Below are 568,778 nucleotides of genomic sequence, written 5' to 3'. Positions count from 1 at the left end.
TGTATGCCTTCTATGTCAACATATAATTAAATGAGTATTCCAACGCAAAGAAAAAACATTTCGCCAAGCTGTCCATAAAAATAATGAACAGAATTACAGTATGTTTATCTCTCCCATCCCCCACCTTTGCCATTCCAACAGTGCTGGAGTCCCTACTGCCCCTCTTCCTGCCCCTGTCTCAACCCGCTAGGAAGTGGCGGGGATTGCCACTCAGCCAATCACTGACCTAGGCAGGTCATTGCTGCAGCCATTGATTAGCTGAGTGATATCTATAGCCATTTTCCAAGTCGAGCCGCCATCTGGAAGTCGATAGCAGCAGGGGCTTCAAAACGACAGGTGTTGGAGATGGGCTAAGGAAGTATACATTTTATTTTTATTTTTAAAACTTCATGCAGCCCGTGGAAACAGTTTTTCTTTGATTGGAGCACCACTTTAAGGCTAGGTCTACACGACGACATTTTAAGGCTAGGTCTACACAACGACAGATAGGGCGCAACATTTGTCGCGCGACATTTTGTTGCACCAATGTCGCGCGACAATTTTTATAATGGCAGTCTATGGTGTCGCACTGCAACATGCAACATGCTGCGACTGCGACGCAACAGTCGCAGAAAAATCCATCTCAAATGGATTTTCTGCGACTGTTGCGTTGCAGTCGCAGCATGTTGCATGTTGCAGTGCGACACCATAGACTGCCATTATAAAAATTGTCGCGCGACATTGGTGCAACAAAATGTTGCGCGACAAATGTCGTCGTGTAGACCTAGCCTTAGTCTACTAACTAGCATACACAAATGATTAGATTTCGTTTTTCAGTTAACTGATTGTTATAACCCTTAAGAAAGCAATTTACTAAAAGTCACTCATTTTCCATGCTGTTTTCTTTACATGATGTCCTTATTCTGTTTTGACCTCTTTCGTTTTAAGATTTGGATAAGAAAAAAAATCATGAAGAAACCAAATGGAAGGTCACAATTAACATTCATTGCTGTCGGTGGGTTGAGTTTAAAGAATAAGCTCGCTGAACAATGAATGCAATTGTGTCCCCTTTTTATACAGGACTTATGGTTTCTGATATGGATTATGGATTCAAACACCTGGACCCATATAGCTCAGACCTACACACCTCATTTGTTTCGCGGTGGCTCTCTCGTACAGTGGTTCCCTTGAACTTCAAAATAGTAAAACCAGAAACCACGCTTCAAAAGTTGCAGAACATAAGGTCTAGTAGCCGAATAAATCATCACAGTGGTCAGAGTGTGAATGTTGCTTTTTAGAACAGATGTAATAATAAACAGATGTAATAAATGTAATAAATATATTTTGCACTGTGTGAGTTATTTTCCTTTCATTTATCTACATTTAGATCTTAATTTCAGAGACTCGTTTATTTGAAGGGTTATTTTCATGATTTGATTTTATGGTAGTTTGGATAGGATAATACTTGGAAAAATCCGCAGCACTCCTCCGTTTTGATAGAAAATTCCAGTGACTTTATTTAATAAAGCAGCATACAATTGCGACGTTTCGACTATAATAAGTCTTTATCAAGCAGTGCAGTGATGGACAATGTCATCCTTATATAACCCTAAGTGCAATATGATAGGTGCCTCCCCCCTAGAGGAGTGTGTTCACTCAATTGCCCACAATACAAGACATCCCTTAGACAATATGTCTCAACACACTATACATACTCACACAGGTGACGGTCCATGTGTTCACAGGGTGCCTCCCACCTGCCATGAGGATTCGCCTGGCATGCTCCTACCATGTTTACAGAGACGCCCCAGTTTGGCGTACCGCTAGTTCTATTGCGCATGTGTCAACCGTCATGGGGACATAATAGAATCACATGACCAGAGCAATCCACCATTTAGAATTCAGTATTCTTGTGACCTAAGCTGTTGCTAGGAAGAAGCTAGGAAGATAGGATCACATGACCGGAGTAATCCACCATTTAGAATTCAGTATTCTTGTGACCTAAGCTGTTGCTATGGAGATCCTAAGAAGCTAGGAAGATTATCCACTAGGAATCCACCACGTCATTTTAACCTAGTGACGCAAGCTGTTGCCATGTCATATGCCATTTTTAAAAGGAAATTATTTCCAATATCTATATAATCCATTCTCTACTGGTTAGATTCCATATAAAAAGATATAAGGTAGAATCCTGACAAGCAAGGGACCTCTGGGTATACTTAATATATGACCCAAACTGAAAAGAATGGCGTGGCATTAAACAAGCAGGAAGTGCTCAAACCCACATGCAGTTGTGCATATATATAGGGGAGCAAATCCCGCACTTGTGGCCCGTTGCTAATGACGATCCCCAGCAAAAATGCATACAGTGGAGGATGCCCGCAGCGAACCACAAGTACCACAATAGACATCCTACATAGCAATTATGTGGATGTGATAATCAATATAGCAATATAACAAAATAATAGCAAAGACAGGTGCACTCTGCGGTCTTACTAAACCCTCAAACTGATTTTAAGTTGAGAGATTAGTCAACATATCCTACGGTGTAGGACATGTCTAAGCCCGGGCACCGCGCCAAGGTTTCTCAAGTAGCTCGGGGACCTAACACTCACCTACCCAGTGGCGTAGGGATCGCCTTAGCAACCATAGCAGTGGCTATGGGGCCCTACGCCACTAAGGGCCCGTCCGTGCCGACTTCTGTTGATTTTTTTATTTTATTTTTTATTTCCACACACACTACACACAGGCAGCCAGGTCCGAGCCGCGGACCGCCCGCCCACTACACTAGACTAGTGTAGTGGGCGGGACGCGGGCGGTCCGAGGCTGATTGTAAAAACTCAAATCCGATGGTATATTCTAACCCCCAGGCGTTCCCATGGTGACAGGGACGCTTGCCTGGGGGTTAGAATATACCGGGCCCCGCCGCTCACAGTAGTATATTTATAAACTAATCAGTAACTACTTTAACTTTAATAATTGCTCATTGCTGAGCTCTTTACTTGGATTATTTGGATATCTTACTCTGTAGGCTCCTCCGGTAATAGCAGGCAGTGCGGGGGGCGGCGCTCACTCACTGACGTCACTCGCCTGCTCCTCCCACTAGGCGGCGCAGGCACGTGACGTCAGTGAGTGAGCGCCGCCCCCCGCACTGCCTGCTGTTACCGGAGCTAAGACAGAGTAAGATATCCAAATAATCCAAGTAAAGATCTCAGCAATGAGCAATGATTAAAGTTAAAGTAGTTACTGATTAGTTTATAAATATACTGCTGTGAGCGTCGGGGAGGGGGATCTGTGGATGGCACTGTTTAGGGGGGGATCTGTGCACTGGAAACTGTGAAGCCATAATGTTAGACAGAGATTTCACCAGACATATTAATACCTTCTATAGTGCAATATTCCACAAAACAGTGAGGTAGGCCGTACTGGTGAGGTGTCTCCAAGTTGCTTGTCAGGGAAATTTCATTGATGTGATAATGCGCTGCACAGGCCTTTCTCTTGGTGACCCCAAGCTCTAGTTTAGCATCAGCATTGACTCCTTTTGTGCTTATTTACCATCATACTGGTGTCAGGAAACAAATAAAAGATACATTGAGATACAATTTAGGCTACTTTCACACTTGCGTTCGGGGTTCCGCTTGTGAGCTCCGTTTGAAGGCTCTCACAAGCGGCCCCGAACAGATCCGTACAGCCCCAATGCATTCTGAGTGAATGCGGATCCGCTCAGAATGCATCAGTTTGGCACCGTTTGGCCTCCGTTCCGCTCAGCAGGCGGACAGCCGAACGCAGCTTGCAACGTTTTTGTGTCCGCCTGGTCGTGCGGAGCCAAACGGATCCGTCCAGACTTACAATGTAAGTCAATGGGGACGGATCCGTTTGACGTTGACACAATATGGTGCAATTTCAAACGGATCCGTCCCCCATTGACTTTCAATGTAAAGTCAGGAGTCCCCTATTAATATACCATCAGATCAGAGTTTTCTCCAATCCGATGGTATATTTTAACTTGAAGCGCCCCCATCACCATGGGAACGCCTCTATGTTAGAATATACCATCGGATTTGAGTTAGATCGTGAAACTCAGATCCGACAGTATATTCTAACACAGAGGCGTTCCCATGGTGATGGGGATGCTTCAAGTTAGAATATACTGAGAACTGTGTACATGCCTGCCCCCTGCTGCCTGGCAGGTGCTGCCAGGCAGCAGGGGGCAGACCCCCCCACTCCCCCCCCTGTATTTAACTCATTGGTGGCCAGTGCGGCCCCCCTCCCTCCCTCCCCAGTATTAAATGTGACCAGTGCGGCCCCCCTCCCTCTATATTCATTGGTGGCCAGTGCGGCCCCCCCTCCCTCCCCAGTATTAAATGTGACCAGTGCGGCCCCCCTCCCTCTATATTCATTGGTAGCCAGTGTGGATTCCCAGTATTAAATGTGACCAGTGTGGCCTCCCCTCTTCCCCCCCCTAATTAAAATCACCCCCCCCCCCCCCCATCATTGGTGGCAGCGGAGAGTACCGATCGGAGTCCCAGTTTAATCGCTGGGGCTCCGATCGGTAACCATGGCAACCAGGACGCTACTGCAGTCCTGGTTGCCATGGTTACTTAGCAATTTTTAGAAGCATTATATTTACCTGAGAGCTGTGATGTCTGTGACCGACCGGGTGCTCCTCCTACTGGTAAGTGACAGGTCTGTGCTATAAGCAATGAGCTGCACAGACCTTTCACTTACCAGTAGGAGGAGCTCCCGGCCGGTCACAGACATCGCAGGTAAGTATAATGCTTCTATTTATTGCTAAGTAACCGCACTGGCCACCAATGAATATAGAGGGAGGGGGGCCGCACTGGTCACATTTAATACTGGGGAGGGAGGGAGGGGGGGCCGCACTGGCCACCAATGGATATAGAGGGAGGGGGGGCCGCACTGGTCACATTTAATACAGGGGAGGGAGAGGGTCTGCCCCCTCCTGCCTGGCAGCACCTGATCTCTTACAGGGGGCTATGATTCGCACAATAATTGTGCGGATCACAGCCCCCTGTAAGAGATCGGGTGCTGCCAGGCAGCAGGGGGCAGTCATGTACACAGTTCTTTTAGTATATTCTAACTTGAGAAAAGTTATAATAACACAATAGTGGATAGCTCACCTCCTCTCCAAGCAGGAGCTGGTGCTCTAGCCTAAAAACTGATCACCCAATCAGTAAATGAATAATAGAATAAGGAAATGGAAGGCTGGCACTCAAATATGTGGTTCAATCGAATTGATTTATTAGGACACTATAACGTAGTTAAAACACAATAAAATAAAGTCACATGTAATAAAATTCAATAAAAATGAGATACAATGTGGATAAATGTGCACAATAACCGCAGAATGACAGTGCCGTCTATACCACTATGGGAGACGGTCAGGATGTCTTTTGAATAAAGGTAAGTGTTTCTCTCTAATTGAAGAAAACACACACTATATTAAATAGTTGTCCTCCTTGGGATGTATTCACCAGTAGGGACAATCGATAGTCCGAAGTTGGTACAGTGATCGTGTACTGGTTCCACGGAGAAGGTGTGTGATTCCAATATACGTTAACACACAACACTGTTGTTATAAAGCTGCAGGTGGGGAGTGGGATATTAAGGTATAGCCGTTTTTCTTACCCTCCTGGGTGGGAGATTCCGCTCTCTGACCACCTCTCCACGCTGTGCAGCCGTCCTCTCTCACTGTTTGGCGTCCTCGCTCGAGACTTCCGTACCATGTGATGGTTGTCTTGCGGGATTTGTCCGTTGGTGAGTTCAAGGTAATCGCTCCTTGAGACGATTTCAAACTAATATTCAAATGGAGCGCTCCAATATTTGAGAGGTCTGCAAACCTTCCTGGTGGTTCCGGATCCTTCTTTATGGGGGTGAACTATACCAGACGCGTTTCGGGGACGTCTCTCCCCTTCCTCAGTGGCTCTTCCCCCATTTGAGATACCCTTTCCTTTTATAATGCGTTCGGCATGAACCAAGTCCCGGATTCGGATTGATTATGGCTCCTTGCGGCATCAATGCGTTTTTGGTGAGGTTTTTTTTAAATACATATGCGTTTTTTCTGTATTGTATCATACTTATTGCAATAAAGCTATGTGATAAATTAAATCTTTCTACGGCACTGCTTTTGTGCAAAAAAACATAAAAATATTTAAAAGTGTATCTAAAATGTGTATATCAATATACCTCACTCTGTTTCCTAGGCAATCTTATAATCACACATATTATTACTCAAAATTACAATCAAATTGGATATACAATATATTAAAATATGTTAAATATACTGAATGGCGACATTGTTCCCAGACTGCTCAACAAACAATTTGCTATCCTATGATCTAATTTTCACTTATTCTTTTCAATTCGTTGATGAGATAATGGGTATATGGGCCTCTCTCCAAGGGGGGGTCACAGCGCCGATAAACGGCCAGACATGTGATCCCCCATTAGATGAGAGGCACAAAACCAAGAATCTAGAGGAAACCAAAGATTTCAAGTTCCGCGTTTAGGCCCGCTGGAATCAAACTGCCAAAATCATAAATGCGTCGGGATTCCGCCCGGGACATTCTCTCTATATGCTTCCCCCCTCTCCAATGTATGTCTATTTTCTCCAAGGCCATAAATATCAGTCCCTTGGGATCTTGGTTGTGGACTTCTTTGAAGTGCTTTGAAAGTGAGTGTTTCAAATAGCCTTTTTTGATATTTGACACATGTTCGGATATCCTCACTTTCAAAATCCTCTTGGTTCTACCAATGTACTGCCTAGAACAAGGACACTGGACAAGATATATCATGCTGGTCGAATTGCAAGTCAAAAAATGTTTAATCTCCCATGAAAAATTATTTTGGGTCGAATCTATCTTTTTGATATTTCTTGGGGCTTTTGTTACTTTACAGCCGGCGCATTGTCCGCATCTGTAGAAGCCCTTTAGGTACATCCAGTTGGCGATTTTTGGGGATTTTTTTAGATTATCTTTCACTGATGGTGCTATTTTTATTCCTAGGTTTGGTGCCCTTGTGAAAGTGATCTGGGGCCTCACTGGGATAAGTGTACCCAAAATCTTATCCTGCGATAGATGGTGCCAGTGTCTATTAATTATCTCTTTAATTCCTCTATATTGTGCAGTGTATGGGAGTATTATTCGAAATTGTAGATCTTGTTGTATTTTCTGGGGGGGTTTGTCTGTAAATAGAGAACTTCTGGGTAGTTTCCTCACATTTTCCAGTGCATCGTCTAATATCGCACTTGGGTATTGTTTGGTAATAAAATTCTTCCTCATCGTCAGTGCTTCTATTTCGAATTGGGAATCTTCGGTACAGTTCCGTTTTAATCTCCGGAATTGTCCGAACGGGACATTGAGTAGCCATTTCGGCAAATGACAACTAGAATGTAGAATAAAAGAATTTCTAGCTGACGATTTTTGATATGTTTTACATATATATTTCTTGTCCCTCTTGTTTATTGACAAATCTAGGAACTCTGTCGCCTCCAAACCAATATTGGCAGTAAATATTAAATTAAAATCATTATCATTCAGTGCAGCTATAAACAGACGTAAAGCTTCTTCTTTTCCCTTCCAAATTAAAATCACGTCGTCTATATAACGTTGCCAGAGCACCAGGCTTCCCCCCGGTACGGATCAATTGCAGCCTGTTCCCATTGGGCTAGGAACAGATTTGCGTAACTGGGGGCACACCTGGTGCCCATGGCAGTCCCTCTAGTCTGTAGATAAAAATTATTTTCAAAGTAAAAATAATTGTGATGTAAAATGTGCCTAATACCTTCCAATATAAACTCTACTTGGACCAACTCCATTGTACTGTCTTTCTCTAATTGTGTTCTAATGGCAGCTATCCCTTGTTCGTGGTTTATTACTGTATAGAGTGACTGGATATCAAGAGTTGTCATGATCCAGTCTGGATATTCTAACTTGAAGTGTCCAAATCACCATGGGAAAGCCTCTGTGTTAGAATATACTGTCGGATCTGAGTTTTCACGAAGTGAAAAATCAGATCTGTAAAAACCAGTTATGCAGACGGATCCGTTCTGAACGGATGCAATCGTTTGCATTATAGGAGCGGATCCGCTCCAAACGCAAGTGTGAAAGCAGCCTTAAAGAGTTATCCAGGATCACAAAAATTTGGTTGCTTTCTTCTGAAAATGATACACCAGTCTACAGGTTGTGTGTGATATTGCAGCTCAGGACTGTTCACTTTAAGGGATCTGAGCTTCAAAGCTAGAGAAGGACAAGAGCAGTACTGTGTCCGGAAGCTGACATTTTATTGCTCCAATACAACCCTTGCGTAATAATGTTTCCCAAGTGGCAAGTCCTATTATAATGTAAGTGGATGTTACGCAACATCCAAGGGCATAAACAGACCTCATGGGAGCCCCATAGCAAAGCCTAAGGCCTCTTTCACACGGGCGTTGCGGGAAAATGTGCGGGTGCGTTACGGGAACACCCACGATTTTTCCGCGCGAGTGCAAAACATTGTAATGCGTTTTGCACGCGCGTGAGAAAAATTGCGCGTGTTCGGTACCCAAACCCGAACTTCTTCACAGAAGTTCGGGCTTGTGATCGGTGTTCTGTAAATAGTATTATTTTCCCTTATAACATGGTTATAAGGGAAAATAATAGCATTCTGAATACAGAATGCATAGTAAAACATCGCTGGAGGGGTTAAAAAAAATAAATACGTTTTTTAACTCACCTTAGTCCACTTGTTCGCGGCCCGGCATCTCCTTCTGGCTTCATCTGATCTCTGTGCAGCAACAGGACCTGTGGTGACGTCATTCCGGTCATCACATGGTACGTCACATGATCTTTTACCATGGTGATTCACCATGGTAAAAGATCATGTGACGTACCATGTGATGACCGGAGTGATGTCATCAAAGGTCCTTGACCTATAATTAATGCTCACCACAGGTCCTATTCAGTAAAGGGGACAGAAGGAGATGCCGACATCGCGATCAAGTGGATTAAGGTGCGTTAAATGATTTATTTATTTATTTTTAACCCCTCCAGCGCTGTTTTACTTTGCATTCTGTATTCAGAATGCTATTATTTTGCCTTATAACCATGTTATAAGGGAAAATAATAATGATTGGGTCTCCATCCCGATCGTCTCCTAGCAACCATGCGTGAAAATCGCACCGCATCCGCACTTGCACTTGCAATTTTTTACGCAACCCCATTAACTTCTATGGGGCTTGCGTTACGTGAAAAACGCACAAAGAGGAGCATGCTGCGATTTTCACGCAACGCACAAGTGATGCGTGAAAATCACTGCTCATGTGAACAACCCCATAGAAATGAATGGGTCAGGATTCCGTGCGGATGCAATGCGTTCACCTCCCGCAACGCATCCGCGCGGAAAACTCGCTCGTGTGAAAGGGGCCTAAAGGGTTTTTTTTCAGATATTTTAACTGATGACCTATCCTTTATCCTAGCACCGTGGCTTTCCCGCAGCTTTGTCTAGGCTATGTGATCTTACGTCCATCAGTCACATGGCCTAGGAGAAGCTCAGCCCCACTGAGGTGAATAAGGCTGAGCTGTAATACCAAGCCCAGTCACTGTACAATGTACGACACTGTGCCTGGTGAGCTTAGAGAAGGCCACAGTCCTTCTGTACCGCGAGCACCACTGCTTTCTCAAACTCGGACCCCTACAAATCAATTACTGATGACCAGAGAATAGGTCATCAGTTAATGTATATTGGAAAACCCCTTTAATATGCCTCCCGGTGAGATTTCTGAAAAAGTTTAACAATTTTATATTAAGTGGTGGAATTGAAAAAAATTATGTTTTTTCTTACCCACTTTACCTGACTTGTACATCAGAAAAGTAGAAAATGTGCTTCATACAGATCTAGTCAGCGTTATTTTGACAAAAGCTATGACAGGATGGTCACTTTTATGCGATTTGTTGTATTACTTTAATATGCTTGTGTTAGATTAACGTGTTAAGCCATTCAAAGCAATGGTGGCTACATCGGTAAATATAGTGCTCATTGTGAATGCTATATTTCTCAATATATTTACACCAGACAACTAGTATGAATTCATTGATTAATCTACCCCATACAGCCCTAAATAATATATTAAATAATATATTACAAAACTAGTTGCCTTCGGCCACCACTAGGGGGGGCGCAGTGCATAGGAATGTATACAGTTATCACTGCACTCAATGTACAGTTTGTATGCACTGGGCTCCTACCAGTGGCAGCTGCAGGAAAATTCTATGAATCTACTGTATGTCTGGAATAGAAGCAGTTCAAAGCTGGACCCCCTTTCCCCTATCAGCTAGCAGCCTTGTGATCTGCCACTGACAGTATCACATCATCATACATGACACAATATGAATGCAGTGATGGAGCCTGGCCAAGCTTAGCTGTTGGATATGTTATGAGGAGCCTAATACTATGTACCTGGCAAACGACAGTATTGTTGTTTACAGTCTGTATGAATGCGCACTCAGTCCGTCGGCCGGCGCATGCGCACTGCGATGCCCATTCCTTGTACTGCATCACAGTAATTAATGCGCATGAGCCAGCTAGCGGCGCGAAGCCGGCGCATGCGCATTAATTACTGTGATGCAGGCGCGGGATGTCGGCGAAACAAGAAGTAGATGGGCGGTCAGAAGGAAAGGATGGGCGGGCAGAGGGAAAGAATGGGTGGGGGGAAGCGACGATAAGGCTGAGCTAGCTGGGCACCTACTAGGGTAACGCCGCCCCTGGGCACTTGCGAGCCCTCATTTGCATATGCTACTAAGTTGTTTTTTGCCGGTTTTATAAGTCCAGGATTGCTCATAAAGGTAACGTTTTTATTAACTGTAAGGCTGCTAGAGAGCTATGGGAAGGGTTAAAAAGGTGAAACTTTGATGACAGACTGCCTTTAAAAGAAAATAATAAAGTATTTATTAATAACTGGCTAAAACTGGAAAGATTCTGTGTATCACTTTCATGACTTTCAGGCACCAGACTGGGCTGATGTAGTCAAGGATAAGTATTGACCCGCTTTATCTAAAACAGTCTGGACTAGATCCTAATCCTGCTAGCACGTTGATACTAATAACCCGCAGGAAAAGGAATGAGGACACTGTCCGGCGTTCATGCGGCCGCGCACGGCCGTCATAGTGCCGGAGCCTTAACACGCAATAGTGTGGGGCATTTTTCCCTTTACAGGTTACCTAATAGAGAGACCTTTGCTCCTGATGACACGGGGCATAACATGTCACGTAGAAACGCGTTGAGCCGTTGATCTCTGTTCAGGACACGGTTCTATAGGCAGGGTGCATGTATGTTTAAGGCAGCTCAATAGCTGGTCCGAATACAAGTGAGAATGCGGTCTTAAACCTAGTCCCAGTGCGGTTACACATGATTGGGGGTGCAGATTGAGGCAGCTTAGCGTGCACTCGAACGTGTAGCTGTTATTGAGGGGCTGCATGCTGTATGGATGTCCTGGTGCTGTGTGTGAATTACACCACATATAGCAGACTGTGAGATCTCATGTCGATATAGATTAAGACTCTAAACAGGCCATCCACCTCTAATACATTACAAGCTGCTAGACTGTACAGAGATAGGTAGGACTGCAATTAAGCGCAGGATACTAATAACCCGCAGGAAAAGGAATGAGGACACTGTCCATGTGTTAAGGGTAGGCACAGGTGCGCTTAATTGCAGTCCTACCTATCTCTGTACAGTCTAGCAGCTTGTAATGTATTAGAGGTGGATGGCCTGTTTAGAGTCTTAATCTATATCGACATGAGATCTCACAGTCTGCTATATGTGGTGTAATTCACACACAGCACCAGGACATCCATACAGCATGCAGCCCCTCAATAACAGCTACACGTTCGAGTGCACGCTAAGCTGCCTCAATCTGCACCCCCAATCATGTGTAACCGCACTGGGACTAGGTTTAAGACCGCATTCTCACTTGTATTCGGACCAGCTATTGAGCTGCCTTAAACATACATGCACCCTGCCTATAGAACCGTGTCCTGAACAGAGATCAACGGCTCAACGCGTTTCTACGTGACATGTTATGCCCCGTGTCATCAGGAGCAAAGGTCTCTCTATTAGGTAACCTGTAAAGGGAAAAATGCACAGTGCTAGCAGGATTAGGATCTAGTCCGGACTGTTTTAGATGGAGCGGGTCAATACTTATCCTTGACTACATCAGCCCAGTCTGGTGCCTGAAAGTCACGAAAGTGATACACAGAATCTTTCCCGTTTTAACCAGTTATTAATAAATACTTTATTCTTTTCTTTTAAATACGTTCTTCAGGGAGTGTGATATGTATATTCTTAAATGAACGTACACCCTAGTATCTTTACCATGTGAGATACTTAGTTTTGAGTATTGTCACACTGAAAAGGTAGAATAAGTTGAAAAATATTGTTGAGGGTGACTGTCATTCCTCTTGCCTGTAAAGGAAATCTTTTAGCAGCTTTGATCATGCAAAAATGCTGACTGCACTAAGTAGGGACCAGGGAGGGCAGTACAAACATACCTTTTGTGAAGCTTTTATAATCAGTAGTAGTGAGAATATGAACTTTTATTCTGTCAGATTCTGCTCCTGCAAGTGCCCTGGAGGTGGAGCTTCATTGTTAAGTGCTCTCTGCTTTCTCCATCAAGCTTCCTCACAGTCTCTCCCCTCTGCTCTCAGACCCAGCTGCAGCCTTCTTCTCGATGGATGCTATAGCTGTGACTCAGAAGGGAGAGACTGTGAAGCAGCTCCATGCACACACAGCAGAGAGGAGTTCACAGTCGAGCTCTGCCTTCTGGGCACTTGCAGGAGCAGAATCGGGCAAAATAACAGTTCATATTAACACTATTCCTGATAATAAAAGCTCCACAAAATATATGTTTGTCCTACTCTCCCCAGACCCTAATTGGTGCTGTCAGCAGTTTCACATGGTCTGAAATGCTGACAATGCTTTAATGTACAGACAACCGTAGAGGCTTGTTCTGGTGGCTACATTATCATGCTGATGTCATGATCCTGTGGTTGTTATGATCTTCAGTTTCCTCATAAACATAAAAACATTTTACGAAAATGTAAACTCTGAGACAATTCACAAAAACTGAGATTAATCGCTAATGTAAAGAAATTTCTGGGACATTGTCCATTTTCATTGCCTGTTTTGATAACAGTTTAGTGGACTCCAATGAGCTACAGAAGCAATATCAATACTGTGATGGTTGTTACTAGTTACTTCTGGGTAATACAGCCTGTGTTAAAATTTGAAATTTTCTCATGCTTTCTGTAAAAAAAAAAAAAAAAAACGCTTTGAATTGAGGTACATACAAAATAATAAAAATGTATCTGATTTTAAAAAAAGAATTCAGGTCCATGGAACTCTAGTATGGACCTATAGAGTCTATGAGCATGTAATACGGAAAGATGTGAATAAGATTGTAACAGGTAGGGGGCATCGACCCACTGTGCCAACTATTCAGTTTGGCTTTGGGCTAAACCTAAGGGTGTTGTCCTGGTGGTCCCCTGGTATTCACCTTTTAACCCCTATTCATGGATCTGGAATTAGTCCCATTGTAAATGGCAGCTGACCCTTGGAGGTTAGAGACACCAGTGCAAAGCACCAAAGAAACAGACAATACTCATGGTCAGGAGACAGGCTGGGATCAGGGCGGGAAAAGTTTGTGCATATACCTAAGACAAGTCCAAGGTCAGGGCAGGCAGTTGAGGGTCAAAGTAGGTAAACAGGTAGAGTTTGTTCACGGGTAGACAGACAGAAAATCAGCACCTTCACTAGGACTAGCAAACATTAGAATACTTAAAGCTCAGGAAAAGGGATGGAACCAACCACACGAGCGAGTTTTCTGCGTGGGGCAATGCGTGTCGTGAACACATAGCACCCACACTGAATCCTGACCCATTCATTTCAATAGGTCTGTGTACATGAACGTTTTTTTCACGCATCAGTTCTGTGTTGTGTGAAAAATGCAGCATGTTCTATATTCTGCCTTTTTCACGCAGCCCTGGCTCCATAGAAGTGAATAGGGCTTCAGTGAAAACGCATTGCATCCGAAAGCAAGTGCGGACAAAACTGACTGAACTTGCTTGCAAAATGGTGCGAGTTTCACTGAACGGATCCGGACCTAATCCATCACGCTCGTGCGAAAGAGGCCTAAATTGGAGACCTGATCAACACCTTGACCGAGTGCAAGAAAGAAAAATTAACTCTAGCAGTAACACAGAGAAGTTCACTGATCACTAGCCCCAATACATACCATGTGAGGGGAGCAACCACCACATCCGCCAGGGATCAGGGATAGTGGAGCAGCAGCAGACACAGGCTGACAGTGTAACAAAGGTATGCCTTGTATAGCTTGTAATTTTTAATATAATATCTGTGCTCATTCTGAGCTTTGAAGTCCAGGAGGCGGTCCTATCAGTGATTGACAGCTATCTCTGTGTACACAGTTATAGAAGGAAGGCTGTCAATCACTGAGACGACCACCTCCTGGACTTCAAAGCTCAGAATGAGCACAGATATCATATTAAAAGTTACAAGTTTTACTGAATATTCTCTTATAAAACCATATATGTCATATATGTGCTCAGCTCCTCCTGCTCTATAACATGCCGCCATGTTCAATGTGACAGGTTCCCTTTAACTCAGCAATCACCTTTTTGTTTCACTACTTCCACCTCTTCTAATATTAAAGAGGTATTCCCATCATAATGATCACTGTTAAATCTGTTAATGATTTGACAGTGATCATTTTTGTAATTATATTTGATTAACCAATTCCCACCATTTAGGAGAAAATTCATCCCCACTTACCTCATTGTTGTCATTCGGTCTCCCCTGGTTACGGCCACCGCTCTTATCCAGAATCCCGATGGCCGCGCTTGCGCAGAAGACTCCTTCTTTTCTCCCGCTCGCTGTCCTGAAAGCCCACGCTGCCGCGCATGCGCAATGGTGACTTCTTCCTGGCCAGAATAGTACAGAGTCGCGAACGCGCACACCGGCTCTGTACTATACTGGCCAGGAATAAGTCACCATGGCCCGGCGGCCCAGCCATGAGAAGACTTCAATCAAGATGAAGCCCGCCCCCAGCCAGAATCCAGGAAGTGAACAGCGCGCTGGCAGCAGGTAAGTATGAAAATGCGAAGTGGGAATACCCCTTTAATTGCTAATGTACTAACAGAAAGCTAAAGTATAAAGCGCTAAATTTAAAAAATAAAGTCTTCTTGTGTAAAATATTCTCCAATTTTTCTATGCACACAACACATCATAGCATCATCACACAGATAACAGCCTGTGCTTGACGTGATACGGAGAAAAAAATCCCCTGTAGAGAAAGAGTCCTGGCTTGTCCCCATTTTTTCATTGAATAGGAAAATTAATTTATGTAAAGTACATAGTGGATGGAAAGCTCCAGACTGCATGGAAATGAGTTGTCAGGATTTAATCTCATAAAGAAGAAATGGGACGGATTATAAGCTTTAGTGCTGCAACAGTGTGTCCCACTTAGTAAAATACATTTGCAAGAGATCTAAAGGACAGGAACATCGAGAAAAAGTACAGAGGCAATGACCTGAATGCACTTATTTGTATGATAGGTTGCCATGGTCAGCAACTCCTTGGAGCAGTGTAGTCTAAACAATTGTTTTTTAAGTGTTTACTACAATCTTTCATGTACTGTTTACACTGGGTATTTTTGAGGTTACCCAGTCCAGGTGCTGCTTATTGCAAGGAAAACACGGCAGTTAGTGGTTAAGAAGCCTGACAAGTACAACACATGGTTCAGCCAGCTTCTGACTCATATGTTAGGCCATATTAAGGCAACATTTTCCTGGAAATTCACAAAGATCAGTTAGTAGTACCCATGAAAAGTGGTGGAAGGACAACTAGTGAACTGATGACAGAGACAATTTTCCTTAATGTACCTAGGGAGGGAGTGAAGACTAGCCCATCAGGCTCGATCCCACAGAAGAGCTAATGTAGCACAAATTGTTAAAAAACTTTTTCAACAATTTGTGCTACATTAGCTCTTCTGTGGGATCGAGCCTGATGGGCTAGTCTTCACTCCCTCCCTAGGTCCATCAATATCAAATTCCTCAGGACAGGTCATCAATATCAGATTGGTGGGGGTTCAACTCCCGGCACCCTCGCTCATCAGCTGTTCAAAGAAGCTGCTGCACTCACGGAGCTCTGGTGAGCACTGCAACCTTGTCAATGCTTACCAAGCACTGTGTCGTACATTGTATAGTGGCTGTGCTTGGTATTGCAGCTCAGCTCCATTCACTTGAGTGGGACTCAGCTGCACCTAGGCCACTTGACCACTGTATGCTGACTAGTGATGGACGAATATCAGCCGGGATGGTTCGCGAACGCGATCAAATGTTAGTGAACCGCAAGTTCGCGGTGGGGCCCATTCACTTTAATGGCAGGCGAACCTGAAAAACTTTCAGCTTATATTTGCAGCCACCAAATACTTAGTAAAAGTGTACAAATAGTCCCACAACATGGACAGTGACATATTATAGGGGGATTAATGACAAAACTTCCAACAAAAAAATATGTATCTTAATCAGGGGACATTTTTATGCTTCTTAAAGGGAAATTCTATGAAATGCGGCCTGTTGGAACCTAGAAAATTTTTATTTTAGACCACAGGAGTACAGGCCTTAAAAATTAGGCATTCACCTGACATAAAAGAAATTCTGATTATGTGGCTCGAGGTACATTATGCGGTCAATGGATACAAATTTTACTGTAGGCCACTGGACTACAGGCCCCAAACATTAGGCATTCACATGACAGAAAAGATCAAGTGATTATGTGGCCGGAGGTATATTACACGATCAATGGATATCAATTTTACTGCAGGCCAGTACAAATACAGGTCAAATACATATGTTTAAAAGAACTCAAAATATTAAATTGGATTAAAAACATGGCTAACGACATCCCCCCTCTTGAAAAAAACCCTAATGATAGTTGAAACACGTGGTCGTCACAGGTGTTGAATTCCTCCGAGGCCCAAAACATTAGGCATTCAACGGACAGAAAAGGCCTTTTATGCAGCTGTATTTACCTAAGACAGGGACCAATTTGTTCTGGGTGGTGGCGGATATTTGTGGGCTGGCATGAGGAAATTCAATTAAATGTTGTCGTTGCAGGTGTTGAATTCCTCTGAGATCTATGCCTCATTAATTTTTCGTGAGCTAGGCGAGTGTGCTTATCGGTCACGATTCCCCCTGCTGCGCTGAACGTCCTTTCGGACAGGACACTGGACGAGGGGCAAGCCAACAGTTCCATGGCAAATTGTGCCAGCTCTGGCCACAGGTCAAGCCTGCACACCCAGTAGACCAGGGGTTCCTTGCTTCTCAGAGCGTCCACATCGGCCGTTAACCCGATGTAGTCGGACACCTGTCGGTCTAGGCGTTCTGTGATGCTGGGTCCGGAGGGCAGCTGTCGATGGGTTTGCTGAAAGAATGATCTCATATCAGAAGTGACCAACATATCTTCAAACCGCCATCTTCTTGCATGCGCTGTTGGATTAGTACCCGCAACTGTTTCTCTGTGAGTGGAAATTCCTCTGCCAGCGCCCACAAAATCAGAATGCAGCATTTCTCGAAGCAAGGCCTGGAAGTGCAGCATTCTGACAGCCCTCTGTGATGGTGGTAAAGTCCGCCATTTTATGTTTGTACTGGGAGTCTAAGTACGTTGCCACCCAGTACAAGCCTATATGCTTTTTATACAGGGATCCCTCTTCAAACACTGGAGCATTAAGGCCCCCATTTGCACTAAACTAGAAGCGGTGGAGTGGCCTGGCTCCTGCTCATCGTCCAGGATATTGTTGTCCTCGTTCTCCTCCCACCAGCCACAAACAACACCAGGGATCCCAGAAACGTTTAAAGCATGCTCTTCTTGCTCCTCCTGCACCCCGACACCATCCTCCTCTGACTCCTCTTCAGACTCCTGTTGACTTGTCTCAGATGGAGTAGCCCCCCAGGGAAATCATCCAGCATTGCTACTTCCTCATCTTCCTGCTCATGCTCCTCGACGGCTTGATCAATGACACGAAGTAATGCATGCTCCAGAAAGAAGGCGTAAGGTACAATGTCACTGATGGTGCCCTGGATGCAACTGACCAGTTTGGTGATCTCATCAAATGGCCACAGAAGTCTGCATACGTCGCACATGAGCAGCCACTGGGACAGCAAAAAAAAAACAACTCTCCAGAACCTGTCCTGCCACAGAGTTCGTACAGGTAGTCGTTAACTGCACGTTTCTGCTGGAGCAGCCTATCAAGCATATACAAGGTGGAGTTCCAGCATGCCGGACAGTCACAAATCAGACGTCTGATGGGCAGGTGGTGTCGCCACTGAACGTCAGCAAGGCGAGCCATGGCCGTGTAAGATCTTCTAAAATGGCCAGAGATTTTCCTGGTCTGCCGCAAGACATCCTGGACCCCGGGGTATTTGGCAACGAATCGCTGCACGACTAAGTTCAGGACGTGTGCCATGCACGGCACGTGTGTCATTTTGCCCTGTTTCAGCGCGCTCAGCAGATCGGCACCATTGTCGCACACCGCTTTACCAACTGTCAAATTCAGCGTGGTTAGCCACTGATCAGTCTGTGACCGCAAAGCTGAAAGGAGTGCAGAATCGGTGTGGCTCTTGGCTTCCAGGCACAACAGCCGCAGCACAGCATGGCAACGTCTCACCTGGCACGTCGAATTGGTTCTAAGGGGCGCAGCAGAAGAGGCGGTAGCAGTGGAAAAGGAGGAGTCAGCCGAGGAGGAGACGGAGGATGGAGTAGGAGGAGGAGATGAAGAGGCAGGCCTGCATGAAATCCGTGGCGGTAACACCAAATCCACACGGGTGCCATGGGTTGCATGCTTGACGGCCATAATAAGGTTCACCCAGTGGGCAGTAAAAGTTATGTACCTTCCCTGCGCGTGTTTGCTAGACCACGTGTCTGTGGTCAGATGTATCTTGGCACCGACACTGTGTGCCAGAGATATATTCATTTGCCGCTGAACGTGGCCATATAGCTCTGGGATGCCCTTCTGGGAGAAATATTTCCTTCTGGGTACCTTTCATTGCAGTTTGCCAATGGCCACAAATTTTCTAAAAGCTTCCGAGTCCACCAATTTATATGGCAGTAGGTGGCGGGTTAGCAGTTCCGACAAGCAGGCGGTCTGCCGTTGGGCAAGAGGGTTATCTGGTATCATCATCTTTTTTTGCTCAAACATTTGGGTCACGGAAGCCTGCCTTTTGCCAGATGAACATGACGATGGAACGGTGTAAGGTGGAGTGGAGGACAAATGGGAGGAGAGATGAGAAGGGGAAGGAGAAGAGGCAGATCGTGGAGCACCAGGAGTGTGTCTTTGTGGGTTCTGACGGTGTTGCTCCCACTGGGCTCGGTGATGGGAGGCCAGGTGCCTACTTAAGGCGGTCGTCCCTAGGTGAGTGTAGGGCTTACCGCGACTTATTCGTTGACAGCACAGGCTGCAGATGGCAACACTATTGTCATCAGCGGACACGTTAGAAAAAGTCCACACTGCGGAGCCATGTGCCGGCGTCCTGGGTGCACCAGATGTGACCATGCATGGTGGATGGCTCGTTCCAGATACATTAGCAGTCTGCTTTTTGCCTCCTGTCCACTGTAAGTTCTGCCTGCTTCTCCTCCTTCTCCTTCCTATCTGCTGCTCCGTCTCACCCTCTGAACTCCCCTCCTCTTCCTCTATTGTGGGCACCCACGTGACGTTCATAGACACGTCATCATCGTCACCTTCACCACCACTGACATTAGAGATCTTGGAGTAGGCAGCAACAGTGGGGACCACCCTCCTTGGTCTGATCTGGGTAATGTCGTCAAACTGCTGGGTGGCGACCGTTCCAATATCCGCTTCCTGATCCGATGCCAAGAATTGCTGCACATCAGTAAGGTCTTGTAATAGATGGGAAAATAATTCCTATGACTCGAGCGGAGGGGATATGGTGGTGGTGGTGGTGGTGTCTTTGGGGGTGCACACAGCAGAGAGTGAAAAGGGTGCAGATAGAGAGGATGAGGAGGGTGCAGAGGGGGTGGCTGAGTGAGCCACTCAACCAAGTCTGGTGCATCCTTTGACATAATCGCATGCACCTTCTGCAACTTGCCACTTAGTCTCCGGCCTGGTGCACCTGCCCGACCCCTACCACCCCTGCGGAATGGCCTGCCTCTTCCTCTGCCTGTCATTTTCAAAATGACCCTGTGACAAAAGTCCCTATAGAAGAGCAGTATTTGTGGAAAAAGGTATATCACACCCCTGCTTCAATCACTTTTTTTGGGGGGCAACTGGCATATCACACCAGTAGAAATTATTTGTTCCAATGTCGTTTGTCACTATCTGTAGCTGAGCTAATGCAGCTAAACCGCAAACAAATGCTGCACTACCCAACTGCACTATATAGAAAGTATATAATTGGTATATAACACCCCTGCTTCAATCAGTTTTTTGGGGGGGGAACTGGTATATCACACCAGTAGAAATTATTTGTTCCTATAGCGTTTGTCCCTCTGTATAGCTGCAGTATTGCAGCAGAACCACACATATCTCCTGCACAATACAAATGCACTATAATATGCTTTCTATGTTAGAAAGTACACTGCTCAAAAAAATAAAGGGAACACTTAAACAACACAATGTAACTTAAAGTCAATCACACTTCTGTGAAATCAAACTGTCCACTTAGAAAGCAACACTGAGTGACAATCAAGTTCACATGCTGTTGTGCAAATGGGATAGACAACAGGTGGAAATTATAGGCAATTAGCAAGACACCCCCAATAAAGGAGTGGTTCTGCAGGTGGTGACCACAGATCACTTCTCAGTTCCTATGCTTCCTGGCTGATGTTTTGGTCACTTTTGAATGCTGGCGGTGCTTTCACTCTAGTGGTAGCATGAGACGGAGTCTACAACCCACACAAGTGGCTCAGGTAGTGCAGCTTATCCAGGATGGCACATCAATGCGAGCTGTGGCAAGAAGGTTTGCTGTGTCTGTCAGCGTAGTGTCCAAAGTATGGAGGCGCTACCAGGAGACAGGCCAGTACATCAGGAGACGTGGAGGAGGCCGTAGGAGGGCAACAACCCAGCAGCAGGACCGCTACCTCTGCCTTTGTGCAAGGAGGAACAGGAGGAGCACTGCCAGAGCCCTGCAAAATGACCTCCAGCAGGCCACAAATGTGCATGTGTCTGCTCAAACGGTCAGAAACAGACTCCATGAGGGTGATATAAGGGCCCAACGTCCACAGGTGGGGGTTGTGCTTACAGCCCAACACCGTGCAGGACGTTTGGCATTTGCCAGAGAACACCAAGATTGGCAAATTCGCCACTGGCGCCCTGTGCTCTTCACAGATGAAAGCAGGTTCACACTGAGCACATGTGACAGACGTGACAGAGTCTGGAAACGCCGTGGAGAACGTTCTGCTGCCTGCAACATCCTCCAGCATGACCAGTTTGGCATTGGGTCAGTAATGGTGTGGGGTGGCATTTCTTTGGAGGGCCGCACAGCCCTCCATGTGCTCGCCAGAGGTAGCCTGACTGCCATTAGGTACCGAGATGAGATTCTCAGACCCCTTGTGAGACCATATGCTGGTGCGGTTGGCCCTGGGTTCCTCCTAATGCAAGACAATGCTAGACCTCATGTGGCTGGAGTGTGTCAGCAGTTCCTGCAAGATGAAGGCATTGATGAAATGGACTGGCCCGCCTGTTCCCCAGACCTGAATCCAATTGAGCACATCTGGGACATCATGTCTCGCTCTATCCACCAACGTCACGTTGCACCACAGACTGTCCAGGAGTTGGCAGATGCTTTAGTCCAGGTCTGGGAGGAGATCCGTCAGGAGACCGTCGCCACCTCATCAGGAGCATGCACAGGCGTTGTAGGGAGGTCATACAGGCACGTGGAGGCCACACACACTACTGAGCCTCATTTTGACTTGTTTTAAGGACATTACATCAAAGTTGGATCAGCCTGTAGTGTGTTTTTCCACTTTAATTGTGAGTGTGACTCCAAATCCAGACCTCCATGGGTTGAAAAATTTGATTTCCATTTTTTTTATTTTTGTGTGATTTTGTTGTCAGCACATTCAACTATGTAAAGAACAAAGTATTTCAGAAGAATATTTAATTAACTCAGATCTAGGATGTGTTATTTTTGTGTTCCCTTTATTTTTTTGAGCAGTGTATATTATAGGTATATTACACCCCTCAGTAAGTCACACCTATCGATAGCACACCTATACCAGTCCTTAAATGGACTTTTGTGGCCCTATTAGCTAGCGTTTAGTGTCCCTAACAGTCTGTCCCTGCTCCACACAGCAACCTCCCCCTACACTGGCAAAAGACTGAATGTAAAATGGTGTCCAGATCAGGTTTATTTATAAGGTAGGGGGTATGTCCATGTGCTGAAACATCTCAATTGGCAGTCCTGTACCACCTGATGGATGTGTCATGGGTCAATATTCTTCACAATGTAAAATGTAAAAGAATATGGCACCGGTGCACATCGCCCTATGTTCGCCCGTTTCGGCAAAACGCGAACGAGCAAAGTTTGCCATGGAACAACCGCCGGGCGAACCGCAAGGCCATCTCTAATGCTGACCTCATGGGCCTAGGAAGAGGGCTAAGCACAGAGCGCCACAACCGGCACCAAAGAGGTATTATATAGTGTGGGTTCGGCATGCATGAGGATTCTGCATCCCCTGAATATAATTGAGGCCATTTAGCACCATAAGAGGCATAATATAATGTGATCTCGGCATGCATGTGGAACCTGCATTCCCTGAATGTAATGGAGGTCAGTATGGCAACAGTTAATGTGGTATTTAGTGTTAGGTTCCCGTCTTACTGAGATCGCCTTGACGTTTGGCAGACGGGACCAAATAATTTTGTACAAAATGATTTGCCATGCATCTCAAATTTATTAGCGTAGCATTTGCATCAGAATACTTTCTATTATTTTGGCATTATTGTATTTTATTTGGTGTGCAGAGTGCTGTTGCATTGCAAATTTTTTTGCCTTTGTGCCTTCAGCCATGGCAACGTGCACCTGTGCACTGGATGTGCTGACTGACCCCCAATTTTTCTTTGCAGTTTGTATTGGAGGTGTGGATGACTCTGTTGGTCGTGCACTCCTGATTAACCTCTCTGCCCTTTAGGCTGATTTTAATTAATATAGCTATAAAGCTGTAGCGTACTCACCCTGTATGTATTGGAGGTCATTTGGCACCAGGTAAGGTGGAATACAGAGTGGGCTCAGCATGCTAGTGGAACCTGCATTCCTTGAACAAAATGGAGGCCAGCACCAAAGAGGTATTATATAGTGTGGGTTTGGCATGCATGAGGAGCCTGCATCCCCTGAATACTGGGGAGGGAGGGAGGGAGGGAGGGGGGGGCCGCACTGGCCACCAATGAATTTAATACTGTGGAGGGAGGGGGGGCCGCACTGGCCTCCAATGAATTTAATACTGGGGATGGTGGAAGGGGGGCCCGCACATAAAGGGAATCAAGAAGGTAAAAGAGGAGAGAATATTTAAAAGAAGAAAAACTGCTACAAGAGGACATAGTTTTAAATTAGAGGGGCAAAGGTTTAAAAGTAATATCAGGAAGTATTACTTTACTGAGAGAGTAGTGGATGCATGGAATAGCCTTCCTGCAGAAGTGGTAGCTGCAAATACAGTGAAGGAGTTTAAGCATGCATGGGATAGGCATAAGGCCATCCTTCATATAAGATAGGGCCAGGGGCTATTCATAGTATTCAGTATATTGGGCAGACTAGATGGGCCAAATGGTTCTTATCTGCCGACTGATTCTATGTTTCTATGTGGAACCTGCATTCCCTGAATGTAATGGAGGCCAGTATGGCACCAGTTAATGTGGTATTTAGTGTTAGGTTCCCGTCTTACTGAGATCCCCTTGACGTTTGGCAGAAGGTCCCAAATAATTTTGCACAAAATGATTTGCCAAGCATCTCAAATTTATTAGCGTAGCATTTGCACCAGAATACTTTCTATTATTTGGGCATTATTGTACTTTATTTAGTTTGCAGAGTCCTGTTGCATTGTATATTTTTTTGTGCTTTCAGCCATGTCAACGCGCACCTGTGCACTGGATGTGCTGACTGACCCCCAATTTTTCTTTGCCACAACCTCTTCGACCAGATGATCAGCAGGGGTCCCAGGAGTCGGACCCGGCCAATCTGACATTGATGATCTATCCTGAGGATAGGCTATTAATATCAAATTCCTGGAGAACCCTTTTAATGCTGGCTATAATAGAAGGGTATTAGAACACACATTGCATTGCAGTTTGCTGTATAATGGGCTGCATAGTGTAGACCAGTGAAAGTGCAAATGCCGAACCCTGTCCACCACTGAAAGCACCTACAATGAGTATGTCAGCATCAGAACTGAACAATGAAGCAATGGTAGAAGGCGACATAATCTGATCAATCATGTTTTCTTTTATATCTGTATATAGCCAAGTGTGGATTCATCACGTACCTCGGGTCTTGGCATTGTTGTAGACCAAGCAAACCCCTTATAGCAGTGATGTCCAACCTGCAGCCCTCCAGCGGTTGCAAAACTACAACTCCCAGCATGCCTGGATAGCTTACAGCTATCAGCCTATAGCAGGGCATGGTGGGAGTTGTAGTTTCACAACAGCTGGAGGGCCACAGGTTGGGCATCACTGCCTTATAGCAATAGCATTCATTTCCTAATGTCAGTGGTCTCTTTCTGCAGTGGCCTCATTCTTCAGGAATGGTGTGACAACTATGACAGAGGGTTCGAGGTGTTGACTTGGCCTCAAAAATCACAAGATCTCAGTCAAATAAAACATCTGTGGCATGCGCTGCAAAATGAGTCCAATCCATGAAAGCCCTACCTCACAACTTACAGGATTTAAAGGAGTTGTCCGGGAAAAATTAGTTTTTATCTAATGCCCAAAGCCTGACCCCTGAAACAAAAAAATCATAATTACCTTCTCTCCTTCACCCCGGTCCTCTGTGATCCCTCCACTGTGTCCATGTTCTAGTCCCTGTAGAGTTTACATGCTCTGCTGCAGCCAATGACTGGCTTCAGCGGTGATGTGCTGCTTTCACCGTTGAAGCAAGTAATTAACCGCAGTGAATCATGTAATCATGCCCATGCGGTGCCAGAAGTAAACATATTGGGGATCGGAACTTGGACAGAACGAGACAGTGCGGAGGACCAGAGTAGTGAGGAGCGGATAAATATTAATTTTCAGTTTTAAGTTTCAGTAAGCAGGCTGTGGTCATTAGATACAAAGTAAATGAAAACCCCTTTAAATGATCTACTGGTAAAGTTTTTGTGCCAGATACCACAAAACACCTTCAGAGGTCTGTGGAGTTCATGCCTTGACGAAGGGCTGTTTTCATTCAAGGAGTAAGACCTTCATACTGTAGTATGAGGCAGTGTTTTTTAAATATTAAAGCTGATATATACAGTATATATATATATATATATATATATATATATATGTGTGTGTACAGAAGCTTTGGAGATTTGTTTGCACAGTCACACCCAATGGTCACTCTTCCACTGTGTACTATGACATCAGCTCATGTGTTATCCACCTACTGTATTATGAATGATGCAGTTTTTATATTCTTGTATTGTGGTTCTTTGCCATTAGTTAAATAAGCTGACACAACTACAGTATATCTAATATCCCTGTTCATTGTTATCCCAGTCCAATGCAGAGCTATCACCAGTTACAATCTCTGCACTGCATTTCCAATAACTGTGTTATCACCTCACTATGCTCATCCTGCCTGTACTGTGATATCGCTGTCCCTATCATTGTCCCTATGCTGTGGCACCACACTGTTTATTGTCCCTGGACTGTTACATGATTGCTTCTATACCATACAAATGCACATACAAATATAAGACTGAGTTTCTGTATTGTCCTGGAGCTTCCTTCTGTTCCTTCTATGATTTGGTTTGATAATACTGATATAAAAGGCAGTTTTAACTCACGGGCAAAATCACAGGGAATATTCATGAAGCTACGCTGTGTTCAGAGCGTCATGGGCGTCCGTCACCTCTGGCACATCACACTCTTCAACACATATTGCAAATATATTAAACACACATTTTTTTTTTTTTTTTTTTTTTTTTTTTTATTCCTTTCCCCTGCCTTAGTACCTAGCCACTGCCTGAGCAAGGGAAGCCTGTACCTGGACTGCAGTACCAGTATGGGCCTGTAGGTGTCGCCCACTAACAAGCCAGGAGCTGCTGGAGCGCAGCAAGTCAGTGAGCTGCGCTGTGGAGCCGACGGCCGGCGTGATCCGACGCTGCTCCGCCACAGGTGAGGGGTGCCCGCCTGGGGGACACTGTACGTGGGAGCGGGGGCGCTTGGCGCCGGGCCTGGAGCGGATCTGGGTGCCTGTATGGGGGTGCCTAGAGCGGGAGTGTGTAAGTAACCATGATTATATACATAGAGACAAAACGAGAGATGTCACTGGGGATGCCGGAAGCGATCGCGAGCAGTCGCCAGCGCGGCTGGGGACCGGCGGCACGCTCGGCAGCCCCACATGTTTATACATCGCAAGACGGGTGTGCAGCCACCCTGCCTACCTAATCACCGTAGCGACGAGCCCGACGCAACCGATCACCCGATCCTCCAGTGACGCACACACTTCTCTGGCACCAACCCACAAGCCGATTTGAAAGTGTTCAAACCGACAAGTGGGGGCAGGAGGGCCAGGTTTAAATAGTGAACGCCCCGCCTCCCCTCACACAAATCCGGCACTCTCAATTGCCTACCACGTGTACTGCAAATTAACAAGAACCAACAGTATAAGGGTCCATTCACACATCCGTAGAACGAATCCGGACCCATTTATTCTCTATTCTATGGGGCCGGAAGAGATGCGGACAGCACACAGTGTGCTGTCTGCATCCGCATTTCCGGAGCGCGCCCCCAATTTTTCCAGAGCGCGCCCCCAATTTTTCCAATCCGTGGCTCCCGAAAAAATAGAATATGTTCCATTCTTGTCCGCAATAGGCAGTTCTATGAGGGGTCCCGGCCGAGTGTATTGCGGATCCGCAATACATCACAGACGTGTGGATGGACCCTAAGGCCTTTTGCACACAAACGTTTTTTTTCTTCCGTTTCCATTACGTTTTTTGCGTTCCGTATACGGACTGTATACGGAACCATTAATTTTAATGGATCCGCAAAAAAAATGGAAGGTACTCAATATGCCTTCCGTTTCCGCATTTCCGTATTTCCGTATTTCCGTTTCCGTTCAAAGATAGAACATGTCCTATCATTGTCCGCATAAGGCCTCTTTCACACGACCGCATGGCTTTTTCAGTGTTTTGCGGTCCGTTTTTCACTGATCCATTGCTCCGTTTTGGGGTTTTTTCGTTGTGTTTCCGTTACTGTTCCGTTTTTTCCGTTCCGTTTTTCCGTATGGCATATACAGTATACAGTAATTACATAGAAAAAATTGGGCTGGACATACAATTTTCAATAGATGGTTCCACAGAAACTGAACGGATACGGAAGACATACGGATGCAATAAAAAGTCACCCTTAGCTTCACCCACTTTATCTATTATCTACATTAGTAAAGTGGAACAAGTGCTTCATATGGCAATCATAATTCTGAGCCAGGCCCGCTTTTGCCATGAGGTGAGATGAGAATCTAGCCTCAGGTGACTTACCCCCCCCCCCCTTCCAATTTTTAACTGCAAATAACTGATTAATTTCTGAGCCAACCTACATGTTTTGACACCTTAGATCTTTCGTTTGCGTCATTAGATGATGGTATAATATTTTTTTTTAATATTTAAGGGGGAAAAAATGAAAAATATGAAAAAAGTTATATTTTTCCTTTCTTATCAATTTATGTTATATTTTTCCTTTCACTATTTACCGTATGTATTTTATCTACTGGTTGGGCCCGCCGCTAGAGTTGCCACCCGTACGGGAATGACCCGGACAGTCCGGGTTTGCAATCCTGTGGCCGGGTCAAGCCTTTCTCAGACCCGGGCACAGGATCAGCTGTGAATGATGGCAGCGGCGGCTGGGCACAGGGAGATGAGCTCTTCCATTGTGGAAGCGCTCATCTCCATAGTCATCTGTATCGCCATCCTCAGGACAGCGATACAGACGGCTGTGCTGCGGCAGGGGAGGGAGAGGCGTCTCCCTTCCCTGTTCCTCTGATAGGCTGCGGGCCTTGTGCCTGCAGCCTATCAGAGGCCGGTGCAGGCGGCGCGATGACGTCATCACGCCGCCTGAGCCGTACAGAGAAGAGAGGCACCTGAAATTGGCACATATGGGGGAAGGGGTGGAAAGAGGCACCTTATACTGGCACATATTGGGGAGGCACTTGAAACTGCCACATATGGGGGGGAAGGGGGGAAAGATCAACTTCTGTCGGCTGCAGAGGAGGGAGGGTGACTTTCTTCCTGCAGATCACACTCAGACAGCACAGTGCTGCTGTCTTAGAATGCGCTGTTCAAAAGGACACGCCCCCGCTCCAGTAAAGGCCACTGTTAAGGGGGAGGGTTCCTGTGGAGGTCACTGTTAAAGGGGAAGGCTGCTGTAAAGGTCAAAGTTAAGGGGGTGGGCTGCTGTGGAGGTCCAATTTTAAGGGACGGGGCACTGTGGGGGGGTCAGTGTTAAGGGGTTGGGGGCTGTGGAGGTCACTGTTTTGGGGGCGGGGTGCTGTAGATGTCACTGTTATAATGGATAGTGTTGATATCTTTTAACGACACACACAAAGGATTAAATATACCCAAGCGAAGCCCCGTCCTTCAGCTAGTACAAAATAAAGCTAAAATGAATACCTAGATTTTTTTAAATAAAAAATATGAATATATTTATATATTTTACACACACAAATTCCACTATACTATTACTAAAATTTATTTAAATATAAAAATATATATAAATATATATATAGAGATGAAAAACGGACAGCACTCTAGGTAAAAAGCAATGGTGTTTATTCACCCATGTGGAAGGCCTTCCACATGGGTGAATAAACACCATTGCTTTTTACCTGGAGTGCTGTCCGTTTTTCATCTCTATCCATACGGGGTAAGCAGCTACATCCCTGGACCTAGCACCCATCATTGCTTGTTGTTCCATGCCGCCATCATTTTCCTTTTTTTAAATATATATATATATATATATATATATATATATATATATATATAGTATGTATAATATATATATGGTATATATCTAATATATAAAGCTGAGTGTATGTATGTGTGTATGTCTGCTAAAGGAATCCGCACTGTCGCATTTACAATAATGGCATTTGGCACACAGGTACATCAGGTGTCCTTGGAAGGTTTTAGACGAGGTCTCAGCTCTCTAGGACGTACCGTTCCTGAGATATTCCCAAAAAATGCATTAGCCAATAGAAGCTTGGTCACATGACCCTTATCAGCCAACAGAAGCTCGCTGGTCCTCCAGCTTCCACATACAGTTTTACTCCAGGTTTCCATAACAACCCAGCCATTTATTTTCACTGCTGTAGGCGAGCTTTAAATGAAATCTGTCACCAGTATAATTGCTGTTGAAGTAAAGGCATGGCCTAATAGCACTTAGTACCTTATTTCAAGACGTGCCTTTGTTCCAGCAATAGATGTTTTTATCCTCTGAAAATCCAGTTTTTTCTGGTATGCAAATGAGCCAGTAAGAAGGAGCCCAGACACACCCCCTGCCACAATGTGTCCACCCTCAATAGATGAACTTAAAACCCCGCCTCCAGGTCCCGCTAAGCCACGCCCCCACTTATTAGCCAACAGGGATTGAAAAAATTAAGTTAAAAATAAACTTCTGTCAGCTGCAGAGGTGGGAGGGGGGGTAACTTTCTCCCTGCAGCTCACATTCAGACAGCACAGTGCTGATGTCTTAGACTGAGCTGTTCAAAAGGACATTCCCCCAATCCAGTTAGGCCATGCCCCTCCCACTCCTCAGCTGACAGGGATTGAGAAAATAAGGTCAAAAATTTACTTCTGTCAGCTGCAGGGGTGAGAGGGATGGTGACTTTCTTCCTGCAGCTCACACTCAGACAGCACAGTGCTGCTTTATGAGAGTGAGCTGTTCAAAAGGACATCCTTGTATCCATCCAGGCCCTACGCCAGATGGAGGACAGGGAGTCTGAAAGCCGGACTGTCCGGCCTAAAACTGGACCTCTGGCCATCCTAGGAGCAAGCTGCTGTGGAGGTCACAGTTAAGGGGATGGTCCGCTATGGAGGTTAGTGTTAAGGGGCAGATTGCTGTAAAGGCCACTGTTAAAGGGGCGGGCCCTTGTGGAGGTCACTGTCAAGGGGGTGGTATGCTGTGAAAGTCAGTGTTAAAGGGGAAGCTGTAAAGGTCAAAGTTAAGAGGGTGGGCTGCTGTGGAGGTCCAATTTTAAGGGACGGGGCACTGTGGGGGGAGTCAGTGTTAAGGGGTGGGGGGCTGTGGAGGTCACTGTTTTGGGGGCGGGGTGCTGTAGATGTCACTGTTATAGTGGATAGTGTTGATAAATTTTAACGACACACACAAACATTAAATGAAAGAGATTAAATATACCCGAGCCAAGCCAGGTCCTTCAGCTAGTATATTATATGTATAGATATATATTGGATATAATATATTAAAAAATATATATATATTTATTTATTTTTAACTTTTTATTTATTTTTCAAGTGAATTAACCCCTTTCTGCTGTAGTCAGGACAGAAAGGGGTAAATTCACTGCCTGCAGGCTCACGGTTAATTTTACATCCAGCAGGGGGCCCTCTTACATCAGCTTTTACATTGTACACTGCGATAGATCCTTGTAAATAATCTATATTGACAAAACGAGTCCACATCGTACCCATAGAGTATGATGAATCTTTATTGTAATACATGATTAAAAATATTGAACAAAATCACATGATGCAGGGATAGGTGAAAGAACACCATCCATGAACCACACACAATAGATGGGGATCGTACAAAGATACATATAATAACTGGAACACATTTACTAAGCAAACAACGTAGTTTGTCTAATCACTGAATGTAAGCAGTAACTAAAGAAATTATGCCCAGTATCAAGTTAAGATTGTAAAAACATTTATAACTCATCCATAAATATGTGTGGTCAGGAATGGCGATACCCCGACGTGCATTTCTGCGTGCCTTCGTCCGGGGGCGCCGCAAGGATCCCATGCAGTAAGACCGCTTTAACTGGTCCCGCCCGGTACTTGTCACTGTGACCGAAGCTGTCTAATGACAGCACGGTCACAGCAATCTGCAGCGCCACAGGGCGCAGGCAGATCACATTATTACCCTGTCCTTTTATACGTTTACAGATAAGAGCCTACCGCCACAACGTATAAAGTCGTTCAGCGGTAGGCAAGAGGTTAACAAACACTGGCCGTGGCCTCCTCCTCCTCTGTACTGCTCCCTGCCTCTATGCTCCAGGGGCGGCAGCCGGCAGGGCAGGCTAATAGTTTATACTCGCTCTGTGGATCTGTTCTGACCACAATGTTTATCAATGTATATACGCCAGACAATTGGCATTGATAAATCCTGCTTCTCTTCTTTTACAAAGCGCACCACTAGGGATGATCAGTGCACAGGAATGTATGCAGATACGATTGACTGAAATGGAAGCTGTAATCATCTGTTTGCATTGAGCTCCCCCTAGTGGTGGCTGTGTGAAAATGCAAATCCATTTTCCATTGGAAAGAGAAAAAGAAGTTCAGTTCTGGTCCCCCCTTCCCTGGCTCCCTTAGCAGTCACATGGTCTGCCTGTATTAAAGGTACATCACTGATGTAAAGAGTCAGGTTCTGGGCTAATGGTTGTCCCTTAAACTAAAGAAGCAGGATGCACACAACTGACAACCAGCCTATGAACCATAAAACTTAATAACAGGTGCATAAAAATAATACCAGATGTAGCAAAAACACATTGAAATACATGATGAGCACCTAGCCTACATTATGCATAGAGGTATTTGCATAAACAGCATTAGTGTATGAAATTTAAAGTTTTCAGCTGTATAAGCAAGAATATATAAACATAATGCTACATATGGAACATATAGTGCAAGCTTAACATCACTCAAATCCTATATAATGCTGTCACACAACCCAAATAATACCACCAGAGACCCATTAGTAATAGAAAGAGATCATATGATGAGTACAAAACAACATCCACATGACACAGCTATACATTGGTAAATAATACAATTTTGTAGTGAGAGGACAGTATTTCCATTCATTGCTTAAAGGGATATTCTGGTTACTAAATATTATCCTTTAGCTACTGGATAGGACAGAATACGGGATAACTGACTTTTGGGGTTCCAACCAAAGACACCCCCACTAATCCCGACAATGGGTATCCTGTATCCCTGTCCTCTATGAGTGGCAGGTCGAGAATGTGCCCTGTTGCTCCATTCATTCTCTATGGGAGATAGCCATGTATAGTGCTCTGCTATTTCTGGCATCCCAAAAGAGAATGAATGGAGTGATAGGGCACATTCTTGACCTGCCACTCCATCAGGACCGGAGTATAGGATCCCCTTTCTTAGGATTAGTGGGGAGTCCTAACCAAAATACCCCTTTAAAGAGAATCTGTCAGCATTATCAACCCTAATAAACCATGTTGCCTGGTAGGGTTGACGATTGTCACGGGGCACCGGCGGGATTGCCGTCCAGTTGTCTCCTGTCATTAGGACTTGCGAGGCAAGTAGGCAGGGCCAGGGGTGAGGGTGGAGCACAGTGGTCACTTCCCTGCCCCCTGTGTGTGGTGTGTATGCGACCGTTACAGAATAACAAGCCCTACCAAACCACTGTATCATGAATCCTCTGGTGACCCTGACAGATCACGTTTCTAATCTGACGCAGATGGTGCAGGAGCTAGGGGAAAAACTCTGTACCTTTGAGTTAGGACAAGGCTCTTCCACTCCTCGCGCCTCCAGTCTGCATATGGAGCCGCAGATTAAGCTTCCAGAACCCTTTTCTGGAGACTGGAGGAAGTTTTATTCTTTTAAGGAGAATTGCACATTTTATTTCAGATTGCGCCCCTTGTCCTCCGGCTCTGAGAGTTAACGCATGGGCATTGTCATTTCCCGATTACAGGGTGATCCCAAGGAGTGGGTATTCTCTTTACTGGCTGACGCCAGTTGTTTAGCATCTGTAGAGGTTTTTTTCAGGCACTGGGTACCCTGTATGATGAACTGGACAGGGCCCTGGTACCCGACACCGCTCTTAAGGCACTGGTTCAGGGCGATCAACCCCCGGAGGAGTATTGCACCCAATTTAGGAGGTGGTGTGTTCCCTCAGGTTGGAATGAACCAGTCCTTAAGAGTCAGTTCAGGTCAGGTCTGTCTGATAACCTGAAAGACCTTCTAGTGAGTTATCAGCTTCCAGAGACACTAGAGGAGACGATGACCCTAGCTGTTCGACTCGACCGATGGGTTAGAGAGAGACGACAGGAACGACAGTTCTTTTCTCAGGTGGTGGTCCAGCCGGAGGTCTGACCCAGGAACGGAGCTGAGGTCTCTTCTGAAGAACCCATGCAGATCGGCATGACCCGAGGGGATCAGCGCGACAGACATGGAGTTTGTTTTTACTGCGGAGATCTTGACAATTGGATAAACCAGTGTCCTAATTCAAATTTCTCCGTCAAATTTTCCAGGCAAGGCAACCTAAAGACAAGTTACACCCTGATATTACAAAAAGTAAGCTTTTAGTACCTATAATGATATCTCTGGGTGTAAACAAGTGGTCGGGTAAGGCCTTTATTGACTCTGGCTCAACGGCCAGCTTTATTGATTGGGAGTATGCAATAAGACTGGGTATTCCAATTTTTGTTCTACCTACGCCTATCCACATCATGGCTATCGACTCCACTCCCTTGGTGGGTGGTACAGTGAGGTCGTGTGCCTCAGAGATTTCTTTAACTGTGGGGGTGTGTCACTCTGAGAAATTCTCCCTGTTAGTCCTGGAGAACTTACCGGTTGAAGTGGTACTAGGGATGCCTTGGCTCCAATTACACAACCCCACTATAGATTGAACCAGAGGGGAGTTGGTGAGATGGGGACCTAAGTGCGACTCATGCTTGTCTGTAGTACAGGTTGGGGTCTCAGTAGAATCCGATATATTACCCGCAGTCATTAAGGAATATACAGATGTGTTCTCATCATCGACCCTGGAGGCTCTACCACCCCATAGACCTTATGATTGCGCCATAGAATTAGTAGAGGGTGCCAGGTTTCCTAAGGGGTGTATTTTAATATTTCTAAGCCCGAACGCAACGCCATGGAGGATTATATTAGAGAGAGTCTCATTAGGGGGCACATTAGACCCTCTGTCTCTCCGATGGAGGCAGTTTTTTTTTTTTTGTTAAGAAGAAGGATGGTGGTCTCAGACCGTGTATCGATTACCGGAAATTAAATAAAATTACTATCCGGAATAGATACTCCCTCCCATTGATTCCTGATTTGTTTAACCAGGTACTAGGAGCGGCCTGGTTTTCTAAGATTGACCTAAAAGGGGCATATAACTTAATCCGAATCAAGGAGGGAGACAAATGGAAGACAGCGTTCAATACTCCGGCTGGGCACTTTGAATATCTGGTTATGCCTTTTGGACTCAGCAATGCCCCAGCTGTGTTCCAAAACTTTATGAACAATATTCTCAGGGAGTTCTTGGGTAAATTTGTCATTGTCTACCTTGATGACATTTTGAGGGAGAATCAGTTGTCCGCTAAACAAGAGAAATGTTTTTTTGGGGTACAGGAGATACTATTTTTAGGTCATGTTCTGACTCCTCGCGCCTTCAAAATGGATCCTAGTAAGGTATTAGCAATTAAGGGATGGGTAAGACCATCATCCTTAAAGGCCTTACAACGTTTCCTAGGGTTTGCCAATTACTACCGTAAATTCATAAATAATCTTTCGGTAATTGCTAGACCGTTGACCGATCTCACTAAGAGAGGGGCGGATTTGGAGGATTGGTCTACTGAGGCCTTAACTTCATTTGAAACCCTAAAGAAGGCATTCAGTAGCGCTCCCATTCTGATTCAGCCAGATCAGGAGAAACCTTTTATTGTAGAGGTAGATGCGTCCGAGGACGGGGCAGGGGCGGTCCTCTCACAAGGTCCCGCTAGCCTTACTAACCTAAGGCCTTGTGCCTTCTTTTCCAGAAATTTTTCCCCCACCGAGAGAAACGATGACATAGGGAATCGTGAATTGCTGGCCATTAAATGAGCGTTTGAAGAGTGGAGGCATTTTCTTGAGGGGGCAAAACATTGTGTCACTGTTGTCACTGATCATAAGAACCTAATGTTTCTCGAGTCTGCTAAGAGGTTAAATCCCCATCAAGCCAGATGGGCATTGTTTTTTACACATTTTGATTTCTCTATCACTTAGTGAAGTAGAAATGTGAAGGCTGATGCATTGTCTCGGAGCTTCTGTGCGTTTCAGCCTACGGATGCACCACCTGAACCCATCCTACCAGCTAATATCTTTGTAGCAGCCTTGACCCAGGATATCACGACTCTCATTAAGTCTGAAAAACATCTGGCCCTGGCACCCACCCCAACAGATAAGTTTTTTGTTCCCGTACAGTTTCGTCTCTGACTGTTGGGTGATTGTCATGATTCCTTGAAGAGATGAATAGGAATAAAGTTGCGGCACTCACCGAAATGTATCAAAGGTGTCTTTTATTGTGGCTTCCTCAGCGGGTAGCAGAAAGGATCCGGGGCGGACACATAGTTGCAAGCAGCGACGGCCGTTTCGCGCGCTAAGACGCGCTTCCTCAGGCCACTGATTACGTCATTGCGCATACATGCGCTTTATACGAAGTGGGTAGGGGGACGGCCGACGCCGTCAGCAAGTATCTCACTCCCACGGATGTGACGTGATAAGAATACATGCAAAACAACAGGTAAGATTACAATCCAATGGTTAATTGAGCCAAAAACAAAACAAGTATAGAAAACATACAGAGGAAGGACGGATATTGAAGTGTACATATAAGGCAAGCGGCAAAATTACATCTCTATATCGGGATTAAGATGGAATAGCTGGCCTGGGCTACGGTAATGAATTAGAATTCCTTGATATGGACCAAGGTCCACGATATGTATATAAGGCCTCATTAAATAGGCAAAATGTTATTTGGAAAAGGCAGAGGGAAAGGATCTGCTTCTACATGGGAAAGACAAGTCGCAAAAAAACCCTTTCCAAACATGAGCGCATGGAGTTTCACAAAAATACAGACATGTCATTTCTATCATTCATTCCTACCGCATGCATGGCCTCCGTGCGCATAATCCACCTTGCCTCCCTCTGCAGGAGCAGGCGATGCCGGTCACCACCCCGAGGGATGGGGCGGACATGCTCTATGCCCGCAAAGGAGAGGCAACGCGGATGCGCGTCGTGGGCCGTGCGAACATGTTCAATGAGGCGTGGACTGCCTCTGCCTGATCGAATAGAACCAATATGTTCGCGAATGCGCTCAAAAAGGGGGCGAATTGTCTTTCCAATGTAGAAGCGTCTACAAGGACAGAAGACCACATATACTACATAGGACGTACGGCAATTAATAAAGTCCCGTACTGTGTGCGATACACTGCCTATTTGTAGATACCTAGAGCAGACATTTAGTGCGCAGAAGGAACAATGGCCACATCTAAAATTGCCCGTCGGTTTTTTCAACCAAATTTCATCTCTAGGTGAAGAAAAGACGCTTCTGACTAACTTGTCTTTAATTGTGGGGCACCTTTTAAATGCGACCAATGGTCTGTTTTCAGTGAAGCTGTTGAGAGTGGGGTCTCCCTTGAGAAGGTCCCAGTTTCGATTGATGGTCTGCCGGACCATTTCAGCGACCGGACTATATTGAAAAGTAAAAGCAAAACGTGAGGGTTTAATACTGTTGCTCTGTTCAGTGAGCAAGGAATTGCGGTCAAGTGCAGACGCTTTTGATAAAGCTGCGGAGACTTCTCGCGGTGGATAGCCCCTACTAATGAGTCTAGCTCTAAGTTCTCCAGCTTGGCGAAGAAAACCTTCGTCCGTGTCATTAATTCTTCGCAGACGGACGAACTGCCCGTATGGAACTGCGCGTATGACTGAAGCTGGGTGGAAGCTGGTCTGGTGGAGGAGCGAGTTTGTCGCTGTCGGCTTACGGTAGCCACAAGTGTGTATCGCTCCATCTTTTACCGTAACATGTACATCTAGAAAATCCAAAACCTCACCACCAAAATTGATGGTGAACTTCATGTTCATGCGATTGCATGCGTTAAGGTGGTCGACAAATGCACGACACGACTCCTCGCTCCCCGACCAGACCAGAAAAATATCGTCCACATATCTTAAGAATAGGCTGATGTGGCTCACATAGGGGTTATCCACCGCGAAAATGTAGGCCTCCTCAAATACCGCCAGGTACAGGTTGGCGAATGTGCACGAGACAGGCGTGCCCATAGCCGTGCCTAGTACCTGGCGGTACCACTGTCCATCAAATTGGAAGACATTGTTTGACAAAACAAGGTCTAATGCCTTGTGGACAAAGTCAATGAAAACCGCACTCTTATTGCTTCTACTCAGGACTGTGTCAACAGCCCTCAACCCAAGGTCATGGGGTATTCTAGTATAAAGGCTCTCGACATCCAAGGACACGAGACTGAATTCCTCCCGCCACTCCAAGACACGGAGTGCCCGGAGGAAGTCTCCCGTGTCCTTGAGATATGTCGGAGTGCTCCTTAGTAATGGTCTAAGGAGCCAATCAATATAGCCGGATAGAGGTTCCAGCGCTGAACCGATGCCTGCCACGATGGGACGTCCCGGAGGTCGGGTGAGGGATTTATGGATTTTTGGTACGAAATACCAAGTGGGGATTTTTGGGAAGGCTGGCACGAGTTTGTCCCTAAAATTTTTAGGTAAAAACCCGTTATGTATGTGCTGATCAATAAACCGGCAGAGTTTGGAAGATATTTCGGGTATCGGATTCCCCCTTAGCTTCTTATAGACTGTACTGTCTCCCAGCTGTCTATTGGCCTCCTCCATGTAATACTCCCTCGACATCAGGACCACGTTCCCTCCCTTGTCGGCCGGCTTAATCACCATATTTTTCTGCTTCCCTAACCACAATAAAGCATGAGATTCTTCCACCGTAAGGTTGGAAGGTGCTGCTGGATACACCAGCGCACGTATTTCTTTCAAAACTTGCTTGTGGAACAGGTCAATTGGTGAGCCGGCCGGCATGGGAGGAAGGAAGGTGGACCTGATGCCCCCTGTATATCTACTGAAATGTTCTACTCCCTCTGTGGATTCATCAGGTTCAGTGCTGGAAAGGAAATGGATGCAGGAAATTTCTTCATCACTGAATTTACCAGACAGATGAAAATCAGTGATGGTCATTGTGGCAGGAACCTCCCCCTGTAAGGGGTCGAGGACCTGAGAGGCAGTTTCAGAGAATAATCTCTTGAGGTATAGCTTGCGGATAGACAAAAACAGATCTATCTCAAAGTCAACCAGGTTGAACTGTCCAGGTAGGCTGTATCCCAGCCCCCGATTGAGGAGTGGGATACAGCCCTGGGGCAGTTCAGAGCCTGTGAGATTGAGAACCACATTTTCGGGGGGTGCTTGTATATAGAGTTCGTCAGGAACTACTGTCGCCAGGAGACCTGACGTCTTCTCCTTGTCGATTTTCTGGTTCCTCTTGCTTGCTGTTCCACGTCTACCACGCCCCCTTCTCGTGCCTTTTCTAAAGGGGTTGTCATATCTTCAGTTGGATTGGCTCCGTTCCCCTCGGAGGCACTTGATTCCGAATCAGTAGCCCAGAAATTATGGCGTCCTCTCCGTGGGGCTCGTTTGGGGCGGTTTCGCTTTTTACCCCAGTCAAAGACACGATCAGCCTCATAATCATTTTTATCTCTGATAAATTTGTCCCTCTTTCGATCTTTAATGTCCGCCTGTGTGGCAAGTAATTTTTTATTTAGCCTTTTCTCAAATCCATGGAATTGCGACTCCATGAGTCGTTTTTGTAACTCCTCCTTAGCCTTAGTTAATTCCTCTATGACATTGGTGTACTCTTGCTGGTCCCGTGTCAATACCAATTCCATAATCTCTAAAGAGAATCTCTGGTGTGCCGCTTTCCATTCCCCTGTGAATAGGGGATCATCCTCATACTGCACGATCTCTTTGAAGAGGCGTAGGCCTCTAGGAACACGCCCACTTTCCTTGTAGGACTTCAATGACTCAATAGTCCAGAATAATCTGACTTCTTTATCAGCCAGTTGAAATATTTTTGCTTCCAAACTTTTAGTACTGGAAGTCTGCACATAATCCTATTGATTGCAGGTAACAAAAAATGTGTCCGCCCCTTGACGACCCTGAATTAAACTGCATGTGGTTTCAGGTGCGGTTTCTATGTCAGAAGTAGTGGCTTCAGTGTTCGATATAGCGTGCTCTGCCATCATGATACAGGTAATGTTGAATGCAGGGAGACGTAGATTATAATCAGGCGGCACTGCATACACTGATCACGCCGTATTTAGACCGGGCCACATGCAGTGGAAAACACTTCTCAACGTGGTGCTCAGCAGAAAATAATTTATAGTAGACAAATGGCAACTTGAAGAGAGGAATAGGAATAAAGTTGCGGCACTCACCGAAATGTATCAAAGGTGTCTTTTATTGTGGCTTCCTCAGCGGGTAGCAGAAAGGATCCGGGGCGGACACATAGTTGCAAGCAGCGACGGCCGTTTCGCGCGCTAAGACGCGCTTCCTCAGGCCACTGATTACGTCATTGCGCATACATGCGCTTTATACGAAGTGGGTAGGGGGACGGCCGACGCCGTCAGCAAGTATCTCACTCCCACGGATGTGACGTGATAAGAATACATGCAAAACAACAGGTAAGATTACAATCCAATGGTTAATTGAGCCAAAAACAAAACAAGTATAGAAAACATACAGAGGAAGGACGGATATTGAAGTGTACATATAAGGCAAGCGGCAAAATTACATCTCTATATCGGGATTAAGATGGAATAGCTGGCCTGGGCTACGGTAATGAATTAGAATTCCTTGATATGGACCAAGGTCCACGATGTGTATATAAGGCCTCATTAAATAGGCAAAATGTTATTTGGAAAAGGCAGAGGGAAAGGATCTGCTTCTACATGGGAAAGACAAGTCGCAAAAAAACCCTTTCCAAACATGAGCGCATTGTCATGATTCTGCCCTTTGTGGACATCCTGGTATTGAGGGCACTAAGGAGCTGGTTTCTAGGTCATATTGGTGGCCTACTCTAATTAGGAATGTCAAGTCCTATGTGTCGCCCTGCAAGGTTTGTGCTAGGTCTAAAACCCCTAGGACTCGCCCTGCTGGTCACCTATGACCCCTACCCATTCCCAGCAGACCCTGGTCCCATATATCGATGGACTTTATCACTGACCTGCCGCCTGCGGAGGGTGAGACTGTGGTTTGGGTAGTGGTCGATAGGTTTAGCAAAATGGTTCATTTTATTCTCCTGTCTAAACTCCTGATGTCACTACCAGAGCTTTGAGACGTTCTCACAGCTCTGTTTCTCCACCCCTGTGATGATGTCACTACTAGAGCTTGGAGGAGTTCCCTCTGCTCTGTTTCTCCGCCCCTGTGTTGAGGTCTTTACTTCCTCCTAGCTGTCCCTCCTGTGTTTGATTTTTCTGCCTTTAAATCACCCCTCCTCCTTTGTAGGGTGTGGATTATACTTTTCATTTGAGCTGTATCTCTCGCTTGAGTATCTTCACTTGTGTGTTATCTTTCTATGGACCTGAGTTCTGCTGAAGCAAGTACTTCGGATAGTGTCTGCTGACTTTGGATCTGTCTTCACTGCTGCTGCAGCTCCTTCAGTTAAGTGTGCAGACATTGTGTGTTTCTGTTTGTTTTCTGACTGGATCCGAGGCGACCCCGGTTCCGTCCATATTCTGAGCAGGGCATCGGTGGCCGTGCCCCTTCCACTATTGTAGGGGTTACAGTGGTCATCAGCCTTAGGTACGCGGGCATGTCTCGATCCACCATTTGGATCTGGACATGTGCTTAGCAGCATAGGGAGAGCTTTTAGGGTCTGACAGGGGTAACCCTTTATCCTCCCTAGTTTGGGTCCGGTCAGTAGCTTATTCACTGTGTATGCTCTTGTTACTCACATACAGACGTGACACCTGAATGCTAAAACCCTGGCGTCTATATTTGTGAAGCAGATTGTACGTTTACATGGTATTCTGGAGAATATTGTATCTGACAGGGGTGTGCAGTTTGTGTCTAAGTTTTGGAGGGATTTCTGTCAGAAATTGCAGATTTGATTGTCTTTTTCGTCCGCCTATCACCCGGAAAGTAATGGGCAGACTGATTGCCTCAGTCAGTTGGTGGAACAATTCCTTAGGTCATATGTTGCTGATGACCAGCAATTATGGGTTAAATACCTTCCGTTGGCTGAATTTGCTCTGAATAACCGTGTTAATTCTTCTACTGGTGTCTCCCCGTTCTTTTGTAACTATGGTTTCCATCCTCGTTTTGTCACGCCTTGCCCTGTGAATGTGCGGAGGTCTGTCAGACTGGCTGCACATGTCTGACTTCTCTGTTTTGGTTTGGGTTTCAGCTAGATCCACCTTCCCTCAGGTGTACTGGGTTTGATTGTTAGTGAGGCTATTTATCCCCCCCCCCCCCCCACTGGCCTGTGCGGGTTATAGTTCTTTCCTGTGAGATCTGGATGTGTGGTGGATCGTCTGCTCCAGCTCTGCTCAAGATCAGTCCTCTCCGTTATTTCCATTTGTGTCTTTTATCTAGGCCTCTATGGAGACGCTTGCTTTCTCCGGGTTTGAAGAAGCAGGTTGCCTCTTCCCTTTTCCCTACAGCTTAGGGTTTGCCCAGGGTGTATAGGTTTAGACACAAGGGCATGTGCATATCCACCATTAGGTATCCTGTGTTTGGTTATTTCCCCGCTTACGTACCTATTGTGACATTATAACCCGCCAAAAAACTGTCATTTCCCTGCTGTTTGCGAAATGGAGGCTATGGATGGCTTTGGTTGATCGCATACAGGGATTATCGCTGGAGGTTGCTGACCTCCGCAGTTCTGTTGCACGGTGTCAGAATGCTCTGGCGTCTGGCGCCATTGGAGGAAATCAGGTCTGCTAAGAGCCTAAAGTCGCTCTCCGTGATAGGTTCTCAGGGGGTGGTGATGACTTTATTCGGTTCAGGGAGTCCTGCAGGTTGTATTTTCATCTGCAGCCGATTTCATCTGGTGACGAGAATCAAAGAGTGGGGATCATTATATCTCTGCTCAAAGGGGACGCGCAGTCCTGGGCTTTTTCTCTGGTAACCGGTTCACCATCCCTCCGGTCGGTGGATGAATTTTTCAGAGCCTTGGACTTGATTTATGATGACCCATACCGGGTTTCTATGGCTGAATCTAAGTTATGCAGTTTGTTACAGGGAGAACGTACTGCGGAGTCGTATTGTGCAGAATTTAGAAGATGGGTGTAATGGATCTCCTGGCACCCTGACTGGGTACCTCCGTTGATGCTGCTCCCAGTGCCTCCCGAGGACTCCAAGTACTCCGCTCTGCACCAAAACCACCACAGGAGCCAGGAACAGCTCTTACAAGAGCTAGTAGTTATGCCAGGGGAGTATAGCAAATCTTCAGCGTATAGCAATCCCCCAGTGTCGATCAGTTACCCAAACACCTGTCTCAACATGGTAAAGGGTAAAACAGGAACTCTTTATTGAGGGCTACCCGCCCGTATTTATGCAGGTCCCCATCTGGTGGACACTCCCCTAGGGGACCAGATGGAAGACTGCGACACAGGACAGATATGCAGCAATTCAGGATACACAGACACAATACATCCCCACAATGCATCATGGTTTCCTCCTCTCTGCCCTGGAGACACCCGAGGAGTAATTCAATTATCTCTCAGGACAAAGGGAAATCGCCAATACACATGTGGGGACAACAGGACAGAAATCACCATTTAAACATACAATGTCACAACCCTTACAGTAAACACAGACATTTAACATATCCCCAGATAGCTCAAGTCTGAGTGCATATTATTAGGTGAATGGCACTCAGACTACACGAATACAATAAAATTAGCTATCTGGGTACCTTCACATAACATACACTACAATTCCAAAAACAGATGGTTCTGTCACACACCTCAAAACCTCACATATCCCCATAATGTATACATCCATGGATAGCTCTGATCTGGGTAAACAACATATCCAAAAATCACCCAGATCCGAGCAGGGGTTCCCAAATTCCATGGAAGTCACATTTGGCCGACCGCAAGCATGGCTTTCCTGCCCAAAACAGTTCCACAGATTTAAGCTGTGCGGCCGGTCTGTCTTCTCCTTTAAAGTTAGTATGGGCCATAATCCTGAGGCATGAGGCTGGCAAACAGGCCCCTCCAAAACCCAGTGGCGAGGTTGGTTTTGCCACAATGGGCAACTGACTCGGGGTGGAATGATCCTGCACTCCGGAGTCAGTTTTGTCAGGGGCTATCTGAGAGGTTGAAAGATGCCCTTGCTTTTCATGAGCATCCCGATTCATTGGAGACGGCCATGTCTTTGGCAGTGCGGCTTGATAGACGTCTTAGAGAGAGGTATAAGATTCCTCTCGACCGTCTGAAAGTGGATCGACCCAACTATTCCCCGGGGAAATATGACATTTGAATCTGGGGCAGGAGAGGAGCCTATGCAGTTGGGCCAGGTTTCCTTTTGCTCAGGTGATAGGGATTTTAGGAAGCTGAATAAGCTATGTTACTTCTGTGGAAAATAAGGCCATTTTGTTTGTGCGTGTCCTTTTGTTAAACTTCAAAGCAGAGGTATTCACATAAAGAGAAAAAAAAACTTCCCTGACTCTTGGTAGTGTGAATGGGGAGTCTGAGCAAGCAAATATGCATTCTCCATGCAATACCCGTTTCCTCCTGCCTGCCATAGTGGCGCTAGACTCAGGAAATTTTAATTTTGAGGTATTTGTTGACAGTGGTGCGGGGGTAAACCTTATTGATTTTCAGTTCCTCCAAAATCTTGGTTTTAGAACTAGCACATTAGATAAAGAGATACCAGTGTTTGCTATTGATTCCTCCCCTCTCTCACAAAAGAGTCTTAGTCATATCGTTCATGACATTTAGTTAAGGGTGGGTGATTCACATGTTGAGTCCATTTCTTGTTTTGTTATGAAGGGCTTGGCTTCTCCGATGGTTCTAGGTTTACCGTGGTTGATAAAGCATAACCTTACTATTGACTGGAAAACAAGACAAATCAGTAGCTGGAGTGAATTTTGTACGGACAACTGTCTTTGTGCTTCTATCTCAGGGGTGTCAACTACAGTCCTACCTCAGTTTCTCTCTGCATTTGCGGATGTATTCTCGGAGGTGGTGCACTGGAAGGGCTATGGACCCGAGGAAAGGTCTTGGCGACCAGCTAGGGAGGTTCATGCCCCTAGACTGGTTAGAAAATTCCATGCAGCACATCCTGAGAAGCTATCGCCTGAAGTCTTGGGTCTGGTGGCCCCGCATAAGGGGAGGGGTAATGTCACGAGGCACCGGCAATGCGCTCGCTCTCCGCAGTGCCGACGGCGTCCTTCCTCTGTGCAGGAGCGAGGACGCAAGCAGCGTCTGCCCTTTAACACTAGGCGATAGGGGGCGGGACGGTCTCCTCAGCGTGGCCGGCGTCCTCGGTTCCCCCAGCAACCAGGATAAGCTTGAGTACCGAGCTAGGCACTCGGTGCTCATCCCTATGCAGCAGGGTGAGTCATGTGACGCTGGCCACGTCACATGACCCCTGCTAGTCAGTATTTAAACAGGCAGCCTGCTGGCCACAGGTTGCCTGTTATTTCGGTTCTACCTGCGATTTTGTCTTACCTTCTGCTGAATTCCTGACGATCCTCTGCCTGTTCCTTGTGTACTTTTGCTGCTCTCCTGGTATTCTGACCCCGGCTTCCTCCTGACGATCCTCTGCTGACTCCTTTGGTACTTCACCACTCTCCTGGTATTTATGACCCCAGCTTCTCCTGACTATTCTCTGCTTGCTCCATTTGTACGTCATTGCTCTCCTGGTATTGACTCGGTCCGTTCACGTTCTGTTGTTTGTCTGGTCTGTCCTCCCTGCACTTATTCCAAGCTAGGGATTGCCATGCAGTTGTCCCCTGTCATTAGGACTTGCGAGGCAAGTAGTCAGGGCCAGGGGTGAGGGTGGAGCGCAGTGGTCACTTCCCTCCCCCCTGTGTGTGGTGTGTACGCGACCGTTACAATGATGCTAAGTAAAATGATATATGTCTTTCTTCGTTCCATTGAATAATTGCTATGATAGATAATCTATTTATATAAGGAAGGACATATGTATTTATGTATGTATGTTTCGCGATCACTCAAAAATGCGACAATCGATTACAATGAAACTTGGTAGACACATCCCTTGCTACCTGTCACAGCTCTCTAGCACGTACCGTTCCTGAGATATTCCCAAAAAATGCAAATATGGCACATCACATGACCTACATTAGCCAATAGAAGCCTGCAGGTCTTTCTCCTTATATCCAAACTGCCATACACACGGTCACATGTCCCTTATCAGCCAATAGAAGCTCGCAGGTCCTTAGCCTCCACATACACACAGTTTTATGCCAGGTTTCCATAACAACCCAGCCATTTTTCTTCACTGCTGCAGGTCAGCTTTAAAGGGGCAGGGAGCTGTGGATGACACTGTTAAGGTAGCGGAGTGCTGTGGAGGTGACAGCTCTGGGGGCAGGTAGGGTGGCTATTCAGGCCACCCTCAAAAGACAGACTTAAAAACCCCACCCCAGGTCCCACTAACCTACGCCCCCAATCCGGTTAGGCCACTTCCACTCCGCAGCCAACAGGGATTGAAAAAATGAAGGTAAAAGTCAACTTCTGTCAGCTGCAGGGGTGGGAGGGACGGTGATTTTCAAAAGGACATCCCTGCGTGAGATATTCCCAAAAAATGCATTAGCCAATAGAAGCCTTATCAGCCAATAGAAGCTCGCAGGCCCTGACCATTAAGGCCACCCTCAAAAGACGGACTTAAAAACCCTGCCCCCAGGTCCTGCTAAGCCACGCCTCCTCCCACTTCGCAGCCGACGGGGATTGAAAAAATAAAGGTAAAAATCCACTTCTGTCAGCTGCAGGGGATGGAGGGAGGGTGACTTTCTCCCTGCAGTTCATGCTCAGACAGCACAGTGCTGCTGTCTGAGAGTGAGCTGTTCAAAAGAACATCCCTGTGTCCGTCCAGGCCCTGCGCTGGACAGAGGACAGGGAGTCTGAAAGCTGGACTGTCCAGTCTAAAACCAGACCTCTGGCCACCCTAGGGGCAAGCTGCTGTGGAGGTCACAGTTAAGGGGACGGTCCGCTATGGAGGTCAGTGTTAAAGGGCAGATTGCTGTAGAGGCCACTATTTAGGGGATGGGTGTTGTGGAAATTACTGTTAAGGAGATGGGGTACTGTGGAGGTCACTAATGAAGGGGTGGCCGCTGTGGATGTCACTGTTAAAGGGGGAGGCTGCTGTGGAGGTCACTGTAAAGAGGGCGGGATGCTGTGGAGGTCACTGTTAAAGGGGCGGTCTGCTGTGGAGGTCACTGATAAGGGGGCGGGCACTGCGGAGGTCTCTGTTAAGGGGACAGGGAACTGTGGAGGTCACAGTTAAGGGGATGGTCTGCTATAGAGGTCAGTGTTAAAGGGTTTCTATCACTTCGTATGACATAATTAGCTGTCAGACACTAGCGATCCGCTAGTGTCTGCTCTGGCCAACCATCCTAATATAACAGCTTTTGGGGCAGCCGTTTTGCAAAAAAAATAACTTTTATAAATATGCTAATGAGCCTCTAGGTGCTATGTGGGCGTCATTAGCACCTAGAGGCTCCGTCTACCTTCATACACAGCCACCGCCCAGCGCGTCCCTCCAGCCTGCCCATCTCCTGCTGAATGCGATCCTCCGTGTGATGCAGCGGACGAATTCTCGCGCATGCGGCGCATGCGCAGTGAATGTCTGACCGCTTCATTGCTCAGACATCTCCACTGCGCCTGTTCCTTGGAGCACTATGACGTCATCGGCGCAGGCGCAGTGGAGATGTCTGAGCAGGGAAGCGGTCAGACATTCACTGCGCATGCGCCGAATACAGCCGCGCACGGCGCATGCGCGAGAATTCGTCCGCTGCGTCACACGGAGGATCGCATTCAGCAGAAGATGGGCGGGCTGGAGGGACACGCTGGGCGGTGGCTGTGTATGAAGGTAGACGGAGCCTCTAGGTGCTAATGACGCCCACATAGCACCTAGAGGCTCATTAGCATATTTATAAAAGTTATTTTTTTTGCAAAACGGCTGCCCCAAAAGCTGTTATATTAGGATGGTTGGCCAGAGCAGACACTAGCGGATCGCTAGTGTCTGAGAGCTAATTATGTCATACGAAGTGATAGAAACCCTTTAAGGGGGGGTCATTGTTAAGGGGTGGCGGACTGTGGAGTTCACTGCTAAAGGGGCGGGGTGCTGTAGAGGTCACTGTTAAGAGGGATACTGTCGATATCTTTTAATGACATACGCAAACATTAAATGAAATTTATGAAATATCCCCGTGCAAATCCGGGTCTTTCTGCTAGTCTATATTTATAAAGAAGAACGTATATACACTCACCTAAAGAATTATTAGGAACACCATACTAACGGTGTTGGACCCCCTTTTTGCCTTCAAAACTGCCTTAATTCTACGTGGCATTGATTCAACAAGGTGCTGATAGCATTCTTTAGAAATGTTGGTCCATATTGATAGGATAGCATCTTGCAGTTGATGGAGATTTGAGGGATGCACATCCAGGGCACGAAGCTCCCGTTCCACCACATCCCAAAGATGCTCTATTGGGTTGAGATCTGGTGACTGTGGGGGCCATTTTAGTACAGTGAACTCATTGTCATGGTCAAGAAAACAATTTGAAATGATTCGAGCTTTGTGACATGGTGCATTATCCTGCTTGAAGTAGCCATCTGAGGATGGATACATGTTCTCATTCTGTTTACGCCAAATTCAGAATCTACCATTTCAATGTCTCAACAGAAATCGAGACTCATCAGACCAGGCAACATTTTTCCAGTCTTCAACAGTCCAATTTTGGTGAGCTTGTGCAAATTGTAGCCTCTTTTTCCTATTTGTAGTGGAGATGAGTGGTACCCGGTGGGGTCTTCTGCTGTTGTAGCCCATCCGCCTCAAGGTTGTGCGTGTTGTGGCTTCACAAATGCTTTGCTGCATACCTCGGTTGTAACTAATGGCTATTTCCGTCAACGTTGCTCTTCTATCAGCTTGAATCAGTCGGCCCATTCTCCTCTGACCTCTAGCATCCACAAGGCATTTTCGCCCACAGGACTGCCGCATACTGGATGTTTTTCCCTTTTCACACCATTCTTTGTAAACCCTAGAAATGTTTGTGCGAGAAAATCCCAGTAACTGAGCAGGTCACAGCTCTCTAGGACATACCGTTCCTGAGATATTCCCAAAAAATTACCTGCATTGGCCAATACAAGCCTGCAAGTCTTTCTCTTCATATCCCAACTGCCATACACACGGTCACATGTCCCTTATCAGCCAATAGAAGCTCACAGGCCCTTAGTCTCCACATACACACAGTTTTACTCCAGGTTTCAATAACAACCCAGCCATTTTTCTTCACTGCTTTAGGTCAGCTTTAGGCTAGGGCTACACGAACGACATGTGTTGCGCGAAAATAAGTCGCACAACTACACTGCTACATGTGTCGCGCAACATTGATGTCGCACCAATGTCGCGCGACAATTTTTATAATGATAGTCTATGGTGTTGCACTGCGACATGTGACATGCTACGACTGTGACTCGACAGTCGCAGAAAAATCCATCTTGGATGAATTTTTTGCATCTGTCGTGTCACAGTCGAAGCATGTCACATGTCGCAGTGCGACACTATAGCCTATCATTATAAAAATTGTTGAGACAAAATGTCGCGCGACACATGATGTCGTGTAGTCCTAGCATTAAAGGAGCAGGGTGCTGTGGAGGTCACTGTTAAAGGAGTGGGAACTATGGAGGTCACTGTTAGGGGCAGGGACCACTATTAAAGGGGGCAACTGCTGTGGAGGTCACTGTTAAGGCAGCAGGGTACTGTGAGGTCACTGTTTAGGCAGCAGGCCCATGAGGAGGTCACTGTCAAGGGAGTGGGGTGCTGTGAATCTCACTGTTAAAGGGGCGGGCTGCTGTGAAGGTCAAAGTTAAGGGGATGGGCTGCTGTGGAGGTCCCATTTTAAAGTGGCGGGGCACTGTGGGGGGGTCATTGTTAAGGGGTGGCGGACTGTGGAGTTCACTGCTAAAGGGGCGGGGTGCTGTAGAGGTCACTGTTATGGGGGATACTGTAGATATCTTTTAACACAAACACACAAACATTAAATGAAATAGATGAAAAATACCCATGCGAAGCCAGGTCCTTCTGCTACTTTTTCATATTTATAGAAATGACCTATTTTGAGCACCAAGGGTCTGCCCATAGCGCTAGGAGAACCAGTAGCATAACACCTCTGTGCTCTGTGTACTCCCCTCTTCCCATTGATTGACAAGTATTCTTGCGCCAGTGCCGACTCGGCTTAGGGACTTGGCACCTGTGCAGTGCATTTGATGAGCTCAGAAAGCAGCATTTATCAGATCTACTGACTACTGAGTAGTCACTAAGTTACCCAAGTTACGGAAGCAGCATCTGATAAACTGCGCAAGCACCAAGTCTTTAAGCCAACTCAGTGCGAGGACATACTGTAGGGAAGACGATATGTCTAGCCCTGTCAATCAAAGAGGAGGAAGGAGTACACAGGGGAGTTAAGCTAGCGGTGCTCTTTGTGCTATGGCCAGACCCTTGGTGCTCGAAATGGGTCATTTGCATAACTATAAACATCGTATATCTCGACAACTATACAACCTTCTTCTGATCCGTCAAAAGAGCAGAAAAAGAAAGAAAAAAAATGGATCCTGTAAAAATTAGGGACTTTTTTTTTCATCTAAAATAATGAAGCTCAAACGGGTGACAAATGTGCATAACTGATGCTCAGGATTAGACTAGATCCAAAGTCGCATCACTCAAAACTTCGGTTTAATGCTGTACAGAGATCCATACAGCCATTTTAAAATTTGGATCCGAACGCGGCTTTGGTTCCGAGGTACCAGTCGGAACTGAAGCCGAGTTCGGATCCAAGTTTTAAAATGGTTTTTCAGTGTAAAAATCAAATACCAAAATTATTCACCGAAGTCTCGTGAGACTTCGGGAATAACTGACTTTGCCTCTTCCGAGGCCGTACATTTTAATGCTGTACGGAGACAGATCTCTGTACAGTGTTAAACCAAAGTTTTGAGCGAACCGTCTTCGGAGCTAGGATCCAAAGCTCGCTTTGCTCATCCTTAATCTGGATCAATTATTTTTACAGGATCTGTTTTTTTCTTTATGTTTTTGTTCTTATGACGTATCAGAAGTATGGAAAAATAAACGGTGATCTGAACTCCTGTTATATAATGGTTAAATAATGTATGTCATCATCATCATAAGCAAAAATAAGCCATAAAGTGCATAAATAAGCTCAGTATATTACAGTATCGTAATGATAAGTCAACTTAGTCTCAAAGTCAGTGAGTACTACAGATGTAACAATCAATAACTTATTTACCCCCCTTGACTTCTTTCGTGTTTTGGTGCCTCACAACCTGGAATTAACATGGATTGTTTGAGGATTTGCATCATTTAATTTACAGAACATGCCCACAACTTTGAAGATGTTTTTTTTTTTATTGTGAAGCAAACAACAAATAGGACAAACTAACAGAAAAAGTCAATGTGCATAACTATTCACCCCCCTAAAGTCAATACTTTGTAGAGCCACCTTTTGCGGCAATCACAGCTCCAAGTCGCTTTGGATAAGTCTCTATGAGCTTGCCACATCTTACCACTGGGATTTTTGCCCATTCCTCTTTGCAAACTGCTCCAGCTCCTTCAAGTTGGATGGTTTATGCTTGTGAACAGCAATCTTTAAGTCTGACCACAGAATTTCTATTGGATTGAGATCTGGGCTTTCACTAGGCCATTCCAACACATTTACATGTTTCCCTTTAAACCACTCAAGTGTTGCTTTAGCAGTGTGTTTGGTCATTGTCCTGCTGGAAGGTGAATCTCTGTCCTAGCCTCAAATCATGCACAGAGTGGTGCAGGTTTTGCTCAAGAATATACCTGTATTTAGCACCATCCATCTTTCCCTCAACTCTAACCAGTTTCCCAGTCCCAACTGCTGAAAAAAATCCGCACACCATGATGCTGCCACCACCATGTTTCACTGTGGGGATGGTGTTCTTTGGGTGATGTGATGTGTTGGGTTTGCGCCAGACATTTTCTTTAATGGCTGAAAAGTTCAATTTTAGTCTCATCAGACCAGAGCACTTTCCTCCATACATTTTCGGAGTCTCCCACATGCCTTTTTCGCAAACTCACAATGTGCCTTATTGTTTTTTGCTGGAAGTAATGGCTTTCTTCTGGCCACTCTGCCATAAAGCTCAACTCTATGCAGTGTACGGCTTATTGTCATCCTATGTACAGATACTTTAGTTTCTGCTGTGGAAATCTGCAACAAATCCAGGGTTACCTTAGGTCTCTGAGCTGCCTCTCGGATTAATGCCCTCCTTGCCTGGTCCGTGAGTCTTGGTAGGTGGCCGTCTCTTGGCAGGTTTGCTGTTGTGCCATTTTCTCTCCATTTGGGTTATGATAGATTTGTTGGTGCTCCTGGGGATCATCAAAGATTTGGATTTTTTTTAGAACCTAACCCTGAGTTGTACTTCTCAACAACATTGTCCCTTACTTGTTTGGAGAGTTCCTTGGTCTTCATGGCAGTGTTTGGTTAGTGATGCCTCTTGCTTATCTGTTTCAAGCTCTGGGGCCTTTCAAAAAAGGTGTGTATATGTAATGACAGATCATATGACACTTAGATTGCACATGGGTGGACATAATTTCACTAATTATGTGACTTCTGAAGGTAATTGGTTGCACCAGAGCTTTTTATGGGCTTCCTAACAAAGGGGGTGAATACATACGCACAGGCCAATTTTCTGTTTTCTCTATTTCTAAACAATAGTTTTATTTATATATTTTTCTCATTTCACTTCACCAACTTAGACTATTGTGTTCTGATCAATCACATAGAATTCAGATTAACAAAACATTGAACTTAAGGCTGTAATGTAACAAAACACTAAAATTTAAGGGGGTGAATACTTTTGCAAGGCACTGTATATATTAGAGCTGTTTCCTTCAAAGCTATGTGCCAAGGTATAGCCCTGACCTCAGAGAAGACCATCAAAATCGCGAACAGTTGGCATCTATTGGAGAATAGCATGTTGAACTACAATAGCTAAACAGATCTTATTCATAAAGCTATACAAGAAAACAGAAGCAATTCCTTAAACAATTGCATCAATATGGCTTAAATTAAACAGCATTTAACAACGTAGACATATCCTAGTCTTCTTTATAAATGAGACAAAAGGAAGGGGATTATATTCAGTGGTCTCTTCTAGTGCTGCCAGAGTCCTCACAGGAAGCGCTATACAATGGAGTGACAACATCTGATTTATAATTTCAGGTTAAACGTCATTGTAATGCATGCTGAGTGTTCTCTCGGCGCTCACATGCAGGTCTAATTAGCTATAATTAGTCAGCTGCTGTTAATTATATGCTTCAGCATAGTTAATGAGGATATTTGAATGAATCCTCTTTTCATTAGGAATGAGACTGCCATCTACAGGTCATTGTGCAGAAGACAAATCAGTGTCCTATGCATGAAACAGAATACCAAAAAACTATTTAGACATGGATGCAATCAGCTTCCCTGTGTAATCACAGCTTTAATGAGGTTGCAGTTTGCTTAGTGATTATTTTAAGCATCTCCTAGAACGGGTGCAAAAACTTCAGCGCAGAAAATGTTGAAATAATTTTGACATTGCGCTTTGTCACTTGGGTTAGGTTGTCAGCACATGTTCATGTTTTGAGCAGGTTTTCTAGAAGATCAACCATAACTGCAACATTCCACCATTCTAGGCTTTATGGCAGAGTGCCAGAAGGAAGCATCTCCTCGATGAAAGTTTGAAAAAAAAAACACTTAAAGGACTTGCGAGTAACAAGATTCTGTGGTCGGATGAAACCAAGATTGAACATTTTGGCCTCAACTCTAAGCGTCATGTTTGCAGAAAACCAGGCTCTGCTCAATACCAGGGACCAGGTAAACCTACAGTGAAAGAAAGAAGTCCTTTGTTTCGCTGTAGGTTTACCTGTTTCCAGTGAGTTGGCATTTTTTGAGGGGTTATTATAGGTTGCTCTACACTGCGTTTCCGCATTCTTATAGCAATGCTGTAACCTAAATATTTTTATTTTATTTCAATACCAGGGAGGCATGGTGGTGGCAGCATCATGTTGTGTGAAGGGGGGGGGGGGGGGGCTCCGCGGTTGGGACAGGGAGACTGGTCATGGTTCAGTGAAATCTGAATGGGACAAAGTACAGAGATGTTCTTAATGAAAACCTGGTCCAGAGTGCCGTGGACATCAAACTGGACAGAAGGTTCACCTTCCAACAAGACAGTGACCGCAAGCGCATAGCCAAGACAACACGGGAGTGGCTGAGAATGTCCTTAAGTGGCCCAGCCAGAGCTCTAACTTGAACCCCATGGAATATCTCTGTAGAAACCTGAAAATAGCTGACCACCAATGGCCCAATCCAAACTTGTGGCACCATATCCAAGAAGACTGGAGACTGTAATCACTGCCATAGGTACTTCAACTAATTACTGAGTAAAGGGTCTGAATACTTATGTCAATGCAATATTTTTCCTTCAATAAATTAGCAAAGATTTTGAACATGCTGTTTTCAGTTTCTCATTATGGGGTGTTGAGTGCAGAATGATGGGGAAAAATGTGAACTTTTAAAAACAAAATTAGCACAAGGCCTCAACATAACAAAATGTGAATATAGTTAAAGGGTCTGAAGACTTTCTGAATGCATTATATGTAAATAAAGCCTGCTCAATCCATAAAGGAAAGTTGTGTGTCATTCTAATATACTTTGTTCTTTAATTCCTTACCAATTTCAAAATATACGTGAGCTGTCAGTGAACGGAAATAATATTATTAACGCTCAGAGATTGGAAATATGTCTCAATCATGTCCAGGTAAAACAGGTGCATGGTTCATAGAGATTAGCGAATTTCCTAAAATTCAATTAGAATCTATTTCGTCCAAGGCAGCTGTGTGATTCAATTTGGGTCTGAATCTATTCTATCCCAATCAAACATGCTTTTGCAATACTTCAAACCTGGAGGAATCTGCAATTCTTATTTTATTGTATATAGTTTTGTAATGTTATGTATTATTGTATGTTACTTGTCCACATGTACCAGTAAAGAAGTGGTTGGCAAAGGTTGTCAGGAACAGGGCTAACCATGATGTTCTGAACCTCTTAGTAGAAGTGGGCTGGTCCTGACTAGCTAGAGACAGGAGAGGAAGCAAACGGCAGTGCTCCTGCTCCTAGGAATGATTTTCCATAGAGATCAACTTTCTTCAATGCTCAAGTAAATCCTTGTGAAATCATACAGCAGAGTGACCAGCAGAGATCTGCATTAAAGACACTGCCGTGAGGTGATGGACTATGGCCAAGACACCCATCACCCAGAATACTACTTGGCCAGTACTAAATAGTGCTAAACTTTAGCCAACCAAATTGCTTTCATATTCCTTACTGGTGCCAGAGAATTGCACTTGGAAATTGCTGCTATTGAATGTACCTAAAGTTATACTTTGCACTTGTTATACTCTGCACAAATGCACAGTGAAGTGAGGCATATTGTCCACGGCTTTATTGTCGTAAAGTACATGTGCCTAATGCTTTTAGAGATTATTCCTGGACTCACTTCCTGGTAAGCCTGTAATAAACTTGTGCTTATACACATCCGCCAAATGGAGGGGGCACCACTCTAGTTGGGCAAGAATGATCAACAGCCTGAACCAATAATGAGACAGGAGGTGTGTTTCAGACTGCTCAGACTCTCTGTAGACACTGTAGCTAAACTGTAGTCACAGATTTCACAGTTTTCCCCTAATAGTACGGTACTAAAAAGAAGACAATAAATAGCAGTTAAGCATCACCTTTAAATATTATCTTACACATTATTTTAGGCTCTTTTAGAGGAACCTGCCATAGATTTGGGGCCACTGCAAGGCAGAGTAAATGAAGATTTAACTTATCGGGAGATGAGTCCAGGAATAATCTCCAACAGCATGAGGCACATGTGCATTACGCTGATGAAGCTGTGGACAATACGCCTCACTTCACTGCACATCTGTCTGAAATTAGGCTTAGGGTAGGACCACAGAGTTAGGTTTCTTGATTCAGTTTTGGAAGACAAAATCAGGAGTGGATCATAAAAGGAGAGAAAGTATAAAGGACAGATGCGACTTCTCCTCTTGTTTGAATTCACTCCAGGTTTTGGCTTCCAAAACTGCATCAGGAAACCTGACTGTGTGGCCGTACCTTTATTGTCCTCAGACCGTTGCAGGTCATAGAAAAGTGCTGAGGGCAGGGTGGATTTTGCCTGCTAATTGTCTATGGTTTTCCCATGAGATACTGTTGCTGCACCACTGCTCATCTGTCTTGTGTCCATGCACTGAATATGTATGCTCGGCTGAGTGACTAAAGTAAAGTAAAAAAAAAAAAAAGGTTAGTTAAGCCAAAGTTCTGAAATGACAACAGGTCCCATCAAAATGGAGACCATGAGGACTAAAAATGGTCAAACCCATCCAAAACTGCCAATCATATAATAATTATGCTCAGCTTTCTTGGGCGCAGAAAAGGTAACCAAATCATCTGGGCTTCAGTAATTATTTGAATATCATCTGTAAGCAGCAATAATAGCATACATTTCTAGTTCAATGGGCTCAATAGGGGTTAATAGCTTTGGCTGATGTCTTATGTGAACTGCTTTGATCATTCCCAACTTCTTTTCTCTGGCCATATTCCACCAGTAAACTTGTTTAAAACGTCTCAGTGGATGCCCTTCCAACCAAAGGAAATTCTGAAAGATGACAGAATGGAATAATCCTGCCGGATCTGCGCGTTTGGATGAGAGAAAATAAACTATGACTGTGTTAAGAAATCATGACTGATATTTTTATAATATATGGTTTTTGGCTGCAGATGTTGCAAAGATCTGAAGTCTTGTTCCCAAAAATACAACTTTGCCAAGTAAAGTTCTCCAGAGAAGCATAATTCACAAGAAACAAATTGGAAATGACTTTGCTTGAGCTGTAAGACACATTCGAAACAGACTTTTAACAATGTGGCCCAGTTTTTGTGATTCTAAAATGAATTATGGTCCCAGACTTCAATGATTAATCAGTGGACTTCTCCCACTGCCAATATTTCACAGTAGCTTAAATAACTGTTTAACCCACAAGCCTTGTGTATCCTTGTTAACCAGCCCAGCAGGAGAATTGAATTAAAGCGATGCTTGTTTCATCTAAAATTCAGGTGAAACTTTTTAATACACCATAAAATATATAAATATAAAGTACAAAGCACTGCTTTTTTATGTAGAAGGCTGAATTTGAGATGCAAAAAATGTTCCCTGCACATCACACGTCAAACTTATTTTATTTCATTGGCAAAGAAATATGAAGTAATGTTATCCTTAGAACTTGCTAGCTACATGTTCACTTACATCAGGTTATTTGAAACCATGCAGTGTTTTCTCATATGTAAAATTATTCCTTGATATGGGTCTTATCTCATGCACAGAAATTTTTGACAAAAACATAGGGAGTTATTTATCATGAGAAGAATTTTTAAAGTCAGTTTTGCAGGACTTGTGTTGCCATAATTTGCACCAAATATATCAAATGTTGCAGAATGGGGTTAACTGATTATGACCCCCTACGCCAGAAACTGGCCTAAAAAATGCTCCCTTATAATGTGTGGCAGTACAAAAATACCCCCTTATGTGTGCTAATACAAATAAATGCTCTCTTATAATGTGTGCCAGTCCAAAAATACCCCCTTATGTGTGCTAATACAAAAAATGCCCCCCCTATAATGTGTGCCAGTCCAAAAATACCCCCTTATGTGTGCTAATACAAAAAATGCTCCCTTATAATGTGTGCCAGTCCAAAATACCCCCTTATGTGTGCTAATACAAAAAATGCTCCCTTATAATGTGTGCCAGTCCAAAAATACCCCCTTATGTGTGCTAATACAAAAAATGCTCCCTTATACAAAAAAGTACAAAAAAAAAACTTTAAGTGCTCCTTGTAGAACAAATGTCCCCATAGTGGTCACCTTAGAATGTGTGCCAGTACAAAAATGCTCCCTTATAATGTGCGCTAAGTACAAAAAATACCCCCTTATGTGACAGTACAAAAATGCTCCATTATAACTATAGATGAGTGAATCGAAGATGACAAAGTGGAATTCGATCCGAATTTCAGAAAAAATTTGTGGAAACGAATCACATTTTTTCTAAAATGGCTGCTGCACATGTTACAAAGTGAAAGTAAAAAGCCCGGGAATGAGGAAGCACAATGCCATGCAGACAGCCAATCAGCAGATAACCCCTGTGATGTCACAGCCTTATAAATAGCCTCCTCATGCCCTGTCTCTGCCATTTTACAGTGAACTTAGTGCAGGGAGAGACGTTAGAGGCACTAGGGACAGTGTTTAGAAAAGACTTAAAAAAAAAAAAAAAAGATTGAGCAGTTCAGGGAAATATTATTCATAGTGTAGGGAAAGGATACGGATGTATTATCCACACTTTAGGGAGAGAGCAGGGACCAATAGGAGAGTGCAAAGCCTGGGTAATAGGAGCGATTCTATTACACCTTGCTGCACTAATTGGGGTTACTAAAAGTGATCTAGAGATTTTAGGTTGTTTTAAACAGTAATTGCAGTAATTCTAGCATCTGTTACTGGGTTCTAAGTGCTGTCTGATACAACCAGTTTTGTGGTGTATTTAGTTCATATCTAACTATTTGCATTCATCTTTGCTTCTGTACTGAAAGTGTTGTCTGATAAAACCAGTTTTGGGGTGTGTTAATTTCATATATAAAAAAAAGTATGTCCATTCATCCTTGCTTTTGGGGTGAATATGCAGTCTGATACAAACAGTTTTGGGGTGTGTTTATTTTAAATATATAAAAGTACTTGTTCCTGGGGTGAAGTTGCAGCCCCTGATACAAACAGTTTTGGGTTGTGTTTATTTCATATGTCAAAGTACTTCCATTCATCTTTGCTTTTGGGGTGAATTTGTCTGATACAATCAGTTTTGAAGTGTATTTAGTTTATACATAAGTACTTGGGGTCTGGCATGCTGCATGGGTGAAGAAAGCACGCTACTCGGGCTTAAGAAAAAAGAGGTGATCACACTATAAAGGCTGAGAACAGATAACCCGAAGAGGGTTAACCGCTGAGGCCACCGTTCGCCGAAGCAGAACACTTCTCTACACGCTTTTAGGGTGCTCAAATTCTTGTACACTTAAAGAGGACCTTTCATTGGTGTGTAGTAAAGGAGATAAATATCTGTACCTGCGGGGTACCCTCCGCTGTGCTGCCACCCTGCCTGTTTTTTTAAAATAGAGCTCCTGTGCCCCGTTATGGCCCCCCGCAAATTTTGCGCTCAGTATGCAAATACTGAGCATCTGAGCAATGGGGAGGAGATGCAGTCTTTCTCTGTGGGCGTCTCCTTCTCCCCTGGCTGTAGCGCTGTCCAATCGCAGCGCAGAGCATCACAGCCAGGGAGGGTGGCAGCACAGCGGGGGGTACTCCGCAGGTACAGATATTTATCTCCCTTACTACAAACCAATGAAAGGTCCTCTTTAATTTGATGCATCAATCGGTAATTGCGGAGTTGGTGTGAAATAGCTGCCTGATACTACACACTTTAGGGTGAGTTCACAAGTTATTTGATCAGTTACTACTATAATTTTTTGTGAGCCAAAACCAGTAGTGAAGCCTTCTCAGAGATAAGGTGTAATGGAAAGATCTGTGCCTGTTCTGTGTTTTTGACCCAAATCTGGTTTGATACTACACATTTTAGGGTGTTCAAATTCTTTTACACTTAATTTGATGCTTCAATCAGTAGTTGCGGAGTTGGTGCGAAATTGCGGCCTGATACTATTGCTTTTTTACCCTTGCAGTTAATGTTACAGTACAGTATGTCCGACAGACAGGTGAGGAGGAGAGATCCACTGCTTCCTCCGGTAGGCGGGGAAGTGGCGATTATGATAGTCGCATGAGAGCTGGTGTTGTGAGCGGTCAGCCACTCTGTGACTGGGCCACTGTGTTGATTCCTCATGCGATTCCTCATGCAATTCCCACCCTCACCACTCTGTGACTGGGCCATTGTATTGGCGACTCATGCGATTCCTACCCTCACAACTCTGTGACTGGGCCACTGTGTTGACTCCTCTGCTGGTGTCACCTCACCACTCAGACATGGGGGCACTACTTGTTTCAGCGTGTAACAGAACAGGTTCTGTGGAAATCTTTGTGGAATCAGCTGACGACGGTGTATAAGGAGTGCGTTTCTTCTTCATGCTAACATTGACCTGTAAGGCTGAGTTCACACTTGAGTTATTTGGTCAGTTTTAGCCCCGTAACTGACCAAATAAGTGAAGTGTGAAGTGATTCTAAGAGTAATGCCTGTCATCTGCGTGTCATATGGACTCACAGTACTGTTTCACTACTAAAGCGGACTCCACCACTACACCACTACACAGTTTCTCTGCAGCTAGGAAATAGCTGTTTTTTAACGCGATTCGTCACAAATAAATTCAGATCGAATCAAATATTTATGGGAAATTCAGCAAACCACCCGAATCGAATTTTTGAGAAATCCGTTCATCTCTAATTATAATTTGTGTACAAAAAACGACCCCCTTTTGGTGCCCCCAGTAGAATGGATTTCCCCATAGTGACCCCCTTATGTGTGCCATTACAAAAATGTTCCATTTTACAGCAGCAATGTCCCCATAGTGCTTTCTCCAGTTGCAAAATAATTACCTCCACCCCATTGTGGCCCAAAAGCGTGCTGCCAAATAAAAATACTAAACTCAAATACTTACAGTACCTCCATGCTGCTGTCAGCGATGCAGTACAAGACACAGACCTATTCTAGTCTGTGCCCCGAGCTCTATGCAGCGCGGCTCAGGCAGCGCGATAATGATGACACCGGCCTCTGATGGGCTACAGGAACTAGGACTAAAGCCTATTAGAGGAAACGGTGGGCCAGGGAGACATCGCTCCCTTGCCCCATCGCGGCATTCAACTGTATTGCTGTCCTGAGTACAGCGATGCAGTTGCATATGTAGAGATGAGCGTTTCCACAATGGAAGCACTCATTGCCCATGGCTCTTCTACTGCCCTCCTCTTACCTCTACCTGGTGCTGCCTGAGGCAATCGCCTCACATCGCCTCATTGGCGGTGCACCCCTGCGCATGTCACATACTCAGGCCCATCAAAGAGGCCACCAGATTTGTCAGTAGGAACAAATGCAGCATCAATAATGTCATCCTGAAATTCACTCTGATGCTACTAGAGATGGTGGGAGAACAGATTATGCATCTTGCTGGCTGTCCTGTAGCTGTTGGGGACCCAGATGGAAAAAGTCTCATGGAGGTGGAAGCGGAGGATACGGATGAGGAGCAACCACTACAGGAGGAGAAGTTACTTGTGCAGGGTGCAAGGCAGATGATGACAATGACACTGGCCATGATGACAAATCATCTCAGTTGGGGCTGGAGTCTGAAAGAACTAGGGGGGAAACTTATCAAACTGGTGTAAGGTAGAACTGGCTTCTACCTTTCATTTTGGACAGCTCCTTTGGGGGATGAAAGATGGATTCTGATTGGTTGCTATGGGCAACTAAGCCAGTTCTACTTTACACCAGTTGATAAATGACCCCCATAGGTCCTTGGGCACACTGGCAAGCATAACAAGTTGTACGTTTGCTTGCTTACATACTTACAGGTGTATCATTCACATGCAGCAATCTGATGACTACTGGATAGCCATGCTTTTAGAACCGCTCTATCGAAGCAGCATACACTGTGTATGCAGTTTGCTGCCGTTTTTGGTGAGCAGACTCCTGCCATCTACACTGCCCAGGTCTGTCAATCAAAGTGGAGAGGGTGCTGCAGTTGCAGACAGAGCAGAACCTCTAGGTGTAACGGCAACACCCCTATTGCTCCTAGAGGCTCATTTGCATATTAAGACATAATTTTTCTTAGCAATGTCACATATGGCACATATGAGCATGAGACCAACACAGATGTCTTCAGCTGCCAAGTGCACATGCAACAGGTCAGCCAGTGTCATAGGGACAAATCTGCTAACAGAAGCAATGTCTCTGGGTGTCTGTGTAGCAGCTTGGATTTAATTTTTTTTTCTGTATCTTAAGTAAAGTTTTAGGATTTTATTCCTGAGTGCTGGATGCCTTCCACTTTTGCAACTGTGTTTGTCTCTGCCTCGGGCTCTGTTAGGAAAATTTACTCTCTTGCCTAACGGTGTGTCCCTGACACATGATTTCAGTGGCCAGCTTGAATTAAGTCTTACCGGTACCGGGAGAATGAACTAGATTGACCAGATGAACACATGTCTATTTCCAATCCATTCTGGTTTATTCACAGCTGGCAAACAGTTTTAATAGAGGGGGTTGAGCTTCCTTGACATCCAATCATATGTTAGCATTAGTATTTGACCAATAGTATGGTCACACATAAGCTCTGCATTAACATAATAGATGACTCCTAGTAACAGCATTTGACCAATCAGGTATATACACATAGGCTAGCATACAGTTGAGCCAGATGGCCTTTTATGGTAGGAAGGCTGTTCAAACTTTCAACATGTATGGATTTCCTGAAACAGTTTAAGGAAGTGTCTCACATTCCATAGGGGGAAGGGGTATTTTGTAGTACACTAACCAAATGTAATACACGTGGCTAAATGAGACAAAATGGAGTCACATATATCCCATCAAATCCCCTCTTAGAACCTTATATATATATATATATATATATATATATATATACTATATGGTTCTTTCTCTGCTCTTCCTTGGTTTGCTTATAAGCCTTTAGGTATTCCATGTACCCTTCAGCAGTATAATCCTCAGGCTTTGTTGAGGTTGTGTTTGCCTCTTCTACCTCTACCGGAGTATAGAGGGATGTTGAGTGTACCCCTCTTTCGGCCACCTTTTGACATATGGCTAGAAGGGAGGGCACACACGGCAGAGACCCACTATTGCAGCGACCACGGCAAATGCCACTCCTACAACATATCTTATTTGACCAAAGTCAGGTATCCAGCCAAAAAGCCAGTCCCACCAACCTTGGTCAACATCTTGTTTTATATGTTTTATCATCTCTTCTAATTGGCCTATTTTATCTTTTATTCCACGGGAGTGATCTGATAAATTGAAACAACACATCCCTGCGAACGCTGAGCATCCTACACCATGTTGGAGCAATAAATAATCAATAGTTGCCCTATTCTGCAAGATAGCCTTTTTATATGATTGTATATCCAGCAGCATATCTTGCAGAATTGCACTAGTGATATTTATCTGTTTTACCATAAAACAGGCAAGTTTTGATATTGTCCTGTGGTTATATACGGCCAAACCTGGTACTCCTATCAAAGATACCCCTAAACTCATATATTCTGATCTAGAGAGGAGATTCACATTATAGTCACAATTTTCTGGTAACTGTAGGGAAGTGTCTCTCGTGTGTCGTGTCTGCATTGCTGGGAATAGTGGTATCATTGCTAATGTCAACCTAGCTATTGTACAGGGTCCCTCTGTAATATTGGCCGGTATATATGTGTGACTAGTATTCCCACAGGCCAATACCCATCCTGTTGGTAGAGGTACATGTTTGTCTAGGGATGGTACTGTTTTAGTAATATTACATTGCATATTTTTTCCTGATATTATCTTTTTACAACTACCTAAATCTCTATCACAAATATTTGGTTTAGTCTTGTTATGCATTTTTGCTTGTATGCAGGGAGGCAATAGTGTCTCATCACAGGTGAAGTTATAACATATTCCTGCTGCTGTGACAAGACCTGTAATTATTTCTATCATATTACTCTGCAGAGTCTCATATGTAGGACAGTCATAACAAGCATGATAAGGATTTACATATCCATATTTAACATCATGATCCTCCAAATCTGTGTCATTCCATTGGGAACGTAGGAGCTCCGTCCATACATCTACTGGGGTGGGGACTGCTACCAGACATGTCTCCAAAATGTTAGATGCCGATAAAGTGGTTTGGAGACAAAAGTCAGTTAAGTTCAGAGTTTTGGCCAGGTACAGCCATAAGTTCTCCTTTATCTTGCATAGACTGTCTTCCCCTCTGCATTCTGTTTCCAAGTATATCTGTCTGTCCCACAGCCATGGGACAGTAAGTAGGAGACACAAAATTGCAATTATTAAGGCACTGCATCTCAGCCATCTCGAGGAATTTCCCGACTGCGTCATCTCGTTGGGGGTCAAGGCTGTCTGCCTCCGTTAGTACCCCTTCTGTATCTTTTTCGAGGTCAAGGCTGTCTGCCTCCGTTAGTACCTCTGGGCCTCGTTGGAGGTCAGGGCTGTCTGCCCCCGTTAGTACCTCTCTTTTCTTCACCAACTTAATCCTTGTGGCGTGGATCCACGTGGGCGATTGTTCAGTGAGGACTGCTGTTCTGGTGATCACGACTACCTCGGTGGGTTGTCCGTAGGTGAAGCTTCCTGGTTCCTTTCCCTTCTTTAAGATCTTGATCATCACCTGGTCGCCTATCCGGAATGGACGGGTTGATTCCTGTGAAAGAGAAGGAGACTTACAAGCCACTTTTTCTTCAGTTTTACTGAGGACTTTGATCAGATTAGTACTTCTCTCTGATCAGGTCCAAGTCCCCTTCCTGCACCACCAGGGGGCGTCTTGCCCATGGTGTGGGGAAAGGCCTACCCATGAGTATCTCAATGCTGTTTATGTCCTATTCTGTGGAAATGTGCTACTTAAGATGAAAGCACTGTATTGGGGGAATGCATAACTTCCCCTCTTTGCAGACTAATTCTAATCCTGTCTTAGGATTTTTCTGCAATACTGGATAACACCAGTCTTGCTGTTCCTGTTCAGTGGCATACCACTGAAGATCAGTAAGCATTTGCAACATCTCAGGGGTTGGAGGTGCCAAACATGGCATCTCCCAATGGTTATACAAACCTGTGAGGTTGCTTTTGGCCACTCATTTCGCCATCTTAACTGCCAGCGCATTGCCCTGTGAGACATGTTCCTTACCATCTGCTGCCGTAAATCCTCTCCTCTGCCAGATCATACCATGGTCCCACACTACCCCATGTGTGTACCTACTCTCAGTATGAATGGTGACAGGTCTATCAGCATGTAGAATACATGTCCTAGTGAGTGCAATAAGCTCAGCTGCCTGCTGTGTTGAGTGCGGATGTCCTTGAGTAGGCCTACAACATCATGAGTGGTGTGCAAAATGGTGTAATGTCACATTGTGAAAGAATTTGCCGACTCTACCATCATAGCACAGGCTGCAAGAGAACGCAGACATGCCGGCATCCCTTGAACAGAGGTGGGCATTACCTTTGAGAAAAACACACAAGGACGCAACTTGCCTCCGTTTTCTTGTGTCAGTACACCCGCCATGGTTTTACAATTTTGGCGTGCAAACATGTGGAAGGGCATATTATAGTCAGGGAGGCCCAGCCCTGGGCTCGACATGAATAAACATTTCAAATAATCAAATGCATTGTTCATTTCAGAAAACCATTTAATCAAATCTGGATTTCCATCCAGAGTGGCTTGCCTCAAAACATTGTCAATAGTGGGAGCAATCAGTAATCCATTGTCTACCGTTTATCATACCAAGGAAAGATAACATTTCTTTCTTGGTGTGCGGGGCGACCAAACCCGCAATAGACTGGACTCTTTCTGTGCTGATTCTCCGTTCACCTTTTGTGAGGACAAAGCCCAAGTATTCAACCTGCATTTTACACCATTGCATTTGCTTAAGTGTCACTTTGTGACCACATCCTGACAACCATTATAACAGTGATAAACCATCCTGAATGCTGGCCTCCGCTGACATGCTACACAGTAATAAATCATCGACATATTGCAGCAGCACAGAACCTTGGGGGGATGTACCATGACTCTAACATCGCTCGGAGGACTATGCTGTACACTACAGGTGAATCAGCATATCCCTGGGGCATTTCTGCACCAGGTCAGTTGGCGTCTGTCAAAGGAAAAAGGAAAAAGTAGTCTGGTTATCTTATCAACTGGGATAGAAAAGAAAGCATTTTTCAGATCTATCACACTGAACCAAACAGCGTCTGCTGGAATGGCAGATAATAATTAAGTGACATCAGGTACAACAGGGGCTATAGGCACAATGATGTTGTTGATGGCCCTTAAATCCTGTACAAAGCGGGTAGTACCATCTGCCTTTGTCACTGGATTCACGGGCGTGCTGTAGGGTGAAATCACCTCTGCCAGGATTCCCTTTTGTAGGAATTCCTTTATCATTGGCCTAAGCCCATCAAGTTTCTCTTTTTACAGCAGGTATTGTTTCTGGAACACTGAGATGACACCTGGTTTCACAGTAGCTGTGTAATGTGTGCAATCTATGAATCCTGTGTCATATTCATTTGAGGACCATAATGCAGGGTTAATGTTATTCTGGGTGGTCCTGTATGTTTGCAAGAATCAGTGGCACTGGTGTAGAGACTGGAATGAGACCTGAGTGTACTCTTATGTCCTGATTCTTTGCCGATACCTGCAAGTCAAGCTTAATGAACAAATCTCTCCCTAATAGGCTGACTGGGCAATCTAGTATAATGCTAAATACATGACATGATGTATTCCCTGTCCATGGTTTCTACTGGTAAGGAATCTGTTCTGTATGTCCTTGTCAGTACCCCATTTATTCCCATAGAGGGCTCACATTTCCTTCCTGACACTCTGAGTCACCTAAGTCCGCCCCTTTCAGTCGGACGCTTTGGTCTGTCTTCTGTTCTGCCATTAGTATCTTAGCTGTCCATACGAGCAGAGCTCTGATGTTAAGCACAACACTGAACATGTAACATGTAACTGCAAACATTGAAACAAACAGATCTGACAATACAGACATGAACACACAAAGGGCCCATAAAAACTTTTCATTGAAATAAAAATGTACAGCTTGATCAATGCTGTTGGTACCAATAAAAAAACAAAAAACTTCCAAGAAAATAAAATAAAATTCTTAATGCGCATATTTAAAAACAAATACCGTATTCCATACGCATTCATATACATTTTCATGTACTCATCTTCACAAACCAGCTCATAACCACGCCCTTACACATAGAATATGAATTGCACACACACAGCTCTGCTACGTACATACAACTCAGAGCCACACCCATTCACATTCCACTGAATCATGTATCTTTCACCCAATCACACAATCTCTTTGTTACATTCCAAAATTTGCAGCACAGACAAACACAGCTTTCCGGGAAGCAGATATTCATACCACACCCAGAATTGCTGATGGTCTGTCACTCTAAAACAATGTACATGTTAATCATACAGTCATTTTGTTAAAATTAACAAATCATCTTATATGCCATGTAGTTTTTTTGTTTAGTGTTACACACATCGCCCCCCACCGTACACAACCATGCCTTCTACTTCCTCTTGTCTTGCGTCTCCCATTTCAGGAGTGTTCAAACAGGGGAAGTAAAGCAATACATCAAGACGTTCAGCTGTACCACATGTTCCTCAAACTTTTACTCACATCTGAATAAGGACTTATTGGGTGCAACCTTAGATTGATACGAGTGGACACTTCCAATTAGCATCATCACTGCAGGCACATTTTAAACCATCGGAACATACAATTGGGAAAGATCTAATCCAATACTGGAGCCCTGTCTGGAATATCTTATAGATAACACAGGTTAGTATCTTCACATTCTGCTGATGCATTCACCAATTAGCAGCCCCCCTCCCCCCTCAACCCCCATATGAAATTCCTGAGCAGAGGAGGGGGGTGAGATGGGAGGGGGCTCTCTCTGAAAACACATCTCAGACAGAACAAGAAGTTCTTGTAGGACTACAAGTGACATTTTGGAATGTGGTGGGGGGGAGGGATGCCTCATGGCAACCTTTGTTCTCTCTATAGGATTCAAAATCCTCCATCTTGAAATAAGAAATGCTGCTCATTTCATTTCTCTAATTTCAATTATCAATACACTTATGCATTAACTATCCATCTTTTAGTGCTCTAATCTCTAATTCTAGGACTATAAATCGTCACTATTTAAACACACACAGATCATTAGGGCAACAAAACTTAACCAGTTCATTTCTGAACGTTTAACACAAGCCCTTTCTAATTGCAAACACTGAGACACTTTTTCCCTTGCCATGAATTAACTTCCTGACTCTGCTGTGTCTTGTCACTCACCCTAACCCCCCTTCACAATCACAGGAGTTCTGATGTAACTGATTTTCATCCCTGTTGCCAGCCGGGCATAACATTCTGTTTCACATTTTATTCTACTTGTACTGCGTGTAGTATAACTAGTATGCGGTGTGCCAATATTTAGACCGCGCTCCATTATGTTTCCAAATGTTGGCATGGGGGGTCGGTATTTTTCTTCTAGTTTTAATGGTATAACCACTGTTACAGCATCTTCCTCAATCTGAGTCAGAACTGGATACAGAGGTGCCGTGGGGGTGGATTTATTATAGGGTGGAGGGGGTTTCTGACTTCTCTTCTTTGTACCTACCTCCTGTTCTATTTCATGTAGAGACCTATCATTTTTGGGACTTTTTAGATTCTTATTCTTCTTGCTATTACCTGCATCATACCAGTGGGGGGCTATTTCCAGCCATTGTTCTGCACTCCTGGACATGTAATCCATGTCCCAGGAAGGATCCGCATCGAAATGCGGCCAGGCTGTTTTATCACCTAGACATAGTCCTTTGACCATATCCATATGATAAATACTATTATCACCGTCCCTGGGGAATGGATCTGCAACATCCATTACCTCAGTCCAGCCTGCTAGATTATCTACCCACGGGTTGATCAGGTAATAGTTTGTTGGACTAACACGGGCTACATAGATTTTACAAGTTTCTCCTGGTTCTGGTTTAGGGAATTTAGTTTTAGACCCTTGTCCTCCCATGTTAGTATTTATAGTTCAAAGAATAAGTGAGACAATCACTGTCAGGACTGGCTGTACTGCACTGAAATAGCGCCGACAAGACCTGTCAACTGATCAGCTGATTCGTATCTTAATGTCTCTCTATACTCTTTGGACCCCTATCGACTATTGTTGTCTCGGACTGCCACTTGCGTTCAAATTTTCCGGGTCAACAGATCACTCTTAGCCGAAAAACTGGGGCGTCTTGCAGTCCTCCACAACACAAACAATTTTACACATTAACAGTAGTTAACCCAAAATACATCAATTTGATAATAACAGTGGGATGCGACCGTACACTTACCAACCGATCAGTATCTCACACAAACAGATAATCTTATTACTTCTAAAATACTTATACTATATATATATATATATAAGAGTTAATTCAAGCTTGTATCCTTCTGTTCCCGGAACAGATTATTCTTATATATAGTGCACTATCTAACGATACGGACCCAAATGAGCCTCTTACAATCAACATTTTATACCTAACGATATGGACTCAATGATATGAGCCGCTTAAAATCAACATTTGCGTGTCCCAGACATCGCATCACTGAAATCATAAATAGATGGTTCGACTTACTTGAATGGGATTTTTGGTCATTGCTCCCAGGTCCAAGGCGGACAAGAATTGATGTCTTTCACGGTAGACCTGAAGAGTTGACCCTCCCAATCCCGGACTGAGACCCCAGATCTGTTAGGGAAATTTACTCTCTTGCCTAACGGTGTGTCCCTGACACATGATTTCAGTGGCCAGCTTGAATTAAGTCTTACCGGTACCGGGAGAATGAACTAGATTGACCAGATGAACACATGTCTATTTCCAATCCATTCTGGTTTATTCACAGCTGGCAAACAGTTTTAATAGAGGGGGTTGAGCTTCCTTGACATCCAATCATATGTTAGCATTAGTATTTGACCAATAGTATGGTCACACATAAGCTCTGCATTAACATAATAGATGACTCCTAGTAACAGCATTTGACCAATCAGGTATATACACATAGGCTAGCATACAGTTGAGCCAGATGGCCTTTTATGGTAGGAAGGCTGTTCAAACTTTCAACATGTATGGATTTCCTGAAACAGTTTAAGGAAGTGTCTCACATTCCATAGGGGGAAGGGGTATTTTGTAGTACACTAACCAAATGTAATACACGTGGCTAAATGAGACAAAATGGAGTCACATATATCCCATCAGGCTCCCTCCTGCATCTCACTTTTCCTCCCCTACTTTTATGGGCAGCATAGAAACAGCACCACTCCTCTACGTCTAGGGACATCATGTAAACCTGATTCCTCAGTGAGTCCACCTTGTCTCTCAAAAAGGCTTTTTAGCTATGAGCTGAGGGTGAATGATCAGATTTAGTGTTGAGCGAATTGAAGTATCCCAAGTGGACTTTGATCCGAATTTCAGGAAAAATTTGATTGGTCACGAAGCCGAATTTCCTTCCGCTTCGTGGTAACAAATGCATTTTTCCTAAAACGGTGGCTGAAAAAAAATACTCATCTCATCCACTTGCTCGCGGAGAGGCCATCCACTACCATCTTATTAAAGAAAACCTGCCTAAGGACCTGCGGTGAGCGTGATGATGCTGAGAGTGCGCGGTGACATCATCAGTAATGACGCAAGTTGTTTGGTAGGTTTTCTTCAATTAAGACGTGACTGGACGGTACGCAAGTGGATGAGGTGAGTGTTATTATTCTTTTTTAACCCCTGAAAGGCTGAATGTGAGTCACAGATGCTGCGATCAGCATTGAACGCAGCATCTGAGGGGTGAAATGTCAGGGGGCGGCGCTATCGGTGGTCCCTGTCATTGCATCCACGTAATACAATGCAAAGTGTTTTGTGACAAAGTAATTCATAACGAATCAAATTTTTATTGTTGAAGTTTGGTGAAGCTGCCGAATAGATTTTTTTCTCTCATCTCTAATCAGATTAGAAGGTGGTGGTGAGGGGAAGTGGCCTATAAGTGGAGAAAGAACAGGTATTAAAAAGGTTCTTATATTCTCTAGTACTACTCATGTATAAAAAAAAAAAAATGCTTAAGGCTTTATGTACATAGCCATATTACGGATTCATGTAGTACAAACTGTACCTCCATATACCTGGTTTTATACAATCCATGTCATATGTAGATATTCTCTCCTAGAAGAAAAAGTGCTATACAAGAATATAGTATGTTATAGAGATACCATACAGCTGCACATTAAGGGGGTCATTTATTATACTGAAATGCACCTAAAGTAGGCATAGTTCAGGCGCAGATGGCAGCACAACAGTTAGTTGCGCCACTATCTGCGACTTCGCCCCGCTCTAAAATTGTGGGCGTGGTGCGGGCGGAGAAGGGGACGGGCCGGCGTAGAAAAGGTCCTAATGTAAGACAGCTCGGAAGCTGTCTTACATTTAGAACTGGCGCTGATTGTGCCGAAGCTATGGAGAGGCCGGAGCCTCTTCATAACTTCTGCGGATCCTCTGCGAGCTATGGGGCTCTATTAAGACCCCTAAGTGCCTAGAGGTCTATAATATGGGGCCACAGGGGCTCTGTGTGCAGCCATACAGTCTATGCATGTGCCCGAAGGCAGATACCTGGTTTGTTTTGTTAGGTTTGCTTTTCTAATACTTAATAATCTAGGAGCACACTTCTGTATTCAATTATTTTTCTGTCTACTCTTACCATTAATGCAATGTAAAACATTAAGAAATCAAATGATCTATAAGTATGCTGAACTTAAAGATGGACACTGCCACACACAGCCAAAGTCTTCAGCACATCTAGAATTATATCCTAGTGTTATATGTAGTATGGTACACAGCCAAGATTATCCTGCACTGACAGACGCCACTTTCTTGCTTGTGAAGACCTGATATTTGGTGTAGCTGTGTCTCTCCCCTGATGGTGAGGTGTGGAATGCTGTGCTGTGTATACTTCACAGAAGAGATCTCTGTGATGGGTAGAAGATTGAGGAAACCACAGGCATGATGCTGCTGTCGTCAAGAACAACCTCTGCACTGCACTCTTGCCTTTCTTCAGATCCTAGATATCATCGGAAGAACCTATTTATCTTCCTTAATATATGTATGCCTCCAGAACCACACAAAGTGCTTTACACATTCAGTTGTCTTAATTTTATCCAAACCAGAATTCCTCTTTCCAGCCAGCCCCAAGATTATTTCAGATATGTCAACGATTTCCCAAGGATGCTGAGGTCATATGGCAATGTCCCAATGATAATGTTATAATATCCTGCTTTTTCATGAATAACTGCTTATTCATTGGGGTGTTTTTAGTGCAAATTGACCAACAAAACTTAAATTCTGTAAAAAATATTCAATCCAGGACATAACTACAAATAAAATGCCTAAAATAAAATGTGATTTACAGAAGACCTACAGTGTGGACCAATAGTTAAGCAGTTGCAACAACCCGTGGGGAGAGAGCTGGGAGGAGGGGAGTGGTAGTTGCGACACTGGTAGGAGTGATGATGGTTCACAGTGGCTATCCTCATTACAGTGCTTACTGAGGCTGTGCAGTGATTTCATGGTGCACCCTTTCTACCTTCAGAGAAGCTGGACCCTTAGGGTCTCCTTTCTAGTGGTTGTTGGGGTACCCTTGATGGTGGATATTTGGCAGGGTGCAAGGCAGCATAACAGATGATGGTGGAGTCAATGACCAGCAAAAAAAGGAGGGGTTAGTCAGCACCTCCCAGTGCGCAGGTGCACGCCGCCATGGCAAAGACCTAGAGGAAAAAAGGAGACAATGCAGCAGCACTCTGCAAATCAGACAAAGTACAACAATGCTTACAAAAATTATGGTGCTAATACTACGCTTATTTATAAAAGCGAGATGCTTGGTCAATGCATTTTGTACAAAATCATCTAAGCCCGTATGCCAAACGTCAAGGCGATCTCTGTTACACGGGTCCTAACACTAAATACTACCTGTTATGCGCCATAATGACCGCCATAAAATTCAGGGAGTGTTGGACCCACATGCATGTTGGATCCACTCTGCCTTTTTCCATTTTTTGTGCCAAAATGGCCTCCATTACAAGGGATGCAGGTACCAACATGCATGCTGAGCCCACTCCATACCCTTCCTGGTGCTAGACAGCTTCCAATGAATGCAGTGAGAGCAGGCCACAGCTTTATACTGAAAATAATTAAAATCAGCCTATGGGGCAGACAGGCTAATCAGGAGTGCACGACTCGCTGGAGTGCCACATCTCCACCATTGTAAATCTGCAAAAAAAGGAGGGGTTAGTCAGCACCTCCCAGTTAATTTATTTAGTTTAATTATTTTCAGTATAAAGCTGTGGCCTGCTCTCACTGCATTCATTGGAAGCTGTCTAGCACCAGGAAGGGTATGGAGTGGGCTCAGCATGCATGTTGGTACCTGCATCCCTTGTAATGGAGGCCATTTTGGCACAAAAAATGGAAAAAGGCAGAGTGGATCCAACATGCATGTGGGTCCAACACTCCCTGAATTTTATGGCGGTCATTATGGCGCATAACAGGTAGTATTTAGTGTTAGGACCCGTGTAACAGAGATCGCCTTGACGTTTGGCATACGGGCTTAGATGATTTTGTACAAAATGCATTGACCAAGCATCTCGCTTTTATAAATAAGCGTAGTATTAGCACCATCATTTTTGTAAGCATTGTTGTACTTTGTCTGATTTGCAGAGTGCTGCTGCATTGTCTCCTTTTTTCCTTGGAGTCAATGACCAGGCATGTTTGGTTGCAAAAAATAAAGTCTTTCTTTACTGAATAGAGAATGGAGGGTAGTAGTTTATTGAGCAGCAAAAAGCACAGTTCTGAAGTATGTTAAAGAGTAAGCTTCTCCCAACAGCTGTGTATAGGCAGTGGCAATGATGGTAGTACTCCTCCCTGAGTCTCACTATAAGTTCACTTTGCAATCTTTTCTGAATAACCACAGGCATGCAAGTCCATTCTCATTAACTCTTTCTGCGGTCCCTAGTTGCAAGGTACAGATCTTACATCAGATGGCCAGTCCATCTCAAAATATGGTAATGGATGAAGGCAATTTACCCTTTCCACAAGCAGTAAAGTCTTAAGCCTGTGGTACCTTACTGTCTGAATCCAGTATATGGCCTTGTTGGCTTTAAACCAAGGTGTTCTCTGGCAGCTTGTCAGTCTCAGGAATGGTGTTTACTGGATGTGGCTTCTCTTCGGCTAATACACACAAATGTTGCCTCTACCTTTGCTCAGCTAAGACTCTGAGTAGCCAGGGGGTTAGACTATCCCATCACCCTAGAAACTAGGCTAAGGCCTCTTTCACACTTGCGTTGTTGGGATCCGGCATGCACTTCCGTTGCCAGAGGTGCCTGCCGGATCCGGAAAAACGCAAGTGTACTGAAAGCATTTGAAGACGGAACCGTCTTCCAAATGCTTTCAGTGTTACTATGGCACCCAGGACGCTATTAAAGTCCTGGATGCCATAGTAGGTGCGGGGAGCGGTGGAGCGGTATACTTACAGTCCGTGCGGCTCCCGGGGCGCTCCAGAATGACGTCAGAGCGCCCCATGCGCATGGATGACGTGATCCATGCGATCACGTGATCCATGCGCTTGGGGCGCCCTGACGTCACTCTGGAGCGCCCGGGGAGCCGCACGGAAGGTAAGTACACTGCTCCCCCGCTCCCCGCTACACTTTACCATGGCTGCCAGGACTTTAGCGTCCCGGCAGCCATGGTAACCACTCTGAAAAAGCTAAATGTCGGCTCCGGCAATGCGCCGAAACGACGTTTAGCTTAAGGCCGGATCCGGATCAATGCCTTCCAATGGGCATTAATTCCGGATCCGGCCTTGCGGCAAGTGTTCCGGATTTTTGGCCGGAGCAAAAAGCGCAGCATGCTGCGGTATTTTCTCCGGCCAACAAACGTTCCGTACCGGAACTGAAGACATCCTGATGCATCCTGAACGGATTTCTCTCCATTCAGAATGCATTAGGATAATCCTGATCAGGATTCTTCCGGCATAGAGCCCCGACGACGGAACTCTATGCCGGAAGACAATAACGCAGGTGTGAAAGAGCCCTAAGACTGCCAGTGTTTAATTGGTCATTGTCCATACACAACAATTTGGAATACACAGTACATAAAGAAATGTGTTTTTAACATTGTCACAACATTTAACTTTTGGAAAACAATTAGCTTTAAGCAGTGATCTGTTTGATGACTACATTGTCAACCATTCAGCAGTTATTATGTGGAAATCCGGAAATAAAGAGCATGGACTTAGATATGTGTTATTTGTAATCACAGGAAATGGATCATACATGGCATCCTTAATAGGACATGTATTGCAGACCTTTAGCCACTGCTGATTGGGAAATATTTTCATAATTACTATATACTGACTAATCTGACCATATCACAAAATGTAATAAACACTAAGACAATTTCACTGAAGGCATCTTTCATGTGCATATTTGGCCCATATCACCCCAGATAAGCGGTTGTCTCATCATGACTGAAGAAGAGGACACAGCCAGTCAGTCCAGAGTCTAGTGTATACACTGCAGTCAGTATATAGTCTAGTGTATACACTGCAGTCAGTCCAGAGTCTAGTGTATACACTGCAGTCAGTCCAGAGTCTATTGTATACACTGCAGTTAGTCCAGAGTCTAGTGTATACACTGCAGTCAGTATATAGTCTAGTGTATACACTGCAGTCAGTCCAGAGTCTAGTGTATACACTGCAGTCAGTATATAGTCTAGTGTATACACTGCAGTCAGTATATAGTCTAGTGTATACACTGCAGTCAGTCCAGAGTCTATTGTATACATTGCAGTCAGTCTATAGTCTAGTGTATATACTGCAGTCAGTCCAGAGTCTAGTGTATACACTGCAGTCAGTATATAGTCTAGTGTATACACTGCAGTCAGTCCAGAGTCTAGTATATACACTGCAGACAGTCCATAGTCTAGTGTATACATTGCAGTCAGTCTATAGCCTAGTGTATACACTGCAGTCAGTCCAGAGTCTATTGTATACACTGCAGTCAGTCCATAGTCTAGTGTATACACTGCAGACAGTCCAGAGTCTAGTGTATACACTGCAGTCAGTCTATAGCCTAGTGTATACACTGCAGTCAGTCCAGAGTCTATTGTATACACTGCAGTCAGTCTATAGTCTAGTGTATACACTGCAGACAGTCTATAGCCTAGTGTATACACTGCAGTCAGTCTATAGTCTAGTGTATACACTGCAGTCAGTCTATAGCCTAGTGTATACACTGCAGTCAGTCCAGAGTCTATTGTATACACTGCAGTCAGTATATAGTCTAGTGTATACACTGCAGACAGTCCAGAGTCTAGTGTATACACTGCAGTCAGTCTATAGTCTAGTGTATACACTGCAGACAGTCCAGAGTCTAGTGTATACACTGCAGTCAGTCTATAGTCTAGTGTATACACTGCAGTCAGTATATAGTCTAGAGTATACACTGCAATCAGTCTATAGTCTAGTATATACATTGCAGTCAGTCTATAGTCTAGTGTATACACTGCAGTCAGTCTATAGTCTAGTGTATACACTGCAGTCAGTCCATAGTCTATTGTATACACCGCAGTCAGTCTATAGTCTAGTGTATACACTGCAGTCAGTCTATAGTCTAGTGTATACATTGCCGTCAGTCTATAGTCTAGTGTATACACTGCAGTCAGTCTATAGTCTAGTGTATACATTGCCGTCAGTCTATAGTCTAGTGTATACACTGCAGTCAGTCTATAGTCTAGTGTATACACTGCAGTCAGTATACAGTCTAGTGTATACACTGCAGTCAGTATATAGTCTAGTGTATACATTGCCGTCAGTCTATAGTCTAGTGTATACACTGCAGTCAGTATATAGTCTAGTGTATACACTGCAGTCAGTCTATAGTCTAGTGTATACACTGCAGTCAGTCCATAGTCTAGTGTATACACTGCAGTCAGTCTATAGTCTAGTGTATACATTGCCGTCAGTCTATAGTCTAGTGTATACACTGCAGTCAGTATATAGTCTAGTGCAGGGGTGTCAAACTCAAATTCATCGGGGGCCGCAAAAGCAGTTTGGTCACCCTCAAAGGGCCGGAAAACTTACAGTTACTTGGCTTGGCCCTTGGGGATCTCGGACGCCACTTCCACACTTTGGCCGGGGGCTCGGTGGAGCTGATGAGGTGTTTTATCCTAATGAGAAAGATTTCATAATAAGTATTTGGAGAAGGTGCAGAGGGATAGCAGAGCAGGGAGAGGCTGGTGCTGCTACTAGGGGGTCATACCATGGGGGAGTAATAAAGCCCACCATAATGCCCCCCCCCCCCCCAGTGCCAGTAATAATAGCCCCCTATGCCAATAATAGCAGCCCCCCTGTGCCAGTAATAGCAGCCCCCAGTAATAGCAGCCCCCAGTAATAGCAGCCCCCAGTAATAACAGCCCCCAGTAATAACAGCCCCCGGTAATAAGAGCCCCTCTGTGCCAGTAATAACAGCCCCCAGTAATAAGAGCCCCTCTGTGTCAGTAATAACAGCCCCCAGTAATAACAGCCCCTCTGTGCCAGTAATAACAGCCCCCAGTAATAAGAGCCCCTCTGTGTCAGTAATAACAGCCCCCAGTAATAACAGCCCCTCTGTGTCAGTAATAACAGCCCCCAGTAATAAGAGCCCCTCTGTGCCAGTAATAACAGCCCCCAGTAATAAAAGCCCCTCTGTGTCAGTAATAACAGCCCCCAGTAATAAGAGCCCCTCTGTGCCAGTAATAACAGCCCCCAGTAATAAGAGCCCATCTGTGTCAGTAATAACAGCCCCCAGTAATAACAGCCCCTCTGTGCCAGTAATAACAGCCCCCAGTAATAAGAGCCCCTCTGTGTCAGTAATAACAGCCCCCAGTAATAACAGCCCCTCTGTGCCAGTAATAACAGCCCCCAGTAATAAGAGCCCCTCTGTGCCAGTAATAACCGCCCCCAGTAATAACAGCCCCTCTGTGCCAGTAATAACAGCCCCCAGTAATAAGAGCCCCTCTGTGCCAGTAATAACAGCCCCCTTTGCCAGTAATAACAGCCCCCTTTGCCAGTAATAACAGCCCCCCCTTTGCCAGTAATAACAGCCCCTGCCAGTAATAACAGCCCCCCCTTTGCCAGTAATAACAAACAGCCCCCCATTGCCAGTAATAACAGCCCCCGCCAGTAAAAGTATTGTACATAATAAAAGAAAATAAAAAAAAAACACATACTTACCTCCATGTCAGTGATGCGATGCAGGCCTCTTCTGGCCTGTGTCCCACGCTGTATGGCTCAGGCAGCGCGATGACGTCATCGCGCCGCCTGCGCCGGCCTCTGATAGGCTGCAGGCACTAGGCCGGCAGCCTATCAGAGGAAGGGAAAGGGACACGCCTCTCCCTCCCCTACCGCAGCACAGGCAGGCATCTGTATCGCTGTCCTGAGGACGGCGATGCAGATGACTGGAGATGAGCGCTTCCACAATGGAAGCGCTCATCTCCCTGTGCCCAGCCGCCGCTGCCAGCTCGCTCGCTGCGCGGGCTACATGACGAGGTCTGGCGGGCCGGATTCGGCCCGCGGGTCTTGTGTTTGACACCCGTGGTCTAGTGTATACACTGCAGTCAGTTTATGGATTAGTGTATACACTGCAGTCAGTCTATAGTCTAGTGTATACACTGCAGTCAGTCTATAGTCTAGTGTATACACTGCAGTCAGTCTATAGTCTAGTGTATACATTGCAATCAGTCTATAGTCTAGAAGAGTATACACTGCAGTCAGTCTATAGTCTAGTGTATACACTGCAGTCAATCTATAGCCTAGTCTACAGTATACTTTGCAGTCAGTCTATAGTCTAGTGTATACACTGCAGTCCGTATATAGTCTAGAGTATACACTGCAGTCAGTCTATAGTCTAGTGTATACACTGCAGTCAGTCTATAGTCTAGTGTATACACTTCAGTCAGTCTATAGTCTAGTGTATACACTGCAGTCAGTATATAGTCTAGTGTATACACTGCAGTCAGTCTATAGTCTAGTGTATACACTGCAGTCAGTCTATAGTCTAGTGTATACACTGCAGTCCGTCTATAGTCTAGTGTATACACTGCAGTCAGTCTATAGTCTAGTGTATACACTGCAATCAGTCCATAATCTAGTGTATACACTGCAGTCAGTCTATAGTCTAGTGTATACACTGCAGTCAGTTTATGGCCTAGTCTGTATACACTGCAGTCAGTCTATAGTCTAGTGTATACACTGCAATCAGTCCATAATCTAGTGTATACACTGCAGTCAGTCTAAAGTCTAGTGTATACATTGCAGTCAGTTTATGGCCTAGTCTGTATACACTGCAGTCAGTCTATAGTCTAGTGTATACACTGCAGTCAGTTTATGGCCTAGTCTGTATACACTGCAGTCAGTCTATAGTCTAGTGTATACACTGCAGTCAGTCTATAGTCTACTGTATACACTGCAATCAGTCCATAATCTAGTGTATACACTGCAATCAGTCCATAATCTAGTGTATACACTGCAGTCAGTCCATAGTATAGTGTATACACTGCAGTCAGTCCATAGTCTAGTGTATACACTGCAGTCAGTCCATAGTCTAGTGTATACACTGCAGTCAGTTTATGGCCTAGTGTATACACTACAGTCAGTCTATAGTCTAGTGTATACACTGCAGTCAGTTAGTCCACATTCTAGTGTATACTCTGTGGTCAGTCTACAGTCTAATACATACTCCGTTGTCAGTCAGTCTATAGTCTGGTGTATACTCTGTGGTCAGTCAGTCTATAGTCTACTCTAGTGTATACTCTGTGGTCAGTCTATAGTCTAGTGTATACTCTGTGGTCAGTCAGTCTGTAGTCTAGTGTATGCACCGTGTTCAGTGCATACTCTAGTGTAAATGCTGTGGTCAGTAAGGATTCTGTGTAGTTGGAGAGCACAATGTGGCAGGGAAGTAGACACAGGGGAGCTGAAAGTGCCATATATAACGGGTGGTGCATTATTTGTCAGGGTCTCTGTGTGTGAGGGGTAGACATGATATTGCGTGAGTAGGGGACATGAAGTGTCCAGTCTCTGGGTGGATGGGACAGAAGGAACAGAAAGTGATATTGGGAAACACAGACTGCCAAGGGATCTATGGGGGGGAGGGGGCAAAGGGAAGACACCACTGGGGAGGGTTCGGAGGATAAGGGGTAAACAGTGGATGAAAAAGGCTCTTGAGGGGAGTACTGGGGCACATAGAAAAACATTATCCCACTGAATCTGCTGCCTCTATTTAAAGTGGTTGTCCCATGAAAAATATTCTACAATTTTCAAACCAACACCTGGATCTGAATACTTTTGTAATTTCATGTAATTTTGCATAGCCACTGAGTTATTCAATAACATGTATCTGTATAGCGCCACCTGCTGTCTTATTTCTTCAACTGCCTCCTGAGCTGTGATAGGGAGAGCTGAGACACGCCCCCTGAGCTGTGATAGGGCGAGCTGAGACACGCCCCCTGTGCTGCAGCAGAAAAGACACTCCCCTTGATATAAATCTAGCAGAGCAATGAATGTGGAGATCTCTGGATCCATGTGAGGTAGAGGGCTGGTTCTAGCTTTGTTAGAAAGAGATTGTCATGTACTATATGATGTCTCGTTTTCATTTCTTACATTAGTCATGGGATAATATCTTTAACACAGACTAGCAGCAGCTTCAGAGGAATCCTGATTCCCCCCCTTTCCCATAGTCATCACCAAATAAGAAACATGAAGGAGCTCCTTATGAAGCCATTTCTCATTGTAGGGAAGGATAGCCTGCTATACACTTCCCCTTCTTGCATCTCTTCTCTCTTGCTAGCAGGACATCAGTGGAGCTCAGCTCCTATGAAACTTCTGTGACAGTAGGAGGCAGCATCACTGTGCAGTGCTGCCACCTAATGGTCACAGCATTTATCGCTCTATATTAGGCCAGAGAATTACACATCTCTGAGGCTATGTTGTGCCTCTTTTTTTTCTGGCCTCATACGGCACTAGGAGTGAGCAGACTGCAGGTACAGCAGCTGATCACTCTTAATTGATTCTTAGTTGAGCTTCCACTGTGATATCAGGTCTGCAGGTTCAGGATGATGCCCCTTCTGAACCTGCCTATATAGTGGTGGAGACTCCGGGGTGAGAGCCCCCAGTGCACTCCAGCCCTGCATATAAGCATAATGCAGCACCCAGTAAAATTGGATAGCCTCTTTGAAGCAGCCTGTCTGTGATTGGAAAAATATGTGATGTACAAAAATATGTGATGAAGATTGGGTGTTGGAGTGATTCATATTAATAATAAATTGGAGTTCTGCATCTTTAAATGCTATAACGCTAAAAAGAAAGGCTGCCAGCCTGTCTGAGGCAGCCTAAGTTACACAGTAACACACAGACTGTGTCTAAAACCAATCTCTGTCAATTAAATTTAAAATCTAACTAGCTACTGTCTTCTCTTCACTGTGAAATAACCCCTCTTACTCTAAACTAGCTGTATTCTGTGTTTTAAGATCTAACTAATCTAACTAATGTGCCATTCCACCCAATGTACAAGCCTGGAAAAATATGGCAGATCCTGGTTGGGATCTGATATAGCGCCCATAACATATTCATTGACATCTCAAATATAGTTCCTCATGATTGGCTGATGCTGATTGCAGGGCTCTGTACTAAGGATGAAAGAACTGGTTCTACCAGTTCGTGATTTGGTTTAAATTTTTAAAAATGTTCGGATTCACGCTAAACCAAATTTTTGGTGGTTTGTTTTGGGCGAACCAACGAGAGAGAGATAGAAATAGTACCCACCCAGAGGTTCCCCCTATGGCCTTGTAACTAGAAAAGTTGTTCTCATCTGTTATACTCTGATAAAAAGCTTTTATCCTGAAAAAGTTGGTTGCAGATGTGAGGCTGGCTTAGCTATTTTTCTATCTTTGCTACTTAAAGTGAACCTGTCATCAACTTTATGCTGACCTCACTGAGGGCAGCATAAAATAGCGACAGAAATGCTGATTTCAGCAGTGTGTCACTCATGAGCTAAAAGTGGTTGCCAACAATCAGCATCATAAACATTGCAGCACAGGCCTTGAAAAGGGTCAAATCTACTTGACAAGAGTCAGAGTTATTCATAATCTCCTGCACTCTCACCCATCTGCTGATGACTGGCAGTTCTCTCGTAGACAGAAAGAGACAAAACTAGTTAGAAGACTGTCAGTCATCAGCAGGTGGGCAGGGGAACAGGAATTTATGAATAACTATGACTCTTCTCAGGTGGCTGTGACTCTTTTCCAGGCCCAGTCTGCAATGATTGTAATGTTGGTTCTCGGCAACCACTTACTTTTAACTTTTATATAAAGGTCCGCTGAAATCAACTCACCTGTCTATACTTTATGCTGCCGTTCGTATGGACAGCATAAAGTTGATGACAGGTTCCTTTTAAACATGTGTAAAGGTATGTCTGCCAATCCTCTGTGAGCTTCTGCTGTCCCAATTCACCTCAATGAGACAGCTCTTTCCTATTCACCTGAGGATACATCATCAGTATAGCAAAATCAGACAACACCTTCAGTGATTCTATTTTACTATTTTGGATCAACTTCAGATGAACCAGAGAGACCTCCAAAGTAGCATTCAACTGAAAGTGAGACAAGAAAACACCCTACAAAGCTTGCAACTTTCTCAACAAAACATGCAAGCTAGTTCTCTTTTTAGAAGGGCAAGAGAACCATAATGTCTCAAGAGAAATTTGCCTTACTTGGTTGACTGGTACCCTCTTTGGGGTGCTATTTATACTTAGGAGACAAAAAATATGCATGAGTATTGTATGCCAGGTGACAATACTCTTTGTTTCTAGGAAGAAGATATGCAAATTACTTACCTTAATTCTTCTTGCATTAGATAGCATATCCTGTCTTTCTTTTTTTTTTTCAGGCAAGCTAATTTGCATACTTTTGACTTTCTGAAAAATATATTACAATTAGGTTTTTTTCCCCCTAAAACAGCTGATTTAAGACATGCAATATACTCTTCCTAGAAAACAAGAGTAGAGTTGTCTGGCATACAATACTCATGCATATTTTGTTGTCTCCCTAATAATAAAAAGCATCCCAAAGAATACAAGGCAAGTCAACCTGGTTGTCTCATGTCCTTCTACAAAAAGAGCTTGCATGTTTCAGTAGGAGAGGTGTAAGCTTTGTGGGGTGTTGTAATTCTCGTCTCACTTTCAGTTGAATGTTACTTTGGAAGTCTCTTTGCTTCATCTAACGTTGATCCAAAATAGAATTGCTAAAAGTGTTGTCTGTGTTTGCTATACTGATGATGTATCCTCAGGTGAATAAGAAGCAGCCATCCCATTGAGATTAATTTAGACAGCAGGAACCCCTCTGGTGACTGTAAGGGTTTTGCAACTTTTAGGGAAAGTTGCAAACTGTGTTTTTGGTTGAGACCTCACTACTTGGTACTGAGGCACAGAGAGTCGATATCATGTCTCTGTTATAAGGCGTCTCTCAGGAGTGGGCATTTGCACTTCCGCCTAATTCCCCAGAGCTGTATTCTGTAGACCGTTTTTTTTACTGCCCTCGGTCTGATTTGTCTGCTCACATCGTCCTGGGATTACGCTGGTTGAGAGTACATAGTCCTGTCTTTATTTGGAGTACTGGGGAATTAGAGGAATTAAATAGTATCACTGTCAGGAACCAGTGTACTCTTCCCCTTATCCCTGATCTTCTTAATTAAATTGTTGGGGCTTAGTGGTTTTCTAAGATTGACCTCAAAGGAGCCTACAACTTCATTAGAATCCAGAAGGGGGATGAATGGAAGACGCCATTCAATAACTCTGAGGAGCATTTTGAATACCTTGTAATTCCCTTTGGGCTGTATAATGCCCCAGCAGTGTTCAGAAACCTCATTGGGTTTCATTGTTGTTGTCTATCTTGATAATATTTTAATATTTTTTTCTGATTAGGCCTTACATGTTGTGCATATAAGAAAGGTTTTACAAAAACTGAGAGAAAACCTTTTGCTAAATTTTGTAAATGTGTCTTTGGTGTTAGAGAAGTTTCTTTCCTTCGTTATTTACTGACGCCTCAAAACTTTTATATGGACCCCGCCAAGGTGCAACCCACTTCCCTCAAGGCACTACAGAGATTCCTGGGAGTTGCAAATTATTATAGAAAATGTATTAGAAATGTTTCAATCGTTGCCAAACCGTTGACAGATTTAACCAGGAAGGGGGTGGATCTAAGGCTACTTTCACACTAGCGTTTTTGCTGGATCCGGCAGGGTTCAGCAAAAACACTTCTGTTACTGATAATACAACCATCAGCATCCGTTATGAACAGATCCAGTTGTATTATCTTTAACATAGCCAAGATGGAACCGTCATGAACTCCATTGAAAGTCATTGGGGGACGGATCCATTTTCTATTGTGTCAGATTGTGTCAGAGAAAACAGATCCCTCCCCATTGACTTGCATTGTGGGTCAAGACGGATCCGTCTTGCTCCGCATTCCAGGATGGAAAGCAAATCGCAGCATGCTGCGGTTTGCTCTCTGGCATGAGAAAGGAACGGAATGCATTTTGGAGCATTCCGTTCTGTTTAGTTACGTTTTGTCCTCATTGACAATAAATGGGGACAAAACGGAAGTGTTTTTTTCCGGTATTGAGACCCTATGACGGATCTCAATACCGGAAAATGTTAACGCTAGTGTGAAAGTAGCCTAATCACTGGTCCTCTGATGTGTTGTCTGCTTTTGAAACCCTGAAAGAGAGTTTCATTTGTGCTCCTGTACTCTTCTAGCCAGATGTCACCAAGCAATTCATTGTTAAAGTGGATGCTTCAGAGGTTGGAGTGGGTGCTGTATTGTCGCAGAGGTCATCTTCTCTGACTAATTTGCAGCCATGTGTATTCTTTTCTAGAAAATTGTCCTCCTCATAGAAGAATTATGACATTGGCTATTGGGAACTGCTGGCTATAAAATGGGCCTTCGAGGAATGGTGGCATTTTTTAGAAGGAGCCCGACACCAGATCATTATACTTATGGATCGCAAGAACCTGGTGTACCTTGACACTGCTATGCGCTTGAACCCCAGAGAAGCACATTGAGCCTTGTTCTTCACCTGGCTTAATTTTATTGTGACGTATTGACCTGGGTCTGGTGATGAGAAAGTCGATGCTTTTGGGACCTGTGAGTCTATTGATGCTAAACCTGTTAGCATTCTTCCTCCTGGTATTGTCATTGCTACCGTTAATCCTATTCTTGACTCTGAAATTCAATGTTGTCAGGATTTAGCTTCCAGTAATCTTCCTTTTGGTAAATTGCTTGCGCCTCCAATTCTTCATCTTAAAGTTTTGGAGGAGTCTCATTACTCGGTACTGGCAGCTCATCCGGGTGTTGCTGGGACTAAACATCTGGTCTCCTGAGCTTATTTGTGGCCTTCTTGGTCGCGAGATGTGGTTGCCTTTGTCTCGGTATGTGACTTTTGTGCAACGGCCAAGGTACCCAGAAGACATCCTTCAGGTCTACTTTGTCCTTTACCTATTCCACAGAGACCCTGGTCTCCATGGACTTTAAAACAGATCTTCCCCCAGCTCAGGGGAGGACTCTTATCTGGGTAGTCATTGACAGATAATGATTCTCCAAGATATGTCATCTGGTTCTGCTAAAGAAGTTTCCTGATGCTAAGACAATGGCAATTGTTTTTATTGATAATATTCTCAAATTGCATGGGATACCTGAGTCCATTGTCTCTGAGTACAGTTTCTCTCTAGATTCTGAAGAGCGTTTAGCTGAAGGTTGGGATTCAAACTGTGCTTTTCTTCAACTCTCCATCCTGAGACTAATGGACAAACTGAAAGGGTCAACCAGGTTTTGCAGTAGTTTTTGAGGTGCTTTGTATCTAATTGTCAAAATAAATGGAAAAATTATTTGTCGCTAGCTGAGTTTGCTATGAACAACCACGTCAGCTCCTCTAGTGGTTACTCGCCTTTCTATTGCAATTATGGGTTTAATCTGAATTTTTTCAGTGTTTGAGTTTAGTTCTGTGAGTCCCGCAGTGAATGCTATCATGAATGGTCTGTGCACAAAAAGACTAAAGCATCCTGTGTGAACAAGCCAGCAGGATACGTTCCTTGGGTCTGACTTTTGTTCTAAGGGAACTTGTATGGCTTATGGAAGATAAGGAACCCTATGAAATATTTTGCACTGGGGCCCAGGAGCAAGTTCTACTTCTAGTACAAAATGTCATTCACAAAATATTATCTAACTTACTATAAAGCCACATTCTGTTTCACAAAATGTAGTTAGCCAGCACCATCTAAGAAAATGACTGCTCCTATCTTGACCATACCATCTTACCATTTGTCTAAAATATAATCAGTATAGCAGTAAAAGCCCTTTTACACAAGCTGAGGATTGGGGTAATTATGGGGAACTAACATTCATAAGAATGTCCATTCTGATAATTACACTGTGTAAATGTACTGCTAATCACATGGCACATAAAATCATTGCCTGCTGGTAGTACATCACCCAGTGCATACATAGATGTGCTACCAGCACTCAACGAATCCGTATGGGGGGAGGGTGCACGAACAATTGCATTAGTGATCATTTTCCCTCATACAGGACTGATGATTGCTAAATGTAATCAGCAACTATCAAGCAAATATCAAAAACTGTTTGTTCCCAATAATTTTCCTTAAAGCGGTGTGCCCACTGGCCTTAGTAGTGATGTGTAGAGCAGTGGAGAATTTAAAGGGTGTGAATATATTTGTTATTTTTGTCCATAAGATGAGCAAATGTATAAAAAATTCGATTCTGCCGGTTCGCCGAATTTTTGGAAAAAATTTGGTTTGACCAGAATTTAATTACGGCGAATCGCGCTAAAAATGGTTATTTCCTGGCTGCAGAGAGCCTTTATAGTAGTGTAAAACACAGTGTTTTGCAGTAACACACAAAGGGAGTTTGCTGTGGTAGTGAAATAATGCTGTCAGTCAGTATGACATGCAGATGACAGGTGTCGCTCTTAGAATCACTGCACACTTCACTTATTTGGGCAGTCACGGGGACAAAACTGACCAAATAACTCAAGTATGAACTCAGCCTTACAGGTCGATGTTAGCGCAAAGAAGAAGCACACTCCTTTTACACCGTTGTCAGCTGATTCCACGTAGATGTCTACAGAACCTGTTCTATTAAATGCTTATACAAGTAGAGCCCCCCGACAGAGTGGAGAGGGTGTCAGCAGTGAGTTTGTGTTGACGTCACTAATTATTTTGCTTTTCCTCTGATCCGTCAGAACAATGACCCCTAAAAAACGGATCCTGTCTGTGGAGCATCCGCCTTCACTCGGTCAGCATTTGGTCAGTAATCCATCAGTATTGCTAATGCCCAAAAAAACAGTCGTGGATCCAAAACAGAGATGACCAAGTCAACCATTCAAGAACCGCTGGGTTGCTGGTCAAGACACGACCGCTAGATGACTCCGGGAGCTCAGGCCTCTAGCTGCGAGTCCTGCTGCCATGCCCCCTTACTCTGCTGCGACCTGTGCCTGCCCCAGAAACATTTAGGCCTCTATCACTCCTCTGTGCAGGGCCTAGCACTTCTCTGTCTGACATACTGTTAGATCAGATAAATAAATAAAAAGTAAATTAAAACCCCCCCAAAAATGTCTGTAATTTTCTCACGTCACCACACAACGGCTAATAAGCCCCTTTTTTTCCACTAAAACACGCCAAAAAGGGCTGTAATTTTCTCACTTCACCACACAACGGCAAATACTTTTTTTGTGCCACTAATACATGACAAAAAGGGCTTTAGAACATATAACTGCACCGCTGAACGGCAAATATATTTGTATTTTGCCACTAATACACGACAAAAAGTAATTTTCGCACTTCACCACACAATGGCCACTTATACAAGCCGAAAAATGTTTTAGAACATATAACTGTACCGCACGAGGGCAAATAAGACGTATAAATATTTCCTTGTAATAAACCCTGTTAATGCCTGTATCAAACAGCACTTGCACCCCAATAACAAGAACGGTTTGCTGGAATTACAGAGCTGTATAATAGCAATTTGGGTGCCCAGTCAGTGCAGCAAGGTGTAATAGGAATGTTCCTATTACCCAGGCTGTAACCTCCCCTACTGATTCCTCCCTATCCTTTCCCTACACCTTGAATAATCTTTGCCTGAACTAGTAAATCGTTTTTTCCTGAAATTCGGATCGAATTCCACTTCATCAACTTCGATTCGCTCATCTCTAGTCAAAAGCTTTTTTCTAAAGCTAGAAAAACTCTTTTAAAGCAAAGCTCTAAAATACTGTGCGTTACTGACCTTTTCCTGATCTTGAGTAATGTTATGTTTGCTTCACCTCATGTCCAATGTCATATGCAAGCATTTCCTGTTTGCTGTTAGAAGCCATGATCTTACACATTTAAATGTAAGAAATCTTACTATTATCGACCCATTGATTTGTAATAGGTTAAGTACAGTATGTTCCTAATTTACTAACTGCATATTCACAACCGCTTTATACATGTACGCACTATATTCTTTTTATTGCTTTTTGCACAAATTGTTGTTATAATGCTACTCGATAAAATATAAAATTTTGCAGATGTAATGATTTTTGTTAAATACTACAGTCCTATAGCGCCTTCTTGTGGCTTTTGGACTAAATAGTTATAACATTTAAATTCTAGAGAACACACAAAAAGGCACAGGGGTTCTTGTTCGGAACTGGATGATATAGTAATACGGATCAGATTTATCCAATTCAATATTCAGTCTACTACTAATTAAATTGTTATGGTGAAACATGTTAGGGAGAGTTTTTAGTTCAAATAGCCTAAGGCTAGTAGATTCCTGTTTCTGGTCTGATTTAAAACGTAACATTTATTTCATTTTTATTAAGAATGGTATAGAACGGGAAGAAAGAAAAGAAAATTTGGTTAAAAATAAAGCGCTGCTGGGCTCTGCGGCTAGGGATATTGAATTGCTTTGCCAATAGACACTACCTCCATATATGTATCTATTAGTCTCAAGGGATTGATTGTTTTTCAGCTCTCAGCTTTCTGACTATTTGTCCTGTAAGCTTGAGATCTTTAATCTATATCCCTATATAATATAATTGGAGGAGCGCTATTGTCTATTGTTATTTGCCTGCCCCTAAATTCACTGGTGTTTGCCTCTAATAATTACACCCTGCCGCTTGTGTACTGCGTACTAAGTGTCTGCAGCACACTGAGACGCGGTCACTGAGTCACAGCCTCACTTAGCCTAAAACCTAAATTGCAGCTCCCCTGACATGTTTCACCACTACTGTGGAGTCTTCAGGGGAAATGGAGCTACTATCAACACGTGCGCCATTTGAATCAATGTTTTTAACAACTATAGGCGGGTCTTTTCTCATCTGATCATGTGACAGTGATGCAATCTGACCAATAAACCTCAGTCTACGTTGGTTCGTCAATCTTACGTGTCACCAATACCTTTAGAGCATGTGCGCCTGCGCAAGAACTTTTAACTTTGTATCAACATATTGACAGCTTCTGCGCATGTCCTGTAAGCAGGGTCTCTCCATCTAAACTTACCTCCCGATTCATCTCCGAGAGTCTAAGTGGGAGCGCATGCGTTAGAACTTAGAAGAGGACTCGTTCACGGAAGGAGCCCCACAGCGAATGCCCTCCGACTCAGTTTCCAGCTCAAACATCAAGGAGAGGGCGCATGCGCAAGAACTTGAAAAAGGAAATTTTTAAACATTTCTTACAGCGCATGTCCTCTAAACTTTCTCTACCATTCAAAGATATTTATCTTCCTGCGCATATCCCAATTTTTGATATAGAAGATAAGTAGATGTGCTTTTTAATAGAGAATAGAGGCTAATGCGCTCAATCTTTAAATCAATCCTTTTCTCCAAAGTATATCTTAAAATTAGCGCTACGCATATATGTTAACATGGTCATCGGTAGGCTTAAGGACTCATATCCACTATATATATCAGTATATCCACTGATTTGGTTTCAATTCTACAGTAATGTTCATTAGTCTCACAGTGTTCAGTCTGCGGGTGGAAAATTGGTAAATTTTTATTTTTTATATGTTCTATGACTAAAGCTGACTGTGGTTAAATATTGGTCTTTTTCTTCCTTTTGCACTATTACTTTTTTCTGTATTGTATTGATGTTATAATCTAGTATTCTAGGTTTTCTTCTATGATTTATGTATCCTTTTAGTTTTTAGATAAATGCCGTGAAGGAGAAACCTTCATTCAATCCATATGGACTCATAGTACCTAATCTATGGATCCAGCGAGCTTCACTTTGTAGGAGTTTTCTTGTCTAGATTCCCCCCTCTTGGTCCCATGGATATTTTTTCAATGCCCCAGAAGCGTAAAACGGAGCTCTTATAACCATGTATATATTTAATATGCCTAGCTATAGGGGTATCTTTATCAGTTTCAATTGTACTCAGGTGGCCTGAGATACGACGTCTCAATTCTTGTATAGTTTTCCCTATATATAATTTGGGACATGGATAGGAGGCTATGTATATGACTCCCTGTGTTCTGCAAGTAATAAGTTGTCTAATTTCATATTCTTTTTTATCCCCAGGATTGATGAACTTCTTTATGCGGGGAATATACTTACAGAAGGAGCAATCTCCACAGGGTGATGAGCCCCGGTACCTCTCCCTTATTTCTCCAGTGCGAGTTTTCTCCTCCGCTAGATGAACCAATTGGTCCTTTAAATTTGGGCCTCTCCTGTATGTTACAGATGGATTTGGGGTAAGTACCATACCTAGGTCTCTATCAGATTGTATTATATGCCAATATTTCCTGAGGATACGATATATCTCTCTATTATATCCATCATATGTCCCTATGCATCTGATGACTTCACAGTTTTTTGGTGCTGTTATCTTTAGTAGATCTTCTCTATCCACCTTCTTGGCTCTATTGTATGCATTTTTTAGGGTTCTAGTTGGATACCCTCTCTTTCTAAACCTTTGGATTAGTTGTTCACTTTCTTTGCTAAAGGAGGTCTCATTGGGGCAGTTACGGCGTGCCCTCAGGTACTGGCCTGTCGGAATTCCCCTTTTCAGGGGAGACGGATGCCAGCTATTCTAATGTAGATAGCTGTTTTTTGCAGTAGGTTTTCTGTGAACATCTGTGACCAAGTGTCCATCTTCTGCTTTCTTTATTTTAAGGTCAAGGAACACTATCTCCTTATCCTGAATTTCGTAAGTATATTTCATTCCTATGTTATTGTTATGAAACTATGAATTAACACATGTGGAATTATATACATAACAAACAAGTGTGAAACAACTGAAAATATGTAATATTCTAGGTTCTTCAAAGTAGCCACCTTTTGCTTTGATTACTGCTTTGCACACTCTTGGCATTCTCTTGATGAGCTTCAAGAGGTAGTCCCCTGAAATGGTCTTCCAACAGTCTTGAAGGAGTTCCCAGAGATGCTTAGCACTTGTTAGCCCTTTTGCCTTCACTCTGCGGTCCAGCTCACCCCAAACCATCTCGATTGGGTTCAGGTCCGGTGACTGTGGAGGCCAGGTCATCTGGCGCAGCACCCCATCACTCTCCTTCATGGTCAAATAGCCCTTACTTTCAAAGTTTTCCCAATTTTTCGGCTGACTGACTGACCTTCATTTCTTAAAGTAATGATGGCCACTCGTTTTTCTTTACTTAGCTGCTTTTTTCTTGCCATAATACAAATTCTAACAGTCTATTCAGTAGGACTATCAGCTGTGTATCCACCTGACTTCTCCTCCACGCAACTGATGGTCCCAACCCCATTTATAAGGCAAGAAATCCCACTTATTAAACCTGACAGGGCACACCTGTGAAGTGAAAACCATTTCAGGGGACTACCTCTTGAAGCTCATCAAGAGAATGCCAAGAGTGTGCAAAGCAGTAATCAAAGCAAAAGGTGGCTACTTTGAAGAACCTAGAATATGACATATTTTCAGTTGTTTCACACTTGTTTGTTATGTATATAATTCCACATGTGTTAATTCATAGTTTTGATGCCTTCAGTGTGAATCTACAATTTTCATAGTCATGAAAATAAAGAAAACTCTTTGAATGAGAAGGTGTGTCCAAACTTTTGGTCTGTACTGTATATGGAGGTAGTGTCTATTGGCAAAGCAATTCAATATCCCTAGCCGCAGAGCCCAGCAGCACTTTATTTTTAACCAATTTCTTTCTTCCCGTTCTATACCATTTTTGATTATGTCATTCAGAAATGTGCATAAAACCATTTTAAATGTAATTTTCCTTCTAATGTTCCAGGTTGACCAGCAGGTGGCAGCATCATTAGTGGAGATAGTTTTAATGTTATGGCCGTTCAGAGTGGAACGATCCTGTTCTGTTCTGCCCCCCTGCTGAAGAGAAGTGGAGGTTTCCACATCCTGCAGCAAGGAAGGAAAAAAACTGTTAGAACCAGTTCTAGCCCTCCCTGCATAGGGAAGACAGCAAGGATCAAGTCTCATGCAGAGATTTGATCAAATTCCCAGTCTTAGCTCTGCAGCTCAGCTGGATGACACAAAGCAGAAAGTTACAGACAACTCCAGTTCCAGGAAGAAACCATACCCTGAGAAGATAACTGTGAGTAAAATCCAGAGACCCTAGGAGAAGCCATTCCTCCTCAGCTAGTCAGTCCCCATACAGCAGAAGATAGAGAGTGCAGAAGCCAAATTCCTGCCACAGTATAGAGCTAATAAGCAGACGTCCTTTCCTGAAAGCTCCAGGTTGATAGAGCAGAAGATAAATTCCTGCCAACCATTGCCAATACCTGCTGGGACCTAAGACAAAAGCTGTATCTTTCTTGGATGAAAGTTACAATCAGTAAAGACTAGAGATGTCGCGAACATAAAATTTTCCGTTCGCGAACGGCGAACGCAAATTTATGCAAATGTTCGCGAACGGGCGAACCGCCATAGACTTCAATAGGCAGGCGAATTTTAAAACCCACAGGTACTCTTTCTAGCCACAGTAGTGATGGAAAAGTTGTTTCAAGGGGACTAACACGGGTCCCAGATAGGTGACAACAATGAGCACCCTGGGATGCCTGCTGTGGTTGGTCTTCCTCCTCCTCAAAGCCACATTCCTCCTCTGACTCCTCTTCCTCATACTCCTCTTGCAGCGTAGCCGCAGGTCCGGCAAGCGATGATGACAAGGCTGTTTCTGGTGGTGATGGTGACCACAACTCTTCCTCTTCACGCTCATCTACAGCCTGATCCAGCACTCTTCGCAGGGCACGCTCCAGGAAGAAAACAAATGGGATGAGGTCGCTGATGGTGCCTTCTGTGCGACTGACTAGGTTTGTCACCTCCTCAAAAGGATGAGCCTACAGGCATTGCGCATGAGCGTCCAGTAACGTGGCAAAAAAATTCCTAGCTCCGCAGAGGCTGTCCTAGCACCCCGGTCATACAAATACTCTTTGACGGCTTTTTCTTGTTGGAGCAGGCGGTCAAACATTAGGAGTGTTGAATTCCAACATGTCGGGCTGTCGCAAATCAAGCGCCTCACTGGCATGTTGTTTCGGCGCTGAATGTCTGAAAAGTGCGCCATGGCCGTGTAGGAACGCCTGAAATGGCCACACACCTTCCTGGCCTGCTTGAGGACGTCCTGTAAGCCTGGGTACTTAGACACAAAGCGTTGTACGATGAGATTCAACACATGTGCCATGCACGGCACATGTGACAACTTGGCCAAATTCAATGCCGCCAACAAATTGCTTCCATTATCACACACCACTTTGCCGCTCTCCAGTTAGTGCGGGGTCAGCCACTGATCCACCTGTGCGTTCAGGGCGGACAGGAGTGCTGGTCCGGTGTGGCTCTCTGCTTTTCAGGCAAGTCAACCCCAAGACAGCGTGACACTGTCGTATCCGGGATGTGGATTCAGTTGATGTGCAGCCAGACGCCGCAGCAGAAGAGGACTCAGCCGAGGAGGTTATCAAAGAGGATGGAGTAGGAGGAGTAGAGGAGGTGGCAGTAGGCCTGCCTGCAAGTCGTGGCGGTGTCACGAACTCCGCTGCAAAGCCACGCATTCCATGCTTGGCAGCCGTCAGCAGGTTGATCCAATGCGCAGTGTACGTGATATACCTGCCCTGACCGTGCTTTGCAGACCAGGTATCAGTGGTCAGATGGACCCTTGCCCGAACACTGTATGCCAGAGATGCCATGACTTCCTTTTCAATCACTGAGTAGAGGTTTGGGATTGCCTTTTTTGAAAAAAAAAATCGTCCGGGTACCTTCCACTGTGGTGTCCCAATAGCGACAAATTTTTTGAAGGCCTCAGACTCCACCAGCTGGTATGGTAAAAGCTGGCGGGCTAAGAGTTCCGTCAAGCCAGCTGTCAGACGCCGGGCAAGGGGGTGACTCTGTGACATTAGCTTCTTATGCTCAAACATTTCCTTGACAGACACCTGACCTTGACAGACACCTGTGGGCAGATGAGATAGAACTGCTGAAGGTGAGAGGCGGAGTGGCGGGTGGTTGAGAGGGGGCAAGGAGGACAGCAGTGGTTGACGTGGCTGAAGATGCTGGACCAGGAGGAGGATGGTGGCTTTGAGTTTGTGTGCTGCTTGTACTCATGTGTTGATTCCATAGGCGTTTGTGATGTGCGATCATGTGCCTTCGCAAAGCAGTTGTACCGAGGTGGGTGTTGGACTTCCCACGACTCAGTTTCTTTTGGCACAGGTTGCAAATGGCATTGCTGTTATCAGAGGCAGACACACAAAAAAAATGCCACACTGCTGAGCTTTGCAATGATGGCATTCTGGTGGTGGCAACAGCATGCGTTGATGCTGTCTGACTGTGCCACTAGCTCCTTGCGACGACCTTCCCCTGCTTCCAACTCGTTTCCTCCTTCTCTCTGTCTCCCCTTCTGAACTTTTCCCCTCTTCTTCTTCTCTTCGAGCAGGCACCCACGTGGCATCCACGGACACATCGTCATCATCAACCACTTCACTTGTATCTGACACCTCAGCAAAGGAAGCAGCAGCGGGTACAACATCATCATCATCATCACATTGTACGTCCATGTGTGTAATGCTGCCTGACTGAGACATATCCCTGTTATCTACATCCTCTGGCAATAATGGTTGCGCATCACTAATTTCATCCAACTGATGTGTAAATAACTCCTCTGAGGGATCCATTGAAGCGGCTGTGGTGGCTGTGGTGGTAGTGGTGGTGGTGGCGGCGTGTGGGAGAGGGGTAACTTGAGAGCAGGTGACCAAAGCTGAGCTGGAGGAGGATGGTGCGTCAAGGTTCTTAGCGGAAGCTGTTGAAGATTGGGTGTCCTGTGTAAGCCAGTCAACTATTTTCTCCGAATTTTTGGGGTTTAGGGTACGTGGCCTCTGAACACTGGGCATTATTCCAGGGCCAGTGGAAATCACAGCACCATGACCACGACGGCCCCTGCGGGGTGGCCTGCCTCTGCTTGTAATTTTTTTTTTAGATAAGTGGTACTATGCGTGCAAGGTACTGTGCCACCCTATATAAGTGGTGGGCAGTGGGCACAGTACAGTCTGTGTGGGCCAGACACACACTGGCTTGCAACTGGGATTATATCACAGAAAAATATTAAATTGAATTTTTTTTATCTGCAAGGTATTTGTGAGTAATTGACACCCTGTAATAGTATGAGTGGTGGGCTAGCCAGTGGCCACAGTACAGTCTGTGGGCCAGACACACACTGGCTTGCAACTGGGATTATATCACAGAAAAATATTAAATATAATTATTTTTTATCTGCAAGGTATTTGTGAGTGAGTGACACCCTGTAACGGTATGAGTGGTGGGCTAGCCAGTGGCCACAGTACAGTCTGTGGGCCAGACACACACTGGCTTGCAACTGGGATTATATCACAGAAAAATATTAAATTGATTTTTTTTTATCTGCAAGGTATTTGTGAGTGAGTGACACCCTGTAACGGTATGAGTGGTGGGCTAGCCAGTGGCCACAGTACAGTCTGTGTGGGCCAGACACACACTGGCTTGCAACTGGGATTATATCACATAAAAATATAAAATTGATTTTTTTTTTATCTGCAAGGTATTTTTGAGTGAGTGACACCCTGTAACGGTATGAATGGTGGGCTAGCCAGTGGCCACAGTACAGTCTGTGGGCCAGACACACACTGGCTTGCAACTGGGATTATATCACAGAAAAATATTAAATTGAATTTTTTTTATCTGCAAGGTATTTGTGAGTGAGTGACACCCTGTAACGGTATAAGTGGTGGGCTAGCCAGTGGCCACAGTACAGTCTGTGGGCCAGACACACACTGGCTTGCAACTGGGATTATACCACAGAAAATTATTAAATTGATTTTTTTTTATCTGCAAGGTATTTGTGAGTGAGTGACACCCTGTAACGGTATGAGTGGTGGGCTAGCCAGTGGCCACAGTACAGTCTGTGGGTCAGACACACACTGGCTTGCAACTGGGACTATATGACAGAAAAATATTAAATTATTTTTTTTTATCTGCAAGGTATTTGTGAGTGAGTGACACCCTGTAACGGTATGAGTGGTGGGCTAGCCAGTGGCCACAGTACAGTCTGTGTGGGCCAGACACACACTGGCTTGCAACTGGGATTATATCACAGAAAAATATTAAATAGAATTTTTTTTATCTGCAAGGTATTTGTAAATGAGTCACATCCTGTTGCGGTATGAGTGGTGGGCTAGCCAGTGGCCACAGTACAGTCTGTGGGCCAGACACACACTAAGATCTGGGGAGTTTCGGCCATGGACCCAAAATGTCAACTTAGTTATCACTTTTGCCTTATGGCACGGTGCTCCATCGTGCTGGAAAATGCATTGTTCTTCACCAAACAGTTTTTGGATTGTTGGAAGAAGTTGCTGTTGGAGGGTGTTTTGGTACCATTCTTTATTCATGGCTGTGGTTTGGGGCAAAATTGTGAGTGAGCCCACTCCCTTGGATGAGAAGCAACCCCACACGTGAATGGTCTCAGGATGCTTTACTGTTGGCATGACACAGGACTGATGGGAGCGCTCACCTTTTCTTCTCCGGACAAGCCTTTTTCCAGATGCCCCAAACAATCGGAAAGAGGCTTCATCTCAGAATATGACTTTGCCCCAGTCCTCAATAGTCCATTCACCATACTTTCTACAGAAGATCAATCTGTCCCTGATGTTTTTTTTGGAGAGAAGTGGCTTCTTTGCTGCCCTTCTTGACACCAGGCCATCTTCCAAAAGTTTTCACTGTGCGTGCAGATCCGCTCACACCTGCCTGCTGCCATTCCTGAGCAAGCTCTGCACTGGTGGCACTCCGATCCCGCAGCTGAATCCTCTTTAGGAGACGATCCTGGCGCTTGCTGGACTTTCTTGGACGCCCTGAAGCCTTCTTAACAAGAATTGAACCTCTTTCCTTGAAGTTCTTGATGATCCTATAAATTGTTGATTGAGGTGCAATCTTAGTAGCCACAATATCCTTGCCTGTGAAGCCATTTTTATGCAACGCAATGATGGCTGCCTGCGTTTCTTTGCAGGTCACCATGGTTAACAATGGAAGAACAATGATTTCAAGCATCACCCTCCATTTAACATGTCAAGTCTGCCATTTTAACCCAATCAGCCTGACATAATGATCTCCAGCCTTGTGCTCGTCAACATTCTCACCTGAGTTAACAAGACGATTACTGAAATGATCTCAGCAGGTCCTTTAATGACAGCAATGAAATGCAGTGGAAAGTTTTTTTTGGGATTAAGTTAATTTTCATGGCAAAGAAGGACTATGCAATTCATCTGATCACTCTTCATAACATTCTGTAGTATATGCAAATTATAAAAACTTAAGCAGCAACTTTTCCAATTTCCAATATTTATGTAATTCTCAAAACTTTTGGCCACGACTGTAGGTGGCATCTCCCTTTTGAAGGCGCATACCAGGGATTAGGCTGGGAAGGGGGCACCTGTGAATGGGGTCATATATTGGCCAGCATAATATAAACCCATATATATATATATATATATATATATATATACACACACATACCTGGGGCATAAATGGGCAGATTTTTACAGGGGCACATATGCGTATCCATACCTATATACACATATAAACCCATCTATTGGGCCCACATACAGGGGACCCATATGTATATAATGAGCCCCACTGGCCATACAAGGGCAAATATATATATATATATATATATATATATATATATATATATATGTTTATTCACCCATATGGTGGCAATTTAAAGCCACCATAGTTTGGGTTGAGAAATCACCTTGTAACCCGAATTCAGCTGTAAATTTGTTGAAAATGGTAAGTGCCCTACTGTAGGTTATAGTAGTGTTTGGCGATAGTGCTTGGTGCGTGAGAGTCCTAGCATGGTGCATGAGTGTGTTCAATCCAAGATTAATTCGTGAAAATTCGGCGTTCTGGATGGTTGATGATGGGCTGACTGGAGTGCCTGGAAAAACACCTGAAATTGAGATCGAGACAGAGCGTCAGCAGCCGTGTTGTGAATGCCCGGGATGTGAAGGCAAATTAAGTGAAACTGGACGGTTGCTGCCAACCAGGTCAGCTTGCGAATCAGCCGCATGATGGTAAGAGAGGAAAAGCGCCCTTTGTTAAAGATGACGAGTTGTCGGAATAACATTTTACTGCCTTGCCGAACCAGAGGTGACCCCAAGTGTATGCGGCCGCCACAATGGGGTAAATCTCAAACAGAGCTGAAGTTTCTCTAAACCCCGGCAAGGCATCCGTCTCCGCTGGCCAGTGACCCCTAAACCAGTGATTGCCAAATATAGCTGCAAAACCCGTGTTGGCTGCAGCGTCAGTGTAGATGCAGGGAGAGGAATCGGAGAAAGGGGGAATAAACATGGAGATGTCGTTCCATTGGGTCAAAAACTTCCCCCACATGAGTAGGTCAGCTTTGGCGTGCTGGTCCAACGCGATTGGGCAGGCGTCTGGAACCCCGTGAAGCAGACAGAGGAGCCTGGACACAAAGGATCTACCCTGCGGAACGTTGCGCATCGCGAAATTCAGGGACCCCAATAAGGACTGAAGTTCTTTCCTGGTGCATACATCATTCCGCAGGAACATATCTATATCCCCTCTCAGGCGGACCAGTTTCTCAGGGGGAAGGCTGGCGCGGACGGTACCAGAGTCCAGCTCTATCCCCAAGAAAGTGAGTTTAGTGGTGGGGCCAATGGATTTAGCGGGAGACAAGGGTACCCCGAGGGTGGCGAAAAGTGCAGAGGTGCTGAGGATATCTGTGGGTGTGTGTGTGCTAGGTTCTATGATGAGGAAGTCATCCAAGTAGTGAATGACAGCGTGACACCTAATAATGTTCAGGAGCAGCCAGCATAGAGTTTCCGTGAAAATATCAAACAGTTTAGGGCTGCTTCTGGACCCAAAAGTGAGTCGCGTGGAAAAATAGTATCTGTCTCGCCATTTAACCCCGTGCAAGTGATGGGTGCATGGGCAGTAATTTGAATGCAATGGTAATGTCTGTTTTACTAAGCCAAGCGTTGCTACCAGTTGAAATGATGGTTTGTATAGTGTCGTCTATTTTTACGTATTGTAGTGAGAATTCGTCTGCAGGAATGAGTGCGTTGATGCTAGGGACAAAAGAAGAGTGCGGTGCCGATAAATCAATAATCATACGCTTTTTATTTGAATATTTGTGTACAGCTATACCAATACGGTATAGGTGAAGGGGCCGATCATGAAACCTTGTGCTACTTCTGTGGAGAGGAGAACGTCCGTGGCCTCCGGGTCTAGGCAGGCTGATAGGAGATTGGGGCATTCCAGTATCCCTGAGGGAATGGCCACGAGACCCGTGAGAAAGCCCTGGGTAAAACCTGTTATCAAATACTCCACCAGATGTTTACTTGGATGATTTTTTAAATAAAAAACCAGGTTGTCGATATTAACGTCGGTTAGTTATTTGTTAGGGGATAACCTGGCCGGGCACATGGTCTTAGTGTGAGCCCTGAAACAGATAGAGCAGATGTACAACAATCTACAAGCGCTGAAGCTGCAGGAGCCTGCATTGAAGTTGTTGCACACCTGAGCCTTCCCTAAAAAGGAGATGGGCCTCCCCAGTTTATCCCGCTGTCCGCCTTCCTGTTTAAGGTGAGGAGTGGAAGAGGATTGAGGGGTGGGGGTGGATGGGTCGGCCATAGAAGGGCACAAATCGGCCAAGTGGGTAGAGGAATTGCAAATGGCGCAGGACGGGGGCCTCAGACCAGCGAAATGGCGACAGAATAGTTCTGTATCCATTTGACACCAGTTAATTCTAACATTAAACTGTTTCAAATGTGTCGCCGCTTTCGCTGATATCGATTTATGGTAATCATAAAAAGATGAGCCCCCGTACTTGACGCCCAAATCCACAACTTTATGGAGATAGAGGTCCAGTTCCTCTCTCCTGTGGGGATATACAGAGCAGATGACATCACGGTATATCCCGAAGGCTAACACGAAATTGGGAATCGACAATTTCTTGTTGAGCCTTGGGTCTCTGGTTTTAAGAACCACCGAGATATCGCCGAAATTGTAAGCCCTGTTCTCCAGTACGTCTTGGGAGGCGATGAGTAATGACTCCAGACACACGTCCTTCCCATCTAAGATTTCTTTCCTAATGGAGTCTGGGATGGAGTGAGCTGGTGACACGAAAGGTGACGTGACTGGAGCAGGAGCTGGAGGGGGAAGTGTGGGGATGGGTGCTGGTGCCGTAGGTACCGCCGGGCTGAAGGATCAGGAAGGTTACCTGGGGAGGCTATGGCACTTTCCACCTTGCTTAACCTGCTGTTCAAGGTCTGTAGGTTGGCCAGGATTGCCGCAAGGGTGTCCTGGGTGGCAACGCCGGCGCCAAAAGGTTGACCTTGAGAGCTTGTGCCTGGCCTAGGCTCAGGGGCTTGGTTGGTTAACAGTCTGTATAATTCCGCCTTTCTGGCCATAGCAGGAAAGGGGATGCCCCTAAGCCTAATTTCGGTCGTAATTTTGGGTATAGTCCATGCTCTCAAAGACGTAGGGGTAGAAGGGGAGAGAGATACTCCTGGAGATACTGGTCTGATAGGAGTGGATATTATATCCTCATCAGGTACCTCATTCATGGGAGACGTATCTTGCGACATTCTAGAAAATGAATTAATGAGTTGGATTTAGTAGGGGCGTCTGAGAGAAATAAATAAATTCAAGGGGTGGGGGAGGGGGGGATTGCTCCTGTGAACTGGACTGTAAGGTTAATGCCGAAGCGAAAAACTTAACTTAGACTAGTGACGGATGAGACCCTGCTAATGCCAAGTGGCGGTGAGAGGCTCTATCTATGATTTGGGCAAGGTGAACTACGTTGCCACAGATGTGGTGTCGGGATGCTGGCCTCTCGATGACGGTTAAAAGGTTCAAAAACGTGTGGCCGTGAGAAGTGAGGCCCTGACTATGGCCCTATAGAAGAGCGAATGAGGCGTCTAACTATGATTTGGGCGTTGGGCCGTACCTCCGTGTTGAGGTGAAAAATGGTTAGTAAATGCCTCGGTGAGCTAGGTCTGACACCCAGACCTTGTGAGCCAGTTCACGTACCATCTAAGGGATAATTGGCGAATTTTTATGTAATGGTAGGATACTAACCTTGATGGTGATTATACCCGGGGATTTGATCTTTGGGTATATGGAAGACAGGCCCAGCAGTAGTTGATATCGCCGAAGAAGCCTAGGGGGTTTTGAAACAGGTGTGGATCTGTGAGCATGGTGTATGAGCGCATGATGAATTACTGGGGGCATAATTGAGTGATACGTGAGCGTGGTAAATGACAATGAGGGCTGACTGAGGCCTTGAAACAGAGCTGAAGAAAATAAAAAACTGAAGTGTGAAACAAAACTATACCTGGATATAAGGGACGAGAACCAGAGTCTAGCGATTTATTTTAGGAGAAGTAAAGCTTGTTTGATGTTTTAATGATAGAAGAGACCTAAGGGTTTAAGACAGATGTAAATCTGAGCGAGCGTGACGTATGGGCGTACTATGTGAAGAAGTGAAGTGAAGAGTGGGATAAATGAACTATACCTGGATTATGAACAAGAATCAGGGTTTTGACACATGAGAAAGAGCAAACCGGTTGGTTGGTGCTATTGTAGAAAGAGAACCTGGATTTTATTTTATTTTTTTAATTACACAGTACGATCTGTGGAGAAAAAAGAAAGCTTATTTTACAGGGCTGAGCTTAATTTTGTATGTAAAGGCATAGTATAGTATTGTGCGAATAGTTATTGCGTGGTAACTTCCAAATAAGTGTGCTACTAGCTGCTGCTATAGTTAGGTGCCGGGGAAATACATAAAGTGGAATAAGACAGAAAATACACCTTAGAGCCACTAGGTGGCGCTGACAGGCCAAACTGGTTATGTGCTTTGATACAAAGACCGGAGTGAATGAAAGTTTGTGGAAGGTAGGTCTGCAATGCAGAACTTGGCTTTCCCACGTGCGGCATGGTTAGAACAGCATGATAACCCTCCCCCCCCCCCCCCCCAGGCAGGTGCACGGAAATCGCCTGGATGCTGACGTGAGGGGGACCACGGGTGGTCCCCTGTGAATTGCCGACATGTGCGCTGCGGTCCCTTGATGAGACCACCGTGCGGTGTGGTGGGGACCGGGAGTAGCGCAGTGACTCACGATTAGGCTGGAGAGCCAAGACCGGACCGTCGAAACACGCCGTGCCGCCCAAACGTCGGACGCCCGAACCGGAAGTGACGTGGACCTGTAGACACATGCGAACTGGAAGTGCTTGAACACTTGAACTCGACGGCAGAGGTGAGTAGGGGCTGGGTGTTTAAGTAGGGGACTAACTCCTCCCACAAATTCAGGCCTAATGGCCTTTCTACATATATATAAAAGTCAAAATACGGGCAGCACTCCATGAGATAAAAAAATAGAAAAAACTTTATTTACCCAGACAGGACATGCAACGTTTCGGCTCTATCCTGGAGCCTTCCTCAAGCTGAAACGTCGCATGTCCTGTCTGGGTAAATAAAGTTTTTTCTATTTTTTTATCTCATGGAGTGCTGCCCGTTTTTTTACTTTTATACATTGGGTTTGCTTAATCCCAACTGGGCCAGCTGCACCCGCTTGTCTTCTCAATAGACGGTGCTGCCATTTTTTTTCTTATTTATATACACTGCTCAAAAAAATAAAGGGAACACAAAAATAACACATCCTAGATCTGAATTAATTAAATATTCTTCTGAAATACTTTGTTCTTTACATAGTTGAATGTGCTGACAACAAAATCACACAAAAAAAAAAAAATGGAAATCAAATTTTTTAACCCATGGAGGTCTGGATTTGGAGTCACCCTCAAAATTAAAGTGGAAAAACACAGTACAGGCTGATCCAACTTTGATGTAATGTCCTTAAAACAAGTCAAAATGAGGCTCAGTAGTGTGTGTGGCCTCCACGTGCCTGTATCACCTCCCTACAACGCTTGTGCATGCTCCTGATGAGGTGGCGGACGGTCTCCTGAGGGATCTCCTCCCAGACCTTGACTAAAGCATCTGCCAACTCCTGAACAGTCTGTGGTGCAAGTGACGTTGGTGGATAGAGCGAGACGTGATGTCCCAGATGTGCTCAATTGGATTCAGGTCTGGGGAACGGGCGGGCCAGTCCATAGCATCAATGCCTTCGTCTTGCAGGAACTGCTGACACACTCCAGACACATGAGGTATAGCATTGTCTTGCATTAGGAGGAACCCAGGGCCAACCGCACCAGCATATGGTCTCACAAGGGGTCTGAGGATCTCATCTCGGTACCTAATGGCAGTCAGGCTACCTCTGGCGAGCACATGGAGGGCTGTGCGGCCCTCCAAAGAAATGCCATCCCACACCATTACTGACCTAATGCCAAACCGGTCATGCTGGAGGATGTTGCAGGCAGCAGAACGTTCTCCACGGTGTCTCCAGACTCTGTCACGTCTGTCACGTGTGCTCAGTGTGAACCTGCTTTCATCTGTGAAGAGCACAGGGCGCCAGTGGCGAATTTGCCAATCTTGGTGTTTTCTGGCAAATGCCAAATGTCCTGCACGGTGTTGGGCTGTAAGCACAACCCCTACCTGTGGACGTCGGGCCCTCATATCACCCTCATGGAGTCTGTTTCTGACCGTCTGAGCAGACACATGCACATTTGTGGCCTGCTGGAGGTCATTTTGCAGGGCTCTGGCAGTGCTCCTCCTGTTCCTCCTTGCACAAAGACGGAGGTAGCGGTCCTGCTGCTGGGTTGTTGCCCTCCTACGGCCTCCTCCATGTCTCCTGATCTACAGGCCTGTCTCCTGGTAGCGCCTCCATGCTCTGGACACTACGCTGACAGACACAGCAAACCTTTTTGCCACAGCTCGCATTGATGTGCCATCCTGGATAAGCTGCACTACCTGAGCCACTTGTGTGGGTTGTAGACTCCGTCTCATGCTACCACTAGAGTGAAAGCACCGGCAGCATTCAAAAGTGACCAAAACATCAGCCAGGAAGCATAGAAAATGAGAATGGGTCAGGTCACCACCTGCAGAACCACTCCTTTATTGGGGGTGTCTTGCTAATTGCCTATAATTTCCACCTGTTGTCTATCCCATTTGCACAACAGCATGTGAAATTGATTGTCACTCAGTGTTGCTTCCTAAGTGGACAGTTTGATTTCACAGAAGTGTGATTGACTTGGAGTTACATTGTGTTGTTTAAGTGTTCCCTTTATTTTTTTGAGCAGTGTATATATATATATATATATATATATATATATATATATATATTGTGGTGATGTGAACGCTAAAGTGAATAAGGATCCTGGAAGAGGGGTATATCTCACCCAGGTTCCTCAAATAGGTAAAATAAGTAAAGTTCCAGAGTGGTGCTGGCATTAGCAAGGCATAGTTGCTGGAGCTATTTTGTTTAGTATTTAAGGGCTGGATTTTACTTGGATTGGGAGCTAGGTTGGTAGTGGGATCTCCCAATCCACCCCTCCCATTCCAGGGAAGGTTTTCCCTAGCAATCACCTGGGATCATTACTGGGGAGTAATAGCCCATCCCATACTGTCAGTTGGGGGCGTGGTTACAGAGGCCACGTGAGGCTCTGGGTGTGTGGTTTCAGCCGGGCTAGGCTGAGAAACCACGAGGCTCGGACAGAGCCTGGACTGACCGTGTTACAGCCTGGGGGGCTGGTATATGCTTGGCTGAGGAAGCCGGACCTGATGCTGTATCTGAACAGCACTGTATAGGTGAGTCAGGGATTGGATCATATGCTTAGTTAGAGCTCAGCCGGGCAGGTGTTTGTTTTGTATTATTTATGTTTGGCCCTGTAACCCGGCTGTTTGTGGAGATAATTGTGAGAGTGACCCCCGAAAGAGAGCTTATCCTATATATACTGTAGAGATACATTTTCAAAATTTCACTTTTTTGGCAGATTTTCCATTTTAATAATTTTTTTTCTAGTTACAAAGAAAGGGTTAACAGCCAAACCAAACTCAATATTTATGGCCCTGATTCTGTAGTTTAGAGAAACACCCCATATGTGGTTGTAAACCGCTGTACGGGCACACGGCAGGGCGCAGAAGGAAAGGAATGCCATACGGTTTTTGGAAGGCAGGTTTTGCTGGACTGTTTTTTTTACACCATGTCCCATTTGAAAGTCCCCCTGATGCACCCCTAGAGTAGAAACTCCATAAAAGTGACCCCATCTAAGAAACTACACCCCTTAAGGTCTTTAAAACTGATTTTACAAACATCTTTAACCCTTTAGGTGTTCCACAATAATTAATGGAATATAGAGATACAATTTCAAAATTTCACTTTTTTGGCAGATTTTCCATTTTAATAATATTTTTCCAGTTACAAAGCAATGGTTAACAGCCAAACCAAACTCAATATTTATGGCCCTGATTCTGTAGTTTACAGAAACACCCCATATGTGGTCATTAACCGCTGTGCGGGCACACGGCAGGGCGCAGAAGGAAAGGAATGCCATACGGTTTTTGGAAGGCAGGTTTTGCTGGACTGTTTTTTTTTACACCATGTCCCATTTGAAGTCCCCCTGATGCACCCCTAGAGTAGAAACTCCATAAAAGTGACCCCATCTAAGAAACTACACCCCTCAAGAAATTCAAAACAGTTTTTACAAAAGTTGTTAACCCTTTAGGTGTTCCACAAGAATTAATGGAAAATAGAGATACAATTTCAAAATTTCACTTTTTTGGCAGATTTTCAATTTTAATAATTTTTTTTCCAGTTACAAAGCAAGGGTTAACAGCCAAACCAAACTCAATATTTATGGCCCTGATTCTGTAGTTTACAGAAACACCCCATATGTGGTCATTAACCGCTGTGCGGGCACACGGCAGGGCGCAGAAGGAAAGGAATGCCATACGGTTTTTGGAAGGCAGGTTTTGCTGGACTGTTTTTTTTTACACCATGTCCCATTTGAAGTCCCCCTGATGCACCCCTAGAGTAGAAACTCCATAAAAGTGAACCAATCTAAGAAACTACACCCCTTAAAGTATTCAAAACTGATTTTACAAACGTCTTTAACCCTTTAGGTGTTCCACAAGAATTAATGGAATATAGAGATATAATTTCACTTTTTTGGCTGATTTTCCATTTTAATAATTTTTTTCCAGTTACAAAGCAAGGGTTAACAGCCAAACCAAACTCAATATTTATGGCCCTGATTCTGTAGTTTACAGAAACACCCCATATGTGGTCATTAACCGCTGTGCGGGCACACGGCAGGGCGCAGAAGGAAAGGAATGCCATATGGTTTTTGGAAGGCACATTTTGCTGGACTGTTTTTTTTGACACCCTGTCCCATTTGAAGCCCACCTGATGCACCCCTAGAGTAGAAACTCCATAAAAGTGACCCCATCTAAGAAACTACACCCCTCAAGAAATTTAAAACTGATTTTACAAACGTCGTTAACCCTTTAGGTGTTCCACAAGAATTAATGGAAAATAGAGATACAATTTCAAAATGTTACTTTTTTGGCAGATTTTCCATTTTAATAAAAAAATATTCAAGTTACAAATCAAGGGTTAACAGCCAAACCAAACTCAATATTTATGGCCCTGATTCTGTAGTTTACAGAAACACCCCATATGTGGTCATTAACCGCTGTGCGGGCACACGGCAGGGCGCAGAAGGAAAGGAATGCCATATGGTTTTTGGAAGGCACATTTTGCTGGACTGTTTTTTTTTACACCATGTCCCATTTGAAGCCCACCTGATGCACCCCTAGAGTAGAATTCCATAAAAGTGACCCCATCTAAGAAACTACACCCCTCAAGAAATTTAAAACTGATTTTACAAACGTCGTTAACCCTTTAGGTGTTCCACAAGAATGAATGGAAAATAGAGATACAATTTCAAAATGTAACTTTTTTGGCAGATTTTCCATTTTAATAATTTTTTTCCAGTTACAAAGCAAGGGTTAACCGCCAAACCAAACTCAATATTTATGGCTCTGATTCTGTAGTTTACAGAAACACCCCATATGTGGTCATTAACCGCTGTACGTGCACACGGCAGGGCGCAGAAGGAAAGATATGCCATACGGTTTTTGGAAGGCAGGTTTTGCTGGACTGTTTTTTTTGACACCATGTCCAATTTGAAGCCCCCCTGATGCACCCCTAGAATAGAAACTCCATAAAAGTGACCACATCTAAGAAAGTATACCCCTCAAGGTATTCAAAACAGATTTTACAAACTTTGTTAACCCTTTAGGTGTTCCACAAGAATTAATGGAAAATAGAGATACAATTTCAAAATGTAACTTTTTTGGCAGATTTTTCATTTTAATAATTTTTTTCCAGTTACAAAGCAAGGGTTAACAGCTAAACCAAACTCAATATTTATGGCCCTGATTCTGTAGTTTACAGAAACACCCCATATGTGGTCGTAAACCGCTGTACGGGCACACGGCAGGGCGCAGAAGGAAAGGAATGCCATACGGTTTTTGGAAGGCAGGTTTTGCTGGACTGGTTTTTTTGACACCATGTCTCATTTGAAGCCCCCCTGATGCACCACTAGAGTATAAACTCCATAAAAGTGACCACATCTAAGAAACTACACCCCTTAAGGTAATCAAAACTGATTTTACAAACGTCTTTAACCCTTTAGGTGTTCCACAAGAATTAATGGAATATAGAGATACAATTTCAAAATTTCACTTTTTTGGCAGATTTTCCATTTTTAATAATTTTTTTCCAGTTACAAAACAAGGGTTAACAGCCAAACCAAGCTCAATATTTATGGCCCTGATTCTGTAGTTTACAGCAACACCCCATATGTGGTCCTAAACCACTGTACGGGCACATAGCAGGGCGCAGAAGGAAAGGAATGCCATACGGTTTTTGGAAGGCAGATTTTGCTGGACTGTTTTTGTTGACACCATGTCCCATTTGAAGCCCCCCTGATGCACCCCTAGAGTAGAAACTCCATAAAAGTGACCCCATCTAAGAAACTACACCCCACAAGGTATACAAAACAGATTTTACAAAGGTCGTTTACCCTTTAGGTGTTCCACAAGAGTTATTGGCAAATGGAGATGAAGTTTTAGAATTTCAATATTTTGGCAAATTTTCCATTTTAATCCATTTTTCCCAGTAACAAAGCAAGGGTTAACAGCCAAACAAAACTCAATATTTATGGCCCTCATTCCGTAGTTTACAGAAACACCCCATATGTGATCGTAAACTTCTGTACGGAACACGGCAGGGCGCAGAAGGAAAGGAATGCCATACGGTTTTTGGAAGGCAGATGCTGCTGGACAGTTTTTTTTGACACCATGTCCCATTTAGAGCCCCCCTGATGCGCCCCTAGAGTAGAAATTCCAAAAAAGTGACCCCATTTTAGAAACTACGGGATAGGGTGGCAGTATTGTTGGTACTAGTTTACGGTACATATGATTTTTGGTTGCTCTATATTACACTTTTTGTGAGGCAAGGTAACAAGAAATAGCTGTTTTGGCACCGTTTTTATTTTTAGTTATTTACAACATTCATCTTACAGGATAGATCATGTGATATTTTTATAGACCAGGTTTTCACTGATGCGGAGATACCTAAAATGTATACTTTTTTTTATTTATGTAAGTTTTACACAATGATTTCTTTTTTGAAACAAAAAAAATCATGTTTTAGTGTTTCCATAGTCTGAGAGCCATAATTTTTTCAGTTTTTGGGGCGATTACCTTGGGTAGGGAAAGATTTTAGCGAGATGAGATGACGGTTTTATTGGCACTATTTTGGGGTGCGTGTGACTTTTTGATCGCTTGCTATTACACTTTTTGTAATTTAAGGTGACAAAAAATTGTTTATTTAGCACAGTTTTTATTTTTTACGGTGTTCATCTGAGGGGTTAGGTCATGTGATATTTTTATAGAGCCGGTCGGTACGGACGCGGTGATACCTAATATATATACTTTTATTTTACTTATGTAAGTATTACACAATAATATCATTTTTTTTAAAAATCATGTTTTAGTGTCTCCATATTCTGAGCCATAGTTTTTTTTTTTTTTTTGGGCGATTGTCTCAGGTAGGGGCTCATTTTTTGCGGGATGAGGTGACGGTTAGATTGGTTCTACTTTGGTGGGCAAACGCCTTTTTAATCTTAATCTAATCTTTAAAAGCTTGCTGTTGTACTTTTTGTGATGTAAGGTAACAAAAAAATTGTTTATTTAGCACAGTTTTTATTTTTTTATTTTTACGGTGTTAATCTCAGGGGTTAGGTCATGTGATATGTTTATAGAGACGGTCGATACGGACGCGGCGATACCTAATATGAATACTTTTTTTTTTCCCCTATTTTTTACCTTTTTTTTTTTTACTTTATTTTGGAAAAATTACGTTTTCGTTTATTTTTACTTGAAACTTTTAATTTTTTGAACTTTTTTTTTTTTACTTTATTTTTTGTCCTACTTTGGGACTTGAACTTTTGGGGGTCTAATCCTTTACAATGCATTCAAATACTTCTGAAAAAAGAAAACGAATTCCAGCTCTTCACAATAAAAGGCTTCTTTATTCCACTTCTTTAAAAACAGACATCAAAAGCAGAGTAGTATGCTGTGACGCGTTTCGGGCTGTTATATCTTAGCCCTTCATCAAGACGTGGTCTTGATGAAGGGCTAAGATATAACAGCCCGAAACGCGTCACAGCATACTACTCTGCTTTTGATGTCTGTTTTTAAAGAAGTGGAATAAAGAAGCCTTTTATTGTGAAGAGCTGGAATTCGTTTTCTTTTTTCATTTTGCTCCAGACTGAGTCCAGGTCTGTACATCCGTGCTCTGCTTAGTGTGAAGTGAGAGCTGCAGCAATCTCTACATTCAAATACTTCTGTATTGGAATGCATTGGCTGTATGAGTAATACTGTGTGTATTACTCATACAGCTTCCGGCCTGTGAGATCCAGGGGGCTGGATCTCACAGGCTCGTCACCTTCCATGCCATCGGGTCCCCCCTACAGCCGCATAGGGACCCGATGGCACCGCCAATCGCCGCCGCAAACCGCAGGTAAAGCCGCAAACCGCAGGTCTGAATTGACCTGCGGTTTGCGGCGATAGCCGACACGGGGGGGGTTCACGGGACCCCCCGCGCATTTAGCCAAGGTGCCTGCTCAATGATTTGAGCAGGCACCGGGTGCCGATCACCGCCCTGTGTCCTTAAGTACCAGGACACCAGGGCGTACCGGTACGCCCTGTGTCCTGAAGAGGTTAAATATTTCTTTGCCCAAAATTGCTGTATTTTAAATGGCTGTATTTGAAATGCCTGATTCAAACCCCTGTATGTAGGGGGGTATCTCACAGAGTCTGAACCAGTGTAGGCCTGAAGTAAATATATCTTTGCACAAAATAGCTGTATTTCAAATAAATGTATTTCTAATGCCTGATTCAAACCCCTGTATGTAGAGGGGGTATCTCACAGGGCCTGAAGAAGTATAGGCATGAAGTAAATATTTTTTGCCCAAAATGGCTGTATTTTAAATGGCCGTATTTCAAATGCCTGATTCAAACCCCTGTATGTAGAGGGGGTACTCACACGGTCTGAACCAGTGTAGGCCTGAAGTAAATATATCTTTGCACAAAATCGCTGTATTTCAAATGCCTGATTCAAACCCCTGTATGTAGGGGGTATCTCACATGGTCTGAACCAGTGTAGGCCTGAAGTAAATATTTCTTTGCCCAAAATAGCTATATTTTAAATGGCAGTATTTCAAATGCCTGATTCAAACCCCTGTATGTAGGCGGGTATCTCACACGATCTGAACCAGTGTAGGCCTGAAGTAAATATATTTTTGCCCAAAATATCTGTATTTCAAATGGCCCTATTTCAAATGCCTGAATCAAACCCCTGTATGTAGAGAGAGAATCTCACAGGGACTGAACCAGTGTAGGCCTGAAGTAAATATATCTTTGCTCAAAATGGCTATATTTAAAAATGGCTGTATTTCAAATCCCTGATTCAAACCCCTGTATGTAGAGAGGGTATCTCACACGGTCTGAACTAGTGTAGGCCTAAAGTAAATATATCTATGCACAAAATGGCTGTATTTCAAATGGCTGTATTTCAAATGAATGATTCAAACCCCTGTATGTAGAGGGGGTATCTCACACGGTCTGAACCAGTGTAGGCCTGAAGTAAATATATCTTTGCACAAAATGGCTGTATTTCAAATGGCTGTATTTGAAATGCCTGATTCAAACCCCGGTATGTAGAGGGAGTATCTCACACGGTCTGAACCAGTGTAGGCCTGAAGAAAATATATATTTGCACAAAATGGCTGTATTTCAAATAAATGTATTTCTAATGCCTGATTCCAACCCCTGTATGTAGGGGGGTATCTTACACTGTCTGACCCACTGTAGGCCTGAAGTAAATATTTCTTTGCCCAAAATGGCTGTATTTTAAATGGCTGTATTTCAAATGCCTGATTCAAACCCCTGTATGTAGGGGGGTATCTCACACGGTCTCAACCAGTGTAGGCCTGAAGTAAATATTTCTTTGCCCAAAAACGGCTGTATTTTAAATGGCTGTATTTCAAATGCCTGATTCAAACCCCTGTATGTAGAGGGGGTATCTCACAGGGACTGAACCATTGTAGGCCTAAAGTAAATATATTTTTGCACAAAATGGCTGTATTTCAAATGGCTGTATTTCAAATGCCTGATTGAAACCCCTGTATGTAGAGGTGGTATCTCACACGGTCTGAACCACTGTAGGCCTGAAGTAAATATTTCTTTGCCCAAAATGGCTGTATTTTAAATAGCTGTATTTCAAATGCCTGATTCAAACCCCTTTATGTAGAGGGGGTATCTCACAGGGCCTGAACCACTGTAGGCTTGAAGTAAATATATCTTTGCACAAAATTGCTGTATTTCAAATGGCTGTATTTCTAATGCCTGATTCAAACCCCTGTATGTAGGGGGTATATAACACGGTCTGAAACACTGTAGGCCTGAAGTAAATATTTATTTGCCCAAAATGGCTGTATTTTAAATGGCTGTATTTCAAATGCCTGATTCAAACCCCAGTATTTAGAGGGGGTATCTCACACGGTCTGAACCAGTGTAGGCCTAAAGTAAATATATCTTTGCCCAAAATGGCTATATTTCAAATCGCTGTATTTCAAATCCCTGATTCAAACCCCTATATGTAGAGAAAGTATCTAATACGGTCTGAACCAGTGTAGGCTTGAAGTAAATATATCTTTGCACAAAATGGCTGTATTTCAGAAGGCTATATTTCTAATGTCTGATTCAAACCCCTGTATGTAGGGGGGTATCTCACACGGTCTGAACCACTGTAGGCCTGAAGTAAATATTTCTTTGCCCAAAATGGCTGTATTTTAAATGGCTGTATTTCAAATGCCTGATTCAAACCCCTGTATGTAGGGGGTATCTCACACGGTCTGAACCACTGTAGGCCAGAAGTAAATGTATCTTTGCACAAAATGGCTGTATTTCAAAGGACTGATTCAAACCCCTGTATGTAGGGGGGTATCTTACAGGGCCTGAACCAGTGTAGGCCTAGAGTAAATATTTCTTTGCCCAAAATGGCTGTATTTTAAATGGCTGTATTTCAAATGCCTGATTCAAACCCCTGTATGTAGAGGGGGTACTCACACGGTCTGAACCAGTGTAGGCCTGGAGTAAATATATCTTTGCACAAAATGGCTGTATTTCAAATGGCAGTATGTCAAATGCCTGATTCAAACCCCTGTATGTAGAGGGGGTACTCACACGGTCTAAACCAGTGTAGGCCTGAAGTAAATATATCTTTGCACAAAATGGCTGTATTTTAAATGCCTGATTCAAACCCCTGTATGTAGGGGGGTATCTCACACGGTCTGAACCAGTGTAAGCCTGAAGTAAATATATCTTTGCACAAAATGGCTGTATTTCAAATGCCTCATTCAAACCCCTGTATGTAGAGGGGGTATCTCACACGATCTGAACCAGTGTAGGCCTGAAGTAAATATATCTTTGCACAAAATGGCTGTATTTCAAATGCCTGATTCAAACCCCTGTATGTAGGGGGTATCTCACATGGTCTGAACCAGTGTAGGCCTGAAGTAAATATTTCTTTGCCCAAAATGGCTATATTTTAAATGGCTGTATTTCAAATGCCTGATTCAAACCCCTGTATGTAGGCGGGTATCTCACACGATCTGAACCAGTGTAGGCCTGAAGTAAATATATTTTTGCCCAAAATGGCTGTATTTCAAATGGCCCTATTTCAAATGCCTGAATCAAACCCCTGTATGTAGAGAGAGAATCTCACAGGGACTGAACCAGTGTAGGCCTGAAGTAAATATATCTTTGCTCAAAATGGCTATATTTAAAAATGGCTGTATTTCAAATCCCTGATTCAAACCCCGGTATGTAGAGAGGGTATCTCACTCTGTCTGAACTAGTGTAGGCCTAAAGTAAATATATCTATGCACAAAATGGCTGTATTTCAAATGGCTGTATTTCAAATGAATGATTCAAACCCCTGTATGTAGAGGGGGTATCTCACACGGTCTGAACCAGTGTAGGCCTGAAGTAAATATAGCTTTGCACAAAATGGCTGTATTTCAAATGGCTGTATTTTAAATGCCTGATTCAAACCCCTGTATGTAGGGGGGTATCTCACACGGTCTGAACCAGTGTAAGCCTGAAGTAAATATATCTTTTCACAAAATGGCTGTATTTCAAATGCCTCATTCAAACCCCTGTATGTAGAGGGGGTATCTCACACGGTATGAACCAGTGTATGCCTTAAGTAAATATATCTTTGCCCAAAATGGCCGTATTTCAAATGGCTGTATTTCAGATGCCTGATTCAAACCCCTGTATATAGGGGGGTATCTCACATGGTCCGAAACAGTGTAGGCTGAAGTAAATATTTCTTTGCTCAAAATGGCTGTATTTCAAATGGCTATAATTCAAATGCATGATTCAAACCCCTGTATGTAGGGGGGTATCTCACACGGTCTGAACCAGTGTTGACCTGAAGTAAATATATCTTTGCACAAAATGGCTGTATTTCAAATGGCAGTATGTCAAATGCCTGATTCAAACCCCTGTATGTAGAGGGGGTACTCACACGGTCTGAACCAGTGTAGGCCTGAAGTAAATATATCTTTGCACAAAATGGCTGTATTTTAAATGCCTGATTCAAACCCCTGTATGTAGGGGGGTATCTCACACGGTCTGAACCAGTGTAGGCCTGAAGTAAATATATCTTTGTCCAAAATGCCTGTATTTCTAATGCCTAATTCAAACCCCTGTATGTAGGGGGGAATCTCATACGATCTGAACCACTGTAGGCCTGAAGTAAATATATTTTTGCCCAAAATGGCTGTATTTCAAATGGCCCTATTTCAAATGCCTGAATCAAACCCCTGTATGTAGAGAGAGAATCTCACAGGGACTGAACCAGTGTAGGCCTGAAGTAAATATATCTTTGCTCAAAATGGCTATATTTAAAAATGGCTGTATTTCAAATCCCTGATTCAAACCCCGGTATGTAGAGAGGGTATCTCACTCTGTCTGAACTAGTGTAGGCCTAAAGTAAATATATCTATGCACAAAATGGCTGTATTTCAAATGGCTGTATTTCAAATGAATGATTCAAACCCCTGTATGTAGAGGGGGTATCTCACACGGTCTGAACCAGTGTAGGCCTGAAGTAAATATAGCTTTGCACAAAATGGCTGTATTTCAAATGGCTGTATTTTAAATGCCTGATTCAAACCCCTGTATGTAGGGGGGTATCTCACACGGTCTGAACCAGTGTAAGCCTGAAGTAAATATATCTTTTCACAAAATGGCTGTATTTCAAATGCCTCATTCAAACCCCTGTATGTAGAGGGGGTATCTCACACGGTATGAACCAGTGTATGCCTTAAGTAAATATATCTTTGCCCAAAATGGCCGTATTTCAAATGGCTGTATTTCAGATGCCTGATTCAAACCCCTGTATATAGGGGGGTATCTCACATGGTCCGAAACAGTGTAGGCTGAAGTAAATATTTCTTTGCTCAAAATGGCTGTATTTCAAATGGCTATAATTCAAATGCATGATTCAAACCCCTGTATGTAGGGGGGTATCTCACACGGTCTGAACCAGTGTTGACCTGAAGTAAATATATCTTTGCACAAAATGGCTGTATTTCAAATGGCAGTATGTCAAATGCCTGATTCAAACCCCTGTATGTAGAGGGGGTACTCACACGGTCTGAACCAGTGTAGGCCTGAAGTAAATATATCTTTGCACAAAATGGCTGTATTTTAAATGCCTGATTCAAACCCCTGTATGTAGGGGGGTATCTCACACGGTCTGAACCAGTGTAGGCCTGAAGTAAATATATCTTTGTCCAAAATGCCTGTATTTCTAATGCCTAATTCAAACCCCTGTATGTAGGGGGGAATCTCATACGATCTGAACCACTGTAGGCCTGAAGCAAATATTTATTTGCCCAAAATGGCTGTATTTTAAATGGCTGTGTTTCAAATGCCTGATTCAAACCCTTGTATGTAGGGTGGTATCTCACACGGTCTGAACCACTGTAGGCCTGAAGTAAATATATCATTGCACAAAATGGCTGTATTTCAAATGGCTGTATTTCAAATGCCTGATTGAAACCCCTGTATGAAGGGGGGTATCTCACAGGGCCTGAACCAGTGTAAGCCTGAAGTAAATATTTATTTGCCCAAAATGGCTGTATTTTAAATGGCTGTATTTCAAATGCCTGATTCAAACCCCTGTATGTAGGGGGTATCTCACACGGTCTAAACCATTGTAGGCCTGAAGTAAATATATCTTTGCACAAAATGGCTGTATTTCAAATGGCTGTATTTCAAATGCCTTATTCAAACCCTTGTATGTAGAGGGGGTATTCACACTGTCTGAACCAGTGTAAGCCTGAAGTAAATATATCTTTGCACAAAATGGCTGTATTTCAAATGCCTCATTCAAACCCCTGTATGTAGAGGGGGTATCTCACACGGTATGAACCAGTGTAGGCCTTAAGTAAATATATCTTTGCACAAAATGGCTGTATTTCAAATGGCTGTATTTCAAATGCCTGATTCAAACTCCTGTATGTAGAGGGGGTATCTCACATGGTCTAAACCAGTGTAGGCCTGAAGTAAATATATCTTTGCCCAAAATGGCTGTATTTCAAATGGCTGTATTTCAGATGCCTGATTCAAACCCCTGTATATAGGGGGGTATCTCACATGGTCCGAAACAGTGTAGGCTGAAGTAAATATATCTTTGCCCAAAATGGCTGTATTTTAAATGGCTGTATTTCAAATGCCTGATTCAAACCCCTGTATGTAGGGGGGTATCTCACACGGTCTGAACCACTGTAGGCCTGAAGTAAATATATCTTTGCACAAAATGGCTGTATTTCAAATGCCTGATTCAAACCCCTGTATGTAGGGGGGTATCTCACAGGGCCTGAACTAGTGTAGGCCTAAAGTAAATATTTCTTTGCCCAAAATGGCTGTATTTTAAATGGCTGTATTTCAAATTCCTGATTCAAACCCCTGTATGTAGAGGGGGTACTCACACGGTCTGTACTAGTGTAGGCCTAAAGTAAATATATCTTTGCGCAAAATCGCTGTATTTCAAATGCCTAATTCAAACCTTTGTATATAGTGGGGTATCTTACACGGTTCGAACCAGTTTAGGCCTGAAGTAAATGTTTATTTTCCCAAAATGGCTGTATTTCAAATGGCTGTATTTCAAATGGCTGTATTTCAAATGCCTGATTCAAACCCCTGTATGTAGAGGGGTTATCTCACATGTTCTGAACCAGTGTAGGCCTGAAGGAAATATATCTTTGCACAAAATAGCTGTATTTCAAATGGCTGTATTTCAAATGCCTGATTCAAACCCCTGTATGTAGAGGGAGTATCTCACACGGCCTGAACCAGTTTAGCCCTAAAGTAAATATATCTTTGCTCAAAATGGCAGTATTTCAAATGGCTGTATTTCAAATCCCTGATTTAAACCCCTGTATGTAGAGAAAGTATCTCACACGGTCTGAACCAGTGTAGTCCTGAAGTAAATATATCTTTGCACAAAATGGCTGTATTTCAATTGGCTGTATTTCTAATGCCTGATTCAAACCCCTGTATTTAGAGGGGGTAACTCACATGATCTGAACCAATGTAGGCCTGAAGTAAATATATCTTTGCACAAAATGGCTGTATTTCAAATGGCTGCATTTCAAATCCCTGAATCAAACCCCTGTATGTAGGGGGAGTATCTCACAGGGCCTGAACCAGTTGTGGCAATGTGAACATTGAGGTGTTGTTTCCCCAGGTTCTAGTCCGGGATTTGAGGCATGCTCATGTCCAGGGATCCTATTTAATCCTGCTACTGGATCTTGGGTGTGTCTCACTCTGGAGAGTCTGTGTGCAGCAGAGGCCTGGGAATGCTCTGTCTGTGTGGTCTCAGCTGGGCAAGGCTGAGGGACCACGAGGCTGGGAGATAGCCTGGAGTTGGGGGGACTACTGAGCCCCAATCCCCCACAAGAAACAGTGAACTAGAGACAGTGGGCATACTGTGCTCTGTACAGCCAGGAGGCTGTGGGACATTGGCTGACAAAGCCGCACGAGTTCACAGGGTGTGAACTGTGACCTAGGTGAGTCAGGAAACTCTGTGTTAGTTAGAACCTAGCCGGGCAAGTGTTTGTTATTTTATGTGGATGTCACATGTGTTAGGTGAAGCTGCGACTTCATGATGACCTATATTGGTTGGAGTGTAAAATACATGCACTGTTTGGACCTGAAACCTGGTGTCCTAAAGTCGTATCTGTGAGAATGACCCCCGAATAAGAGGCGATCCCTTACAATTTGGTGTCGGATGCGGGCAGGTGTCCCTACTGATAAGTAAAAGTGCTGGAATCCTGTTAGTTTGCAGGAGCAGCGGCTGCTGGAAAACTGCTGGTGTTAATCTGGACATTTTTTTTTTTCTGTGGTGCACAGGATTTAAAGGGCCAGAAGCCAGTGAGAAAGACTGACCTGTTTGGAAGGACTGTCAGTTGCTATGGGGTGGATGGAGGATTTCACCAAGCAGCTTATGCGGGCCAATCTGAAGGCTAGCCAAAGGCAAATGATGTGGCAACAGGAGCAGGAAAAGCTCATGTGCGGGTTGGAGAAACAAAGAGACATCCTAACCCAAGGCGTTTCCCATGGTAACCGCTGTACAGAGGAACTGGGCAGTGACCTCATGACTAGGAGCCAAGACCTGCAGGTTCTCGGGATGCGGTTGGATGCAGAGGTGGTGTATGCCGTTGCCAAGGGCAACCGACGGGAAGAGAGTGAGATAGAGAGCAGTGCGGCTCTAAAGAGTTCAAGTGTTTTCTGCCAAGGTGTACAGAGTCCTAGAGAGGATGTGCGAAGATGCCGTAATGCTGTTGCTAAGAGCAACCAACCACGACAGCATGCAGCTGTCCGGCAACAGAGAGAGTGCTGCTGGAGATGTCGCCAAGTGGGAAGGTGTGCACCTGGTTTTCCTATGACCAGGAATCCAAGATGGGAGGTTCCCAACATCCTGCTTAAAGAGACTCTGGGTAGAACCCCCACAGGGTGTCCAAAAGAGAATGGTGGTACTCCTACATCTGCTGCTGCAGCAGAGCAAAGTGGGGAGCAGCTGGAACAGGAGGCCAAAGAGCGGGGCGCTTCCATTACGTTTGTGCGCAAAACCAAGAACAAACTGCAGCGAGAATTGGATGATCTGATGGTGGACCTGGACCACCAGAGGCAAATTATGTCTCATATAGAGAAATACGGCTCGGCCCGATATGCCGAAGAACGTGACCGAGCTGAGGCTGATGCTCGGGAGAAGGAGACCAAGGCCCTCTCCTTGGCTAGAGCCCTTGAAGATGCGCTTGAGGAGCGAGGTGAATGTGAGAGGCTGAATAAGCAACCCAGAGCAGAGATGGAGGATCTCATGAGCTCAAACGATGACGTCGGGAAGAACGTCTATGAGTTGGAGAAGACTAAGCTTGATGGGTTAGCGGCTAAAGGGTGGTATAAAACTGACCAGCCGGATCTCCAACAAAAGGAGGAGGTGGGGGACATTGGCTGACAAAGCCGCACGAGTTCACAGGGTGTGAACTGTGACCTAGGTGAGTCAGGAAACTCTGTGTTAGTTAGAGCCTAGCCGGGCAAGTGTTTGTTATTTTATGTGCATGTCACATGCGTTAGGTGAAGCTGCGACTTCATGATGACCTATATTGGTTGGAGTGTAAAATAAATGCACTGTTTGGACCTGAAACCTGGTGTCCTAAAGTCGTATCTGTGAGAATGACCTCCGAATAAGAGGCGATCCCTTACACAGTGTAGGCCTGAAGTAAATATATCTTTGCCCAAAATGGCTGTATTTCAAATGGCTGTATTTCAAATGCCTGATTCAATCCCCTGTATGTAGAGGGGGTATCTCACATGGTCTGAACCAGTGTAGGCCTGAAGTATATATATCTTTGCACAAAATGGCTGTATTTCAAATGGCTGTATTTCAAATCCCTGAATCAAACCCCTGTATGTAGAGGGAGTATCTCACAGGGCCTGAACCAGTGTAGGCCTGAAGTAAATATATCTTTGCACAAAATGGCTGTATTTCAAATGGCTGTATTTCTAATGCCTGATTCAAACCCCTTTATGTAGAGGGGGTATCTCACACGGTCTAAACCAGTGTAGGCCTAAAGTAAATATGTAAGAAACAGTCATGTAATGTCTCTACGTTTCATTATCCTGGTAAACTGTGTTAAAATTTAATGTAAAATGCCTGCAGTATTCGTTTGGTCAGTAGATGGCAGCATAGGACCAATTTGCATTGGAGTTTACCATAGAGAAAGTGTATTACTGTGATACTGGTTCTTTAAGGCAGCAGCTAAGTGTTGAAGTGACACGCCCCTTATGATGTCAGCCTGCCTCAGTGTGAGAAGGAAGAGAGACTTGAACTGCAGCTGCCGCCATATTGGCAAGATAGAAAACAAGTTCTGTGTTGTGTAAAAGACGTGTGTGGAGATACTAAAGGACTTCCCTGTGTGGCCAAGCTGTGTGAACTTCGGTCTAGAGACGGATGGAGTACAAAGAAACCGTGCATTTACTGAAGCCAAGTTAAAAAGGACTGTGTGCAGCAACTAACCTGTGGAGTCGACATTGGGCTGAGTGGATTGCCCCAAACAGTAAAGAGACTCACAGTGCTGTCGAGGTACCGGACAGTAACTGTAAAATTCTGGATTATATTCAACTGGTTTTCCGGCCTGCTGAGGAGGACTTCTTTGTTGCAGATCCTGCGCTGGTTAAAGGAAAAGGACGACATCGGGCCCCACCGTGCACTTCCACAAACTGTAAGCGGTCCACTTGGACCACTGGGATAAGGGGGTGCGCACCCGCTTAAAAGTTAGGGTCAGTTAGGGACAGTTTCTGAGACTATTATTTCTTAGTGTCCACACTGCGAATACGGACACAGCAAAGGTGAAAATTGTTGCAGTGTTTAACTTGTATTGTTTATACTGTTTTGAATATTTTGCTTGTCTTTACCTCTGTACCTTTACTGTTAACCTGCTTTTATTAATTTATAGTAAATGCAATTTTCTTAATCTTGACTTCTGCGTACGCACTCTTTTCTGGTGGCGTAGTCAAATCACCTGCCTTGCTCTCGGTTCACAAATATATCTTTGCACAAAATGTCTGTATTTCAAATGGCTGTATTTCAAATGCCTGATTCAAACCCCTGTATAGAGAGGGGGTATCTCACAAGGCCTGAACCAGTGTAGGCCTGAAGTAAATATTTTTTGCCCAAAATGGCTGTATTTTAAATGGCTGTATTTCAAATGCCTGATTCAAACCCCTGTATGTAGGGGGGTACTCACATGGTCTGAACCAGTGTAGGCCTGAAGTAAATATATCTTTTCGAAAAATGGCTGTATTTCAAATGCCTGATTCAAACCCCTGTATGTAGGGGGGTATCTCACACGGTCCGAACCAGTGTAGGCCTGAAGTGAATATTTATTTGCCCAAAATGGTTGTACTTTAAATGGCTGTATTTCAAATCCCTGAATCAAACCCCTGTATGTAGAGGGAGTATCTCACAGGGCCTGAACCAGTGTAGGCCTGAAGCAAATATATCTTTGCACAAAATGGCTGTATTTCAAATGGCTGTATTTCAAATGGCTGTATTTCAAATCCCTGATTCAAACCCCTGTATGTAGGGGGGTATCTTACACGGTCTAAACCACTGTAGGCCTGAAGTAAAAATTTCTTTGCCCAAAATGGCTGTATTTAAATGGCTGTATTTAAAATCCCTGAATCAAACCCCTGTATGTAGAGGGGGTATCTTCCACGGTCTGAACCAGTGTAGGCCTGAAGTAAATATATCTTTGCACAAAATGGCTGTATTTCAAATGGCTGTATTTCAAATGGCTGTATTTCAAATCCCTGATTCAAACCCCTGTATGTAGGGGGGTATCTTACACGGTCTGAACCACTGTAGGCCTGAAGTAAAAATTTCTTTGCCGAAAATGGCTGTATTTTAAATAGCTGTATTTCAAATGCATGATTCAAACCCCTGTATGTAGGGGAATATATCACACGGTCTGAACCAGTGTAGGCCTGAAGTAAATATATCTTTGCCAAAAATTGCTGTATTTCAAATGGTTGTATTTCAAATGCCTGATTCAAACCCCTGTATGTAGAGTGAGTATTTCACATGGTCTGAACCAGTGTAGGCCTGAAGTATATATATCTTTGCACAAAATGGCTGTATTTCAAATGGCTGTATTTCAAATCCCTGAATCAAACCCCTGTATGTAGAGGGAGTATCTAACTGGGCCTGAACCAGTGTAGGCCTGAAGTAAATATATCTTTGCACAAAATGGCTGTATTTCAAATGGATGCACTTCAAATCCCTGATTCAAACCCCTGTATGTAGAGAGGGTATCTCACACGGTCTGAACCAGTGTAGGCCTGAAGTAAATATATCTTTGCACAAAATGGCTGTATTTCAAATGCCTCATTTAAACCCCTGTATGTAGGGGGGTATCTCACACGGTCTGAGCCACTGTAGGCCTGAAGTAATAATATCTTTGCACAAAATGGCTGTATTTCAAAAGGCTGTAATTCAAACCCCTGTATGTAGGGAGGAATCTCACACGGTCTGAACCATTGTAGGCCTGAAGTAAATATATCTTTGCACAAAATGGCTGTATTTCAAATAAATGTATTTCTAATGCCTGATTCAAACCCCTGTATGTAGGGGGTATATAACATGGTCTGAACCACTGTAGGCCTGAAGTAAATATTGATTTGCCCAAAATGGCTGTATTTTGAATGGCTTTATTTCAAATGCCTGATTCAAACCCCAGTATTTAGAGGGGGAATCTCACACGGTCTGAACCAGTGTAGGCCTAAAGTAAATATATCTTTGCCCAAAATGGCTATATTTCAAATCGCTGTATTTCAAATCCCTGATTCAAACCCCTATATGTAGAGAAAGTATCTCATACGGTCTGAACCAGTGTAGGCTTGAAGTAAATATATCTTTGCACAAAATGGCTGTATTTCAGAAGGCTGTATTTCTAATGCCTGATTCAAACCCTTGTATGTAGGGGGGTATCTCACACGGTCTGAACCACTGTAGGCCTGAAGTAAATATTTCTTTGCCCAAAATGGCTGTATTTTAAATGGCTGTATTTCAAATGCCTGATTCAAACCCTTGTATGTAGAGGGGGTATTCACACTGTCTGAACCAGTGTAAGCCTGAAGTAAATATATCTTTGCACAAAATGGCTGTATTTCAAATGCCTCATTCAAACCCCTGTATGTAGAGAGGGTATCTCACACGGTATGAACCAGTGTAGGCCTTAAGTAAATATATCTTTGCACAAAATAGCTGTATTTCAAATGGCTGTATTTCAAATGCCTGATTCAAACTCCTGTATGTAGAGGGGGTATCTCACATGGTCTAAACCAGTGTAGGCCTGAAGTAAATATATCTTTGCCCAAAATGGCCGTATTTCAAATGGCTGTATTTCAGATGCCTGATTCAAACCCCTGTATATAGGGGGGTATCTCACATGGTCTGAAACAGTGTAGGCTAAAGTAAATATATCTTTGCTCAAAATGGCTGTATTTTAAATGGCTATAATTCAAATGCATGATTCAAACCCCTGTATGTAGGGGGGTATCTCACACGGTCTGAACCAGTGTTGACCTGAAGTAAATATATCTTTGCACAAAATGGCTGTATTTCAAATGGCAGTATGTCAAATGCCTGATTCAAACCCCTGTATGTAGAGGGGGTACTCACACGGTCTGAACCAGTGTAGGCCTGAAGTAAATATATCTTTGCACAAAATGGCTGTATTTTAAATGCCTGATTCAAACCCCTGTATGTAGGGGGGTATCTCACACGGTCTGAACCAGTGTAGGCCTGAAGTAAATATATCTTTGTCCAAAATGCCTGTATTTCTAATGCCTAATTCAAACCCCTGTATGTAGGGGGGAATCTCATACGATCTGAACCACTGTAGGCCTGAAGCAAATATTTATTTGCCCAAAATGGCTGTATTTTAAATGGCTGTGTTTCAAATGCCTGATTCAAACCCTTGTATGTAGGGTGGTATCTCACACGGTCTGAACCACTATAGGCCTGAAGTAAATATATCATTGCACAAAATGGCTGTATTTCAAATGGCTGTATTTCAAATGCCTGATTGAAACCCCTGTATGTAGGGGGGTATCTCACAGGGCCTGAACCAGTGTAAGCCTGAAGTAAATATTTATTTGCCCAAAATGGCTCTATTTTAAATGGCTGTATTTCAAATGCCTGATTCAAACCCCTGTATATAGGGGGGTATCTCACATGGTCCGAAACAGTGTAGGCTGAAGTAAATATATCTTTGCTCAAAATGGCTGTATTTCAAATGGCTATAATTCAAATGCATGATTCAAACCCCTGTATGTAGGGGGGTATCTCACACGGTCTGAACCAGTGTTGACCTGAAGTAAATATATCTTTGCACAAAATGGCTGTATTTCAAATGGCAGTATGTCAAATGCCTGATTCAAACCCCTGTATGTAGAGGGGGTACTCACACGGTCTGAACCAGTGTAGGCCTGAAGTAAATATATCTTTGCACAAAATGGCTGTATTTTAAATGCCTGATTCAAACCCCTGTATGTAGGGGGGTATCTCACACGGTCTGAACCAGTGTAGGCCTGAAGTAAATATATCTTTGTCCAAAATGCCTGTATTTCTAATGCCTAATTCAAACCCCTGTATATAGGGGGGAATCTCATACGATCTGAACCACTGTAGGCCTGAAGCAAATATTTATTTGCCCAAAATGGCTGTATTTTAAATGGCTGTGTTTCAAATGCCTGATTCAAACCCTTGTATGTAGGGTGGTATCTCACACGGTCTGAACCACTGTAGGCCTGAAGTAAATATATCATTGCACAAAATGGCTGTATTTCAAATGGCTGTATTTCAAATGCCTGATTAAAACCCCTGTATTTAGGGGGGTATCTCACAGGGCCTGAACCAGTGTAAGCCTGAAGTAAATATTTATTTGCCCAAAATGGCTGTATTTTAAATGGCTGTATTTCAAATGCCTGATTCAAACCCCTGTATGTAGGGGGTATCTCAAACGGTCTAAACCATTGTAGGCCTGAAGTAAATATATCTTTGCACAAAATGGCTGTATTTCAAATGGCTGTATTTCAAATGCCTGATTCAAACCCTTGTATGTAGAGGGGGTATTCACACTGTCTGAACCAGTGTAAGCCTGAAGTAAATATATCTTTGCACAAAATGGCTGTATTTCAAATGCCTCATTCAAACCCTGTATGTAGAGGGGGTATCTCACACGGTATGAACCAGTGTAGGCCTTAAGTAAATATATCTTTGCACAAAATGGCTGTATTTCAAATGGCTGTATTTCAAATGCCTGATTCAAACTCCTGTATGTAGAGGGGGTATCTCACATGGTCTAAACCAGTGTAGGCCTGAAGTAAATATATCTTTGCCCAAAATGGCTGTATTTCAAATGGCTGTATTTCAGATGCCTGATTCAAACCCCTGTATATAGGGGGGTATCTCACATGGTCCAAAACAGTGTAGGCTGAAGTAAATATATCTTTGCTCAAAATGGCTGTATTTCAAATGGCTATAATTCAAATGCATGATTCAAATCCCTGTATGTAGGGGGGTATCTCACACGGTCTGAACCACTGTAGGCCTGAAGTAAATATATCTTTGCACAAAATGGCTGTATTTCAAATGCCTGATTCAATCCCCTGTATTTAGGGGGGTATCTCACAGGGCCTGAACTAGTGTAGGCCTAAAGTAAATATTTCTTTGCCCAAAATGGCTGTATTTTAAATGGCTGTATTTCAAATGCCTGATTCAAACCCCTGTACGTAGAGGGGGTACTCACACGGTCTGTACTAGTGTAGGCCTAAAGTAAATATATTTTTGCGCAAAATCGCTGTATTTCAAATGCCTGATTCAAACCCCTGTATATAGTGGGGTATCTTACACGGTTCGAACCAGTTTAGGCCTGAAGTAAATGTTTCTTTTCCCAAAATGGCAGTATTTCAAATGGCTGTACTTCAAATCCCTGATTCAAACCCCTGTATGTAGAGAAAGTATCTCACACGGTCTGAACCAGTGTAGTCCTGAAGTAAATATATCTTTGCACAAAATGGCTGTATTTCAAATGGCTGTATTTCTAATGCCTGATTCAAACCCCTGTATTTAGAGGGGGTAACTCACATGATCTGAACCAATGTAGGCCTGAAGTAAATATATCTTTGCACAAAATGGCTGTATTTCAAATGGCTGCATTTCAAATCCCTGAATCAAACCCCTGTATGTAGGGGGAGTATCTCACAGGGCCTGAACCAGTTGTGGCAATGTGAACATTGAGGTGTTGTTTCCCCAGGTTCTAGTCCGGGATTTGAGGCATGCTCATGTCCAGGGATCCTATTTAATCCTGCTACTGGATCTTGGGTGTGTCTCACTCTGGAGAGTCTGTGTGCAGCAGAGGCCTGGGAATGCTCTGTCTGTGTGGTCTCAGCTGGGCAAGGCTGAGGGACCACGAGGCTGGGAGATAGCCTGGAGTTGGGGGGACTACTGAGCCCCAATCCCCCACAAGAAACAGTGAACTAGAGACAGTGGGCATACTGTGCTCTGTACAGCCAGGAGGCTGTGGGACATTGGCTGACAAAGCCGCACGAGTTCACAGGGTGTGAACTGTGACCTAGGTGAGTCAGGAAACTCTGTGTTAGTTAGAACCTAGCTGGGCAAGTGTTTGTTATTTTATGTGGATGTCACATGTGTTAGGTGAAGCTGCGACTTCATGATGACCTATATTGGTTGGAGTGTAAAATACATGCACTGTTTGGACCTGAAACCTGGTGTCCTAAAGTCGTATCTGTGAGAATGACCCCCGAATAAGAGGCGATCCCTTACAATTTGGTGTCGGATGCGGGCAGGTGTCCCTGCTGATAAGTAAAAGTGCTGGAATCCTGTTAGTTTGCAGGAGCAGCGGCTGCTGGAAAACTGCTGGTGTTAATCTGGACATTTTTTTTTTTCTGTGGTGCACAGGATTTAAAGGGCCAGAAGCCAGTGAGAAAGACTGACCTGTTTGGAAGGACTGTCAGTTGCTATGGGGTGGATGGAGGATTTCACCAAGTAGCTTATGCGGGCCAATCTGAAGGCTAGCCAAAGGCAAATGATGTGGCAACAGGAGCAGGAAAAGCTCATGTGCGGGTTGGACAAAGAGAAATCCTAACCCAAGGCGTTTCCCATGGTAACCGCTGTACAGAGGAACTGGGCAGTGACCTCATGACTAGGAGCCAAGACCTGCAGGTTCTCGGGATGCGGTTGGATGCAGAGGTGGTGTATGCCGTTGCCAAGGGCAACCGACGGGAAGAGAGTGAGATAGAGAGCAGTGCGGCTCTAAAGAGTTCAAGTGTTTTCTGCCAAGGTGTACAGAGTCCTAGAGAGGATGTGCGAAGATGCCGTAATGCTGTTGCTAAGAGCAACCAACCACGACAGCATGCAGCTGTCCGGCAACAGAGAGAGTGCTGCTGGAGATGTCGCCAAGTGGGAAGGTGTGCACCTGGTTTTCCTATGACCAGGAATCCAAGATGGGAGGTTCCCAACATCCTGCTTAAAGAGACTCTGGGTAGAACCCCCACAGGGTGTCCAAAAGAGAATGGTGGTACTCCTACATCTGCTGCTGCAGCAGAGCAAAGTGGGGAGCAGCTGGAACAGGAGGCCAAAGAGCGGGGCGCTTCCATTACGTTTGTGCGCAAAACCAAGAACAAACTGCAGCGAGAATTGGATGATCTGATGGTGGACCTGGACCACCAGAGGCAAATTATGTCTCATATAGAGAAATACGGCTCGGCCCGATATGCCGAAGAACGTGACCGAGCTGAGGCTGATGCTCGGGAGAAGGAGACCAAGGCCCTCTCCTTGGCTAGAGCCCTTGAAGACGCGCTTGAGGAGCGAGGTGAATGTGAGAGGCTGAATAAGCAACCCAGAGCAGAGATGGAGGATCTCATGAGCTCAAACGATGACGTCGAGAAGAACGTCTATGAGTTGGATAAGACTAAGCTTGATGGGTTAGCGGCTAAAGGGTGGTATAAAACTGACCAGCCGGATCTCCATGATGACCTATATTGGTTGGAGTGTAAAATAAATGCACTGTTTGGACCTGAAACCTGGTGTCCTAAAGTCGTATCTGTGAGAATGACCTCCGAATAAGAGGCGATCCCTTACACAGTGTAGGCCTGAAGTAAATATATCTTTGCCCAAAATGGCTGTATTTCAAATGGCTGTATTTCAAATGCCTGATTCAATCCCCTGTATGTAGAGGGGGTATCTCACATGGTCTGAACCAGTGTAGGCCTGAAGTATATATATCTTTGCACAAAATGGCTGTATTTCAAATGGCTGTATTTCAAATGCCTGATTCAAACCCCTGTATGTAGAGACGGTATCTCACACGGTCTGAACCAGTGTGGGCCTGAAGTAAATATATCTTTGCACAAAATGGCTGTATTTCAAATGCCTGATTCAAACCCCTGTATGTAGAGGGGGTATCTCACACGGTCTGAACCAGTGTAGGCCTGAAGTATATATATCTTTGCACAAAATGGCTGTATTTCAAATGGCTGTATTTCAAATCCCTGAATCAAACCCCTGTATGTAGAGGGAGTATCTCACAGGGCCTGAACCAGTGTAGGCCTGAAGTAAATATATCTTTGCACAAAATGGCTGTATTTCAAATGGCTGTATTTCTAATGCCTGATTCAAACCCCTTTATGTAGAGGGGGTATCTCACACGGTCTAAACCAGTGTATGCCTAAAGTAAATATGTAAGAAACAGTCATGTAATGTCTCTACGTTTCATTATCCTGGTAAACTGTGTTAAAATTTAATGTAAAATGCCTGCAGTATTCGTTTGGTCAGTAGATGGCAGCATAGGACCAATTTGCATTGGAGTTTACCATAGAGAAAGTGTATTACTGTGATACTGGTTCTTTAAGGCAGCAGCTAAGTGTTGAAGTGACACGCCCCTTATGATGTCAGCCTGCCTCAGTGTGAGAAGGAAGAGAGACTTGAACTGCAGCTGCCGCCATATTGGCAAGATAGAAAACAAGTTCTGTGTTGTGTAAAAGACGTGTGTGGAGATACTAAAGGACTTCCCTGTGTGGCCAAGCTGTGTGAACTTCGGTCTAGAGACGGATGGAGTACAAAGAAACCGTGCATTTACTGAAGCCAAGTTAAAAAGGACTGTGTGCAGCAGCTAACCTGTGGAGTCGACATTGGGCTGAGTGGATTGCCCCAAACAGTAAAGAGACTCACAGTGCTGTCGAGGTACCGGACAGTAACTGTAAAATTCTGGATTATATTCAACTGGTTTTCCGGCCTGCTGAGGAGGACTTCTTTGTTGCAGATCCTGCACTGGTTAAAGGAAAAGGACGACATCGGGCCCCACCGTGCACTTCCACAAACTGTAAGCGGTCCACTTGGACCACTGGGATAAGGGGGTGCGCACCCGCTTAAAAGTTAGGGTCAGTTAGGGACAGTTTCTGAGACTATTATTTCTTAGTGTCCACACTGCGAATACGGACACAGCAAAGGTGAAAATTGTTGCAGTGTTTAACTTGTATTGTTTATACTGTTTTGAATATTTTGCTTGTCTTTACCTCTGTACCTTTACTGTTAACCTGCTTTTATTAATTTATAGTAAATGCAATTTTCTTAATCTTGACTTCTGCGTACGCACTCTTTTCTGGTGGTGTAGTCAAATCACCTGCCTTGCTCTCGGTTCACAAATATATCTTTGCACAAAATGTCTGTATTTCAAATGGCTGTATTTCAAATGCCTGATTCAAACCCCTGTATAGAGAGGGGGTATCTCACAAGGCCTGAACCAGTGTAGGCCTGAAGTAAATATTTTTTGCCCAAAATGGCTGTATTTTAAATGGCTGTATTTCAAATGCCTGATTTAAACCCCTGTATGTAGGGGGGTACTCACATGGTCTGAACCAGTGTAGGCCTGAAGTAAATATATCTTTTCGAAAAATGGCTGTATTTCAAATGCCTGATTCAAACCCCTGTATGTAGGGGGGTATCTCACACGGTCCGAACCAGTGTAGGCCTGAAGTGAATATTTATTTGCCCAAAATGGTTGTACTTTAAATGGCTGTATTTCAAATCCCTGAATCAAACCCCTGTATGTAGAGGGAGTATCTCACAGGGCCTGAACCAGTGTAGGCCTGAAGCAAATATATCTTTGCACAAAATGGCTGTATTTCAAATGGCTGTATTTCAAATGGCTGTATTTCAAATCCCTGATTCAAACCCCTGTATGTAGGGGGTATCTTACACGGTCTGAACCACTGTAGGCCTGAAGTAAAAAATTCTTTGCCCAAAATGGCTGTATTTTAAATGGCTGTATTTCAAATCCCTGAATCAAACCCCTGTATGTAGAGGGGGTATCTTCCACGGTCTGAACCAGTGTAGGCCTGAAGTAAATATATCTTTGCACAAAATGGCTGTATTTCAAATGGCTGTATTTCAAATGGCTGTATTTCAAATCCCTGATTCAAACCCCTGTATGTAGGGGGGTATCTTACACGGTCTGAACCACTGTAGGCCTGAAGTAAAAATTTCTTTGCCGAAACTGGCTGTATTTTAAATAGCTGTATTTCAAATGCATGATTCAAACCCCTGTATGTAGGGGAATATATCACACGGTCTGAACCAGTTTAGGCCTAAAGTAAATATATCTTTGCCAAAAATTGCTGTATTTCAAATGGTTGTATTTCAAATGCCTGATTCAAACCCCTGTATGTAGAGTGAGTATTTCACATGGTCTGAACCAGTGTAGGCCTGAAGTATATATATCTTTGCACAAAATGGCTGTATTTCAAATGGCTGTATTTCAAATCCCTGAATCAAACCCCTGTATGTAGAGGGAGTATCTAACTGGGCCTGAACCAGTGTAGGCCTGAAGTAAATATATCTTTGCACAAAATGGCTGTATTTCAAATGGATGCACTTCAAATCCCTGATTCAAACCCCTGTATGTAGAGAGGGTATCTCACACGGTCTGAACCAGTGTAGGCCTGAAGTAAATATATCTTTGCACAAAATGGCTGTATTTCAAATGCCTCATTTAAACCCCTGTATGTAGGGGGGTATCTCACACGGTCTCAGCCACTGTAGGCCTGAAGTAATAATATCTTTGCACAAAATGGCTGTATTTCAAATGGCTGTAATTCAAACCCCTGTATGTAGGGAGGAATCTCACACGGTCTGAACCATTGTAGGCCTGAAGTAAATATATCTTTGCACAAAATGGCTGTATTTCAAATGCCTCATTCAAACCCCTGTATGTAGAGGGGGTATGTCACAGGGCCTGAACCAGTGAAGGCCTGAAGTAAATATTTTTAGCCCAAAATGGCTGTATTTTAAATGGCTGTATTTCAAATGCCTGATTCAAACCCCTGTATGTAGAGGGAGTATCTCACACGGTCTTAACCACTTCAGCCCCCTTAGCTTAAACACCCTTAATGACCAGGCCATTTTTTACACTTCTGACCTACACTACTTTCACCGTTTATTGCTCGGTCATGCAACTTACCACCCAAATTAATTTTACCTTCTTTTCTTCTCACTAATAGAGCTTTCATTTGGTGGCATTTCATTGCTGCTGACATTTTTACTTTTTTTGTTATTAATCAAAATTGCAAAAAAATGACATTTTTCACTTTCAGTTGTAAAATTTTGCCAAAAAAACGACATCCGTATATAAATTTTTCTCAAAATTTATTGTTCTACATGTCTTTGATAGAAAAAAAATGGTTTGGGTAAAAAAAAAAATGGTTTGGCTTAGGCTACTTTCACACTTGCATTCAGGTGTCCGCTCGTGTGCTCCGTTTGAAGGGGCTCACAAGCGGCCCTGAACGCAGCCGTCCGGCCCTAATGCATTCTCAGTGGAGGCGGATCCACTGAGAATGCATCCGTCTGCCAGCCTTCAGCCTCCGCTCCGCTCAGTGAGCGGACACCTGAACGCTGCTTGCAGCGTTCGGGTGTCCGCCTGGCCGTGCGGAGGCGAGCGGATCCGTCCAGACTTACAATGTAAGTCAATGGGGACGGATCCGTTTGAAGATGACACTATATGGCTCAATCTTTAAGCGGATCCGCCCCCATTGACTTTCAATGTAAAGTCTGGACGGATCCGCTCAGGCTACTTTCACACTTAGAAATTTTTCTAAGTTATAATGCAGACGGATCCGTTCTGAACGGATGCAAACGTCTGCATTATAGGAGCAGATCCGTCTGGAAAGAAGACACCCCAAGGTATTTCGTGATGGGCATAGTGAGTTCATGGAAGTTTTTATTTTTTGTCACAAGTTAGTAGAATATGAGACTTTGTAAGAAAAAAAAAAAAAAAAATCATCATTTTCCGCTAACTTGTGACAAAAAATAACAAAAAATATAGGAACTCGCCATGCCCCTCACGGTATACCTTGGGGTGTATTCTTTCCAAAATGGGGTCACTTGTGGGGTAGTTATACTGCCCTGGCATTCTAGGGGCCCTAATGTGTGGAAAGTAGTTTGAAATCAAAATCTGTAAAAAAATGGCCGGTGAAATCCGAAAGGTGCTCTTTGGAATGTGGGCCCCTTTGCCCACCAAGGCTGCAAAAAAGTGTCACACATGTGGTATTGCCGTACTCAGGAGAAGTTGGGCAATGTGTTTTGGGGTGTCATTTTACATATACCCATGCTGGGTGAGAGAAATATCTTGGCAAAGGACAACTTTTCCCATTTTTTTATACAAAGTTGGCATTTAACCAAGATATTTATCTCACCCAGCATGGGTATATGTAAAATGACACCCCAAAACACATTTCCCAACTTCTTCTGAGTACGGCAATACCACATGTGTGACACTTTTTTGCAGCCTAGATGCGCAAAGGGGCCCACATTCCTTTTAGGATGGCATTTTTAGACATTTGGATCCCAGACTTCTTCTCACGCTTTAGGGCCCCTAAAATGCCAGGGCAGTATAAATACCCCACATGTGACCCCATTTTGGAAAGAAGACACCCCAAGGTATTCAATGATGGGCATAGCGAGTTCATAGAATTTTAATTTTTTTGCCACAAGTTAGCGGAAATAGATTTTTTTTTTTCTCTCACAAAGTCTCCCTTTCCGCTAACTTGGGACAAAAATTTCAATCTTTCATGGACTCAATATGCCCCTCGGCGAATACTTTGGGGTGTCTTCTTTCCAAAATGGGGTCATTTGTGGGGTGTTTGTACTGCCCTGGCATTTGAGGGTCTCCGCAATCATTACATGTATGGCCAGCATTAGGAGTTTCTGCTATTCTCCTTATATTGAGCATACGGGTAATGAAATTATTTTTTTTTTCGTTCAGCCTCTGGGCTGAAAGAAAAAATGAACGGCACAGATTTCTTCATTCGCATCGATCAATGTGGATGAAAAAATCTCTGCCAAAAAAAAAAAAAGGAGGGGAAAGGCGTCTGCCAGGACATAGGAGCTCCGCCCAACATCCATACCCACTTAGCTCGTATGCCCTGGCAAACCAGATTTCTCCATTCACATCAATCGATGTGGATAAATAAATCATTGCCGGGATTTTTTTTTTTATATATACAAAGTGTTTGCCAAAGCATATGAAAACCGCCACCTCCTCAGCTCATATGCCTCGGCAAACGTATCTTTTACTGCAGAGGAGAAATCTCGTCTTGCAGCGCCGCATACACCGACTTTTGTGTAATCTGACAGCAGCACAATGCTTCTGTCCGAATGCACATCAGTGCTGCAGCTGGTTCATCGGTTGGTCCACCTGGAAGGTAAAAAAAACAAAACAAAAAAGAAAAAACCAGGCCGCAACGCAATAAATTTATTAACTTTATAATAACTTTTGAACAGAACATAGAAACTTTATATAACTGTTTGAACTGAACGTTAACTTTTTTGCTTACTGGTGTTTTTTTTTTTTTTTTTTGTTTTTTACCTTTATAGGACAAACCTCTCCTTCCCCATGGGACAATGTGCAAAGCGCAAATCGCCCAAAGATGTGGCGAAGTACATTATGCACTTTAAAAGGAGAGGTTTGCAGCAGCTGTGAGTAAAAGGGCCCTAATAGCCCTGTGTGCCTGTCCTGTGAGATGCAATCCCTATGCTAAGTGTACCTGTGTGTGGTACTTGTGTGTGGTACTTCCGGAAACACTCCCCTAAGCATAGGGCAGGGTGGTCAGGGCAGTCAGGACAGAAATAGCGGGTGTCACGCCTTATTCCACTCCTGCTACAGACACAACATTTTTTTCGGGGTGACGGTTGGGTTGAGGTACCAGCAACGACATTGGGGAAATGTCGCTCGTGTAGACGGCTCACTACACTGGTGGTTGGGGCCACGGAACCTCCTGGATACAGGAGGTTCTCGATGATCTCTTCCTGAAATTTGAGGAAGGATCCTGTTCTCCCAGCCTTACTGTAGAGAACAAAACTATTATATGCAGCCAATTGAATCAAATATACAGACACCTTCTTATACCAGCGTCTGGTGCGTCGGGAAACTAAATAGGGAGCCAACATCTGGTCATTGAAGTCCACCCCTCCCATGAGCGCATTATAGTCGTGGACTGAGAGGGGATTTTCAATGACACGGGTTGCCCGTTCAATTTGTATTGTCGTGTCTGCGTGAATGGAGGAGAGCATGTAAACGTCACGCTTGTCTCTCCATTTCACCGCCAGCAGTTCTTCGTTACACAAGGCCGCCCTCTCCCCCCTTGCAAGACGGGTGGTAACGAGCCGTTGGGGGAAGCCCCGGCGACTAGGTCGCACGGTGCCACAGCAGCCAATCTGTTCTAGGAAATTTCCACATAAAGATGGTACCCCTTGCCAAATAAGGGTGACACCAAGTCCCAGACTGTCTTCCCACTGCTCCCCAGGTAGTCAGGGCAACCGACCGGCTCCAGGGTCTGATCTTTTCCCTCATAGATCCAAAATTTGTGGGTATAGCCTGTGGCCCTTTCACAGAGCTTATACAATTTGACCCCATAGCGGGCGCGCTTGCTTAGGATGTATTGTTTGAAGCCAAGGCGCCCGGTAAAATGTATTAGGGACTCGTCTACGCAGATGATTTGAAGTGGTCTATGAGGGGCCGAATTTTGTGGAGCCGGTCAAAAGCTGGGTGGCATCTGGGACGGGAGGTGCTGTTGTCGCTAAAGTGCAGGAAACGCAGGATGGTCTCAAAACGTGTCCTGGACATAGCAGCAGAGAACATGGGCATGTGATGAATCGGGTTCGTGGACCAATATGACCGCAATTCATGCTTTTTGGTAAGACCCATGTTCAGGAGAAGGCCCAGAAAAATTTTAATTTCGGAAACTTGGACTGGTTTCCACCGGAAAGGCTGGGCATAAAAGCTTCCCGGGTTGGCGGATATAAATTGAGTGGCATACCGATTTGTTTCTGCCACGACTAAGTCCAAGAGCTCCGCAGTCAAGAACAGCTCAAAAAATCCCAGGGCCGAACCGATCTGAGCTGTCTCAACCCGAACTCCAGACTGGGCGGTGAAAGGGGGAACTACAGGTGCGGCTGAAGTTGGTGACTGCCAATCAGGATTTGCCAGCACCTCAGGGACTCTAGGGGCTCTACGGGCCTGTCTTTGCGGTGGCTGCGACGGGGTAACTATTGCACGTGCCACCGTACCAGCTTCAACTGCCCTTCTGGTGCTCGCCACTTCACCAGGTTGTACGGCAGTGCTGGTACTAGGCCCAGGATGGGCTGCGCTGATGGTGTATGCCTCACCACGTAATCCGACAGCGCCAGCCCCACTCTGCTGCCCTAGAAACGGATCCTGCACAACCTGTGGTCTAGCGACACGGGGCCGGGTACGCCTGGTGCTGTCAGGGACCTCAACCTCCTCGTCCGAACTTTGGGTCAGACTGCCACTGCTCTCTACAGGTTCATATTCTGACCCGCTAGATTCATCAGATGAGGGTTCCCATTCCTCATCCGACTGGGTCAGAATCCTGTAGGCCTCTTCAGAAGAATACCCCCTGTTTGACATTTGGACTACTAAATTTAGGGGTATTCCCTGAGACTACCCAAGAAAAAAAGCAAGCCTGTCTTACAAATGGGAGGCTAGCGAAGTATCGGAGGCCGCTGTGATTGATAAAAAATATCAAAACAGATTTCTTTTATCGCCGCAGAGCTTGTAAAGTGATTGTGCAGTGATCAAAAAAAATAATTTTTTTGTCACTGCGGTGGGGCGGGCGTGGGTGAACGCTCGTGTGGGCGACCGATCAGGCCTGATCGGGCAAACACTGCATTTTGGGTGGAGGGCGAGCTAAGGTGACACTAATACTATTGCGCATGCGCGGGCCGGCTCTGACCGAAATCTCGCGTCTCGCGAGAGGATGCGTATATGCGTTCAGGAGGAATGAATCAACCGCCTCCAGGACGCGTCGCTGCTTTCGGCGGTCCATAGGCGGTTAACCAGTGTAGGCCTGAAGTAAATATATCTTTGCTCAAAATGGCTGTATTTCAAATGGCTGTATTTCAAATACCTGAATCAAACCCATGTATGTATAGGGAGTATATCACAGGGCCTGAACCACTGAAGGCCTGAAGTAAATATATCTTTGCTCAAAATGGCTGTATTTCAAATGGCTGTATTTCAAATCCCTGATTCAGACCCCTGTATGTAGAGAGGGTATCTCACACGGTCTGAACCAGTGTAGGCCTGAAGTAAATATATCTTTGCACAAAATGGCTGTATTTCAAATGGCTGTATTTCAAATCCCAGAATCAAACCCCTGTATGTAGAGGGAGTATCTCACAGAGCCTGAACCAGTGTAGGCCTGAAGTAAATATATCTTTGCCTGATTCAAACCCCTGTATGTAGGGGGGTATCTCACAGGGTCTGAACCAGTGTAGGCCTAAAGTAAATATATATTTTTGCAAAATGGCTGTATTTCAAATGCCTGATTCAAACCCCTGTATGTAGGGGGGTATCTCACACGGTCCGAACCAGTGTAGGCCTGAAGCAAATATTTCTTTGCCCAAAATGGCTGTATTTTAAATGGCTGTATTTCAAATGCCTGATTCAAACCCCTGTATATAGGGGGGTATCTCACACGGTCTGAACCAGTGTAGGCCTGAAGTAAATATATCTTTGCCTGATTCAAACCCCTGTATGTAGGGGGGTATCTCACACGGTCTGAACCAGTGTAGGCCTAAAGTAAATATATCTTTTCGCAAAATGACTGTATTTCAAATGCCTGATTCAAAACCCTGTATGTAGGGGAGTATCTCACACGGTCCGAACCAGTGTAGGCCTGAAGCAAATATTTCTTTGCCCAAAATGGCTTTATTTTAAATAGCTATATTTCAAATGCCTGATTCAAACCCCTGTATATAGGGGGGTATCTCACACGGTCTGAACCAGTGTAAGCCTGAAGTAAATATATCTTTGCACAAAATGGCTGTATTTCAAATGCCTGATTCAAAACCCTGTATGTAGAGATAGTTTCTCACACGGTCTGAACCAGTGTAGGCCTGAAGTAAATATATCTATGCACAAAATGGCTGTATTTCAAATGGTTGTATTTAAAATGCCTGATTCAAGCTCCTGTATGTAGATGGGGTATCTCACACGATCTGAACCAGTGTAGGCCTGAAGTAAATATATCTTTGCACAAAATGGCTATATTTCTAATGCCTGATTTAAACCCCTGTATGTAGGGGGGTATCTTACACGGTCTGAACCACTGTAGGCCTGAAGTAAATATTTCTTTGCCCAAAATGGCTGTATTTTAAATGGCTGTATTTCAAATGCCTGATTCAAACCCCTGTATATAGGGGGGTATCTCACACGGTCTGAACCAGTGTAGGCCTGAAGTAAATATATCTTTGCCTGATTCAAACCCCTGTATGTAGGGGGGTATCTCACACGGTCTGAACCAGTGTAGGCCTAAAGTAAATATATCTTTTCGCAAAATGACTGTATTTCAAATGCCTGATTCAAAACCCTGTATGTAGGGGGGTATCTCACACGGTCCGAACCAGTGTAGGCCTGAAGCAAATATTTCTTTGCCCAAAATGGCTATATTTTAAATAGAAGAAAATGCAAAAAATGCTCCAGCGTCTGGTAAGTATATCATGAGTAGGAGTCAGTGATTGTTATTCACCCTGTCTCTTTAAAAATACAATTAGGCTCTGCACACAGAATATTCCCAAAATCAGGGTCTATATCTGTTTCTGTTTAGATCTTCTTAGTGCGGCAATAAGACTGATCCAGGGTGAATTCAAGATCACAAACAACTGGATATTGTGAAAGTCCCGGTCTTTATTGTCACCAAGAATCCAGGTGAATACAGCAATTAAACAACACTGGTGATCCCCCGGTTCCCAAGATCTACGCGTTTCGAACTGTCGTGTTCTTACTCATGATCCTAAGTGTCTCCCATGTTCCAAGCTAAAATACTATCCACCCGCCACCATCACCACCTAGTAAGGGAGGAGTATGGTGGAACAGGGCGGGCAGCAAAATCAGCCGGGTCCATGCGAGACACCTGTGTAAGCCCAATCACATGTTGCATAGTTTAAATCCCAATAGTGCTCCATACAAACTTTATAAAATAAATAGAAAAAGTATACATAAACAAACATCTTTCAATGTACATATATAATTAACATAAAATCCTCTGTAATTCATCTCCCCACACATATCCAAGGCGACACTCCTGTTTCATACACATTATATAGCAGTAAGTATGATGACAGAAATGGTGATGGACGAAAAAACTAATAAAGTTCAAAGAAGCGGAGCAAATTTCATCGTATTATATTCCTTATTTTCTTGTTTGTGTCATATTTTCTTATAACTCCGTATGTCCATTTGTTGATTTCATTATCCATCTGGTGTGTCAGTGTGGAATAATTGCATATCTCCATCACACTTGGAAATCGCATGGTATGAACTGGGACTAAACTCTATGCTAGAAAAAACCCATCGGACAAAATGCATTCAATAGTTGATTATATAACATAGCCACAATGTACCATACACATAAAGACAATTGTCTGGTAAGTATATCATGAGTAGGAGTCAGTGATTGTTATTCACCCTGTCTCTTTAAAAATACAATTAGGCTCTGCACACAGAATATTCCCAAAATCAGGGTCTATATCTGTTTCTGTTTAGATCTTCTTAGTGCGGCAATAAGACTGATCCAGGGTGAATTCAAGATCACAAACAACTGACCGATTTTATTCCCATATATATGGCACACAAATTGCTATATGTTTGTCCATGCCATACATATATACTGTCATAAAGGTTGTTATAGTATATAGGTTATTATCTTATTAGTCAAGGTGTTCATATACATAAGAGATCCGTATATGAAATGCAATATATATATTATTCATCATCCCATCATATCACTGCTAAAAATGAACAAAGATTATTTGTGATACCTAACACCTGAGCGCAAATGTAAATGCCTAAAAGCGCATATGCGTTTATACTGTGCTATATAACACTCACACATCGCAGGGATCAGCCTGCGGCATACAGGTGTTCCACAGTCATCATCCCTGTGTTCTAATACACGAGGGTGTACAAGATCTATGTCCTACCCACTGTATAATTAGTGTGTGTGAACATCATATATCGCACATGCGTTTTTGACTCAGACTTTGGTATCTCTTATTTCATAAGATCATGTCAGTGGGGAAAGAAAGACATGATCTTATGAAATAGGAGATACCAAAGTCTGAGTCAAAAACGCATGTGCGATATATGATGTTCACACTCACTAATTATTCAGTGGGTAGGACATAGATCTTGTACACCCTCGTGTATTAGAACACAGAGATGATGACTGTGGAACACCTGTATGCCGCAGGCTGATCCCTGCGATGTGTGAGTGTTATATAGCACAGTATAAACGCATATGCGCTTTTAGGCATTTACATTTGCCGCTCAGGTGTTAGGTATCACAAATAATCTTTGTTCATTTTTAGCAGTGATATGATGGGATGATGAATAATATATATATTGCATTTCATATACGGATCTCTTATGTATATGAACACCTTGACTAATAAGATAATAACCTATATGCTATAACAACCTTTATGACAGTATATATGTATGGCATGGACAAACATATAGCAATTTGTGTGCCATATATATGGGAATAAAATCGGTCAGTTGTTTGTGATCTTGAATTCACCCTGGATCAGTCTTATTGCCGCACTAAGAAGATCTAAACAGAAACAGATATAGACCCTGATTTTGGGAATATTCTGTGTGCAGAGCCTAATTGTATTTTTAAAGAGACAGGGTGAATAACAATCACTGACTCCTACTCATGATATACTTACCAGACAATTGTCTTTATGTGTATGGTACATTGTGGCTATGTTATATAATCAACTACTGAATGCATTTTGTCTGATGGGTTTTTTCTAGCATAGAGTTTAGTCCCAGTTCATACCATGCGATTTCCAAGTGTGATGGAGATATGCAATTATTCCACACTGACACACCAGATGGATAATGAAATCAACAAATGGACATACGGAGTTATAAGAAAATATGACACAAACAAGAAAATAAGGAATATAATACGATGAAATTTGCTCCGCTTCTTTGAACTTTATTAGTTTTTTCGTCCATCACCATTTCTGTCATCATACTTACTGCTATATAATGTGTATGAAACAGGAGTGTCGCCTTGGATATGTGTGGGGAGATGAATTACAGAGGATTTTATGTTAATTATATATGTACATTGAAAGATGTTTGTTTATGTATACTTTTTCTATGTATTTTATAAAGTTTGTATGGAGCACTATTGGGATTTAAACTATGCAACATGTGATTGGGCTTACACAGATGTCTCGCATGGACCCGGCTGATTTTGCTGCCCGCCCTGTTCCACCATACTCCTCCCTTACTAGGCGGTGATGGTGGCGGGTGGATAGTATTTTAGCTTGGAACATGGGAGACACTTAGGATCATGAGTAAGAACACGACAGTTCGAAACGCGTAGATCTTGGGAACCGGGGGATCACCAGTGTTGTTTAATTGCTGTATTCACCTGGATTCTTGGTGACAATAAAGACCGGGACTTTCACAATATCCATCGTGGTGCTGGAGCATTTTTTGCATTTTCTTCTATCTTCAACTGGGACTGGCTTGAGTCCGCTCCGCGCACCGCTGTGCAGGACGTCGAGGTGAGCTGGCTATAACCTTCTCTATACTACATTGTTCAAGCGCTCGTGCTCACTGAGTCCTGATTATTTCATCAGTACTATTGTATGTGGATTATACATTTCCCGGACACAGCGTCAACACTGGCCCTCGGTATCCCTAGCCAACCATGGCTTTTGCTGCATGTTCTGACCGCAAACTTAAAGCGGATCAAGTTTTTTCAGCACATGATTTCACATCAACTGATGAGAGCAGTGTTAATTCCCAGCTACAGGAATTGGAGAGACTTTTAACACATGAGACCAAAATTTGGTGGGACCACACAACCCTGATAAAATATGTGGAAAAAGCGATGATACCACGGGGTCTGAGATTAAAGAAGGTCCCAACCACGGTCTTTTCTGACTCATTTGTCTCAAGCTGGAACAAAATACTAAGCACTTGCTCACTACAACTGATGTCTCTAATTATTGAGCATGAGGGTGAAAAGCTTGTCAGTATACACACAGAGATTGATATATGTAAAGATGCTCTGAACAAATGTAAATCATCAGAAGATTTTTCCAAAAGAGAAGAGGAAATTATGAAGTCTATTAAAATCATGGAGGAAAGTATAATGGATATGAAACATCGTAAATTCCAAAGGGACCTCCATGACTACAAAAATAATCAAGTGTATGAGTGGGGTAGGAGAGATAACCCGTACAGTACACCTAAATCTATTCTAAAAAAGAAATACAACAATAAAAAATATGCAAGGAATAAAAAAGCTAATAAACAGGACTTTTCACGTAGAGTGAGCTTTAGCAACTCTGAATTAGAAACCTCAGAATCTTGCGAATCAGCGGGGGAAGAAATGTATGAGGATCCATGTATCCAGAACTCACAGCAAGTGAAACCCTCTTATTACCAAAGAAATAGAAACAACAAGGACAAATCGGGACAGTCAAAAAACGATATAGAAGGGGGGGCCGCAAGCACAAAAAGACCCCACCAGATGTCTACCCGCTTGCAGAACAAATGAATGTGGGACATGGTAATAACGTACAAATTTTAGATGTTGTGAATTTGTCTAGCCAGGAATTAACTGTTGAACAGATTGATGTACTTTCTCTAGGCCTAAATTTCGTACCGAGTACTAACTTTGACCCTTTTACAACTATTTTACAGGTCAACAAATTTGTTAGGAATCTCACACTGAGGAGATGTTTTCATGATTCCCCCTTGCCACAAGGAGATCCGATTATTAATGGACATGGATCCAGTCATGACAATCTTTTCTGTGATCTGTCATTTAAAGAACAGCAGTCTCTTTTATGCCTTACGGATCTCCAGACAGACAATGGGAAATCTTGTGAACAAATTATACATCATGACTTTGTGACCCCTAACAGTAATTATTATCCAATTAAATTTCGTACAAATAGTATGGATATATTTCAAGAGGCAGTCGAAGGTGAATTACTCAAGGTACAGGGTATGACCTTTTCAGCTGGAGAATGTAATTTAAATACTATACAGAAAACTGCGCTGAAGGAATTAGAAGATAAAAAAGATCTTATTTTCAAAATGGCGGACAAAGGAGGGTCTGTGGTGGTGCTTGACAAAGCATGTTATCATTCCCAAATGCTTGAAGTGTTGTCTGATACCACCACCTATAGTATCCTCAAGGGTAACCCTCTTGTAATCTACAAACAGAAATTGTCCCTCATTTTGAATAAGGGTCTAGAGAAGGGCCATATGACACAAAAACAGGTAGACTTCTTAAATGTACAATATCCCATAACCCCCATAATCCACGCTCTCCCAAAAATACATAAGGGGATTAATCCCCCTCCTCTACGACCTATAATATCAGGTATTGGATCTCTAAATGAGAAATTGGGTGAATGGCTGGATTCAGTGCTACAGCCCTTAGTGAAAAGGCTACCAGGATACATCAAGGATACCACCGATGTGTTACGATATATGCATAACTGTACGTGGTCAAGTCAATATACATGGGTCACGCTGGATGTTGTGGCACTGTATCCCTCCATTCCCCACTCATTTGCTCTTCTTGCATTGGAATATAATCTGCACAAGTACAGTAGCTTCTCAAATATGTTCATTGATTATGTGTTGGAGATCACTGCTTATCTCCTAACACACAATTATTTCATATTTGACAAAACTTTTTATGTCCAGACCTCAGGGGTCTCGATGGGGGCCAAATTTTCCCCATCTTTAGCTAACCTATCGATGGCCTTTTGGGAAGAAAAGTATATATATTCAGTGGATAATCCCTTCTCTGGTTTCCTTGTCTGGTATGGCAGATACATCGACGATTTGCTCCTTATTTGGAGTGGGGATGTATCTGCCATACCAGATTTCACTGGTTATTTGAACCAGAACCAATATAATCTGAGATTCACCTGCTCTCATCACTCTGAAAATATCAGCTTTTTAGATCTGAAACTGATTGGGAAATCAGGCCAGATAGTGATGACTGAGACATACCGCAAGGATATATCTGGCAACACTATTCTAAAGGCAAACAGTCACCACCCATTACATACAATAAAAAGCATCCCAGTTGGTGAATTTATAAGAGCAAAAAGAAATTGTAGCACAGATGCAGCTTTTCATGGGGAATGTGCAAATATCTGGGGTTGCCTAACAAAGCGAGGTTACCCACAATGGATGCTACATAGGGGCTTTAAAATAGCAAAAAATAGGTCCAGAATAGATCTATTGGGGCTCAAAACCAATGGCAAAAAAAGATCGCCTATCAGGAATAATTGTCCTCTAGAAGATAAGAAAAACACTGGTTCCAATAATAGATGTACTTTATTGGAAAAGGTTCAAACTAATAAGCCCATACCGACATTGGTTTTGACTTATAGTGGACAATTTCCTGAAATCAAGAAGATCATTCAAAAATGTATTCCCATCTTATATGAAGATAAAATCCTGAGAGAAGCCCTACAGGATGGATGCCGTGTGGTATCAAGGAGACCTAATACTTTAGGTAAGACGCTTTCACCCTCTATGTATAGTCCAACTCAGGCCAAGGATCCACCTACGTGGTTAAAATACACGGGTTTCTCAAAATGTGGGGGGCCCAGATGTAAAACATGCAAATTTACCACAAATACCAAAGAATTTTTCAATTCATCTCACTCAGAGAGTTTCCCCATCAAAAGCTATATTAACTGTGGTACAACCGGAGTTATCTACATTATTACATGCACATTATGTGATCTAATATATGTTGGTTGTACAAGCAGAAAATTCAAGGACAGACTGCGAGAACACCTGAACTATATTTGTAATCCATTAGCAACAGGTGTATCGAATGCAGCCAACCATTTCATAAATGTGCATGGACGTAATGTGGATACCTTTAGTACATTTGCCTTTGAACGTGTCACATTGCCAAAAAGGGGTGGAAATTTAAAACAAAAAATTCTTCTCAGAGAAGCGTTCTGGATCTGGAGATTGAGCACCAGATACCCTTTAGGGCTCAATCTCAAAAAGGAACTGATGTATTTGTATTAGAATTGACCTGCAGCATTTGTCTGGTTTTGCTATATGTTTTTATATTTAACATATATATTTATATGTTTATTTTAATCTCTAGTTCTTTTTTCCTCCTCTTTTGTCCGTCTTTCTTTCCCCACTGACATGATCTTATGAAATAGGAGATACCAAAGTCTGAGTCAAAAACGCATGTGCAATATATGATGTTCACACTCACTAATTATACAGTGGGTAGGACATAGATCTTGTACACCCTCGTGTATTAGAACACAGGGATGATGACTGTGGAACACCTGTATGCCGCAGGCTGATCCCTGCGATGTGTGAGTGTTATATAGCACAGTATAAACGCATATGCGCTTTTAGGCATTTACATTTGCCGCTCAGGTGTTAGGTATCACAAATAATCTTTGTTCATTTTTAGCAGTGATATGATGGGATGATGAATAATATATATATTGCATTTCATATACGGATCTCTTATGTATATGAACACCTTGACTAATAAGATAATAACCTATATACTATAACAACCTTTATGACAGTATATATGTATGGCATGGACAAACATATAGCAATTTGTGTGCCATATATATGGGAATAAAATCGGTCAGTTGTTTGTGATCTTGAATTCACCCTGGATCAGTCTTATTGCCGCACTAAGAAGATCTAAACAGAAACAGATATAGACCCTGATTTTGGGAATATTCTGTGTGCAGAGCCTAATTGTATTTTTAAAGAGACAGGGTGAATAACAATCACTGACTCCTACTCATGATATACTTACCAGACAATTGTCTTTATGTGTATGGTATATTGTGGCTATGTTATATAACCAACTATTGAATGCATTTTGTCCGATGGGTTTTTTCTAGCATAGAGTTTAGTCCCAGTTCATACCATGCGATTTCCAAGTGTGATGGAGATATGCAATTATTCCACACTGACACACCAGATGGATAATGAAATCAACAAATGGACATACGGAGTTATAAGAAAATATGACACAAACAAGAAAATAAGGAATATAATACGATGAAATTTGCTCCGCTTCTTTGAACTTTATTAGTTTTTTCGTCCATCACCATTTCTGTCATCATACTTACTGCTATATAATGTGTATGAAACAGGAGTGTCGCCTTGGATATGTGTGGGGAGATGAATTACAGAGGATTTTATGTTAATTATATAAGTACATTGAAAGATGTTTGTTTATGTATACTTTTTCTATTTATTTTATAAAGTTTGTATGGAGCACTATTGGGATTTAAACTATGCAACATGTGATTGGGCTTACACAGGTGTCTCGCATGGACCCGGCTGATTTTGCTGCCCGCCCTGTTCCACCATACTCCTCCCTTACTAGGCGGTGATGGTGGCGGGTGGATAGTATTTTAGCTTGGAACATGGGAGACACTTAGGATCATGAGTAAGAACACGACAGTTCGAAACGCGTAGATCTTGGGAACCGGGGGATCACCAGTGTTGTTTAATTGCTGTATTCACCTGGATTCTTGGTGACAATAAAGACCGGGACTTTCACAATATCCATCGTGGTGCTGGAGCATTTTTTGCATTTTCTTCTATCTTCAACTGGGACTGGCTTGAGTCCGCTCCGCACACCGCTGTGCAGGACGTCGAGGTGAGCTGGCTATAACCTTCTCTATACAATATTTTAAATAGCTATATTTCAAATGCCTGATTCAAACCCCTGTATATAGGGGGGTATCTCACACGGTCTGAACCAGTGTAGGCCTAAAGTAAATATATCTTTGCACAAAATGGCTGTATTTCAAATGGCTGTATTTCAAATGCCTGATTCAAACCCCTGTATGTAGAGGTAGTTTCTCACAAGGTCTGAACCAGTGTAGGCCTGAAGTAAATATATCTTTGCACAAAATGGCTGTATTTCAAATGGTTGTATTTAAAATGCCTGATTCAAGCTCCTGTATGTAGATGGGGTATCTTACACGGTCTGAACCACTGTAGGCCTGAAGTAAATATTTCTTTGCCCAAAATGGCTGTATTTTAAATGGCTGTATTTCAAATGCCTGATTCAAACCCCTGTATGTATTGGGTTTCTCACAGGGTCTGAACCAGTGTAGGCCTGAAGTAAATATATCTTTGCCCAAAATGGCTGTATTTCAAATGGCTGTGTTTAAAATGCCAGATTCAAACCCCTGTATGTAGAGGGGGTATCTCACATGGTCTGAACCAGTGTAGGCCTGAAGTGTATATATATCTTTGCACAAAATGGCTGTATTTTAAATGTCTGTATTTCAAATGCCTGATTAAAACCCCTGTATGTAGAGGAGGTATCTCACACGGTCTGAACCAGTGTAGGCCTGAAGTAAATATATCTTTGCACAAAATGGCTGTATTTTAAATGGCTGTATTTCAAATGCCTGATTCAAACCCCTGTATGTATTGGGTTTCTCACAGGGTCTGAACCAGTGTAGGCCTGAAGTAAATATATCTTTGCCCAAAATGGCTGTATTTCAAATGGCTGTGTTTAAAATGCCAGATTCAAACCCCTGTATGTAGAGGGGGTATCTCACATGGTCTGAACCAGTGTAGGCCTGAAGTGTATATATATCTTTGCACAAAATGGCTGTATTTTAAATGTCTGTATTTCAAATGCCTGATTAAAACCCCTGTATGTAGAGGAGGTATCTCACACGGTCTGAACCACTGTAGGCCTGAAGTAAATATTTCTTTGCCCAAAATGGCTGTATTTTAAATGGCTGTATTTCAGATGCCTGATTCAAACCCCTGTATGTATTGGGTTTCTCACAGGGTCTGAACCAGTGTAGGCCTGAAGTAAATATATCTTTGCCCAAAATGGCTGTATTTCAAATGGCTGTGTTTAAAATGCCAGATTCAAACCCCTGTATGTAGAGGGGGTATCTCACATGGTCTGAACCAGTGTAGGCCTGAAGTGTATATATATCTTTGCACAAAATGGCTGTATTTTAAATGTCTGTATTTCAAATGCCTGATTAAAACCCCTGTATGTAGAGGAGGTATCTCACACGGTCTGAACCAGTGTAGGCCTGAAGTAAATATATCTTTGCACAAAATGGCTGTATTTCTAATGCCTAATTCAAACCCCTGTATGTAGGGGGGTATCTTACACGGTCTGAACCACTGTAGGCCTGAATTAAATATTTCTTTGCCCAAAATGGCTGTATTTTAAATGTCTGTATTTCAAATACCAGATTCAAACACCTTTATGTAGAGAGGGTATCTCGCACGGTCTGTACCATTGTAGGCCTGAAGTAAATATATCTTTGCACAAAATGGCTGTATTTCAAATGGCTGTATTTCAAATGCCTGATTCAAACCCCTGTATGTAGAGGGGGTATCTCACACGGTCTGAACCAGTGTAGGCCTGAAGTATATATATCTTTGCACAAAATGGCTGTATTTCAAATGACTGTATTTCTAATGCCTGATTCAAACCGCTGTATGTAGGGGGGAATCTCACACGGTCTGAACCACTGTAGGCCTGAAGTAAATTTTTCTTTGCCCAAAATGGCTGTATTTTAAATAGCTGTATTTCAAATGCCTGATTCAAACCACTGTATGTAGGGGGGTATCTCAAACGGTCTGAACCACTGTAGGCCTGAAGTAAATATATCTTTGCACAAAATGGCTGTATTTTAAATGGCTGTATTTCAAATGCCTGATTCAAACCCCTGTATGTAGGGGGGTATCTCACAGAGCCTGAACCAGTGTAGGCCTGAAGTAAATATTTCTTTGCCCAAAATGGCTGTATTTTAAATGGCTGTATTTCAAATGCCTGATTCAAACTCCTATATGTAGAGGGGTATCTCACACGGTCTGAACCATTGTAGGCCTGAAGTAAATATATCTTTGCACAAAATGGCTATATTTCAAATGGCTTTATTTCTAATGCCTGATTCAAACCCCTGTATGTAGGGGGGAATCTCACACGGTCTGAACCACTGTAGGCCTGAAGTAAATATATCTTTGCACAAAATGGCTGTATTTCAAATGGCTGTATTTTGAAATGCCTGATTCAAACCACTGTATGTAGAGGGGGTATCTCACACGATCTGAACCAGTATAGGCCTGAAGAAAATATATCTTTATTCAAAATGGCTGTATTTGAAATGGCTGTATTTCAAATCCCTGATTCAAACCCCTGTATGTAGAGGGGTTATCAGGGCCGGTGCAAGGATTTTTGCCGCCCTAGGCAAGATAAAAATTGCCGCCCCCCCCCCCCCCCCCTTATCAGCTGTCTCTTTTTGCAGAACGGAATTGCGGACCCATACATTTCTATGGGGCCGCAAAACGTGCGGCCCCGATCCAGAATTGCGGACCCGGATCTGCAATTCCGATCCTGAAAAAAATAGAACATGTCCTATTTTTGTCCGCAATAGTGCCGGCAATGTGCGGTCCGCAAAGTGCGGACCGCACATTGCCGCTGTCCGTGTTTTGTGGATCCGCAAAACACACACGGATGTGTGAATGGACCCTAAATGTGAGGTAAATTAGTCTCCAATGTAGTATTAATAACTAAACAATTAAATAATAAACATATTGCATTGTCTACTTACCACAAGGACAATAAGATGATCTGGTCTCTGGCTGCAGTCTGGCTCTTGGTCTGGCTCTGGGGACTCCCTTGTCACTCTCTCCTCCCCCCCTCCCTCCCTTGTCACTCTCATTATTCCACCCCCCCCCCATTTGTCACTCTCATTTCCCCACCCCCCTTCCTTGTCACTCTCATTACCCCACCCCCCCTCCCTTGTCACTCTCATTATCCCCCCCTCTCTCTTGTCACTCACATTATTCCACCCCCCCTCCTTGTCACTCTCATTATTCCATCCCCCCCCTTTGTCACTCTCATTATTCCACCCCCCTCCCTTGTCACTCTCATTACCCCACCCCCCTCCTTTGTCACTCTCATTATTCCCCCCCTCTCCCTTGTCACTCTCATTATTCCACCCCCCCTTGTCACTCATTATTCCACCCCCCCCCTTTGTCACTCTCATTATTCCACCCCCCTCCCTTGTCACTCTCATTACCCCACCCCTCTCCTTTGTCACTCTCATTTTTTCCACCCCCCCTCCCCCTTGTCACTCTCATTATTTTCACCCCCCTCCCCCCTTGTCACTCTTATTATTTTCACCCCCCCCTCCCCCCTTGTCACTCTTATTATTTCCACCCCCCCTCCCCCCTTGTCACTCTCATTTCCTCCCACCTCTAATGTAGCGTGGCCGAGCACTGTTCGATCCGCGGTACAGGAGCATTTGTTTCCTGTACCCGGCCGGACTGACAGGAAGTGCACACTAAGTGAGCACTTCCTGTCAGTCCGGCCGGGTACAGGAAACAAAAGCTCCTGTACCGCGGACCGAACAGAGCTCGGCCACGCTACATTAACAACAGCACACAGCAGGCGCAGGCAGGATTCTTTAGAGCGGCAAGCACTCAGCCTCAGCCGCTCAGGCAGCGCAGCATGAGGGGCGCCGCCGGCCGCCTGACTTTATATAAGCAACTTTTTTTTTTTTTTTTACCGCAATGGGCGCCAGGCGCCCCCTGCTAAATGGCGCCCTAGGCGACTGCCTAATTCGCCTTACTGGTGGCGCCGGCCCTGGGGGTTATCTCACACGGTCTGAACCAGTGTAGGCCTGAAGTAAATATATCTTTGCACAAATAGGCTGTATTTCAAATGGCTGTATTTCAAATGCCTGATTCAAACCCCTGTATGTAGAGGGGGTATCTCACACGGTCTGAACCAGTGTAGGCCTGAAGTAAATATATCTTTGCACAAAATGGCTGTATTTTAAATGGCTGTATTTCTAATGCCTGATTTAAACCCCTGTATGTAGGGGGGTATCTCACACGGTCTGAACCACTGTAGGCCTGAAGTAAATATTCATTTGCCCAAAATGGCTGTATTTATTTATTTATTTTTTCTTGATCATTTTTATTAGCCATATATTAAAAAGCACAGAACTGGTAAGAAAAACTCCTTACAATTTCATACAATTCTGAAACAAATTCCAAAGCATCCAGAACTGCTTACATACAAAACACATATTTTCTAGCATATTTTTTTCTCCCCCCTTAGAGAATAATCTTTTCTTTTTCCGTCCGCTCTCCAGGCCCAGTCCAATCCCCTCCAAATTCACCAACCATCTCTTCCATATTTCAGTAAACAGCTTGTTTTTTTTCTCGGTGACTTTGGTTAGTTTCTCACTGAACAAATCCGACTTCACAGAATTCTCCCAAAACTTTAGAGAGGGGGGCTTTTTTGTATCCAAAATTTAACAATGCATCTTACCGCTAGGAACAGGAGTTTAGAGGCTATTACTCGGTATGAGACAGACCTAAAGCCAGACATGTCTCCAAGGACACATATTTCAAACTCTTCCGATTTGGTTAACTTATGTAACTCCAAAATCACTTTTCTCTAAAATCTCGAAATATAACTACAGGTCCAAAGGAGATGCACATCATCAGATCCCTTCTCCGCACACTTCAGGCAACTAAAGGATTTATTTTTATAGAACTTCTCTAGTTTTGCTGGAATGTAATATAGTCTATGTACTACAAAAAAATGTATTAATTGGTGTGCTCGATTTTTTTGATACTTGAAACGGACTAGCTATAATTTCCGACCAGTTATACTGTCTACCGGGGGAAATAGTAGCCTCCCACTTTTTAATATCCTTGTGCACATTTAATTTTGCATAAGTACAGTTTGATAGTATTTTATAGAATATTGAAATCCTTTTTTTCCCTTCGCACATACCCATAATGCTAGTCAATTGAGGAGGTAATGTCTGAAGATCCTCTTTACCCTTCAGGCACATTTTCAGAGCATGTTGTAATTGATAATAATAAAAAACAAAATTAAGAAATATCATACACCTTTCTAAGCTCCTGAAAAGAAATCATCATATTGTTGTTCCATATCTGACCCAGTTTATAAATCCCTCTCTTACTCCATACTGAGATGTCTAACCCGGCCAGGTCTTTTATCATGGGGTTATTCCATATTAATGTATCCTTATGTAGGTCTGGAGCTTTCCACATCCTTTTCAAAGAAATCCAAGTTTTATACATCAATAACATAGTTGGAGATTTATCTATCCATTTTTGAAGATGAAATCCTGCATCTAGAAGCAGGCATATATCCACCTCTCTCAACCTGGAGGGATAGGTAAGCAGGATAGAGCGGAATATTTGGGAATTCCCCCAATCTAAACAGTTCTTCAGTTGGCCCGCCAAGCTATATAACCTGAGATCCGGAATTGACAAACCTCCTTGCTTCTGGGGATATCTCAGCTTTTGAAGTCGCATTCTCGGTTTACGACCTCTCCAGATCAGGCCGGACAGCAAACCCTCAAGTATCTTGAAAATTTTATCTGGGATTGCCACCGGAGCATTCCATAGGATGTAATTTATAAGAGGTAATAAGCACATTCTAATCAAAGCTATCCGTCCTGACATGGAGAGCGGCAATTTTTTCCATATCCTAACTTTCTCTTTAATTTTCTTTATCATAGGAGTTACATTCTGATTGATGAATTCTCCTGGTAGTGCAGACACCACTATCCCCAAAAATTTCACTCCTCCTTGCTGAATTTTTAACTGGGCGGGAACAAAATTGCCTAGAGGGTCTATGGGGATACATGCAGACTTATCCCAGTTTATTTTCAGACCAGCTATGAGTCTATAGTTTTCAAAGACCTCCAAAATTCTTGCTAGAGATCCGTGGGAACCCACAAACAACATCAGGTCATCCGCATATAGCGCAATCTTTTCTTCATGCAAACCAAATTTAAACCCAATTATGTCTTTATCCTGTCTTATTAAAGATGCTAAAGGTTCCAAAGCGATTGTGCAGCACGCCGACCTGCAGGGTATTGCGGAGTGAGGTCACGTTTATGGGCAATCGAGGGTTACTCACTGTATTGGAGAACCCTGGGCAGGCATGCGGCAGTGAAGGAGAGGTAGACACAAGTTCCTCTGGGGCACACTCGGTATGTAGGGACCAGGCCTGATGGTGTGTGAGGTGCCCTGGATGTTGCAGGTATTTTGAGTGCCTGGGGCAAGGTCCCTTTTGGAATTCGTGACGCCAGTGCCTGTAACGGTGGCACACCGATTTATAGTAGTAATAAGTGAGGTACACAGGTGGTATAGTGAACCAAACGTTGCTTTACTTAAACAGTCCAACTTTGTACATCAAGATGGTAATGCAGTCCCTTATATCACAAGCTTCACAAGCAGGCTTATTTCACAAGATGGCAGGTATTAATCATGCAAGATACTCAGAGGGTAAATCCATAACACACTCAGAATCAGGTTGTACCTTTCCTCAGAAATAGTGTACACTGTTCTTTTAGAACTCCTGTCTGGTTTCTTATCCCAAGGCCCGGATGCCTAAATGCTGGCTTAAATCCTTGGTAAATATATATCTTCCTCCCGTATTAATTCTTGCTTTGCTTTACAGTTCCTCTGCCTATTAGTTTACTTATCTTGGCTGGAAATATCCTTACTTGGCTTGAAGGTAACTGCAGGTTTCTCCCAGGAGGTCCTGTCCTACTGGGGTGTCTCAACTGAGCTAATCCTAGCCTCAGGAGCTTCAGGAAGACGAAGTAACTCCTCTAGTCCCCTGGAATGAACTAACTCCTCCCTGTCTGGGCCTACCTATATATAACCAGGGCTCTCTGGCTCCCTCTAACGTCTGGGAGGCTAAACTGCACCCTGACAGGCCTGACACCCAGTTAACACAGGGAAATGCATACACATGACATTAAATGTAATAAGGCACATTAACCCTTGTGTAGTGCCCACCTTTACCTAGTGGGACACTACATACCACCACGCTATAACGTTGCCCGTCCTCGGCGCAACATGGAGGGGCCCTGCCCGGCTGGATACTGCAGCCTGAAAGACAAAATAGAGAACAGGCATGCACAGCAATTATCACAGCAACAATATAAAGATTAACAAACAGTGTAACTGAAAGGAATGGTGAAAAGGGGCGTCGTCCTTGGAGGCTCAAAGGATCACATGAGTCCGTACCCAGGCTTGCAAAAGGGTTAAACAGGGGTTTCCCGTGAGGGGCTACCTGGGCCCATGATGTAGTCCCCAAACCTCACAGGTGGGTGTCCCTTGGTAGAACGAGTGGACCTCCTTAGTGGCAGGGATTCTTCCTGCCTGGACTCAGGAAGTTCAGGGGAGCTCACCGCCTCTGGAACTACTTCAGGAGCTCACTGGGGTAAGATGTGCTGAGACGGAGGACTAACAGGAACGGAAGCAGGAACCAGTAAATTCAACCAAGGCATGAGGGCCCAGTGGAGCGGCTCTTTATCATGGATCAAGTTCTCCACAGCCTGCATAGGGTCCATAGGTGGAGCCGGCAACTCTTCCTCAGAAGGCTCAGGCTCCATCCCCTCTGCCGCTGGTTCTCCTTCTATACAGGGCTTGAGGCGGTTCCTGTGAACGACTTGGGGACCTTTTCCTTCTCTGGAGACCTGGTAAATGTGGGCTGCAGCATTGGGTATGGCAGTAATAATGTAGGGAATCCTTTCCCATTTGCTGTCCAACTTGCTGGTCCGGTGGTTGTTTTTCAACCATACCTTGTCTCCAAGAGCCAGGGGTCCCGCATGGGCAGTCTGGTCATAGTCTTTTTGCTGGCGTTCCCGGACATTTTCCATGCGTTCTTGCACGATCTCCTTGGCATTAAGAAGACGCCTCTGGTGCTCCACTACCCAATCAGTCCTGGGCAGTGGGTTGATCACATCCGGCACTTGTACCCCCAGGGAGTGATCCGCAGGTTATCTCCCTTGTCGCCCAAACATCAGATAGAACGGGGTGTAACCGGTGGAACAATGGATGGTGTTGTTATAAGTGTACATAAGTTGTGGCAACAGAGTAGGCCAATCACCCCTCGTATCAGGGGGTACTGCTCTCAGCATTTCAATGAAAGTCTTATTCATTTTTTCACAGAGTCCGTTACCTTGCGGATGATAGGCGGTGGTCCGGACTTTCTGGCAGTTGTGCAGCAGGCATATCTCATGGAACAGCTGTGACTCAAACGCAGACCCTTGGTCGGTGAGGATCCTTTCTGGGCAGCCGTAGGGCAACAGGAAATGCTTCCAGAACGCCTCCGCTGTGGTCTTGGCTGTCAGGTCTTTCACAGGCACTGCTACGACAAACTTGGTGAAGTGATCAATTATAGTCATGGCATACGTATACCCAGAGCGACTCGGCTCCAACTTCACATGATCAATAGCGACAAGTTCTAAAGGAGCTGTACTTACAATAGGATGGAGAGGCACCCTCTGGTCATGGCGTTCAGTCCGCCCCACAGCACAGGCAGTGCATTCTCGGCACCATGTCTCGATATCTTCTCTCATCCCAATCCAATAGAACCTTCTCCGTATGGTGGCCTCAGTATTTTGCACACCGAAGTGTCCGGACTGGTTGTGGTACATGTCCAGTACCAGGCTGGCATCCCGACGTGGCAGGAGAATTTGGTAAACTCTATCACAGGACACTGGATCCAGACTCCTTCTGAGCAACAGGCCTCTTTGAAGGAATAGTTGGTGGCGATGTCTCCACAGTCTCACTAGTTCTGGGTCTGCACTCTTGCTGCGGATTCTCTCAGGGATTTTCCCACTGGTAAGGAAGTCGAGCAGTTCACCGAGGACTCTACTTTCGGACTAGAGCTTAATCCATCTTTCTTGATCGCCTCTGGACTCAGGATCATCTGATGAGGGAGGATCAGCAGCAGGGAGATTTTCAGTACGGATATTATCCTGCTGGGCAAATTTATTGTAGAACGCTGGCATTTCCACTTCTTCCCAGGCATCTTTTAGCTCATCTGGGGCCTCTGTAGTGAGAAGCCGCGACAGAGCATCGGCATTATCGTTGGAGCGGCCTGCCCGGTACTTCACAGTAAAGTCATAGTTGGCAAGGCGGGAGGCCCATCTTTGCTCCAGTGCCCCTATTTTGGCTGTATTCAGATGTGCCAGGGGATTATTGTCCGTGAAGGCAACAAATGGTGTGGCAGCGAGATAGTCTTTAAACTTTTCGGTCACAGCCCACACTAAGGCAAGAAACTCCAGCTTGAAAGAACTGTAATTCTGGTCATTCTTTTCAGCTCCCTTCAGGGATCTGCTGGCGTAGGCAATTACCTTTTCTTTGTTATCTTGCACAGGCCTCTTTTACTGGCATCTGTGTAGAGGAGGAATGGCTTCTGATAATCTGGGTAACCCAGAACAGGGGGTTCAGTCAACTTCTTCTTTAGGAGTTGAAAGGCAATTTCTCGTTCTTGGTTCCATTCAACAGGAATAGGAGTTTTCAGGCTCTTCTTTGGATGCCCCCTCAAAAGTTCCTGGATGGGATCCGCAATTTGTGCGAAATGCGGGATGAAACGCCTGTAGTACCCTGCAAAACTGAGAAAGCTTCTCACCTCTTTCACGGTCGTCGGAGTAGGCCAGTTGCGGACAGCAGCAAGTTTATGAGGATCAGGCTGTACTCCTTCGGCACTGACAACGTGCCCAAGGTATTTGACCGCTGGTTTCAGCAGGTGGCACTTGGATGGCTTGATTTTGAGGCCATATTTAGCAAGAAATTGAAACACCTCACCCAGGTGCTTTAAATGGTCCTCATACGTCTTGGAGTATACAATGACGTCATCCAGATATAAGAGTACAGTCTCAAAATTCCTATGGCCTAAACAACGTTCCATCAGCCTCTGGAACGTTCCTGGAGCATTACACAGTCCAAACGGCATATAATTGAATTCAAACAGGCCCATAGGTGTAGTGAAAGCAGTCTTTTCTCGATCCTCTGGGGCCATGGGTACTTGCCAGTACCCACTGGTTAAGTCCAAGGTGGAGAAATAGGCTGATGACCCCAGGGCAGTCAAGGACTCTTCAATGCGTGGCAATAGATATGCATCTTTGAGGGTGATTTGATTAATTTTTCTGTAATCCACGCAGAACCTTATGCTGACATCTTTTTTCCGGACAAGTACTAGGGGCGCAGCCCAGGGACTATGACTGTCCCGGATTATGTTAGAGTCTTTCATCTCTTGTATAATCTCTTTCACAGACTGATAGGTAGTAGGTGGTATGGGTCTGTGCCTCTCCTTAATAGGAGGATGAGAGCCGGTGGGTATGGTGTGTTTGATTACACTGACCTCTCCGTAGTCCGTGGAGTGCTTGCTGAAAGCCTGGTGGTGCTCCTTCACCAGCTTCAGGACTCCCTCTATCTGCTCCTTTGGGGTGGATTCGTCCCCCACATGTAGTTCTTCCCACCAGGATGTTGAAGGGGTGCTGCTGCTCTGTGTGGTCTGGAACGCCTCTGTGGCAGGCAGACGGATCACATCCTGGAAAGACACCTGGAAAAGCTGAGCAACGGGGCAGTGTTTAAGGAGAGTAACGGGATGATCACCAAAGTTAATTAAGCGGACAGGCACTTTACCTTGAGACACGGTCACCAGGCTCTTGGCTGTCCGTACGAAGGGATGATTTTCAAAGGGAATAGGTTCCATTAGGGCTTGATAGTCCTGGCCCTGGATCCCTAACACCGCACGGCACCACAGGATGATCTGGGAATTTGGAGGCAGAGTTACCGGCCGGTTTTCCCGGATCCGGACAGTGCAAATTTCTCCTTTCTTGTTGGCGAACCTTTGTTGAGCACACAGCACACTAATAGTCTTTTGAATAACTCTTCTGGAAGCAGGTGAGGCTGAAGATATAGTTTGATTTAATGCGTCAAGCACTTCAGAGTAACAATTTTTTAGAACGTTAGTCCCTAATATCACAGGGTGTCCTCCTTTTATCTCCTGCTTGTACCACAATCACGCCTTGCTGTGGCAGGGTGGCTTCTCCCACCTGAAGGGTAGGTTCCCAATACCCATGCACTTTCACTGGCTTACCGTTGCTGGCAATGATATCTAGCCAGGACTCTGGTGGCTGGGTGAGGAGACTTGGATCCCAGAACTTGTCAAAGGCAGGCCGTTGAATGGTGGTGACCTGTGACCCAGTGTCCAACAGGGCTTCAAAGGGTATCCCGTTGATACATATATTGACTTTTGGACGGGATCCTACATACTTAGGCATCCACCTTTGGACCTACTGTTCTACCTCCCGAGGGGCGGTCCTCTGCCTCAGGGGTTGCCCGTTTAATTGCCAGCACATTGATTCAGTATGTCCATATTTCTTGCAGTGGTGGCAGTCAGGCTGTTTTCTACTTCTGGGCCGGTACCTCGGTCGCCCATCAGGCTCTTTTGGGTATACGTCTCCATATGCAGGTGGGATCCTTGGAGGAAAAGGAACTTCATCTTCTAGTAACAATGGTCTCTCCCACTCCTCTATTTTCTTGCACACCTTCTCTAGACTTAGAGTAAGATGGTTCACTTGCTCCATGAGGGCTGCCACTACATCTGTGACTGGAGCTTGGGTGGCCTGACTGACCCCTGCAGACCCCACATTCACAGTCTTGGGCTGACAAGCCTGGGGTTCATAGGAGGCTGCTGGCCCTGGAGCAGGGTTCTGGCCTAATATACTGATGGCCAATTCCTTAAAGTCCAGAAATGCACAGTGGGGGTGTTGAGCTGACAACATGCGTAGCTGGCCCTTTAAATGCTCAGTACTTATGCCCGCAATGAATTGCTCTCTAAGAGTCCGGTCCTGGTCCTCAGCTTCTTTAGGATCCACTTGGACTACAGCTCTCAGTGTCTCTTGTAAGGACAGGGCAAAATCGCGGAGCGACTCTCCAGGCTGCTGCTTTCTGCTGAAGAAATGCATTTTAACTTCTGACACCGTTCTGGCCTCAAATGTGGTGCCCAAGCGATCAAAGATCTGTTCCAGGCTACTTTTCTCAGAGCGGGGCCACGACATGACTTCCCTGCGGGCGGCCCCTTCCAACTGAGCTAGGAGGATCTCCATTTGTTGTTCAGCAGTTATGGGATAAAGCCGGAACAAGGCCAGTATCTGCTCCCTAAAGTCCTTTAACTTATGGGCTTCCCCTGAATAACGTGGGAACCAGGGGGCCCCAAAATAGTACGGCATAGTTAGCGGCATCAGGCTTGGCGGTGCCGCGGCGGCAGGGGCCCTAGGGTTGGCTGGGGATACTTCAGAAGGCACGACCGGGGCCACCTGTCCGATTTCCTCAGGTGTAGACATGGCGTTGCTAGGTGGGTATGGCCCTTTAAATGTAGCGGAGCGGACCGGAGCGGCAATGGTAATAACTTTCCTTTTTTTTTCACAGAAAAGTCTTTAGTTACCAACGGGGGTCCCTCCGGTGCCCTGGCAGGGGTCGGGAAGATTCCGGTAAGATGATCGGGGGAGCCGGCAAAAGTTTTAAGTCTGTACTTACTCCGGTGGTGCTCGCTCCAGGTCTCGCGAGATGCGTGGCTACGGGCGTTGAGCGTCCTGCGTACAGCGTCAGCAGGTGGGCGCGGCCTCTCGTAGCTCCGGGACTCAGGTAGGCGGCACCTTTTCTTCCAGACAGGGCGGCATTCTTCTTCCTTGCTGGCCGGGCGATGACTCAGCCTGGTTCTTTTCGCGCCAAAGTCCTCTTTTTCGCACCAAACGGTTCACCAGGCTCGCTTGCAATCCACCTCAGGTTTAAGTGGCAAAATCACTGTCTATTCACTGACAGCAAGCGGTGGCTCAAATAAGCGGCAAACAGTCCAGAAAATATTATCTTCACACCGCTAATTATGACAGTTCTTTGGCCCAGCACTTTTTAATAAAACAATAGGGCTTAGTCACTTTAAGGCAATTTTCAGCACACAGTTTTATATCCGCAATGGCGCAGGAATGTTCGTTATCCTGTTTGTGACGCCAATTTATGCAGCACGCCAGACCTGCAGGGTATTGCGGAGTGAGGTCACGGTTATGGGCAATCGAGGGTTACTCACTGTATTGGAGAACCCTGGGCAGGCATGCGGCAGTGAAGGAGAGGTAGACACAAGTTCCTCTGGGGCACACTCGGTATGTAGGGACCAGGCCTGATGGTGTGTGAGGTGCCCTGGATGTTGCAGGTATTTTGAGTGCCTGGGGCAAGGTCCCTTTTGGAATTCGTGACGCCAGTGCCTGTAACGGTGGCACACCGATTTATAGTAGTAATAAGTGAGGTACACAGGTGGTATAGTGAACCAAACGTTGCTTTACTTAAACAGTCCAACTTTGTACATCAAGATGGTAATGCAGTCCCTTATATCACAAGCTTCACAAGCAGGCTTATTTCACAAGATGGCAGGTATTAATCATGCAAGATACTCAGAGGGTAAATCCATAACACACTCAGAATCAGGTTGTACCTTTCCTCAGAAATAGTGTACACTGTTCTTTTAGAACTCCTGTCTGGTTTCTTATCCCAAGGCCCGGATGCCTAAATGCTGGCTTAAATCCTTGGTAAATATATATCTTCCTCCCGTATTAATTCTTGCTTTGCTTTACAGTTCCTCTGCCTATTAGTTTACTTATCTTGGCTGGAAATATCCTTACTTGGCTTGAAGGTAACTGCAGGTTTCTCCCAGGAGGTCCTGTCCTACTGGGGTGTCTCAATTGAGCTAATCCTAGCCTCAGGAGCTTCAGGAAGACAAAGTAACTCCTCTAGTCCCCTGGAATGAACTAACTCCTCCCTGTCTGGGCCTACCTATATATAACCAGGGCTCTCTGGCTCCCTCTAACGTCTGGGAGGCTAAACTGCACCCTGACAGGCCTGACACCCAGTTAACACAGGGAAATGCATAGACATGACATTAAATGTAATAAGGCACATTAACCCTTGTGTAGTGCCCACCTTTACCTAGTGGGACACTACATACCACCACGCTATAACGTTGCCCGTCCTCGGCGCAACATGGAGGGGCCCTGCCCGGCTGGATACTGCAGCCTGAAAGACAAAATAGAGAACAGGCATGCACAGCAATTATCACAGCAACAATATAAAGATTAACAAACAGTGTAACTGAAAGGAATGGTGAAAAGGGGCGTCGTCCTTGGAGGCTCAAAGGATCACATGAGTCCGTACCCAGGCTTGCAAAAGGGTTAAACAGGGGTTTCCCGTGAGGGGCTACCTGGGCCCATGATGTAGTCCCCAAACCTCACAGGTGGGTGTCCCTTGGTAGAACGAGTGGACCTCCTTAGTGGCAGGGATTCTTCCTGCCTGGACTCAGGAAGGTCAGGGGAGCTCACCGCCTCTGGAACTACTTCAGGAGCTCTCTGGGGTAAGATGTCCTGAGACGGAGGACTAACAGGAACGGGAGCAGGAACCAGTAAATTCAACCAAGGCATGAGGGCCCAGTGGAGCGGCTCTTTATCATGGATCAAGTTCTCCACAGTCTGCATAGGGTCCATAGTTGGAGCCGGCAACTCTTCCTCAGAAGGCTCAGGCTCCATCTCCTCTGCCGCTGGTTCTCCTTCTATACAGGGCTTGAGGCGGTTCCTGTGAACGACTTGGGGACCTTTTCCTTCTCTGGAGACCTGGTAAATGTGGGCTGCAGCATTGGGTATGGCAGTAATAATGTAGGGAATCCTTTCCCATTTGCTGTCCAACTTGCTGGTCCGGTGGTTGTTTTTCAACCATACCTTGTCTCCAAGAGCCAGGGGTCCCGCATGGGCAGTCTGGTCATAGTCTTTTTGCTGGCGTTCCCGGACATTTTCCATGCGTTCTTGCACGATCTCCTTGGCATTAAGAAGACGCCTCTGGTGCTCCACTACCCAATCAGTCCTGGGCAGTGGGTTGATCACATCCGGCACTTGTACCCCCAGGGAGTGATCCGCAGGTTATCTCCCTTGTCGCCCAAACATCAGATAGAACGGGGTGTAACCGGTGGAACAATGGATGGTGTTGTTATAAGTGTACATAAGTTGTGGCAACAGAGTAGGCCAATCACCCCTCGTATCAGGGGGTACTGCTCTCAGCATTTCAATGAAAGTCTTATTCATTTTTTCACAGAGTCCGTTACCTTGCGGATGATAGGCGGTGGTCCGGACTTTCTGGCAGTTGTGCAGCAGGCATATCTCATGGAACAGCTGTGACTCAAACGCAGACCCTTGGTCGGTGAGGATCCTTTCTGGGCAGCCGTAGGGCAACAGGAAATGCTTCCAGAACGCCTCCGCTGTGGTCTTGGCTGTCAGGTCTTTCACAGGCACTGCTACGACAAACTTGGTGAAGTGATCAATTATAGTCATGGCATACGTATACCCAGAGCGACTCGGCTCCAACTTCACATGATCAATAGCGACAAGTTCTAAAGGAGCTGTACTTACAATAGGATGGAGAGGCACCCTCTGGTCATGGCGTTCAGTCCGCCCCACAGCACAGGCAGTGCATTCTCGGCACCATGTCTCGATATCTTCTCTCATCCCAATCCAATAGAACCTTCTCCGTATGGTGGCCTCAGTATTTTGCACACCGAAGTGTCCGGACTGGTTGTGGTACATGTCCAGTACCAGGCTGGCATCCCGACGTGGCAGGAGAATTTGGTAAACTCTATCACAGGACACTGGATCCAGACTCCTTCTGAGCAACAGGCCTCTTTGAAGGAATAGTTGGTGGCGATGTCTCCACAGTCTCACTAGTTCTGGGTCTGCACTCTTGCTGCGGATTCTCTCAGGGATTTTCCCACTGGTAAGGAAGTCGAGCAGTTCACCGAGGACTCTACTTTCGGACTAGAGCTTAATCCATCTTTCTGGATCGCCTCTGGACTCAGGATCATCTGATGAGGGAGGATCAGCAGCAGGGAGATTTTCAGTACGGATATTATCCTGCTGGGCAAATTTATTGTAGAACGCGGGCATTTCCACTTCTTCCCAGGCATCTTTTAGCTCATCTGGGGCCTCTGTAGTGAGAAGCCGCGACAGAGCATCGGCATTATCGTTGGAGCGGCCTGCCCGGTACTTCACAGTAAAGTCATAGTTGGCAAGGCGGGAGGCCCATCTTTGCTCCAGTGCCCCTATTTTGGCTGTATTCAGATGTGCCAGGGGATTATTGTCCGTGAAGGCAACAAATGGTGTGGCAGCGAGATAGTCTTTAAACTTTTCGGTCACAGCCCACACTAAGGCAAGAAACTCCAGCTTGAAAGAACTGTAATTCTGGTCATTCTTTTCAGCTCCCTTCAGGGATCTGCTGGCGTAGGCAATTACCTTTTCTTTGTTATCTTGCACAGGCCTCTTTTACTGGCATCTGTGTAGAGGAGGAATGGCTTCTGATAATCTGGGTAACCCAGAACAGGGGGTTCAGTCAACTTCTTCTTTAGGAGTTGAAAGGCAATTTCTCGTTCTTGGTTCCATTCAACAGGAATAGGAGTTTTCAGGCTCTTCTTTGGATGCCCCCTCAAAAGTTCCTGGATGGGATCCGCAATTTGTGCGAAATGCGGGATGAAACGCCTGTAGTACCCTGCAAAACTGAGAAAGCTTCTCACCTCTTTCACGGTCGTCGGAGTAGGCCAGTTGCGGACAGCAGCAAGTTTATCAGGATCAGGCTGTACTCCTTCGGCACTGACAACGTGCCCAAGGTATTTGACCGCTGGTTTCAGCAGGTGGCACTTGGATGGCTTGATTTTGAGGCCATATTTAGCAAGAAATTGAAACACCTCACCCAGGTGCTTTAAATGGTCCTCATACGTCTTGGAGTATACAATGACGTCATCCAGATATAAGAGTACAGTCTCAAAATTCCTATGGCCTAAACAACGTTCCATCAGCCTCTGGAACGTTCCTGGAGCATTACACAGTCCAAACGGCATATAATTGAATTCAAACAGGCCCATAGGTGTAGTGAAAGCAGTCTTTTCTCGATCCTCTGGGGCCATGGGTACTTGCCAGTACCCACTGGTTAAGTCCAAGGTGGAGAAATAGGCTGATGACCCCAGGGCAGTCAAGGACTCTTCAATGCGTGGCAATAGATATGCATCTTTGAGGGTGATTTGATTAATTTTTCTGTAATCCACGCAGAACCTTATGCTGGCATCTTTTTTCCGGACAAGTACTAGGGGCGCAGCCCAGGGACTATGACTGTCCCGGATTATGTTAGAGTCTTTCATCTCTTGTATCATCTCTTTCACAGACTGATAGGTAGTAGGTGGTATGGGTCTGTGCCTCTCCTTAATAGGAGGATGAGAGCCGGTGGGTATGGTGTGTTTGATTACACTGACCTCTCCGTAGTCCGTGGAGTGCTTGCTGAAAGCCTGGTGGTGCTCCTTCACCAGCTTCAGGACTCCCTCTATCTGCTCCTTTGGGGTGGATTCGTCCCCCACATGTAGTTCTTCCCACCAGGATGTTGAAGGGGTGCTGCTGCTCTGTGTGGTCTGGAACGCCTCTGTGGCAGGCAGACGGATCACATCCTGGAAAGACACCTGGAAAAGCTGAGCAACGGGGCAGTGTTTAAGGAGAGTAACGGGATGATCACCAAAGTTAATTAAGCGGACAGGCACTTTACCTTGAGACACGGTCACCAGGCTCTTGGCTGTCCGTACGAAGGGATGATTTTCAAAGGGAATAGGTTCCATTAGGGCTTGATAGTCCTGGCCCTGGATCCCTAACACCGCACGGCACCACAGGATGATCTGGGAATTTGGAGGCAGAGTTACCGGCCGGTTTTCCCGGATCCGGACAGTGCAAATTTCTCCTTTCTTGTTGGCGAACCTTTGTTGAGCACACAGCACACTAATAGTCTTTTGAATAACTCTTCTGGAAGCAGGTGAGGCTGAAGATATAGTTTGATTTAATGCGTCAAGCACTTCAGAGTAACAATTTTTTAGAACGTTAGTCCCTAATATCACAGGGTGTCCTCCTTTTATCTCCTGCTTGTACCACAATCACGCCTTGCTGTGGCAGGGTGGCTTCTCCCACCTGAAGGGTAGGTTCCCAATACCCATGCACTTTCACTGGCTTACCGTTGCTGGCAATGATATCTAGCCAGGACTCTGGTGGCTGGGTGAGGAGACTTGGATCCCAGAACTTGTCAAAGGCAGGCCGTTGAATAGTGGTGACCTGTGACCCAGTGTCCAACAGGGCTTCAAAGGGTATCCCGTTGATACATATATTGACTTTTGGACGGGATCCTACATACTTAGGCATCCACCTTTGGACCTACTGTTCTACCTCCCGAGGGGCGGTCCTCTGCCTCAGGGGTTGCCCGTTTAATTGCCAGCACATTGATTCAGTATGTCCATATTTCTTGCAGTGGTGGCAGACAGGCTGTTTTCTACTTCTGGGCCGGTACCTCGGTCGCCCATCAGGCTCTTTTGGGTATACGTCTCCATATGCAGGTGGGATACTTGGAGGAAAAGGAACTTCATCTTCTAGTAACAATGGTCTCTCCCACTCCTCTATTTTCTTGCACACCTTCTCTAGACTTAGAGTAAGATGGTTCACTTGCTCCATGAGGGCTGCCACTACATCTGTGACTGGAGCTTGGGTGGCCTGACTGACCCCTGCAGACCCCACATTCACAGTCTTGGGCTGACAAGCCTGGGGTTCATAGGAGGCTGCTGGCCCTGGAGCAGGGTTCTGGCCTAATATACTGATGGCCAATTCCTTAAAGTCCAGAAATGCACAGTGGGGGTGTTGAGCTGACAACATGCGTAGCTGGCCCTTTAAATGCTCAGTACTTATGCCCGCAATGAATTGCTCTCTAAGAGTCCGGTCCTGGTCCTCAGCTTCTTTAGGATCCACTTGGACTACAGCTCTCAGTGTCTCTTGTAAGGACAGGGCAAAATCGCGGAGCGACTCTCCAGGCTGCTGCTTTCTGCTGAAGAAACGCATTTTAACTTCTGACACCGTTCTGGCCTCAAATGTGGTGCCCAAGCGATCAAAGATCTGTTCCAGGCTACTTTTCTCAGAGCGGGGCCACGACATGACTTCCCTGCGGGCGGCCCCTTCCAACTGAGCTAGGAGGATCTCCATTTGTTGTTCAGCAGTTATGGGATAAAGCCGGAACAAGGCCAGTATCTGCTCCCTAAAGTCCTTTAACTTATGGGCTTCCCCTGAATAACATGGGAACCAGGGGGCCCCAAAATAGTACGGCATAGTTAGCGGCATCAGGCTTGGCGGTGCCGCGGCGGCAGGGGCCCTAGGGTCGGCTGGGGATACTTCAGAAGGCACGACCGGGGCCACCTGTCCAATTTCCTCAGGTGTAGACATGGCGTTGCTAGGTGGGTATGGCCCTTTAAATGTAGCGGAGCGGACCGGAGCGGCAATGGTAATAACTTTCTTTTTTTTTTCACAGAAAAGTCTTTAGTTACCAACGGGGGTCCCTCCGGTGCCCTGGCAGGGGTCGGGAAGATTCCGGTAAGATGATCGGGGGAGCCGGCAAAAGTTTTAGGTCTGTACTTACTCCGGTGGTGCTCGCTCCAGGTCTCGCGAGATGCGTGGCTACGGGCGTTGAGCGTCCTGCGTACAGCGTCAGCAGGTGGGCGCGGCCTCTCGTAGCTCCGGGACTCAGGTAGGCGGCACCTTTTCTTCCAGACAGGGCGGCATTCCTCTTCCTTGCTGGCCGGGCGATGACTCAGCCTGGTTCTTTTCGCGCCAAAGTCCTCTTTTTCGCGCCAAACGGTTCACCAGGCTCGCTTGCAATCCACCTCAGGTTTAAGTGGCAAAATCACTGTCTATTCACTGACAGCAAGCGGTGGCTCAAATAAGCGGCAAACAGTCCAGAAAATATTATCTTCACACCGCTAATTATGACAGTTCTTTGGCCCAGCACTTTTTAATAAAACAATAGGGCTTAGTCACTTTAAGGCAATTTTCAGCACACAGTTTTATATCCGCAATGGCGCAGGAATGTTCGTTATCCTGTTTGTGACGCCAATTTATGCAGCACGCAAGACCTGCAGGGTATTGCGGAGTGAGGTCACGGTTATGGGCAATCGAGGGTTACTCACTGTATTGGAGAACCCTGGGCAGGCATGCGGCAGTGAAGGAGAGGTAGACACAAGTTCCTCTGGGGCACACTCGGTATGTAGGGACCAGGCCTGATGGTGTGTGAGGTGCCCTGGATGTTGCAGGTATTTTGAGTGCCTGGGGCAAGGTCCCTTTTGGAATTCGTGACGCCAGTGCCTGTAACGGTGGCACACCGATTTATAGTAGTAATAAGTGAGGTACACAGGTGGTATAGTGAACCAAACCTTGCTTTACTTAAACAGTCCAACTTTGTACATCAAGATGGTAATGCAGTCCCTTATATCACAAGCTTCACAAGCAGGCTTATTTCACAAGATGGCAGGTATTAATCATGCAAGATACTCAGAGGGTAAATCCATAACACACTCAGAATCAGGCTGTACCTTTCCTCAGAAATAGTGTACACTGTTCTTTTAGAACTCCTGTCTGGTTTCTTATCCCAAGGCCCGGATGCCTAAATGCTGGCTTAAATCCTTGGTAAATATATATCTTCCTCCCGTATTAATTCTTGCTTTGCTTTACAGTTCCTCTGCCTATTAGTTTACTTATCTTGGCTGGAAATATCCTTACTTGGCTTGAAGGTAACTGCAGGTTTCTCCCAGGAGGTCCTGTCCTTCTACTGGGGTGTCTCAACTGAGCTAATCCTAGCCTCAGGAGCTTCAGGAAGACAAAGTAATTCCTCTAGTCCCCTGGAATGAACTAAATCCTCCCTGTCTGGGCCTTCCTATATATAACCAGGGCTCTCTGGCTCCCTCTAACGTCTGGGAGGCTAAACTGCACCCTGACAGGCCTGACACCCAGTTAACACAGGGAAATGCATACACATGACATTAAATGTAATAAGGCACATTAACCCTTGTGTAGTGCCCACCTTTACCTAGTGGGACACTACAATTGCAAATAACAGAGAGGACAAGTGGCATCCTTGCCGTACCTCCCTCTGAATCCGAAATGGCTCGGAAACCAGACCATTAAGGGCTACTCTAGCTCTTATATCAGAATATAACAACTTAATCCACTGAATAAAAGTCCCACAGTTATCTGATTCAGGAAACCTTTAACATCTTTTAACTCTCCCGAAAATTCAGTTTTATACATATCTTCGAAAAAGTCTTTAGCAATTAAAGCCTTGTCTATGTCATCACTAAATACCTGACCCTGCTGATTTTTTAAACCGAAAATAAAGTTTTGAGGTTTTTGGGCCTTAAAGGGGTTGGCCACTTTGTTAGCACTTATTACAACTGTAAAGAAAGTAGGGAGATATTACACTTACTAATATATCTTCTTAAGCAGATCTGCCTGGTTTTCCTGCTATTGGCAGCCATGCCCCCTCCTGTCCTGCTCTCACAGCTGCCTGTCTGGTCCATAGCTGCACGTGCCATGGAGGAGCAAACCCGTCCATGCCTGTAGGAGTGTGCTGCTCCCTGGGTCCTAAAGCACCCTGCTTGTATCAGATGTGCTTTCCTCCTGTGAGGAAAGCTTAGGCTACTTTCACACCTGCGTTCGGGTGTCCGCTCGTGAGCTCCGTTTGAAGGCTCTCACGAGCGGCCCCGAACGCTGCCGTCCAGCCCTAATGCATTCTCAGTGGAGGCGGATCCGCTGAGAATGCATCAGTCTGCCAGCGTTCAGCCTCCGCTCCGCTCAGCGAGCGGACACCTAAACGCTGCTTGCAGCGTTCGGGTGTCCGCCTGGCCGTGCGGAGGCGAGCGGATCCGTCCAGACTTACAATGTAAGTCAATGGGGACGGATCCGCTTGAAGATGACACCATATGGCTCAATCTTCAAGCGGATCCGTCCCCATTGACTTTCAATGTAAAGTCTGAACGGATCCGCTCAGGCTACTTTCACACTTAGAAATTTTTCTAAGTTATAATGCAGACGGATCCGTTCTGAACGGATGCAAACGTCTGCATTATAGGAGCGGATCCGTCTGAGCAGACACCAGACAGACCCGCTCTGAACGCTAGTGTGAAAGTAGCCTTAGCAGGAAGATTCAAGCAGAAATAAAGAAACTTTTGCAGGAGAAAGGGAGACTGTGAGGAGAAGCTGTGATGGCTGATGGAAGCTGATTGTCTGTAGACTCCATCCACTCTGCCTCCTGTACTGAGAGGCTACTGCTGTATGTGAGGATGTAGCAGAGCCAGGAAGGTGCTGTGGAACACAAACTGTGAGAAATCCCAGTGTCTGTCCTGTTTATGGCCCCTCTGCTCTGTGATCTTATCACAGACATGTTTATTACAGCCAGACCAAGAGTTTAACCCCTTCTGAGCTGTCAATATGGCTGAGGTCAGTAATATCAGCAGCAGTCACTGGTCTCATCTGTAAATGTGTGCCCTCTCCTTCCTGCACACTGTATGTGATATGTGACCCCCCCCCCCCTCCATACATTGATATGTGACCCCACCACTGTATACTGTATATAGAGATGTGTGACCCTCTGTATACAGTGATATGTGACCCCCACCACCACCATTGTACACTGTATGTAGAGATGTGTCACCCTGTGTATACTGTATGCAGTGATATGTGACCCCCACCCCCACCACTGTATATTGTATATAGAGATGTGTCACCCTGTGTATACTGTATGCAGTGATATGTGACCCCCACCCCCACCACTGTATATTGTATATAGAGATGTGTCACCCTGTGTATACTGTATGCAGTGATATGTGACCCCCACCACCACCATCATTGTACACTGTATATAGAGATAGTGACCCTCTGTGTACTGTATACAGTGATATGTGACTCCCATCGCCACCACTGTATACTGTATATAGATGTGTGACCCTCTGTATACTGCATGCAGTGATATGTGACCCCCGCCACCACCATTGTACACTGTATGTAGAGATATGTGACCTTCTGTATACTGTATGCAGTGATATGTGACCCCACCACCCCCATCATTGTACACTGTATATAGTGATGTGTGACCACCTGCACAGGAGGATCTCATTATTATCATAATACACAGTGTACAGGGAAGGGGGTGTCTCTATATACAGTGTGCAGGTAGGACACATACAACTATATACTGTTTATAAGGTACCAGTGTACACTGGTAATGTGTGACCCCCTTTATACTGTATATACAGATGTGTGACCCCCCTGTACACTGTATACAGAGATGTCGGACTACAATCATTTCTCTTTTTCCCCAGGTGAAGGGTAATCATATACTCATAGATGATTTCTAGGCTGTCAGCTGGGAGCAAGTATGTGAGCAGATCAATTTGTACTTCTGGCTTCATTTGAGTCAGAAAACTGGCGAAAATGAACATAAATTTGTTGAGGCGACTGGTCACGCCCCCTCCTGGCCATTGTCATGCCCCCCCCTTTTTTATTTTAAAGGCACAGTTGAAAAGTCGCAAACACATAGTTTGCAACTTTTTAACACCACATTTCAGAAACAAGGCAAATGATAAATCTCCCCTTCTATTCATCCTGTTCATGGCTTACATCCAGTGGCACAACTAGAAATTACTAGGCCCTACAGCAGGTTTATGAACAGGGTAACTCCCCCAACAACAAATGTGTGATACATGGTAGTGACTGCGTGGGACGGGTAGTGACCTCTCTTTATTGCTGGGACTGGGGTGTTCTTCCTATTACTATGTCTGCAGTTATTCACTGGTGACTGAGATATTTATAATGTCGGAGGGGCTCTTGTCTCCATGGGAACACAGGTGGGTGGGGATGTCATGTGACTGCTCCTCTGAAGATACTTGCTGCAGTGCATGCTGGGATTTTTACTTTCACTTTACAGCTGCTCCGCCCACACAGGCTGTCTGAGGAGCTCCTCCAGGGAAGTGCGCCATGGGGAACAGGTTAGAAAAAGGACATATAGCCAGTACATTTCACATGATATAAATACTTCATGGTTTTGGCTATTGTCTGGGGCTTTTTGGATTTTTGATACTTAGGGTGGCCAACCCCTTTAACCTCTTAAGGACATAGGGCGTACAGGTACGCCCTTGTGCCCTGGTACTTAAGGACACAGGGCGTACATGTACGCCCTGTGTATTTTCGATCACTGCCGTGCGGCTGGCAGTGATCGGAACCCGGTGCCTGCTCAAATCATTGAGCAGGCACCTAGGCTAAATGCGCGGGGGGGTCCCGTGACCCCCCCATGTCGGCGATCGCGGCAAACCGCAGGTCAATTCAGACCTGCGGTTTGCTGCGATTTCTGAAGTTTCTGGTCCCCGCAGTCCCTGACCGCAGGGATCAGAAACTTTATATGCCAAAGGGGGAGGGTTGCGGGCGGTGTGGGCGGTGCGGGAGGCGGGCGGTGCGGCAGGCGGGATCGCGATCCCCCGCCCGCCTCCCCTTGTATAATCGTTGGTGTCTAGTGGGGATACCAGGGTGCCAGCACATTGCTGGCACCCTGGTATAAACGGCTGACATCTGCGATGCGATGTCAGCCGTTTAACCCTTTCCATACAGCGGTCCGTACGGACCGCTGTATGGAAAAGGTTAACAGCGCAGGGAGCTCCCTCCCTCTCCCATCGGGGGGCTGCTGTGCCTTTGCAGCCCCCCGATGGGGAGGGAGAGAGCCCCCAGAGAGCCCCCCGAGAGATCCCCTCCTTACCCTTCCCCGTCTGCGAAGTTCTGAGCAGTACTGAGCAGACGGGGAAGGTTCCCATGGCAACAGGACGCCTCTCAGGTCCTGCTGTCCATGGTGCTGAACAGATCTGTGCTGAATGGCATAGATCTGTTCAGTGTAAGTAAAATACAGTACAGAACAATATATATTGTACTGTACTGTATTATTCAGACATCAGACCCACTGGATCTTCAAGAACCAAGTGGGTCTGGGTCAAAAAAAAGTGAATAAAAGTGAAAAAAAAGTAAAAATCAAAAAACACATTTATCACTGATAAAAAATGAAAAAAATAAAATTCCCTACACATGTTTGGTATCGCCGCGTCCGTAACGACCTGATCTATAAAACGGTCATGTTACTTTACCCGAACGGTGAACACCATAAAAATAAAAAATAAAAAACTATGATGAAATTGAAATTTTGCCCACCTTACTTCCCAAAAAAGGTAATAAAAGTGATCAAAAAAGTCGCATGTACGCCAAAATTGTAACAATCAAACCGTCATCTCATCCCGCAAAAATCATACCCTACCCAAGATAATCGCCCAAAAACTGAAAAAACTATGGCTCTTAGACTATGGAAACACTAAAACATGATTTTTTTTGTTTCAAAAATGAAATCATTGTGTAAAACTTACATAAATAAAAAAAAGTATACATATTAGGTATCGCCGCGTCCGTATCGCCCGGCTCTATAAAAATATCATATGATCTAACCCCTCAGATGACCACCGTAAAAAAATAAAAATAAAAACGGTGTAAAAAAAGCCATTTTTTGTCATCTTACGTCACAAAAAGTGTAATAGCAAGCAATCAAAAAGTCATATGCACCCCAAAATAGATGCCAATCAAACCGTCATCTCATCCCGCAAAAAATGAGACCCTACTTAAGATAATCGCCCAAAAACTGAAAAAACTATGGCTCTTAGACTATGGAGACACTAAAACATTTTTTTGGTTTTAAAAATGAAATCATTGTGTAAAACTTACATAAATAAAAAAAATTGTATACATATTAGGTATCTCCGCGTCCGTGACAACCTGCTCTATAAAATTACCACATGATCTAACCTGTCAGATGAATGTTGTAAATAACAAAAAAAAAAACGGTGCCAAAAAAGCTATTTCTTGTTACCTTGCCGCACAAAAAGTGTAATATAGAGCAACCAAAAATCATATGTACCCTAAACTAGTACCAACAAAACTGCCACCCTATCCCGTAGTTTCTAAAATGGGGTCACTTTTTTGGAGTTTCTACTCTAGGGGTGCATCAGGGGGGCTTCAAATGGGACATGGTGTCAAAAAAAACCAGTCCAGCAAAATATGCCTTCCAAAAACCATATGGTGTTCCTTTCCTTCTGCGCCCTGCCATGTGCCCGTACAGCTGTTTACGACCACATATGGGGTGTTTCTGTAAACTACAGAATTAGGGCCATAAATAATGAGTTTTGTTTGGCTGTTAACCCTTGCTTTGTAACTGGAAAAAAAATATTAAAATGGAAAATCTGCCAAAAAAGTGAAATTTTGAAATTGTATCTCTATTTTCCATTAAATCTTGTGCAACACCTAAAGGGTTAACAAAGTTTGTAAAATCAGTTTTGAATACCTTGAGGGGTGTAGTTTCTTAGATGGGGTCACTTTTATGGAGTTTATAATCTAGGGGTGCATCAGGGGGGCTTCAAATGGGACATGGTGCCAAAAAAACAGTCCAGCAAAATCAGCCCTCCAAAAACCAAACGGCGCACCTTTCACTCTACGCCCCGCTGTGTGCCCGTACAGTAGTTTACGGCCACATATGGGGTGTTTCTGTAAACAGCAGAGTCAGGGCAATAAAGATACAGTCTTGTTTGGCTGTTAACCCTTGCTTTGTTAGTGGAAAAAATGGGTTAAAATGGAAAATTAGGCAAAAAAATGAAATTCTCAAATTTCATCGCCATTTGCCAATAACTCTTGTGCAACACCTAAAGGGTTAACGACGTATGTAAAATCAGTTTTGAATACCTTGAGGGGTGTAGTTTCTTAGATGGGGTCACTTTTAGGGAGTTTCTCCTCTAGGGGTGCATCAGGGGGCTTCAAACGGGACATGGTGTAAATAAACCAGTCCATAAAAATCAGCCTTCCAAAAACCAAACGGCGCACCTTTCACTCTACGCCCCGCTGTGTGGCCGTACAGTAGTTTACAGCCACATATTGGGTGTTTCTGTAAATGGCAGAGTCAGGGCAATAAAGATACAGTCTTGTTTGGCTGTTAACCCTTGGTTTGTTAGTGGAAAAAATGGGTTAAAATGAAAAATTAGACAAAAAAAATGAAATTCTCAAATTTCCTCCCTATTTGCCAATAACTCTTGTGCAACACCTAAAGGGTTAACAACGTATGCAAAATCAGTTTTGAATACCTTGAGGGGTGTAGTTTCTTAGATGGGGTCATTTTTGGGTGGTTTCTATAATGTAAGCCTCGCAAAGTGACTTGAGACCTGAACTGGTCCCTAGAAATTGAGTTTTTGTAAATTTCGGAAAAATTTCAAGATTTGCTTCTAAACTTCTAAGCCTTATAACATCCCCAAAAAATAAAATATCATTCCCAAAACAATTCAAACATGAAGTAGACATATGGGGAATGTAAAGTCATCACAATTTTTGGGGGTATTACTATGTATTACAGAAGTAGAGAAACTGAAACTTTGAAATTTGCTAATTTTTTTCAAATTTTTGTTAAATTAGGTATTTTTTGGTGCAAAAAAAATTTTTTTTTTGACTCCATTTTACCAGTGTCATGAAGTACAATATGTGACGAAAAAACAATCTCAGAACGGCCTGGATAAGTCAAACCGTTTTAAAGTTATCAGCACTTAAAGGGACTCTGGTCAGATTTTCAAAAAATGGCCTGGTCCTAAGGTGTAAAAAGGCTGTGTCCTTAAGGGGTTAATCAGGTCGGCTAACCTTATACCAGGGAGAAGGCCTTGTACATAGTTGGAGCTTACATGATTTAATTTTTGTCTCTCTGCTTTTAGGAGATACACATCTTCTAGTTTATTTTGGTGTTGCAACCAACTCTCATATAGATCTAATTTGGGGTCTCTGATAAAATCTTGTTCTTTAGTGGAGACTATTTCCTCCAGTTCTCTGATATATTTATCACGGCTCTTTGTTTGCCTAACTATATGCTTTAAGAGTAACCCTCTAAGGAATGCCTTACCCGTATCCCAAACAATGTCCACAGGGGCAGATCCCTTATTTCTTACAAAAAACTCCTCCATATCCTCCTGAATTTTCTCCTGTGCTCCTTTAACATCCAAAACCTTTAAATTTATTTTCCACCTATTTGTGTTTCCTAAAACCCCCTCCCCCAAATCTACTAATAAAGGACAGTGATCAGATACCCCTCTCTGGGAGTATTTAACATTCTTAATATAATGAAGTGCTCCTTCATTAACTAGTGCTAAATCTATACGTGAAAATACCCTATGTGTTTTTGAGAAACATGAAAAACTCCTTTTCAGCGGATAAAGACGTCTCCAAATATCGAGCCATCCAAATTCTAAAATATACTTATATATAATTTTTGATCCTATGAGCCCCTTTTTAGGTTCCCTACTCTACATCTATCCAGGGTTTCATCCAAAACTGAGTTAAAGTCACAAACAATCAAAAGTGCCCTATTACTTCGACTCATCACGAGTTCGTCAATTTTTAACAAAACAATAGGAGAAAAAGGAGGAGGGATATATACCGCCGCAAGAAGCCATAGTTTATTATTCCAGAGAAAATCTAAAACAACAAAACGTCCTTCAGAATTAATTATCGCCTCATTTATCTGTATATTTATAGATCTGTGGATCAGAACACTGACCCCTCTGGATTATGAGGAGAAAGTCGAATGAAACGCATATTGGACCCATGGTTTTTCAATGGAGGTGCAATTTTCCTTTAATAAATGTGTCTCTTGGAGACAAATGATAGTAGGGAGTGATCTATTTAATAAGTTAAAAACCGCTAGCCTCTTCCTTCCTAGGCCTCTAATGTTCCATGAGAGTATACGCATATCGATTCAGCACTTATTACTATATGTAAGAACCCATAGCGCACCACATTCCTGTCTCCCCGACCCATATGAGAGAGGGAGAGAGGGAAAAGGGCAAGGCAAGGGCAGAGAGAAGGCGGTGAGATGGACGAAAAAAAACAAAAAAAAAACCCTACTTGCCCCAGAAGAAATAAACACTTCTAGTACTCTAACCACGCATTGTACTCCCCCCAATTTCAGAATGTAAATAAAACGTAAGTATTCTTCGCTACCCAATCCCTAGCTTCTTTTGGGGAATCACAAAACCTTCCCATACAATACGTAATTTAGCAGGAAACATTATAGAGTATTTTATTCCCTTCTGACGGAGAATCTTTTTAATCTCCATGAAACTACTACGTTCCTTCATCGTCTCTCTAGCGTAATCCGGAAAGATCATAACTACTGAACCATTAAAGTCCAAGTTTCCCTTTTTCCTAATTCTGCGCATAATTTCATCTTTGTCTTTGGACATCAGCACATTTATCAACAGAACTCTAGGTCTCTCCCTGGGGGAGGTGGTCTAGAGGGAACTCTATGAGCCCGCTAAACAAAGTCGTTACAACCAGAAATATCTTGACCTAGTTTATCTCTGTGCCAGTTTTGGACAAAGCTAATTGAATCTTGACCCTCTGCACCCTCAGGCAGACCTACACATCGTAAATTAAGCCTCCTTGATCTATTCTCTATATCAACAAGTTTCTTCCTTATTTCCTTGTTTTCCATTATTAACTCCTTATTCTGCAAAGTGTCCTCAACTTGTGTAAACCTTTCCTCAACTTCCTCCATCTTCTCCTTATACTTCTGGACATTAGCTCGAAGCAACCCCACTGACTCCTTCAGACCACCCATTTGCATGGAAAGATCTAAAATTGCGGAATTAATTTTTTTTATCTCTGAAAAGATATCACTTAAGCTAGGTGGTTGCTCCTGCTTGGTCTGATAGTTTTGAGATTCTGATGGCTTAACTCCCAACTCTGCCTCACCCGAGATAGATAGATCAACAGCCGTTTCACCCAAGGCTCCCAACCCAACCAGCTCCTCACTATGAAATGGGAGACTGGATTTCTACTTTTGCGTATTGTGATACTGTGATAAGTTTTTGGGGGAGCTGGTCTGCCTCGTTATGCCAGTTATTAAAAGCTGTCTAGATTTCTCCCCCTTCGTAGACGAGGGAGAAACAGATATTGGGTGAGTATTTGCCAACTTCCCCTTCCTAGTAGCTCCCTGTTTGGCCATCACGATACAAATTTACCAAACAACACGCCTGTATAAGAAGGATGACCAATACAGAATAACAAAACCAATCCCAGTTTCTGAACAAACACACTGGGATTTAGCAATAAAAACACATTCAGTATTTAAAGTATATCAAGAGGAATTATGGCCCTTTCTCTGCAGACAGGGGACCCTAAAAGCTACTCGAGTCGGGCCTCTCCATTACACCCCTATCCTAAAACCAACAGCAGAGAAGCCCGAGTCGACCAGCTCGAACACAGAACCGCCTGGAAGGATATCCAAAAGGAGTTATAGTGGTTATCCCCAGGGAGAAGGCCTGAGTTTATACAGAGCCAATTCCTCTGTTTATCCCACTACCTTTAGGGCCGCAGTCCCGTAATACTCTAATATATGTCAAATATAAAGAGTCCATAAATCCATCTTATACAGTAAGAGCAATAAAATAAAAAAAACATCCAAAGGATTAAGGAGATGGCAGCTCTTCTGGACAGTACAACAGTGATTCCTTTAGGGCGATGACTCCAGTACAGAGACCGTTAGTCAGAGAATACACCCTTTTATATCCCTAATAGCAAAGGGAAATACCTAGACTTCTATGTCCTGTACACGCGGGATATCCTCCAAATGTCTCGAATACAAAAGAGAGACCACCGACTCGGGTTTGGGCAAAGAGTCCGACCCTCCAAACTTTTTATTTTTTTCCCTTTATCTTTTTAGTGGTCTAGCTGGTCAATATCACCCCGAGCATAGTAGCAGAGTCACAAAGGTAGTGGCAAGGTCACAAAAGTAAATAAATACTGGAGAAACAGCGCTCCTTGATACCACACACAGCACTAAATGGCTTACGGATCTCGCCCAACCCGCTGGTACCAGCTGTCCTCTGGTAAGGAAAAGGAGCTTGAACTGGGGGCCTCTCGTGGAACTGGAGACTCCAGCTGCCGACCCAGAGAAACCTGCAGCAGCCGCGACACCTCTCTATCCCGGAGCTGAAAGCCCCGTCAGATCCAGCCAACCGCAGCACCCTCGGAACACATAGACGCCACCGGAAGATCGACAAGGGGGCCAAACGTCTCCTCAGCCACAGCTGACCTCACCGGCGCACACACCAGCGTCCGCCTACATGCTCCGCCCCGGTCTTAATCTCGGTCTGAACCACTGTAGGCCGGAAGTAAATATATCTTTGCACAAAATGGCTGTATTTCAAATGGCTGTATTTCTAATGCCTGATTCAAACCCCTGTATGTAGGGGGGTATCTCACACGGTCTGAACCAGTGTAGGCCTGAAGTAAATATATCTTTGCACAAAATGGCTGTATTTCAAATGGCTGTATTTCTAATGCCTGATTCAAACCTCTGTATGTAGGGGGGTATCTCACACGGTCTGAACCAGTGTAGGTCTGAATTCAATATTGGTGCACCAAATGGCGGTATTTAAAATCTCTGAATGTAACCCAAATGTATTAAGGGTATATCTCACAATGACATCTGCATCAAAGGCTGCCAACTAAATTTTTTGTGCCCAAATGAGTGTTTGTTTAACAACTGAATTTGACAGCAGTATATAAGCCTCTAATTTCACACATGCTGATGCTGCAAGGCCTGAAAATAGTTCAATCATATTTTTTGTCAAAAAAATGTGTTTTTCAAACCCCAGAAAATGATGGGTGTATTTTTACCTTAAATTGCACACTGACTAATACAGATGTTGTAGATTGCCAAAATTGTGTTTTTTTGGTAACAGAAATATGAAAGATGTATATATTACACTTGAATTTAATACTTGCAGATCTGGAAAATACAGTTTTTTGAAGAAAAAAAAGTGTGTTTTTCAAACCCCAGAAAATGATGGGTGTATTTCTACCTTAAATTGCACACTGACTAATACAGATGTTGTAGATTGCCAAAAAAGAGTTTTTTTGGTAACAGAATATGAAAGCTGTATATATTAAACTTGAATTTAACACTTGCAGATCTGGAAAATACTGTTTTTTTTGACTAATTGACTAATCCAGATGTTGTAGTTTTCCCTAAAAAAATTGTGATTTGCAATGTCCCAAAAGCTCAGATGCAGTGCTGGTGCACTGAGCATGCATAAAATGGCCGCCGCCGCTGCCACCCACCTCACTAACAGTGTTATTTTTTTTTTGGTCAATGGCCTAAGGGCAGAGTAAAACGATTGTGTCCTGCACCCACACAACTATTTCTAGGTAGATCGCTGAGTTAGATTCTCTCCTATTCTCTCCCTGAAATCACAAGTCCAGCAGCATCCTCTCCCTACACTTGTAACAGCAGAGGGACGTGCAGCGCTACGTGACCCAAGCTTATATAGAGCCTGGGTCACATGCTGCTCTGGCCAATCACAGCCATGCCATTAGTAGGCATGGCTGTGATGGCCTTTTGGGGCAAGTAGTATGACGCTTGTTGATTGGCTGCTGTGCAGCCTTTCAGAAAGCGCCGAACCCGAACTTTTTCGGAAATGTTCGGGTTCGGGGGTCCAAAAATCCTAAAGTTCGGTACGAACTCAAACTTTGCATTTCGGGTTCTCTCAACTCTAGTTATTTGGTCAGTTTTGACCCCATAACTGCCCAAATAAGTGAAGTGTGCAGTGATTCTAAGAGTGATGCCTGTCAATATTGTTTCACTACCATAGCAGACTCCCTATGCGTGTTTCTGCAAGGCACAGTGTTCTTCACCACTATACAGGCTCTCTGCAGCCAGGAAATACATCAAATAAATTTGAATCAAATATTTTTGGAAAATTTGGCGAACCGACCAAATCGATTTAAATTTGCTCATCTCAAGAAATAAATAAGGACACTTTTTGGCTAGTTTCACATGAACATTAGAGCTCTCCAGCAGGTTGTTTCTGCAGCTCTAACAGAAGTGCACTGCACGCAACGGTCTTTGTGTGGCCAAATCCCAGCATATTTGCCTGGTAGCGGCGAGATCACCACCGTATCCTGTTATGGTCAATGGGGGCCAACAGGCATGTAGTAACATCTGGCTATGCCGGACCCAGAGAGCTCCGGCAGGCTGTTCTCAGCCAGAACAGCCTGACGGAAAACTCTAATGGTGATATGAAATAGGCCATAGAAACTTGGCATTTGCACTTGGATTAATCAATGCTTTTGACTGTAATGCGCATATACTGTAGATGACAAGTCAGCCACTGCTCTTTGTATATGACTGTGGCACGTTCTGCCTGTTTAGTAAAAAACATAATCACCACACAATATCATATGCACCATTTATTTATTTTTATTCCTCTTGCTTCCATAAATTGTATAAATCCATCTTAAATAATTAATAGTCTTTTCACAGAATAAGTAAATATTCTCAAATCCTCTTTTTCAATATTAAAACATTTAATCAGAAATTTTATATCACAACACAAATCAGTTTATGTAAGTTAGGTTTCCATTCAGAACCCTGTTTTTTCACCGAATGAAAAAAGTCCTGCATGCAGGACTTTTTCATCTGGTCTTTTTAATAGAATCTGTGAACGGAGCCTCCAAAGCAGATGTGACCTCCCGCTTAGACATATAGGGGGTCACTTATCATTTAAGGTTGTTTTTATGTCAGTTTTAAAGGGGTTGTCCCACAAAGAATATTCAACAGTTTTCAAACCAGCACCTGGATCTGAATACTTTTTTAATTGATGTAATTAAAAATGTTGCATAGCCACTGAGTTATTCAATAAAAAATGTATCTGTATTGCGCCACCTGCTGTTTGTTTTTTTCCTGCTCACTGAGATTGCCGCACATGCTCAGTTTCATAACTGCCTCCTGAGCTGTTATAGGGAGAGCATGGACACGCCTCCTTAGCTGCAGCAGCACAGACACTCCCCTTGAGCTTTCAGCTTGATATAAATCTAGCAGAGCAATGAATGGCACAATCTCTGGATCCATATGAGGTACAGGGCTGGTTCTAGCTTTGTTAGAAAGCGATTTTCATGTGTTGTTATATTATCTCTGATTTTAATTTTTTACATTAGTCATGGGATAAACCCTTTAAGTCTGACTTTGCTTTGTGTGCCTGCACCAAATATATGAACTGGTGCACCTTAATAATATATTGTATGTGGCATGAGTGTAATGTGGTTTACACTTTTATGTGTAAAAGTAGACCAGGGGGTTGCGACTTTTTTTGCAACTTTTGCAAAAGTTGCACATAGTAAATGAGCCATAATCCAAGTCTAATCTCACTCTTAAAAAGACCAGTGTGAAAAGAGTCGAGGATCACAAAATGTTGGAAAAATGTTCCAGTTGCTATGGAAATGTCACAGTTGCAATGACTTAAGATATTTTTACTCCACAAAGCTGATATATCTTATTTCATTAATGACCCCCACAAGGTTCGTGTTCTACTGGAAACCGGCAAAGATCAACCTTTATCCTAACAGCAGTATCATCATGGTACTTACTAATCCGTTCTCTTAACTCTCAATTTACGTGCCCATAATGTTTTAAAATTTTCACAGTAGATTAGGATTATGTGTAGGTATACATAAAACCCAGCATGTAATCTGTAAACTTAAACCAATCAAAAACCCCCAGAGTTATTTGAGTGGCCAAACCTTTTCCTGCTCCTAATTATGACCTGAAAAATATACAGTACAGACCAAAAGTTTGGACACACCTTCTCATTCAGAGTTTTCTTTATTTTTATGACTATGAAGGCATCAAAACTATGAATTAACACATGTGGAATTATATACATAACAAACAAGTGTGAAACAACTGAAAATATGTCATATTCTAAGTTCTTCAAAGTAGCCACCTTTTGCTTTGATTACTGCTTTGCACACTCTTGGCATTCTCTTCCCAGAGATGCTTAGCACTTGTTGGCCCTTTTGCCTTCACTCTGCGGTCCAGCTCACCCCAAACCATCTCGATTGGGTTCAGGTCCGGTGACTGTGGAGGCCAGGTCATCTGGTGCAGCACCCCATCACTCTCCTTCATGGTCAAATAGCCCTTACTTTCAAAGTTTTCCCAATTTTTCAGCTGACTGACTGACCTTCATTTCTTAAAGTATTGATGGCCACTCGTTTTTCTTTACTTAGCTGCTTTTTTCTTGCCATAATACAAATTCTAACAGTCTATTCAGTAGGACTATCAGCTGTGTATCCACCTGACTTCTCCTCAACGCAACTGATGGTCCCAACCCGATTTATAAGGCAAGAAATCCCACTTATTAAACCTGACAGGGCACACCTGTGAAGTGAAAACCATTTCACGGGACTACCTCTTGAAGCTCATCAAGAGAATGCCAAGAGTGTGCAAAGCAGTAATCAAAGCAAAAGGTGGCTACTTTGAAGAACCTAGAATATGACATATTTTCAGTTGTTTCACACTTGTTTGTTATGTATATAATTCCACATGTGTTAAAGAAGACCTTTCACCAGAATAAAGTATGTAAACTGACTATACAGATGTGTAGAGCGGCGCCCAGGGATCCCCCTGCACTTACTATTATCCTCGGGTGCCGCTCCGTTCTCCAGTTATAGCCTCCGGTATAGTCATAGTTAGGCTCCACCCAGGGGAACCTGCCGGCGTCTCTTTCTCCTATGCTGTAGCGCTGGCCAATCGCAGCGCTCAGCTCATAGCCAGGCTATGAGCTGAGCGCTGCGATTGGCCAGCGCTACAGCATAGGAGAAGGAGACCGCGGCAGGTTCCCCTGGGTGGAGCCTAACTATGACTATACCGGAGGCTATAACCGGAGAACAGAGTGGCGCCCGGGGATAAGAGTAAGTGCAGGGGGATCCCTTGGCGCCGCTCTACACGTCTGTATAGTCAGTATACATACTTTATTCTGGTGAAAGGTCCTCTTTAATTAATAGTTTTGATGCCTTCAGTGTGAATCTACAATTTTCATAGTCATGAAAATAAAGAAAACTCTTTGAATGAGAAGGTGTGTCCAAACTTTTGGTCTGTACTGTATGTACCAATATGCATCTAGTTGTAATTGGCACACATACATGATTTGATGTAATTTGGACATTAAAATGCCTTTATTTGGATGATTTTGTACTGATGTGCAAATGACATACATGAAAACATACATGATTGGATGTTGGTTTGTGTCTTCTACAGGTTTGGACAGAAACCTTCAAGGGGTTTTCTAGGATTTTTATATTGATGACCTATCCTGAGGATAGGCCATTAATAACAGATTGGCATGGGTCCTACATCCTGCAACCCGACGATCAGCTGTTTTCAAGTAGCCCCAGTGTTAGAAATAGGTGTTGGAAATAAATAGCTTCAGAGGGGAATTTGCCATATACCCCACAGGGAAATTCCCCAATGGGCAGATGCACAGGAGACTGCCCGAGCCCTCCTCATGGTTGACAGCTGGGTACTGTACATAATGATCTGATGCTCTCAGCATTAATTCATGCTAGGAGCATCAGGTACTTATAAAACTGGCCAGAAGCCCCAGGTGCCCTCATGAATTTAACTATGCCGTTGAATACTGTTGAATACTGCGGTGAGGGTGGCAGTATTTTGTGCTGCATTATGCTATTTGGTTCTGCTGGGGCTGTATTTTGTACTGCACGGCTCTGTTTATTCTGGGCTTAGGAGTCCGGTGGGCGGTGCCCCTAGTGATCGACAACCTGCCCTGTATTAGTGTGCTTATAGATACTGCTATCAGTCACTGAATGTAACCACCACCACTGGACACTTAGGGCCCGAATGTACAGAAGTTTCAATGAATAAATGACAAATTATACTGAATCTTTTCCCACAGTAGATGCTGGCAAGTCAGTGCTTCTTGAAGGTGATAGGACCCCTTTAATATTTCTCACCCTTTTGTTCTGATATCTCTGCTATATTATAAAAACCTGTTTGTACTAAAAACATAGATAGAGTTCAAAGATTAGACTGCAATACAGAGTGTAGATCAAAACTCCAGGCATTTGCATTTCTAAGTAATTGAAGAATTTCTATGGAGAATATTTTTTAACGGCAAGACAGGTAGGTGAACGTTTTCAATCATATTTTATTCAACCCATTTATTATTAAACCACTAGCCTACAGACTAAAGCAATAATTTATATAATTATAACTCTGCCTGATCACTTTGGCAGTGCTTTGTAAATATTTATGTTCATCTACTATGACATGTACAGAGATATACAGTAGGTTTGTTACTTATATGGATTATTTTTTTTGTATGTAGGCAAAGGTTCTGATGAAAGTTGAACGGTAAATTACTGAAAACGTTCATCAACCTTAGGCTACATTCACATGAACGTGGTGTTTTGCAGATCCGCAAAACGCGGATCCGCAAAACACAGATATCGGCCCATGTGTGGTCCGCAAATTGCCGTCACTCTCATAGAAAATGCCAATTGCGGACAAGAATAGGACATGTTCTATTTATTTTTTTTGCGGGACCGCGGCACGGAACTAAGGATGCGGACACCACACAGTGTGCTGTCTGCATCTTTTGCGGCCCCATAGAAATGAATGGGCCAGCACCCGTTCCGCAATTTTGCAGACTTATTCATATGGTCGTGTGAATGTAGCCTTACAGTTGAGCATTTTTCTCAATAAATAAAATATCAAAATCTGTAATTAAGAATTCAGAAGAGTGTGATCTACACAGAATAATGGGTTCAGAACCTACAGCCAGCACCTTCTCACAAGACCCACATGTGCTGTGATTGATCTCTCAATTGTGTTATACCTTTGAACAGTTATGTACAGATATTCCATAGCTCTATATAGACTTTTCATTTTATTGGGCAATCAACATGGTGGCGTTCTGACAATGTCTTCGATTACTTACACTGAATTCAGCATTGATTATAGACTATGGGAGCTGAATAGTTTTGAAAGGGCAGCACCACTAAGTTATTTAATAAAATGTATCAGTATAGCGCCACATTTTCATCCTTCAACTGCCGCCTGAACTGGACACACCGCTGAGCTACCAGCTTGCTATAAATCAAGCAAAGCAACTGGAACAATGAATGGGGAGATCTCTGGACCAGTATGAGGTACAGGGCTGGTTGTAGCTTTGTTAAAAAGAGATTGTCATGTACTATATAATGTATGATTTTTATTTTTTATATTTATCATGTGATAACCCCTTTAAGTTTACAAAATGATTGCTGAACATGAAAAAATACACCTACAGAAGAAAGGTAAGCTAATGAGCGTTTTAACAGATAATAACAGCTTGCACCGTTTAAGCTTTTGTCTGCTTGAAATGTATGTGTAGCTTTACTGCATTACTGATTATAGAATTATACATGTAAACAAATACTAATTTATAGGACAGATGTTAATGCAGTGCTTCACACAATGTGCATAGCAAGTATACAATGCACACTGGCTTAGGTGTACAATGTAAAGTACCAGTTTTGTTCATGAGATAGACGCTCGGTTGACTTAAAAGACCCAAACGGCATAACATATCTACTATCCACGGTCTTCTATATGTTCACAGCTCGTCATTCATCTATTCTCAGTGATACTTCTGTGAACACTTCTGCACTGGGTCCGTTGGAGACTGTTTCCGCCTCTTTGGCCTTCGGTGGAGTGTCCTCTGTTAAGCTGGCTGTGACTCCCTGTTGTTCTTCTGGGAATTTGCTCTTCGTTTCATTTGGGGTCTCCATTTTTTCTTCCTGATGAATGGTTATCTTGACCTGACCGTTTTGGACAGGTACAGTGCTGGACAAGGTATTATAAAGAAACTCATACTGCTCCTAAAATAATATAAAATAATGCATTTTAGCATTTAAGAACCTGTAAGATTCCTTATTTCCCCCAGAGACAATGGGCATCATGTGTCTGGCAGCTGCCTTTACCTAGATTTACATGTGCTTTTAGAGACAAATGTGTATTTCAATGTTGAAATCTAATTACCTTTATCTCATGCTTAGTGACATAATAAAAGCATTTATCCTATCAGTATTTTTCTTAACTGTAGTAGGGGGGAGAATGCCTGCAGAAAATGCATGCCTACGCAGAGAGAACATCTAAACTCCATAATTTTCTTGCCTGGATTTAAAGGGTGTGCACAATTTTGCAACCAATTCTTGCTCACCTTCCATGTTGATGTTAGCAAGTAGTAGATGATAGATAAATGGGAGAACGGCTGCAGGATTAAACTATACATTGTGTTTCTAGCCTGTTACCAAGGAAACATGCAAGTCTTTATTTGTGCTCCATACACAAAATGGTATGTTTTTAATCAGTTCTGAATTCTTCATTTTACTTTGGCCAAATTTTCAGTATCCTATTAAAGGTATTTGGTCCATTCCATCATATAGCATCTAAACAAGCAATAACCAGGGTCATTTGTGAATGTCATATATTAACTTAGACAACACGGGTGGAAGATGATTTAAAAATGGTTTTGCTTGTTTGAACTAGTAGTTCACACATCCCTGTGCTAAAGAGAACATAGATGCAGGTGATAATTTTATCTATCATACAACTTCCAGAAGACCACTACTCTCATATACTTACAAAAGAAGACACCATTCCTGACCGCTGGCGACGCAAGTGTTTCACTGTCTGGAAGACATCAATGACTTCTTCAACCTTAGCACTTTCTAGAAGATTCCAGAGGGCACAGAATGTCCCAGTTCGCTGGGATCCATCACTTTGAAATAAAATATCAAGCAAGGACATGAATATAGATTATTTTTTTCACCATAGTACTTGGTAAATACATGTATCAAATGTGAAAGTGCTAATGTTTAAATCCATCAGAATTTTCTATATTTCAGCATATATTTGACCTAAAATCAGATTTTCACACGACTCCTAAAAGTAGATAAGGATAAGATTCAAAGATTTGGTCATGTATTTATTGAAGAATATCACCTGTCTGCGAGTGACAAAAGTATGTGAACCTTTTGTATTAGCAGATCATTTGGAGAAAGGAGAAATTACAGTCAGGTGTTTAGGTGTGAGTGACCTGTTTTATTTAAAAACAGGGATCTACAGAGTCAGATTTTTCACAACACATGTTTGTGGAAGTGTTTTTTCACATGAACAAATTAGATTTCTAAGGACCTCTGAAGAAAAGTTGTTGATGATCATCAGGCTGAAAAAGATTGCAAAACAATATTTAAAAAGTTTGAACTCCACTAATCAACCCAGACAGATTGTGGGAGATTTATTAAAAGTGGTGTAAAGGTAAACTGGCTTAGTTGCCCATGGCAACCAGATTGATCCTTTCATGTACCAAACGAAGGTGCGATCTGGTTGGTTACTTTGAGCAGCTAAGCAAGATCGTATTTGCACCAGTTTTTCTAAATCTGTGCAAATGGAGGAATTAAAGATCATTATTACCCTCCATAGGAGTGTAATACAAAGTTCATCCCAAGAGCAAAGCATGTAAGATTACAAAGGAACCCATGAGATTACAAAGGAACCCCAGGTAAACTCTTAGCAACTAAAGGCCTTTATCAGATTAGATAATGATAATGTTCATGAGTCCACCATCAGAAGGAAACTGAACAGTTTTGTCCATGGCAAGATTGCAAGGAGAAAGCCTCTGCAGTCCAAAAAGAACCTTGCTGCCCATCTGCAGTTTGCTTATGATCACATGAACAAGCCAAAAGGCTGTTAGTACAATGATTTGTGGAAGGAGACCAATATAGAACTTTTTGGTTTAAAAGAGCAGCGTTATGTTTGGAATAAAGAAAACGCTGCATTCAAGCATAAAATCCTTATTCCATCTGTGAAACACAGCGGTGGTAGTATCATGGTTTCAGCCTGTTTTGCTGCATCTGGGACAGGAAAGATTACCATTATTGATGAAACAATTCATTCTGAATTATACCTGCTAGTTCTAAAATAAAATGTCAGGACATCTGTCCGTGAGCTAAATCTCAAGAGAATGTGAGTCATGCAGCAAGGTGATGACCCTACACGCACAGGATAGAGGATAGCTATTAGATCAGTCAGGGTCCTACTGCTGGGACCCCCACAGATTCACAGAATGGGGACCCTGTAACAAGTGGTGGCCCCATTCTTTTCTATGGAAGTTACAGAGATAGCTGAGTGTTGTGCTCAGCTATCCCTGGAACTTCCATAGAAATGAATGGAGCGGCAAGGCACATGCCGACCAGGCCACCCCTGTGGCCTCCACATCCTCTTGATCAATGGGAGTCCCAATGGTAGGACCCCCAACGATCAAATAGTTATCCCCTATCCTGTGGCTAGGGGATAACATCACACAACCAGAATAATCCTTCGGTTTCACAAAGCTAATAGATTTATATTCTGAAACACCATCCATTATTTAAGACAGCCACCATATTTTCATAATGATTAGACCTGTCATAAGCCTAAGCTTATAACAAAATGTCTTTACAATGTATGTGCATCTTTAAAGAACATTCTACAGTTTGCACAAAAAAAATGGATCCATGTGAAAAATAGTAACTTTGTAAATAAAATATACTGCATTACGAATATCTCACAAACCCTGCTTCTATAATAATCCAGAGCTGCATTCACAACAAGTCTGCAGTTTTTCAGAACTGAAATCTTCCAACATCCCTTATTGACCCAAAGGTTGTGATCTGCAAGTATAGTCTTCATATCATATAGTAAAAGCTAATTATCCCTTAGTGGCATACAGATTATAACAACCAGCAGAATTATTTTTTTCTGCACCACTTGTCATCTTGCTGCTGAGGGTTCCTAGGGAACAAGTGTCCTGTGAAACTCCTTAGTTTGTCATCCCCTTCACATGAGTCCTGATTACACCATCTTACTGTCTTTTAGCGAATAGGCTAAAGAGTAATTGTGCTTTCAAAAAACTTTTGATACTTCATAGTGAGTGACATATATAAGATTTTGATCGGTGGGGCTCCGAGCATTGACCCCCTGACAACTGCTTAAACAAAGAGACAGAAGTGTAGACAGCACTGTTTCTCTTTGCTTCTAAAGACAGACTAGAGACAGATTCATATACCCTCTCTTGAGCCTATCTTCAGCGGCAAGGAGAGGCAGTGCTGTGTCTGAGCACTTCTAACTCCTTTTTTATTAATCGGCAGCGGTCTTAACCGTCGGACTCCCACCAGTCAAAAATTTTCATTTGTCACTATTCCATATGAAAAGTTTTTGAAAGTACATTACACTTTAAAGGGGTTGTTTCAGGTAAATAAGAAGTTGTGTTGCAGATAATGTCAGCGGCAGTGAGGACCAGAGTATAGCGGTAAAAACGGCAGGGGAGAAAAGGGGTAATTATTGCTTCTTTTGGTATTTATGGACTTTGTCTGTGAAAGTTCTCATTCATCCAGGTGATGGTACAGTATATCAGTAGCAATAAGTCAGAGCAAGTGGACGTGTTGTACAACGGTCCAATTGCTCTGACTTATTACTACTGAATTTATATATTTATAAATTTTATCATTATTATAGATGTTTTCACAGTTGAAGAATGACATATGTCAGTGGGGTGAGAGGGAGGGTTAGTGGTAAATCTTAGTCCTTTGTTTCTACTGTACCTATTAATTCAGAGGAATGAGAAAAAATCCATGAGGCATGAACAAAATCACTGATAAGGCAAAAAGAATACTATATATTATACTATAAATTTCCGTAAGTGTAATTATATTCTAAAAAAGCATGTAGACCTTTTTTGAAGCCATCACATATTTCTGCGGTGAAGTATTTTGTGTCCCTTCTTAGAAGTGTCTATGGTCTGTGGGAGTCTGACCACTTAGAAGAAGAGGTATTAGCACTCAGGAGATGCATAAAAAATTCCCATGCACAGGTGATGGGAGCTAGTGGGGCATGGTACCTCCATTGCTGTGACCAGTGTTATCTACAGTAAACCACCTTTAATTGTTTATTTTAATGCAATATTTAAAGTATAACACTAGCACCTGACACTTTTGTGGACCTGAAATTACCTGCAATGAACAAGGAGAGGAACTGATCTGTCACGGCTTCTCTGTTCCTCTAGTCTCTTGGATGTAAGGTTTTTTCGGACCTTCTCAATCATCTTCAGCAGATCCTTGGTTTCTTTGGGCAAAACATCCTCCCATTGGTTATAATGGAACTGAGAGACCTTTTTGATATCTTTCCTCTAAAGCATAGAAGAAATTATATATATATTATTAATAATGTCATATATGTAGTAAAATTATGTGATGTAACATATCTCAAGATAAACTTGATATTGAAACTTAACATTAATGTGGTGGCTTATCTCCCATGAGAACAAAGGATAGGACATGTTGAAATCCAGGTTGCCTAATCTTACTCCCCCTCAATATCTGGCGTCAGGGGAGGGTTGGGACACCCTCAAATATACACATCAGATGGTTGTTTGTCATGTTTGGCCAACATTCATCTAACTGCATGACCATTCTTTGAATTCTAGCATTCAAGCATTACATTTTTTTGGGGGGGTTATTAATACTGCTGGACGAGACGGCAGATTTTTTTTAATTTGGGGCATATGGTATAATTTATGTGGCGAAACTTGTTAAGCATGTTAGACGCTTTTCATAGTCTCTTTAAGAATAGCCAGTACTTCCGCTAAGTTTGAGAGACAGAAAGAAATGATAGAAGCAATGTTCGGAATATTCCCCAAATCACTACAATTTGTAAGGGTACCATATCTGCATTTTAATGTACACAAATTATTTGTAAAGTAAAGGCAATATACTGTTGCTGATATGTGGGATCATGTGGTCAGGGCTGAGGGGGTTTATATTTTGGGCTAAACAAATTGAGAGACTTCACAAATAAACAGGGATTGTACATGCCTCAAAGGATGGGCAGATGGACATCTCTTTATCCCAATTGAATATCCACATATGGTAAGGTGAATTTAGTGAACCCCCGTTGTTAGCTCATTGTCCAATCATCAAAATCACATTTGTTTGATAAGTTGCTGGGTGGCTCTAAAAACCCAAGCCCAGAGAATATAAAACCATATTTTGGACAGTAAAGTTAGATTCACATTCTAGGGGCTAGACCTGCTATTTCTGAAATGTGTATCCTTTGTTTCCCAACCCTCTAAGAGAAGAAAGATCCTAAGGATTGTAAGTGTTAGGGCTTCCCTTTTCATAACTGTTTTTGCTTATTTTGTATGTCATAATATTTTTTGTAAGCATTGCTGCACCTTTTAAATAAGTTTAATCCTTGTATGTTTTAAAGAACTGTGTTTAACCCTTTGCCTGCTAGAGAGCAGTGCATGTTTTTGAAGACTCACCATCCATTTTTGATGAGTGGTGCCAGTGTGTACATGGGGAACATAACTGGGTTGAGTTGTGATGTATGCTCAGTATACAGTCTGAGATGCAGGTAAATGCAAGACTGAGGGAGTGGAAATAGATTAACCACTTACAAACCCCCATATTACATGCTGGGACAGTGTGTACATCACATATATCAAATAACAAGAGCTAAGTAATCCAAATGGTCTTACTTTAGTATGTCTGATCTCAAAAGAGCGTTTAGTGTAACTACCACATGGATTTTCTTCTGTTAGCTCTACCTCAAGGTCATCATATGTCTTGCTCTTTTCTTTCCAATATGGCACACATTCCTCCTCCTGTATAAACACAGATATCATCACTATATCCATATACTGCATTTGTGTCTCATACATTTTAAATAGTTGATGCCTCATTTTTCACTTACTTAAAAAAATACATTCCTTTCACAGTAAATCTCAATATATATATACAGTCGTGGCCAAAAGTTTTGAGAATTACAGAAATATTGGAAATTGTAAAAGTTTCTGCTTAAGTTTTTATAATAGCAATTTGCATATACTCCAGAATGTTATGAAGAGTGATCAGATGAATTGCATAGTCCTTCTTTGCCATGAAAATTAATCCCAAAAAAAAACTTTCCACAGCATTTCATTGCTGTCATTAAAGGACCTGCTGAGATCATTTCAGTAATCGTCTTGTTAACTCAGGTGAGAATGTTGACGAGCACAAGGCTGGAGATCATTATGTCAGGCTGATTGGGTTAAAATGGCAGACTTGACATGTTAAAAGGAGGGTGATGCTTGAAATCATTGTTCTTCCATTGTTAACCATGGTGACCTGCAAAGAAACGTGTGCAGCCATCATTGCGTTGCATAAAAATGGCTTCACAGGCAAGGATATTGTGGCTACTAAGATTGCACCTCAATCAACAATTTATAGGATCATCAAGAACTTCAAGGAAAGAGGTTCAATTCTTGTTAAGAAGGCTTCAGGGCGTCCAAGAAAGTCCAGCAAGCACCAGGATCGTCTCCTAAAGAGGATTCAGCTGCGGGATCGGAGTGCCACCAGTGCAGAGCTTGCTCAGGAACGGCAGCAGGCAGGTGTGAGCGCATCTGCACGCACAGTGAGGCGAAGACTTTTGGAAGATGGCCTGGTGTCAAGAAGGGCAGCAAAGAAGCCACTTCTCTCCAAAAAAAACATCAGGGGCAGATTGATCTTCTGCAGAAAATATGGTGAATAGACTGGGGCAAAGTCATATTCTCCGATGAAGCCTCTTTCCGATTGTTTGGGGCATCTGGAAAAAGGCTTGTCCGGTGAAAAGGTGAGCGCTACCATCAGTCCTGTGTCATGCCAACAGTAAAGCATCCTGAGACCATTCATGTGTGGGGTTGCTTCTCATCCAAGGGAGTGGGCTCACTCACAATTTTGCCCAAAAACACAGCCATGAATAAAGAATGGTACCAAAACACCCTCCAACAGCAACTTCTTCCAACAATCCAACAACAGTTTGGTGAAGAACAATGCATTTTCCAGCACGATGGAGCACCGTGCCATAAGGCAAAAGTGATAACTAAGTGGCTCGGGGACCAAAACGTTGACATTTTGGGTCCATGGCCTGGAAACTCCCCAGATCTTAATCCCATTGAAAACTTGTGGTCAATCCTCAAGAGGCGGGTGGACAAACAAAAACCCACTAATTCTGACAAACTCCAAGAAGTGATTATGAAAGAATGGGTTGCTATCAGTCAGGAATTGGCCCAGAAGTTGATTGAGAGCATGCCCAGTCGAATTGCAGAGGTCCTGAAAAAGAAGGGCCAACACTGCAAATACTGACTCTTTGCATAAATGTCATGTAATTGTCGATAAAAGCCTTTGAAACGTATGAAGTGCGTGTAATTATATTTCACTACATCACAGAAACAACTGAAACAAAGATCTAAAAGCAGTTTAGCAGCAAACTTTGTGAAAACTAATATTTGTGTCATTCTCAAAACTTTTGGCCACGACTGTACACATCACACACAAACTCACATTGTTCTCTTGGTTTAATCCAGAAAGCATAACAATTGCTTTGATTTTTTTCTGGTAGATCATTTGCCAAACTTCTGAAATTGTGGTCTTTAGAGGTGCTTGAGCTGCTATAATTGAGTATGTTCCCCAATATCCCTAAAAAGAAAGAAATGCATAATTTAATTTTACAAACTGTAGTTCAAAGAAATATTTATAGTGTTGAACAAATCGAAGTTCACAAAGTGGACTTCAATCTGAATTTCAGGAAAAATTTGATTTGCAGTAAAGCGGAATTTCCTAGTGCTTTGTGGTAACGAATCGATTTTCCCTCAAATGGCAGTAAAAAAAAAAACAATCATACTTACCTCATCCATTTGAGTGCGAATAGGCCACTGCAGCTATCTTGCTTGAAGATCCCGCGCAAATTCTCATGCGTAGTGATGTATGACGTCCCCACGCCACCCAACAAAATTACGTCATCACGCGTCACACAAGATTTAGCGCATGATCTTCAGGCAAGATGGCCGTGGATGAGGTAAGTATGATTGAAATTTTTAAAGATTTGGATCTTAGATGTCGCGACCAGCGCTGAACGTGGCATCTGAGAAGTTCAATCACGGAGGGTGGCGCAATCGCCATTCCCTGTCATTTCACCCACTATTAAGTAATTCAACATGAAGCTAATTTTTAGGTAAAATTCAGCGAACCCAGATCAGAAAAACATGCCTCTTTCAGTATGGTCATCTGAAACCTAGATAAGAAAAATTAGATATCTTGCCCTGGTCTTGATATCCAAGGCATCCACATCACAATAAACTGCGACAAACAGCCTTGGTCATCCTTTTGGTCAATGTGGGCTATTGTAAGGACATTTAGTGCCTATGGCTAACTCCCTGGAAACATATATGTAATATAATATTTTCATCATATGTAAGTTTAAACCAGAGAATCAATTTGCTCCTTAGGTGTCCTTTGCAATGGTGGTAAGAATGGTGAACAACAATGTAGAGTTGGCAGGATATGAGAGTAGGTGCATGCTTACTTGGACATGATAAATTCATATGCCCCCCCCCCCCCCCCAATCCATCCCCCAAGTACAGTGGATTTGCACCTTGCAGTGTATTATATTATTCTTTTTGATGCTGGACAATTGTTAAGGCGGTACTGGCTCTTCATAAAGAAATCAGCTGTCTATATAGATTTAGTAGCAATCCTCCATTGGCAATTAACATACAAAAAGGTATCTCCCAGAAAAAGTGCTCTGTCTCTCTAGTCCCACCTTTTGGATGTGGCTCCCTATGAGCCAAATCCGACTTTTTAATAAGCTTTGGAACATGACAAAAGAAAACTATCTAAGCCAAGTATCATCCAAAAGATCTTAGTGGCAGGGCTGAAGGTTATCCAAGTGTTAATCCTTTTGGCCATTTTAGTAATAATACAGTCCTGATCAAAAGTTTAAGACCACTTGAAAAATGGCAAAAAAATCATATTTTACATTGTTGGATCTTAACCCCTTAAGGACATAGGACGTACCGGTACGCCCTTTTTCCCGAGTCCTTAAGGACACAGGACGTACCGGTACGTCCTGACTTAAAATCGGCATTCCGGCGCCGCGGGGGTTAATCGGAACGGGATGCCGTCTGAAATCATTCAGCCGGCATCCTGTAACAATGCAGGGGGGGGTCATTTGACCCCCCGTATCGACGATCGCAGAAAACCGCAGGTCAATTCAGACCTGCGGTTTTTTCCTGCGTTTCCGGTCCATTCGGGTGTCCTGTGACCCGATGAACCGGAAAAAGACTGCGATCGGTGGCGTAATTATACACCACCTATCGCAGTCCGAGGATTTGGAGAGGCGGTGCTGGCCCTGGTGCTGAACGCCGCTGTCCAGGGTGCTGATTGGAGCAGGGGAGAGAGGCGCGAGATTCAAACTTCCTGCGCTCCTCTCTCCCCTCCTCTTCCTGTCCAGCACCCTGACCGTGCAGCACCGTTCGGCACCAGCTCCTGCGTCCCCCTAATCGCCATCCATCACCCTCCTGCACCCATCGCCACCCAGGTAGGTTAGGGTCAGTGAGGGAGAGGCACCGTTAGGCAGGGAAAGAAGGGAAAAGTTAGAAAAAAAAAAAGTTCTTTTATTTCAAAACTTTTTTTGATCCATCAGACCCCAGACCCCCCCCTGCCACTTGCGCCCCCCCACCAGCCCCGCACCACCCCCACCCCCACCAGCCCCCCCACCAGCCCCCCTTCCCCTCACCACCACTTTTTTTTTTTTTTTTTCTGCCAGCGCTGACTGGCCGGCACTTTTTAGCGTCCGTCCACTGTTAGCGCATCGCCCACCCCACCACCGCACCACCCCACCGACCGCTGATCAGCGTTGTACCGCTGATCAGCAAGTTTGAACTTTTTTTTTCCTAACACTTGCCCTTTCTTTTTTTGCCTTTTTTAGTACGTGAACACCCGTTGCCCCCACACACACGCACATATAATAAAGGTTTCCACACACGCACACATACACGCACACACACCCATGGCCCGCCGGATGTTCTCGGCCGAGGAGGCATACGCCCAGATTGCCTCCGACTCTGAGAGCCCCAGTGAGGATGAGGATGACCCCACGTTCCTTTTGTCATCCGCATCCTCCTCATCATCATCGGATGACGATGAGCCACCAAGGCGGCGGAGACGCCGCCAGGCGGAGCCAGGGGCCCCACATGCTAGGGATCCTGTGGCCCACCCTAGTACGAGCCGCCCTGGGGTTCGTACTGGTTTCCCGGCCCACCAAATAAGTCCACCGGAGCCCCCTGCCGATAAACTTAGTTGGTGTCCCCCAGTGGACTTTGAGCCTGAGATTCCGGATTTTGCTGGCAATCCTGGAATCCAGATTCCCACAGTGGGGTTTACTGAAATTGACTATTTTAGTTTTTTTTTCAGTAACCCACTGGTGAATCTGATGGTGGAGCAGACGAATCTGTACGCCCAACAGTTCGTCGCTCAAAACCCAGGCTCATTTTTGGCTAGACCCGGTGGCTGGACGCCGGTCAGTGCAGCCGAGATGAGGACATTTTGGGGCCTCGTGCTGCATATGGGTCTAGTCCAAAAACCCAGTGTCAGGCAATACTGGAGTGGGGACGTCCTATACCAGACCCCACTGTACAGTATGGTCATGACACGCTCCCGGTTTGAGGCCGTCCGGAAATGTCTGCATTATTCCAATAATGCAGCATGTCCACCCCGAGGTGATCCTGCCTATGACCGGCTGTATAAGATACGGCCGATCATCGATCACTTTGGGGCCAAATTCATGGAGGCCTACGTACCTGGAAGGGAGGTCGCGGTTGATGAGTCTCTCGTTGCGTTCAAGGGGAGACTCAGTTTCCGCCAATACATTCCCACAAAGCGGGCGAGGTATGGCGTGAAGCTATACAAAATTTGTGAGAGTACCTCAGGGTACACCTACAAATTTCGTGTGTACGAGGGGCGAGATTCCCGTATTCAACCCCCAGAATGTCCCCCCACTCTGGGTGTTACCGGGAAACTCGTGTGGGACCTTATGTACCCACTGCTGGATAACGGTTACCACTTGTACGTGGACAACTTTTATACCAGTATCCCCTTGTTCAGGTCCCTTGCCGCCAGATCCACGTTCGCTTGTGGGACCGTGCGGAAAAATCAACGCGGCCTCCCTGCCTACCCCCTCCAGGTACCTATCCCCAGGGGTGAGACCTGTGCCCTTACCAGTGGAAACCTGTTGCTGGTCAGGTATAAGGACAAGAGGGATGTCCTTATGCTGTCCACAATCCACAGTAACAGCACCACCCCAGTCCCTGTGCGAGGTACCGCGGCAACGGTCCTCAAGCCCGATTGTATCGTCGACTACAATCGGTATATGGGAGGAGTTGATCTCTCTGATCAAGTCCTCAAGCCATATAACGCCATGCGCAAAACCCGGGCATGGTACAAAAAAAGTTGCGGTCTACTTGGTGCAGGTTGCCATGTACAACTCTTTTGTACTATCCCGAAGCGCTGGCAGCACAGGGACATTCCTCCAATTCTATGAGGCAGTCCTCAAGGCCCTGATCTTTTCGGACCGGGAAAGAGCAGGCCGGAGTACCTCGGGAATTGGAGGCGCCCGGATCGTCCCTGGCCAACACTTTCCAGGTGTGGTCCCCCATACTGGAAAGAAGGGACGAACCCAAAAAAAGTGCAGAGTGTGTCACAAGAGGGGGATACGGAAGGACACCACCACTCAGTGTGACACGTGCCCCGATCATCCGGGCCTCTGCATTATCGATTGCTTCAGGGAGTATCACACTTCCATGGAGTACTAAATTTTTATAATCCCCATCAGTCCAATAGAGAACATAAAAAACTATGGCTCTCAGACTTTGGAGACACGGAAACATTTTTTTTTTCCCCAAAAAATATTAGTTTTAGTGCAGGCATCCTCAAACTGCGGCCCTCCAGATGTTGTAAAACTATAACTCCCAGCATGCCCAGACAACCTACAGCCATCAGCAGGGCATGGTGGGAATTGTAGTTTTACAACATCTGGAGGGCCGCAGTTTTTAGGATGCCTGCTTAGTGTCTCCAAAGTCTTAGAGCCATACATATTGGGAATCGTCGCGTGCGTAAAAGTCGTCGCTATAAAAATAACTTTTGCCCAAACGCCTCGGATGAACGGTGTTAAAAATATAAAATAAAAACGGTGCCAAAACACCCATTTTTGGGCAAAATTTCCATTTGAATCCTTTTTGCCGGTAATAAAGCTAGGGTTAACAGCCAAACAAAACTCAATATTTATGGCCCTGATTCTGTAGTTTGCAGAAACAGCCCATATGTGGTCGTAAATGGCTATATAGCCGCACGGCAGGGCATAGAACGAAGGGAACTCCATATGGTTTCTGGAAGGCAGATTTTGATGGACAGTTTTTTTTTTGACACCATGTCCCATTAGAAGCCCCCCCTGATGTAGCCTAGACTAGAAACTCCAAAAAAGTGACCCCATCTAAGAAACTACACCCCTCAAGGTATTCAAAAGTTACTTTACAAACTATGTTAACCCTTTAGGTGTTCCACAAAACTAAATAGCGAATGTAGAAACAATTTTAGAATTAAATTTTTTTGTTACATTGCCTCAAAAAGAGTAATATAGAGCAACCAAAAATCTAATTTACCCCTAAAATAGTCCCAAAACAACAACCACCTTATCCCGTAGTTTCCTAGATGGGGTCACTTTTATGGAGTTTCTACTCTAGGGGTGCATCAGGGGGCTTGAAAGGGTACATGGTGTCAATAAACCAGTCCAGCAAAATCTGCCTTCCAAAAACCATATGACATTGCCCTTCTGCTATGTCCTGCCGTTTAGCCAAACAGTAGTTTACGACCACATATGGGGTGTTTTTGCAAACTACAGAATCAGGGCAACCCATTTTGAGTGTTGTTTGGCAGTTAACCCTTGTTTTACTCCTGGAAAAAATTGATTATATTGGAAAATTTTCCAAAAAATAGAAATTTCAAAATTGTTTCTCCATCTGCCATTAACTCTTGTGGAACACCTAAAGGGTTAACAAAGTTTGTAAACCCAGTTTTGAATACCTTGAGGGGTGTACTTTCTTAGATAGAGTCACTTTTTTGAAATTTCTATTCTAGGGGTGCAACAGGGGGCTTCAAATGGGACATGGTATAAACAAAACCAGTCCTGCCAAATCTGCCTTCCAAAACCCATATGGCGTTCCCCTCCTTCTATGTGCTACCGTTCGCCCTAACAGTAGTTTACGACCACATATGGGGTGTTTTTGCAAACTACAGAATCAGGGCAACCCATTTTGAGTGTTGTTTGGCAGTTAACCCTTGTTTTACTCCTGGAAAAAATTGATTATATTGGAAAATTTTCCAAAAAATAGAAATTTCAAAATTGTTTCTCCATCTGCCATTAACTCTTGTGGAACACCTAAAGGGTTAACAAAGTTTGTAAACCCAGTTTTGAATACCTTGAGGGGTGTACTTTCTTAGATGGAGTCACTTTTTTGAAATTTCTATTCTAGGGGTGCAACAGGGGGCTTCAAATGGGACATGGTATAAACAAAACCAGTCCTGCCAAATCTGCCTTCCAAAACCCATATGGCGTTCCCCTCCTTCTATGTGCTACCGTTCGGCCAAACAGTAGTTTACGACCACATATGGGGTGTTTTTGCAAACTACAGAATCAGGGCAACCCATTTTGAGTGTTGTTTGGCAGTTAACCCTTGTTTTACTCCTGGAAAAAATTTATTATATTGGAAACTTTTCCAAAAAATAGAAATTTCAAAATTGTTTCTCCATCTGCCATTAACTCTTGTGGAACACCTAAAGGGTTAACAAAGTTTGTAAACCCAGTTTTGAATACCTTGAGGGGTGTACTTTCTTAGATGGAGTCCCTTTTTTGAAATTTCTATTCTAGGGGTGCAACAGGGGGCTTCAAATGGGACATGGTATAAACAAAACCAGTCCTGCCAAATCTGCCTTCCAAAAACCATATGGCGTTCCCCTCCTTCTATGTGCTATCGTTCGGCCAAACAGTAGTTTACGACCACATATGGGGTGTTTTTGCAAACTACAGAATCAGGGCAACCCATTTTGAGTGTTGTTTGGCAGTTAACCCTTGTTTTACTCCTGGAAAAAATTGATTATATTGGAAACTTTTCCAAAAAATAGAAATTTCAAAATTGTTTCTCCATCTGCCATTAACTCTTGTGGAACACCTAAAGGGTTAACAAAGTTTGTAAACCCAGTTTTGAATACCTTGAGGGGTGTACTTTCTTAGATGGAGTCACTTTTTTGAAATTTCTATTCTAGGGGTGCAACAGGGGGCTTCAAATGGGACATGGTATAAACAAAACCAGTCCTGCCAAATCTGCCTTCCAAAACCCATATGGCGTTCCCCTCCTTCTATGTGCTACCGTTCGCCCAAACAGTAGTTTACGACCACATATGGGGTGTTTTTGCAAACTACAGAATCAGGGCAACCCATTTTGAGTGTTGTTTGGCAGTTAACCCTTGTTTTACTCCTGGAAAAAATTGATTATATTGGAAAATTTTCCAAAAAATAGAAATTTCAAAATTGTTTCTCCATCTGCCATTAACTCTTGTGGAACACCTAAAGGGTTAACAAAGTTTGTAAACCCAGTTTTGAATACCTTGAGGGGTGTACTTTCTTAGATAGAGTCACTTTTTTGAAATTTCTATTCTAGGGGTGCAACAGGGGGCTTCAAATGGGACATGGTATAAACAAAACCAGTCCTGCCAAATCTGCCTTCCAAAACCCATATGGCGTTCCCCTCCTTCTATGTGCTACCGTTCGGCCAAACAGTAGTTTACGACCACATATGGCGTGTTTTTGCAAACTACAGAATCAGGGCAACCCATTTTGAGTGTTGTTTGGCAGTTAACCCTTGTTTTACTCCTGGAAAAAATTTATTATATTGGAAACTTTTCCAAAAAATAGAAATTTCAAAATTGTTTCTCCATCTGCCATTAACTCTTGTGGAACACCTAAAGGGTTAACAAAGTTTGTAAACCCAGTTTTGAATACCTTGAGGGGTGTACTTTCTTAGATAGAGTCACTTTTTTGAAATTTCTATTCTAGGGGTGCAACAGGGGGCTTCAAATGGGACATGGTATAAACAAAACCAGTCCTGCCAAATCTGCCTTCCAAAACCCATATGGCGTTCCCCTCCTTCTATGTGCTACCGTTCGCCCAAACAGTAGTTTACGACCACATATGGGGTGTTTTTGCAAACTACAGAATCAGGGCAACCCATTTTGAGTGTTGTTTGGCAGTTAACCCTTGTTTTACTCCTGGAAAAAATTGATTATATTGGAAAATTTTCCAAAAAATAGAAATTTCAAAATTGTTTCTCCATCTGCCATTAACTCTTGTGGAACACCTAAAGGGTTAACAAAGTTTGTAAACCCAGTTTTGAATACCTTGAGGGGTGTACTTTCTTAGATGGAGTCACTTTTTTTAAATTTCTATTCTAGGGGTGCAACAGGGGGCTTCAAATGGGACATGGTATAAACAAAACCAGTCCTGCCAAATCTGCCTTCCAAAACCCATATGGCGTTCCCCTCCTTCTATGTGCTACCGTTCGGCCAAACAGTAGTTTACGACCACATATGGGGTGTTTTTGCAAACTACAGAATCAGGGAAACCCATTTTGAGTGTTGTTTGGCAGTTAACCCTTGTTTTACTCCTGGAAAAAATTGATTATATTGGAAACTTTTCCAAAAAATAGAAATTTCAAAATTGTTTCTCCATCTGCCATTAACTCTTGTGGAACACCTAAAGGGTTAACAAAGTTTGTAAACCCAGTTTTGAATACCTTGAGGGGTGTACTTTCTTAGATGGAGTCCCTTTTTTGAAATTTCTATTCTAGGGGTGCAACAGGGGGCTTCAAATGGGACATGGTATAAACAAAACCAGTCCTGCCAAATCTGCCTTCCAAAACCCATATGGCGTTCCCCTCCTTCTATGTGCTACCGTTCGGCCAAACAGTAGTTTACGACCACATATGGGGTGTTTTTGCAAACTACAGAATCAGGGCAACCCATTTTGAGTGTTGTTTGGCAGTTAACCCTTGTTTTACTCCTGGAAAAAATTTATTATATTGGAAACTTTTCCAAAAAATAGAAATTTCAAAATTGTTTCTCCATCTGCCATTAACTCTTGTGGAACACCTAAAGGGTTAACAAAGTTTGTAAACCCAGTTTTGAATACCTTGAGGGGTGTACTTTCTTAGATGGAGTCACTTTTTTGAAATTTCTATTCTAGGGGTGCAACAGGGGGCTTCAAATGGGACATGGTATAAACAAAACCAGTCCTGCCAAATCTGCCTTCCAAAACCCATATGGTGTTCCCCTCCTTCTATGTGCTACCGTTCGGCCAAACAGTAGTTTACGACCACATATGGGGTGTTTTTGCAAACTACAGAATCAGGGCAACCCATTTTGAGTGTTGTTTGGCAGTTAACCCTTGTTTTACTCCTGGAAAAAATTGATTATATCGGAAAATTTTCCAAAAAATAGAAATTTCAAAATTGTTTCTCCATCTGCCATTAACTCTTGTGGAAGACCTAAAGGGTTAATAAAGTTTGAAAAAACAGTTTTGAATACCTTGATGGGTGTAGTTTCTAGAATGGGGTCATTTTTGGGAGGTTTCTATTATCTAAGCCTCACAAAGTGACTTCAAACCTGAACTGGTCCATAAAAAGTGGGATTTTGAAGATTTCTGAAAATTTCAAAATTTGCTTCTAAACTTCTAAGCCTTGTAACATCCCCAAAAAATAAAATATCATTCCCAAAATGCTACAAACATAAAGTAGACATATGGGGAATGTAAAATCATCACAATTTTTGGGGGTATTACTATGTATTACAGAAGTAGAGAAACTGAAAGTTTGAAATTTGCTAATTTTTCAAAATTTTTGCTAAAATTTTTATTTTTTAATGCAAAAAAATTAATTTTTTTGACCCAATTTTAGCAGTGACATGAAGTAAAATATGTGACGAAAAAACAATCTCAGAACGGCCTGGGTAAGTCAAAGCGTTTTAAAGTTATGAGCACTTAAAGTGACACTGGTCAGATTTCCAAAAAATGGCCTGGTCCTTAAGGTGAAAATGAGCCCGGTCCTTAAGGGGTTAACAAGGTTCCAAGTAGAGCTTCAACATGCAACAAGAAGAAATGGGAGTGAGACAAAACATTTTTTGAGCATTAAATTAATTGAAAATAACGATTAAACTGAAACAGGCTGTTTTTCAGCTGATCCAAAGTTTAGGACCACATGCCTTTAAAAGGCCAAATATGTGCAAAGATGTGCATTCATTGTCATTTTCTGTCAGGTAGTCACACGTTGTGATGGCAAAGGCAAAAAAACTCTCCCTTTTTGAACGTGGTTGGGTTGTTGAACTGCATAAGCAGGGTCTCTCACAGCGCGCCATCGCTGCTGAGGTTGGACGCAGTAAGACAGTCATTTGGAATTTCTTAAATGATCCTGAGGGTTATGGAACAAAAAAGTCAAGTGGAAGACCCAAAAAAATTTCATCAGCACTGAGCAGGAGGATCCAATTGGCTGTCCGTCAAGACACTGGACGATCCTCGACCCAAATTAAGGCCCTTACTGGTGCTGACTGCAGCCCCATAACCATCAGACAGCATCTGAGACTGAAGGGCTTCAAAAACAAAAAACATCTTCAAAGACCTCGTCTCTTTAAACGCCACAGAACTGCTTGTTTGGACTTTGCAAGAGAGCACCAAACATGGGACATTCAAAGGTGGAAGAAAGTTTTATTCTCTGATGAGATTTTTTTTTACCTTGATGGTCCTGATGGTTTCCAATGTTACTGGCATGACAAGCAAATCCCACCTGAGATGTTTTCTACGCGCCACAGTGCAGGGGGCGCCATAATGGTCTGGGGTGCTTTTTCCTTCAGTGGAACAATGGAGCTTAATGAAGTACAGATGCGTCAAACGGCCGCTGGCTATGTCCAGATGTTGCAGAGAGCATTCCTCATGACTGAGGGGCCTAGTCTGTGTGGTAACGACTGGGTTTTTCAACAGGACAACGCTACAGTACACAATGCCCGCAGAACAAGGTGCTTCTTCCAGGAGAATAACATCACTCTTTTGGCCCATCCTGCGTGTTCCCTTGATCTAAATCCAATTGAGAACCTTTGGGGATGGATGGCAAGGGAAGTTTACAAAAATGGACAACAGTTCCAGACGGTAGATGGTCTTCGTGCGGCCGTCTTCACCACTTGGAGAAATGTTCCCACTCACCTCATGGAAACGCTTGCATCAAGCATGCCGAAACAAATTTTTGAAGTGATAAACAATAACGGCGGAGCTACTCAATTCTGAGTTCATGTTTGGAAGTTGGAATTCTGTTTTGGGGGTTTCGTTTTTTTTTGGAGGTGTGGTCCTAAACTTTTGATCAGCTGAAAAACAGCCTGTTTCAGTTTATTCGTTGTTTTCATTAAATTGAATGCTCAAAAAATGTTTAGTCTCACTCCCATTTCTTCTTGTTGCATGTTGAAGCTCTACTTGGAACCTTGTTAAGATCCAGCCATGCTAAATATGATTTTTTGCCATTTTTTAAGTGGTCTTAAACTTTTGATCAAGACTGTATATGACTAAGATATATAAAACGTTGAGGCAGAGATTACTAGTAGTATGTGGCACAAGACATAACAAGAATATGAATATTAGAGAGCATACTGTTATGTAAGATGCATTGATATAGAAGGTATCCTCAGAGTCACTGTCCTCATCTGAAGATAGCTCGGAGTTCTCATTGTGCTCTTTTTCTGGTTCATCATTCACCTTGACCTGGACACGGTTAAATTCATCTAGGAAGGAAAATTAATAGCCTTTATCGGTCAATTTAAAGTATTTTTTATTAAATGTTGTATTTAGATATGTTTTTTTTAACTATGAGACTTAAAAACCCAGCACCAATTTTTACAGAACTCCTAGGATATTGAAATATGTAGCGCCTGTAGGTAGGAACAGACACGGACAGTCAGCCCTGACCTAGAACCCAGCCTGCTTTCCCTTCCTACGTACAAGCCCTAGGTAGCAAGACCATAACTGGCTGACAGCCCATGCGCTACTTACATGCAGAGACAGTCAAACACCATGAGACAAAACAACACAAAAACATGATCGTATATAATTGGGTCAGAACCAGATGGACAACTTAGTACCAAATGAAAGACAGAGAGTGGTCAGAAGATAATTCAATAAGCACAGGAACACAGATAGTGAGTCAGAGACTATCATTTGTACTATGTATGGCCAGAAATGGGTTTAAATAGAGCACCAAGTTCCAGGATCAGAACTTGATAGGTCATGACTCAGCGTTCAATCAGTGAGAAACACTAACACATAGGAATAGAGCTGCTGAGCAATCAGCCCAATGCTGTGATGGCTAACCTCTGGCACTCCAGCTGTGGTAAAACTACAACCCCCAAGATGCACACTTGCTTGGCTGTTCTCAGAACTCCATAGAAATTAATGAAGCATGCTGGAAGTCATAGTTTTACCACAGCTGGAGTGCCAGAGGTTAGCTATCACTGGCCCAATGCTAATCTCCTCCAGCACTTGCTTGCTGTGGAGCGAAACAGAGCATGACATCCTGTTGCTAAGGATGTTGTCATGTCACCAGGGGGTATGGCTTAGCAACACATCTGTCCCGGCCACGCCAAAGCCAGAGATCGTGCTGCTGGAGCCTGGACAGATGAGTATGTGACAAAATATTTCTAGGCCATTACAGTAGATCATCATTTAGTACTACAGAGTAGTGTTGATCGAGCACCAAAGTGCTCGGGTCGAGCACCTCCGGATGCTCGGGTGCTTTTCCGAGCACACGAGCACAATGGAAGTCAATGGAAAAACCCAAGCATTAAACCAGGCGCCCCTGCTCTGAAGAGGGGAGGGTGTCTGGTTCATAGGAAAAGGTCAGAAATTGATGGAAACACCACCGCAATGGTTCAGGAACAGCATGGGGAGAATGTCTGGATGCATCTTGGAATCCCAGGTCGCTGCTGGGAACGATGTTGTCCGAGTAGTACGCCACTTTTACAGACTGACACTAATACGCACAAAACCGAAGATAAAATCAATTTTAGAGGAAAGATTGTTAGGAAACATTCTTTCCTGTATATTTACTTGTATATAAAGTGCAAGTGCTGCCAAAAATTACAAGGAAGAGGCACTCCGATACAACCTGTATATCACATAATGGAGGGCCTTTTTCACATTGTGGTACAATTGTTCAGGTAGTGGGACTCCTACACTCATAAAGCCTATGCACTAAGTGAAAGGGCTTCCAAAAAATACAAGGAACCCATAAGGAACACATAAAGGAGTGCATCATACACCCTTGAAAAATTATGATTGATGGCCTGCTGGTGACCCTCAAAAACATTATATGCGAGGGCCTGCAGGTGAGCTGACCCTTTAAAAGATTGTAGGTGAGAGCCTGCTGGTGAGCTGACCCTCTAAAAGATTGTAGGTGAGAGCCTGCTAATGAGCTGACCCTCTAAAACATTATATGCGAGGGCCTGCAGGTGAGCTGACCCTTTAAAAGATTGTAGGTGAGAGCCTGCTGGTGAGTTGACCCTCTAAAATATTGTAGGTGAGGGCCTGCTGGTGAGCTGACCCTCTAAAACATTATATTTGAGGGTCTGCAGGTGAGATGACTCTCTAAAAGATTACCTGCGAGGACCTGCAGGTGAGCTGACCCTGTAAAACATTATGGTTGAGAGCCTGCTGGGGAGCTGACCCTCAAAAACATTATATGCGAGGGCCTGCTGGTGAGCTGATCCTCTAAAAGATTGTAGGTGAGGGCCTGCTGGTGAGCTGAACCTCTAAAAGATTGTAGGTGAGGGCCTGCTGGTGAGCTGATCCTCTAAAAGATTGTAGGTGAGGGCCTGCTGGTGAGCTGATCCTCTAAAAGATTGTAGGTGAGGGCCTGCTGGTGAGCTGACCCTTTAAAACATTATATGCAAGGGCCTGCAGGTGCGCTGACCCTCTACAACATTAGGAGCGAGGGCAGACTAATGAGCATGTTGATATGATGGAAGAGGAGGAGGATGAGAAAAGAAGGATTGAACCATATACCCTTTTTTGTGGTGGAAGGGCTGCATGGGAATACAGTGTATTCAGTACATTATAAAAAACACATTTAAATTGCCTTTATGTTCAGCCGCTTTTCTCTGGTGGAGTAGAGAAGTCAGGGGCAATCCAGGCCTTGTTCCTTTTGATAAGAGTCAACCTGTCAACATTTTCAGTTGACAGGCGGATGAGCTTATCAGTTATGCCCCCAGCAGCGCTAAATGCCCACTCTGACAAAATGCTGGCGGCAGGGCAGGCCAGCACCTCCAAGACGTAGAGCGCCAGTTCGTGCCACGTGTCCAGCTTGGACTCCCAGTAGTTGTAAGGCACAGAGGGATCATTGAGGATGCTGACACAGTCTGCTATGTACTCCTTCACATGTTCCAAAATTTTCCCTCCTTGTGACACTAGGCCGTGCATGAGGGTGAGGGTGCTGGCGGGGTGTGATAAAACTGTCCCAGGCTTTGGAGAGTTTTGCCATGCCTCTGTTGGAACTGCTGTGTGTTCCTCTCATCTCCCCTCCTCGGTTGTCCAAGGAACTACGTACTCTGCCGCCAGCGTTGTCAGATGGAAATTTTTGGAGCAATTTTTCCACAAGGACCTTCTGGTACTGCACCATTTTGCTTGTACTCTCCACCACAGGAATGAGAGATGAGAAGTTCTCTTTGTTGCGGGGGTCGAGAAGGGTGAACAACCAGTAATCGGTGTTGTCCAAAATGCGTAAAACCCGTGGGTCATGGGAAAGGCAGCCTAACATAAAGTCAGCCATATGTGCCAGAGTCCCAACAGGCAAGACTTCGCTGTTGTCATCAGGAGGATGACTCTCAATCTCCTCATCCTCTTCCTCCTCTTCTGCCCAGATGGTGAACAGATGGAATAAAACTTCCATGGGTACTACCCTCTGTAGCGGAGGCAACCGTCTCCTGCTCCTCCTCCTCATCATCATCATCCAATTTGCGCTGAGAAGACGAACTGAGGGTGATCTGGCTATCACCCTGTGTAAGGTCTTCCCCGATTTCCACCTCTTTCACATGCATCAGCCTTAATTGTGAGCAGCGAGCATTTGAGTAGACACAGAAGTGGGATGGTGAAGCTGATAATAATGTTATCCCCGCTCACCATCTGTGTTGATTCCTCAAAGTTTCCTAAAACTTCACAGAGGTCAGACATTCATGCCCACTCCTCGCTTGTGAAGAACGGAAGCTGAATGGAAAGGCGACGACCATGTTGCAGCTGGTATTCCACTACTGGCATCTGCTACTCACAAAGCCTGGCCAACATGTGGAACGTCGAGTTCCAGCGCGTGCTCACATCACACAACAGTCGGTGAGCTGGCAATTGCAATCGCTGCTGCAGTGTTGACAGACTGGCGGAAGCTGTCAATGATTTGCGGAAATGGGCACACACGCGGCGCATCTTCACCTGTAGCTCAGGCAAATTGGGGTAGGTTTTGAGAAACCGCTGAACCACTAAGTTGCAGATGTGGGCTAGGCATGGGATGTGTGTGTGCTTCCTGAGCTCCAAAGCCGCCACCAAGTTACGGCCATTATCACAAACAACCATGCCTGGTTCTAGGTTGAGTGGCGAGAGCCACAGCTCAGTCTGGTCTCTTATCCCCTGTCACAGCTCTGCGGCGGCGTGCTATTTGTTACCTAAGCAGATCAGCTTAAACACGGCCTGTTGACGCTTCCCCACTGCAGTGCTACACTGCTTCCAGCTACTGACTGATGGCTGACTGGTGCTGCAAGAGGATAATTTTGAGGTGGAAGTGGAGGAGGAGGAGAAGTGGGGGTTGGAGCCACTAACGTAGGTGGTGGCGGAAACCCTAATGGAATTAGGGCCCGAAATTATTGCCGTTGGTAGCACCTGTGCCATCCCAGGGTATGACTCGCTCCCGGCCTCCACAATGTTCACCCAGTGTGCCATCAGGGAAATGTAGCGTCCCTGGCTGAAAGCACTTGTCCATGTGTCAGTGGTTAAGTGGACCTTCCCAGTAACTGCGTTGGTCAGGGCACGGGTGATGTTACGGGACACATGCTGGTGTAAGGCGGGCATGGCACACCGTGAAAAATTGTGGCGGCTGGGGACGACCGCCGACATCAGGCTGTGGAAGGCCTCAGTGTCCACAAGCCTAAATGGCAACATTTCCAGGGCCAGTAATTTGGAAAGTTGCGCATTCAGTGCTATTGCCTGTGGGTGGCTGGGTATTTGCGCTTGCATTCAAATGCCTGGGGTAAGGACATTTGTACACTGCGCTGGGACACGGAAGTGGATGTGGTCGCTGATGGTGCTTGCAAAGGTCCAGGTACAGGGCGGGAGGCATCCGGGGCTGCGCCTTCGACAGGGAATTGGCCAGCAAGTAACACAGGGGAAGAGGAGGCAGTGGTCTGAACCGCAGACACATATTGTTGACCCAGGCGTTCAGCCCACCTATTATGGTGCTTTGATGCCATGTGGCGGATCATGCTGGTGGTGGTGAGGTTGCTAGTGTTCACGACCCTGCTCATTTTTGTATGGCACAGGTTGAAAATAATAATTCTTTTGTCATCCTCACTTTCCTCAAAAAAGCGCAAGACTGCAGAACACCTACCACTTGGAAAGGGAGATTGCGCAAGGGAGTGCTTCAGGGAACAGTTGCGGGCCTGTTTGGTGTGGCCCGCCTTCTCCCTTTTGCCACCCCACTGCCTCGTATAGTCTGTTGCGGTGCTGCGAATCCCTCCCCCTCTGTACTGCTGTCTTCGCTCAGCTTGCCACCTTCCCAGGTTGGGTCAGTGACTTCATCGTCCACCACCTCCTCTTCCACCACCTCCTCTTCCACTTCCTCACTCTGCTCATCCTCCTGACTTGTTGACCTAACAACAACCTCAGTTATTGACAACTGTGTCTCATCCTCATCATCAACCTCTTAAGACACTAATTGCCGTTCCCCACCATCATCTTCTTGTGACTGTGGATGCTCAAGAGTTTGGGAATCAGGGCACAAGATCTCATGTCCCTCTTCAAGCGGGCTTGTCGAGAGGACCAAATGAAGGAATGGTGCTGAAAAGAGCTCCTCGGAATATCCGCGTGTGGGATCACTTGTTTGGCAAGACTCTCCATGGTGGGAGGAAGGAGGATCAGGGTGAGGATTGTGTTGACCAGACTCTTGGCTACTGAGACTGGAATTGGTGGAAGACTGGGTGGTGCTTAACCGACTGGAAGCATTATCTGCTACAATACAACCGACCGCCTGGTCGCACTGGTCTGACTTCGAAAGCGTTGTCCTGCGCCACCCAGTGTCACGATACTAGTGGAATACTGCTGGAATCCAATGGCAGGGACAAGGCCTGTACACAGGAAACACTGGAGTCTTGACTAGAAGGTTGCAGGACAGAGCTATACACATACTGTACAAATCTGTTTTTAACATATAATGTAGGTCTAATGTATACGTTAAAGCTGCATACATAGTACAGAGCCTTGGGCATTCTGTGTGTCTACATATGGGGCCTCTCTACGACAATATTACTGAGATATTCTCCCCTAGAAGCAAAAGCAATGATTATGCTTCTGTTGAATTCAAGCAGTATTGCACAAGGCCGTGTTACGTTTCTGTACAACCCCTAAATTGTACGTAATATGGTCCAGATACTAATGTATGTGATACATACAGTCAGGTCCATAAATATTGGGACATCAACACATATCTAACATTTTTGGCTCTATACACCACCACAATGGATTTGAAATGAAACGAACAAGATGTGCTTTAACTGCAGACTGCTTTAATTTGAGGGTATTTACATCAAAATCAGGTGAACGGTGTAGGAATTACAACAGTTTGCATATGTGCTTCCCACTTGTTAAGGGACCAAAAGTAATGGGACAATTGGCTTCTCAGCTGTTCCATGGTCAGGTGTGTGTTATTCCCTCATTATCCCAATTACAATGAGCAGATAAAAGGTCCAGAGTTCATTTCAAGTGTGCTATTTGCATGTGGAATCTGTTGCTGTCAACTCTCAAGATGAGATCCAAAGAGCTGTCACTATCAGTGAAGCAACATAGTAACATAGTAACATAGTACATAAGGCCGAAAAAAGACATCCGTCCATCCAGTTCGGCCTGCTATCCTGCTAGTTGATCCAGAGGAAGGCAAAAAAAAAACTGTGAGGCCAATTTTCCTCACTTTAGGGGAATAAAAAATTCCTTCCCGACTCCAATCAGGCAATCAGAATATCTCCCTGGATCAACGACCCCTCTCTAGTAGCCATAGCCTGTAATATTATTACACTCCAGAAATACGTCCAGGCCCCTCTTGAATTCCTTTATTGTACTCACCATCACCACCTCCTCAGGCAGAGAGTTCCATAGTCTCACTGCTCTTACCGTAAAGAATCGTTTTCTATGTTTGTGTACAAACCTTCTTTCCTCCAGACGCAGAGGATGTCCCCTCGTCACAGTCACAGTCCTGGGAATAAATAGATGATGGGATAGATCTCTGTACTGACCCCTGATATATTTATACATAGTAATTAGATCTCCCCTCAGTCGTCTTTTTTCTAACGTAAATAACCCTAATTTTGATAATCTTTCAGGGTACTGTAGTTGCCCCATTTCAGTTATTACTTTAGTTGCCCTCCTCTGGACCCTCTCCAGCTCTGCTATGTCTGCCTTGTTCACTGGAGCCCAGAACTGTACACAGTACTCCATGTGTGGTCTGACTAATGATTTGTAAAGTAGTAGGACTATGTTCTCATCACGGGCATCTATGCCCCTTCTGATGCAACCCATTATCTTGTTGGCCTTGGCAGCAGCTGCCTGACACTGGTTTTTGCAGCTTAGTTTGCTGTTTATTAAAATTCCTAGATCCTTTTCCATGTCAGTGTTACAGAGTGTTTTACCATTTAGTATGTACGGGTGACTTGCATTATTCCTTCCCATGTGCATAACTTTACATTTGTCAGTGTTAAACCTCATCCGCCACTTATCTGCCCAAGCCCGCAATCTATCCAGATCCCTCTGTAGCAGTATACTGTCCTCTTCAGTGTTAATTACTTTACACAGTTTAGTGTCATCTGCGAAAATTTATATTTTACTATGCAAGCCTTCTATAAGATCATTAATAAATATATTGAAGAGAATAGGGCCCAATACTGACCCCTGAGGTACTCCACTAGTGACAGTGACCCAATCTGAGTGTGTACCGTTAATAACCACCCTCTGTTTTCTATCATTGAGCCAGTTACTTACCCACTTACAGACGTTTTCTCCCAGTCCGAGCATTCTCATTTTATATACTAACCTTTTATGTGGTACAGTGTCAAATGCTTTGGAGAAGTCCAGATACACGACATCCATTGATTCGCCGCTGTCAAGTCTAGAACTTACCTCCTCATAGAAACTGATTAAATTAGTTTGACATGACAGATCCCTCACGAAGCCATGCTGATAGGGCGTTATTTGCTTATTTCCGTTAAGATGCTCTAAGATAGCATCTCTCAGAAAACCTTCAAACAGTTTACCCACAACAGATGTTAAACTTACCGGCCTATAGTTTCCAGGCTCTGTTTTTGGACCCTTTTTGAATATTGGCACCACATTTGCCATGCGCCAATCCTGTGGGACATTCCCTGTCAGTATAGAGTCCGCAAATATCAGAAATAAGGGTCTGGCTATGACATTACTTAATTCCCTTAGGATACGGGGGTGTATGCCATCCGGTCCTGGCGATTTTGTCTATTTTGATCTTTTTAAGTCGCTGTTGTACTTCTTCCTGGGTCAGACAGGACACTTTTAATGGGGAATTTATTTCAACATTCAGCTTTTCATCTGACAGTTTATTTTCCTCAGTGAATACATTGGAGAAAAAAATATTTAACAGCTTTGCTTTCTCCTCGTCGCTCTCTGCGAATCCCCCCTCATTACTTTAAAGGACCGACACCTTCAGATTTATACTTTTTAACATTTATATAATTGAAGAACATTTTAGGGTTAGTTTTACTCTATTTTGCAATTAATCTCTCGGTCTCTAGTTTAGCCGCTTTTATTTGTTTTTTACATGTTCTATTTTTTTCCTTATAGTTTTTCAGTGCTTCCGTGCTACCCTCCTGTTTTAGTGTTTACAGTTCTATTTATCCACATTGGTTTCTTTTTGTTCCTTAACCTTTTATTCCCATACGGTATGTACCTCTCACAATGAGCTTTTAGGATGCTTTTAAAGATATCCCATTTTGTGGCTGTATTTTTATTTTTGAGGACTTTATCCCCTTTAGTTAGGCCTATGGCCTCTCTTAGTTGGCTAAATTTAGCTTTTTTGAAGTTTGGTATTTTTGTTCCTCCCTGTAGAAACGCTCTTTTGAATGATAATTGGAAGGTTATTACTTTATGGTCACTATTTCCCAGGTGTCCCCCAACCTGCACGTCTGTTGTTCTGTCAGGTCTATTGGTTAATACTAAGTCCAGTATGGCCGTCCCTCTAGTCGGGTCCTGAACCAGTTGGGAGAGGTAATTGTCTTTAGTTATTGCCAAGAATCTGTTTCCTTTATGAGATATACAAGTTTCAGTTTCCCAGTCTATATCTGGGTAGTTGAAGTCCCCCATAATAACCACCTCATTATGATTTGCCGCCTTGTCTATCTCGTTTAGTAGTAGATTTTCTGTGGACTGTGGTATATTAGGCGATTTATAGTAAACTCCTATTAGTAATTTATTGTTGTTTTTAGCTCCATGTATCTCTACCCACAGTGACTCCACATGTTCATGTCCCTCACTTATATCTTCAAGGAGTGTGGGCTTTAGACAGGACTTTACATAAAGGCAGACCCCTCCCCCTCTCCGGTTTTGACGATCCTTTCTAAACAGACTGTAACCTTGTACATTAACCGCCCAGTCATAGCTATCATCCAGCCATGTCTCAGTTATTCCAGTCATAGTCCTCCTCACACATCACCAATTCCAGTTCACCAGTTTTATTAGTCAGACTTCTGGCATTAGTATACATACATTTGAGAGGTTTATGTATATTTTTCACCCTACACCTTTCCTTCTGAACTGTTCTAGTCCCTCCTTCCATTCCTCCCCCAGTCCCACTACCTTGCCCCCGGTCTCTATCTGCACTATCTTCCCCTTCTATAGTGTAATTACCCTCCCCCCCAGTCCCTAGTTTAAACACTCGTCCAACCTTCTAGCCATCTTCTTCCCCAACACAGCTGCCCTTTCCCCATTGAGGTGCAGCCCGTCCCTACGATAGAGCCTGTAGCCGATAGAGAAGTCGGCCCAGTTCTCCAGGAACCCAAACCCCTCCTTCCTACACCAGTTCTTGAGCCACTTGTTAATTTCCCTAATCTCCCGCTGCCTTTCTTGTGTGGCCCGTGGTACAGGTAGTATTTCGGAAAATACTACCTTTGAGGTCCTTGCCCTAAGCTTTTGATCTAAATCCCTGAAATCATTTTTAAGGACTCTCCACCTACCCCTAACTTTGTCATTGGTTCCGATATGGACCATGACCGCTGGATCTTCTCCAGCCCCTCCCAGTAATCTGTCAACCCGATCCGCGATGTGTCAAACTCTAGCGCCAGGAAGACAGCACACTGTTCGGCGATCACGGTCTTTGTGACAGATTTCCCTATCTGTTCCCCTAATAATTGAGTCTCCCACTACCAGCACCTGTCTGGCCTGCCCTGCTCTCCTGGTCCCCTGCTTACCGAAGCTGACATTCCCCTGACTGGCAGAGGAAGTGTCCGGCTGCGGCAGTGCCGTCCCTGGACTGATATCCCCCTCATCTGCCAAACGTGCAAACTTGTTGGGGTGTGTCAGATCAGGGCTAGCCTCCCTGGCACTCTTCCCTCTACCCCGCTTTCTAACTGTTACCCAGCTAGCTACCTCACTTTCCTCAGCCTCCTCTCTGTCACTCTCCCCCTCATCTACCCCAAAGAGTGCTTGCTCGGTGAGAATCAAACTCTTTTGCAAATTGTCAATGCCTCTCAGTGTTGCAACTTGCCCATTTAGAGACTCGATTAGCGATTCCAAACGGGTAATTTGCTCACATCTTGAACAAAGATATACACCCTTGAACGGCTGTTCCAGGACTGCATACATCATGCAAGATGTGCACTGGACTGCGTTGTCAATTGTGCAACACATACTAAATGGGGATTACACCACAAAAGACAAAAGCAAGCCATCATTAGGCTGAAAAAACAAAACAAACCCATCAGAGAGATAGCAAAAACATTAGGCATGGCAAAAACAACTGTTTGGAATATTCTTAAAAAGAAGGAACGCATCGGTGAGCTTAGCAACACCAAAAGACCCGGAAGACCACGGAAAACAACTGTGGTGGATGACCAAAGAATTTTTTCCCTGGTGAAGAAAACACCCTTCACAACAGTTGGCCAGATCAAGAACACTCTCCAGGAGGTAGGTGTATGTGTGTCAAAGTCAACAATCAAGAGAAGACTTCACCAGAGTGAATACAGAGAGTTCACCACAAGATGTAAACAATTGGTGAGCCTCAAAAACAGGAAAGCCAGATTAGAGTTTGCCAAACGACATCTAAAAAAGCCTTCAGAGTTCTGGAACAACATCCTATGGACAGGTGAGACCAAGATCAACTTGTACCAGAGTGATGGGAAGAGAAGAGTATGGAGAAGGAAAGGAACTGCTCATGATCCTAAGCATACCACCTCTTCACTGAAGCATGGTCGTGGTAGTGTCATGGCGTGGGCATGTATGGCTGCCAATAGAACTGGTTCTCTTGTATTTATTGATGATGTGACTGCTGACAAAAGCAGCAGGATGAATTCTGAAGTGTTTTGGCAATATTATCTGCTCCTATTCAGCCAAATGCTTCAGTACTCATTGGACAGTGCTTCACAGTGCAGATGGACAATGACCCAAAGCATACTGCAAAAGCAACCAAAGAATTTTTAAAGGAAAGAAGTGGAATGTTATGCAATGGCCAAGTCAATCACCTGTCCTGAATCTGATTCAGCATGCATTTCACTCGCTGAAGACAAAACTGAAGGGAAAATGCCCCAAGAACAAGCAGGAACTGAAGACAGTTGCAGTAGAGGCCTGGCAGAGCATCACCAGGGATGAAACCCAGCGTCTGTTGATGTCTATGCGTTCCAGACTTCAGGCTGCAATTGACTGCAAAGGATTTGCAACCAAGTATTAAAAAGTGAAAGTTTAATTAATGATTAGTATTCTGTCCCATTACTTTTGGTCCCTTAACAAGTGGGAGGCACATATGCAAACTGTTGTAATTCCTACACCGTTCACCTGATTTGGATGTAAGTACCCTCAAATTAAAGCTCACAGTCTGCAGTTAAAGCACATCTTGTTTGTTTCAATTCAAATCCATTGTGGTGGTGTATAGAGCCAAAGATTTTAGAATTGTGTTGATGTTCCAATATTTATAGACCTGACTGTATGTGCTTCCATATGCCTTTATTTTATATAGAGGCATATTGAGGTCTTCTGCCATGGCCCTAGGGGAAAATATCTATGTACATAAAGCCGTGCCATATTTGCATCTAGGCACTGAAGGTCCAGTGCCTATGGCAGCTCCTTTTGGTGGGCAGTACCAGCTGATACTAACAAAAGCTATTTATTTATTCTTTGCAATCCCACACTGCTGGACTTTCCAATTAAACCAGCGTCTTTCTTGAGGGGGGAGTACACTAATGAATGACATCAGAGAAAGAGAGAGACTAAAGAGAGATACCAGAGGCATGTAATTTGGCACATTCCTGGGGAAGAAGGGGTTGGCTTGGAGGGGTTCCACAGGCCACATGGCTTCTGAAATTTATTTTCATACTCGGTTGGTCACAATAAGTGTTTGGGCAATTTAGGGAATTCACCTATCGGTCATTGAAATTAGGTGTTGCGTGCTTTGCCTCTGACTGTGTTGGATCAGTTCTATATTTAAGTGTATAGCAAAACACACTGCTGACTTCATTCACTCCTGTATAGTGGTAATATTGATCAGTGCCATTGACTAAATGGGAGTGTCTATTCCATATCAGTGCCTAGAACAGTATGCTACAGACCCACATACAGCAGACAAAGAAGCCTGCACAGCAGCACACAAAGGCAGTGTAGGTCTGTCCAACCTCCATGCAATGCCATACAACCTTGGAACACATAGCTCTGCAGTGCATATGAGCCCTTTAGCTGTGGGTCTAGAGAAGCCTCTACATTAAATATACAGTTTAATACTTGGATATGTTATGTATATCTGTATTGCTTTTTAGTTAAGTTTAGGATATTTGTGAATGTCGTCTGTATAACCTTTAACAGCTTAGCATTTATTGCTTGCGGAATCATATATCCATGTGTGTATGTCTATTATTATATATGATATCTTACATGGAACCACTGTGGAGTTGCGGTTCTTGTCTTTATTATCCGGGTGGTTTCCTGTTGTCTGTGGTCTCCAGTTTTTATATGAAGGTAATCTCTAAAAATAGATTTTTTATAATTGTTAATTGATCATTTTTTAAAACATTTGTCATGGGATACAATTCATGGTGGTTTCACAAAATGGAGCATTTGTCAGTAGGTTCAACCTATTAAGACAGACATAGTGTCTGGTAGGCTTCTCTCCAGCCCTTACCAAGCTTAAGGAGAAACCTGCCAATCAGTGTTTGGACAGCAGAGAGAGATTGGAAGGTGCTTGTGTACCATGCATATCATTGGACTCCTTGCTGGCCGAATACTACACTGCTTAGATAGAATAGAAATCAGCGTGCCTGTCACTACACTCAGAGAGGGTTCCCATGAAACTTTTCTTTCCCCCTTTACCTGAAATTCACAGTTCAGCTGTGATGGTTCAGAAGGAAGCTCATTCTTCTTCATGTTGTTGAGCAAATGTGGTAACTCAGCTGCATTGATTTCTGTCTCCCCAAACTGGTTGTATTCCACCAAAGACTTGTGTATGAAGATGTACTGGGACTGTAAGAATATAAAAGTATGTTCAAACGCATTAGACACAATTACATTTAAAAGCCTTTGAATCAGCAATTTTTTTTATAAAAACAGATATGATGGTAAATTTAAATGTAATATTATATTATTATTGCTTTAATATTATATCATTTTTATTCACCTCCACTTGAACCATCAAACAGCGTTGCCGTCTCAACTGTACCACGTAGCCGTAGACATCCACCCTGTTCTCTGCCTCCAGTCCTTCCAACATGGCATCAATGCTAATATAGGTTCCTGTACGTCCAACACCAGCACTGAAAACAGAAGGTCATAATTGTGCATTATAGATACTGCAATCTAGAGCAAACTATTAATGGGGTTGGCCACTTTATGGCAATGTGTATATATGATGGCTGTATGGAATTTACTAATGGAGTCTCTTAGGGTTCCCAGTTATGTGCCAAACCTGGCACTTCCATTGTATTTGTTATTTTGCTCCAATAAAGGAGCAGAACAGCAGAAATAAATAGCGCTAATGTGAATTGACAGTAAATGGTACCACTGAAAAATACAACTAAAGAATGTCCACCAAAAAAAGCCCCAATACAGCTAGATCACTGGAAAAATGAAAACGTTATAGCTTTTTGAATACGTGGTGCAAACCAGGTGCCCATATTCAAAAAAGGATCAAGGTCCTCCACAGGTAATTATAGACCTATAGGCTTGGAAAGTATAGTTTGTAATTGGATTGAAAACTGGCTGAAGGACCGTGTCCAGAGAGTTGTGGTCAATAATTCCTATTCAGAATGGTCCCAGGTTATAAGTGGTGTACCCCAAGGATCAGTGCTGGGCCCTTTATTATTTAATTTATTTATTAATGATATTGAGGAGGGGATTTATAGCACCATATCTATTGGACGTTCCCGCGACAGGTGGCAGTAGATCAGTGAGACTGGCAACACTTGGTTTGATCTGACAGGTTTTCCCAGTGGAACAATAGGCATCTATGTTGTTTCTGGTAATGGCCACACCCCTTTCCTCAGGTGTTGCTAATGTGGTCATTTAACCTTCATTATTTATTGTTGCTTGTCCCGTAATGCTGTGCGGTTTATAGCTTCAGTTTCAGTTGTGGAGAGCTGGTGTGTGGATCTCGGCAGAGTTCCTGGTGCTTCCATAGCCCTTTAAAGTTAAGTTTTTCTTTTCCCTTTTGTATTTTGTTTGGGTTCTGTGTGTTGCATTTCCCTATTGTTTGTATTAGGCCTGTAGGTGACTCCTGTTCATCCTTCCTTTTGGAGGAACAGGTAGTCTCGTCCCTGCCATTAGTACCAAAGTCTAGATAGGATTCTAGGTATTCCTGCGCATGAACACACCTACCTCTGAGGTCTGTTCATACTGGTAGACAGTCAGGATTTTGGTTAGGGTTTTACTAGGAGGTGTCCATCTTCCTTCCCTAGTTCTCAGGCCTGATTCCCTGTTCCCCCCTTCCCTCTTATGCTCGGTGTGGTGTTTCCCTCCCACACCGAAGCGGGACAGAAATCCTGTGAGCTTAAGCATTAGTAGCACACACCTCTTCCGTGTTCTAAAATTATGGAATTACATAAAGTCACACTACGTACCATAATACTGTATATGACACAAGTTTATCTTGTTCAGGAGTGTATAAACATGTTAAAATCCTTGAGAAAGTGATGGTGAACGTTCGTTGGGGCTGCTAGGTGCCTGTATGTTGGTGGGTGTATCATGAGTATGCATTATACAGCATGTACTGTATCCCGAATGTCTGTTTTTGTACTATATCACTCGTACACAATTTACACCAACTTACACTACATGCTAACTGTTGTACTATACAGTGCTGCGATTATCATGGGTATCTGTCTATCTTTTATGTGCTTCTAATAATTTTGTTTAGTAATAAATTAGGAATGAAATGAATTTGTACTTATATATGCTATGTTGCACAGTGTGATTTTCTTTGGTTTCTCGTATTTTCAATTTGATACTCACACTTGCTTTATACAGTATGTTGTTGCCATTCAGCCTAGTACTGTTGGGATGACTTGTTCTAATATATTGTTAAAAGGTGTAAAATATTAGAATTACTGTACCTGCAATGAACAATTATCGGACCGCTGAAAAAATTGCTCAAAGCATTGACCCTCCGACGTAATTTTAGCAAGAGGTTGGGATCATCAGGTACACCATGATCTGGCCAAACAGTGAACTGGATGTGAGTTATGTCACGCTCTGACTTTTCACGCCGCTATATTGTGGATGAAAAGAATATTGGTAAGCATATTTCATGTTTATCAAGGAAGACTATGAAAAACACATCATTTGTAGAAATCCTAATCTTCCCATTGTAGATTTATATCTAGACGAATATAGTTACAAAACAGCTAGCAGAAGTATTCAATGTATGTATGTCATGTACATATTTCAAATGTACACATCAGGTGGGAGTTGGCTTGACATAAGGATGTCAACAGACCTCGTGAAAATCATCAGAATCATGTCAAAAATCCCATGTCTAGTTCTGCTAGTGTGAAGCTAGTGTGAAACAAAAAAAACAAGAGTCCATGGAGGCTGCCAATGATGAAGAAAAGGGTCCAGCCCTGCAGACAGGGCCTGGGTGACAATGTGGCTGCTCTGCAAAATTTCTGAGAAACTTCAAATTCTCTAGATATTAATGGGTTGTTCCAGCATTAAATGCTATTTTATATAATTCAGCATAGAAAACCATCATTTTCTGAACTATAAGACATACTTGACTATAAGACACAGTTTAAACTACAGAAAATTAGAAAAAATATTTTCCAATAATCAAGGCCACTAACTTTGGGGTCTAGCCTAGAAGGGGTAATATTTTTGGTCAGCTTCTGTTAACCTTACTGTGTCATCTTTAGACCATTGAAACAAACGGCAATGGCACATGTGGTCACCTCACCAAATGTTCCTATTCAAGTAAATGTTTCTCCTGGCATTGCTCTGCACAACTTGTAACTGGTAAGCTTCCTCTGCTAGTTTATATATTTTTTTTACTCTCCATGATCATGACTAGAGATGAGCGAATCGAATCCCACGCAGTGGAATTGGATCCGAATTTGAGGATAAATTCGATTCGCTTACAAGCCGAATTTTCTTGTGCTTCGTGTCAGCGAATCGATTTAACCTGAAATAGTATAAAAAACAAAAAAATTCAAACTTACCTCCTCCATTTGCTCGCGGCGGCCGCCAGCCTCCATCTTGCCTGAAGATCTCGGCCAAAATCCTGTGTGGCGCGAGATTACATCATCACGTCGGCCGGTGTGATGACATCATACGTTACCACGACAGCTGGAGTGATGACGTAATCTCTGGCCGCACAGAATTTCGGCCGAGATCTTCAAGCAAGATAGCGGTGGCTGGCCTGTCATGAGCAAATTGAAGAGGTAATTTTGATTTATTTATTTTTTATTGTTAATTTTACACGCAGATACTGCGATCATGTATGAATGCGGCATCTGAGGGGTACAATGATAGGGGCGGCGCTATCGCAGCTCCCTGTTATTGCACCTGCTACTTACAAAAAAAGTAATTCGCCACAAAGCAAATTTTTTTTTAAAATTCTGCGAATCAGCCGAATCGAACTATTAAGAAATTCGCTCATCTCTAATCATGACATTATACTAGTATAAGTACACAGCTCTGTGGTACGCACATTATACACACACAGCAGTGCAGTACACATATATACACACAAAAGGCTCTGCTGCATGTGCAAGTGCATACAAACACACACACAGCCATGCTGCATACACAGCTGACAAATACAGTGGATATAAAAAGTCTACACACCCTTCTTAAAATGTCCGGTTTCTGTGATATACAAAAATCACGAGACATCATGAGACAAAGATAAATCATTTCAGAACTTTTTCCACCTTTAATGTGACCTATAAACTGTACAACTCAATTTAAACTGAAATCTTTTAGGTAGAGGGAAGAAACAATATAAAAATAAAATAATATGGTTGCATAAGTGTGCACACCCTTAAACTAATACTTTGTTGAAGCACCTTTTGATTTTATTACATACCCTTTTTGGATATGAGTCTATCAGCATGGCACATTTTGACTTGGCAAGATTTGCCCACTCTTCTTTGCAAAAACACTCCAAATCTGTTAGATTGCGAGGGCATCTCCTGTGCACAGCCTTCTTCAGATCACCCTACAGATTTTCAATCAGATTCAGGTCTGGGCTCTGGCTGGGCCATTCCAAAACTTTCCTCTTTTTCTGGTGAAGCCATTCCTTTGTTGATATGGATGTATGCTTTGGGTCGTTCTCATGCTGAAAGATGAAGTTCCTCTTCATGTTCAGCTTTCTAGCAGAAGCCTGAAGGTTTTGTGCCAATATTGACAGGTATTTGAAACTGTTCATAATTCCCTCTAGCTTAATACCAGCTGAAGAAAAACAGCCCCAAAGCATGATGCTGCCACCACCATGCTTCACTGTGGGTATGGTGTTCTTTTGGTGATGTGCAGTGTTGTTTTTGGGCCAAACATATCTTTTGGAATTATGGCCAAAAGTTCAACCTTGGTTTCATCAGACCCTAACACCTTTTCCCACATGCTTTTGGGAGACTTCAGATGTGTTTTTGCAAAATGTAGCCTGGCTTGGATGTTTTTCTTCGTAATAAAAGGCTTTCGTCTTGCCACTCTACCCCATAGCCCAGATGAAGAATACGGGAGATTGTTAACACATGTACCACACAGCCAGTACTTGCCAGATATTCCTGCAGCTCCTTTAATGTTGCTGTAGGCCTCTTGGTAGCCTCCCAGACCAGTTTTCTTCTCCTCTTTTCATCAATTTTGGAGGGAGGTCCAGCTCTTGGTAATGTCACTGTTGTGCCATATTTTCTCCACTTGATGATGACTGTCTTCACTGTGTTCCATGGTATATCTAATGCCTTGGAAATTCTTTTGTACCCTTCTCCTGACTGATACCTTTTAACAATGAGATCCCTCTGATGCTTTGGAAGGTCTCTGTGGACCATGGCTTTTGCTGTGGGATGCGACTAAGAAAATTTCAGGAAAGACCAACTAGAGCAGCTGAACTTTATTTGGGGTTAATTAGGCTGACGCCTATTTAACATGATTGTGAATGTGATTTCTTAATTCTGACAGTTACAGTTAAGACAGTTACATCCCCAGTTATAAGAGGGTGTGCACACTTATGGAACCACATTATTATTATTTTATAAGATTATAGTTTGTTTTTTAAATGAGTTGTACAGTTTATAGGTCACATTAAAGGTGGAAAAAGTTCTGAAATGATTAATCTTTGTCTAATTTTTTTACATCACAGAAACCTGACATTTTAACAGGGGTATGTAGACTTTTTATATCCACTGTACATGCACAGCTCTGCTGCGTACAGACCTTTCTCTCTCACACACACATAAACTATTATTTTTAATAATAAATCATATTTCTGTATACTTACAACCACACTAATCATCATTCTGGTCTGGCCCCTCCCACTTATCAAATGTCCTCAAGCTACAGTTCCTCAGAGCTTTCATCTCCTTCACTGCAGCATGGAGACCTTCAGGATGGAGATGACTGTGTTTCTCAGAGTCCTCCCTATGATCTCCTACCTTCCTCTCCTGCCTGCACTGATCACACAAATTGTTCTTGGGCAGGGAGAGAGAGAAGAAAGAGCGATAGAGCAGGATGCAGCCATAGCGAAATGGCGTATTGACTTAGGGTAAAGTTGTAGGCAAGGAAAGGGTTAAATAATTTAAAGAAAAGAGATATAGGTAGTGATTGGTGGAGCAGAGGGTGGGGCAGTGCAGGTTGGCGGGCAGTATTTTAGGGAGTTAGTTAATTGACCGGGAGATAGGTTGTAAGTTCCCGCCCTTAATTTGTATTGTTTCTACTGGGGAGTGGTGGGTTGTCGTAGCGGTAGGCAGGTAGAAGGGGGATTCTGGGACGTTGCATGACTCTTTGGGACGTGCATCTTACGAGGTTTGGTGAGTTGAAAGATGGGGGCTCCTGTTTGGGCTAGAAGGCTTACAGGGGCATGATGTTTGTTTGGTGCCCTTGGGTCGGTGAGTGAGGCCAAGGGTAAGGTTAAACTTCAACTGGAAGATTAATATGATGGGCTTGCCTTTCAGGATCCCTCATTATCAAGGGGTTAAGTTGGAACGTTGTTCAGATACATGCAAGTTATGTAAAGAAAATGTTATGATGGTTAATCTGTTAATAAATGGGCCGCTACGGACTTTTACACCAAAATAAGGTCTCCGTGTGTTTGTTAATGGGAAAAGGGGTGAGGTGGTAAATGGCCGTACTAATCTTCCATCCTAGTAAGTCAGTGTGTAGATGCAGACCTCTCTCACTGACTGGACAATGTGCTGTATGAGCGCTCTGCTGCATCATTAAGGAAACAGTCAATCTAATACGGAGCGTGCCCCAGCTGGCACTGCTACTGAATTGAAAGTCGGCGATAGAAGTGCAGGTGACATCATTCTCGGCTTTGGTGTCCTGACAAAGGTAGACGCTTTTGGGTAAATGCACACGTTCAGGATTTATGTGTGGAGTATCCGCACTGAAATCTGCAGGTGTTCGCAGGGAAATCCATGCAAACAATCCATATCAATTGGTGCAGATTTGCATACGGATTTGATGTGGATTTAATGTGCATTTTCTGCATAAGGATTTTACTCTCCCCTTTGAAGTGAATGGAGAAAATCCAGTCAAGAAAAATAAAATGAATTGGCATGCTGCGGATTTAAAAAAATCCGCACCGCAGGTCCAGATCCGCACAGAAAAAATCTGCATTGTGTACATAAGAATTTCAAATTCCCATAGAACACATTCTGAATGACCTACGGTGCAGATTTTCTGCATGCGAATCTGCGTGGAAAATCCACATGCAATCCTAATTGTGTGCATTTAGGTTTAATCTACCAAAACGCGTTGGTGTTTTTGGTCCTAGCAGCTGACCGTATTAGATTCAGCCCTACCTTCAGTCGACTATAGAAACCTCCACTGGTGGATTGGGAAGTGTCCTGTCTGCGAGCTCAGTGTGGAAAAGAATGGAGAATCAGATCAGAGCCATTCGACATCCTTGCTCAGGTATCGGACCTGTATCTCTGCTAGATTACTATTCACACCTAGCAATACAGTTACCTTGATACATTGAAGCTTGTTGTGGAAACGAGGTTTCTTTTTGTCTAGCCAGCGGTGGCACTTTATAGTACTAGTGCACACCCTATTTTAATCACTTTTGTAATTTACTTTGTTACAAAAATGCTCCATTTGAGGGATGTTCTCATAACTTGACTATAATAGTGCCCCCTGGTGTTTAACCTGTATAGCAATGTGTACATTCACCTATTGAGGTGCTCGCACATGTTCAGTTTTAGGGCTGTTTCACACGAGCGGATGCCGTGCGTGACATCCGCTCCGTGAATGACAGCCAAGACCCGATGCAGACTGCAGAAGCACGGAGCATTAACATGATTGATAATGCTCCGTGCCTCTCTGTGATCTCTTTACTACGAAATCACAGTGAGATAAAGTTGTCACTGATTTCGTAGTAAAGAGATCACAGAGAGGCATGGAGCATTATCAATCATGTTAATGCTCCGTGCCTCTGCAGTCTGCATCGGGTCTTGGCTGTCATTCACGGAGCGGATGTCACGCACGGCATCCGCTCGTGTGAAACAGCCCTTATCCTTTCACTGCCACTAGTTGTATCTATTGTTATAAATAGCTGTGACAGTTACAGGGAGAGAGCTGCAGCAGAAAGGACACATCCCCTGATAAAGGACATATTCCCTGAGTTGCCAGTCTGAAATAAATCTAGCAGAGCAATTGGAGCAATGAATGGAGGATCTCTGAATCCATGCGATGTACAGGACTGGCTCTAGATTTTCATGTACTATGATGTCTGATTTTAATTTTTTTAATTAGTCATGGCATAAAACCTTTACAACAGACGAATGTGAGTGAATATGTACAACATAACATATTACTATAAACTGGTACTCATTTGGGGAGATTTTTTTAGAACTGGTAAAAAAGGAAAACTGGCTTAGTTTCCTATAGCAACCAATCAGATTCCTCCTTTCATTTTTCAGTGCTCTTTTGGAAAATTAAAGATGGAATCTGAGTGTTTGCTAGGGGCAACTAAGCCAGTTTTCCATCACACCATATTCGATAAATCTCCTCTATTGGAAAAGGTGAAGTAACTTACATTAGTGATGTGCAATTTACGAGTGATGTAATCAGGAAAGAATTTCTCCTCCGTGATCTTTACAGTGACATCTCCAAAATCCTCTGTGCCTTCGTCATTTGATGGCCAGTACTGAGCACATTTGTTCTGAAAAATCATAATTACAGTATTTTCTATGATGTCTTTCAAATGTATGATATTAATGCATCTCACAAAACTCCTAAACGAGATACACAACAGAGTTACATACAACATAATGGAGTAGAGAGGAGGAGGCAGATTATGTGAAGACGGGGAAACAAATTATCAGTGGATTGTAGATGGAATGTCCTTTAGGTGCTCCTGAGATCTGAGTCTTTCCTGACCACTAGATCCCTGTGTATATGATTACAGTCACTAGATCCCTGTGTATATGATTACAGCTACTAGATCTCTGTGTAGATCCCTGTATATAAGATTACAGTCACTAGATCTCTGTAGATCCAGGGGTGTATCTATCACGAGGCAAACAAGGCATTTGCCTAGGGCGGCACTTGCCAATGGGGCGGCAAAATGCCTTGTTTGCTTAGTGATAGCTACACAATATGCTAAATATTTTTTTTGCCCCTGGTCCGATCCGATCCTTCACTATGCGAGCGGCATCGCCGGCGCCGCATAGTGAAGGAGTTGAAAGACTTACTTCCTCCTCCTCCTGACTTCCTCCCAACCTCCCCTGCCTTTTGCGTCCGCGTGTTGCCGTCGAGACGTCACACGGAGGTGGAGTCACAGGCAGGCAATGCTAGGGTGAGCCTTATCTCCTCCAAGTGCAGGACGGATCCTGCACACGGTCAACGTGAACACTGAGGCCAGGCCCCGGCCACCAATGCACTGATCCCTGAGCCTGCTGTCTTCAAAAACTGTAAGTACTTAAAGGGCTTCTGTCACCCCATTAAACCGTTTTTTTTTTTTCTTTACTAATAATCCCTATAGTGCGATCTCCTCATACATAAGCTAATTAATGATTTTCGTTCAGTAGAATTTTCTAAAAATCGATTTTTGAAATATGCTAATTACCTTGCTACCAGCAAGTAGGGCGGCTACTTGCTGGTAGCAGCCGCATCCTCCGATGGTAATGACGCCCCCTCCGCATGCTGATTGACAGGGCCAGGGAAGGGAATCGTTCTCTGCTGGCGCTGTTAGAATTTGAAATCTCGCGCCTGCGCCGTACCTGTCTTCAATCGGCGCAGGCGCACTGAGAGGCGGCCGCTCGCTCGACCTCTCCATCGTCAATGCGCCTGCGTCGATGACGTCATCAATGCAGGCGCATTGAGGATGGAGCGGTCGAGCGAGCGGCCGCCTCTCAGTGCGCCTGCGCCGATTGAAGACAGGTACGGCGCAGGCGCGAGATTTCAAATTCTAACAGCGCCAGCAGAGAACGATTCCCTTCCCTGGCCCTGTCAATCAGCATGCGGAGGGGGCGTCATTACGAACGGAGGATGCGGCTGCTACCAGCAAGGTAATTAGCATATTTCAAAAATCGATTTTTAGCAAATTCTACTGAACGTAATCATTAATTAGCTTATGTATGATGAGATCGCACTATAGGGATTATTACTAAAGAAAAGAAAAAAACGGTTTAATGGGGTGACAGAAGCCCTTTAAATTACAGTAATTCACAAAAAATCAATTACTTAGTTGTTTTATGGGGTAAGGGGGTTGGGACCCGTTGGGTGGTTAGAGGGGGGAGAATTAGGGAGGGGTTAATACTGTACTATCTCTAGCTGCACATTGTTTTTTAAAAAAAAAAAAAGTAATCTGTAAAATACATTTGTGTTAGAAGTTGTGCTTTTTTAATTTTTAGAATAATGATACAGCCATTTTATTTTTTGTATTTGTGCTAATTTTCTGTGCTGTTGGAGGGGGGGTGAGGGGCAGTATTACACAATCTTTATATATTTTTTTATACATATACAGATTGTGTAATACTGCCCCTCACCCCCCTCCAACCAACACAGAAATTAGCACAAATGTATTAAATAAAATGGCTGCCTGTATCATTCTAAAAATTAAAAAAGGGCAACTTCTGACACACATACTTTGTATTTTACAGATTTTTATATATTTTTTATACATCTGCAAAATACTAAATATTTGTGTCAAACTAGGAATGTGCATAGTTTTTTTAACAGAAAAGGGTGGGGCCTAAAGAGGAAAAGATGGGATTTACAGAGAAAGGGGTTTGACATTGACAGGAAGGGGTGGGGAAAATTTATATTAGGGGGTTGCCCGAGTTTAGACTCGCCTAGATACAAAACCAAGATACACCACTGTGTAGATCCCTGTGTATATGATTACAGTCACTAGATCCCTGTGTATATGATTACAGTCACTAGATCTCTTTATAGATCCCTGTGTATATGATTACAGCCACTAGACCCCTGTGTACAGTATATCATTACAGTCAGTAGATCCCCATGTATATTGTTACAGTCACTAGATCCCTGTGTGTATGATTACAGTCACTAGATTCCTGTGTATATGATTATAGTCACTAGATCCTTGTTTATATTATTACAGTCACTAGATCCATGTATAGATCCCTGTGTATATTATTGCAGCTGCTAGATATCTGTGTATATGATTACAGCCACTGGATCCCTGTGTATTTGATTAAGCTACTAGATCCCTGTGTATATAATTGCAGTCACTAGATCCCTGTGTAGATCCCTGTGTATATTATCACAGTCACTAGAGTTCTGTGTATATGATTACAGTCACTATATCCCTATGTAGATCCCTGTGCATATGATCACAGTTACTAGATCCCTGTGTCTATTATTAGAGTCACTAGATCCTGTGCAGATCCCTGTGTATATGATTACAGTCACTAGATCCCTGTGTATATAATTACAGTCACTAGATCCCTGTTTATATGATTACAGTCACTAGATCCTTGTGTAGTTCCTTGTGTGTATGATTACAGCTACTAGATTCCCGTGTATATGATTACAGTCACTAGATATCTGAGTAGATCCCTGTGTATATGATTACAGCAACTAGAACACTGTGTATATGATTACAGTTACTAGATCCCTGTGTATACGTATGATTTCAGTCACTAGATCCCTATGTATATGATTGCAGTAACTAGATCCCTGTGTAGATCTCTGTGTATATGATTACAGTAACTAGATCCCTGTGTAAATGATTCATGTACTTGTGGGTATTTTGGCACAGGCTGCTTGCCACAAAAAAATGGCAGTTTCTGAATGCTGACACATTCTTTAACATATGGGCAATATTTCTAATAAAAAAATGGCTGGCTCACATGAACATATATCTATTTAATAAGATACAATAACATAAAGTTTAAAAAATACAAATTCATTTTTTTTTATTGCATTGACAGGCGGAGCTCACGCATGCAACATTAAGACAATGAATTAGTGATCCTTTGTCCACACTTTAGATGATAAGTCCACTCCTATTGTTTGGTATACAGTACAGACCAAAAGTTTGGACACACCTCCTCATTCAAAGAGTTTTCATTTTTTTCTATGACTATGAAGGCATCAAAACTATGAATTAACACATGTGGAAATATATACATAACAAACAAGTGTGAAACAACTGAAAAAATGTCATATTCTAGGGTCTTCAAAGTAGCCACCTTTTGCTTTGATTACTGCTTTGCACACTCTTGGCATTCTCTTGATGAGCTTCAAGAGGTAGTCCCCTGAAATGGTCTTCCAACAGTATTGAAGGAATTCCCAGAGATGTTTAGCACTTGTTGGCCCTTTTGCCTTCACTCTGCGGTCCAGCTTACCCCAAACCATCTCGATTGGGTTCAGGTCCGATGACTGTGGAGGCCAGGTCATCTGGCGCAGCACCCCATCACTCTCCTTCATGGTCAAATAGCCCTTACTTTCAAAGTTTTCCCAATTTTTCAGCTGACTGACTGACCTTCATTTCTTAAAGTAATGATGGCCACTCGTTTTTCTTTACTTATCTGCTTTTTTCTTGCCATAATACAAATTCTAACAGTCTATTCAGTAGGACTATCAGCTGTGTATCCACCTGACTTCTCTTCAACGCAACTGATGGTCCCAACCCCATTTATAAGGCAAGAAATCCCACTTATTAAACCTGACAGGGCACACCTGTGAAGTGAAAACCATTTCAGGGGACTACCTCTTGAAGCTCATCAAGAGAATGCCAAGAGTGTGCAAAGCAGTAATCAAAGCAAAAGGTGGCTACTTTGAAGAACCTAGAATATGACATATTTTCAGTTGTTTCACACTTGTTTGTTATGTATATAATTCCACATGTGTTAAATCATAGTTTTGATGCCTTCAGTGTGAATCTACAATTTTCATAGTCATGAAAATAAAGAAAACTCTTTGAATGAGAAGGTGTGTCCAAACTTTTGGTCTGTACTGTACGTTGATATCAATATCTCATTAATCACAAGCCATTATATATTTCAAAGGCTCTTTCTAGTGTATACAAGATAGTTCTGCAGTTCACTGAATCGGCCAAATGTGTTTTTAGTCACCGTGACAGAGTGGTATCAATGTTAATTAACATGCCTTGCCGTGTTATATACTTTACGGTTCAGTGATTATGCGAATATTCAGCTGTACCGGCAGGGATATCTTCGCGCATGCGCTTTGCAACCTTAACCATGTCGGACTTCAGAGATCTTTCAGCGTTCCGTTCTTACGCTTACGGTATACAAGGAGGGTTTTTCAAATGTGTAGGATCACTGTTCTTATCCTCGCCAAACGCGTTTCGGAAGTATTGTTCCTTCCGCAGTGGCAAAAAGAGTATGATTGAGTTGGGACCTCCATCTTATATAAACCTTTTCAGGTCTAAACCAAAACATGGACCAGACTGCGATAGTTGGTATATTGTATACACACCTTGCATTATTTTCAGACAAATGGTTAAATACTAGTCTAAAGTAGAATTCACTTTTCCTTTGTCACCCTATATTTAAATACACTAATTTATATTAATTGCTTTATACTTCATATATACTTCATGTATACTTTTATAAATTTATAATTTTTTTTAAGACATATTAGACATCCTTATGTGCTAAGGAACCTCATTCATAAACCATAATAATCCTCTTAATAATAATGCATTATAGATAAATAAGAACAATGAAAGATAAAATAAAATGGAAATAAAGAATAAAAAATAAATAATGAAAATATAATGCTGTATATGATAGTCACAATTTCCCTGTAGATCTTCTCATGTTTACTGTTTAAAGGGTGGCAGGAGGGATGCGGAGCACGTCAATGCACTGGTGTACAGCCTGGCATCGACCTGCTGTGCATACCCCCCCGCCGCCCCTCTAGATAAATCCAAAGAATTACAGTTCTGCATTGAGACAAAAGGACATCAAGGATCCAAATTCAAAAATCATCCTTGATTCACTTCTGGACATTTTAGCTATAAAGTCTCCTCCTCTCCAATCTTTTTAAATAGACTGTATGGCTGTAAACTTTAACCCCATTGGATTACTGTCATGATGTTTTTTTAAATGATCTGATAATGAATGTTTTTCATGCCCTTTTCTGATGTTGTTTATATGTTTTGCAATTCAGATTTGTAATGCTCTTCCTGTATGTCCAATGTATTGTTTTGAACAAGGACATTCAATTGCATAAATTACAGCTTTTGTATTACATGTCAGTATTTCGTTCATTTCCCAACCTTAAATTATTAACTGAGGATTTAATCGCTGTTGTTTTTTTATTCACTTCTGTTGCCTTGCAATTAATGCTTATCCCACATCTATAAAGCCCCTTCAAAGACATCCATGAGGTACTAATTGTGTTCCTTTGTTTTTTCTTAATGTTTGGGGCAACCTGTAACCCTCTGGTGAATACAATCAGAGGTTTACTTGGTTAGGTAGAACCTAAGATTTTATCTTCCTTTAATTGGTGCCAATGCCTATAAATTATATTTCTTATCTTTTTGTAGTCCATATTAAAGAAGTACAAAGCACAATTTTTGGAGAGAAAATGCCCTCTAGAAGCACTAGAACAATCATTAGATAAATTTAGGAAGATGGACAGGGCATCTTTCTTTCTAGATAAACCATGTAGACCAACAAATACAGAGACATCAAAATTAGTCCTATTATTTAATATGGACTACAAAAAGATAAGAAATATAATTTATAGGCATTGGTATCTATTAATAGAAGATAAAATCTTAGGTTCTACTTTACCAATTCAACCTCCGATTGTATTCACCAGAGGGTTACAGGTTGCCCAAAACATTAAGAAAAAACAAAGGAACACAATTAGTACCCCATAGATGTCTTTGAAGGCGGTTTTATAGATGTGGGATATGCATTGGTCTTAGTGACCAAGATTTTTTATTATTTTTTATATATATATATATATATATTTTTTTTTTTTTTCCATTGATGCAGAAGTAAAGGGCTTATTTTTTGCAGGACAAGTTGTGGTTTTTTAATAGAACCATATTGCACACATAACTGATTAACTTGTATTAATCATTTCTAGGAAATACTGCCACTGGGTTTTTATGTTATCAATTTTGCGACATTCTTTTTGTCATAAATAACATGATACATTTATTCTCTGGGTCAGTACGATACCAAATATGTAAAGAAAAAAGTAAAACGTTTTTCCCTCAGCACATCCCAAAACCCATAACACATGAAGCTGTGTGAGGGTTTGATTTTTGTGGGATTACTTATAGTTTTCATTGATATTATTATGGGGTACATAACACAGTTTTTTATTCCATTAAAAAAAAAACTGCAAAAAATCTGTTTCACGTTTATTCTAACTAGCAGGGTTTTGCTGCAATGATCTTTATGATACATAAATGCTAAACCTTTTAAAATATGTCTCTAATCACTTCCACATTTTGGCTGCCACGTGGCATTATTCGTGTTGAAACATCATTATATTGGACCTGACATAGTTATAGATATAGCTCAAGTTGTCTTAAGCCACTTTAATGTTTCAGATCCCATTGTGTGTGGTTTTGGGCTGAAGGTCCTTGCAGGACAAAGCAGAAACAAAGTGGCGTGGAGCGGTAAAGTACACATTTTCTCATTCCCATACAGGCTGCAATTAACCACTGAGGAAGGAGCAGGAATACACTCCGAAACGCGTCTGGTATTAAGGAGCAGTGAGGATACAACAAGCCGGGATAACCAAGAATCGCAGCGGTTTAATAGATTGATTGCCAACTATTTTTAAAAAAGCTGCACTATCCTCGGACACAGCAAAGTTGAAAGAGGCTTTCCCATATAACCAAAATCTGGGTTAAACCCAAGGGATACTCAGTGTCTGCTTACTATAAACGTTCACTGCTATATATATTGTGTACATTTCAATATATACTTATGTATTATGTACTGAGCTTACACTCAACATCCTATATATCCAGTTATACCCAGCTTCATTTCTTAAATGTACCCAGCCGACCTATATGTACTCAGCCTATTTTGTATGAACACAGCGTGTCCAACTGACACTTGTATACACTCAACATCCTATATATCCAGTTATACCCAGCTTCATTTCTTAAATGTACCCAGCCTACCTACATGTACTCAGCTTATCTATATGTACTCAGCCTATTTGTATGAACTTAGCGTGTCCAATTGACACTTAAATACAATACCTTGTATATCAAGTTTGAATTGACGTCCATATACACTATCTACTTGTGGCTATATAACAGATTCTTTTACCATCAATAAATATTATTTTATTACAACCCAAGATATCCACCATCTCAAGTTTATACCAAATGCGAGTGTGCCATCACACCTTCATACATTGAATTTTCTTTACTACGCGGTTCTCTGGGTGTACCGGTGATGGAGCACCTCTATCCATATTACCTAACTGGTGAGCCACTGAATAACTATATTGCCAATTTTTTATGAACAAATTGGAAAACCATAATGAATAATAATGATAAAGATTATAAGTGATACATGTCTACAGCTCAGCTCAATATACTGATAAGAACTCATTATCAGCATTTAGACCCCTTTCAGACGAGCGAGGTTCTCGCTGCAGACCCGCAGCACAGCACCTGTCTTGAACTTCCAGTACTGCTGGAGTCGCAAAGCATTATATTTATTTATGATGCTATGTAACCCTTAAAGTTATGGAATGTATTGGATAAAATTGACATAATGCTGTCAGTGTTATCCAATACATTCCAGAACTCTAAAGGTTGCATAGCATCATAAATCTAAATAATGCTATGTGACTCCGGAAGTGCTGGAAGTTCAGGACAGGTGCTGTACTGCAAATCCGCAGCAAGAACCTCGCTCGTCTGAAAGGGGCCTTACTGTGAGCTTTAAAATGATGATAATTAACACTAAAATAATCTAATCAAGTACCACCAGCCTCCAAAAAATCACGGATATATCTATTTTTTTTCACGGACACAGGAAAGAATTTGCCTATTTTTATGGACTGTGCAGAATTTTCCAGATGGTTGGCAACCCTTGCCATCTGACAGGTATTCACTAATCACTAGTTTAATCACTAGTTTCCACTTACCCGGTTCCCTTCTTCACAGCGAGTGACCATCACGATGATAGTTGACTTCTGCTCCCAGATCATCCTCCAGAAGTCATTCATAGTTTCCTCTTTGGGGCCTGTGAAATATCCCACAATTAGAGGGGTTTTCTAGGATTTTCATATTGATGGCCTATCCTCAGAATAGCTAATCAATATCAGATCGGCGAGGGTCTGACTCACAACACCCCCATTGATATGCTGTACAAAGAATCCATGGGGCTCCATGATAGCTTAGGCCTCTTCCTAGACCATTAGACATCACATTCATCGGTCACATGGCCTAGGTGCAACTCAGCCCCATTCAAACATACCAAGCACAGCCACTATCCCATGGATGGTGCTGTTCTTAGTAAGGAAGGAGGAGCCTCAGTAAGCGCAGTGGCTTCCTCAAACAGCTGATGATCAGGGGTGCCAGGAGTCCGACCACCGCCGATCTGATATCGATAATGGAAATCCCTTTGAAGATAAAGAAAAGCTTATGTACATAAGCTGAGATAAGAACACCTTTTTTGACATGGGGGTTACCTTGGGCAGCAATGTATTTTCTTGGTTCTTTAAATCCCTGCATAAAAATGGAACCAATGAGATAAAACAGTATATTGTTAGTACATGGTAAATACATTATTTGCAATGTGTTGGTCTATAATAGAAGACATCAGTGTCTGTCATTAATTTACTGCATAGCTCCATATACAACATTGATTCTAAGTTTAAAATTGATAGCTGAATAGCCAGTGAAGATACATCTTTAAAGTAGATCACACAACGGATAAATTATACTCAAGTTTAATCTGACCAAGCCTTTATCCTTACATTAATGTAGCTGGCATTAATGTAGTCTGATCCTGGTACTCCATGTATCTCAGATAAGACCACTCTGTTACCATCATCTGTAAAAGGAATTAATAACCAGTCAGTTCCATAATGTTATAAGTACAGTGTATAAAAAGCTGTACTTACAAGGTAAAATATCAATGTAGCGGTTTTTAGGTTGGTTGCAGGGTTTTCTGGCTTCTTTGATAGGGAATTTGCTAAAGACACGTGGAATGCTCTGAAAATAAAGCAAAATGGAAACTACAACTTCAGTTTTTTGTTTGCTTTTCTAGGTAAATCTGTATGATCAGTGCAAAACAATAGAGGAAGGCCTCATGCACACGACCGTTGTGTGCATCCGTGTCCGTTGTTCCGTTTTCCGTGATTTTCTGCGGACCCATTGACTTTCAATGGGTCCGTTGAAAACTCGGAAAATGCACCGTTGTTTATCCACGTCCGTGATCCGTGTTTCCTGTCCGTCAAAAAAATATGACCTGTCGGACAACGGTTTACGGACCCATTCAAGTCAATGGGTCTGTGAAAAAACACGGATGCACACAAGATTGTCATCCGCGTCCGTGATCCGTGTCCGTGGCTACTTTCACACAGACGGATCCGCAGATCCGTCTGCAGAAAAGCTTTTTCAGATCTGAGTTTTCACTTAGTGAAAACTCAGATCCGACAGTATATTCTAACACAGAGACGTTCCCATAGTGATGGGGACGCTTCAAGTTAGATTATACTACGAACTGTGTACATGACTGCCCCCTGCTGCCTGGCTGCACCCGATCTCTTACAGGGGGCTGTGATCAGCACAATTAACCCCATCAGGTGCCGCACCTGAGGGGTTAATTGTGCGTATCATAGCCCCCTGTAAGAGATCAGGTGCTGCCAGGCAGGAGGGGGCAGACCCCCCTCCCTCCCCAGTTTTAAATTCATTGGTGGCAAGTGCGGCCCCCCCTCCCTCCCCTGTATTTAATTCATTGGTGGTCAGTGCGGCCCCACCTCCCTCCCTCCATTGTATTTAATTCATTGCGGCCTCCCCTCTCCCCCCTCCTAATTAAACCCCCCCCCATCATTGGTGGCAGCGGAGAGTTCCGATTGGAGTCCCAGTTTAATCGCTGGGACTCCGATCGGTAACCATGGCAACCAGGACGCTACTGCAGTCCTGGCTGCCATGGTTACTTAGCAATTTTAGAAGCATTATACTTACCTGCGATGTTCTATCTGGTTCGCATTCACTCAGATTGATCTCCCGCCCCAGTTAACCAAATAGCTCCCTAGTGGACAGTGGGCCAATAGGAGTAAGTTCCTACTATGTTTTCACAGTTGTTCATTCGTTTGTCACGACAAGGGTCTTTTCTTAGCGAAATGCAATGCCTCTGGCTCTTGTTTTTCTCCCATCTGTTTCAATTTCGCGGTTGGTTAATGTCTCGTTCATGCAAGTGGTTCGGATCACTAATGTCTATGCATTTTCCATTAGGTCTGGCTCACGTTTTAATTACTTATCGTCACTGTAAGGTCATCCAGGTCAGTCTCTTGGCTTCAGGGGGCCTCATAGCTTCGGGGGCCCGATGACCGTTCTTCATGTTGTTCGTTAGGGGTACAATATGGTGTAGGCTGGTTAGCGTCCTAGGTTTATTGTCTGAGAGGGTCATGGTTATGCAAGTCCCCAAGTCATACTGGAGCTGCATAAGTGGTTTATAAATAAATAAAAAAAATAAAAAATAAAAATCCGCCATTAGAGTCTCTCACGCATGGCTTCTCCGTTTTAGTGTCACATATGACTCCGCCTTTAGAGTCTCTCACGCATGGCTTAGCCATTAGAGTCTCTCATGCATGGCTTAGCCATTAGAGTCTCTCACGCATGGCTTAGCCATTAGAGTCTCTCACGCATGGCTTAGCCATTAGAGTCTCTCACGCATGGCTTAGCCATTAGAGTCTCTCACGCATGGCTTAGCCATTAGAGTCTCTCACGCATGGCTTAGCCATTAGAGTCTCTCACGCATGGCTTAGCCATTAGAGTCTCTCACGCATGGCTTAGCCATTAGAGTCTCTCACGCATGGCTTAGCCATTAGAGTCTCTCACGCATGGCTTTGCCATTAGAGTCTCTCACGCATGGCTTAGCCATTAAAGTCTCTCACGCATGGCTTAGCCATTAGAGTCTCTCACGCATGGCTTAGCCATTAGAGTCTCTCACACATGGCTTAGCCATTAGAGTCTCTCACTCATGGCTTAGTCATTAGAGTCTCTCACGCATGGCTTAGCCATTAGAGTCTCTCACGCATGGCTTAGCCATTATAGTCTCTCACGCATGGCTTAGCCATTAGAGTCTCTCACGCATGGCTTAGCCATTAGAGTCTCTCACGCATGGCTTAGCCATTAGAGTCTCTCACGCATGGCTTAGCCATTAGAGTCTCTCACGCATGGCTTAGCCATTAGAGTCTCTCACGCATGGCTTAGCCATTAGAGTCTCTCACGCATGGCTTAGCCATTAGAGTCTCTCACGCATGGCTTAGCCATTAGAGTCTCTCACGCATGGCTTAGCCATTAGAGTCTCTCACGCATGGCTTCTCTGTTTTAGTTTTACACATATGACTCCGCCATTAGTCTCTCGCGCACGGCTTCCCCCCTTTTAGTGTTACACATATGAATCCGCTATTAGAGTCTCTCACGCATGGCTTCTCCGTTTTAGTGTTACACATATGACTCCGCCATTAGTCTCTCACGAACGGCTTCTCCGTTTTAGTGTTACACATATGACTCCGCCATTAGTCTCTCACGCATGGCTTCTCCGTTTTAGTTTTACACATATGACTCCGCCATTAGTCTCTCACGCATGGCTTCTCCCTTTCAGTGTTACACATGTCTCTGCCATTAGAGTCTCTCACGCATGGCTCCGCCATTAGAGTCTCTCATGTATGGCTTCTCCGTTTAAATTTTACACACAACGCCATTCGAGGCCGGCTGCGTGGTCCCACAACAAGTAAGTTCCATGTCTTTTTCTGCCTTCAGACCCACTCGCATGGCTCGGTTATCTGTGGCTCGCAATACAATTTTCTTGTGGTGGCTCGCACGTGGGACTTGTGCCATTAGAGTCTCACTCAAGTTATTGTTTTCCCTGACTTTTATTTTCTAGGTTGTTGGGTTTTCATTGTTTTCTTTATAAGCAGTCATCCCAAGCCTGCCTTTGCGGACATCATCTTCTCCCAGGCATGCTTACTTCATCTACAAACTCGGGCTGAGGGTGTTGGTGTCCGGCCTAAGTCCTGGGTATCGGTCCATCTTCCAGTAGGAGGTACAGTAATAAGGCGCAGTTTACGAAGTCTGTCATGTCTTCTGACACGACAAGTCCTATCACGACTACAGGCGCAGCATACACAGTTTATCACGACCTTAAGCATTTTCTGTCACAACTGCAGGTATTGTGTACGTTCTGTCCTTATTACAGGCAACATTAGCTCGTTAATCGAAATAGCCATGTATTCCTGTGGATGGTTCCCCAGGCCTGGTGGGTTTACACATTTCACTTAATTTACTACTACAGTAAGACGGCAGACACCATGTTCTGACTTTTGGGCCCTTAATAGGAAGTGTGGCCTGGGGAATAAGTAGAGGTAAAGTATTTTGCCACCAGGAACAGTTGGTGCCCGATCAGGGCCCTTGGCGGATGGTTGGAATTCATCTAGGCCCTTCCAACAGATTCACCATTGTTTGTTTCAGTCTGCAGCTCTCAGGATTCAGTCCTTCTCGTAATATGGTCATATGTTAGTCAACATAGGAGTAAATCGTTTCTGGTTACCGGCCACTCTTTCAATTGCATCAGCATTAACCATCTCCAAGAACGATGTGGCGGTACACATGACAAAGAGGTAAGGTAGATGGAAGTCACTGTGATATATACGGTATATTCCGCACCTCCATCGTGAAAGGTCTTTTCCGTTCAAAATCGGGTGTCGTAACGGTATGTATATATTTACTCTAAACAAGGTCTGCTCTTTTTGGCCCCTTTAGGCTGCCCTACCACGGCAGTCATGGCATAATTCTACTGCTTGTTGTAGATAGGGGTTAGATAGGTTAGGTTCACCACCTTTCTGATAGCCTATCCGACCACAAGTATTAAGAAAATATATTGCTGCATTTGTGGGAGGGGAGGCTGATTACAAGGCAATTACACGCACCTGTGGGCCCAGGCTGGCTGATTACTAAGCTGATTATACGCACCTGTGGGCCCAGGCTGGCTGATTACTAGGCTATTTATAGGCACCTGTGGGCCCAGGCTGACGATGATTTAGCTGATTTCACCAACCCACCCACACCTTCTTACAGTCACTTCACATTAGGGTGGCCCCCTTTAGGCTGCCCTACCACGGCAGTCATGGCATAATTCTACTGCTTGTTGTAGATAGGGGTTAGATAGGTTAGGTTCACCACCTTTCTGATAGCCTATCCGACCACAAATATATATATATATATATGGTTCTCACCTCTGGGGCAGCTAAAGAATTGCAGTCCTCTGACCCATCCAGGAAGCTGCTTACCAATTCATCCAGGCTCAAATTAAATTAAGGCCTGCTTCACATATATCAGTTGTGCCCGGCCAGTTGTTTTAGGTTAGGATCCAGACACAACTCATATACTGTATGTGTAGTGCACTTTGGTTCACAGATTTTACTGATAATGCTGGACATCAAAAGTAGCATGCAGCATTTTTGTGCCTGGCGTTATTTGACATCTGGCTCCATAAGTGATTCACCAGATGACTGAGAACCGTCCCATAAAAAAACTATGGGGTCAGTTTTGGCTTAAGTTCCTCTCCAGCGTTTTCTTCACCACACCGGATGGGAACTGAGCCGGGTGGCCCTATGTGAAGCTGGCCTTAGGACTTTTGCAACCAGCAGACCACAGTCAGCTCCATTGTTTCCATAATTCTGGCCATCTCTGCATTCAAATGCAGCCTAGACAGGGTCACGAGAACTATTTTCAAGATAAGTCACATATTGTATTTCATGACAGTGGTAAAATTTAGTAAAAAAATTTCATTTTTAATAATAAAAAAATACCAAATTTACAAAATAATTTGAAAAATTTGCAAATTTCAATTTCTCTATTTTTATAAAGTAATACCTCCAAAAATAGTTATTACTTTACATTCCCCATATGTCTACTTCATGTTTATGTTTGGATAATTTTGTGAAAGTAATTTTATTTTTTGGAAACATTAGAAGGCTTAGAAGTTTAGAAGCAAATCTTGAAATTTTACAGAAAATTTACAAAACCCACTTTTTAAGCACTTTTCAGGTCTAAAGTCACTTTGTGAGGCTTACATAATAGAAACCACCCAAAAATGACCCCATTCTAAAAACTACACCCCTCAAGGTATTCAAAACTGATTTTACAAACTTTGGTAACCCTTTAGGTGTTCCACAAGAGTTAATGGAATATGGAGATGAAAAAGTGACCCCATTTTGGAAACTACGCGATAAGGTGGCAGTTTTGTTGGTATTATTTTAACGTACATATGATTTTTGGTTGCTCTACATTACACTTTTTGTGAGGCAAGGTAACAAAAAATAGCTGTTTTGGCACCTTTTTTTATTTTTTGCTATTTACAATGTTCATCTGACAGGTTCAATTATGTGATATTTTGTTACAGCAGGTTCTTACGGACATGGCGATACCTAATATCTATACTTTTTTATTTATTTAAGTTTTACACAATAATATCATTTTTGAAACAAAACAAAATCATGTTTTAGTGTCTCCATAGTCTCAGAGTCATAGTTTTTTAATTTTTTCGGCAATTGTCTTAGGTAGGATCTCATTTTTTGCGGGATGAGATGACGGTTTGATTGGCTCTATTTTGGGATGCATATGACTTTTTGATCGCTTGCTTTTACACTTTTTGTGTGATGTAAGGTGGCAAAAAATGGCTTTTTTGTGGCACAGTTTCTATATATATTTTTTTTTTACGGTGTTCATCTGAGGGGTTGGGTAATGTGATATTTTTATTGGTTGTTACGGACGCGGCGACACCTAATATGTCTACTTTTTATTTATATCACTTTAACACAATAATAGCATTTTTAAAACAAAAAATGATGTTTTAATGTCTCCATGTTCTGAGAGCTATAGTTTTTTTTATTTTTTGAGCAATTTTCTTATGTAGGGGCTCATTTTTTGCGGAATGAAGTGACAGTTTAATTAGTACCATTTTGTGGGATATTTTTGATCACTTGGCATTGCACTTTTTGTGATGTAAGGTGACAAAAATAGCTTTTTTTTACACAGTTTTTATTTTTAATTTTTTATGGTGTCTATCGGACGGGGTGGATCATGTGATATAGTTAGCTGGCTGTCACAGACACGGCGATACCAAATATGTCTATTTTTTTTTTTTTTTTTCTATTTTAAATCTTTTTTTTTTACGTGTGAAACCTTTTTTTTATTTTTTTATAAAACACTATTTTTTTATTTAGTTTTTATTTTACACTTTGTGTCCCCCACAAGACCTCTGGGGGACATTTGACTTCATTTATTTTCACTATTGATTTCTCCTGTGACTAAGGCTGATATAGTAGCCCCAGTTACAGGGGAAATACACCCCCCAGAGAGGCTGTACAGCGCAATACAGGGCTGATCGAGGTCTGTAGAAGACCCAACAGCTCCTGCACTCTCCCGGCCCCGCAGTCATATGACCACTGGGCCGGGACAGTAAGCGCATCTGTGAGCGCTGTGTATGTAGCGATCTAGAAGGCCAGGACACCTGGGAACTGTCCTTGCCTTCTCTCTGGGTTGCCCTGCTGTCACTGACAGCGGGCAACCGTTTGGCAACTGCACGATTAGCGTGCAGCTGCGATCCCTGAATGGACGTTCCAGAAGATCCATTCAGAGTAAGGCCTCATGCACACGACCGTTGTGTGTTTGCGGTCCGCAAACTGCGGATCCGCAAAACACGGATGGCGTCCGGGTGCGTTTCCGGAATTTGCGGAACGGCACGGACAGCCTTTAATATAACTGCCTATTCTTGTCCGCAAAGTGCGGACAAAAATAGGACATGTTATATTTTTTTTGCGAACCACTGAACGGAGCAACGGACGGATGTGGACAGCACACGGAGTGTTGTCCACATCTTTTGCGGCCCCATTGAAGCGAATGGGTCCGCATCCGAGCCGCCATAACTGCGGCTCGGATGCGGACCAAAACAACGGCCGTGTGCATGAGGCCTTAAACATCCACCCATAGGACGTTTATATCCTATGGGCGGATGTGAGGTGGTTAACATAGCTAACCTCACCCACTTTCCCACCCATATTTCAAAACTGGAGTGAGTGGTGTGAAAAATGCAAAAGGTCGCAAAATTTTAGCCCAAGTAAGCCCAAAAAGTTGCAAAAGCCTTATTTTGTAACTTTTTGAAGCCAGAATTCTGGAGTGAAGGCATGATAAATGAGGGCCATCATTTTAAAATATCCGTCCGTATATGAGTATGTAATATGCATTTTTTCATGCAGGACACTGCAGAATAAATACTCTGCTCTCAAATCGAATGTAAAATATCTGAAATAAATTTCCAGTATATAAAATTATACATTTTAATGTACCTGGAATTCATCAAGAAATAGTCGTCCCTCATCTGCATTTTTTCTTTTGTATGTTTCAAGCAGTTGTTCCACTGGGATGGGCTCAATGTTCAAAAGCTGTTTCTCATCATCTTCAAAAAACAAAACAAAACAAAGGTTAAGGTTTAACATCCACACTGCATTTCAATTTCAGCTACAGATTTTTTCCACAGTGTGGGAAAGATATTTTGTAAAATCTCAGTATTAGGCCTCATTCACACGACCGTTGTTTTATTCCGTGTCCGTTCCGTTTTTTGTGATTTTCTGCGGACCCATTGACTTTCAATGGGTCAGTTGAAAACTCGGCTAATGCACCGTTTGTCATCCGCATCCGTGATCCGTGGTTCCAGTCTGTCAAAAAAATATAACCTGTCCTATTTTTTTCACAGAAAACGGTCGCGGACCCATTCAAGTCAATGGGACCGTGAAAAAACGCGGAGGCACACAAGATTGTCATCCGCGTCCGCATCCGTTTTTTTCCTATCATTCGCATGGCAAACTTGACTTAGACATTTTTTTACTTTCCTTCATGTCTCGTGATCCTCCAAAAATAAAGGAAGACACACGGAAACAAAAACGGAAATGGATCACGGAACAACGGAACCCCATTTTGCGGAACGGAACACAACAACGGTCGTGTGCATGAGGCCTTAGGCATTCCTAATGCTAAGCACTTTCTCGCCCACTATTTGTGAGAGTGTGATCCAGAGGGAATGGTGGCTGCCTGAGCAAACGCATAGTGTCGCTCAGGTAGATGGCATCCAGGCACCTGCCAATGAACCTCCCACACTACCGTCCAATTCACAAGGACTAAAAATGCCCAGTATCTCAGGTGTGAACTGGAGCCTCTCTGAAGCGCTAACCTAAACAGCTGTGATATACATGCTAGGGTAGTTAGATTCCTATCTAGAAATGCCTGAGAAAAGTAGCTGGTTGCTGAATGCCATATGCTACAACAGATAGCCCGGATTTGGGACATTTATACCGGAGGTGCAACTGACATATTATAGTGCATGTAGTAATGCACTCTTTTCAGACTCGGCCCTTATTTGGTCTCACAGCTAGTGTCCCCGTTATTATTTTGTATTTTTTCAATATTCATTTTTGCACCATTTTTCTCATTATGTTCCATATTGTGAGTACTATTTATTACCATCTAGGATCTGATTGCCAATTTGACGCCACCTAATGGTGTCTATGGGTGTGGTGATCGGACTCAGTGAACGTGGAGTTACAGCTGATGAGCGCTTGACTGGCTGTCAGCTCCTTTACTACTGGCTTTATATTTACTGCGACTATATCCCCTTACCTCGTATCCTCCTGTGAGTGATCAGTGACAGCACAAGACCCATGAGGTGGAAGGCAGACATGGCAAGATTTGCCCGCCCCCTCCCCCTCCATCCCGTCTAGGAGGCCGGTCTGATTTTCTCCACCCCTAATGGAGAGGGATTTGTTCTTTATAGTTCAGATGTGCCGGCGGCCATGTACAGCCACACAAGCGCCGGAGGCTCGAACGAACAGTGTGGAGGGGTCAGCATTACAATTATAAGATTTTAGCTCCTTAAAGGGGTATTCCCATCTTCCCTTTTCATACTTACCTTCCTTGAACGCGACATTCACTTCCTGGATTGTTCTCCCGGCTGGGCCGCGCTTGCGCAGAAGACTGAAGATTTTCTCCCGGCCGGGCCGCGCAATGTCCTGAACGAGCACGCCGCCGCGCATACGCTATGGTGACATTCCTGGCCTGTATAGTACAGAGCCGGCGTGCGCGTTCACGGCTCTGTACTATACTGGCTGCGCGGCAGCGTGCGCGTTCAGGACATTGCGCGGCCCGGCCAGGAGAAAATCTTCAATCTTCTGCGCAAGCGCGGCCCGGCGGGATTCAACAGGAGAGGTGGCCATAGTCAGGGGAGACCAAAGACAACGATCAGGTAAGAGGGACTTATTTTCTCTAAAAGGGTGGAAATTGGGTAATTAAATGTATTTACAAAAATGATCACTGTCAAATCATTAACAGATTTAACAGTGATCATTGGGATGGGAATACCCCTTTAATAGCTCTTGATGATATTGGCAACAAAGAGAAATGCATCGAGCATCAATTTTTAGAGGGAGCATGATTGTTAGAACTCTTAGGCTGCGTTCACACGGGCGAGATTTCCGCGTGGGTGCAATGCGGTAGGTGAAGCAAGCAAGTGCGGATGCGGTGCGATTTTCACGCACGGTTGCTAGGAGACGATCGTGATGGAGACCCGATCATTATTATTTTCCCTTATAACATGGTTATAAGGGAAAATAATAGCATTCTGAATACAGAATGCATAGTAAACTAGCGCTGGAGGGGTTAAAAATAAATAAATATGTAACTCACCTTAGTCCACTTGATCGCGTAGCCCGGCATCTCCTTCTGTCTCCTTTGCTGAACAGGAACTGTGGTGAGCATTAATTACAGGTAAAGGACCTTTGGTGACGTCACTCCGGTCATCACATGATCCATCACATGATCTTTTACCATGGTGATGGATCATGTGATGACCGGAGTGACGTCACCAAAGGTCCTTTACCTGTAATTAATGCTCACCACAGGTCCTGTTCAGCAAAGGAGACAGAAGGAGATGCCGGGCTACGCGATCAAGTGGACTAAGGTGAGTTAAATTTTATTTATTTTTTTTAACCCCTCCAGCGCTAGTTTACTATGCATTCTGTATTCAGAATGCTATTATTTTACATTATAACTATGTTATAAGGGGAAATAATACAATCTACAGAACACTGATCCCAAGCCCGAACTTCTGTGAAGAAGTTCGGGTTTGGGTACCAAACATGCGCGATTTTTCTCACGCGAGTGCAAAACGCATTACAATGTTTTGCACTCGCGCGGAGTGTTCCCGCAACGCACCCGCACATTTTCCTGCAACGCCCGTGTGAACCCAGCCTAAGGGTGAATTCCATCTAAAGTGCAGGCTATCTGTTGTAGCATAGGGCATCTTGCCAGCAACCAGCTACTTTTCTCAGGCATTTCTAGATATGAATCTAATTACCCTAGCAGGTATATCACAGCTGTTTAGGTAAGCACTTCAGAGAGGCTCCAGTTCACACCTAAGATACTGGGCATTTTTAGCCCTTGTGAATTGGGGGGGTTCATTGGCAGGTGCCTGCACCCCATCTACCTGAACGATACTGAGTTCAGGCAGCCACCATTCCCTCTGGATCACACTCTCACATATAGTATATAGAGGTGATGAACCCACTCACCTAGCCCTTGTGAGAGTACGATATAAAACAAGTGCATAGCTGTTTATCTCTGCTGCAATCACACCAATTGATGCGCTTTTCCTACCTCTGCAGGATGTTTTAATATAACAAATAATAAATATTTTTTGTTTTCTTTTAGGGTTTCCCCTTGGCAGTGATTCCAGATCCTAGACACACACACACACACATTAATGAACCTGGGCCACAGTGTTTTGGTGCAGTTTTTGGACTTCATAGTCTGTTATTTTGGAATGTGACACTGGAACCAACACAAACCTTGCTTCTACAAAGATAGATTTTCCTTGTTGATTTCTCCCAAACTCATGAAAAGTTCCCAAGTTCTACTTAAAACAGCTACCTTACGGGGGTTGTCCAATGCTTTCTAATGGTCTGTTCCAAGGATAGGTCATAAGCATCTGATCAGTGGGGATCCAACACCTGGGACCCCTGCTGATCAGCTGTCTGAGAAGGCCCCAGTGCTACAGTGAGTGCCATGGTCTTCTCTCAGCATACCCGAGGCCATCGGTCACGTGGCCTAGGCGCAGCTCAGCCCCATTCAGTGGAAAGGTCATCAGTCACAAAGTTATTATCTTATGACAATACTGGAAGGTCAGAATTGTCACTGGAATAGTGTGTGCATCTCCATCCATACCCATATGTAAAGCAACAGTTCTTGTGTGGAAATGAAAGGGTCTTTTTAAATGTTACTCTAATGACCCATCTATTAGACAGATCATAAAAGTATGATAGATGGTGCTGGGGGAACCAACATTATGGAGATCACTCAACATCAGATTTCAGTCTAGAGGGCAGTATCCATACAATGTCCGTAAAGGCCCTTTTACAAAGCCCGATTGTCAGGCAGATTATTGGGGACGAATGTTCCTATGAACGGTTGTTCCTAATAATCTGTCAGTGTATAGCTGTTGCTGATCATCCAATTAACAAGCAAAAAGATCATTCATTGGGTGAAATAATGGCTCATAGGGACACCTTAATCACTGTTTGTGGGCTGCAGATCATGCTGAGTAAAAATACTTTGCTGCCCAGAAATAGAGACTCTGTATTAATACAAGCAATCTCGGTAGTGATCGCTCATCTCTAGAGAGTGGAGGTGATCGCTGCATGTAAATACACTTCGGTCCTCCACTGATGAGCAGGCATTTGACAGGAAGGAATACTTCCTTATCTACAATCGTCTTCTCCATCGGGCTGTGTAAACCAGCCTAAACAGAAAAAGCATTGGATAAGTCTCTCAGGCTCAGTGAGACACAGGGGTGCACCACCAATGAGGCCAGGTGAGGCGATCGCCTCAGGCAACACCAGGTAGGGCAAGAGGTGGACAGCAGAAGGGCCATGGGCAAAGAGCGCTTTCATTGTGGCAAAGGGGTTAGGTTAAGAAATTGGCATACAGTTTCAGTTTTTGCAGCAGAAAGGCTAGGTCCACCCGTGCTGCTTCAAAAACAATCTCACTCATATGTATGGAAGGGACCTTTCTGCAACAAAACTGCCACGTACGAATGTACCCATACTGGAAGCTTGTCATTCCATTAGTGAGAATTCAGCAAAGGTTTAGGATACTAAAGAACACAACATAATGTGAATGATCCTCCATTAAATAGCTAGAAATTATGAAACCAGTTACCTTGTTCAATTAGAGGTAAGTTATCCATAACCCTGCTGAAATAAACAAGAATATTAGTTAACATAGTCACAGTTCATAATATGTAAATGTATAAAAAGATAAAAAGAAGCATGTCAGATTACTAGGGGTATAAATAGGGCCAATTTATTTTATAGCAAATAAAAGAGGGTTTCCATATTTATGGAAGTTTATCTATCTATCTGTCTATAGAGAAAAAGAGATAGAGAATCTATATCTATAATATTCGTTTTTATTCTGTAAATACAGATTTATTACAAAGATTTTTTAGAGAGATATATTTTCCACATACAGTATACAGTATATCGCGGCCCGGCATCTCCTTCTGTCCCCTTTACTGAATAGGACCTGTGGTGAGCATTAATTATAGGTCAAGGACCTTTGATGACGTCACTCCGGTCATCACATGGTACGTCACATGATCTTTTGCAAATATATGACGAATATTCTACAAAATATTTGTGAAATATTGCGAATTCGAATATAGCCCCTGCTGCTCATCACTAACCCCTAGGCCTAAAATATGTTAAGACTTCCTGTCTTTTTAGATTAGCAACATGGGCCATAGACACACTGGATAGAAGGGGAACCCCAGAGTTTGCTAGGCATTCTCACTTACCTGTGCAGAGGTCAGGAGAGAGTAGTATTCTAAATGGTGAATTGTGTGTTATCTATACAGAGGTGTTATTTGTCACTGTAATTCTGCCTGTGGTGATAAGAATAATGGCTACTGAAAAGTTACCTGTACAGAACAGGAAATCATGACCTATTATTAGACCTAGTGGCCAGTGTGAAAATTGCAGGATTATATTAAAAAAAATGTACCGTAAGTATGGACAGTGGCATGGGAATATTTAAAAAACATCACCAAAAATTCTAAATGAAATATGTTTCACATAAAAATGTGATTTCAACAATAGATCATTTTTAGATGACACATTCCCTTTAAATGCTAATTTGGGTGTACTAAAACCTATGCATAATGTTAATGAAAAAAATAAAAATGATGACCCCAAAGGCCAAAATTACAAGCAGAAAAATATGCTGCACCCTGAAGGCCAAAAGTGTGTCCCTAATTAATTGTTCTACGGTGACAATAGGCACACAACACAGCTATGGATTCCCATATTACCCTATTCTGTGTATAAAGAGGACGTCACCTCTCCTGATTTAGTCTGTTTAGTAACTCTCTGTATTTCCCATTATATAACAATTCTGGAACGTCTTTGAACTCCGCATTGTACCGTTCCTCGTTCATTCCTCCTAGAAATTTATGAATAACTTGACAAGGGGGTGTATCCATTCCAGAAAGAGGTGTAAGACCACACGCAGCACTTACTGGATGATGTCAAACTGCATAAAGACACATCCTAACTGATAACTCGCAGGTCTCATTTCTAGGAGGAATTGCAGAAGAACAGTACAATGCAAGGTGATAAGAAAAGATGTTACAAAATTATGTAGTGGGTTAGAGTAACACATGACTGCTGGATCAGACTCCATATTGCATTGTATTAATCTCTGATGCATGATTGTTTAGTATCTGCAACTGCTATGGAATAACATGAAAAGAGTTCAAAGACTCATAAAGGGGAGGGGAGCAATGATTTAGTGTAGCCCAGGGAGTCTTTCTGACACATAGGGGGAAAATTATCAAACTGGTGTAAAATTGAATTGGCTTAGTTGCCCATAGCAACCAATTAGATTTGACCTTTCATTTCCAAAGAAGTTGACCAAAATAAAAGGTGGAATCCTATTGGTTGCTATGATCAACTAAGCCAGTTCTACTTTACACCAGTTTGATAAATCTCCCCCCATAATATTTAGACTGGTATATGGCAGATAGAGGGCCTGAGTACAGATTTTACATTCAAGTCTAAGTCTCTGATTATAAAGTATATGATAAATTATAACAAGTTTCTACATTACCGTGAAGATCTTTTTTGCAGATTGTAGATTTTATACATGACAAAGATTAGGGCCAGGCACGTGATGGTTATAAAAAATGCCAAAAATCCAATGAGAGCCCTATCATTATCTGAAAAACACAAGTACATTTGGCGAGATGCTGTTAACAGTAATATATTGTACATTGATGGGTATATAGTACACCTATACCGGGATACATTGTCAGTAGATGATTTCTAAACATATTCAGAGAAGTACCTACTGCTATACTGCCACAGTGGATGCCACTGCACCTGTGGACTCAAGGGGCCCAGCACCAGCCATCTATTGCTCCAGTTGATAATCGCCAGTATCATTTACCGTTCCTCACTACCGTTCCATTACTATCTATGTGTGGTGGTTCACACAATGTCCTGTCGCGCTCTTTAGGCTCCTTTCACATGAGCGAGTTTTCCACGGGGGTACAATGCGTGACATGAACGCGTAGCACCCGCACTGAATCCTGACTCATTCATTTCAATGGGTCTGTGTACATGAGCTTTTTTCTTCACGCATCAGTTCTGCGTTGCGTAAAAAACGCAACATGTTCTATATTCTGCGTTTTTCACCCAGCCCTGGCCCCATAGAGGAGAATGGGGCTTCAGTGAAAAACGCATTGCATCCAGAAGCAAGTGCGGATGCAATGCGTTTTTTACTGATGGTTTCTAGTAGATGTTGTTTGTAAACCTTCAGTTTTTTCTCACGCGTGTGAAAAACGCATCAAAACGTATTGCACCTGCACATAAAAAACTGAACAACTGAACGGAATTGCAGACAAAACTGACACCAAAACGTGTGGCCATTGTAAGTACCCCAGCCCATGCAGCAGGGGGTGTGGAATCCAAGGAATCCAAACCAAGTGTTCAGGGTGAGAACCCACAGGTGGCAGTATGAACCGCACATGTACTTACTGGGAGTCTGGTAGAAATCAATTGAAGATCAGGGATCCCTAAAGATCTGGCACCAGTATGTCCCATCATACTGGATTCTTCAAGGAGACCCCACATCAAAGCCAGAATAAAAGATCAAGATACTAAAATCATGCTTGACACTGGTGCGGAAATTTCCATTACCAACGTCAAATATGATTTACACCCGAACAGCCCTCAGTGTGTGGTGATCGGATTTGATGACCAACAAGAGGGGTGAAGGCCCACAGAATTGAAGAAGTAATCGCCCAGATTGCCAGATACATGACCCTCAGGATCCCAATGTGGTATTACCCCGGCTCCGACAACATCATCGGAACCGACGTAATGACCCAAAATAGGTGGATCATAGATCTGGCAAACTGCATTGTGTGGAAGGGCCCCAGACAATACAAGGTGTTTGTCATTCAACGGCAGTGTCTGGGACCACCATTGCAAACAATAGAAAATTTGGCTGACATGCTCGAGCACAGATGGCTGGAGGTCTCACACAATTCAGACCTCGAGCCCATTGTGTACGAGCATCCCGATCTGTGGGCCCAGAGCAAAAATGACTGTGGCAGACTGATTGGAGTTCAGGTGGACATACAAGGATCCGACCCTCCACCTCAACGCCAATACCGCTTTCTGCCAGAAGCCACCTAGTCAATTATGGACACCGTCCAGGAATTGAAGACGAGGGGTTTGGTTATAGAGGGAAATTCAAAATGCAACAATGCCATCTGACTTGTAAAGAAGAAAGACACCAATGCATGGAGGCTCACCATAGACCTCCAGGTCCTTAATACGTACACCCCAATGTCTGCTCCAGTGGTGGCACAGACTCCCGACATCATGACCAGAATAAGTGGCAAAAGTCACATATTCTTGACCATAGATGTTGCCAATGGGTTCTTTTCCATTGAACTTACGGAGAATTACAGGTACAAATTTGTCTTTACGGTGGGGAACAAACAGTACATGTTTTGTGTACTCCCCCAGAGGTTCCACAGCAGTCCCACGTATTGTCACCAGGCATTAGCAGCCGTACTGAGCATGTTTTCTTGGCCGGAATGTCTTCTGCAATACGTAGACGACTTGTTCTTACATACAGAAGCCATGGAAGAACACTTGGTTCTTTTGAGAGAGTTGTTGGGACTCCTGGCCAGAGCTGGAAGTTAAGTCCCCACAAGGCAAATTTGGCCAAAGCAGAGGTGACTTTCCTTGGGGCCAAGATTTATTTTGGAGCCAAAGGAATCGTGGCAGCCCAAGTAGAAGCCATGGTAAAAATTACCTAAGTCTGGTACTTTACAGGATTTGAGAAAATTCCTGGGAGTAGCCAACTTCATGAAGTAGTTCATAGAAGATTTTGCTGCCAAAGCAAAACCTCTCTATGAACTCCTCCGAGCAGGGCCGGTTCTAGGTGAAATGGGGCCCTGGGACGGAAAACAATAAGGGCCCCCCCATGACACTTGCTGACTTTAACGTCCCGTATTGTAAACAAATGCAAGTGGCAAAGCAACATTTTTCCAGTCCAACTGACTCCAAACAGAACCACGGCGGGCTAGTACACTGGCACGGGTGAGATGGTGCCTGGGATGGATCCGATCCAGTTTAATCAACCAACCAGTTACTGGTAGGTTGGTTGATTAAACTGGATCGGATCCATCCCAGGCACCATCTCACCCATCCCAGTGCCAGTATACTAGCCCGACCTGGTTCTGTTTGGACAGTTGGACTGGAGAAATGTGCATTTGGGGGGTGTGAGGGGGCCAGTTACTGGTAGGTTGGTTGATTAAACTGGGTCGGATCCATCCCAGGCACCATCTCACCCGTCCCAGTGCCAGTATACTAGCCCGCCCTGGTTCTGTTTGGACAGTTGGACTGGAGAAATGTGCATTTGTGGGAAGGGGGGGGGGGCCGGGCAGTTACTGGTAGTACCAGTAACCGCCCCCCCCAAATGCACATTTCTCCAGTCCAACTGACTCCAAACACAAACAGAACCAGGGCCGCAGGGCGGGCTAGTAGTACACTGGGACGGCCCGGACGGGTGAGATGGTGCCGGACTAAGTAAGTCAGTGAGTGGGAAACACTGGGAATGGATGGATGGATCATGGATCCGATCCAGTTTAATTAACAACAAAATAATATAACCAATGAATTATGAACCTACCAGTCATTGGAAGTTTGGAACTTGGCTGGGGGCTGGCTGCCTTCTGACTGTGAGCCTTCTCTGGTGCTGCTGGCAGAGTCAGACTGGGCTCTGTCTGGGCTGTGGCTGGCTGGCTGCCAAATGCCAATGGCGCTTGCTTGCTTTGCTTGCTCCTTGCCTCAATGCCTCCTTAAGTTCAATCCAAGTTCTCTGCTCTGGGCGGGGGGGTGGAGCCTGTGGCAACATACGTCAGCCAGACGCTAGACGTGCCTGCCTGTGCCGTGCATGCCGCTGCTCCAGTCTCGAATCTCTTAAAGAGACAAGCAGCGGCAGCGCAGGCACAGTCAGCGGCCGCCGGTGCCCCGGCTGGGGGCCCCTCCACTTGACTCCAGACTCCAGCCCAGTTACTTTTAATTACATTACTGCGGTGCGGCGCTGGGGGCCCCTAAGGAGTTGGGGGCCCCTAAGGAGTTGGGGGCCCGGGGGCAATTGCCCCCCTTGCCTCTATGGTAGCGCCGGCCCTGCCTCCGAGGAGAAAAGCCCTCACTCAAAGGTTGGTTTGATGCTCAGTAAGAGTCCTTTTCTACCTTGAAAAGGGACTTCTCCTCTGCCCCTGTATTGGCCACTCCTCATCCAGAAGGGGAAATGGCTATACAGGCGCATGCAGGGATGGAGTCTATCTCAGCGAACCTTCTACAGCAGATAGTGTACGAGACAAGACCGCTGGGATACTTCTCCAGGCTACTTTTGTCCGTTGAACGAAGGTTCGATGAGTGTGCCAAACAACTGGCAGCCATACATTATGCTGTCAAAACCACCAAGCATATTGTAGGCTTCAAGCCTCTCACTTTGCAGATTCCACATTCTCCTTTGGCCCTCTTGCTCAACAGAGATTCGGGAGGTGGATTATGGATCTCAGTGGGCAGAATCTGAAGGTGAACCACAAAGCCAAGCATGTTCTGTCTCAGTTACTGAACATGACTGGAACCGAACATGACTGTGGACAACTAACGCAAATTAACTCACCACAAATGTTCAGGACCGACAGACAACCAAAAGACAGAGTCATCTTTGTTGACGGCTCTCGATTTTATATGAATGGGACATATGTGACGGGTTTTGCCGTGCTGGATGAGACCACAGGTACCCAGAGTCTCATCAGGTTGCTAGGTCACATGTCGGCACAGCAGGCAGAACTGGAGGCTGTCAAGAAAGCTTTGCTTCTTCAACCCCAAGGCAAACTAACTATACTGTACAGTATATAGCAACAGTTCATATGTAGTTCGCTCCCTCACCCTGCACCTGGACACGATGAGGATTTGTTGACAGCCAGAACAAAACTCTGGCCCATGTGTCAGTCCTAAAAGAATTGTGGAAATGGGGCATGGCACACCTGGCGAAAGGCAGCCATCATTAAAATTCCTGCTCATCAGAAAGGGGAAAAGCCCTTGATGCTAGACAACAACAAGGTGGATGAATTGGCCAAACTAGCAGCAGTGTCTGGGACACTTCTAGAACCAGAACCTGAGCCGCTACCAGCTTACCGGATTGCAGTAAGACGAACCAATCTGAAAGATGGCCCTGTGTCAATTGAATTCTAATCACACACATCACATCACCACAGCATCTCTGGATAATGCAACAAGGGATCCTGTGTTATGATACCAGTACGCAGCAACTTCCTCTTCCCATGGTCCCGCAGCATCTGCTAGCAGAACCGACTAATTTAAAACACCAACTGTTTGGAAATCTTGGCCGGGATAAACTCCTGTCTCTCAAGGACAAATTATACTGGCCAGGAATGTCCAATACGGTGGAGGAAGTTACCCAACAGTGCCTGGTATGCGATCAGGTTAACCCAAGGGCGTCAGCCCTGAAGCCGGTGTTGCAGACAGTTCCTCTTGCAGATGATCCATGGTCCACAATCCAAATTGATTACATGGTGGTAGTGGATGTCTTCTCTAAATGGGTAGAAGCCATCCACACGGTCAACAATTCAGCTGCAACTACTGCCTGTGTTCTTTGGGAACAGGTTCTGTCATGATGGGGTATCCCCAGAGTGATAGAGTCAGACAGAGGAACCCATTTCACGGGTAAGGTAATGAAAGCGCTTTGTGGTCTCTTAGACATAAAGCAAAGGTTTCATGTGCCTTACCACCCTCAGTCTGTGGGCATCGTTGGGCGGATAAACCGGACAATTAAAACATGGCTTTCCAAAGAACTGCTCGAGAAAGGTTCCTTGTGGGTAACCTCTCTTCCAGCTGTGCTAATGGGTATCCGAGCTACCGAGGCATCCAGTACCAGTATCACACCATTTGAACTCATGACCAGACACAAAATGCCCCTATGCCTGCCTAATGAGCCTCTAGTGTCGGAGCCCGCAAAGAATACCATTGCTAGATACATGTTCCTCCAACAGGTTCAATAGAACCTGAAGGAGTTACTGCCTCATGCTGCTATACGGTTGCACAAACCGTACCTACAGGGGGAGACACCGATGCCCTCTGTAGGAGATTTTGTAATGGTGAAAATGTTCCGTTGAACTGGTCCTTCGGATGCAAACTGGGAAGGACCCTATCAGGTCCTTGAAGTGATGGGTGACACTATGCTGAAGGTACAAAGGCCGATGACAACTAAGAAAAAATCACATAGGCGACAGGAAGTTTTTTGGATCCACATTGACCAGGCCAAGGCCACCCGAGCCTCCCCAACTCAATAACATGTACTCGCTTAGAGTTGGGTGAGGGGGGGGGTTGGTGGGTCGATGGTGGATCCCTGGTGCTGACATTAATATATTAATATACATTAATACTTAACAGATCATAGGATGGAGACTCGCCATGGAGCCAAATAGCCAGAAAAGATATAGGGATCCTCTGAACAGGGCACATCTCTAGCTTGTGACACTGGTCGTAAGCATGATGACAGCAGGCTCAGCCTCTTCGGGGGAGGGTCTGGGAACTAATTACGGTATGGTTAACATATCACTTAGTAAACCCAGTCTTTTAATGGTAGAATGTTTGGGTGGCAAAATCCTGGAACCATACGATAACTTCACCTTTACACCAGAACAGTGGTATCTGTATGGTTTCCAGAGGGAGGGTTTTGGCAAAGGTATAATTCAACATTATACCCCAGTGCAGAATGTGTCTGCCATACAACATGACTTACATGCCCTCTGCCTCAAGGAATTTAGACATTTTCAAGACTCAGACCTAACACCTATTAAATCTTTAAGATGGGTGTCTAGGGACCCTCACTTGCACCCTTATAAGCAAGTGGAAGCCAACACTACCACGGTGTTATGTACGAAAGAAGAAGTTCTGAGTCCTGAAGATGTCACCGGGGCAGAGTATAGTGGCTGGTATATCCTCAAAGCTACCTTGATGAGGAAGGATAGCCATGATGGTTTGAGAGTAAGGACATATTCTAATAGACCAGTACCTGTAAAAGGCACCCTAAAACTTTATTGCATGTTGAGGGATTCCCAGATGATTATCACAAGGGAATCCAGTTATGGTCAGGGACATGTGTCCACAGAATTAAGAACCAGTGTAATTATGTTAAAATTGAACTGCAGTAACTCTGGTCAGGCCCTATGGAATGACAAGAGTGGTCCTGTAAAACTGGAAGGCTTGCATCGAGCAACAGTTTTAAGGTACGGAATGATGCCAAAGACCTAAGGTATACTCAGGTAGAGGGATCTCCATCCATACGGTCTTTCATGATCACTATCATGAGAGACAACTATGTACTGGAGGTGACGGGGTACTATTTCGTCACCTATGCCCACTGGGAACAGGATACCCATACCCCTACAGTTTATTTATGGATGGACGGTACCCATATGACCGAGGAATACCGGAATAGGTATGTGTCTTCCGATTGCAAAGACCCCAGAGGCAGGAATATTAACTTTGACATAAATATAGATGGCTTGTTTAAATGGCCTTTTTGAGAGGCAGTGGATGAAGGGTGCTGGACATTTACACAGTGGGTCTATCTGTCCAAATCCAAACCCGTAGGAAAACTAGTGCTACAGGCTGGAGAGAGTGATCAATGGTATCAGTTCAGAGGTAGAGGGCAAGTGTCGGTAACGGTGGTGAGGATTTCCTATGAAACGGAAGGTCTCCAACCTGTGAAACCGCAATTGGACTCTTGCAATGCCTCTATCCATCAATTGGCAGATCCTATAACTCCTCAACTGTCATCCCCATGGAAGGTCATCACAGGAACAAAATGTGTCCTATACACCTGGAGAATTTCTGTGGATGACTTCAGAGTAGACCATTGGGATCACAGATGTGAGGAGTTTGTGATAAACCAAATTGATATGATAAGAGGTTGGATAGAGATGGGGCAAGAGGTAAGAAAAGACAATCCTCGACACAGGAAATACAGGAGAAGAGATCTGGTTGCCAAGGGACTAGGCAGAGGTGCATTGGAAGTGGGCGCTCTGAACACTATGGATATGGAAGTCCTGAGAAGTAAACTTGGGGATGTTGTGCGACACCCCAGGGAAGGATTCAAAACCCAGAATGAAGTAAACCACATCATAGAGGGTTTACAGCATTCGCACATAGATGCCAATGCCTCTCTATCTTCTGCTCTGCGAGAGAAGTTTAGAAGGTTAGTTTTGGGTCTAATGGAGGAGCAGGACAGAGCTCGGCTTGCCCTGGCATGTATGCAAGTCCAAATTGAACTCTTGGACAACCTTAAACATATCATCCTTGTACAACGGCAACTACCCCTTCAACCTTTGTCAACGGGTAAGTCCCCTGATCTCACCTTTTGCGGCCAATCACACCAACTGGTGGGTGGTTCAGTGGAACGGATGTCGGAATATTACTTGTACCGCGTCATCCTTGGCACCTGTATAAGGCAATCTTAGACAGTGCCATTAACCTGGGAATTGTTATGAATAACCAGACGGTACTTCATCCAAAGCTCCCCTAGATAAGGCCATCTGTTTGACACAGAGGATATTGGAGGAAAGAGAATGCTATCCTCTGTCAAGGTAGTCAGGATCGGGTGCTTAGACACCAGTGTTGGAACACCAAGGGTTCCTGTGAGATGAAGGCCTGCCTAATACCCTCCCATCTGAAATACTTGGGACAGGGGTATTGGTGTTGGTACCAAGGGCAAAATATGTCATATACAATTTATGGAATTAACTGCACCGAGAGAGGAAAACTCCTCCCAGGAGCATATTGCACCCTTAGTCCTGTCCTAAGTTTAGATGTCGCCGAACAACAGGGAAGAACACCGAACACCCCAGGGAAGAGACTCGACATCTGCCTGGACACTCCCGTGAGACTTCAGACGATTCCCCTGGGATTTTGCAAAGAACTCAAGCATCTCTTGCTAGACTTCAGCAAAGAAGACGGGATACTTGAGAATCTTCGAGAGACTGAGAATCGGGCCACTATTCAACTAACACATGACAAGACCAAGATAACTGCAATTGCTACCGCTTTAGAAAAAGACTCCAAGGTTTCCTGGTGGGAGAGTCTATTTGGCTGCAGTCCAAAGGCTACATAATTTTTCAACTTGTTAATACATCCGGTGATGTTTCTTCTGGTTCTGGTTATCATCATGTACATAGGACTGGGCTAGATTTCCCGGAGGGTTAAGGGAATTGCAGACCAATTACACCAGAACCAGACAGAACTTCACAAAGCTAACTGGTGGGGGAGGAGTGACAACATGGGTTTTGTGTAAATGGGGACAAGAGTAAGATACTCTAGGGACAGGCCCCCTCATTCTCTAAGATATTTTCCATCTCAACCCTAGGAATGCTGGAGTTCGTAAGGGATGGACTGTGGGTTTGAGGTGGCAAATAAATCCTAACACAACACAACAGATTTGTGTGTATATACTGTATATTCCCCTGGGACGTGCACCCGAACCTTTCCTTTTTAGCCAGTGCCGCCATTTTTTCTTAACTATTTTTGGCTTATTGGCTGAGCACGGCGCATATATATTTTTTCGCATATCTCATTGTCTGTTTTTTTCATCATGTCTACATTTGAACCTGCTTCACCTAGTGGTTGTGTATACACAACTGAAGATGCTGAGCGCATCCTGCGCGACATAGGAGGAGATGCCACCTTCCTCAACACCCCCTCTACGAAGGAGTTAAAACGGAAGTTTGAAAACATCTCTAAACGCATAGTATCCCTTCGCCTACACATGATGACGCTGGGGGAATATCACAGAACGCGAAAGATCCCCAGAGGGATGCGTACCAACATTCAACTGAATCTTTTCTATAGCAATCCCATGTTTTGCAAGAAGTTTGAAGCTCTGTCTAATCGATATTGGACTTTATTTTGCTCAACATTGAGTATTTGCAACATGAACTGTCAATTTTACATTGTGAAATATGTGACATAGAAGCCAATTTGCAGTCTCTTTTACCCCCTGAGGACTTTACCAAATATATGGACGATACATCCGCTCAAATGAAGCATTTCCAGTTGGAATCGGAGGAGAATAAAAGGGTCAAGTGGTGTAGAGACACTGAGGATTACAAAAAGGGTAACGTCTACAATTGGCAGACCGAGAGACAGCACAACATGCAACAGAGGGACATTAGGAAAAGGAGATAGACAGCTCAGGCATCTCCAAATGATGAACAGTCTTTTTTAGACAAAGCTCCACAGATGCCGGAGAGACGCGGCGACGCATCAGGAGAGGTGGTCGCAGACACAGAAGGGCCCGGCAGATTACGCAGCAACAAGAATCGACCCACGGTAACCAAGCTGAATGCAGGGAGGAGAAAATGACCGTTGTCAACTTATCATCCAAGGAATTGACTCCCGGTCAAGTGAGTGTCCTATCCAAGGGATTTTCATTCTGTCCCAGTTCACGTGTGAACTGGTTTGAACTGGAATCTAATTTATTTTCTTTTTTTCGCCGCATTAAACTTAAAATATGGTTTCATAAAAAGGATGGAGCTGCGAGACCTCAGACTAGTGATTTCACTCTGGGATCCCTCAATCTATTCCAAAAGAGCAATTTTGTACTAATTATCAATGAACCTGCAGTGGAAGCTTATATCAGTGCTGTCCGACGGGGGATATCTGAGCTCAGGTCTTCCTCCCAGGAAGATCTGGACTTCAGACACCCTAATCTGACTACCACTGAAATTGAGGCCCTTGAATCACTTAGATCCGACCCCACCCTCACTTTGAAACCGGCTAATAAGGGGGGTGCGGTCGTGGTAATGGATACCAACAAATATGTACATGAGATTATGCGACAACTAGGAGATCCACAAGTATACAGGGTCCTAGACTCTGACCCCAAGTTTATGATAGCTAATATTATCCGTAGATGCCTGAGGGAAGCTATGGCCGCTGGCATCATCGATGGGGGTCCTTCTGAGTTTCTTGAGGTAGTACATCCAGTCACTCCCGTGATTTATGTGCTGCCCAAGATTCACAAGACCCTCATCGATCCCCCGGGACGCACCATCGTCTCAGGCACTGATTCGATCTTCAGCGGCTTAGCTATCTTTCTTGATAAAGTTCTATGAGATTTCTCAACCGGGGGGTCCTCCTACATACAAGACACATCCGATTTCCTCGTCAAGCTTCAGGACATTGATTTGTCGCAGGTATCTTCAGTGTTACTCGCATCATTCGATGTGACTTCACTGTACACATCTATAGTACATGAAAGGGGTATCCAGGCCGTTGAGAAAATGTTGATGACAACATCATATACTCCTCATGCTTCTGAGTTTATAATTGATTTGCTCAAGATTGTGCTCCAGTACAACTATTTTCTTTTTAAAGATGTATTTTATTTGCAACAACGTGGTGTGGCCATGGGGTCTCACGTGGCCCCCACGTATGCAAATATCTTCATGCGGTGTTATGAGGAGGATGTCGTCTATTTATCCCACAACTTCAGACATGTGCTGGGGTGGTGGAGATACATCGACGACATCTTCCTCATATGGACAGGCTCTGAGACTGATTTGGCCGATTTCCATGGCTTTCTAAATAGCCATGATCCGAATCTGCAATTCACCCTCGTTTATTCCAAAACTGAGATCCAGTTTTTGGATACTAAAGTGGTGTTAAATGAAGGTGTGCTGCATACTGAGCTATACACAAAACCTACCGACACTAATACTTTCCTGTGTTATAATAGCTCCCACCCCAGGAGAATGATCCAGTCATTGCCGTTCTCCCAGTTCCTCAGGGTTAAAAGCGTTGTGTCAGAGGAGAACAAATTGGATGCGACCCTGGATTCCATGGCCATTAAATTTCAGGATAGGGGTTGCCCCAAACGGCTGTTGAAGGAACACATGGACAGGGCTCGTAGTCTGGACAAGGTTGAATTACTGTCGAAACGGAAAACTGTCCAAAACTCGGACAGAATTCCGTTTGTTTCAGTGTATAGTGAACTCAGCCCTTCAATAAATAGGATCCTCAGGAAACACTGGGATCTGCTAGGCTCATGCTTCAAAGAGATTCCAGAGTTTCAATGTCCACCATTGCTCTCTTACCGTCAATCTAGAGATTTGCGGGATCAGTTGGTTAAAGCCGATATTGGCTCTAAGGGGTCTTTGAGACGCAATCCGGCCTGGGCTGTTTTCCCTGTTTGAATTGCGTCAACTGCAAATATATCCGCAAAGGGAAGAGTTTTATACACCCCAGCACTGGTGTATCTTTCGGCATTTTATTCCATTTAACCTGTGACTCCAGTTACGTCATTTATGTGTTATCTTGCCCGTGTAATTTGCTTTACGTAGGCGAGACGACGACTGAGTTAAAGAGCCTCCTAAATAATCATCGCTTGAGCATCCGAAAAAAACGGTTGGATTTACCGGTATCCAAGCACTTTACTGAAGCTAAACACAAAGAAGGTGATCTGAGGTGTTGGATCCTCGATCACATACCTCAACCCAGACGAGGTGGCGATAGGTCCAGGGTACTTAAGCGTAGGGAACTCAGCTGGATCCATAAGTTGGACAGCCTGAAACCCAATGGTTTAAACGTAGAGTACAATTTCGGTGATGATCTGTGAGGGTTGGTTTGCCTCCTTAGTCAGACTGGATGCATCTCAGTGATTTGTGTATACACTAAGAGAGTTGTACAGCTCAATTTTTTCTTGCTTTAACTTTTTCTTCTTTTCATAGATCACTTATATTCAGCACCAGGTGGGATGGAACGTATGGATGAAGTGGACGCAGTATCCCATCCAGGAGGGGGTCATTCTAATATACTATTTGCATTTTGCGTATATTTATTTTTGCATTTTTTCACATCTGACCTTGATTGGCTTGGCGAGCACCGTGGGACTGGTCTAATTTGACATAACAGCCTTGATGGTGTAGTGTCTCAATACAACATAATAATCTATTTGCACTCTGTGGCATCTATGCACCTACAAGAGGAGATCCCTCTTTGGTATGACGGCGTACCCTTGGAAAAAACCCCTGTACAAACTGCAGTTTCCGTGGTTGCGGTGGGCTTCTGCCAGGGTTGGGTATGTGGACACCCTGGTTTCAGGGGAGTTCACTGCCTCTCTAAGTTGCAACACCCGATTCAGTAGTAGGTTGGATGCGATACACGGAGTGACATGGTCTATGGGCAGTTTTTCAAGATGGCGCTCTGAGAAAGGATTTTCACTGGGCATGCGCCGGGAGAAACACACCGAGGCTGAACAGAGTGACGCCAGGGTGACGTATAAGCGTTGACCTGGTCCGATGACGCTCGGCGTTCCCCTTTCGTCATCAGTCCCTGATTGGTGCTGCGCTACGCCTGCGCAATGAGATGCATACAACGCCGAACAGCGCCATTGAATGAGCCTCCCTGCTGATCGGGTATGTCAGCGACATCACTTCTCTGCTCCTCCCCCTGTATGACACATGATCGATGTATTGTGTTTTTTTATTTTCACCATGTTCACAAATATATGACATGCATGTCCATGTCTCCTGCTTTATGATATGCACTTTTATTATTATCAGTGTTTGTCACTGTATTTTTTCACTATATTATTGCCACATTTTGTAACACACCCACTGGGTGGAGTGTGATCACATGACCTGTATGTTGATTGATTCACCTATATAATTGCCATCATTTGAATTGTATCTTTGCTTGAAAAAGGCTCATGTTTGGAGCCGAAACGTTGCACCACCTGGGTGAATAAAGGTTTCACTTGCTTTTATCTACCGGAGTGCCGCTCTTTTTCTGGATATATATATATATATATATCTAGTAAGACGTATATATACACTCACCTAAAGAATTATTAGGAACACCATACTAATACGGTGTTGGACCCCCTTTTGCCTTCAGAACTGCCTTAATTCTACGTGGCATTGATTCAACAAGGTGCTGATAGCATTATTTAGAAATGTTGGCCCATATTGATAGGATATCATCTTGCAGTTGAGGGAGATTTGAGGGATGAGCATCCAGGGCACGAAGCTCCTGTTCCTCCACATCCCAAAGATGCTCTATTGGGTTGAGATCTGGTGACTGTGGGGGCCATTTTAGTACAGTGAACTCATTGTCATGTTCAAGAAACCAATTTGAAATGATTCGAGCTTTGTGACATGGTGCATTATCCTGCTGGAAGTAGCCATCAGAGGATGGATACATGTTCTCATTCTGTTTACGCCAAATTCGGACTCTACCATTTGAATGTCTCAACAGAAATCGAGACTCATCAGACCAGGCAACATTTTTCCAGTCTTCAACAGTCCAATTTTGGTTAGCTCGTGCAAATTGTAGCCTCTTTTTCCTATTTGTAGTGGAGATGAGTGGTATCCGGTGGGGTCTTCTGCTGTTGTAGCCCATCCGCCTCAAGGTTGTGCGTGTTGTGGCTTCACAAATGCTTTGCTGCATACCTCGGTTGTAACGAGTGGTTATTTCAGTCAACATTGCTCTTCTATCAGCTTGAATCAGTCGGCCCATTCTCCTCTGACCTCTAGCATCCACAAGGCATTTTTGCCCACAGGACTGCCGCATACTGGATGTTTTTCCCTTTTCACACCATTCTTTGTAAACCCTAGAAATGGTTGTGCGTGAAAATCCCAGTAACTGAGCAGATTGTGAAATACTCAGACCGGCCCGTCTGGCACCAACAACCATGCCACACTCAAAATTGCTTAAATCACCTTTCTTTCCCATTCTGACATTCAGTTTGGAGTTCAGGAGATTGTCTTGACCAGGACCACACCCCTAAATGCATTGAAGCAACTGCCATGTGATTGGTTGACTAGATAATTGCATTAATGAGAAATAGAACAGTGGTTCCTAATAATTCTTTAGGTGAGTGTATATATATATATATATATATACAGTACAGACCAAAAGTTTGGACACACCTTCTCATTCAAAGAGTTTTCTTTATTTTCATGACTATGAAAATTGTAGATTCACACTGAAGGCATCAAAACTATGAATTAACACATGTGGAATTATGTACATAACAAACAAGTGTGAAACAACTGAAAATATGTCATATTCTAGGTTCTTCAAAATAGCCACCTTTTGCTTTGATTACTGCTTTGCACACTATTAGCATTCTCTTGATGAGCTTCAAGAGGTAGTCCCCTGAAATGGTTTTCACTTCACAGGTGTGCCCTGTCAGGTTTAATAAGTGGGATTTCTTGCCTTATAAATGGGGTTGGGACCATCAGTTGCGTTGAGGAGAAGTCGGGTGGATACACAGCTGATAGTCCTACTGAATAGACTGTTAGAATTGGTATTATGGCAAGAAAAAAGCAGCTAACTAAAGAAAAATGAGTGGCCATCATTACTTTAAGAAATGAAGGTCAGTCAGTCAGCCGAAAAATTGGGAAAACTTTGAAAGTAAGGGCTATTTGACCATGAAGGAGAGTGATGGGGTGCTGCGCCAGATGACCTGGCCTCCACAGTCACCGGACCTGAACCCAATCGAGATGGATGGTTTGGGGTGAGCTGGACCGCAGAGTGAAGGTAAAAGGGCCAACAAGTGCTAAGCATCTGGGAACTCCTTCAAGACTGTTGGAAGACCATTTCAGGGGACTACCTCTTGAAGCTCATCAAGAGAATGCCAAGAGTGTGCAAAGCAGTAATCAAAGCAAAAGGTGGCTACTTTGAAGAACCTAGAATATGACATATTTTCAGTTGTTTCACACTTGTTTGTTATGTATATAATTCCACATGTGTTAATTCATAGTTTTGATGCCATCATAGTCATAAAAATAAAGAAAACTCTTTGAATGAGAAGGTGTGTCCAAACTTTTGGTCTGTACTGTATATATATATATATATATATATATATATATATATATAGCAAAGAATGTCCGCAGCACTCCTTGAAAGATAAAATGTGCTCTTTTATTCACACATATCAAGTGACAACGTTTCGGTTCTCTCGCAGAACCTTTCTCAAGTCACTTGATATGTGTGAATAAAGCGTTGTCACTTGATATGTGTGAATAAAAGAGCACATTTTATCTTTCAAGGAGTGCTACGGACTTTCTTTGCTGTCTTCCGTCCTGAATCGAGGGACCACCGCGGGCACCCTATATTCTATATAGCCTTAAAGGGAGTGCTGCCAGATTTTTTCTATGGATATATATATATATATATATATTCAATATCCCCAGTATGCCCCCCAGTCCTTGTATTTGTGTATATATAGATATGCCCCAATGGTGATATATATATATATATATATATATATATACACACACACACACACCCTCATATGCTGCCAGTGAATGTCCCCCAATCTTGGGTGCCCCCCCCCCCCCCTGCTGCTGAATCCTCCTGCAGGCGCATGCCAGCCCAAATAACCAAACAAATGTGTCCAGTTGTGGGCACATCAAAAGACAGGATCAAAGAGATCCTCTGCCTTTTGCTAAACACCTCTGGCATGGCCGGAGATGTTTGGCATAACAAGGACAGGGGAACAAAGGGATCCTATGTCCTTGCATGCCGAGTACCTACGGCGCTGTAATTACAGGATCAGAGGTACGCAGCCACTTCAAAGGCAGGAGGATCAAAGTGATCCTCCGCCTGGAAGTGCCGGGATGCGCGGGCTGGTGCAGTGGCGTCATATCACTGCGCAAGCCCACGTGGACTTCCCTGCAGCACGGGCTGCTCAGGAGTGCGCTCTGCCAGAAGCAAGAATGATCCCCTGGAAAATGAGTATAAGCGGAATCATCCCCTGGAAAACAAGCATTAACCCCTGGAGACGAGCATTAACCCCTCATCTGGCTGGCTGAGTAGCATTCAGTGTCCATGCATTACCCTGTACCCCTGCATTAAACCCTGAACCCTTGTATTGCTCTTATATTTCACTGCCACCAATCATATATTACCCCTGCATTACCCTGTCCCTGCATTTACCCCTGCAGTGCCCTTATCACTGCATTTAACCCCTGCATTGCCTTGTTTCCTGGATAGCCCTAAACCCCTGTATCCCACAGCGATATATACCCCAGGACCCCTGTATTGCCCTGTAACCCTTGTATTGTGTTACCCCTTTTAGAGACAGAACTGTGCGGTCATACACATAGGATTTGGATTCATTTTGAAATCTGAATTTATTTCAGGACTGAACTGGGGTCTTAATTTATTTTGGGGTTTGACTTCTGCTATGAATAATTTTGGGGTCTGGTATGAGGTCTAAAGTAATTCTGGTTGCTGATCTAAATTTATTTAGGGACCTGGGTTCTGAAATAATTTACAGTAAATGTGTGGACAAGGGGCAGAAATAATGTCTTGTGTATAGTTCACAACACCGTTTAGCTTCCCGTTCTTCTGATCCGTCAGAAGAAAGAGAAAACAAAAAAAACAGGATCCTGTAAAAAAAAGCATCCTATTGCATCAGTTGTCATCTGTTGAGCCATTTCCATCTGAGATCCGTTTTTTTTAAGAAAAAGATTTTAAAAAAAATTCTACATTTTTTTTCTGTTAATTTTACTGTATTATTACTCTGAGATGCCGTGATCATGTATCGCTATCGCAGCTCCCTGTCATTGCATCCTCTACTTACGAAAAAATGCACATGACAAAGTAAATTTTGGGGAAAATTCGGCGAAGTGGCCAAATCGAATTTTCCAAAATTAATTTTGGTATCTGGTCTTGGGTCTGAATTGATTTTGTGGTCGGGTCTGAAGGCTGAAGTCTCAGATATGGCATATCTCTGGGCACAGATAATGCAACGCAAAAGAAATACAAACAGGTGTTTTGTTTTTTGGTGTGCTGCGAGATCTTACATGGATTCCTCATATGGTGCAGGAGAATAATAAAATGCATGAGTGAACATACAGTATAAGGCCTCATGCACACGACCGTATTTTTTTGCGGTCCGCAAAAACGGGTTCCGTTTTGCCGTGATCCGTGACTGTTTTTTCGTCCGTGGGTCTTCCTTGATTTTTGGAGGATCCACGGACATGAAAAAAATGTCGTTTTGGTGTCCGCCTGGCCGTGCGGAGCCAAACGTATCCGTCCTGAATTACAATGCAAGTCAATGGGGACGGATCCGTTTGACGTTGACACAATATGGTGCAATTTCAAACGGATCCGTCCCCCATTGACTTTCAATGTAAAGTCAGCAGTTAATATACCATAGGATCGGAGTTTTCTCCAATCCGATGGTATATTTTAACTTGAAGCGTCCCCATCACCATGGGAACGCCTCTATGTTAGAATATACCGTCGGATTTGAGTTACATCGTGAAACTCAAATCCGACAGTATATTCTAACACAGAGGCGTTCCCATGGTGATGGGGATGCTTCAGGTTAGAATATACTAAAAGAACTGTGTACATGACTGCCCCCTGCTGCCTGGCAGGTGCTGCCGGGCAGCAGGGGGCAGCCCCCCCCCTGTAGTTAACACATTGGTGGCCAGTGCGGCCTGCCCCCCCTCCCTCCCCTGTAGTTAACTCATTGGTGGCCAGTGGGCCCCCCTCCCTCCCCTGTAGTTAACTCATTGGTGGCCAGTGCGGCCGGCCCCCCTCCCTCCCCTGTAGTTAACTCGTTGGTGGCCAGTGGGCCCCCCCTCCCTCCCCTGTAGTTAATTCGTTGGTGGCCAGTGGGCCTTCTCCCCTCCCTCCCCCTCCTAATTAAAATCTCCCCCCTATTATTGGTGGCAGCAGAGTGTACCGATCAGAGTCCCAGTTTAATCGCTGGGGCTCCGATCGGTAACCATGGCAACCAGGACGCTACTGCAGTCCCGGTTGCCATGGTTAACTAGCAATTTGTAGAACCATTATACTTACCTGTGAGCTGCGATGTCTGCGTCCGGCCGGGAGCTCCTCCTACTGGTAAGTGACAGGTCATGTCACTTACCAGTAGGAGGAGCTCCCGGCCGGACGCAGACATCGCAGCTCACAGGTAAGTATAATGGAGGGAGGGGGGGGCCCACTGGCCACCAACGAGTTAACTACAGGGGAGGGAGGGGGGCCGGCCGCACTGGCCACCAATGAGTTAACTACAGGGGAGGGAGGGGGGCCCACTGGCCACCAATGAGTTAACTACAGGGGAGGGAGGGGGGGGGGCCGGCCGCACTGGCCACCAATGTGTTAACTACAGGGGGGGGGAACTGCCCCCTGCTGCCTGGCAGCACCTGCCAGGCAGCAGGGGGCAGTCATGTACACAGTTCTTTTAGTATATTCTAACCTGAAGCGTCCCCATCACCATGGGAACGCCTCTGTGTTAGAATATACTGTCGGTTCCGAGTTTTCACGAAGCGAAAACTCAGCTATGAAAAAGCTTTTATGCAGACGGATCTTCGGATCCGTCTGTATAAAAACTAACCTACGGCCACGGATCACGGACACGGATGCCAATCTTGTGTGCATCCGTGTTCTTTCACGGACCCATTGACTTGAACCGTTGTCCATCAAAAAAATAGGACAGGTCATATTTTTTTGACGGACAGGATACACGGATCACGGTCTCGGCTGCAAAACGGTGCATTTTCCGATTTTTCCACGGACCCATTGAAAGTCAATGGGTCCGCGAAAAAAAACTGAAAACGGCACAACGGCCACGGATGCACACAACGGTCGTGTGCATGAGGCCTAAAGAGCACTAACTATTAGTGTTAAGTGTGAATATTCGTATTACGTGAATATTGTCACTTCGAGAATTCGCTAATATTTAGAATATAGTGCTATATATTCGTAATGACAAATATTTTTATTTGTATTTTTTTTTTTTTTTTTTAACAGGTGATCATCCCTCCCTTTTTTTAGCCTGTGGGCCATTGAGAAGTCTTTGTCACAGATTAGCAACCTCCCTAGCAACCAATAGAAAAGTTGCCTACCCCTTACTATATAAGAACCTCCCCAGCAGTTATTTTCTGAAGTTTATTGCAGTTATAAAAGAGACAGCCATGTCATTGCTGTGCTCTGTGCTTTGTTGTATTACATTAGACAGTTAACTTATATATATAATACAGATAGTTAGGGGGAGATAGTCAGTGTAGGTTAGATGGTGATATAGTGTAGCAGTGTGATGGTTCTGCTGTCCATACATATATGCTACAGACATAATGCTGTGATGTCACAAGTTGCACGTAATGCAAAAAAAATGCGCATCATTAATTGCCAAAAATTCACAAGCGCAAATATATTGGAGCACTCTATCTGCATATAAAGCTATTTTAATGTTCTGCCGTGCCAACCATTTTCTCTTCTCAGGAATCTTATACCAGCTTGAAAAATGTAGCATATGTGACCCACACCGGTATTTTGCGCGCATTATGCGAATAATACATCGCAGATTTTCGCAATCAAGAATATAATCTCGAATTCTTGAATTCGCGAATATATGACGAATATTCTACAAAATATTTGCGAAATATCGCAAATTAGAATATTGCCTCTGCCGCTCATCACTACTAACTATTAAAAAATTTTAAATTCAGGAATCTCAGTGAAACGTATTTGCTGAGATGTTGCTTGTTTGTCGGCTGATCAGATTTTCTACTCCAGCATCTGGCACCATCTCTGTATTTATGGACGGGGATGTCCTGGCCAACTTACTGTAAATTGTATGGGCTAAAGACAATTGTAGTAATTCCTTACAAAGTTTTGTTAAAGGGTTTCTGTCAGCAGGAAAATGGGTATTAACCTGGCTGACATTAGTGATGTGCTAATGTCAGATGAACATAACTATATTAGTGCCATCTTACTGCGTGCCGTCGTTATTGAAATAACTTTTATGATATGCAAATGAGCCTCTAGGTGCAAGGGGGGGGTTGATCCTGCTCCTAGAGGCTCTGTTCTTCCACTTTTGGCCACGCCCTGCTACACTTGATTGACAGGGCCAGGCACTGTTGGTCTCCGCTTGCCGGCCCTGTCTCCTGTGGAAATCTCGCGTCTGCGCTGTCTGGTTCAGTATTCGGCACAGGCACAGTAAGTGAAGCCGGCAGCCGGCGAGCGTCCTTCACTTACTGTGCCTGCGCCTAATACTGAACGGGATGGCGCAGGCGGGAGATTTCCACAGGAGACAGGGCCAGCAAGCGGAGACCAACGGTGCCTGGCACTGTCAATCAAGTGTAGCAGGGCGTGGCCAGAGGTGGGAGAACGGAGCCTCTAGGAGCAGGAGCAACGCCCCCTGCACCTAGAGACTAATTTGCATATTATAAAAGTTATTTTTTCTCAATAACGGCGGCAGGCAGTGAGATGGCACTAATATAGTTATGTTCAGCTGACATTAGCACATCGCTAATGTCCACCAGCTTAATACCCATTTTCCTGCTGACAGAAACCATTTAAGCCAATGTAAAGACCAGATTCACGAGAGCTAATTAAACTGCTTTAATATGAGTCATCACTTGTTATGGCTCCACATGGACCATGTAAAAAGAACATTAGTGTGATCATGGAATATTGACCATTCAATTTACTTACATTTAGTTTTTACACTTCCTGTGTACGGGTCTCCTTTATATATAGTATTATCATAATAGATCTGCAAAGGAAATACAAAGTTATGTTAGAAGACAATCTCAAATAGCCGATTTTACACCTGATGTGCTTACATGGGAAAATATTGTACAGGAGTAGAGAAGATGCCAATCTCCTGTATTGTTTCTTAGACAACTCAAAGGGAACCTGTGAGAATTGACCTATAGAGCTATTTACATGTTCCTACTGTTCATGTACCTATCATTCAGAAACTGGTTTTGTTTGGGATTAAATAAAATGCATTTCTGTTAAAAAATCATCTGACGTCACGTTAAAAAATGTACCTGAAGTCATCAACTGGTAGCTCCTGGAGTCAATGGGGCGTTGCACTGGATGAGGCGAGTTACAGAGTCACCCCCCGCTATCCCACCCATCTTGCTCTCATAAACCTCCACTTGGCAGCAACAGTACAAAACCTTGCGCAGGCGCAGAAGACCTCCTTGCACTTCTGCGATCCTGATATGCCCAGTGAGGGGATGGTTTTACACCTTGGCTTCAAGCAGTCACTGCCCATGCAATGAACTTACCAGGACTGATTCGCTGCGAAGCAGAATTTCCTTGTGCTTTGTAGTAACAAATCTATTTTTCTTGAAATGGCGGTTAAAAAGAAATACATACTCACCTCATCCATTTGTGCGCGAAGAGGCTGTCATGGTCACCTTGATTGCAAAAACCGCACAAAATTTCCTGCACTAGGTGACATATGACGTCACCATGCCCGGCCAGCATGATGACGTTATCACGTATCTGCGTAAGATTTCACTCAGTGTCTTCTATCAAAATGGCAGCGACGCAAGCAAATGTATAAGGTGAGTATTTATTATTTTTTTTACCCTGATTAACCCCTAAAAGACTTAAATTGAATCAGAGATGAATGCGGCATCTGAGCGGTTTAATGACGGGGGACAGCGAGATCACTGTTCCCTGCCATTGCGCCCGCTACATACAACGGAATGCACTTTATGACTACCTTCTGGGATTCGCGTCCCTACCTATCCCTTGGTTGAACTTGATGGACGCTTGTCTTTTTTCAACCGTATTAACTATGTAACTATGTAACGAACTAATTAATTGCGAATAGAATTTCTTTGTGAAATTCTTTGTGAAATTTTTGATAGCGATGACATGTTAATGGTGTAACCCATACCTGTCATTTCAGATGAATTTTCTGAATTAGGCTACTTTCACATCTGCATTTTTGCTGGATCTGTCAGGGGATCAGCAATAACACGTCCGGTATATAATACAACTGTCTGCATCCATTCAGCACTGGGGTGAGTTAGAAAACTATCAGCAGTATCTCTGTCCCACTCAAGCAACTCCTCCTCCCCCTCCATAGACTTTTAGGGGAGCATCTGTAACCTGGTCTCTCAGTGAGTTGATGATCAATTTTTCCCGCAAGATGGATTTTAGTTGTGAATTAAGGGTGAATAATCAGTTCAAGGACGCAGTAGGGAGGAGATTAGGAGAAGCCTATTTAATTAATGCAATTTCCCAGAAATCCCTTTTAAATACAGCAGGAAATCATTTTTAAGTCCTTAATTCTGGCACAAATTGGACCTAATAACCGATATAATCAAATATATAGGGTTATTGAAAAGTAATTGAAAAGTATAAAACATTTACTAGTAGGGTTATAGAAGGTCCAGGAAGAGAGATAAAAGCTAGTTATACAATGATATACTGGTTATTGCTCAGTTTTCTGCTTCTGCTATTACCAAGTGTGGAAAAGTGGGTAGGGCTAAGCAACAAATTTACTATCAATTAAGCCAGAAAATGGCATACGCTTTAAGGCCTATTGCACACGGACGTTTTTTTTTCCCGTTTACTGGCCGTTTTTTGCGTTCCGTATACGGTCCGTATACGGAACCATTCATTTCAATGGTTCCGCAAAAAAAACGGAATGTACTCCGTATGCATTCCGTTTCCGTATTTCCGTTTTTCCGTTCCGTTTTAACATAGAACATGTCCTATTATTGCCCGCAAATCACAGTCCATGGCTCCATTCAAGTCAATGGGTCCGCAAAAAAACGGAACACATACGGAAATGCATCCGTATGTCTTCCGTTTCCGTTCCGTTTTTTGCTGAACCATCTATTGAAAATGTTATGCCCAGCCCAATTTTATCTATGTAATTACTGTATACTGTATATGCCATACGGAAAAACGGAACGGAAAAACGGAACAGAAACGGAAACACAACGGAAACAAAAAACGGAACAACGGATCCGTGAAAAACGGATCGCAAAACACTGAAAAAGCCATACGGTCGTGTGCAATAGGCATAAGGCAAATCTGTTGCTCCAGCAGTCCAGCTCATAGGATAGTCTAATGATTATTCCTCCCACCCATATCTTGTATAACAAAAAAGACTTGTGGCCTTTGGGTTCCTTTTCTCTTCTGGTATTTTCTAAAGTGGAGAGGAAGCCTTGTGCAGGTTCACAATACTCAAAGAGAAGCATGGGGAAACCGTATACGGACCTTTATCCATCATTGGTCCCATAGGAACTACCTTGTCTTCTACTAGGGTATGTACCTTTTCCATCCAGGCTAATGAATACCTTACGTAAACCAGCCTAAGGATTTTTGCTCATGTGTGCTTTTCATAAGAAGAATACAATGCCCTATTAATGCATGCAGTTCTTTGATGTACCAAGCCACTATTATTTTCTGCTTTTCTCCAACAGTGATTGGAATTTTTTTTACAGAAAAATATATAAAGTGAGTAGAGCTTATAAGCGCAACTCATTTATGAAATATGATTCTACCTATAAAAGTGTACAATACTAGGTCCTACCTGGTCCTATCCAATGGGGGGGGGGGGGGGGGGGGAGTAGAATTCTGCTCACCATTTATATTGTGCTCTGGAATTAATAAATCTTCCCAATGTGTATTAACATGTACAAATGACCTCTCATAGGACATGACAAATCTTTATTCACATTTTCAATAATAAAATGTATTCTTCTTACCTCAAACGGGTATGTTTTCAGATAGTTTAGATTTTCAATAATAAACTGACATTGTTTTTTTTTTATTTCTTCTTCATTTATTTTAAGTATATATTGTCCTTCAGGTCCATTACGACGAACTTCAGGTCCTTTACAATCAATTCTGATTTTGTTATGCTGTCCCGCAACACGTGCGTCCACAGAAATAATTTTGCTTGGTTCTGAAAGATAAACATGAAATGAGAGATTTTTAGAAACACCGAATCAACTTATCAAGTGGTACAACAAGGACAGAGAGAGAAAAATTGTTTCATTTCGGCTCAGATCATCAAGGGTATGTTCACACATTGCAGAAAGACTGCAGATGTTATGTGGCAGAAATTGGTGTCAGGTTTATTTGTGCGGATTTTGTTGCAGAAATGCTCTTTGCAAAGAGTGAAACCCGCATGAAAATCCATGGAATAAATTGATATGATGCAGATTTAGGCCTCATGCACACGACCGTTGTGTGCATCCGTGGCCGTTGTTCCGTTTTCCGTGATTTTCTGCGGACCCATTGAGTTTCAATGGGTTCATTGAAAACTCGGAAAATGCACCGTTGTTCATCCGCGGCCGTGATCCATGTTTCCTGTCCGTCAAAAAAATAGGACCTGTCCTATTTTTTTGACGGACAATGGTTTACAGACCCATTCAAGTCAATGGGTCCATGAAAAAACACGGATGCATACAAGATTGGCATCCGCGTCCGTGATCCGTGGCCATTGGCAACTTTCACACAGACGGATCGCAGATCCCAATCTTTTACAGGGGGCTGTGATCCGCACAATTAACCCCTCAGGTGCCGCACCTAAAGGGTTAATTGTGTGTATCATAGCCCCCTGTAAGAGATCAGGTTCTGCCAGGCAGGAGAGGGCAGATCCCCTCCCTCCCCAATATTATATTCATTGGTGGCCAGTGCGGCCTCCCCTCTCCCCCCCCCCCCCAGTTAAAATCACGTTTCGAATTCCCCATCATTGGTGGCCAGTGCGGCCTCACATCTCCCCCCCTTGTTAATATCACGTTCCGAATCCCTCATCATTGGTGGCCAGTGCGGCCTCACATCTCCCCCCCTAGTTAAAATCACGTTCCCCCATCATTGGTGGCCAGTGCGGCCTCACCTCTCCCCCCCTAGTTAAAATCACCCCCCCATCATTGGTGGCCAGTGCGGCCTTACCTCTCCCCCCCTAGTTAAAATCACGTTCCCCCATCATTGGTGGCAGTGGAGAGTTCCGATCGGAGTCCCAGTTTAATCGCTGGGGCTCCGATCGGTAACCATGGCAGCTCACAGACATCGCAGCTCGCAGGTAAGTATAATGCTTCTAAAAATTGCTAAGTAACCATGGCAACCAGGACTGCAGTAGCGTCCTGGTTGCCATGGTTACCGATCGGAGCCCCAGCGATTAAACTGGGACTCCGATCGGAACTCTCCACTGCCACCAATGATGGGGGAACGTGATTTTAACTAGGGGGGGGGATGTGAGGCCGCACTGGCCACCAATGATGGGGGATTCGGAACGTGATTTTAACTGGGTGGGAGAGGTGAGACCGCACTGGCCACCAATGAATATAATATTGGGGAGGGAGGGGGTCTGCCCCCTCCTGCCTGGTAGCACCTGATCTCTTACAGGGGGCTATGATACGCACAATTAACCCTTTAGGTGCGGCACCTGAGGGGTTAATTGTGTGGATCACAGCCCCCTGTAAAAGATCGGGTGCTGCCAGGCAGCAGGGTGCAGTCATTTACACAGTTCGTAGGATATTCTAACTTGAAGCGTCCCCATCACTATGGGAACGCCTCTGTGTTAGAATATACTGTCGGATATGAGTTTTCACGAAGTGAAAACTCATATCTGAAAAAGCTTTTATGCAGACGGATCTGCGATCCGTCTGTGTGAAAGTTGCCAACGGCCACGGATCACGGACGCGGATGCCAATCTTGTATGCATCCGTGTTTTTTCATGGACCCATTGACTTGAATGGGTCTGTGAACCGTTGTCCGTCAAAAAAATAGGACAGGTCATATTTTTTTGACGGACAGGAAACACGGATCACGGCCGCGGATGAACAACAGTGCATTTTCCGAGTTTTCAGCGAACCCATTGAATCTCAAATCCGATGGTATATTCTAACATATCGCAATCTCGCTAAGATGTATTAATGGATCTGCATCAGATATGGCAGTGGTCGGCAAGCCGCGGCTCGCGAGCCACATGCGGCTCTTTACACACTTTAATGCGGCTCTTCTGCAGGGCTCCAGATGCCATTAGCGACTAGACCCGCCGCCGCAGCTCTGCTCAATACAGCGGCGGGCACAGGAGATGATCGTTCTCAGCAGCGCAGGAGGAGTCTCTCCCTCCCCCCTGTGCTGCTGCTGTCCCCGCCGCTGCCAATAAGAAGAGGCAGGAGGAGGAGGGGAGGGGCTGTGGCCACTGCGCCACCAATGAAGAAAACTGACCTGTTAATACAAATACAGGAGGCGGGTGCCGGAATCAAATAGCCGGCACCCGACCTCTGTGACAGGGAGCTGCGATCCGCTGCAGTTGAGTTAACCCTTCAGGTGCGGTACCTGAGGGGTTAACTGCCGCTGATCGCAGCTCCCTGTCACAAAGGTCGGGTGCCGGCTATTTGATTCCGGCACCCGCCTCCTGTATTTGTATAAGAAACGTTGGTGGCACAGTGCCCCCCCCCCCCCAGTATAATAAACGTTGGTGGCACAGTGCCCCCCCCCCCCAGTATAATAAACGTTGGTGGCACAGTGCGCCACCCCCCCCCCCCCCAGTATAATAAACGTTGGTGGCACAGTGCGCCCCCCCCCCCCCCAGTATAATAAACGTTGGTGGCACAGTGCGCCCCCCCTCCCCCAGTATAATAAACGTTGGTGGCACAGTGGGAAGTGCCAATGAGGGTTAAAAATAATAAAAGAAAATTAACTCACCTCCTCCAGTTGATCAGGTAGCTGCCGGTCTCCTGTTCTTACTTCTTTCTAGTTTCTTCAGGACCTGTGGTGACGTCACTGAGCTCATCACATGGCCCATTACCATGGTGATGGATCATGTGATGAGCACAGTGATGTCACCACAGGTCCTGCGTCCTGAAGAAACTAGAAAGAAGTAAGAACAGGAGACGATCAATTGGAGGAGGTGAGTTAATTATTTTTTTATTTTTTAACCCTCATTGGCACTGCCCACTGCGCCACCAATGTTTATTATATTGAGGGGGGGCGCACTGCGCCACCAATGTTTATTATATTGGGGTGATGGGGGGGGCGCACTGCGCCACCAATGTTTATTATACTGGGGTGTTGGGGGGGCGCACTGCGCCACCAATGTTTATTATATTGGGGTGATGGGGGGGCGCACTGCGCCACCAATGTTTATTATACTGGGGTGATGGGGGGGGCGCACTGCGCCACCAATGTTTATTATATTGAGGGGGGGCGCACTGCGCCACCAATGTTTATTATATTGGGGTGATGGGGGGGCGCACTGCGCCACCAATGTTTATTATATTGAGGGGGGGCGCACTGCGCCACCAATGTTTATTATATTGAGGGGGGCGCACTGCACCACCAATGTTTATTATATTGGGGTGATGGGGGGGCGCACTGCGCCACCAATGTTTATTATATTGACCTTGTACTAAGCATTCTGTATTCAGAATGCTATTATTTTCCCTTATAACCATGTTATAAGGGAAAATAATACAGTGAATAGACTTTCATCCTAGGAACCATGCGTGAAAATCGCACTTGCTTGCGATTTTCACACAGCCCCATTAACTTCTATGGGGCCTGCGTTGCGCGAAAAACGCACAACAGAGCATGCTGCGATTTTCACGCAACGCACAAGTGATGTGTGAAAATCACCGCTCATGTGCACAGCCCCATAGAAGTGAATGGGTCCGGATTTAGTGCGGGTGCATTCCGGTATTTTGAATGCCGGATCCAGCACTAATACATTCCTATGGGGAAAAATGCCGGAGCCGGCATTCAGGCAAATCTTCATTTTTTTTCGCCGGAGATAAAACCGTAGCATGCTACGGTTTTATCTTTTGCCTGATCAGTCAAAATGACTGAACTGAAGACATCCTGATGCATCCTGAACGGATTACTCTCCATTCAGAATGCATGGGGATAAAACTGATCAGTTATTTTCCGGTATAGAGCCCCTGTGACGGAACTCAGTGCCGGAAATGAAAAACGCTAATGTGAAAGTACTTTAAAATATTAAGTTTAAATCCCCCCTTTCCCAATTTTACATATAAAATATATAAACAATAAATAAATAAACATATTACATAGCCTTTTTAGTCACCTTGTCACCCCAAAAAATAGCATAGGACTGTTCTATTATGGGCCGAATGTTTCATAAAATGCGAAATGCACACAGCTTTTTTTGTTGTTTTTTTTTTTTTTGCACGGTATTGAGTATCACAATACTTTTTTATGGTGACGAAAGCGAATCAAAATTTTGGTTTCAAAACAACCCTACGCCGATCTGATCGGCGTAGCGTTGTCACGATACCAAAATTTTGATTCAGTTTCGATTTGGCAACTAAAAATTTGATTTGGCTCCTAAATTTTTCAGTTCAGGAGCCAATGGCTACTTTTTTTTTTAGTCTGGAGCACTGTTCTGTGTGCCCGGCGCCCGCTCCCCTCCCTCCTCTCGGGGGCGGCAGCCTGCGGCTGTCCTGCCTACATGTGTGCCGTGCGGCGCTCAGGCCAAAGGAGGCGTCACTGACTGTCAGTGGGGCCGCGGCGGAGGGAGGCGAGGAGGCGGAGCTGCTCTGTCTGCTATGACCTGTAAAAGCTGCCCCTCCAGGCTGGCAGCAGAAGAACACAGTCACAGAGTAACACTGAGGCACGACTTGTTGGAACTTGGCCGACCCTGCTGGACTCTAGTCTGGACTCTGGAGAAGACACCTTAAGGCAGAGCCAGCTGAGATTGGAGCCAGGACCAGACCGACCCCACTCCAGCCAGACCCCAGTGATATATCAGGTACCGACTTCAACATTGTCCCTCATCATGTCACCCCCCCGATGGTGCAGACTCCAACATTGTCCCCCATTAGGGAGCATAATGGATGGGGGCTGACGGCTGTCATGGGGGGCATGATGGCTGACATGGGAGTAATGATGGATGGGTGCTGACGGCTGACATGGGCATGATGGATGGGGTGCTGACGGCTGACATGGGCATGATGGATGGGGTGCTGACATGGGGGGCTGACGGCTGACATAAGGTCATGATGGCTGACATGGGGGGCATGATGGATGGGGGCTGACGGCTGACATGGACATGATGGATGGAGTGCTGACATGGGGGGCTGATGGCTGACGGCTGACATGGGGTGCTGACGGCTGACATAGGGGCATGACGGCTGACATGGGGGGCATGATGGATGGGGGCTGACAGCTGACATGGGCATGATGGATGGGGTGCTGACGGCTGACATGGGGGGCATGATGGCTGACATGGGGGGCTGATGGCTGACATGGGGGGTAATGATGGATGGGGGCTGACATGGGCATGATGGGGTGCTGACGGCTGACATGGGCATGATGGATGGGGTGCTGACGGCTGACATGGGCATGATGGATGGGGTGCTGACGGCTGACATGGGCATGATGGATGGGGTGCTGACGGCTGACATGGGCATGATAGATGGGGTGCTGACATGGGGGGCTGACGGCTGACATAGGGGCATGACGGCTGACATGGGGGCATGATGGATGGGGGCTGACATGGGCATGATGGATGGGGTGCTGACTGCTGATATAGGGGGCTGATCTGAGGTATGATTAACATTGGGGGTCTGATTGGTGGTCTGACCTGAGGTATAATGGAAAATATTGTTTCTGATTATACTCCTCTAAAACCTATGTGCATCTTATAGGGCGAAAAGTACAGTCCTCAAACCAGATCGAAGATATCAGGACCACACAGAGGAGAAGCCAGCTGCTGCAGACAGAACCAGGACCAGGTGAGCTGCGGGCGGGGGGAGGGGGGGGGTCACCGAGATGTAGCTTCGCTTGTGTTGCCAAAAAATCCTTGCACAGGCTCTGGTCACGTCCACGTGACAGGGCCGGTGCAAAGAGTCCCACAGTACCCGACCTATGTGGATACTTGCATGCACAATATTCTCAATAAAAACTTATTGAAACTAAAAACAGTGTACCATCCTATGTATTTTCGGTTTTAAAAATGTGGCTCTCAAAATAAATTTCAATCGTGGTTTTGGCGAGATTTGGCTCAGTTGAAAAAAAAGGTTGCCCACCACTGAGATATGGCATCATGCAATTTAGCATTCACATTAACTTTCTAGTGCTCATCATTATGAGTACAGAGGCATGGGAGCACCTAGCCTTTCTGCTGCCTGAGATGAAAACTGAAACGCCCCTCCCCCTACCCATGCTAATTTCTTAACCTAACCCATTTGCGACAATGAAAGCACTCATTGCCCATGGCTCTTCTGCTGTCCTCCCTCTTGCCCCTTCCTGATGCTGCCTGAGGCAATTGCCTCACCTGGCCTCATGGGTGGTGCACCCCTGTACAGAGGCAATACATATCAACTTGGCACTTTAATACATTAAATACAGTTGCATAAAACTTTAAAAGCCACAAAAGCCATCGTAAAAGTAGTATAAATTAGATGCAACTATGTATCTAATGCTTTGAGTGTAAAATGAACCTTTATTATATCTATATATCAATTACAACTGTGTTTCCTGTGATCATAATTTCATCAAAAAGAAAATAGTACTTTCCATGTGGAAGCCAACTACAGCCTTTTAGGGTTTTTAGCAATATCCTAAGCATTTCCCTGCATGCACATGGCCATATATGTATCAGTCAGCAAAAAAATTCATGTAAATATCTAAACTAAATGAATTATTCGTTTTTTTGCCCAATTTTAAAACTGTGCAGAACTCCAGAAACTCATTGCGTGTGATAACTATTCCCACAACCTCAATTTTACTACATTTTGTTTAAAATGCAAGTTTGCCATAGATGGAGAAAAAAAATCCAAATTCATGTTACTGTCATACAAAACACCCCCCACGAGCTAAGTGAACTTGCAATTTAACAGTTACATTCAATTTCTAACCCCAATCTATGTGTAACTGCACTTAATTCCAACATTCTTCACCATGACCTAGTTATGGAGGTCCAGAAATCTAAAATATGTATGAGGAGTTGTTTGGCACGACCCAAAGGGCCCATTTACATGGGTTGATTTTCAGACCACTTTTCAGGAATGGATGTTTGTACAAGCGCTTATTCTTGATAATTGGCCTCTGTCAATGTGCCACCAATCACCTGACACGTGATTGGTGGCTCACTTAAAGATGCAGTACTTTAACATCATTATGACTACCACTGTCATCTGTATAGTAAAGAAATGGCTATAAAATATAAACTATTCCTCCCCAGGCATTTTATAAAAACAATGCCATGTCATTATTAGGTCCAGCCATATGTGTCTTAATATATCTTAAAAGAAGTCATAACTTTTTTTAGCTTATTGCGTTTTTTTTGTTTTGTTTTGTTTTCATGTATGATTTAGTCCAGTGTACGTTCAGTGTAGCTCAGTTTAAGGCCAGTTTCACACTGGCGTTAAGCTTTTTCGGCAGGCTGTTCCGGCCATATTTGCCATGCTGCGGCCAGTCCCCATTATAGTGATTGGGGCTGGGCGGTCTTCCAGCAGCACATGTGTGCAAATGGTAGTACGGATCTGGCAGGCTGTTCCCCTGCCAGAACATGCTGTTGGGAAAGCTTAAAGGGCTTCTGTCACCCCACTAAACCTTTTTTTTTTTTTTTTGCTTACTTATAATCCCCACACTGCGATTTATGCCTACATAATCAAATTAATAATTTTGGTCCTGTAGATTTTGTTTAAAACATCCTTTTAAAATATGCAAATTACCTTGCTACCAGCAAGTAGGGCAGCTACTTGCTGGTAGCAGCCGCATCCTCTAATCCTAAAGACGCCCCCTCCGCATTGTGATTGACAGGGCCAGCGGACCGGATCTTTCTCTGCTGGCTTTGCCTGTTAGCATTCAAAATCTGGCGCCTGCGCAGCGGCCGTACCTGTCTTCAATCGGCGCAGGCAGATGTGACGTCATCGGCGCAGGCGCATTGAGGATGGAGCGGCCGAGCAAGCGGCCGCCTCTCAGTGCGCCTGCGCCGATTGAAGACAGATACGGCCGCAGCGCAGGCGCCAGATTTTGAATGCTAACAGGCAAAGCCAGCAGAGAACGATTCCGTTCCCTGGCCCTGTCAATCACAATGCGGAGGGGGCGTCTTTAGGATCGGAGGATGCGGCTGCTACCAGCAAGTAGCCGCCCTACTTGCTGGTAGCAAGGTAATTTGCATATTTTAAAAGCATGTTTTAAACAAAATCTACAGGACCAAAATGATTAATTTGAATATGTAGGCATAAATCGCAGTGTGGGGATTATAAGTAAGCAAAAAAAAATAAAAAAGGTTTAGTGGGGTGACAGAAGCCCTTTAACGCCAGTGTGAAACTTGCCTAAGAGCTCATTTGCATACCATCTTCTTAGTTTAGTGTATAAACAGTAAATATTAAAGAAGTTGCCAAGATGTCCTATTTTAGCCAGACCCTTCTGGTAGGACCTGTGAATAGAGCTATACTTACTCCCTGCCACTCCATTCTGGTACCTTCACCAGACTTCCAGTCCCTGCCTGTCAGCTTCTTGTACAGCCAATGACAGAACTCAGGAGTGATGTTTCCCCAAGTGGCATGTGACCAAGCAGTGACTTAGGCACACGTCACTGCTGAGGCCAATTATTGGCAGTAACATGAGCCTGTCCATGCAGTAAGTTTATAGTAGGGACTGTAAGTCTGGTAAAGACAGCTAGGGAGTTGAAGTGGCAAGGTGAAGATAATTATATTTTACTTCACAGCTCCTGCTGAGAGGGACATTTAAAAAAAATTGACAATTTCTTTAAAGGGGTTCTGCAGTTTGCTTTAACTGATGATCTATCCCGGGACCCCCGCCGATCAGCTGTTTGAGAAGGCAGCGGCACTCCAACAGCCAGGCAGCCTTCTCACTGTTTACCGCTGGCCCAGTGACATCACGACTAGTATCAACTGGCCTGGGCGGGGCTAAGCTCCATTCAAGTGAACAGATCTTAGCCCCGCCCAGGCCAGTTCATACTAGTCGTGACGTCACTGGGCCAGCGGTAAACAGTGAGAAGGCTTCGGCGCTGCAGGAGCGCCGCTGCCTTCTCAAACAGCTGATCGTCGGGCGTCCTGGGTGTCAGACCTCTGCCAATCAGATGCTGATGATCTATCCAAAGGATAGATCATCAGTTAAAACAAACTGCAGAACCCCTTTAAGCTATTTAGCTCGCCCTACTGGTAACTGAAGACACAATTTTATTTTTAAAGGGAATTCTGAAATATTAGGGTAGGTGTCATCAAGATCTAAATGGTGGGGGTCAGATCCTAGCAGCTATAAACCAAGAAAAGTGCTGTACATTGTATTGCGGCTGTGCTTGGTACCGCAGCTCATTTCCATTTACTTGAATGGGACTGAGCTGAGCAAAAGCCGTGTGACCAAGGATGTGACATCCAGCTCCATAGCCGTTTCAAACATTGGTGAAGGTGACGGTAGTCAGTCTCCTATAGATCAGATACTGATGGTTAGTGTTGGGCGTGAATATCGGCACTTCGAGAATTTGCGAATATTTAGAATATAGTGATATATATTCGTATTTTCGAATATTCTAGATTTTTTTTTCATCTGAACCCATGATCCCTCCCTGCTTCTTGCTTGTGGGCCAATGAGAAGGCTGCAATGTCTTTGTCTGAGCTTAGCAACATCCCTGCAACCAATAGGAAAGTTGCCTGCCCCTTACTATATAAGAACCTCCCCAGCAGCCATTTTCTGTAGTTTTATGGAGTTCTGAGAGAGAGAGCAGTGTCATTGCTGTGCTCTGTGCTTCGCTGTGTCATTACATTAGATAGATAGTTAGTTTATATATATTATACAGATAGTTAGTGGGAGATAGTCAGTGTAGGTTAGATTGTGATATAGTGTAGTGATATAGCTGCTGTCCATACATACATGCTACAGACATAGTGCTGTGATGTCACAAATTCACAACAATACTTAGTGCACCAATCAGTGATATGTAGTCAGACCTGCTAAAATGTGAAGTAGTACGTATTGCACAAAAATATGCGCATCATTAATTGCTAATTTGCGCAATCACGATTATATTGGAGCACTCTATCTGCATATAAAGCTATTGTAATGTTCTGCCGTGCCAACCATTTTCTCCAGTCTCAGGAAACTTTTAGCAGCTTAAAAAAAAAGTAGCAATAGTGACCCACGCCTGTATTGCGCGCGCATTACGCGAATATAACATTGCTGTTTTTCGCAATCAAGAAAATAATCTTGAATTCGCGAATATATGACGAATATTATACAAAATATTTGCGAAATATCGGGAATTTGAATATTGCCCCTGCTGCTCATCACTACTGATGATTAAAGATGAGTAAAGTTTTGAAAAATTTCATTCGCCGAAGTTCACCAAGAAATTCAATTTGTTATGAATTAATTTGTCATGTATCACTATAAATCAGGTATACCCAGGCCACTCTGCCATAGGATATTGCCACACAGAGGTGGTGCTGCGGACTGGTTGGGGCCATGCTGGAGTGAAGAACCACGCGGCCAATTAGTCCACAGCTGCCTTTCTTTAAGTAATGAAGACCGCACTATATAGTCCTTCTTCATTGTTAATGGCCACGCGGCACCTTTAAATAGGGGCTGTTGCTGGTATGGGGTTTGGCTGGTTAGGTGGGGGGACAATATGCAAATTATTGCTGTTCTTGCATGCAATCTCCTGCAGGTTATTGGATACTAAACACAGAATATTAATCAGGTCTGGCATACCCACTTCTCCAACCCCCGCGCTCTCCTGCCCTACAGGTGGGAGCACTTCTTCTGCCATCTGCTTTTCCTTCTTTTCGACATCATCTAATATCGATGAGACTATGTCATCAGGAACATCCAGCTCCTCATCTCTCTGCATCTTGTGGACTTTTCTAGGACATGGAGACTTTGAAAGATGATTTGGAAGAAGTAAAGCCAGCAATAGATGAGGATGCTCATCATTAAGACCTGGCCCTCCTAAGGGGTGCAGACTGGATGGTATTGGTTGGCATGCTGACACGTGAATAATAAAGGCTTCCTTCTTATTAGTATTGAATTATATTTACGGCTGATGTAAGAATAATTAAAGGTAGGAATAAATAAATAAAACTGATGCAGAATAAGTCTCCCTGCGCTCTCCCTGCACTCTCCCTTCCCAATATTCTTCTATCATGTTCAGCAACACTGTCCCTAGCTTATGAGCATATGCCACATCTCTCCCTATGCTCAACTCACAGAACAATGGCAGAGACCACGCGGGATGAGGGTTTTATAGGGATGGCTATCTGTGGATTGGCTGGCTGCATGGCATTATGGGTGCTCTCGCGTTCCCGGGCTTCTTACTTTCACTTTGTAACACGTGCAGCCACCATTTTAGGAAAACCTGATTAGTTACCATGAAGTGTGAAGAAATCTGGATTTGTTGCAAATCAAAGTTTTCCTAAACTTCGGATTGAATTCCACCTAGAATGCTTAGTTTCGCTCAACACTAGAGATGATCTATCCTGAGGATTGGTCATCAATATTGAAATCCTTAGAATTCCCTTTTAACTTTCTATCTGTGCAGGAAATGAGCAGCTTTGTCTTAGAAAAATAGAACTGTAACCATTATAAAGGTATAGTATATTGTGGGGGACTATTTAGAATAAAAAAAAGGTGTTTTAAGGAATGAAATTTAAAGGGGTCTGTCAACTACTCTTAGTACATTTTAGACCGTTTAGATCGTGTTATAGAATGTTTGCTCCCCATTAAAATAGTACCTCTCTTGTGTCTGTCCCATGTAGAGATCCTGAAAAAAGTACTTTATAAAGTTATGCAAGTTAGCTGTTGCAAGTGCCCAGGGGCGGAGTTACGGCCACAAGTGACCAGGCCCTCAGCTATGTGCCCAGATAACCGCTCCCGTTGCAGTCTTTTGGCCCGCCCTCCTCTCCTACTTCAACCTCCTCCTCTGGCTTGGAGATCCCGCGTGAGCGCCGCCCACCGCTGGGCCTGCTCGTGTGCACTGCTTTGCCCACTATGGGCAGAGGAACTGATCTTAACAGTCTGCATATGCAGGCCTGGCCGGCACTTGTACGAGATCTTTAAGCCAGTGGAGGAGGACAGCAAGGGGAGCGGTTATCTGGGCACATAGCTGAGGGGCCTGGGTATTTGCGGCGGTAACTCTGCCCCTGGGCACTTGTGACAACTAATTTGCATAACTTTATGAAGTGCTTTTTTAAGGATCTCTACGTGGAACAGACACAAGAGAGCTACTATTTTAATGGGGGCAAACATTTTATAATGCGATCTGAGCAGTCTAAAATGCTCAGAGTAGGTGACAGACTCCCTTTAAGCACTCTACTACTGTACTGCACTTCTGCTTGTACTGTATATTCATTTTCAGTAGCCAAACAAAAAAGAACATGTGAATAAGTATACATAATGCAGGTCAGAGACATTGTTCCTTTTGATAAATTCAGTCTTGCCTTACATGTACTGTAATTATAAAAAACAAATGCACTATATAACTTTGAACACAAAAAGAAAAGCGGAGACTTACTTCCTGCTTCTGTCATACAGTTTTTTTCAGAAGGTTCACCAAATAAAAGAACATTTGATGCATCTTTATTGTATGCTGTCACCTTGAAAATATAGATGGTGAAAGGCTCTAGTTCTGTAAACAGTTTCTGGAGATCCGTGTCTAAAATATTTAGAAAAAAAATGATTATTGTAAAAATGACAAACAGCAAAAAAATTACACATCACAACAACTTGAAGGTTAACAGCTACAATTACCAATTAATTACCACTGGTCAAAATAGAGGTTTTCTGAGATTATCATAAGGACAGGTCATCAGTATCTGATCAGTGGGGGTCTGACACCCAGCTGTCAGCTGTTTGAGAAGACAGCAGAGCTCACAGCAGTGCTGCAGCCTTCCCTTTCTGCTTTTCCTAGGCCAAGTGACGACGGTATAAAAATCCTGGAAAACCCTTTTAAATATTTAAAAGGGCTTTCCTGGGTTACTATAGTTTTTAACAGGTATTCTCATGTAGTTGTTGGGCTCTCCTGTTTTTTTTTACCATGTAATGAAATCCCTCTGGCTTGTTTACATCTTGTATGTAGCACTTCCTTATGTTGTATCCAACCAAACCCATAATGCACTTCTCCTTCCTCTGCCACAGCTCCGGCACCGCCCCTAACAACACCCAGCTGATTACATAGGCACTCCCCTATCACTGCCCCTGTTGCTGCATGGACATGGTCATGTGACCACAGCCCAGAACAGGAAATAGGAGCAATAAAGGTAAAAGAAAGACATTAGAAAATGACAGCTTCCTTTATAAATGATTATATTAAAGGATGTTGACGCAAACTGGAAACTCCCTTTAAGGCCTCATGCACACGACCGTATGGCTTTTTCAGTGTTTTGCGGGCTGTTTTTAACGTAACCATTTTTCCGTTTTTTGTTTCCGTTGTATTTCTGTTCCGTTTTTCCAAATGGTATATACAGTATGCAGCAATTACATAGAAAAAATTAGGCTGGGCATGAAATTTCCAGTAGATGGTTCCGCAAAAATGGAACTGATACGGAAGACATACGGATGCATTTCCGTATGTGGTTTGTTTTTTTTGCGGACCCATTGACTTGAATGGAGCCAAGCACCGTGATTTGCGGACAATAATAGGACATGTTCTATCTTTTCACGGTACGGAAATATGGAAACGGAATGCACACAGAGACACTTCTTTTTTTTTTTGCTGAACCATTGAAATGAATGGTTAGTATATGTACCGCATACTGAACTAAAAAAACGGCCAGTATACTGAACGCAAAATACTGTCGTGTGCATGAGCCCTAAGGCTGCCCAAACACTGAGCTGCCTGCTGTGAGATGTAGCATGTGGGTTAATTGTCAGACTGCACCTGTCTTTCCTGCCCCTGTACAGATGCAGCCCTACAATTAGTACTAATCCATATGCAGCTCCGAATGCCTGTCCTCATCGCATACGGGTTTGCTAACAGCTGAAAAGGTAAAAAAAAAAAAAAGTAAAAATATAAAAGAGTTGTGTTCATAAATAACATAACTATCAATTTGCTAAACTCAGGTCCAGTTTGAAAATCACCTGCCAGTACATGGGGCAGACTGCCCCCATCTACCTGCATTGTGTATCCCAGTGTGTGAGAGGCCCAGCTCATCATGAGTTGGTGAATGGACAAGTGCTAGGGTGCATGGGCTTCTGGGCGATTATGGTCTTGTGAGAGGGTCACACATTGGTAGACGTAGCATTTAGGAAACTGCTGCGTTTTTAGAGACTGTGGGACTTTTTTTTTAAAGGGGTTCTGTGTGATCTCTTGTGTGTGTTAATGTTAGCAGAAGGGGCTAAGTCACTGACTGATGGAGAAATTAGAGAAGGAGTCAGGACTAAATAAAGGAAGGTGCAGACACCAATTAGAGCTAGGTTAGCAGTGAGATGGACCTGCTTGCAGACGAGCGTGTGCGGATTTGGTCCGGATGTGTTGCGAATGCGTTCAGTGAAAGTGCGCAATTTCGCAAATAAAGTCATTCAGTTTTGTCTGCGATCGCGTTCAGTTATTCTGTTTTTATCGCGCGGGTGCAATGCTATTTAATGCGTTTTGCACGCGCGTGATAAAAAAACTGAAGGTTTACAAACAACATCTCTTAGCAACCATTCGTGAAAAACGCATCGCATCCGCACTTGCTTGCGGATCAGATGCGATTTTCACACAGCTCCGTTCATTTCTATGAGGCCTGCGTTGTGTGAAAAAAGCAGAATATAGAACATGCTGCGATTTTCACGGAACGCACAAGTGATGCGTGAAAACCAACGCTCATTTACACAGCCCCATTGAAATGAATGGGTCCGGATTCCGTGCGGGCGCAATGAGTTCGCATCACGCATTGCACCCGCATGGAATACTCGCCTGTCTGCAAGGGGCCTAAGGCTGCTGGAACACAGCAATGTTCTGACATGCGTTCAGGATGCAGTTTTTTATTGCAGCTAGCTGAAATTAATTTAATAGTTTCCACTATGGAGAACACTAGGGTTTAATGAGGATCCTAAACTGGCTAAATTGAAAACTGCATCCTGAATGCCTGTCACATTTTCGCGTTTTACAGCGCGTTCGAACGCGCTGAAAAATGCCCGACGCATAAACAAGTTCTTAAGCTTCTTTGGGGCGTTTTGTCGCGCGTTTGCGGCCATAGGACACTGCTGTCAATCACAAAAACGCGCGTAATACGCGCGTTGACTATGGACAAAAACGCGCACAAAAACGTGCGACAAAAACGTGCGTTAAACGCGCATATCAAATACGCTCAGGTCTGAACCCAGTGTTAGGGCTCCTTCACACGCGTATGTCCCTTGCAGGAATCTCGCTCCGTGTGGGAGAGAGATTGTGCGGTCTGGACTACAGAAGCGCACGGCGTTATTATGATTAATACTGCTATGTGCCTCTGTCTGACCTTTCTGTAACGAAATCATACTGACATAAAGCTGTCGGTATGATTCCGTTACAGAAAGGGGCATTAATGGAGACATTAATATTACTGGGGGCACTAATACGGGCATTATTAATTCTGGGGGGCACTAATGGAGGCAAGGCTATTACTGGGGTCACTAATGGGGGGCATTATCAATTCTGGGGGCACTAGTGGAGGCATTAATATGACTGGGGGCACTATTAATACTGGGAGCCACATTATGACATAGCCACCCAGTGTTAAGCCACACCCAACAAGCACACCCCTTATGGGGTGTGGCTTAACTTGGCTGGTATCTCTTGTTGGGAAAGGTGGCAACCCTACGCACAGGCCATACATTTTAATACTCTACGGAGACAGCACTAAAATCAAAGCTTTTGAGCAAAACAACTTAGGATCAATGATCCGAAGCTCAGTTCGCTCAAGAGTAGTGAGCACATATAGTGGTAGAAGATAATTAGACATGAAGGCAAGTCTCCTGAGCAGATCAGACTGAGTGCGAGCTGGAAGAAGCTGCAGATTGCTGTGCTTAGCTAGATAGCAGTGGCGGAAAGTGACGCCAGCAAAAGAGGCGCACTGTGTTAGGGCCTAAGGCGAAAACACAGCTAAGCACCACAGAGGGGTTGAGGCTGGAGATAAGGGGTTGAAAGAAGCAAGGCACTGTGGCCCGTATCATCGCAGTCAGACCTGCGAAGCTGTGGTGATAACTGCAGATGCAACCATTATCATTGGTGTCAGTCTGATACAGAGCGAGCTGGGTGCAGTGCAAGACAGAGGAAGAGTGGCTTGTTACCTCTTAAAGTGATTATATTTGCCTATTGCCACTTAAAGGAATCAGTCATCAGTTTGATCATGCAAAACTGCTGATATCACTAGCTAGTGGCAGAGTAAGGCCACGTTCACATTTGTGTCACAGCTCTCCGGCAGGCTGTTTTGGCACAGAATACAGGGAATCCGCCAGACAGAAACTGTTGCGTGCAGTGGTTTTTGTCAGGCCGAATCCCGGCATATTTGCAGGGTAGAGGTCGGAGCTCCGCCGGACACCATTGTAGTCAATGAGGCCGAAGGGCATTCCGGTATCATCCCTCAGTGCTGGATCCAGAGAACTCCAGCAGGCTTTTTCCTGCCGGAAAAGCCCACCAGAGAGCTGTGTGTGCTACAAATGTGAAACTAGCCTAAGGCGGGAAAGCTTTTATTCTCTGCAGCAGTGTGAATATGAACTTTTAGTCTGCCAGACAGTGCTCCTGGAAGTGCCCTGGAGGCAGTGCTTTACTGTAAAGTGCACTCTTATTGGCAGCCGTGGCGTCTCCCGTTTTGATACCACAGCTGGCAATCAGAACTGAGGGGAGGGCTGTAAAGCAGGTCAACGCAGACACCACTTCACCGTGAAGCACTGCCACCAGGGCCGTTAGACAGAAATGGCACATTCGTTATTTTCATTGTTCTGCTCCTATAATGGGACAGAAAACAGAAGTAATACGTGGAAATGTGAACATAGTATAATATGTTACCATGAAATACATATTTGTCAGAAGGTGAGATTTGTGCCATCAATATCTTATCTTAGATTGTGTACATAAAAGCATCCTGGAAATTTTACCTGAGGTATACACTGAACTGTGATCCTTCCCTGTAAGACAGAAAAGTACAAAACTAATTATTTAAATTTGTCACTATAAATGAAGTCTCCCCATTCCCCACTGAATAATTCATGTAAACTGTGCTCTCACCATTCCCTGTAAGACAGAAAAACACATACATTTTTTTTTTTTAAGTGGCTACAAATGGAGTCTTGCCATTCCCTATTGTATAACTGATATACCATAGATCAAAACATGCAAATAATTAGTGAATCAAGTCTTATCATGCCACAAGCAAAGGAAAATTTCACAATTTTGATCATGGAAGACTGCTGCCAGCATTAGGTAGGGGCTGGGGAAGGCAATAAAACATTTTTGCAAAACTTCTGTTATCTGCAGCAGTGTGAGCATAAACTCTTATTCTGCCAGGCACTGCTCCTGCAAGTGCCCTGAAGGTGGTGCTTTACTGCAAAGTGCTCTTAGTGCAGTACCCCAGAACAGGGGGTATGTGCAAATGGTTTGTTATTTAATGTTGTATAATGTTATTTCATGCTATATTATGTATACCAAGCATAGCAGGATATGCTTGGCAGGGCCAGTGTTAACCATCCTGGCTTATGCCTCAGAGGAGTTAAAGGGTTTCTGTCATCAGCGATGTGCTAATGTCAGCAGAACATAACTGTATGATTTCTAACTCCCTGCCTGCCACTGTTCCCTCAAAATAAAGACTTTTATAATATGCTAATGAGCCTCTAGGTGCTAGTGGGGCGTTGCTGCAGCACCTAGAGGCTCCGTCTTTTCACGACCATGTCCAGTTGATTGACATCCTAGTTCTCCTCTGTGCCCGTAAAATCCGGCGCCTGCGCCATCCCGTTTAGTATTCGGCGCAGGCACAGTGAGTGAAGCTGGCAGCAGGAGAGCGTCCTTCACTTAATACTAAACAGGACCGCGCAGGTGCAGGATTTACGGGGCACTGAGGAGAATGTTCTGCTGACATTATCACATCGCTAATGTCAGCCAGATACATAACGATTTTTCTGATGACAGAAACCCTTTAAGGAATAGGCTAGCCCCATCCCTAACTTGGACAGTTCTGAGTTAGAGTTCGTGGAGAAAGGAAGCTGTTGCCTGAGGCTTCAGAGACTAATAGCTCTCTGCAAGTTCTACAAAAAAAAGAAGAGAAAGAGAGGAATATAAAGGAGAACGTAGAATCCGTATGGCCAAGCATAGGAGTCAGCAAGGTAACCGACCACTACAGCTATTCAGACGTTGCTCCAGACATGTCCTGGCCAGATGTGCCTTCAAAACCCTGTATCCCACAGTGGGCACTACAGCCATTATTGTCAAGGTACTTTTGCCAGCCATAGATTCTACTGAGAGAGACTTTGGCAGGATAGTGTACAAAGAGGTCCATAACTCCCAGCTTTGCCAGCCTCCATACCTCGCTATTTGGAGAAAACCCTTGCACTGTAAACAGATGGAACTGCGCTTCATTGTTGTTGGAAATATTACAACTCCCAATTTGCACTTAAGTAAAAGAGAAGTTTGTTCTGCTAACTCTGGTCTGGTTTAATGACTCGTACAACAAATGCTGGCCATTGCACTGCTGATGCCCTGTCTTGCTTCCATACAAGCACCTAACATCACAAGCTACCATCAAGCAGGAGCCCTAGAATAAGGGTGTGTCCTGAGGGAAGAAAGAGAGCTCCCTCCTTTCACTGCATGGGTCTAGGGAGCAATGGTGTCAAGAAAGTCACGGTGATTGATTGTAAAATCCGAGCCACTACCACTCCCATCCTTTGCTCTGGCTCTGCCTGACTTCCCTCAGCATTTATTTATTTATTTATTTATTTATTTATACATTTTTTTTCTTTCTTTATAAATAGACTTTTATTGAATTCTTATTTCATGTATACAAATACAAATATTCAGGCAATCATTTTTCCTCTTTTCTTTTCCTTTTTTTATACTTTTCCCGGTATCAGCCTCTGCATATTACCATATCCCTCCAACCCACCCTGATGCTTAGTCCACTCCTGGGAGAAACAGTTGTGCTCCTGCTCCCCAGTTAGTTGTAAGTAAAAGGAACTCAGATCTCTATTTCCCATTGCATGTTCATTTTTTAGATCTTGATAGGTGATTATATCTCCCTCTTTCCATATCTGACCCAGTTTGAGGAGTCCATGTTTCAACCAGATTTTTTGTTCAATTGATTTTAATTCTCTTAATTGAGTATTATTCCATAGCAAGGTATCCGAATGTATTCCCTTCAGAAACCACAGTTCTTTTACCATTTTCCAAGACTTGGTCCACAGCTCAAATAGGGGTATTTTATTGGCTTGTTGTTGTGACAGAATGTCAGTTTCTACTAGTTGAAAAATACTACAATTTTCCAGACTTTTATTAATCCCTGTTATCATGATCTTATATCTATATGATTTACTCCACATTATCATATTTTTAATCTGTCCTGAAATAAAATACAGTTCTAGATCCGGAACTGAAAATCCGCCCTCTTTCTCATGAATATACAGTATCTGTGCTCTTATTCTCGGTTTTTTACCTCGCCTTATCAAGGCTTTTATTAGAGTGGCTATTGTTTTAAAGATTCTTTTAGGAATTATTATCGGTGCATTCCAGAAGATATAATTCAAAGAGGGTAATACACACATTTTAACTAATGAAATGCGCCCTGCCAGCGAGATATGTATCTTTTACCAAACCTCTATTTTCTTCCGCATCTCACGTATATTAGGGAGCACATTCAACTGCATATAGTCCCTCGGGTTAGATGTTATCTGGATACCTAAGTACTTAACCGGTTCTTGCTTCTCTTTAATTTCCAGTGCTCCCGGTATAAAACGACTCAGAGGATCAATCGAAATGCAAGCCGATTTTGGACCAGTTTATATATAGTCCAGCGAAATCGCCATATTCTTCAAATACCTGCAAGATCTTCGTAAGTGAACTATGGGATCCCACAAACAACGTAATATTATCTGCATATAATGCAATTTTGTCCTCATGGGCCCCAAACCTAAAACAAACAATTTCTTTATCCTGCCTGATCAAGTCAGCTAAAGGTTTCATAACTATGGCGAATAACAGGGGGGACAGGGGACAACCCTGTCTAACCCCCCTGCTGATGTGCATTTTATCTGAGTATTCACCATTTAATATTACCCTTGCGGAGACTTCAGTGTATAATAACTTAACCCAAGATACAAAATTATCTCCAAATCCCATTCTCTTCAATGTAGCGAATAGGAAAGGCCATTCTATCGTATCAAAGGTTTTTGAGGCATCTATAGTTATTATCATACGTTCACCACAATTCTTAGGTTCTAACTGGGTATTCATATACACTGCGTGCAGAATTATTAGGCAAATTAGTATTTTCACCACATCATCCTCTTTATGCATGTTGTCTTACTCCAAGCTGTATAGGCTCGAAAGCCTACTACCAATTAAGCATATTAGGTGATGTGCATCTCTGTAATGAGAAGGGGTGTGGTCTAATGACATCAACACCCTATATTAGGTGTGCATAATTATTAGGCAACTTCCTTTCCTTTGGCAAAATGGGTCAAAAGAAGGACTTGACAGGCTCAGAAAAGTCAAAAATAGTGAGATATCTTGCAGAGGGATGCAGCACTCTTAAAATTGCAAAGCTTCTGAAGCGTGATCATCGAACAATCAAGCGTTTCATTCAAAATAGTCAACAGGGTCGCAAGAAGCGTGTGGAAAAACCAAGGCGCAAAATAACTGCCCATGAACTGAGAAAAGTCAAGCGTGCAGCTGCCAAGATGCCACTTGCCACCAGTTTGGCCATATTTCAGAGCTGCAACATCACTGGAGTGCCCAAAAGCACAAGGTGTGCAATACTCAGAGACATGGCCAAGGTAAGAAAGGCTGAAAGACGACCACCACTGAACAAGACACAAAAGCTGAAACGTTAAGACTGGGCCAAGAAATATCTCAAGACTGATTTTTCTAAGGTTTTATGGACTGATGAAATGAGAGTGAGTCTTGATGGGCCAGATGGATGAGCCCGTGGCTGGATTGGTAAAGGGCAGAGAGCTCCAGTCCGACTCAGACGCCATCAAGGTGGAGGTGGAGTACTGGTTTGGGCTGGTATCATCAAAGATGAGCTTGTGGGGCCTTTTCGGGTTGAGGATGGAGTCAAGCTCAACTCCCAGTCCTACTGCCAGTTTCTGGAAGACACCTTCTTCAAGCATTGGTACAGGAAGAAGTCTGCATCCTTCAAGAAAAACATGATTTTCATGCAGGACAATGCTCCATCACACGCGTCCAAGTACTCCACAGCGTGGCTGGCAAGAAAGGGTATAAAAGAAGAAAATCTAATGACATGGCCTCCTTGTTCACCTGATCTGAACCCCATTGAGAACCTGTGGTCCATCATCAAATGTGAGATTTACAAGGAGGGAAAACAGTACACCTCTCTGAACAGTGTCTGGGAGGCTGTGGTTGCTGCTGCACGCAATGTTGATGGTGAACAGATCAAAACACTGACAGAATCCATGGATGGCAGGCTTTTGAGTGTCCTTGCAAAGAAAGGTGGCTATATTGGTCACTGATTTGTTTTTGTTTTGTTTTTGAATGTCAGAAATGTATATTTGTGAATGTTGAGATGTTATATTGGTTTCACTGGTAAAAATAAATAATTGAAATGGGTATATATTTGTTTTTTGTTAAGTTGCCTAATAATTATGCACAGTAATAGTCACCTGCACACACAGATATCCCCCTAAAATAGCTAAAACTAAAAACAAACTAAAAACTACTTCCAAAAATATTCAGCTTTGATATTAATGAGTTTTTTGGGTTCATTGAGAACATGGTTGTTGTTCAATAATAAAATTAATCCTCAAAAATACAACTTGCCTAATAATTCTGCACTCCCTGTAGTATCTAATTATATTATCAGTTGTTGTTTTACCTGACATTAAGCCCGACTGATCCTTATGGATGATCCCCGGGAGTACTCTCCCAAGTCTATTTGCTTGAATCCTTGCCAATATCTTATTGTCAGTGTTGATTAATGATATGGGGCGGTATGTTTCCGGGAACACTGGATCCTTCCCTGGTTTTAAAATAAGTGTTATCAAGGCTTCTCTTACAGAGTCTGGGAGTTTTCCTAATGCCCTCGAAACAGTCCACATTGTAAGCATTTTCGGAATGAATACTTCTTTATTATGGGCATAAATTTCAAACGGAATGCCATCTATTCCTGGGGTCTTATTCTTGGCAATCTTTGACAATGTTGCCTCCACTTCTTTTTTGATCATCAGTTAGCATAGTAATAGCAATTTTCCCTAAAAATGGTTGTAATTCCATTGAGCTCTTATTTATCTTACTGCCATATATATCTTCAAAATAATCCTTAAGAAGGTCTATTTTGGCCGTTTGTTCAACTATTTCACGGCCAGACTTCTCTATTAAACAGTGAATATATTTATGAGTTGCCACCAGGGCAGCTAGCTTTTTGCCAGGTATGTGTGCATAGATATAATTGTCCCTTACATAATTTTCTTTTTGTTGTTCCGCCAGGAGAAACAAATCACTTTCCAGTTTAGCAGCTTTATCTGTCCACTCTTTATAGTTTTGTACAATAGGATTATCGATATATTTTTTTTCAGATTTTTCCATCTCACTTTCTAAGTCCATAATTTTTTTCCTTATCTCCTTCTTATACATTACCGTGTATTTAGTGATAATCCCTCTTATAAAGGCCTTTGCAGCCTCCCATACCATATTATTTTCGGCCGTGCCCTCATTTATCTCAAAGTATTCCCTAATCTCTTTCAATAGCTTATTGTGAATACCCATTATATTTATCCATCCTATAGTTATATTCATTCCTCTATTTCTCTTTTTTTGTGTTTTTATATTTATAATAATTGGGTTATGATCTGAAATTCCCCGTCTTCCATACTTAACCTGTTCAATCTCAAGTGCACCTTTATTATCAGTGAAAACTAAATCAATCCGTGATAGACTATTGGAAAAACATGAATATCTTTTTAGCTTAGGGTACATTACCCTCCAAATATCAATCCACCCCAATTCTGTTATAATATCTTTTAGTTTTGACCCTATGTTGATTATTTGGGGATTACGTAATCTACTGCACATCTATCCATTTGGTCATCCATAACGTTATTAAAGTCTCCCTTAACTAAAAGTGATTTATCTCCTGTCTTGAGCACAAACTTATTTATTTTTACTATAACATCTGATCTAAAGGGAGGTGGAATATATACATTTGCTATTATCCATGCCCTGCCTTCCAATATACAGTCCATAAGGACATATCGGCCCTCCTCATCTATAGCTGTTTTTAGTATTTCAATATCTACATTTTGATGGATTAATATGCTCACTCCTCTCGCATATGATGAAAGGACTGAATGAAAAGCATATTGCATCCATGGCCTGGTCAGCCCTATTATTGTCTCACCTGTCAGATGTGTTTCTTGTAAACAAACTATGGCGGCCAGGAACCTATATATTGCATCAAAAACTGCCACTCTCTTTATTCCCTTACTTAATCCCCTAATGTTCCATGAGATTAATCTCATAAAATCTTATTGGTAGTACGACATCCCTCAGCATTGAGCTTATTTAAAGCTTCTTTAAATCTGTAGTTGTCTTCTGCTTAGAGTGTACTGCCACCAGGGCAGTTGAAGGAGCAGAATCTGGAAGAATAATGCATCATATTCACACCACTCCTGATAATAACAGCTCAACAAAAGGTATGCTTGTACAGCTCCCCAGCCCTTATTTAGTGCTGTCAGCAGTTTTGCATGGTCAGAACTGCTCACAGACTCTCTTCAAGGAGACCTGTGTACCAAGTTAACCTGATGTTTCTAACGAAGCCTGTACCATCATTGAGAAATTGTGAGCACTGTAAACAGATCCTGTTTAAATCATTGAGAAATTGTGAGCACTGTAAACAGATCCTGTTTAACTTGTTTAGGGCCACATGGCAGGAATTTCCCCCTTTCCCACTGCTGTTCCTCTAGGAATTGAACCACTGGTAATGGTGATTAGGATTGATAGTCATATTAAGGGATTTAGATAAACTTTGTATGCTGAAAATATTGTACTTTCTGTAGGTAATGCTCTTATAGCTCTCCAAGTTATCATGGAAAGTTTTTGGAAGTTTGATGGTTTCTCAGGTGTTGTGATCTACTTGCAGAAATCAGTTCTGCTTCCCTTGGATGCTGGCACTCTCGCGTTTGACTCCCTTTTGGATATAATTGATGAAAACGCTACATTTAAATACTTAGAGGTGGTAGTGTGTAAAAGGGAATAATAATTATTAATATTTTGGTAATATCACTAATTAATATTCATAAATAGGCGTGAATCGTCTATTGATAACTCCGTCTATTTATACTTTATATACTAACTACCTTCCTTGTTGCTCTACCTCTTTAACTACGTGCACTATATTACAGCGGCGACTATAAATGACTATAAACTGTGTTTTGAACAATCAAGGAATTTATTAACAATCACAAGTCTATAGTCTATTATATTTGCTATATCTATATATATTTATATCAATGGTTACAAATATATATACAGACATACACCGCAAAACAGTAACACTACAATACACCTAAACTTCGCTAACAGAACACAATACACAATTACAATTCCACCCCATAAACTAACAAACAAATCAAAATTTCACACTTACACACACACGTAAATAACAGCGCCCACCCTCCTGGCTACACTCTATCTCTATGGTTAAAAACAATCCAGGGTGATGATGGCACTGCAAGGGTTAATGCAGGCCAGGGATCAAGGTATGTGCAGGGATAACAGGGGGTAAATATAGTAGGGTCACCAGGGATTGCAGGGGTTAATGATTGATGACAGTGGGAATGTATGGGTTAATATTGCAGGGGTTATATCAGGGAATAGGGTTCAATGCAGGGCAGGGTATATGAAGGGGTTAATGATATTTCCGGGGTTAATGATAGGGATAATGCTCGTTGATCTAGGGGGGTAAAGGGTTACTCAGCCAGCTCGTTTCTAGGAGTTAATGCTCGTTCCCAGAGGATGATCCTTGCTTCTATGCTCGTCCTCCAGGGGTTAATTCCCGCTTGCTCGTTGTCCTGGGGTTGATTCTGGCTTCTCAGGGGGGGCTGCTCGGCTCAACCGATGAGCACAGCGCCGCCGGACTATTTAAATCCGGCAGCGCTCGCTCCCGAGTGGCTCCCGAGATGCTTTGATCCTCCCGCCTGTGAAGTGATTGCGAATCTCCGATGCTGTAATTACAGCGCCGGAGGTCCGTGGCATAGAAAGGCAGGGGAGCCCTTTGTTCCCCTGTCTTTGTAATGCTAAACCTCTCCGGACCTGCCGGAGAAGTTATCAAAAGGTCTCTTTTGATCCTCTGTCTTTCGAAGTGGCCGCGACTGGACATAATGATAATTGTCCAGTCATCTAGGCGGCATCAGCTGGGGGGGGGGGGGCACACGTGCTTGGGGGACATTATTTTGGCCACCAGACTATAAGTATATATATATATAAAAAAAAAAATAGAGCAGCACTCCGGTATGGTGAAAAAAGAAAACAGTTTATTCACCCAGCAGTGACGCGACGTTTCGGCTCCAACATGAAGCCTTTCTCAAGGGTGAATAAACAGTTTTCTTTTTTCACCATACCGGAGTGCTGCTCTATTTTTTTTTTTTTATTATCCTGGGACGCTTTTCCTATTGGAGCTTGCACCCAATTTTCAAATCAAAAGGTTGGTGCTGCCATTCATTGCATTTATATATATATATATATATATATATATATATATATATATATCCATATAGATACTTGGGGCATATCTATCTCTCTCTCTATATCAATATATATATATATATATATATATATATATAGATAAAAATATATATACCACACACACACAGGGTCCACACAAATATAATATATTATACACATGCACACACATGTACTGTATATATATTCAAATCTCCCCCTTCCCCCTAGATAGTGTCTAGGAGAATCAAGGATTATGTTGATCTAAACATGATCCCCCTGATCCATAGATCAAGGAGGAAAAATTGGACCCTAAAAATTAAGGTATGGAAGAAGCTTCCATTGTCCTTTGCTTCTATGGTGGTATTATGCAAAATGGGTGTACTCCCCCAACTATTGTATTTTTTTTATAATAAGCCTGTTGCTGTAAAACACTGTAACCATTAAAGTGGTTTTCCAGGATTTTCGTATTGATGATCTATCCTCAGGACCCATCAGTTCGGCTAGGGTCCAACACCCGGCACCCCCACCGATAAGCTGCTTGAAGAGAAGGTTGGGCTCCGTGTGAGCCCAACCTTCCCTTCATTGTTTACATGTTTGCCATCGACATTGCAGCGGTGAGCAGGTGTAATTACAAGCAATCGTCGGCAAACAGGTAAGCAATGAAGGGAAAGCTGCGCTCTCATGGAGCGAGGCCTTCCCTTCAACCAGCTAATCGTCAGGGTGCCGGGTGTCAGACCTTCACCAATCTGGTATTGAGGACCTATCCTTATCCTATCACAGAAAGCCCCTTTAAATTTGTTGCCACGTGTGAGTCATATAAAGTGCCCCTTGTTTAAGCTACTATACAACTGTGTCCCTCCCATTCCTTCCTAGAGTGGGGAGCCATGCATGCCATTTACTGAAGGATAAAAAAGATTGAGTATATAAGGTCTGACCCCCTTACATGCAGATGCACTGCTGTTTGCAGGACAGGAATTCTGGCAATCGTAGCGTGATGCCAAATTCGTGCTTTGCTGACCCTTAGTTTTCAAGCGTACAGATGGCCACAGAGAGGTTGTCCACTTAGCTGAAGTTCTATTCTATCGTATATGTATGCCGCTGCTACTGACTATTTTAATGTTATTTGCGATGAGCTAATAAAATATACATTTAAATTGATTTTGTACTGTGTATATACTGTATAAGTTTTTATTGGTGTGGTGTATTTATTCTGATACACACAGTTGTGACTCTTTTGTATATTGGTATAAATATAAATAGAAACTGATGTTCACATCCTCTCTTCTATACCTAGACATCAAATACACCAAGGGGCCATCCACTGCTTTTAAAAGAAAGAAGGATTCACCGTCAGCGGAAATATTTTTCCTAGAACATTGAGACTATGAGACTCTCTGCCACAAGATATTAAAATGACTTTAAATTGGACATGGATGTCCTTCTGGAAAGCTTATGGTACATTACAAGTTAATGGGTAACTGATCCAAGCCTATTTTTAATGTAGGTTTCCTCTCTTCTTCATAGCACTTCTTCACAGTGCTATGTAGATTTATGAGAAAAGATGCACCAGAGTTATTTCTTGTGGAAAGTTGGTATTTACTAATAGTGTTGAGCACGAATATTCGAATAGCAAATTTTTATTGCGAATATCGCCACTTCGAGAATTCGCGAATATTTAGAATATAGTGCTGTATATTCTGCAAAGAAAAAGGGGGTCAGTCAGCACATACCAATGCGCAGGGGCTCGTTGCTATGTCTGAAAACAACACTGTAAAACCAAACATGCAATGTAACAGCTCTCTGCAAACCAAATAAAGTACAAAAATGCATAATAATTGCTAAGGCTATACTTGTAAATTAGAGATGCTTGGCAAATACATTTTGTACAAAATTATTTGAGCCCGTCTGCAGCATGTCAAGGCGATCTCTGTAATGTTGGTACCTGCATTCCTTGGATATAATGGAGGCCATTTTGGCACCAAAGATGACAGAAATTAAAGCAGGCCCAGCATGCATGTGGAACCTACACTCCCTGAATTGTATGGTAGCCGTCATGGCACATAACAGGTAGAATTTAGTGTTAGGAACCCGTCTTACAGAGATCGCCCTTGACGTGCGGCAGACGGGCAAAAATTTTTTTGTACAAAATGTATTTGTCAAGCATCTCTAATTTATAAGTAAAGCATTAGCAATTATTATGCATTTTTGTACTTTATTTGGTTTGCAGAGAGCTGTTGCATTGCATGTTTTGTTTTACAGTGCTATATATTCGTTATATCGAATATTCAGCATTTTTTTCCATCTGAACACATGATTCTTCTCTGTTTCTTGCTTGTGGGCCAATGAGAAGGAAGCAATGTCAAGTTCACAACAATACTTAGTGCACAAATCAGTAATCTGTAGTCAGACCTGCTAAAATGCGAAGTTGCACGTACTGCGAAAAAATATTCTAATCACTGCCGCAAATATATTGGAGCACTTGACTCTATCTGCATATAAAGTTATTCTAATGTTCTGCCATGCCAACCATTTTCTCCACTCTCAGGAAACTTATACCAGCTTGAAAAATGAAGCCAAAGTGACCCACGCCTGTATTTCGCGTTACGAATTCACATTACGCGATTTTCACATTGCCGATTTATCGCATTCAATAAAATAATCTCGAATTCTTGCGAATATATGACGAATATTCTACAAAATATTTGTGAAATATCGCAAATTCGAATATAGCCCCTGCCGCTCATCACTATTTACTAAAACAGATATGTCTGGAAAGATGACAGGTCCTCTTTAAGGGTATGTTCACAGGAGCCTCCATTGTAGATTATGTCCCAATTAGATGATCAAAACAGTGTAGCATGCTGCGCCATTTTGTCTGATAAATTTCTTGGTCTTCTATTGTAAACAGGATAAATTACATGGGATTATTAGGTGCTGGTCCGTCATTTAATAGAACCAGCACTACCATCATTTTCTGTTGTTCTACTCCTATACATAGCCTAATATGTTACTATGAGATACATACTTGTAAGAATGTGACATTTGTGACACCAATGTCTTATCTTAGATTGTGTTTGTAAGAGTATCTGGAAAATTTTACCTGAGGGATACACTGGCCTCTGATCCTTCCCTGTAAGACAGAAAAGTACATAACACATTATTTAAATTTGTCACTATAAATGAAGTCTCCCTACTCCCTACTGAATGATTAAAATGCCATAGACCAAAACATGTGCAAATAATCCGCATATCTGGTCGACACTCCCTATGCTACTTACGTGCAGAGACAGACAAACACCAAGAGTCAAAACAGCACAAAACAGGGTCGTACATAAATGAGTCAGGACCAGAAAAGCTATGCAGTACAAAACAAGAGACAGAGAGAGGTCAGAAGACAAGCTGAGATAAGAACGAAAAACCCAGTACTAAGCCGGTCTCAGAGGAATGAGCAATCCAATATGCACAGGAAACAGGAACAGAGCTAGTGAGTTGAGACTATAACTGGCACTGGTGTCAGGAAAGGGTTTAAATAGAGCACCAAGTCCCAGGATCAGAACCTGATACTGTATGTTGGTCATGGCTCGGCACTCCCATTAGTCAAAACACTAGAACACATGAATAGAGCAGCTGAGCAATCAGCCCACTGCTAGTCTCCTCCAGCACATGCCCGCTGTGGAGAGAAAGAGCATTACATCCTGTTGCTAAGGATGCTCTCGTGTCTCCACAGGTTGAGGCTTAGCAGTGCATCTCTCCTGGCACAGTCGTGCCGAAGCTGGAGATCTCGTCACTGGAGCCTGGACAGGTAAGTTTGTGACACAATCATAAAATAAGAGGAAGTCGCCTGTCTGTAATACTATAAAGGTGGCCATAAACATTAGTCTAAAGTCAATCAAAACAAACAATTTCATCAAAATGAACGTTGTCTGTCAAAAATTAACAATGAATGATTGTTAACAGACCATTATGATCTGAAAAGAAGTCGGCCGTGTTTAATATTTCCTTTCAATAGTCATGCGAAAGTTCTTTTCATCAAAGAAAGATCATTTGTAAATGAATCTTTCTTTAAAAAAACATTCCCAGAACTGTTTGAGCTTCAAGACACAGAAAAGGGAATCAACAAGGTAAAAGAGGAGAGAATATTTAAAAGAAGAAAAACTGCTACAAGAGGACATAGTTTTAAATTAGAGGGGTGAAGGTTTAAAAGTAATATCAGGAAGTATTACTTTACTGAGAGAGTAGTGGATGCATGGAATAGCCTTCCTGCAGAAGTGGCAGCTGCAAATACAGTGGAGGAGTTTAAGCATGCATGGGATAGGCATAAGGCCATCCTTCATATAAGATAGGGCCGGGGGCTATCCATAGTATTCAGTATATTGGGCAGAATAGATGGGCCAAATGGTTCTTATCTGCCGACACATTCTATGTTTCTATGTTTCTAACTGCAAGCAGGGTTTGCGAGTGCAGCAAGGTTTTGCTGAGTACTGCAAAATTACATATACATGTATAGTTTAACACTAGGCCAAAGTGCAACCAAGATTTAGCCAAGATTCTAGCAATTTGTCCAATTACAGTAGTCAGGGGTCTCAATTTAAATTCATAAATACTATTTTTAACAGTTTTTATTTTCTTTACTCATCCCCATTGGCTGGACTCTTCTCACGACTGGGTTGTTCATCCCCATTTTAAAATGTACTCCACGGACAATGCTACTAAGTGTGTGTCCTTTGCAATGTATGCATGCCTTGAAGAGCCATTTGAGGGTGAATATATTTGCGTTAGATGCAAGCATGTTTAATATTTGGAAGCCCAGATTCTGGATCTAAATTCACAGCTTGCAACACGCAAAAGTACTGCAAACCTGGAGAGAGGCTTAGACCTCACTGTGCAGGCACTGGCTGGGGTCAGTGAAATGGAGGTGGGAGGAGGAGGGCAAGACCAGGACTCTGTGGTCAATAGTTGGGTTAATGTTACAAGAAGGGGTGCAGGAAGGAAGGGTTTGGGTGCATGGAGAACTGGGAAGACTTCTCTATTGGGTACAGGCTCTATAGTAGGGATGGGCTGCACTTTAATGGGGAGGGTGTAGCTGCTGTGGGGGAAAAATGGTTAGGCTAATTTCACACTAGCGGCAAGGAACTCCGGCAGGCTGTTCCTTGCCGCTAGTGTGAAAGTACCCTTAGATGGATAAACTAGGATCTAGGGAGAGGGAGGGGGTCATACTAATAAACAGAGCTGGTGGTAGCATGGACCTTTTAACAAACAACATTATCATCCAAGGTACACAAAATCACAGATATTCACTTTCTGGGAACTGAAAGTGGGAAATTAAATAGTTACTTAACATGTATGTTCTCAAATGCCAGAAATCTAGCAAGCAAAATGGGGGAGCTGAAGTCTATGATACTAGACGATCACATAGATGTAGTTGGTGTGGCTGAGACATGGCTGGAATTTTCTCTTGACTGGGCTGTTAATATTCAGGGTTTTATACTCTTTAGGAAGGACATGGTCAATAGAAAAGCTGATGGTGTGTGCCTGTATGTAAGGAGTGATCTGAAGACAAGTGTGAAAGAGGCAATTGTGGGTGTGGATGGTGAGGACGTTAAAGCCTTATGGGTGGAATTACGAAAGGAAATAAACTCTGAAAAATTAATACTTGGTGTAATCTATAGACCAGCTAACATCACAGAGGAGATAGAAGTTCAGTTGTACAACTAAATAGAGCGGGTGGCACAGACTGGTACAGTGATCATAATGGCAGATTTTAACTTCCCAGACATTGACTGGGGTCATGGTTCTGCCTCAACTGCAAAGGAAAGAAAATTCCTCAACTTGCTGCAGGACCACTTTATGGGCAAGTTTGTAGAAGCTCCCACTAAGGGCAATGCTTTGTTGGATCTGGTAATTTCTAACAATGCAGAACAATGTTACTGTTCTTAAAACACTAGGTAATAGTGACAACAATATAATTATATTCCCCCTGAACTATAAAAAGTAAACTGACTGGGAGGGCAAAAACTATTAATAAAAAATAAAAAAAATCCAGGGTTGAGGGCAGCATTTCAGGGCATAGACTGGGAGTAGATACTGTCACATAATAATACTGAGGATAAATGGGAGAGCTTTAAACCACATTGTAATTACAGTGCAAAAGTATAAATGGCTAAAATTATATCCCCATGGTTTATAGCTACTGTAAAAAGGGCAATAAATAAAAAAAAACAGCATTTAAAGAATGCAAAACTGAGGGGTCAGCTGTAGACTCTGAAATTTACAAAGGGCTTAAAATCTGTAAAAAAAAAAAAGAGATAAAACTGCAAAAATACAAAACAGACAGCAGGTGGCAAAATACATACATGCTAAAAAACCAAAGTCAGAGCACGTAGATCACCTAAATAACGGGGTGGGGGGAAGAAGTCACTGAAAGGGGGGTGGTCACTGAAGATAAGGAAAAGGCAGAGTTACTAAATGTTTTTTTTTAGCTCTGTATATACAAAAGAAGAGAAATGAGCTGATATCTGTGGCGCCGGGGCTGTTAGTACATCCAGTAATATACTCATTTGGCTAACTGTAGATATGGTCCAAGATAAGTTAAATAAGGTAAATGTGAACAAGGCTCCGGGTCCAGATGGATTACACCCAAGAGTTCTTAAAGAGCTCAGTTCAGTCATTGCTGTGCCCCTGTTTATAATTTTTAAAGATTATCTAGGTACTAGTACAGTGCCAAAAAAGGATCTAGGTCCTCCACAGGTAATTATGGACCAGTTAGTTTAACTTCAGTTGTGGGAAAAATGTTTGAAGGACTCGTAAGAGACTATTTGTATGTGACTGTTGATAATATCAGCATGGGTTTAGGACAGAAGTTGTCAGACTAACCTGATTTGTTTTTATGAGGAGGTGACTAGTAGCCTGGACAGACGGGCGGCTGTGGATGTTGTGTTCTTGAATTCTGCAAAGGCTTTTGATGCTGTCTCTCACAGACGTTTCATAGGTAACAAAAGGTTTATAGGCTTGGAAAGTATAGTTTGTAATTGGATTGAAAACTGGCTGAAGGACCGTGTCCAGAGAGTTGTGGTCAATGCTTCCTATTCATAATAGTCCTGGGTTATAGGTGGTGTACCCCAAGGTTCCGTTTTAAAAAAGGGTTTAGATGAAGTCTTAAAAGTAAATGGCATTAATGCTTATGAAAACGTGTAGAAATCTGGGTTTCACTCCCTTTTCTAAAATTCTATCCCTTGGTTGAACTTGATGGACTTATGTCTTTTTTCAACCAAATTAACTATGTAACTATCCATTGCTTGGTTTCATTGAACGTGTTTGGCCAGTTTAAACAGCAGTAACAGCAAATATGGACTAAAGTGCCGTGTCTGTGAAACTATTATTTACCAGATTATTGTTTGTTCAACTGGTGTTCAACCATCAAACAACTTCTATCTTGTGGCAACCTGAAGTCTCTGAGCCATGAAAGATGCAGTAGCAAGCTGCGTTCCAGAAAGAGGTGCAATGAAGAAGGATTAAAAGTCAACGTATCAAGATTTCAGTGGCATGGAGTTACCTGAGTGACATATCTAACATGCCTGTAAGCTGGTTAGACTTGTGTGAGAATGTATGTTTACCAAGCAAAGGGGATAAGGGGCATGCAGGGAAGACACAATTATGCTTCGGTATACAGATCACTGGTAAGGGTGATAATGGGCTGTTACCACTTAATGACAGTTAGGGTATGACCACACAATCAGGTTTCCTGATGCAGTTTTGGAAGCCAAAATCAGGGATGGATCATAAAAGGAGAGAAAGTATAATGGACAGATACGACTTCTCCTCTTTTAGTAATTCACTCCTGGTTTTGGCTGCCAAAACTGCATGCAAAAAACCTGACAGTGTGGCTGAACCCTTGAACGGTAAACCAAAATTAATTACTGTCTGGAATGCATGTAAAATAAAAATAAATAACTCACCCCTTGAAAGCAGGTCCATTTCAGCACCAAGAGTCCCAACCCTGCTGCTTCTGCTCCCCAGTGGTTGTGTCCCTGAGCGGGACGTGACCACTGAACCTCTGCAGCTGATGATGTGTAGAAGAATGTCTAACTTTCACAAAGCTTACTCTGGCAAAGGGGTAAGGGTGGGTTCACATCAAGCGTTATGGATTCCGTTTTTGTTTTCCGTTATAACGGAAAATAACGGAATCCATAAGACGGAAGTCAAAACAGAAGCCTTCAAGAGGCATTCCATTTTGATCCTTCATAATACAAGTCTATGGGCAGCAGAACGGATCCGTCCTGGGTTCTATTATGCAGGAGTCCAGTCCTGCATAACGGAAACCAGGACGGATCTGTTATGCTGTCCATAGATTTGCATTATGACGGAATGCAAAACGGAAGCCTTTAAAAGGCATTCCGTTTTGCTTTCCGTCATTATATAAGTCTATTGAAATCAGTTATGCAGAACGTTATGCAGAACGGGAAAAAAAAGTCCTGTCGACAGGACTTTGTTTTCCGTCTTGCATAACAGGAACCAGACGGATCCGTTATGATTTCCATAGACTTCTATTATGACGGATCAAAACGGAATGCCTCTTAAAGGCTTTCGTTTTAAATTCCGTCTTATAGATTCCGTTATTTTCCATTATAACCATGTTATAATGGAAAACAAAAACGGAATCCATAACGCTGATGTGAACCCACCCTAACTGGTATTTTAGCTGTCAAAAAAAAACATGGATCTTACATTGCTTTTGGTGGCGGATTCGGCATGTTCAGGTTCCGATGACACACTTAAAAACTCTGCTTGCATTGATTTTCTGTCTGGCATGGGAACGCAACAAACCAGAACAGAATGCATTCTGGTGCACTCTGTTCCGGTATGTTCCGTTTTGTCCCCATTGACAATGAATTGGGAAAAAAGGAAGAGTTTTCCTCCGGTTTTGAGATCCTATGACGCATCTCAATACTGGAAAGTAAAACACAGATGTGAAAGTAGCCTAACTCATGTGCAGAAGCTACATACACAGGCAAGACTCTTTTGATATCTGTATCGTGATTTCCATTTAAAAATGCAAACAGCAATACAGTTCAGTGCATCGTATGAAGGAAACTAGTGGCACCTGACGGACCTCAAGTGCCTTTCTCATAGGTTCCTTTGTGGTGTCCATCAGTTTGACTGGAAGAATAGTGTTGAATGCTATGCTATTCATCCCATCAAATATATGAACATTGCCTATCATACTAAGGCCTCATGCACACGACCGTTGTTTGGGTCCACATCCGAGCCACCATTTTGGTGGCTCGGATGCGGACCCATTCACTTCAATGGGGCCGCAAAAGATGTGGACAGCACACGGAGTTGCTCCGTTCCGCGGCCCCGCTAAAAAAATATAACATGTCCTATTCTTGTCCGCCCTTCGCGGACAAGAATAGGCATTTATATTGCCGGCGTTCCGTTCAGCAAATTAAGGAAGGCAACACGGGCGGCTTCCGTTTTTTGCGGATCCGCCGTTTGTATGAGGCCTTAGGGTACTTTCACACTTGCGGCAGAGTGATCCGGCAAGCAGTTCCGTTTCCGGAACTGCCTGCCGGATCAGGCAATCTGAATGCAAACGGACATCATTTGTAGACGGATCCGAATGTGGATCCGTCTTACAAATGCATTGCAAGAACTAATCCGTCTCTACGGATGTCATCCGGAGAAACGGATCTGTTATATATTTTTTTCACATTTTTACCGGTCCGGCATTGCAGTATTTTTTATGCCGGATCCGGGACTAATACATTTTTCCTCCATCCAAAACGCTGTTCAGTGACTGAACTGATGACAGCCTGATGCATCCTGAACGTATTTCTCTCCATTCAGAATGCATGGGGATAAAACTGATTAGTTCTTTTCCGGTATTGAGCCCCTATGACGGAACTCAGTGCCGGAAAAGAGAAACGCTTGTGTGAAAGTACCCTATAAAGGTGACATTTTGCTTTGGATATCAAGGCCCACAATATACCCAGCCATTAAAGTGTTTAAATACCACAATAGATAGAGCAATATTTGTAAAAATGTATCTAGAATTACCTACTGCTATTCACAGAAGAATGATAGTGTAAGGAGGACTAAAAGAAACCAAAGAGCCTTTGGTTGTGCTCTATTTTGCTATCCCAAATACTCACTTTGTATAATAACCTCATATCCACTCAATGGGCCATTGGGTTTTATTGGCTTACTCCACGTAACAAGTGCTGTTGTTTTAGTTGTGGTACATGATAATGTTTGTACGGCTTCTGGAGCTGGAACAGAATAAGGCAAATATGAGTTTATGTTCATACTGAAAGTTTTTATAATTGTGTAAAACTGTAATAGACATATTAAGAAAGTACGTATAATACATAGTTATTGCCTAGAATGCCTGGTGCCACATCAGCCTCAAAGTTTCACGAATATGGTCCCGACCGCTACAGGAACCTATATAGGAAATTATTCACTCACATGTGATCTGCAGGAGACATACAGTATAGCATAGTATTACATGCCAACCATTACAAATGGCTGGCAATGTGCCGCCACCCAGGGCCGATTGTGTCCCAGGTTTTTAGGAATGCAGAGTGGTGATACGGCCTCACTAGTTTTGTGTCTGTCATGGTGCTCCTGCCTGTATACCGCCACTCCCCAGGGTTAGGCTCCAAAGCAATAAAAGGAAAGTTACAGTTGGGGAAGTAGGAGTCCAGACTTGGTAAAAGTTCAGCATCTTTACTTGAATAAACTTGCATCCAGACAATATTTGGTCTTTTCTCTTTGCTCCTGCAGGTTTTGGGTAAACTGGCAGGCAAACTTGAATACCTTGCTCTATCTTTCTCTGCTGTGCTAAACAGGCTTCGATCTGGTTACTGGAATTTCTGACAGTTCTGGTACCTTAGAGCCTTTGGCTGTTGACCCTCTTGTGATACTCTGTCTCTTAAACTGTAAGGAGTAATGGTGCTCTATGAGCTGCTTCCCTTGGAAGACTCCTGCTGCAGGAGGGGGCAATTCCTCTCACTGCACCATCTTGACTTGTCTGCTTCCAACTCTATACTCGACTAGAATGAATATAGCTTCCTGCAACCCTTCCCTTGATAGGAAGCAGGACTAGCCCACTTATGCCCAAAAGGGGAAAAATGGAATGGTAAGTTCCATTCTATCTAAAGATCTCTTACTCTCTCTGCCAGATACACTTCCACCTGCTGGCAAACAAAGCACAGTACATGAACATAACAGTTTCATAGCAATACTGTGAATTTACAGTAGCAAAGGACCAGGACGGAAGCTGCTCTTACATATTGGAGGAGGACAGCGGACATAAAATAAAGCTGCTTATCTTCTGGCAGCAAGTACATGCCCCACATTTATATTCTTTTCTATTTATAAATCCACTTAAAGGGGTTGTCTAAGAATGCTTTTTATTTATAAACAAGAGAAGGGAACCTATTAGAATGAAAAAAAGATGTTATACATACTGTTGCAAACCACCTTCATTCCAGTAATGGCCGGACTGGGGGGCAGAGCCTTTAGGGGAGGCCCACATGATGAGGGGTTTGGTTCAGGGAGACCCCGGGGAGTAGGGATAGGTCAGGGTTGTTAAAGGGGTTGGGTTAGGAAGAGCCCGAGGGGTAGGGATTGGTCAGTTTGAGTTTAGGGGTGTGGAATAATGGGTTTAAAAGGGGGTGCAGGGTGAAGAAGGGTGCCATTTTAGTGCACGTTGAAAGCTTTAACACGTGCAAGTGTTCACAGCACTAACCTTAGTGAGGGCGGCAGAGGAGGTTTGCGGCACTGGGTGGGTCCAGGACCAGGTGCACCAGATGTTACAGGGGCGGCTGAGGCATCTATCTCGACTCAGCCATCAGTAACCCGGCCATGATTCTAGGTAGGCGGAGCCCACGAGATGGCCCGGCCCGTTCATCTCCGCCTGCAGCGAGGAGCGGCGTGGGAGTGGGACCAGGAACGGTGGGCACCTTCTCATGTCCGGGAGTTGAAGGTGCCCCCCAGCAGGAGCAGGATGCCAGGAGGCACGGGGCTGCTGCCAGTCCTGTGGCAGCGTGCAGCAGGCCCCTTTCACCAAATCAGCAGCAGGGAAGAAGCTCCGCCCCTTGTTAATCATCCTTGGAGAAGAGCAGCTCCATCATCCCTGGCTTGAGCGCAGCAAGGGGACAGTCTGGAATCCATCTCTACAGGTTTCAGGAGATTGTCGCAGAGGAGTGGTCATCTGGAATCAGGATCTGCGGCTGATGGGGTCACAGCACGCAGGCAGCCAGGTGAGATACCGTGGGGACCTTTAGCGCAGTTAGTGGCGGGTATGGGTAACAGGGGCAGAGGAGGGCCCCAGATGGCTTTAAGTAGGGGTTTAGGTCAGCTAATGGGGTTTGTGGGCTTGTTAGCGGGGTGGGGTATGTGAGGGGGGCATCCCCATTGTTGGCTTGGGGGGTGGCGGAGGCCCCAGGTGGGTCTGGGATTGTGGGGGGAAGTAAGTTAGGGATAATGGGTAATGTGGTGTCGGTACAAATGCAGGTTAAAAAAAAGTTATGGATATATATATAATTTATGATCAGTCTATGCAATGTTCTCAACTGGCACAAATTTTAAGGAGGATGCCTGAGTTGTTTCTTTTATCTGTTAAAGTGCAGAAATGCTATTAGAATTATGAAAAGTTATATTTATCTTCATCATTACCTTGCTGATTTTTCAAGTAAAAAAAAGTAGAATAACCAATATTTGAATTCTACAAAATATTCGTCAAATATCGCGAATTCGAATATGATCCCTGCCGCTCATCACTACTTCCCGCATCACGGATGCAGACCCAATGGGTCCGCAATCTGGAGCTGCTGTACAGAACGGAGACACAGAACCCCACGGAAGCACTATGGAGTGCTTCCGTGGTGTTTCTGTCCGTACCTCCACACCACAAAAAAATAGGACATGTTCTATTTTTTTGCTGTGCAGACGGATCACAGACCCATTCAAGTTAAATGGGTCTCGATCCGTCCCGGCCGCTGCACGGACGTTGCCCGTGCATTGGGGACCGCAAATTACAGTCCCCAATGCTCGGAACGGCTGCGCAACGGCTGTGTGCATGAGGCCTAAGGCTTTAACCACAGTGACATACCGGTACATCACAGTGGATGAGGGAATGTATGGAGCAGACTCCTTCTGTGAGGCGGAGGGTGTCAGCTGTATTAAATGCTGATCAACGCTGGTCACGGCACCCGCAGTGAAAGTCTTCCAGGCCTGCCATGGTAAGCTCCCTGCTGCTGTGTGCTTAAAGCACAGCGCAGCAGGGAGCATGTGAAAATCCTATTCATATATCTCTATTAGGGCTCATGCACACGACCGTTGTTATTTTGCGGTCTGTTTTTCACTGATCTGTTGTTCCGTATCTGAGGTTTTTTTTTCTCTGATTTAAGTCCTCTTCCTTTCAGTTATTCCACCAAATATATTCGTATGGTTTCCATATGCGATCTGTTTTTTGTGGATCGGAAACGGAAACAGCAACTTATTAATCACCAAACACATGAGCAATATGGGCTGGGCATAGCATTTCTACAGTATGGATCCGCAAAATACGGATGAAATACGGATGATATACGGATGTGTTCCGTGTGCGTTCCTTATTTTTTGCAGACCCATTGACTTGAATGGGGCCTGTGACCGTGATTTGCGGACAATAATAGGACAAGCACTACTTTTTTGCAGAACGGAAATACGGAAACGGAATGCACACGGAGTACCTTCCGTTGTTTTTGCGGACCCATTGAAGTGAATGGTTCCGCATACGGTCCGCAAATAAAACGGATTGGAAGCGAAAAGAAAATACGTTTGTGTGCATGAGTCGTATGGTGAATAGGACAAGGGATCAAAAGAGCCAAGGTTCTGGCCCCCTGAGGGGGCTAATAGTTAAGAAATAAAAAGTAAAAAAAAAAAAAAACAACTAAAATATTAAAAGTTTAAATCACCCCCTTTACCTATTTTACATATAAAAATATATTAACAATACAAAAATAAACATATCAGGTATGACCACCCCAGAAAATGTCTGAATTATTAAAATATATGGAAAAATAAAATGAAAAACATGCATGTTATTTTTAGCGCACAGTGAACGCCAATAATACCAGTCAAAACCCCAAAAACCTTGACAGAAGTGTGTGGTGTTTTTCCTATTTACCCGTACAAAGGATTTTTTTTCCCATTTTACAATAACAGACATGGTAATTTAAATGGTGCCCTTAAAAAAATACAACTTATACCACAATAATTAAGCCCTAAAATGGCTATATGAATGGAAAATGTAAAACAATTATTGCTATTGGAACATGGGGAGAAAAAAATAAAAATGCAAAACCAAAAATGGGTCGGTACTTAAGGGATTAAAGGGGTTGTCTCATCATGGACAATGGGATCGATAGGATATGCCCCCATTCTCTTAGGCTGGGTTCACACAAGCGTGTCCGGATTAGTTCCGGATGCGTCCCGGTGTGTTGCGGCAAACCCGTGCGAGTAGGAATGCAATTGCAGTCAGTTTTGACTCCGATTGCGTTCCGATATTCAGTTTTTATCGCGCGGGTGCAATGTGTTTTGCACGCGCGTAATAAAAAACCGACTGTGGTACCCAGACCCGAACTTCTTCACAGAAGTTCAGGTTTGGGTTCGGTGTTGTGTAGATGTTATTATTTTCCCTTATAACATGGTTATAAGGGAAAATAATAGCATTCTGAATACTTAGTAGGTGATCAATTGAGGGTTAAAAAAAATAAAAAAAATTAACTCACCTTCTCCTCTTGTTCGCGCAGTTCTTCCGGTCTTTAGTTCTTTAAAAGATGAACTATGGGCTAAAGGACCTTTGGTGACGTCAGATCACATGCTCCAATCACATGGTCCATCACCGCGGTGATGGACCATGTGATTGGAGCATGTGATCTGACGTCACCAAAGGTCCTTTAGCCCATAGTTCATCTTTTGAGAAGTAAAGAAGAGACAGGGAGCTACGCGAACAAGAGGAGAAGGTGAGTTAATTTTTTTATTTTTTTTAACCCTCAATTGATCACCTACTATGCATTCTGTATTCAGAATGCTATTATTTTCCCTTATAACCATGTTATAAGGGAAAATAATACAGTTTATAGACTGTCACCTAGCAACCATGCGTGAAAATCGCACCGCATCCGCACTTGCTTGCGGATGCTTGCGATTTTCACGCAACCCCATTCACTTCTATGGGGCCTGCGTTGCGTGAAAAACGCAGATTATAGAGCATGCTGCGATTTTCACGCAACGCATAAGTGATGCGTGAAAATCACCTCTCATGTGAACAGCCCCATTGCAATGAATGAGTCCAGATTCAGTGCGGGTGCAATGCGTTCACCTACCGCATTGCACCCGCGCGGAAATCTCGCCCGTGTGAACGCAGCCTTATAGGTGCGGGTTCCACCACTGGGATCAGCACCTATATCGAGAACTGAGCCCCGCAAGTGAAGGAGTGCTGGCTCGGCTATTTCCGTCGGCCTCATAGAAATGAATGGGAGCGGGGGCCACGCATGCGCGGTACGCTCCCATTCACTTCTATGGGGAGCCGCGTTGGTGGTGGCCAGACCAGAGTCCTCTAGCCACCACCTTGCGGGGCTCTATTCTCGATATAGGTGCGGGGTCCCAGCGGTGGGACCAGCACCTATAAAACAATGGGGGCATATCCTAGCGATATGCCCATTGTCCATGATGAGACAACCCCTTTAAACCCTTAATGATGACCAATGCGCCTTTTTACTAAGTGGCCTTAGGATAGTCTGCCACCTGTTTAAGGCGGCCCAGTCTAAGTGCTGCATGGGTTCGGCTCTAACATTAGAACCGCACTCCTGCTCTTACTGCTCAGACCGGCAGGTGTGCCAATCCAGAGCGTTTAATCTCTTACATGCTGCAAGCAATAGCGCCTGCGGTATTTAAGTGGTTACAGAGGGAGCGGACTCTCTCTATCTCCCACTGGCAGCATGCAAATGAGATTGCAGAGTTCCGATGTCAGTGCAGCAGGCCAGGGCCTAGTGAAAGCCCCAGGCCTGCCTCCAGTGTGTTCTAGCAGGCCGTGCCTCTCTGGCACAGCCTGTTGGTGAATGTCAGTATAGCACTGACAGTAAAATACATTGCACCACAGGAATCCACAGGATAGGTCATCAGTAAAAAAAATCTCAGCAAACCTCTTTAATATAAGATAATCAGTACGTTATGTGTGCACCCAAAAAATAAAAAAAAGTTCTAGCACTTGGAAAGCGACGATGAAAAAAAATAAAAATAAAATAATCACTTGGTCATTGAGGTCCAAAACAGGCTGGTCGCTAAGGGGTTAATCCTTGATATGTGAAAGCTGTAGAGGAGAAAGGGACCAACAGAAGTGACAGCTAGCCTCCAATCAGATCAATTTCATCATTTTAATGCTTAGGAAGAATGAAAGCAGAAATTTGATTTGTCACTGTTGGCAAAACTGACACTTTTTCTTAGAACATATTACACATACACAAGGGTCCCTGTGTCCCTGATGTCCTTTATCTGACACTATACAATAAGATTCATCTCAGCTGACATATTGTTAGTTTAGTGAATACCATATTACTTTCTACGTAGCCTCTCATTGTCACCATATCCTTGTTTGCAGTCATCCACATACTAAATGCATTGTACTCTTAACGTAGAATGGCTTACATCCAATCTTGGTCATAAGAATTTCCTCTGCTCTCTCTATCAGGTTTTTATTATAGAATAATTCTGAAGTACAGCTGTAGTTCATGAAAGGGTCCAGGCCATCCACTTCTTCATGACCCGAAAAGGATTTTGCACCTAAAAAGTAATTTTAAAAAGTGACGTTACATATACATCTTGTAATTGCTTCCTATATAGTAGAACTGACTTGATTTGGCAGAAATCATTCAAACTTAAAACAAGTTAGGCCGGACAAGAAGCACAGCGGTAAGGGGAGGCCGGTCATGAAGAGGGTTTTGGGTGAGAGGGGACAGGTGAGTTAAGGGTTAAGGCACGGAGGCAGGGATTGAGAAAGGGTGCGGGTAGTCATGCGAACGAGGGGTGGTGGCTACTGTTCAGAGCGGAGGTGGAGGCGGGGGCAGAGGCATTCGGCCAGGAGAAAGCAAACGCCCACCCTCCCGTCCCTAGGTATGGCGGTTGTAAAAAAAAAAGGGGGTGGAGTGATAGTTGGGGAATGGGGGTTGGACCGAATAGGGTTTCAGGGTAGGGTTGTAGGTCATGAGTTTTCGTCACGGCAGTCATGGAGGCGGGGGAGGTCCTTGAAGTGGAAAAATATGGTGGTATCTGAGGATGGGAGGGCCCCACGGTAGGGGCTGGACTCTCATGGAAGAGCTGGTACAAACGAACTAGGCATCCATCAGTTGCTCCCTTTCGAGCTGGGTTCAACGGCTGGGGGCAAGATGGAGTCGCAGGTTTGTTCCCGGTGTTTATGAGGTTATTGGGGCTTCTAGGACCTCCATCGTCATTGGTTAATTTATTGTTAAGTTATGTTATGTATTTATTCAATAAACGGCTACTGTGGCCGATTAAATCCAAGCAGTAGTGTTGTGTGTTTATTTATATGAGGCAGGGAGTGAGTGATGTATTACGTGAGGATAGGGGACCGAACATCTAGCCAATTCCCTCTTCATGCTTTTTCTTTGGTTTTACATAGGACATAGTTATTTTAAAAGGTGACTATCATTTAAAAAGAAACTCTAAATTCTGCAGATACTGTCGAATGGAAGATGTGATAAAAAGGTGTTGTGACACTGAGACCTCCATCAGTCACTAAAATGGAAGTGTGGAGATTTATCAACCCCCCTACACCAGAAAACTGGTGTAAAAAAGTCACAAACTATGGGTTTGCAACTTTGTAAACTTTATTTCCACAACTTTTTGTGCAAATAGAGTTTTTTACTCCACCCTCAAAAGTTTCCAAAAAGAAGGATGGGGTCATTGACCCCAGATTTATCATAATTTACGCAGGTTTTATGGCATAATGAACTCTGTGCTAGTGTAGATTTTATTCTAGTGGCATGGACTTCTGGAAGATGTGCTTAAAGGGGTTCTGCACTTTGTTTAAACTGATGATCTATCCTCTGGATAGATCATCAGTATCTGATCAGTGGGGGTCGACACCCGGGACCCCCGTCGATCAGCTGTTTGAGAAGGCAGCGGCCTTCTCCAGGAGCGCCGCGGCCTTCTCACTGTTTACCGCAGGACCAGTGACGTCACGACTAGTATCAACTTGCCTGGGCGCGGCTAAGCCCTGTTCACTTGAATGGAGCTTAGCCCCGCCCAGGCAAGTTGATACTAGTCGTGACATCACTGGGCCTGCAGTAAACCGTGAGAAGGCTGCGGCGCTACTGCCAGCCCCGCTGCCTTCTCAAACAGCTGATTGGCGGGGGTCCCGGATGTCGGATCCCCGCCGATCAGATGCTGATGATCTATCCAGGGGATAGATCATCAGTTTAAACAAAGTGCAGAACCCCTTTAATTTATGATGAGGGGAAATACACTGTAACAAACATCCCCCTTTGTTCCCCCTGTTGTTCTCCCAGCATTGTTGAGCACTCTGCAAGCTTTTCATTATGGCAAATGTGGGGCCAGCACTTCTACCAGTCTTCTACCACGCATATTTTTTTTCATCTTTCTATTAAAGGTTATTCTTAGGGTTGATTCACAAGTCCGCAAAATGGGTCTTGATCCATTCCGCAATTTTGCGGAACGGGTGCTGACCCATTCATTTTCAATGGGGGCTGCAAAAGATGCGGACAGCACACAGTGTGCTGTCCGCATCCGCACTTCCGTTCCGTGGCATTTCTATTAAAGGGTCGGCCATGTGCGGTCCGCAAAATGTGGAATGCACATGATCGGTGTCCGTGTTTTGCGGATCCACAATTTGCGGACCGCAAAACACTTGCGGACTTGTGAATGGACCCTTACACTGAGGCGACTGGTAGTTGTCGAGAAATGAATTAATTTGTGAGGAACTGTCACTAAATTTGGCACAGATGACATTTTGCATAAAACTTTCAGACTCTTTGGCCCAGGGGTGTTGCTAGGTTAAAACATTCGGGGCCTGGGCCCCTGATGTTTTGTCCCAGGCCCCGAATGTACTGCCTGCTTGCTAGATACAACTGTATTGCCATCCTCAGGATGGCAATACAATTTAATCTAATGCCCTGTAAGAGCTGAAGGACCTGTGATGACATCACAGATCATGTTATCAGTGCTAAATGCAGTAGCTGAAAAGGACCCGTGATGATGTCACAGTCATGTGACCAGTGCAGGAGAGGATGGCTTAGCAGTGAAGAGAAGTCCTGGGAAGAAGCTGTGATGATGTCTGTACGTGAGGAGCTTTAAGTGAAGGGGTAGATTACTCAGTGTGAGAGGCAGAGTAATGTTGGGAGTTGTAGTTATTTAACTCAGACTGTATGTTAGGGCTGAAGGGAGGGAAGTTATTTACATGGGCTGAAAGAAGAGGGAGTGATGTTATTTGCATGGGAATGCATGTTGGAGGTGGCTGGGGCAGGGGTTATGTTCTTTACATGAGACTGTATGTTGAAGGCGGCTGGGCAGGGGGTAATGTTTTTAACGTGAGACTGTAAATTCAGGGGGGCAGGAGAGATGGTGTGATGTTATTTACATAGGACTGTACTTTAGAGGGGGCTGTAGATAGAAAGGGATGTTATTTACATGGGACTATATATTGGAGGCGGCTGGAGAGATGGTGTGATGGTATTTACATGGCACTCTATGGCGGAGGAGGGAAATAATGTTATTTACATGGGACTGTATGGTGGAGGGGCTGAGGAATTATAATTTTTGAGGACAGTAAACAGAGGAATATAACTACAGGGGCACTGCAGGAGGCATTATAAATACTGGGTGGGCTTGAGGGCGGGCATTATAACAGTAGGGGGCGATATAAATACTGGGGCACTTCAGGGTGAGCATTATAACAGTAGGGGGCATTATAAATACTGGGAGCACTATGGGGGCATTTTAAATCCAGGAGACATTAGGCATTCTTATTACTACTGGGGGCTCTATAGGAGGGACTTATAGATCTGCATTATTTCTACTAAGAGCATTGTGGGGGTCTTATTACTACTGGGGGGTCTGTAGAGAGCTTTATTACCACTGGGGGAACAATAGGGGGGCCTTATTTCTACTAGGGGCTCTGAAAGAGCATTATTATACTGGATTGCTCTTCAACTAATGGGGGCATTCTTGGGGAGCATTATCACAGTTGGGGGCACTGTACAGTGGCGGATTACAATACGGACGTTCAGGTCGGCAGCCCCGGGCCCAGCACCGCTGGGGGGCCCAGCGCCGACCCGAACGCCCACATACTGCGGCGGGGCACGGGAGCGCATAGCTCCCTGTCCCGTCGCCTATCACCGCCATAGGCTTCAGGCCTAGTAGGCCTGAGGCCTATGCGGTAGTGAAATCCAGGCGCAGGCGTGCGTGATGACGTCATCACGCGCCTGTGGCGGGACACAGCACATTGACGTGTGCACGCCTGCCTCATCCCGCCTTTGTCTGCGATCAAGTGCCTGGCCCTAGACGGTGAGTATTTAGCTTTTCATTTTTTTTTTCAATTATTTTTTTTTTATTTCATGTGCCTACTTTGGGGGACATGTGGGGGACGACACACAGAGGAGGACATATTAGGTAAGGGACCTCGAGTACATGGGAGGGGGAATGTGGGGGCTGTGTGGGGCTAAATTATTATGGGAGGGACTACTATGTGGGGGCAAATTATTATGGGAGGGACTACTATGTGGGGGCAAATTACTATATGGGGCAGTGTGGGGGCAAATTACTATGTGGGGGCAGTGTGGGGGCAAATTACTATATGGGGCAGTGTGGGGGAAAATTACTATATGGGGCTGTGTGGGGCCAAATTATTATGGGAGGGACTACTATGTGGGGGAAACTATTGTGTGGGGACAGTGTGGGGGAAATTGCTATGTGGGGGCAGTGTGGGGTTATTTCTATGTGGGGGGCAGTGTGGGGAAATTGCTATGTGGGGACAAATTACTATGTGGGGGAAACTATTGTGTGGGGGCAGTGTGGGGTAATTGCTATGTGGGGGCAGTGTGGGGTAATTGCTATGTGGGGGCAGTGTGGGGTAATTTCTATATGGGGCAGTGTGGTGGAAATTACTATGTGGGGGCAAATTACTATGTGGGGCAGTGTGGGGGAAACTATTGTGTGGGGGTAATTTCTATGTGGGGGCAGTGTGGTGGAAATTACTATGTGGGGGCAGTGTGGGGGAAAATTACTATGTGGGGGAAATTACTATGTAGGGGCATTGTGGGCCAAATTACTATGCAGGGGCATTGTGGGGCAAATTACTATGTAGGGGAAATTACTGTGTGGGGGCAAAGTACTATATGGGGGCAATTTGGGGGAAATTACTGTGTGGGGGCAAATTACTATGGGGGAATTACTATGTGGGGGCAGTGTGGTGGAAATTACTATATGGGGGTGTTGCTATTGGGGAGGCACTGTAGGGGCAATTCTATTATTTTTGGGGACACTATACAGGGATTATTGCCTGGAGCACAATAGAGGGTGTTATTATTGCTGGGGCACTCTAGGGGACATTATAGCTGCTGTGGACATTATAGGGACATTTGGGGTAATTTATCAAACTGGTGTAAAGTAGAACTGGCTCAGTTGCCCATAGCAGCCAATCAGATTCCACCTTTCATATTTGACAGCTCCTTTGGAAATCCAGTTCTACTTTACACCAGTTTGATATATGACTCCAATTATGTCTATTAGGGTCACTATTTTTTCAGCAGTATAGTACCTGGGGCATTGGGGGGCACAACGGGCACAGGTATTGGGAGTGGCAGCAGGATGACACTGTGGAGACACCAGGATGGGGAGGTTGATGGAAAAATTTAGAAATCTAACGTGTCTGTGTTACAAACTGTAGAGACTAGATGTGGCTGAAAGAATTTGCCATGGTGGTCTGGGTCAAATGGAGGTGAAGAGGAAAGAGAAGGTCTACATGACAGGAGATGTCACTGGATGTAAGAGGTATGTGGTGCTGTATTCTCCTCCATGTCTTTTTTATTATAATTATATGTATTTTAAATTTGGCGACCAAATTTTTCAGTTTAGGACCCAATTTGGGGTATTTTTTGTCTGAAGATGTCATATGGCCTAGGAAGAGACTGTGGCGCCCATGAAGCACCGCAGCCTCTTCATGCAAAAAAAACAACTAAACTAAAATGGGGGAGGGGGGCCCGAGTTGGTTAGACAGCCCCGGGCCTATCATGCACTTAATCCGCCCCTGGCACTGTAGGGGGCAATATTACTAATAAGGGCATTTTAGAAGGGAATTACTATTGGTGGGACTATGAGGAGCACTATTACTATGGGGGGCACTAATTTTTCTTCAGGATATTATTTGGGGGTACCGAAAAATGAGGAAGCTAAGATGTCTGTATGTCACACTCTGTAGAGGCGAGGCGGCTGAGAGAAGTTGTCCGGACGGAATGGAGAAGATGATGACAGAGAAGATCTACATCAGAGGAGACGTCACCTGGGAGGAACTGGATGTGAGAGGTACGTGCTGCTGTATAGCTGTATAGCTATAGCGGGCTTAGGGGTCGGTTGGTCGACTTAGAGAATTGGGCCATATGAATTGGGGCTTGGGCCCCGGATCTTTTGAGACCCTAGGAATGCCCCTGCTAAGCGTGAAGATGAAAAAGCTTAGACAGGTTGTCTAGAGCTGCACCAGACTTATTAAACTCCAAAAGTAGGGGAAGCTAAGTGAATTGGGGCGGATCTGCTAGAGCTCACACATTTTAATGTAAAAGCCGTAAAAGTTGTAATTTATGTCAGTTTCTGGTGCATGGTCCTCACAGATGCAATTTAGTAAGAGGCCTGTGCCCTTAATAAATCTGTCACATCTTCCGTCAATAAATGGTGTGTGAAATCCCAGTCTTTACTAAATGACCCCTCACTGTGACCATTATATGAAGGTTAAAATGCACCCTTCTTACAGCCTAAGGCCTATTGCACACGGACGTTTTTTTTTCCCGTTTACTGGACGTTTTTTGCGTTCCGTATACGGTCCGTATACGGAACCATTCATTTCAATGGGTCCGCAAAAAAAACGGAATGTACTCCGTATGCATTCCGTTTCCGTATTTCCGTTTTTCCGTTCCGTTTTAACATAGAACATGTCCTATTATTGCCCGCAAATCACAGTCCGTGGCTCCATTCAAGTCAATGGGTCCGCAAAAAAACGGAACACATACGGAAATGCATCCGTATGTCTTCCGTTTCCGTTCCGTTTTTTGCTGAACCATCTATTGAAAATGTTATGCCCAGCCCAATTTTATCTATGTAATTACTGTATACTGTATATGCCATACGGAAAAACGGAACGGAAAAACGGAACAGAAACGGAAACACAACGGAAACAAAAAACGGAACAACGGATCCGTGAAAAACGGATCGCAAAACACTGAAAAAGCCATACGGTCGTGTGCAATAGGCCTAAGGCCTCATGCACACGGCTGTTGTTTGGGTCCGCATCCAAGCCGCCATTTAGGCGGCTCGGATTGCGGACCCATTCACTTCAATGGGGCCACAAAAGATGCGGACAGCACTCCGTGTGCTGTTCGCATCCATGGCTCCGTTCCGCGGCCCCGTTAAAAAAATATAACATGTCCTATTCTTGTCCGCGCTTTGCGGACAAGAATAGGCATTTACATTGCCGGCGCCCGTTCCGTTCCACAAATTGCGGAAGGCAACACGGGCGGCTTCCTTTTTTTTCGGATCTGAGGTTTGCGGACCGCAAAAAACGGCACGGCCGTGTGCATGAGGCCTAATCGATATGCTGTATTTCTGTATTATACCTGCATTTTGTGATCAAGGCTATAGCAATAGGTCCCACTCTTAGGCCTCTTTCACACGGGCGTTGCGGGAAAAGGTGCGGGTGCGTTGCGGGAACATGCGCGATTTTTCCTACGCGAGTGCAAAACATTGTAATGCGTTTTGCACTCGCGTGAGAAAAATCGCGCATGTTTGGTACCCAAACCCTTGGGATCGGTGTTCTGTAGATTGTATTATTTTCCCTTATAACATGGTTATAAGGGAAAATAATAGCATTCTTAATACAGAATGCATAGTACAATTGGGCTGGAGGGGTTAAAAAAAGTTAAAAATAATTTAACTCACCTTAATCCACTTGCTCGCGCAGCCGGCATCTCTTCTGTCTTCTTTCTTTGATGTGTGCAGGAAAAGGACCTGTGGTGACGTCACTCCGGTCATCACATGGTCCATCACATGATCCATTACCATGGTAAAAGATCATGTGACGGACCATGTGATGACCGGAGTGACGTCACCACAGGTCCTTTTCCTGCACACAGCAAAAAAAAAGACAGAAGAGAAGCCGGCTGCGCGAGCAAGTGGATTAAGGTGAGTTTTTTTTTAACCCCTCCAGCCCTATTTTACTATACATTCTGTATTCAGAATGCTATTATTTTCCCTTATAACCATGTTATAAGGGAAAATAATAATGATCGGGTCCACACTTGCTTGCGGATGCTTGCGATTTTCACGCAACCCCATTCATTTCTATGGGGCCTGCGTTACGTGGAAAAACGCACAAAGAGGAGCATGCTGCGATTTTCACGCAACGCACAAGTGATGCGTGAAAATCACCGCTCGTGTGCACAGCCCCATAGAAATGAATGGGTCATGATTCAGTGCGGGTGCAATGCGTTCAACTCACGCATTGCATCCGCGCTGAATACTTGCCCGTGTGAAAGGGGCCTTAGTGAGCAAGTCAGATGAATTGGGGAAGTGAATTAAAATGCAGTTCAGCACACAACTTCACTTTATATTACAGGTTTTGTTGCCCTCAGGCTTCTGAAATGCCATGTTTTCCCCAGCTTTCTACTACTGATGACACAACCTACCATTTGAACAGTTAGATGTCACATACACTGTACACATTTTTCCATTTGTATTGTACCAGTGAAAATCAATGCTGTTTGTCTCTGCAGTGGCATTTAATTTGTAGATTCCTTTTTCTGAAAAAACAAACAAAAAAAAAACAGTATGTTAACCCATTCAAGGCCTTCATTTTTTTTTTATCTAGCATTTTTGCTATTGTAGCTTTTCATTTTCCTAACGTGACCTAGCTACAGTATATGAGGCCTTGTTTTTTGTGAGATTACCGTAGTTGTACTTCCTTTTGTAGGAATCATCACTTTATATTTTCCTTTATTGTTTTATTTTTTTTTACACCATCAATAATTACCTTAAATAACCTTATAGATTTTTCATACAAGTTGCTTTTTTTATTTTTATTTTTACTCTTATAGGATTGTCATTATTAATGTATGTACTTGCATGTATGCATAGATGTAAGTTAGCCTGTACACAGTCTTAAAAGGGATGTTTGGGTTTTTACTATTGATGACCTGTCCTCAGGATAGGGAAAATAGATTGTTTCAGGAGCAGCAACACAGACGGCTTATGAAGAGCAAAAATGGTGAATACGCAGCAGCTGGGCAGGGGATCGCAGATCCAAAGCGGTCCAATGGCATGTAAAAAGAATGGAGGGCCACAGCAGCGTCTCGCCAGGAAAACTTCTTTATTCAGGAACACTCCTCACAACAAGGCATATAAAAAGTAGTTTACAGCAGCAACGTTTCGGCTACGAGTAGCCTTTGTCAAGCATGTTAACAAGTTAAAATCATAGCCTATAAATAGCACATGACAGGTCCTGAGGACAGATTATGAATATTAAAAGCCCGGACAACCACTTTAAGATTTTTCAGTGGACCCACAGTTGTCTACATATATAAGATATACAGTAGATAATGCCATAGGGAATCTCTGTGCTGCACTCAATGGGGGACCTACTCTTTACTAAGCTTACATACATATATATAAATTAAATATGAGAAACGATGTTCAGCTATAGAGTGTATAGTATTTATTTTTTACTGATGTCGTGCACTTAGCTATCGTCACTGCTCTAGAGATGAGCGAAGTTCTTAAAAATTTGATTTGGCTGCTTCACCGAATTTAAAAAAAAAATTGTTTTGTGTCAAGTTACTTCATCACGAAGCGCATTTTTTGGGTAAGTAGCGGGTGCAATGACAGGCAAAGGCATTTGCTCCGCCCCCATCATTGAACCCCTCAGATGCCACATTCATCACTGATCACTGCATCTGAGATCAATATTGAAGCATTTTAAGGGTTGCTCATTTAAAAAATAAAAAATAAAATCACACTCAAATGGATGAGGTAAGTATGATTTTTTTTATTTTTACCACCATTTCAGGAAAAATCGTTTCGTTACCACGAAGCACGAGGGAATTCAACTTTTTCTCAGAAATTTGGATCGAAGTCCACTTCAGGACACTAGTCACTGCACAGTCCATATAAGCTATAAGGATGTATCACATTTTTGGACATTAAAGGAGGTTTTCTGGTATCACGCCATAATGACGTGCTACCCACAGCCCCTCCAAACAGCAGATCAGCATAGTCGTTGAGATTTGGACTCTCACCAATCTGATATTGATGGACTATGCTTGGGAAAGAACGTCAATATGCTGATCCTGGAAAACCCCACAAACATATAATGAATCCCTTGGTGCAAGGCATTATAATGTCAGGGCACGGGCCACCAGAGTTTTTCAGGATCCTGGCCAGTCCAGCCATGCTAAGGCTGGTTTCACATAGAAACATAGAAACATAGAATGTGTCGGCAGATAAGAACCATTTGGCCCATCTAGTCTGCCCAATATACTGAATACTATGGATAGCCCCCGGCCCTATCTTATATGAAGGATGGCCTTATGCCTATCCCATGCATGCTTAAACCCCTTCACTGTATTTGCAGCTACCACTTCTGCAGGAAGGCTATTCCATGCATCCACTACTCTCTCAGTAAAGTAATACTTCCTTATATTACTTTTAAACCTTTGCCCCTCTAATTTAAAATTGTGTCCTCTTGTGGTAGTTTTTCTTCTTTTAAATATGCTCTCTTCCTTTACCGAGTTGATTCCCTTTATGTATTTAAAAGTTTCTATCATATCCCCTCTGTCTCTTCTTTCTTCCAAGCTATACATATTAAGGTCCTTTAACCTTTCCTGGTAAGTTTTATCCTGCAATCCATGTACTAGTTTAGTAGCTCTTCTCTGAACTCTCTCTAGAGTATCTATATCCTTCTGGAGATATGGCCTCCAGTACTGCGCACAATACTCCAAGTGAGGTCTCACCAGTGTTCTGTACAGCGGCATAAGCACTTCACTCTTTCTACTGCTTATACCTCTCCCTATACATCCAAGCATTCTGCTGGCATTTCGTGCTGCTCTATTACATTGTCTTCCCACCTTTAAGTCTTCTGAAATAATTACTCCTAAATCCCTTTCCTCAGATACTGAGGTCAGGACTGTGTCAAATATTCTATATTCTGCCCTTGGGTTTTTACGCCCCAGGTGCATTATCTTGCACTTATCCACATTAAATTTCAGTTGCCAGAGTTCTGACCATTCTTCTAGTTTTCCTAAATCCTTTTCCATTTGGCGTTTCCCTCCAGGAACATCAACCCTGTTACCTATCTTTGTGTCATCAGCAAAAAGACAAACCTTACCAGCGAGGCCTTTTGCAATATCACTTATGAAGATATTAAACAAAATCGGTCCCAGTACAGATCCCTGTGGAACCCCACTGGTAACATGACCTTGTTTTGAATGTTCTCCATTGACTACCACCCTCTGTTGTCTGTCATTTAGCCACTGCCTAATCCACTCAACAATATGGGAGTCCATGCTCAATGACTGCAGTTTATTGATAAGTCTTCTATGTGGGACAGTGTCAAAAGCCTTACTAAAATCTAGATATGCGATGTCTACTGCACCTCCACCGTCTATTATTTTATTCACCCAGTCAAAAAAATCTATAAGATTTGTTTGACATGATCTCCCTGAAGTAAACCCATGTTGTTTTTCATCTTGCAATCCATGGGATTTTAGATGTTCCACAATCCTATCCTTTAATAGGGTTTCCATTAATTTGCCTACTATTGATGTCAGACTCACTGGTCTATAGTTGCTCGATTCCTCCCTACTACCTTTCTTGTGAATGGGCACGACATTTGCCAATTTCCAATCTTCCGGGACGACTCCTGTTACTAATGATTGGTTAAATAAATCTGTTAACGGTTTTGCCAGCTCACCACTAAGCTCTTTTAATAATTTTGGGTGTATCTCATCAGGCCCCTGTGACTTATTTGCGGGAAAATGTGCGGGTGCATTGTGGGAACACCCGCGATTTTTCCGTGCGAGTGCAAAACATTGTAATGCGTTTTGCACTCGCGTGAGAAAAATCACGCATGTTTGGTACCCTTTGATGACGTCACTCCGGTCATCACATGATCCATCACCATGGTAAAAGATCATGTGACGTACCATGTGATGACCGGAGTGACGTCATCAAAGGTCCTTTACCCAGGTCCTAAAGAAAGAATACAGAAGGAGATGCCGGCTGCGCTATCAAGTGGACTAAGGTGAGTTAAAATTTTTGTTTATTTTTTTAACCCCTCCAGCGCTAGTTTACTATGCATTCTGTATTCAGAATGCTATTATTTTCCCTTATAACTATGTTATAAGGGAAAATAATAATAATGATCGGGTCTCCATCCCGATCGTCTCCTAGCACTTGCTTGCGGATGCTTGCGATTTTCACGCAACCCCATTCACTTCTATGGGGCCTGCGTTGCGTGGAAAACATATAGAGCATGCTGCGATTTTCACGCAATGCACAAGTGATGCGTGAAAATCACCGCTCATGTGCACAGCCCCATAGAAATGAATGGGTTGGTATTCAGTGCAGGTGCAATGCGTTCTACTCACGCATTGCATCCGCGCGGAAAACTCGCCCGTGTGAAAGGGGCCTAAGAATAATTCAGTGAATAGACATTAAGGCTGCGCTCACACGGGCGAGATTTCCGTGCGGGTGCAATGCGGTAGGTTAACGTATTGCACCCGCACTGAATCCCGACCCATTCATTTCTATGGGGCTGTTCAGATGAGCAGCATGCTCTATATTCTGATTTTCACGCATGGTTGCTAGGTGACAGTCTATTCACTGTATTATTTTCCCTTATAACATGGTTATAAGGGAAAATAATAGCATTCTGAATACAGAATGCTTAGTAAAATAGCGCTGGAGGGGTTAAAAAAAAAATATATATTAACTCACCTTCTCCTCTTGATCGCGTAGTTCCCGGTCTCTTCTGATGAGCTGTCGGCTAAAGGACCTTTAGTGACGTCAGATCACATGCTCCAATCACATGGTCCATCACCGTGGTGATGGACCATGTGATTGGAGCATGTGATCTGACATCACCACAGGTCCTAGCCGGTAGTTCATCATTAAAGAAGTAAAGATAATAATAATAGCATTCTGAATACAGAATGCATAGTAGGTGATCAATTGAGGGTTAAAAAAAATAAAAAAATTAACTCACCTTCTCCTCTTGTTCGCGTAGCTCCCTGTCTCTTCTTTACTTCTCAAAAGATGAACTATGGGCTAAAGGACCTTTGGTGACGTCAGATCACATGCTCCAATCACATGGTACATCACCGCGGTGATGGACCATGTGATTGGAGCATGTGATCTGACGTCACCAAAGGTCCTTTAGCCCATAGTTCATCTTTTAAAGAACTAAAGACCGGAAGAACTGGGCGAACTAGAGGAGAAGGTGAGTTAATTTTTTTATTTTTTTTTAACCCTCAATTGATCACCTACTAAGCATTCTGTATTCAGAACATCGGAACCCAATCGCAGTCAAAACTGACTGCAATTGCGTACCTAATCGCGCGGGTTTGCCGCAATACACCGGGACGCATCCGGACCTAATCCAGACACGCTCGTGTGAACCCAGCCTAAACTGGAAAACTGCTATATTTCAAGACTTCAAGGGTTCTTTTGAGTTTAAAATAAATATATACTGTATTGCAAACAGTGGCTGAATTGCTGTACCCACAGAGTGGCAGTATTCTAGAAATATGCCATAACTACATTATAATTGTGGTAAATCTACTTTACTCCTGGAGAACTCTTATTGGTAAAGCTGTGTGCATATCCCCCTTGCTTACTTCCCGCAAGAACAGTTACTTTCTAAAATGTGGCAACTAGCTATCATAAAGGGAGCAGCCTAGACTGCCTTCCACCACCAATATTGAAAAACATGTTTTGAGATATTGTATTTTCAGTAGTTTTGATGCTCCATCTTGATTTAAGTTCAGGTTTTTTTTGACCATCAAAATTGCTCCCTTTAAAAGAAGAAACAAGAGTGGACTTCGATCAGAATTTCAGGAAAATTTTGATTCGCCATGAATCTGAATTTCCTGGTGCTTCGTGATAACGAATAAATATTTCCTGCAATGGCGGTAAAAAAAAAAAACATACTCACCTTATCAATTTGACCATGGAGAGGTTGTCGCACCTATCTAGATTGAAGAAAATGCGTCAATACTCACACGTGCTGACATCATAACGTCATTACGCTGGTCGGGCGCGGGGACGTCACTGGATGACGTCACTGCAGCTGCCCAGCGTGATCATCTGGTGACGTCATCATGTCAGCACACACCCAAATTGGAGTGTCTTCTTCAATCAAGATGCTCGCGACTGCCTCTCCGCGACCAAATCTAGGTGAGTGTATATATTTTTGTTTTAACCCCTTAGTGACCAGTAATATGCCTTTTTACTGACGTAAACAAAGGGAGATTTAGCTAAACAACTGGCTTTAATCAATCATTACATGTACCCAAAATGGTTGTGCATTAAAAACTATAACTTGTCCTGCAAAAAATAAGTCCTCATACAAGTACATTGATGAAAAAACAAAAAAGTTATAGCTCTTGGAATGCAATTTGTAAAAAATGTGTATGGTCACTAAGGGGTTAACCCCAATTAACCGCCTGAAATGCTGAATGTGACTCTCAGATGCCTCAATCAGCATTGAATGAGGCATCTGAGGAGTTAAATGATGGGGTGCGGCGCTCCATAAAATGAAATTATATTTGTTATGAAGTAACTCATAACAAATCAAATTTTTTTTGAAATTTGGCGATACAGACTAATCGAATTTTTGAAAACTTTGCTCATCTCTAGTAATAATAACCGTCACTAATAAAATCAGACTGGATACAATACTAAATTGATTGCTTTCAACTATCTTTTATGTTACTTCAAAACTAAGAAAACTGCTACTGCTTAATTGCAGCACTACATTAATGAATTTCCATCTATATTACAGTACTTTCATTGAGAGATATTTTTTTAATACATTAATACATTTTTTTTTAATACAAGTAAAAGTTACTGAACCTGTTTGCTGGGGATGCACCTAAACTTTTTGTAGGACTTTTACCTGATTTCAAGTGACAGCTGCAGACACAAAATTACATACCGTACAAGTGAATTTACTGCTTTGGACTATAGCTGTCACTTGTTAAAATCAAGCAAAGGTGCTACAAAAAGTGTAGGTGTAGCCCCAACCTTTGAACTTACCTGGATTTCTGCATTGATGACTAATAAAATGTGGCTGGATTGGTATCTAAAGCCACCTTTACACTGGCTGAGCATCAGTCAGATAATCGCTAACAAGCATTTGTAGGAACGCTGTCAGTCTAAAGGTGTCGCCAATTACCCGAAGAACGAGCGAAATGATCATTCATCCGGTAATCGTATCTTTCATGCAGTCACCTAAAACATCATTTGCTGGCAGCAGATCGTGCCATCTAAACAGCCTCTGCTACCAGCCAAGTAGGCGATTGCTGGGAAAGAACCCTTTCTTCTCGACAATCGTTTGCTAAATTGTCCATGTAAAGGGGCCTTTACTCACAATTATAGATAAATACAATCTAACTAAACTAATAAACACACAAACATTGTACCATTCAGGTCTACTATTGAGCACATTGGGGCTTTTTGCATTGGTCTTGATATCACCTGCCCCACCGGAAGATATGCCTAATTTATGACGAGGCAAATGCCTTAACTGAAATCTACAACAGCTTAGAGCTGCCTTAGATTTCTGGCTTCATTTCTGCCAAAAAACTGCCGTAAATGAAGATTAATTTGTCGGGGAAGTTGGCCACACACCCTTTCCACCTATTCCCTTAGGGAAAGTGGCGAGGGTGGCGTAAAATCTGAGATATCTGACAATTTTTTAAGAAGTCGCAGTTGAAAAGTTGCAAACACATAGTTTACAACTTTTTACCGCTACTTTTTAGACGCATGGGAGACAATAGATCTCCTCCATTGAGTACACATCCGCAGTGTCGGTAAGTGAACCTCCGTGTTAATGACTTCTACAAGAGATAATTGCCTGTGTCAGTGTGACTTTCACAGTTTGCCCATTTAAACCTGTTCGTCTGAAGAAAGACTGGCTAGCGTAAACCATGTCTCGATGCAAACAATGTTTAGAAGACCTCAAAAGACATGCTATAGAGAGGCATGAAGCTGTAAAGGTCCACAAAACATTTCTAAAGACCCAAGTGTACATCAATCCATGTTTAGACAAATTATCTAGAAATGGAGAAGCCTCAGGACTTTTGCTGCTCTCCCTAGAAATGTTAAGATCACTACAAAAGCACAAGAAAGATCCCAAGAGCAACAGCAAAAGACCAACAGAAAAAAAACTACAAAAGTATCTGTTCAAGTGTGTAATAATAGAAAAACATTGGCCAAGAATGGTCTTTATGGAAGGACGCTACAAAGGAAGCAGCGGCTTATCTCAATTGCCCAAGACCACCTGCATGTTCCATAATGCTTCTGACAAAAGGTACTATGGACAGATAAGACGTTGGGTGATGCATAAGACAATCACCCAAAGAACACAAGTAAATCAACTAGAGAATGATTGAAAAACAATAAAATCTCCCTACATTGAGAATGTTTGCAGATTGTGCTAATCAAAAGCTCCAAGTAATTGTTTGTGTGCCATTAGTTTATTTATATTGTCCATTTATAACTGTGACTTAGATAACAGCCAAAATGTTTGTACAGTCAATGCTGTAATCCAGGTAATTCCAAAAGGGTCACTTATATTTTCTTGCCATTTTTCAATTCTGCAAGACAAGGCAGTCACATTTATTTTGCAGGTTTTTTTTGCATTAATTAGGAGCAATATAAATCTGTTTGCTTTGTTATCCTTACTTGTAACCTGCATAAAATAACATATTTACTATGCATTTATCTGCTGTTTATTAGTATTTATCTGTTGTTATAGAGACATTTTCTGAGTATAAAAGAAAAAGCACAAAGAACCAAATTGCAATATACTGTACAGTTAAATGAAACGAATTAAACTTTAAGGGTTGTTCTAGTAATAGCAAAGTTTTTACCTATCCCCTGGATAGTGCTCCTCTATCTCTGGCAGTCCCATAGTGCACATGATTGACCACTACATTCAAACGAGGGAATCATGTCTTGGAGTTAGTGGGGTCCCAGCAGATCTAGAAGTTACCCTCTATCCAGTGGATAGGGGATAACATACCATTCCCAGAAAATCAGAGGGTGACTGGCCATAGACTCTACAGAGAAATTTCCTGGTGGGTTGATGACCAAGGGGCCACCCAAGGCCTCCTCACAGCCACCTGTCAGGTACATAGTGATCTGATGCTCTCAGAATTAATTAATGCTAGGAAAATCTGGTACTTATGCACCTGATTGGCAGAAGAACGTGCCCTTCTACATTCTACTGTATTGCTGTCTTCAGGAGGGTCAAAGAGTTGAATGCTGTGGATGGGGAGCATGGGCAGTATTTTGTGTATTATGTATTTGGTTCTGCTGGGGCAGTATTTTGTGCGGTGCTACAGTACTGCTGGCCCAGCATAATTATACTGGTCCTGCCTACTGGTCCTTCTACCTTCTCTCAATTTGGAAGCGCCTAAAACACAGGGCCACTTTTAGGTGTTACATTTTCAGATTTAATTTTTTACAAAATACAAACATTTTGAGTACAAAGATAACAAAAAGAAATGAACTGTGGAACATAAATAGCATAACATGGAAATCTGATACGTCGGAACAGCGGAATATTGTTCTTAATATATGTTATAACAATTGCCATACTAAGCATCCGTTCTTACTTACTGGGGGGAACATCCAAGTTTATAGAAAAGGTCTCATTAGCCGTGCACTCCTTAAACCAGCATGTAATCTCTGTTGGTGTACACATGGAAACAGAGAATGTATAATTTTGAAGTGTGAAGTTATATTCCGCTGAGCTGGATTCATCAGGTTTACACTCCAGGGTTTTATCTTTGAGGTGATCAGGAACATCTAGCTCTAATTTCTGGGATTGTCCGCTGTATGAAAAAGGTTTCACTTTTACGGTGTTAACTCCACCTGTTAAATAAATAGATGTGCATTTTTATTAAAAATAAAATATAATGATAACTTTCCATATTAGCTTAGTGTGTGTCCTCCCTGGGACATCATCTTTTAGTTTTTCTTAATCTAAGTACTTTAGTCATTTCTGCTTAATACACCATAATAGTGATTGCAGCTTTGTGTTTCTGACACAAAGTTCCAAATATCCAGCATAGACATATGGGGTCAGCCTCTACAAAACTTAGGCGCATCCCAGTGGCGTGGTTGGTCCGCCCCGGGTGCCAGCTTTCAGCGCTGTCAGGGGGGTGCCAGAACAGAAGCAATAAGCGCTTCCATCAATACAGATATAAGATGCAGGGAAGCGCTCACTAGTCTGCAGGAGGAGGGGGAGTGAAGCGCTGTGAGCTCTGTCCAGTACTTACCCCTCCTCCTGCTCGCTCTTCTCAGGGCCGGCGCTGCTGTGTCCTGGCTGCCTGCAGTGTCAGGACGTACAGTGCGCACTTTGACCTGACGCTGCAGGAGGTCAGGTGACTGCAGCGCGGACCCTGAGAAGAGAAGACAGACAGAACAGGGAGAGTGGCGGCAGGAGAGGCAAGTGACTTTTTTATTTTACAGTCTGATCTGATGTCGGATATTGAGGTTTAATGGGGGGTCTGGAGAGGTCTAATGGGGGTCTGGAGAGGTCTAATGGGGGTCTGGAGCAGTCTATGGGGGGTCTGGAGGTCTGATTGGGGGTCTGGAGGTCTGACTGGGGGTCTGTAGGTCTAATGGGGGTCTGATTGGGGGTCTGATTAGAGGTCTGGAGTTATAATGGGGGTCTTATTGGGGGTCTGGAGGTCTGACTGGGGGGTCTAGAGGTCTAATGGGGGTCTGATTGGGGGTCTCACTGGGGGGCTCTAGTGGTCTAATGGGGTCTGATTGGGGTATGGGTGTCTGATTGGGAGTCTGGAGGTCGAATGGGGGTCAGATATGGGGATCTGCAGGTCTAATGGGGGCCTAGAGCTCTAGTGAGGGTATGGAGGTCTGGTCTGAGGTCTGATATGTGGGTCTGGAGGTCTAATGGGGGTCTTGTAAGGGGGTCTTATCTGAGGTCTGATACTGGGTCGGAGTCTTACATAAAGTGTAATGGGGGTCTGATCTGAGGTTTAAAACTGGGGTTTTATATGGGGTCTGACATAGAGGTCTAAAGGGGGTTTGGGCGGAGATGGGGGGGATCTCATTTAGGGTTTTATATGGGGGTCTGATCTGAAAGGAAGAGGGGATTTTTTTGTACTAGCGCAAAATATAAAGGGTTGTTTTTGTACTGACGCACTGTGTGGTACCAGTATTTTCAGGGGGACTGTTTCTGCAGGAAAGTATTGGGGAGCACAGTGGACACAGTATTGGGGGTGGCAGATGCGGTGTTGAGAAGGTGGGAGGATAATGGAAAAGTAGGAAAGTAAGATGTCTGTTTGTTAAACTCTGCAGAGACGAGGCACAGCTGAAAGAAGTCACCATGGCGGTCTGGTCTAACAGGAGAAGAAGAGGAAAGAGAATATCTACATCAGAGAAGACACTGGATGTAAGAGGTACATATGTGGGGCTGTATGACCCTGTATGTTCTGCAGTGCTGTTTGTAATGTTTTCCAAGTATGTCTTTAAAGGGGTTGTCCGCTTTTTTTTTGTGTGAGCGCTGCCTTCTCTGCTCTGTTTACCTGCTCATTATTGCAAATGCTACGGCGAGCAGGTGAACAGAACAGAGAAAGCAGCTCTCATATGAGCGCTGCCCTCTCTTCAAACAGCTGGGGGCACAGAGGGCATTACTAATGTGAAGGGGGCACAATGGGCATTACTAATGTGAAGGGGGCACAATGGGCATTTCTACTATGGAGGGGGCACAGAGCCAGAAGGCATTACTACAATGAAGGGGGCACAGTGGGCATTAATACTGTAAAGGGGGCACAATGGGCATTATTACTGTGAAGGGGGCACAGTGCACATTATTCTGTGAAGGGGGCACAATGGGCATTACTACTGTGAAGGGGGCACAGTGGGTATTATTAGTGTGAAGGGGGCACAATGGGCATTATTACTGTGAAGGGGGCACAATGGGGATTTCTACTATGAAGAGGGCACAGAGGGCATTACTAGCACAGTGGGCATTATTACTGTGAAGGGGGCACAATGGGCATTATTACTGTGAAGAGGCACAATGGGGATTATTACTGTGAAAGGGGCACAGAGAGGGCATAACTACTCTGAGAGGGCACAATGTGGGCATAACTGTGATGACACAAAGATTTGTAACAGGGTTGATGTTCCTGGAGGGATACACCAAATGGAAAAGGAGAGGAATGGTCAAAAATTTGGCAACTAAAATTTAATGTTGATAAGTGCAAGATAATGCACCTGGGACATAAAAACCCAAGAGCAGAATATAAAATCAGTGATACAGTCCTAACCTCAGTATCTGAGGAAAGGGATTTAGGGGTCATTATTTCAGAAGACTTAAAGGTAGGCAGACAATGTCAGAGAGCAGCAGGAAATGCTAGCAGAATGCTTGGGTGTATAGGGAGAGGCATTACCAGTAGAAAGAGGGAGGTGCTCATGCCGCTCTACAGAGCACTAGTGAGACCTCATTTGGAGTATTGTGCTCAGTACTGGAGACCATATCTCCAGAAGGATATTGATACTTTGGAGAGAGCTCAGAGAAGAGCTACTAAACTAGTACATGGATTGCAGGATAAAACTTACCAGGAAAGATTAAAGGACCTTAATATGTATAGCTTGGAAGAAAGACGAGACAGAGGGGATATGATAGAAACTTTTAAATACATAAAGGGAATCAACAAGGTAAAAGAGGAGAGAATATTTAAAAGAAGAAAAACTGCTACAAGAGGACATAGTTTTAAATTAGAGGGGCAAAGGTTTAAAAGTAATATCAGGAAGTATTACTTTACTGAGAGAGTAGTGGATGCATGGAATAGCCTTCCTGCAGAAGTGGTAGCTGCAAATACAGTGGAGGAGTTTAAGCATGCATGGGATAGGCATAAGGCCATCCTTCATATAAGATAGGGCCGGGGGCTATCCATAGTACTCAGTATATTGGGCAGAATAGATGGGCCAAATGGTTCTTATCTGCCGACACATTCTATGTTTCTATGTTTCTATAACTACTGTGAGTGGGCACACATCTGTACAAAACTACTGTGAAGGTTGTACAATGAGGGCAATACTACTGTGAGGGGGTACAATTTTTTAAAAGTATTTGGGGGGGGGGGGCAGAGAAAGGACCCGCCCCAGGTGCCAAACACCCTAGGCACGCCACTGGCGCATCCACCTCTGACCTAAATCTATGCTAGCTCATGAGATCACTACCCCAGCACTGAGGGGAGGGCAGTGAAGGGGTGCTATTCAGCATGTAGGGGGTGCTAACAGACAGAAAAATGTAATGTACGTAAGAATCTTTTGCTATAATATTTAATTTGAAAAGCCGCACTGCATAGGAATACTTTTTTGTGGGATACTCCCTTCAAATATGCAATACATTTGGATTTCTTGGCTGATATCAGTCTAGAATTTTGCACGTTCTAGATAATAATGGTGCAGTCAGACAAGACAGTAATTGTGCAGCAGAGAACCGCACCATTTTCCCCCAGTGTTACAGATATAGTTGTGTTATAAAACTGCAGTCACAATGCTAAAACCTTGGGAAAATGGATGTGTGCACATGCCGTTGTGAAACAGTGTGGTAATGGTGCCTCCTGCAGTACTGCGTGCGCTGTGTGAATGTGCCCTAGATATGTAATATTTCCAAGATTACTTTTATGTGAGTATACCCTAAAAGTATACTGTAATCAAAAGGTGGCATGACTGTATGGCACTGGCCACAAAAGGGTTCATTTGTGGAGGAAAGCCCATAAGTCTTTGTGTGTGCTGTGGCCAGAGGGGAAGGGAGTTCATCTCTTGGCCAGTATAAAGTGAGCAAAGTGACACCCAGGGACGGTTCCCTCTTGCCTTCATAGAACAGAAAGTGAACTTTTGTTTGTGCAAAGTGAGCTTTCTGCCATCTACTGGAAAATCAGTCATTTAATATACCAGGATCCCCTCCAGCCTATCTCATTAACTACTGTCCAGTATTAATTCATGCTTTTGACTAATATGTTGTGTTTTGACTAGTATGAGTAGTGTTGAGCGTGAATTTTTATCGCGAATATCGGCACTTCGAGAATTCGCAAATATTTAGAATACAGTGCTAAATATTCGTAATGACGAATATTCTTATATTTTTTATTTTTTTTGTTTAACACAGTACACATCAGGTGATCATCCCTCCCTTCTTCTAGCTTGTGGGCCAATGAGAAGGCTTTGTCACAGCTTAGCAACCAATAGAAAAGTTGCCTGACCCTTACTATACAAGTTGCACGTATTGCAAAAAAATATGCGCATGATTAATTGCCGAAAATTCGCAAGAGCAAATATATTGGAGCATTCTATCTGCATATAAAGCTATTCTAATGTTCTGCCGTGTCAACCATTTTCTCCAGTCTCAGGAAACTTATACCAGCTTAAAAAATGGAGCATAAGTGACCCGCGCCTGTATTTTGCTCGCATTACGCAAATATTACATTGCCAATTTTCGCAATCAAGAATATAATCTTGAATTCGAATATATTGCGCCTGCCGCTCATCACTATTTCTGAGAGGTTCTGAAATCTGAAGATATAAAACACTTTTGAAACAATAGATCAGGGATCATATTTTTCTGGACATGGATTTAGTTGCTCTGGCCACCCCCGAGGTGCAGGAGATTTGTTAAGTGCTATGGCTCCTGTTATTTTCTCCTTTTTATTTTATAACTGTTTTGCCGTTTATATGTAATTTTTCTTTTGCCTCTTTTTATATTTTTTAAGCACTGTACAGTTTTGCATTAAAGCTTTAAAACCTTAATCTTCAGTGCCTGTGGCTCTAATAACCTGTAGACCTTCAAAGAGCAATGCCTGAAAGCTGTGTGGATCGGCGTGCACCTGTGTGTAAATGGATCGGCCTCTCATGGACCATATGATGGTAGGTGGCAGCGTGTATTTGGGGTGTGTGGACTGTGTTTTTCTGTATGCTCTATTTGCTGGCATTGCTGCTGGGGCAAGATTGAGTGAAGTGAGTGGAGATAGATCAAGCACTTAAAATCACACCCACACCACTTGCTGATCCATTGTGACAGAAGCACCAACGTCACATTCTGGGTTGTGCGTACATACAAAGAAAACTTCAGAGTATATTCAGGCAAAGGCAAATCCAGGATTATGAAATCCAGGTTTCTAATATCTAGAGAAAGCTAAATAATCCCCTCCCTGGCACAAGTAGCTTATGTTCATTAAAGGGGTTCTGTAGTTCATTTAAACTGATGATCTATCCTCTGGATAGATCATCAGCATCTGATCGGCGGGGGTCCGACACCCAGGACCCCTGCCGATCAGCTGTTTAAGAAGGCAGCGCCGCGGCCTTCTCACTGTTTACCGCAGGCCGAGTGACGTCACGAGTCTCTAGTGATGAGCGGGAGGTGCCATATTCGATTTCGCAATATTTCGCGAATATTCGATTGAATATTCGTCTTATATTATTTAATTATTCGCGTATTGCGATTTTTTTTCTTTTGTTTAACTGTATAAGACAACTTTCCTATTGGTTGGCTATGGCTATTGGCTAATATGTGTATTTTACGAATATTCGCTATATTGCTACATATTCTTGTTTTAGAATATGACGAATATTCTAAAAAACAAATATATTCGTTATTTAGAATATTCGTCTTTTTTTTTTCAATGTGTACTGTTATTCTACTTTGGCATACTCCTCCCCGACAAGCGTCCCTGTCACCATGGGAACACCTGTGGGTTAGTATATACCATCGGATCTGAGTTTTCACGATCTCAGGGAAAACTCAGATCCAATGGTATTTTCTAACCCACAGGCGTTGGGTTAATTTATATTCTAAATAACGAAGATATTCCCTATATTGCTATATATTTGTTTTATAGAATATTCGTCATTTGTTTTCCATCTGAAAACATGATTCCTTCCTGCTTAAGTTGCTTGTGGGCCAATGACTCATTGACCCACAAGAAAGAAGCAGGGAGGAATCATGTTTTCAGATGTAAAAAAATGACGACTATTCGATATAGTGAATATATAGCACTATATTCGAAATATTTGCGAATTAGCGAAGTTGCGATATTTGCGATTAATATTCGATATTCGAATATTCGCGCTCAACACTAGTCACTATTAACTGGCCTGGGCGCGGCTAAGCTCCATTCAAGTGAACAGAGCTTAGCCCCGCCCAGGCCAGTTGATACTAGTTGTGACATCACTGGGCCTGCGGTAAACAGTGAGAAGGCCGCGGCGCTACTGGAGCGCCGATGCCTTCTCAAACAGCTGATCGGCGGGCAAACTGCAGAACTCCTTTAAGCATCCTAAATATCCTGTGGTATATATTTTGCAAATGAATGGACAATAAACTAAGATTTTATATGAAAGACTGCAGCTCTATATGATTAAACAGACAGAGGGGATGCATGTATGCAATCCTGGTGTGCATCACTAGAAATGCCGCGTTTGCCAATAAAAAATACTAGCCTGGATAATGTGGGTAAAAAAGAGCTGGTTTTGGTGGCATGGCTTATAGCAGATTGTAATTTGCCACTAAGGGCTTGTTCACACGACTGTATGGCTTTTTCAGTGTTTTGCGGGCAATTTTTAACGGATCCGTTTTTTGTTTAAGTAGTGTTTCCGGTTCCATTCCGTTTTTCCGTTCCGTTTTTCCATATGGCATATACAATGGCGTATACAGTAATTACATAGAAAAAATTGGGCTGGGCATAAAATTTCCAATAGATGGTTCCGCAAAAAACAGAACGGATATGGAAACACACGGAGTACATTCTGTATGTGTTCCGTTTTTTTTGCGGACCCATTGACTTGAATGGAGTCATGGAACGTGGTTTGTGGGCAATAATAGGACATGTTCTATCTTTGAACTGAACGGAAATACAGAAACGGAATGCATACGGAGTACATTTGTTTTTTTTGCGGAACCGTTGAAATAAATGGTTCCGTATACGGAACTCAAAAAGCAGCCTGTGTATGGAACTCAACAAAAAAAAACGCTTGTGTGAACGAGTCCTAAAAGTGCGTAAATCATTCAGGGTTTAACAAGAAAAGTTAAATTTTTTCAAAACTAAGCATAGAACATTAATTATCAAGGATACTTAATCACATTTCCAGACTGTGAATTCTGTAAAATCACTAGAGAAGTGCAGGTTGCAATTTTAATCAGAGCGCCTAAATTGATATTACCATCACGGCCAAAAGAGCGCCATCAATAAACAATCGTGCAATAAGAGTGCCCCTATGAAGAGTGCCCGCAGAGTGTCCCCATAAATCAAAATGCCAGGAGAATGCAATGGTATTAACTGTAGTAGTCTAGGGCAATAAAATGGTTAATGGGCACATTCATCCCATAATACAGTACATATTTGTAGATCTATTCTGAGCTCCAAAATCCCCTTCTACCCTTCATACAGCCATAGAATTACTTAAAATTCTGTCTGCCTACACCTGTCACTAGAGGGAGCCCTGCTTACAGGTTTAGGCTAGGTCTGCATAGTGACTTTTGCGGTCCAACATTAAAGGAGTTGTGCGCCCTCCCTCTTGGGCAGACCTGCGATGGGAAGAATACTTACCTGGCTCCTTCTCCTTCTCTCCTCAGTCTTGGTTTCTCTGCTGCAGTTCCAGGATTTAACATTTTGGCGCTGCTGCAGCCTTTTGACATGACACAAGGGGAGGAAGTCACTTCTGTGGCCAGCGATTGGCTGCAGCAGTGTTAAAATAGAAGTTTACATCCTGGGAACACAGTAGAGCAGCCAACGCTGGGGAGAGAAGGAGCCAGGAGCCAACACCAGGAACCAGGTAAGTATGATTCCCTTTGCAGGTGTGCCCAAGAGTAGGGCTTTGCCAACCCCCCTTCCCCCACCCCAAAAGTGCAAAACCCCTTTAAGATAGCAATGTTATAGTGGTACATTGCAACTAATGACATTGAATATGGTTGTGTTGCAGCACACAAGTAAAGTGACCATGATACAACAGTCACCTAAAATCTAAGCTTGCAGTTTTTTTAACTCGACTATATTCACTTTAATTAGCTGTGATTTAGCAGCATGATATTGCAATCTTAGAGCTAGTATTCTCCAGGTTCCATTGAAGTGGTGGGGCTTTATTGGGAATTAAATTTAGGGTAAATACAGTATGTAGTGCCAGGGATGGTTGACCAGTATGTTACTATGTTAGTATGTTGGCAAACCTAAAAGTACTCGGATACCCCTAAATAAAATTCAGTGCGACCAACTGCCTTCAGAAGTCACCTAATTAGTAAATAGAGTCCACTTGTATGTCATTTATTCCCAGTTAAACTACAGCTGTTCTGTGAAGGTCTAAGAGATTTGCTAGAGAACATTCATTTTCTTTAGAAGGAACAGGGAAGCTGGTCAGAGTTAGGCCGAATGCACACGGTCGTGTTCTGCGGCTGAGTGCGGTCCGTGGTATGCCGGGCTGGATTCCTGTTCAGAGCAGGAGCGCACGGCGTCATTAGTTGCTATGACGCCGTGTGCTTCATGCCGCCGCTGCTGTACAGTAATACACTAGTATAGATCATACGAGTGTATTACTGTAGTGCAGCGGCGGCATGAAGTGCACGGCGTCATAGCAACTAATGACGCCGTGCGCTCCTGCTCTGAACAGGAATCCAGCCCGGCATACCACGGACCGCTCTCGGCCGCGGAACACGGCCGTGTGCATTCGGCCTTAATGGAAAGAAGGATGGAGATAAAAAGACTTGAGACTGGGGCAGAGGTTCTCCTTCCAGCAGGACAACGACCCTAAACATACAGCCAGAGCTACAATGGAATGGTTTAGATCAAAGCCTATTCATGTATTAGAATGTCCCAGTCAAAGTCCAGACCTAAATCCCATTGAGAATCTGTGGCAAGACTTATAAATTGCTGTTCACAGACGTTCTCCATCCAATCTGACTGAACTTGAGCTATTTTGCAAAGAAGAATGGTAAAAAATTTCATTCTCTAGATGCACAAAGCTGGCAGAGACATACCCAAAAAGACTTGCAGCTGTAATTGCAGCGAAAAGATGGTCCTACAAAGTATTGACTCAGGTGGGCTCATTACAGATGCACTCCACAGTTTGCAGATTTTTATTGATAATTTTTTTTTGAAATCCATGTATCATTTCCTTTTCACTTCACACTACTTTGTGTTGGTCTATGACAGTGATGGTGAATCTTTTAGAGACCGAGTGTCCAAACTGCAACCCTACAACCCACTTATTTATCGCAAACTGCCAACACGGCAATTTACCCTGAATACTACAGTCCAATATACAGTAGAATATCTTCCATGTACTTTATCATTTAGCTATAATATCCTGCCTACATTCAGTGCGCTGCCTGTGCTGTTCATGGTGCGCCGACAGGAGAAGTCTAAGGCATATTGGTACAACATAGATTTTTTCCAGGGTGTGGGTGCCCACAGAGAGGGCTCTGAGTACCGCCCTGGCACCCGTGCCATAGGTTCTCCACCACTGGTCTATGACATAAAATCTCAATAAAATAAGTTTGTGGGTGTAACATGAAAAAATTTGGAAAATGCAAGGAATATGAATACTTTTTCAAGGCGCTGTACATGGTGCTATTTAATATCCCCTTTGTTTACTACGACTATTTCCCAATTCTGTTCTGACACAGATTTAAGGCTTTACCTTACAAAATCCTGAGTTTTAAAAAGTGTGCATGGAAAATTACATTATGTCTAATTTATTAGTATAGTGTAGTGCAGATCCCCCCCACAATGTAATTAATATGAAGAAAACTCATTACAGTCTGTGCTGTAAAACCCAGTACATTAAGGCCTCATGCACACGACCGTTGTGTGCATCCGTGGCTGTTGTTCTGTTTTCCGTGATTTTCTGCGGACCCATTGACTTTCAATGGGTCCATTGAAAACTCGGAAGATGCACCGTTGTTCATCCGCGGCCGTGATCCATGTTTCCTGTCCGTCAAAAAAATATGACCTCTCCTATTTTTTTGACGGACAACGGTTCACGGACCCATTCAAGTCAATGGGTCCGTGAAAAAACACGGATGCACACAAGATTGGCATCCGCGTCCGTGATCCGTGGCCATTATCAACTTTCACACAGACAGATCGCAGATCCGTCTGCATAAAAGCTTTTTCAGATATGAGTTTTCACTTCGTGAAAACTCATATCCGACAGTATATTCTAACACAGAGTCGTTCCCATAGTGATGGGGACGCTTCAAGTTAGAATATACTGAGAACTGTGTACATGACTGCCCCCTGCTGCCTGGCAGCACCCGATCTTTTACAGGGGGCTGTGATCCGCACAATTAACCCCTCAGGTGCTGCACCTAAATGGTTAATTGTGCATATCATAGCCCCCTGTAAGTGATCAGGTGCTGCCAGGCAGAAGGGGGCAGACCCCCCTCCCTCCCCAATATTATATTCATTGGTGGCCAGTGCGGCCTCCCCCCCCCCCCCCCCCCCAGTTAAGATCACGTTCCGAATCCCCCATCATTGGTGCCCAGTGCGGCCTCACATCTCCCCCCCCCCTAGTTAAAATCACGTTCCGAATCCCCCATCATTGGTGGCCAGTGCGGCCTCACATCTCCCCCCCCTTGTTAAAATCACGTTCCGAATCCCCCATCATTGGTGGCCAGTGCGGCCTCACATCTCCCCCCCCCCTAGTTAAAATCACTTTCCCCATCATTGGTGGCAGTGGAGAGTTCCGATCGGAGTCCCAGTTTAATCGCTGGGGCTTCGATCGGTAACCATGGCAACCAGGACGCTACTGCAGTCCTGGTTGCCATGGTTACTTAGCAATTTTTAGAAGCATTATACTTACCTGCGAGCTGCGATGTCTGTGTCCGGCCGGGCGCTCCTCCTACTGGTAAGTGACAGGTCTGTGCTATAGGCAATGCGCCGCACAGACCTTTCACTTACCAGTAGGAGGAGCGCCCGGCCGGTCACAGACATCGCAGCTCGCAGGTAAGTATAATGCTTCTAAAAATTGCTAAGTAACCATGGCAACCAGGACTGCAGTAGCGTCCTGGTTGCCATGGTTACCGATCGGAGCCCCAGCGATTAAACTGGAACTCCGATCGGAACTCTCCACTGCCACCAATGATGGGGGAACGTGATTTTAACTAAGGGGGGGGGGAGATGTGAGGCCGCACTGGCCACCAATGATGGGGGATTCAGGACGTGGTTTTAACAAGGGGGGGGGAGATGTGAGGCCGCACTGGCCCCCAATGATGGGGGATTCGGAACGTGATTTTAACAAGGGGGGGAGATGTGAGGCCACACTGGCCACCAATGATGGGGGATTCGAAACGTGATTTTAACTGGGGGGGGGGGAGGGGAGGCCGCACTGGCCACCAATGAATATAATATTGGGGAGGGAGGGGGTCTGCCCCCTCCTGCCTGGCAGCACCTGATCTCTTACAGGGGGCTATGATATGCACAATTAACCCTTTAGGTGCGGCACTTGAGGGGTTAATTGTGCGGTTCACAGCCCCCTGTAAAAGATCGGGTGCTGCCAGGCAGCAGGGGGAAGTCATGTACACAGTTCGTAGGATATTCTAACTTGAAGCGTCCCCATCACTATGGAAACGCCTCTGTGTTAGAATATACTGTCGGATATGAGTTTCATGATCTAAGGGCTCTTTCACACTTACGTTCTTGTCTTCCGGCATAGAGTTCCGTCGTCGGGGCTCTATGCCGGAAGAATCCTGATCAGGATTATCCTAATGCATTCTGAATGGAGAGAAATCCGTTCAGGATGCATCAGGATGCATCAGGATGTCTTCAGTTCCGGAACGGAACGTTTTTTGGCCGGAGAAAATACCGCAGCATGCTGCGCTTTTTGCTCCGGCCAAAAATCCGGAACACTTGCCGCAAGGCCGGATCCGGAATTAATGCCCATTGAAAGGCATTGATCCGGATCCGGCCTTAAGCTAAACGTCGTTTCGGCGCATTGCCGGAGCCGACATTTAGCTTTTTCAGAGTGGTTACCATGGCTGCCGGGACGCTAAAGTCCTGGCAGCCATGGTAAAGTGTAGTGGGGAGCGGGGGAGCAGTATACTTACCGTCCGTGCGGCTCCCCGGGCGCTCCAGAGTGACGTCAGGGCGCCCCAAGCGCATGGATCATGTGATCACATGGATCACGTCATCCATGCGCATGGGGCGCTCTGACGTCACTCTGGAGCGCCCCGGGAGCCGCACGGACTGTAAGTATACTGCTCCCCCGCTCCCCGCTCCTACTATGGCAACCAGGACTTTAATAGCGTCCTGGGTGCCATAGTAACACTGAACGCATTTGGAAGACGGTTCCGTCTTCAAATGCTTTCAGTACACTTGCGTTTTTCCAGATCCGGCGTGTAATTCCGGCAAGTGGAGTACACGCCGGATCCGGACAACGCAAGTGTGAAAGAGGCCTTACTCAAATCCGATGGTATATTCTAACATAGAGGCGTTCCCATGGTGATGGGGACGCTTCAAGTTAAAATATACCATCGGATTGGAGAAAACTCCGATCCTATGGTATATTAACTCCTGACTTTACATTGAAAGTCAATGGGGGACGGATCCGTTTGCAATTGCACCATATTGTGTCAACGTCAAACGGATCCGTCCACATTGACTTGCATTGTAAGTCAGGACGGATCCGTTTGGCTCCGCACGGCCAGGCGGACACCAAAACGACTTTTTTTTCATGTCCGTGGATCCTCCAAAAATCAAGGAAAAAACGGTCACGGACCAACGGAACCCCGTTTTGCGGACCGTGAAAAAATACTGTTGTGTGCATGAGGCCTAATATATATAAAATATAAAGGATGTGCCAAATTTATCACAGTTGCTTACACAGTATAATGCATTTTTGCTGCATCTTAAGATGCAATTTGTAAGGTGTCATATTTTTAATAGATGTATGTAGAACGGGTTTTTTGCACAAAGGGGCAGATTTATTTAAAACCGGTGCAAAGGAACACTGGCTTAGTTGCCCATAGCAACCAATCGGATTCCACCTTTCATTTTTCAGATCTCTTTTGATTTCTGAATTTTGCAACATTTATCTAAGATTAATGATTTATATACAATTAACTGATGTTAGTGATTTTATAGAACTACTTACTGCAATTAGGCTCAGCCTCGCCATCTAAAAGAAACAGAAAATAAAAAGTTATTCAAATATGACGTTGAACAATCAGAAAGACTAGTAGACTAGCGATAAAGGAGTAACATGCAAAAAAAAAGAACGTTGAAGTCAGATATGTTGTTAGATAGATAGATAGATAGATAGATAGATAGATAGATAGATAGATAGATAGATAGACAGACTGACAGACGTATGTAAATGGACAGACAGATAGATAGTTAGATAGACAGATTGATAGATAATAGATAGTTTTTTCTTGGTATATATTTGCATGCAAGCCAAGAAGTGATTGCAATGGATGTGGGTCAGCTTGTCACCTCCTTGAGGAGAAGGGGAGACGTCTGGTGGTGAGGTGATATTCTTGAAATCAGTGCTTGGTGTTACTGCAGCGAGGGAAAATCAAAAGAAGTTTTTGCTTAGAGAATATCATAGGGATAGTTTTTCAAGTATCATATTATACATATTATAGACTGTCTAAATACAGCTTTATAGGAACCAGTACAGGGAAAAACTGTCAATACAGAATTCACTTTGGGGCTAGGTTGCCCTGTATGAAAACAAAAATCTTTATGCTCCCATTTTCATATGCTATCTTGACCTATCCTGTTCCACCACAGATAATAGCTGATCACCGGTGGCCCACAATTTAGAAAAGATGTCCGAACTGGAAAGCTGCTTTTCGAACGGACATCCACATTTTGGCTACAGAGCACATCACAATACTCTACATGATCTTTGTAGAACATTAATGGGGTTGTCTAAGATTTTGATATTGATGGCCTATCCTCAGGATGGGTCATCAATATCTGATCAGAGGGGTCCAATTTCTGGCACTCCAACCCACCCCCAGATCAGCTATTTGAAGAACATGCTGTGCTCTGGTGAGTTCTGCAGGGCCTTCCTAGGCCAGTGATGTCACGCTCATTAGTCACGTGACCTAGTTGCAGCTTAGTCCCATTCATGTGAATAGGTCTAGGCTGCAATAGCAAGCACAGCTGCTATAAAATGTGAAGCATTGTGCTTGGTGAGCCATGAGGAAGCTGCACCACTCACTGGAGCTCTGCAGCTTCTTCGAACAGCTGATTGGCGGAGGGTGCCAAGAGTCAGACCCCCACCAATCTGATATTGATGCCCTATCCTGAGAATAGGCCATCAATAATAGTAATTCTGGGACAACACCTTTAATAAGGTGCGGCCTAAGGGGTTATCTGCATTGGACAATCCCTTTTCGTACTGATCACATGATGTCCCAATGCCATGGCCATCAGCAGTCAGCTGTGATCAGCAGGTTTCCCAGGCAGAAATGGATTAATTCCGATACAGCACCTCCACAGGAGACATGAAGCATTGCATGTTTTTCATTTAAATCAATGTGCTTAAGAATTAAGGTCATGTCACATATATTACAGTGGCCTGTAGGCTCTAATTCTCATATTTTTCATTAAGAATCAAGGTGTTTCATGATGCTTTTTCTGATTCTGTATGTTAGGGTGCATAGCATGCTGAGAATAAATCAAACCTGAGCCAGTGAATGCAGATGTGAGATCCGAGGTGGGGGTATGAGTGGGTGCTTGAATGCCAGTGAAGTTTGAGTCACCTGTTACAGGATATGAAGCATGAAATGTTGATGATCTCGAAGTTACTAAAGGTCCATCAAACATTGTCCTTCTATAAGATGGCTACACATTTAATAGACATTTTATTCAACTTACATTTTTATTAGTGTGTATATATATATATATATATATATATATATATATATATATGTACTTCTGTCTTTATAGCTAAATCTATCTGAGCACATACATTGTATACAGTTGAAAAATTGCATGAGACCTCCTTTCAAACTGCTCAATCCTCATTTCTTCATGACATGAACTCCCATGGTTCTCTACAGATGTATCAGAAACACACATACCAGTACCTTATAAAAGTTGTGAGATACTTACCTGACACTACTGCATATGTATAAAAGCAATACCGTATGATGATATACTGGCTCACTTTAAATAGGGCAGCATCTTTTCAATAAGGAGGGTTAAAATTTGACAACCTTAAAGAACACTAGATGTCCTTTTGCTCTGCAAAACATACTAAAGTCTATATTACACCTAACAATTTTATCGGCAGATGATCGCTAACGAGCATTCGTAGTAACACTTGTTAGCGATCATCTAGTAGTATAATAATGCTGCCAATTGCCTGATGAATGTTCAAACGCTCATTCATTGGGCAATTACAAAAATCATTGTTTGTAGGTGGCAGACCGTGTATTCACGATCTGCTGCCGGCAAGCAATGATCCAGTATAAGGAAGAATGATGGCATAATGATCGCTCATCCCTATACTGAGAAGGAGATCGCTGCATGTAATTGCAGCGATCTCCTCCACTAGCGAGCAGATAAATGCTGGGAAGAAACGCTTCCTTCCCGACAATCAACTGTTAAATTGGGCTGTGTAATACAGCCTTACAGGTAACTGATCTTGAAAACAGCTGTTAGGGTGGAGAAACATTTTAGCTACATCAAGTACGCACAACCTTTTTATAGTCGACGGGCCACATTGTCAGATTGTACCACTCCCAAAGGAAGCAATAAAACTGAAGGGTACATTTGGGACTGAATGGAGGTTCCCGGGTCCCCTGTTCGACACTCAAGAGAGTAGGAGTTGAGGTGGCAACACACAGAGTCTTGTGCCATTTAATGGAAATTTGCAACTTGCACAATGAAGAGAGCTGCACACCTCTTCTCTTTCTCTGTGGAGTGTTGAGGCCAAGTTGTGGAAGAGGTCCCAAATGTGAGGGTGCCAGACATGACTGTACCCTGATCTACATGCATATTGTCATGAATGGTATCTGCACATAGATTCCCATGAACTTACTAAAGTAGCATGACTGAGTTGGTCAGATTCATCAGAGCTCAGATAGACAGAGCTCTCTATATAGCAATGTGGCATGTTTAGTTTAGTCTTCTTTATTACATTTTATAGCTCCTTTATATGGTAGGCTATAAAGATTAATAGCCATTATATATCTCTTTTTATCAAACTTTATAATCTGCATAATTACATGGTGCACTGCACTTTACCAACATATGTTGGGAAAACATATGTAGAAAACTGACCACTTTAACCCATTAGTGACCACGAAAATGCCTTTTTATAGTGGCCTAGTCTAAGCGCTGCACAGGTCTCCAGTGCAGCAGAGAGCAGGGTCTCGGCTCTAACAGCCCCAATTGGCAGAAGTGCAAATCCAGGTCATTTAGCGCCTTAGATGCCACTGTCAATTGCTACCATGGCATCTAAGTGTTTTAGAGGGAGGGGGCTTCCTCTGTCTCCCATTGGCATCCCACAAATGAGACTGCTAGGTGCCGATGTATTTGAATATTGTTTCACCAGACATTCAGTACATTTCACCAGTGATAACAAACGTGTCTCCTCCTTTAATTGAGCAGCTTAGATGTCAAAAATATCCCACCAGTTTTAGAAATTTGATAGCAGTAACCTGTGACAATTCTTACTCTCTCACTGTGTGAATGGCACCTGTATTGTGCTTGCACTCCCATCTACCATGTAGTACTATACCAGTGTTATTCAGCACATATGAATGTCCTTACTAGTTTTCATCGCGAATATTCTAATCGCAAATTTTTATCTCACATATTGGCACTTCGAGAATTCGCAAATATCTAGAATATAGTGCTATATCTTCGTTATCACTAATATTCTAGATTTTTTTTCATCAGTACCCATGATCCGTCACTGCTGTTGGCTTGTGGGCCAATGAGAAGGCTGCAATATCTTTGACTTTAGGAGTAGTGTTGATCGCGAATTTTCGCATCGCAAAATATTATTTTCCAATTGCCGATTTTTGCAATCAAGAAAATAATGACTGGAGATCACAAATTTTCGAATTCGCAAATATTTGACGAATATTCGCCCAAATATTCGCGAAATATCGCAAATTCGAATATTGCCCCTACCGCTCAACACTTGTCCTTACCACAAATACTATCAGATTTCTCAGCACTACATGATACATTTTTGAAAGCACCACTCTGACTTTCGTTAGAAGCCGTAGCATGTCCTCTAAAACCTGTAGATACAATACTTTGGATTTCAACCCCCTCCCAAAAGTTCACCATAAATCATATACAGTTGTAAGAAAAAGTATGTGAACCCTTCGGAATGATATGGATTTCTGCACAAATTGGTCATAAAATGTGATCTGATCTTCATTTAAGTCAGAACAATAGACAATTACAGTCTGCTTAAACTAATAACACACAAATAATTAAATGTTACCATGTTTTTATTGAACACACCATGTAAACATTCACAGTGCAGGTGGAAAAAGTATGTGAACCCTTGGATTTAATAACTGGTTGAACCTCCTTTGGCAGCAATAACTTCAACCAAACGTTTCCTGTAGTTGCAGATCAGACGAGCACAACGCTCAGGAGTAATTCTTGACCATTCCTCTTTACAGAACTGTTTCAGTTCAGCAATATTCTTGGGATGTCTGGTGTGAATCGCTTTCTTGAGGTCATGCCACAGCATCTCAATCGGGTTGAGGTCAGGACTCTGACTGGGCCACTCCAGAAGGCATATTTTCTTCTGTTTAAGCCATTCTGTTGTTGATTTACTTCTATGCTTTGGGTCGATGTCCTGTTGCAACACCCATCTTGTGTTGAGCTTCAGCTGGTGGACAGATGGCCTTAAGTTCTACTGCAAAATGTCTTGATAAACTTGGGATTTCATTTTTCCTTCGATGATAGCAATCCGTCCAGGCCCTGACGCAGCAAAGCAGCTCCAAACCATGATGCCCCCTCCTCCATACTTCACAGTTGGGATGAGGTTTTGATGTTGGTGTGCTGTGCTTCTTTTTCTCCACACATAGTGTTGTGTGTTTCTTCCAAACAACTCAACTTTAATTTCATCTGTCCACAGAATATTTTGCCAGTACTGCTGTGGAACATTCAGGTGCTCTTGTGCAAACTGTAAACGTGCAGCAATGTTTTTTTTGGACAGCAGTGGCTTCCTTTGTGGTATCCTCCCATGAAATCCATTCTTGTTTAGTGTTTTACATATCGTAGATTCGCTAACAGGGATGTTAGGTTATGCCAGAGACTTTTGTAAGTCTTTAGCTGACACACTAGGATTCTTCTTCACCTCATTGAGCAGTCTGCGCTGTGCTCTTGCAGTCATCTTTACAGGACGGTCACTCCTAGGGAGAGTAGCAGCAGTGCTGAACTTTCTCCATTTATAAGCAATTTGTTTTACCGTGGACTGATGAACAGCAAGGCTTTTGGAGATACTTTTATAACCCTTTCCAGCTTTATGCAAGTCAACAATTCTTAATCGTAGGTCTTCTGAGAGCTCTTTTGTGTGAGGCATCATTCACATCAGGCAATGCTTCTTGTGAAAAGCAAACCCAGAACTGGTATGTGTTTTTTATAGAGCAGGGCAGCTGTAACCAACACTTCGAATCTCATCTCATTGATTGGACTCCAGTTGGCTGATACCTCACTCCAATTAGCTCTTGGAGATGTCATTAGTCTAGGGGTTCACATACTTTTTCCACCTGCACTGTGAATGTTTACATGGTGTGTTCAATAAAAACATGGTAACATTTAATTATTTGTGTGTTATTAGTTTAAGCAGACTGTGATTGTCTATTGTTGTGACTTAGATGAAGATCAGATCACATTTTATGACCAATTTGTGCAGAAATCCATATCATTCCAAAGGGTTCACATACTTTTTCTTGCAACTGTAATTAAGCATTCCTTATCTTTATGAAATAGCATGCAGAACTCATCAGGTTTCATCTCCAGCATATTTTAGAGCTTGGAGATTGGCAGGCCTCCACAAGAGTTCTCATAAGCTATCTGAGGGGAGTTAAGGATTTTCCTGTCCTGTTTGAGCAGGTCAACCCCCAAATAGGAAGCCTTTTCGAAACCTACAGGTCAAACGTTTTTTGGAGTATATATGCAGATCCAGGAACACCTCTACTTCCCTTACATTAACTCCCTTTGCAAGAATATGAAGGAACAACCCACATTCCCACTATATTCACTCCTTAGGAGCCAATCTGTGCCATTATAGTCATACAGGAAAAGCTGGGGGGCAGGTTTAGGTTCCAGTACAACCACTAAACAATGGTCACATTTCGCCATAGTGATGTGCACCTACAGGCAGGTTGTGCTGACCCAACCCCTTATTTTTTTCTTTGTAGTATATATTGGAGGCGTGGCGATCTCCTTGGAGTCATTGCACACCTGACCAGTTAATCTGTCCTTGAGGCTGGTTTTAAAGTCAGTATAAAACTGAGTCTGCTTGTATAGAACCTACCATTAGCCATCTGGCTCCAGGAGAAGTATATGGTGGGTTCAGCATGCATGTTGGTACTTGCATCCCTGGATCCGATGAAAGCTGTAATGGCACCGGACGGGGTTACAAGCAAAGTGTACTTGGCTTGCATGCTGACCTGCATTCCCTGGATTTTATGTGGCTGTCATGGCCCATGAACAGGTAGGAACAAGAGTTAGGGACCACTCATGAGACAACCTTGACGCGGTGAGTGGCTTACTATGCTTTGGCCAAAATATAAACCAATGTCTCGTCCAGCATGGAGGGCAGAGTGCTGGATGTAGTGTGCGATCACATTTGCATTTTCCGTTTGTATATGTATTTCGCCATAGTGATGTGCACCTACAGGCAGGTTGTGCTGACCCAACCCCTTATTTTTTTCTTTGTGGTCACATATATGGGTTTCTAAATCCCTCTTAAATGAAATGAAGATGAGAATACAATATTTGCCCATTTAAATAGAGATTACTCAGCCAGACCTGTGAAAGAAAGCATGGTGGTGTTGATGGTTGGAGGGGTGCGTGCATCATGGACAGCAGTGCTGTTGTCTGCAAGTATGAGAGCATTCATTGGGACAATGGTGGTGGGTGCTTGCGTGTTAGGAGAGTCAACATGAGTCTGATCTGCAAGGAAAAAAAGTGGAAACATTTTTTTCAAGAATTATTCAGTTATGAATTTAAGCAGTACATAAATTACCACTGATTTCAGAGCTATCCAATATGTATTCTTCTCTTCTAGTATGCATTATTATAACACAGTCATGTGCCCCAAACTAAATTCTCCCACCAATCATCAGTACATTAAACCAGAGATGATAAAAGTGGAACACCCCTTTAAAAGGGCTTTCAGCTGTCCTATAAATATGATGGTAGTAACCTGTGACCCATGTCACTCTTTCAGTCCGCTTTCAGATGAGCCAAATGGCACTGGTATTGTGCTTGTGTTCTAATAGCGGTGCTATTTGGCATGTGTGAATGCACCCTCACATCTGATTTTAATTTGGCATACACTGACGTTTGTCTAATACTACTGAGACCCCACTAGGCATAGTATGCACCTTAGTCCCCAACATTACTGAGCTACACCACTACAATTTACTGGCCTGTAAAAACATCTATGCAGAAAATTAGACTTTCCCCTTAAATGGTCCACAACTAACCTCAAATACTCCTCAACTACACCCCTACAAGGTATTAAAGTTACTCCTACTTTGTTATTTCCGTTTTAATGCAAAGCATCTGTTTTCAAGGGTCATTTGGGGGATGGTATTTTCTTCAGACACTACTGTGGGCTTGAGCTCCCCAATCTACATCAATCAGTTTGCTCAGCTTGCACTGATGCCTCTGTGGCATTTAAGCTTCATTGAAACCTCCAGTGTGCCTCCTCTACAATGGCCGACATCTACGAAGAGGGATGTTTAATACACTGGTTTACAGAAAAAAACTTTATTGGCATGAATTGAACCAAATGTATTAAAAGGCACAGGACTTTACAGGGATCCTGTCATGTTCAGCATGATGCCTGATCTGTGGGAAATGATTCAGTATAACATATATTTCATGCTCATTCTGGGCTTTGAAGTCCAGGAGAAGCGGTCCTATCAGTGATGACAGCCTTCCATCTATGACTGTGTATACAGAGATAGCTGTCAATCACTGATAGGACTGCTTCCTTGATATCAAAGCCCAGAATGAGCAGGAATTTGAATTAATAAATTAGAAGCTATAATGAGTATTTTCCTACAAAACTATATATAAATCTGCTCAGCTCCTCCTGCTCTATAATATGCTGACTGCAGATTACATTGTATTTCCAATGTGATGAATTCCCTTTACACAGTTTCTTTGAGTTCTCTGGAAATTATTTAAAATGACCACTGGCATACTGTCCTAAAATGTGAGCAGGACTGGTTACCTCCACTTGCACATCTGCCTACGTGGGCGGGGCCTCACTACTCACTGTACTCACTGGCACTTGCATATACTACATATTGGTGAGTGTTCCTGCCAGGCTGCTCAGCCATGATGGCATATCATATGCAGGATCACATCATTACCAACGTTACCGGCACTGGCGTCACGACCTGTAAGGGATCTTGCCACAGGCACGCTAAACTTCCAACACCAAGGGCACCTCACCTACCACCCGGCCTGGTCCCTATATTCAGAGAGTGCACCAGAGGATCTATGTGCTAGCCTTTCTATCACTGCTGTACGCCTGCCCAGGGTCTTCTACAAATTGTGAGTACCAAGAGCAACCCTGGGTGTGCTAACTGACCCCCGTGACCTCACACTCGCTCACCCTGAAGGACTGGTGTACTGCATATATGCCACTGTCACTTTGACATTACTAATGCTGTCTAGATGTTGGAATGTGTTGAATATAGTCCTAGGAGACCCCAGAGTGTTATACATGACTTTTCGGGGCAATCAGGACACTGTCAATTAGGATCAAATGTATTTGGACACCCAATTTGCCCAAATCTGACCAAAAATTTAATGAATTTTGGAAATTCACTCATCTGTCATATTAGTCATAAATGAAAAAAAAAATGCTTATAGACAGATATTTTATTTTACTTTAAAATATAACATTTTAATTACCTACAAATGAAAACAAAATATGCAGAGCTTATGTGAGATTCAACTTTCCCCATCCCCCTTCTTCTTTGCTTAAATTAATCACCTATAACTGGATGTCATCCAACTTGGAAAGCTCTCATTTTTAATAAGTAGTTTTAACAGTATTTGGCCTGCGCCAGTCTAATCTGGCACCGTCAGGTTTCTAGAATCTACTGGGAGCTTGAAGGTTTTATATGGAAATGTTCCCATCCACAGCTAGCTAAGGTGTACCCAGAGGTAGCCCAAATTCTTTACATTTTACATACATAGTTATGAGTGCAATTGGTAGCTGTTTTATAGAAGACAGTTTGCATTTTACATTTAATAGCCATTTTATAGTGGAAAGGGGAGTAGTATATTAGTTGTGCCTTTAATATACTGTTGTTGAAAAAGCCGAATCCAGCCTATATGTAAAGTTACTTAGATTATTAAATTCAATGCAAAACAAGCTTCAAAGCCAAAAGGGTTATGGTTAATGAAGTCTGTATATGATCCAAGTGATAAAATGCTAATTATTTGGATAAAAGACCTATTGCGGCCTCGGAAGGCAAAATACCTTAATTCATAGACATTATGACTAGAGATGTCGCGAACATAAAATTTTCCGTTCGCGAACGGCGAACGCGAGTTTCCGCAATTGTTCGCGAACGGGCGAACCGGGCGAACCGCCATAGACTTCGATAGACAGGCGAATTTTAAAACCCACAGGGACTCTTTCTGGCCACAATAGTGATGGAAAAGTTGTTTCAAGGGGACTAACACCTGGACTGTGGCATGCCGGAGGGGGATCCATGGCAAAACTCCCATGGAAAATTACGTAGTTGACGCAGAGTGTGGTAAGTTAAATTCGCAATGCGATTAATATAACCTGTATTAATCGCATTGCGATTACAACTTAGATCTGAGTTCCTAATGGTTGTATTGCTAGAATATAACTAAGATTGAGAAAATAGTGCTATATTCGTCAATTCTAGCAATACAACCATTAGGAACTCAGATCTAAGTTGTAATCGCAATGCGATTATTATAACCTGCATTAATCGCATTGCGATTACAACTTAGATCCAGTGGGGTTGCGAGGGGGGTGCGGTGGGTACGGGCTGCACCGGGTGACACCAGTCTGATGGGGTGTCACCCGCGGCCCGCCGGCGCAGGAGTTCTCACTCACAAGTTCAACTTCTAAACTTCGCAAGCAAGCAAGCACGTCGCGCCGTCACGTGGTAGAGGGGGACGGGGGTGTGACTCACTGCAGCCTGGTGAGTGGTGGGGCCCCGCGGCAGCTGCCCTGCAGGAGTCTCTAGTGCCGGGAGGAGGAGGTAGGTAGAGAGGCTCTGACTTTATAGACCAAATTATTTTAATAATACCCCAATAATAATAAGTTAATAACCTAACCCCATTCATAAATTACTGGTGGATTATTATAGAGACGGCCCCAGGCCAGGAGACATAAGGGGTTGGGTTCAACTGTGGGCTGGGGCCACCCGGCCACATTTACTAATCTTTGCTCAGGGGGGCTCTCATAAATATAGACCCACATATTGTGGACTGGTCATTTTTACTAAGGAATATAGTTTAAACGTTTATGTGCAAAAGAGAAAATAAGAAGTCAGCTCCAATCAGATATCTGCACATAGACCAAGACTCTGGGTCTATGCAGATATCTGATTGGAGCTGACTTAGTGACTTCTTTTTTTTTCTCTTTATCTCTTTATTATGGCTTCGGGGGGGGCCGGAGTGACACAATTTTCTACCGCATCGGGTGACACCAGCCATAGAAACGTCAACCATTAGGAACCCAGCTCTAAGTTGAATTCGCAATGCGTTTAATATAACCTGTATTAATCGCATTGTGATTACAACTTAGTCAAATTTGTGACACTGCAGCTTCCGAATGAATCTAAAATGGATGCTGTCCAGGAGGTGGGAGGGTCTGGGAGGGAGGGCATGATTCTGATTGGCTGGAATGTGTCTGCTGACTGTGAGGTACAGGGTCAAAGTTTACACAATGATGACAAATAGGGGGCGGACCGAACATCGCATATGTTCGCCCGCAGCGGCGAACGCGAACAAGCGATGTTCGCCGGGAACTATTCGCCGGCGAATAGTTTGTGACATCTCTAATTATAACATATTTAACCTCAACTAAATACAAAAATATAAAACCATCTAGTTGAACCTACTGCCATGCATTGATGGTCCAGAGGAAGAAACAACAGCCCACTTCTGTGTAGTATTTGTAAACTGTCCACAATGTAGGGCATTGTCATTTCTGAAAGTGGGCAGGTGTATCCCACCTCACAACAGGAAGCCACCACTATTAGGTACGCATCCTATACAATCTTGGTGGATAGATTCACTCTAGTTCTACAGTACATACAGTACACGTTACCTTCAGATTTTTCACATGACCTGACTCTCAAGTGTTGACTGTTTTTGTTCTATATAGAAATGAATAAATTGCTAACACAAGGATCTGTCTGATGATCTATTTGTGCCTATGGTCTGATGACTAGGGGGCATCCACTATGTCTAGAATAAAGAAAATGTGGTCATCATTTTCTACTGTAAGAGCAGTGAGACTATCGAACAATGTTGTGATGGTTGATTTTTAAGAGGGATCTAGATCTTATCACAAATTATAGGTACTAAATGCCAGGGGATGGAACATTGCTCCAGAGATTTATTCAGAAGTTGAACTAAATGCTTGTATCAGAAAGGAATTTTCCCCTTGTCCGGGTTTCTAATATTGATTACCTATCCTCAGGATAGGTCATCAAAATCAGATCGGCGGGGGTCCGATACCCGCACCCCCACCGATCAACTGTTTGAGGAGACAGCACATGCCATGCACATGCCATCTCCCTTCTCTCTTCCTGTTCACTGCTGCAGTCTATGGAACAGCAGCAGCGTACAGGAAGAAAGAAAGGAGACGGCACATGTGCACTGCAGTCCCTGTATCTTCTTCAGCTGATCGGCGGGGGTGCCGGGTGTCGGACCCCTGCCGATCTGATATTGATGACCTATCCTGAGGATAAGTCATCAATATTAAAAGCCCAGACTTAACATGAAGAAATGGGTAATTGCTTCATAAGGTTATGCCCTTTCTTTGGATCAGCACATTAGATTTATCAGTTAAACATAACAACTGTCACTGTGTAACGATGTGACTCCTTTGTATGATTAGTTATATAATAGCTTTAATGTAGTTTATAATGGCATTTTCCTAATTGAACAAGTTTTGCAAAATTACAGTTCAAGCTGCCAGATCCCATTAAACTGCCCTCTAGTTTTTAACAATTCAAGGTGCTATTTGAATGAACTCTGATGAACTCATGTGTGTCATATGTGCACAGGGTACATATGGATTCTCTGCCTCAAATGCCACGGTCAATAGTGATCATGGCATCTGAGCAGTTATAAAGGGAGCTGCTTCTGTCCTCCGAACGGCCCCACCACTAGGAAATTGCAGGAAATCACAAGGTTATGGTCTTTTTTATGGGAGTTTGGAGTAGACCCATGTAAAAAATGAAGACGCACCAATGCCCTTCTAAAAGCTGAGGGGCTCAATGGATCTTCAAGTTATGCCACTGTTGGCAGAGATGCAGAGAAATGAACTCCCACAAATAGATACTGATGACCTATCCTGAGGGTAGGTTACCAATATTTTGATCTCAGAAAACCCATTTAATGGCCAAGTATTATTTTTTTTTTTCTGTGACATATTCCATATTATATTTCTGTCAAAATAGACATATGAGCGCCTGTTTTATGTGGGCTGTATTGTTTAATGGCACCAATTTTTTTTCTGCAAGTGAGATGAACAAGATGATGAGCACGGAATTAAACAGCAGCGGTCACATGAGTGCCCCTTTAATGCTTTAAATGATTGATTGATGAGGGGGCCAGGATTCAGACCTCTGCCAATCTGATATTGAGGACTGAGGATAGGTCATCAGTATTTACCCGCTGCACAACTCTTTCAATAAGAAATCCTCTGATTGCTTCTATAGTTAAATGCAATGCTTCTGTATTGCAATGCATTACATCTGTCAGTTTTAGGAGTTCGAATGGGCTTTTAAACATGGCAGACCTGAAGACCATTGTTAGGTCCCGGTTTCCATTGAAAACCTTTTGGCATCTCAAAATTGCATTGTGAGGGTGATAAGGGCACAAAAAGAACCCCTCCCTCCAAAAAAAACTAAATGCAACAGTTGCTTTTGACTATGGCATCTAAGGGGTTAAACAGCCAGGCCATTAGAACAGGAATTCGGGTGTCAGTAGACACCTCACCATATTCTCCAACCAGCACGGGAAGCTGTTGCATAAGGTCCCTTAATGGCCACCCCATAAAGGAGTATTGGCAGCCGTTAATTCCATAGAATCTGTATATTGCTAAACACAGATTTTATAAAACTTTTGAGTCAGTTTAGTGTTACCTATGTAATCTGTCATGAAGCTTCTTCAGCGACTACAGCAGACCTAAAAAAAAGCCTGCCTGAAACATTTTATTGGGCGACCCTACACATCTGTGCTCAAGTCCTTTAGGTTACTATCATACTGTAGTATTTGTTAACTATAATCCAGAGTAAAACCTACCTAAATGGAAACATTTGGAATGTTGTACCTTTTCGGAGTTTTGGACCCACTCCAGGTTTTGGCCTAAAAATAGTGATGCAATATACTCACCCAAATGCTTCTGCGTGAAAATGGCCCAATGTTTATAATTCATATAGGCAGAGGTGTCTTCTACTATAATTATTATATGTTTTAATATGTGGGCTTGCAACAAGCTCTCCAGTCCGGTATCTCCTGCTCCTTTCTTCTCTGATGGGTTGGAGCGTGCTACAATTGCTTATGAAATCATATATGCATGACACAGTTCCCAAATACCGCAGCGTGTATGAGTTCTTAGGGTGCCTTTATGCAGACCGTAAGTTTCTCCTGTGGACAAATCCACCGCAAAATCTGCATGTCTAAGGCCTCATGCGCATGACTGTGATTTCGGCTTGTGTCCGATCGGCATTTTTTGCGGATCGCACACAGACCCATTGATTTCTATCCGGGTGGCTGGGCTGCAAATTACAGAACTTGTCCTATTCTTGTCCATTTTGCAGACAAGAATAGGCCTTTACAGTGGGTCCCATGAAAAATGCAGGATGCATGTGGACTGCATCTGTGCAAGTCCATGATTTTCCGTCCGTGAAATGGATACATCGCGTGTAGTAGGCCTTAGGCCTAATGCACATGGCCGTTCTTTTGGTCCGTATCCGAGCCGCAGTTTTGGCGGCTCGGATGCGGACCCATTCACTTCAGTGGGGCCGCAAAAGATGCGGACAGCACTCCGTGTGCTGTCCTCATCTGTTGCTCCGTTCCATGGTCCGCAAAAATTATATAACCTGTCCTATTCTTGTCCGCGTTTTGCAGTTATATTAATCGCAAATTGCGGAACGCAGACAGACGCCATCCATGTTTTGTGGATCCGCGGTTTGCAGACCGCAAAACACACAACGGTCGTGTGCATGAGGCCTTATACTGGGATTTTGATGTGGATTTGCTGCAGAACTGCTGTGGATTTCACCCTTTGCATTGCATTGCGAAGGGATAAATTTGCAGCAATTCCACATCAATATCCCCATGTAAGACATGCATATTTTTGGCAGCACAGTTGTCCGTAACAGAAAATGATGGTACTGTATGTGTAACCGCACCCATATACCGATATATGTTGCGATGTGGTTAGGGTATATATAACTTTCAAACAACAACTAGTTGGATAAATAATATGTTACCTGGTGCTGTCGATGTTGTCATTTGTCCTGAAAAAAAAAAAAGGAAGAATGTTGACATCTGCATATACAAAATATAATAATAACGTGTTAGTAAAACCATAAAGATCTGAAAATGAGATTTTTTTTAAACCTACCAATAGAGGACGCTAAAGTACACCCTTTCTAATTCAGAGAGACAGAACCATAAATGAAAATATGTGGCATGTAGATGGCTTTTGTACTGACGGCCTGCAGGGGGCACTCTTATCTCAGTAATATCCAATTATTGTGGGTCGTCTGTACAGCTTTTCAGTAAATGTCAGACTTTATAGTTATGTTTAAGAGTTCCAGATCAGAAATGATGAAAACAAAGACTCGTGAAAACATTTAATATAAGCATTATTTAATGGGACATTAGAAGCCTTGCTTCTTCTATGTGACACATAAATGGAAATTCACATTTTATATAAAATAAACCGGATAATCCCTGAGGACTGTATTAACACAGTTGCTAATGAAAGTAACCCTATTGTGCAAATGTTTCCGTTAAGACCTTGTGACATTTGGATGCGTATTTAGTCATTCCAATTTGTACATGATTGTAGGAAAACACAGGCAAATAATATCAAGCATATCGCTGGAGATTTAGGGGTACATTCAGGGGTGAATACGCTGACACTGACTTTTGTATGGCAAATCAGCATTGTTGTACAGGAGAAGCAAACTGAAGGAGATTATACAAATCTTCATTAATTTTCATTAATTTATCTGCAGTGCTGATTTTAGTGCAGATTTGAAATCTGCAGCATTTCAAGTCATGCTGTGTGTGGATTTTCCATGGTGGATATGCAAATATAGTGGAAAAGTCTGTGGCTGATTTTGCAATGAGTCTTCTGCAAAAATCGAATGAGTTAGGCTAGGGCTACACAACGACATTTGCCGCGCGACTATTTGTTGCAGTAATGTCACACAACATTTGTTGTAATGATAGTCTATGGTGTCGGACTGTGACATGCAACATGCTGCCACTGTGACACGACGGTTGCACAAAAATCCATCCACGTTGTGACACATGATGACGCCACCGCGCGGCCACGTGATGTTTTCACGCTCGCCCTCAGCTCCTTTGGCAGGTTTTCTTCAATCCAGACAGGAGCGGACGGCTTTTCTGCAATCCAGTAGTTGAGGTAAGTAGAATTTTTTTTAATCTTCAGCCTCCATTTTAGGAAAAATGTGATTGTTACCACAAAGAGCGAGGAAATTCGACTTTGCGACTAATCAAATTTTTACAAAATTTTGGATCAAATTCGTTCAACACTAGTAATCAGTATCAAATCTGTGGGGGTTCGACGCCCGGGACCTCTTCCTAGGCTGTATATCAGTCATGTGGCCTAGTTGCAGCTCAGCCCCATTCAAGTCAATGGAGCTGAGCTGCAATACCAAGCACTGCCACTATACAATGTACGGCGCTGTGCTTGGAAAGCTGCCGGGAGCCTGCATCGCTCACCAGAGCTCCAGTGAGCGCAGCGACTCCCTGAAACAGCTGATCAGCGGGGATGCCTGGACTGGGTTCCCCACTGATGTGATACTGATGACCTATCCTGAGGATTTGACCTTAGAGTTGAAGAAATGTGCAAAAAAATTTGGGATAGGGGGCATACCTCCAGGATACTAATGAGGTCATGCAATAAAATAAAAAGAACCCATAGAGATAGTACGCTATACTCTCAGCCTAAAATGGGTACAACACAGAGGATCCCGTTCGTTTCCACATTTGGTAATCATAGTGGTAAAATAGCGAATATTCTAAAGAAGGAGTGGCACATATTACATAAGGGTCTACCCACCATTCGTGAGTTTGAGGTACCGCCCTTGATGGCGTATAAAAAGAAAGCCAATCTTAGAGATTGGATGTAGGTAGCACACAGATGGAGAGGCAACAGGTTTTAGCTCCACAGAAAAATGGCAATTTCCCCTGTTGGGGTGTTGTAATTTCGGTAATATGTTGAAGGGCGACAGTTTTATGCATCCATATACAGGACGTAAATTCAGGATCAGGGGATACTTCACATGTAGATCAAGGGAGGTCATCTATATGATCCAATGCCCCTGCAGTCTGATCTACATAGGAGAAACCACGATGGAGATCAGAGAAAGGATTAATAAACATAAAAGCACTATTAGGAAGGGAATGATGGATAAACCGGTAGCAAAACATTTTATTGAATGCGGCCACTCAATTAATCAACTACCATTCAGAGTAATTGACTCCATGGGAAAGCTGAGGGGGGCTAGAGATATGATTCTGAGAAAAAAGGAATTGAAATGGATCTTTACACTAAGAGCACTCCAGCCGTTTGGTTTGAATATCGAGTTTAATGTGAGTACTGTAGAATAATAACAATCTTCATTAGTATTGACCTGTAGTATGTTGCTACTTGTATATTGATTTTAATTTTTTTATTGTTCCTGCAGGGGTTAATGGTGAACAACATTGAACATCTCACATACATGTCCTAATGCGACTGGCGATCTGAAATGTATGATTTGACTATTTCTATAGAAGCTCTAGATAGACAGGCGATCTATAGATTTACAGAATTTATTGCTCCATTGTATGCTCCGGTATATAGATTTATTATCTATGACGTCAGTTACCTAGGTAACATGGCGCCTGAAATTGCAGAGACAGGCTGGTATAAACAGTGGTGAGTGGAGGAGCCGGTCATGTGACTCAAGTGGAGACACATGATCTAGAAGAGGAGGAGCATGGAGCAATACGCTCTGAAGGATGCACAGAGGTTTTGCAGAGCATCAGATCGGAGCTGAATGAAAACTGGTAAGAGAGCCAGTGGGTCCGGCTATTACTACGTGAGCAGTATGGGTGGAGATAGAGATGGCGCACTGATGCTGAGACATGCGCATTAAATAATTGGAGACGCCAAGCTGTGTGTGGACATGTGAGGTGAGATGTTCATTGGTGGATAAGGTATCTTGACAATTGAATATAGGCGCACAAGTTTGTTAATTACCTATAGGTATGACCCCATTGGTGGTTTTCCAAGTGGGGAGTGGAGGTTTAACAGATGCCTATTGTGATTGGTGATGTGTGAACCAGAGGTGGTGACCTGTATGGTATAGATGTTTGGAGTAAGCACTGTATACTGAGCTTGACAAAGACTAAACCGTAGTCGAAACGTTGCTGTTTTTACTAGGAGGATTAGTCATCATTATTATTTCCCAGACAACTCCTTTAGTTATTGCCATAGACTTACTGACAAGATCTGGATGTGGACAACATAGCAGAAAAAAACTACAAAAGAAAACCTACAAAGAAAACAAACTCAAAAAAATGCAAAAAAACCACCCCAGCATAAAACCACCCTAAGACCACTGATTCCGAAAATACTTTGTCATGTAAAAGAGACGGCATACTTATTCAACAAAAGCTTATCGGTACTGTGCCTAATGGAACCATCCTGGTCATGATGGATGTGCAGTGCCTATGCAGCAGTATCCAACCCAATTTTTAGCCCATCTCACTTTCAATTGTTGGATCTACCTAGATAACCAGTTTTCCTCTCAAATTCTTAACATGGGGTGCAGTGAATAAACAGAATATTTTGGCATAAAGCCTATTGACCTATTCAATACGAAATCAATGGTTAAGAATACACACCTAAGGCCCCGTACACACAACCATAGTTTTGCTCATTCTTTGTGGATTGCACACTGACCCATTCATGTCTATAAGGCCTCAAAAAATGCGGACAGCGCACGAATGTCATCCATGCAGTCATGCTGCAAATGATAAAACATGTATTTTCTATTGTTGTCAGTTTTGCGCACAAGAATAGCCATTTCTATAATATGGAGAGACCGCGGAAAGTGGGGATGCACACGGCCAGCATTCATATAGATCTGAGGTTTGTGGACTGCAAAATACATGCAGCAGGATGCATGTCATCTAAGACTGCAGAATAATATCTTAAGGTGGCACTATACTTTGGGAAAACATTTGATATTTGTTTGGTCTGAGTGCTGAGACCCCCACCAATCGCTAGTATGGACCCATTGACTTTCCATTGAATCTAGCTCACTTTCTTCTTGCTAAAACGAGAGCTCTCTTCGTTCTAATAATTGGCAGTTTTTTTTTAGCAGTACCATAGCTAGAAATGACAGGTCCCCATAGCAAATATTTGAATGGTCTCTTTTTTTTATATTATCAAAGTCCTGGAATGACAGATCCCAACCCAAAAATGTATATAATGAATATCAAAGAGAACGCGAAGAGTGTTGAGCGCGAATATCCGAATAGCGAATTTTTATCGCATATATCGCCACTTCGAGAATTCGCGAATACTTAGAATATAGTGCTATGTATTCGTTATATTGAATATTCAGCCTTTTTTTCCATCTCTGAACACATGATTCCTCTCTGCTTCTTGCTTGTGGGCCAATGAGAAGGAAGCAATGTCAAGTTCACAACAATACTTAGTGCACCAATCAGTAATCTGTAGTCAGACCTGCTAAAATGTGAAGTTGCACGTACTGCGAAAAAATATTCTAATCACTGTCGATTAGCGCAATCAAGAATATGTTGGAGCACTTGACTCTATCTGTATATAAAGCTATTGTAATGTTCTGCCGTGTCAACCATTTTCTCCAGTCTCAGGAGAAACTTATGAAACTTCTAGCAGCTTGAAAAATGTACCCAAAGTGACCCACGCCTGTATTTCGTGTTACGAATTTGCATTACACGATTTTCTACATTGGCGATTTTTCACATTCAATAAAATATTCTCGAATATTCTACAAAATATTCATGAAATATCGCAAATTCGAATATAGCCCCTGCCGCTCACCATTAAACATGAGTGAGATGAGACCCTGGTACTGCTCTGGTGCAATAAAAGGCTCTTTCTGCACAGTATTAGTTGAGGAATATAAAATCTGGGCTATTGTTAATTTAGATATTCTGATGCTACTTAAAAGAATTTACAATATGTAATGAGGGGTCATTTATTATGCCCCTTTACGTCAGAAACCAGCTTTAAAAAAGTCTCAGGTTTGCAAATTTTTAAACGTCAATAAGCCTAAATTTAGGTGCGCTACAAAAAGAGAGAGTGGTGGGATGGGCAGATCAATGTTGCAGGTGGGGCCATTAATCTGGGCGTATTCATTATCATTCATGCCAGTTTACCAGCATAAATGGTGATTGAAATCTACAGATTTCAGTCTAGGCCTGCCGGAGGATGCACGTAATGTACAGATTTCAGTCTAGGCACACGGACTGCCGGAGGATGCACGTAATGTACAGATTTCAATCTAGGCACACGGACTGCCGGAGGATGCACGTAATGTACAGATTTCAGTCTAGGCACACGGACTGCCGGAGGAGGCATGTAATGTACAGATTTCAGTCTAGGCACACGGACTGCCGGAGGATGCACGTGATGTACAGATTTCAATCTAGGCACACGGACTGCCGGAGGATGCACGTAATGTACAGATTTCAGTCTAGGCACACGGACTGCCGGAGGAGGCATGTAATGTACAGATTTCAGTCTAGGCACACGGACTCCCGGAGGATGCACGTAATGTACAGATTTCAATCTAGGCACACGGACTGCCGGAGGATGCACGTAATGTACAGATTTCAGTCTAGGCACACGGACTGCCGGAGGATGCACGTAATGTACAGATTTCAGTCTAGGCCTGCCGGAGGATGCACGTAATGTACAGACTTCAGTCTAGGCCTGCTGGAGGATGCACGTAATGTACAGATCTCAGTCTAGGCACACGGACTGCCGGAGGATGCACGTAATGTACAGATTTCAGTCTAGGCCTCCCGGAGGATGCATGTAATGTACAGATCTCAATCTAGGCACACAAACTGCCAGAGGGTGCACATAATGTACAGATTTCAGTCTAGGCACATGGACTGCCGGAGGAGGCATGTAATGTACAGATTTCAGTCTAGTCACACGGACTGCTGGAGGATGCACGTAATGTACAGATTTCAGTCTAGGCACAAGGACTGCTGGAGGATGCATGTAATGTACAGATTTCAGTCTAGGTACATGTACTGCCGGAGGATGCACTTAATGTACAGATTTCAGTCTAGGTACACGGACTGCCGGAGGATGCACTTAATGTACAGATTTCAGTCTAGGCACACTGACTGCTGGAGGATGCACTTAAATGATGACGGGGCATACGCAGGGGATATCATACACTGGAGTAAAAGGCTGGTCTTTGGTAAATGACCTCCAATATGTATTAGTTGTATTGATCGCAAGATTTGAGATGACTCTTGATGGTAAAGGATTTTTTTTCTCAGCGTGTGGATGAGGTTTCCTCAAATCTCTTATCCATAAAATCCTGCAGTTTTCGCACTGGCCACTAAGCCTAATAATAGGCGCCACATCTTGGTCTGTACAGATTACTTTATCTGCTTATCTGTCATTCTAATCCTGCCTGTAAAGATATCACCTCTGTGTATAGATAAGACAGGATCCACCATTCACAACAGGTGATTGTCAAAGTTTATCTATTCTTTCCTTGTACAATAACCTCTGCACAAGTCACAAAGCATGCCTAGAAAACTCTCCCATAGAAGTCAATGAGGTCCCTTCCTGACCATTGTGTCTATGGCCCATGGGGCTGCCAAAAAAGCAATTTTCTTAATGCTTTTCCAGTGCTGTTAAGAACAGCTCAAGCAGGATGGCCGCCCCCATAATCATGTTCAGGAAATAGAATAAAAAATCTGCAATCAGAAAATAAAAACATATTAGAGAAAAAGAAGATGTGTTACTATCTGGTTTTAACTGGCAAATTACATTTTGGGTGACATTTCCTTTAAGCTTTGCAGAAAAGAAATCTGCCAGTGTAATTAAGGTGTGAACCCACTATATTTGCACTTGTGTACTATCTGTATGTATCTTTTATTTAGCTGGGTGCCTTATGACTTTACTACTACAGGGAGTGCAGAATTATTAGGCAAATGAGTATTTTGACCACATCATCCTCTTTATGCATGTTGTCTTACTCCAAGCTGTATAGGCTCGAAAGCCTACTACCAATTAAGCATATTAGGTGATGTGCATCTCTGTAATGAGAAGGGGTGTGGTCTAATGACATCAACACCCTATATCAGGTGTGCATAATTATTAGGCAACTTCCTTTCCTTTGGCAAAATGGGTCAAAAGAAGGACTTGACAGGCTCAGAAAAGTCAAAAATAGTGAGATATCTTGCAGAGGGATGCAGCACTCTTAAAATTGCAAAGCATCTGAAGCGTGATCATCGAACAATCAAGCGTTTCATTCAAAATAGTCAACAGGGTCGCAAGAAGCGTGTGGAAAAACCAAGGCGCAAAATAACTGCCCATGAACAGAGAAAAGTCAAGCGTGCAGCTGCCAAGATGCCACTTGCCACCAGTTTGGCCATATTTCAGAGCTGCAACATCACTGGAGTGCCCAAAAGCACAAGGTGTGCAATACTCAGAGACATGGCCAAGGTAAGAAAGGCTGAAAGACGACCACCACTGAACAAGACACACAAGCTGAAACGTAAAGACTGGGCCAAGAAATATCTCAAGACTGATTTTTCTAAGGTTTTATGGACTGATGAAATGAGAGTGAGTCTTGATGGGCCAGATGGATGGGCCCGTGGCTGGATTGGTAAAGGGCAGAGAGCTCCAGTCTGACTCAGACGCCAGCAAGGTGGAGGTGGAGTACTGGTTTGGGCTGGTATCATCAAAGATGAGCTTGTGGGGCCTTTTCGGGTTGAGGATGGAGTCAAGCTCAACTCCCAGTCCTACTGCCAGTTTCTGGAAGACACCTTCTTCAAGCAGTGGTACAGGAAGAAGTCTGCATCCTTCAAGAAAAACATGATTTTCATGCAGGACAATGCTCCATCACACGCGTCCAAGTACTCCACAGCGTGGCTGGCAAGAAAGGGTATAAAAGAAGAAAATCTAATGACATGGCCTCCTTGTTCACCTGATCTGAACCCCATTGAGAACCTGTGGTCCATCATCAAATGTGAGATTTACAAGGAGGGAAAACAGTACACCTCTCTGAACAGTGTCTGGGAGGCTGTGGTTGCTGCTGCACGCAATGTTGATGGTGAACAGATCAAAACACTGACAGAATCCATGGATGGCAGGCTTTTGAGTGTCCTTGCAAAGAAAGGTGGCTATATTGGTCACTGATTTGTTTTTGTTTTGTTTTTGAATGTCAGAAATGTATATTTGTGAATGTTGAGATGTTATATTGGTTTCACTGGTAAAAATAAATAATTGAAATGGGTATATATTTGTTTTTTGTTAAGTTGCCTAATAATTATGCACAGTAATAGTCACCTGCACACACAGATATCCCCCTAAAATAGCTAAAACTAAAAACTACTTCCAAAAATATTCAGCTTTGATATTAATGAGTTTTTTGGGTTCATTGAGAACATGGTTGTTGTTCAATAATAAAATTAATCCTCAAAAATACAACTTGCCTAATAATTCTGCACTCCCTGTATTTGCTGTCACTTGGTGGAAAATATACAGCAAGCTTTACAGTCCTAACTGCTCTGGGCACTATCTATGACTGTCATGTATTTCAGTGCTAAAGCATGACAATCATATGAAAAACATGCGACTTGACAGGGCTGCCTTCTTTGACCTGATAGCCAGTTTCAGCATCCAACCATTTATTATGATCACATAGCAGTTTTATTTGATATGCTCTGCTGGTACTAGACATAATAACGGCATGCACGGGTGATAGTTTGTGTTATACAGCCTCAGCAAGGTGTGAACAGAAAACATGATTGTTACTGGACTTTGCTACTTCATGTATATTCTACTGTCTAATTATGTAACAATCCATCATAGCTCTTCTGCTTCCAGTCAAAATTAGAGGTGACCCAGATAATACTCCAGCCCAGTGACCCCACAAGGAAGCATGATGTGAGCAGGGCTACTGGAGGTCAAACCATTGCTGCTAAATGTCCCGGAGAAGGCAAAGTCTTAAAGAAAAACAGTATCCAAGAGCTACCTTTTAATCCAGGGTTTTTGCACTTTTACTAGATCTAATTTAATTATTTTAAATATTTTTTCAAAGATATTTAAAAATATTTAAAAATATGTCTATATATTTTTTTTTTGCTGTCTATATATTTTCATGTGGTAAGAAAATATCTGAGTAGTGCTTCTAGAGAAGACTAAGTTAAAAAAGAAATGCTTGTAAATCACATACACCCAAGACACAAAGATGGCCATGTATTAGTAGTAGTAAATTAGGATTTGGGCCCGCTTCACATATGTCCAGTGATTCAGCTCAGTTCCCCTCTGGCATGGTGCAGAAAACGCTGGTGGGGACCTGAATCCAGAAGTGATCCCATGGTTTTCTATGTGATTCTTCACATACAGTACATCCAGAGCATCAATCATGATGCTGGATGTCAAATAGCAGCAGACAGAAAAATACTGAAGATACTTTTTAAATTTTTTGCATAGGTAACAAAAGTAAGTGCAGCCATATTGGTAGTGACTTCTGATTCATGGTTTGGATTCTTTTTACATTAAAGGGGTATTCTCATCTTAATGATCACTGTTAAATCTCTTAATGATTTGACAGTGATCATTTTTCTAAATACATTCTATTACCCAATTCCCACCCTTTTTTAGAAAATAAGTCCCCTCTTACCTGATGTTGTCTTTGGTCTCCCCTGGTTACGGCCACCTCTCCTGTCGAATCCGGCCGGGCCGCGCTTGCGCAGAAGACTGAAGATACTCTCGAACGCGCACGCCGTCACTGTACTATACAGGCCAGGAATAAGTCACCATGGCGCATGCGCGGCGGTGTGCGCGTTCAGGACACATTGCGCGGCCCGGCCGGGAGAAAATCTTAAGTCTTCTGCGCAAGCGCGGCCCGGCTGGGAGATGAATCCAGGAAGATGAGAATACCCCTTTAAGGCCTCTTTCCCACGGGCGTGTGCGCCCCGTGGTCGTGCTGCGGCCCGCAAAATGCGGGCCGCAATGCACGAGCACAGTCTGTGGGGCAGCCGCAGCGGATCGCAGATCCATTCACTCGACCGTTCCGCAAAAACATAGGACATGTTCTATCTTTTTGCGGAACGGAAGTATGGGACGAAACCCCACAGAAGCACTCCGTAGTGGTTCCGTTACGTGGTTCCGTTGCGCACAATTCCGCATCTCCGGATTTGCGGACCCATTGAAGTGAATGGGTCCGCATCCGTGATGCGGAATTCCCACGGAACGGCACCCGTGTATTGCGGATTCGAAAATGCGGTCCGCAATACGGCAACAGGGCATACACTCCCGTGGTAAAGAGTCCTTAAGGGTAGGTTCACAAAAAATTTGTTTGGAGGAGTTTTTGAGGCAGAAGGACCTGCAGTAAAATCTGCCTTAGAACCTTTTTTTAAAAAAAAACGTGTGAACGTACCCTTAGGCCCCTTTCACACGGGCGAGATTTCCGCGCGGGTGCAATGCGTAAGGTGAACGCATTGCACCCGCACCCGCATTGCACCCGGCATTGCACCCGCGTTGCGTGAAAATCGCAGCATGCTCCTGTTTGTGTGTTTTTCACGTAACGCAGGCCCCATAGAAATGAATGGGGTTGTGTGAAAATCGCAAGCATCCGCAAGCAAGTGCGGATGCGGTGCGATTTTCACGCACGGTTGCTAGGTGATGATCGGGATGGGGACCCGATCATTATTATTTTCCCTTATAACATGGTTATAAGAGAAAATAATAGCATTCTGAATACAGAATGCATAGTAAAATAGGGCTGGAGGGGTTAAAAAAAAAATAATAAAAAATTAACTCACCATAATCCACTTGTTCGCGCAGTCGGCATCTCTTCTGTCTTGTTCTGTGAGGAATAGGACCTTTGATGACGTCACTACGTTCATTACATGGTCCATCACATGATCCATCACCATGAAAATCACCGCTCATGTGAACAGCCCCATAGAAATGAATGGGTCGGGATTCAGTGCGGGTGCAATGCGTTCAACTCACGCATCGCATCCGCGCGGAATACTCGCCCGTGTGAAAGGGGCCTAAGGGTTCTGGCTGCATTGTCCAATCTCCAGTCCCATCTCTTGTTCACTCATCAGATTTTTTTGGGTGCCTGTATTTTATCAATGAGGATTGCTGTTGCATTGTCTGCTATAATGTAGTCTGCGGGTGGCCCTGGGAGAACAGCTGAGGATAGCATGTTTTGTGCATGACTATTCTCCTATATGTTACAAGAAGGGTTACAAAATTGTTCATAATGTAATTCCCTAATTGTTAGCCAAGTAAGAAGTGCATAATCTGACGCACTGGGGCATGGACTTCACAAGACTTCTAAAGAGGTGTTCAGTGGATCGGACTTTTTTTTTCAGCAGATCTCACAGAAGCTTGATCTGATTGATATCCTGGGAATTTGGAGACTAAGTATACCCCTTGATCTCTTTGTCATGTTCTTCAAACCATTTTTTTAAAATTTTACATTTATTTTTAAGTGTGGCAGGACTCATTATCATGCTGAAAGAGGACACTTTCATTTGGAAATACTGCTGACACGAAGAGTTGAGCTTGATCTGAAACAATGTTTAGGTAGGTGCTACACATCAAAGTTACATCCACGTGAATGCCAAGAGCTTCACACTGCCTCCGCTAGCTTGCCTTCTCACCCTGGTGCCATCTCTTCTCCAAGTGAGACACATGCACCCAGTTGTCCACATGATGTAAAAAAAAAACATGATTCATTGGAACAGGCCATCTTTTTCCAATGCTCCATGATCCAGTTCTGATGCTCACAACCCAACTGACGGCATTATACGAGTTCTGTTTAAAGCGAACCTTTCACCAGGATTTAACCTAATGAACCATTACCAGTACCTTATAGATTATGCTCATTCTGTTTAAATGCATTCTTGTCCCGCTTTCCTGGGATGTATATTGATGAAAAAAACGACTTATAAAGTCCTTGTCTCCAGCTCCTGCAGTCACGGTGGAAGTCAAGGGGGTAGCCCTTCCCTCACTCCGGGCTGTACCTCCCCTGCCCTAAACCCTCCTCTAACTAGTGTAACTGACACCCGGCTCAGTCGCCGGGACCGCGCTTGTACTGGCGGCGCATGCGCCGTTGGTCTCAGTAGCAGCGCGATCCCGTCTATCGCGCGGACTGAAGCGCGATCCTGTAAGTGAATTGCGCATGCGCCGTCCGTCCCCGATGCCTCCCTGTCTTCTGTTCTTCAGGCGCACGCCTGAATAGAAGACAGGGAGGCATCGGGGACGGACGGCGCATGCGCAATTCACTTACAGGATCGCGCTTCAGTCCGCGCGATAGACGGGATCGCGCTGCTACTGAGACCAACGGCGCATGCGCCGCCAGTACAAGCGCGGTCCCGGCGACTGAGCCGGGTGTCAGTTACACTAGTTAGAGGAGGGTTTAGGGCAGGGGAGGTACAGCCCGGAGTGAGGGAAGGGCTACCCCCTTGACTTCCACCGTGACTGCAGGAGCTGGAGACAAGGACTTTATAAGTCGTTTTTTTCATCAATATACATCCCAGGAAAGCGGGACAAGAATGCGTTTAAACAGAATGAGCATAATCTATAAGGTACTGGTAATGGTTCATTAGGTGAAATCCTGGTGAAAGGTTCGCTTTAAAACCTGTAAGCATCTTTGTAGGTTACTCATGTTTGCAGTTTTAACGGATATGGAAAAGATTTGTAGACTTTTACTATGAGTAGTCGAGTCTTTCAATGTGGAGGTCAGGGGTCAGCATGGGTACTCTGATCAGTCTGCTAGCTGCACTGCACTGTGTGTCCTGACATCTTTGTATTATAGCCACCCTTAAAGGGGTACTTCCATCACAATGATCACTGTTTAATATGTTAATGATGTGCCAGTGATCATTTTTGTAAATATATTGGCAAATTCCCACCCTTCTTGATAAAATTCTTTCCCTCCTACCTCATTGTTGTCATATGGTATCCCATAGATATGGCCACCGTTCGCCTCCCGAATTCATGGGCCGTGCTTGAGCAGAAGAGAAGACACTTTATTTTCACCCAGCTGGGCCCGCTCATTGCAGTCCTGAACGCGCATGCTGCCACGCAATGCGCAAGGCTTATTTCTTCATTGCCGCGTCTCATGCATCCCTGTATACGTCCCTGTATGCAGCGCGGCTCTGTATGAGACGCGGCACTAAAGAAATAAGCTTTGCGCATGCACGGCAGTGTGAGCTCTCAAGACTGCAATGAACAGCCGACTGGGTGGAAAAAAAATATCTTCTGCGCAAGCGCGGCCCAGGGATTCGGGAGAGAAGCGGTGGCCATAGGAGACACATGAACGAGCACGCAAGGAGTGTGATGTCATAAAGAGGCGTGGCCGACCTTCCCTCTAACTGCCTAACCCCACCCAGCCTTAAAAGCATGAATCCAGGAAGTGAACAGCAGAGCTGGCTGCAGGTGAGGACGAATTAGCAAAATGGGAAAACCCCTTTAACTCAGATTTTTGTTTTTCTAAAGTGTTTCTTCTATGGGATCCAACCATATAGGCTAGCCTTCTCTCCCACATGCTTAAAGGGGTTGTCAGCCTTTTTCTTACTGATGATCTATCCTTTGGATGGGTCATCAGCATCTGATTGGCGCATGTCCGACATCCAGGAGTTCAGCTCACAGTTGCATCGGGTCCTTCTCGCAGCTTCCTGCAGGCCAGTGACACCACAACTATAGGTCATGTGGCCTGGAAGCAGCTCAGCCCCCTTCACTTCAATGGGGCAGGTGTTGGACTCCCACCGATCAGATGCCGATGACCTATCCTAAAGATAGATCATCAGTAAGAAAAAGCCCGAAAAACCTTTTTATGAACTATGGACATCTATAACTGTTTCACAGATTTAGGCCTCTTGCACACAAACGTTTTCTTTTTCCGTTCCGTTTTTGCGGATTCCGTTTTCGGTTTGTATGCGGAACCATTCATTTTAATGGTTCTGCAAATAAAACGGAATGTAGTCTGAATGCATTCCGTTTACGTATTTCCTATATGTCCTATTATTGCCCGCAAATAACGATCCGTGGCTCCATTCAAGTAAATAGGTCCGCAAAAAATACGGAATGCACACAGAACACATCCGTATGTCATCCGTTTTTTGCGGATGCATGCCTACTTTGCCCATGTGTATACTGTTAAAACACATTACTGTACATTACATTAATGATTCAAAATTTTATGTTTCCATTTGCAATCCGCAAACAACGGATCGCATACGGAAACCATACGGAGACTTTTTGCGGAACTATGGAACGGAACGGAAACACAACGGTAACCAAAAACGGAACAACGGATTCGTTAAAAACGGACCACAAAATACAGAAAAAGCCATACGGTCGTGTGCAAGAGGCCTTATTGTTTGTCCTTTTTTGGACCACTTTTGGTAGGTACTAGTCACTTCATACCAGTAACAACCCCCAAGACCTGCCGTTCTGGACATGCTATTACCCAATCATCTAGCTATCGTGAATTGGCGCATGTCAGACATGTTCTGATTCATATAATTGCCCGATTTTCCTGCTTACAACAAAAACCATAAACCCAGCCTCATTCATTGTGTGTGCTGATCATTGTGTATAAGGGCTCATGCACACGACCGTATGTATTTTGCTGTCCGCAAAAAACGGATCCACAAAAAATACGGATGACGTCTGTGTGCATTTCGTATTTTGCGGAACGGAACAGCTGGCACCTAATAGAACAGTACTATCCTTGTCCGTAATGTGGACAATAATAAGACATGTTCTATTTTTTTGCGGAACGGAAATACGGACATACGGAAATGAAATAACTTCTGTTATTTTGCAGACCCATTGAAGTGAATGGTTCCACATACGGTCCGCAAAAAAACCAGAACGGACGCGGAAAGAAAATACGTTCGTGTGCATGAGCCCTAACAAAAATATATAACCATCTATAAAAAAAAAATCAACCACAGAAAGGGATCACAGCACTCCAATGGTTGTGAAAAGTACTTGCGTCCATAGCAATGCTCCAGCTCCCACCTGGAGCTTTTTATATATTCCGTACATGGGGAATAATTGTTTATTTGCATGTTTTATCACAATTTTTAAAACCAAAAAGGTTCACAATAAAACATTTTTGTCTGATTATTTTTACGATGATGATGATGATGATGTGCTCTGAAAGAGATAATACAGCAATAAACACATAAATGAATGTGATAAGTTCTGAAGTTGTATTTCCTTCCACAGACTTGGGGAGGACACGTGCTGTGACCCCCTTCCCCACAAATATAGATACATGTGCTAACACTAAAATGCTGCATGTGTATGTGTGTCACAGATGTGCCACACCTAGTTCTGAAGCAGCTGTGAAAGAATAGATTTTCTATTCTTCCTTTCCTTTCGTCTGTTACTGGCACATATATTTGATGGATAGTTACGCATTGAACTACATTCTTTTGTGACTCATATTTGTAACAAATGTAAATCACTTTGGAGAGATGTTCTTCTGTTGATGATTACAAAAAGCCTGCGACTGCGACGCAACAGTCGCAGAAAATCCATTCGAGATGGATTTTTCTGCGACTGTTGCCTCGCAGTCGCAGCATGTTGCATGTTGCAGTGCGACAACATAGACTGCCATTATAAAAATTGTCGCGCGACATTAGTGCAACAAAATGTTGCGCTACAAATGGTGCAGTGTAGTTGTGCCCTATCTGTCGCGCGACAAATGTCGGCGTGTAGACGTAGCCTTAGGCTACTTTCACAATAGCGTTTTTCTTTCCCGGCATAGAGTTCTGTCACAGGGCCTCTATACCGGAAAAGAACTGATCAGGCATATCCCCATGCATTCTGAATGGAGAGTAATCCGTTCAGGATGCATCAGGATGTCTTCAGTTCAGTCATTTTGACTGATCAGGCAAAAGAGAAAACCGTAGCATGCGCAGACCTTTAAAAATGAGAAAGAAATAAATTCCGGATCCGTTTTGCCTGATGACACCGGAAAAACGGATCCGGTATTGCAATGCATTTTTCTGACTGATCAGGCATTTTTCAGACTGATCAGGATCCTGATCAGTCTGAAAAATGCCTGATCATTCAGAAAAAATGACATGCGTTTGCATACAGTTTGCCTGATCAGGCAGGCAGTTCAGGCAACGGAACTGCCTGCCGGAATCAAGCAACGCAAGTGTGAAAGTACCCTTAGGCCAGCACCCCTGATCCACATGCAATACGCAGTAAAGCTGCCTTATTGCCACAGCTCATGGCCAGCCTAAGTGTATACCTACTGTATATAAAAGAAGGTTGTAAGTGGCACTCTTTGAATTTTGTGCTGATTTCTTCTATATATAGAATTTCAGTTCTATGTGAAAATGAAGCCTAAGGCATGCCAGAACCTTAGGTATTGTGGATCCATAAAATATGAATATCATCCATGTTCCATCTGCAAAAACGCTTCCGTTACTGATAATACAACCATCTGCATCCATTATGAACGGATCCGGTTGTATTATCTTTGAAATAGCTAAGACGGATCCGTCATGAACTCCACTGTAAGTCAATGGGGGACAGATCCATTTTCTATTGTGTCAGATTGTGTCAGAGTTAAGCGGATCCGTTTTGCTCGCATCTCATAACAGAAAGAAAACCGCAGCTGTGGTTTGCTCTCCGGTAGGGAAAAGCAACGGAACGGAACAGAATGGATTTTGGAGCATTCCGTTCTATTCAGATACGTTTTGTCCCCATTGACAATGAATGGGGACAAAACTGTAGCATTTTTTTCCGGTATTGAGCCCCTATGACGGATCTTAATACTGGAAAATAGAAACGCTAGTGTGAAAGTAGCCTTAGTTATGTACTCCACAAATCTGGTCTTTATGGAAGAATGACAAGAAGACATTTTTGAAAGCAGGCCATAAGAAGCCCCATTAGCAGTTTGCCACAAGCCATGTAGGGGACACAGCAAACGTGTAAGAGGGTGCTCTGGTCAGATGAGACCAAAGTTGAACTTTTTGGCCTAAATGCAAAATGCTATGTGTGCCGGAAAACGAACACTGCACATCAACTTTAACACATCATCCTGGTGGTGGCAGCATCATGCTGTGGGGATGTTTTTCTTCAGCAGGGACAGGGAAGCTGGTCAGAGTTCATGGATGTAACTAAATACAGGGCAATCCTGGAGGAAAACCTGGTAGAGGCTGCAAAAGACTTGAGTCTTGGATGGAGGTTCACCTTCCTGCAGAACAACGACCCGAAACATACAGCCAGAGCTACAATGGAATGGTTTAGATCAAAGCTTATTAATGTGTTAGAATGTTCACAGACGCTCTCCATCCAATCTGACTGAGCTTGAGCTATTTTGCAAAGAAGAATGGGCAAAAATTTCAGCCTCTAGATGTGTAAATCTAATAGATCCATATCCCAAAAGAATTGTAACTGTAATTGTAACTTTTTTTTTTTTTTTTTAAATACCCTGTATTTTTCACACCTGGGTCTTATGGGGTGAATACTAATGAAGCGCTTCCATTTTGGAAGCCCTTCATTAGTACTGGAGGACCAGGAATCGGTGAAGGATCTGTACTCACCGCTTCCTGGTCCTCCGGTCAGCTGTCTGCTGTGCAGGGCTGCGCACTATGTGACCTCATTGTGCGCAGCCTTCACAGCTGACAGCCGAGAACCAGGAAGTAGAGAGAGAGCGCTGGTGGTGAGGAGCGGCGGCGTCCAGGAGCAGGAGAGGTAAGTTATTTTATTTTATTTGCGCTGATGGCTGACATGGGGGGGCCATGATGGCTGACATGGGGGGGCATGATGGCTGACATGGGGGGGCATGATGGCTGACATGGGGGGGCATGATGGCTGACATGGGGGGGCATGATGGCTGACATGGGGGGGCATGATGGCTGACATGGGGGGGCATGATGGCTGACATGGGGGGGCATGATGGCTGACATGGGGGGCATGATGGCTGACATGGGGGGGCATGATGGCTGACATGGGGGGCATGATGGCTGACATGGGGGGGCATGATGGCTGACATGGGGGGGCATGATGGCTGACATGGGGGGGCATGATGGCTGACATGGGGGGGCATGATGGCTGACATGGGGGGGCATGATGGCTGACATGGGGGGGCATGATGGCTGACATGGGGGGCATGATGGCTGACATGGGGACATGATGGCTGACATGGTGGACTGATGCTGACATGGGGGTCTGATCTGAAGCATTGGGGGTCTGATCTGAGGTCTGATTAACATTGGGGGTCTGATTGCTGGTCTGACCTGAGGTGCAATGGAAAATATTTTTTTCTTATTATCCTCCTCTTAAACCTACAGCCGTGTCCAAAAGTTTTGAGAATTACATAAATATTAGGAATTGGAAAAGTTGCTGCTTAAGTTTTTATAATAGCAATTTGCATATATTCCAGAATGTTATGAAGAGTGATCAGATGAATTGCATAGTCCTTCTTTGCCATGAAAATTAACTTAATCCCCAAAAAAACTTTCCACTGCATTTCATTGCTGTCATTAAAGGACCTGCTGAGATCATTTCAGTAATCGTCTTATTAACTCAGGTGAGAATATTGACGGGCACAAGGCTGGAGATCATTATGTCAGGCTGATTGGGTTAAAATGGCAGACTTGACATGTTAAAAGGAGGGTGATGCTTGAAATCATTGTTCTTCCATTGTTAACCATGGTGACCTGCAAAGAAACGCGTGCAGCCATCATTGCGTTGCATAAAAATGGCTTCACAGGCAAGGATATTGTGGCTACTAAGATTGCACCTCAATCAACAATTGCTTGCTCAGGAATGGCAGCAGGCAGGTGTGAGCGCATCTGCACTCACAGTGAAGCGAAGACTTTTGGAAGATGGCCTGGTGTCAAGAAGGGCAGCAAAGAAGCCACTTCTCTCCAAAAAAAACATCAGGGACTGATTGATCTTCTGCAGAAAGTTTGGTGAATGGACTGCTGAGGACTGGGGCAAAGTCATATTCTCCGATGAAGCCTCTTTCCGATTGTTTGGGGCATCTGGAAAAAGGCTTGTTTGGAGAAGAAAAGGTGAGCGCTACCATCAGTCCTGTGTCATGCCAACAGTAAAGCATCCTGAGACCATTCATGTGTGGGGTTGCTTCTCATCCAAGGGAGTGGGCTCACTCACAATTTTGCCCAAAAACACAGCCATGAATAAAGAATGGTACCAAAACACCCTCCAACAGCAACTTCTTCCAACAATCCAACAACAGTTTGGTGAAGAACAATGCATTTTCCAGCACGATGGAGCACCGTGCCATAAGGCAAAAGTGATAACTAAGTGGCTCGGGGACCAAAACGTTGACATTTTGGGTCCATGGCCTGGAAACTCCCCAGATCTTAATCCCATTGAGAACTTGTGGTCAATCCTCAAGAGGCGGGTGGACAAACAAAAATCCACTAATTCTGACAAACTCCAAGAAGTGATTATGAAAGAATGGGTTGCTATCAGTCAGGAATTGGCCCAGAAGTTGATTGAGAGCATGCCCAGTCGAATTGCAGAGGTCCTGAAAAAGAAGGGCCAACACTGCAAATACTGACTCCTTGCATAAATGTCATATAATTGTCGATAAAAGCCTTTGAAACGTATGAAGTGCGTGTAATTATATTTCACTACATCACAGAAACAACTGAAACAAAGATCTAAAAGCAGTTTAGCAGCAAACTTTGTGAAAACTAATATTTGTGTCATTCTCAAAACTTTTGGCCACGACTGTAGGTGCATCTTATGGGCCGATGCGTCTTAGAGGGTAAAAAATACGGTCCTCAAACCTGCGATTGTCTGAAGCAGAGAGAAGATACCAGAACCACACAGAGGAGAAGCCAGCTGCTGCAGACGGGACCAGGGCCAGGTGAGCTGTAAGGGGGGGGGGGGGGGGGCGCCAAAATGTAGCTTCGCTTTTGTTGGCAAAAATCTTTGCACAGGCACTGCCCATGGACAGGGGTGGTACTCTTTTTGTAAGAAAGCAGCTTTGTTTTTCTAATCCTGGACAAACCTTTGAAAGGGCATCTGTCAGCAGATTTGTACCTATGAAACAATCAGCCCCATAAAAGTGAATGGAACGGTGGCCACGTTCGCACGGTGCGCTTCCCATTCATTTATATGGGACTTCTTAAAATAGCTGAGCCAGTGCTTGGTTATTTTCGTCAACCCCGTAGAAATAAATAAAGGGCCTGTTGCCTGGTCTGTCTAGGGACCCCTTTAGGAAGCCTCAAATAAAAAAAGAGAACCTTGCAGTGTGTCTTTCATGATCTATTGTGGTCTCATCCACCCCCTCCCCATAGAACTCTATTAAAAATGTGCTAACCTCGTAGTCCCTGCCTTTGCTGGAACTGGAATCCTCTCTCTACATAATACAAGGGACTGATGGACAGCTGGCACTTCAATAGCATACAGTAGCAATGACCACTTGTCACCTCTGATGCCACATTGCCACCTCTAATAACTAGGAATGCTGCTGGGGAATGACATGAAATTATTTTGACAATGGTAGTTGTATATCATGCTCCTGAGGAAACATATGAAACTTAGTTATTAATACATAAAATATAAAATTATCGGGGTCGTTTATTAAGACGCCCTTTTCCAGTTTTTGGTGTAAGTGTTGTGGATGGAACAGCATGTACCATATACAGTATTGTGTATTAATATCACTTGACCAGTAGATGGCACTGTATGTTAAGGTTACCAGTTGTGTATATCTGTAAAAACTTGTTGGTTTTCTCTCTCTCTCTCTCTTTATACCAAGATGGCTGCTGTTACAGTTTGCTGAAATGTCTTGTATGTTTGGAACTTAATCCACACAAGTAAACCAAGTTCTGCCTCATCACAAGCTACTAGTGTCTTCTGTAATACATAACCAACAGTAGGAAAGTTGCATGGCCCTGTTTTGCAACTTGATAAAAGCCCATGAAGCTAAATTTAGGTGTAGATGGCACTTTTATGCTGCCCATGACAATGGGGAGTAGCAGGTGTAGGGGCATGGTGGAGGCAGGGCCATCCTCCCGGCAAATTCACAAAAATTTACCCCAGTTTCAGGGGCTGGAGTAGATTTCAATCTAGGTGCATGGACTGGCAGAGGATGTGCTTAATTTATGACAAGTTAACCTTTAAAAGTGGTTGAAAACCACTTTACTTCCTGACTATAGGTTGCACGGTTTACATATTCAGTTATGTAGGGTGTAAACTAATTTCATGGTGTGAGTACAAAAAATAAATTTGATAAAATGCCAGTCAAGAAAATAAAGAACAAATCCAGGACATAAAATAGTAAAAACTTGTTATATGAATAGTTAATATAAAATGAATGTGTATCCTACAGGAACTGCTAATAATACAGGTGATTAATAGTATGAGCTACTTTTATAGCATGCTGATACAGATCTATTTCTAAATGAAGCAGGATGTGTACACACTCACGCATTTTACAGTATGACTGTTCTGTGTTTAGTTTTTGGTATTTTTTCAACCATTTCACACTTGTAGGACCTAAACACCAATAGAAATCGACAGGATATGTTTCCTGTCATGGAGGAAGATTTTAAGATGCTTGAGGTGAGATGTGAAGGACTATTAAAGGACCATGAATAGAGTCACATTGTCTGCAAAGGGTGTCAGGAGATGGACCAGCAGCAATTCACCTAAAGGATTTTGAAATTATAGTGGCAGTTTCTACTTGACAGCAACTTAAAAATACTCCAAAAAGGCATGATAAAGTAATAGATGAAGTCCTTGGGTCAGATCCCCTCTCATTAGCTTGTAATGAGCCATACACAAGCCAGTATGTCCAATATAAGCAGAACATGTGGTTTCTTTGGGCTCATAAAAATGGAGGGGGCAGTCCTAGACATCCCATGTTATTTCATATGGACATTGTCACGGCGCCGTCTAGGAGGCGGGCACGTCCAGAGCACGCGCGCATCATCAGTGCGTCCAGCGTCCCCCGCTCTCCTGATAATACTATGCGTGCATCTATCTGCATTCATGCTAATGGTTTTAGGGCTGAGCACCGAGCTGATCACTCGGTGCTCGGCTGTGTAGTCTGTGTGAAGTCATGTGACGCTGGCCACATCACATGACCCCTCTAGCTCCCTATTTAAACAGGCAATCTGCTGGCCACAGATTGCCTGTTATTTAGGTTCCACCTGCGATTTTGTCTTTCCTGGCGTACTGACCCCCTGCTGAACTCCTGACGATCCTCTGCTGACTCCTTTGGTACTTCACGACTCTCCTGGTATTTATGACCCCGGCTTCTCCTGACTATTCTCTGCTTGCTCCATTTGTACTTTGTAGATTTCCTGGTATTGACTCGGTCCGTTCACGTTCTGTTGTTTGTCTGTCTGTCATCCCTGCATTTATTCCAAGCTAGGGATTGCCGTCCAGTTGTCCCCTGTCAATAGGACTCGCGAGGCAAGTAGGCAGGGCCAGGGGTGAGGGTGGAGCGCAGTGGTCACTTCCCTCCCCCCTGTGTGTGTGTGTACGTGACCGTTACAGAATAACAGGCCTACTGAAACCACTGTACCATGAATCCTCTAGTGATCCTGACTGAGCATGTGTCAAACCTGACGCAGATGGTGCAGGAGCTAGGGGAGAAGATTCTTTCCCTAGAAATAGGACAATACACCGCTGCTCTTCAGGCCTCTGGTCCGAACTTGAGCCCTCATATGGAGCCACCGATCAAGCTTCCAGAGCCCTTCTCTGGAGTTCGGAGGAAGTTTCACTCCTTTAAGGAGAGCTGTAAATTGTATTTTAGTTTACGCCCCTTGTCTTCCGGGTCGAAAAGCCAACGGGTGGGCATTGTTATTTCCCGCTTACAGGGGGATCCACAGGAGTGGGCCTTTTCTTTACCCCCTGATGCTAGTTGTTTAACCACGGTAGAGGTTTGTTTGTTTTCAGGCTCTGGGTACCCTGTATGATGAACCAGACAGGTCCCTGGTAGCCGAAACTGCGCTGAAAGCATTGGTTCAAGGCAACCTCTCTGCGGAGGATTATTGCACCCAATTTAGAAGGTGGTGTGTTCCCTCAGGGTGGAATGAGCCAGCTCTTAAGTGTCAATTCAGGTCAGGCCTATTTGATAATCTAAAAGACCTACTAGTGAGTTATCAGCTCCCTGAGACTCTTGAGGAGACTATGACCCTAGCAGTCCGACTCGACCGACGTGTGAGAGAAAGACGACAGGAACGACAGTTCTCTTCTCAGGTACTGGTCCGGTCCGTTCACGTTCTGTTGTTTGTCTGTCTGTCATCCCTGCACTTATTCCAAGCTAGGGATTGCTGTCCAGTTGTCCCCTGTCATTAGGACTCGCGAGGCAAGTAGGCAGGGCCAGGGGTGAGGGTGGAGCGCAGTGGTCACTTCCCTCCCCCCCGTGTGTGTGTACGTGACCGTTACAGACATGTAACCACTGCAGCCAATCAATAACTTTATCAAGTCACCACTGTGGCCAGTAATAAACTTTAGCATCACATTGTAGAGGGTTGGAAATCAGTCTTGTACCTCTTACAAAGAAGATTGTATCCCTTATATCAGGGGTGGGGAACCTCGAGCCCGCGGGCCGTATGCGGCCTGTGGAAGCATTTCATGTGGGCCACAGCCAAAAATGCTAATGATCGCTTCTATTATGGAACACCGCATTTTATTTATTGCATACAATTTTTTGTGTTTGTGTTTTTCTTTATTAAAACTGGCATTGGATTTTAGCTATCAGGGATGTGCATACTTATTGCATTTTTTCTTGGTTCTGTTTGTCGATTATAGTTTTAACTCCTTTGCTACCAGCGACGTAGCTGCATGGCGCTGCGAACTAGGTACAAAATACCAGCGCAGTACAGCTACGGCGCGGTGTTCACCCGGTCACTGAGCGAAATCGCTCGGTGACCGGGTGACGATGGCTGCTCAGGATGCAGTCATCTTCTCTAGGGGTACAGGGAGGTTTTTCCGCCCCTCTGCAACATCGATCGCTGCGTTTGGACGATTTCTGCAGACCGGCCAATCGCAGCTCCAGATGATTTTTCATTTATCCAGGAAGCTTCAAGGGCGTGGAAAAGGGTTTGTACAGGGGTGACTGGTGCTGAACTTGTCAGTACTTGTCCCCCTGGGTCAGGCAGGGGACACCAGTGTTTGGCGTCCCCTGCCAGCGCTGCTATTGGCTGGAACAACGCTCCAGCCAATGGCAGCGCTACAGATGCACAGGAAAGGGCTGAACTTCCCTGCATGCAGCCATTCTAGCTGGTGACTTCATGCAGATAGGTTCTGTGCCCCTCTGTGCTGCTGGTTGGCTTACTGGGACTTGTGGTGCACCACCACTGCGACTTCAACTGTTCCTGTAAAGAAGAAAAGAAGAACACCTGGAACTGCTACAGTGATTTTTTTTCCATTTGCAGCAAGTCTAGATTCCTAAACCACCCTCAGTCCCTGTCCCTTTCTGTGAAAAAAGTCCTGCAGTTAGAGGTAGTTAGTTTTATTTATATATATTTATATATATTAGCAAGTTTGCCATACTATGGGTGAATAAAAACCTTCACTTCACCACTATTTCGGAGTGCTGTCCTACTTTTCCGTCTTTATAATATTGGGTACTGCCGTTACCCTACGTTGGACCTTGCACCCACATCCGGGTTGGTGCTCCAGCTGGACTTTTCTTCTATATATATATATATATATATATATATATATATATATATCCATAGAAAAGGTCAGGCAGCACTCCTTTTTCACAGTTATACGGTGCCCGCGGTGGTCCCTCGATACAGGACGGATAAACAAATAAAGAAAGTCCGCAGCACTCCTTGAAGTAAAAAATGTGCAGTTTATTCACACATGTCAGAAAATTTACAACGTTTCAGTTCTCTCACAGAACCTTTCTCAAGTCAGGTCTGACTTGAGAAAGGTTCTGTGAGAGAACTGAAACGTTGTCAATTTTCTGACGTGTGAATAAACTGCACATTTTTTACTTCAAGGAGTGCTGCGGACTTTCTTTATTTATTTATATATATATATATATATATATATATATATATCAATTTCAGTTAGTGTCAGTTTAGGATTTTGCACAAACGCACCATCTGCGTGCGTGCATTTTAAAACCACCAAGCACTGTAGTGAATTTTTATACTACAGATTTTGCACACATGCACCATCTGTGTGCGTGCGTGCTGCAGATCACCGATAAGTAGTGTGCTTATTTTTAAGTTGTTTTTTTTTTTTTTCATTTTTTGGTGGAAAATAAAGAGTTGCAGTTAGTGGTAGGTAGTTAGTTTATATACTGTATATATAAATCAATTAGTTAATGTCAGTTTGGGATTTTGGTGTCCATTACTGATCGCGTCTGCTCAGTTTTCACCGCTTTTCTTTTTTTTGTGCTCTTTTTTCTCCTAAATTTATTTTCCAATTTATTACAAGCCCCTTCATGTGTGAAAGCACCTCATACACACCCCACACTAAATAAAGTTTTACACATTTCACCCCAATAAAATAAAAATGGCCCATCCGTCCCAACGAGTTTACTCAGCTGAAGAGGCATACTCATATCTTGCCTCTGATACTGAGTCGGCCAGTGAGGGAGAAGAGGATGCCACATTCTTCTACTCCTCTACACCCTTATCATCATCCGGTGATGAGGGACCCTCTGGACCCTCTAGAAGGCGCCCCAGGGGGATAGCAGCGAAGACAGCCCCCTAGAGTGACCCCATATGGACCCCACCGCCTGACGATTATCAGCCCCAAATTCCTGAGTTTGTGGGCAGCTCAGGAATTCAGATAGATTGTGTGGGCTTCACTGAAATTTAATTTTTCAAAATCTTTTTCTCTGAAGATTTAATAAATTTGATGGTAACCCAAACAAATTTATACGCCCAGCAATTTATTTCCCAGAACCCCACATCGCCCTATCCTAGACCCCTAGGTTGGACCCCAGTAAATGCAGCAGAGATGATGACCTTTTGGGGGCTCTTGCTGCATATGGGCGTTGTTAAAAAAAACTAAGATTACTCAGTATTGGAGTTTGGATGTCTTGTACCACACTCCGAATTACAGTAGTGTCATGGCCCGTAATCGCTTCCAAGCAATCCTGAAATTTTTGCATTACAGCGATAATGCACAGCGCCCAACCCAGAATGACCCCGCATTTGACAGTCTGTACAAAATTAGGCCTATCCTTGACCACTTCAACGCAAAGTTTTCAGAAGTGTACACCCCAGAAAAAAATGTCTGCGTAGACGAATCCCTATTATTTTTCAAATGGAGGATAAGATTCCGCCAGTTCCTGCCCAGCAAGCGGGCAAGGTATGGCATAAAAATGTATAAAATCTGTGAGAGTAGCTCTGGGTACACTCACAAGTTCTGGGTCCTAGGAGTTAGTGGGAAGATAGTGTGGGACTTACTGCACCCACTGCTGGATAAGGGTTACCATCTCTACGTGGATAATTACTACACGAGTCTACCACTGTTCCAGTCTCTAGCTTCCAGAGATACTGTGGCGTGCGGCACAGTACGCAAAAATCTGAGAGGCCTCCCTAGATCCCTGGTAGGGCAACCACTAAGAAAAGGTTAAAGCTGTGCTCTCCTCCATGAGAACATGTTGGTGGTTAAGTACAAGGACAAGAGGGATGTCCTTTTACTGACCACCATTCACACTAACACCAGCTCCTAACCACTGTCCCCAAGCCAGACTACATCCTGGACTACAATAAACCCCCTTGGGGAGGGTTGATCTTTCAGATCAAGTTCTGAAGCCCTACAATGCCACACGAAAAACAAAAGTGTGGTACAAAAAGCTGGCCGTGCACCTCCTACAATGCATTTGTGATTTTTAAATCTAGAGGCCATCCAGGAACATTCCTACAGTTTCAAGAGGTGATGATAAAGGCCCTAACTTTTTCTAACCAAGCAATCGAGGGCCCGGTACTTCTCCAAGTTACGGTGCCCGAGTTGTACCAGGGCAACATTTTCCTGGTGAAGTCCCCCAAACAGCGAGAAAGGGAAGAACCCAAAAAAGATGCAGGGTGTGTTCCAAAAGGGGGATAAGTAAAGACACTATTCACCATTGCGAAACCTGCCCTGAAAAACCTGGCCTGTGCATCAAGGATTGTTTCAGAATATTTCACTCATCCATGGAATAATTTCATCCTTGATGTACCCTGTAATTTTACCACCTTATAACTGATTTTGTCCACAGAGCTTACATATCCACTTTTCACCAACCACTACATATTCATTTCTGTATTACACCTGTTTGGTTAAAAGTGCCCTTTCAATCCCTTAAAATGTACGTACGGGGGTGCTCTTTCTAAAATGGGGTCCATGTCTGTTTATTCAGGCCTGTAAAATCCATATTTTGCAGTTTGTCTCTAGACCCTGCTATGCGCCCATACAGCAGATTACAAGCACATATGGGGTGTTTTGTGAATGGTGAGAAAATGGGAAACACATACTGGGGTGCATTTTCTCCTTTAACCCCTTGTGAAAGTGAAAAATTGGGGTCTGCTAGTAATTTTTCTTTTTCACAAATACGTACTTTGAAATCCTCTCTCTAGTATTTCTGCCTTCTGTGAGTCACCTGTTTGCTGAAAAGTACCCTTTCCACCACTTAAAATGTTCGTACGGGGGTGCTCTTTCTAAAATGGGGTCACTTCTTTGGGTTTTTAATTTCTGGGGACCTCAGGAATTTTTTAACATGCGACATGGCACCTAAAATCCATGTCAGTTAATTCAGGCCTGCAAAATCCATATTTTGCAGTTTGCCTCTAGAGCCCTGCTGTGCGCCCATACAGCAGGCTACAAGCACATATGGGGTGTTTCCTGAATGGGGAAAAAATGAGGAACATATGCTGGGGTGCATTTTCTCCTTTAACCCCCTGTGAAATTGGGATCTGCTAGTAATTTTTCATTTTTACTAATGTTTGCTTTTAAATGATTTCTCTAGTATTTCTGCCTTCTGTGAAACACCTGTTTGCTGAAAAGTACCCTTTCTACCACTTAAAATGTTCGTACAGGGGTGCTCTTTCCGAAATGGGGTCACTTCAAGTGTTGGGCTTGAATATTTGAATAGCGATAATTAATCGCGAAAATATCGGCACTTCGAGAATTTGCGAATATTTTGAATATAGTGATATATATTCGCAATTTTGAATATTCTAGATTTTTTTTTCAACAGTAACCTTCTTTCTTGCTTGTGGGCCAATGAGAAGGCTGCAATGTCTTTGTCTGAGCTTAGCAACATCCCTAGCAACCAATAGGAAAGTTGCCTACCCCTTACTATATAAGAACCTCCCCAGCAGCCCTTGTATGCAGTATTTTGCAGATCTGAGAGAGACAGCAGTGTTATTTCTGTGCTCTCTGCTTTCCTGTGTCATTACATTAGATAGTTAGTTAGTTAGCTTATATATATAATACAGATAGTTAGTGGGAAATAGTCAGTGTAGGTTAGATAGTGATATAGTGTAGCTGATAGGTTCTACTGTCTGTACATACATGCTACATACATAGTGCTGTGATGTCACAAGTTCACAACAATACTTAGTGCACCAATCACTAATAAGTAGTCAGACCTGCTAAAATGTGAAGTTGCACATATTGCACCAAAATATTCGCATCATTGGTGCCGATTTTTTCTTCCCTCTACCTAAAAGATTTCAGTTTGTTTTTCAATTGAGTTGTACAGTTTATAGCTCACATTAAAGGTGGAAAAAGTTCTGAAATGATTTATCTTTGTCTCATTTTTTACATCACAGAAACTTGATATTTTAATAGGGGTGTGTAGACTTTTTATATCCACTGTAAATAATACAGATAGTTAGTGGGAGATAGTCAGTGTAGGTTAGATAGTGATATAGTGTAGCTGATAGGTTCTGCTGTCCATACATACATGCTACATCTTTGGAACTCCCGCGAAATTTAAGCCGGCAAATATTTAAATCTCCATTGAAGCAATAGGGAGACAGCAGACGCTAGACGGTAAGCCAAACATCGATTTAAAGCTTTCTTCAATCCAAAGCTCATATCGAGCTTAAAAGGATATGCTATAAGAGACTTTTCACATTATCAGGATTCCTGTGGACACTTTATGAACATGTTGCGCTCCCAGTGAATACACCTACAACATTTTCAGTGACATTCAGTTTCCCAAATTGGGATAGAGCGCTAGAAGATAATACCCCCTCTTTCCCAAATAACAGCATATACTTGAAGTTTTTTGGTGAGATATATACTATTGAATTTATCGACACTATTGAGTCATATGAATATAGTGTCGATCATATCTACCACAATATAAGTGACTGTAATGTTGTATATTATTGCTACATTGTTCTTATAAATTTTATTACTTGTATTTTATGGGGATTTAATAAATATTTTCTGCATATGTCAATCTGGTTGCCAAGTGTATGAGTGCTCGCTCATTTTCCTATTACTACATTTGCCTTTAAGAGAGGGTGGGGTGATTCCCTCTATATGAGCTTGTAGCACCATACCTTAACTACTTGCTAGTGAGCCACCACAACCTACCACTATTTTTTGTATGCTACATACATAGTGCTATGATGTCACAAGTTCACGACACTACTTAGCGCACCAATCATTAACCACCTCAGCCCCCAGTGCTTAAACACCCTGAAAGACCAGGCCACTTTTTACACTTCTGACCTACACTACTTTCACCGTTTATTGCTCGGTCATGCAACTTACCACCCAAATGAATTTTACCTCCTTTTCTTCTCACTAATAGAGCTTTCATTTGGTGGCATTTCATTGCTGCTGACATTTTTACTTTTTTTATTATTAATCGAAATTTAACGATTTTTTTGCAAAAAAATGACATTTTTCACTTTCAGTTGTAAAATTTTGCAAAAAAAACGACATCCATATATAAATTTTGCTCTAAATTTATTGTTCTACATGTCTTTGAAAAAAAAAATGTTTGGGTAAAAAAAAAATGGTTTGGGTAAAAGTTATAGCGTTTACAAACTATGGTACAAAAATGTGAATTTCCGCTTTTTGAAGCAGCTCTGACTTTCTGAGCACCTGTCATGTTTCCTGAGGTTCTACAATGCCCAGACAGTACAAACACCCCACAAATGACCCCATTTCGGAAAGTACACACCCTAAGGTATTCGCTGATGGGCATAGTGAGTTCATAGAACTTTTTATTTTTTGTCACAAGTTAGCGGAAAATGATGATTTTTTTTTTTTTCTTACAAAGTCTCATATTCCACTAACTTGTGACAAAAAATAAAAAGTTCTATGAACTCACTATGCCCATCACGAAATACCTTGGGGTCTCTTCTTTCCAAAATGGGGTCACTTGTGGGGTAGTTATACTGCCCTGGCATTCTAGGGGCCCAAATGTGTGGTAAGGAGTTTGAAATCAAATTCTGTAAAAAATGACGAGTGAAATCCGAAAGGTGCTCTTTGGAATATGGGCCCCTTTGCCCACCTAGGCTGCAAAAAAGTGTCACACATCTGGTATCTCCGTATTCAGTAGAAGTTGGGGAATGTGTTTTGGGGTGTCTTTTTACATATACCCATGCTGGGTGAGATAAATATCTTGGTCAAATGCCAACTTTGTATAAAGAAATGGGAAAAGTTGTCTTTTGCCAAGATATTTCTCTCACCCAGCATGGTATATGTAAAATGACACCCCAAAACACATTCCCCAACTTCTACTGAATACGGAGATACCAGATGTGTGACACTTTTTTGCAGCCTAGGTGGGCAAAGGTGCCCAAATTCCTTTTAGGAGGGCATTTTTAGACATTTGGATACCAGACTTCTTCTCACGCTTTGGGGCCCCTAAAATGCCAGGGCAGTATAAATACCCCACATGTGACCCCATTTTGGAAAGAAGACACCCCAAGGTATTCAATGAGGGGCATGGCGAGTTCATAGAAAAAAAAAAATTTGGCACAAGTTAGCGGAAATTGATTTATTTATTTTTTTCTCACAAAGTCTCCCTTTCCGCTAACTTGGGACAAAAATTTCAATCTTTCATGGACTCTATAAGCCCCTCAGCAAATACCTTGGGGTGTCTTCTTTCCAAATTGGGGTCATTTGTGGGGTGTTTGTACTGCCCTGGCATTTGAGGGTCTCCGCAATCATTACATGTATGCCCAGCATTAGGAGTTTCTGCTATTCTCCTTATATTGAGCATACGGGTAATGAGATTTTTTTTTTCCGTTCAGCCTCTGGGCTGAAAGAAAAAAATGAACGGCACAGATTTTTTCATTCGCATCGATCAATGTGGATGAAAAAATCTCTGCCAAAAAAAGAAAAAGAAGGGGAAAGGCGTCTGCCAGGACATAGGAGCTCCGCCCAACATCCATACCCACTTAGCTCGTATGCCCTGGCAAACCAGATTTCTCCATTCACATCAATCGATGTGGATGAATAAATCATTGCCGGGTTTTTTTTTTTTATATATATACAAAGTGTTTGCCAAAGTATATGAACACCGCCACCTCCTCAGCTCATATGCCTCGGCAAACGTATCTTTTACTGCAGAGGAGAAATCTTGTCTTGCAGCGCCGCATACACCGACTTGAGTGTAATCAGACAGCAGCGCAATGCTTCTGTCAGAATGCACATCAGTGCTGCAGCTAGTCGATCGGTTGGTCCACCTGAAAGGTAAAAAAAACAAAACAAAAAAGAAAAAACCAGGCCGCAACGCAATAACTTTATTAACTTTAGAACAGAACATATTAACTTTTTTTAAACTTTTTTAACTTTTTTACTTACCGGTAATTTTTTTTTTGTTTAGTTTTTTTTACCTTTATAGAACAAACCTCTCCTTCCCCATGGGACAATGTGCAAAGCGCAAATCGCCCAAAGATGTGGCGAAGTACGTTATGCACTTTATCCCAGGTGAAAAGAGAGGTTTGCAGCAGCTGTGAGTAAAAGGGCCCTAATAGCCCTGTGTGCCTGTCCTGTGAGATGCAATCCCTATGCTAGGTGTACCTGTGTGTGGTGCTTCCGGAAACACTCTCCTAAGCATAGGGCAGGGTGGTCAGGGCAGTCAGGACAGAAATAGCGGGTGTCACGCCTTATTCCACTCCTGCTACAGACACAACATTTTTTTCGGGGTGGCGGTTGGGTTGAGGTACCAGCAACGACACTGGGGAAATGTCGCTCGTGTAGACGGCTAACTACACTGGTGGATGGGGCCACGGAACCTCCTGGGTAAAGGAGGTTCGCGATGATCTCTTCCTGGAATTTGAGGAAGGATCCTGTTCTCCCAGCCTTACTGTAGAGAACAAAACTATTATACAGCGCCAATTGAATTAAATATACAGACACCTTCTTATACCAGCGTCTGGTTCTTCTTATACCAGCGTCTGGTCATTGAAGTCCACCCCTCCCATGAGCGCATTATAGTCGTGGACTGAGAGGGGCTTTTCAATGACACGGGTTGCCCTTTCAATTTGGATTGTCGTGTCTGCGTGAATGGAGGAGAGCATGTAAACGTCACGCTTGTCTCTCCATTTCACCGCGAGCAGTTCTTCGTTACACAAGGCAGCCCTCTCCCGCCTTGCAAGACGGGTGGTTACAAGCCGTTGGGGGAAGCCCACGCGACTAGTTCGCGCGGTGCCACAGGCGCAAATCCGTTCTAGAAACAAATGCCTAAAGAGGGCCACACTTGTGTAAAAATTGTCCACATAAAGATGGTACCCCTTGCCGAATAAGGGTGACACCAAGTCCCAGACTGTCTTCCCACTGCTCCCCAGGTAGTCAGGGCAACCGACCGGCTCCAGGGTCTGATCTTTTCCCTCATAGATCTGAAATTTGTGGGTATAGCCTGTGGCCCTTTCACAGAGCTTATACAATTTGACCCCATACCGGGCACGCTTGCTTGGGATGTATTGTTTGAAGCCAAGGCGCCCGGTAAAATGTATTAGGGACTCGTCTACGCAGATGTTTTGCTCAGGGGTATACAAATCTGCAAATTTCTGGTTGAAATGGTCTATGAGGGGCCGAATTTTGTGGAGCCGGTCAAAAGCTGGATGGCCTCTGGGACGGGAGGTGGTGTTGTCACTAAAATGCAGAAAACGCAGGATGGTCTCAAATCGTGTCCTGGACATAGCAGCAGAGAACATGGGCATGTGATGAATTGGGTTCGTGGACCAATATGACCGCAATTCATGCTTTTTTGTCAGGCCCATGTTGAGGAGAAGGCCCAGAAAAATTTTAAGTTCGGAAACTTGGACTGGTTTCCACCGGAAAGGCTGGGCATAATAGCTTCCCGGGTTTGCGGTTATAAATTGTGTGGCATACCGGTTTGTCTCTGCCACGACTAAGTCCAAGAGCTCCGCAGTCAAGAACAGCTCAAAAAATCCCAGGGCCGAACCGATTTGAGCCGTCTCAACCCGAACTCCAGACTGGGCGGTGAAAGGGGGAACTACAGGTGCGGCTGAAGTTGGTGACTGCCAATCAGGGTTTGCCAGCACCTCAGGGACTCTAGGGGGTCTACGGGCCTGTCTGCGCGGTGGCTGCGACGGGGTAACTACTGCACGTGCCACCGTACCAGCTTCAACTGCCCTTCTGGTGCTCGCTACTTCACCAGGTTGTACGGCAGTGCTGGTACTAGGTCCAGGAAGGGCTGCGCTGCTGGTGTATGCCTCACCACGTGATCCGGCAGCGACAGCCCCACTCTGCTGCTCTTGAAGCGGATCCTGCGTAACCTGTGGTCTAGCGACATGGGGCCGGGTACGCCTGGTGCTGCCAGGGACCTCAACCTCCTCGTTCGAACTTTGGGTCAGAGAGCCACTGCTTTCCACAGGTTCATATTCTGACCCGCTAGATTCGTCAGATGAGGGTTCCCACTCCTCATCCGACTGGGTCAGAATCCTGTAGGCCTCTTCAGAAGAATACCCCCTGTTTGACATTTTGGACTACTAAATTTAGGGGTATTCCCTGAGACTACCCAAGAAAAAAAGCAAGCCTGTCTTACAAAGGGGAGGCTAGCGAAGTACCGGAGGCCGCTGCGGTTGATAAAAAATATCAAAACTGATTTTTTTTATCGCCGCAGTGCGTGTAAAGTGAATGTGCAGTGATCAAAAAATAATAATTTTTTGTCACTGCGGTGGGGCGGGCGTGGGTGAACGCACGTGTGGGCGACCGATCAGGCCTGATCGGGCAAACACTGCGTTTTGGGTGGAGGGCGAGCTAAGGTGACACTAATACTATTATAGATCTGACCGTGATCAGTTTTGATCACTTACAGATACTATAAAAGTACAAATGCTGATTAGCGATACGCTAATCAGCGAATAAAAGTGACTGCGGTGCGGTGGGGTGGGCGCTAACTGACGCTAACTACCTAACCAAGGGGCCTAAACTATCCCTAAAACCTAACAGTCAATACCAGTGAAAAAAAAAAAGTGACAGTTTACACTGATCACTTTTTTTCCTTTCACTAGTGATTGACAGGGGCGATCAAAGGGGTGATCAAAGGGTTAATTGGGGTGCAGGGGGGTGATCTTGGGCTAAGGTGTGCTGTTTGGTGTACTCACTGTGAAGTCTGCTCCTCTGCTGGATCCAACCGACGAAAAGGACCAGCACAGGAGCAGACAAGCCATATAACAGATCATATTTACTAATATGATCTGTTATCTGGCTTATGATTCGATTTTTTAAAAATCATTGGCTGGCAGGTTGCTGATGCAATTCTCCTCGAACTTTTGCCGGCCCGCGATGCGCATGCGCGGGCCGGCTGTGACCGAAATCTCGCGTCTCGCGAGAGGACGCGCCGGCGCGTCCACTCGGAATGAAACAACCACCTCCAGGACGCGTCTGTGCGTACAGCGGTCCGGAGGTGGTTAATAAGTAGTCAATCATGAATATATTGGAGCACTCTATCTGCATATAAAGCTATTGTAATGTTCTGCCATGCCAACCATTTTCTCCAGTCTCAGGAAACTTCTAGCAGCTTGAAACATGTAGCTATAGTGACCCACGCCTATATTTCAAGCGCATTACGCGAATATTACATTGCCGATTTTTCGCGATCGAGAAAATAATCTCGAATTCGCGAATTCTCAAATATATGACAAATATTCTACTAAATATTCGGGAAATATTGCGAATTCAAATATTGCCCCTGCCGCTCATCACTAGTCACTTCTTGGAGGTTTTCATTTCTGGGGACCTCAGGAAATTATTGAATGCGACATGGCACCTAAAATAAATGTCTGCCAATCAGGTCAGCCAAATCCATATTTAGCTGTTTGACTCTAGAGCCCTGCTGTGCGCCCATACATCATTTTTTGAACACATATTGCGTATTCGGGGGGAAATTCGGGGGGTGCATTTTGTGCTGTTACCCCTTGTGAAAGTGAAAAATATGGGTGTAAAGCAACTTTTTCTGGAAAAAAAAAAATATATAATTTTCATACCAAAGCGTTTCCTAATTCTGTGAAATGCCTGATGGGTAGTGTTGATCGCGAATATTCGAAAAGCAAATTTTTATCGCGAATATCGGCACTTCGATAACTCGCAAATACTTTGAATATAGTGCTATATATTCGTAATGACGAATATTCATTTATTTTTTTAACACAGTACACGTCAGGTGATCATCTCTCCCTTCTCCTAGCTTGTGCGCCAATGAGAAGGCTTTGTCACAGCTTAGCAACATCCCTAGCAACCAATAGAAAAGTTGCCTACCCCTTACTATATAAGAACCTCCCCAGCAGCCATTTTCTTAAGTTTATTACAGTTATGAAAGAGACAGCCGTGTCATTGCTGTGCTCTGTGCTTTGTGTTATTACATTAGACAGTTAACTTATATATATAATTCAGATAGTTAGGGGGAGATAGTCAGTGATTGATCTATAGTGTAGCAGAGATTGCCAAAAATTCGCAAGTGCGAATATATTGGAGCACTCTATCTGCATATAAAGCTATTCTAATGTCCTGCTGTGCCAACTATTTTCTCCAGTCTCAGAAAACTTATACCAGCTTGAAAAATGTAGCATAAGTGACCCACACCTGTATTTCGTAAGCATTATATATGCACTATTTAGAGCAGTATATATGCACTATATATGATGAATATTCTACAAAATATTCACAAAATATCACAAATTCGAATATTGCCCCTACCGCTCATCACTACTGATGGGTCAAAGTGCTCACTACACACCTTGAAATATTTCGTGAGGGGTGTATTTTCCAGAATGGGGTCACTTTTTGGGGGTTTTCACTGTAGGGGCACCTCAGGGTGTCTTCACATGCGACATAGCTCCCAGTTACCATTCCAGCTAAATCCTCTCTCCTAACCCCCATATGGTTCTTCTTACACTCTGAAGCCTGCTGTATGCCCATACATAAGTTTTTGAGCACATATGGGGTATTGTCGTATTCAGGGGGGAATGGAGAACAAAACGTGGGGTGCATTTTGTCCTGTTTCCCCTTGTGAAAGTGAAAAATGTGGGTGTAAAGCAACTTTTTCTATAATTTTTCATTTTCACAGCCAAGCATTTTCCTAATTCTGTGAAATGCCTGATGGGTCAAAGTGCTCTCTACACACCTTGAAATATTCCTTGAGGTGTGTAGTTTCTGAAATTGGGGTCATTTTTGGGGGGTTTCCACTCTAGGGGTACCTCAGGGAGTGTTCATTTGCAAGATGGCGTCTGTGAATTATTCCGGTGAAATCTGCCTTCCAGAAGCCATTTGGTGCTCATTTCCTTCTGACCCCTGTGGTACGCCCATATAGCAGTCATTTTTTGAGCACATATGGGGTGTTGGCATATTCGGGGGGAAATGGGGAACAAAATGTAGGGTGCATTTTGTCCTGTTTTCCCTTGTGAAAGTGAAAAATGTGGATGTAAAGCAACTTTTTCTGGAACCTTAAAATGTTCCTTGAGGGGTGTAGTTTCCATAATGGGGTTTGGGGGTTTCCTCTGTAGGGCAACCTCAGGATGTCTTCATATGCGACATACCTCCCAATTACCATTCCAGCTAAATCCGCTCTCCAAAAGCCATATGGTGCTCCTTCCACTCTAAAGCCTGCTGTGCGCCCATACATCAGTTTTTGAGCACATATGGGGTGTTTCTGTAAACTCGAGATTTAGGGTAATATATTTTGGGTATTGTTTGGCTGTTAACTCTTGATGTGTTGCAGAAAAAAATGATTAAAATGTAAAATCTGCTAAAAAAGTGACATTTTCAAATGTCATTCCCATTTTCATTTAATTCTCGTTGGGCACCTAAAGGATTAACAAAGTTTACAAAATCAGTTTTGAATAGCTTGAGGGATGTAATTTCTAAAATTGGGTGATTTATGGGTGGTTTCTAATATGTAAGCCCCAGAAAGTAACTTCATAACTGAACTGGCCCTGAAAAAATTGGGGTTTGGAAATGTTCTTAAAATTTTTTAGATTTGCTTCTAAACTTCTAACATCCCCCCAAAAAAAAAGTCATTTTCAAAATTATCCAAACATGAAGTAGACATATGGGCAATGTAAAGTAATAACTATATTTGGAGTTATTACTATCTATTATAAAAGTAGAGAAATCAAAATTTGGAAATTTTCAAATTTTTCGTAATTTTTTGTAAATTTGGCATTTTTTTTATAATTAAAAATGAATTTTTTTTTACTCAATTATACCACTGTCCTGAAGTACAATATGTGCTGAAAAAACAGTCTCAGAATGGCCTGGATAAGTAAAAGCGTTTTAAAGTTATTACCACATAAAGTGACATATGTCAGATTTGCAGAAATCGGCCTGGGATTTAAGGTGGAAAGTGGCTCAGTAGTAAAGAGGTTAAAACCATGTTTTCACTCCATGTCACAGTGAGTGTGCCCCCTCTCTTCAATATTATGCTTCATTTAATACATGACAACATCCTGCAGCCTTAGGCCTCTTTCACACGACAGTATGGCTTTTTCAGTGTTTTGCGGTCCGTTTTAAACGGATCCGTTGTTCCGTTTTTTGTTTACGTTGTGTTTCCGTTCCGTTTTTCCGTATGGCAAATACAGTATACAGTAATTTCATAGAAAAAATTGGGCTGGGCATAACATTTTCAATAGATGGTTCCGCAAAAAACGGAACGGATACGGAAGACATACGGATGCATTTCCGTATGCATTCCGTTTTTTGCGGACCCATTGACTTTAATGGAGCCACGGAACGTGATTTGCGGCCAAATATAGGACATGTTCTATCTTTCAACGGAACGGAAATACGGAAACGGAATGCATACGGAGTACATCCCGTTTTTTTGCGGAACCATTGAAATGAATGGTTCCGTATACGGACCGCAAAAAACGGCCCGCAAAACGGAAAAAAAAAACGGTCGTGTGAAAGAGGCCTTAGAAGCAGCCGATTGCATGCTGTTGTGACTTCATTAGGTTCTTAAAGGGGTATTCCCTTCTCACGCTTTTATGGCATTTCTAAAGATGCTGGTCCCACCTCTAGGATACACATCGATCTTGAGGAGAGGGCCCCATTTGCCAGCTGTAATGTATGAGAGGTGGTTGTGCATGAGTGGCTCTCTCCATTCGCTTTTTAGTACATTTTCGAGGACAGTCGAGGGTAATTGTTTTGGCTGTCCTTTGAACTCTAATAGAAGTGAATGGAGAGCAGTGATGGCCAGTTCGCTGTGTTCGCCCGCGAACACATGCGGGCTGCCATCTTTATTCACAAGTCCGGTGAGGCACAGGTTAGTTCTTACCTGTGCCTTGTGCGCAAGCCGGTCTGAAATCAAATGCGGTCAGCGGGAGCAGGCAGTTCCGAGAACAGCCCGATGAAGGCTCCGCTTATCCATGACCAGCTTGTAAGCAATATTGTGTGTCGCATGGAAGGACATACTGTGACTGAGAATAGTGTGCACAGTGGTTGTGGAGCCTGAGACATCGCACATTGGGAGTACCTGTGTGGTACCATTCCAAGGAGACCAGAGCCATAGTGTCAACGCTCAGGAGCAATGCAGGCCAGAGGGAGAGTGATTTGTTGCTTCTTAACCCCTTCGTGACCAGTCCGTTTTGGGCCTTAGCTACCAATTAAATTTTATTTTTATTTTTTCATTGTCGCATTCCAAGAGCTATAACTTTTTTCTTTTTCCATCAATGTAGCCGTTTGAGGGCTTGTGCTTTGTGGGGCAAGTTGTAGTTGTTAATGACACCATTTTGGGGTACACATAACTTACTGATTAAGTCCTTCTGCACACGACCGTATGGCTTTTTCAGTATTTTGCGGTCCGTTTTTCACGGATCCATTGTTCAGTTTTTTGTTTCAGTAGTGTTTTCGTTTCCATTCCGTTTTGCCGTTCCATTCTTCCGTTTGGCTTACGTTTGTGATCCTTTTTTTTGCGGATCGCAAACGGAAACGGAAGCATACAATAATGTTTACACAGTAAGTACATAAAAAAATTGGGCTGGGCATAACATTTTCAATAGATGGTTTCCCAAAAACGGAACGGATACGGAAGACATACCGATGCATTCCGTATGCATTCCTTTTTTTTTATGCGGAGCCATTGTTTTGAATGGAGCCAAGGAACGTGATTTGTGAGCAATAATAGGACATGTTCTATGTTTGAACAGAACGGATATACGGAAACAGAAGGCATACGGATTACCTTCCGTTCTTTTTGCAGATCCATTGAAATGAATGGTTCTGTATACAGTCCGTATACAGAACGCAAAAAACGGAATGTAAACTTAAAAAAAACGTTCATGTGAGGCCTAAGGGCTTATGCACACGACCGTTTTTTTCAAGGATCTGTTGCTCCGTATCTGAGTTTTTTTTTCTCTCTGATTTAAGTCCTCTTCCTTTCCATTATTCTACAAAACATATCCGTACGGTTTCCGTATGCGATCCGTTTTTTGCAGATCGGAAACGGAAACAGTAACTTATTAATCACCAAACACATGAGCAATATGGGCTGGGCATAGCATTTCTCCAGTATGGATCCGCAAAATACGGATGAAATACGGATGACATACGGATGTGTTCCGTGTGCGTTCCGTATTTTTTGCAGACCCATTGACTTGAATGGGGCCTCGGACCGTGATTTGCCGACAATAATAGGACATGCACAACTTTTTTGCAGAACGGAAATACGGAAACAGAATGCACATGGAGTACCTTCCGTTGTTTTTGCGGATCCATTGAAGTGAATGCTTCCGCATACGGTCCACAAAAAAATCGGAACGGAAGCGGAAAGAAAATACGTTCATGTGCATGAGCCCTTACTTTTATTAACTACTTCTGGGGGATGGGGAAAACAGCAAAACTGTGACTGAGTTTTTGCGTTATAAATTTTGCACCATTCATTTTTTGGCATAAACAATATGATAATTTAACTTTTTGGGTCAGAATGATTACAGCAATATCAAATACATATATTTGTATTTACTTTTGTACAATAAAAACTATATGCAAAAAATAAAAATGTTTCTGCATCACCGCATGACCATAATTTTTTATATTTTTCATCCTAAAGAGTAATGTGAGGGGTTGATTTTTGTGGGAGGATTTGTAGTTTTCATTTGTATCATTAACAATATTCGATGGCTTTTTATTCATTTTTTGTGGCAAATAAGCAAAAACAGCAATTCTGCCTTTTTTTTTTTTACAGCATTCACTCTACAGGATATATCACATGATAATTATATATTGTGGGTTGTTACAGATACTGTGATACCAAGTATATATGTACAGTGCCAAGGAATGAATGACGCTTTATTAATAATAAATAATAATAATATATGGAGGGGATTTTACTTTTTTTTCCATTGAAAAGCATTTTTTCAATGGAAAGGGGTATATTTTTTTAACTTGGATATTTTTTTATTTAATAAAACTTTATTTAACATTTTATTTTAACCATTAACTAGACCCATATAATACACTTCTATAATACACTGTAGTGCTTATGCAGTACAGAGTTTTATACTCTCAGTAACTATACTAACAGGCACTGTTAGGGCTCATGCACACGACAGTATTTTGCGTTCAGTATACTGGCCATTTTTTGAGTTCAGTATGAGGTACATATACTGAACCATTAATTTCAATGGTTCAGCAAAAAAAACTGAAGTGTCTCCATGTGCATTTGCTTTCAGTATTTCATTATTTCCGTACCGGGAAAAGATAGAACATGTCCTATTCTTGTCCGCAAAGCATGGTGCTTGGCTTTATTCATGTCAATGGGTCCGCAAAAAAAACGGAACACATACGGAAATGCATCCATATTTCTTCCATATCCGTTCCGTTTTTGCTGAACCATCTATTGAAAATGTTATGCCCAGCCCATTTTTTTCTATGTAATTACTGTATACTGTACATGGCTTACGGAAAAACGGAAAGGAAATGGAAACACAACGGAAACAAAAAACGGAACAACGGATCCACAAAAAACGGACCGCAAAACACTGAAAAAGCCATACGGTCGTGTGCAGGAAGCCTTAAGCGGCACCAGAGAGGCATTTGCTACAGGCAGGCCTGGGGAGTCTCCATTAGACTCTGGCTGACTTGCAAAGACATTGGGACCCTGCCATTTCTTTCTCAGCGATGTGGTGGCTATTGACCACAGCAGCTAAGGGGCAAACAGATCCTTTCTGTAATGTCTGATCCCCTTTCCCTTCTTTACAACTTGTCATTGTGAAGACAGGCTTGGCAGTACAGGGACCGGTAGGGGACCTGGAAAGCAGTGGAATAGGAGTCGCGAGGGATCAGCAACATTTACACCATAAGGAATGTTTTTAAAAAAAAATATGTGGCCAGGTAACCCCTTTATGAAACCAGAGACAAAGTACCTACCGGTAATTATCTTATCTATCCCCCCCCCCTCACACACACACACACACCTGTAATAGGTCGAGGAATAGAACTTTACATTTAGATCAAGCTTTACATTGAAGAAATGGGCTTGTCCATTGCCTGAATGTGTTACTTAGTTGCAAAATGCCTCTAAACCACTTCCTCAAACAGAGCTGATAAATATCTGTACATTTAACCAGTGTACGTTCCGAAAGCTAAAATGTTGCTAGATTTCAAAATGAAGCACATTCATCACATACAGTATCAGTAATTTCAGGGAAAGATCCAGTTTCTAATGATTCATTTCCCATGAGTTGGTTTTGCAGAAGCTCAGTGCAAATGTTCAACTTAGTTCCAACAAAATAGTTAATTAATATTAACATATTTGATAATAAAAGACAAATGGGTAATTTACTAAGACTCTTAAGGCCCCCGTATACATCAGTGCGCTGTCGACCGAAAACCGGGCTCAACCAAAAGTTTAATGTGCTTGGAGAGCTCCTGACCCTCCCCTGATGTTGGGGGAGAGAAAGATCCGGTGAAATGTAATATGCTTGCCAGATCCTTTTTTTCTCATGTATGTGTACGAGGGAGTTGTGAGGGAGTCAGAGGAGATAGGCGTCGGTCGAACATAGTATGGGCTTCTTGAAAAAATCGCTGCATTTTGCCTGTCAAGTCTACACCTGCTATGCACTGAGGTGTAGATTGGCGCTATAAATGATGCCAGTTTCTAGCATAAATTACTATACATATGATGGGTTGCAGGAGGCCACCTCCCTCATGTTAACTATCTCCCATAGCAACATAAAATCATCCCAAAAGTCATGAAATATTTTTCTGCAAAACTTTACAACTTCATGCTAGCTTTTTTGGTGTATAAGCCATGATAAATTCCCCCCATAGTATGAATACGTTATGCACAGTATGACATAAAATAGTTATTCAAGCTATTGATATAGTAGTACAAAATGCGAGTGCAGGAGGGTAGCCAAATACTCCTTCCATTTCTCCTAGCGAAGGAAAAAGCAAAAAGAAAGAGAGAGAATTTGTCACAATTTTTTCTGTGACTACAGGTAAATCATGTCCAGCATGTACTGTAGGCAAACAAAATGCTATTTTTTCTATGAAGAGGGCACTTCTAGGTTGGTAGCATGTAATATTTAGATCTTAGATCCTTTGAATTTAAGACTTAGTTAATTGTCTTCTTATTTCTCTGTCTACTACCAAACTGTGTTCTGCTTAAAGGGGCTGTGCAGCCTGTTCAAGCCTCACTCACACCTCAGTGTTTTGGTCAGTGATTTCCATCAGTTATTGTGAGACAAAGCCAGGTGTGGAGCCTCCACAGAGATAAAGTATAAGGGAAAGATCAGCACCTGTTCTGTGTTTAGAGCCGCACTTGGTTTTGGCTTAAAAATCTATGATGGAAATCACTGACCAAACACTGAGGTGTGAATGAGGGATTATATTGATGACCTATCCTCAGGATAAGGCTGAATGCAAACGACCGTGGAACACGGACGTGAGCGGTCCGTGGTATCCTGGCCTGGCATCCTGCTGAGAGCAGGAGCGCACGGCGTCATTGTTTGCTATGACGCCGTGCACTTCGTGTTGCCGCTGCAGTACAGTAATACACTGGTATAGATCATACGAGTGTATTACTGTACTGCAGCGGTGGCACGAAGCGCACAGCGTCATAGCAAACAATGCTCTCAGCAGGATCCCAGGCTGGGATACCACGGACCCCTCACATCCGTGTTCCACGGCCGTGTTCATTCGGCCTAAGTCATCAATATCTGATCAATATAAGGAAAAAGGAGGAACGATTGTTGGAGCGCCTAGTGGTCAGGATCCAGTGAAGGGATGGAAACAGGATAGTGAGGAGGAGATAAACACCTCTATGTAACTATAACGAGTCACCTTATACACCTTGGTTGTGGCCCCATATATCCAGAGGATGAGGTGAAAATAGAACAGTATATAGATATATAAAGAAAATGACATAAGGTTGTAACCTTAAAACCTGTCTAAAATGACTACTAGAGTTTTTAATAAAAGAAAGTACAAACAATCTTGTTTTGTACTCCCGTCATTAGGGAGGGTGGTGCAAGATAAGCACATAACACTTGACACCAAACCCTCCCCCGCCAAGGTCGCCTGTAAGTTGGTGGTTCCTTCCTCATCCTATTAATAGATGACCCAATGGACCCAAAGGGTACATACAAAATTGCAGTATTTTATAGGCAAAGAACACATGCATAGGTTTGACCACATGGTGGGAAGTTCTATTTTCACCTTATCCTCTGGATATATGGGGCCACAACCATAGTGTTCCTCTAAGGTGTATAAGGTGACTCATTATAGTTACATAGAGGTGTTTATCTCCTCACTACCCTGTTGCCATCCCTTCACTGGATCCTGACCACTAGGCCCTCCATCAATCGTTCCTCCTTTTCCTTATATTGATAATTTCTTGCGGCCTGCTAGTCAGGCTGACTTTGACCTTTGGTCCAATCTAGTGTGAGCAGCCTCATCTACCTCTTTTCTTTCTGACTTGTTTGGTTATCCCTTGGCGCCTCTATCCCTCTCCCCCTCTCACCTTCTCCCCCTGTCACCCTTTCTCCTTCTTCCCTTTCTACCCCCTCACTTCCCTAATTTGTGGTACTACATACCACTCTCACTCCCCCCTCAAGTACCCTTATTTATGCTCCTTTTTTCCTATTATTTTTTAATATCTGATCGGCTCCTATGCTGATCACCTGCATCCTTTTGATTACACTGCACGTCATCTCGGAAGTGCAATGTAATAACAAGTATTCGCTCCATTCACTTCAATGGAATGATCACTTGTAATTACACTATGCCACTGCTACAGGGGAGACGTAGTGTCATGAAGAAGAAGTAGTGCTCACGTGGAGCGCCGCCTCCTCTTCAAACATCTGATCAGATATTGATGACCTATAATGAGGATAGATCATCAAAATAAGCAGGCTGCACAACCCTTTTAATATTAATCAGGTCTATGTGTGGTGCAGAGTTCTTTCATTGAAGTCACTATGGCATCTGGATTTTAGATGTGGATATCAAATAGTTTCAATAATGCTAGAACCACGTATGCAGTTTTTTTGTCCAGTTTTTCTTGCTGATTTCGGGGCTAAAGCTAAAAGTGAACCTAAAATTACGGAGAAGTATAAAAGAAAGACTGATAAGTCTTCTCTTCGGTATCCATTCCTTCGTTTGGCTCTAAAATCTGCATATATGATTCTAGCCTACAACAGTTGGATATTTGAGGTACTTTTTGCAGTGCGAACATCTCGTGATCTTTTTCAAGGTAACTCCAGCACTCATGCTGAGTTGAGTCAGTACTGTTTATTCCGTTTTGTAGATGCTCTTAAGAGAAAGACATTGTAGACTTTGAAACCAAACTTAGAAAATGTTAAAGACTATATAATCTCTGATTACTTCACATCATGACACCACTGGAAACATATACAGTAGATGCATATTGGAAACTAACTTAAGATAAAGTGAGTGAACCATTAACTAAATGGAGTTTGTGGTTTTTGTTCTTTCCAATGTTTAATGCATTAATAACCAGCTTCTTAAGGAAAGTAGGTGAAAGGCTTAACAGATGCATAAGTGTTCATTTTCCTAGAAAGATAGCTTTGTTGAGTTGGAATACAAACATCAAACCAATACAGTATCATATGTGCAGTTCTCCCTTGTGCCACTGAAGCAGCCCTGAACTATCGAGGTCTGGACTCCACAAGACCTCTAAAGGTGTACTTTGGTATCTGGCACCAAGACATGCAGCACATCCTTTACATCCTGTAAGTTGCAAGGTGGGACTCTATGGATAAGACTTGTTTTTCCAGCACATTTTACAGATGCTGGATTGGATTGAGATATGGGGAATTTAGAAGCCAAGTCAATGTCTTGTTATGTACCTCAAATCATTCCTCAGTTTTTGTAATGGGCAATTCTGGTATTTCCTAAAAATGGTGGTCTCTTTCAGCAGTATGCTGTTAGTTAGTACCGTTCTCATGAAGATGTATACTTGGTCTGCAAAAAACTAAAAGTGTCTCATCCAAATTTACAGAAAGCAGTGTAATGCAAGTAGGCAGGGCCAACCCAAGTAGGCAAGGTCTGCCATACCATCTGCAGGGCTGGCTCCAGGCTTTTTTCAGTCTGAGGCCTAAGATGTCTGCATCCCTGTTTCATCTGTACAGGCTTCAGGCCTAGTGGCATGTTTCTTATGACAGTGAACAGTGGGGCAGGAAGCCATGGGCTCCTGTGCCCGGCACATTATTCAGCTGTATCACCATCTTTATAAACACTGTACATACATATGTACCTGATGTTTCTCTTGTTAATTACGAGTGTTAGATTGTTACATACCTGGTGGCCTTTAGGAGGACTCAGACCGTCACCTGGGCATCTACCCACCGGGAAATTTCCCTGTAGAGTGTATGGCCAGTCCAGCCATGATGCACATGAATGCAAAGACTCAAAGTTTCCAGGCAGAACATTGCCCAGAGCATTACATTGTATATTCTAATACCTTTCTATCATAGCCAACATTACCCTTTTCCAGCTATTTGTGCTTCTATGGGATCAGACAAGATAGCCTGTTAACAGCATCCCTTTCATTTTTCCCTGGATAACTTTAGGTAGGTACCTACTCCTGCATACTGGGAACACCCCAGAAGACCTACCATTTTGGAGATGCTCTGGCTCTGACAAGATCTGGCCCTTATCAAATTCGGTCATATCTTTACTCTTGTCCATTGTTCCTGCTTCCAACACATCCGCTTCAAGAAATTACTGTTCACTTCCATGCCTAATATACTCTACCTTTCACAAGAGTCATTGTCACAAGATAATCAATATTATTCACTCCACTTGTCAGTGATCTTAAAGTTACTGCTTTAAAGAGGACCTGTACCCTCTCCAGACATGTCTGTCTTACCAACTGCTTGCATCCTCCACACAGCAACAGTCCTGGAGAAGCTTTTCATATAACTCCATGTTGTACCATTTCTTTATTATTCCTGCTTGAAGTTTATGAATGAAGTTTACAATGATGATCCAGATGAGTGTTACTAGTTGGGGGGGGGGGGGTGTCCCTGCACAGGATAGGGACAGACTGTGCAGGGGCACACCCACAGTTGGTAGCACCCGGCTGTACCTCCATTGTAAACTGATAGCCATTCATTTATAACTTCTAGCAGGAATGATAAATAAATGGCATAACAGAATCATCAGAACAGATTCTCCAGAATTGTTATTTCATGGGCACTGCAATTAGCATCCACCACAATGTCTGCCATCACCTCAGCTCTTTTATATACTGTATATATATTCACTGCCAGATCACCCACACTCTGTATATACAGTATATCTTAAGTGTCCGCCATCACCTGCGCTCTTTATATACGGTATACCTTCCCTGTCTGCTGTCACACTGTCCTCAATCACCAACCTGCTGGACTGGACTGGACAGTGACTAGTAAACTCAGAAGCACTTGTAAAGAAACCGCAGCACTCTTTAGTCTTGAATTTACAAAGGTTTATTCACCAACACAATGCAACGTTTCGACCTGTGTGGTCTTTTTCAAGCAATGGTTGCTTGAAAAAGACCACACAGGTCGAAACGTCACATTGTGTTGGTGAATAAACCTTTGGAAATTCAAGACTGGAGAGTGCTGCGGTTTCTTTACAAGTGCATCTAAGTTTGGGGGAGTTCAGGACTGACTTCCGACACTGCAGGCACCCCCACAATAAGGAACGGTACTTACCCCTGTTTTCCGTTGTGCTGCTACACATTGTTTTTTTTGTTGTTGTTTTTTTCTTACTAAACTCAGAAGGCACTATGGCTAGCAATATACAGAAAGCATTATGGCTGAAAATGTGATGGCAATATCCATGAAGCACTATAGGTCAAAAATGTGAGAGGCCATTGTGGCATACTGAAGTGGCATCAGGACTTGCAGTAAAAATAAAGATTCTCAATTTGAATCCTTCTAATTAGCGGTGCACCTTATAGCCTAGTGTGTCTTATGGTCCAAAAATATTCTAACTTTGACTTGAGATCCACTTTTCAGGGCATACTGCTAGCTATCAATAAAGAAGAGGTATACATCAATTATTTACTGTAACTATTGAAATTTAAAAATATGCTATTTTCAATTTATATATGTGCTGAAAGTATCCATAGGCTATAATGGATTGGACAATTGCCAAAAGACGCCTTGTGGTATTCACCTGACCTATAAGCTGGTGTTTTCAAGCGGTGGCATTACATGCCGAGGACAACATCTGCAGGGAGTTTGTGTGGTCTGCCATTTGCATAGTTTTCAAGGTTTCTCCAGTTTCCTCGAACTAACACAGTGGTAGAGTAATTGGCCGCCTATGTAGTTGGTCATAGTGTATGTGTGTGTACAGAGCTTTTGAATATGTAATGTCAGTGCTATGTAAGCTACAGCAAATTAAATACATACCACAGGTCTGAAAAGTGACCAGCTTTCAATAAGAGTGAAATTATCCATTTTGCGCAATTTCTTAGACCTTTCAATGTCTGTATACTTTTTAACATCTGTAGCTATATTATTCAATAATAAATTAATGAAACTGTAGTATAAATTTTAAGGTCTTGTTGCTAAGTTAGATATTTTTTCTGAGATAAAATATTGTGTTTTTTTTTGTATTGTACTTTGCTGTATGGCCCTGTCTTGACTGATGAATGATCCCCACCGTGTTAAACAGTTTAGCTGTATTTAAGAACATATTTCCTGCAAAGCGTTGCCTAGCTTACATCAAGCCTGACCAGAGCCAGCCTCCTGCCTCCAAATGGTTTTATCTCAAGCTGTCAACAGGAACAACAATGCAATTAAAGTCTCTCTACGGTATCAGCGATCAAACCACAGCTCAATGCCAGCACTTGTGGCTTTCAGCTCTTTCCAAGCAACTCTTGTTATTCAGCGTCTCGTCCTTCATCTTCTCTGATTCACAGAGATAAAACACATTCTAGGCTGATACAAATCTAACCATCTGCGTTACTGAATCTACTCCCTCCATTGAGGATTTTTGAAATGTTTGATTTTTGTCAAGAGACCTAAAGCTCAATATGCTATTTATCTATTTTCATTTTATTCTCATGTCTCCATTCAGCAGCACACTTCGGAGGTCTATGCGCTCTGTTCAAGCGATCGGCACAAGCCAACCCCTGGGCCAGCCCTATATCATGTGACAAACGCAGGTTCCCTGAGGCAGCAGCTGTTCATATCATCAAGTGAATTTAATGTATTACAGAAGCAGTAATAGAGAGCTTAAAGAGTTATAGAGAAGGGGGGCCTAAGCAGATTGATATACAGTTTTGTGGGAAAATATTCAGTAAAACTAGTAATTTATACATTTAAAGCTCTGCTTTTTCTTAACTTAAGACTGCCCCTTGTACAACTATCAGTGACTTACAGCTATCTCAGTATACACAATTAGACAGGGAATGCTATCAGTCACTGATAACACCTCCCCGTGTACAACTATCAAGGACTGACAGCTATCTCTGTATACACACTTGCACGGGGAATACTATCAATAACTGATAACACCTCCCCTGTGTACAGCTATCAGTGACTGACAGCTATCTATGTACACACACTTACACAGAGAATGCTATCACTGATAACACCTCCCCTGTGTGCAACTATCAGTGACTGATAGCTATGTATACACACTTACACATATAATGCTATCACTGATAACACCTACCCATGTAAAACTATCAGGGACTGACAGCTATCTCTGTAGACACACTGACACAAAGAATGCTATCACTGATAACACCTTCCCTATGTACAACTATCAGGGACCGACAGCTATGTCTGTATACACACTTACACAGAGAATGCTATCAATCACTGATAACACCTCCCCCATGTACAACTATCAGTGACTGACAGCTTTCTCTGTATACACACCTACATGGGGAATACTATCAATAACTGATAACACCTCCCTCGTGTACAGCTATCAGTGACTGACAGCTCTCTATTTTTACACACTTACACAGAGAATGTTATTACTGATAACACCTCCACCGTGTACACACTTACAGAGAATACCATCAATCACTATTACTGACTGACAGCTATCTCTGTATACACACTTACACAGAGAATGCTATCAATCACTGATGACACCTCCCCGTGTACATCTATCAGTGACTGACAGCTACCTCTGTATACACACTTACACAGGGAATACTATCAATCACTGATAACACCTCCCCCGTGTACAACTGAACTCAGAAAGAACAGAAATATAAATGTAAAAAGTACAGGTTTCACTGAAATTATTCCCACAAAACTACATATCAATCTGCTCAGCTCCTCCTGATCTATGCCATGCTGCCTGCAGATTACACTGCATCTTGTGGTGACAGATTCCCTCCAAGCATGTGGTGTTGATTCCTAACTATCATAGTCAACCATGAACCCACAATACACACTAAAACTTAAAAGGATTTTTCCGAGATTTTTTAACTGATTACCATTCCTCTGGATGGGTCATCAGTATCTGATCACTACGGGTCTGACAACCAGGATCCCTGCCGATTAGCTGTTTGAGAAGGCACTAGCGCCTTCCTGCAGCTTGTCAAGGTCATGTGATATCACGTTAATTAGTCACATGGCCTAGGCGCACCTCAGACCCATTGAAGTAAATGGGATTGAGCTGCGATACCAAGCACAGCCACTATACAATGTATAGCACTGTGCTTGGTGAGCAAAGAGAAGGCCGCAATGCTACTGCAAGCGCCTGTACCTTCTCAAACAGCTTAAAAGTGAGAGTCCCGATCAGATTCTGATTACCCAGAGAATAGGTCATCAGTTATAAAATCTAAGATAACCGCTTTAATACTTTATGTAATCATGGCTAATAATGCCCACAGCAGTAATACAATACACTACAGTACAATACAATTGTATAACCTTTTATAAAACCATCTTCATTTAATCCACAATATTCCACTTTCTACTCCTCTTCATTTACTTCAAAATGTAGGGGTGTAGTGACATTATTGAGAAATACCTTTCCCTTTACTGTTTCCCAAACCTGCATAGACCCGGAAGGAAGATACGTAATCCTGCTGGGAACATATAGAGATGAATCGCTTTGCCTGGTTAACTCATATGCTCCTAATGAGGACCCAATTACCTTCTTCGAAAAGGTCGGAAAAGTGATTGAATCCCTAACTTTCCATAAACTAGTGTGGTGTGGGGACTTTAATTTTACCATAAATCCTGTACTAGATCGCTCTTGCCCCCCCTTCGACCCTGCGACCTACATCACAGACAAAAAAGATCCAACGAGTCTTTCAATCTCTGGCTCTAGCTGACACATGGAGGGAACACAATGGTACTCAGAGAAGTTATACCTTCTACTCAGCAGCTCATAGGGTGTACTCGCGCTTAGATATGATTTTATCCTCCACATCTTTCCTACCTTATATGTCATATTCCAGACATGTGGTTTCCTCTTGGTCAGACCACGATATGGTCATCTCTGATTTTACGGCTCCACAGGTTAGCTCTGCTTCGTTTCACTGGAGGCTCAACGAATCACTCCTGACTCACACAGCACAATTTTCTCAATTGAAGGACGATCTTTCGAACTTCTTATCTGAGAATGTTTCACACAAAATCAATCCTATGACATTGTGGCTGACCCACAAGGCCTTCATGAGGGGCAGGTTGATAAGTTTGGCCTCCAGGAGGAAGAAAGAACGTACTCAAGCCCAAGTTGGACTAGAGGCCAAGCTGAACAGACTTGTTTGGGCCCATCAGAGATCTCCGTCTCTCTATCTGCTTAAGGCAATTAAAGATGTTAAACTACAACTGAACATGTTGCTCACAAACTCCACAGAAAAAGCCCTTAGATGGACTAACTCCTTTTACTATAAGTTCGCCAATAAGCCAGATAAACTTTTAGCCAACCAACTTAAAAAAAAACAGAAAATCAACCAGGTATTTAAAATTAGTACAAGGTCAGGTCAGACCACTTCTAATCCTGACACAATTTACACCGCATTTCAGGAATTTTATACACATCTTTATTCAGCTCCCATAGGAGACTCTACAGCGAAAATAAATGAGTTTTTGTCATCTGTCCACCTCCCTACTCTATCCCCAGAATCACAATCAGAACTTAATAAACCGGTTTCAGTAGAAGAAGTAGAATAAGCTATTAACTCCTTGAAACTAGGGAAAGCCCCAGGCCCTGATGGCTACTCAGCCCTATATTATAAAAAGTTCGCCCCTCTGCTTATTCCTCACGTAACTAATTACTGTAACTATTTGATGCAGGGAAAGGTCCCTCCAGAAGAATTCCTGAAAGCCTCCATTACAGTCATACCTAAGCCCAATAAGGATCCCCTGCTCACTGCCAATTATAGGCCGATTTCCCTATTAAACATTGATAACAAACTCTTTACAGCTATTTTAGCGGGAAGAATCAATAGATTCTTGCCAAGTCTTATCCATAAAGACCAAGTAGGATTCATACCCGGTAGGGAAGCCCCTGATAACATCAGAAAAATACTTAACATCATCCATTACTCCAATAAATCCAAAACCCCATTAGCCTTATTGGCCCTAGATATTGAAAAGGCCTTTGATTCTGTTACATGGTCATACCTCTGTAGTGTTCTCTCGGGAATGGGAATTCAGGGACCCTTCTTAGCAGCTATCCAAGCCCTATATTCTAAACCAGAAGCCCAACTTAAATTACCCTCAACTAGGACTTCCCATATCCCTATTAGAAGGGGTACAAGGCAGGGTTGCCCCCTGTCCCCAGCTCTATTCGCCCTAGCCATTGAACCCTTAGCTGCTCATATAAGATCCCATCCCGATATTAAAGGTTTGACAGTTGGGGGAACAGAATATAAACTTAATCTCTTTGCAGATGATCTTATGTTAACTATCACCAACCCCATCATTTCATTCCCTTCCCTGCTGAAATTATTGGATTCATTCTCCAAAGCATCGGGCCTTTCCATAAACCATTCTAAATCTGACCTACTACTATGTAACACCCCCATTTCTACTAAAACATTGCTCACTCAAAATTTCCCTTTCCAACTTAGGCCCCAATATATCCCATATCTGGGAGTTATGTTGCCCAAGACGCTAGACATAACATATAAGATTAATTACTTACCTATGTACAAAAAGATACGTCAAGATCTAGTAAATTGGCAATCCCTTCAAGTATCTTGGGTGGGTAAGATAAACATCTTCAGAATGGTAGTGCTTCCGAGACTCCTTTATTTGTTCAGGGCTCTACCAATCCCTGTTCAGATAAGGGACTTGAGATCGGTCCAGAGAGACTTAATGAAATTTATTTGGGCTAATAAACATCCCCGTATATCTAAGGCTGTAATGTGTAGACATAGGTCACATGGAGGGCTATCAGTACCTGATTTAGTAAAATACCATCAGGCAGCTAGACTGGCCCAAATGTTTTTGACCCACCTTAATCCTCAGGACCACCCTCTATGGATACCTCTTGAACGCAATATCCTTCTCCCTTACACATGGAAAGCGCTGATCTGGAATACTGCACCCATTCCCTCAACAGTTCGTAATAATTCACCTTTGACTTATTATTCACTGATTCTTTGGAGATCAGTTAGGTTTAAATTTAACCTACAATCTAGACCATCCCCGTTGCTGAGTATTATAGGTAACCCTGCTTTTTCTCCGGGACTCCAAGGTAATAACCTCAATTGGTGGTCATCCAACCAACTATGCACCCTTCACAAGCTTCTGGTTAGAGGCAAATTAATATCTCTTGCGGATTTTAAGGAAAAATACTCACCTCCCATAGGAGATTATCTCCTCATGAATCAGGTATTCTCTTACTTTAGGTCTAATCTGATACCAAACCGTAATGTAGAATTTTCACCCTTTGAGCGTTCTATTAATTTCTCACTATACAGACAGGGTCTCCTTTCAAGAATATACGAAGCCCTAAATGCTATCCCTGAAGGCCATAAACTAACTTACATGAGAGCCTGGGAGAAAGACTTACAACAGGAATTTTCTGTATCTAAATGGTCTCAACGCTCACTAACTCTTACGAAAGGCTCATGGCAGGTTACCCTGGCGGAAACTTCCATAAAGGTTCTACATAGAACCTATATGGTACCAACGAGGCTTCATACTATTTACCCTGAGGTTTCCCCCTTATGTTTTAGAGAATGCACTGAGGAAGGAACCATGCTTCATACATGGTGGTCATGCCCTGTAGTTAAAAGGTTCTGGGTTCAAATAACAAGATTGATATCCTCAGTACTAGATTGTAACTATCCACTAGCATTGCCACTATGTGTTCTAGGAGATAGACCTCATTGGCTGACCTTTGCCAGATTTAAACTTTCCCAATATATTTTACTAGCTGCGAGAATCCATATAGCCTTTAAGTGGCGATCTGACTCACTATCTTATCAAAGTGTTATTGATAGGATCAATAGAATAATGGTTTTTGAAAAACTTTCAGCTATCCGAGCCGACACATTTACAACATTTGAGAAGGTTTGGGCACCATGGTTAGCCTCCCCCCATGCTCCAGATTTACAATATAGTATTTCCCTTTGATTTTACCATTCATGCTTACTAGAGTTATACATCTGAATTTTGATGCTATCTCCTTATGTCAAAAATCCTATTGTATTTCATAGTATGGAAAAAAAAAAAAAAAAAAAAACTGTACAATGTGATATACATTTCTCCAAGAATTGTTAATGTTTCTCTTTTCTTTTTATTTTATTATTTGATATTTATGCATACCTGTATATGCTAAAATCCAATAAACGCCTTTTGAAACATAAAACCATCTTCAGTTATAATAATATACAGTAAAAGGGATTTTATTAAAGGAATACCTATTCACACAAGCACATGCAATGGGTCAGCTCCAAGCCTCTTTAGATCCAGGCTGCAGTACTCTTACACCCAGGACCACACAGCATGATAGCCCTAAACCACCACTACTGAAGAAGTATTGTCATACCACGATAATCCCCAACTAGTAGTTGGGGACAATCAGTGGTATGACAATACCTCAGGGTGGGCATACTGTTTTCTAGCTGAAATGTGTGACACCTTCTCCTCTTCACCTACAGTACTTCTCAATTTCCACTCCTTATTACTGTGAAGTACTTTATCTTGATTATAACAGGTAACCAAAACTGATGTTGTAGAGATTACACCTCCCAGGGCTTTCTGAAGATATTTAGAAAGTGCAGCATTATGGGAGATTTCAACGCTATAACTTTAAGAATCATAATGGCAACTATGTAAATACTATAATACAAACTGTAACTCAAAGTTACTCAACTTGTAATACAGATTATATATGTAAAATTTTATATAATGGTTCAAAGGTAGGCAATAACTTTAAATCCACAGTCTTTAGTAATCAATAAAGCATAGAGCTCTTAAAAGAATAAGCTTTCCTATGTGTGTACAGAGGAATCACACTATATATATATTTATATATGTGGCCAACATATTCTTGTATTTTACCGCTACCAGCAGTCAGGTTGTCTCTCTGGTCCCAGCACTAATTGTCAGTTTTTTTTAATAATCTCAACTCCAGAGATTAGCTGCTAAGATGTCTCCTATAAACCGTATACAGAATACAGAGAGAAAAGGAGATTCTGCTTCCCCATCTGTCTTTTACATACACTCATAAGCAGCAGCATGGATAATATTCTGCAGCAGTACTAGGCAGTGTAGCTGGAAATGCAGCATTGGGGTGAGGCAATAGAACACTTACAGTAGAACACTTACTGCAAACAGCAGCACCTACTCTCCCTCTCTGTCTTACTGAAGCTTTTTCCCCATCCTCCCCCTCAGAAGTAGTAACCTGATCCCTTAGTGAAGCTGGTAATCTGTAGACAGATATTACCAGTAAATTGAGAAAGAGTGATCAGGAGACGGGAGGAGAAGAAGCAGTGGTAGATAAGTAGAAAAATAGTAATTTCTTTATTAAGGTAACATAAACTTTAAAACGGTTCAGAAAATGGGTTTAGTATATGAGAAGCTTTAAGTCAGGGATGCCCAACCTGTGGTCCTCCAGCTGTTGCAAAACTCCAACTCCCAGCATGCCTTAATAGCTGTAAGCTGTTCAAGCATGCTGGTAGTTGTAGTTTTATAACAGCTGGAGGGCCGCAGGTTGGGCATCCCTGACTTAAGTGATATAAAGCAATGAGACACATGCTAATATTTTGTTTTGGAGATGAATATTGTTTCTTTTTAGTCATTAGTTCCGTTAGCAGATGCTAAAGAAATATTTTAGGGTAGAACTATATAAACTAAAGTCTCATTTTTAATATCAAATGTTTCCTAACATCCCTGGGGTCCTGGATTCGAATGCGACCAAAAGTGATGCCTGAATATGATCTGTATGTTCTCCTCAGCCCCCATGTTTGTATAGGTTTCCTCTGTGCATTCTGGTTTCCACACAAGAACACATACTGATGGGTTAATTGGCTTACTGTGAAATTGTAGAATATGCAAAATATAATTATCAGAAAACATAAGTAAAAATAAGAAGTAAAGCTACAGCGGGTGCAAAGTGAGAAGCTATTGAGCTGTCTAAGAGCCCTAGCCTTATTCTATCATTACTCTGACTTCAGTCAACAACTTTGTATGTACAGCATTACATAAAATATTAAATTACAACAACAACAACAAAAACCCCAGCCTCATTACAAAGTCTGGAAGCCATTTTGCATTGCTGTCGTTATCAGTACCCATTTTGCATACGATTTCCTCTATTTCACAGTCAGTTCTCCTATCAGGTCTCTTAATGTCCTTTCTCATAATTGTTGCATACATTCACTCTCATATATCAAAAGTTCCTATTGCTTCTTCCTTAGTTGGATCCAGTTTATTGCTTTATTTCTCTTAAAGCCAACCTGGGGAGAGTAGCTTTGTACTGGGATCTCTGTGTCGTTTAGTTTCTAAATGAATCATATAAGAGAGGTGTAATAACTAGACAGGTTGTGTGGAAACTTCACTTCTCTATTTCTGCACACACAGGAAGTGCTTGCAGGCTATATATGTTCTCACATTATTTATATTGTATCATTTTCTTCACTACATGACCTCTGTTGTGGTAGTAGACAGAAGACATAGGGGTAGATTTACTACTGCTTCAGATACTAAAAGTTAGCAACCAGTGCCAGGCAGATGCTGCCAAGGCAAATAAGATGGTGATATGCATCAAAGCGGCATAGATGCATACAATAAGAGTGCAGTCCTAGCTTCTTACTAGTCCACAAATACAATGCCTTTAAAAAGTATTCATAAGTCATTTTTTCACGTTGCAACCACAAACTTAAATGTATTTTATTGAGATTTTATATGATACACCAGCACAAAGTAGCAAGTATGTGTGAAGTGAAAAGGAAATGATGCATGGTTTACAACATTTTTAATAAAACAAAATCTGAAAAGTGTTGGGTGCAATTGTATTCAGCCCCTTGTACTCTGATACCCCTAAATAAAATCCAGTGTGACCAATTGCCTCCAGAAGACACCTGTTTAGTAAATAGAGTCCACCTGCATGTATTCTCAGTATAACTATAGCTGTTCTGTGAAGGCCTCAGAGGTTTGTTAGAGAACATAAGTGATCAAACAACATCATGAAAACCAAGGAACACTCCAGACAGGTCAGGGATAAAGTTGCGGAGAAGTGTAGGTTCTGAGAAAAGTATCCCAACCTCTGAGCATCTCAAGGAGCACTGTTCAATACATCATCCAAAAATGGAAGGAGTTTGGCACAACTGCAAACCTTCCAAGACATGGCCTAAACTGACAGCCCGGGAATACGGTATTCATGTGTTGGAATGGCCCAGTCAAAGTCCAGAGCTAAATCCCATTGAGACTCTGTTGAAATACTTGAAAATTGCTGTTCAGACGCTCTCCATCCAATCTCACTGAGCTTGAGCTATTTTGCCAAATAGAATGGGCAAAAATTACAGCCTCTAGATGTGCAAAGCTGATAGAGACATCCCCTAAAAGACTTTCAGCTGTAATTGCAGAGAAAGGTGGTCCTACTAAGTATTGACTCAGGGGGGCTGAATAAAAATACATGCTACACTTTCCAGATTTTACATATAAAAATTTTTGAAAACCATGTATCATTTTCTTTTCACTTCACACATATTAGCTACTTTGTGCTGATCTATCACATAAAAGCCCAATAAAATACATTTATGTTTGTGAGTGTAAAAAGAAAAAATGTGGAAAAGTAAAAAGGGTATGAATGTTTTTTCAAGGTACTGTAACATAAACTAGTTTTAGGCACAGGACATACCTAGCACAACTGAAGTGGGTTCCAAGGTGGCAATCAAAGTAATAAATGTACTGTATGAGGTGGACTGCAATATCATGATGGGTAATCAAAATGGAAGTTAATATAAAAAAAAAAAAAAAGAAGGATCAGAGAGTGACCTTATAACCATGTATAAATATATCAAAAGTCAATACAGAGATCTGTCTAATGACCTGTTTATACCCAGGACTGTAATAATAATAAGAGGGCATTCACTGTTCTACAGCAATAAATCAAATAGAAAAAACTGCAGTGCTCACCAAAATACATCTTTGGTACTTTACTACTTTAAAAGCAATAAAAGTGGTCTAGGAAGTGGGTTGCATACTAAACTGCTTGTAATGCTTTTAAAACTTTATTAACCCCTTATTAACCACCAATATGCCTTTTTATGCTGTTAACTAAGGGGCCTTAGGCTGGGCTGCTGCCTTTTCACAGCAGCTCAGTCTAATCGCTGCATAGTTGTCCTTTGCAGCGGAGAGCAGGGGCTCTGCTCTCCTACTCAAACAGCCCAGACTGGAAGGAGCGCAGATCCGGGCTGTTAAACCCAATTCATGTCATGGTCAATAGCGCACTCCACATGTAAGAGGTTACTAAGAGAGCGGACTCCCACAGTATCCCATCAGCACCTTGGGAATTAGATTGCAGGATGCCGATATCAGTGAAGGCAGGTCGAGGCCTAGGGTAGGCCCCAGGTGGGCCTCCAGTGTTTTCCAGCAGTCTACTGGTTAAAAAAAAATGCAATGCAACTGTTTTGTACATTTTTGTGAAATTTTTTGTAACCTTCTCCAGATCTGTGTCTTCACATGATCATGTCTCTAATCTCTACAGGCAGTTTTTTCCTCCTCATGGCTTGGTTGTCATTCTAATATGCATTGTCAGCTATGAATCTTAATATAGACAAGGCTGTGTCTTTTCAAGTCTAATGAATTTACCACAGGTGGACTCCAACAAGGTGTAGAAACTTCTCAAAGATCAAGAGAAATGGGAGGCCCAGAGCTAAATTTCAAGTGTCATAGCAAAGGGTCTGAATGCACATGTCCATGAAAAATTGTAGTTTTTCCTTTTTGATACATTTGCAAACATTTCTAAAATTCTGTATTTATTTTCTCATTATGGAGTACTCAGTGCAGATTAATGGGGAAAACTTGAATGTGTTTGTGCACAAGACCTCAACATAACAAAAAGTGGAAGAGTCGGAAGACTTTCCATATTTATTGTATGTACCAATGGTGGTCATAAAAATGGACAATGTGAACCAAGCCTGAAATGGAGTTTTGTCACAAATATTGGCACAAATACCCATCTAAGGCTGGTTTCACATCACGTTTTTGCCATCCTTTTAACGTATGCATTGGGGGGGGGGAAAGGATACAAAGGCGTAGCAGACCACGCTTTTCCATCCTGCAGAGTCCGCTAAAAAAAGTATACATCAACATACTGTACATTGATAATGGAACTCTATGCTGAATGGATGCCACTGTATGGCACCTGTCAGAGGCATCCATTTAATGGCAAAAATGTGATGTAAACCCAGCCTTAGCATCTGTCCAGTACAACACCATGGCCAAAGATTTCTATCTGATGAGTGGATGGTTATAGGACTATTGAATGTGGGATTTTAAAAAAGACCTTAAGATAAGGTCTTAAAGTGCTGTGTTTCTATTTGCTTTTGAAGAAAAAAAACTGTAGCAATATCAAATCATTTGTAAAAATGTGTTATTGTGTTGTTTCTATGTAATCAACTTTATGAGCGTTTCATAGAATTAAAGTAGTTGTCCGGGTTCAGCGCTAAACCCGAACATACCTCCATTTTCACTCAGGCAGCCCCCCTGACTTGAGCATCTGAGAAGTTCATGCTCCGATGCTCTCCTTTGAAAAGGCATTTTCAGGAGTTCCTGTGACAAACCGGGCTCTTCATTGGGCTGCCAGGAAGCCCGGTGCCGTCACCGGCACTGATGGGCGGGCTTTAGCGCTGCCCTAGCCAGTAAAACAGCTAGGGCAGCGTAAAGCACGCCCATCAGAGCCGGTGACGTCAGGGCCGACTGGATAATGGGAAAATTCCCGTTAGGCCGGTAGCCCTGACTTCAGCACGCCCGGTGTTCCGTGAAATTTCCCTACCCTCGTCACTTCCTGTTGTGACGCGGCCGCATCAGACATGATGTTTCCAGCTTTGAAAGGAGGTGTGCCGCGCCGCGCAGGGGCACAACTACGGGGTAGGGAAATTTCACACCAGAGTTGGGGAGAAGGGGCCACCTAATGCGCCTGCGCCTTACCTCTCAGCTGGACACCGGCCGGCACTGCACATGCGCCGGGAGCCTCAGCAGCTGTTAGAGGGTAGGAAAAAATTACGGGACAGTGCGCAAGTGCAGCTAACTACTCCCGTCGGGATACACCGCGCATGCGCACCAGCGGACAGGGAGATCTCTTATACCGAACATCCATCCGATTACCGCGCCTGCGCAGTGTGGGGGTAGGGAGATCCGATGGCCATTTGTTCTGTTAAATCTCCGTACCACTCACTGCGCACGCGCAGTGTCTGATCATCTGGAGCCAGCTGAGAGGCAAGGCGCAAGCGCATTAGGTGGCCCCTTTTCCCCTTGTGTGAAATTTCCCTACCTTGCCGTTGTGCGCCTGCGCGGCCCGGTGCACCTTCTTCCAAAGCTGGGAACATAATGTCCGGTGCAGTCGCGTCACAACAGGAAGTGACGAGGATAGGGAAATTTCACGGAACATCGGCCGTAGGGAAATTTCACGGAACACCGGCCGCAGGCGACAGCAAGGAGGCTCCTTGGCAGGTGTAGGCGTGTAGCTGACTTCCGCACAGCCGGCCGTGCCGACAGCGAAGAGGCTCCTTGGCCGGTGTAGCTACTAGCTGACTGCCTCATGGCCGGCCGTGCTGATCACAGAGAACATGTCGGGGCAGCACAGGACCGCACAGTGTGCTGTATGACGTGATGTCACACGTCATCAGCGCTGCTGCGTGAGTGGCACATCCGACGGCGCGTACCTTTAGTTCAGGCGGGAGCGGCTGCAGAGCATGGGTGCCATTCTGTTCAATGCTCACAGGCACTGCCTGCCATACATGATTCCACGCTGCTGGTCCAGGCCTTCCAGTGCTTAACGAGCCAGCAGATTCAATGCTGTGGGGCTGGTATGCAACTTTTTCCAGGGCTGGTTTTTATCCCCAGTCCGGCCCTGGGTGATGTCACCGCCCGGCAGTGTGATATTGTAAACAAAAGAGCCCTTGCCCTGCGCGATCTATCGCAAGGGAAGAGAGTGCAACGGAGCATGAGATGCTCTGATGCTAACATCAGGGGTGCTGCCTGGGTGAAAATATGGGTATGTCCGAGTTCAAATCTGAACTCGGACAACTCCTTTAATTGTGACCACTAAATGCTGTGTGTGTCTTGGTTTTCTTTGTTCGGGTCAAAAGAGGATTTAGAGATCAGTGTTTGTTCCCATTTTACAAGTGTTTTCTCATTACTAGTTTCATTTAACTGTGAGAATATATGTTCACAATGTGACACATTACTCATTTAGCTTACTGTATTGTGTTTTAGGCATTTTCAAGTCATTTGCGATTAAATTTCAATTGTGCTCTATATCTCTATATCAGAAGGAGATTAACCACAGTTTTCTCTGTATGATTTTCTACAAGACTTTGTTTCAAGAACATTCAGTAGATTGCAGACAATCAAACAACGTGGTCATGTTTTAGTCCAGAAGGCCAGAAATTCACTTTAATGTGGCCATAGTCAAAAGAAAAACAGTTGCCATCATTCAGCTATCTGTTACCAGCCTCAGCTGCCTAATGCCACTGGACATGCATGATATGAGGAAGAGATCCAGCAACAAATATCCACGGGACTGTCTGACCCACATAGACATTAGACTGTGGTTGTGCATCGTGTTGAAAATAATGCAATTCACCAACATATGTCCATCCAAAATCACCTAATGTGATGAAGTGAGTTGAAGAAATACTGCAAGTAAAAACCAACTTCCTTTTTTTGTTTTTTTCACCATCCAAAAAACGTGAAATGGGTTTGGAAATAGTGTAGTGTTTGAAAATCAGCTCCAAAACACGTACATTTGAACACTCTATTTACTGGGTTTTTAACTATAATTAAACTAAACTGTATACACAACTAATTTTTATAGATTTGTATGGATGCATAATATCACACTCATAGCCTGATATAAGTAAGTTCTGACAAATATTTCTGTGTGTCTCTGGCCAGGGGTGCACCACCAATGAGGCTAGGTAAGCCGATCGCCTCAGGCAGCACCAGGTAGGGGCAAGAGGGGGGGGGGGGTCAGCAGAAGAGCCACGGGCAATGAGTGCTTTCATTGTGGTAAAGGGGTTAGGTTAAGAAATTTGCATGGGGGAGCCCGTTTCAGTATTCGCCTCAGGCAGCAGAAAGGCTAGATGCACCCCTGCCTCTGGCATCCGTAACACTATCTCCGTGAGTCAAAATAAACCTCATCAGATGCCAGTGTGCCGATCCAGTATTGAGATCAAATCTGTTACAATCCACAAAGCAGGCAATACAATTATAAGGAACATTCAATATAGTATAATGTCACCTCGGTGAACAATGTGATACAGTAATTTGCTATTTACATACTACTGGGCAGATTTATAAAGAATGGTGTTTCATGCATTGGTCTAAAAAGGAAGTTTGTTTCAAGTGAATTGGGCCAGATTTATTAAAAGGCACACACCGCTTAATAAATTGGGCACATTTTGAACTGTTCTAAAGTGGATTTGCACCAAAATTGACACCAATTTCTGGCTATGGTATAAATCTGTCTAAATGTTTTAGGCCATACCTCTCCCAATAAACCACCCTCACTTTTTGCAAGCATAAAAAGTGAAATTTTTCCCAATTTGAAAATATTTGTGCAGATTGCAACTTTTTAAAGCTAAAACCTGCCACAAAGCTGTTGATGAATTTGCTCCAATATTTTTGGTGTACATATGTGCACTGAACAGTTTCACCTAACAACTGTGTGCATTGAGTAGCTTAATATTTCACCTACAACTTCCTTTCTCAAGAAGAATTTGTTTAATTAATTAAAATGTTCTCACTTCCTCATTTTACTGCAAAGAGTTTGTAGCTACTTCTTATATATTGGGAGGAGTCGGGCTCATCGAAGTCCAAGTGGACCATAGCAAAAAATTGACAAAAATTAGTCCAAAAATTGACATGACTGCTTCAACATTCAGAGAATAGACAAAAGAACGTATTCTATATTGTAGAAAGGATATATTTAAAATCGAGAGCTTTACACTAATCAGTAATTTTGCCAAATGCTTCATTAATGTTTCATGCCAGCTCTTGTACAGTTAAGGCTACTTTCACACTCGCGTTTTGGCTTTCCGTTTGTGAGATCTGTTCAGGGCTCTCACAAGCGGTCCAAAACAGATCAGTTTTGCCCTAATGCATTCTGAATGGAAAAGGCTCAGAATGCATCAGTTTGCCTCCGTTCAGTCCAGCATTTTGCTATCCGCCTGACGAAGCGTTGCCAAAAGGATCCGTTCCGGCACACAATGTAAGTCAATGGGGGACAGATCCGTTTTCTATGACACAATCTGGCACAATAGAAAACTGATCCGTCCCCCATTGACTTTTAATGGTGTTCAAGACAGATCCGTCATGGCTATAGAAGACATAATACAACCGGATCTGTTTATGACGGATGCATGCGGTTGTAATATTGTAATGGAAGCGTTTTTGCAGATCCATGACGGATCCGCAAAAAACGCTAGTCTGAAAGTAGCCTAAGGGTCCATTCACACATCCATGTGTGTTTTGCGGATCCGCGGATCCGCAAAACACGGACAGCGGCAATGTGCGTTCCGCATTTTGCGGACCGCTATTGCGGACAAGAATAGGACATGTTCTATTCTTTTCAGGATCGGAATTGCGGACGCGGAAGTGCGGGTCTACAATTCCGGATCGGGGCCGCACATCGTGCGGCCCCATAGAAATGTATGGCTCCACAATTCCATTCCGCAAAATGCGGAATGGAATTGCGGATGTGTGAATGGAGCCTAATAATGAAGAACCTCTTGATCTCCTAGTACTGCCCTCAAAGATCCCTCATATTGAAAATGGTAACTAAGGGGACGAGGAAATACCAACAAGTCCAATGAAGCTACCATGATGATGCCGCTATATTACCTTATATAAAAGGTCTACTACCAGTGAAGTCTAATAATTAAGTACATGAAACAAGTAGCCTAAGAATAGCTTCACCATGATCTCTATCTCTAGTAGAAATCTGAAACTCATACTGGAAAATATGCATAAAACGGTAACTTTATCTGTAACCTGGATATTTGTATGCCAAGAACTGTGACCCTATAACTCCTCTACGTCAACAGAATGCACGTGTCCAAGAATCAGATTATTTTACTAAAGTGAATTTACTAATTGCCGCTAATCATTTAAATGTTTCTGTGATAACTAGCACAGGCCGGACCCATAGACTTTGTCTAGTTCCATAGAGAATTTTAAAGAGCAATATAACAAAATTATAAGTAGCGTCAAGATTATAAATTATATATGTTTTTATTTATGTTCAAAGCAGAAGAAGTTCTTGACATCTCATGAATTGATTCTGATTAAATTGTCTCTTTTATATTTCAGTTATGTTGCCACAGTCTATAAAGAACGAAGAAAAGAAAGAACTTACACTACCCAGAATATAGTCATAGACAGTACATATGACAAATATAAAAATATTTCAATGAAACACAGAACTCCGACTGTAGGTGTCATATTTTACTATTGCTATTACTTAAAGGGAACCTGTCACCTCCAAAAACCATCCCAAGCCGCCAGCAGTACCTGACAGTAGCCAGCAGCGTGTTTCCGACGATAATTTTCTTCCTGAAGGCCGATGCGGCTAAAGCTCAGAAAACGTTCTTTTATCCCCTGCCGGCGCGCTTCTCTAGTCATGCTCGGATTCAAGGGGGCAGCGGCCTCCTTGCTTCAAGTCAAGATAACCACGCCCCCTTCCCTGCCCCTTCACTGTGACTGACAGCCGGAAGTTCGGCTGGCTTTGCCGAACTCTCTGCATAAGCGCTGTCACAGCGAAGAGGCAGGGAAGGGGGCGTGGTTATCTTGACTTAAAGCAAGGAGGCCGCTGCCCCCTTTATATGCAGATAGAGCGCTCCAATATATTCGCGATTGTGTAATCGGCACTAATGATGCAAATATTTTGGCGCAATACGAGCAACTTCACATTTTAACAGGTCTGACTACTTATTAGTGATTGGTGCACTAGGTATTGTTGTGAACTTGTGACATCACAGCACTATGTATGTATGTAGCATGTATGTACAGACAGCAGAACCTATCAGCTACACTATATCACTATCTAACCTACACTGACTATCCCCCACTAACTATCTGTATTATATATATAAGCTAACTAAGTAACTATCTAATGTGATGAGTGGAAAGCAGAGAGCACAGAAATAACACTGCTGTCTCTCTCAGATCTGCAAAATACTGCATACAAGGGCTGCTGGGGAGGTTCTTATATAGTAAGGGGTAGGCAACTTTCCTATTGGTTGCTAGGGATGTTGCTAAGCTCAGATAAAGACATTGCAGCCTTCTCATTGGCCCACAAGCAAGAGGGGAGGTTACTGATGAAAAATAAATAAATAGAATATTCAAAATTTCGAATATATATCACTATAGTCTAAATATTTGCGAGTTCTCGAAGTGCCGATATTCACGATTAATATTCACTATTCGAATATTCGCGCCCAACACTAGGGTAGACTGCCTTAGTGGAACCATATGAGTGGAGAAAAAGGGAACCAAGATGGTAGACAGCCCTAGGGCGCTGTCTCCCCAAGGAGAGATAGTACCCCCAAATCCTGATTTAGGCCTCTCACCCAGTTAAGCCAGTACTCTCTGTTCTGCACTGGTGAGGGGCAATCACCCCAAAACAGCTGTCTGCAGATGAGGTGCTGGCTTATTTAATATACGAGTCTTGTCTCAAGGCCTATTTAAAGGGTTGAACATTGACTTGTAGGATGGCTGCCTTACATCTGGTGGCATTAGAGGCAGAGCTTGTTAAGAGCTCATTTCCATCCCTTCTTCCCAGAATTCCAGAGGAGCATGTATGGCCTATAAGTCTCCTCTTGCTGATAAAGGCACTCTCTCCAAGGTCCAAGGAGAAATAGTACCTCCAAAAAAATGTAATATGCAACCCGTAGTTTAGCCGGGCTTCTCCTAAGCTGCTAAAACGCCCCACCAAACATAAAGGTTATGCTGTTTAAACCTTATTATCAAACACTATTCTTCTTATAGCCCTGAATGCGGCCAGATATCTTTCAATGGACTGCTTCTAAATCAAACATAATAAAAACACATCTGAGGCCGTAGTGTTCTGCATAACTGCAAGCATATTACTGCTTTTTCGGATGCCAACGAAGGTGCACAATGTATGAAGCAAGGACAAAAATACGTATAAAAGCCACTGTATATTTTGTAACAATAAATCCTGATATGGTAATATTTCTACTTTTAGTATCAAGAAATCTTGGGGTTTTTGGTCTCTCATGTTTCCAATTATGTGAAAATCTCCATGGCAACAACCAATCTGCAGGTGCTAAAGTCGTATTTGTGGGAAGCCAGGTTTTGTGGTTTCAGATAAAGGGTGAAAATTCTGGATGTTTTTAATACATGCACTCCACCGAGGGAGGATACTGATGCATATTGTACTATTATGCTATTGCTGTGCAATTGTGTTTGACAGGTATTCTATAAGATTTGAAAACCTAATACAAAAGAACTTTACATGTTTTACGGATCAAGTCATATGTAGTAATATTTTTATCTGTGGCTTTGAAGGTTTTTTTGGAATGATAAAGCTTTAAAAAAAAAATGGAACAGATTAGGTTAAAAAAAGAAAACTTTACTCACCTCGCTGATCCCACAGTGCTGTCATTCCAGTGCTTACTGGGCCTTTACTGGTCCCTGCTTCCTTGACCAGGAAACAGAGACCAGTGAGAACGTGGTAAGCATTGGGACAGCAGTGGTGAGCCATTGGTGATTTTTTGCAACCCATTCTGTTCCTAAAAAATATGTATCCCATCGGAAAGCCCTTAAAGGGCATATGTTGGACTTTCTGTGACGTTGCAAACTTGCTGCAGATTTTTGTAACTGGGTGAAAAAAGCAACAAATTAAAAGCAAAACCCATGACAAAATCTACATATGGAGTTACTATGGATGTTTGTCAAAATTTGCAGCTGAACATACTGTATGTGCCATGTCTGAACTCGCCCTAAGGGCTCATGCACACAAACGTTTTTTCTATCCGCTTCCGTTCCGTTTTTTTGTGGACCGTATGCGGAACAATTCACTTCAATGGGGCTGTAAAAAATACGGAAGTGACTCCATGTGCATTCTGTTTCTGTTTATCCGCATGGGCGTTCCGCAAAAAAAGTAGTGCATGTCCTATTATTGTCCGCAAATCACGGTCCGAGGCCCCATTCAAGTCAATGGGTCCGCTAAAAATACGGAACGCACACGGAACACATGCGTATGTCATCCAAATTTCATCCGTATTTTGCGGATCCATACTGTAAAAATGCTATGCCCAGCCCATTTGCTCATGTGCTTGGTGATTAATAAGTTACTGTTTCCGTTTCCGATCCGCAAAAAACGGATTGCATACAGAAACCATACGGATATGTTTTGTGGAATAACGGAATGGAGGAGGACTTAAATCGGAGAAAAAAAAACCTCAGATACGGAACAACGGATCCGTGAAAAACGGACCACAAAACCACAACAGTCATGTGCATGAGCCCTAAGTTTCAGCAAATAAACAAGCTTAGGCGTGATTTTATTGGACACTGATGGCGAAATGCCGTAAGATTGCTCGCCTTCAGTTGCAGTGATAATTTTTGGATTTTCAGCATTTCCAATAATATACGGTATGTGTATTATAGCAATTGCCGCACTTTTTACTGGAATAATTTGATAATTGAGCTGGAGTATAATCCAGTTTTTCACAGCTTGCCTATCAGCCCAACAATTGTTACAGGCTGTATTATGACTGCTTGTGTTTGCTGTACCATAAGCAGAATAGAGGTTGCTGTAAGTAGTAATCTGTATTGTGCAGATTCCAGTAGTAGACCAGCACGATACGGCTAAAACTTTCTGTCCTTTATTGAAAATCCAGAGATAAAAACAGGCATTTTCTACGCCTGTTTTAGGGGTACAAATTGGTCTAAATGTAATACAGCTAGGAAGCTGCCTTACACTTTACATTTAGACTGGCGCTGGATGCCCCTTCATAACTTCGACGCCAGATATACAGGTTATCAAGACCAGAGTCAAAAATACCGATCTTAAAAAAATGACCCCAAAAGAGTTATTATTTATTACCCAGTAGGACAGGAAAACGGCACAGTGGGGCATTTCTCATAGCCATATGTATTATTTGAATTCATTCCTAGGGAAATGGTGAAGAGCTGTCACCGCCATGTTATTCTATCAAATTAGTCCCACTCCAAAAGGAGAGATATTTAAATAACGCATTCTAATACCGAAAAGTATACCATAGATTTACTCTATATGAGGAGCGGACTGGGAACTTAAAGTGGGCCTGGAAAAAATACTAAAAGCGGCCCCATTTTGTAGTCGGTTTGGAATTGATGGAAGATAGAGACAGCAATACCATATTGTGGCACATTATACTGCCCCAACAGAGCCAAATACCACAGTCCATCAGAAAATACTGCCAGCAGCACAAAATACAGCCCTAAAAACTTTCCCTAGCCGGACATGAGGAGGGCGCAGATGTCCCCCAGAGCATCGGCCCACGGGAGATCTCTGTAAGGTCTATGGCCAATCCGCCCCTGCTCTATATTCATTTCTCATATGTGAAGATACTCACAACTGTACAAGACAATGTAATTATTGTTATATTGTTGTATTATTGTAATTATTTATTTATCTATATAGTCTTCCTCTGTGAACCTAGCACTCCCGTCCACCTGCCTGGTGATTTTAATCAGGAATATCACAATAGCCGGATGCTCCTTTAACATAATGTGTTAGAGTAGGTCCCGTCTGTTAGAAGCCCTTGTCGTTTGGTAGATGGGCCCGACATATTTTTGATCAGCAATATGCGCTAAGAGCTTCTATTTTGTCTAACAGTAAGTATAGCAGTCCTGCATTTTACCTTTTTCACATATTCACCATTCACTTGTATCTTAGTGCTTCTAGTAGTGCGCTGCTACTTTATTTGTATGTGTATAGCTTGATAGCACAGCATGGTAGCTTGCACCTGCTATTAACCTTGGAGGTGCTGGTTCGTTATTTGATTATATATATATACACACACACATATCTTCTGCAATTTAGCATGTGATTCTTTCAGCAGAACAAAGTCTTTGTGACATGACAGGAAGCAGCGGGTGATGTGCTATAGAAATGTGGGCGTTAGTAGTTAAAAGTGAACGTATTTTGTAAAATATGACTAATAATGAGAATAAGATTAAGTTAAAAATCTTACAAAATGTGCAAAAGAAGAAAATATATAGCTAGATCAGATGTGAGGGGCTTTCATGTGCTCTAGGTCTCTTTAGCATATCAAGGGTTAAACATCAGAAGGGATTCCACACATGAGCATGAAATTGAAGAGGCCACCTTGTTTCAGAACTGTCGTACTGCTTGACAATCACATTTGAGAGGTAAAAGGCCTTAGGGTTTTTAACCTAAAATAAAAAGGCCCTATTTCTTTACCGTCAAAAGTTAAGTTGATGCTGGCAGTGCCACATCAATGGAGCACAGTCACATCTATCAGTCTTTACGGTGGCGGAGACAGTCATTGCTTGTGATGGAAGTGAAGAAGGAAGAATAAAAGTTTCCCTAGTTTTTATGTCACAATGAAAATGGAAGCAACAGAGAAACAGAGAGAGACTTGCACCATCGGGGCAAACACTAGAGGGTCAGTGTCCATATACAGGGCTTACAATGACTGGGTGTCTGGGGAAGGAATGGCAGCTGGCAGCTGTCACTCTTCATTAAATGTTACAAAAGCGAATATAACCTCAACTAAAACACTGAGCACAGTACTATAATATTGGTACATACATGTTGTGTATAGGCTCCAGGTTCTAACTTGTGTTGAAGGACAGACTTTAACTCTTTATATTGCCCTGACTCATGTCTTTCTAGTTCCCCGAATTCCCTGTTATTTCATGAGTTACTTCAATTGTGTGATCTTTTTATTGCATAAGATTCTATTTACATCATATTTGGGCCAAACTGTTTTTGTTTATAAGCTGCAGCGGAATAATTCAAAATATTTACATACTGAGGGATCTGTAAAAAATGTTATAGTTAGGGCTTGTTCACACGACCGTGTGAAGCCCCTGCTGTGGACCGCAAATTGCCGTGTGGCAGCCGCATAGGGATCGCAGCCCCATTCACTTGAATGGGTCCGCGATCCCTCCGTTCCGCAAAAAGATAGAGCAAGCTCTATCTTTTTGCGGTGCTGAAGCACAGAACGGAACCTCAGGAAGCACTCCATAGTGCTTCCGTAGTATTCCGTTCAGTGGTTCCGTTCCGCACCGCACCGTTCCGCATCTCCGGATTTGGGGACCCATTGAAATGAATGGGTCCGCATCCATGATGCGGAATGGCCACGGAACGGGACCCGTGTAATGCGGTCCGCAATACGGGCACGGGCTTCACACGGTCGTGTGAACGAGCCCTTAGGAATAGATAAAAAATCTTGCAGCCAGCTCACGCTTTCTTGTGCTCCCAGGATCTGTGCTGGACTGACTCCGCTGGTAAATGTGGAAAACTAAAAGTAGAAAATAGTCCAGCATCTCATAATCCATGAATCGGGGCTTTATTCAAGAAAATGTATACATAATAAGTGGTTGCAAAAAGATACAATCAACGCCTAGGCTTCCGTTAGGACACGGCAGCTATCCGAGACACGTAAGCAGTATTTAATTCTTTTTACAATCACTTTTTATGTATGAATTTTCTTGAATTCTGAGGTGCTGAGCAGTTTTCTACGTTAATATTTGGGAATACATTATATTCAAGAAATGTTAAGTTATTTTTTGTTTTTTTCAGAAGGATCCAAACATACCAGTTGAATGTCTGCAAATATCTGCCACGGGTTAGCAATAGGATCTATCTACCCATCATTTTCTGGTGAAAAAGAGCACTGTATAAAGTAGGGGAATCTGAATTCTAGCACAATTTTTCACCCAAAAACTGGAGTACATGGTTTACACCACATATAGGGGGAATGTATCAAGTTTTTAGAAAATTTTGGCATAAATGACATTTTATTGTTTTACACCACCCTTGCCACTTTTGGGGAGGAGAGGTGGCGTAGGAAAAATAGAGCAGGATTTCTACACAAAAGTTTAAGACTTACAAATGCGCCAAATTTATCAAACATCCATTTCAAAATATCAACTTCTGTTCCATTTGGTGATCATTCAGCCAATTTAATCCCTGCAAGAGCAAGTCCATTTTAGTTTTTGCATTTTTGTTTTTTCCTCCCCACATTCCAAGAACCAAAAATTATTTGCGGGGTGAAATTGAAAAAAAATAAAAAAAAAGTATTTAGGGTTTTGACATTACAGTGTTCACTGTTCTCTAAAAATGACATGATGTCCTTATTCTGCAGGTCAATACGATTATGGCAATACCAAACTTTTTATGCATCTCCATTTTCTGACAGCCATAACTTTTTTAAATTTCCATCCGTGGATCTGTATGAGGGCTTGTTTATTGCAGAATGAACTGTAGCTTTTATTGGCACTATTTATGTGGTACGTACAACTTTTTGATCACTGTTATTCAATTATTTTGGGGGGGACAAGGTGACTATTAAATGACGAATCGTGTGTTTTTCATATTTTTTTTCCATTACAGCGTACAACGCACATGAAAATTATTTTTATGTTTGAATAGTTTTCAGACACGATGATGCCTAATATGTTTATTTTCATTATGTAAAATTGGAGAAGTGATTCAAACAATTTTTTTTTTACTTTTAACCCCCTTAGGGGGCTAGAACCTGGGATCTTTTGATCACTTGTCCTATTCACCCTAATAGAGCTTTATTAGGCTGAACAGCTCAGCAGCCAGATTAGTATGACAGCCTTGGGAAGCCTCAGGAGGCCCAAGGCTGTCAGCGTAACTGATCGGGGCCCCACGATTTCACTGCAGGGGCTCCAATCAGAAGGCAGAGGGAGCTGCATCCTTCTGCATTTATACAGACATATTAGGAATTGCCGCATCCGTACCAACCAGCTCTATAAAAATATAACATGATCCATCCCCTCAGGTAAACAGCAAGGAAAAAAAAAAAAAAAAACTGTTCCAAAAAAGCAATTTTTTGGTCACCTTACATCACAAAAAGTGCATTACCAAGCGATCAAAAAGTCGTATGTACCCCAAAATAGTACTAATCAAACCGTCATATCATCCTGAAAAAATGAACCCCTACATAAGAAAATAAATCACCCAAAAAAATATGGCTTTCAGAAAATGGATACACCAAAACATGCTATTTTTGAGTAAAACAGAATTATTCTTAAAAAAAAATTACATATTAGGTATCGCTGCATTCATAACAACCTGCTCTATTAAATAATCACATGATCTACCCCCTCAGGTGAATGCCATAAAACAATAAAGTAAAAACTAATTTTTGGTCACCTTGCCCCATAAAGAGTAATATTGAATGATTCAAAAATCATATGTACCCAAAAATGGTACCAATAAAAACATCAACTCTTCCCGCAAAAAAATGAGCCCCTGCACAAGATGATTGGCAGAAAAATAAAAAAAGGTATAGCTTTCAGAAAATGGTGACACAAATAAAACATGATTTGTTTTGTTTGGCCAGGGATGTCATGTGACCACTCCTCTGAAGATGCTTACTGTGATGCATGCTGGGATTTTTACTTTCACTTTGAAGCTGCTCCAACCACACTGCCACTCATCAATTGGAGCATGCTATGCTGAACACAGTATATTTCTCATGATACAAATACCTCTTGGCTTTAGTTATTATCTGGGACCCTTTATTTTTCTTTATGTGTATGGTGGCCATATAATTTAACAGGCCACTCATCACTTTTTTCCACATATTTCCAGTCTATAGATTACTTTTTTTAATTAAACTAGTTGATGGTCTAATTTTCTCAAGTCACTCATGCAATCTACTTCCTGTCCTGGTTGCTTAACTTCCTCTTTTGTTTGGACTTTTTGCATGGCAAACAGCCTCTCTTGACTTTCTCAGTCAGACCATTCACTGCAGCCAGAGAGGGATGGAGGATGAGTGATTCAATTACAGGCATCACACACTACCTTGTAGGCCTATCTTGGGAACAACAGAGCTATCGTACTGTTATCCCAATGATACATCTATTATATTATTATATATATTATCATTTGTGTTGACTACTATGGAAAGACAATATTTTGTATTTAACTTTCAATATAATAGTTTTAAAAAGAAAAAAAGACAACATTTCTAAAGAAAATACTTTCTATGAATATTGTATAAATAAATACCACTCTCTGATGGAAGTGTCCCTTTAAAGCTTCAGGGCCCCAATGCAAAATCTCTAACAGGGTTGCAAAACTATCTCAAGTAATTTATAGGGTTGATCTTCTCCTATTAGGCCCCCTCTGCCCCAGTACCCAGGTACAATTGCAACCTTTGCACACCCTATAATTATGCTTGATGAAGGTGTCGGTTCAGTAAAACAGGGCACAGTAACCAATATTTTGGTCCATGCATCTATACCCATCAGTGCCAGAGGTGACTCCCAAGTGATAAGTCATCGGTAGGTTTATTTGTCATTTCTATCATATACAGTATACCAGTACTTATTAAGAAACGAGATAGCGTTTCCCCCGGACCCACAATGCTGCATTTAATCGCACAAACATATTTACAGGGCCTAGCATTTACAAGTCCAGTGTTCAGTAGTTCAACCCTCACTTGTTTAGCAGTCTGATGGCTTATGGGAAGAAATTGTCGTGCAGCCTGCTCGTGGAAGTCTGGATGCTTCGGTACCTCCTGCCAAATGGTAAGAGGTTGAAGAGAGTGTTCACAGGGTGTGCGGCATCTCCCTCAATGTTTAGTGCTTTCCTGGTACAGCACTTGGCATAGATGTCAGCAATGGAGGGGAGTTTTTATCAGTCTGAGAAGGTGCAGTTCCCGAACCAGGCAGTAATACAGCTCCTAAGGATGCTCTCGATGTACCCCCTGTAGAAGGTGGTAAGGACAGGAGGTGGTAGGTGGGCCTTCTTTAGCATTCTCAGGAAGCATAGGCGATGTTTCGTTTTTTATTGCATATGGAGTTGGTGTTGTGGACCAGGTGATTTTCTCTGTTCGGTGTACCCCCAGGAATTTTGTACTGCCTACAATTTCTACTGAGACATCATTGACGTGTATTTTTTTTCCCTGAGGTCCACTACCATCTCCTTCATCATGTCTATGTTCAGAACCAGGTCCTTGCACCAGTTCGTTAGCCGCTTCAACTAACCCCTATACTCCGACTCTTAATTTTTTCTGATGTGGCCCACTAAGTCGTGTCTTCTGAGAACTTGATGATGTGGTTGGGGCTTTGTTTTGCTGTGCCCTGGGGTGCTCTCCTGTGCTCAGCGTAGCAGTCCTGAAGGTGTTTTTTTTTCCATTCTAATGGTCTTGGTTCTCCCTGCTAGGAAGTCTAGAATCCAGTTGCAGATGGTAGTGTCCAAGCTATAATTCTGTCAGCATAAACCACCTTGTGAATAGGCCTTTATATTTTTTTTTACAGAAAGTGGACACATAAAAAATTATGTTACTTACTATTTAAAGACATTTGCTTGCATAAAATGGGGAATTTCTATTACAAAACCTAACATGTTACTGAGAAGTAGGATGTCATTGCACCAAGTATACCACTTCTCTATATGATTGTAATGCTTCTCAGTATGGAGGCCAGAGGATGTGTTTTAAGCAAGTAAAAAGAACATTAGACACTATAAAGAAACTAAATTACAACAGTGGTTGTGGAACCACTGTGTCAACAAACCGGTTTAAATTTTGCCTGAACCTAAGGGCTTAGTCTTGGCAGTGCTCTGGTATTTGCCCTTTAGCCCCTGTACATAGATATAGACTTTTCTGCAGAGGATTGACCACTGCCTACTGGAGTAATTCCGGTGTGGTTAACAACTGACCCATGGGTGTCAGAGACACCAGTGCAGGGAATGAAGGATCAGGCAAACTACTAGTCATTAACAGGCTGAGGTACGAGCAGGCAGAGTTCGTGCAAATATGTGAAAGAAGTCCAAGGTTGAGGCAGACAGAAAAGGGTCAAAATGATAAACAGGCACAGGTCATGTCGAGGAGGGTCACAGCCAGGAATCAGGCAGAGGTCGGTCCACGGGCAGACAACAGAAAAGCACATCTTTGCAGCCACCACACACACACACACACACATATACACTGAGGAAGGTGCCTGAAGTACCCCATGGTTGCGAACCATTGGCTGGTAAAAATTGGGACTTATAAATTTCATGAAGATTGGGCAAACGCACATGAGCACCCTATGAGTGCAGAGACGAGGCTGACTGGCAAGCAGGCCACAGCCTGTGGGGGGAGACAGAGCAGGTCTAGCTACCGGACCTCATGGGTGAAGGGGGATCAGCAGGAGTAGGGTCCGGCCTGCCAGGTAAGTTTATCAAAGCAACAGCTGCTCACAGTCACTGCTGCTATAAAAATTTGAATACATTGCTTATCTATATGTTCATCGTGTTCAAGTTTATGGCATGCATATACCTATTACCACAGTTAAAAGATCTCTTCACTGAACAGTAAATGGCTGCAAAACTATTAAAAAATATATCATTCTGAGGGAGAATGGAGATGGCTGAGAACAAATTGTAAAGGTTTAATAGTGCTGCAAAGCATATATTTATGTGGTAGGCATCTGTTTAATGTGTGCCCCATATTCAAGCCCAGATATTCCACTAGATACAAGAGATATGCCTGCAGGAAAGGGCGCCTGGTAAAAACCATACTCAGAATCTTGATAACAAGATTTTGTATAGCAGTCACCATTAATACCTATAAACATACCATGAAGCTCTATGTAGTATTTAGTTATAGCACATTTCTGGCATTCTGGTATACTTTCACTAGCCAAAGAGTGCTGGTCCTCTCAATGTCATATTCACACAGGAAAATCTAAGTGCAGGAAATTTGCCTATAGGCTACAATTAGAGATAAGACACATATTTTTTGAAAATTTCAAGGTGGATCCGAATCCAAATTTTTGATGATTCGGGTGAATTTTGGAGGGAGAGAAAAAAAAATCATCTATTTTTTTCAAGTGAGAAAAATACAGAAAAAACTGAAAAATATGAATCGTAGGAGACCTCAGGGTGTTTTCAGGCCACCAATTTTCAGGCCGAATTGAATTGTTCAATCAATTCAGCCAAATCAAGCCTGACTTAAACGATGCGCAATTCACATTTCTAGCTTCAATACTGACTACACTAAATAGCCCGCTGCTGAAAAATGTATGTATTGTCAAAAGGCCATGTTTCATATACTGGACATCTGCCATTTTATATTTACCGGTTTTATCAGTAGGCTGCATTTATTAATCATGGATCCATCATTTGCCTATATCATTGTACTCCATGAGCTTTAATTGCAAGTAATATCGATGTAACTAGTTCTAAAAGCTAAGGGCATCTTTATCGTGTAGTCAGATATGTTTGGCATTTTATGGACAGGACCAGGGGTGTAGCTAAAGGCTCATGGGCCCTAGTGCAAGAGTTCAGCTTAGGCCCCCTTTGTAGCCAGGGACAGGGAAGCACATAGCCTTTGTGCTGCCTGAGGCAAAAAGTGAAACAGCACCCCCCATGCCAAATTCTTGACCTCCAGCCAGAGGTGTAACTTGACCAGCATGCACTTTCTATAATACCAGTGTCTTTTTATCTGGCACAAGGGTCTTTGGCAGGGCCGCTGATAGGCCAGTACAGCTGGCCCAGTTGTACCGGGCCCGGCTGGCAGGGGGGCCCGGGCTGCCGACTCCCGACTCGTAGGGTTGCCACCCGTCCGGGATTCACCCGGACAGTCCGGGTTTGTAATCCTGTGCCCGGGTACAAGCCTTTCTTAGACCTGGGCACAGGATTATTCATTCAAACTGCAGTGTGGTCCGACCGAGACTCCGATCGCATATTTAAGCTGTCACTCCGGGTGATCAGCTGAGCGCAGCGCTCCCGAGCCTCCCCTCCTCCCTCCTCCCTCCTCCCTCCTCCAGTCTACAAACTACAGTACAGTGAATGCCAGGCAGCGCTGTGTTCACTCACTGTTCAGGCTCCTCCCCTCGCTCCTCCCCTGCCTCCTAGTCCCTCCCTCCCTCTCTCTGATAAGGAAGTGATGACATCAGAGAGAGAGGCAGAGGGAGCTCCGTGGGAGAAATCATTCTTCTTCTCCTCTCCAGTCCAGCTCCAGCAGCCTGCCCATGTAGTGCCCACTGTGCCCTGCCTGCAGACAACCTGCCTGCAGACAGTCCTGACTCCTGAGTCCTGACACCTGTCCTAGTCTGTCACTCACTTCTAAAAAGGTAGAAATATAAAACATTTGAATTGTGTAATTGTATGTAACAGTGTGGGCTTCTGTCACCCCACTAAACTCTTTTTTTTTGCCTTCTTATAATCCCTATACTGCGATATATGAATACATAATGTTATTAGTCATTTTGGTTCAGTAGATAATGAATAAAACAGATTTTTATAATATGTAAATTACCTGTCTACCAGCAGGCAGGGCGGTTACTTGCTGGTAGCATCCGCATCCTCCTATCATAATGACGCCCCCTCCTCATGTTGATTGACAGGGCCAGCGAACGCGATCGTCCTCTGGCTGGCCCTGTCTGCTATCAAGTTATTGCGCCTGCGCCGTAGCGGTCTTCAGTCGGCACAGGCGCACTGAGAGGAGGACGCTCGCTCGGCCGCTCCTTCCTCAGTGCGCCTGCGCCGGGTGTAGATGTGACGTCATTGGTGTAGGCGCACTGAGGAAGGAGCGGCCGAGCGAGCGTCCTCCTCTCAGTGCGCCTGTGCCGACTGAAGACCGCTACGGCGCAGGCGCAATAACTTGATAGCAGACAGGGCCAGCCAGAGGACGATCGCGTTCGCTGGCCCTGTCAATCAACATGAGGAGGGGGCGTCATTATGATAGGAGGATGCGGATGCTACCAGCAAGTAACCGCCCTGCCTGCTGGTAGACAGGTAATTTACATATTATAAAAATCTGTTTTATTCATTATCTACTGAACCAAAATGACTAATAACATTATGTATTCATATATCGCAGTATAGGGATTATAAGAAGCCGAAAAAAAAAAAAAAAAAAAGAGTTTAGTGGGGTGACAGAAGCCCTTTAAACAGGTTTCTGAATCTGTCAATCATCAGAAAAAACGTTATGTTATGTAGCTGACTGACATTAGCGATGTGCTGATGTCAGCAGTACATAACTCCCTGCCTGCCGCTGCCGCCGTTCTCTTAAAGTAAAGACTTATCATATGCTAATGAGCCTCTAGGTGCTATGAGGGCGTTCCTGCAGCACCTAGAGGCTCCGTCTATTCACCCTTTGGCAGTGGCACGCCCATGTCCAGTTGATTGACGTCCGAGTTCTCCTCTTCGTCCCGTAAATCCCGCGCCTGCGCCGAATACTAAACGGGACGGCGCAGGCGTGGGATCAGGGGCGTAACGATCGCGGTGCGACAGCGACCAAGGGTGGAGACGGGACATGGTTGGAGGCGGGACATGGGCGTGGCTGGAGGCGGGGCCTGGAAGGGGGCCCTCCCTCCCTTCTGTTCGGGTTTGGCTTGAAGAAAAGGTGGCAACCCTACTCCCGAGCCATTTTAATTTTTTTGCTGTCAGTGGGCTGGCTCCAGTAACAGCAGGCAGTGTGGGGGCGGCGCTCACTCACTGACGTCACACGCCTGCTCCTCCCACTAGGCGGCGCAGGCGCGTGACGTCAGTGAGTGAGCGCTGCCGCCCGCACTTGTTACTGGAGGGTGGAGGGAGGAGGCAGGAGCTGAATGTAAGGTAGTATTTTAGTAAAGAGATGAGCGCTGTGCCTGTGCTAAAATTAAAGTTACTGTCTGCAGCCTGCACGGCTGCACCGATTTATTAATGTATACTACTGTGAGTGGCGGGGGGGGGGATCTATATGGATGACGTCATGACGGCACTGTTATAGGGAGGGCGGGGGATCCGTGGATGGCACTGTTATGGGGGGGGGGTCTGTCATGTGGATGACACTTATGGGGGGGGGCCGGGGGGTCTGTGGATGACACTTATGGGGGGGATCTGTGGATGGCACCATTATGGAGGGGGATCTGTGGATGACACTGTTATGGGGGGGATCTGTGGATGACACTGTTATGGGGGGATCTGTGGATGACACTGTTATGGGGGGATCTGTGGATGACTGTTATGGGGGGGATCTGTGGATGGCACTGTTATGGAGGGTATCTGTGAATGGCACTGTTATGGAGGGGTATCTGTGGATGACACATAGCATAAGATGCTATATACGGTATGTGTCATCCACAGATCCCCCTCTATAACAGTGCCATCCACAGATCCCCCCATAACAGTGCCATCCACAGATCCCCTCCATAACAGTGCCATCCACAGATACCCTCCATAACAGTGCCATCCACAGATCCCCTCCATAACAGTGCCATCCACAGATCCCCTCCATAACAGTGCCATCCACAGATCCCCTCCATAAAAGTGCCATTCACAGATCCCCTCCATAACAGTGCCATTCACAGATCCCCTCCATAACAGTGCCATTCACAGATCCCCTCCATAACAGTGCCATTCACAGATCCCCTCCATAACAGTGCCATTCACAGATCCCCTCCATAACAGCGCCATTCACAGACGACCCCCCAGCGCCATAAATATCACTTGTAGACAAATCTGCATGTTGTTTCAAGGCGGCGTCTGGGGAGGGGCCAAGGGCGGGGCCAGGGGTGTGGCTGAAGGAGGGATCAGGGGGTGGAGCTGAAGGGGGCCCCGTCATGTATGCTGTACGGGGCCCCATGATTTCTATCAGCGGCCCTGGTCTTTGGGCCTGGTAGTGACTTATGAGTGCATGCAAAGCACTACAAAAAGTATGTAAAGAAATGTGACTAAAAATGTGCTACTAAAAAATGCAAGTGCCTTAATGAATATAAAATGCTTAGTTTTCACCCTGTTGAAGCTTATAAGAAGAGTACCACAAAAATACCTGGTATAGAATATAATACGACATCAACGCTTTTGAATAAAACTGCGGTGGATGGAAATTTAAAAATACCTCACAGGGAACATCTGGATGCTGCATATAATACAAGCCACAGAAATGCCCTGACAAAGTCAGGCTCAATGACTTAAAGATTCATTGATCAATCTTCTTAGGCACTCTTTAAGTATATGATATGCATAATAGCGACATATATAACTAAACAACTTGGCCTATCATCCTTAATACCCTATACATATTTGTGACTCTACAGACAAGCTATATTCAAAGTATTCTATACATGCCAAACATCTACAGACTTTATGAACATATATGGCATACATGAAGAAGGTCCATAATGATTGGTCCCTAAATTTGGGGATCAAGTTGATTCCCGAAGCACTTTACAATGTGGCCCATTTGGTTAAGTTCTAGCATGGTGGAGCCTCAGATGACCCTTCAGCTACAGATAGAACACTCTTATGGAGGACAATGGTAAAGATAGTCTATCAAATTTTATTTTCGATATAATTTACAACGCATACGTTTCTGGTAAAGCTCAAGACCTTTGGGTCTCATCCTACAATCACTAAAAAGCACAACTAAATTAAAAACTAGCCACCATAGCCAATGTCAAAATCAATTTTTACAAGTTATGATCATTAATCTTAAGCTATAGCGTCAGCACTGCAGGTACAATACATGCACATGAGGGTTCAATACAGCTTAGCACTTACCTAGGATAAAATGATTTTGGTCCCATAGAAGAAATCCAAGAACTATCAGTTTTAGACACAAATTCATGGTGTTGAAAGCCCCTTTTGCCTCTCACCCTACAATATATACGATCCAGTTAACATCAGGTTAATAACGTTTCAAAATTAACATAGAGAAGTAACATTTTCATGTACGGTGAAACCTTTGTTATCAATCCTCTTGCAGCTTCCTCTATGACTTACACTGTGCTGTAAGTGCACCATGCAATGAAACCTTCAGACCAGAGCCTAGTTTTGTCCTACCTACTTCTTCAAAGCTTCCAGGAAGTTGGTTTTTAAACCGCGCTGTCATTTCCTTAGCACAGCGATGTGCTACGAGTATATCAGAGAATAAGTTCCAGTAGTCTAGGCCCGCTGTCCACTATAGTAACATATTTATATAGCAGGGTCTTCAAGGGGCAGAAAAAAAGGTGTTGAACTGTAATTTATTTTCATTGACTTCCAAGTTCTTAGAACTAAGAGCAAGTCTTGAGCCCCAGCCTGAAACACATGCCATGCATGAAATACACTCATTGACAAAGAAAAGATGCTCCCACATAGAAATATCGGATTGATGCAAAACTAGGCATGCAGTTATGTCTTAGGGCTCACGCACATGACCTTTGCCTGTTTTGCAGAACGTCCAGCCCCTAATAAAAGTTCTATCCTTGTCCGTAATATGGACAACATATAGGACATGTTTTATTTTTTTGTGGAACGGCCTTAAAGACATATGGAAATTCAATTTTTTATGCAGACCCATTGAAGTGAATGGATCTGCATACGGGCCGCAAAACAGCACAGAAACGGAATAAAAATACGTTTGTGTTAATGAGCCCTTAGGCTGACTTGTAAATGATTAAAGTTGGGGTTGAGATACTGAATAGAAATCAAGTGATTAAAGGGCTAATCAGGGACTAAAAGGTTAATTAATTCCCTTTCAAAGTTTGTAAGATGTAAACTGTTAGTACCAAATGATACCCCCTGGGAGGAGTCCTAGAGATAGAAAACTTGTACTATCAACCGTGATCAAAGTTGATCACCATAAATCCCACTAGGGACGCCAAAAAATAAATGTATATAAAGGAATATAAATAAAGAAAAGAAGAATTAAAACTATTAACTGACTTCTTTTTGTGAATCTATATATGAGACCGACAGTGGGTCACGAAAATATTATAAGGGGATTTTGTTTGGAGATCAGTTGGAGGGAAGATCGTTTATAAGGTGCAATGTATGTTGTTCTGTGTTTTGCTACTACACCCAAACACTAAATATCAAAGATACAATGTAGCACTGTAATTGCTACAGGCTTGTCACACTGTTAGGTGTAAATTAACAATCAGAGGCAAATGTGCTACAGGGTTTCTTTACACCTAACAGTGTGGCAAGTCTGTAGCAATTACAGTGCTACATTATATATTTGATATTTAGTGTTTGGGCGTAGTAGCAAAACACAGAACAACATACATTGAACGTTATAAACGATTTTCCCTCTATAATTGTTCCCTCTGAATGTTCTTTTGTATATATATATATATATATATATATTTCACACTACAGTGATATTATATCAAGAAAGTAGGGCATTTAAGTAGAAGCATGCAATGGTCATTTCCTCATCTCAAACAATTTATTGAAACAAAAGCCAACAACAGGGTTGGGTATACCGCCACAAAAATGTCAATGTTTCAAAAACTTGTCATGTGGCCTTGAGCATCAATTGCAGCTTGACAACGACATCTCATCCTGTTCACAAGTCGACTTATCGTCTGCCGAGGCATGGCATCCCACCCTTTTTGAAGGGCGCCCTCAGGTCATTGAGGTTTTGGGGTACATAGCGTGCAAAAATATCCATACTATTAAAATATAAAAAATATTAATCCGATATGGCAAATGGTGAAATAGAAAAAGTCTAAATGGCTGATTTGCTGTTTTTGGTCACTTTACCTCTTACAATTTTTTTTTATAAATAGTGTTTAAAAAGTTGTAGACACCCCAAAATAGTATCAATGAAAAGTACACCTCATTCTGAAAAAAATTAGCCCTAACACAGCTCCATATACATAATTACAAAAAAGTTACAGTGGTCAGAATATGGCAATGAAAAGAACACATTTTTTTCAAGGTATTTTTTTTTTCTCAGTATTAAAATGCAAGAAAAACTAGACAAATGTGGTATCCCCATAATCATACTGACCTGGAGAATGAAAGTAATAGGTCAGTTTTACCACATAGCGAATGCCGTAAAAACAAAACCCTTAAAACTGTGACGGAATTGCGTTAGTTTTTTTTCCATTTCCACCCTATTTGGAATTTTTTCCAACTCCTCACTACATCATATGCAATATTAAATGTTGCCATTAGAAAGTACAACTTATTCTGCAAAAAACAAGCCCTCATACAGCTATGTGAATGGAAAAATAAAAAAGTTATGGCCCTAAAAAGTCAGAGAGTGAAAACGAAAATGCAAAAACGTTCTGTCCACTCTGTTACTACCTGTTTCACATTTGCAGTAAGGAGATCCAGATCTCATTGCATTCCGGCATTGCCAGAAGCAAACACATCACCGACTGGCCCCATTAACTATAAATATGCAGCCGGAAAAATACTGCTGCGTGCAGCGGTTTTCGTCTGGCCACTTCTCTGCATGTTTGCTGGGTTGTGTCCGGATCTCCACCTCTCCCCATTGTAGTGAATGGGGCCAGCGGGTCTCGGGTAGCATCCGACAGTGCTGGATCTAGACATCTCCGGTAGGCTGCTCACCTGCCAGAACAGCCTGCTGGGGGTGTCAACGCAAGTATAAAACTTGCCTAAGGACCGGAGGTGTAACTTTTAGGCCGAGTTCACACGAACGTGTGTGACCCGTGCCTGTGCTGCGGCCGGCAAATAGCGGGCCGCAATGCACGATCGCCGGCCGTAGGTCAGCCGCATCGGATCGCGGACCCATTCACTTTAATGGGTCCGCGATCCGGCCGTTCCGCTAAAAGATAGGACTTGTTCTATCTTTTTGCGGAACGGAAGTACGGGACGTAACCTCACGGAGGCACTCCGTAGTGCTTCCGAGGGGTCCCGTCCCGTGCGGCTGTTCCACGATTCCGGATTAGCGGACCTATTGAAGTGAATGGGTCCACATCCGTGATGCGGAATTCACACGGAACTGTGGCCGTGTATTGCGGCCCGCGATTTGCGGGCCGCAATGCGGCCACAGATCACACACGTTCGTGTGAACTTAGCCTTACAAAAATTCTTTGACAGACTATGTAGTTTGTTGGAAAATATGGTTTTGCTAAAATCTTGTATTGAAAAGCTGCAATGGATGCTGATGACTCCTGAATATTCACAAACTCCTGGCTTTCTCCGCCTACCTGCTGCTAACTCAGTTGGAAAAAAACTGTCAATAAGTGGTAGTGGGCAGAGAAAGACAGAAGCTCAAAAATATGAGGACTCGTTGGCATGTGCTGGAGCTGTTTGAACCTAGCAGCATAAAACTGGTGACAGATTCCCTTTAAATTGTATAATTTCTGGTAAGATAATGCAACACATGTTCAAAACATTTTCAAAACGTGTCTATTTTACAGATAGTGCTCTATAATTTTGGTTTATGCAACATCATCCATATTGACTTAATGCTTCGATTCAACATATTTTTAGTATACAATTGAGGTCTGTACTAGAGATGAGCAAGTCGAGTTTGTTACAAATTTGCCAAAAATTTGTCCATCAAACAATCCCAAAGCTTTTCAGGTTAGCTTTGAATGAATCCAGCATAATGGTACGCAGCGCCATTTTACTGCACATGTTGACAGGCAAAACCACGAAGGAGGGAGAAGAAAAACGCTCACAGGACCCTGGGAAGAAGTGGGAGGAGGGCTTGTCCTGATTGGCTCACAGCCTGACAGTAAATCGGTGGGGCAGCAGGCAGAGAGATGCCTGTGCAGAACAGACAGAATGTCTTTCTGTGTTGAGCTGTTAGCAATAAGGGTGATGTGTCAATGCAGTGTCTGACAGACATTAATCTTAGACTGTACACAGAGTCACAAGTAAGCATCTTCTAGTGCATGTTCTATTATCACATGGAAAGTATAGGGAAAGAATAGATATAATTGTGTAGAATACTAGGGACTTTGATCAGTAAAAGTAATTTGAGGGAGTGAGGAGATGGGCCATAGCGCTTAATAATAAAGCTGCTGCAGATTCATATTCTTTCTGTTCTGTGTTACAAAACCAGCCACCTGCAAAAAAGTATCATTTTTTTTTCTCATTTGATTAGAGAAACAGACATTCCCCCCCCCCCCCCAAAAAAAGAACTCAAGTGCCTACATATTACTATTGCCAGCACAGCACCTCAAAAGCATTCTGCTGCTGAGCAATTGCACTTTTCTTTCAGTGAATTATATCTGTCCAGTGTTATTGAAGGGAATCTGTCACCCTGACTTTGGATCATTATCTACAGTAATACAGTCCAGATCACATTTTTTTATTTTCCTACTACCCTCTGTTCCCCCGCTGTTAGCTGTTGTAAACTACATTGTCAGTACTGCCATGCATGCACATATGAGTCCTCTTCATTATGTTAGAACATCAAGCAGTCTGTGTATTTCAGTGCAGCTTTGAGTGCTGACAGTGGGGGGACAGGGGGCAGTAGAAAAATAAAAAAAATTGTGACTCATTATCTGCAATACCATGCATGTATTAGTGTAGATGTTAGTCCAAAATCAGGGTGCATTGCATTATAGCAAAAGCATTTTAAGACAAGAACGTCATATTTCATGTATTTAAATGCAAATTACACCATAGACATAAATATTTCCTTTTCTACTTAGCTATACTGGTGTTATGGGATGGAGAATAATTGTATTACAAGTTTGAAAAGTGTGTTTTACAGTTGAGAAAGGTCTTTTTTGAAACTGTGTTTTTAAATGCAAATAACACAATTGACAAATATTACACCAGCCTTTCCTGCATTGTTATATTTTGTTGGTGTGGAGGTGAGAATAATCACATTGCTTTTACAATGGAAAAAGGTCTTTTCTGAAACTGTGTTTTTAAACGCAAATAACACATAAGTCAAATTTCAACAGACAACAATGTCTTTTTAACAGACAACAATGCTTGCATTGCTCCATAATTTGTATGACTGTGTACCAAAACTGTGACTTTTCATTTAGGAAAACTGTGTGTTTACATTAGGCCTCATAATAAAATGTCTGGAATACGGAAGGGTACAAAACGAAAGACTCAGGCCTAGTCCTCCCAGACACAGTAGGGTAGTAGCAGCACCACCTATCCAGCTAGAAGTGGTAGTAGCAGGCTACAATTTTCCCTGACTTTGGAAAAGCGCAACACACTGCAATTATTGAGGAGAAAGAGGATGAGATTGTGGATTGGAAGTCTCACTCCTCTTCTCAGTCACAGCAGGAAGACATTGAGGTCACTTCTGAGTCTGACTCCATGCCTTGTAGGCAGGCGTCACAGCATTCTTCCTGTTCCTTCTACTTGAAGCCTCAGATATGCCTTTTAGTGGTGTCCTGTCTTCACTACCTATTCACTACCTCGGTACCAAATCCGACTTTGGATTCAATTATTGTGGCTTGTTCCACCTCATGCAACACAGAGGTATGAAGCCCTAGAAGGATTTCTTCTAGGTTACCATAACCCTGTGACATGATGCCATATGCAGGCACAGTATGGAATTGCAAGAAGTGCCTGCAACTCTGTAATTTAGACAGGAGACTCCTAGTGCCTGTGTACCTATTGTGTGCATGAGCTCTAAAGGTGAGGAAAGCACAGCCTTGAATTGCAAATTAATTTCTTGACCAGTATGATTGAATTGTAGGTTGGGAAAAATGAGGCAATGCAGGAGCCTGGTATATTCTAAGCTATCATTCAAATTCTTATTACTCCCAATAATTTGAATACAGATAAGAAAGAGACACATATAAACCAGCATTGTTTCTGTGTTCATTATTAAGTCCCATCAGAGCATACATACAGTAGATAGTAGTGCACATTAGAACGTAGATATTTCTGCACTTCAAGGAAACCAAAGGTAAATGTTACAGTTTTCCACTCTACGGGTTAATCGTCTACGTGGTGCAACTTTTATCAGGATCCCTGATGATATCAACTAAAAAAAGCAGCATTGTTGCCTCATGTTCCTTTGATGTTCACATAGTCTGTGCTCCTGTGTACACCTCCTCCCTACTGCTGTTCTCGCTGTAAAATAAAAATGAAACTTACTTTAGCAAAAAAAAACATCTTTGAACAACTTTAAAGGCATTTTACCTAAATAAATGTAATATCAGACTACCTACAGATTTGATAGACAGACAGAGACAGATAAATACAGAAGAAAATAGCTCGTATTTTTATTGGATGTATAGGCGGTAGGACCACTGCCTCAGCTGCTGGCACTCCACTTTGTACGTTTGGTTGTTGGTGCTGCCCAGGAGTGTATGTTTTGTAGGTAGCTAGGTAGATAGACAGACAGACATATAGATAGATACAGGGGCTATAGGGGGTACAGAGGTAGCAGTCGCTACCTGTCCCAGGAGTCTGAGGGGGCCCAAAGACCCTTGTGCTGCATAAGAAGACACCGGTATTATAGGAAGTACATGCTAGTCATGAGTCATGTTACACCTCCGGCTGGAGGTAAGGGGTTAGGTCAAGAATTTGGCATGGGGGGGGGGTTCAATTTTTGTCTCAGGGAGCACGAAGGCAATGTACTTCCTTGCCCCCTGGCCACAAAGCACTGAGGGAAGGGGGGTCCAAGATGAACTTTTGCACCAGGGCCCATGAGTCTTTAGCTATGCCCCTGGATAGAAAGATAGATAGATAGATAGATAGATAGATAGATAGATAGATGGATAATGTTTGGGCGCTCTAAGGGCCTCATTATAAAAAATGTCAAATAGAAAGACTCTCCTTGTTGCCCAGAGCACCCAATCAGAACCCAGCTTTCATTTCTGAAACTGCTCTGGAAAAAATGAAATCTGAGCTCTAATTGGTTGATGCGGGCAACACACAGACTGTTAGGCAGTTAAATGAAGCTGTAGGAATTTTTCTGAATTTAATTCACCTAAAACCAATGTCAGACATTTACTAAAGAAAGGACTTTCAAGGAGCATAGTCTGTACATAGTCTGTACACTTCACCAGCTTAAAGGGGTTTTCCAGACTCCTGATATTGATGACCTGTCCTCACCATAAATCATTAACCCCTTCTGTACCTGTATGCCACAGTGGCTGAGGGAATGCATGGAGCGAGCTGCTGTGATGATCTTGCTCCATACGCAGCAAGTGCTGACTGTATAATACAGCAGCATGTCCGGTGTGACTGTTTATTGGGAACCAAGAGTGCACACACAAAAGGATACAACGTTTCGGCTATGCAAAAGCCTTTATCAAGTATACAGATACAAAAGAGTGAACAGTCATATATACAACAGAGTGGCCACCCATGTGGCATAGTGTAGCCAATAGGCTATAAGGTCAATCTCATCAGCACATGTGTTATAATTAAAATGGTCTGAGCTCCAATCGGACTTATGATAAATTAAAGTTACGTATACCTGCACATCATTGAGACTCATCCACATACCTCAGTCATATCGATTCCCAAAGTCGGCGTCTCAACAGACCTACTGCGCATGTCCCTGACATCATCACGTTTCAATATGGGCGGGCCGCCGTCACAAGCATCCACGGTGCGGCCACACCTCACTCTGTGACTACAGCACCCACAACCAATGAGCGCTCATACAGCAAATCACATGTAGAGTGCATCATCGGCCCACGTGATCGTCACCTGACCGGCAAAAGGTCCTAGATCCACCTAATAGTAAATGGGTAAATCAATGACAATCTAATTGTCACTGAACCTCGGCTTAGGGAAAACAAGAGGGCAATGGATGGGGCAATGGGTGTCGGTATATCCTATGGAGCTAGTGAACCTAAAAAATTGTACAACAAGGGGACAGCTAGTAAAAGTGCAAAAATACAATGTGAATCATATATCTTAGAGTATCATGTAAAAACATTATATATCGAATCGGACAGTAATAAATGAAAATATTCTACCTATCTACACTGTTAACATTGAATTCAATGTTAAGTCCCTGGGGTTGAAGGGATTGAAATGTGAAAATCCATTTTAACTCTTTTTTTCCTCAACATGCGCTCCTTATCACCTCCTCTCTTGGGGACCTGAACAGAATCGATGACCCGGAATCTCAGTTGGCTGACAGAGTGTCTACAATTAACAAAATGTTTAGCCACCGGCTTATCCATCATTTTTTTTTTTATAGTGCTTTTGTGTTTGTTGATACGCTCCCTAATCTCCATGGTCGTTTCTCCCACGTAGGTCAAACTACAGGGGCAAACGATCATGTAGATGACAAACCTAGACCGGCACGTGTAATAATCTGAAATATAGAATCTCTTGCCACTGTATGGGTAAACAAAAGTATTGCCTTTCAACATGTTCCCACAATTACAGCAACCCAAACAAGGGAAATTCCCAGTCTTTCTGGGCTTCAAATACGTCTGGCCCCCTCTATTAACATCACACGTGTCAGTCTTAATCAGTTTGTCATGCAGATTAGTACCCCGTTTGTATGCCATCAATGGCGGTTTGTCAAATTCACTTACTGTTGGGAGACCCCTATGCAAAATGTGCTACTCCCTTCTCAAAATCTGTGCTATATCAGCACTTTGATTGCCATAGGTGGATACAAACGGGATGCGTCCCGTATTCTTTCTCCTAGGAGAATCTTGAAAAGTGGACACTCTGTCAGCAGAGGAGATCCTGGCCCTCATCCTGTCTAGCAGCCTGCCTGGATATCTTCTATTGGAGAACTTGTTGCACATCTCATCAATGCGATCTATAAATTTGTCATCATCAGACACCACTCGTCTCACACGCAGCATCTGGCTCCAGGGTAAGGAGTCAAGCATGCGGCGTGGGTGATTACTGTCATATCATAGAAGATTGCTCCTATCTGTAGGCTTTTTGTACAAGTCAGTTTTTAAAACACCTCCTTCCCGGTATAGCCTGACGTCAAGAAACTGCAACTCCTCAGAAGAGGCCGTCACAGTGAATTGAAGCCCGGGTACACCATTATTAAGATGTTGGTGGAACTCATTCAAGGAGTCCATCGAACCCCTCCAAATCATAAAAATGTCGTCGATGTAGCGCCACTAGCACAGGACCTACTGTTGAAACTGTGATGCGTATACCAATTTGTCCTCGACCTCCGCCATAAAAATATTGGCATAAGTTGGTGCCACGTTGGACTGCATGGCCACACCGCGTGACTGTTGGTAAAAGGTATTGCCAAAGAGAAAATAATTCCTCTTGAGGACCAACTCTAGGAGCACTATAAGGAAAAAAATGATTGATAAGCCGGTGGCTAAACATTTTGTTGATTGTGGACACTCTGTCAGCCAACTGAGATTCCGGGTCATCGATTCTGTTCAGGTCCCCAAGAGAGGAGGTGATAGGGAGCGCATGTTGAGGAAAAAAGAGTTAAAATGGATTTTCACATTACAATCCCTACAACCACAGGGACTTAACATTGAATTCAATGTTAACAGTGTAGATAGGTAGAATATTTTCATTTATTACTGTCCGATTCGATATATAATGTTTTTACATGATACTCTAAGATATATGATTCACATTGTATTTTTGCACTTTTACTAGCTGTCTCCTTGTGGTACAATTTTTAAGGTTCACTAGCTCCATAGGATATACCGACACCCATTGGCCCATCCATTGCCCTCTTTTTTTCCCTAAGCCGAGGTTCAGTGACAATTAGATTGTCATTGATTTACCCATTTACTATTAGGTGGATCTAGGACCTTTTTGCCGGTCAGGTGAGGATCACGTGGGCCGATGATGCGCTCTACATGTGATTTGCTGTATGAGCGCTCATTGGTTGTGAGTGCTGTAGTCACAGAGTGAGGTGTGGCCGCACCGTGGATGCTTGTGACGGCGGCCCGCCCATATTGAAACGTGATGATGTCACGGACATGCGCAGTAGGTCTGTTGAGACGCCGACTTTGGGAATCGATATGACTGAGGTATGTGGATGAGTCTCAATGATGTGCAGGTATACGTAACTTTCATTTATCATTAGTCTCATTGGAGCTCAGACCATTTTAATTATAACACATGTGCTGATGAGATTGACCTTATAGCCTATTGGCTACACTATGCCACATGGGTGGCCACTCTGTTGTATATATGACTGTTCACTCTTTTGTATCTGTATACTTGATAAAGGCTATTGCATAGCCGAAACGTCGTATCCTTTTGTGTGTGCACTCTTGGTTCCTAATAAACAGTCACACCGGACATGCTGCTGTGAACCTTTTTACTTTCTACCATTGCTTATGGGACTGCTGTGGATCGGTGGTCCTATCACGGCTGGTGCATTCCGGATTGGTCGTGAGGTCCATGTGTGCTGCTCTGCAACTTTCTTCTATCGCTGTATAATACAGCAGGCACCCAGCTGCAATGACCGGGTACCTGCACAGTGTATGTCGTAATGGAATAAATAAAAATAAAAACACGAGATTCATCATTTTTGGTCACCTTATCCCCCTCAATAAATTGAATAACAGTTATCAAAAAGTTATATGCATCCCAAAAATGGTACAAATAAAAACTACAGCTCGTCCCGCTAAAAATAAGTCCTCATACAGCTCTGCGGATGGAAATATAAAAAAGTTATGGCTGTCAGAAAATATTTTTCTAACAAAATAAAGTATACAAATTTGGTATCGCCATAATTGTATTAAGCCCCCAGGATGTCATGCCATTTTTAGCACACAGTGAACACCTTCAAAAAAAAAAAAAAAAAATTAGAAATCAGAATTGTTTTTTTTTTTTTTTCAATTTAACCACACAAAGAATGTTCCCATTTTCCAATACAAGACATGATAAAATAAATGGTGCCATTAAAAAATACAACTTATCTCGTAAAAAATAAGCCCTCATATGGCTATTTGAATGGAAAATGTAAGAAAAGTTATAGCTATTAAAACGGGGGGTGGAAAAGGCGTGGAAAAGGCTAAATTGTAAAAATGAAAATGGGCCAGGTACTTAAAGGGGTTGTCTCACTTCAGCAAATAGCATTTATTATGTAGAGGAAGTTAATACAAGACACCTTACTAATATATTGTTATTATCCATATTGCCTCCTTTGCTGGCTAGATCATTTTTCCATCAGATTATACACTGCTTGTTTCTATGGTTATGACCACCCTGCAATCCTGCAGTGGTGGTCGTGCTTACACACTATAGGAAAAAGTGCAGAGCACACATAGACTGTTTTTTTTTTCCTGTAGTGTGCAAGCATGACCACCACTGATGCATTTCAGGGTGCTCGTAACCATGGAAACGAGCAGTAAATAATGTGATTGAAAAATGAATCCTGCTAGCTAGGGATTAGCGAACTTCTGTTTTCAAGTTCGGCATCCAAAGTTCGGGTTAAAGAATTCCGTTATGGATTCTGTTACCACAGACCGTAACTTATGGTCTGTGGTAGCAAAATCCATAATGGGATTCTTAGATAACCCAAACCTTGTACGCCGAACTTGAAAACAGAAGTTCTCTCAACACTATTGCTAGCAAAGGAGGCAATATGGAGAATAACAATACATTAGAAGGTGGCTTATATTAACTTCCTCTACATAATTAATGATATTTGCTGAAGTGAGACAACCCCTTTAAGGGGTTAATATCAGATCAATGAGGGTGAGGGAGCAGAGCTGCAGTAACCCAGCATGGCCACTACACTTTGAATGGGCTGTGCTTCCTGCTCTACTCAAAGTGCTAGTTCCAGTGCTGGAGGCCAGCATAGGATTAGGCTATGTCATCAATATTAGGAGCCTGGAATCTAGATGCTTTCCAGCATGACCGCCATGTTTTGGCTGGACCAAAACCAGTACATGCACCAATTTTTAGCAGGCCTAAACCCGGCGTTCATGCCAGAAACAGGCTAGCTTCCCGCAGTCCGTTCTCCAGGAAGTAAGCTTTCTCAGCAGGCATGTCCTTTCTGCTGCAGCCGTTTGCAGTTGAAAAGTGAAACTGAACACGTGTGTGAAACCTTAGTGAGGTGGACAGAGACATTGGAAAAAGAGCAAACAACAGGTGGCGCTATACGGATACATTTTATTGAATAACTCAGTAGCTATTCTACATTTTAATTGCATGCAATTATTAAAGTGTTCACATCTGGTTCCTGGTTTAAAACTGTAAATTTTGTTTTGTAGGATAACCCCTTTAATTTCAGCACAAATCACACATGGGTATTACAATCCCTTAAATACTGACTCAGGGTACATTCACACAACCGCTGATGTTTTGCGGCCCATATTTAATGGATCTGTTGTTCCGTATCACAATTCTGTATTAATTCCATGCGTTTTCTGCATCCGTTCCATAAGTACACAAAAACATGTCCATTTGGTGTCCGTTTTTTGCAGATTGTAAAAAAACTTGAAACATGAAAGAGTAAAAAATTAAAGGCACAGCCCTTTTATCACACCCCTTGATGGTCATGTGATAGCCTACACTCCATCTCTATTGCAGCATTGAGAGCTTTGTGGGAGGCCTGTGCTTGGCTGGCATTGGTTTCTGGCTACTGCTATCTGTTGTGTCATGGCTGACAACTCTGTGGATGTGTCTCTCCTGTGCTGGCTGCTTTCTCAGGAATACGGACAGCAGTCAACTATGCCGAATATAGGACCGAGGAGGCGGAGGCTTTGGGTCCACCCAATTGTCACTCAGCGCCACACAATAGGCCACTTCCACATGCTGTAAATGGATCAGCGGCAGAAGAATGTCATGGATTCTGTCGTATGTCTGAGAACAGATGTGATATTTTGTTAGGTCTCTGCGTCCTGGTCTCACATACCGGGACACAAATATGAGGGGCTGCATTTCTCCAGAAGAAAGGCTCATTGTGGCGTTGAGGTAAGTGAAAAACAGTTTAAATTATTTTTGAATGTCATTATTTTGTTATAAAAATAATTTTTTTTGATTGTTCTAACTTTAATGCACATGTTTTCCCATTACTTTGATATTTATAGTATTATATGTTTTATTGTGTATGTGTACTATGATGTTTTATTTTTTTTTAATTTTTTTATTTTTTTTTATCCTTTTTAGATTCCTGGCTACTGGGAACTAATTTGCATCACTGCATTTTGAGTTACTGCTGGGCATCTCAACTATTATTATTTTTTAATTAAAAATAGATATTAGACTCATTACTATTTTAATAAAGTATTAACAATAGGTTGTTATGAACAATGTTTTTGTTCTTTTTTGTTTGAACAAAAAAAAAAATATTGAATTCAAAAATCTGGATCCAAATTTATTGTGCCTTCTTATATATGTTTGTTTACATGTGATAATATATGGCCATGTTCTTAACACAATGGCGCTTGTCCATGGTAACTATAAAGTCAGTTCTAGAAGTGGCAAAATGCAGTGTGTAACAAAGGCAATTGTATAAAATAATAAAAATTTTAATTGCTATGGCTCTTTTCCTTTCACAACTCCAGATTAAACATAGGATAACAATTGCAGACGGGAGATAGTCGCACATGGGAGGTAGAGGCAGCCAAGCTCGGCTTTGTTCTGGTATGTTTTTTCAAACATTACACACAAATTTGCCCAAAAAAAATATATATGATACTTACGGTCGCATCTCCAGCACAGGGCACAAAAACTGCAATTGCGCTGTATACATTTATAGCCTCTTGCAACCGCTTCGGCCCTTCATCTGGATTCTCGGCGGAATTGATCACGGCACGACTGCTCCTTGTTTTGACTTTGTTAACTGTCAAAATATACTGTATTTATTATAAATATATTACATAACTCAAACATCTTTGGAGAAAGAGGTTGTGAACATAAAAGATGAAGCAATACTTAGGATTCACAGATCCTATAGCACTGTTATACATACGATAACTCAATAACCAGGACACTAAATGTAGGCTGATTGTTTTTTCAAAGTGGTATTATAGGGCCAGGGGTGTAGCTAAAGGCTCATGGGCCCTGGTGAAAGAGTTTAGCTTGGGCCCCCTTCCCTCAGTGCTTTGTGGCCAGGGGCAGGGAAGCTCATAGCCTTCGTGCTGCTTGAGCACATAGCCTTCTTGCTGCACTCACATGTAACGGGCCCCAGCACTGTCACTGTACTTCATGCCGGGCCCCTGTCAGAGCGCTCATCACAGCAGCATCACATGCGGTCGGTCTGCCATGTATCAGGCCCCAGCGCTGCTTTACTAGTAGTATTTACAAACTAAGCAGGTGGGCAGAGCCTGACTAATATAAGTTAGGTTCCACCCACCCAAGTCACACGTGAATACTGGGGGCAGTGGGGGGATATTACTGGGGGCAGTGAGGGACATTTCTGGGGGCAATAAAAAAAGACATTACTGGGGGAAGTGGAAGGACATTACTGGGGACAGTAGAAGGACACTACTGGCGGCAGTAGGACATTACTGGGGGCAGAGGAAGGACATTTCTGGGTGCGCTATAGGGACATTACTGGGGGTAGTGGAGGGGATATTATTTTTACCAGAGACCAGGAGTGGACAGGCCCGTTGGGGTGGGCAGGGGGTGCTCTGATCCAAAGTTTTCCCTGGGGCCCATAGAACTCTAGTTACGCCACTGGTCTCGGACCATGATTTACAGACAATGATAGGACAGAATTTTTGGAGGCTGATGGAAGGAGAATTTATGTTGTTATTTCATATGTACAGCGCTATGGAATGAATGTCTCTTTAATAATAAATAATAATAATAATTATATTAGGAAGTTGTTGGTGGAGCTTCAGGGGGTTTGTGAAACTTGCAATCATTCACAAGCAAGTTATTGCATTGAGTTCAGGACAATAGGTATAAGGCTGTGTTTACCGGGCAAAATCTGCTGTTGATTCAGAATTGGAAATTTTTCGTTTCTGCAGAGTAATCTCATATCAACAGCTTCCAATTAACTTTAATGTTAAAAACATCCTCAAAAGCATGTTACTTTTTTTTAAGCTGATTTAATAAAAGTCAAATTAAATACATTGATGAATAGGAGAAGTAATTGAGTGGCTTTGGTGATGTTTCCACTACCAAAAAAGATCTGTCTTCAGCTGATGATTCTGGTACTGATTTGCCATTGATTTTTCTGCTGTGGATTTTGATGTGAACATAGTATAAAGGACCAATACAATGTCTGAGCTCTCTCAACTTACTTCCTATCATATAAAAATTCTACAATACATGCATATTAGCGTTGGGCAAGCATGTTTGGGCAAACACTTTTTAACTTTTTTATATAGCACCCGATGACGCGTTCCGGGTGCTCGAGTCTCCTCCCTGCACGTTTGATGGCTGCTATGCAGCCAACAAACGTGCATGGAGGTACTGTCACTCACTGTAATGCCGTAGCCATATTGGCTACTGGGCATTACAGTGATTGGCTGGCCGGAAAGCGTCATCGGGTGCTATATAGCACCCGATGACATGTGGTTCGGCTCAGTCTTAGTCAGGGAGAGCTGCAGCAGAAGGGACAGATAGTGTAGGGACAGGAATTGGTTTGTTTGTTAGGCAGGTTTTACTGGTAAAAGGTGCTAGAGACCCAAAAGTCCTTTTAAGGACTATTGTTTTATCTTGCTGCCATATATATTATTAGCGCAACCTGTGCTAAATTGCATTAAATTTTGGAATTATGGCCAAAAAGTTTAACCTTGGTTTCATCAGACCATAACACCTTTTCCCAAATGCTTTTGGGAGACTTCAGATGTGTTTTTGTAAATGTGGCCTGGCTTGGATGTTTTTCTTCGTAAGAAAATGCTTTCGTCTTGCCACTCTACCCCATAACCCAGACATATGAAGAATACGGGAGATTGTTGTCACATGTACCACACAGCCAGTACTTGCCAGATATTCCTGCAGCTTCTTTAATGTTGCTGTAGGCCTCTTGGTAGCCTCCCAGACCAGTTTTCTTCTTGTCTTTTCATCAATTTTGGAGGGACGTCCAGTTCTTGGTAATGTCACTGTTGTGCCATATTTTCTCCACTTGATGATGACTGTCTTCACTGTGTTCCATGGTATATCTAATGCCTTGGAAATTCTTTTGTACCCTTCTCCTGACTGATACCTTTTAACAATGAGATCCCTCTGATGCTTTGGAAGCTCTCTGTGAACCATGGCTTTTGCTGTGGGATGCGACTAAGAAAATTTCAGGAAAGACCAATTAGAGCAGCTGAACTTTATTTGGGGTTAATCAGAGGCAATTTAAATGATGGCAGGTGTATGCTGACTCCTATTTAGCATGATTTTGAATGTGATTGCTTAATTTTGAACACAGCCACATCCCCAGTTATAACTTATGCAACCACATTATTTTAGTTTTTTTTTTATTTCTTCCCTCCACCTAAAAGATTTCAGTTTGTTTTTCAATTGAGTGGTACAGTTTATAGGTCACATTAAAGGTGGAAAAAGTTCTGAAATGATTTATCTTTGTCTAATTTTTTTACAGCACAGAAACCTGACATTTTAACAGGGGTGTGTAGACTTTTTATATCCACTGTATATATATATATATACAGGTGAAACTCGAAAAATTAGAATATCGTGCAAAAGTCCATTTATTTCAGTAATGCAAATTGAAAGAAATTGCATTAATGCAGCTTAAAATTAGAATTTTGTGAAAAGGTTCAATATTCTAGGCTCAAAGTGTCACACTCTAGTCAGCTAATTAATCCATACCCTCTGAGCAAAGTGTACCTCCAAATTGAGACTTTGGGGTTTTCATAAGCTGTAAGCCATAATCATCCAAATTATAACAAATAAAGGCTTGAAATATCTCGCTTTGCATGTAATGAGTCTATCTCATATGTTAGTTTCACCTTTTAAGTTGCATTACTGAAATAAATGAACTTTACACAATATTCTAATTTTTTGAATTTCACCTGTATATATATATACTGTATATCTTAGAACAGCAACATATGCAATGGCACCTGTTTCTAATTTGACAAAGAGGTGACACATTTCCTGGCTGGCAAACTGATTAACCATGAGTAAACTGGGTTATTCCCCACATATTGCAGTCTATCCTGTCTGACTCTTAACAGTTAGTTTTTGGGTGTAATCCAGGCCTTGTAAAGGAACATGCATGTTTCTAGTTAAGATACAAGAAAAGCAGTTGCAGAGAGCCCCTGAGGTGCCGATGCAGAGGATGGCGGTAGTAGTTGCCCATATGAGATGTTGTGTCATGGTGTACTTGCAGTATCCCCCTGGGGAACGGCTGTAGAGGATAGAAGTAGTAGTGGCCCTGAATAAGTGTTGTGTCATGGTGAGCTCCCCCAGGCCGCTGCTCCCTGTGGATCGGTGCAGTGGAATTCTAATACTAAAGAATGAGTCCAGAGTTAAATGTAACAAAGTCCTTTTTACAATGTGCAATGTAGAACTTGAAATACATACAGCAGCAGCAGGCTTTAGTGCAATTCTTCTCTGGTACCAGCAAGGATGTGGAGGCAGTTTGATTGGTGGTACATTCAGCACTTAGGTGATACTGGCCTAGTGGTGATGGGTGGCTTAGCTGTATTACCTCACTTCACAGCAGTGTCTGTAGATGGAGATATGGCAGGTCACACTGCTGTCTGAACTCTCAAGGCTTTACTTGAGGACAAATGAAGAAGTTCTCTTTGGAGAATCTGTGTCAGGAGCTCTGCAGTGTGCTTCCTCTCCTCTGTCTCTAAACAGGAACTCCCCCTCCTGGCGGGAAGCAGGACCAGCCCACTCCTACCAAGAAGGGAGGAACAGGGTGGTTAACCCTGTTCCTACCAACCTTTTCCAACGTTTCCTTGCTAGTAGTTACTGCCAGGGAAAAACAGTAAGATACACAACAGTAAAAAAAAATTAGCACCCCCAGGTCTGGGGTACTCCTACTCCCTTAGGCCTGGATGTTATTTAGGTGATGGTTGTCTGAACCATAGCCTCTCACCTGCAGTAGGGTCTGTAAAGCTGTGGCTTGCTGGTCAGTCTGCTGACTTTATCAACCCATAGCTTCTAGAAAATCTGTATCTTGCAGTCTCTCTTGAGTAGTAGTCTCATGGGAGAATTGGATCTCTTGCTGGTGCATAAGAATCTTGGAGTAGGATCAATTGGACGTGCTTCCACACTCCTCACTGCCCTAGCCAGAACTGTTCCTCCTGGCAGGAAGCAGGGCCAGCCCACCCCTAACAAAAGGGGAAGAAGAGGATGGCTAACCATGTCCCTGACAACCATACCATATCATTATTAGTGCACATACATAACAATACATCACATTAACATAACAATTTCAGATACCCCTCTGGGGTACTGCAAAAACATTTTTACAAAAATGCCCCATTGTATTCTAATGAACAAGATCTCTGATCATTGTATTCTAATGAACTTGAAGCCCATACTGAGCAGCGCCGTACATTTACGGCATTGGGTTGGACTTTAAAGATGGTGCCCGCTTGCAAGTGTGGCTGGCACCATAGCCACTGGGTGCCTGCTGTTTCATACAGCAGACACCCAGAGCTGCGACCGGCAGTAATGTCGGTTGTGGACAGTTAAAGGGGTTTTCCGGGATTTTAATATTGATGACCTACAGTATCCTAAGGATAGGTCATCAATATCAGATCGTATGGGGAACTATAGCAAGCAATCATTAGATTGCTTCTTTCATACACTTTAATGCATTAGCGCAGCAGTGACAAGGTGTAATTCCAAGCAGTCCCATTCATTTCTATGGGACGGCTGTGTAATATGCACTTGAATAGAACGAGCCAACCCATAGAAGTGAATGGGACGGCTTCTTGTAATTACACCTGCTCACCGATGTGCTGTCGGCGGCAAGCAGGAAAACAATGAGTGCACAGAGCGCGGCCTTCTCTTCAATAATCTGATCAGCAGGGGTGGCGGGTGGCAGACCCCTCCTGAAGAAAACCCCTTTAACCCTTCAGATGCCGTGGTGAAATGTGACCAAGGCATTTGGATGCGCTTAAATACAGAAGTGCGCGCTTCCGAGTGCCCCCCCCCCCCTCCAACAGAGATGGGGGAGCTGGATGCATTGTGTGGCAGTGTCAATCCTCTGGAATGAACTGAAGCTGGCGCATAGGAATCCATAGGAATACAGTGTATTTCTCATACACTCCTACACACATTTGTATTAGAAAGAGAGCACTAAAGTGGCCCATTTTCAGCCTTAGCAACGCTCCTCTGTCTTCTGTTTACATAACACAGTCAGTGTTGAGAAAGTCTCCACAGCTATGTAAACAGAAGACTCAAAATGGGCCACTTTAGTGCTATATTTTTAATAGAAATGTCTAATTTCAGTAATTAAAGTATATTACAAAAATGGTCAGCATCACTGCCCCTATACATTACATAAATAAAAAAGAATGACAGTTACACTTTAAGCTTCATTCGCAAGTCAGTGTTTTGGTCAGTGATTTCCATAGTGATTGGGAGCCAAAACCAAGATTGGAGCCTCCACAGATAAGGTATAATGGAAAGATCAGCACCTCTTCTGTGTTTAGAGTCGCACCTGGTTTTGGCTCAAAATTGCTGATGGAAATCACTGACCAAAAACTGACGTTTAAGTGAAGTATTAGGAAAGATTTTGCTGTGCTAGAGACCCAGGAAAGCTACTATGTCAATAGATTATACTTAGTAGTACCTACCAGTAGCATGTAGAGAGAATGGGGTACTTGATGACAAACAAAAAAATTAATGGGGTTATTTATCAAACTGGTGTAAATTAGAACTAGCTTAGTTGCCCATAGCAACCAATCAGATTCCACCTTTTATTTTTTATAGCTCCTTTGGAAAATGAAAGGTGGAATTGTCAGAACTATTGGGCATAAAAGAGTCCATAGTATAACGCCTACACAGATGTATGGACATGAACATTAAGAGAAGCCATCTTGTCTGGTCTTGAAAAGGGCAGGATGAGTTCAAAATCTTTGGATTTCAAATAGCTAACTCCCAGATTAAGGATCTGTGCAAAGATGTTTGCATAAGTACTTTCTTGCAAGAAGGGGGTTTAGCACATACAATAAAGGTCTTCATGCCTTTTGTAGAGACGTATCATAAACTGCTGTCTGTAGATACGTAACTAACTCCAACATTAAACAAATCGCAGCCAAAAATGTGTGATAATGCAACAACAAACACCAATTCGAGAGCACACATATTCAAAATATAAAATTTTATTATATACCATGATTACAATATAGACACAATTATGGTCAGGGCTAGGACAACGTCGGCGTACGCAGAGAAACCTGCCCTGAACATAGTGGCTGAATTGTGCCGGAAGCCACGGGCGCGGGTACACCAGTGAGGGAAAAAGGGGGCATACCTGATGGAACCCTGAGAAAAAGGGTCGGGAGGGAGGGGCGTGAGACTCGGGCGCCCGGCTGAAAGGAGGGGAGGTGACTAAATAGTCAGACGCCCCTCCCACAAATGCAGGCTGGTAACAGCCTTACAACTTATGGTCAGGGCTAGGACAACGTCGGCGTACGCAGAGAAACCTGCCCTGAACATAGTGGCTGAATTGTGCCGGAAGCCACGGGCGCGGGTACACCAGTGAGGGAAAAAGGGGGCAAAAAACAACCGGTAGGTACAACACTTTTATTTACAAATTACAAAGCCAGAGAACGAAAGGCATGGGATATCTCCGTTTGGGGATTGGGTATGTACCTGGTAAAGCAGGAGGATCGCCACCGCCCCATAGACCGGATGACGTGGGCCGGCACCCGATGACGGGAAGCAGCGGAGGCTGCCCCTATACGGAATGAGTGCCCTGAGATTACCTTGGGGTCATAGCCTAAACCCTGGGCGAGAGCACGGATATAAGCGATGAATTGCAAGGTGCTGAGAGGCTTGCCTGCATGCGGCAAGAGTGGACTGTCGGGCAATGAACCTTGGATGAGTGCTGTCAGTTGATGCAGCACTTGAACTGGGCACCAATTGTTCAAGGTCGGGTAGAACTTGATTTCAGAGGGAGGACCCGTCTGATTGGTTTTGGTGGAGGGTAGAAGCAGAGTGTAATGGTCCTGGCCCCAGGACAGATGTTGCTTCAGAGGATGGTTTTTCCGATTTGGACCAGCCAGAACCTCTCCGGGCCGGAGGAACCCATAAAAAGCGAGATACATAGCCGCTTTCAGAATCAGGCTAGTGGAGGGCCCAAAAGGATTACCATCCAATGACGAGGAGAGATCCCTGAACAACTGGCCGGAGACTGGCTGCCTATGGCTCACGGATCCCTTCCCTTCCTTTTGAATGCCCCGAAGGGTGGCTTTAATAGCTTGGATGGAAAAATAGGACCTGTGACGAGGATTGGCCAGCATAGCGTGATGTTGAAGTCCGGCCAAATAAAGTCTGATGGTACCATACGACAGGGAGAGATGCGAATGACAATAGGCCAGGAAGGCCATGATGTAGGAGATCTCGGAGTGTTGACCCCTCGGATGATTCCTAGAGAATTTATCAAACGCCCTTAGACCAGCCTGATAGTTCCTCGCCGTATTACGTGACAAGGATTTGGCGACCAGGCCCTTGGCCTCCTCTAAGAGCGAACCTAACCCAGAGTGAGGGTGCTGAATTGAGGCACCAGCGTGCCTGACCGATCCGCGTCGGGCATTTCCTGAAAGAAAATTGCAAAGTTAGCACGGGAAAGCGCGTCCGCAGCCCTATTCTGCTCGCCTGAGATGTGTACGCAGCGCATGTGAAAATTATGGTGGAGGGATAACCACACTAATTTGCGTAATAACGCCATGATCCTGAGGGACTGGGCTCTGCCCTTGTTGACGATGTCCACCAAGGTCTGGCTATCCGTAACGAAAGTCACAGAAGAGTTAGACCAGAGGTGACCCCAGGCCTGAGCAGCCGCCACTATGGGATATAGTTCCAAAAGGGGGGAAGATTTTAGAGCTGCAGAGTCCGAGGCTAATTCTGGCGGCCATCCGGCAGCCAGCCAATGAGATCTGAAAATGGCAGCGAACCCGGAGGAACCGGCGGCGTCGGAGAAAACCATGGGGGAAGAGGAATCCCACTGCGGAACGAACAAGGAAATGCCGTTCCAGTTAGCGAGAAAACTGCTCCACATGTCGAGATCTGCAATGGCCTGGCTGTCCAAATGGACGACAGAATCTTGTTCCGGGGCCGAGGGCAGGAGACATAGCAACCTGGAAAGGAAGGCCCTACCTTGAGGCATGATTCTGGTGGCGAAATTAAGCATCCCCAGCAAGGATTGGAGCTCCGTCCTGGTCAGCGAGTGAGACTGGACTGCCCGGGAGATGGCTGAGCGAATCCTGAGCAACTTCTCGCTGGGGAGGCTAGCTTCCATTCTAACGGTATCAAGAATGATGCCCAGGAAGGTGACTGTAGTGGCCGGACCCTCAGTCTTGGCCGTGGCCACGGGAACCTGGAGTCGGGAAAAAATGTCCAGAAGTGAATGGGGAATGGAAGGGACCTGACTGGGCCTTTCAATGAGGAGAAAATCGTCCAGATAGTGAACGACCATGGATAAGCCACCGTGATGGTTGAGAATCCAATGCAAGGCTTTAGCAAGCTGTTCAAAAAGCCAGGGGCTGCTCTTGGAGCCAAAAGTAAGCCGGTTGGCAAAATAAAATTTACCTGCCCACTGGATGCCGTAGTACTTCCAAAGCTGCGGGTGTATTGGAAGCAGCTTAAAGGCATCGGCAATATCTACCTTGGCCAACCAAGCCCCGACACCTGCTTGAAGAATGTACTGGATGGCCTCGTCAACTGAGGAATATTGCATGGAATATTCCTCAGACGGAATGAGTGAATTAAGACTGGGGATGGAGGACATATGAGGCGCGGAGAGATCATAAATGAGACGTTTTTTATTTGAAGATGACTTCGTGACCAGACCGATAGGGTTGATGCGCCACGACCGGAATGGAATCTGAAGGAAAGGACCAATGACGAACCCTTTGTCGACCTCTGCCTGAATGAGAGTGGACACCGCCTCAGGGTCACTGGAGGCGGATAGCAGATTGGGGCCCAACCAGCAGCCCTGAGGGGGCGTGATAATGCCGGTGTGAAACCCGTCTCTGCACCCATCCAATAAGAAGGCGACAAAGGAACGATCAGGGTGGTCCTGCAGGAGTGCAGCCAGTAACTCCAAGTTGAGGTCGGCTAGTCAGGAGTCCCTGGCTGACTTCCTGGGACAGGAGGAACGAGGGTGGGCCCGAAAACAAAGGGAGCAGATGTGCAGTGCCCGGCACGCATTGAAAGCACAGCCCTTAGCATTAAAATTATTGCACACCTGGCTACTGCCAAGGTACACAATGGGCCTACCCAGTTTATCTAAAGATGAGGAAGACCTGGAGGACCCGGACGGACCTGGAGTGGGCGCCGACTGAGGATCTTGCACCGGATTAGGGCACCATTCCGTGGAATGAAAGATGGACTGGCAGATGGCACACAGGGGAGCCTTCAGACCTGCGAAGTGCCGGCAGAATAACTCCATGTCCAAGTCTGCCCAGTTGGACATGAACTGGAATTGATTCAGGGCTGCGGCGGCTTTGGCAGAAAACGAACGATGATAATCGTAAAATGCTGAGCCGCCGTACTTGTGCCCCAAATCCGCAATCCGGTACAAGTAAGTGTCTAATTCCTCCCTACGATTGGGATGGGCGGAGCATATTACATCCCTGTAGAGACTGAAGGCCAGGACAAACTCGGAAACCGACAGCTTCCTATTTAACCGAGCATCCTTGGCCTTCAAGACCACGGAAACCTCTCCGCAATTAATCACCCGGTTTTCGGAGATATCCTGGGAGGCAATCAAAATGGATGCTAAATTAACGTCCTTGCCTGCCATGATATCCTTCTTAATATGCTCCGGAACGAAGTGGGAAGGAGCAATTTGGGGGGTGGCAGAAGGCCTACCTGCAACATCCGGAGGAATGGCAGAAATGACTGCCGAACCTGGAGATTGCGGTGAGGCTGCTGGCCTGGATTCTAAAACCGCGACCCTGTTCTGAATGTCCGTGACTGAGCTAACAAGTCCGGTGATGGATGACTGGATCTGGGCTAGAGCCAGCCGGATGGAGTCGCTGTTGGACTGCTCAGCTGACGGACCCGGAGTGGTCATCAGGAGCCAGTATAATTCGGCCTTGCGGGCCGTCGCGGGATGCCGAATCCCCCTGCGATTGAGTTCGGCGATTAACTTCGGCACGGTCCAACTCCTCAGAGATGTGTTGCTAAGATGCCCCGAGACGGATGATCCTGGCATGGAGAGATTGTCCTCCATATCGGACATGTGAGACATGACGACCTGGGAAAAAAGGGAACTTATGTCTACCGGAAAACGAAAAAAGAAGCACAGACGGAAGCGGTGGTAGCGGCCGAAAGAAGGTGAGAGACTCAATCGTGTGAAAAGTGACCAACGAAAAACCAACCTGACGGGAATGTGAACGGTTTAGAATGATGATTTCCAAAAACCCCAAACGACTAAGTGGAAACTAATAAAAAGAACGGACTTGAGTATCAAACTGAGAGTTAACCCTACCCCAGTGACCGTCTCTGAGCCAACTTACCTGGAATTGCCTCGAGATTCCTAGATGAAACGAAGGAGAGGAAGGAAAAATAACAACTGCCCAATCTAAAGGAAGGAACAATCGACATAGATGTAAAAACCTAAGAAAATGCAGACGAAAACCTGGGCAAACCACGAACATTGACAACCTGGGCGATCCAGGAACATTGACAACCTGGGCGATCCAGGAACATTGACAACCTGGGCGATCCAGGAACACTGACAACCTGGGCGATCCAGGAACACTGACAACCTGGGCGATCCAGGAACACTGACAACCTGGGCGATCCAGGAACACTGACAACCTGGGCGATCCAGGAACACTGACAACCTGGGCGATCCAGGAACACTGACAACCTGGGCGATCCAGGAACATTGACAACCTGGGCGATCCAGGAACACTGACGACCTGGGCGATCCAGGAACATTGACAACCTGGGCGATCCAGGAACACTGACTACCTGGGCGATCCAGGAACATTGACAACCTGGGCGATCCAGGAACACTGACAACCTGGGCGATCCAGGAACACTGACAACCTGGGCGATCCAGGAACACTGACAACCTGGGCGATCCAGGAACACTGACAACCTGGGCGATCCAGGAACATTGATAACCTGGGCGATCCAGGAACATTGATAACCTGGGCGATCCAGGAACATTGACAACCTGGGCGATCCAGGAACATTGAACAAACCTGGGCGATCCAGGAACATTGACAACCTGGGTGACCCAGGAATGTGACCACCTGGGCGAACCAGACAATTGACAAACCGGGCGAAACCAGTGACGTGACACCCTGGGAAGACCGCAAGGCACGGGAAGACCCCGGATGATCCACCGGACCCCAAAAGTGGAAGGATCTAGGGACGGAAGCAACGTGACGTAGCAGAACCGTAGAATCGGACAGTAATGTACCACCAACTTCACGGCGCAATTTTCTGGCAATGTGATGCAGAGGCAGTGACGAGGATGGACTGACTGTAGGGAAGCGTTCCCCCCTGATAAATGGCATTTTATGAAAAAAAATAAAAATAATAATTCCCCCTCTTTTTTTTTTTTTTTTGTGCCCTGCCTAATAGAGGGCATATGGTTGAAAACTGCGTCTTCCCCCCCCCCCCCCCCCAAAATGAAAACGCTGCCTGCATCACATAGCCTGAAAAAAAAAAACGAATTACTTGTGCTTAGGAGAGTGCATGGGTGGTGAACAGAGGAACAAACTGACAGCCCAAGACAAAACAACTTGGTACCCCCAGAAGCGCGGCACGTGACCGGCAAGATAGTGACCCAGGACGCCGGGTGCCGGCGCGCAGCCGGAATCGGAACTAGGCAGGAGGAGAGCGGCACTTAACCAATACCACCAGGGGGCGTGAGCCCCGACGCGAGGCTCAGCTGGTGCAACGTGAACCGCACCTCGATTACCTGGAGAGGAGGGCGATGGAGAGGATGATTCGGACGCCGGCGGTGCCTGTATGCTGGAACCGGAAGAAGGTCACGAAGCAGAGAGGAAGGAGCGCGATACCACGGGATGCGTGAGACTCGGGCGCCCAGCTGAACGGAGGGGAGGTGACTAAATAGTCAGACGCCCCTCCCACAAATGCAGGCTGGTAACAGCCTTACAACTAAAACCCATAAGGGACATATTATGCAGGAGAGAATATGGAAACAATGTGTGTCCCGATTACACTGAACTGGTAAGGACACAAAGGCAATAACAAATTATAACCATCATGGTTAAGTAACAAACACTGCCCGAATCCTACACCCACCCAGCATCCATCAATAACATTCTATATCAGAAGGCACAATGCCTAACTGTGTAATAGAGACAAGTGCCTGCACCCCCGACCGGGAGTGCTAATAGCAAGTCCCCAACACAATATTACTCTTGAGCAGCCTAATAACATACACATACATGGACACAGCTGTGGGGATACCAACCAGCGATCAGGAGACACACCACGTACATTTCGCCGTCGCTTCCTCTTGGGGGCATGTCTCAAGATCTACCACCCCCTCTTAATATAGTACCCATAATAGGTCATAAACCATTATTAACAATTCAAACTGCCTATCAGCCTCACTTGCTGTTGTAATCCCCTCCTACTCATAATGGGGCAACATACCCATGATGCCTCCTGTTCCCTGTATCACCTGCGATATTCTGATATGAAAGCAGTGCCTCTGACCACTCCCTCCCCTAATGCGTCATGTGATACGATCACATGATTGCCTATCACATGACCGCAGGTCCTGCATCCACCACAGTGTATACAACAGAGATGATAAATAGATATATCTATATATGGTTATATCTTATATAAATGTATAAATAAATAGATAGATAGACGTGGACACAACACCACTATGATTACATTGAAAGGATCGATACATTAAACGGTGTCAATACTAAAATCTGCATACAGCCATGAATCCGATCCAGACAAACATCAGTGACAATACATGAAATACACAAAGTACCCAATAAATGATACATAGATATTTAATAAATATACATAAAAACCAATAAAATGCCAATTCATGTACATTTATGTCAGCGTTTGCTGATCTAAAGTGCTGAGTGTGTGCACAAAAGTGATAAGTGCCAAACCCAATGTGCAAAAAAGTGAGGAATAAGTGACATGTATTGTGAAGAAAAAGAAAAAGAGAAAAAAAGAAAGAGAAAAAGGGGGAACCCGTGCCACGTGCAAGTGCCAAAGTGCAACTCCTATATGATCAAGTATTATGCATCTTATACTGTACCCCCAACACATAATGTATCACAGCTAGTGCATATAAATACAATAAAATCACAGAAATATAGTGGCCTATATGGGGGAACTGCTCAGACCCCAAACACTGTAGCGTTTGAATGTGCCTTTACCTGGCATTTAAACATTCTTTTGCACCTGGTAGCCTCCATCACACGGTCTGATGTGTGTGTGGCTTACAGTCTTGCTTTATTCACATTGCATTAGTTGTCCTGCTATGCGGTTGTGTGGAAGCTTGGCTGTGAGCTGGATTTCATCACCTTCAGACCGTGTTCACACCATAGTTAGCGTAGTGGTAGGACCCTTGCCATGCTGAGAAACCGTGACGTGGTGCATGAGGGGCTCCGATGTGTTCATGACAGGAATATATTGGCAAAAGTCTCAGCTTTTAATATCTGCCCTGTATGACTAGCTAGTATAGTCAGTGGCATATCCGTTTGGTGCAATTTTTATTTCTGTGACATATAAATACAATACCCTATATTAAATACAATAGTACATAAAGTGCAATTCATGGCTGTAGCAAGTGTCCACATCGCCTCTTAGAACTATAACTAAACAAACATATATGTTACACTAAATAACAATAAAGATCATGTCCCTATTGATTGAGGCCAAAGGTCACCCCCTGGGGGTACAGGACTCCACTGCCTCCGGGGCCCACCAGGAACTGTTCTCAACGATGAGAGCTACAATCATCTTAGGAGGGTCGTATGATCCAAAATGAAATCTGAACCATCCAGGTTTGGTCACATGACCGGAAATCCATATCGTCAATGATGCCTACAGCGATCAGTAGACACAATCATCTTAGGAGGGTCGTATGATCCAAAGTGAAATCTATAATTAGATCAACGGATATTAGTGAGGATAATGAGGTGGTAAGTCAAATCGACACATAATAAGATCAAAAACACTTAAAAAATTGATGTGTAATTAAAATAACCAGTTAAAACATAAACAGTGACGTGGGTACTAGCCCGGGCCCAAGGAGCAACACAAACCTACCTGGGCACATGTCCTGCCATAGAAGGGGAATGTCTAGACCCGTAGGCCCCTAGGTATCGAGCCTTTGGCAATGCATTGCTCCAAGGTCGCCTTATTCCACCAAAGCTTCATTCTCTTATGAAGCAACTGTTTCATTTTGCCCTTCAGTTCAGTGATGCTCCTCCGACCCAGGTCTTCCCCATCCACAGCCCCCCCTGCAAATACTGCATCAACCTGAACCATCTAGCTTTGGTCGCATGACTGGAAATCCATATCGTCAACGACGCCTTCTGTAAAGATACAGGAATAGTACGCAACTCCAACATTAAACAAATCGCAGCCAATAATGTGTGATAATGCAACAACAAACACTAATTCGAGAGCACACATATTCAAAATATCAAATTTTATTATATACCATGATTACAATATAGACACAATAAAACCCATAAGGGACAAATTATGCAGGAGAGAATATGGAAACAATGTGTGTCCCCCGATTACACTGAACGGGTAAGGACACAAAGGCAATGACAGCAAATTATAACCATCATGGTTAAGTAACAAACACTGCCCGAATCCTACACCCACCCAGCATCCATCAATAACATTCTATATCAGAAGGCACAATGCCTAACTGTGTAATAGAGACAAGTGCCTGCACCCCCGACTGGGAGTGCTAACAGCAAGTCCCCAACACAATATTACTCTTGAGCAGCCTAATAACATACACATACATGGACACAGCTGTGGGGATACCAACCAGCAATCAGGAGACACACCACCCCGACGTACGTTTCGCCGTCACTTCCTCTTGGGGGCATGTCTCAAGATCTACCACCTTCTCTTAATATAGTACCTGTGATAGGTCATAAACCATGATTAACAATTAAAACTGCCTATCAGCCTCACTTGCTGTTGTAATCCCCTCCTACTCATAATGGGGCAAAATACCCATGATGCCTCCTGTTCCCTGATGTGAAAGCAGTGCCTCTGAGCACTCCCTCCCCTAATGCGTCATGTGATGCGATCACATGATTGCCTATCACATGACCGCAGGTCCTGCATCCACCACAGTGTATACAACAGAGATGATAAATAGATATATCTATATATGGTTATATCTTGAATAAATTTATAAATAAATAGATAGATAGACATGGATACAACAACACTATGATTACATTGAAAAGATCGATACATTAAACGGTGTCAATACTAAAATCTGCATACATCAATAAATCATGTTTTATTTTTGGAGGTGCGGTCTAGTTGTGGTATTTCTTTACTTGGTTTAGTTCATGAATCCTATCCAGACAAACATCAGTCACAATACATGAAATACATAAAGTACCTAATAAATGATATACATCAATATATAATATTCCATATTCTCTCCTGCATAATTTATCCCTTATGGGTTTTATTGTGTCTATATAGATACGTAACTAAATAGAATTGAGTTTTAGTTCTAAGTGAATAGAGAGAGGATCTAATTTTCTTTGTAATTTTCATATTAATATGTGAATGGATTTGGGGTTTTATATAATCTGTCTGAGATCTGTAAGTTTCTATATAATTAGAAGTGTGTTGATTACTTTATATATAAGGTTTATTCATGGGATCTATTATAAGAATTAGGTTAATTTCTTCTAGAGTCTCATTGTATACGTAAAATAATTACTTTAGTCTTAGGAAACCTTTTCTTGGAATTGTAGACACAAGTGTTCAAGAACAAACAATGGATCTTCACAGAGACAATAAGGACAAGTGTTATATGACTGTGTTTTTCTCCATATGAATGAAAAGGCCTTAGTCATGTCTAGGAGTTGTGTACCTACAAATACTTGAGAATAGAGGGATAATCCTGGATACACATTTATATTTACATTCTATTGTTTTAGAAGTTCTGTCTAAAATCTCAGTTAAAGATTATCCCTATTTCAAATTAAAAGCAAAAAGGGAAAATAGCTGTAATTGCAAAACCTTTTTATATGGATCTCTAGTGCCATATAGTGGTAGAGTAAATTAAGACCTGAATTGCGAAATCGCAAGGTTGGAGTGACTGATGATGCCACTAATTATTGATTAACCTAACCAAGCCCCTTCCTAAGGGGGATAAAAAGGCAGCATAAGCTAATAAAAGGGTCATTAAGGGTCATCATCACTTTATGAGATCATCCATTGATCACTCAATCCATCCATCCAAGGAACAACCACCACAGCAAGGAGACTAAGAAAGGAGGGAATAAGACCTGACCATACTACATTCCTGAACCTTGACCCTGATTTTTTCCCAGGCCGATTCGTGGTATAGTATAAAATTTCCTTCTGTATATTAGGAAATTAATTTTATATATTGCATCAATCATATCCTGTGTGTAGGATCTAGATTAATTTGGGATCATTGTACCTGCAGCCTCAATTGTGCCATTTTGATATCGGGGGAAAATAGATACATTTTACATATACTGTATATCTGTAATATCCAAAGAACTGATTTTAGTTCTAGTCATATATGGTTGAATATAAATATATATATATATATATATATATATATATACACTCACCTAAAGAATTATTAGGAACACCTGTTCTATTTCTCATTAATGCAATTATCTAGTCAACCAATCACATGGCAGTTGCTTCAATGCATTTAGCGGTGTGGTCCTGGTCAAGACAATCTCCTGAACTCCAAACTGAATGTCAGAATGGGAAAGAAAGGTGATTTAAGCAATTTTGAGCGTGGCATGGTTGTTGGTGCCAGACGGGCTGGTCTGAGTATTTCACAATCTGCGCAGTTACTGGGATTTTCACACACAACCATTTCTAGGGTTTACAAAGAATGGTGTGAAAAGGGAAAAACATCCAGTATGCAGCAGTCCTGTGGGCAAAAATGCCTTGTGGATGCTAGAGGTCAGAGGAGAATGGGCCGACTGATTCAAGCTGATAGAAGAGCAACGTTGACTCAAATAACCACACACACAACCTTGAGGCGGATGGGCTACAACAGCAGAAGACCCCACCGGGTACCACTCATCTCCACTACAAATAGGAAAAAGAGGCTACAATTTGCACGAGCTCACCAAAATTGGACTGTTGAAGACTGGAAAAATGTTGCCGAGTCCGAATTTGGCGTAAACAGAATGAGAACATGTATCCATCCTCTGATGGCTACTTCCAGCAGGATAATGCACCATGTCACAAAGATCGAATCATTTCAAATTGGTTTCTTGAACATGACAATGAGTTCACTGTACTAAAATGGCCCCCACAGTCACCAGATCTCAACCCAATAGAGCATCTTTGGGATGGGGTGGAACGGGAGCTTCGTGCCCTGGATGTGCATCCCTCAAATCTCCATCAACTGCAAGATGCTATCATATCAATATGGGCCAACATTTCTAAAGAATGCTATCAGCACCTTGATGAATCAATGCCACGTAGAATTAAGGCAGTTCTGAAGGCAAAAGGGGGTCCAACTCCGTATTAGTATGGTGTTCCTAATAATTCTTTAGGTGAGTGTGTATATATATATATATATATGGAAATATGATGAAGATCTGAGACATCTGTTGGCCATCTGTTGGCTGAGAGAAATCAGGTATCAAAGTAATTTAAAATTTATTGTAGGGTATTACCACAATAAGGAATTGTAAGAAATATATATATATATATATATATATATATACAGTACAGACCAAAAGTTTGGACACACCTTCTCATTCAAAGAGTTTTCTTTATTTTCATGACTATGAAGGCATCAAAACTATGAATTAACACATGTAGAATTATATACATAACAAACAAGTGTGAAACAACTGAAAATATGTAATATTCTAGGTTCTTCAAAGTAGCCACCTTTTGCTTTGATTACGGCTTTGCACACTCTTGGTATTCTCTTGATGAGCTTCAAGAGGTAGTCCCCTGAAATGGTCTTCCAACAGTCTTGAAGGAGTTCCCAGAGATGCTTAGCACTTGTTGGCCCTTTTGCCTTCACTCTGCGGTCCAGCTCAACCCAAACCATCTCGATTGGGTTCAGGTCCGGTGACTGTGAAGGCCAGGTCATCTGGCGCAGCACCCCATCACTCTCCTTCATGGTCAAATAGCCCTTACTTTCAAAGTTTTCCCAATTTTTCGGCTGACTGACTGACCTTAATTTCTTAAAGTAATGATGGCCACTCGTTTTTCTTTACTTAGCTGCTTTTTTCTTGCCATAATACAAATTCTAACAGTCTATTCAGTAGGACTATCAGCTGTGTATCCACCTGACTTCTCCTCAACGCAACTGATGGTCCCAACCCCATTTATAAGGCAAGAAATCCCACTTATTAAACCTGACAGGGCACACCTGTGAAGTGAAAACCATTTCAGGGGACTACCTCTTGAAGCTCATCAAGAGAATGCCAAGAGTGTGCAAAGCAGTAATCAAAGCAAAAGGTGGCTACTTTGAAGAACCTAGAATATGACATATTTTCAGTTGTTTCACACTTGTTTGTTATGTATATAATTCCACATGTGTTAATTCATAGTTTTGATGCCTTCAGTGTGAATCTACAATTTTCATAGTCATGAAAATAAAGAAAACTCTTTGAATGAGAAGGTGTGTCCAAACTTTTGGTCTGTACTGTATATATATATATATATATATATATATATATATATATATATATATATTCTATAGGTTATTTGGCTTTCTTAAAAGGTTGCATATCATTGATTAATTTTTCATAATTTTATTGTCACTGATTTTTATATTTCATTAGTTGCACTTTATTATTATTATCTTAAATAAATATATATTTTGATTACCACTGCCTTTTCTTTTGTCATCAAACTTAACACAGATCACAAGCTCTTATAGGCTTGGTATTTATGTTAATAAGTTAAAATCTCCTCCCTTACAGATTCAAAATTATTTACATAAATAATATAGACTGCTAATCAGAGCAGTATAAATATTCGGACAGAATCTGATTTGTTCTAATTTACACCAGTTTGATAAATGACCCCATAAGTCCATTGATGTTTTGCTTGACACCATCACATTGCTAATCACCAAAGTAGTAAGGTGCCCTCATCCCAGTTTCATGATGCAATTAACATTTTCCACATCCTTGTTTGCTAACATTGCACCACATCCTTGTGCAGGTCCCCATCACCAATTAAAATGGGTGGGTGAACAACCTAAAACCTCTCCAGAAACCCCATGGCAACTACATGAACTGTCTCATATGCTCTTGCCTACTATACCATATCTATTAGTTTAAACATCCATCTCACAATAGGCATTGAAGTAGAGAACTGCTTTAGAGCAAGAGGTCACCTTGCAACCTTGACTTACATGTTGGGCACAGGGGGAAAGCGCGTGTTGGGAAACCAAATTCTTCTTCATCATTCTTCCAGAGTCATCCACTCATTCCATAAACAGCACCACTATGGATGGGGGGAGGGGAGTAATAGAGTGCTAGCAATCATCACGAATGTTTATGGCCCTGAAATTGCCACCTATGTTCTGTTGATGACAATTTCTGTAATTTGTTGACAATAAGTTTGATTTCCTGCACAAGATCTTGCCTACGGTCAAAAACCAAACTGTGTATTAGTCACTGTAGCAAGAAAATGGGATGAGATGAACACAATTGTAGATTGTTTAAATGAACTTCAACCAGTTGCATTATCTTCCCATTACTTTGCAAACAGACATGTACAAAACAAAATTATGCCCATAGCTTCCCTTGTTAAAGGGGTTGTCTGGGATTGGTGACATTTGTTTAATAGCACCAAAGTCACCTTAAGTGTATATATATCTGTGTGTTATCTTTATATTTCTATTGTGATCCCCCGTTTCATCAGATCTAAATTGCGAGCCGGAAGTGAGAATTTTCTAAATGTGAGTGACATACCGGGCCCCTTTGTTAAAAGTGAAGCCTCCTGTTCCACTTCAGAAGGAGCCCGGTGACGTCACAGGCACATAAGGGCGTTCTGCAGAGCGCAGGGAGGGAAGTTAGTAGGCGGTAACAGGCAGTGCTAGGCAACGCCCCTCCGGGCTGGTAACGTCACCGGTAGAGATGTGCCGAACTATTCGCCGGCGAACATCGCTTGTTCGCGTTCGCCGCGGCAGGCGAACATATGCGTTTTTCGGTCTGCCCCCTATACGTCATCATTGAGCAAACTTTGACCCTGTACCTCACAGTCAGCAGAAACATTCCAGCCAATCAGCAGCATACCCTCCCTCCCAGACCCTCCCACCTCCTATCAAAAAGCAAGGACAGCATCCATCTTAGATTCATTCGGAAGCTGCAGTGTTAGTGAGAGCAGGGAGAGTGCAGCTGCTGCTGATTTAATAGGGAAATCGTTAGCTAGGCCAGTGTTCTGTGTCCACTCCAGTCCTCAAAGACTCATCTGATCTGCTGTAAGGACAGCGTCCTGACAGCACCCCAAAAAGCCCTTTTTAGGGCTAGTACATGAGTCTGCTTTTTTTTTCTCTGTAATATAATTGCAGTTGCCTGCCAGCGTGTGTGTCAGGCCCACAGCGTGTACTGTCCCCACTACTCATATCTGGTGTCAGAGTAGCTTGCATTTAAAACAGTAAAACAATTTTTTCACTGTAATATAATTGCAGTTGCCTGCCAGCGTGTGTGTCAGGCCCACAGCGTGTACTGTGCCCACTACTCATATCTGGTGTCACAGTAGCTTGCATTTAAAACAGTAAAACAATTTTTTCACTGTAATATAATTGCAGTTGCCTGCCAGCGTGTGTGTCAGGCCCACAGCGTGTACTGTGCCCACTACTGCTAGTGCCCACCACTCATATCTGGTGTCACAGTAGCTTGCATTTAAAACAGTAAAAAAAATTCACTGATACCACTGAGGAAGGGGTTGGACCCCGAAACGCGTCTGGTGCTACACCCCATCTTTGTACTGAAAAACCTACCTTACCATTAAATCGACCATAACCGAACAGAGAGCCGGCTTTAATCTCCTGATTGAATACTGCTACAAATATCTAAAGGCAGATCCTGGGAGTAAGTACACTTGAAGGCTCTTGTGATTATTTCGGACGAACACTTGGTCGATGCAAAGGTAATGGACTTAATTCGCTTGCAAGCTTTTCAGCAGTGAGTTGCTGCCATTCACGTCGCTTTGGCGGGACGCCGCCGCGACTATTTGAATAACTGCAAAGCATATGACTGTTGTCTCAATATGAAAGTAAAAAACGAATAGACTTATTGCAAACAAGTCTTTGGATGTTCACAATCATTGGATCCAAGATTTACAATATTGGACTATTGAATATTTGCTGATTAATCGAATAATAGCCTTTGCTCTGTCGAATATTCATTATATTTATTTGTTAATAACCTATTTATTCTACTGCATTCTTGATTGTTATATGCATCAAATATATTTATATTATCAATAAAGCTCATCTTTGCCTTAAATACACGGTCGCAGCTATCCTTGAGTGCCCTGTTCACCTATATACGTATATGCTTTTCTAAATTGAGTGAGTGGCCTCAATTTACAGGAGCACCTGGTGTCGTTTGAGTGTTCTTAGTGCGACATCTTACTCAATTTTGCATTTAAAACAGTAAAAAAAAAAATCACTTTAATATAATTGCAGTTGCCTGCCAGTGTGTGTGTCAGGCCCACAGCGTGTACTGTGCCCACTACTGCCAGTGCCCACCACTCATATCTGGTGTCACAGTAGCTTGCATTTAAAACAGTAAAACAATTTTTTCACTGTAATATAATTGCAGTAGCCTGCCAGCGTGTGTGTCAGGCCCACAGCGTGTACTGTGCCCACTACTCATATCTGGTGTCAAAGTAGCTTGCATTTAAAACAGTAAAACAATTTTTTCACTGTAATATAATTGCAGTAGCCTGCCAGCGTGTGTGTCAGGCCCACAGCGTGTACTGTGCCCACTACTCATATCTGGTGTCAAAGTAGCTTGCATTTAAAACAGTAAAACCATTTTTTCACTGTAATATAATTGCAGTAGACTGCCAGCGTGTGTGTCAGGCCCACAGCGTGTACTGTGCCCACTACTGCCAGTGCCCACTACTCATATCTGGTGTCACAGTAGCTTGCATTTAAAACAGTAAAAAAAAAAATCACTGTAATATAATTGCAGTTGCCTGCCAGCGTGTGTGTCAGGCCCACAGCGTGTACTGTTCCCACTACTCATATCTGGTGTCACAGTAGCTTGCATTTAAAACAGTAAAACAATTTTTTCACTGTAATATAATTGCAGTTGCCTGCCAGCGTGTGTGTCAGGCCCACAGCGTGTACTGTGCCCACTACTCATATCTGGTGTCACAGTAGCTTGCATTTAAAACAGTAAAAACATTTTTTCACTGTAATATAATTGCAGTTGCCTGCCAGCGTGTGTGTCAGGCCCATAGCATGTACTGTGCCCACTACTGTCAGTGCCCACTACTCATATCTGGTGTCACAGTAGCTTGCATTTAAAACAGTAAAAAAAAAATTCACTGCAATATAATTGCAGTTGCCTGCAAGCGTGTGTGTCAGGCCCACAGCATGTATTGTGCCCACTACTGCCAGTGCCCAGTTGCACCACTCATATCTGGTGTCACAGTAGCTTGCATTTAAAACAGTAAAACTATTTTTCACTGTAATATAATTGCAGTTGCCTGCCAGCGTGTGTGTCAAGCTCACAGCGTGTACTGTGCCCACTACTCATATCTGGTGTCACAGTAGCTTGCATTTAAAACAGTAAAACCATTTTTTCACTGTAATATAATTGTAGTTGACTGCCAGCGTGTGTGTCAGGCCCACAGCATGTACTGTGCCCACTACTGTCAGTGCCCACTACTCATATCTGGTGTCACAGTAGCTTGCATTTAAAACAGTAAAACAATTTTTTCACTGTAATATAATTGCAGTTGCCTGCCAGTGTGTGTGTCAGGCCCACAGCGTGTACTGTGCCCACTACTCATATCTGGTGTCACAGTAGCTTGCATTTAAAACAGTAAAACAATTTTTTCACTGTAATATAATTGCAGTTGCCTGCCAGCGTGTGTGTCAGGCCCACAGCGTGTACTGTGCCCACTACTGCTAGTGCCCACCACTCATATCTGGTGTCACAGTAGCTTGCATTTAAAACAGTAAAAAAAATTCACTGTAATATAATTGCAGTAGCCTGCCAGCGTGTGTGTCAGGCCCGCAGCGTGTACTGTGCCCACTACTCATATCTGGTGTCACAGTAGCTTGCATTTAAAACAGTAAAATCATTTTTTCACTGTAATATAATTGTAGTTGCCTGCCAGCGTGTGTGTCAGGCCCACAGCATGTACTGTGCCCACTACTGTCAGTGCCCACTACTCATATCTGGTGTCACAGTAGCTTGCATTTAAAACAGTAAAACAATTTTTTCACTGCAATATAATTGCAGTTACCTGCAAGCGTGTGTGTCAGGCCCACAGCGTGTACTGTGCCCACTACTGCCAGTGCCCAGTTGCACCACTCATATCTGGTGTCACAGTAGCTTGCATTTAAAACAGTAAAACAATTTTTTCACTGTAATATAATTGCAGTTGCCTGCCAGTGTGTGTGTCAGGCCCACAGCGTGTACTGTGCCCACTACTCATATCTGGTGTCACAGTAGCTTGCATTTAAAACAGTAAAACAATTTTTTCACTGTAATATAATTGCAGTTGCCTGCCAGCGTGTGTGTCAGGCCCACAGCGTGTACTGTGCCCACTACTGCTAGTGCCCACCACTCATATCTGGTGTCACAGTAGCTTGCATTTAAAACAGTAAAAAAAAATTCACTGTAATATAATTGCAGTTGCCTGCCAGCGTGTGTGTCAGGCCCGCAGCGTGTACTGTGCCCACTACTCATATCTGGTGTCACAGTAGCTTGCATTTAAAACAGTAAAACCATTTTTTCACTGTAATATAATTGTAGTTGCCTGCCAGCATGTGTGTCAGGCCCACAGCATGTACTGTGCCCACTACTGTCAGTGCCCACTACTCATATCTGGTGTCACAGTAGCTTGCATTTAAAACAGTAAAACAATTTTTTCACTGCAATATAATTGCAGTTACCTGCAAGCGTGTGTGTCAGGCCCACAGCGTGTACTGTGCCCACTACTGCCAGTGCCCAGTTGCACCACTCATATCTGGTGTCACAGTAGCTTGCATTTAAAACAGTAAAACAATTTTTTCACTGTAATATAATTGCAAAAGGGGGAAAACAGTCGGCACTCCTCTGGCAGAGTCGTGGTGCACGCGTCCAGGGTATGAAAAGCCCACTTACAATATGGAACAGAAGACCGGCACTTCACAGGTGGAATCTTCAAACTTTTATTTCAGCATAGGAGGAAATAGTGCAGAAGCGACACGTGTTTCGGCTCAGGTGTGAGCCTTTGTCAAGCATAGTGAACCATTGCATGAAACACATTTAAATAGGCCGCCTACATGGGCGTCGATCGTGATGAAGTCACATCACCATAGGAACGGAGATACAAATCATAAGGTGCAACAATTCTCTACATTGTTGCAACAAGGTACTATGCTGTATGTGATACAATTACATGTTTAAGAGTATTACAGAAAAGAGAAATCAATAGTAAACATGGGATACAATAAATCTAGAAATTACAATAAACATATTCAATGTAATGATAATAATAATCATCTATTTGAGAACCAAATAATCCACTGGCTATCTCAAAATATCGACATATTAAATCTTGCTGCTCTTTTTTCTTTTTTCAGATGCTTCATTATTTTCATTTTCTCTGTGACTAAATGAATAAAGAATACATATAGTACATTAAAAATGTAATTACAGTAGAATTTCCTTTGGATCTTACAGGAATGCACTCAAATCATATTCTCGATTTAAACCTTTCGGTTCAATGGTCTGCAGGGTGTGAATCCAAAAACTTTCACGTTTTTTCAGTAATAGCAACCTGTTGCCACCTCTGCACGGTGGCAGTACCTGCTCAATTATTTGAAACCTTAATTGTGAGACATTGTGAGCACACCTGTCAAAATGAAGGGGAACAGGCAATAGCAAATTTTTCTTACGTATGGTTGATTTGTGATTACTGAACCTGTCCTTCATTCTGACAGATGTCTCACCAATGTACAATAAGCCACAAGGGCATTTTAGCAGATATACAACAAAATTGCTATCACAAGTGAAGAAACCTTTTACTGGAAATTTCTTACCAGTGTGTGGATGAAAAAAGGATTCGCCCTTAATTACCGCAGAACAGTGAACACACTGTAGACAGGGAAAGTGCATCTTTTTGGTGTGGAAAGAAAACGTTGACGGGGCATGCTAGTAGTACCACCTATGTCCGCTTTTACAATAGTGTCTCTAATGTTCCTGATTCTCTTATAGCAGATCATAGGGATATCGTGTCAGGCCCACAGCGTGTACTGTGCCTACAGCGTGTACTGTGCCCACTACTCATATCTGGTGTCACAGTAGCTTGCATTTAAAACAGTAAAACAATTTTTTTCACTGTAATATAATTGCAGTTGCCTGCCAGCGTGTGTGTCAGGCCCACAGCGTGTACTGTGCCCACTACTCATATCTGGTGTCACAGTAGCTTGCATTTAAAACAGTAAAACCATTTTTTCACTGTAATATAATTGCAGTTGCCTGCCAGCGTGTGTGTCAGGCCCACAGCGTGTACTGTGCCCACTACTCATATCTGGTGTCACAGTAGCTTGCATTTAAAACAGTAAAACAATTTTTTCACTGTAATATAATTGCAGTTGCCTGCCAGCGTGTGTGTCAGGCCCACAGCGTGTACTGTGCCCACTACTCATATCTGGTGTCACAGTAGCTTGCATTTAAAACAGTAAAAACATTTTTTCACTGTAATATAATTGCAGTTGCCTGCCAGCGTGTGTGTCAGGCCCATAGCATGTACTGTGCCCACTACTGTCAGTGCCCACTACTCATATCTGGTGTCACAGTAGCTTGCATTTAAAACAGTAAAAAAAAAATTCACTGCAATATAATTGCAGTTGCCTGCAAGCGTGTGTGTCAGGCCCACAGCGTGTATTGTGCCCACTACTGCCAGTGCCCAGTTGCACCACTCATATCTGGTGTCACAGTAGCTTGCATTTAAAACAGTAAAACTATTTTTCACTGTAATATAATTGCAGTTGCCTGCCAGCGTGTGTGTCAAGCTCACAGCGTGTACTGTGCCCACTACTCATATCTGGTGTCAGAATAGCTTGCATTTAAAACAGTAAAACCATTTTTTCACTGTAATATGATTGCAGTAGCCTGCCAGCGTGTGTGTCAGGCCCACAGCATGTACTGTGCCCACTACTGCCAGTGCCTACCACTCATATCTGGTGTCACAGTAGCTTGCATTTAAAACAGTAAAAAAAAATTCACTGTAATATAATTGCAGTTGCCTGCCAGCGTGTGTGTCAGGCCCACAGCGTGTACTGTGCCCACTTCACATATCTGGTGTCACAGTAGCTTGCATTTAAAACAGTAAAACCATTTTTTCACTGTAATATAATTGTAGTTGCCTGCCAGCGTGTGTGTCAGGCCCACAGCATGTACTGTGCCCACTACTGTCAGTGCCCACTACTCATATCTGGTGTCACAGTAGCTTGCATTTAAAACAGTAAAACAATTTTTTCACTGCAATATAATTGCAGTTACCTGCAAGCGTGTGTGTCAGGCCCACAGCGTGTACTGTGCCCACTACTGCCAGTGCCCAGTTGCACCACTCATATCTGGTGTCACAGTAGCTTGCATTTAAAACAGTAAAACAATTTTTTCACTGTAATATAATTGCAGTTGCCTGCCAGTGTGTGTGTCAGGCCCACAGCGTGTACTGTGCCCACTACTCATATCTGGTGTCACAGTAGCTTGCATTTAAAACAGTAAAACCATTTTTTCACTGTAATATAATTGTAGTTGCCTGCCAGCGTGTGTGTCAGGCCCACAGCATGTACTGTGCCCACTACTGTCAGTGCCCACTACTCATATCTGGTGTCACAGTAGCTTGCATTTAAAACAGTAAAACAATTTTTTCACTGCAATATAATTGCAGTTACCTGCAAGCGTGTGTGTCAGGCCCACAGCGTGTACTGTGCCCACTACTGCCAGTGCCCAGTTGCACCACTCATATCTGGTGTCACAGTAGCTTGCATTTAAAACAGTAAAACAATTTTTTCACTGTAATATAATTGCAGTTGCCTGCCAGTGTGTGTGTCAGGCCCACAGCGTGTACTGTGCCCACTACTCATATCTGGTGTCACAGTAGCTTGCATTTAAAACAGTAAAACAATTTTTTCACTGTAATATAATTGCAGTTGCCTGCCAGCGTGTGTCAGGCCCACAGCGTGTACTGTGCCCACTACTGCTAGTGCCCACCACTCATATCTGGTGTCACAGTAGCTTGCATTTAAAACAGTAAAAAAAAATTCACTGTAATATAATTGCAGTTGCCTGCCAGCGTGTGTGTCAGGCCCGCAGCGTGTACTGTGCCCACTACTCATATCTGGTGTCACAGTAGCTTGCATTTAAAACAGTAAAACCATTTTTTCACTGTAATATAATTGTAGTTGCCTGCCAGCATGTGTGTCAGGCCCACAGCATGTACTGTGCCCACTACTGTCAGTGCCCACTACTCATATCTGGTGTCACAGTAGCTTGCATTTAAAACAGTAAAACAATTTTTTCACTGCAATATAATTGCAGTTACCTGCAAGCGTGTGTGTCAGGCCCACAGCGTGTACTGTGCCCACTACTGCCAGTGCCCAGTTGCACCACTCATATCTGGTGTCACAGTAGCTTGGATTTAAAACAGTAAAACAATTTTTTCACTGTAATATAATTGCAAAAGGGGGAAAGCAGTCGGCACTCCTCTGGCAGAGTCGTGGTGCACGCGTCCAGGGTATGAAAAGCCCACTTACAATATGGAACAGAAGACCGGCACTTCACAGGTGGAATCTTCAAACTTTTATTTCAGCATAGGAGGAAATAGTGCAGAAGCGACACGTGTTTCGGCTCAGGTGTGAGCCTTTGTCAAGCATAGTGAACCATTGCATGAAACACATTTAAATAGGCCGCCTACATGGGCGTCGACCGTGATGAAGTCACATCACCATAGGAACGGAGATACAAATCATAAGGTGCAACAATTCTCTACATGGTTGCAACAAGGTACTATGCTGTATGTGATACAATTACATGTTTAAGAGTATTACAGAAAAGAGAAATCAATAGTAAACATGGGATACAATAAATCTAGAAATTACAATAAACATATTTAATGTAATGATAATAATAATCATCTATTTGAGAACCAAATAATCCACTGGCTATCTCAAAATATCGACATATTAAATCTTGCTGCTCTTTTTTCTTTTTTCAGATGCTTCATTATTTTCATTTTCTCTGTGACTAAATGAATAAAGAATACATATAGTACATTAAAAATGTAATTACAGTAGAATTTCCTTTGGATCTTACAGGAATGCACTCAAATCATATTCTCGATTTAAACCTTTCGGTTCAATGGTCTGCAGGGTGTGAATCCAAAAACTTTCACGTTTTTTCAGTAATAGCAACCTGTTGCCACCTCTGCGCGGTGGCAGTACCTGCTCAATTATTTGAAACCTTAATTGTGAGACATTGTAAGCACACCTGTCAAAATGAAGGGGAACAGGCAATAGCAAATTTTTCTTACGTATGGTTGATTTGTGATTACTGAACCTGTCCTTCATTCTGACAGATGTCTCACCAATGTACAATAAGCCACAAGGGAATTTTAGCAGATATACAACAAAATTGCTATCACAAGTGAAGAAACCTTTTACTGGAAATTTCTTACCAGTGTGTGGATGAAAAAAGGATTCGCCCTTAATTACCGCAGAACAGTGAACACACTGTAGACAGGTAAAGTGCATCTTTTTGGTGTGGAAAGAAAACGTTGACGGGGCATGCTAGTAGTACCACCTATGTCCGCTTTTACAATAGTGTCTCTAATGTTCCTGGTTCTCTTATAGCAGATCATAGGGATATCGTGTCAGGCCCACAGCGTGTACTGTGCCCACAGCGTGTACTGTGCCCACTACTCATATCTGGTGTCACAGTAGCTTGCATTTAAAACAGTAAAACCATTTTTTCACTGTAATATAATTGCAGTTGCCTGCCAGCTTGTGTGTCAGGCCCACAGCGTGTACTGTGCCCACTACTGCCAGTGCCCACCACTCATATCTAGTGTCACAGTAGCTTGCACGCATAGTACCACTAATCGAAAGAAAAAATGACAGGTAGAGGCAGGCCACCCCGCAGGGGCCGTCGTGGTAGTGGTGCTGTGATTTCCTTTGGCCCTAGAATAATGCCCAGTGTTCAGAGGCCACGTACCCTGAACTCGATAAGTTCTGAGGACATAGTTGACTGGCTAACACAGGACACCCAATCTTCTACAGCTTCCGCTCGGAACCATGACGCACCATCCTCCTCCAGCTCAGCTTCGGGCACCTCTCAAGTTACCACTCGGCCGCCTGCCGCCACCACCAACACTAGCACCACAGCTGCTTCACTTGATCTGTCAGAGGAGTTATTTAAACATCAGTTGGAAGAAATGAGTGATGCGCAACTATTATTGCCAGAGGATGTAGATAACAGGGATATGTCTCAGTCAGGCAGCATTACACACATGGACGTACTGTGTGATGATGATGATGTTGTACCCGCTGCTGCTTCCTTTGCTGAGTTGTCAGATACAAGTGAAGCAGTTGATGATGACGATGTGTCCGTGGATGTCACGTGGGTGCCCGCTCGAAGAGAATAAGAACAGGGGGAAAGTTCAGATAGGGAAACAGAGTAGGAGGAGACGAGTTGGAAGCAGGGGGAGCTAGTGGCACAGTCAGACAGCATGTATCGGCACCCGGGGTCAGCCAGACAGCACGCCAATCAACGCATGCTGTTGCCACCACCAGAATGCCGTCATTGCAAAGCTCAGCAGTGTGGCATTTTTTTTGTGTGTCTGCCTCTGATAAGAGCGATGCCATTTGCAACCTGTGCCAAAAGAAACTGAGTCGTGGGAAGTCCAACACCCACCTAGGTACAACTGCTTTGCGAAGGCACATGATCTCACATCACAAATGCCTATGGGATCAACACATGATGAGTACAAGCTACACACAAACTCAAAGCCACCATCCTCCTCCTGGTCCAGCATCTTCAGCCACGTCAACCACTGCTGTCCTCATTGCCCCCTCTCATCCATCCGCCACTCCGCCTCTCACCTTCAGCAGTTCCTGCTCATCTGCCCACAGTCAGGTGTCTGTCAAGGAAATGTTTGAGCGTTAGAAGCCAATGTTACAGAGTCACCCCCTTGCCCGGCGTCTGACAGCTGGCTTGTCGGAACTCTTAGCCCGCAAGTTTTTACCATACAAGCTGGTGGAGTCTGAGGCCTTCAAAAAATTTGTAGCTAATGGGACACCGCAGTGGAAGGTACCCGGCCGAATTTTTTTTTCACAAAAGGCAATCCCCAACCTGTACTCTATTGTGGAAAAGGAAGTCATGGCATGTCTGGCACACAGTGTTGGGGCAAGGGTCCATCTGACCACTGATACCTGGTCTGCAAAGCACTGTTAGGGCAGGTATATCACGTACACTGCGCATTGGTTAAACTTGCTGACGGCTGCCAAGCATGGAATGCGTGGCTATGCAGAGGAGTTGGTGACACCGCCACGACTTGCAGGCAGACCTGCTGCCACCTCCTCTACTCCTCCTACTCCATCCTCTTCGCTAACCTCCTCGGCTGAGTCCTCTTCTGCTGCTGCGTCTTGCTCCACATCAACTGCACCCCCCCCAGCTACCCAGGGGCTATTCCACATCCCGGATATGACAGTGTCACGCCGTCTTGGGGTTGACTTGCCTGAAAGCAGAGAGTCACACCGGACCAGCACTCCTGTCTGCCCTGAACGCACAGGTGGATCAGTGGCTGACTCCATACCAACTGGAGATCGGCAAAGTGGTGTGTGACAATGGAAGCAATTTGTTGGCGGCATTGAATTTGGGCAAGTTGACACGTGCCGTGCATGGCACATGTGTTGAATCTGATCGTACAACGCTTTGTGCATAAGTGCCCAGGCTTACAGGACGTCCTGAAGCAGGCCAGGAAGGTGTGTGGCCATTTCAGGCGTTCCTACACGGCCATGGCGCACTTTTACGATATTCAGCGGCGAAACAACATGCCAGTGAGGTGCTTGATTTGCGACAGCCAGACATGTTGGAATTCAACACTCCTAATGTTCGACCGCCTGCTCCAACAAGAAAAAGCCGTCAACGAGTATTTGTATGACCGGGGTGCTAGGACAGCCTCTGCAGAGCTAGGTATTTTTTTGCCACGTTACTGGACGCTCATGCGCAATGCCTGTAGGCTCATGCGTCCTTTTGAGGAGGTGACAAACCTAGTCAGTCACACCGAAGGCACCATCAGCGACATCATCTCATTTGTTTTCTTCCTCGGGCGTGCCCTGCGAACAGTGCTGGATCAGGCCGTAGATGAGCATGAAGACGAAGAGTTGTGGTCACCATCACCACCAGAAACAGCCTTATCAGCATCGCTTGCTGGACCTGCGGCAACGCTGGAAGAGGAGTATGAGGAAGAGGAGTCAGAGGAGGAATGTGGCTTTGAGGAGGAGGAAGACAAACCACAGCAGGCATCCCAGGGTGCTCGTTGTCACCTATCTGGTACCCGTGGTGTTGTACGTGGCTGGGGGGAAGAACAGACCTTCAATGAGATCAGTGAGGACGAGGAACGGGACATGAGTAGCTTGGCATCCAACCGTGTGCAAATGGGGTCTTTCATGCTGTCATGCCTGTTGAGGGACCCTTGTATAAAAAGGCTAAAGGAAAACGACCTGTACTGGGTGGCCACGCTACTAGACCCCCAGTATAAACAGAAAGTGGCTGAAATGTTACCGAATTACCGGAAGTCGGAAAGGATGCAGCAGTTACAAAACAAGTTAAAAAGTATGCTTTACACAGCGTATAAGGGTGATGTCACAGCACAACGGGAATCTAACAGGGGAAGAGGTGAAAGTAATCATCCTCCTACCACAACCACGCCGGCAAGGACAGGACGCTTTACAGACGTGTTGTTGATGGAGAACATGCAGAGCTTTTTAAGTCCTACGCATCTCCACAGCCCTTCGGGGTCCACCCTCAGAGAACGACTCAACCGACAGGTAGCAGACTTACTCGTCTTAACAGCAGATATCGACACTATGAGGAGCGATAAACCCCTTGACTACTGGGTGTGCAGGCTTGACCTGTGGCCTGAGCTATCCCAATTTGCTATAGAACTTCTGGCCTGCCCCGCTTCAAGTGTCCTGTCAGAAAGGACCTTCAGTGCAGCAGGAGGTATTGTCACTGAGAAGAGAAGTCGCCTAGGTCAAAAAAGTCTAGATTACCTCACCTTTATTAACCACTTCAGCCCCCCTAGCTTAAACCCCCTTAATGACCAGACCACTTTTTACAATTCTGCACTACACTACTTTCACGGTTTATTGCTCGGTCATACAACTTACCACCTAAATGAATTTTACCTCCTTTTCTTCTCACTAATAGAGCTTTCATTTGGTGGTATTTCATTGCTGCTGACATTTTTACTTTTTTTGATATTAATCGAAATTGACCGAAATGTTTGCAAAAAAATGAAATTTTTCACTTTCTGTTGTAATTTTTTTTATATATAACTACATTTCTATATAATTTTTTCTCTAAATTTATTGTTCTACATGTCTTTGATAAAAAAAAATGCAATAAGTGTATATTTATTGGTTTGGGTAAAAGTTATAGCGTTTACAAACTATGGTGCAAAAATGTGAATTTACGCACTTTGACTTTCTGAGCACCTGTCATGTTTCCTGAGGTTCTACAATGCCCAGACAGTAGAAACACCCCACAAATGACCCCATTTCGGAAAGTAGACACTCTAAGGTATTCGCTGATGGGCATAGTAAGTTCATGGAAGTTTTTATTTTTTGTCACAAGTTAGCGGAAAATGTTTTTTTTTTTTTTCTTACAAAGTCTCATATTCCACTAACTTGTGACAAAAAATAAAATTTTACATGAACTCACCATACCCCTCACGGAATACCTTGGGGTGTTTTCTTTCCAAAATGGGGTCACTTGTGGGGTATTTATACTGCCCTGGCATTTTAGGGGCCCTAAAGCGTGAGAAGTAGTTTGGAATCCAAATGCGTAAAAAATGCCCTGTGAAATCGTAAAGATACTCTTTGGAATTTGGGCCCCTTTGCACATCTTGGCTGCAAAAAAGTGTCACACATGTGGTATCGCCGTACTCAGGAGAAGTAGGGCAATGTGTTTTGGGGTGTATTTTTACATATACCCATGCTGGGTGAGATAAATATCTCTGTAAAAGACAACTTTTCCAATTTTTTTATACAAAGTTGTCATTTTACAGAGATATTTCTCTCATCCAGCATGGGTATATGTAAAAATACACCCCAAAACACATTGCCATACTTCTCCTGAGTACGAAGATACCACATGTGTGACACTTTTTTGCAGCCTAGGTGCGCAAAGGGGCCCAAATTCCAATGAGTACCTTTTAGGAGGGCATTTTTAGCCATTTGGATTCCAGACTTCTTCTCACGCTTTAGGGCCCCTCAAATGCCAGGGCAGTATAAATACCTCACATCTGACCCCATTTTGGAAAGAAGACACCCCAAGGTATTCCGTGAGGGTCATTGCGAGTTCATAGAAGTTTTTTTTTTTTGGCACAAGTTAGCGGAAATTGATATATTTTCTTTTTCTCACAAAGTCTCCCTTTCCGCTAACTTGTGACAAAAAATAAAATTTTACATGAACTCGCCATGCCCCTCACGAAATACCTTGGGGTGTCTTCTTTACAAAATGGGGTCACATGTGGGGTATTTATACTGCCCTGGCATTTTAGGGGCCCTAAAGCGTGAGAAGAAGTCTGGAATATAAATGTCTAAAGATTTTTACGCATTTGGATTCTGTGAGGGGTATGGTGAGTTCATGTGAGATTTCATTTTTTGTCACAAGTTAGTGGAATATGAGACTTTGTAAGAAAAAACAAAAAAACAAAAAAAAAACTATTTTCCGCTTAGGCTACTTTCACACTAGCGCTTGATCGGATCCGTTCTGAACGGATCCGATCATATTAATGCAGACGGAGGCTCCGTTCAGTACGGATCCGTCTGCATTAATAACTTAGAAAAATTTCTAAGTGCGAAAGTAGCCTGAGCGGATCCGTTCAGACTTTCAATGTAAAGTCAATGGGGGACGGATCCGCTTGAAGATTGAGCCATATGGTGTCATCTTCAAGCGGATCCGTTCCCATTGACTTACATTGTAAGTCTGGACGGATCCGCACGCCTCCGCACGGCCAGGCGGACACCCGAACGCTGCAAGCAGCGTTCAGCTGTCCGCCTGGCCGTGCGGAGGCGAGCGGAGGCTGAACGCCGCCAGACTGATGCAGTCTGAGCGGATCCGCATCCATTCAGACTGCATCAGGGCTGGACGGAAGCGTTCTGCTCCGCTCGTGAGCCCCTTCAAACGGAGCTCACGAGCGGACAGCAGAACGCTAGTGTAAAAGTAGCCTAACTTGTGCCAAAAAAAAAAATCTTCTATGAACTCGCCATGCCCCTCAAAAGTAATCTTTTTATAGCGCCGCAGCGATTTTACTGTGTTTTTGCAGTGATCATAAAAAAAATTCTGTCACTGCGGTGGGGCGGACTGAACGCAAGTGTGCGCACAAGATCAGGCCTGATCGGGCGAACACTGCTTTTTTTTTAGAGCCTATAGAACATGTCCTATTCTTGTCCGCAATTGCGGACAAGAAAAGGAATTTTCTATATAGTTCTGGCAATGTGCGGATCCGCAAAATGCGGAAAGCACATTGCCGGTGTCCGTGTTTTGCGGATCCGCGGTGTCCGTGTTTTGCGGACATATGAATGGAGCCTTACAGGGGGGTGATCAATGACAGGGGGGTGATCAGGGAGTCTATATGGGGTGATCAGGGATTAATAAGGGGTTAATAAGTGACAGGAGGGGTGTAGTGTAGTGGTGTTTGGTGCTACTTACAGAGCTGCCTTTGTCCTCTGGTGGTCGATCCAAGCAAAAGGGACCACCAGAGGACCAGGTAGCAGGTATATCAGACGCTGTTAACAAAACAGCGTCTGATATACCTTTCAGGGGTTAAAAAAAAATCGCATCTACAGACTGCCAGCAAATGATCGCCGCTGGCAGGCTGTAGATCAGCTCGTTTACCTTCCGATTCTGTGAACGAGCGCTCCTGTGTGCGCGCGTTCACAGGAAATCTCGTGTCTCGCGAGATGACGCGCCAATGCGTCGAAGAGGAACAAAATGACCACCCGCAGGACGCATCCCTGCGTTAGGCGGTCGTGAGGCAGTTAAGATGAATGAGGCATGGATCCCGAAGGGACTGACAGTGGGGGATGCATTTGACTAAAAAAGGCCTGATGAGATGCCTTGGGCTAAAAATGGTCCCCACGCTGCTGTATTTAATCTCTGCATGACGGATGACTTGCGTGACTTCTCCGCCACCAACTAGGGTTCAAGCTGCAATGTTTTAGTGCACTTTCTGCCTGGAAAACATAAATTTTTCCGGCCGCTGCAACAATACCTAATTTTTCAGGCATGTGTACATGCCTAATTTTTCTGGCCTCTGGTGCTGCACTGTGGCTGCAAAAACAAAACTAAAAAAAAGGCACATACATGTGTCAATTCCACTTTGTGATCGTTACCTTGTTGTGGTGAAGGGGCTTGCGTATCACAATGAAGCGATCACCTCTATGAGTGTGTTGGCAATGGCAATGTTGGCACACCCCAGATGATAAGGTCGTTGCTTCATTGTGAACAGATCAAAAGCGATCGGATAATTTTGCATAGAAAAAACATAAATTTTCTTTGTGATCATCTTAGGTGATCATTAAAGCCTACTAGGCCAACAATGGGCCCACACTGCAGAATCATTGTTTTCTGGGTCACTTAACTGTCACTGAACTACCTCAGCACGACCATAGGCTTTGAAAAACCGCCATCGCCTGCAATCTCCCAAACGTGTGCACGAGCACAGTCATCACTACACCAAGATTGACGCATAGAGGAATAAAATTTATGTCATGAGTGTGTCAACTATTGACAACTCTTTGCGGTTCTCTAAACTCTATTCGATACACGTCCCCTGATAGAGGACGTAACAGGGATTAAACTGATAGGAATAGTACAACTTAACATACCACTCATATCGGGTGGCACAGTACATTGCACAGCGCACGCGCAGTGCCCCAAATTTGAAGTAAGAGGACCAACCAAGCATCTTTTTCCTTCTCCCAGTTCCTAAAATCTATTTCATACACGTCCCCTGATAGGGGACGTAACAGGGATTAAACTGATAGGAATAGTACTACTTAACATACCACTCATATCGGGTAGCACAGTACATTGCACGGCGCACGCGCAGTGCCCCAAATTGGAAGTAAGAGGACCGACCAAGCATCTTTTTCCATCTCCCGGTTCCTAAAATCTATTCCATACACCGGCCTCTGATAGGGGACGTAACAGGGATTAAACTGATAGGAATAGTACTACTTAACATATCACTCATATAGGGTAGCACAGTACATTGCACGGTGCACACGCAGTGCCCCAAATTGGAAGTAAGAGGACCGACCAAGCATCTTTTTCCATCTCCCGGTTCCTAAAATCTATTCCATACACAACACCGGGCCCTGATAGGGGACGAAACAGAGATTAAACTGGTAAGAACAGATTTTTTTTATTAAAAAAAAAGAGGACAGCCTCTGCGGAGCTGGGTATTTTTTGGCCGCGTTGCTGAACGCTCATGCACAATGGCTGTAGGCTCATGCATCCTTTTGTGGAGGTGACAAACCTGGTCAGTCAAACCCAAGGCAACATCATCGACCTCATCCCATATGCGTTTTTTTTGGAGCGTGCCCTGCGAAGAGTGCTGATTCAGGCCGTAGATGAGCATGAAGAGGAAGAGTTGTGGTCACCATCACCACCAGAAGCAGCCTTGTCGTCGTCGATTGCTGGATAGTACTACTTAACACACCTTATAATAACGCAGAGAGAGGCAATGCAGAGAGAGGAGTCTGAAGAAGAGGAGTTAGAGGAGGAAGGTGGCTTTGAGGAGGTGGAAGACCAACCACAGCAGGCGTCCCAGGAGGGCTTGTTGTCCCCTTTTGAGGACCCTTGGTGTTGTACGTGGCTGGGTGGAGGAAGAGACCTTCAATAACCTTCAATGGACTTGTTTGCGGTTGTGCAAATGGACTGTTTGCGGTTGTTTGCGGTGCGTTAAACGGGGAGTTTGGTCTGTCATAGTTTGGTCTGTCACTGTGAAGCGGGCGTAACCCTTACACTACCTGATCGATACAACATCATACCTGATGTTTTAAAGCACTTTATTCCAAAAATTTAGGAATGTTAGGTGATTTATGCCCTTTATGGATTAAAACCCGACTCTGGGTCAACTACGTATTTTCCATGGGAGTTTTGCCATGGATCCCTCTCCGGCATGCCACAGTCCAGGTGTTAGTCCCCTTGAAACAACTTTTCCATCACTATTGTGGCCAGAAAGAGTCCCTGTGGGTTTTAAAATTCGCCTGCCTATTTAAGTCTATGGCGGTTCGCCCGGTTTGCCCGTTCACGAACAGTTGCGGAAATTCGCGTTCGCCGTTCGCGAATGGAAAATTTTATGTTCGCGACATCTCTGGTCACCGGGCATTCAGGAGCGCTATCCTCTGAAGAAGGAGGCAGAGAACTATGCTATTTAACACCTCCCATGAGTGGCAGGACGCGGAATAGCAATGAGGGGGAGTGATACACGGAGAGGTGGAGACTGCTGTGACATATAGCCTAGCAGCGGCGATGGGACCCACAAGGCACTGCGGCCGGAAATTACATAACCCAGTTTCAGAAATGTAAACATTCTGTGGGGGACCGTAGCAGCACTGGAGAAGTACTGAAAATATTGAAAACCAACAGGGGGACATTGAAACTGCTAGACAAGGTGATATTGCATGTTTAAAAAAAAATTGTTTTATCCCGGACAACCCCTTTAACAGGTTGTAGTCCTACTGCCAACTTTCTAAATTTCAACAGACATGTCCATACAATCGGATTAGACAACTCAAACCCTGAACTGTCTTAAATAAGCTGAGGATTAAACACCACTTCCCACCACCTGCTTTTTCTCAATGACATTTATATATTACATCAGTTTGTAGTAAGAGATCCAAAGCCATGTAGAAATGTGGTGAAAACAATCTAGTGTGGTTTGATAACACATGGCGTCTTCCCTTCCTCTTTTAAACATGTAACATGCAAACATGACACCATTATGCCCATACTCAAGAAGGCCCTCCTGGACCCATACTCTTTATCTAGCTATCTAGCCCCATTTCACTACCCCCATTTGCATCAAAACTAGAACAACAAGTCCATCTTGAACAGTTTTCCCACCTCTCATCCAACTCACTTTTTGATCAGCTGCAATTCAGCTTCAGAGCCAATTACTCCACTGAAACTACCCTAACCAAAGTCGCTATTGATCTGCTAGCTTCCAAAGCTAAATTTCATTACTCTGTGCTCCTCCTCCCTGACCAGTCCTCTGACTTTGATACTGTCGACCACTCTCTCCTGTTGCAAACCCTTTCTTCCCTCAGCATCAAAGATCTGGCCCTCTCCTGGATCTCCTCGTACCTCACCAACACAACCTTCAGCGTTTCATATTCATACACCACCTCCTCATCACACCCTCACTCTGGTGTCCCTCAAGGCTCTGTCCTGGGTCCCCTACTTTTCTCAATTTATACATTCAGCCTGGAACAGCACATAGAGTCCCATGGCTTCCAAAACCACCACTATGACGATGACACTCAAACCTACCTGTCTGGCCCAGATGTCACTTCCCTGTTATCCAGAATCCCAGTGTGTCTGTCAGCAATATCTAAATTCTTCTCCTCCTGAATTCATCATGTTTCCCGCATGTCATTCAGCCCCCTTCTTGACTTATCCATTAAAGTTAATAGCATGAAGCTTTCTTCAGTCTCAACGTTCCACAGCCTGGGGATAACATTTGATTCTGCCCTTCACTCGAAGCCACATATCCAAACCCTCACCTCCACCTGCTGCTTTCAACTTAAGCACATCTCTCATATTCAATCCCTTCTCACCCTTCAGTCAACCAGTGCAGGCTCTTGTCATCTCCTACCTGGACTATTGCAACATCCTCCTGTGTGGCCTCACATCCAGCACTCTCGCACCCTTCCAATCTATTCTCAACTCTGCTGCCTGGTTAATCCACCTCTTCCCTCATTTCTCCTTTGCCTCCCACCTTTGCCAATCCCCTCAATCAGTATTTTGTGGAAGCAGGTATCTTGCAGGCCTTAATCAGTATTTGGTAGAATCAGGTATATAGATCCCCTTTATCAGTATTTTGTGGAAGCAGGTGTATCGCAGGCCTCAATCAGTATTTGGTGCACAGAGTATTTATCAATACTAGTGTAGGAGATATTATACATCTATCCACATTAGCACCTATATCCCCCTCCCTCTCTTTTATTGGCTGACCCAGGCCATTGGAGCCCCATAGGGCCCTTTTTTTTTTCCTGTCCTTACAGGGCTATCTAGGGTCACTGTTTTTAAGGCTAGGTTCCGGACGGGGCCACCCCTTGCGGGGATTGGACCCCGTATTAGCAGGCACTTTAGGGCAGCTTTAGGCCAAGTAGGGCAACACCAGGGACAGTTTCTTCCCTGTGGCCCTCCTGCACTAAGTGACCATCATCCGGCACTAAGGGACGCATTCACACGTGCGAACATCTCCCCTAAGGGCACTGGACCGGCTGGTCCTCTTGCCCATTCACCGGTAAGACCTACCCTTTCTTTCTTGCCTCCCTGGCATGTTTATAGACCACGGCACAAGCCACGGTCTTCAGTATTAGTGCTATCTTGCTTGCTTACGTTTACTGGTCAAGCACTCACGTCCCGCTCCATCCCGGGACGTGACTGTTTATTTGACCATTGGGTGTACCTGTCACACCAGGTCCCCTGTTCTTTTGTGTCTATGTTTTGTTTGTCAGGTAGGGGTCCTTTTCCCAGGTGGGATTTATAACTATCCTATTAAAAGTTAGGTTTTAAAACGTCACTACCCCTTTTTTTTACATTTTTTCAGTATTTGGTGCAAGCAGGTATATCGCAACCCTCAATCAGCATTTTGTGGAAGCAGGTATATAGAACCCCTTAATCAATATTTGGTGGAAGCATGTATATCTCATCCCTCAATCAGTATTTTGTGGAAGCAGGGATATCAAACCTTTAATCAGTATTTTGTGGAAGCAGGTATATCGCACCCCTCAATAGGTATTTTGTGGAAGCAGGTATCTTGCAGGCCTTAATCTGTATTTGGTATATGAATCCCCTTTATCAGTATTTGGTGGAAGCAGGTATATCGCACCCCTCAATCTGTATTTTATGGAAGCAGGTATATCAATCCCCTTAATCAGTATTTTGTGGAAGCAGGTATATCGCACCCCTCAATCAGTATTTGGTGGAAGCAGGTATATCAAACCCTTTAATCAGTATTTGGCCGAGGCAGGTATATCAAACCCCTTAATCAGTATTTTGTGGAAGCAGGTATATAGAACCCCTTAATCAATATTTGGTGGAAGCATGTATATCTCATCCCTCAATCAGTATTTTGTGGAAGCAGGGATATCAAACCTTTAATCAGTATTTTGTGGAAGCAGGTATATCGCACCCCTCAATAGGTATTTTGTGGAAGCAGGTATCTTGCAGGCCTTAATCTGTATTTGGTAGAAGCAGGTATATGAATCCCCTTTATCAGTATTTGGTGGAAGCAGGTATATAGCACCCCTCAATCTGTATTTTATGGAAGCAGGTATATCAATCCCCTTAATCTGTATTTTGTGGAAGCAGGTATATCGCACCCCTCAATCAGTATTTGGTGGAAGCAGGTATATCAAACCCCTTAATCAGTATTTGGCCGAGGCAGGTATATCAAACCCCTTAATCAGTATTTTGTGGAAGCAGGTATATAGAACCCCTTAATCAATATTTGGTGGAAGCAGATATATCGCACCCCTCAATCTGTATTTTATGGAAGCAGGTATATCAAACCCCTTAATCAGAATTTTGTGGAAGCAGGTGTATCGCAGGCCTCAATCAATATTTGGTGGAAGCAGGTATATCAATCCCCTTAATCAATATTTTGTAGAAGCAGGTGTATCACAGGCCTCAATCAATATTTAGTGAAAGCATATATATCAATCACCTTAATCAGTATTTTGTAGAAGAAGGTGTTTCGCAGGCCTCAATCAATATTTGGTGGAAGTAGGTATATCAATCCCATTAATCAGTATTTTGTGGAAGCAGGTATATAGAACCCCTTAATCAATATTTGGTGAAAGTAGGTATATCGCACCCCTCATTTAGTATTTTGTGGAGGCAGGGATATCAAACCCCTTAATCAGTATTTTGTGGAAGCAAGTATATCGCACCCCTCAATCAGTATTTTGTGGAAGCAGGTATCTCGCAGGCCTCAAACAGTATTTGGTGGAAGCAGGTATATAGAACCCCATAATCAGTATTTTGCGAAAACAGGTGAATCGCAGGCCTCAATCAGTATTTTGTGGAAGCAGGTATATCAATCCCCTTAATCAGTATTTTGTGGAAGCAGGTATATCGCACCCCTCAATCAGTATTTGGTGGAAGCAGGTATATCAAACCCTTTAATCAGTATTTGGCGGAAGCAGGTATATCAAACCCCTTAATCAGTATTTTGTGGAAGCAGGTATATAGAACCCCTTAATCAATATTTGGTGGAAGCAGGTATATCGCACCCCTCAATATGTATCGCAGGCCTCAATCAATATTTGGTGGAAGCAGGTATTTCAATCCCCTTAATCAGTATTTTGTGGAATCAGGTATATAAAAAACCCTTAATCAGTATTTTGTGGAAGCAGGTATATCGCACCCCTCAATCTGTATTTTGTGGAAACAGGTATATAGAACCCCTTAATCAATATTTTGTGGAAGCAGGTATATCGCACCCCTCAATCAGTATTTTGTGGAAGCAGGTATATCGCTCCACTCAATCTGTATTTTGTGGAAGCAGGTATATAGAACCCTTTAATCAGTATTTGGTGGAAGCAGGTATATTTCACCCCTCAATCAGTTTTTTGGGGGGCAAAAGGTATATCACACACGTTGCAAATAGCGCTTGTCCCTCTATATACCTGCGGTATCGCAGCAGAACCGCACACAACTGCTGCACAATACAAATGCACTATATACTTTCTATGTTAGAAAATATATAATAGGTATATCACACCCCTTAATGCGTTTTTTTGGGGCAACAGGTATATTACACCAGTTGCAATTAATAACTCCAATAGCGTTTGTCCCTCTATATAGCTGCGGTATTGCAGCAGAACCGCACACAACTGCTGCACAATACAAATGCACTATAATATATTTTCTATGTTGGAAAGTATATTATAAGTATATCTCACCCCTCAGTATATCACACCTATCAATAGCACACCTATATCAGTCCTTAAAAGGACTTTTGTGGCCCTATTAGCTAACGTTTGGTGTCCCTAACAGCCTTTCCCTGCTCCACAAAGCAACATCTCCCTACACTGGCAAAACAGAATGTAAAATGGCTGCTAGTCTGGGTTCTGTTATAGGGTGGGGGTGTGTCCATATGCTAAAACATCTCAATTGGCTGTCCTTTCCCACCTGATGTGTGTGTCATGTGTCAAAGTTTGTTGCAATGCAAAAGAATATGGCGGCGGCAGAAATTGGCATATGTTCGCATGTTCGGCGAATCGCGAACGCGCAAAGTTCGCCGCAAAATGACCACTGGGCGAACCGCAAGGCCATCTCTACTCACAGGACTTACTTCTTTGTTCTCCTCTCATCTGTTCTTCATGTCTCTCCCCTACTCTCAAACTCACTAGCCCAGTACAAACCTTCAAAAGTAATCTGGAAACCCACCTCTTCAGGAAATCCTACCACCTACAATAAGCATGCTACCACCACACAGCCAGATAAGCAGTGTTTACCCTCACCTACTGTGTCCTTTCCCCTTTCCTTGTAGATTGTAAGTTCTTGTGGGCAATGTCCTCTCCGCCTCTGTACAAGTCTGTTCATAGTTTGTTGTTTATTGTATTTGCACTTTTATATTATGTATATGTAACCCCCGCTTGATGTACAGCGCCATGCAATTAATGGCGCTTATAAATAAATTATAATAATAATTATGCAAGAAAACTTGAGTGTAGTGGACAGGTAGATCATGATAATAGGCAAAATTTACAATTGTTAAGCCTCATTCACAGGTCATTGTTTTGGTCAGTGATTTCCATCAGTGATTGTGAGCCAAAACCAGGACTGGAGCCTCAACAGACATATACGGCATGAGGGAAAGATCTGAACCTGTTCTATGTTTAGACCTGCACCTGCTTTTGGCTCAAAATCACTGATGGAAATCACTGACCAAAACACTGACGTGTGAATGAGGCATTGCTTGTGGATTTTCCATGAAGACTCCTCATTGGAAATCTACAACATCTATGATTGTATTCTGTGGTCATTTGTTTTCTAGTTAACATATACAGTAGATGCCCGAGCTGTCCTTTTGACTACAATGGGGTAAATGCGACCATGTGCACATTTACGCAGCTTTTACTTATGCTTCATAAGCAGGGCCGGCGTCAGCACCCAGCACACCCGGGCAAGTGCCAGGGCCCACTGTGCCCGCTCACTCCTGCAGCTGTGTCCTGGTCTTCATTAAAATGTCTGTTCTGAATTCTAGGGCAGCTTACCCCAGCAATGCAGACAATTTTCACCGTGTGCACTGCTGGGGTGGGCGACCCCAGGACTCAGAACAGGGTAGATGGAGTTTCCTACCGGGCTAAAGGACCTTCCTGTTGTCATCCACCCATGTGACCAGTGGGGGAGGAGCCGGAGGAGCAGAGAGCTGTGTTCCTGTACAGAAAAGAGCAAGTCTGGAATGTGGTGAGGCCTAGCTGTGTGTCTGTCCCTGTGTGTGTACCCCTGTAAGTGTGTGTGTGTGTGTGTGTGTGTCTGTCCCTGTGTGTGTGTACCCCTGTGTGTGTGTGTGTGTGTCTGTCCCTGTCATTGAATGAAATGGAGCAGGACTAAGTAGTTAGCAGCATTTTGCACATTTTTGGAGGCACTTTTGCTCTCAGAGGTAAAAACACACTGCTCTCAGAGGCATACCAGCCTACTCATCCGCCTATTGTTTTGCTCACGCAGATTTTATCTATGTGAACATAGCCGCAGACTCCAGTAGAAGCTACCACTAAATTCTAAAAATTGTGACTTATAGAACATTTCAGGCGAAAAAACAGCTGCTCTCTGTATTAGGTTAGGAGAGAAAATAAATACTTTGACTTGATCACAGAAAAGCAGAACAGTAAAGCCACAGAGCTATACAGGAAAGAAACTAAAGGCGCACTATAAAATAACCCTTTTGTTAATAAGGCACTCTTCCCACACCTAACTGACAATGGGCAAAATGCATTTGCAAATTCAATGCAAAGTACATACTTGCCTTTTTGAAATGTTGGGCATCAGCAATCATTGATCTGTGTATGTGACAGCACATAACAGGAATAGTTTAAAGAACATATTCAGTTCTGCTACATACGGTATGTATGCACTATACACTCACCTAAAGAATTATTAGGAACACCATACTAATACGGTGTTGGACCCCCTTTTTGCCTTCAGAACTGCCTTAATTCTATGTGGCATTGATTCAACAAGGTGCTGATAGCATTCTTTAGAAATGTTGGCCCATATTGATAGGATAGCATCTTGCAGTTGATGGAGATTTGAGGGATGCACATCCAGGGCACGAAGCTCTCGTTCCACCACGACCCAAAGATGCTCTATTGGGTTGAGATCTGGTGACTGTGGGGGCCATTTTAGTACAGTGAACTCATTGTCATGGTCAAGAAACCAATTTGAAATGATTCGAGCTTTGTGACATGGTGCATTATCCTGCTAGAAGTAGCCATCAGAGGATGGATACATGTTCTCATTCTGTTTACGCCAAATTCGGACTCTACCATTTGAATGTCTCAACAGAAATCGAGACTCATCAGACCAGGCAACATTTTTTCAGTCTTTCAACAGTCCAATTTTGGTGAGCTTGTGCAAATTGTAGCCTCTTTTTCCTATTTGTAGTGGAGATGAGTGGTACCCGGTGGGGTCTTCTGCTGTTGTAGCCCATCTGCCTCAAGGTTGTGCGAGTTGTGGCTTCACAAATGCTTTGCTGCATACCTCGGTTGTAACGAGTGGTTATTTCAGTCAACGTTGCTCTTCTATCAGCTTGAATCAGTCGGCCCATTCTCCTCTGACCTCTAGCATCCACAAGGCATTTTTGCCCACAGGACTGCCGCATACTGGATGTTTTTCCCTTTTCACACCATTCTTTGTAAACCCTAGAAATGGTTGTGCGTGAAAATCCCAGTAACTGAACAGATTGTGAAATACTCAGACCGGCCCATCTGGCACCAACAACCATGCTACGCTCAAAATTGCTTAAATCACCTTTCTTTCCCATTCTGACATTCAGTTTGGAGTTCAGGAGATTGTCTTGACCAGGACCACCCCCCTAAATGCATTGAAGCAACTGCCATGTGATTGGTTGACTAGATAATTGCATTAATGAGAAATAGAACAGGTGTTCCTAATAATTCTTTAGGTGAGTGTATATACTCTATATATCTTAATTTCCCCCTTTAGAGACTTGCTTATCTCTCCTAATGTATAACTGACTGTCTCTTTTCAGTCTAATACATGATATGTTTGTTGCGTTCCTAAAACACACAAAAAAGTTCCTATAAAAGCAATTCCTAAACCTGCACAGCACAGGCAGCTGACGAATGCAGACCCCTTCGTATTGCAGCGACCCAGAGGAGAGGCAAGGATGAGAGTGGTAGTGTCTATGATGGTGGTCGTAGTACGGTGGGAATCTTCCCCTCTGGCTCTCACTTGGCCATGCAATGGATGGAGGGTGTGCCCTTTCTTCCCTTAAGGCACAACCTTGAACTTTTTGGGGCTCCTTCCTGGTGGAAGTTGGGGTGCCCTTGATGATGAACGGTTGGCAGGGTGCAAGTTAGGAAGTTAGGAATACAGAATCAGGCACTGGTGGATGATAGAGGCAATAACCAGGCCCAGTTTAGTTAGAATAAATAAAGTCTCTCTTTAATGTATAGATGATGAGAATTGTTCTGCTCAGCTAAGAATCTCTAACTAATCAGGGGCGGGCAAAGTTCATCAAACTGGCAACCTTATCAAGTCTGCCAGGTAGTTAATTTGTGTCTATACATTGCCATTAGGTATACATACTGCACAAATAAATAAGTGCTTTAACAAGAAATCACAACATGTGACTCCATAACATTAAATTAACCCTTTGCAGTGATCCTATGGGGCACTGCAGTATTAGTATATCAAGGGCCTCGGGTAGTTAACATTCCTTGAGGTACTATTAAGTCAAAGTGATCATGGTCATTGTCTCTGCGCTCACGTGATCAACAGGAGGAGGACAGCTGGCAACTTTGATCACCAAGCCCAGGGACATAATCACTGGGGCTAATGTCATCAGTGTCATACTAGCCCACTAGAGGACTGGAGGATCCTCCAGAACGCTCAACCTATGCTCACTGCACTGCTCTAGAATACCAGCAGACAAGAGCAGTGAGATAAGCCCTGTCCACCAGCATGGATCATGAATAGGGCTGTCTAGCTGCATCTTAGTGCAGCCAGGGCTCAGTACTGTGTTCTTCAGCTAGATCCTGTCTACCCTTCCTCTCATGCACTATTGGTACAGTCCACCTTCCTGCTACACAGACTGCTCTATGGTCAGCACTAAGATAAGGGTGAGGGGAGACTGAACAGTGACACAGGAAGTACTACAGGAAGAATATTCTGTGTCCGCCACCCCTACCTGTCATCCATCTCCTGTCCTCCATCTCTTGTCCTCTGCTCACCCAGCTTCCATTCATCTTCTGTCCTCCACCTCCTGTGCTCCCCATCTGATGTCCTCAGTCCTCTTGCCACCCTTCCCTAGTCCTCTGAGCAGATGCATTGCTAGGGTCTCAAAAGATCCTGGGCCCAAGCCCAGCCATATTCTCAAAGTATCCACCCTGCCTCACCCACACACACACACCCTAGCACTAAACATATATTTTACTTGCTGAATGGGCACTATAAAAAAATACAGTAGAATACAGCACCACATACCTCTCCCACCCAGTGCCTCACATGGGACGTGTCCACTGATGTAGACGTTTTCTTTCCTTATCTTCTCCCTTTGGCCCATGATGACTTCTATCAGAAGCTTCTTGTCTCTGCATGGTTTACCAAACCGACATCTTAGGTTCCTAATTTTTCTATTATCATCAACCTCCCACTCTGCTACAATGCCCCCAATAATGATACTGTTCCCCAAGAGTGCCTCTCTTAGTGATATTGCCCTCCATATTGTGCCCAATAATAATGGCCACCATAGTGCACCAAGCAGTAATAAGGCTCTCAATAGTACAGGGAGTGCAGAATTATTAGGCAAGTTGTATTTTTGAGGATTAATTTTATTATTGAACAACAACCATGTTCTCAATGAACCCAAAAAACTCATTAATATCAAAGCTGAATATTTTTGGAAGTAGTTTTTAGTTTGTTTTTAGTTTTAGCTATTTTAGGGGGATATCTGTGTGTGCAGGTGACTATTACTGTGCATAATTATTAGGCAACTTAACAAAAAACAAATATATACCCATTTCAATTATTTATTTTTACCAGTGAAACCAATATAACATCTCAACATTCACAAATATACATTTCTGACATTCAAAAACAAAACAAAAAGAAATCAGTGACCAATATAGCCACCTTTCTTTGCAAGGACACTCAAAAGCCTGCCATCCATGGATTCTGTCCGTGTTTTGATCTGTTCACCATCAACATTGCGTGCAGCAGCAACCACAGCCTCCCAGACACTGTTCAGAGAGGTGTACTGTTTTCCCTCCTTGTAAATCTCACATTTGATGATGGACCACAGGTTCTCAATGGGGTTCAGATCAGGTGAACAAGGAGGCCATGTCATTAGATTTTCTTCTTTTATACCCTTTCTTGCCAGCCACGCTGTGGAGTACTTGGACGCGTGTGATGGAGCATTGTCCTGCATGAAAATCATGTTTTTCTTGAAGGATGCAGACTTCTTCCTGTACCACTGCTTGAAGAAGGTGTCTTCCAGAAACTGGCAGTAGGACTGGGAGTTGAGCTTGACTCCATCCTCAACCCGAAAAGGCCCCACAAGCTCATCTTTGATGATACCAGCCCAAACCAGTACTCCACCTCCACCTTGCTGGCGTCTGAGTCGGACTGGAGCTCTCTGCCCTTTACCAATCCAGCCACGGGCCCATCCATCTGGCCCATCAAGACTCACTCTCATTTCATCAGTCCATAAAACCTTAGAAAAATCAGTCTTGAGATATTTCTTGGCCCAGTCTTGACGTTTCAGCTTGTGTGTCTTGTTCAGTGGTGGTCGTCTTTCAGCCTTTCTTACCTTGACCATGTCTCTGAGTATTGCACACCTTGTGCTTTTGGGCACTCCAGTGATGTTGCAGCTCTGAAATATGGGCAAACTGGTGGCAAGTGGCATCTTGGCAGCTGCACGCTTGACTTTTCTCAGTTCATGGGCAGTTATTTTGCGCCTTGGTTTTTCCACACGCTTCTTGCGACCCTGTTGACTATTTTGAATGAAACGCTTGATTGTTCGATGATCACGCTTCAGAAGCTTTGCAATTTTAAGAGTGCTGCATCCCTCTGCAAGATATCTCACTATTTTTGACTTTTCTGAGCCTGTCAAGTCCTTCTTTTGACCCATTTTGCCAAAGGAAAGGAAGTTGCCTGATAATTATGCACACCTGATATAGGGTGTTGATGTCATTAGACCACACCCCTTCTCATTACAGAGATGCACATCACCTAATATGCTTAATTGGTAGTAGGCTTTCGAGCCTATACAGCTTGGAGTAAGACAACATGCATAAAGAGGATGATGTGGTCAAAATACTAATTTGCCTAATAATTCTGCACACTGTGTATTAATAATTCCTACTGTAGTACCTCCAGTAGTATTTATCCACCTTTTTATTATCCACAGTAGTTATAATGTCCACTACAGGACCCCCTAGTGGTTACTGTGTAATGCATCCCTGTAGTGCCTCTGTATTTATAATGCCTGGTTGTGCTACCAGTATTAATAATGCTCCGGACAGTGCCTTCAGTAATAGTAATGCCCCCCCCCCCCATAATTCACCAAGTAAAAGGCCTCTATAGTGTCCGCTATATTTTCCAGAAATAATAATGCCTAAATAGTTCCACCAGTAATAATAATTACTCATAGAGCTTGATAACACCTATGGTGCCCCAATGATAACACCTATGGTGCCCCAGTAATAATAATGCTCCCAAGTGTCCCAGTAATTATACCTCCTATTGTGCCCCAGTAATAATAATAATGTCCCCACAGTGCCCCCAGTAATATCCCCCACTGCCAGTCCTAATGTCCCTATAGGACCCACAGTAATGTTGATCCCCCCACTGCCCCAGTAATCTTCCTATAGAGCTCACAGTAATGTCCCATCATTGCCCACAGAAATATCCCCACTGTGCCCCCAGTAATGTCCCCCCACGACTTTCAGTAATATCCCCCCACTGTCTCCATTAATCTCCCTTTAGTGCCCACAGTAATGTTCCCCTCACTGCCCCAGTAATGTCCTTATAGTGCCCCCAGAAATGTCCCCCCACTGCCCCCAGTAGTGTAATTATAGTGCCCACAGTAATATTTCCCCCACTGCCTCTAGTAATGTCCCCCAACTACCCCAGTAATGTCTTTATAGTGCCCCGAGTAATGTTCCCCCACTGACTCCAGTAATTTCCCCCCCCGCCCCCATCTGCACTCACTGGTAGTGGAGCCCGGATGTCATGGGTAATGGGGAGGGCATAACACCAGATAACACACAGAAGGAATAGACTAGGCCTCAAAACTAAGGGAGAGGGATGGTGACCTCCTAGGAATCCCTAGACCTCTCCCTGACTCCTGCCAGTATGAGTAGACCCTGAAGGTGGAAATACTCATACACCAGAACCTTAGCCCTGGACACCCTGGAAGGCCCCAGGAGTGGTGGCAGGGAATGAGACTACTGGTTCCTCCCCAGATGAAGGAACCAGCACCTCCCTAAGGCCTAGACAACAACACACACAAGCGAACAACAAAATGCAAAACAAAATGCACTTAGCTTAAAGAAGAATGGAGGAGTAGGAGAAAGGAACAACACACCAACTCAACCAACTCCAGCAGGAAATATCAACCGCATGGTAAGCAGTGTGAGTCAGAACAAAATAGAGCCTCAGTAATGACCACAAGCTACACCTGACAAGAGGTGTGGTCATTACCAAACAACAACACTGCAAGATGAAAACAGAGAGACTGTCAGATACCCTCACATGCCGCCAGTCTCTCAGATCTTCTCACCTCTGTCATGGGAAGGACCGTGACACCAAAATCTGATGTCCCCAGCCTCCTAATATTCACAGTCCCTTGGGCCCCCATGTGCTGCTTGGGGACTAGGGTTGTTTCGATACCAAAATTTTGATTTGGTTTCGATACCATAAAAAAGTATTGCGATACTCGATACCATTCGATACCACGCAAAAAAAATATAAAACGCGCAAAAAACCTGCGTGCATTCCACATTTTATGGAATGTCCGGCCCATAATCGAACAGTCCTATCCTATTTTTGGGGGGGACAAAGTGACAAAAAATGTTTATATATTTTATATGTAAAATTGGGAAAGGGGGTGATTTATACTTAATATTTTGTTGTGTTTTCTTTTAACAGTTTTTTATTAGTTTTTTTACTTTTTATTTAATAACTATTTCCCCCCTTAGGGGCTAGAACCTGGGATCTTTTAATCCCTTGTCCTATTCAGATCTCTATTAGGCCTTTTTCACACAGGTGAGTTTTCCGCACGGGTGCAATGCATGAGGTGAACGCATTGCACCCGAACTGAATCAGGACCCATTCATTTCTATGGGGCTGTGCACATGAGCTGTGATTTTCATGCATCACTTGTGCGTTGCGTAAAAATCGCAGCAAGCTCTATATTGTGCGTTTTTCACGCAAAGCAGGCCCCATAGAAGTGAATGGGGCTACGTGAAAATCGCAAGCAAGTGCGGATGCGATGCGATTTTCACGCACTGTTGCTAGGAGACGATCGGGATGGGGAACAATCTTTATTATTTTCCCTTATAACATGGTTATAAGGGAAAATAAGAGCATTCTTAATACAGAATGCTTAGTAAAATAGGGATGGAGGGGTTAAAAAAAAAAAAAAAATTTAACTCACCTCATCCACTTGTTCACGCAGCTCGGCTTCTCACTGTGCTCATTGCATGGTCCGTCACATGATCCATCACCATGGTGATGGATCATGTGACGGACCATGTGATGCGCGCAATGACGTCACCACAGGTCCTTTTCCTCAAAGAAGAAGAAAGAAGAAAAGCCGGGCTACGCAAACAAGTGGATTAAGGTGAGTTTATTTATTTATTTATTTTTAACCCCTCCATCACTCCATCTATTCTGTATTAAGAATGCTATTATTTTCACTTATAACCGTGTTATAAAGGAAAATAATAAAATCTACACAACACCTAACCCAAACCCGAACTTCTGTGAAGAAGTCTAGGATCGGGTCTGGGCACCAAACATGCCGACTTTTCTCACACGCGTGCAAAACGCATTAAAACGTTTTGCACTCGCGCTGAAAAATCACACATTTTCCCGTAACGCACCCGCATATTATCCGGCCCTCACACGCGACGCCCGTGTGAAAGAGGCCTTAGGGTGAATAGGATCTTACACTCTCAGGGAGCTGACTATGGCAGCCAGGGGTTCAGTAGCTTTCCGCTGCCATGGTAACCAATCGGAGCCCCAGGATTACATTGCTAGGGCTCCGATCAGAAGCTGCCACTGCCACCAATGAGAGGAGGTGAGGGGACTCTGTGGCCTCTGCCATCAATTATTTAATACTGGGGGGGGAGGGGAGGGCACACTGCGCTACCAATGATTTTTAATGCTTGGGAGGGGGAAGGGGGAGGGTGCACTGCGCCACCAATGTTTTTAATGCTGAGGCGTGGCGCACTGCGCCACCAATGATAATTAATGTTTAATACAAATACAGCCGGCGGAAGAAACACATTGCCGGCACCCTGGGAGCTGAAGGGGCTGTGGCCAGCGGCAGTTAACCCCTCAGGTGCGGACACAGCGCCCTGTCAGAGGTCGGGTGCCGGAAATGTGTTTCTGCCCCGGCTGTATTTGTAATGTATTAAACGTTAGTTATCATTGGTGGCACAGTGCGCCCCCTGCCCTCCTCTTTGTTCCCATTGGTGGCAGCGGGGGGAGGGAGAGACTGCTTCCTTCTGCCCGTGCTGCTGAGGGAACATGGCCGTGCTGAGAGCAGCGCGATCCATGTTCTCTGACACTGGGTTGTGCAGTAGCACAGCCTAGTATCGATAAAAGGCAAATCCTGGTATCGTATCGATACCGGGCTAAAAGTATTGATTGGATATCAAAAATTTCGATACCCGAAACAGTCCTATTGGGGACACATCGCTATAGGTCAGTCATGTGACCCTATCGACATAAAAAATTTAGAAAAAAGGGACTGAACGATCACAGAATGGAGCACCCGGGAGCAGATAAGTATAATCTTTTTTTCAACAAGTACAACACCCTGATAGTGGAAGTTAAAATAGTCCAACAAGTTTGAAAATCCCTTTAAGGGGCTTTTTACACCATGTCTCACATTTAACATTTATGTGTACTAAAAAAAAGGATACAAAAGGGTAGTATACCATGTTTTTATATTCTGCAGAGTCCAGTAAAAAACGTATGCTAAACTTTTTTTTTTCAATGTAACCCTATGGTGATGTATGACATCAGTCTGAGACATCTGTTTAACGTATATGTCAGGAGTACTGTACATCACTAAAAGGCTACCATTTAAAAAAAATAAGTATACTGCACAGTGTATCTTTTTTGCTATATACACTGCTCAAAAAAATAAAGGGAACACAAAAATAACACATCCTAGATCTGAATTAATTAAATATTCTTCTGAAATACTTTGTTCTTTACATAGTTGAATGTGCTGACAACAAAATCACACAAAATAAAAAAATGGAAATCAAATTTTTCAACCCATGGAGGTCTGGATTTGAAGTCACCCTCAAAATTAAAGTGGAAAAACACACTACAGGCTGATCCAACTTTGATGTAATGTCCTTAAAACAAGTCAAAATGAGGCTCAGTAGTGTGTGTGGCCTCCACGTGCCTGTATGACCTCCCTACCACGCCTGTGCATGCTCCTGATGAGGTGGCAGACGGTCTCCTGAGGGATCTCTTCCCAGACCTGGACTAAAGCATCTGCCAACTCCTGGACAGTCTGTGGTGCAACGTGACGTTGGTGGATAGAGCGAGACATGATGTCCCAGATGTGCTCAATTGGATTCAGGTCTGGGGAACGGGCGGGCCAGTCCATAGCATCAATGCCTTCGTCTTGCAGGAACTACTGACACACTCCAGCCACATGAGGTCTAGCATTGTCTTGCATTAGGAGGAATCCAGGGCCAACCGCACCAGCATATGGTCTCACAAGGGGTCTAAGGATCTCATCTCGGTACCTAATGGCAGTCAGGCTACCTCTGGCGAGCACATGGAGGGCTGTGCGGCCCTCCAAAGAAATGCCACCCCACACCATTACTGACCCAATGCCAAACCGGTCATGCTGGAGGATGTTTCAGGCAGCAGAACGTTCTCCACGGCGTCTCAAGACTCTGTCACGTCTGTCACATGTGCTCAGTGTGAACCTGCTTTCATCTGTGAAGAGCACAGGGCGCCAGTGGCGAGTTTGCCAATATTGGTGTTCTCTGGAAAATGCCAAACGTCGTGCACGGTGTTGGGCTGTAAGCACAACCCCCACCTGTGGACGTCGGGCCCTCATATCACCCTCATGGAGTCTGTTTCTGACCGTTTGAGCAGACACATGCACATTTGTGGCCTGCTGGAGGTCATTTTGCAGGGCTCTGGCAGTGCTCCTCCTGTTCCTCCTTGCACAAAGGCGGAGGTAGCGGTCCTGCTGCTGGGTTGTTGCCCTTCTACGGCCTCCTCCACGTCTCCTGATGTACTGGCCTGTCTACTGGTAGCGCCTCCATGCTCTGGACACTACGCTGACAGACACAGCAAACCTTCTTGCCACAGCTCGCATTGATGTGCCATCCTGGATAAGCTGCACTACCTAAGCCACTTGTGTGGGTTGTAGACTCCGTCTCATGCTACCACTAGAGTGAAAGCACCGCCAGCATTCAAAAGTGACCAAAACATCAGCCAGGAAGCATAGAAACTGAGAAGAGATCTGTGTTCACCACCTGCAGAACCACTCCTTTATTGGGGGTGTCTTGCTAATTGCCTATAATTTTCACCTGTTGTCTATCCCATTTGCACAGCAGCATGTGAAATTGATTGTCACTCAGTGTTGCTTCCTAAGTGGACAGTTTGATTTCACAGAAGTGTGATTGACTTGGAGTTACATTGTGTTGTTTAAGTGTTCCCTTTATTTTTTTGAGCAGTGTACTTTTGTATGGAATAGTGTAAACTAGTACGCTATTTCATGCCACAACAAAAAGGTATACTGCTGTAACAAGGCCCGATATTATAGCACGTATAGCAATATCACTTTTATGACTGTATTATCTGTGTACCGTATATTTTGTACTACAGGTCTGGTGCTGTTATTTGCACTTTTTTGGTACCATTATATACAACCAGCATAACACTGTCTTACTTGCAGTGTATGGTCCCATTTGTTTAACAATATTGGAATATCTTCTGCAGGTCTTTATTCCCTGTTTTGCAATGCTTAAATATTTCAAAACCAGTAATCAGACAGTTCCTTTTAAAAGATGTACCCGCTGTATACATTCTGCACTCATTTAGCAATCCTGTGAGATTTACTGATTTATGAAATATATGAGCAGCACAGAAAGAAAATGGCATTTTGGGGAATATCAACAACCCAAATCAGACATTGATTATTCAAAACTGAAAATGTGGTATTTTTGCTTACAAGGAGGGTGGGCCCTCAGAATAAATTCCTTTGGAGGGTCCTATGTACCCCAGTCCGACATTGAGTTTTACTATTGAGACAGTCTAGTTTTAGACCAGATAAAGGTCCCCAGTGATGTCTCTTGTAAAAACCTGTTACAGCATATCAGTGGTAGAGATGTCCCGAATAGTTAGCCGGCGAATAGTTCGCCGGCGAATAGTTCCCGGCGAACATAGCTTGTTCGCATTCGCCGCGGCAAGCGAACATATGCGATGTTCGGTCCGCCCCCTATACATCATCATTGAGTAAACTTTGACCCTCTACCTCACATTCAGCAGACACATTCCAGCCAATCAGCAGCAGACCCTCCCTCCCAGACCCTCCCACCTCCTGGACAGCATCCATTTTAGATTCATTCGGAAGCTGCATTCCTAGTGAGAGGAGGGACAGTGTAGCTGCTGCTGATTTAATAGGGAAATCGATAGCTAGGCAAGTGTATTCAGTGTCCACTGCAGTCCTGAAGGACTCATCTGATCTCTGCTATAAGGACAGCACCCCAAACAGCCCTTTTTAGGGCTAGAACATCAGTCTGCTTCTTTTTTTTTTTTCCTGTGTAATCAAATTGCAGTTGCCTGCCTGCCAGCGTGTGTGTCAGGCTCACAGCCCTGCAAGTGCATAGTGTCACCAGCGCAACTCATATCTGGTGTCACATTCGATTACATTTAAATGAAAAAAACTATTTTGACTGAATAAATAGCAGTCAGTTACACACGTGTTTGTGTGTTTAAGGCCCAGTGCAGTGCATAGTGTCACTTCAGTGCCATTCATATCTGGTGTCACATTCGATTCCATTTAAAGAAAAAAAACAATTTTGACTGAATAAATAGCAGTCAGTTACACACGTGTTTGTGTGTTTAACCACTTCAGCCCCCAGTGCTTAAACACCCTGAAAGACCAGGCCACTTTTTACACTTCTGATCTACACTACTTTCACCATTTATTGCTCGGTCATGCAACTTACCACCCAAATGAATTTTACCTCCTTTTCTTCTCACTAATAGAGCTTTCATTTGGTGGTATTTCATTGCTGCTGACATTTTTACTTTTTTTGTTATTAATCGAAATTTAACGATTTTTTTGCAAAAAAATGACATTTTTCACTTTCAGTTGTAAAATTTTGCAAAAAAAACTACATCCATATATAAATTTTGCTCTAAATTTATTGTTCTACATGTCTTTGATAAAAAAAAAATGTTTGGGTAAAAAAAAATGGTTTGGGTAAAAGTTATAGCGTTTACAAACTATGGTACAAAAATGTGAATTTCCGCTTTTTGAAGCAGCTCTGACTTTCTGAGCACCTGTCATGTTTCCTGAGGTTCTACAATGGCCAGACAGTACAAACACCCCACAAATGACCCCATTTAGGAAAGTACACACCCTAAGGTATTCGCTGATGGGCATAGTGAGTTCATAGAACTTTTTATTTTTTGTCACAAGTTAGCGGAAAATGATGATTTTTTTTTTTTTCTTTCAAAGTCTCATATTCCACTAACTTGTGACAAAAAATAAAAAGTTCTATGAACTCACTATGCCCATCAGCGAATACCTTGGGGTCTCTTCTTTCCAAAATGGGGTCACTTGTGGGGTAGTTATACTGCCCTGGCATTCTAGGGGCCCAAATGTGTGGTAAGGAGTTTGAAATCAAATTCTGTAAAAAATGACGAGTGAAATCCGAAAGGTGCTCTTTGGAATATGGGCCCCTTTGCCCACCTAGGCTGCAAAAAAGTGTCACACATCTGGTATCTCTGTATTCAGGAGAAGTTGAGGAATGTGTTTTGGGGTGTCTTTTTACATATACCCATGCTGGGTGAGATAAATATCTTGGTCAAATGCCAACTTTGTATAAAAAAATGGGAAAAGTTGTCTTTTGCCAAGATATTTCTCTCACCCAGCATGGGTATATGTAAAATGACACCCCAAAACACATTCCCCAACTTCTCCTGAGTACGGAGATACCAGATGTGTGACACTTTTTTGCAGCCTAGGTGGGCAAAGGGGCCCATATTCCAAAGAGCACCTTACGGATTTCACAGGTCATTTTTTACAGAATTTGATTTCAAACTCCTTACCACACATTTGGGCCCCTAGAATGCCAGGGCAGTATAACTACCCCACAAGTGACCCCATTTTGGAAAGAAGAGTTCATGGAAGTTTTTATTTTTTGTCACAAGTTAGTGGAATATGAGACTTTGTATGAAAAAAAAAAAAATAAGCATTTTCCACTAACTTGTGACAAAAAATAAAAAATTCTAGGAACTCGCCATGCCCCTCACGGAATACCTTGGGGTGTCTTCTTTCCAAAATGGGGTCACTTGTGGGGTAGTTATACTGCCCTGGCATTTTCCAGGGGCCCTAATGTGTGGTAAGTAGGTAAATGACCTGTGAAATCCTAAAGGTGCTCTTTGGAATATGGGCCCCTTTGCCCACCTAGGCTGCAAAAAAGTGTCACACATGTGGCATCGCCGTATTCAGAAGAAGTTGGGGAATGTGTTTTGGCGTGTCATTTTACATATACCCTTGCTGGGTGAGAGAAATATCTTGGCAAAAGACAACTTTTCCCATTTTTTTATACAAAGTTGGCATTTGACCAAGATATTTATCTCACCCAGCATGGGTATATGTAAAATGACACCCCAAAACACATTCCCCAACTTCTCCTGAGTACGGAGATACAAGATGTGTGACACTTTTTTGCAGCCTAGATGCGCAAAGGTGCCCAAATTCCTTTTAGGAGGGCATTTTTAGACATTTGGATACCAGACTTCTTCTCACGCTTTGGGGCCCCTAGAATGCCAGGGCAGTATAAATACCCCACATGTGACCCCATTTTGGAAAGAAGACACCCCACGGTATTCAATGAGGGGCATGGCGAGTTCATAGAAATTTATTTTTTTTGGCACAAGTTAGCGGAAATTGATATTTTTAATTTTTTTCTCACAAAGTCTCCCGTTCCGCTAACTTGGGACAAAAATTTCAATCTTTCATGGACTCAATATGCCCCTCAAGGAATACCTGGGGGTGTCTTCTTTCCGAAATGGGGTCACATGTGGGGTATTTATACTGCCCTGGCATTCTAGGGGCCCTAAAGCGTGAGAAGAAGTCTGGAATATAAATGTCTAAAAAATTTTACGCATTTGGATTCCGTGAGGGGTATGGTGAGTTCATGTGAGATTTTATTTTTTGACACAAGTTAGTGGAATATGAGACTTTGTAAGAAAAAAAAAAAATAATTCCGCTAACTTGGGCCAAAAAAATGTCTGAATGGAGCCTTACAGAGGGTGATCAATGACAGGGGGGGTGATCAATGACAGGGGGGTGATCAATGACAGGGGAGTGATCAGGGAGTCTATATGGGGTGATAACCACAGTCATTGATCATGCCCCTGTAAGGCTTCATTCAGACGTCCGGATGCGTTTTGCGGATCCGATCCATCTATCAGTGCATCCGTAAAAATCATGCGGACATCTGAATGGAGCTTTACAGGGGGGTAATCAATGACAGGGGGGGTGATCAATGACAGGGGGGTGATCAGGGAGTCTATATGGGGTGATAACCACAGTCATTGATCATGCCCCTGTAAGGCTTCATTCAGACGTCCGGATGCGTTTTGCGGATCCGATCCATCTATCAGTGCATCCGTAAAAATCATGCGGACATCTGAATGGAGCTTTACAGGGGGGTAATCAATGACAGGGGGGTGATCAGGGAGTCTATATGGGGTGATAACCACAGTCATTGATCATGCCCCTGTAAGGCTTCATTCAGACGTCCGGATGCGTTTTGCGATCCGATCCATCTATCAGTGCATCCGTAAAAATCATGCGGACATCTGAATGGAGCTTTACAGGGGGGTAATCAATGACAGGGGGGTGATCAGGGAGTCTATATGGGGTGATCACCACAGTCATTGATCATGCCCCTGTAAGGCTTCATTCAGACGTCCGGATGCGTTTTGCGGATCCGATCCATCTATCAGTGGATCCGTAAAAATCATGCGGACGTCTGAATGGAGCTTTACAGGGGGGTAATCAATGACAGGGGGGTGATCAGGGAGTCTATATGGGGTGATCACCACAGTCATTGATCACGCCCATGTAAGGCTTCATTCAGACGTCCGGATGCGTTTTGCGGATCCGATCCATCTATCAGTGGATCCGTAAAAATCATGCGGACGTCTGAATGGAGCTTTACAGGGGGTTGATCAATGACAGGGGGGTAATCAATGACAGGGAGGTAATCAATGACAGGGGGGTGATCAGGGAGTCTATATGGGGTGATCAGGGGCTAATAAGGGGTTAATAAGTGACGGGGGGGGGGGGGGTGTAGTGTAGTGGTGCTTGGTGCTACTTTACTGAGCTTTACTGAGTGTCCTCTGGTGGTCGATCCAAACAAAGGGGACCACCAGAGGACCAGGTAGCAGGTATATTAGACGCTGTTATCATAACAGTTAGGGGTTAAAAAAAACACATCTCCAGCCTGCCAGCGAACGATCGCCGCTGGCAGGCTGGAGATCAACTCTCTTACCTTCCGTTCCTGTGAGCGCGCGCGCCTGTGTGCGCGCGTTCACAGGAAATCTCGGCCATCGCGAGATGACGCATATATGCGTGACTCTGCGCAGGGCTGCCACCTCCGGAACGCGATCCTGCGTTAGGCGGTCCGGAGGTGGTTAAGGCCCAGTGCAGTGCATAGTGTCACTTCAGCGCCATTCATATCTGGTGTCACATTCGATTCCATTTAAATAAAAAAAAACTATTTTGACTGAATAAATAGCAGTCAGTTACACACGTGTTTGTGTGTTTAAGGCCCAGTGCAGTGCATAGTGTCACTTCAGCGCAACTCATATCTTGTGTCACAGTAGCTTGCACGCATAGTACAACTTAAAGACAGAGCCGGACTGGGGGCGCAGCCTTGGGGGGAGGCGACCATGACGGGGGGCTGGTTTGAGGGAGCCCCTGGGGAGGGATTGGTCAGTTTGAATTAGGGGGGGGGGGGGGGCGGCGGAGCGAGGGGTTAAAAAGGCGAGGGCCTGGGAAGAAGGAGGCCATTTTGTGGAGAGAACCGAGCTGCACACAACGACTCATTGCGCTCACTTACATTCGTCATGGACGTCGATTCACTCCTGGCGGATCTCAGGTCGGCGGCAGCTGCTCGGGGACCAGGCTGGCTCCAGGAACAGGTCCAGCAGCTGCTCAGAGGGGCGGCTGAGGCTCCCGCTTCGCCTCAGCCACGGGCATCCCGGCCGCGGCGGGCCCGGCCGCCGGCGCGCCTCAGCCCAGATATGGCCTCCCCTAGGGCTCAGCGCCGCAGACGGAGCCCTGCTTTTCAGGACCCTTCACGCCTGCAGGCGCCGGCTGCAGCTCCTTCCCGGGCGCCCAGGCGTGGAAGGAATCCAGCTAGTAGGTGGAGCCCTCGGTCAGGCCTCAGCAGGCCTCATCAGCAGCGCAGCAGCGCCACCTTGTGGTCGGGACCAGGAACGGCGGGCTCTCTCCAGGATCCTGATGTGGATGAGGCCCCTCAGCCAGAGCAGTGTTCCAGAGGGCACGGGGCTGCTGCGGACCTTGGCAGCAGGCCCTCGTCGGCCAGGCAAGTTGAAGAGGATGGTGTCGTCGCGCAAGTCGGTTCCAGGGAGGATCCGGAAGATCACGTCCCTGGCCCCAGCCCGGCCAGGGGACATCCGTGGGAGCTCGCTGTGCCAGGACCGTCTCAGAGGACCGAGCGTCGGGAGTCAGGACCTTCGGCTGATGGGGTCACAGCACCCAGGCAGCCAGGTGAGGCACCTTGGGGACCTTTATGTCAGTTAGTGTCTGGGGGGGTTGGGGGGTCTCAGTCGGATTTGAGTAAGGGGCTGGGCCAGCTCTTGGGGGGTTTAGTGGGGTTGTTAGCAAATTTGGGGGCGGCAGGGAATCCCGTGTTACCGTTGGGGGGCCTGGGGGGTGGGGTCGGCGGGTCGGTGGCGTCAGGGCCGTTGCCGGCGTGGGGCGTGGGGGCGGCCGCCGGGGGGCCGCCAGCTTCCAGTACACCTACGGTGGTTTCATGTGGTACTTCGGCGTCTGTCCAGACGCAGGTAGGTGGGTCTGATCAGGAGGATGTAATGCGGTTGGACGATAGGGCTAAGGGCAAAGTTTATGTTTGTTTCGAGGGCCCGTTGGGGGCACATTTGAAGCAGGAGGTTAGGGAGCGCATTTGGAAAGGGGAGTATGTGGATATATTTTCCTTACTCTCTTTGGAAAGGTTCAATTTGGATAGGGCGCGAAAGGATGAGGGTAAGAGGGAGGACGAGGAGAAGCGTAGGCACCGACTGATACCGCGGACGTTCCCTAACTGGTTGCAGGCGTTCGCGATATTGGCCAGTGTGATAGGGGAGAAGGCGCCGGAGTGCTGCTCCGCGCTTTTTTGTTACCTGGATGCTATTGGGGAAGCTTACCGGGTGTATGGGGGTATGGCCTGGCTGTGTTACGACGAACAGTTTAGGCAGCGGAAGGCGGTACGCCCTAGCATAAAATGGGACCACAAGGATATCGCTTTGTGGCTCAAAGTGACGGCGCCGGTTCGGTCAGGTCAGCCCTTTCGGAGCGAGTCAGGGGCGGGGGGACAATCCGGTTTCGCGGCAGCATCTGCGAAGGGGTTGTGTTTTTTATTCAATGAAGGGGGGTGTAAATTTGGAGCCAAGTGCAAATTTAAGCACGAATGTTCCACCTGTGGCGGGTCTCACGGAGCCACGCGCTGCTTTAGAGGGGCAAGACAGAAGGGGGGCGAGAGTTCTGGAAAAGGGGGAGACGCCGGTGCGTCTGGAAGAGATGGACCGGTTTCTCGCTAGATATCCAGATAGGGGGGCTGCGCAATTGTTGCGGGAAGGTTTTTCAGGGGGGTTTAAAATTCAGTTTGTTCCATCGGGGCCCGTGTTGCTTAAGAAGAATTTGCAGTCGGCGAGGGAGCACCCTGAGGTGGTGACTACTAAGTTAGAGAAGGAAGTTAGACTGGGAAGGATGGCGGGCCCGTTTTTGGAACCACCTTTGCAGAACTTGCGTGTGTCGCCTCTGGGGGTGGTCCCAAAGAAGGAGGCGAATACGTTTCGCCTGATTCAACATCTATCCTTTCCTAAGGGATCGTCGGTCAACGATGGCATTGACCCGACGCTGTGCTCGGTAGTCTATACCTCGTTTGATGCGGCAGTGAAGTGGGTTAGGAAGTTTGGGAGGGGTGCATTGATGGCGAAAACAGATATTGAGTCAGCATTTAGGTTGTTGCCGGTGCACCCAGAGAGCCTGCATTTGTTGTGATGTTTTTGGGAGGGTAAGTTTTTTGTTGATCGTTGTTTGCCAATGGGGTGTTCGTTGTCCTGCGCGTATTTTGAGAAGTTCAGCTCTTTTCTAGAATGGGCGGTAGTGGATTCCTCCGGATGTGAATCACTTATTCACTATCTGGACGATTTCTTATGTATTGGCCCCCCGGGATCCAGAGTGTGCTCTTTACTGTTGCACACGATGGAGGCGTTGTTTGATTCCTTCGGGGTTCCCTTGGCGGCAGGGAAAACGGTGGGGCCGACCACGGAATTGAGCTTCCTGGGCATAGTGATTGACTCAGTGAGGATGGAATGTAGGCTGCCCTTGGACAAGGTTGAGGATTTGAAAATGGAGGTTGATAGGGCGAGGCGACTGCAAAAAATCCAATTGCGGAGCCTACAGTCACTCCTGGGGAAGCTGAATTTCGCCTGTAGGATTATCCCCATGGGTAGGGTATTTAGTAGGCGTTTGGCGGCAGCAACGGCAGGGGTGGCAGCGCCGCACCATTTTATTAGACTGGGGAAAGAGCTTAGGGCGGATTTGCAAGTTTGGGCATCGTTTCTGGAGTGTTATAATGGCAGAGGTCTGTTTATGGGTGAGGCGGTAGACTCCTTTGATTTTGACCTTTTCTCTGACGCGGCGGGAGGAGGCGGTTTCGGGGTCTATTGCGGGGGGCAGTGGTGTGCGGGGGGTTGGCCTGATACCTGGGTGGAGAGAGGCTGGGTCAAGAATTTAGCGCTGCTGGAATTGTTTCCCATTGTGGTGGCAGTAATGTTATGGGGGGAGGAGTTTAGGAACAAGAAGGTTCGTTTCTATTGTGACAACTTGGGGGTGGTGCAAGCGATTAACGGGTTGTCGGCTTCTTCACCGTTGGTCGTGCGTCTATTGCAGAGGCTGGTGCTGGAGTGCTTGTCACTTAATGCTTGGGTGGTAGCAGTGCATGTACCAGGGGTTGATAACTGTATCGCTGATGCTCTCTCTCGTTCACAGTGGGAACGTTTCCGCCAGCTGGCTCCGGGGGCAGAGGAGCGAGGGCTGGACTGCCCGAGTTGCCTGTGGGAACTTCTGGAGACACCGTAGCGGGTCTCATACGGGCTTCACTTGCACCCGGTACGTGGGAGACATATGATAGGGCATGGCAATGCTGGGAGGATTGGAAGACCAGGTTGGCTGTTGTGTCAGAGGACTTTGAGATTCCATTGCTATTGTTCATAGGGCATTGTAGAGAGGAGGGGTGGTCTGTCTCTAGGATTAATAGTTGTGTTTCAGGTTTGGCTTTCGGTTTTCGTCTTAGGAACCTGCCGGACGTCACCAAGTCTTTTCTGGTGGTGAGGGCTTTAAAGGGTTGGCGGCGTTCTCAGTCGGGGCAGGATGACCGTAGGCCGGTGTCTTTTGCTTTGCTGTTGAGGTTGGGGGATCAACTAGTCGACGTTTGTGCCTCGTCGTGGGAGTTACGTTTGTTCCGGTTGGCTTTTTCGCTGGCATTTTTTGGAGCCTTGCGTTTGGGCGAGTTGGTTTCTCCGTCGGTTAAGAGACAGGGCGGTTTGTTTAGGGACGATGTAGACCTTTTTCAGGACAGGGTGGAGTTTCGTATTAGGCGGTCAAAAACTGATGTGGAAGGGAGAGGGCGGAAGGTTGTTTTGTTCGCGGTCCCGGGTTGCGCAATGTGTCCGGTATGTTGCTTGAGGGAGTACGGGGTTGCGCTGGGGAGGGCGAATTCCCCTCTCTTAGTGCATGCGGACGGGTCTTTCCTTTCCCGTTTCCAGTTCACGGCGGTCTTTAAGCGGTGTCTAGGGCAGTTGGGCCTAGCGCTTGGGGGTTACTCTAGCCATTCTTTTAGAATCGGGGCAGCGACGGAAGCGGCCAGACGCGGGCTGGGACAGGACGTGATCATGCGGATAGGAAGGTGGGAATCGATTCGCTTTAGATCATATATTCGTCTAGATCGGTTGTGATATTGTATTGTATGCTGTCTCATCACGCACGGTATGCTTTTGTTTTGTTATTTCGTTGCAGGTTCGGACCCAGCGCTTATCTGGATAATGGGTCACTCCTATGTTTTCTGGGGAGCCATCCGGGCAGCGGTTCGGCCGGATGGACAACAGTTGGGGATTGACCGGTCGGTAGCGGTGGTAAGATGGTTGGGGCGTAGGGGAATGGTGTGGGGGGGCGTGTTACCTGAGGTCCACAAGTTTGTTAGGTTGGATAGGGTGCCGGATGTGTTGAGGTTGCACGTGGGGGGCAACGATTTGGGGGCGCGGCCGTTGCGGGAATTGGTGAAGGACGTTAAATTCGATCTACTCCGGTTGTGGGCGCTGTTCCCAGGTCTTATTTCCGTTTGGTCGGACATTGTTCCCCGCAAAGTGTGGAGGGGGGCGAGGTCGGTGGAGGGGATAAATAAGGCTAGGATAAAAGCTAACCGGGCCATAGGGCGGTTTATGGCAAGGAATGGTGCAGTGGTAGTACGGCATACTGAACTGGAAAAAGGGGTCGGAGCTTTTTGGCGGTCTGACGGCGTTCACTTGAACGCAGTGGGTATTGACATGTGGTGTCTGGCAATACAGGAGGGCATTGAGACAGCTTTGCGGATGTGGAGGGACGCACAGGCTTAAGGTGTCAAGCATGTGCGTTCGTGGCGGTGGGAGGTCCTTGAAGTTGGAGAGATTCAGGTGACGAGGATGGGAGGGCTCCACGGTTGGGGCTGGACTCCTATGGCTGGTGGTCGGTTGTGGCGGAATTTGGGCGAGCCGTCAGTGGTGCCCCCGAGCTGGTGCTTAACGGCTGGGGGCAAGTCGGCTCAAAAAGGATACTGGGAAAATTCCGAGGTTTGGGGCTTCCAGGACCTCCCCCGTGTTACTCAGGTGAATTAAGTTGGTTATATCTTATGGGGATGTTTTGTGGAAAATAAAAGGTTAATTATTTATGTATATGTTTACAATAAACGGCTGCTGTGGCCGATATAATCCAACTTGGTGTCCGTGTCTTATTGGGGTTTCTGACAGGGCCAGTTTAGAAGGTCAGGGCTTGTGGTAAGTGAGTCAAGGGTTAGTATGTGACTGTTCATGAGGGGCGAGCGGGGAATAACCAATACCCCGTCAAGACAGAGCCGGACTGGGGGCGCAGCCTTGGGGGGAGGCGACCATGACGGGGGGCTGGTTTGAGGGAGCCCCTGGGGAGGGATTGGTCAGTTTGAGTTAGGGGGGGGCGGCGGAGCGAGGGGTTAAAAAGGCGAGGGCCTGGGAAGAAGGAGGCCATTTTGTGGAGAGAACCGAGCTCCCACCCACCCACCCCTTTTGGCTCAGGTTCCAGAGCTTGGGCCGGATGGCGGGGGATGGGAAGGGGACAGAGTGGGGGGATTGTTTAAATGAATGAGTAAAATAAAATATTAATTATTTTGTCACGGCGGCTGTGGCGGTGGGAGGTCCTTGAAGTTGGAGAGATTCAGGTGACGAGGATGGGAGGGCTCCACGGTTGGGGCTGGACTCCTATGGCTGGTGGTCGGTTGTGGCGGAATTTGGGCGAGCCGTCAGTGGTGCCCCCGAGCTGGTGCTTAACGGCTGGTGGCAAGTCGGCTCAAAAAGGATACTGGGAAAACTCAGAGGTTTGGGGCTTCCAGGACCTCCCCCGTGTTACTCAGGTGAATTAAGTTGGTTATATCTTATGGGGATGTTTTGTGGAAAATAAAAGGTTAATTATTTATGTATATGTTTACAATAAACGGCTGCTGTGGCCGATATAATCCAACTTGGTGTCCGTGTGTTATTGGGGTTTCTGACAGGGCCAGTTTAGAAGGTCAGGGCTTGTGGTAAGTGAGTCAAGGGTTAGTATGTGACTGTTCATGAGGGGCGAGCGGGGAATAACCAATACCCCGTCAAGGGTTTCTATCACTTTGTATCACATAATTAGCTGTCAGACACTAGCGATCTGCTAGTGTCTGCTCTGGCCAACCATCCTACTATAATCGCTTGTGGGGCAGCGGTTTTGCTAAAAAACGAACTTTTATAAATATGCTAATGAGCCTCTAGGTGCTATGTGGGCATCATTAGCACCTAGAGGCTCGGTCTACCTTCATAAACAGCCGCCGCCCAGCGCGTCCCTTCAGCCCGCCCATGTCCTCCTCCGTGTGACGCAGCGGACGAATTCTCGCGCATGCGCCGTGCGCGGCTGTATTCGGCGCATGCGCATATAATGTCTGACGCTCCCAGCTCAGACATCTCAAATGCGCCGAATACAGCCGCGCACGGTGCATGCGCGAGAATTCGTCCGCTGCGTCACACGGAGGAGGACATGGGCGGGCTGGAGGGACGCGCTGGGCGGCGGCTGTTTATGAAGGTAGACGGAGCCTCTAGGTGCTAATGACGCCCACATAGCACCTAGAGGCTCATTAGCATATTTATAAAAGTTCGTTTTTTAGCAAAACCGCTGCCCCACAAGCGATTATAGTAGGATGGTTGGCCAGAGCAGACACTAGCAGATCGCTAGTGTCTGACAGCTAATTATGTGATACAAAGTGATAGAAACCCTTTAACTAATATAAAAAAAATGACAGGTGGTCGTGGTGCTGTGATTCCCTTTGGCCCTAGACTAATGCCCAGTGTTCAGAGGCCACGTACCCTAAACTCGAAAAGTTCTGAGGACATAGTTGACTGGCTAACACAGGACACCCAATCTTCTACAGCTTCCGCTCGGAACCTTGACGCACCATCCTCCTCCAGCTCAGCTTTGGGCACCTCTCAAGGTACCACTCGCCCGCCTGCCGCCACCACCAACATAAGCACCACAGCCGCTTTACTTGATCTGTCAGAGGAGTTATTTACACATCAGTTGGAAGAAATGAGTGATGCGCAACCATTATTGCCAGAGGATGTAGATAACAGGGATATGTCTCAGTCAGGCAGCATTACACACATGGACGTACGGTGTGATGATGATGATGTTGTACCCGCTGCTGCTTCCATTGCTGAGTTGCCAGATACAAGTGAAGCGGTTGATAATGACGATGTGTCCGTGGATGTCACGTGGGTGCCCGCTGGAAGAGAAGAAGAACAGGGGGAAAGTTCTGATGGGGAGACAGAGAGGAGGAGGAGACGAGTTGGAAGCAGGGGGAGGTCGTCGCAAGGAGCTAGTGGCACAGTCAGACAGCATGCATCGGCACCTGGGGTCAGCCAGACAGCACGCCAATCAACACATGCTGTTGCCACCACCAGAATGCCGTCAATGCAGAGCTCAGCAGTGTGGCATTTTTTTTGTGTGTCTGCCTCTGACAACAGCGATGCCATTTGCAACCTGTGCCAAAAGAAACTGAGTCGTGGGAAGTCCAACACCCACCTAGGTACAACTGCTTTGCGAAGGCACATGATCGCACATCACAAACGCCTATGGGATCAACACATGATGAGTACAAGCAGCACACAAACTCAAAGCCGCCATCCTCCTCCTGGTCCAGCATCTTCAGCCACATCAACCACTGCTGTCCTCCTTGCCCCCTCTCAACCATCCGCCACTCTGTCTCTCGCCTTGAGCAGTTCCTGCTCATCTGCCCACAGTCAGGTGTCTGTCAAGGACATGTTTGAGCGTAAGAAGCCAATGTCACAAAGTCACCCCCTTGCCCGGCGTCTGACAGCTGGCTTGTCTGAACACTTAGCCCGCCAGCTTTTACCATACAAGCTGGTGGAGTCTGAGGCGTTCCAAAAAATTTGTAGCTATTGGGACACCGCAGTGGAAAGTACCCGGCCCAAATTTCTTTGTACAAAAGGCAATCCCCAACCTGTACTCGATTGTGCAAAAGGAAGTAATGGCATGTCTGGCACACAGTGTTGGGGCAAGGGTCCATCTGACCACTGATACCCGGTCTGCAAAGCACGGTCAGGGCAGGTATATCACCTACACTGCGCATTGGGTAAACCTGCTGACGGTTGCAGAGGAGTTGGTGACACCGCCACGACTTGCAGGCAGGCCTGCTGCTACCTCCTCTACTCCTCCTACTCCATCCTCTACCATAACCTCCTCGGCTGAGTCCTCTTCTGCTGCTGCGTCTTGCTCCACATCAACGGCACCCCCCCAGCTCCCCAGGGGCTATTCCACATCCCGGATACGGCAGTGTCACGCCGTCTTGGGGTTGACTTGCCTGAAAGCAGAGAGTCACACCGGACCAGCACTCCTGTCCGCCCTGAACGCACAGGTGGATCAGTGGCTGACTCCGCACCAACTGGAGATCGGCAAAGTGGTGTGTGACAACAGAAGCAATTTGTTGGCGGCATTGAATTTGGCCAAGTTGACACATGTGCCGTGCATGATCCATGTGTGTAATCTGATCGTACAACGCTTTGTGCATAAGTACCCAGGCTTACAGGACGTCCTGAAGCAGTCCAGGAAGGTGTGTGGCCTTTTAAGGCGTTCCTACACGGCCATGGCGCACTTTTCAGATATCCAGCGGCGAAACAACATGCCAGTGAGGCGCTTGATTTGCGACAGCCCGACACGTTGGAATTCAACACTCCTAATGTTCGACCGCCTTCTCCAACAAGAAAAAGCCGTCAACGAGTATTTGTATGACCGGGGTGCTAGGACAGCCTCTGTGGAGATGGGAATTTTTTTGCCGCGTTACTGGACGCTCATGTGCAATGCCTGTAGGCTCATGCGTCCTTTTGAGGAGGTGACAAACCTAGTCAGTCGTACCGAAGGCACCATCAGCGACATCATACCATTTGTTTTCTTCCTGGAGCGTGCCCTGCGAAGAGTGCTGGATCAGGCCGTAGATGAGCGTGAAGAGGAAGAGGAAGAGTTGTGGTCACCATCACCACCAGAAACAGCCTTATCAGCATCGCTTGCTGGACCTGCGGCAACGCTGGAAGAGGATTGTGAGGAAGAGGAGTCAGAGGCGGAATGTGGCATTGAGGAGGAGGAGGAAGACCAACCACAACAGGCATCCCAGGGTGCTCGTTGTCACCTATCTGGTACCCGTGGTGTTGTACGTGGCTGGGGGGAAGAACATACCTTCAGTGAGATCACTGAGGACGAGGAACGGGACATGAGTAGCTCGGCATCCAACCTTGTGCAAATGGGGTCTTTCATGCTGTCGTGCCTGTTGAGGGACCCTCGTATAAAAAGGCTGAAGGAGAACGACCTGTACTGGGTGTCTACGCTACTAGACCCCCAGAATAAGCAGAAAGTGCCTGAAAAGTTACTGAATTACCGCAAGTCGGAAAGGATGCAGCAGTTCCAAAATAAATTAAAAAGTTTGCTTTACACAGCGCTTAAGGGTGATGTCACAGCACAACGGGAATCTAACAGGGGAAGAGGTGAAAGTAATCCTCCTCCTCCCACGACCACGCTGGCAAGGACAGGACGCTTTACAGACGTGTTGTTGATGGAAGACATGCAGAGCTTTTTAAGTCCTACGCATCGCCACAGCCCTTCGGGGTCAACCCTCAGAGAAGGACTCGACCGACAGGTAGCAGACTACCTCGCCTTAACTGCAGATATCGACACTCTGAGGAGCAATGAACCCCTTGACTACTGGGTGTGCAGGCTTGACCTGTGGCCTGAGCTATCCCAATTTGCTATAGAACTTTTGGCCTGCCCCGCTTCAAGTGTCCTGTCAGAAAGGACCTTCAGTGCAGCAGGAGGTATTGTCACTGAGAAGAGAAGTCGCCTAGGTCAAAAAAGTCTAGATTACCTCACCTTTATTAAGATGAATGAGGGATGGATCCCGAACGGACTGACAGTGGGCGATACATTCGACTAAAAAAGGCCTGATGAGATGAGCTGCCTTGGGCTAAAAATGGTCCACACGCTGCTGTATTTTATCTCTGAATGCCGGATGACTTGCGTGACTTATCCGCCACCAACTAGGGTTCAAGCCGCAATGTTTTAGGGCACTTTCTGCCTGGGAAACAAACATCAATTTTTCTGGCAGCTGCTACAGCAGCGGCTCCAACAATACCTAATTTTTCAGGCATGTGTACATGCCTAATTTTTCTGGCCTCTGGTGCTGCACTGTGGCTGCAAAAACAAAACAAAAAAAAAGGCACATACATGTGTCAATTTTCCCTTCGTGATCATTACCTTGTTGTGGTGAAGGGGCTTGCGTATCACAATGAAGCGATCACCTCTATGATTGTGTTGGCAATGGCAATGTTGGCACACCCCAGATGATAAGGTCGTTGCTTCATTGTGAACAGACCAAAAACGATCGGATAATTTTGCATAGAAAAAACATTAATTTTCTTTGTGATCATCTAAGGCAGGCATCCTCAAACTGCGGCCCTCCAGCTGTTGCAAAAGTACAACTCCCAGCATGCCCGTATAGCCTACAGGTATCAGCCTACAGCAGGGCATTGTGGGAGTTGTAGTTTTACAACAGCTGGAGGGCCGCAGTTTGAGGATGCCTGATCTAAGGTGATCATTAAAGCCTACTAGGCCAACAATGGGCCCACACTGCAGAATCATTGTTTTCTGGGTCACTTAACTGTCACTGAACTACCTCAGCATGACCATAGGCTTTGAAAAACCGCCATCGCCTGCAATCTCCCAAACGTGCGCACGAGCACAGTCATCACTACACCAAGATTGACACATAGAGGAATAAAATTTATATCATGAGTGTGTCAACTATTGACAACTCTTTGCGGTTGTCTAAAATCTATTCCATACAGGAATTAAACTGATTAAACTGATTAAACAGGGATTAAACTGATAAGAATAGAACAACATAACACACCACTCCTATCTGGTGGCACATTAGATTGCACGCGCAGTGCCCCAAATTTGAAGTAGGAGGACCGACCAAGCATCTTTTTCCATCTCCCTGTTCCTAAAATCGATGCCATATACACGTCCCCTGATAGGGGACGTAACAGGGATTAAACTGATAATAATAGAACAACATAACACACCACAACTATCTGGCGGCACATTAGATTGCACGCGCAGTGCCCCAAATTTGAAGTAGGAGGACCGACCAACTATCTTTTTCCATCTCCCCGTTCCTAAAATCGATGCCATATACACGTCCCCTGATAGGGGATGTAACAGGGATTAAACTGATAAGAATAGAACAACATAACACACCACAACTATCTGGTGGCACATTAGATTGTACGCGCAGTGCCCCAAATTTGAAGTAGGAGGACCGACCAAGCATCTTTTTCCATCTCCCCGTTCCTAAAGTCGATGCCATATACACGTCCCCTGATAGGGAACGTAACAGGGATTAAACTGATAAGAATAGAACAACATAATACACCACAACTATCTGGCGGCACATTAGATTGCACGCGCAGTGCCCCAAATTTGAAGTAGGAGGACCGACCAAGCATCTTTTTCCATCTCCCCGTTCCTAAAATTGATGCCATATACACGTCCCCTGATAGGGGACGTAACAGGGATTAAACTGAAAAGAATAGAACAACATAACACACCACAACTATCTGGCGGCACATTAGATTGCAAGCCCAGTGCCCCAAATTTGAAGTAGGAGGACCGACCAAGCATCTTTTTCCATCTCCCCATTCCTAAAATCGATGGCATATACACGTCCCCTGATAGAGGACGTAACAGGAATTAAACTGATAAGAATAGAACAACATAACACACCACAACTATCTGGCGGCACATTAGATTGCACGCGCAGTGCCCCAAATTTGAAGTAGGAGGACCGACCAAGCATCTTTTTCCATCTCCCCATTCCTAAAGTCGATGCCATATACACGTCCCCTGATAGGGAACGTAACAGGGATTAAACTGATAAGAATAGAACAACATAACACACCACAACTATCTGGCGGCACATTAGATTGCACGCGCAGTGCCCCAAATTTGAAGTAGGAGGACCAACCAAGCATCTTTTTCCATCTCCCCGTTCCTAAAATCGATGCCATATACACGTCCCCTGATAGGGGACGTGACAGGGATTAAACTGATAAGAATAGAACAACATAACACACCACAACTATCTGGTGGCACATTAGATTGCACGCGCAGTGCCCCAAATTTGAAGTAGGAGGACCGACCAAGCATCTTTTTCCATCTCCCCGTTCCTAAAGTCGATGCCATATACACGTCCCCTGATAGGGAACGTAACAGGGATTAAACTGATAAGAATAGAACAACATAATACACCACAACTATCTGGCGGCACATTAGATTGCACGCGCAGTGCCCCAAATTTGAAGTAGGAGGACCGACCAAGCATCTTTTTCCATCTCCCCGTTCCTAAAATTGATGCCATATACACGTCCCCTGATAGGGGACGTAACAGGGATTAAACTGAAAAGAATAGAACAACATAACACACCACAACTATCTGGCGGCACATTAGATTGCAAGCGCAGTGCCCCAAATTTGAAGTAGGAGGACCGACCAAGCATCTTTTTCCATCTCCCCATTCCTAAAATCGATGGCATATACACGTCCCCTGATAGAGGACGTAACAGGAATTAAACTGATAAGAATAGAACAACATAACACACCACAACTATCTGGCGGCACATTAGATTGCACGCGCAGTGCCCCAAATTTGAAGTAGGAGGACCGACCAAGCATCTTTTTCCATCTCCCCATTCCTAAAGTCGATGCCATATACACGTCCCCTGATAGGGAACGTAACAGGGATTAAACTGATAAGAATAGAACAACATAACACACCACAACTATCTGGCGGCACATTAGATTGCACGCGCAGTGCCCCAAATTTGAAGTAGGAGGACCAACCAAGCATCTTTTTCCATCTCCCCGTTCCTAAAATCGATGCCATATACACGTCCCCTGATAGGGGACGTAACAGGGATTAAACTGATAAGAATAGAACAACATAACACACCACAACTATCTGGCGGCACATTAGATTGCACGCGCAGTGCCCCAAATTTGAAGTAGGAGGACCGACCAAGCATCTTTTTCCATCTTCCCATTCCTAAAAACGATGCCATATACACGTTCCCTGATAGGGGACGTAACAGGGATTAAACTGATAGGACTAGTACTACTTAACACACCTTATAATAACGCAGAGAGAGGCAACGCAGAGAGAGGAGTCTGAAGAAGAGGAGTCAGAGGAGGAAGGTGGCTTTGAGGAGGTGGAAGACCAACCACAGAAGGCGTCCCAGGGGGCTTGTTGTCACCTTTCGGGGACCCTTGGTGTTGTACGTGGCTTGGTGGAGGAAGAGACCTTCAATGACATCAGTGAGGACAAGGAACGGGACATGGCTAGCTTGGTATCCAACCTTGTGCAAATGGGGAGTTTGCGGTTGTGCAAATGGTCTGTTTGTGGTGCGTTAAACGGGGAGTTTGGTCTGTCACTGTGAAGCGGGCGTAACCCTTACACTACCTGATCGATACAACATCATACCTGATGTTTTAAAGCACGTTATTCCAAACAATTTAGGAATGTTAGGTGATTTATGCCCTTTATGGATTAAAACCCGACTCTGCGTCAACTACGTAATTTTCCATGGGAGTTTTGCCATGGATCCCCCTCCGGCATGCCACAGTCCAGGTGTTAGTCCACTTGAAACAACTTTTCCATCACGATTGTGGCCAGAAAGAGTCCCTGTGAGTTTTAAAATTCGCCTGCCTATTGAAGTCAATGGCGGTTCGCCTGTTCACGAAACATCTGCAAAAATTTGTGTTCGCCGTTCGCGAATGGAAAATTTTATGTTTGCGACATTACTAATCAGTGGTATGAACAAACAGGTGCCTGTGCATATTTCTATGTAGAGGTTCAATATTGTACAGTATATTGTAGTTTAAAAATAATGTGTAACTATAATCAATGTGCATCTGCCTCTCCATCCACATCATAGATCCAAGCAGGGCAGGCAGCCTCAGTGAATACTAATGAAGCTCGGTTGGGAGAGGGGTCCTCTTCCTTCCAGCACATGGACTTTTACTAAAGAAATTAACAAGTTTTCCTCAGGATTTGAACCCCAGCTCTGTATGGCAGGCAGAAGAGTTACCATTACATTTAGCTGTTGGAAGGGCTAAATGTTATTTCCTTAAAAAGCTATTTTCTTCACAGGCATAGCACTAAATAAATAGTATATTACTGAAATGAAAGCATACCTGAGTTTTTAAAAAAGTTTCCATAATAGCTGTGCTTTTTTTGTAGCACATGTCACAACTGTGAAGGAATCGGTCTTTTTTGGTCTTCCCTAATGTTTTTTTTTTTTTTCAGCCTAATCATTCCCCTCTGCAACTGCACAGCTAGATTCATTTATCTCACAAGCAGTCTTGTTTCTGTGGAATCTTTCTGTGGAATCTGCCAGCACTGTAGTAATGTATTGCTGTCAAATCTTTTCCCATACTTCCCACAATGTTTATTTTTAGCTCTGGATCTCACAGAACAGGTAAGGATGGGGAGATCACACTTACAGAAATACAGAGTGCTCCTGTGGTGTTCAGAAGCATTGTAGAAGCAGTTCCTTTATCAGGCTCATGATCTCAGCTAGCTCTGACATGCCCCCACTTCCTCTCTGCCATCTTCTGTGTCTCTGTTACTAAAGATGGATCTTGCCTGACAACAAACTGTAAAATAGGTAAATTGTAATTGTAAATTGCGGACTGTAACTTAGGTGGAAATTAGACCCCTAGTGACCTTACAGCTTTTTGTTTCAGGTGGATGCAGGCATATTTTTTAAATGAAGGAATTTAGTGCTATTTACAGCATTCTCTATTAAATTAAATATGAAATTGTGTGAAAGTACAGCGACTCTTTGAGGGAAAAAACTGTGCCATTTACCAATCATGATAAATAATGTGTTCACTGTATTGTACAGTAGTGTTGATCACGAATATTCGAATTGCGAATTTTAATCGCGAATATTGGCACTTCGAGAATTCACAAATATTTAGAATATCGCAAAATATATTCGTAATCGCGAACATTCGATTTATTTTTTAAATACCAGTTTATGCGAATTTTATGCGAATTTTCGCAATCAAGAAAATAATGCCTGGAGATCATGAATTCGCAAATTCTCGAATATATGGCGAATATTCGCCCAAATATTTGCAAAATATCGCGAATTCGAATATTGCCCCTGCCGCTCATCACTATTGTACAGTTTATTATGCTTATACCAAAGGGATATCAAATACTGTTTTGTAATATTTAATACTTACTTACTAATGTATTGTGATTGTCCTTATTGCCTCCTTTGCTGGCTTGATTCATTTTTCCATCACATTATATACTGCTGGTTTCTATGAGTTATGACCATCATGCAAAATATCAGTGCTGCTCATGCTTGTACACTATAGGAAAAAGCGCTGACCTCTCTGGTGGCTGGATTAGGCTCCTTTCACATGAGTAAGTTTTCCGCGCGGGTGCAATGCGTGATGTAAACGCATAGCACCTGCACTGAATCCTAACCCATTAATTTCAATGGGTCTGTGTACGAGTGTTCTTTTTCATGCATCAGTTCTGTGTTGCGTGAAAAACACAGCATGTTCTATATTCTGCGTTTTTCACGCAGCCCTGGCTCCATAGAAGTGAATGGGACTTCAGTGAAAAACGCATTGCATCCGGAAGCAAGTGCAGATGCAATGCGTTTTTCACTAATGGTTGCTAGATGTTGTTTGTAAACCTTCAGTTTTTTATCACGCGCGTGAAAAACACATCAAAATACATTGCACTCGCACGGAAAAAACTGAACAACTGAACACAATCGCAGACAAAACCGACTGATTTGCTTGCAAAATGGTGCGAGTTTCACTGAACGCACCCTGAACGCATCTGGACCTAATCCGTCACGCTCGTGTGAAAGAGGCCTTATAGAGTCATTGTAACCATGGAAACGAGCAGTGTACAATGTGATGGAAAAATTATTCAGGCCAGCAAAGGAAGCAATATGGATAATAACTATACATTAGTAAGTGTTTTTTATTAACGTTCTCTACATAATAAATGCTATTTGCTGAAGTGATACTTTAATGGTTTTTTGCTTTATTTTTTTGTAACAATAACTTTTCAGAAATTTGTAACTTTTACCATTAAAAAAAGCTTGAAAAGTTCTATTTTCTATCATAACTTTTAGTATAAAGATTATTTTACAGGTCTCAGAGAGATTTGAACCCCAGACCTTCTGTACTGTAAACAGCTGCCTCACCCACACCTCTATAGAAAAGCTATGCTATGAAAATGTGTTTGTTTTTTTAATGCCTTAGAGTATTACTGTTTTTTTAATTAAATATCCCAAAATAGTGTTTGGTATCCCTGTAATCATAATATATTGTACAATACAGTGAACAGATTATTTATAGTGATTGGTAAACAGCAACATAAAAATCAGTGTGTGTGGAAGGGGGGGGGGGAGGGGGGCACACGGTTTCCTGTATAGAGCCCTGAAATTTCTGATGGCAGCCCTGGATACAAACCTGCTTGAAGCCCTGCTAGAAAAACCCCACTATATGATAAAGCATCATAGCTGACATCAAATCTACATGGCCGGGTCCAGGAGAATGAGCAGGACACCACCCTGAAAGGCAAGGTCACTGATGATGTTGTGTGTACAAGGCAGAGCCTTACAAGCCTTGCCATGCCTCAGATGTAGATGTGATGTCATCAGGATAGTGAACCAAACAGTGCAAAATGTCACATGACCATGATGAAAACAGGGCATTACAGATAGACAATCACTATTAGTAAGTGATAACGTATTGTCAGAGGTGGGTTCCGGGATTACGATGGTAGTCATGTAGTTGTTTACCTCATGTACTCCAAACCCATGATGCGCTTCTCCTTTCTCTGCCACAGCTCCAGCACCGCCCCTAACAATGCTCAGCGAGTTGATAGCTCCTCCCCTATCACAGCCCCTGTTGCTACTTTGAAATACCCATGGATATGACATCAGAGGAAATAATAAACAGCTGTATGGACAGCCCAGAACAGAAGATAGAAAAATTACAGTGACCTTCATAAACAATTATTTTAAAGGATGATGATGTAAACCAGAAAACGCCTTTAAATCTGAAATCAGAAATCTGTCACCAGCCACCACCATATCCAACTGTTTGAGTAGCCACATAGCTGTAGTTTACCAGATGACACCACTGTTTTTCTTTTGTTGTTCCGAAGCTCTGTTCCTGTGTTATATTACTTTTTAATATGCAAATTAGGCCTTTGGAACAATGAGGGTGTCACCGTTGCTCTTGTTGCACCTAAGCTCCACTCCTTTCTGTGTCCAGCCCTTTCCTGGCTACTTTGATTGACAGCCAGAAAGGCAGAAAGGGGCTAACCCCAGAAAGAAGTAACGTTGGGTGCAACAAGAACAATGGTGATGCCCCTATTGCAACAAAGGCCTATTTTGAATATAAGAAAAAAGTATCATAAGGGGAATGGATCCTTAAATCAACAAAAGAAAAACAGCATTTTAATCAGGTGAACTACAGCTATGTGTCTATGCAAACAGTCGGATAAGGAGGTAGCTGGTGACAGATTCCCTTTAATACGTTCCCTTCTTTTATGATCCAGTGCTGATTTTGGCTTCAAAAACTGCATAAGGGTCCATTCACACGTCTGTAACATGTTTTGCGGATCCACGGATCCGCAAAACACGGACACGGCAATGTGCGTTCCACATTTTGCGGACCGCACATTGCCAGCACTAATAGAATATGCCTATTCTTGTCCGCAATTGCGGACAAGAATAGGACATGTTCTATTTTTTTCGGGAACACATCGTGCTGCCCCATAGAAATGAATGGGTCCGCAATTCCGTTCCGCAAAATGCAGAACGAAATTGCGGACATGTGAATGGACCCTTTTTTTCAGGCTTGTAAAAGTCTGTCATTCTTTTTTTTTTTTGTAATGTAAAGGGGCAGTGATACTGACCATTTTTGTAATATATTTTAATTACTGAAATCGTACATTTCTATTAGAAAAATAGCTCTAAAGTGGCCCATTTTGAGCCTTAGCAACGCTCCTCTGTCTTCTGTTTACATAACTGTGGAGATTTGCTAACACTGACTGAGAGAGGAGCGTTGCTAAGGGCCACATTAGAGCTATTTTTCTGATAGAAATGTACGATTTCCGTGATTAAAGTTTATTACAAAAATGCTCAGTATCACTGCCCGTACAAATTACAAAAATAAAAAAAAAGAATGACAGACTTTTACAAGCCTGAAAAAAAGCCTATATGTATGACAACGCCCTAACTTTGCCCAATTAGAGCTGAAAGTATTAGAATGTATAATGACACACTTCTTTTGCAAGGGTAATGCTAACATCTAGTTCTCAATTAATTCAAACATTTCTAGGATGAATCACAGAGGAACAGCTCGATGCAGAGTTATAAGAAAAGATGCTCAAAATAGTTTCTTCAGGGAAAATTTATTTATTAAAACAGACATTTTGTGAGAGCTCACAGGCCCTCTTTAACAAAAATTGGTTGATATCTAGAGATAAGCAAACCTCCCAAAATGTATTTTGTGTCCAATTCAGCCTTATCAGCCAGCAGTTTCGATTTGGGCGAAATAAATTTCAGTGCCCGAATTGCACTGAAAATGTGTGTGATCCTCTGGAGTATTCTAGTACTTTATCCAACTTTTTTTCTTTAATTACAAGACTGCATTAGTAATGTTAAAGTGACAGTGGCATATATGATTATGGGTAAACGGATGACAGCTGGTGGTAACAAACAGACTATATAAACACACTGAACTGTTGTTGTTGTTTTTCATTCAAAACCTGCCCAAAAATAATCCCTTTTTGGTGACAGATGCCTTCTTTTCTGTCTTCTGATCTGTAAAATGGTGGACACCATTTCAATGATTTGTGGAGGACTGGTCGTTTTCGACGAAATAGTCATTTTTTTTAGAAATTTGCAAAAAATTCAGTTGGTGTAGAATCAATTCACTCATCTCTAATGCTAAGATATTTGTGCCCTAGAACTTGTCCTGCTAAGAATAAGACAATAAAGAAGGATCAAGAGGATCAGTTATCTGCAAAGACAAGAGGATGTTTAAACAGCACATGAAAACTGAGACCAGCGAGTGGCTGAGACACTGATGGATTTGGCATCTTCAATACTGAGTTGATAGTGCAGAAGCCCCATGTATCACACTAGAATGGAGGGACTTACAGTCAAAGTTCTTAACTACCCCCTTTAGGCAAAAATTATTCTTTAGCTGTTCATCACCAGGGAAGGAACTACCATTATCTTCAGTTTTGCATGCTATACTATGTATGCGATTATTAACGTGCTTTATTGCAGACATTGTGCCTTATATGTGAAATGCTGAATGTGCCTAAGGTAATAACACGGTGTAGCTATGGACACCTAGGTTGGCTGAGGTCATAGGTCCCACTCCCTGAGCCATGCAGTGAAGGGAAGGGTGCAGCCTTTCCTTCCCTTGGGGCACAACCTGGCATGGATGACTCCTGCCTCATAGTAGGTGGGGTGCCCTTGGTATTGGTGCTTTCTGGAGTCCAACTAGGGTTCCCTTGATGTACTGGTGGATGGGGCAATGTGCAGGTTGGTGATGCAAAGCAATGATAAAGCCAGTATTGTAGTAACAAGTCCACTGTACATTACTGTGGTGATTTGGGCACATACACACATGAAAAAATTAGTTCAGTCTTTCCAGGTTACATGCAGTTTAGGCCATACAATGAGTACCTCACTGAGTCTCTTTTCATTTAATACACTTAAGCTTCCCAGTTTGTCAAAGGAAAACAAAATATTTCACACTATAAATAATAACTCTCAAGTTAGCATTACAGCGCTCAACTGCAAGGTGTAGTCTTTTAACAGATGGCCAGTTGGTCTCAGTAGGAAGCAGGGTACCTGAAGCTTCTCCCCAACCAAATGCAACAAAGTCCACAGCTTGAATACATGCATTACATATGCATTTTATTGATGCTTTGTCTATGCCACTCACTTTGTAATGGCGCTCAACTTTCAGCATAGTTTAAGGCTTCTTTCCCTCAGAGTCTGGCAGTGGTTTTGAGTCACTTTTCTGGTCACTCTCAGCTTGCAGGATTGACATATGCCTGTCTGCTGCTTCTCTCTCAGACACTAGATACCAACTCTAGCTGGCCAGCTAAGACCTTGCCTAGATTGCTAATATGGCTTATATGTTTATACAGCTAAACCTGCCAATAACCTTAATACAGATCCTATGTTTGTGTGTTAAAGACAAAAGCAGAGTTATTTACAGTGACTTCATGTTTTGATGTCATATAACTGTTATGTATTGTGTTCACAGAAGAAGAAAAGATAATATGCCTTTAAGAATCATTATATAATGTAAGGTAAGCTCAATGACACAGCAGAAACAACAGAAAGCATATAGTTAAACTGTTGTTGCTGGGCAGAAGTCTTGACCAATCACAGCCAGCCTCACACACAGCAGGAGTTTTGACCAATCACAGCCAGCCTCATACACAGCCTGTGTGGGAAATTCCCCTAGCATGAGCTGCTAGAATCACTCACCAGAAAGAGGAGCTGTACAGACATTCACTCCACTAAGAGCTGTGTTTTACGGAAGCAGAGAGGCCAAAATAGGTATTTAAAACAGTTATATAATGTTCCTACTGTTAATATTGTCATTAGAACTGTATACTGAACCAGTTAAATGCGTGTTTACTTACAGTTCCACCAATTGCAAACTACAAATACCATACAAACAATTGCAACAATTCAAATTCCATATTGCAATCCAAATTGCATACAACCATACCAGATCATACTCAACCAATCTGCAAATAGTTACTGCTAACTGCATATTGCAAATTGTGACCAAATACAGCAAGAGAACTATTAGATAAACCTCAGATATACCTCTCAGAGAGATCATAAAGTACTTAAATAACTTAAAGTGAGAGTACAGATACTCAAGAGAGAAATATATCCACCATTTTATGTTAAATGACAAGATTGAACAGTTGAACCACCATCTTATGCATACCGCCATTTTATGATATTTTATTCAACACGTGTTATGTACATTGGCTTTCTGCTGCGGAGGCAGCAGTGTTATATATGAAAAAAAGTTGAAGTTAATAAAGAAGTTATTTCAAGCATTTGGTGTGCTCTTTAAACCTACTGTTTCCATAGAAGGGTGCTAGAGAGATTACAGAGTAACAGAGTAACAGACAGTCTGGTTAGACTAAAAGTCAGAGATATCAAAATTCTTCTAATGCCACAGTGCAAAGGGCACGTCATAGTGCTGCGCCTGCCACACCAACTTCAGCTGCTCACATGTTGCCTTATAGCTGAACACTCCACTATACCACAGCTCACACCTAGCAACTGAGTATAGGACCGAAAATTAACTATTTCTTTCATATACAGCCTGTGGCACACAAGATACACAGAAAGTCACAGAACTCCGTTTAGCAATGAACCATCTTGTCCCTGCACCTGTTGAAAAGAGTGCTCAGTCCTTGAGTAGGGTATGCAAATGAGCAGCTATCCTATAAGTAAATGATTTACCTTTTAAACAGACCTTGAGGAGTGACTTGGATAATGATTCAGTCAGCTGTTTTGGGGTGATTTCCACTCATTAGTGCAGAGCAGAGAGTATTGGCTTAACTGGGTGAGAGGCCTAGGTTTGGATTTGGGGGATACTATATCTCCTTATGTAGAACGCCTAAATGGCATGATGAGTCTAACAGGCCAGACAATGCTCCTCTGGGATTCTGGGAAGAGGATATGCAAATGAGTTCCTAGCAAGCTCTTCCTCTAATGCCACCAGATGTAAGATAGCTATCATATAAGTCAATGTTCAACCTTTTAAACAGTCCTTGAGATATGACTTGGATAATAATTAAGCGAGCACCTCATCTGCAGACAGCTGTTTTGGTTGACACAATTCTAGGCAGTTGACAAGGACTTTATTCAACCAATGGGTTACCTTTGGTAAATTTTCAGTTACATATTGGGCAATACTATACAACATAGTGGCTCAGTGGTTAGCACTGATGTCTTGCAGTGCTGGAGTTCTAGGTTTGAATGTGATCAAGGGCCACATGTACACAGAGTCTGTATGTTCTCCCTGTGTTTGGATGGTTTTCCGCTGGATACTCTGGTTTCCTCCCACATTCCAAATTAATTAACCAATTATGAGTTGATATAGGAAATAGAGTTATTTTTCTTCTTTACTTTTCCCATTTGGGTCGAATTGCGGGAGAGAGCCCCCTCATTCTGTAAATCCCTTAGATGCCACGATCACTATGGATCACAGCATCTAAGGAGTTAAATGTATGGGGTGGCATTATTAGCAAGGTGGCCATTGAATATTAGAGCTATGTGTCTATGCAAATAGTTGGATAGGAAGGCCCACATGTGTCAAGTTCCATGCACTACTTTTTGGATGTATTTTCAGCGAAAAAAATACACACTGCGTGCATTTGATGTAGTGTTTGTGCTAAAAAAGACTATGTGAGCCAGACAGGCTTGGTTATGGGTAGAGTTATTTTTCAGTTATACATATACGCATATGCTTTTTATAACGCTGCAGTACAGATAGACATTGGGCCAGATATATCATAGACCATCAGCGTACGCCTTGTCATAAATTAGGAGCAGCATCGGTCACTCCATGCACCTATACTGATATCTATGACAGCACCTTCTTTTCCACCAGAAAAATGATAAATTTGAATAAAGATTATACTTTTTTGGGAAAGTGGCGAGGCAGGCAGAGAAACGCCACTTACGCAAAATTTTGTGCACAAGTGCCGTTTAAAAAGTCACAAACATGCAGTTTGTGACTTTTTCATTCCACAAAAGTTGCATATTGTGATGCTAAAACTGCTCCATTCACTTATTGATATATTTGGAACAAACAGTTTTACAGATTCTAGGACAGGACACGTATCAGTAAAGATTACTCATTTAGCCCAAACAGCCATCTCCATGCAATTTAAAATAATCTAGGGGAATTTTGATTGTGTGTTTATACCCAGAGAATTAAAGGGGTTTTGTCACTTCAGAAAGTGGCATTGCTTGTTTTACAAAAATGGAATGATGTAATTCCAGTAGTATTACCATATTTCTTATTTTGTGGTCTCTACTTTGAAGAGAGACCTTTAGTGTGTTAAAATATAACCACCTCCGGACCGCCTAACGCAGGATCGCGTTCCGGAGGTGGCAGCCCTGCGCAGAGTCACGCATATATGCGTCATCTCGCGAGACGCGAGATTTCCTGTGAACGCGCGCACACAGGCGCGCGCGCTCACAGGAACGGAAGGTAAGAGAGTTGATCTCCAGCCTGCCAGCGGCGATCGTTCGCTGGCAGGCTGGAGATGTGTTTTTTTTAACCCCTAACAGGTATATTAGACGCTGTTTTGATAACAGCGTCTAATATACCTGCTACCTGGTCCTCTGGTGGTCCCCTTTGTTTGGATCGACCACCAGAGGACACAGGTAGCTCAGTAAAGTAGCACCAAGCACCACTACACTACACTACACCCCCCCCCCGTCACTTATTAACCCCTTATTAGCCCCTGATCACCCCTGATCACCCCATATAGACTCCCTGATCCCCCCCCTGTCATTGATTACCCCCCTGTCATTGATTACCCCCCTGTAAAGCTCCATTCAGACGTCCGCATGATTTTTACGGATCCACTGATAGATGGATCGGATCCGCAAAACGCATCCGGACGTCTGAATGAAGCCTTACAGGGGCGTGATCAATGACTGTGGTGATCACCCCATATAGACTCCCTGATCACCCCCCTGTCATTGATTACCCCCCTGTAAAGCTCCATTCAGACGTCCGCATGATTTTTACGGATCCACTGATAGATGGATCGGATCCGCAAAACGCATCCGGACGTCTGAATGAAGCCTTACAGGGGCATGATCAATGACTGTGGTGATCACCCCATATAGACTCCCCGATCACCCCCCTGTCATTGATTACCCCCCTGTCATTGATTACCCCCCTGTAAAGCTCCATTCAGACGTCCGCATGATTTTTACGGATCCACTGATAGATGGATCGGATCCGCAAAACGCATCCGGACGTCTGAATGAAGCCTTACAGGGGCATGATCAATGACTGTGGTGATCACCCCATATAGACTCCCTGATCACCCCCCTGTCATTGATTACCCCCCTGTAAAGCTCCATTCAGATGTCCGCATGATTTTTACGGATGCACTGATAGATGGATCGGATCCGCAAAACGCATACGGACGTCTGAATGAAGCCTTACACGGGCGTGATCAATGACTGTGGTTATCACCCCATATAGACTCCCTGATCACCCCCCTGTCATTGATCACCCCCCTGTCATTGATCAACCCCCTGTCATTGATCACCCCTCTGTAAGGCTCCATTCAGACATTTTTTTGGCCCAAGTTAGCGGAATTTTTTTATTTTTTTTTCTTACAAAGTCTCATATTCCACTAACTTGTGTCAAAAAATAAAATCTCACATGAACTCACCATACCCCTCACGGAAACCAAATGCGTAAAATTTTTTAGACATTTATATTCCAGACTTCTTCTCACGCTTTAGGGCCCCTAGAATGCCAGGGCAGTATAAATACCCCACATGTGACCCCATTTCGGAAAGAAGACACCCCCAGGTATTCCGTGAGGGGCATATTGAGTCCATGAAAGATTGAAATTTTTGTCCCAAGTTAGCGGAACGGGAGACTTTGTGAGAAAAAAATTAGAAATATCAATTTCCGGTAACTTGTGCCAAAAAAAAATAATTTCTATGAACTCGCCATGCCACTCATTGAATACCTTGGGGTGTCTTCTTTCCAAAATGGGGTCACATGTGGGGTATTTATACTGCCCTGGCATTCTAGGGGCCCCAAAGCGTGAGAAGAAGTCTGGTATCCAAATGTCTAAAAATGCCCTTCTAAAAGGAATTTGGGCACCTTTGCGCATCTAGGCTGCAAAAAAGTGTCACACATCTGGTATCGCCGTACTCAGGAGAAGTTGGGGAATGTGTTTTGGGGTGTCATTTTACATATACCCATGCTGGGTGAAAGAAATATCTTGGTCAAATGCCAACTTTGTATAAAAAAAATGGGAAAAGTTGTCTTTTGCCAAGATATTTCTCTCACCCAGCATGGGTATATGTAAAATGACACCCCAAAACACATTCCCCAACTTCTCCTGAATACGGCGATACCACATGTGTGACACTTTTTTGCAGCCTAGGTGGGCAAAGGGGCCCATATTCCAAAGAGCACCTTTAGGATTTCACAGGTCATTTACCTACTTACCACACATTAGGGCCCCTGGAAAATGCCAGGGCAGTATAACTACCCCACAAGTGACCCCATTTTGGAAAGAAGACACCCCAAGGTATTCCGTGAGGGGCATGGCGAGTTCCTAGAATTTTTTATTTTTTTTCACAAGTTAGTGGAAAATGCAGATTTTTTTTTTTTTCATACAAAGTCTCATATTCCACTAACTTGTGACAAAAAATAAAAACTTCCATGAACTCACTATGCCCATCAGCGAATACCTTGGGGTCTCTTCTTTCCAAAATGGGGTCACTTGTGGGGTAGTTATACTGCCCTGGCATTCTGGGGGCCCAAATGTGTGGTAAGGAGTTTGAAATCAAATTCTGTAAAAAATGACCTGTGAAATCCGAAAGGTGCTCTTTGGAATATGGGCCCCTTTGCCCACCTAGGCTGCAAAAAAGTGTCACACATCTGGTATCTCCGTACTCAGGAGAAGGTGGGGAATGTGTTTTGGGGTGTCATTTTACATATACCCCTGCTGGGTGAGAGAAATATCTTGGCAAAAGACAACTTTTCCCATTTTTTTATACAAAGTTGGCATTTGACCAAGATATTTATCTCACCCAGCATGGGTATATGTAAAAAGACACCCCAAAACACATTCCTCAACTTCTCCTGAATACAAAGATACCAGATGTGTGACACTTTTTTGCAGCCTAGGTGGGCAAAGCGGCCCATATTCCAAAGAGCACCTTTCGGATTTCACAGGTCATTTTTTACAGAATTTGATTTCAAACTCCTTACCACACATTTGGGCCCCTAGAATGCCAGGGCAGTATAACTACCCCACAAGTGACCCCATTTTGGAAAGAAGAGACCCCAAGGTATTCGCTGATGGGCATAGTGAGTTCATGGAAGTTTTTATTTTTTGTCACAAGTTAGTGGAATATGAGACTTTGTATGAAAAAAATAAATAAATAAATCATCATTTTCCACTAACTTGTGACAAAAAATAAAAAATTCTAGGAACTTGCCATGCCCCTCACGGAATACCTTGGGGTGTCTTCTTTCCAAAATGGGGTCATTTGTGGGGTAGTTATACTGCCCTGGCATTCTGGGGGCCCAAATGTGTGGTAAGGAGTTTGAAATCAAATTCTGTAAAAAATGACCTGTGAAATCCGAAAGGTGCTCTTTGGAATATGGGCCCCTTTGCCCACCTAGGCTGCAAAAAAGTGTCACACATCTGGTATCTCCGTACTCAGGAGAAGGTGGGGAATGTGTTTTGGGGTGTCATTTTACATATACCCCTGCTGGGTGAGAGAAATATCTTGGCAAAAGACAACTTTTCCCATTTTTTTATACAAAGTTGGCATTTGACCAAGATATTTATCTCACCCAGCATGGGTATATGTAAAAAGACACCCCAAAACACATTCCTCAACTTCTCCTGAATACAAAGATACCAGATGTGTGACACTTTTTTGCAGCCTAGGTGGGCAAAGGGGCCCATATTCCAAAGAGCACCTTTCGGATTTCACAGGTAATTTTTTACAGAATTTGATTTCAAACTCCTTACCACACATTTGGGCCCCTAGAATGCCAGGGCAGTATAACTACCCCACAAGTGACCCCATTTTGGAAAGAAGAGACCCCAAGGTATTCGCTGATGGGCATAGTGAGTTCATGGAAGTTTTTATTTTTTGTCACAAGTTAGTGGAATATGAGACTTTGTATGAAAAAAAACAAAAAAAAACATCATTTTCCACTAACTTGTGACAAAAAATAAAAAATTCTAGGAACTTGCCATGCCCCTCACGGAATACCTTGGGGTGTCTTCTTTCCAAAATGGGGTCACTTGTGGGGTAGTTATACTGCCCTGGCATTCTAGGGGCCCAAATGTGTGGTAAGGAGTTTGAAATCAAATTCTGTAAAAAATGACCTGTGAAATCCGAAAGGTGCTCTTTGGAATATGGGCCCCTTTGCCCACCTAGGCTGCAAAAAAGTGTCACACATCTGGTATTGCCGTACTCAGGAGAAGGTGGGGAATGTGTTTTAGGGTGTCATTTTACATATACCCATGCTGGGTGAGAGAAATATCTTGGCAAAAGACAACTTTTCCCATTTTTTTATACAAAGTTGGCATTTGACCAAGATATTTATCTCACCCAGCATGGGTATATGTAAAAAGACACCCCAAAACACATTCCTCAACTTCTCCTGAATACAGAGATACCAGATGTGTGACACTTTTTTGCAGCCTAGGTGGGCAAAGGGGCCCATATTCCAAAGAGCACCTTTCGGATTTCACAGGTCATTTTTTACAGAATTTGATTTCAAACTCCTTACCACACATTTGGGCCCCTAGAATGCCAGGGCAGTATAACTACCCCACAAGTGACCCCATTTTGGAAAGAAGAGACCCCAAGGTATTTCGTGATGGGCATAGTGAGTTCATAGAAGTTTTTATTTTTTGTCACAAGTTAGTGGAATATGAGACTTTGTAAGAAAAAAAAAAAAAATCATAATTTTCCGCTAACTTGTGACAAAAAATAAAAAGTTCTATGAACTCACTATGCCCATCAGCGAATACCTTAGGGTGTGTACTTTCCGAAATGGGGTCATTTGTGGGGTGTTTGTACTGTCTGGCCATTGTAGAACCTCAGGAAACATGACAGGTGCTCAGAAAGTCAGAGCTGCTTCAAAAAGCGGAAATTCACATTTTTGTACCATAGTTTGTAAACGCTATAACTTTTACCCAAACCATTTTTTTTTTACCCAAACATTTTTTTTTTATCAAAGACATGTAGAACTATAAATTTAGAGCAAAATTTCTATATGGATCTCGTTTTTTTTGCAAAATTTTACAACTGAAAGTGAAAAATGTCATTTTTTTGCAAAAAAATCGTTAAATTTCGATTAATAACAAAAAAAGTAAAAATGTCAGCAGCAATGAAATACCACCAAATAAAAGCTCTATTAGTGAGAAGAAAAGGAGGTAAAATCCATTTGGGTGGTAAGTTGCATGACCGAGCAATAAACGGTGAAAGTAGTGTAGGTCAGAAGTGTAAAAAGTGGCCTGGTCTTTCAGGGTGTTTAAGCACTGGGGGCTGAAGTGGATAAATAAACTCATAATTTACACAGAAAGTGGCATTTATCATGTAGAGAAAGTTAATACAAGGCACCTACTAATGTATTGTTATTATCCATATTGCTTCCTTTGCTGGCTGGATTCATTTTTCCATTACATTATACACTGCTTGTTTACATGATTACAACCACCCTGCAATCCATCAGCAGTGGCCATGCTTGCACACTATAGGAAAAAGCTCTATAGTGTGCAAGCACGGCCACCGCTGATGGATTGCAGGGTGGTCGTAACCATGGAATCGAGCAGTGTATAATGTGATGGAAAAATGAATCCAGCCAGCAAAGGAGGCAATATGGATAATAGCAATGCATTAGTAAGTGCCTTTTTTTTAACTTTCTCTCTGAAGCGACCCAACCCCTTTAGCGCATAGCTCCTGGACCCAAGTATTAAATCTGTAATAGGGACCCCAGCTGCCATTCACCGCTTGGAATATTGAGGTCTTCCTATATGGTCGGTGGTGGCTTTGAGCCTGCCAGGGATCAGGTCCTAAATGTGACCACTGCTTCTCCACTCCCTGTAGCTAAACTCCAGCCTGTTTTTGCGAACATTTTCGGTAAAATCAGGTTAGTCTGCTTGTCTCTTTACTTTTATTTGTGCAAATGTAAAAATATTGCACATGTTTATATCAGTGTCCCAGTGATCTAAACCTCTTGTCATTTCCTCCCTTAGCAGCTTCACTTCCTGAAGAAACCGCACACAGCCGAGTATGCCTCAATACCTTCCTCTTTCTGCAGTATATATTTTATGTGATAGAGTGAGGGAAATAAGTAAGGCAGAGTGAAGCTCAGATCATGGACAATTCTCTATGTCCTTCAATTAGCAATGCTTTTTAGTGTAAGAACTTATAGGAACTACTGTAGGAACCACATGAAGACATCATCCCTTATACTAAAATATATAGAAGCGTTACAAGTTTTTATGTCTTGCATCAGATCTAAGGAAAGCAGCACGTTTGAGCAGTGCATTGCACAAGGGTGGATGTGGGTGCCATATAGTACACTGCCAGTATTTTGATGTGACCAATATTACAAGGAATGAAACTACTGACATCATTTTTTTTTCTACATTCCAAAAAGTCCCTAGTGCAGAAATGTGCACAGACACTTATAGCAATAATTGTACACCAATTTGCTATATATACTGCAGCCTAATCGATATCTGCCTTGCTTTTACATATGTATGCCTCAGTCGATTCTAGGGTTGTTTCCGGTATCCAATTTTCGATTCCCAATCGATACTTTTAGCCCAGTATCGATACGATACCGGGATTTGCCTTTTATCGATACCAGGCTGTGCTACTGCACAGCCCAGTATCAGAGAACATGGATCGCGCTGCTCTCAGCGCGGCCATGTTCCCTCAGCAGCATAGGGAGAAGAAAGCAGTCTCTCCCTTCCCCCTGTGCGCCTGCTGCCACCAATGGGAACGAAGAGGAGGGGAGGGCGCACTGCGCCACCAATCATATCTAACGTTTAATACATTACAAATACAGTCGGTGGCAGAAACACATTGCCGACACCCGACCTCTGACAGGGCACTCGGAAATTAACCCCTCAGGTGCCGCACCTGAGGGGTTAACTGCCGCTGATCGCAGCTCCCAAATTTTTTAATTACTTAATTGGGGATTTTTTTTTTACATGTGAAACCTTTTTTTTTTATATATTTTTTTAAACACTTTATTTTAGTATTTTTTGTATTTTTTATTTTACACTTTGCGTCCCCCGTAAAGTCATACAAGACCTCTGGGGGACATTTAACGTAACTTTTTTTTCCCCTACTATTGATCTCTCCTGTAACTGGGACTGACATAGTAGCCCCAGTTACAGGGGAAATACACCCCCCAGAGAGTCTGTACAGCAAAATACAATGCTGTACAGCCTCAGTGCAGGGCTGATCGAGGTCTATGGAAGACCCAACAGCTCCTGCACTCTCCTGGCCCCGGCGGTCACATGACCACCGGGCCGGGACAGGAAGCACTTCCTGATCTGTATACACAGCGCTCGTTGAGCGCTGTGTATGCAGCAATCTAGAAGGTAGGGACACCTGGGAACTGTCCCTGCCTTCTCTCTGGGTTGCCCTGCTGTCACTGACAGTGGGCCCCCTGCTCGGCAGCTGCAGAACGTCCATTCAGAGATAAACTTCCACCCATAGGTGATAACACAAACTGAGATCAAAGATAGGAAGAAGGATAAATTCTTTGGGGATAAGTGTGATTATGACACAGGAAGAGTGTTCGATTGGAACAAGAAAAAACCACTAAAAAAACACCAGCAGCGAAAACTGAGGAGTGATTATTGGACCACGGACTCTGACTCAAGTGTCTCAGATGACCTTAATGATTTAAACGAACAAACAGAAAAAGGACCCTTTAGGAACAAGACCAGAAGAGGTGGAAGGAGGAGAAAGAAATGCAACCAGAAAATCAATACGCAAGAAGAAACAGGTCTCGTGGAGACAATGAACCCAATTGCTGTTAATAAAGTTATGGACAACCTGATTATTAATCTCACGGGGTGCGAGCTGCCGCCTGGCTGTGTCACAGTCCTCAATAAGGGACTAGGATACAGCTTGGTGGAGCGGTTCGACCCAGTGAGCTTTGAAGTAGATTTGTATAGGTCGATACATAAACTGAACTTGCATAAACTATTCAATGATACACCGATACAAGAGCGCCCGAATAAACAGGGTGATATCCCAGTAGATATTAACTATTTAGGTTTCAACATTCAGACATGGATTGACAGCAGGAGGCTGCAGAGGGTCCTCAGTCTAACAGATTTGAGGGAAGGATTAAGTCCACATATTGTCCCCCTTTGTCCGCCGGTAGAAGCATCGATATCTTTGATAAGCGTGTATTGAGAGAAGTCAGAGCACTGGTTTACCCGAGTATTCAGGAGACTATCACCAAGGAGGAAAAAGCAGCGTTGCACTGGTTAAGTGCACAAAAGGATGTTGTGAAACCGGCAGACAAGGGGGGTAATATTGTCTTAATGACTAAAGATTATTATTTACAGGAGTCCAATAGACAACTTGGAGACAGTGCAGTGTATGAAAAACTTCCTGGTGATTCCATAATAGCCATACAATCACAGCTCAGGAGGAATTTAGCAAGGTATGTGCCCTGGGACTTCCTCGCTAGTAATATGATTGATAAACTTGCGCCATTGTTCCCTAGTAAACCTTTGTGGTAATTTGTACCTAAGGTCCACAAGTCACTGACCCAGCCCCCTGGCCGCCCTATTGTGGCGGGATTGGGTCAGTGATGGAACCGTTCACAAAGTACATTGACTGGCTCTTGAGACCACTCTTGAAAAAAAGCCCCCGCTTATCTACGGGACACCAACGAGTTCCGGCTGACACTGAAAGAGTTGTGCTATAAAATCCCTGATCAACCTGAAAAGGGGGTTAAAAAGGGTTGAGGTGCAAGGAAAACAAACAGGCACAACTGGGCTTGAGTACTTGAAGCAGGCAGGAGGTCCTGGATAAAGTATGGCATTAGAGCACTTGGTATACTCAGTGGTTTTTAACTACCACTGGGCCGTGGGGAACTGGCAGCAGCTCTTGTGGCCAAAACAAAGGACTCCTGTCCTGAAAAAGTTCAGTTGACTGTAAGGGTCCATCAGCACAACAAGACATGGCCTAGCAGGCCTACTCACAGGTATGTATCAAGTCCACCCTGGTCATCAGTGGTACATCTTGGCTCTGCTCTGGGTCTTGGCCTGAAACGGGGATCCATGATTGGCTGGGCCCACAAGATAGTGTTGACAGGTAGTTGTAGTATAAAGGGGCCTGTCACTGGTATAGGCCCCATGGACCTGGGGGTTAACGCTTCAGAAGACTCCAGGGGTTTGGATGTCGTGGGCTGCAAGCGACGGACCCGACTCCTGGTAGTGGCAGGGCTTCTCTGGTGCTGCAGCGGCGGGCGCAGCTATGGGGGTCGCCCAGCTGGCAGGGACAGGAACCCTGACTACAGGCTCAGGGACATCTGAGTCCTTTGAGGGATCACCTTTTTCCAGGGGCGTTGGCGCCGCTCTGGATGCAAAAAGTTGGCGCAGGCCATGAAGGTGGATCTCTAGCCTTGCGATTTGATCCTCCAGTCTCTCGGGCGCTGCTCCACTGCAGGTATCCGGCACTGTTGCAGCAGGCTCAGGTACGGGATCCGGACTTTCTGGCACGGTCGGGGCAGGTGCTGGCGCTGAGTCCAAATTTTTCTCTCTCCGCAGGGTATCAAGTGCTGCATGGAATTTCTCCAGATTCTCTATCTCTTTCCGAGTCTTCTCCCGGCGAGGCAGCTCCGGTGAGGGATAAGGGCTCACCCATTTTTCTAGCACTGTGGGTTGCCAAAAGACATTGGGGCCGGTGAAGGAACCCCGCTCTTGATAAGTGTTGTGCGCCGGTTCCACCGGGCGCTCTGGCTCGCGTTCCAGGCTGATAGGCTCTTCCCAATCTTCAGGTCCCTGCTTGAGATGGGCTACAGTCGTGGCGTATGGACCTCTCAGGCCCTCAGCGGGGATAAACTCATGCAGGTGCTCCGGCAGGTAGCTGCGCTTGACAGACCTCCGGTTTACAAACAAGTCCCGGCCGGTGGAATAGTCCTTGATAAAACCGAACCCCCGGGTCTTGTCAAATGCCACCACTACCCCATCCTCCTTTCCAGGCGGGGTTGAGTATTGGCGTGGCGCTCATAGACTGTCTTGGCAAGTTCTTCAAAATAAATCTTCTTGCGCGTAGTCTTTCGTATGGCCGCATCTCGTATCTCGGCCATTGCACACTGGGTCGAGCAAGGTCTTTCCAGGAGCCAAAATACGGCTCGGGCTACGATCCCTGTGGCAGGTAGGGTGGCCTCTCCGCTCCCGGAGTATAGGCCGGTGGTGCTTCTTCCTTTTCCAACATGGTAGATTCCATAATCAGGACAACAGGTGAAGCCATCAAATCAGAGCAGTCCTCACTCTTCCGCATGCTCGATCCTTCTCTGTAGAGCGACAGAGCGGCACACATTATCTCGCCCAAGACCTCCCACTGCTCCGGTAGGCCGCCCCCTAGGTACTCCAACATGAGGGAGGCGGAGTCCGTCTTAGCAGACATGCAAATTTCAAGATAAGGCGGTGGCGTGGACATACAGTCTTTCCCGCTCTTCTAGCATAAAGCGACAATTTTTACCAACACAGTACAAAGATGACGCAACAAATATTTTCAGTCAGCTTAGGTGGCCATCATTAAGCAAAACGCTGTCCATTCACTGACAGCAAGCGGTGACTTAGGAAGCGGCAAACAGTCCACAACAATACAGTTTCCACACCGCAATTTTTACAGTTCTTGGCCCAGCAATTTTGCGAATAAAACATATAGGGCTTTATCACTTTATGGCAATAACGGCACACAGTTTATATTCAACAATGGCGTAGGAATGATCGCATCCTGTTCGTGATGCCAAAATATGCAGTACGCAGCCCTGCAGGGTATTGCGATGGTTTATCACAGTTTATAAGAGACCCTGGGCAAGCGTACAGCAGTGATGGAGAGGCTGGCAGAGAAGTCCTCTGGGGCACTCTCTGTATATAGGGACCAGGCCGGTGGTAGGTGAGGTGCCCTGGGTGTTGCAGGTTTAATGTGCCGGTGGCAAGATCCCTTTAAGTTCGTGACGCCAGTGCCGGTAACGGTGGCACACCGATTTATAATAGGAATAATTGAGGAACACGATGTTGTGGTGAACCAAAACTTCCTTTTACTGGAAACAATCAACTATTTAGTCTTTTGTTCAGTTCCATATGTCAGCAGCAGTCACAAGCAGGCTTATACAAATGGCAGGCACAATGTTCTTGCAAGATACTCATAGGGTTAACACACTTACAGATCAGGCTGCACTTTTCCTCAGAAATCCTGTCTGTCTTTATCCCAAGGCCCGTACACCCTATTGTTGGCTTTATCCTTGGTTAGGGAAACTTCCTCAGGTATATGTCCTTGCTTTCCAAATAAATCCTTCTGCCCTTCAGCTCTCTTGTCTGGCTGGAATACTGGCTCTGCTCTGCTCTGTTATGGGAACTTGTTTCTCAGGAGGCAGGCTCTTCTCCTGGTGGCAACTAGAAGTCTGAGCTATCTAGCTGCATATCAGAGGTTGGATCCCAGCTACCCTCTGCCTAGGGTGCACACTGATTTCAGGAATCCACAACTCTGACTGACTCTACACACCTTTCCCTGAACAGGACCTGACTATATATATTAGGGGTTCCCTAGCTCCCTCTACTGTCTAGGAGGAGGAACTGCACCCTAACAGGCCTGATACACAGATAAAGCAGGGGAAATGCACATAAAACATAGCAATATACATTAAAATGCAATGTAAAATACAATGCCACTGTTCCACAGGAGGTGGAGAACAATGTGACCTAATTGACCCTTGTGTAGTGCCCACCTTTACCTAGTGCAGTGGTCGGCAAGCCGCGGCTCGCGAGCCACATGCGGCTCTTTTTATCCTTGAATGCGGCTCTTTGGTGCGGGCTGGCGGGTGGGCGGCCGCGCAGCCGATCAAGCTTGCAAAATGTCCGTCATGCACCTCCTGCCCCGTCTGTCTGCTCCTTCCACTTTATGAATGAAGCAGGCAGGCGGGGCAGAGGGAGAGATGTCACGCTGCGCACAGCAGCAGAAGGGCGGGCAGCGGCGGACTTTCTGCAGAACACCGGCCATGTGAGGAGTGGTGAAGAGGCCGCCGCTCAGGTCCAGGAGGAGCGAAATGTCCTGCAGCAGAAAGGTAGGAGCTGCCCCCGGTGTGTGCACAGCGCCAGGCACTGCACCGGCCCTGCCGCAAGTGTCCCTGCCTCCTCCCTTCCCCCCACTAATACATTACTTTACTTACTGGAGGGCACTTATGGGGGATATCTGTGGAGGGCACATATAGCATCTTATGCTATATATGTGTCATCCACAGATATCCCCCATAGGTGCGTCATCCACAGATATCCCCTATAGGTGCGTCATCCACAGATATCCCCCATAGGTGCGTCATCCACAGATATCCCCCATAGGTGCGTCATCCACAGATATCCCCCATAGGTGCGTCATCCACAGATATCCCCCATAAGTGCGTCATCCACAGATATCCCCCATAAGTGCGTCATCCACAGATATCCCCCATAAGTGCGCCCTCCACAGATATCCCCCATAAGTGTGCCCTCCACAGATATCCCCCATAAGTGCGTCATCCACAGATATCCCCCATAAGTGCGTCATCCACAGATATCCCCCATAAGTGCGTCATACACAGATATCCCCCATAAGTGCGTCATCCACATTACATCCACATCTGCAGACAAGTTTAATAAAAGTAAAAAATGATAAAGATAAAATGAAATAATAATCAAGATCCAAATAAAAGAAAGTACATATAAAAGTATGTAAAAACACACTCTGGGCTCATGGCCACGAATGTAAGGGCGCCGTGCCTGTGCTCTGGACCGCAAATAGCGGTCCGTCCGCAATGCACGGACACAGACCATGGGGCAGCTGCATGAGGATCGCGGACCCATTGTGTGCAGCCCGCATCATGGACCCATTCACTTCAATGGGTCCAGGATCGGGGATATGAGTGCTACAGTGTGCTTCCGTGGTGCTTCTGGCTGTGCCTCCGCACCGCGAAAAAGTAGTGCATGCGCTACTTTTTTGCGGTGCGGAGGCACAGCCAGAAGCACCACGGAAGCACTCTGTAGCACTCATATTCCGGATCCTGGACCCATTGAAGTGAATGGGTCCTTGATGCGGGCTGCACACGGCAAGTGCCCGTGTATTGCGGACCCGCCGTATGCGACCTGCAATATGGCAACGGCGGGCACACGGTCGTGTGCATGAGCCCTAATAGTCCTCACTGGTACTGTTGACGCAATATTTTAGGTTTTAAAAATGTGGCTCTCCAAAGAAATTTCAATCGTGGTTTTGGCGATATTTGGCTCAGTTGAAAAAAAAGGTTGCCCACCACTGACCTAGTGGGACAATACACTTTTAAAAGGTGTCACACACTCAAAGACAAATTGGTCAGGAGCCGTTTCAGAGAGAAAAGGGCTAGTAACTGGCCAACAGATGGCAAACCCATAGGTAATTATAAATGCAGGAATTGTTCATTTTGCAAATATAACAGGTATACAACACAAGGTGACTCAGTTCATTACATGCAGAAGTAGTTATGTAGTATATGTGATCCTGTGCAAGTGCAGCGTTTTCTATATAGGGAAGACTATAAGACCGCTATTCGAAAGATTTAGGGAACACATTAACTCCATAAGAACAGGGAAAGGGTGCCCCCGGCTCAATAACCATGTGTGTGATAGGCATGAAGATGATTCAGGTTGCCTTAGCTTTGCCGGCATTGAATTGATTTTGAACATGCTGCAAGGAGGTGATCAGCACCGTCTATTATTACAAAGAGCGGCAAGATGGATCATCCGTGCAGCAGCCATGGGACCCCTAGGTTTAAATGAAAGAAACGACCTGAGTGTATTTGTATAACCAAATGGTTTCCATGTATGCAATGTGTATTGCAGTGTTGCTTTTAGCAAATTAAGCGTCTTAGGTTGCCTGGAAGACCAGGGATAGTGACGCTTAAAAGGGAGCGCAAGTCGGCACAATGATGTCAGTGGCCTGTCGCCACTCAGCGGTCTGTGTAAAGGTGGAATCTGCCCCAGCCCTGTTTTAATGAGGACTTTTGTAAGAATAAAAGAAGTTTGATACAGCAGTGGTGAGTGCCGCCCTCTTTTCTTTACTCATCTTTGAAGATCCACCCATAGGAGGTTTATATCCTCTGGGCGGATGTGAAGTGGTTAAGTCACGTCCACCAGCGCCGTACATGTGTGAGATTGTGAAACAGCTATTTCTGCATAATGTCTGTACTTAAACTGTCATTTGGCATTCCGGGCACTAGATGCCACTGTTTTGCAGCTACAGCCAGCACACTCTGAGATTTGAATATGCAAAACAGATGATGACTCATGCTGCTACCTGTGAGTGAACCAGGAAGTGTGTTGATCTGACCTGTGTGAAGTTGGCACCCCATGTTCTTAAATTTCAAAAAGAAATACACCATTCGTTTGTGCTGCGTTTGTGCTGGTTTGTGCCGCAAAAATGAACGTTTGTGCCGGTTCGGTTCCTGAGATATTGCGCGTTAGATTTTTATGAAGCCCCGCTCACTTTCCACCCCATGTTTTTAAATTTTAAAAAGAAATACACCATTCGTTTGTGCTGCGTTTGTGCTGGTTTGTGCCGCAAAAATGAACGTTTGCCCTGCTTTGTTTTCCGAAATATTGCATGCTTGATTTGCTGAAACCCCGCCCACTTTCCACCCCATGTTTTTAACTCTGACCCTAGACCCCCCCAGGTGTGGGACTCTTAGCGTCCGGCCACTGTTAGCGCATCGCACACCCCACCACTGATCAACTTCGGACGTTTGATCAGCGAGTTTGAATATTTTTTATTTTTTTATTCACATTTTTTAGCCTTTTTTTTATTTTTATTTATTAATTTTTTTGTCTGTTAGGTTTAGGATAAGTTTGCGAGCACCCGTCTCCCCCCACACATGCACACCAAATAAAGTTTATCACGCACACACACACTCCCCTATGGCCCGCCGGATGTTCTGGGCTGAGGAGGCATACGCCCAGCTTGCCTCCGAGTCCGAGAGCCCCAGTGAGGACGAGGATGACCCCACTTTCCTTTTGTGAGCCGCGTCCTCCTCATCATCTAGTGATGATGATGAGACCCCAAGGTGGCGGAGACACCGCCAGGCGGAGCAAGGGGACCGCCATGCTAGGGACCCTGTGGCCCACACTAGTACGAGAAGCTCTGAGGCTCGTACTAGTTTTCCGGCCCACCAGTTAAGTCCACCGGAGCCCCCTACCGGTGAACTTTTCTGGTATACCCCATAGCGTTTTGAGCCCATGATTCCTGATTTTGTAGGCCAACCAGGAATCCAGATTTCCACAGTGGGCTTCACTGAATACGACTACTTTAGTCTTTTTTTCAGTGACCACTTTGTGAATCTGATGGTGGAGCAGATGAACCTGTACGCCCAACAGTTCATTGCTCAACACCCGGGCTCCTTTTTGGCTAGGCCCGGTGGCCGGACTCCGGTCTGTGCAGCCAAGATGAGGACGTTTTGGGGCCTCGTGTTGCATATGGGCCTAGTCAAGAAACCTAGTGTCAGGCATTACTGGAGTGGGACATCCTCTACCAGACCCCACTTTACAGTACGGCCATGACACATACCCGGTTTGAGGCCATCCGGAAATTCCTGCATTATGCAGATAATGCAGCATGTCCCCCCCAAGGTGATCCTGCCTATGACCGCCTGTACAAAATCAGGCCAGTCATCGATCACTTTGGGGCCAAATTTGTGCAGGCCGATGTACCTGGAAGGGAGGTCGTGGTTGATGAGTCTCTCATTGCTTTCAAGGGGAGACTCATTTTCCATCAGTATGTTCCCTCTAAGCGGGCGAGGTATGGCGTGAAGCTGTACAAACTTTGCGAGAGTACCTCAGGGTACACTTACAAGTTTTGTGTGTACGAGGGGCGAGATTCCCGTATTCAACCCCCAGAATGTCCCCCCACTCTGGGTGTTAGCGGGAAACTTGTGTAGGACCTTATGCACCCACTGCTAGAGAAGGGTTACCACATGTACGTAGATAACTTTTATACTAGTATCCCCTTGTTCCAGTCCCTCGCCGCCAGATCCACGTCCGCTTGTGGGACCGTGCAGAAAAATCAACGCAGCCTCCCTACCCACCCCCTCCAGGTACCTATCCCCAGGGGTGCGACCCGTGCCCTTACCAGTGGAAACCTGTTGCTGGTCAGATATAAGGACAAGAGGGATGTCCTTGTACTGTCCACAATTCACGGTAACGGCATCACCCCTGTCCCTGTGCGAGGTACCGCGGCAACGGTCCTCATGCCCGATTGCATCGTCGACTGCAATCGGTATATGGGAGGAGTTTATCTATCTGACCAAGTCCTCAAGCCATATAATGCAATGCGCAAAACCCGGGCATGGTACAAAAAAGTTGCGGTCTACTTGGTGCAGGTTGCCTTGTACAACTCTTTTGTGCTGTCCCAGAGCGCTCGCAACAGAGGGACATTCCTCCAATTCTATGAGGCAGTCCTAAAGACCTGATCTTTTCTGACCGGGAAAGAGCAGGCCGAAGTACCTCGGGAACTGGAGGCGCCCGGATCGTCCCTGGCCAACACTTTCCATGTGTGGTCCCCCATACTGGAAAGAAGGGACGGAGCCAAAAAAGGTGCAGAGTGTGTCACAGGAAGGGGATACGGAAGGACACCACTACTCAGTGCGACACGTGCCCCGATCATCCGGGCCTCTGCATTATTGGTTGCTTCAGGGAGTACCACACTTCCATAGGGTACAAAATTTATGTTCCCCTTCCCCAATTTAGCCACTGACATTCAGATAAAAAACTATAGTTCTTAAACTTGAGACACTAAAACAACAAAAAATAATAATTCAAATTTGGCCCCAAAGTGATCGATGACCGGCCTGATTTTGTACAGGCGGTCATAGGCAGGATCACCTTGGGGGGGACATGCTGCATTATCTGCATAATGCAGGCATTTCCGGATGGCCTCAAACCGGGTACGTATCATGGCCGTACTGTAAAGTGGGGTCTGGTAGAGGACGTCCCCACTCCAGTAATGCCTGACACTAGGTTTCTTGACTAGGCCCATATGCAGCACGAGGCCCCAAAACGTCCTCATCTTGGCTGCACAGACCGGAGTCCGGCCACCGGGCCTAGCCAAAAAGGAGCTCGGGTGTTGAGCAATGAACTGTTGGGCGTACAGGTTCGTCTGCTCCAACATCAGATTCACAAAGTGGTCACTGAAAAAAAGACTAAAGTAGTCGTATTCAGTGAAGCCCACTGTGGAAATCTGGATTCCTGGTTGGCCTACAAAATCAGGAATCACGGGCTCAAAACGCTCTGGGGTATACCAGAAAAGTTCACCGGTAGGGGGCTCCGGTGGACTTAACTGGTGGGCCGGAAAACTAGTACGAGCCCCAGAGCTTCTCGTACTAGTGTGGGCCACAGGGTCCCTGAAGGATTCTATTACAGTCCAAAACCTATTTTTATACAGTCCCTAGCATGGCGGTCCCCTTGCTCCGCCTGGCAGTGTCTCCGCCTCCTTGGGGTCTCATCATCATCGCTAGATGATGAGGAGGACGCGGATGACAAAAGCAAAGTGGGGTCATCCTCGTCCTCACTGGGGCTCTCGGACTCGGAGGCAAGCTGGGCGTATGCCTCCTCAGCCCAGAACATCCGGCGGGCCATAGGGGAGTGTGTGCGTGATAAACTTTATTTGGTGTGCGTGTGTGTGGGGGGACGGGTGTTCGCGAACTTATCCTAAACCTAACAGACAAAAAAAAAAAAAAAAAGGCCCAAAAATTTGAATACATTTTTTTTTAATTCAAACTCGCTGATCAACCGTCCGAAGTTGATCAGTGGTGGGGTGTGCGATGCGCTAACAGTGGCCGGACGCTAAGAGTCCCGGGCACAGTCAGCGGACGCAGAAAAAATAAAATAATATGCTTGTGCCCCAAAAAAAGTTGTGGGGGGGGCGGGAGGGGGGCAAGCTGCAGCACACCTGGGGGGGTCTAGGGTCATGGTTAAAAACATGGGGTGGAAAGTGGGCGGGGTTTCAGCAAATCAAGCGTGCAATATCTCGGAAACCAAAGCAGCGCAAACGTTAATTTTTGCGGCACAAACCAGCACAAATGCAGCACAAACGAATGGTGTATTTATTTTAGAAATTTAAAAACATGGGGTGGAAAGTGGGCGGGGTTTCAGCAAATCAAGCGTGCAATATTTCGGAAACCAAAGCGGCGCAAACGTTCATTTTTGCGGCACAAACCAGCACAAGCGCAGCACAAACGAATGGTGTATTTCTTTTTGAAATTTAAAAACATGGGGTGGAAAGTGGGCGGGGTTTCAGCAAATCAAGCGCGCAATATCTCGGAAACCAAAGCGGCGCAAACGTTCATTTTTGTGGCACAAACCAGCACAAACGCACCACAAATGCAGCACAAACGAATGGTGTATTTCTTTTTGAAATTTAAAAACATGGGGCAGAAAGTGGGCGGGGCTTCATAAAAATCTAACGCGCAATATCTCAGGAACCGAATCGGCACAAACCAGCACAAACGCAGCACAAACGAATGGTGTATTTCTTTTTGAAATTTAAAAACATGGGGTGGAAAGTGGGCGGGGTTTCAGCAAATCAAGTGCACAATATCTCGGAAACCAAAGCGGCGCAAGCGTTTTTTTTTGCAGCACAAACCAGCACAAACGCAGCACAAACGAATGGTGTATTTCTTTTAGAAATTTAAAAACATGGGGTGAAAAGTGGGCGGGGTTTCAGCAAATCAAGCGCGCAATATCTCGGAAACCAAAGCGGCGCAAACGTTCATTTTTGCGGCACAAACCAGCACAAACGCAGCACAAACGAATGGTGTATTTCTTTTTGAAATTTAAAAACATGGGGTGGAAAGTGGGCGGGGCTTCATAAAAATCTAACGCGCAATATCTCAGGAACCGAATCGGCACAAACGTTCATTTTTGCGGCACAAACCAGCACAAACGCAGCACAAACGAATGGTGTATTTATTTTTGAAATTTAAGAACATGGGGTGCCAACTTCACACAGGAGTTGATCTGGCATGGTGGAAGGATTGTGCTGTGAGGGACTGAATCCGATTCCATCCTGGCTTGCAGATGTCCGGCAGTTAATGGACACTCAGAAGAAGGAGAGTAGCTGTAATATCCTTTCTGTATCCAGCTCTTTTGTAAGAGAGGTTGTCCCAGGGAGACCAGTTCAGCGTGTGGACAGAAGGCCTCATCATCAAGCACGGCCGCACGGTTGCTGAGAAGTTGGTGGCCATCTCTAGTAGGCTGCATCCTCGGGCCCAGAACGGACGCAGGTCAGTACACCTGGTTACTGATTGTAATATATTGTGTGGCCCCTGAAGTTACAGAGACTAACCTAGGCCTCTCATTAGTTAGTTAGAACTATATCATTTTGCTAGGCTGTACTGTACTGGACTGCAGAGCAGTTATTGACTTGCAGGCTCTGCTGCGTTTGCCACCGTCTAGGGGTGTCCTCTGTAGCGGCACAGCACGACTTGCAGGCTCTGCTGTGTCCACCATCGGCTAGGCCTGTCCAGTGGGCAGGGACGTTCAGAAGTGGCCCCGGCCAATTACGCTACGGGAGGTACGGGCGTTCGTGGGACTGGCTGGCTACTACAGGAGGTTTATACCCAAATTCGCTCATCTGGTGGGCCCGTTAAACGAGTTGCTAAGAGGCACAGCTGGGGGCCCGAAGAAACGCCCCGTCAACTGAGGGCCCCGGCAACAAGAGGCCTTTGAAGCGGTGAAAGAGGCGCTGACCAATGCCCCGATCCTGGCTTGCGCGCGGTTTGATGCCCCATTCCTGCGGTATACTCTCTTTCTTGTCCCAAGTCCAGGATGGACGAGAGAGAGTCATCGCCTATGGGAGCCAGTTTCTAAGAGAGTCAGAACGCATCCCTAATAACTATAGCTCCTTTAAACTGTAACTACTGGCACTGGTGTGGGCCATGACCAAAAGGTTTGCAGAATACCTGACTGGTGCAGAAATGACCGTGATGACGGACAACAACCCGTTGGCACACCTGGAGAATGCCAAGCTCGGCGCACTCGAGCAAAGATGGTTGGCCCGCCTCTCTAAGTAACAATACTGCATCAAGTTACGGTCCGGTAGGGAGAACGGCAACGCCGATGCACTCTCTCGAGTTCCAGTAGGACAATCGACTCAGAGAGCCGATGAGGAGTTAGAGGATACTGAAACTCCTCACCTTGGTCGCTTACCTCTGTTCCCGGATGTGGCACATTCAAGTGGGGTGGCGTCTGGAATGACGCTGGTGCTGGGGAAAACGTTGACTGATTGGGAGAGAGTCCAGGATACCTGCCGGGATTTGTGGAAGGTGAAAGAATGGGTTCGGAGCAAGATCTGGCCTCGGCCAGAAGAACGAGCCCTCCTGACCCCAGAGGGTCAGAAGTTGTTAAGGCAGTGGGACAAGCTGACAATTACTCAGGGCCTTCTGTGCCGGATCATATACTTACAGTCAGAGCTGCAGTACCGGCAACAGATTGTCATTCCCATGTCGTTGGGACCAGAGGCCGCCAGAGAAGCTTATGAAAAGGGAGCTCATTTCGGGAGCGACAAAACGTTCAAGTGGCTCCAACGGCTGGTGTACTGTCCAGATCTGTTGGACATGGTGGCCGCGGCATGTCTTAAGTGTTGATCCGTTGGGTTGAGTAAGAGTACTGAACAGTGGGCTCCTGTGCAGACCATCCGCACCTCAGCGCTCCTAGAACTTTTGATGATCGATTATGTACAGATCGGATATTCTACCTCAGGACACTCGTACTGTCTAGTTATGACAGATCACTTTACCAAGTATGCGGTGGCTGTGCCCACCAGAGACCAAACCGCAGAGTCGGCCGCCGAAGCTGTCTGTAAACACTTTATACAGGTGTTTGGGTGTCCACGGAGGATACATTCTGACCAGGGAGCATGCTTTCAGGGTACTCTAATGAATGAACAGTACCAACTGTATGGGATTGAACGCTCCCGAACCACTCCATATCACCCACAAGGAAACGGGGCGTGCAAACGCTTTAATCGCACCTTGCTTCAGATGCTGCGGACTCTGGAAGACAGTCAAAAAGCCCAGTGGCCCGCATACCTACCTGAGTTGATGTGGGCCTATAATAACAGAGTACACTGTACCACCAGATACTCTCCACATATGCTCATGTTTGGACGAGCCAGACAGGAGATTGAAGATCTCCACATGCCTAACCCGATGGAGCCCCCACCGAGAAGTACCACCGAATGGGTGTAGGAGCACCGCCGCCGGGTGAGAGCGGTACACAAGGTTGTGGAGGAGCGCCTGGGACAGGTGGTACACCCTAACCCAAGACCAGTGCAGAAAGATGGGTATGTCCCTGGTGTTCGGGTGATGGTCAAAGCCAAATGGCCATCAGGGAAGTTGGATGGACGGTGGGAAGCAGTTCCATACACGGTGAAGAGAAGGGTAGACCCTGCTATTCCGGTCTATGAGGTAGAGCCAGTAATGACAGGGGGACCCTCACGGAACTTACACTGTAATATGTTGAGACGTTGCAATTTTGATGAGCCGGTGTGCGTAGAGGGGGTGTCCCCTCACGCTCAGGGTATAGAGGAAAGTCCCTCAGACGAGGAAGAGGAGGAATGGTGGGCCGTCCCTGCTCAAGTGTCCACAGAGGTTCCGGCCGTGGCAGGTTTGCCACCCAGATGCAATGCTGAGCAATCTCTTGTCAAATATGCCTGATGTCCCCAGTATTTCTGAAACCCCCAATCTGAGAAGGTCAGCGAGGCCCAATGCTGGTGTGCCTCCACAGCGATATGCTCAGGATGAGTTTGTATGGGGAGAATTGCCGAGGGAGACAACTTCTAGTGGGGTGGCATGTGAGATTGTGAAACAGCTATTTCTGCATAATGTCTGTACTTAAACTGTCATTTGGCATTCCGGGCACTAGAGGCCACTGTTTTGCAGCTACAGCCAGCACACTCTGAGATTTGAATATGCAAAACAGATGATGACTTATGCTGCTGCCTGTGAGTGAACCAGGAAGTGTGTTGATCTGGCATGGTGGAAGGATTGTGCTGTGAGGGACTGAATCCGATTCCATCCTGGCTTGCAGATGTCCGGCAGTTAATGGACACTTAGAAGAAGGAGAGTAGCTGTAATATCCTTTCTGTATCCAGCTCTTTTGTAAGAGAGGTTGTCCCAGGAAGACCAGTTCAGCGTGTGGACAGAAGGCCTCATCATCAAGCAAGGCTGCACGGTTGCTGAGAAGTTGGTGGCCATCTCTAGTAGGCTGCATTCTCGGGCCCAGAATGGACGCAGGTCAGTACACCTGGTTACTGATTGTAATATATTGTGTGGCCCCCAAAGTTACAGAGACTAGCCTAGGCCTCTCATTAGTTAGTTAGTTAGTTAGTTAGGACTATATCGTTTTGCTAGGCTGTACTGTACTGGACTGCAGCGCAGTTATTGACTTGCAGGCACTGCTGCGTTTGCCACCGGCTAGGGGTGTCCTCTGTAGCGGCACAGCACGACTTGCAGGCTCTGCTGTGTCCGCCATCGACTTGGCCTGTCCAGTGGGCAGGGCCCTTGACTGTGGGTCCGGGATATAGCGTTTCTATGCATGTTTGTATTGCTTTGGTGATGCTTATGTTATTACTTGTTATCTGAGTAAAGTTTTCTGTTCTTGCATATTAAGCTGGTGTCAGTGTCGCTTTCCTTGTCTGTGGCTTCGCTGTATTCTGGGGAGCCCACCCCGGTACACGGCTTACAACTGTACGGTGGAGGTTCTTAAGGGGTTAAATGGGTTCTCCATGCTTTTTTTTTATGCCCTTCTAACCTGTGGGGGAAAGAAACTTTAGTTAGTACGTACCAGTCCCTTTCTCCACTGATGCTGCCATCCCCACTGCACTCACACAGGCTGAGTGGGTGCCGACTGAATGTGCCCTTCTTTTCCTGTTCAGCTGCATAATAGTAAGTGCAGGTGAACAAAAAAAGAAGCGCACATTCTGGCAATCATAATAAATCCTGTGATCAACATCCCTTCACCAGAAATCTAATACCTATAACTTGCAATATCTTTGTAATAAATCAGCCATGAAAACGTCCTGTTGCAGAGGATTCCAAGAACTCACTGCTCTTACAGTAAAAAATATCCATCTATATTGATGGTGAAACATTCTTTTCTGTAGATGCAGAGAATGCCCTCTTGTCATGGTTACATGCCTAGGTATAAAAAGATCAATCATTAGAAAAATCTATGTACTGTTCATTCATATATTTGAACACTGTGATTAGACCTCCCCTACCTCTTCATTTTTCCAGGCTAAACAACCCCAAGTTTTACAGCCTGTCCTGCAATCCACCCATTCATTTAAAGGGGCTGTAAAGGGAGAATATTAATCACTAATATTTATGTCAATATCAGTAATTAATATTCATAAATGGGAGGAGCCAACTATTGATGACTCCGCCTATTTATACCTTTATATACTAATAACACTTTCGCTATGCTCTACACTGATCGCTACACTAGCTGCATGCGCCTTACTAACTATCGCCAATAACTACACGCCACACAGATAGTTATAAACCAAAACACAGTATTTATTAATACTAAACAATACACTATGCACGCAATGCACTAACAATACAGCACTAAATATACAGTACTAAACTACACTACACGTTCCCAAATTCCCCCCACAAGCTATCTATACGATACACACATTCAATATTAACAGCCCACCCACCTAGTACTATATACAATCCCTATGGGGTAGACGAAGGTTGACGGTGGTCTTACAAGGGTGTAAGCCAACCACAAAGCATAAATATACCGCGGGAGGTGATTAGGGTAAATCAGGGATCAGGGCAACAAGGGGTATAAAGGGTTACCAGGGGTGTAGGATTAGCAGGGGTAATAGGGGTAAATGGGTAGGGATACAGAGGTTTACCAGGGGTATGCAGGGTAGGGTTACCAGGGGTGTAGGATTATCAGGGGTAATAGGGGTAACCAGGGGTATATATATAGGATCAGGGGGGTATATATCAGGGGATATCAAGATAGGATCAGGGGGATATATCAGGGGGGTATATAGCAGGGGATATAGGATCAGGGGGGTATATAGAAGCTCAGGGAGGTATATAGCAGGGGATATAGGATCAGGGGGGTATATAGCAGGGGATATAGGATCAGGGGGGTATATAGAGGCTCAGGGGGGTATATAGCAGGGGATATAGGATCAAGGGGGTATATAGAGGCTCAGGGGGGTATGTAGCAGGGGATGTCAGGATACTTAGGGTATAATGCTCGTTGTCCATGGGGGCTCGTTGGTCCAGGGGATGATTCTTCCGGCCGGGTGGTATGCTGGACTGCTGAGCGGAGCGCCGCCAGCCTATTTAAGCTTGGCATCGCCCGCTCGCAGTTCCTCCATTGCCGCCGTGCGCATGCGCACCGCCGGCCTGAACTCGTTGGCCGGCGCGGTGATATGACGTCACCGCGCCGGCCCGGGATCTTAGAGCGGGCTTCCAGGAGGGGGGATCCTTTGTTCCCATGTCTCTGTTAGGAGCATCATCTCCGGCGTGGCCGGAGATGGTGACAAAGGGCAGAGGATCTTATTGATCCTCTGTCCTTTGTAGAGGCCGACGCTGGACATAATTGTCCAACTGTCGGTCTCCTCCACCACCCCCAGCAGACGCATCTGAGCGGGGGCACCCGAGCAACTGCCATATATGTTTATGGATGCTTGAGGCACATCCATAAACATATATGAATGGATACACATAGGGGGCATATATATATATATAAGGGGGCATATATTAAGGGGGCAATATCTCTATATCATATATTAAGGGGGCACATACATATATGATAAGGGGGCATATATTAAGGGGGCAATATATCTATATCATATATTAAGGGGGCACATACATATGAATTCCCACAGGGGCATGAATGAGCCCCTGGGGAATATCAGAGGCAGATGGGCGCAGGTGCTGGGCACATCTGCGCACATCGCCCTCTGAGGGGAACATTATGCACCGCTAATATATACATATATGCATGCCCCAGTAGGCATGCATATATATCTATGTATACCTGCCACCCTTCCTCAACAATCCCCCTGTTGTCGGTAATACGACAATATCTTGGGGGGGAAGGGTGGAGGCATCTTTGCCCCCCCTCAACCCCATCCTCGGTGATGGTCCAGGAAAACCGGAGTGCACCCTGTCTCTTAGGTACCTAGACATCATCTAACCCAACGACTTCCTCCGACCTGCCCTTCACCGTAACCGACTCCTCCATCCACAGGATACACCGTCGTCTTTGTTTCCCAGGAACTCTCTTCTGCCTTGATTGTTACGGTGTCAGCCCCTCCTACTGTCAATTCTTTCTGGACTTCCGGAGTGGCTTGACTCTCACAGTCTTTGACTTGTCTTTCTCTCACTCTTCCGGTGTCGGTCACTCCTGATAAGTTTAGAATGACCACACCCTCGCTGTCTCTCGGCATTTCTGTCGATCTTCAGGTGTCGTCCGCGCCCAAAAAATCTGGAGTGGGTCCACCCTTACAGTCTCAGTCTCTATTCTGCGCCAACTCTCCTTAAGCATGTCTTGTTCCATCTTGATCGAAGGATGGGTGCGGTTCTCCCATGGACAGCTGAATCGGTCTTTACAAGGCAGGTCAGATATATATATTTTTTTTTTAATAGAGGTGATGTCACGGTACCTAAATTCTAACAACGGGAATACCTCCGTTACACTACACATCCAGGTTATTCCCTTATGATCCTTACCGTTCAGGGGTCAAAGTGGCAAATGGCAACCATCGGGGGCCTATCCCTATCGTGCCCTAATCTTATCCCCATTCACACCACCTATTTACACAATAACCCCCAACCCCCCTAAACCCAAGAGTTCAGTCCAATTGTCCTGTCCTTTGGGCGATTAGGCCTCAGGACTTTTTGTGAAGTCAAGTCCTGAGCCTTCGTTGGTTGTTTTCGTGAAGTGCCATCTGGTTCTGGTTTAGTTGGTCCGTTAGTCTCTTGACTCTCCGATACATCCACCATAGTCCAAGGTACATGAGTCCAACCAGAACCAGAAGCACTATCACCGGGTGAATCAATAAATTGAAAAATGACGTTGCCTTAGGACTGTATCCGAAAAGACTCTCCCACCACAAAACCTTTGAGTCCTTGTCCAATGCTGTGGCAACCGCGATAATCTTTGTTCGGTCATGGGTGAGTTGAATGGTGGCTTGCTTTTCCGTCTCCCGAAGACGTTGTATGATCTCTTCCTCTTGGCCGAAATCCATCAGGAGATGTCTAAGTTCTTTGCCGAAGCCAAGAGGAATCTTCTGAACTCTTACAGGAACATCAGGGCAGATGTCAAGTCTTTTCTCTGGGGTAATCGGGGTTCTTCCCTGCTGCTCTGCGACGTTCAAACCTAAAACGGGACTAAGGGTGCAGTACACTCCGGGGCGGAGTGTTCCTCGTTCGGTACAGTTAAGCCCAAAAATAGCATACGATGGATCACTCCCTTGGTACCAACACCAATACCCCTGCCCCAAATATTTCAAAGAGGATGAGGGCATTGGGTTGGCCTTCATCTCACAGGACCCCTCGGTGTTCCAACACTGGTGTCTGAGCATCCGCTCCCGACTACCCTGACAGAGGATGGCATTCTCCCTTATACGACATCCCTCTGTATCAAACAAAGAGGGATGGCCCTCCTCATAGGTTAGAACGCCCGAGGGGAGCTGGGGATGAAGCACCGTCTGGTTGTTAATCATCGTTCCTAGATTGATCACACTGTATCCTTGTCTGATGCGACCGGATACAGGTGCCAGGGACGAAGCAGTGCAGGTTAAATTTTGACATCCATGCCACTGAACCACCCACCAGTTGGTGTGATTAATGGCAAAAGGAGAAATCAGTGGACTTATTCGCTGACGGAGGTTGAATGGGAAGTGGCCGTTGTGAAGTGCCGTGACAATATGTTTAAGGTTGTCCGAGAGTTCACTTTGGACCTGCGTACACACCAGAGCAAGCTGAGCCCGATCCTGCTCCTCCAAAAGACCCACAACTAACCTCCTAAACTTCTCACGTATAGCAGAAGATAGAGAGGTAGTGGCATCAATGTGCGAGTGTTGTAAACCCTCTAAGACGTGGTCTACATCAATCTGGGTCTTGAATCCTTCCCCGGCGTGTCGCGCAATCTCCCCAAGCTTACTTCTCAGGACTTCCATGTCCATAGTGTTCAGGGCACCCACTCCCAAAGCACCTCCGCCAAGTCCCATAGCCACCAGGTCTCTCCTCCCCCTGTTCTTCCTGAGTCGAGAGTCGTCTTTCCTGACCTCTTGCCCCGCCTCTATCCAACCTCTTACCATGTCAATTTGGTTCCTAACGAACTCCTCACACCTGTGATCCCAGTGATCAACTCAGAAGTCATCTACGGAAATTCTCCAGGTAAACAGGATGAATTTTGCATCCGTGATGATCTTCCAGGGGGATGACAGTTAAGGAGCTACAGGGTCTGCCAATTGATGGACAGGGGTGGTGCAAGAGTCCGAATGTGGTCTTACTGGTTGGAGACCTTCTGTTTCGTAGGGGACCCTTACTATAGTAACACAGACCCGTCCCCGTCCTTTGAATGGATACCATTGTTCGTCTTCTCCAGCCTGTAACACTAGTTTCCCTACGGGTTTGGTTTGAGACAGATAGACCCATTGAGTAAAGGTCCAGCACCCTTCGTCGGCTGCCTCGCAAAAAGGCCACTTGAATGAACCATCTATATTGATGTCAAAGTTAATGTCCCTGCCCCTGGGGTCTGTCCAATCGGAAGACACATACCTACCCCGGTATTCCTCAGTCATAGGGGTACCATCCATCCATACATCCACTGTAGGGGTGTCCACCCCATTGCACACTAAATCCCACCTCCAGGGGTTAGTGTCCAACATCACCATCTGGGTATCCTGTTCCCAATGGGCA

At 43.8% G+C, this 568,778-nt stretch overlaps 1 protein-coding gene and 1 long non-coding RNA gene across 11 annotated transcripts; both read right to left on the bottom strand.

Annotated features, from left to right (window-relative positions):
• Window positions 1–184,090: 184,090 nt before the first annotated feature.
• Window positions 184,091–443,043, bottom strand: PTPRC (protein tyrosine phosphatase receptor type C). Of its 10 annotated transcripts, none has more exons than XM_040408421.1 (33): window positions 443,001–443,043; window positions 442,779–442,874; window positions 361,516–361,542; window positions 348,256–348,333; window positions 347,054–347,119; window positions 346,713–346,736; window positions 333,216–333,470; window positions 324,005–324,118; window positions 315,726–315,860; window positions 309,179–309,295; window positions 302,128–302,157; window positions 290,243–290,272; window positions 285,699–285,839; window positions 272,953–273,152; window positions 269,924–269,984; window positions 248,958–249,066; window positions 247,011–247,045; window positions 242,093–242,202; window positions 234,638–234,728; window positions 234,491–234,567; window positions 234,203–234,239; window positions 233,657–233,754; window positions 225,120–225,245; window positions 218,983–219,137; window positions 217,053–217,188; window positions 216,749–216,898; window positions 216,314–216,404; window positions 203,564–203,694; window positions 192,334–192,468; window positions 190,512–190,637; window positions 188,986–189,161; window positions 185,579–185,714; window positions 184,091–184,812 (listed from the first exon to the last, which is right to left on the bottom strand). In XM_040408421.1, exons 2-33 carry the CDS (start codon window positions 442,843–442,845, stop codon window positions 184,558–184,560), a joined length of 3,519 nt encoding a protein of 1,172 aa, XP_040264355.1. In that variant the 5' UTR covers window positions 442,846–442,874; window positions 443,001–443,043; the 3' UTR covers window positions 184,091–184,557. The 10 variants fall into 10 exon arrangements, with proteins under 10 accessions (XP_040264355.1, XP_040264354.1, XP_040264357.1 ...); XM_040408420.1 differs by having other exon boundaries at window positions 442,961–443,028; XM_040408423.1 differs by lacking the exon at window positions 348,256–348,333.
• Window positions 410,923–411,579, bottom strand: LOC120979581. The gene is made up of 3 exons (XR_005774324.1): window positions 411,515–411,579; window positions 411,189–411,242; window positions 410,923–410,959 (listed from the first exon to the last, which is right to left on the bottom strand). It is a non-coding gene; the product is annotated as an uncharacterized LOC120979581 (long non-coding RNA).
• Window positions 443,044–568,778: the final 125,735 nt, after the last annotated feature.

Source organism: Bufo bufo, chromosome 9, assembly GCF_905171765.1.
Source record: "Bufo bufo chromosome 9, aBufBuf1.1, whole genome shotgun sequence".
NCBI lineage: Eukaryota > Metazoa > Chordata > Amphibia > Anura > Bufonidae > Bufo > Bufo bufo.
Note: the sequence above shows the minus strand (reverse complement) of the source record. Positions and strands in the feature narration are given on the sequence as shown.

What these genes read in the sequence shown, in the direction of transcription:
- PTPRC (XM_040408416.1), bottom strand. An exon ending in TTAATGCCAGCTACATTAAT is followed by an intron (nt 234,240 to 234,490) that starts GTAAGGATAAAG and finishes ATTTTTATGCAG; the next exon opens with GGATTTAAAGAACCAAGAAA. An exon ending in GATTAAACCAAGAGAACAAT is followed by an intron (nt 190,638 to 192,333) that starts GTGAGTTTGTGT and finishes GTGTTTATACAG; the next exon opens with GAGGAGGAATGTGTGCCATA.